Genomic DNA, 576,716 nt, shown 5'->3' on the forward strand with positions numbered 1-576,716 from the left:
TCACTGTGAGAGCAATTACAAAGATTTTGGGTTTAAATCTTAGTCATACAATGATAAAACACCCATCCCTTCACCAGTGCACATTTTCCACCACCCAAAACTCCAGTATACCCCCCATCCCACGCCCTCCACCTATCTGTGTGGCAGGTGATTTCCACATTATACTCTCTCTACTTTGATTACATTCAATATTTCAACACCAGACCCATCATTATTATTTGGGATTTTACCTCCACACTAAGATCTGCCAAAAAGGCAACATTAGACAATTTTTTTTCTTTTGCTGATCACGAATAGCATATGAATAGCGGCCATGTAATTTTGGAATTCTAAAACTTCAATAATCTAATCAGGAGGGATTTCTGCCAAAAGCCTCTGGATTCTGAGATTGATTTTTATTTATTTATTTATTTATTTTCCTGAGATTTCTTTTTGAGTCTCTGGGATCATGGCCGTTAAGCAGCTTGATCAGGAGCCAGAGAGGCTGTTCGTGGGTGGCAACTCGGGGTCTCACTGAGGTGGGGAAGGAAAGGGCCGACTCCAGCCCCATCCCTTTAGGCCCCCCAAGTGTCTTGTCACTGCGGGCCCATACCTAACTGTCCACTGGCCTCTGGAAGATGGCGGCCACCAAGCCACCAGGGAGAACAGGCGGAGGGACAGCACCTTTTCCCACCTGGGGTGGCCCGGCGCCGGAAACCTAATTCGCAGTCCGGACGCATTTCTGCCAAAAGCCACTAGGTTTTGAGATTTGTTTCTGAGTCTCTGGGATCATGGCCTTTCTTTTGCTTTTTTTTTTTTTTTTTTTAATTTTTATTAAATCACCATGTGGAAAGTTACAAAGTTCTCAGGTTTATATGTCAGTTATACAATATTCAAACACCCATCCCTTCACCAGTGCCCAAATTCCACCACCAGAAACCCCAGTTTACCCCCCGCCCCCACCCCCTACCCCCTACTGTATAACTAATGAATTTCACTTCATTTTTTCTTTACCTTGATTACATTCCATAATTCAACACAAAACTCACTATAGTTGACATAACTCTCTCTCTCTCTTTTTTTTCTCTTTTTCCTTTTCCATTTTTTTTTTTAAATTTTTCCCCCTCATCCCCCTTCCTGCGCCTCATAGTATGGTGTACTCCACGCCACGTTGGCCAGCGTGGGGCTTTTGCTTAGCTCATAGTCCAGAGGTGGCTGTTACATTAAGAACCTTCAATATTTCAACAAAAACTTACTGTTATTATTTGGAGTTTCCCCCCCAAGTCTGACCTGTTCAAATGGAACCCTTTCACATTGATGACAATTATAAATGTTAAGTCGCGCGGACGCGGTAGCGTCCGCGCGGTTTTGGATTTCTGTATAAAGTCCTGGGAAAATTCTGCCAGAAATTACATATTTCCTCCGTTAGCCGGCGTGGGGCAAAGGCTTAATTCACAGTCTCCATACATGGGTGCAGGCACTTGCTGGAAACCCAATTCCTAAAGCTGTCTCTGGTTCCCGCTTGTTCCACATCCACCGGCTCTGCAGGGGCATGGGCGCCCGGGCCGAAAACCCGGCCGGCCGGAGCTGAGCACGGGCCCGACTAGGGCTGGCTCTGTATCCTGCGGCTGTTTCAAGTTCAAAGCACACATTTTTTTTTTTTTTTTTTCCGCGCCACCAAGTTCGTACCTTCTCAACGGACCCACAAAATGTCGGACACCACGCCTTCTCCCGGAGGGGAGAGAGACCAAGAAGGAAGGTTCTTTCCTCCGTTAGCCGGCGTGGGGCAAAGGCTTAATTCACAGTCTCCATACATGGGTGCAGGCACTTGCTGGAACCCCAATTCCTAAAGCTGTCTCTGGTTCCCGCTTGTTCCACATCCACCGGCTCTGCAGGGGCATGGGCGCCCGGGCCGAAAACCCGGCCGGCCGGAGCCGAGCACGGGCCCGACTAGCTCTTTTGCTTTTTAACTTGAGAATTCAGGCCACAATCTCCTATCATATGATAATTAAATTTTTCTTTATTTTGTCAATTGTTTCACACATTTAGCTCCTGGCTCCCAGTGAAATTTATTTTTATTTCTCTGAGTCTGTGCATTTATAATATGTCCTCCTCTTCCAGTTAACTAATCGTATAAATACTGTATATCAAATAATTTTATCACCTCTGTGCATAATGGGAAATAGAATCTTTAAAAAAAACTAAAATTTCTTCATGAGCCATATGCCTGGTTTCATGTCTGTCAGTTGTCTAATGCCTAATGTATTTTGAATCATTGATGCTTTATACTGCATCAAAATAGAGAAAAACTCTCCCCACCAGTAGTTCTAATGTTCAGAAAGCTTTCCTAGCGATTCTGCCCAAATGAATTTCATAAAGAAATTTAGAATGATGTTTGTCACAGAAATTATTTTGGGATTTTGACTGAATATTTACGTTAAGTCAAGAGAAACTTACATCTTTGTAGAAACATCATCATAATAGTACTTCGTGTTTAATGAATACTTTTGATGTTCCAAAAGTGAGACATAAATATTATCTTCGGCAATTCTCAAAATAATCTTAACAGATTGGTACTATTATGGAACTCATTTGACAAATGAGGCCAAGATAAATTATATGTCTTTCCAAAAATCATGCAGCTGATTAGAGGCACAGTTAGGACTTAAATTCAGGTTTGACTCTATAGATAGACTGATCTTGTTCTTTTAGATATCTTCTTTTGAAGGGGCAGTTAAGAGCAAAGAGTCCATAAACTGAGGCTATTCCTGACAGTGCTCAGGAGAGAACATCCAATGCAAGGAATCAAACTGGGGTTGGTGGCATGTAAGGCCACACTACCTCTATATCATTTTTTTTTTCTGTATCTTAGTAGAGTTTAAGTGTTTTGTTCATATATGACATATTAAAAATTAAGACTATAGAGGTAAGGACCGGCCTCACATGCTGGAGGAAAAGGCAGCTCAGATAGAGAAGGAAACACCAAGGATGTTGGGAGGAGCCATTCGGGTTGAAAGATGCGTGCCAAAAGTAGACCATAGACCGAACATGATGGCCACTCAATACCTCTATTACAAACCACAACATCCAAAAGGAGAGAGGGAGCAAAAGGGAATAGCCCATCACAGAGGCAGGGCGGGGTGGTGGGGACAGGGTGGGGGTGGTGGGAGGGATTCTGGGACCATTGGTGGTGGAAAACGAGCACTGGTGGAGGGATGGGTGCTCTATCATTGTATGACTGAAACGCAAGCATGAAAGTTTGTAAGCCTATAACTGTACCTCACAGTAATTCACTAATTAAAAAAATTAAGACTATCCTTCAAGTTTATATATTCTTTATTTTAATTTTAATGGTTATTTTTGACTTTTTATATCTATAGTGTGCCTAGTCAACATACCAATATGTTAAAATTGTTTCACTGGACTTTGACCAGCAAATATTTTAATATTAATATTGGTAAGATTATAATTATCCTTAAATTGATATATAGATTCCATACAATACTCATCAAAATTCCAATTAGTGTCTTGCAGAAATTGATAAGCTGATCTTAAAATTCATGTGGAAATGCAAAAAATTTATAATAGCCAAAGCAATTGTATGAAAAAAAAAACAAAGTTGTAGTATTTGCATTTCCTGATTTCAAAACTTACTACAAAGTTACAGTAACTAGCACGATGCAGAAGTAGCATAGACATATAGATAAGTAGAATAGAATCAAGAGTTTTTTAAAGCTTCCTTTTTATGGGCACTTAATTTTCAAGAAGAAAGCCACAATAACTAAATAATTATATATTATGTAAATTATGCACAATTAAATAATTTAGTCTTTGTTTTGGGGTTTTGTTTTTGGCTTGTTTTTAAAAAAATACATCTTGTGGTACTCTAGGCTTGCTCTTGTCTCTGTGCTCAGGAATCACCACTGGGAATTGATGCCAGGTATCAAATTGGATTAGCCAAGTACATGGCAAGCACCTTTACTTCTGTGCTATCTCCTTGGTTCACAGATGAATCTTAATAACATTAAAGTATTTTAAATAAATCAGTACCAAAAGACATAATATAATTTTATTAAAATGGCATGTCCAGTATTACCAAATCTATTTAGAAAGTGAACTAATGGTGGTGGGGTGATTGAGGTACAAGGAGGGTGAGGTTTTAGGAAGAACACGATGGAGTTGTCTAAAAATAGGCTATTACAGTTGTAACATCCAAATATACTTGGATATTGAATATCTGAATGTTGATATATTCAAGTCTGTGAATATATTAAAACCCACTTGATCATGTATCTCAATAGGGTTATTATGTGCTATGTGAATTATATCTCAGTTAAGCTGTTGTTGAAGGAAAGCATCACTTCGTATCTTTTATATTTTGTGGGTAGGACTTCCAGGTCGCACCTTGTGGTGTTGCGGGAACCACCTGGTGTGGGTATGCTAAGTCTGTTCCCTAACTGTGTTCTCTCACCCAGCACTCAGATCCTTTCTAACAGGCCTGTGTGCTATTCTTCTGTTTTGTCTGAAAAACCACAGACATGCCATATACTACACAGGAAAATATAGGCCCTTGGGATGCTGCATCTCATTCCCTGATCCAGGGAACATCAGTGGGAGTGGAGTGTCATCTCTTTTGACAAGGTGGGACTTTCGTGGAAGCTAAACTTTATTGTCATATTCCTATGTGGAGGATAACTCCCAAGTATTTATCTTTTACTTGTATGAATTTATTTCATGTCCAAGCAAGTATTTATTTTAATATGTGGGCCAAAATATTAAATGTACTTGTGTGAGTTTATCTAATGTTCAAGCAAGTATTTATGTTTATATGGAGGCAGGAATTTTAAATGCTAAATGAAAACGAGTGGGAAGAATAATAGTGGGCCGGTTTATCTGTCTAAAGATGATAGGCTTTCTCAAAAACTCTGACTGGAAGGAAACTCTTCGTTAATAGTATCATTATCGAGCAACAAAGAATAAAAATTAAAAGCCAAGCCTCATCTTAATACAACTCCTATCCCCAAAGCACAGTCAAATAAAGATAAGAAAAAACAAGTAGAAAATACTAAAAATAAGTGAAATTAAATAATAAACCTTAATATCAATGTGAAATAAACGTACATCTCTGAAGAAAAATCATAATAAACCTTTTAAAAGCATTCTGGGGTCAGATGGTCATGCGCTGATTACAGAACCCAGAGCAGACAGAGTTCTTTCAAGCTTACATTTTGCAAATAGCATAATTCTCCTAGTGTGATGAGACAAAAATAGAACAAAGGAGGAAAGCATTAGGTCAGTTCTACTTTGAACACAGATGTATGCAGCATAAATGAAATAGGAGCAAATATAACAGCATATTAAAGGAATAATTTAGCATGAACAGGTAGAGTTTGACCTAGCAAAGTTAGGAGCTATATCAATGAAATATACCTCATTAAGAGCACAGAAGGAAAAAGTACTTTTGAGAACATCCTTTAGTTGACAAAATGGCACTTGCTAAAATTTAGCTTCCACTGGTGATTACATAAAAAAAGTATTAGGAAGTTTCAGAAGACAGCACTGTAGCACTGTCATCCCGTTGTGATTTGCTCAAGCGGACACCAGTAACGTCTCCATTGTGAGACTTGTTACTGTTTTTGGCATATCGAATATGCCACGCTCTGCTGTGCCGGCGGGATACTCTTGGTAGCTTGCTGGGCTCTCTGAGAGGAATGGAGGAATCGAAACCCGGTGGGCCGAGTGCAAGGCAAATGCCCTACCAAACAGACACAAATCGCAGCCCCACCAAGACCCAAGGAGCTCCTAACATCAGGTAATGACAGCAATTTGGATTAAAATAGGATTGAAATAATTTTCTTGGTAAATGAAGCCTAGAATCTTCATTCAAAGTCAGCATTCTTTCTATACTATAGGACTGGCAGCATCATTCGGAGTCAAGAAATACACTTACAGGTCTTCTGAGCCCACCAGGAGTGATCCCCCGGTGCAGAGCCAGGAGTAAGCCCTGAGCACAGCTGGGTGTAGTGTAATCAAAACCAAGACCAACAAAAAATAACCCCAGAGGGGTGGGACAGATAGTACGGCAGGTAGGGCACTTTTTCTGTATGGTACCTACCAGGGTTTGATCCTCAACACCCCATGTGGTTCCCTGAGCCTGTCAGGGGTGACACCTGAGAACCCACAGCCAGGAGTAAACCCTGAGCTGTGGGTGTGGCCCAAAAATAAAAGAAGAAAAAAAGAAAAGACATCCACTTGAAACAATCTTTTTCAACTTAGGACTATTTGGGGGGCAGTTCTCAGGAGCTGCTCTGAATCCTGCTGGATGGTGAGAGACAGGTCTGGGGACCACAGGCTTTGAGGATGGAACCTGGATCTCCCAGAAGCAAGTGCTTTACATGCATTCAGCATTCCAAGTCAGGAGTATTTAATTCTATTTTATTTTTAACTTTTTTTTTTTAGGAGGAGACCATGCCAGGATGCTCAGGGTTTACTCCTGGCTTTGCATCCAGGGATCACTCCCGATGGGCTCACGGGACCATACGGTTGCCAGGGATCAAATCCTGGTTGGTCACAAGCAAAGCAAACACCCTACCCGCTGAACTATCACTCCAGTTCCATCTATTCTACTTATTAAATTTCTTCTTCTTCTTTTTTTTTTTTTTAGTTTTTGGGCCAAGCCCAGCAGTGTTCCTGGCTCTGTGCTCAGGGATCAGGGTGGAGTTGGGGGGCTGTACAGAGTGCTGGGGTGGAACTGGGGTTAGTCATGTCAAGGTGAGCACCTTAACCCCTGCTCTGTCTCTTTATCCTGCAGGAATTTTCTTTCTTTTCTTTCTTTTTTCTTTTTTTAAAGATTTTATCATCCTCACTAGAAAACATAGCTGAAAATTTTAGCCAGTGCATTAAGCAAAGAAATGAAAACAAATCATTTATTTACTGAAAAGAGAGAGAGAGAAAATTGTCAATGTTTACGGACCAATTTATAAAGCACAAGAGAATGAAATAAGGGATTCAGTAAAGTTGTGCGGCTGAGATATCAGTGTACAGCACGCCCAGCAATAACTAGGGAGCAGAATGGAAACAATATTCTATTGATTTTGTGAGCAGCTATTTTAATCTTGTTGTTTCTAAATAGCACACGCATATTCCATTTATGGGCTTTTTTTAACCCAGTAATTTAGAAGAATGCTTTAAATTTTCATGTGGTTAAGAATATTTTGTTTACATTTCTGTTAAATATTTTCATACTATTACTTGTGGTCAAATTACTCAACCGATGTGAACTTTGCAATGGCAAAATGCTTTAGAATTTTCTTTGGGCATATGATTTAGATATATTTAGTTTTTAGATGCATTACTTTAAAGTGTGGTAATTGCTAATTAATATGCTAAAAATAAATATGTATCTATTATTTAAGCTAATTATCATTTATTTAATCTTCCATGTTCTCGTTTTGATTAATTTGTGAAAGACTAAAATAACACATTTTCATTGTGCTGTAATCAAATTATTGAGTTCTAATGGTCTTTTGTTTTATATTTGATACTAGGCTGATTGGAATCAGATAGCTTCTTCAGTCAATATAAAATGGGTAATTATCTTATTACACATTTTAACTTGTCTTCATTTAAGTGTGTGTGTGATGTGGTGTGGTGTGATGTGTGTGTGTGTGTGTGTGTGTGTGTGTTGGGCCCAAATGAGGTGCCAGGGATTGAGCCAAGGTTGCCAGCACACAAGGCAAGTGCTTTAACCTCTGTAATACCTCTTTGGCACCTAGATTTAATATTTAACTGGATATATTCTTAAGTATAAATTGATGAAGCCTTTTAAAAATTGTAGCTCTTTCGAGTCATTTTGTTTCATTTATATTTTCTTTCTTTTTTGGGGGGCGTCACACCCAGCGATGCACAGGGGTTACTCCTGGCTGTGCACTCAAGAATCGCCCCTGATGGTGCTCAGGGGACCATATGGGATGCTGGGAATCAAACCCATGTTGGCTGCGTGCAAGGCAAATGCCCTACCTGCTGTGCTATCACTCCAGTCCCTCATTTATATTTTCTTAAATGCCAAATAAGACTCTTTATGTCTCTTTTTTATCTTTTAGCAGAGGAGTTTAATTGTTGAGCTTGTTATAGCTCTTACACTGACTTTATTTTTATTGGTTTATATTTCCTGATATTCATGTGTTCTTGAGAGGTACTTTATAACTTTTCTTATAAAATATTAAGATAACTAATGCATACTGGTAAGCACTGTTTTACTATATGTCAAATATTTTATAATAAATATTGCAAAATTTCAAATACAAGCTTTTGGGGGAATTGGAACCACACCTGACAGGGTCAGGGGCTATTCCTGGCTATTGCTCATATATGTCTCTGGGCAGTGTCCAGGGGGCTATATGTGCTGCCAGGATTTTGAACTAAGTTTTTAGTCACTCCAGCCACATGCAAGGCGCAAGCTTTACTTCTTTTACAATTTCTTTGGCCCCTGCAATAAAAATTTAAAGTAGGCACTATTAATGCGATCATTTTACTAACATAACAAGGAATCAGAGGAGTTAAGTTACTTGCTGAGACCGCTCAGCCAGTGGGTGACTGTATGAAGGAATGGATCCACATCTAACTCATTATTCAAAGTTGTGATGTTCACAACTCCATGTTGCCTTACAAACATGTCGATTTTTGTTTGTTTATGTGGACCACACTTGGTGGTGCTTGGGGTTTACTCTTGGTTCTGTGCTCAGGGCTCCTTCTTGGAAGGGCTCAAGGGATAATGTGTGGTGTCAGGGACTGGACTTGTTTTGGTGACCTGCAAGGCAAGTAACTTAACTGCTGCTGTACTATCTCTCTGATCCCTGTCTCATTTTTCCTAAAAAATGTTTTGTAAGCCTGGTGTTTAGCAAAGATATTTAATTTTTTTTAGTTCCTGATTTTAGTAATGATTCTTTTCTTCTCATGCTTTAAAAAAGTTTGTCCCTAATTCATTTGAAAATTACACAATATAAGGAGAGAAAATACTAATTTTGAAATATATAAGTCAATTCCATAACTATTGTTTAATTTAAAATTAATTTCCTCAGGAATCAATCACAAAATCCCGTTAATCACCGATTTCTCAGGTAGGCTAAGTAACATCTCATTTCGTCCTTTCCCTGAGATCTTAGAAGTCCATCTCGACTCGGCCCTCCTAATGATGTTGCACTGGGGGATCTTCAGGGTCAGGGGAATGAGATCCAGCTTGTTACTGAATTTTGCATATGAATACACCATGGGAAGCTTGCAAGGCTGTCCCATGTGGGCAGGAAACTCTCAGAAGATTGCCAGTTTCTCCCAGAGGGAGAAGTAGGCTACAAGATATCACTTCTAAGAGCTTGCTTTTAAGTCTCTCTCTGGATGTTGGCCATTGATGGGATTACGCACACCTGGGTTCCTCTGCCAGTACCTTCATGTATGAGGCCTGTCCAAACATGTGGAGAGGGGCCTCCAGCATGGCTGTGGCTAGATTCCGGTGGTTTTTGGCCACCGGGAGCTCTGCTGTGTACTATAGAAGAAAGGTGGATGCATATTTAGGGTATTTCCAGGAAAATCATGAGCCTTTGGGAGGGGGATATCCATTTGAGGATTGTGCAATGAGCTTGTATAATCATACATGGCCTGTGCAAAAATGGCAGAGAAGCATCACAAAGGTGTTTAGATAGGAGAAAATGGGGGGCTATTGGTCTAGGATGGGTCCTCTGTTCAGTCTTTACTTGCCAATTCTGTCCAGTGAGCAGTTCAGGGTCCTTATTAATACAAAGTATTTCTGAGTCCAATCAAAGTAAAAATATTGTCTGTGCAGGATTGTGACAGGGATGGTGTCCTGCAAGGCAAATAACTTTCCTGCTACACTATTTCTCTGATACCTGTTTAATTTTTAAAAATGTTTTGTAATCTTGGAAACAACTTTGTCTGAGGGTGTGTGTGTGTGTGTGTGTGTGTGTGTGTGTGTGTGTGTTTACTTCCTAATTCCAAGAAAGTCTTCCATTTTGTCAAACAGGAAAGAAGGCACAGAGTGACACAAACTGGGGATGATTTGATGATAGTGCTTTCCTGAGCCTGGTCACATCTCTTGCTTTCTTCCTGGTTATCTCTTGGCCTCAGGTTCTTGCATCACTGTTGGATAAAAAGTTCAGGGTTGTTACCTCTGCTGTTGGTTTTGATGGTGGTTATAAGAGTTGTCCTTCATTTGGGGGGCAGTAACTAGGAGCCATATTAAGCAGGCTTTCATTTTAAATCTTAGAAATATGAAAAAATTATTCATCTGATTCTTTCAAATAAGGAGTCACTTTTGTGTACTTCTCTGAAAGAAAGGAGGGAATTAAGGATGTCCATGGTCTCATGAACAGCAAGATTGAATTTTCAAATGAAAAATACAAGTCCTCCCCTTTTTATTGAAATACCATAAATCACACAGTTGCAAAGTTGTTCATGATTCGGTTTCAGTCATACAATATTCCAACACCTGTTCCTCCACCAGTGTACATTTCCCACCACCAATGTCCCCAGTTTCCTTCCTGCCACCATCCCCTGCAGCCTGCTTCTATGGCAGACACATTTTTTTTTGAGGGGGTCACACCCGGCAATGCTCAGGGGTTATTCCTGGCTCTGCACTCAGAAATTACTCCTGGCAGTGCTCGGGGGAACCATATGGAATGCTGGGAATCGAACCCGGGTCAGCCACATGCAAGGCAGACACCCTACCCGCTGTGTTAGCACTCCAGCCCCTATGGCAGACACTTTTATTCTCTCTCTCTCTCTCTCTCTCTCTCTCTCTCTCTCTCTCTCTTTCTCTTGCATTGTGGTTTGCAATACAGGTACTGAAAATTTATCACGTATATTATTTTACTTTCAGCACTCAGTTCTTGTCCAAAAAATTTTTTTTTAAAAACGTGAAGTATTTTCCAGGAAAAAAATACAGTTTAGAGATTTTATCTTCTCATCTGCAGGCTGCAGTAAGAGACAAGAAAATTTTGACACTCTTGGGTGGTGGAACAGAGTGGGCCTTCTGGTCAACTTACAGAAGCATCTGCACTGGAGATACAACCACTTTGCCCAGACAAGGAATTATTTGAAAAGAATCTCACTTGGCAAAGGCAAGCTCTCCAAACCCAGTTGCAGACGTAACTGAAGTGCAAAGCAGAAACAGATGCTTCTAATTTCTCTCTTGCCTAAGAAAAATCACAGACGAATCATTAAGACAGGCAGGATTAGCTTTCAGTATAATAGGAAGCTAGGTTTTTCACGAGAATAATCCTTGACTTTCCAAGATGTGGTATGTTCTCAGTGTGATTCGAATGTTTCCTAACCTGCCAAATTCCATAGTGGGTGGTGACGTCTTCAACAGTGAGCATGCTCAAGAGGGCAGAGGTCTCTCTTAACTGAAAGACAGAGGGTCTGAGTGGCAGGACTTCATAGCCGAATCTGGATTATTGGTGATCTTTGATCTCCAATGCTTGATGAGTTCTCACTAGTCGGTGTTATGCATTTGCTTTCCTTAGTCTTATTTAGAACAAAAATCCAAAGTCATCAGCATAGGAGAAAAAGCATGCACAGGCAGTGTGGTGGTAAGTTATGCCCAGGCACTGGATATCATCCCTGTAGTTTATTAGCTGGAGGTTGGGGGACATTTCCCTTGAGGGCTCTTCACCTAGCTTTCCCTGTGTGTACAATGATGACACGAATGTCCCCCCTTCAGAATGGGTGTGGAGAGAAAGATAAATGCATGCAGATCCCTGGAATGGAAAAGATGCTTAAGAGCTCCTGTTACTCCACACAAGTCAGGTTCGTTTGGAACTAAGGGGCTTCCTAGGATGAGGGGTAAAACTGGGACAGTCTCAGGAGTTATGACAGGGAAGTAATTGCCATGGAACGCACAGACCTCACTTGTGCCTTGGAGACACCTGTCAGTTTGGGCGGAGAGGGAACATTCGAGAAAGCTGAGCCCCCACACTCTGCTCCTCTGCAGTGGCAGGTGTCCCTCACATCTCACACCTTTCTGCCGCTCGGGGAACTTCTCGGAAGCTTTCCCAGCACGAGCTGCCAAGTCGTTCCATTGGGGCAGAATGGACAGAAAAGAAAACATGCTTACATTTTTCCCCAGTGCCCATGAACTCTAAAACGCCCACTTCCTACAAAGCGAAATCTTTTATTCTGGTGACTAAATTTTAGCTAGAACTCAGAAGTAAAATCCCTTTCATCCTCAGGTGTGGCTTTTTGTGAATTCCCATAACAGCTTCAATACTTGTTTTGGAGAAAGATGGGAGCATTTGAAAACTACGAAAGATAAGTAACCACTTGGAGTAAGTTGGAATGAAGAGACAGAGAGAAAGATTCCTGGGAACGGGATCAGCTATGGCATGTTCATCCAGGAGTGCCGGGAATTTCTGGCAGTTCTGTGGCGTGGGGCCACTTCCAGTGATACTCAGTCTGGCACTGAGGGCCTGGCAGCTCACTGGTCAGCCTGGGGGTCCCGGGAGACACCAGAGCTGCCCTTGGGGCTGAGTGGGTTGCAGAGTTAGAAGCTGTGACCTCGTGTGCAAGGTACGTTCCTCAAGCTCTTTTCCTGGCCTGCTACTGTGTTTTAGAAGAGATACAGAGAGTTTCTAACACTTTATATCTTAGAAGAGATACAAAGAAGTTCCGCTTGAACAGTTCAATATTGTCTTTTGTTTTTTGTTTTTTTGGATCACACCTGGTGATGCACAGGGGTTACTCCTGGCTCTGCACTCAGGAATTACCTTTGCTGGTACTCAGGGGACCATATGGGATGCTCAGAATCGAACCTGGGTCGGCCACGTACAAGGCAAATGCCCTACCCACTGTGGTATTGCTCTAGCCCCCAAAAACAAATATTTTCTTAAGATTCTTTGGAAGCTATCGAAAAGTGAGATTTTTTTCTTCTATCCGAGATGGTGAAGTTCTAGAATGAATAGGAGACAAAAAAATCTCAAGGCTGGTTGGAGTCTTGGAGTTTGCTTCCCTGTTTCTCTTAATTTATAGATTCAATAGACTACCTGTGCTGTGTCAGCTCAATGACTTCAGAAAATCTTTTGTATAAACACCCACAAATGCTGATGCACACAGTTTTGTGCCGATCCTAAAGTCTCCCATGTTCCCCAAGATCACAAACCATGTTGACTTCAGCAATGGATAAAGAAGGCAAAGCTAGGGAGCAAATTCAGAATGACAACTGGACCCTGAGAGGTGTCTGCGTATCCATGCATCACCCACTGTCTGTCCTGAAGTCTTCTTACCAACCCGCATGCATAACTTTGCTGTTTCCTAAGGATTTATTCAGGCTTACCAGGAAGTGATTCAGTCTTGACTTTATTTTCTCCGGTGTAATCTTGGGTCAGTCATTTAACTTCTCTGAAGTTCATATGCAAAATCCCTGATATTCCCAGATTGGCAATGTAGGAGGTGGACCGCATAGCAGAATAAGCATATGATGAACATACCTTTAACTATCTAGAACTTTTGTATTTTGTTGGTGCTATATGCATATTGAATTTTATATTCTGTAGGTGGTATTTTATGCACTTGTTCTCTTTCCCAAATACATTGTAAGCACCTTGCATGAAGGATCAGGCAGAAATCCCTTTTAAGATTCAACAAGGTGTTAGGCACATGGTCAATACCCAAGGGAATTTTTATTTAATCCTCTTAGCAACCTTCAAATAGCTTGTTAATGATTGTGAAAATATAATAGAATGTTAAAAAGGAATTGCCCAGGTTTCAATAGAGGCTTAATATATATGATATAGTCTAGGAGTGAACCATTATATGGAAATTAAAAGCATGTTTTTTAAGAATAGTGATACAATATTATATGAAGAAAGGCAGGTATGTATTAGTAAATCTTATATATTACGAGCATGTATAAAAGTCAAGAAGGAAAAAATCTGGGAGGCTATGTATTAGAATATTAGCAATGGTTGATCGAGATAATCTGATTTACTTTCCTATCCTGTTCCTGCTTGTTTAATGATCTATAAGGAGCGTTGAATTACTTTGCATGCAGGGAAAAGAGAAAATCTGAAACTTTCTCTTGTGTAAGGTGGAGGGGCAAACTCCTTTCAAGCAAACGTTCTGAGGGTGCTCCCTTACTGCTTTAGGGAGAGTGACCCTGTCAGCTAGTTCCCACTGCACCGCACTCTGTGTAGTAACAGAGCAGGGAGTCTTGTCCTATTGAATTAATTGTTCACCTCAAATTTAAAATGAGTTGTGGAGAGAAAGGAGTCCCACAGGGGCTGAATTACTTATTCATAAGTCCCTTGTCAATGATCTTGTGATTTCAAGGTCCCGAACAGGGTTTCTCTACTGCATTATGCCATTAGGAAAGTGGCATGTCTTTGTGTATATTCTTTGAGAACCCCAAAAATACCTACTAAGGACAGAAAATTGTATGCCAGAACCCTGGTTCCAGATCAGACACCTATTTCAGACATCCCTGACCTCCAGAGCGTGCCCCTGATAGTCTAACATGCTGGTTCAGACTCAAGGTGACATAATTGAGCTCTGTGACCATAGGGAAACAGTTTATCTGCTCTCAGTTCCATCTGGAAAATGGAGAGGCTTGTCTCATCCACAGGGAGATGACAGAGATTCAGTCGCTCCCCCAACATAATACTGAAGACAACAGTTGTTGCGACTCCTACACAAGTAGCAGGTTTGGGGTGGGAGGAGCACAACTTGGATTATTAAGGAGCACCTCTTATTAGCTGTATGACCTTAGTGTTAATGAACCTGTCTGAGCCTCAGTCTTCATATCTGCAGAAAGGGGCCTACAAGGCCTTCTTCCAAAAGTGGGTTGAAAGAAGAGAGTTAGTATGTAACTAATGGGTTGTGTGACAAGTTGAAGAGTAGTTAAAAGGGGTGACCACAACCTGATGCCAGTCAACTACTGCCACCGGGGATCCAGAAGTGTGGTTCTTCTGTCAAATTTGATTTTAAGAATTACATAGGACACAGCAGTCAAGAGTCCCGGTGGGCACCACAACACCGAGGAATTCTCCGGCTCCATGCCAAGCAGATATCACTGGGTCACCCCAGATGGAGCAGGTGCAGTCTCCCTGCCTTCTCCATATGGAATCCTGGCAAACATGAGCTTTTACAAGCATGGCTCCAGTATGTGGGTATCAGGACTATTCCTCTGAAGCACGTGGCTGCTTATGCAGCCACATGACCTTTCCTGATATGCAAAATGAGCAATGAAAATAAATGATCTAGCATCTGTCCCTGGGAGGCAGGCATGAATGGTGGTGGGAACACCCGAGCAAAATATAATGCTCAAAACTAGAGAGAGAGTATCTGAGCAATTGTCTGCCGTAGAGGCAGGGTAAGGACTGGGATGTAAGTGGGGAGGATAATGGGGATATTGGTGGTGGGAAGTTTGCACTGGTGGAGGGATGGGTGATCAATCATTGTGTGGCTGAACATCAAACATGAAAGTTTTGTAACTGTATCTCATGGTGGCTCAATAAAAATTTTTTAAAATTACATAGAAAAATTACAGTCTTAATGTTGGCACACAGGGATTTTTCATGTCACCAGTGGTCAATTAGATTCTCATTTGTTTACCCATGCTCGCAGACATGGGATTGTACAGGGAGGGCAAGAAATTTGTATCCCACTCCTTCAACTGTGGGCTTGTCTTTATGACTTGTTTGGCCCATAGATGCAGCATGAGCAAATCCAGGTAGATGCAATTTGGAAGGCAGCTGTGCTAACCACTAGACCACCAATGCAACAGTGGTATATGCAATTTGGGCTAATTCCTTTTATTTCTTCTTCTGGGAGCCACATTCCCAGAAAGAGAACTAAATGGCTTACTTGAACCATGTTACTCCAGCTTTCCCAAATTTCATTAAAAAGGAAATTGTTTGTTGTTACATATTATTGTGATTCTGAGATTATTGCAAAGCAAGCCCAGATTATCTAGCACCCTTAGGTTCCCAGTTTGAACTGGCCAGAGAGAGCATTCCACAAGTGACCAGGACAGTGTGTACTTAAATGTTGTCTGTAGGGTAATTCTGGCCTCCACAATTATAAAGTGATTTTCATAGTTTATGGGAGTGTGAGCCCAATTGACATCCTACAAAATTTTTGTTTTGTGTTCATTTGGCATCTGAGAAACATATCCACGGTCGACCTATCTACCACTTATCTTGTAGACCTTCAAGGACAAATGTTACCTTAGTAGTGTCAGAGTTAGGCATAACCCTAATAGGATAATACATGGCAAAAATGATGGCATTAGAGTTGTTTTCTGCTCAGAAGTTTTAAAAGTATAACTATTTTACCAACATAGATGATAGAGATAATATATTAAGAATTCAGATGGGAACCATCAAACTTAAGAGATCTAGAGGAATCCAGATGCACTGTGAGGAGAATTCAACACCACCTTCTAGGAAAGTGCCAAGGAAGAAGCAGGAAGCGTGTGCATCTGGGCCCCGGAGGGAGGGAGGATAGATTCAGTCAGTTGGGAATGTAGCTCAGAGGAAGTGAGGACCAGCCTGGGCTTTTAGCACTGTCATTCAAAGATGGAGAACTTTGTTTACATAGGGTGGGAACAGCATTCTAAATGAGAAAGACATCTGCAAAGGTGCTTGTGAGATGAGTAGTTGGTGCATGTGAAGATACAACTGTCAGCTAACCTAGAGTCAGCTCTACATGGAGCCGTTGCTGAAGGCGGCTGTTGGTCATAATCCCTTACTCTGTGCATTCAGGGTTCTTCTCCCAACAGGATCTCAGTCTCCACGCCTTGCACCTGGACCACCCTGAGAACTGGCATATAAAAGTGTTGCCTTTCAATGCTGGGAATTATTATTTTGTGGTTTATTTTTTCTCTCTTGAAATGTGGGCTCTTAAAACACTCCCTTTCAGACATTACTTGAGTCTAAGAATCTCTTGAAGAGGCTACAAGATGGAATTCTACTCAACAGCCTTGGCTCAGCTCCCCGCTACCCCTCACTCCCATCTCTTTGTAGTCAGCAATGCGAGATCACCAGCTTTCATTCACAGCCTGGTCAAGGAGATGATTCAAGTCCCAGTCAATATCTGAGTCTTGAAGTGCAAACCACCGGGCAGAGAGCCATGCGATCTCAGAAGAGTAACGGATAATGAATGGTTCTCTTGAGGAAGCTTTGAATTAATTTGCTATGCAACAATTGCTCCCTGGAACAGGTATTAAGAGATTGTCCAGGGCATCATCTGTAACGGTTGTATGTTGGTGATGCCAAGGATTAACAAAAGAAAACCGAATGATAAGATGGGGTAGAAAAAAATATGGTGGTTTTCTTAGCAGTATGTAAGGAGCACTAATGTAGTTGCTTACCTATATTTCCTTTGGCCCTCTTCAACTGTATCTCATATTTCCCCCAAATGCTCATGTTCCAGGGTGGTGATACGGTGTTCTGGAAAGAATCCAGCCTTTGCAATGAAGGGAGATCCAGATTTGAATTCCAAGAGTGTCATCCATGAGCTATGAGAAGGTAAGTCACTGAATGGAGTTGACAAACTCTTTTCTTTGTAGGGACCACCCCTGGGAATGTCAGTGAACAAACCCATACTAATCATGAGCTTATTACTTAATCTATTGTCCCAGGCCTTAGAAGTGACCATTTGAAGTCAGCCCAGATGACCCTAGCATACTCATCGTAAGATGGCAGGCCCATTGCCTTGTGTTTGCCATCCCCTTTGTGGAGATGCTTTGGGAGGGCCATCACTCCACACATCCTGTGGCTGGACCCCACCCAGGGCTTCCCAGTATGTACAGGTAAAGGCAGCAGTTAGCTCCAACTCAGCAGTGAGATCTGGGCTCTGTAGCCTCCTTGTGTGAATCAGACTCCGGCCTGGACCCCTGAGAGGAGCTCACAGCTTCTTGGGGCTCTGAACTTTCCCTACGGTTTGTTTTCCTGATTCTGTAAAATTACTCAACCTCCATGGAGAACTTTCCTCAATTACTTGGGTGCCCTAAATCCTGGCCTCAGGCTCAACATGTGGCAATTCAACCATACAGTCCTTTTTTCAAACATTCTCTTTCCAGAATTTTATGAGATGATAAAGTTGCCTAGAACATAAGAGACAACTAATTTAAACAGATTTTCTTTCATCTTTATCATGGATACAAAGTGCAGAAACATGGGGAATATCCTTTTTTAATAAAACAAAATCTCTTCAGGTAAATTTCCTGTACTTTCTGTGTAACAAGTTTGGTGGAAAGTCAGGCCAATGAGGCTTGAACTGGGCAGATACTGGGGTTGGGGATGGCCAGTGATTCTCAGCCAAGCAGGGCGGCAATTCGATGCCAGGGTCCAAAGCGTGTAATGCTGCTCTGGCTTTTTGATTAAAGGGATTACTTGTCAGCACTGTCGGCCTAGCAGTGCTCAGAGTCTCCAACACTGAACTTGGCAAGGCTCAAGGGACCATGTAATTCTGGGGGTTCAAACATGGGTTGACCACATGCTACATATGTACCCTAATATTTGTAGTACCTCCTAGCCCTTGAATTTTCTTTTAAGGTAGGCATATTAGTGCTTGCTTTGTAGAGACAGTGCAACAATGCTTTGAACCTTTCACAGAGTTGTTTGGTGTGGAGTAAGACATTCACTCAAGGGAAGCCGTCCCTGCCCCTTGTCGGGGAATAAACTCAGGGAGTGTAGGCCAGGCCGACAGTCCCATCCTGCTGTTATTGGCAAACACAATGTCCAGCATAAGGAACATAGGGAAATAGTCCTTTGTCTGCCCAGTGAGAGGGAAAGGGATCACACATTATAAAAGTTTTCACAACTCTCCATTTGGATTTGGGCAAAATATCCAAGATCAGACTTTCTGATTCTTGTGGGCCAAGTTTTTCTTTTGGTGGTTTTGGTTCTTGGGGTCATAGCTAGTGAAGCTCAGGGGTAGTCCTAGCTCTGTGCTCAGGAATATTTTCTGATAATGCTAGGGGACCAAATGTAGGGTTGAGGATGGAACCAGGAGCAGCCACTCTCAAGGCAAGCACCCTAATCCCTTTACTAACTCTTTGTCCCAATGGGCGGAGTTTTGTATTTATTTAATGAATCACCAAACTCATTAGCATTGGTCATTAACATAGTTTATTATTGGCACACTTATCAGTAAAGCATACATAAAATACAGCTGTTATATAACACACGGAGCCACTGTGTCTTTACAGGTGTGAAGGAACATATTAATATGCAAATGGAAACTTAGTACTCATATAAAGTTTCACATAAATACACTGGCATTGCCCTCCAAGAAAAGTCCCCAGAAAAGAACCAGGCAAGGGCTTTACAAAATATTATACAAGAAATATACTATGAAAAGAAATAACAGTCAACTCAGGTACAATAAAAAAAACACAAGAAGGTTTTAGATTTATTAAACTGCTCACAAAAATTAATGGGTTACATGGCTTGAAAGTATTTGGATCAACAGCAATTTTACAAACGCATCAATTTTCAAGGGGCCAAGTATCTTTCTTTACATAAAAATTTGCATCAATGTCTTTGATGGCAAAAGACATTTCTTGTTTCAGCACTTGGGCTAAATTGAACCATCTTGGGTGCGGCAACCAAATGGACATCAGCTTGCCCATAAATTACCCTGTCGGGGCCCTCTTAGCTGTTACCCAATGAAAGCAAAGGTGAAGGGAAAAAATATATATAGGTACATTTAAATTACTTTCCAAAAGCTGATTTTTTTCTTTTCTTTTTTTACTGAAACAAGAAACTCTCAGATGCAAGTCAAAAAGCAGAAAATATTTTACAATATTAAAAAGTCATTTTTTTTTGTTAGTTTTTTTGTCAGTGAGACCTGAGCACTGAGGGTTTGACAATAGGGCTTTTTTTTTTTTTTGGATGCAGGGATAGGAAATTCAACACAGACACGAGGTTCCCGCTGTGCCAAAGAAGAGCTAGCTTTTGCTCTGCTTCTAATTACGATCAGTGCCAGTATCTGCGTTTACCTGCGAAGGCCTCCAGAGAAGGGGCACGGCGCTTGTTTGGGACGATCCTCTCAATTAAAACGAGAAACAAACAACACGAAACTCGGATTGCTGTGGTTCAGAGAGATGCGCGTGGGAAAGTGTTTCGTTCTCTTCTTCCTCTCCTGTCAGTGAAGATGGGCAAGTCGGAGCCTTTGGAGCAAGGAGGTGGGTTTCTTACTGGGAGGCCTGGGGTGGGGGGTTTTCTGATTTGGTCTCTTGGGTGGCAGGTGGTTTACTGTTCCACGGGCTGCTGTTCCCCAGGGCGGGTGAATTGTTGAAGTCTTCCTCGTCGTCCATGCCGTTGGCCGCATCATACTGCGTGTTTTCTAATCTAGTGATTAGCCTTTCGTCCTCGTCCCCAAACTCACCTCCCATCAGAGTTGGCTCTCCTACCACCATCACATCCTGTGAACAGCAGCTGACATTATTACAGGGAAACTTGGGGAGAGAGAAGCTCAGCTTAAAACAACAGTGGGAGGAGCTGGGGTGCTAGGACAAGATACACGTGTGTGCACTGGACACCGGGGCCAAGTCTCAATGTCGGGGGGCTGAGACGCATATTGGATTTCTACGGGCAATAAACATCGCCTCCTGACGGGTTACAACCACGCGAGTTTATGTCCTTAGGGTGCGGCCTGACACCGGAGAACGAGCAATGCTAGCAATCTGCAGAAATAAAAAAATGGATTTTTCAAAATTAAGAAAATCCACGCTTTGAACTTGCCGACATGGGGGACTTGTGCGCGGGTGGTGGAATGTTTTTTTTTTTTTTTTGTGGGTGCTTATCAATGCCTCCAAAAATCTACCACTGTCGCTTAGGGTCTCTGCTGGCTCTGGAAACTAGCCACGGCCAGCTTAGGAGGCCGTGCTGCCATGTCCTCCGAGTCATTCCGAATGGCACCTCCTCTGTCCCAAGGATGGCATAATTGAAGACAGAAACTCTTTTCTCTCCTCAGCCGGGCCCTTTTATGCAGCCAATATCCTTGACATTCTGCTACTTAATTATGGTAATTAATTTAGGCAAAGTTTTCGATAAAAACAATGTTCACACTGATTTGACAATTTGCATAGCTAATTAAGTCATTAGCAAAAACCTGCTGATTGCCAACAAGCCCTGAATTTACCATCTGTTATTTCATGGTGCCTGTCACCTATTCCCGCGCAGGCAACCCTGCCACCAATCTGGGCAGTAAAGAGAACCAGGCTGTCCAGCTGGTGCCATGGAAGGAAGATGAAGAGCGCTAATTATAATTACACCGAGGAAACGGGTAGCCAGCAGAAATGGAAGCGGGCAAGAAGAATCCATCTAATCACGCCTTGAAGTACAAATTGTCCTTCCATGCCAATGTGGGAGCCACCTACTCTGGCCAGGGGCAGAGTAGAGGCACGGGACAGGGCTGCAGGCACAGAGCTAGCTCGAGACTCTGTACAAGAGGGTCCTGGGGAGGGGGGGGGAGGGGGGCGGGGCATGAGGTGCGGTCTGCGGGGCAGGCTGTGAGCCACTGTCTGTCAAAGAACGTGGCTCGAGGAAGAGCACCCAACAGCTAGGAGTCTTACGGGGCTGGAGAATGTAGAGCCGGCCAGATGCTTCGGGATTTATAAGGATGCACTTCCGGAGGGGGAGACTAATTCTACAGAATGCCCCACTGGACAAAAGTCCTCAGCATGGGCAAGATGAAAGGCTTTCTTGGGACAGGACCCTGAGAAACAGGCGAAGGTCTGGTGGCCCTCAGCAGCCTTTCCAGACTCTTGAAGGTGTCGTATTGGAAAAAAATAAAATCCCTTTATTACCATCTGGTTTGTTTGGGAGTAGGAAACCTTGTTCGATGGATTGATTGATTGATACCTCGAGAATAACGGGCAGATAATCACTGGCCTTCCAAGCTGTGTTTTCTGATGAATCAGATGGAAAAGGACTTTCAAGAGACACTAAGGAAATGAAGCAAATGATTTAAATATGCGCAGGGAAAACTCAGCAATACGGGCACAGGCAGAGTCTCCGTGTTGATTTCTCAGGACCTACTGATTAGGGAGCCAAGAGTCCCACTGTGGAAGGAGATTCCCTGAAGGCGAGGTGCAAAAGAGATGCAAACTCTGTGACCCGACAGGATTCCAGGTGTCTGGTGGTCTCTGAACATGTTATTGGGTCAAGCAGGGCAGCTGCTTGTGATTCACTGGGGATGTTCCTGACAAAAAGTGCCCCTGGGGAGATAGTGCTCCTGCTTACGTACCAATGTGCATGGAGAGAACAGAGCAAGACTGGGCAGAAGACAACGTGAGAGTTTTGATTTCTGGACTCAAGTGCAGCCTGCGTGCACAGGGCAGGAGAAGGACGCGAGAACCCACCCTGGGGTGCTCTCTGCATTAGTATTGTGAGTACAAGATCATGGAGAGGGTCTGCGCTTGTAGCAGGAGGAGAGCAGAGTGGGGCAGAAGCAGAGGGGAAGAGGGGCAGCCAACTGAAGCAGGATGTTAGGGGAAAGTTCCCGAGCCTCCAGATGTCTTCATTGTTTCAACTAACAGCAGTTCTTCAAGGAGAATGCTATGGAAAATGTGACTCTGATTCCTTCAAATGGGACTGATACGGGCTTGCCAAAAATGATGGGTCTCTTTGTTCTTGAAAGAGCTGGAAAAGATGGCCAGGCATGGACATTCCGAAGCAGCCTACATTGTTTAGAGATGCCACGTTGGCCTGATGCTAAAAGAATCCTTTGCTGGCTATATGACTCATGCACGGGTGTGTATGTGTGCACGTGTGTGCACACATGTATGTATGTGAACGAGTCACCGATGGCATAAAAGAAATTTGTTGACAGGGGGTTCAACTGAGGGGGGTCATGCACAAGGGTGAGCCCAGTTCTAAACCCTTAGGAGAGGGGTTCTCTGGTGAGGCCATCTAGATTGGTTTTCTTTATGTGACATAAACAGACACAAGACGCAAATTCGGGGCTGCCTCTCCCTAGAGGATGTTGACATCATTTCCCCACCACCCCCATGTGTAGAAACCCCCCCAACAATCAACATCGGCAGTGAGTGCATTTCCTTCCCATCTCTGCTAGCTCAAGTGTCCCGCAGGAGGCAAGATCCGAGTGCTCAAGACTCGTGTGCCCTCGGCTCCCCACGAGGCAGATCTCTGCCTGAGGGGCCACCGCTCTTGCCCCTGTCACAGCTTCTGACTCATCCCCCGTGCAAGGACCACCAACCTCTGAGGAGGACTGGAAGTGACTCCTTTCAGGGCCCCTCAATGCTTCTCCTTAAATTGGCCAGAAGGGGTCACTGCTGTTGAATGACACAGGTCTCCATCCCTCCCAGAGTTGAGGCTGCAGTTCGGGATCGCTCCTAGCCCCTGCTCATGGAGTGAGAAGCAGAATCCAAGGATTAAACCCTAGTCTTCGGCCCACGCACGCACACTTGCTGCTGTGACAGTTTAAGCAAGCAGAGACCCCCGGCTGTGGTCTGAGTGATGCCCCCCAAATCCCTTTCTGCCTCTGCACGCAGCAGTCATATCTGAAGATAAAGTTCTGTTGAAGGAGCACCTGACATCCTGTGGAGAGTTCAGCTGACGGGGGGGGGGGGGGAGGGCGGGCGCAAAGATGTGATCAGACAAGCCAGCCAAGGCTTCCCACTGAGCATCCATCCGACTAGAGTCCAAACACACGCATGCGCCTTTCCACGCTGGTTGTCTGCCCCGTCCCACCCACCTGGGCAGTTTACTTCTCTGCAACATCTCCCATGGCCTGCGTGAGCACAGGGCGGGAATCTGACTCTCGCTTTCAGTGACTCCCTCATCATTACCATCCCCAAAGGGTCTCTTGACATTGAATATAAACCCTTGACATTGAAAAAAAAAAACCCTTTCAGCACTTGACTCAGCCACAAAAATTGCAGTTGGTTTGGAGGACAGGGACATAATAAACTCGGGAAATGAATAAAACCCAAACCTAGATGCTCTTTAAAATAAATTGGAAATGATTCCAGCTAAGCCAGGTCTGTCTGAGTGGACAGTGTGGCTCTCTTCACCGGGACAGACCTGAGCAATGGAAGACCCATCAGACCCAGTTTGGGCCGAAGACCCTCCTCAGCACGGAGCCCCATGAACTGGCCCTTAGGAAACTGAGCTGGCAGGAGGGAGGAATCTCCTTTGCCATTCTCTACCAGACACCGAGCAATTCCCCTTTGAAGCTTGGTATGGTAGAGTCCTGGCTCAGAGTGACCATAGCAGGTCAGCAAACATCAGTTGAACTGACCTGGATTTGGGTCACAGTTTCTGAATGCATCCTCTCGACTGTCCCATTCATTAGAGGCAACTAACAAAAGTCAATACCCAAGACTCCAGGGTTGGCTTGTTAAATGGGCGATTGATTGAGTGGCCCTTGAGTTCATTTACTTATTTCTCAGGCTGTTTGCTTTTTCCAAACCAGGAAGTGGACACAGCTTTTCAGTACCTCAGTGAAAAGACCATTTCCCCTCCTTGAGTCATCCCTTGTTCTTTAGAGGTGACAGTGTGGTTCGGAATACACAGGTGATTCTGGCATTATTTTGGATTCTAATTCCTAGTTGTCCTCAATTTAAAAGGCTATAGGCTGGTCCCTCTCCACAAAGTTCTTTCTTTCTAACAACGTGGGAATAAAACCCGGATCCTCTGCGGACTGGACAGAGGACCAGAGATGCATCCCCCTGACCCAGTAATTCTCAGGGATGGACAGGGTTGGTTTGAACCTGAGAAAGTGAGCCGTCAGAAGTGGGGGCGGGGGACAGGGTGTCGGGGAACAGGTGGGGGACAAATCTGGAAGACACATTTGGAAGAAAGTGGAGAAAGCCCATGAACGGAAGGCTCCTTCTCACATGGAGAGAGATGAAGCAGGACCCAGAGCGGGGAGAGGACCACAGACCCGGGGGAGAAGGAACGTGTGCACGGATGGGGGGGAGGATCAGATTTGTGAGGGGAGTGACAAGAAAGAGGTCACATTTTTGAAGACAGAGTATCTGCAGGCGCCACCAAAGTGTCAGAATGCAGAGGATGGCACACATTCGAGACAGGACAGGGGACAGGACAGGAGGGGAGGTGATCGTGGAAGGGGAAAGAGACGAGGCATGCTCCAAGGGGCGTGAGATCTAAAAGCCTTCGGAGCTAACGCTGGGTTGGGAGCTGTTTGGAGTCTGGAAGGAAGGAGGCAGAAGGAGAGACGGGGCAAGAACTCACTGCAGGGAATCACTGCCACAGCCCCCAGCAGGGAGCGGGGAGGACAAAGGGGGCCCTTCCAAAGGCACCCCATTCCTGGCCAAGACTCAGAAACCAAAGGAAGGGGTCCTCAGAACTGAGTCCTAACCTGGCCTGATCCTCCCTCTAAGATCCGGAAACAGAGAAGGTGAAAACTCCCCGCCCATGGTTTTACTAGGGGGAGCTAGTTACTGGAGTCTGCCTCTGGGAGGGGGCCCCGTGTTGGAAGCGCCGGATGTCTGAGCATCAGGAGCCAGGTTCTGGGGCAGCCCGGGGTCTCCGGCGAGGGTGCCCAGAGCGCCTCTGTGCCACCAGGCATGCTGCTAAGTGATGTTTTAATTAAACCTGCAGTGACGTATCTCCTGTCTGGGACGCTGATGGCTTTTTTTGATTCAGGTCCCACAGCTGTGCTGACTCTGACCATTTCTTCCTCACTCCCTGGCTGCCCGGGCAGGCGCTGGACGCAGCACGTCCCTCCCCGCCGCCCCTCCACCTGCCTGCCCACCCGGCCCTCCCCTGCCCGGGGTCTGCGGCTGTGGGACGGGGAGGCGGGCAGAGGCGGGGTTGAGCCTAAGAGCAAGGTGAGACTTACAGGTACCTGACTGGACAGACTCAGGTTGGCGGCCGCGCTCTTCTTCTTGCCGCCGGTGCTGTTGCTGGCGTTGCCCGCGCTACTGTTGGACGTGCTGCTCGTGGAGTTCTTCCGTTTCCTCCGCTTAGTCGTCGGTTGCCTGGTGGGTTCTGCTGCAGTATGCAGAGAGGAGGATCAGCTCCGGGGCGCCCAGCACCCTGCCCATCTAACCCCGCCCGTGGGCGCACCCAGCACCCTGCCCGTCTAACCCCGCCCCATGGGAGCACCCAGCACCCTGCCCATCTAACCCCGCCCCACAGGAGCACCTAGCACCCTGCCCGTCTAACCTAGAGCCCCACTGAAGATCTCTCCCCCCTCCCTCCCCCTCCCTCTCCTCTCTTCCCCCCTCTTCTTCTTGTCTCTTCTCACCTCTCCCCTCCTCTTTTTCTCTCCACTCTCTCTGGTCTCCTCCGTCTTCCCTTCTTCTTCCATCTGTTTTCCTCACCTCCTCTTTTCCTCTCCTCCTCTCCTCTCCCCTCCCCTGCCCTTCCTTCCCTTCACAGAACTTCCCAACTCCTCTTCTTCCCTGCCTGTCCCATCCTCTGCTCTCCCCTCCCCTTTTCCCTTCCTCCCCTCCCCTCCCCTCCCCTCCCCTCCCCTCCCCTCCCCTCCCCTCCCCTCCCCTCCCCTCTCCTCTCCTCTCCTCTCCTCTCCTCTCCTCTCCTCTCCTCTCCTCTCCTCTCCTCTCCTCTCCTCTCCTCTCCTCTCCTCTCCTCTCCTCTCCTCTCCTCTCCTCTCCTCCTCACCTAACTTCCCAACTACTCTTCTCTCTTTCCCTCCCTTCCCTTCCCCTCCCTTCCCTCTTGGATCACACCCAACTCCTGGACATACTCGGCACTGTGCTCAGGGGTCATTTCGAAGGGCCATATGTGGCACCAGGGATCAAACTGCAGTCAACTGCATGTAAGACAAGTGCTTTACTTGCTGTACTATCTCCCTGGACCCCCATTTCTTCACATGTTACACAAAAACAAAAGGCCACAATGTATTTTTAACACAAAATGGATGCCATGTTATTTTTCCCTAAAGTGATTTGCATTTCATTTTTCTTTCTGATTTTATAGGTGGGACTATAATCTAGTCATAAGACTTGGGGGATGAGTTACAAATACTTTCATACTTGAATTGAAATTTTATTACTTCCCATGAGAAAATCTGGGGTAAATATTTTTCTGCAACCAACCAACCTTCTTTTAATAACAAAAAAAGGGCTGCGGGTTCCTTGGAGGTGTGTGGGAAAGAGAAGTATAAACTTAGTTGAGTGCATCGGTGTGTAACGGAATCATCTACTGGTTATGTACTGTATCACAGCAGAGCCTACCCATGGCCCCTCTCTAGCTTCTCCACCAGAAATACTCAAGGAAAACAAAGCTAAGCTTCTCAGCTATGAAGTGGAAAGTTAAGGATTCACAAACAGTAGAAATATCCATAATTTGGACTCTGATGTTTAAAGAATGAAGCTGATTTCAAAACCTCTGGGGAATATTTTTTATTTTATTTTATTTTTTAAAAATTGAACTATGAGATAGAGCATTACAAAGTGTTCATGACTGGGTTTCAGTCATACAGTGTTCTAACACCCATCCCTCCACCAGTGTAATTTCCTAGCACCAGTGTCCCCCATTTCCTATCACCTTCCCTAATCCCCCCCCACCCCAGCCTGCGTCTATGGCAGGCACCTTTCTTTTCTCTCTCTCTCTTTCTATTTCTCATTTTAGGCATTATGGTTTGCAACAGATGCTGGAAGGTTATTATGTATATCCCTTTACCTACTTTCAATACTTGGTTCTTGTCCAGAGTGATCATTTCCAACTATTGTTGTCATATTGGACCCTCCTCTATCTTAACTACCCTCCACCCACTGGAGAATATGCTTAATATACTATAGCCAACAGAGTAATAGAGGAGAATCTGATTAATTTTAAAAATTCTATTTAACAGTAAAAAGAAAATTATTTATTTTGGTTTCTTGGGCCACATCTGACAGTGCTCAGGCCTTATTATCCCTGTTTCTGTACTCAGGAATCATTCCTGGCAGGCTTTGGGGGACCATATGTGGTGCTAGCGATGGAACCCAGATTGGCTGTGTGCAAGGCAAGCTCCCTAATAACTGTTCTATTGCTCCAGCCCCAGGAAAGATATTTTAGACCTGAGAGATGAGCAGCATCATTGGGGGTGGGGTGTGTGTGTTTTGTTTGAAGGTCACCTTTAGCAGTGCTCTGGCAGTGGGACATATTCTCAGGCAGTGGGACAGTGCTCTGGATCTTCTCCTGGGGGTGCTGGGAATCAAACCTGGGGATCCTGGCACTCCGAAAGGAGCGGCATCTTAATAAAGTATCAGAACCCACATCATGTGTGGCCAGAGGAATACTAGTTTTTATTTAATATGTATTGTGGGTATAGGGCACCCTATGCTTTCTTGTTTTCAATGTTCTCACAGCCCCAGTGCTTTTATTTCATGACTATTTTATGTTCATAGCATCTCTATTAATTTGGTGCTATTCTAATTTTTATTTCATAAGCGAGAAGCCTTCGGAAGCCTTTTCCTGCTGTTAATAGCTAAACTGGACAGGGCAAGCAGGAAGCTCCTTTTGCGCATGTCCTTTCTAGATCTGGCGCCGAGGGAGGAAGGGTTCGTCAGGGTCAGGAGAGGGCGTGGTGGTCTATTCTGCTGCCTCTGATGCACAATGAGGGGGGTCGCCTTTAAGGTTCATTTCAAAGTTCATGTTCATGGTTCATGAACCAAGTTCACGATTCTCAAATTCACAGAGAGCAATTACATTCCTATTGATGTGTCTTTGTTTTATTCATAGATACTTTGTGCCTATAGTCAATGATTTCCATCACTGGAAAGTATGGATGCTTGTTCTAGAGAACCGGAAACACAATTGTTCCTGCTCGTGCAATGGGACAAGGATGGAGCAGGACATTCTAGAGTCAAGCAGAATCCCAGGTCCCGCTGCCAAAGTTCTTCTTTTGACTTCGGGTATTACATATTCTTCCCCCACCCCCCACCCCCCACCATGTATCTGATTTCTTCATGATATTTGGGACAACACACCAAAATTACTCTCTGGGAATTATTCACTCCCGGGGAATATCAGTAGCAGGTGCTATGAAAACCACGAACTTTAGATACATCAAAACTCTTTTCTGACACAGGCCACCTTCACTTCCTAGCCAAGAGACAGTGTTTGGAAAATCCCTGCTTTCCATCTTAAGCCCTATCATATAAAATGGGAACAATGTTAAATGTATAGCAAGGTTATTTTGAGAGTCCAAATAGACATTAAAAAAAAGGCCTGGGATCATGCACTGTTCCCCTGTATTGGAGAAAGAAACGAAAATGAAAATGAATAAATGAAAGTTTAACTTATGAATTTTAGGTTCATATGTTGGAAACCATAAGTGCCTAAAGCACTTAGAGTGGAGTATTGTTTCCAAAAGTCACTGATAGTGAAAAAGAAAGTAAGGCTATCTCAAATACATTTAATATGCTTGAAAAATAGTGTCGTAAATGACAAAAACTCCCCTAAGATAAGGATGCAACCGTTCTATGCAAAATAATACTCATTTTCTCAGCTATCTAGATATATACTTGATTAAATTTGCCATATTCATTTTATGTAATACCCCCGGCCAATTATCAGCAGAAGGTGACCATTGTATTTTGTGATTCAGAAAGCTGTGTGCCTTGTGTTAATAATTACTCTTTATAAAAATAATTTTTAGCGAATGGATACGTTTTGCTTTTATGATCAATGAGGCTCGACACATGCCTGGGAGTGAAAATGTATTAGGTAGAAAGACAATTAATGATGACTCGGAGCAGTAATTTCAGAACCCCAGCAGGAGACTATAGTAGCTAAACTGCATTCTAGGGATGTGAAGGAAATGGGATCTTTTATGTATTCTCTTCATGATCAGCATCTCCCTTTGATATCATATTTCTTAAAAAACAGAACAAATTTCATTTTTTAATCCTCCCTCCTTTCCATTTTTCCCCTTCATTTCTCCCTTTTTCCTTATTTCCCACTTTTCTTCCTCCCCTGCTTTTCATAATTTGTCCATTCTTTAAAAATTAAAAAAAAACAAAACAATGAGCAACTAGAGTGATAGTGCAGCAAAAAAGGTGCTGCCTTGTGTGCGGCTGACCCTGGTTCAATCCCCCATACCATATACGGTCCCTTGAACACTGACAGTGGTCATTCCTGAGCAGAGTCAGGAATAGTTTCTGAACACTGTTGGCTATGGCCCAACTCCCCAGGAAAGAAATACATAAATATTCACTGTATCACTGTCATCCCGTTGCTCATCAATTTGCTTGAGTGGGCACCAGTAACGTCTCTATTGTGAGACTCATTACTGTTTTTGGCATATCAAATATGCTATCGGTAGCTCATCAGGTTCTGCCATGTGGGCGAGATACTCTTGGTAGCTTGTGGGGCTCTCTGAGAGGGGCGGAGGAATCAAACCCGGGAAATCAAAAAAATTAAAATACATAAATATTTAAAACAGAAAATAAATGAATGTGGGCTATGAGGAAGCTAGGGAGTCTTATCCAGTGGACCAACCACTAAAAAACAGACATATTTTGTAGTAATTTCACTTTGCTAGCAATAGCCTTGATATCACTAACTCTGCCCTTTCATACCTACACAATTGCTGGCCCCAAGCAGGGAAATGGAGAAGACTGGAGCTGATTTCTAAATTACATTTGCTTCTCCGATATCAAGATGAAAATTATAGTCTGAATATCCCTCATAAGCTGCTTGACATGCTACATTTATGATCATGTTCTTTTATTTTTTTAATTGAATTACCATGAGCTATACATTTACAAAGTTCTTCTTGATCAAGTCTCAGTCATACAATATTCCAACACCCATCCCTTCACCAGTGCACATTTCTCACCACTAATGTCTCCAATTTTCCTCCTGCTCCCCCCAACCCCCTATGCTCTATGGCAGACACTTCTCTCTTCCTCTTTCTCTTTCTCTCTCTCATGACCCCTCATGCTGAAGTGTTAGTACAGCAGGTAGGGCACTACCCTTGCATGTAGTCAACCAAAGTTCGAGCTCTGGCACCTTATATGATCCCCTGAGCATCGCCAGGAGAGATATCTGAGTGCAGAGCCAGGAGTAACTCCTAAGCAGTGGTGGGTATACTTCCCCACCCCACAATGTCAACACAAAAGACTCTTCTTCCTTAAAGAAACCTTGGGAACTGCATCTGGAATGAGAGGGAAGGTGATGTGTGTACCTGGCGGGGCCACCATCCGCTGCCACTTCTGAAACAAGCAGGTCTTCAGGCAGTCTCTCGGACTGAGGTTGTAGGTTTTATGTCTGGACATCAGCTCCTGCATTGGCTCCAGTATTACACACAACTGCAAGGAGTTCAAAGACATCAGTGTGTCACTACTTGATGATTGGCAATAAATAACATTAGCAGCAGAAATTAATTAAGACATTTACAAAAAAGTATTTTTCTTTTTTTCCCTCAATCTGATTTTCTCTACACAAGTTTGGAGAAAAAGAAATATTAACCAGACTTCTTGATGCTCACTTAATTTGCCATCGATTTCAATATCATTTTATAACTGAACATGATGTACACACACACATGCAAACACACACACTTGCGCGTGCGCTATTCTGTACAGATATTGGGTAGATACATGTAGCTCTATCTATTGTGAAGCCAAATGGTTCTTTCTAGTAAAAGGGAAAAGCTTTCTTCCTCGGAGCTCAGCATGCTCTGATTTCCACTCTGTTTCTATTCTTGCTCTTGTTCCTGCTTGTATAACCACACACTGTGACTTACAATTCTAGTTTATGTAGATTATGTGGCAGAGAAAGCCATCTTTTAAGCCTTGGAGAACAAAGTGGCAGCTACAGGTAATTAAAAAAAAATTCTAATTCTTGTAAAGGTTTGTGATGAACATAATTTTAGTTTTATTCATGTCCTTATTTGTATTTTATACATGATGGGATGTCAATAACCTAGGCTGACATTTCTTCATTGTGAGAGTTTTGGCTGTGCTTCTATGCACACATGCCTTGTTTCCTCCTTTGGTTAGATTTTTGTTTTTTTCAGCTTTACTTTGGTGTATGACATTGGACAACTAAGATTAATGAATGGAGCAAAAAGGGAAATCCACACCGTATTGCTTTGGGCTGTTCTGAATTCCTTCTAGTAGGAAGTGAATCAGAATAGGACTGCATTGAGGCAGTCACCATGAGGACAAAGATCCCCAACTTGAAACGACAGAGCCATTGCTTTTGCAAGCACTCGGGCCAACATTGGCTAATACCTACTCCTCCTTAACATCACTTCTGCTGTACCTTGGTCCAGGGATGCGTACACTCTCCTCATGAAGACTGAGTCGATTATTTCACTAGAGTTCTCCCAGGGAGACTGATTCTTGCTGCTCTATGTACTAATTCATTCATACCCCTTCATAAGCTGTTTTCCCATTCTGTCTTTTCCACTTGACTTAGAACTTTAAATGCCAAGACACTGTGCTTCCCTGTGTGTGCAGGTTTGGCTTAAATGAATAGACACATTTAAGGAGGGGCGCTTAGAGCAGAATGCTGATTCTGGTCAGTGTTCCTCAGAGAATGGTCCAAGAAATACTTCCACCAGAATGAAATGTTTATTATTCAATGCTGGCTTTCAACTACACTGGGCCTGGGGTTGGGCCCAGAACTTGCATTTTTAAACAAGACACACTCCCATATTTTTCTGGTAAATATTAAAGTGTGAGGCCCACTTTCTCACATGTCAGGGGATAGGTAAATATGGAGATTATGATATGAACAAAATTCTAGGCGTTTCTAGCTCTAATTCTACCCTCTTCCCTTCACTCCACTTCGCCATGCCCATCCTCTATGTTCAAGTCCAAGTAAAATAATAGGGTTACCTTCCTCTAGAAAAATTACTGACCTCGCCCCATTTTTTGATGGGGTTGGATGTTTTCTTCTTGTAGAGTTCAACCAGTGCTTTATATACCATTGATATCAACCCCTTATCTGATGGGTATTGTGTAAATATCCTTTCCCATTCTGTGGATAGTCTTTGTATTCTGGTCACTGTATCTTTTGCAGTGCAGAAGCTTTTTAGTTTAATGTAGTCCCATTTGTTGATCTCTGTTTTTACTAGATTGCTTAGTTCCGTGTCACCTTTGAAGATACCTTTATCTTCAATATCGTGGAGGGTTTTGCCGACCTTGTCTTCAATGTACCTTATGGTTTGTGGTCTAATGTTGAGGTCTTTAATCCATTTTGATCTGACTTTTGTGCATGGTGTCAGGTCAAGGACTAAGCCCATTTTTTTGGCATGTGGTTGTCCAGTTGTGCCAGCACCATTTGTTAAAGAGACTTTCCTTGCTCCATTTCACATCTCTTGCTCCCTTATCAAAGATTAGATGGTCATACATTTGGGGTTGTGTGTAGGGATATTCCACCCTGTTCCATTGGTCTACAGCTCTGCCTTTGTTTCAGTACCATGCTGTTTCGAAGGCCATGTGGGGGAAGGGAGTTGAGGGCTGAATGAGGGCTAGAGACTGAGCAGAGTGGCCACTCAACACCTTTATTGCAAACCACAACAGCTAATTAGAGAGAGAGAGAACAGAAGGGAATGCCCTGCCACAGTGGCAGGGTGGGGTGGGGGGAGATGGGATTGGGGAGGGTGGGAGGGATGCTGGGTTTACTGGTGGTGGAGAATGGGCACTGGTGAAGGGATGGGTTCCCGAACTTTGTATGAGGGAAGCATAAGCACAAAAGTGTATAAATCTGTAACTATACCCTCACGGTGATTCACTAATTAAAAATAAATAAATTTTTAAAAATAAAAATAATAAAAAAACAAAACAAAACAAAAAAATCACTGACCTCATTTAGCGGCTAATGCTAATTTCCTTCCATTTCTATTCTCTGGATTAAGAGAGTGCAATGCCTGAATAGCATGAGTGTAATCCGAGACAAAGGGGCAGAGGACTCAGTACTAGTGAACTGGGCTGTGAAGTAACAAGAGCTGCATCAGGTAAGACACAGCTTCACTCTCAGCACTTTTGTCTGACTTTGGAGTCTTTTTCGAATCCTACAAGATTAACAAGGAAAAGCTAGAGCAAGAGAGAGGCCTACATGTACGCCAACACAGTGAGGACTCTGCTTGTATTGCTCTTTTGGAATGCCTCATGTTAAGTCAAGTTCAAGCAAACTACAGACAACTTCAAACCTTCCCCAGACACGAATGCTTGCCTAATGTACCAGCATGAGATTCTATCAACTTCACAGAGATAGGGATGGATTTTTCACCAAAGAACAACCACTGGTAGACTCACATAGGGTCAGATGATTGTGTTTATTATTAAATGAGTAGAGTAAGAAAACCACTAGGGAATATTTTTTTAAATTAAAAAGCAAATCTTTCAAACCATTTTCTTTGGGAACTCACAACAAATATAAAACATGTTGGTTGACTAGAACCACCATGAATTTGGAAGCCCAGAGAATTAGGTCTGGATTTTGCCTCTTTCACATCATGTAAACTTGGGTGAGACACTTCATCATGCTGAATCTCAGTTTCACCTGTAATACAATATCTCTGGTGTTAAGAATTTGAGATGAAATGCCTGACATGAGTTCAACATATAGTAGGTATTATGAATATACATTTGAAAACACAGCAAAGATTGTGAAGCAAACCACATTTCTATTACTGTAAACCAACACACATTTTCAGCCCTTTTGTGCCGAACTCTGCCTGCTGGCTGGGGCCATGATGAGAACAGTCTCTGCTTTCAGAATTGAGTCCCTTAAAGAATGACTGAAGCATCTTGAGCAAACTACCTAGTGTTTACGTTTCAGATAACTTAGGAAATCACCCATCTTTGAAGCATGTATTTTCCTTCTACAACAAGTTGATGGCCAATGTGATCTCTCTCGACCTAGAAATGACCATCAGCATTGAACATACTAAGAAACGGGCTAATATGATCACGAGTTCATCATTTTCTTTGCATTTGGGTATCTTTCCTCTCTGGACTTTGGACAAAACTTTTTTCAGGTTACCTTAAAGAAGTTTCCTCAGGATATGTCCTCTTCCCCTTCATGTATAAAGATCTTCTCCTCACTGTAATCCACCCTACAGGCATTTGCAACTGTGCCTACTAATCAAGAATCCCGAGAGCTGCCTTTTCTCCTCCAAAGGAGGTTCCAAGCGAGAGCAGCAGCCCTCTCCTATTCAAGCATGCAAAATTCAAGCCTTCAGATCCTGCTGGAGCTGTGTGGCTTTGCCGGGCTGCATGCTGTAGGTGGCAGAACTAACTCAGACAAGAGTCTGCCTTTCCCTGCAGCCAGCCAGAGCATCTCGGCAACTGCAAAGGCCTGAGGCATTATGAAATGAGATCAGGAAGAAGGCTGGGGGAGTGGGTTCCTGTGGTCCCCAGTCAAGTCTTTCTGGACTCATGGTTTCTGCTCTCCCTGAAATCTCAGGGTCCCTGGAGAATCTGGTGAAAGCTGAACAATCTGTCTTTCAAATTTTGTATACATTTTGCACCAGGAGATTTAGGAAAACCTCTTCTATACCATCCAAGGACAAATGACAGGTGAAGAGTCCCCTGCAAAGCCCTTTTACAAACACACACACACACACACACACACACACACACATGCACACACACACATGCACACACGCGCGCACACACACACACACACCCACGCACCCACGCACGCATGCACGCCTGTGCAGATACAGATACACACACCTCAAACTGCTAAACACAGAAACAAGGGTCTTTCTGTTTTGAAGAACAGTTTTATCTGCACATCTGTACAGTGGGTCTCCTGCGAAGTTTCCAGTGAAATGAATCTTTTCACAGACAGCCTGCCACATCTCTCACAACTGCAGCAACCTCACAGAGGTTTGTGGTTCAGGAGGCGCTGAAAAATAGGAGGAGTCCAAGGGCGTGGTGGGAGGGGTAGAGTCAGCAAGATCTGAGACCAACTCTGAAACTCCTACATATATATCTCTTTCCAGAGTCAGAAAAAGCCTAAAGAAAATCTTTGCCCCTCCTGGCAAAGTTCCAAGGAAAGCCCTTTCCAGATTTACTGAGAGCATTGGGCTGAGCTTATTCTTCCTGTTTCTGATTTTATTTTCAGGGACACTGGCCACATCTTTTGGTGTAAAACCAAACCCTGTAACCATAAGTGATACAATGAAAGAGTTAATGGATGGATGGATGAATGAATGGACAGACCACAAAATAGGCGGCTGGCTGGCTGGCTGGCTGATTAGACAATAGATGCCTGGATATTTTCTAATTATAGACAAATCTGATATTGTCTCATGGATACAGGGCAATGAATTGTACATAGACTGAAAGAAAGACGCCTTGTCTGTGCCCAGGACTTTGCAGAGTATACACCCAGTTATGGCATGTCCTGGCCAGGCAGGAAGATTTTTTCACTCAGTTACAGCCTTTCCACATTAACAAAGAGCCTAGCAAACACAGACAACATGGGCTTTGCTTTCATCTGGAGAAATCTGATTCTCCTTAGCTACTTGATCATGCAATTCTCCTTGTTCATCTCTTTGCTTAAGTCCAAGAATCCACTCTGGCCAATGTGAAGAGCTGATGCCCTGCAGCTGGCATTGGTCTAACTCTCAGACCAAGGACCTATCTATCACCAATGTTTTAACTGATTCTTTTCTGTCTGATATCCCCTGAGATTGAACTACCTACTATCTGTATATGGGTTTGCCCAGGGTTGCCATGTCAATACTGGCATGGGCTTTTGCTCACATTGTTCCTCCCTAGAAGACCTTCCATCTCTCCCGGTCAGCTTGACTGAGGTTGGAAAGCTTAGACTGTGAGTTCAATACGGTCACATTCATGCAGCTTCAATAGTTGGTTTTGTGTTGTAACTGCAGAGTAGAATAGCTGCAGCAGAATACATCTGTTGCCCACACATCCTAAAATGTCTACGTGGTCGTGTACAGAGAGGAGGCTTATGCCATTCTGTGCCACCCCACACCCAAGCCTACTATTTACTAGCAGTATGTTCTTAGTGATAAACTTTAACCTCTCTGAGTATTATTTCCCGTAAAATTTGGCTAGTGATACTTTTTGGGTTGGCTTGTGGGGTGGTTGGGGGAGGAAACGGGGGCACACCCAGTGGTGCTCAGGGATTACTTTTGGCTCTGTACCCAGGGATCACTCCTGGTGGGGACTGGGAGTGAACCTGGGTTGGCTGTATGCAAGGCAAGTGCTTTTCCTGTTGAATTATGTTCTGACCACAGTGATACTGATTTCTACTGGGTTAAAACAACTTGGTAGGGGATAGGAGAATATCTCTAATGTAGAGTGCATGCTTCATATATATGTGGTCTGGTCCCACTGTGGCACACAAACAAACGACAACAACAAAAACAAACCCAGCTATGTAAGTCCTTAATGCAATGTTTGAATAGCCAGTGCTCAAAAAATGGAAATTGTTCTGATGACACATACAAGTTATATCAATGATTAGCCCCGCGGAACCAGGAAATCAATGTATGATGTGATTGGTCAGTTACTCTGGGAGGTCAATCACTTGCTCTCCTGGAGACTTAAGAGATCACAGGACATAATGCAGCTCTAAGGGGTGGTAATCAGGCCACTTGCACTCGGCATTTTTAACAACTGTCTCCCCTAATAATCCATTTTTAGAGGTTCAGTGATAAGTGCAAAACGTTCAGATTCACTAACCAGGGTTCTTTTATTCTTTTTTTTCTTCCAAAAATGGATCCCTCTGGGTAAATGTGAATTACAAGGATATCAGAGGATTTTTAGTGATTATAAAACAAACTTTTATCTAAGAATAGAAGGGTTTTTTCCAATTAACAAATATACCACAGAAAGCTTCTATTGAAGTAATAACAATGTATATTAAATCAAACAGGAAAACACAACCAAGCAAACAAATGATCCCATCTGGGAACATACAAGAATGAGTAAGTTGGCCTCAGTGGACAGAATCCAAGAGATGGAAGGAAAAGCTTTCCCTTAGGGCCATGTAATTCCAAATCAGGCCATGCTCACATTTATTTCCTCATAAGATTAAGGTCGATTGGTTGTCAAATCCATCACATCCCTTAAAAATATCTGACGGTTCAACTAGGGGAGCCTTGATCTTTTCCCAGTTGTTTTGTAAATGGATTATTCTGGGAACTTATCTCCTCCAACCCTGGAGACAGCACTTTCTCTAGGCTCTTGGAGGGGTCTTCTTTCTTGCAGAGCGCACAGACCATGTAAGGACCCCTCACTCTGCGGCTGACATCTCAATTGTGTTGTTGCTATTGTGTTTTGCTGGGGGGCCACACCCAGCAGTGTTCCGGGACTATTCAGTGCTTAGGGGGTCCTCCCTTTCAGCGGTGTTCAGGGGACAGTACGGTATCAGGGGATGCAACCTGGCACTGCAGCATGTGAGTATTCATGCCAGTGTTTTTGAACCACCACCCTGACTCCCGAATCTCAATTTTGAGGCTGCAGAAAGGATGCCTCTGTGTGACCACTGACTTCAGAAGCACCAGCAGAGCAGCTCATGGAGGTGCCCCCTTCCATCAGGCCCATGGTATCAAGGCATCTGATGCTTGTTCTTGTTCCTTCTGACGCATGGGACTTAACTTCTTACCTTCCCCGCTATATCATTTGTTATGGGTGTCCCTTCCCACAGTGCTGGGATGATTTTCCTGTCTTGTTCTGAGATACTGCCCACCAATCCTCCCTTCCAGTTCTATAATGCAGGAGTCAGATCCCTGCAAACTAGTTCCTAAGCATTTTGGGGGACTGAAATTTTATTCTAGGATACTCTCCCTGGGCTGGCAGTGTGAAGAAAAAAATTTTAAATGTAAAACTCTTGAATTGACCAAGTCAAGATCAGTAGATTCTGCAATAATAATAATAATAATAATAATAAAATTTTAAAAATTCTGCAGAAAATTCCAGAAAATTCAAATAGTGGGGGGTAGGGGTGATTTGACCTTTTTAAAAGATATATTATTATTGAATCACCATGAGATACAGAGTTACAAAGCTGTTCATGGTAGGATTTTTGTCATACAGTGTTCCGACACCCACCCCTCCACCTGTGTATATTTCCCATCAGGAATATCCCCAGTTTCCCTTTAGCCATGCACCCCCAGTCTGTCTCTGTGGCAGGCTCTCTCTTTCTCTCTCTCTCTCCCTCTCTTTCTCTCTCCATTATGGCCTGCAGTACAGATACTGAGAGCCTATCATGTTTGTTTCTTTACCTATTTTCAGCATGCACTCCTTATCCAGAGTGCCATCTCCCCAGAACTTGAGGACTTGAGACAAGCTTCCAACCACAGACTCAATTCTCCTGGCCCTTGTTTCTACCATCTTTGGGTATTAGTCTCCTCATATTATATCTTTTTTATATCTCACAAATGAGTTCAATAATTCTATATCTATCTCTCTTCTTCTGACTCATTTTACTCAGAATTATACTCTCCATGTCCATCCATTTATAAGCAAATTTTACAACTTCATTTTTCCTAGCAGCTGCATAATATTCCATTGTATCAGAGTTTCTTTAACCAGTCATCTGTTATCGGGCTCTAAGGTTGTTTTCAGATTCTGGTTATTGTGAATAGTGCTGTAATGAATGTGTGAACAAAGAAGTGCACACATCAAGAAGAACATGAACAACCATTGCTGGTGTGGATGCGGGGGAAGGGGTGGAAGGAACTCTTCTTCATTGTTGGTGGGAATGCTGACTGGTCCAGCCTTTTTGGAAAACAATATAGGCATACCACAAAGAGCTAGAAATTGAGCTTCTATACAACCCAGCAGTACCATTTCTGGGAATATACCTGAGGCCCAAACACCCAGTAGAAATGCAATGTGCACTTTTATATTTGTGGCTTGACCTTTTCACAAATTCTCCACTGCTGTGGTTGACTGGTAGTCAAGTTCCAAAAAACCAAAAGAGGAGAGGAAGACTCTGATAAGCTCAGCTTGGACTAAGTTCTATTCTTTTAAATTTTTCTACACACACATGTATGGGTAATGGCTTTACTCTGAATCGGAACAAATGGGAAAGTCTGACACTTCAAAACTAACAAACAAAAGCAGGTTTAACCAGGCTGTTAAAACTTGATGTGTTGGCCAGAAAGAGAGGACAGGGTTAAGGCATTCACCCTACATGCCACCGGCCCTGGTTCAAACCCAAGAACCACTAATAGTCCCTTAATTACCACCGGACTGTGTGTGGTGGGTGAGCATCAACATTTTACTTTGGTTAGTTGACATTCCTGGAGAGACAGAACCAATACGATGTGTATATATGTATGTATGTATGTACGTATGTATGTATGTATGTATTTTTCTTTAAGGGATTAGCCCACCTGACAGCTCAGTTAGCAAGTCTAAACCCCAGTTTTCCCAGGCTGGACACTTTGATGAGGTTAATTCTTCATTCCTGAGGCTGAATTCTTTCTTTTCCAGGAAACTTTAGTTTTGTTCTTTAGACCTTAAACTGATTAGACAAAGCCCACTCAGCAATAATCTATTTGACCAAATGTCAACTAATCAGCGAGTGACCACATAGACAAAGTACCTTTATAGCATAGTTTATACCCATATTTGATTAAATCATGGTCCTCCAGCTGTTAGGAACTGAGGGGTGGGCCCCTCAAATGCATATTGAAGCTTTAACTACCACGGCGTCTGTTTTTGGAGAGAGGCTCCTTAGGAATCAATCAAGGTCAAAAGAGATTATAAGGGTGAGCTTCTAGCTTATGGTTTGGAGTGAAAAAAATTCATTTTTGTATGAAGGCACCATGATTTACAAAGTTGTGCATGCGAGAGTTCCCAGCATACAGTGTCCCAACACTCATCCCATCACGTGTCTACTTCCCCTCACCAACCACTCCAGGTACGTTTCTGGCCCCAGCTTGACAGGCATATTTTCCAGTTGGGTTATCAGTGTTTGGGTCTCATGCTGAGAGTCTTGTTATATATAACACTGTGGTGTAGATATACTCACATACCTCACCCTTACACCTGACACGATCGAGACTCTGCCCCCACTGTTACCTCCTGTCCTCTCTTACTTCTTCCTTTGATTTCTTTCCTTCTCTGCCCTTCTTATTTCTGTAATTGAGTTAAGGGTCATATGGCATACCCCTTGATATCTGGCTTTTCACCAGAGTCTACTAAAGAATCCTAGAAGTGCCATGATTACTTTGGGGAGACAGGGCCCCCCACTACTTGCTATTACCCCATCTAAACTTTGCAAAAGCTCTTTTCTCAGACTTTCTTTCTTTCTCTCTTTCTCTCCTCTCCTCCCCTTCTCTCTTTCTTTCTCTCTTTCTTTCTTTCTTTCTTTCTTTCTTTCTTTCTTTCTTTCTTTCTTTCTTTCTTTCTCTCTCTCTCTCTCTCTCTCTCTTTCTTTCTTTCTTTCTTTCTTTCTTTCTTTCTTTCTTTCTTTCTTTCTTTCTTTCTTTCTTTCTTTCTTTCTTTCTTTCTTTCTTTCTTTCTTTCTTTCTTTCTTTCTTTCTTCCTTTTTTTCTGTTTGATTTTGGGCCACACCCAGCAATGCTCAGGGCTTTCATCTGTCTCTGCACTCAGAAATTATTCCTGGCAGTGCTCAGGGGAGCATATGGGATGCTGGGAATCGAACCCTGGTCAGGTGTGTGCAAGGTAAGAGTCTTACCAATTTAGTATCCTTCCAGTCTCCGTTTGTCTCATTTTACAGATGAACAACACGAGACTTTGAGCGGCTGATGTGACTCACCCTTCCTAAATTAGCTCATTTTCTCTTTCTAACAGCCTTATCGATTGGGGTTGATTGTTTGCAGGGGCCACCACCAGAATTTTTAGAGCGCTAAGTGCTTTGGTTCCAGACCCTTTGCTAGAAAGCACAGGAGTCCTCTTTGAGCACAGCTCCCATTGTCCCTGCATCCAGAAAGGGTGCTGAGCACTGAGCAGGGGCTCAAGAAGCAACTTCGAAGCACTGAGTCCACATTCTTTCCATTCCCTCCTCCTTGGTCATGTCTCTTTCTCTTCCTCCCTCCCATGGCCCAGCATGGAGACTCATCAAAAGGCTTCCTGAGAGCCACTCAGGGCTGCTCCCTTTCCCCAGGCCTTCCCAGAACCCTGGCTGCCATTTGCAAGCAGTCTAGGAAGAAATGGTTTCCCCGTCCGCCATCCCTCACCCCTATCTCATGAGAAATTACAGGGTGACGTTCTCTCCTTTTCATTTCTCCAAAAGGCAAACAGCACATTACTCAGGAGTTGAGCATCAAATCTTAATACCTGATCCATCTGATAGGCAAACTGTTCCCTTTTTCTATTTGTGCAACAATAAGACCTTATCTCTCACCCGGGCTCTGGGTTTCCACCGTGAAATGCATCCCCTATCACTCTTCACCTGTGTCCTTGGCAGCTCCCCTAGGTTCATGCGGCTTTTCGAATGTGATTTGTCTTGGTCAAGTTCTTGTGGGTCCAATATAAATCATGAGTTTCGAGGCATCATCACGGTGCCCTCCATACTTGAGCGCTAGCTCAGCTAGGCAGACAGACAGACGAAGTTAAAGCAGAACCATGCTTTCAGAAAGCCTCACCACTGAAATCATTTTGTTGAGGAATATTCTAACTCCTGAAACGGATGTCACGTTTCAAGGCTGGATAGAAAGAAATATGCTAACAGATAGGATTTCCATGGACACTTTGTAGATGCAATTGATGGGGAAGCTGAATACTTTCAGAATACAGAGTGCCACACAGTTTTCATTAGGCATAAAAGGTGTTAATCAAAAGCTGTTGCTAAGGGTTCATTCTAGCTTGGCAGGCTCATTTTGTGCACTAAAAATAAGCAGAGATTATGCCTAGCTACGGTGCTGGGAGAAATAAGTCTTTCCTTTTATCCTTCTCTCCTTACTTTCCCTTCTAATTTTTTCCTTTAATTTCAGTATGCCAAAAATAAGGTCGTAGGAGCATAACAAATTACATATTTCAGGCATCACAATATTTCCTCCAGGTGCAACTACACACACACACACAAAGGCAAATACACACAAAGACACATACAGACACACAGACATTTCCATGTTTCTAAACCATGGCTAAAGGACAAATGCAGTGTTTCTCACAAATGGATGTTATTTTTAGAGTACATTGTAGGAAGTCTGAAGCATTAATAAATGGGCAAGAAGCAAAGAACCACCGCGCATGGTAATATGCCAATGCAAAAGCAAGCCTGGCCTTTAGCCAATGAACTGTGGTTAGATGCTGCAGCAAGGAAAGTAAAAACAGCGCCTACAAAGGAATGATTAATAAGCTGACAAGCTCCCAGGCATTCATTTCCTACTCTTTAGTGCCAGCTTCATTAATACCAGCATATTTTCAACTTTATTAGTAAAGTCTCAAAGCCTGGTACTCTTTGGTGTGTTTGTGGAGAGCTTCTTAATTCAGCTACAAATTATTTGGAGAGGTGAACACTAGATAAACATCCCCCCCTGCGCCCCTTGAAAGAGCAGGATATGTTTTTGTCTCTACACCCCTGTATCCAACAATAGCCCTTCTGCTTGCTCACATACAATGCTGGGGACCTTTCTCCCTCAGGGTGATTAGCATCAGGCTGGAAGCTGTCTGTTGACCCCTTGGCATGACGTCTTGTGTCTTGTTTGTTTCCAGACAGTCAGTCCCTCCTGTGGCAAACTGCTCCCTTCATGAGCCAGAATGACATTCCTTGGAAATCAACCACTCGGCAGGGAGGAAGGCAGTCAGAGATGTCAATCTTCTCTCTGGATGAACTTGTGAGGGACTCTCTGAGAGGGAGATGGAGTCTATGGAGGAAATAAAGGGTGCGAGGGGTCCCTTGTTCCCATTTGCCTGGGACCATCCCAAATTTTAGAACCAGGAGTCCAAGATTCCATAAAGCACAGTAGTTGATAACAGAAGAGTCATCTACAAATATTAGGGGGCTTCTCCAGGTGTGTGACCTGGGAGACCTCTGACATCTGTATCGTCACGATGTGGGAATCAAGTCCAATCTTGGTTGTCAGGAGGTTTTGATGAGAAAAGAAAACAGCCCAAATGCCCAATTATGGATGAATAAATTGAGAAACTGTGTCACACTATGCAGCTCTGAAAAAGAACAAGATCATGCAATTTGCTACAACATGGATAGAGCTTGAGGATATCATGTTGTGTAAAGTCTGTCAGAAGGAAAGGGACAGATACAGAATGATTTCTCTCATGTGTGGTACTTAAATAGATAGGAGGCAAGGTGGCAGCACAGGGCCAGAGGCAACACAGCAGGAAAACAGTTCTACAAAACTGAGTTGGTGAGGGGCATTGAGCCCCTTGGGGGAGGGAGGGAGGTACACCAGTGAGGGGTGCAGGGTGCAATTATGTGCACAGGAAACCATGATTAATAGTAATGTGGATCATGGGACCTCAATCAATAAAAACAACAAAACCCTCAAAAAAAAGAAAATTGTAAAAAAAAGTGTTTTTGAGTAGAGAATGGCATTCTCTACTAGTAATAACATCTGAGTTAGAAAGCCATGCATTGCTGCAAAAGCAGAAAAATGGCAGCTATGCTTTGGATCTGGGACAAGTCAAAATCCTGTGTGTGAGAGTACATTGGCTTGCTGCGAGAGCTCTCAGGAGTAGGTCCCCAAAAGTGACAGAGAAATCCCATGCTTGATTGTCCTGCCCTCATTTTGCCTCAGAGTCTGACTATATTCTTGTCCATAATGCACTGGCTGGACAGATGAGTGTTTCTCCAAAATCCCGGGGATCCCTAATGTAATTCTATTCGAAGGTTACCTCAAAACAACCATTACTGGAAAGTCAGAATTTTTAATTAAATGCACTCAAAGGGAGTACAGATTAATGCCTCGAAGCAGGAGGGTATTTAATGTCTACAGGCCAGCTCCTGCGTGCTGAAGCAAAAATCTCACTGCCAGCGAAGCTTTTAAGACTTGATATTTCCTGCATTAATAATACTCTAAACCACATTCATAACAATATAATTAGCAACACAATTCAGATCATCCAGCATGCAGGGTGTCTGTATTATTAATTACACCTACAGAGCCTTGGTAGAGAGAGCTGGGCTCTGGGCTTAAGTTTCAGGGTAGATAATCCTCCCCCGAAGCTGGAGGGGTTGGGCTGAGGACAGTGACCCATGCACACAGTTCTCCTCTCCCCAGTGATCAGAGTAGCAAGAACAGCTCTGTCCATGTGACTTGTGGGATGACCCAGGTTTTAAACTCCAAACAGCAAGGAATTTGGCGGTGCTCCCAAATTTTGCATGTGACAAATTCTGAAGTCCTAGAGATGGTGAAACGGCCTCAGATCTACGATAAAAGCCATGGGCATTCCGATGCTTTTGGGCAGGACTCTCCCAGAAATGCCCTCGAGGTCCTCAGGGCCCCCGGGTCAGAAGGTTCGACGTCTGGGGCTGGACACTGCAACACTGCTCAGAGTCGAGGGTGCTGCAGGCACCTAGGGCTGCCCTGGGGTGATCTAAAGAGCATATGGTGACTGAACTTGGGACTGAACTTGGGGCCTCAAATCCTGATAGCAGTTGTGTGTGTGAGAGAGAGAGAGGGAGGGGAGAAAGAGGGAGAGAGGGGGATAGAGAGAGACGAGTGTTTTACTAGAAATCAAGTCCTACCTCCGGGCCCCAGGCCTCACAATTTTTGCTCTCTTTCCTTTATCATTTGGAACTGGGTTTGGGGGACTCTTTGCACCTAGTACTGGGGTAAGGAAGTTTGTTTTAGGAGCACGGCTTTGCTTAAGGCCCATGTTAGACCTGCGTAAGGAAGCATAATGCTGAGACCCACAGTCCTGTCCATTCACACTCCTCAAGCAGCTTCCCAGGGCCTGTTCTGGAGCAGCTCCACAAACACCCTTGGACGATGTGAGTTCGTACTGGGAGATGCACGTACTCACAGATGTTCTTGTAAACCAGTGGCATAAACTCACAGTATTAGTTCACCCTAGCCAGTCTTGAAAGTGGACTTTCCCTTCCTTTCTCTCTCTCTCTCTCTCTCTCTCTCTCTCTCTCTCTTAATTATTGAATCACCTCAGGATACAGTTACAAAGTTTTCATGATTGAGTTTCAGTCATACAACGATCGAACACGTATCCCTCCACCAGTGTACATTTTCCACCATCAATGTCCCCAGTATCCCTACTGTCAGTCCCACCCCACCCCCTGCCTCTATGGCAGACAATTTCCTTCTTACTGTCTCACTACTTTGGGGCCTTATGGTTTGCAGTGCAGATACTGAGAGGCCATCATATTTAGTCCCTTATCTACATTCAGCACACATCTGCCATCCTGAGCAATCCCTTCAACTATCATTGACTTAGTGATCCCTTCTCTATCCCTGACTCTCCACGTCAGGCTGTTTTCACTCCGGGCACCCCAGAGCGGGGTGGGTGAGAACCCAGCCCCAGCAACTAACTTCCACTACATTATAAGATACTTCCTACCCATTTTCCATAATTACCACACCATATTTGATGGAGTTCAGACAGTAGGCAACGAATCATAGAGAGCAATATCTATCTATCTATCTATCTATCTATCTATCTATCTATCTATCTATCTATCTATCTATCTATCTATCTATCTATCTATCTACATCCCTCTCGGAGAACCTGGCAAGCTACCAAGAGTATCCCACCCGCATGGACAGAACCTGCCAAGACACCCCGTGGCGTATTTGATATGCCAACAATAGTAATGATAGGTCTATTTTCCTGACCCTGAAAGAGCCTCCAATCATTGGGAAAGATAAGTAAGAAGAGGCTTCTAAAATCTCAGGGTTGGGAGGAATAGAGAAGTTACTGGTGCTCGCTCAAGTAAATCGATGAACCACGGGATGACAGTGATACAGTGGTACAGTGATTCTCTATCCCAGCTGCCTTCTGCCCCAGCTCATGAGGCAAGCTTCCAATCATGGAGCAATCTTCCTGGTCCTTGTCTCAACTGTCCTTGGGTGTTAGTCTCAAGTTAAGTTATTTTGTATTACACAAATGAGTGCAGTCATTTTATGTCTGTCCCTCTCTTTCTGACTCATTTTACTCAGCATGATAATCTCCATGTCCACGCACTTATAAGCAAATTTCATGACTTCATCTTTCCTAACGGCTGCATAGTATTTCATTGTATAGATGTACCAAATTTTCTTTAACCAGTCATCTTTTAAATATCAGCTTCTTTTCTCTAGCTCAGTTTCTTGTCAGCACCCAAGCTCCATGGTAAGAGCCTGCCTTGCATGCAGGAGTCCCTGACTTTAATCTCCACTGTGGCTCCACATTATCCAGTAAAATCCCTGATGACACAGTAAGTGTGTACAAACCCCAGCACACTCAATCAAATGTTTGCATCCTAGAACTACAATGATGACAGCTACAAAAGGAAGGGACAAAAGTAAGAAAATAATATGGTACATATACCCAGAGCATGGAAAATTGGTGGTCATTGGCTTTATACTACTAGGAAAGGTTTTAGTCAACAGAACCTATTAGCTGCTAAATTTTTGAGGAAGACAAAATTATACTGGGATTTCTCACTTCAGGGTGAGGCCCAGTACCCCTAACCTTCTAAACCTTCATAAGCTTTGTAAGTTCTAGTAAAAATAAACATTAAATTTATTAAATAAGTATTATATAAATATAACTTGGCCAGGTTGGTAGATGCAAAGGATATGTAATTTTTATTTTTCCACGGAAATTCTGGAATGTACAGCTCAGTTGAGGTTCCAACAGGGAGGAGGGTGGGAGATCCAGGAAGGTTTAAGGCAGATTCAGATACAGTTTCTATAGCCATCACCTCTCAGCCCTGCCCCAGGCTGCTCGTCACTCATCCATGCCACATCGTCTCCCTCATAAACGCCTCCCTGACACTCCTGTTTACCTTGGGATCTCGATGTCATGAGCAGGCATGACCAATACACATCATTAAAAGCTAGCCTGTGTTGTTTTCTTACCTCCACGGAACATGCAAGCAAACATGAAGGAAAAGGTGCTTTTCAAGGATCGACCAGACATTAGATCAATAAGATCTAATGGAGATTCTGAGATAATAAGTCAGTTCCTTATGCAGAGGAACTTAGAACCGAATGAGGAAAATGGTCAGTAAAAGCTAAATGGCAATTCGGTGTAAAACCAGAACTATACAAAGTTGGTAGGTCATAAAGTGCTTGTTGAACTCCCTTCCCCACCACCATTGTCCAAGGCATGAGGCAGAGTCTCCTGGGATATTATCCCTCACTTTATTATTTTTTATTTTCTCCAAGCCAGTGGAGAAACGGGCATTTGGTTGGGGGGTCCTAACTAGAACAATATTCAGGTATTCAGGTATTGATACTCTCAAAAGGATACAGTATTTTCCAAAAAGTAATCAGTTGAACCATTTTTAAGATTTAAACAGCTTTTTTTTTCTTTTTGGGTCACACTCGGCGATGCACAGGGATTACTCCTGGCTGTACACTCAGGAATTACTCCTGGTGGTGCTCAGGGGACCATATGGGATGCTGGGAATCGAACCCAGGTTGGCTGTGTGCAAGGCACTACCTGCTGTGCTATCGCTCCAGCCCCTAAACAGCCATTTTTTAAATTGCAGATAACAAATAGTGGCAATTTTCTATGATTCAACTGAACATCTTGTTACCAAATTCTTTGTGCATGAACTTCTGTTTTTTAAGAACAGTTTACAAAATGTGAAGATAAATATTTTTTTTCCAAACCAGAATATAATACCCTACAAGGAGCAGATTATCTTTTTTCTTTTTATCCCAGCCCCACTTCCAGAGCAACAGCCATCCAATAAAAGTTTTTAAAATCTAGCAGATGTTGACGAACTTTACTAGGAAAAAGATCTACCTACAAATAACTGAAATGTTTCAAGGTCATCCATTATAAACGCAAAAATAAATATGCAAAATAAAAAGAGAGAAATGCTTCAGACATTTGGGTAACCGAAGAGCTGGTTATGGTTGGGAGCACACCTACCCCACCCCCGGAGCTGACCCCAGCGGGAGTTGGGGGTCTCCTGCTCTGTCTTTGAGAGTGCAGCACCGAATGTCACATGTTTCTGACACGTGCCCTGGGATGCTTGTCTCTCTTCTTAATGCAGCAGAGAGGAAAGTAAGAGGACCACAAGGCACGGAGACCAAAAGTCTAAACAACAAATGCTGCTCTTCGTCCCTCCGGCAGGCTCCCAGCTTCCGGGAGGCGTTAGGAATAAAGGCTGAGCTGGTGAGCCGGACTGCAGAGCATCAGGTCTGACCTGTGAAATGAAAAATCCCTGCTGTGTGCCCAGAGGCTTCCAGTCCTGCTGCACAGCCCTTTCCTTTTATATCTGCTGGAAGGAAAGCAGAAACGTCCAAGAAGCAAAAAAATAAAAAAATAAATCAGGGCAGCAAACATTCAGCAGGAGATGAGAATGCTCTCCCAAGGCTCCCTTCCTCACTCCTCTCCCTCCCCACTGCCCGAGTCTGAAGTCTGCTGCCTGCTACACCCGCTTGTTGGCAGTCTGGAGGGGTCATCGAGAGCCACAAAAAGGGGAGGTTTCAGAGTCACTCAAACAAAAGTGGATGATGGGTCACCTTGAACAGAATTCTTCCTCCAAGATTTAGCTTCCTCGCATGCAAAATGCCAGCAAGGAAGATTGGACCAGTCAACGGCTCACTCATTCATTCATTTATTCCTCTCTGAAACTCGGCAGTGGACCAAGGGCTGTTAGGAAGAATGCTGCGTGATACTTTTTCACATCATCACAATCAAGAGCTCCCTTTCATTCTCTTCCTGTTACAGATGGGAAGGCCGGAGGTCAAGAAGGATGGGCTGACCTGTCTGAGGTTATTATTCGACCTGTCAGTGGTTGGATTGGGATTGGAATTCCAGCCTGCTCATGTTCTGAGCCTGCGTGGGACCTAGTTCCTGCAGAGGCTCACTGCCTAAATGGAGAGAAAGAGGCGCAGGTGCTAAGAGCTACACAGGTAAAGGAGTGAGACATTGCCAAACGACCCAGAGCTGGGCTCAAGGAAATCCTTAGCCACTGGGGTATTTGCAGTGAAGCTAGGAGAGACAGATGGGTATTTTCCAGGTGAAGGAGGGGAGGGATTAAGAAGGAGATGTTCTAAGCAGAGAGAGAAGTTTGTACAAAGCCATAGAAGTGATCAGGCATGTTTGAGAAATTGTCTGGGGACCTCTGAGGGCGGCGTGCAGGACACTTAGCGAGAAAGGGAGAGAAAGGAGGATGCAGAGCAAGCAGCCACTCTGCTTCTCTCTGGTCACAAGCACATACCTGGGGTACCTTTGCTCGCTACTTTGGTAACCATGGTGATGACCGTGTGATGATGATAATAGATTAGATTTGCACAGCACCTAGCAGTTTATGAAACACAATCACATGCATGACATTGTATTATTTGATCCCATGAGGCAGGCGGGGAAGGGAGTACTATTATCTCCTCTCGACAAAAGTCTACCTTCCCATGCTTTACGTGAATTTGTGCCAATTTTAACTCAACTACTTATCAAAGGTGGCAGTCAAACAAAAGTCTTTTCATATGGAGTTCAGGAAACCATCAGGAAAGAATAAATCAGTTACCAGAAGCTCATCATCAGGTTGACCGAATTGATGTTCACCAAATATCCAAGAGCCACTGTCTCTCCCAACTTACAGGGTAATTGAATTAGAGGCGCATGACACAGCAAGCAGGATCATTGTGTTTTTTCAGGGGCTATCATTTCAAGATGGAGGAAGATGGTCAACTCAAGTTGGCATTTACCAATGAGGGATCAAGATTTATTGGCTTAAACCAAATGCAGTGTGAGGTCTTATCTTTATTCCATCATAGTCTCCCTAGCCTGAATGTTATAGTTTCCAAAATTGCATTTCTTTCCTACCTTCTCTTAGTCTTTATCTCAGCTTCACACATGCCTTGTGGAGAACTGAGAGAAATAAAAATATTCCAGAAATACCTTCAATAACTTGGTACCACTAATCTCATGTTTCTGAAGACCAGCTGAGATAACTTCTCTTTCTTGCTCATTTGTCTTCAAAGATTCTCCAGTGCTACTGCAGATAATGTCTGAATTATTGAGCTCAGCATGTGAAACATTTAGAGAACTACCTGCCTTTGTGTGTTACTTACCACCAGCTCTATCTCTCCAATTTCTCTTTCAACCTTACTGAAGCGCTTAGATTCCCTGGGTATGTCTTTCAAGAATTATTTACAGACTGTTTCCTTCTTTCCTATGTGATTGTAAGTTCCCTGAGAGCAGAGCAGTGGCGATTGCTCTGATTTCTTTTTGGAAAAAAGAAATGATTCATAGAAAGGGAAAAAGAAATGACCAATAGACTGAATTTTTTTGAAAAGGGGATTTAGAGAAAGGGTCATTTTATTGGGAACATTTTTAGATCCTAATACAGATTAGATGATTTTAGTAATAATATAATTTAATGTCAAATGATTCTTTGATTAGGTATCTCAATCCTTGATAATTTTTATACCTTTACAATTTCTGACAACTTTTATACCCTAAAAGTAGAACATAAAAGTTTACAGAAAAATGCATTATCTTTCTTCAACAACATGAAAAGCTAGATACTAGACAAAAGATAATGTGTCCACCAAATTGGGAACACAAAAATTAATTAGAATATTGGCAAGTTGCTGATAAGTAATTGCATAGTTATGTGTGCTATGGAGCTAGTGAAATCTAGGTGGTCACTGTGATATGGGAATCTCAAATCTACTCTTCCTCTGCTATACTGTGGACAGACAGTCCAATTTATATCACTTTGCCTAGGTACCTAGGTAAGAAAGTCTTGTGACATGCTGGAAGATTCACCTGGTTGATTTTCTGTGGGTACTTTCTTTAAGAACTATGTGTTGCATGGAGGTCAGAGAGAAGTACAGGCTTTTTAAGAAGATACCTGTCTGGGTTGGAGCAGTAGGACAGCTGGTAGGACACTTGCCTTGCATGTGGCTGACACAGGCCTAATCCCCAGCATTCCATATGTCCTTGAGCCCACCAGGAGTGGCCCCTAAGTGAAGAGCCAGGAGTAAGCCCTGAGCATGGCTAAGAGTGTAGTCCAAAGAAAAGGGAGGAAGAAAGGAAGGAAGGAAGGAAGGAAGGAAAGAAGGAAGGAAGGAAGGAAGGAAGGAAGGAAGGAAGGAAGGAAGGAAGGAAGGAAGGAAGAAGAAAGTAAGGAAGGAGGAAGGAAGGAAGGAGGAAGGAAGGAAGGAAGGAAGGAAGGAAGGAAGGAAGGAAGGAAGGGAGGGAAAAATGGAAGGAAAGAAAAAGGAATAAAAGAAAAGGAAGGAAGGAAAGACAGAAGGAAGGAGGGAAGAAAGAGCCACTGGTTATTTCACCTCACCTTCTTCCCTTTCTCCTTCCCTTTTGTTTTTCCTTCCACCCTTCCTTCTAGCTCCCATTATTGAGATGCTGCAGGCTAGATATATTCTGGCACAGAGTACTCTGGGTTTCCTCCTGATACCCTGCAATGCATACAAATATACAACAGATAAAGAGATAATCATATCTGAGTACAAAATGCATCCCTTGCACTCTGTTATTATATTAATAGCACTGCTGGTAGTTTCCTTCCAACTTTTACCCATGGAGAATTAAACAGGCACTCCAAGTGAAGGTTCAGAATCATCAAAATGTGTACATGATCAGCATAAATGTCTCATTCTAGATGAATCCACTTCAATGATATATTTAATTCAGCCAAGAGCTCCCCAAAGATGGGTTATTCTGTATTCACCGGCAAAAGTATTTCTGATATCCTCATGGGGACAATGATTTGCCAAAAATTCATGCAACCTTTTTCATATTAATGCAGAAAAACTTGAAGGTTATTAAGTCCATGCTCTGACAGCCCCTGCAGTTACAAATAAAGCAGCTAATGAGGAGAAAAACCGCCCCTTCTGCCTTATTCCCCAAGCCCCAGCCTCTTTACGCAAAAATGCTGTGACAAATGATACTTTTCACCTTTCCAACGTGCCCCTTCTCCGATTATAGATTTAGATGGATAACATGACCACAAGAGTTAGGCCCTGCAGCAGATGACTGCCTCTGGCACCTGCCGTATGCAATTTGGGGACATTTCCAAGAGCCAAATGAAATAATTGCGACAGAGTAAGTCTAACTCTGCAAGTGAATTTATAAAAATTAAAAGGTCTGAGAGGTAATGCTCATGGACCCATTTATCTCATTTTTCCTCATTAAGATTTAATTGAAATGAACTCTGTTAACTGTAAGGAAAGTTACATTCTTATTTTAGACTAGGAGATAAAAGAAGGTAATTTTCGAAGCATCCAAACTGAACGTGGGATCCACTCCAGGCCCTGCTATTTCAAGATACCGTGGAAATTAAAAATATAAGCAGCAGCATTGACTGCTAGAAAACATGGAACTGAGTTTTGATATTTCATGAGCATGATACTCGTGTTTAAAGGCACAATTAAAAAGAGTTTCTGAACAAACTCTAAAATGTGAATTGGCCCCCTACCATGTAAAACTAATTTAGAGGAAATGGAAAGTCAAAATATTGCCATCTAAAATAATTACTTTATATAGACAAAGTCTTTCATTTATCTGCACTTCAATATAGCATGTGAGAGTATTAATGCAAAACATACTCTTATGTATGCAGAAGGGGGAGTATGAGTGCAAGAATACGAGAGTATCCTCAGTTGGGCTTTTTTAAACTGCTAATGTGAATCATGCCATTAACAGCTACCAGATATTCCAGCTCCAGGCTGTTCCCCGCTCACGAGCACTGAAAACTGAAAACCAGAAGTTAAACAGATCCACAACTCTTATTATCCAGATCCCTTAAATTTCCTGTTATCCTGTCGTGTGCGGTTGCACCCTTGTCTAGTGTATCTGAAATTGTTGCCCAAGAAACTTTTTCCTACATGATACTCCCCTCTTGGATTTCAAGGTCCCGTTTCAGACCTTCCCAGGACAATTTTACCCTCCCTAGTGGGCTAAATAGTGTTTCTGTAAAGATATACCTAAGTCTTTACCTCTGGAATCTGTGTATGCCAAATCTTTGGACACAGTATTTATAGATATTTGTAGGTTAAGATAGATGCTCTGACATGGTATTTAGGGTGGACCCCAAGTTCAATCACATACATTTTTGTAAGAGGGAAGAAGATCAGAGTCACCCCAGGAAGTGAAGATGGTCATATAAGCATGGAGCAGGGGGACGTATGAGGTGCCAAGCAAAATCAAGGAAGAGACCAGGCAAGATTTTGATTACGGACATTCAGTCTGCAAAACTTTGAGAGAACACATTACTATTGGTTACGCCCTCAGATTTGTGGTGATTTATTACAGTTGGATTAGGAAACGAAGAGTTCATCTTTGACCTAAAGACTTTCAATTCTATAGTTCCAGCCCAGACTTCCAATCTTAGGCTTAGAACCTCTGAACTTCTGGAAGCTCATCTTGGAGTCTTACAGATACCTCCCTCTCAACACACTAACTCTTCAATTAACTACCTCTTTGCTGACTTCATAGCACAGGCAGAGAATTTGACATTTCTTATCCAAGATCCACTTTCACAACTGACCTGCACCCTTTGTCTGGAAGCAGAAGCAAGATACTGAGTTAGTACTCAAATTCAAACCCAAGTATTCAAATGTACTATCCGAATGCTTGGGTTTGAATGCTGGTCCAGGAACTTCCTGTTTCAACTGAAGTGAGTTTCGTATTGGTAACATAGGTTAATCATACTAACCCCCACCCAGGGCAGCAATAAGGATGAAATTAACTGTTATTCGAAAAGAGTGATGTATATGACTGAACACATAGAAAATATTGCTTATTTGTAATAAATGAATGAATATTTTAATTAATCAATCAATGAAACCGTTGAGGTGATCTATTTAGAGTAGTAGATCAACTCCACTGATCCTTAAGGTAATTTTATGAGAAATAAGTTGGGAAAAAGATGGGGGACTCCTTTTTGTTAAAGTTCACATATGTTAAGCAGGAAACATGCATCTTCTCCACATCTATTGCACTGACCAAATATCCTCCCCTGTTATCCGAGTGCTTGCAACAGGTTCTTAACTTCACACCCTCGTCTACCTCCTATGAATGTCAACAAAGCTCTAGTCTTTCTGCTCAAACTACAGTCATTGTCCTTCCCGGGTCCTTCTGTGCTGTCATATAGAGTAAAAATCTGAAAATGTCAGTGGGACTTCAGACCTGCCTCTAGAAGGGGTGAGGAAAGCTACTACCTCATGTATTAAGTGCCTTACACTAAGATCTGAAGTCGGAATGTGGTAAACATGTGCTGACTTAGCAGTTCCTCTCTAGCAATCACAAAAATTTTGTTCACAGGAAACAAATAATGGGTGAGTTTGTCAGAAGGGCAAAAACCATCTGAAAATTCAAGTGATGTGAGTCACACGAAGTATTTGGGTGAGTCTTCTCTGGCAGCTCATTTCAGAGCTGATAGTCTGTAATACAAGTGTTGGTACCAATGGAGATTTCAGGGTTTTTGAGTGTTGTGGGTGTATTGCTCTCATGTAAGAGCAAAAAAAAATCTGAATTCAATTCATTTTTTTTTTTTATGACTTACTTGCCCAAGTCAGTCATGATAAACTCCTTGGATTTTGTTCTCACGTATAAGATGGGGTATATTTTTTTCCTTCAGAGTTTCATTTGTCCAACCTAATTCTGTTCAAATATCCCTTTCTGTAGGAAGCCTGTTTCAGTGTCTTATACAAAAATCTGCCCCTCCTCTTGAATTTCTTCTCACTTGGAATAGGCTGTCATGTTTGTGTCACCCCTTTAAATTTGTTTTGCATGTCTGCCTTCTCCAGAACACTGTGAATTGCTGGGTAACAAGGAGTGTGTCTTTTTCAACTTTACATTTTGAGCACCTATACTGGCAGTGTTTGCTGAATGCCTAGCAACTAAACTTTTAAAGACAAATGGAGGAACTATTTCCTGTATAAAAGTGAATCTTTATTTTTTAATTGTCAAGAGATTTCCCTTAATTATGTTGATAAATTGTATCGGAGTACAAGAAGAACAAGAAATTGAGTTTGAGAAAAGAAGGCCAAACATAACATCAATCACATAAGTGAATATACAAAATAGCAACTATGAAAAAGTATAGGAGTGATGTAGCCTTGGAAGGAGTCGAAATTGGCACAACTCTGAAAAATAAAACTTCCAATATGAACATCAACAACTCTACCCGTAGGTATACCCTGGAGAAACTATAAAAAAAACAAAGAAACTTAAAGATGGTTGCAGTGACACAGATAGTAATAGTTATACCACTGCAAATTATTCACATATTCATCAATAGCAAAACATGTCCCCAGACTGTGGGGTATTTCTATGTCATGATTCCTTACTGCAGTTCAAATAAACAAATAAGAACTATAAGAATTTCCACAAGATTGGGGTTTGGGATGGAAACATCCCTAATATGATGGTGGGAAGGTGTAATAGTGGGATTGGTGCTTGAATATTAAATGTAATCAAATATTGTGAACTACCTTAGAAAATATAGAAATTTTAAAAAAAGAATTTCTACAAATAAATTTAAATCATATTGCTGGAAAAAAGGGGCAAATTGTATATTGCACTGTATTACATTTTTATATTAAATTAAAAATATAAAATAAAGCCATATATAATTTCTGGATACATACAGATATGCAACAGAGTATCAAACCAGGAAACTAATGGTAAGCATAAAATCTGAAAGTGGGGGTGGGAAAATGGAAATGAAGGCAAGAAGATTAGTGATGTGACTGTAATGCGGTTATTTCATAAATCAAGAGTTTCAGGATAGGTCCAAACTCTAAGATTTAAAAATGCTATGTGGTAGATGCATGATTGTTCATTACATTCATCGTAAAAGATTTCATAATTTAAAAAATGATCTTTGCTATGGAAATTACATGCCAGCTAATTATTTTCAAGGCACCTGTGTGAAACAGCTTTTCTAAGTTTATTTAGTTTAAAAATACTATTGGACAAATCTTCAAATGGAATAGCTCCATGAAAAAACTCTTCAGCATGTATTTGTTCTTTCATTTCCACTATTTTCACCCATATTTTTGTAGTGAAAATTTATTGGAGAGCTAATGCACTTGGGTTCTTGAAAATATTACAAAGTGCCTGATTAATAAATAATAATTTCATTTCATGCAAAGTAATTTTCTTCTTCATGATTGATAAAACCTATGTGTATAATTTGTTCATTCATTCAACCAACAATTATCTACGGATGCTCTACTTTTGTAGGTCTTGTTCATGTCCATGTCTTGTCCATGGAATGATCATTAAATAGGAGTCCTTCCATTTATCTTGGTCTCTGTTGTTACTACCTTATAGTACAGTTGTATCTGCTTCAGTTCTGTACAGTAGTTATCAGAGAGAACACTCACTCTTGTGCCAAGTACATAATGAATATACAATGAGCAAAAATACTAGTTGAATATATCAATGAACAAGTCAACTATTTCAGATGATGCTAACTTAAGCATATGTATAAAGCATGAAAAATTCCAGTCTTTATTCTTCAAATTCCTTCTAATTTTACTTTGTAAAGAATTTTTCTGAGACTGGAGAGAGAGTACAGTGGGTAGGGCACTTGTCTTGCATATGGCTACTCTGGGTTTTGATCCCTGGAACTCTAGATGGTCCCCCAAGCCTGCCAGGAGTGATCTTTGAGAGCAGTCAGGATTAATCCCTGAGCACAGCCAGATGTGGCCAAAAATCAAAAGCAAAAAAGCTTTTTCCACCTCTTTACTAATGTATTCAATTATAAGTTCTGGAACAAAGCTTTCCTTTAAAAATACTTATTTTTAATTAATTTTGTTCTGTAATTATAATATTGTTAGTGTATGTAATTCCAACACCACACTCATTAACAATGTACCCACCTCCCTTCACCAAGGATCCCCTCCCAGTGACCTCAACCCCCAAATCAGTTGTTTAGATCAATTCTCCTGCTATGCTGCCTCTGGACCTTTGATGCTGCTTTGCTGTGTCCCACATATGAGAAAGGTCATTCTATATTTCTTCCCTTCATTCTGATTCACTTAGCATACCAACTAGTTCCATTGACATTGTAGCAGATTGCATGATTTTGCTCTTTCATAGAGCTGTACAGTATTCCATTGTGTATACATAACAGACTTTTCAGCCCACTCAGCCGTAGTTAGGTATTTGAATTCTTTTCATATCTTGGCTACTGTGAACTAAGTCATTATTTAAAAAAATAAAACTAAGAAACTTAAAATTAGTCTTTTTCTTGGCCTTTGACCATTCTGTTTAGTAGAACTCAGGACTCATTCCTCTTTCCCATTTTTTTCCCCTACTGGATACGTCTGGGAAGCAAAGGCTATTCTAGGATCAGAAGTCAGCTTCAGAGAGGGTTCTAATATGATTCTTTCTGATCTTCTGCCCTCTTTTCTTCAATTTTACTTATACATATACCACAATTTCTTCTACTTAAAGGACAATAGTTTTTAAAACTCCAGTTCCCAGTAGTTAGCTGTGCTAATACCCAATGTAAGCAGCAAACCTTACTAAGGAAAGCAACATTGCTGGTCACTCTCAATTAATTCTGTGTCACAGTTCAACAAAATTTTCTTAAAATGTTCTTTTTAAATAGTTTCTGCACTTGGATGGCTAAGAACAAACAAAACAAAATATAAGCAATGAAAAGCTACAGAGACAGGGCCTCTATAGACAGATGGTGCCCATCAAACAGAGAGAAGTGCAGCCAACCTCATCAATGACTCCATTCATTTCAATAAAGACAAACCTCCCTCCAAATAACCACACACAAGAACTAAGATGAAGCAGGAAATAGCCTTCACAGCACTGGGTAGCAAAGAAAGGCTGTTTGTCTGGCAGATTTCATCGTTTCAAAAATCTGAAGATGTTTTTGTAATCTGCACTTGACTGATGAAGAAACTGAGGCACAGAGAAATGAATTTTAACTGAGGACTCAGAGAGCTCAGCCAGGAGGAGGTACTGAGGAGCTGGTACTCACAGTATTAGCTTCATATCCTGTGGTTTGTGTTAGGTTTCAGTTCCTTCTTGAAAAATACCCTGAACTGGCCCTGCCTTGGCTGTTCTGAAAGGCCTTTCTGTAGGGGATCAGAAGTTTCTGGCTTTGTTCTCAGTCCTTTGCAGAAATTAACTCAGTTAGATCTTCTGACAGTAAGGTACCACTATTAACCCCATTGTATAGAAAACTAAGGTCCTGAATAACTTGTAAATTAGTGGTATAGAGGAAGGGATTCCTAACCATAGACTCAAGTTCTTAGCCTTTGCTATCCGAATTAGCACCCCACCATTACAAATGTGAAATTAGTCTTCCAAGTCTATCTTACTTTCCCCCTCACAATTACAGGGATCCCTGGGGATTCCTGTGAGTCTGTGTCTTAAATTGACCCATCCTCTCTCAGTACCAATCCCATTGATATTGCTCTCTTCAATCCTTGCCCTTTCTCCACCATGAAAGTTCCTTCTCCTGCCTTGAATACCTGGTGAGAAGCTGGGCAATTTCTCCAAACCAATACTGCTCAAAGTTGGCTACACACTGGAACCACCTGGGATGCTATAAAATAAACCAATGTCTGGAGGCTCCCAGAAGTCCCCTTTAATTGACTGAGGTAGAGAGTCTGAGCATTAGTAGTTTATTCTTTTCCCTCCATCCCTTCCTTTCCTCTTGCAGTTGTGATGACTGGAGGTTGCAGTGCTTGTACAGCAGATGGTACACAGTAATTGCCATGCACGCACCCGCTTGGCTGCAGTGCCTTAGAGACCTTATATTTTTGTTGCAGTACTAGGGATCTCAAGTTGTGTGCCTCAGGGGTTTGCTTGGCACCTGAGAGGTGGTACTGGGGGTCAAACTCAGAGCCTCAGACTTTCATGGCAGGTGCACCACCACCAAACTATGCCCTGCCCCATATTGGGAGTTTTAATGCCTTTCACAAGTGATTTTAATATCCAATGTAGGTAAGAGAAACATTGTGCTAAACACAAATACAAATTTGTAAGAAATTTCTCACCTATTAAAAACATTTTCGTGCTGGAGTGATAGTACAGTGGGGAGGGCATTTGCCTTGCATGAGGCCAACCCAGGTTCAATCCCTGGCATCCTATATGGTCTCTTGAGCACCACCAGGGGTAACTCCTGAGTGCAGATCCAGGAGTAACCCCTGAGCATTGCTGAGTGTGACCCAAAAAGGCAAAAAAAACCCAAAACCCAACAAACAAACCCCAAACATCTCTGAGGATGAGGATAGTGCAGATTTCTTAGCATGGCAAATAGTAGTGTTCTGCTATTGCCCCAGCCTGAGTTTACAAATGTCAGTCCCTCCCAAATGTACATGACTGCATAAATGTACATGTATGTACATATACAGCATACATTCTCATCACAAGGATTCCATGCCTTCTGAATATACAATGTTCTTTACTGTTTCTGGCATTTTTTCCCTATATCTATTGATTTTAATATTACATTTTTTTAAGGATAAAAGGAGACAAATAATTTTTACTTTAGTCAGTAATGAAAAGAGGAGGTAATATTTACAATAAATCTTTCATTAATTAAATATATATTTTTAAAATTTTTATTAGTGAATCATTGAAGACAAGGTTGGCAAAACCCTCCACGACATTGAAGCCAAGGGTATCTTCAAAGATGACATGCCACTAGCCAAGCAAGTGAAAACAGAGATAAACAAATGGGACTATCTTAAACTAAGAAGCTTCTGCACCTCAAAAGAAACAGTGACCAAAGTACAAAGACAGTCTACAGAATGGGAAAGGATATTTACCCAATATCCATATGATAAGGGGTTGATATCAAGGATATACAAAGCACTGGTTGAATTCCACAAAAAGAAAACTGCCAACCCAATAAAAAAAATGGGGTGATGAAATGAACAGAAACTTTCCCAAAGAAGAAATCCAAATGGCTGAGAGGCACATGAGAAAATGCTCTACATCACTAATCATCAGGGAGATGCAGATCAAAACAACAATGAGATATCATCTGACACCACAGAGACTGGCCCACATCCACAAAAATAAAAGCAACCGGTGTTGGTGTGGTTGTGGGGAGAAAGGGACTCTCCTTTACTGCTGGTGGGAATGCAGGCTTGTTCAGCCCCTTTGGAAAATAACATGGATGATTCTCCAAAAATTAGAAATTGAGCTCCCATTTTACTCAGCAATACCACTCCTGGGAATGTATCCCGGAGAGGCAAAAAGATATTGTGGAAATGACATCTGCATTTGTATGTTCATTGCAGCACTGTTTACAATAGCCAAAATCTGGCATTCTTTAACTCATTTTTAGCTGTTAAAGTAAAGACCAAAAGCTGGATGCCCTATACACACAAAAAAAATAATTTCCTCAAAAAATTAATTTTCTCAGTTCTATAAGTTAGCAGTCTGAGACTAACATGCCAGTGTGGTCTCGTGAGGATTATTTTCTGGAATGCAGACTGAGGACTTTTCATGCAATGCCCACATGGATATGGGCTCAGGGGTCTTTTTGGAGCCTCATTTTTTTTACGAAGAACTAGTCATAATTAATCTGATATAAAGCACTTAGAAAAATCAGCTTGTGTCATAAAAATAGTATTAAATGGAGTAATTTAGGCAAAAGGAAAAGGGCACCAAGGTAGAGTTAAAATTGTCACCATTTATAAAATATTCTGTACTCAAGCACTAACAAGTGGACAAAACTCTTTCGAATAAATAAATAATCCAGAAAAGTATGGGACCTAAAGGTCAATTTGGTAATCACTTTTTTTCAACTGTTGTAATAGCATTACTCTATTTAAAATTTTATGCAGTTTTTCCATATATTCTAGGATCATATTAACAGTTTGATTAGATGCAACTGTACATGGATCTGCCACATTTACACTTACATACATATTTGTACATATAGAAACTATTTCTTTTAGCTTATATGGAGAGAAATATCACAGAGGGCTGGCATCATCTTGATGGTCAAGTACATTTTGTCTATGTTCAGTCTCCATCACTCCAATTACTTCTTTTTCTTTTTTAGTTTTCTATTTCTTTTTAATTCTTGTCACCAATGCACCTTCCCACCACCATTATCTCCAAATTCCCCAACCATCCCTTGAGACTGCCCCCATAGCAGGCCCTCAATAACTTATTTTATATTGCTTATTATAATTTGCTAAAAGAATGATCAAAAAATGTTTCCTCAGAAGAAAGTGAAGATTGTGTATCTCACCATTGAGCTATTAAGCTCTTGTATAAGAGATTACTAAGATTTTGCTACAGGTTAAGCCTCTTGTGTTGATATTTTGTTAATCAAAATTGGAAGATGCTTTCTACATTACATCACATCACATCCAATCTGGTTGTAGAGTTTGAGGTGTCACCTCAAGAAGTCCAAATTTTTTAATGAGATGTTACAGCTGGAGTTAAGTTTTTAACTTGGTGGCATTTGGGGGCATGTGGATGGCTGCCAGGATTTCCCAAAGTGTTGGGAGATGGGGGAGGGTAGCCCATCCCTGACTCCCTGAAAACCTGCAGATTTCAGACAAAACATCCACATACCTAAGTTTTCAACACATTAATTTTTGGATGAGGCTCATCCCTAGCAGTGGAGTCTGGCCGGGAGCATGCAGAGTCTCTTTTATAAGAGCCCTAATCCCATTCATGGGGTTTCACCTCATCATTTAAACACCTACCAGAGAGTCCAGCTCTTAATATCATTATTTTGGGGCCATTCTACATACTAATTTAAGTGGTGCTGAAGACACCAACATTCATACCAGGGTACCAGGGTTTTGCACATACTATGTTTTCTGCCAGGGATAACTATTCTCTCCTTTCTTGCCACCAAACTTTTAATCCCTTAAAATACTGTGGAATGCTGCTTTCCTATGAAGTTTTTTTGATCTACCAACAGAATGGTTCTCTCTTCCAAATGCACAGACACTATTTTGACACAACACTCCTGATGGAAAGCAGCCGTTCCAATTAGACTATCTCTCTTGAGGCTGGGGAGATAATATAGTGGGTGAGCACTTACTTGGCACGTGGCCAACCTGGGTTTGATCCTCATCAACACATATGGTCCCCAAGCCCACCAGGAATGATCCCTGAGTCCAGAGCACTGGCTGGTGGGGCCCCAGAACCAAACAAAAATTTAAAATTGTGGCCTCCTTTCCCAAAAAGTTCTTCTGACACACGGCCTTGGTGTCATCTTCCTCCCACCACTCAGAAACCCCCAATCCAATATCATATAGCTCCCTCTCTGTCTCACTCCATTTTCCAGTCAGCAACTTTCTTTTTCCTGCTCTGAGCTTTTGCCCAGACTGATCCCCATGTCTGCAGTGTTATTCCCTGCTGAGCCCTGTTTAAGAACCAACTCTCACCAAGCGGTGAGGCAAATTTCCTCACCACACTGGAGGCAAATTTCCTTTCGTACCTTCACTCATAACTTATGTTTCTTTCTAAGGTGGAATTCATTTTATCACTATTCATTTGCGTGCAGTTACTTGGTAGATGCCTTTCCACTCCACCATAGCCCAGGGATGCAAGAACATCACTGTACCTTCTTCTCCCTGAATTTGTAGCATCCAGCACCAGGCTGGTACCTAACTGGTACCCTACAGACCTGTAGCTACATGAAGATGAAAAGCGAGCACTTAGTGTGTGCTCAGGGCATTCTGATTATTACTGCTGAGCATGGTGAGAGTAAGCATCATCACATCTTCATTTCTGTAATCTCCGGGGATTTGGAATAGAGTAGGTACTCAGTAAGAAATTGTTTTGTGCATTATCAAAGCTAATGACTTTTCCTTTGACTTCATCTAATAACTTGCATTTTAAGTTTATCAAAAGTGTTTTTTCTCCATACAAAGCCACAGATAATAAAGTCTGTTTACACTGTTGTAGCTACAGCTACAAGTTGCCTAAAGCCACTGGAAAATTAATAAGGAAATAATAGTTTCCAGCGGGGTGAAAGATCTCTAATAAGAGAAACCTAGAGAACATGTGTAGTTAAAAGTTAAATCAACATGTAAATATAGTTATAGAAAACACTGTCATAACTGCTTTTATTTGAGTGAGACAATTTCATTACCAATTTATAGCACCATAGCACTGTTCATCAATTTGCTCGAGCGGGCACCAGTAACGTCTCCATTGTGAGACTTGTTACTGTTCTTGGCATATTGAATACGCTACAGGCAGGTAGCTTGCCAGGCTCTGCTGTGCGGGTGGGATACTCTTGGTAGCTTGCCCAGCTCTCCAAGAGGGAAAGAGGAATCGAACCCAGGTCAGCCGCATGCAAGGCAAATGCCCTACCCACTGTTATCAGTAATAAAATCCATCTGTCAAAGATTTTTAAGAAGGATGGGGCTGGAGCGATAGCACAGCGGGTAGGGCATTTGCCTTGCACGCGGCCGACCCGGGTTCGAATCCCAGCATCCCATATGGTCCCCTGAGCACGGCCAGGGGTAATTCCTGAGTGCAGAGCCAGGAGTAACCCCTGTGCATCGCCAGGTATGACCCAAAAACCAAAAAAAAAAAAGATTTTTAAGAAGGAGTAACATAAGAACATTGTTAGGCTTAAATTTGGGAAAGGACATATAATAGATATTTGTCCATCTCTAAGTTAAACTTTATTAATTAGATCTTAAGAAAAGAGACCTACTTACATGGCAATAGATCTTAAGATATGATGCTAGATATCAAGATCTTATTACTAGATCAAAAGAAAAGAGATCTAGTAACATGGAAATATTTTCATATATGGATGACATTATAATATTGTGATAGTTATATTAAAACTGTGGCAATGCTTCCTTTCCAGGAATTTTCTTCCTTTGCATAATTTCCATAAATAGACAAGTCTTCCTCAGAATTCCAGGCACTGGCTTGTAGATGTGCCTTTAAATGCTTGTGTTAAAAATCTACATGTAGCATTTTAGGGAACTCTTCAGGTCAATGCGCCATGCCAAATTACAAATCACAGTGTTATTAAAAACATTTAACTGCCCATTCTGAGGTTTGACAGCATAACTAGAAAGACTAAAAGTTAATCACATTCTTTAGGGTTCAGCATGAATCCCAACAATCTATAAGGAGAAAATGCCCAGGAAGCCCCCGCAGTCCCCAAGTCTGGGCTGTTCACTGGAAGATCTGCATAATGTTTCTGGTAGAATCTATAGCAGCCCCGAGGAAGAACTTGATAGGAAGCAAAGGAGGAAAAACACTCAATTGCAAAACTTGCCCAAGAATGTACACTCTCACTGAGGGTCTCACCTCCCGCCTCTTTCTTTTTCCTTTGTAGACTGCATCTTTCATAATTATGTTCAAGATTCTCATTGCCAGATCTTTGGAAGACCTTAATGTTTAATTCAACCCCTCTCTTAGAGAAATCTACATGTCTCAACTATCTTAAATAGAACAGATCTGAAAATGAACACACAAATACCCTGCACTTAATCACACAGGTTCATCCTGTTAGAGACCTTCTTCCCACCCCTTTCTAGTAAAGAGAATATGCATGCAGCCTGTTATGGAAGCTAAAATTGAGTAGACACGGCTGATACCTTCATCTCATTCACATGCACTCCTTATCCAATCACCAGCAAGTGCTAAATAGTTTAGGTCAGGGAGCTAACTCAATGGACTGAGTTAGCACTACATGCGGGAAGCCTGGATTTGATCCCAAGCGCTGCATTGGAGAGACGCCCAAGCGTAGAGCCAGGAGTAGCCCAGGTAGCACAGATAGGAGTCACACACACACACACACACACACACACACACATATACACACACGCATTTGAAAGGCAAATTACTACGTTGTCATTTAAATTACGCTAAAAAGAAAAGAAAAAGGATAGTCTTCAAAATTGTTCCCCAAATTAAGTTACCAATAAGACTAAGCACAGGGAGAGAAAACACAGGAGAAATCTGATTCATTTTCTTCCTTTAAAATACTGACGTAGAAATTTTAAATAAATAGCATATGGAACTGATGACCAGTGCATTCAAAATATGACATGGGTTGACCTAGTGGGATTTGCTTCAGAAACAGAATGATGGTTTGTAATTAAGAAATCGATCAAGGTGAAGCTGCAGAGGATTCAATGTGAAGTATCAGTTTGGATCAGGTTTCAACTTTGCCATGAAATTAGGTTGATTTGGGGGAAGTTGCTTAACCTCTAGCAACATGAATTTTCCTCTCTTTTGAATGAGAATATTAATATCACTGGATTATAGATTGGGTAAGATGAAATGAGTTGAATGATGTGAAGAATTTAAAATACATGTGAGAATTTAAAATACACGGTGTTGTTTGTCAGTTGCAACAAATAAACAATAATTATTCTTAATATTTTTTGTATTAATAAAAAATTTCCCTTTCCTAAGATATCAGAAATACCCTGTATAAAATGAATATCCATTTTATACTTTAAATAGCTCTTAATAAGATAAGAGCAGATATTACCTTAACACAAGAAATATGTCTATCTCAAATCAAAAGCCATTTTCCTACTTAATGAAAAAATCTAGAGGCATTTCCATTAAAGTCAGGCAGAAGATAAGGATATTAATTATCCTCACTTATTTAACATTTTAATGATGGTACTAGCCACTACAATTAGAGAAAATAAAAGAATAAACATTGGAAAAGATGGTAAAAGTGTCATTACTTTCAAATGATATAAGTTATTTGGAACACCCAAGTGAACAAGCTAATGTAAAGCTACTATAGTCTATTAAATTAAAAAGTTAAAGATGCCTGAAAATAAAACTAATATATAGAAATCAGTGACTTTAATAACATACAAATAAAACCAATTGTGCCATAAAAGCTATATTTATGATTATCAAAAAATGGGTCACTTAGATGCCTAGTTATCAAACAAAATAAAACCCAAACAACTATATTTGTATACAAAACCACACACATATGCTAGAACAATATATGTGTATAAAGAAAAGCCTGAAACTTACCATTGGGCATGAAAAGAATGTCATTATTAGGAAAGATCTCAAGATTTTGGATAGAAAAATCAAGCATCATGACAATACCAGTTTCTCCAATGTTAATTTAGGATTTAATGGGATTATATTAAATCTACTTCTAAGTTAGATTATCTAACTTTCAAGTTCAGGTGAAAATAAGATATTAGAATTCAGATTTTTTCTATTTTTTTGTCTTTGTTCTCTAAAATGTCAGAATTCTTCTTCTTCTTCTTCTTCTTCTTCTTCTTCTTCTTCTTCTTCTTCTTCTTCTTCTTCTTCTTCTTCTTCTTCTTCTTCTTTTTTAAATGTAGGAGTACTGCTATTTATTCAGTCACTGATTAAGCTGTTTGAATTGAGCATGAACTTCGCATTGTTTTTTCTTTATTTTTTAAAAAAAAAATTTTCACTGAATATCTGTGAGATAGGCCATCACAAAACTGTTCATAATTGGGTTTCAGTTATACAATGATCTAGCACCCATCCCTCCACCAGTGTACATTTTCCCACCACGAATGTCAGATGTCAGAATTTTTAAAAGCAAAATAATGATATACCGTTTTCTGTTGGATAATAAGATGTATTATAAAGCAATCGCAAGTCTTAAAGCACTGGATGAAGTACTGAGAATATAAAGATAAATGAACAGAGTAGGGATTGGTTATTGGATACGGACTCTAATACTTAAGACTTCTAAGTATCACTTGTCATCCCATTTTTCGTCAATTTGTTCTAGCGGGTGCCAGTAACGTTATTAAATAAAGTGTGTTACACATTTAATTTTTTAATTAAATAAAATATGTTACAGTATCATTTTGAATCTGTGAGAACAACATCACTGTCACTGTTCTCCCGTTGTTCAATTTGCTCTAGCGGGCACCAGTAACGTCTCCATTGTGACACTTGTTACTGTTTTTGGCATATTGAATATGCCACGGGTGGCTTGCCAGGCTCTGTCTTGTGATGGAATACTCTTGATCGCTTGCCAGGCTCTCCAAGAGGGACAGAGGAATCAAACCCAGGTCAGCCACGTGCAAGGCTATTGCCCTACCTATTGTGCTATCGCTCCATCAATCAAAATGTGATGTTCAGACAACTGGGAATAAGTTTTCTCACGTGCTGTAATTCCCAAATTCTATGTGCATGAGTGATTTTTTTTTCTGTTTTTAGGGGGTCACACCCAGCGATGCACAGGGGTTACTCCTGGCTCATGCACTCAGGAATTACTCCCGGCGGTGCTCAGGAGCCCATATGGGATGTTGGGAATTGAACCCGGGTCGGCAGTGTGCCAGGCAAATGCCTTACCCGCTGTGCTATCACTCCAGCCCCTGCATTGGTGATTTAACTGTAAGATATCTTATGAAATTCTAAAGTGGCATTAGGAAACAGAATATATTATTTTTAGTTCAAAGAGGACAAATAACAAAACAAAAATGTTTTTTTACTTAACACACAGACAAGAAACCAAAAATAATTAGTGGATCAAGAAATTGTATACAAAGTGAAAAAAATAAGTGAACAAACAAACAAAAATCCCACACACAAAAAGAACAAATTGAAATTTTGTTTCTATCACAACAATGTCATGCTGTTTTAAATCCAAAGCCCTACATATGTTTAAGAGCAAGTAAATAGGAAAATAAATTATATGAACAAGTAATTCATAAAAGCTCCATAGCACTGTCATCCTGTTGTTCATCAATTTGTTCAAGAGGGCACCAGTAATGTCTCCGTTTTGAGACTTATTGTTACTGTTTTTGGCATATCAAATACACCACAGGTAGCTTGCCAGGCTCTGCCACAGTAATAAAAAGGAAATATAAAATTTATAAATATAAATTAATCTTTAAGTATATGAAAATGTAATAAATCTTGCTTATAATGAGAGAAGTGAATATTCACAATAAAAACAAATGGAAATTTTCACCTATAATACTGGAAAATAAGAAAAATGATAAGTTTTAGTTATTGAAAAGTGTTGAAAAGGCATTCTCTATGCTGCTAGAGAAAGGTGAAACTTGGTATAGCTACTTTATTGAACAGTTTGAAAATTTCTATCAAAGCTAAAATACAGCTGTTCTTTGAATGGAACATTTTGTTTTCAGGTCTCTCTGATTCATTTTGTTTTTAAGTTGGCCTTGTACAAAACTGAATGTGAAAACCTATTTACACATTATTGTTAATAATAGACAAGAAGCAACCTAAATGCTCATCACGGAAATACTGGTTAAATAAGTTATGGTTTACCCTTGGAGTTATAGGATCCCTCTAGATAGATCTCGGTTGCGTTCTTAAAGAATGCCACTTCTCAACATTTGGAACTGTATGCATAGTATATTATCATTTACATGCTTGAGCGTGTGCAAGTCTGTGCTCTTAAAGCAATGTATGCTTGCATATGCATAAGATTATCCAAGAAAGCAAATGCAAGAAACTGGCAATGTTGGCTGCCTCTGGGGAGGGAATTGAGTAGTTGGAGACTAGTTGTGAGAGTCATACGCTTAAAGGTTTTACACTTTAAAAATTTTGTACGCTATGAATAAAAATATTTATTTAAATGTAAATAATTTTAATGAGACAATGAGGGTTAACTAAGAGATCTGTAGTGCCTGACAGAGATTAACAAGTTATTGAACTATTGTTACATTTACTATTATATTGCTCAGTAGGAATTTATGGTCTGATGATGATAACAATGGGAAATTATGGAATCAAATTGTTCATCTTAAATATGGTATTGTTGTTTTTTAAAAATATTTGGGTGAATAGTATGAAATAGTCATTATATAAGTGCTTGATCTATAAAATTATCATTTTATAAAATTCAATTCTAAATTGAATTACTTAATTACTTAATTTTGTTTCAATGAAACCAAAAGCAATGATAATAATAATGATGAAGTTTGTTAGTTCAACTATTTTTTGTCATCTAAACTTAATTCCCAGATTTTGAAAGTGAGAATTTAGAGGATAAATTGAAATCATAAGTCTATACATCATAATAGCACTGTAGCACTGTCGTCCTGTTGTTCATCAATTTGCTTGAGCGGGCACCAATAACGTATCCATTGTGACACTTGTTGTTACTGTTTTTGGCATATCGAATATGCCTTGGGTATCTTGCCAGGCTCTGCTGTGTGGGAGGGATACTCTCGGTAGTTTGCTGGGTTCTCTGAGGAATCGAACCCAGGTCGGCCGTGTGGAAGGCAATCGCCCTACCGGCTGTGCTATCACTCCAGCCCATGCATCATAATAAGCACGTGAAATTTATGAGTCTAACTTATCTCATGAGTTTTGGACAGTGAATAGCATTAATTGGATAAGAAATTATTTATTTATTTTTTTCCCTTCAGAACTGAGGATTTGAGTGGCCATCCAGGATATCTTTCTTCTATAAGAGGCCCTTACTGCTTGCAATGTATTTAACACAAGTGACATCTTAGAGGTCACTGGCCTCTAGAGATAAGTTTTATTCTTCCATTTACATGCACCCTATTTTATAGAAGACCTGTCTCTACCTTTTCATTGCAAATCAGAGATAGACTATATGCCATTACTAGTGTTGAAGAAAGTGACAGAGAACAAGACTCATTACTCAGTAGAAAGACTGCCATTCACTTTATCCCTAATGCAAACGCTTGTCCTGTCTGTCTCTCCTCTATTAGTAAAAACCAAAAATCTGTAAACCCACAAGTGACATGTAAATGGCAGGATTGTGACTACAGGGTGCATGTTTATAAATTCTATTAAAATCTTGGAATCCTTTGCTTTTCTTACTTAAGGTTCCCCTTCATGATGTGGGATTCAGTTCAAAAATATTATCCCAATTTTATATAGGTAGAGTATATGCAGAATCCAACTGGAATATTGGGAAAAGGAAGAGTGAAAAACAATTTCTCTGATAAATTCCTAAAGCCTCAGATACTTTTTCTATAAAAACCATATAGTGTCATTTCTGGAGCTGCATTTTATGCCTAGGTCAGATGTTTCCATGATTATGCACAGGGCCACTGTGTTGCTTCTTTATTTCACAAAACTGGGGAAATAAGAATGAAGGGAAAAGAAGGACATGATTGTTTCCTTGGGGAGATTTGCAGTCTTATACAGTGATTGACCTATGGAGTATTTTGAGACTAGGAGAGGCAGCATGCATAAGTTTCTCCCCAGGAGACAAAAACTGAGCACCAAGTAGGGAAGCTAGCTAGAGATTTGAGACTGTGATAGATCCAGACACTCATTGGGTGCTCAGTAAATGTTTGTGGCTGGAATAAATAAAAAAATGCCAAAGTACCAAAAAATAAAAATAAAAAAGAAAGAAAGTAGAAAATCATCCTCTACTAATAAGCTGATGGTTTTAGACCAGTCACAAATCTCATGGCTTCAATTTTCTCCTTTCTAGCATAGGATGTATTAATATTTTATCTGCGATATTTGTTAATATTTGCACTTTGTATTCCTTCTTCCAGAAAGCCTAAGTAGAAATCCTCAGAAGTCACATTCAGCTTATCTCTTTTGCTTTCCAGATGAAGAACATTCATCAAATAAAGTTAATTACATCCTTTACCTGCACTCACAGACAAGGTTGCTTATAAATTGCAGAGGAGAACATCAGATCCTTAGAGGAAAGTGCTATATCTGGCCATGATATCAAGGATACTTAATGATTCTCACACACAGGTACCATAATTTTCTAAAACAACATTTGGATCAGAGTGTCTAGCAATGGTTTTCTCTTTATCCAACTTTTTAAGCAGCACATCACAAGTTGACGTGACTTAAAGTGACTGACTCTATTCATGGCATATCAGGAAAGAAGAGACAAGTGTCATGCTTTCAATACACATTCCAGTGACAACGATCCTCATCAGAGAAATAATAGCTGGGTACTCTGAGGGTTTGCAAGATAATTCAACTGATGAACATGCTACAAAGAAAATAAGACAGGCAAGAGATGTGATAGAATAGAGTGAGGGTGGAGTGATCACTTTTTATAGGAAAGAAGTCCTGGAGGAGGTGATGTGTCCTAACAACAGAATGACAGGAATTCAGCCATGCAGAAACCTGGCAAGAGACTTCCAGGTGATGGTAGTGTGATGGTAGTTACGATGATGGAAATCAAATAGCAACTATCTGCTGAGCAATTATTAGGTTCGAGGCTTCCTCCTAAGCACTTTACTAGAACTGATTCATTAAAATTTCTTCATAACTGTTTCATTAAACTTTTTTCATAACTGTTTCATTAAACTTTCTTAATAATTCTGTGAATAGGGAACTATTATTATCCCCATCTTACTGATGAAAAAAATCAAGGCAAAGAGATAATTGTTCAAGGTCCTATGTTAAATGGTCTAAGTACAACTAAGTACAACCCTCTAAGTACAACTCTGTCCTGGGGAAGCAACTGGTATGAAGGAAGAGTTCAGGCCAGCTTTCTACCTGAGTGAAGTGGGAGAGGTCATATCCCCAAAGCCCTAAAGCGGTCAAGTCTCTGGAGATTTTCACCAGATGCTTTTACATTCTATTGCAGGGGAATGACATGATACGAAATCTAAATTTAATTGTAGGATGTCTGGGTAATGAGCCTTGGAACCTGGTATTTTAGAGAAACTTGAGATGAACATGGATATAAAACACTACAGGATGAGTCTGGTCAAAAATTTGGCACCATTGCTGGCACAACTGGACAACCACATGCAAAAAAATGGGCTTAGACCCTGACCTGACACCATGCACAAAAGTCAGATCAAAATGGATTAAAGACCTCAACATTAGACCACAAACCATAAGGTACATTGAAGACAAGGTCGGCAAAACCCTCCACAACATTGAAGATAAAGGTATCTTCAAAGATGACACGGAACTAAGCAATCTAGTAAAAACAGAGATCAACAAATGGGACTACGTTAAACTAAAAAGCTTCTGCACCTCAAAAGATACAGTGACCAGAATACAAAGACTATCCACAGAATGGGAAAGGATATTTACACAATACCCATCAGATAAGGGGTTGATATCGATGGTATATAAAGCACTGGTTGAACTCTACAAGAAGAAAACATCCAACCCCATCAAAAAATGGGGCGAAGAAATGAACAGAAACTTTACCAAGGAAGAAATATGAATGGCCAAAAGGCACATGACAAAGTGCTCTACATCACTAATCATCAGAGAGATGCAGATCAAAACAACCACGAGATACCACCTCACACCACAGAGACTAGCACACATCCAAAAGAACAAAAGCAACTGCTGTTGGAGAGGATGTGGAGAGAAAGGGACCCTTCTACACTGCTGGTGGGAATGCTGACTGGTTCAGCCCTTCTGGAAAACAATATGGACGATTCTCAAAAAATTAGATATTGAGCTCCCATTTGACCCAGCAATACCACTGCTGGGAATATATCCCAGAGAGGCAAAAAAGTATAGTCGAAACAACATCTGCACTTATATGTTCATCGCAGCACTGTTTACAATAGCTAGAATCTGGAAAAAACCCGAATGCCCTAGAACGGATGACTGGTTGAGGAAACTTTGGTACATATATACAATGGAATACTATGCAGCTGTTAGAAAAAAGGAAATCATGAATTTTTCATATAAGTGGATCGGCATGGAAAGTTTCATGCTGAGTGAAATGAGTCAGAAAGAGAGAGACAGGCATAGAAAGATTGCACTCATCTGTGGTATATAGAATAACAGAGTTGGAGACAAACACCCAAGAATTGTAGAAATAAGTACCAGGAGGTTGACTCCATGGTTTGGAGGCTGGCCTCACATTCTGGGGAAAGGACAACTCAGAGAAGGGATCACCAACTATAATGTAGTCAAAGGCCATGCTGGGGAAGGGTGTTGAGGGCTGAATGAGGGCTAGAGATTGAGCACAGTGGCCACTCAACACCTTTATTGCAAACCACAACAGCTAATTAGAGAGAGAGAACAGAAGGGAATGCCCTGCCACAGTGGCAGGGTGGGGTGGGGGGAGATGGGACTGGGGAGGGTGGGAGGGATGCTGGGTTTACTGGTGGTGGAGAATGGGCACTGGTGAAGGGATGGGTTCCCGAACTTTGTATGAGGGAAGCATGAGCACAAAAGTGTATAAATCTGTAACTGTACCCTCACGGTGATTCACTAATTAAAAATAAATAAATTAAAAAAATTTGGCACCATTATGCTTGGGTGTCATTCACTGCCTGTAGGCCATTTGGAAAATTAGTCTGGTTTTCTCTGTGGAAATGACAGATTGAGTCCAGGTCTTGAACCCAGCCCTAATGAGGTGAATTTCTGTAGAGAAAAGAGTTTTTGCACACCAAGTCGGCATGTGATTCCATCACAATCTGGCACGGACCCACTGAAGACATCAGCTAGTCCGAGGAACTTGGTGGCCCTCAGTGTCTTCTGTAAAATGAGTGCACTGATACCTACCTTCCAATCATATGATACTATGTAAATCCAAGCTTATCTGGCCTGTATAGGTACTCAGAAACAGCTTTACATGGCCATCCCTCCTTTGGAAGGTGAGAGCGGAAATTTTACTTTCTTTCTCTTAATTAGGGTATTCATGGATAGTCACAATATGAAGATTGAAGATGTTAAACTCATTTGCCTTCCCTATTTCAGACTTGTTTATTATCTACCCAGAGTAGCCCCCAACTTTTCTAGTGATTAAAGATGAGGTCATGCAATCTACTAATAGCTCCTGTCTTGGAAGAATGTGAAGTCTTGGTGGGCAGTAAAATGATCCCTATGCAATGTTGAGGACAAGCCAGGGCCTGACAGAAGTCCAGACAGAGCTCAGCAGAGAAGCCTGCCAGCCCCTGCGCTCACTTCAGGCTACCTCTCTGCTATCGCTGACGGTCAAAGAAGTCCAAACAGTCTTGCCCCTTTCCTGCATTTTCCTAATCCACTCGGTTCCTCATTCTAGACAAGAATTAAGTCTGAGTCAGTCTGGGGAGGGGGAACCGGAGGGAAACTGGGGACACTGGTGGTGGGAAATGTGCACTGGTGGGGGCACAGGTGATGGAGTATTGTATTATTGAAACCTGATCGTGAACAGCTTTGTAACTGTGATTCAATAAAAAAAAAATTAAGTAGTTAAGAATGAAAAAAATGAAAAAGAATGAAGTCTGTGCTCCCTCTTGCATTTCACTTTGCCGTCTCTCAGCTCCCCTGCCCACAGTGTCCCTCCCTCAGCAGCATCCCAGCGTCCCCCCTACCATCTTTCTTGATTTTCAGTGTCTTACTGAGCAACAATTTCTTTCTCTTTCTCTAGTTCCCAAGACCAGGAAATCTATTAAATCCAGGTCCTATTTATACACTTAAGACTAAGAATTTTAGAAGTGTCTGTGGCTCATCTAGGACTGCACTGCCAAAACATGTGTGTATGTGTGTGTGTGTTGTGTGTGTGTTTCATATACATACATATATGTTTGATTTTTTTCCACTTGTGTTCTGATAGCCATTTCCTTTTGCCTGACTGTTTCCTAGACACTGGGATGTCTGTGTTTTATGATTATTTTACTTCTTTAAGAGTTAACTGCTTTAATTTGATTGTCATATGTACTACTTTTCTCTCTCCAAATGCAATTAAAAGTGCCCTTCGGGTGTTCTAAGTTTAATCTTCTGTGTGTGCAACATTCCCAAGGCTCCAGGGACTCTCTCCATCGAGTCAGATGGAGCCTTTCTCTGAAGACAAGGCTAGAAAGTCTGAATGCGCTGCAATAGCTTTGCTCAGAGGCCAAGCGCCTCCACGAGAAAGCACTGTCTCCCCTGCATGGGCCCACCCCAAGGAGCCAGTTCTCACCTGCCACCATGTGCCTGGGGGCTGATCACAAGCCAGACCTTAGTCTAGGGAAGGGCCAGTGCCCACCAGCTTCATGACCTTCATCTGGAGCAGACTAATGTTTATTTATGGAACAGGGATAAAGACACTCTTTCTTATGCCTTTACTGACAACCTACAGTTTCCCAATCACTAATGATGGTTATTGTAGCAGATGGTCCTGGGAGATGCTGGGCTCATCTCTGAATCAGATTATGGCATAGTGGGCTGTGCCAATTCTTATCAACCATATGTACTGCTCCAATGCTTGATAGCAGCTGCCTTCCTTGGGAGATTGGTAACACCTGAACTGCCCTATGGCTTGTAAGATAAATCTACTGGATGAGCTTGAGACTTCTGGCAAGGTCCAACTGTGATTCCAGTTGAATCACAGTTACCAGAGTTATGGTGGTTTTGAAGTTGTTACTCTCATTTTCCAGACTTCACCACGGACTGGCAAAAATGTGCAGAGTCACAGACCACGCTTTGATCTACACACTTTACACTTTGGTACCCTAGAGTGTTTGTAATAGACATCTACTGAGAGAGAAGTAGGAGACTTATGATATGGTTTTGGCCTCCCCAGAGCTCAGAGCTTAACGAGGTCTGATTATTGAGTGGCCTACCCATGTCTCAGCCAGTTCTGGTCATGAATAACTGTGCTTCAATTCAATCTCAGAGCAGGGACTCATGTCTCAGTCTCAGGCTCGGGCTGGCATTTAGATCGTGAAAGGAGGCTAAACAGTAATCCTTTTTCATGTCCCAAGACTAGGAAAAATATTTTGGCGGGAAATCAAAGCCTAGCAAAAAATTAAAAACAAGCCCCACCCAGCCCTTCAGCAGGATTCCAAATTCTGCCTCCAGCCACCCTTATCTTCCTAGAGTTCACTTCATGTCATACTATCGGGGCTCACTGACCAAAGCTAATGGCTCAGTTCTTTGGGGCATTGGACTATACTCCTATGTTGTCAGTAGAAGGTACATGTGGGGACCAATGTTCTTTCAAGTATAATGATAATCTGTGTCTGCTAGGGAAATTAAAGATATAAAATCAAAAAATTTTTTACCCTGTACCGAAATGCTTTCATACTCTGTCAATGATTCAGCTTATTTGAAAATTTTGAAACCTTATTCAACAGTAATAATGTCAAAAAGATTGTAGATCACATGGATATCACCCAGGGATATGGATTATGCATTTGCTATAGCATTTGGAGGAGAGAGAGAGAGAGAGAGAGAGAGAGAGAGAAGAGAGCATACAGGCAAGAGAGGAGAGAGAGGAGAGAGAGAAAAGAGCATACAGGCAAGAGAGGAGAGAGAGAGAGAGAGAGAGAGAGAGAGAGAGAGAGAGAGAGAGAGAGAGAGAGGGAGGGAGGAAGGGAGGGAGGGAGGGAGAAAGAGACAAAACATGGCTCATGTCCCAGGCTCCCTTCTGCTACCTTCCTTGGCAAATATCACTAATCAAGCTCCTCTATGGTTTTTTCTGATCTATCATACGGTCAGAAGCTCAGTGTAGAATTCAAGGCCATGACCTATGGAGAAGAGATGACAAATGAAATGATATCTTCTTGGCTTCCTAATAAAGTCATTTTGAGTTAAATGCAATTTTCACATGAATTATCATTTCAACCCTCACCTGTCACACAACGACTAGGATGTAACACATACATAATCATTCACATGAGAAAACTGAAGCTCCAAATAATAAGGCAGTTGATCAATATCACAGAAGAAGTGGCGAAAGTGAATGTGGAGCCCTGGTCTTCTCTCATCTCAGACCTCACAAGGAGGGAGGAGTATCTGTCAGAATCCTGCAGTACGCCAACTCTTATCAATCACAATGTGATTTTCTGAGGAGGTAGAGGGGTCCAAAGAACTAAAGAAGTTCACTTGAGGGTGTTGTAGGCAGAAAAGAGGTTAAGACTTGAACCCACACTTTTCTGCATTAGAAATACATTTATCTTTCAACTCTATATGGCCACAACATCTCCGCCATCTACTTGTAGAGATGATATTGGCTGGTGCAGGAGGAAGTGCTCAGAGGAATGGTGTTAATGACAATTGCAGAATGAATGTGACTTTGCTGATCAATACTTAGAGAAATGATTAAATAAACACAACCACAGCACCACCCTGGCATATTTACCATCTTTATAAATGATTAATATGACAACTTCATAGAAACACGCAATACTGTTTACCTAATAACAGAAAATGATATGTATACTGATTACATTTATGCAGAAATTATGCATATATATGGAAAAGGAATAAAAGGAAACACAAAGGAAAAATGGGGGTACAGGGAGACAGAATAAAAAGCTATTCAAAGATCATACTAAACATAATGTTCTTTTAAAAGTTTATGTATTCCAACCTCAAAAAAGTCTGACCAAAGAAAATAGACAAAAATTATCACTGAGTAAGAAATTAAAAAGAACACATTTCCAAAACAATGAAAAGGGAATAATTGCATTCTGAATATAAATTAAGTCCTGTTCAGAGCAAGTACAAATAGTGAAAATAGAAAAATCTTTGACACTGGAACTCTGAGAATTTAAATGGGAATTCTGCACATGCCACCTTCCTAACTTATTTCGCTCTATATCTTCCATTTGTCAACTCTTTTGAACTTTGGATTTCTTTGTGAAGTTCTACCTAAAAACTTTGAAAATGAATTATGTGTATTTTCTTAGATGCTGTACAGTAAGTGATTTATCAATGTGCCTGAGTGTATTGTGTGTAAGCACATACATTCACAAATTTACATATGTCAGTGTCATTCAAAATATAACAATCCCTTTACCAAATAACTGTTTACTAAGCACTACTCAAAAGACACTTACTAGGCACTTAATACATTCTGCACATCCTCAAAACATAAGATAACTGTTCTCTCCTCAGGTTGCTGTATCTAGTACAGATCCAGATGTATAGAGTAGCCATTTTTACAGCAGACATACCAGGAACTATGCAGAAGTTCCAAGACCAGAGTGATCTGGAAATCCTGAAAACAAGACACCTAACTCAGGTGAGAGTCATAGGATGCTTCTCAGAGGAGGGAATGGAAGGAATGGATTTTAAAGGATGAGAAGAAGCACCCTCAGAAAGTTGGATGGGTTGGATAGAAATGGGCTTTAGCCTGAGTCATACTGCACCAAGACAAGGCAGTAAGAGGACAGGACCAGTGGAAGGAACTCCAGGTGATTTGTCTAGATAGAGGATGCCATTTGAGAAGGGACAGGGATGAGAAGTAGAAGGGATCAGATCATGGAAGATCTTGAATACCAAGGTAAGAGGACATGTTGGGTCATCAGTTGGCGGGAATGGAAGTTAAAGTGTCCAGTTGAAGTCACGTTTGGGGCTAACAAGGATAGAACATCCTCAAGGATATTAGAAAAGGACATTATGTTCTGGAAGGACCCAGGATCCCAGATGATGCTATACAGTGAGAATTGGACTTACTTATGAAAACATATCCAAAATATGTCACCTCCATTTTTGTAAGTGCCTGTACCATTCCTTTTGTGCCTGGTGTTATAGCGTATTCTACCAAAATTTCTCTTGGTTAGATGATTGACTTAAAAAAAGTTCTCTTTTTTAGAGCTGCAGAGTATACACACATATATGATTTTCTAATTTTATATATTATATATATGTATACACACACATATATATGTACATACATACACCACACTTCTAGATCCATTCACCTGTGGTTGGGCGTTTGGGTTCTCTTCATATCTGGGCTATTGTGCGAGGTGGGATGATGAACATAGGCATGCATAGATCTTTCAAATTAAAGGTTTTGTGTTTCGTAGATAGATGCCAATACTTCTGGGTCATATAGTAGTTCTATTCCTATTTCTACACTGTTTTTCATAGAGGCTGAGCTAGATGACATTCTAGTTTGCAGCACCATGGATGGAACTATAGGACATCATGCTGAGTGAAGCCAGAAGGAAAGGGATAGTCACAGAATGATCCCACCTATGTGAGACATAAAAGTTACCTGGCAAGATGGCAACAAAGGGCCAAAGGGAACACCAGGAGAGAAGTGATCTACACAGCTGAGTTAGTTGAGGGGAGGGGCAGTGAGAGGGAGAGGTGTTGGGTCTCTGGGGGAGGGAGGTGTGTACACTGCTCACACATGTAGTGTTGAAATTATATGTATGAGCAACTATTATCAGCAGCATTGCAAAGCACAGAATCTCAATAAAAAACACTTAAGGTAAATAAGTCATATCATGGATTCAATCCCCATTCAGCCTCTTAGCAGCTGCAGATCCTTGGGAAATACGTGCTCTATGCATCAGTCTCCTTACCTGCGTAAGACAAAAGCACACGTCCCTGGCTCAGATTGTCAGGAATATCCTACAAAGAGTCAGACAGCCTGTACCCCACAATATTAGTTACTATGTTCATCACTGTTCCTCACACAGATTTCTACCGCAGCACTTTACTTTATTTTATTTTATTTTTTTTATTTTATCACAGATGAGGCCATGATCTCCTTGAGGCTGGCAGAGATCTGGCATACAGACGGCGTCTGGCTGCTTGGGAAATGAGTTCTGGATGAATGTGTGCCAAGGACCTGGCGGGAACCACTGGGGCTCCCCACCTCACCCCACCCCTTGGCTTCCCAGCCAGATCTCACTGATTTGATGCTCCAAGGCCTCTCAAACCACATCCTGCGTCTAGCTCCTCCTCTAGACCTCTCATTCCCTCACTGGGAAACATCTCTCGCGGGGTGCTGTCACCCGGCCTTAGGAAACACTCCTCTGCTAAAGACCCTGGGTGGATGTGTGTGGTCAAGGCGCCTTCCCATCTCTGGGATCATAGGAACCACCCCGGGTTCTGACTTTCTCCCTCTCAGGCCAGTCCCCAGCCTCGGAGCAGGGGAACTGCCCCACAAATGCCACTCAAATGGCCCAGCAGGTGACTTCCAGCTGCCTCTCCCCAGGGCCCCAGGAGTCCGCTTGACACGCTTAGCACTGGGCACCTCTTGCCTTGTTTGGCTGGAAGGTGACAGGAGGGATAAACAAGCAATCTGACAACCCAAATCAAATAGCAACAGCTGTTCTGTTGTCACTTCAAAAGCATCAGGTCACCGGAACCCCCTCCCAAAGTGTTGTCAAGAGACCATGGGGGTGCAGGGCCCCGTCTGCATCTGAGGCTCAGAGCGGGGCTCCTGCTCCTTCTTCCAATTACGGCGCTGCCTGGGTCAGCCCCACACATGCACCCTGAGTCCAGGCCGCCCCCAGGCCGCCTGGGTCTCAGGGGAGCGAGGGAACATGTTTTGACGGAGCCAGATGACTATAATTGCTAGCTCTGTTATGGCTTCAATTTGTGACACACAGACATTGCATATTGAAATTTCTCATGTCTGGAGTAGCTCATCTCTCTCTCTCCCCTACCCCATTCCAAAGAAGCGTGCATGGATTTTTAAAGCGATTTTGCTGACTTCGAAGGCCCTAGAATTCAGATGTGTTCACATGCTTCTTTGACCTCTCTTTCTGATATGGGCAGTGGTCACTGAAGCTTCTCATTAACTCTGTTGAGATCGCGTTTCACACGACCTTCTCGGGATTGAGGCAAAGGTCAATTTCCTCCCAAAGAAGGGAAGTTTGCAGGTTTTAAAGCTATTTTATAAATCTGTGCTCAGATGTCTTACACATAATGAATGGCAGGAGTATTCCGTTGGCAATGTATTTCATTGACAATGAAACCTGGGGCTCTAGCCTGGGGCCTGAGTTGCAGATTCTGCTCAAACAGGCTGGGCCGAGTAAGCAGAGGGGCCCTCAGGAGGGGTGCTGGTGTACGGGGCTTCCGTGCCGTCTTTTCTCCCTGAGACTCAGCTGAGACTCCCTGAGACTCCATGGCCTTCCACGAGCCATGTCAGCACACCTCACTGGAGCTACAGCTGGCCACACCGCAGGGGCCTCGGGCCCACCTCAGAGGGCACCTTCAGGCCGTCTCTCCCATGAGGGCCCAGCCTGCCACTAGAAGCAGGGTGAGCTCCATAAAGGTGTCTTAAACTAGACAGAATGAAAGATAGAGTAAGAGAACAAAGGAAGAAAAAATGAAATCAGAAAAGGCCTCTGTACTAGGATGCGAAACTCAGGGAAATAAAGAGGTGTTCAAGAGACTACGAGCCAGAGAGGAGAGTCCCAGACCATGCTGTTCTAAATGGCTTCAAGCACAGAGAATGGGCACAGAGTAGATGCTCAATAAATTGAGACACTGGATAGTAATTAGGTCCTTTCAGCCCCAGTTTCTTACATGGATTTTTTCCATGACTCTCCAAGGAGTGGGTACTATTTTTGGTAAAGTATGTGGAGGAGCAGTGTCAGATGTAAAAGCAAGCATTTTTTATTTTTTACTTTTTATCCAATACCTATCAAAATCCACCCTCTCACAAATAAGCCAAGTAAGTTTTGCAGTGACGACCCCAAACTCAGTGTCCAATTTCCTGAGTTCAAGCCCTGTTCTTGGTACTTGGTGGTGTCAGGTTGAGTAACTGACTTCACTTAGCCTTTCTAAAGTGCCTGCATGTAAGAGCAGGGAGGTGCCCCGCTGTGGACCAGAGAATTAGGACATAAACATTCGCCATGGCATGTGGCCTGCGTTCCTCAGGAGCTGTGCTCGCCTTGGACAGACCCCAGGTAGCTCAGTTGCTGGGGAAAGGGTTGGTTCCTTCTACCACTGTGCAGGGAAGATCTCTTGAGTCTGTGACTAAAGTCAGATGACTGTAGGACTTGGGGACAGTGGCCTGGCCAGCTTTTCCAGATGACAATAATGGGTTAGAGGGGGAGAAGAAAGCTTAGCAGTTTTCATTCTGTGTTGAGTGCAGCTAGAAGATCTGGTGAAGAATCTCACCAGAGGATCAGTGGCCAAGTCTTTTGCTTATTTGTTTGATTGGGGCCACCTGCATTGGCGCTCAGGGCTTACTTCTGGTTCTGTGCTCAGGGATCACTCCTGCAAGGGCTTGGGGCACCCTATGGGGGTGCTGGAGATTAAACCCAAGTCAGCTTCGTGAAAGGCAACAGCCCACCCCTTGTACTATTTCTCCAGTCCCAGTGACCATTTTAACAGATTCCTGAGTCCCAGGCTCTTGTGTGGAGTGAGCTGAGAACGTACCCTCTGGTGGCAAGGCATCGTCACTGACCAATATTAGACGCCTCAATCTCTGGAGAGATGGAAAACACAGACTTGAGTCTTCAGTGATGACTTTGTTTTGTGCTCTCATCATTTCACTTAGATACTTCTAGCAACCTTGAAACTTCTATTGATTACTTTACATGCAAATTTCTATCATTATAGGACTGAGTTGAATTCTTTGGTTCTGTTTTACAGCAGGTGCCATGACTCTTGTCTTGGAGTCTGTAGAGTCTAGCCTGATGCCTGGCACATTGCAGTAAGTGTCAAACTCACAAACATTTCCCCAGATTAATTCTTCATTCACAGAAGAGAAAGTCAGGCCAAACCACTTAAGAACTCCAACCCTTGTGGTAAATGGTGGTATCCTTCACATTGTTGGGGGTGGGCACCGTGCACTGCTGAGAAGTACCCCAACCAGGCCAGATTGCACCTGGCACATTACAAATATGAAACAAAATTTGCAAGCCTGCACAGCACTGTAGGAAAAAGAAATAGCCTAAACTTTATGATGTGGCAGGGAAGAAACAAATGCTGCTATATTGAAGGACCTCAGGGACTCAGAGGCAAAGAACTGTGGGATGACATCCTGTCTTCTATATCTGTAGAGGACAAAACTCACTCTAGGAAGGAAACCATTGTCTCTGCTGACAACAGAAAAAACCAAGTGAGATATGTTAGATCAAGTACAGAGGCTTACACACAATCTATTGACAGAGAAAAAAACAAAAACTAAAATTATGTTCAAACTTGAAGTGATCTGTTAGGCGATATACAGGGAGCCCTGTGAACCCTGGCCATGGCTGACCCACTTCCTCTCTGTTGAGGACATACTGCCTCTCTTCTGATGATGGCTTGGGTGGAGTCGCAGAAGCCATGAACCCAAGAGCACATTAGGAACCCGAGATAATGGGAAGGGAAATGGTGCCAAAGTATTTTATAGGACAAACACTGTTAGCCTTTCAATAATTAATTTGGCGCATCAGATAAACATGAAGAGGAAGCCCAACCCAAATCAAGTCTTGAGTGGAGGTTTGGCTAATTGAACCCTATTCTCTGTATAACACACCGTGCCACACCCTCACACACCCAAGGCTGCAAGAGATACCTCATGTGCTATGGAATTTCATTTAAGATCCTTAGTCCACAAAACACAGAATCTCTTAAGTACTTCCCAGCATCACTGAGAAATATACTCAGCCCATTAGTCTTACCCTGAGGTAGTTGAGGGTGAAATTTGTCAGCCCCATCCTGGTGATGTTTTTGGACAGCTGATCCAGGACCTGAGGATCTTGTGCCTAAATAGGGAAAAAAAATAATAGATTTTATACTCGTGTGATGACCCAGGAAGATCTTAGGCTATGCTACAGCTGCGAAGAAATGGAATCCTGTCTTCTCCTTTGGTATTTGAGCCTGCATAAGGAGATGAGTCTTGGGGGCTGTCGGGATACACTTAAGAGAGATGCTATTGAGATCTGCCATCTTTATTTGATCTAGGACTGGAGTGGTAGCACAACGGGTAGGGCATTTGCCTTGCATGCGGCCGACCCAGGTTCGATTCCTCCATCCCTCTCAGAGAGCTCGGCAAGCTACCGAGAGTATCCCACCCGCACAGCAGAGCCTGGCAAGCTCCCTGTGGTGTATTCAATATGCCCAAAACAGTAACAAATAGTCTCACAATGGAGATGTTACTGGTGCCCGCTCGAGCAAATCGATGAACAATGGGATGACAGTGCTACAGTGCTACAGTGCTATTTGATCCAAGGTCTCAGGAGCATCTTAAAAGGATTATTGATAACCCAGGTGAAGGCCTCTAACTCAAATCTAGGTCTTGCCTTTAGTTTTCAGTGTGACAGTGCTGCTGTCCCCCCATCTTTTGATGAAAGAACTGCGATTTACAAAGTTCCTGACAGTTAATTTAGATCTACAATATTTGAGCACCAGTCCCGCCACCAGAGTCAATTTCACTTTGCCAGTACTTCCAGGTAAACCTCCCTCCCCCACCCCCAACCATAGATGTTGCCCCCTTGAGTGGCATGTGTCCTACTGAATACTAGTTCTCATGTTCTTTGTCTGGAGTTGAAGATTTGAAAACTCTGCTAATAATTCTCATTTCCCACCCACTAAGCTCAGGCTAGAAACAAACAGCTTCAGCAGCGTTCCTCCAGCAGGACAGTTGAGGACAGACACTACATTTTCCAAAATATCAACTATGTTGAAAGGAAATATGTAACCTTCCAGGGACCACGCACATACTAGGTTTGAGCAGGAAAAAATAAAAATTCTTTCTAGATTCCATTTTAAGATGAGTCTCTTGGTAGCTGCTTTCTCTTTTTTAACTGCCTTTTATTTCTTAATTGATATAAGTAAATTGATGCTAAACAGAAGAACACTTAAGTAAATATCCTTTTGTTCGCATGACTGCATTCCCGAGACAATCTTGGTTATACAACACCTTTATCTTTTCTGTAATTAATGGTCCGCACAGTGATAGGTCATTGACTTTGTTTTATATAAATAAAAATAAAATGTAGAAAAAATGTCAGCGCTTCGTGTGGAGCAGTTAGATTTTAGGATAGCTCTTCAGTCTGCTTGAGAGATGCACTAGTCAGGACCAACCTCAAGGGATTTACCATGCAGCAGGAAGGCAGGATAACAACGGAAAGATGCAGAGAGGCTGTTACTAATGATGATGACCAGCCAACTGCCAACACTTGCAAATGACCCACTGTGTGCCAGGCTCTGTTCTACATCCTTTAAGCGTATGAATATTCCTTTTTATTTCTTCATTAAAATACAATTTTAGTTATTTATTTATCTGGCGTTGGTCCCACACCCCACTGTGCTCAGGGCATGCTCCTGGCTCTTCACCCAGGGATCACTCCTCCTGGTGCTTGGGGTAATCATATGTGGTTCTAGACATCAAACAGGGCCGGGTTTTATTCAAGACAAGGGGCTTAACCTCTATACTACCTCTCTGAACTCATGGGTATGACTATTTCATCCTCAAAACAATGCTAAAAGGAAGATTCTGTAACTATTTGCATTTTATAGAAGAGGGATTGGTAGCAAACAGGTAGATGTTACATCACTCACTTCCCAAGGTGACACAGGAGTAAGGGTGCACATAATTCTAGGATATAATTCTATATCCTATAGGATATAATTCTAAACTCCTAGCCACTCCCTTTAGCTGTCCTTCACTTTATTTTGAGAATGATGAGAATGGGGGTCCCTCAAACTTCTTCGAGGAGAGTGGAGAAAGGGACTTTAGCAATTGAGAACTCAATTTTTAAGCCAAAGAACTAAAAAAATGGAAGGGTGGGGATTAGTCATAGGAAGGAGAGTGAAAACATTCTCTCACCCTCAGTTGGAAGCATAAGGCCAGCATAAAGACCAGAGGTTTCATTGATCAGCTGGGAGAAGAAGATCAAAGAAAGAAGCCTGGAACACAGACTGCAGATAGACTGTAAGGAGAGACGTGATTTAGCAGCCAGGACAGTCAACAGAAATCCTAATTTTGATTTTTTTGAGGTAAAAGGAAAACTGGGCAATATACTGGCTATTCTGAATCCTCAGTTTCCTGACTTCTAATATAGGAATAGTGAAAATTCACTTTTCTGAGTTACTGAGAGGAGTGAATAAAATGTGAATAAAATGTCTAACATAGCAAACACCCAATAAATGTAAACAATTACTATTTTATTTTATTTTGTTTATATGGGGGTCTTGTGAAACTTGTTGTTACTGTTTTTGGCATATTGAATATGCCACGGGTAGCTTGCCAGGCTCTGCTGTGTGGGCAGGATACTCTTGGTAGCTTGCCAGGCTCTCCGAGAGGGATGGAGGAATCAAATCCAGGTCGGCCGCATGCAAAGCAAATGCCCTAGCCGCTGTGCTATCACTTTTCACAATGGAGACATTACTGGTGCCCACTTGAGCAAATCGATGAACAATAGGACGACAGTGCTATACTGCTATATGGGAGCCTTAAAAATCAGGCTCATTAAATCTTATTTGTTCCCAAGTATTTTTTGCCTGCCCCACGGAGCTACTGCCTCATGGCTGACAGAGGGGCCATTACTTAGGTCAATGCCCTTTGACTGCTTCTTACGGAATTGTACTTAATGACAATAAATAGTACCCTTACAACATACCTAGATTGTCACTGCCTCCTCCCTTGGACCCTAGCTGGTGGTCAATAAGGTTGATGTGGTTTGTGGCCAGCTGAAGGTGAGAGAATCCCGAATATCACAAATATCCTGAATATTCCACTTCATTCTATCACCTGGGTTAGGGCCACAGATCAGAGGCACATGAATCGCGCTTCTCAGATGGTTCTAATCAAAACTGGAGATTGTTTTTCCTTCTTGTTTTATATTGTCCCCTAGCTATATATAATAGGTTTATTAGCCTATGTGGAACAGTCCTTGATAATAACTGAATGGAATTTAAGGAAAGTACAAACTATTTACTGAAATAACCTGTTTGTAGTTTAAAATAATAAGGTACTCAAAAGAAAGAAGAAAAGTGTGTATGAGAGAGAGAAAGAAAGAAAGAAAGAAAGAAAGAAAGAAAGAAAGAAAGAAAGAAAGAAAGAAAGAAAGAAAGAAGGAAGGAAGGAAGGAAGGAAGGAAGGAAAGAAAGAAAGAAAGAAAGAAAGAAAGAAAGAAAGAAAGAAAGAAAGAAAGAAAGAAAGAAAGAAGGAAGGAAGGAAGGAAAGAAAGAAAGAAAGAAAGAAAGAAAGAAAGAAAGAAAGAAAGAAAGAAAGAAAGGAAGGAAGGAAGGAAGGAAGGAAGGAAGGAAGGAAGGAAGGAAGGAAGAAAGAAAGAAAGGAAGAAAGGAAGGAAGAAAGAAAGAAAGGAAGAAAGGAAGGAAGGAAGGAAGAAAGAAAGAAAGGAAGAAAGGAAGAAAGAAAGGAAGAAAGAAAGGAAGAAAGAAAGGAAGAAAGATCTCCTCCACTGTATAATCTCCAGGAGGCTAGGGAAGGCCCTGGTGACTCTCCCTCTCGACGCCTGCATTCGGTGGTCTCAGGCCATTCCCCCAGCCAGAGCGGCCCGTGCCATGGGGCAGATGGAGGAGGAAATAAGGGCCAAGCCAGTTGACTGATCAGTTGCCGTTTATTCCATTTTACCCACGCGCCTGTTCCAGTCTCACTAAGCTCCCCATTCTAGTCTCACACTGCCCCTCATTCCCGTCTCCTCCTGTCTTTCCTGCTCATCTCTCCGCACTCCATCTCGCAGCCTGGGCTCTCTCTCTCTCCACGTGCCTGCTCCTGTATTCCTCTACACTCTTCTCCCTCTGTCCCCCTTGCTAGTCTCTCCGCGCTCCATCTTGCTGCCCTGCTCTCTCTCCCATCTCTCTCCAACTCTCTCGGCTCTCTCCAATTCCCCAGCACTGGGACCTGACACTACACCCCGTCTGGTAGCAAAATCAACATAAGAAAGCCTGTCCTGATGGCCTGTCAGGCCCAAGGGTGAAAACACCACCTAGGGGTGTTCCTCTTCTCCTAGGCCAATAACTTAATTAACATCTTAACATCTTAATTCTACTTTTTCAATATTAGTCATTTTGTATGGACACAGTAAGAGATCAAGCTTGTAAGGTGGCTCTTTTGGGAACATCTCACCACAGACTCAGATTACAGTGCTCAGGCCAGATTAATCTTTCCTAACCCTAGCAGGGTCCGAATCTAGTTATTAATTTTTGGATCATGTCAGAATTTGTTCATGACCAAGCTCTTAACTTACAGTTAAGCATTATGGCACTTTGGCCAGGCCCATTTTGATGCCAGGGTAGCATATCTCTCACAGCTTGCCCTGGGTCCATCCAGTTTCTTGTCGGGACCCTGCTTTTGGGTTGCTAGGAAATAAGGGCAACTGAGGCTTAAGTTGAGAGAACAGATGTCCAAGAGGTAAATATTCAGAGTCAATTAACTTTCCCAAGTTATGAAAGCATAGCATTAACTGTCTTCTTGTGTCCATACAAAAAGTACATTGCTCTGAATTAACTATGCAAAGGACTTAAGGAGAAGAGAAAATCAATATTTACAAGTCAATAGAGCACAAACAAAGAAATTACAAATAAACACAGAGGAATAGGAGCACTGTGATGGGAGCAACCCAATAAACCTAAGCTCTCTATGGCAAAGCAGAAAGGACATCCAATGATATCCTTACCTCCCACCAAACCTCACAAGTGCAAAATCAAAGACAACAGAGCAGGAGAGAACTTCAGACACAAAAGTTGAAGGGAAAATGCAACACATTACCTAAAGTGTGACAAGGACAAGGTTCCTTGAACCTTCCCTCCTGAGTAAAGTAAGATAATAAAAGGAAAGAAAAAGGAATAGAAAGAAAGTTACTTACATGCATGGCTAAGATGCTTCTTGGGACTAACTCCCTATATTGTCTAATGGTAAAGTGCCATGTTTTTATTCTCATGAGATCATCGAAGGTGAACTCCAAGATCAGTCTGCCTTCCGTGCATACCTGTAAAAGGGACAAAAAAAACACTCATTTGCAACATGCTCTGGGAACTGAACACCAACTCACAGATTAACTCTACAGACCTCCTGGGGAGGCGCTTGTCAAAGGTGTGACACAGGTGCTTTAGCGAGGTGAAATAGGTGTCAGCTCTAGAATCCAAGGGTTCCAAAGAGAGCTTGGTGGTGGACCAGCCTCGAGCCTTTGGGAATCTCTGACCACATGAGTAGTCTGAACTACTGGAGTAGCTGCTAGAGTAAAAGTAATTACTTGTTGTTGCTTTAACTCTATGGGCCACAATTTCCTCTTGTAGGCAGGGGGACAAGTTACAGCAACAACGAATCCAATCAATGTGATGTGTTGCATGTTTCTGATACATGATATAACCTACGCAAGAATATTTTTTTTATCCTGTGTTCCTATTTTCACCCATATTTTCCTATAGGGGTTTGAACCCTTGCTCTAGCCTTACTTCCCAACTTGGGCATTAAGTATATAATATAATTATTCATGCCCCATGAGTTCCAACCAGAGGAGGTTTTATTTTCAAAGAGAAATTCCACAATGCAATGCTTAACCCAGGACTAGAGGTTTCAGTGAATGAGATATGGAAAATAGAGTGTGCTTAATAGTACATAGTTCTTGAGTAGGACTGGAGCGATAGCACAACGGTAGGCCGTTTGCCATGCATGCGGCTGACCTGGGTTGATTCCTCTGTCCCTCTCAGAGAGCCCGGCAAGCTACCGAGAGTATCTCGCCCGCACGGCAGAACCTGGCAAGCTACCGTGGCTTATTCAATATGCCAAAAATACTAACAACAAGTCTCACCATGGAGATGTTATTGGTGCCCGCTCGAGCAAATCAATGAGCAACGGGATGACATGATACAGTGATACAGTTCTTGAGTCACTTTACATCAGCAATGACACATTCTGCTTGCACAAAAGAATAGATCTTTGGGGGGTAATCATTATAAGAAAACATATTATTATTAATGAAAGATTATAATTTCAGAGGTTCTCTCTCTTGATAGAGTGCTCGGTGACAGTAGCTTTTAACCAGTCCTCCTTCTATTTTGTTTTTTGGGGGAACACACCCAGTGGTGGTCAGGGCAGACTCATGACTCTGTGCTCAGGAAACCATATGGGGTGCTGGGGCTCAAACCTGTGTTATCCATGTACAAGGCAAGCACCCTGCCATGTAATACCTTGTGTTGTTTCCTTGGTCCAAACTTTGTAACACTTTGTTGGGACTTTGATTATTGTTAGCATCTAGTTCCTATTTTATTTACTTTTACTTTTCATTGTCGATGATCTTCAAAAAGAAGAAAGTGCCAGGCAGTCACATGAGTAGGCCTATTTCAGATATAGGATAGGATGTGATGATAACATATTGGTCCAGTTTAAATAATTTCAACATATGATTTGGTCCATGTTTGCCTTATAAAGGCAGTATACAACAGTGGAAGAAGGTTTTGGCATCAGATTGCACTGAATTTAAATTCTGAGTGCATTTTACTCATTTAGGGGAAATAATATAAATTCCCTAAGTTCCGTTTTTTTCTTGTCCATAAAAATGAGGATAGCATAGCCTTAGGCAGTTTGATAGAAAAATAATCTAGAGGAAGTTGTGTGCTCAGACTCTGTCATATCATAACTGTGCGTTGTAGGATGAGAGTCAATGCTAGCGCTACAGATTAAAAAAATGCCACTCAGACATCACTTAGAAGGCTAGGCCACTCCTTGTCATTGTGTGCTGAGACTTGGTGGCTCACGAGAGGCGTCCCAGGGGCTCTGCTCTTGTGGGAGGGAAATGGTTGCCATCTCTCCCGCTTTCTGGAGTCAACCCTATCGCTTCACCTTTATTTGGGCTCTGATCAAGAAATTTTTTGTTTTAATTCCCTAGACTGAAAACCAATCTGCAAAATTTTGGAAATAGCAGCACTGTACATGTTTTAAAAAGGTATATCAATGAACCTAATTAGGAGATAAATAGTTATTTCTAAAACTATAGTCCAAAAATATAATTAATCATTTATATTTGCCTTTTAATACCAGTAATTATTTTCCTATTTGAGTTGAATACACATTTAACATCAAAGCCCCACCACTTATTGAGTTCTGTCTATGTCCTAAACACTGGCTTAGGTGTTTTGTTTTCATTTGAATTTAAGGTGATATTTCCTTTGCATAAGTCAAGTCCTGCATAAGAGGACGAATCTCCGGGGCTGGCAGGGTGCACTTAGAAAGATGTTCTTACAGTCTGCCATTTTTGTTTGATCAAAGGTCTCGGGACCAAAATAAGATAATTATTGATAATTTGGGTGAAGACCTCTAACTTGAATCCAATTAACAGAATCTGTGGGCAATTTTAGGTATTTGGGCATCTTGCCCCAAACTCCTAGTACCACGATCTTCAGATCTACATTTTTGGCATCTTAGCTGAAAGAGTTAGACTGATGAAATAAGGGGAAACTTTACAATCCACCACTCGAGAGCATTTTCAGCCTTGGACTTCATGGTCCCAACATTTCTGAGAGAGTTGGATGAAGCAAGCGCAATTTCCTCTGTGGTGTAGACGGCACAGAAGTCACCTACAAAGATAATTTCACAAAAGAAAGAAAATACAGCCAGCCAGTGACAGTAAAGTCACATGATAATTTAGGGCAGAGTGTCACAGTAGTGACAATTTTATTTCTTTGTTATGAAGAAGAGAGAATCATTTGCTGTTTCAATAAATATTAGCTTAGTTAAATACCAGACTTTAAATGATGCAATCGACTTGTATTGGGTGCACGAGCCACAAAGACAGAGTAAATGGAGGTTCTGGTTTACTTCTACTAGAATAGCATTCCAGTGTCAGTCTTCTGGACATAGAGTTCTGATGAGACGCAGAGTGTCTAGAGGGCCAAGTCACATTTTTGTTGTTTCCTGTCAAGTAGCAGAGCAGTAGGGCTCACTGCAGTCCCACCGCCACAGGCCTTCAAAGAGGAAAGGTACAGCCAGCCCTTGGATTCTCTTTCTCCATTAAAACCTGAGAAGCAATTTTATCCAGGGCAGCTCATGAGCTAGAGAAGAACCATTTGAATAGCATCGGAGTCGTTGGTTATGTTGGGTGTTCTCTTAAAGGAAAACTGAATGACTCATTTGAGTGGAAAGATGAAGAACTCGGTCACTGTTGGTCTTCCCAAACAATTACATCTATAACCTCTTCACACGCCCTGTGCAGCCTCTCTACCCTCTGGCCTCACCCTGAAGCTTAAAGGAAACTGAGTACTTTGCGATTTATTTTATATTTTATATGCAACAATCAGCAAATGGAAGAGAGGTGCTTAGGAATAGTATGTGCATATATATATGTACATATATATATATATATATTCCTTGTATAGTAATGGTAAAAAAAAGACATACCTTATGAAAGGGAATTGATGTTTTCTCTTTTCAGAAAAATTTCTGTGCCTTCCTCTTAATCAATACAATTAATGTAGCTTTTATCTAAAGTTGGCCTTTTTTGAAAAGCTGCTTTTCACTTGGAATCCAAAATCAAAAGGGTCCCCAATTAAGAAAACATTTTCTGTTGTGCAGAATTCATGTTACCGTACTGTGAGCTCTGACATTTTGTTTCTGTGGTAACCAAAATCAGCTGATTAGTTGGCATGGCAACAGAAAAGATGTAATCCCAGCAGACACACTCTAATCAATGCCCCCAGCACAGATGGTCTCCGGAGGATCAACAAGAAAGAGGCTGGCAGGCATTCAGCGATCACGTGCTAGCTTGAGACTAGGCCAGGAACAAGAGAACTAAAAAAGAACATTTCTCAAACTAACCAGTAGCGCTTTAACCCTTTTCTTTCTCTGGCTGATTGGAAAGTAGTATTGACCATATAGTTGGACAATCTGATGCTTTTCACAAGGCTTTTATGAAATAAAATGTGACTTTTTTAAAAAAAGCAGAACATTTCTTCTATTTTATTGTTTGTTATGCTTGTACAGCATGTATGAAATAGTATGCTTAGTTAATAGTTGCACATATACATAAATGTGTCATATATTAGAGCAATACTGTCATTGGTATTAAAATAATTAGGGTGGAGTCAGCATTAGAATATAAATGTACAAACATTGCTGTATGACATGGTATATACAGGCAAGGTAAAAATGAAGAACTAATTTTCAAAGACAAGGATGAGGGTTCACATAGGAAAACTTGTAGAACAATTCCAGAGTCATTTTCTACAGTACTAAATGATGTCCTCATATATAACTGAGGCCAGAAAAAAGTTAACCTATGCTTAGATAAGTGGCAAGTGTATCTAGTAATAGCTGTAATTATTATTCCAGTTTGTAAAATCTAAAAATAACTGCAGGTACCCCAGAGAGGGCCCTTCTCTGCAAATGCCACTCTTTGGTCTTAGCACCCTCGAATTATATTTGAGGGTCTTTGATTCTGAAAACCTTAGTGATTGCTCTTCTGATTATTAAGCTTTGTTTTGGATTTGATTTGAAATTGAACACAGAAAAGAAAGGCTTGATAATGTGTGTTTTAAAACTCTAATTACATATTTATCCATAATCTATAATGTTCCTAGCATCAGGAAATTGCAAACTGTGCACTGTACTCCTGAGGAATATTAAATATTACTGTTGATTAGGACTGCGGCTGGTTCTTTGGTTCACCAGTTGACCAAATTTTTATAAAATTGTATATAAACTCAGATCCACTGGTTCAAATGCTATTTGGAGAACTTAAGTTTATTGATGGACCAAATTAAAAACCAAAGGGTACCAGACACACGGGGTGTGCCCAATCAGGCCATGCACTAGTGGCAGACATCCCTTTTAAAACGAAACACCAGGACTGAAGCAATAGTACAGCCAATAGGGTGTTTGCCTTTCATGCCCTGTCCTGGGTTTGATCCCTGGCATCCCATATGGTCCCCAGAGCTTTCTAGCTTGCTAGGACTAAGGCCTGAGTGCATAGCCAGGAGTTACTTCTGAGCAATGCCAGGCATAACCCCCAAACCTAAAAAAATATAAAATAAAGTAAGTAATGCATCCGCTTCCAGATTAGTTTCTTTTGTGATGCTGAAGGAACATGAGCACACTGTTTTCTACTAGACGTATTGTTTTCTTATATAGGATAATTTGTTATTTTACTTAATATAAGAACAAAAAAATCAGAAAGAGTGGGGGTGGGAGAGCTAGTATCATTATCAACAAGGAAGAAAAAAAACCCAAACAGTCCATTTGAAGTTTCTAAAAATAAAGGTACATAATTATAATTTGGACTAAGTTTTCACATAGCTGAGCTACATTTCCCAGAAAGTGATATTTTTCATCACAATATGGAAATGCTCATTCTCAGAGTTGGCAAATGTACTGCCATGAGTACAGTTAGACGGGTGATCTAAATATTTGAAGCATGAGACCAGGAAGCTGAGTTTTAGGAGATGCTCAGGTCTTGCATAGATAACCCAGGTGGTTTAGACAAAACCTCAGTCATTTGAAAGTGGAACATTCCAGGACAAGGAAGACTGAAAGAAAGGAAAATAGTCTCAATCTGAATGAATAAAGTATTTATCAGTGACTCAGAGAATGAGATTCTTCTTTATTTAAAGCTTCTGCTTATTATTCAGAACTATATCTTCAGAGAAACACTGCTCACTTATGGAAAGTTTCTGCTCTAAGAAAGAAAAGAAATGGAAAAAACCAGTCTACTACAAAATGTTTATTTTTAATTCTCAATGGCTCTAAGCTTTGGAAAAATGCTTTAGCTTTGCACAAATGTAGCTACTTTGTCAGGACAAAGTTATGCTTAATTATCATAAATTTTTCCCCCTTAAAGCAGAAGAATTATTTTTTTAATTACCTAAAAGTAATGCTAAGCCTCAACCAAGGGAGAAGAAAAGATAAGCAGTTAAGAAAGCATTCCATAGCACTCAGTCTTTTTTGCACTGGACATGGCTCATGTCTTTATCGGATACACAAGTTGATGTAACTGTGTCTCCAAAATTAAGTAAGCCCTGGGAGGATTGAACAGACATGTAGGAGAGTTCTCCTTTTCACAGGGAAGATTGTCTAACATGAGCTTCAACCTTCAAGAGAGACTTCTTACTGGGCCTGGAGCAATAGTACAGCGGGTAGGGTGTTTGCCTTGCATGTGGCCGACCTGGATTCAATTCCCAGCATCCCATCTGGTCCCCCGAGAACCACTAGGAGTAATTCCTGAGTGCATGAGCCAGGAGTAACCCCTGTGCATAGACAAGTGTGACCAAAAAAGCAATATATATATATATACATATATATACATATACATATATATGTCTTCTTAGTCCCGAATGACAGCTGTCTCTTCCAGTCAAGAGTTTGGAAGGGAAAAAAGAAACAAACACCAGTTCCCTCCTACATTTAAAATGTCTATGGACAAGACAAAGATACCGTAAAAACAATGGCAGTTGATGATTTGCTTTTGCATTTTCGATTTACCCAACCCTTATTTATTTTTATTATAGGCACTTGAAATATGATATTGCACCAAGATTTAAATCAAAACAAAACAAAGTTAAATAACATATTTTAATCCTTTCAGCAAAATTGTGCCAAAGTAACAAACACATTGATTTTATAATCAGGGATTTTGCAATTAACCCTAATAATTCAACTTTTCTTAACTATAAAGAGAGGGGTGCTTTCTCCAAAGAAAAATTATAAATTTATTTCACATTGGGTCTCCATTCAAATGCAATGAAGAGGCATTCGTTAGAATAAACTCCCACTTGCAAGCAAGATTATACGACTAAATATTTGTTCTTATTAATTTTTCTATTTGGGAGAAGGCATAAGAGGAGTGTGTGTAGTGTTTCAGAAAGGGCATTTGGGCGGAAATATGTCAATTATATGTGTACAGGAGGATAATACAAATAGAAAGTATAGGATATAGAGTTAACACTTCATCTCTTCACTTTTTATACTATATCCTTCTTAGGGCCCTCATATTAGGTTACCAGAATCCCCATAAAGGTGATAACCAGCTGTAGTTAGATTCTGTGTGTTGTGTTTACCTGGCTTCTCCCTTAGGTTCATTTTTCAATGTAACTCTTAAAAAGTATCATGACAATCAAATACTGCCACATAACAATAAGTCTGCTCTTTCAGCTGTAGAAGAACCTTTGTATAATACTCATACATTTAATTTAGCACCCTAAAATTATTAGACAGCTGAACTTTAATTTTGACTTTCAGATTCTGTCAACATACGAATCCATGTGTTCTATATCACTTGAACCCATCAGCTAAGTGAGGTTGGAAAGAAATAAAAAAAAATGATCTAGCTGAAGTGATAGCACAGCAGGCAGGGCGTTTGCCTTGCATGCGGCTGACTCAGGTTCGATTCCCAGCATCCCATATGGTTCCCCGAGCACCGCCAGGAGTAATTCCTGTGTGCATCGCCAGGTGTAACCCAAAAAGCTAAAAGAAAAAAAATCTCACAAACTAATATGTAAGAAATCATCCAAAATTCTGGACGGAATCCGTGCTTCTTGACCTGTAAGGCACCCAGGAGGACGAGTGGTTCCGCAGCCCCTACCCCATACCTTGGTGAACATGGGCTTCCCGTGCTGGGTGACCATCGCACACTGGTCGCAGTCCACCGTGATGGAGGAGTTGTGGTATGATTCTTTCGAGTGCTTCAGGATGTAATACAGGTCAGTCACCCCGCCTTCAAACACAGTACTAAAATAGCGGGGGATGAGGGTCCTGCCAATAGCTGGGAAAGAAAGACAAAGAAAAAAGCATTGTTAGAAGTATTCAAAAGTACTCTCCAGGCTCCACATTCCTGACGCCAAGGCTAGATGGCCAACTGCATGCAAACCACCTGAAGAAACAAACCATGCCAAGGAACAGATTTCTCTTTGCAGGGTAGAGGACAATCGGGACATGCCATGGCTCCCCAGGATCTGTTCCTGGAAACGTGCTCAGGGATGTCCCCTGGAAGTGCTTAGGGCATCATATGTGATGCCAAAGTGTCAGTCTTACGCAAGGCAATCACCTGACCTTCTGTGCTATTTCCTGGCCCCCAAATTTCTCTCTCTCTTTCTCTCTCTCTCTCTCTCTCTCTCTCTCTTCCTTTCTCTCTCTCTCTTACTTTTTGGGTCACACTTGGCTATGCACAGGGGTTACTCCTGGCTCATGCACTCAGAAATTACTTCTGGCGGTGCTCGGGGGACCATATGGGATGCTGGGAATCAAACCCGGGTGGGCCACGTGCAAGGTAAACGCTCTACCTGCTGTGCTATCACTCCAGCCCCCAAATTTCTCTTTGCAAACAACCGTAATTCTTCTGTACGTTAGTTAATAGAAGTACCAAAATATTCAGTAAAACTTAGTATAACCTTTCTCCAAAGTTTGTGTTCATTGGAAGTTACTAAATTACTGGTCAGTCCTCTAAAAATAATGTAAACGAACACTAAGTGGATATTGGATCTCTTTAGTTTTGGCTCAACGAACATACTGCAAGTTTTTTTAAAACCAAATTAGATCCTTGAGCGGCATATTTATAGGTCAGTTGTTTGTAAGTCTCTTACTGCTGTTATTGGTAGTCATGATTTGTATTATGTGAAATATTTCTGCTTTCTTTTATCGGATCTTTAGAACACTAAGAAAGAGACTGAGATACAAAACATGTTGTTGTGAAAAATAATAAATTTATTGTGAAACCTTCTAAATGATGTAACTTGATAGTAGATAATTGGGGTCTCTAACTCCAAATCTGCAAACAATCAAACACTCTTCTCATCAGTGTTTGGAAAAAACATTCCAACACTCTGTCTCAGACTGCCTTAATAAGTGGAAATCTTTAAAAACTGATCCCTACCTCCATACACAAAGACGTTCATATCCATGAAAATGCTCATTATTTTATCTTTTTCTGTAAGTGCATATTTTTCTACCATAAAGACCCACTCTAAGGGAACTTATAACCTTCTTCTTGGTCTAAATTGGTTTCTTCCCATCCACGTGTCCTGCCCTACCCATTTTAGTTTAAGCTATTGGTAAGTAGCTGGGTCTCTCTTATATATGAGGCTTAGAAAGAGCTAACAAGCCCTTGCTTTAGCAGAAAATTTAAATCCTCTTACACTGAAATCCCAACTCATAATATTAGGAATTTTGCCTATGTGCAGATTTTGCAACAAAGTACTAAAGCACTCTCAAGCAATCTAAGGTTTTTAATAAATCTCTTACATTCACTATAAAATACCTCCTGAAAGACAAAAATAATATTTAATATAAATACATTATTAAAGAGAGCTTTAGTAGGAAAGATCATACAATCTTCACTTGAATTTTAAAAATATTTAATTTCATTTAAAAAGAATCAGTGCTAATCCCTTCCATATGGATTTATATCTTTTTTTTGTCTGTGGATTTGAAAAATTAGAATAACCATAAAAAATACACTGCCAAACCATTTTCTAAAGTGATCTCTGAAGAAATCTGATGTGGATGACTAGTCCCTGAATAATTTATATAGTTGTTATTGCTTCATATTTACAGCAGTAAAATCAATCAACAAGTGTGTATTAAATACTCCCAGATCTCTGGCAATCACATTCTAAACAATCTTGATACATATATTTTAAAATACTGTCCAATCCCCAATAATGCATACTTATTTTCTAAATATAAAATTTAAATAAAACTAATTTGAGTCTGTCATATTCTTTTTCTTTTGTTTTCTCAAGTTCAAATTCATTTTTGGACTCTTATAGAATAGTTATTATACTTGATATCTTTATGATTTTTAGTTTTTTAAGCTAAAATCTGGGTTTTAATGATATCATGAATATATGTATATATACATATATATTATTGCTACAAATATTCTGTTACTTTCTGTGTTTGCCTTTAGTTCTTTGAGCATAATATAATAGCTGAATGGAAGTCTTTATCTGTTAAATTTGGCACTGTGTTCATTTATTTATTATTGAATCATAGTGAGATACACACTATAGAGTTGTTCATGATTGGATTTCAGCCCTATCATGTTCCAACAGCTGTTCCTTCACCAGTGTACAATTCCCACAACGAATGTCCCCAGTCTCCTCCTCACTACCTCTATGGCAGGGACTTTTCTTCTCTCCCTCTCCCATTCTCTCTCCCTCTCCACAATATGTTTTACATGACAGATACTGAAAGGTTATCATGTATATCCCTTTACCTACTTTCAATACTCAGTTCTTGCCTGGCGTGATCATTTCCAACTTCTTGTCATCCTGGTCACTAGTCTGTCCTGACTGCCCTTTATCCTAACTGGTAAATGGTTGGAAGCTACCACGAGTGTGTAGGGGGAAGAGGGCAGTTAGGAGAGGAGATTATGTCACAATCTTAAACATATTAAATGACTAATATAAGAAAGTCATACTAATGCAAAAATCCTTATTGTACTTGTAAACAGATAAAATTAACTTAGTGCATTTCAAATATTCTAACTTAAGGCTTACCATAAATCAGCTTTAGTAATTTGACTTTTGGGGATTTGTGCTATGGAGCATAAATATAAATCATAAAAATTATATTGAGAGTAAAAATTGGGTGGTACTACACTACCCAAGGATTTGCACATTAAGAAATTTATTGTAATCAATAATCACCCCAAATATAAGTAAATTAAGCTCATAGAAGTCCCAGAAAAAGCACAGTGTAAATGAATGGGTTTAAAACTCAAAGTCAAAGTACACGGCTCTTTCAGTAGACTCATTATAGTTGTAAGAGCACACAGGCTCAAAGTGAAGAAGGTAAAAAAATATATTCCAAACTAATGGTGAACAAGTTTAGTGTCAGCTAGATTTATTCTCCATAAAATAAACTTCCAGTCAAGTGAGGAACTATGAGGGGGAAAAAGACATTATATAAACTTAAAGGAATAAGTCACCAAGAAATCACAACACTTAATAATATGCTCTAACATAGGGGCACCAAAATATGCAAAGCAAATATTAACAGACCTAAAGAAAGAAATGTCACAATACAATGATTGTAGGAGACTTCAATATTTTGCACACATCAATGGACAAGACATTCAGACAGAGGAACAACCAGGTATTTATAGCTTAACTGATACATAAAGGGCTAGAGCAATAGTACAGCAAGTAAGAGCTTTCCTTGCACACTGCCAACCTGGGTTCGACCCCTGACATCCCATACGGTCCACCAGTAGGACCACCAGGAGTAATTCCTGAATGTAGAGTCAGGAAAAAGCCTCGAACACTCTCAGGCAGGCCCAAAACCCATGTACTAATAAAAAACAAATCTAATCGATGATATGAAAAAATTAAAAAAAAATTATGCATTAGACCAGATTGACATAAAATATATAGAATATTTTTTTTCATCTGAAACAAGATACTATAAATTCTTCTCAAGTGCACATGGAAAATTCTTAAGATTATATGATAAGACAGAGTTCTCAATAAGTTTATAAATATTGAAGTAAAACCAAACACATTTTTTAATTTTTGGTTTTGGGGACTCATTCAGCAGTGTTCAGAGCTTACTCCTGGCTCTGCACTCTGGGATCCTGGTGGGCTTGGGGAACCATATGGGTTGCATGGGATCTAACCCAGGTTTAATGCATGCAAAACAAATGCTCTACCCACTATAACCATATTTGTGTCCTCAAAATCAAGCAAATCTTTGGACCACAAGCATAGGTAACAACAACAACATAAAGGGTCAATCAGAACTGTAAGGAGTGATCCCTGAGTACAGAATCAGAAGTAAGCCCTGACTATCTCCAGCTGTGGCCACCAAAACAAAAATAAATAAATAAAAATAAAAGTCTAAAAAAAAATCACCAACAACATAAAGAATCTATGGAGTGCAGCAAAAGTGGTACTAAGAGGAAAGTTCATGGTAAAAAATAAGAAACAGCTAAAATAAACTAGCCATATATTTAGAAGAATATATTTTCTAAGAACCAAGTCCAAAGTCATACAAGCAGGAAAGTAATGAAAATCAGGACAGAAATAAGTGGAACAGAGACAAAAATGACAATACAAAAGCCTGATAAGAGAACTGGTTTCTTAGAAAGATAAGATTTAGAGGCATTATTAGCAAGAAAAAGAAAATTTGAGAGATAAAAGTCTAATAAATGAAATGAAAGAGAAATTATGAAAAAGACAAAGGTCACAAGACTACACTGGGATCAATGCAACCAAAAAGGAAAACTCTAGAAGAAATGGATAAATTCTTATTGTGACATGCATTCCAGGAATGTATTCTTTTTCTGGTTCCTGAAAATGTTTTGTTGGTATGGAGAAGCCTCAGCCCCTATTTCTCTGTTGGAAACGAGGTTACCTGGTCACTAAGCAAACATAACATATTCTCACCAGGGTTACCCAACACAACTGAAAACCCTGGCCAGAGCAAAGCAGGAAAAAGATACAAAAGGCATCCAAATTAGAATGGAAGAAGTAAAACTGCCTCTTTTGTGGATGACATTAAATAATGCACAGAAACTTTAAAGTTTCACAAAAATATTGGACATAATAAATAAATACAGTAAAATGGCAGACTACAGCATTAATATACAAAACTGTTTCTATAAGCAAAAAACTAGCAGGAAAATAAGAAAACAGTCATTCATAATTCATCAAAAAGAATAAAATGCTTAAGAATAAATTTAATCAAGGAAGTGAAAGGCTTCTGCCCTGAAAATTCTTAAAACATCATTCAAAGAAATAAAAGGAGACAAAAAGAAATAGAAAGTTATCCCTTGCCTATGGATTGGTAGATTAGCATTGCTACGAGAGCCCTTGACCTAAAGCGATGCAAAGATTAAATATCATCTTTATTAAAGCACCGGCGGTGGCGGCATTCTTTACAGAAATGGAACAAAAAAAAATCCCACAGTTTGTATGCAAACATAAAAGATGCCGTGTCATGCTCTCTGGCTTCAGCTACTTGAAAGTACAGACACCAAAATTTGCACACCTCTAGAAGCCCAGCCAATCATGTAGAACACCCCAGGAAGATTAGTTAATTTTTCCAGTTCACAGAACCCCAGAGGATCTTGCAAGCTCTAGCCTATACCAATTCCTACGAATGAGACCGTCTCATTGAGACCCAGTTGACGTGCTGCAAACTGACTTCCCATGGGACAGAGATGAATTCTCCTCCCCTATGTATTTAAATTTCAGAATCACGAGTAAAGAAATGCTTGCATGATAAGACAATGTGTTTAAGGGACTTTTTAAGATACAGATGGATGGAAATAGATATTCATAGTGGGATTCAGCCTCATAGGCTACAAAAATCGCAAATCAAAAATGATTTCTTTAAAGAAAGAACATTTTCCCACTAAAATAGAAACCAAAGCAGTCTGCATCAGAGAAAAGCAGATCAGAGTTTGGGTCACCGGGGATGGATGCAGATCTACTCCTCAGACAGCTTATAGGAGATGTGTCTTCTTCCCTTTGGTTTGGTTTTTCTCCAGCAAGTTTGTATCATTTCTGTGATTCGCAAGCAAAAGCATCTTTTTTGACAATGTCCTGTTCCAGCTGTGGAATGGGGCAGCAAATGCAAATGTAAAACAGCGGAAGTTAAAGAGATGACCAAGAGCAAGAGGTATATGTGTGTCCTGTGCAATGTGCTGTCTTCGCAGCTAAAGGGTCCAAAGAGGTGTCACAGGCTTTATTATTGAAATTACATAAGAGTGATGATTATAATTAAAAATTATTGCACAAGTAATTATCATTACTGCTGGGGCAAGTTACCACTGAGTTGCTTCATCAGTCATTCATCTCTATCACCTGCCTCTAGTTTCACCCACGTATCTCTCTCTCCCCCATCTCTCTATCATCTTATAGTTCTGACATGAGCTGAAATTCAGGGTGTCAGGGCTGGGGAAATATAGTTCGAGTGGCGGAGCACAGACGCATCATGTACAAGGTGTTTGCACATCCTACTTGAGTTTGCACGTCCTACTTATGTGATGGAAGGCCTCAGCCTGGTCATTCAAGCACAACCCCACTGTGTGTGATGGTGGTGGCCCCAAGCACAGACAAATGGCACTTATAAAAATATAATTAGAATAAGGGTATCAGCAGGGATCATTCCTTTCTAGGAGCTCTAGGGGAGAATCCATTTTTTACAGACCCTGGAGATTGCTCAGTGCTTGTCTAAAACCACTTCTACTTGCAACGCCAGAAATGGTGGATGGAGTTCTCATATCCCCCATCGCTCCCACTTTTTTCTCTCTTGCCTCTCTCATTCTCTTTTAAAGCCTCATGATTATGTTAAAGTCGCTCAAATAATCCAGGATAATCTCCCATCTCTAGTTCCTTAACTTAATCCGATTTGCAGAATTCCTTTTTAGTAATATATCCACAGGTACGAGGGATTAGGACTAGATGGCTCTGGGGAGGAGGGGACAAGTATCCTCCCCACCAGGGAGACTGTATTTGACAAGGAGATTTTTTTTGCAAGGGAGAAAAACAAAACAAATAAACAAACAAAAATAATCATACACACACATACACAGAGGAGACCATGAGCAACAGAGAGATAATATGCAGTGAATGGGAAATAACACCAAAAGTAAATTGCACATGTTTTGGGAAACTACTTTATAGCTTTCTTCACTGATTTATTCTGTAAACATTCATTGAACTCAGAGTGGGTGTAATCTCCATGGGAGGAAGGCTGTCTCAAACACATATCTTCACCCCTGTCTTTTGAACTTATTTCCAACATGGGTGTCAATATGTGTCAAAGTGTATATGATAAGTTTAAAATTTTTTTTCTCAGACTCTTTGCCAGTTTCTTCTGACTTTTGAACTCAATATGATTTTATTATTTTTGTGTTCAAAGAAGATCAAAACATTCTTTTAATTTATAAAGTCCTGAAACTACACTGCAAAATCAAATGTAAGTGATTTCAAATTAGTGAATATTTCAGATTTAGATTTGGTGATTCCCTAACTCTTCTCCTATATAATTTCTGAATCTATTTAAAATTTATATTGTCACATTCATATGCTATGCATTATAGTTTGGTTAATAATAAATCATCTGGAATTATCTATAAATCTATATTATGTTTCTATGAGAAGGATTCTATATTTCAAATATTCTTCTAAAGACTCATAGGTTACAGAAGAGATTACATATTTTTTCTAACATATTTAGGTCAAAACTCTAAAAGTTGTGAAGGTAGACATAGGGTGAGCAAGAGAGAATAAGATGATTTTCTGAATTGTTTGGTGAGTGGAATATAGTATGTATTATTTATGTGTGCATTTATTAAAGACAAAAGAAAATCCCAAGTAAAATCCCAAGGAGGTTAAAATGTGGATAAAGAATGTTTAAAAAATATGTTGCCTGATATATAGATATATCTAGTCTGTATATAGCTGAAATATTATTTACAGCTAATTCAAACTTGTTTTCTGTATTCTATCTATGAACTTTCCCTTTATTACTTCATTTATTTCATTCATTGGTGTTTTGCTTTGCTCCCAGCCTCTCTCTCCCAATTTCCAGAATTCTTGCTATGGGAATTGGTTGCCTGATGGTGCTGGTTAAGTAGAATCTAGGTCATATCTTTTCTTGCAGCTCTTACATGTATACTATGTTTGAATGTCTATAGGATGCCTGGACTGGAGTGATAGCACAGTGGGTAGGGCGTTTGCCTTGCACGCAGCTGACCTGGGTTCAATTCCTCCCTCCCTCTCTGAAAGTCCGGCAAGCTACTGAGAGTATCCCACCCCCAGGGCAGAACCTGACAAGCTACCCATGGCGTATTCGATATGCCAAAAACAGTAACAACAAATCTCACAATGGATACGTTACTGGTGCCCGCTAGAGCAAATAGATGAACTCTAGCAAATTGATAGGATGACTACAGATATCAACTGAATCATTTAGAAACCAAGCAGTACATTTTGGAAACTCCCCTCAGTGTAAAGTACTGTGCATTTGCCATTTTGAGCACTTCACATCTATTAATAATAATGAAATGCCTTTCTTAAATTCTTAAAGTTGCTTATCAGTAATTCACAGGAACAAAATTACAAGGAGAAAATTATCCTGTGAGAAATATTCAAACTAGTAATCAAGATACACATTGAAATAACAAAAAAAGTTAATGCCTAAATACTGGTGCGACTATGGTAGAGCAAACATATCCAAGTCATTCCAGAGAAGTCAAATGAAGCAATCACTGTAAATCCTGAGAACCTATATTTGTGATAATTCATTAAGCAAAACTCTGAGGTATAGCTAAATACCCTGACAAACTGGACTTCTACTTTTCAGATCTGAAGGTGCTCTAAAATTCTTCAAGTCCTTTGAGAAACTGTTGACTTTAATTAAGATCTTTTGAATGGAGATCATCAGTTACCATTCTAAATACTTGTTGTTTTAATATTTCAAAGTCTGTTCACTTCAAGAAAATGAACGATTGAGAGTGTTGATTAAATGTGGCATAAAAACAAGGTTGTATCTAATAATGCGTCAATGCCATTCAACAGTGCCTTCATTAGCAAAACCACAATAACTACATGTTGGTGTTTCTAAGGATTGTAAAATTAATTATAATACAATTATTATAATTTTTGCATACAACTTATGAACAAGATAATGGATAAATTGAGTTTTTCTGAATATGAAACTTTTAGATAGTTAAAAGTTTAGATAGTAAAAAATTAAGGTCCATTACCTCAGAAATCCATATTCTGTGTATAAGGTACAACAGAGATCTGCTAAACTTTAGATATATCTATATTCAGAAATCATCGACTACACTCTACTAACATATTAATGGAGATGTCCCCAGGACTGAAATAAACAATACTGACTGTTTGAGTTATGAAAAGTAAGGCATTATAAGAAATTGAAACAATGGAAACAAAACCAGCTTAAATTTTCATGGGGAATTCTAGATAAAAAGTAAACAATTCAATTGAAAAATGAACTTTGTGGGCTGAAGAGAGTAAAGGGATTAACTCATAAGGTAGAAGATTTGGTTTGATCCCTGGCACCACGTGGTCCCTTCAGCATTGCAGGAAGCAGTCCCCAGGCACCACCAGGTGTAGCCCCAAATCCTACTTCCAAAAAAGGAAAAGAAAAGAGGGAATGAAAATAATGTGCTGAGCACATTTTCTGATTTGAGCAGGAATGAGTCGTGTTCTTGGTGACACTGATTAGCTCCTGATTAGTGATTATGAGAAGCACTTAACATTGTGGGAAAAAATATAATACAAATGCTAACAATTATTTAATAAATGCAATTAGGTTATCCTGATTACATTCCATACTCTTATTTTACAGGCTCAAGAAGTGATGTCCAAAGAAGTGAAACTTAGTTTCTTGGAGTCAGTGTAAGATAAAGTAGAAGAAAAACTTGTTTGCTATCACTAACCAGGGTCAGTGAATGAATATGATTACTAATAAGTCTCAAGTTCCCCTGTCTACCTTGTTCTCTTTAATGTTGACACCTTCACCCTTACCGAAGACAACTTTGACAGTATATTGTTAAAGTTTTTTATTTTATTCTATCTTTTTTTGGTCACTGTCATATATAATTATCCAATACTTCAAAGATCACAATTACAACATTCTAACACCCACCAGTGACAACAATATGTTGTGTACCTCTAATAATTTTAATTTTACCTTCATAGGTGTGTGCACCTTCTCTCCCATTTTGGTTTATTTTTTATATAAAATGTGTCCTGCTAAGCGTATCCATATGGTCATCATTTTTCTTTTTTACTCAATACTTTTTGAGGTCCAAGTTTCACTGGCATTCCAGACTCAACAGCTACTTCACAAGTTACTTAGAAATTTCCATGTTTTGGGGCTGGAGCGATAGTACAGCGGGTAGGGCGTTTGCCTTGCACGCAGCCAACCGGGGTTCGGTTCCCAGCATCCAATATGGTCCCCCAAGCACTGCCAGGAGTGATTCCTGAGTGCATGAGCCAGGAGTAACCCTTGTGCATCGCTGGGTGTGACCCAACAACCGAAAAAAAAATTTCCATGTTTGAATGTCCCAAAGATGGGGGTGGGGAGAGAGAGAGAGAGAGAGAGAGAGAGAGAGAGACAGACAGACAGACAGACAGACAGACAGAGACAGAGAGACAGAGGGACAGAGAGACGAGAGGAAAGCACCTGCCATAGAGTCAGGGTGTGAGGGAAACTGGGATCACTGGTGGTGGGAAATGGACACCGGTGGAGGGATGGGTGTTGGAACACTGTATGACTGAAACTTGACCACGATCAGCTTTGTGACTCTGTATCTCATAGTGACTCAATAAAAAGTAATTTTAAAAATGAAAGAAATTCCCATGTTGCATGGCATAGGGATTGTTTTTATCTTCCAACAGGTAAGACACTCAAAGAGGAAAAACTTCATTTTATTTCATGTATAATTGTCCTTTAAAGATCTGTGACCAATGAACTCTCTTACTGTTCTTGATAACATATGTTCCTCCTCAACTTTACTATTTCCTGAAGTTTAGATTACTAGTTTAATTGACAAGTTTAGATTCCCTTACAAAGATTAGCTGCAAGTACTCCAAGCTAATGCTACACGCAAATGATAGAATTAAGTATTAATTTACAAACACCTACATCATATAGTTATTGTTCAATATGGATCATTCTCATTTGATTCTTTCAGATAGGTTGTTATTTTCTGGGTTGTTTTTTTTTGTTTCCTGACTGAAATCAGTTTACTTGGCTAAAAGGGGAAAAAACTAACCGAGAGAAATAAGAAAATTCCATTTCTTGATTTTTCAAAGGTGCCAAACTTTAAGAATTATTTCAATATGATTTGTTGGACTTTCTCAAACCCATGGGGATACCACAAGTCACTCAATTTTGAGTTTTAATATCTGCCTGATTCAACAAGGCTGCAGAAATGTTACCCAAGAAAACAGACATATGTGTGTGATTTTACACTTAATAGAAACCAGGACTTGGCTACCTTTAGTAATGCCAAGAGCAGTAGAAGAAATGATTTCCTTCCTGAAGAGAGGGCTGCCCTGGAGCAAATGGGGCCACCCCGCTGGGCTGCATATTGTACAAGCTATTGCACTCGGAGGTGCAAAAAGCTCTGCAAAATAGAAGCTAATAAACTATAATCTTTTAAAGCAGATTTTGAATTCTCGGGATGTGTAGATTAAAATAATAAACTGGTTGTTGAAACATCCTGTCCCCCTCTCCACCACTTTTGGGAGTTTCCCATGCATTGTGCTCAAGACCCCAGCTCTCACATCATCCTCTGTGGGGGTGTCTTCATCTCACCCCTTATGGTTCATCTGAGTCTTGGGCATCCTGAGATGCCAGCAACAGTACCACATCCACCTTCTCCCAAAGACTCTTCCAAGTCATTTCATTTCATTAGAGAATTTATTTACTTCAATGAGAGGTATCTAACCTAGGGAACACACATGAAGGCGAATGTTCTATCCCTGAGCTCCATCCCTGGTGCTCAGTGGATAGAAAATGGCTTATGCTTTTCCCCACCCTATCGTTTTCTTCACCCATTAATAGGATAGACTAGCTGCTGATTCAGGGGGCAGCTTCAAACACTGATAATCCCGTGTCGTTGCTTAACATAGAAAGTGACTGCTGAAAGTTGAATGCATGTCTTGCCTCCCAATATGTCTGTAAACAGACTCTGTGACTTATCCTGCTGCAATGTAATCATCAATTTTATTGTCTTCCCTTCGGTGACTGCAGTTCCCTGAAGGCAGGGACCATTTTTTTTTTTATCATCGTTTCGGCATCACAGCACATTCATGATGTAAATAGCTACTTAAGAGATATTTGGCAAATGGACTTGGCGTGCCTGTTGCAACAGCTGCCAGCGTCACACTGGTCATGCATACACATGGTTTCGAGCGGAGGTAAAGGCACATTCACAGTTCAGAGCTAGAGAAGCAAAACCCAGAAGAGGAAAATAAGGTTTTAGGATTCCATATATGGAATTTTCACCATCAATGTTCTAATCTAGAGAATGGCTGATTAGAGACTAATAATTTCAAAAGTTTCATTATGGGATCAAATTGGATATTGTGTTTTGCAGTTAAGAAAAAAAAAGCATAATCTCATGTGAGCCTAAGATTGAAGGGGCTTCTCCCTTGCTGTATCTGTCCCAAATATGGTAAAACAAAGCTGAGAGAGACATGAGAAAGAGGGAAAGAGAGAGAGAGAGAAAGAGAGGGAGGGAGAGAAAGAGAGAGGGAGGGGGGAAGGAGAGGAAAAAAGGAAGAGAAGGAGGGAATGGGGGAACAAAGAAAGAACAAGATTAAGTCCCACTTCTGCATGCCAGGTCAGCATTCCAGGGCCACTTTGTAAGGAAGACAAATCCTCGGAAGTGAACAGAGGTAGAAAAATCACGTTCTGTAGAACCCCCCTGGGGGCCTGTGCTCTGACCCTTGGGTTGTGTTTACCAGAAAAGGAATGAAGATTCTGATAGTGACTTAATGGATGAATGACATCACTGAAATTTGATACAACTGCAGCGGCACTATCATTTGAAGCTGTTCAATGTAAGAACAGCTTCTACCAGGTTTTGGAACGGGTCTATGACAGGCTCTAGAATGAGGTTTTGAAACGGGTTTGGGGACTAGTTCTGGAGTGAGATCAGGAACAGATTCTGGAATAGGTTCTGAAATGGGTTTGTGAGGAGGATGTGGAATAGATTTGGGTTCTGGAATGGGGTGAGGAGAAAGTTCTGGAATGCATCTGGCATGCTTGAAGCTTAATGCCAAGTAACCATTCTCTCACATCCAGCAAGTACTCAATAACTGCTCATTGAAACCAAGAACAAAGGATCTTGGACACCATGTCAATGTGTCAAAATACAGACACCATTTAAAGGGTCATATAAATCGTGTTTGCCTTGCCTTCTACAAGTCCCCACACCCCAAACATGCACAACAATTCTTTTGCATGAACAAACTTGCAAGATAGCTACTTTAGAGAACTCGAAGAAAGCACTGTTCATAGACTCTGCCCACTCAGGACTTTCTCTTTTTCTAGCAAATTGAACATGAACTCTTCACTGGTTTGCAATTTATTTGTCCAAGATCCCAAAGATGAAAAAGCAAGAGAGCAGAGTAAACTGGGTCAATTTCCTTTGTCAAAGTGTTGGCAACTCTCAATATAATTTTCGTAATTTGTATTTGTAATGACTTCTAGTATGTACTTTGATACTGTCAATAACATCTTCAAAATTATTCCACCTAGATTTCTCTCTCTGTCTCTGTCTCTCTCTCTCTCCTTCTCTTTCTCTCTTTCACTTTCTTAGCACCACCCTGTTTTCCTTTCCCTCAAGGCTTTTCCTATGAAATTTTCACTCCTTCTCAGAGGGAACATTTTAGCAGTATGTTTTTATGGCTACCGTAAAGAAAAAACTTTGAAAGGCAAAGCCAGAGACGTGATTCCCAGTTTTATAACAAACTCCTGTCAAAACATAACAAACCACAGCCAGACATGAGCCGCAGTGACAGGATGCAAGACCATAAAGATGATGGAGATCAGACAGGACAGGCACTTTACAGAAACAAACACCTTCCCCGCAAACAGAGTGGAACACTGAAAAACCCTTCGGGGGTGGGGGTGGGGGTGGGGAGAGAAAGGTCAGAAGAGATAAGGACAAAAACATAAAATTCAAATGACAAGCCAGTTCAGGGAGATACACCCAAAGCAGACGAAGAATCCACTTTTACTAAATCAAGACAGCATCTTTTCCTGACTTTAATTGACCTCAGTGAGTGGGATTCTGGACAAACCTAAAATTAAGAAGTAGGCAGAGCCAGTGGGGAAATGGGCAGTCAGAGTTTGGGTGCTTAGAGTCACTCTCAGTTCTTGGAGGAACCTGGACTCATCTGCTCCACAGGTGGCAACCACGGTTCCTGATCTAAGGGCTGGATCCTGCGGTGTGCCCGGTCACCAAGTCAGGTTCCATGGCACTGCGTTGTTGGAAAGAAATAAATGTAGAAAGAGGAAGTGGAAGTAATCTGTCAGTTCATCAGAAAACGGGAAATGTTTTCTATGACTAGAAGCATTAGAAATGGTGGGAGCACGAGAGCAGCATTTGCCGGTGTCCCTTGGTAAATATCAGTGGTGGGTTTTGAACATTCTTCCCATAGGCTCTCTGGTTTTTCCTTCCCCTGGATATTTTTCAGACCCTTTTTTGCCTTTGCTTTCAGGATAACAAACTTCTCTCCGATTTCCCTTTGTGAGTTAGGTATATACTCTGAAATTCCGTGGACAAAGTTCTCTTTTCTATTAGAGTATTTATCACACCCGCGATGATTCTTTACTCCTGGGAAATGTATTGAGCTAGAGGTTTCCAAGTATTGTGCCCCAAAGCACCTGTTTCAGGAGGACTGGAATGGGACAAGTAGCTGCCATTTTGAATAAGCCTTTTAATAATTCCAGGTGTTTTTGGAAGCAAAGAATACAGAGACCGTATCCAAAGACACTCTTTGACTAAAAAAACTTTGATTTATTTATTTTGGCTTTTGGGGGCCACAGCTGGTGGTACTCAGGACTTATTCCTGGCTCTACACTCAGGGATCACCCCTGGTGAGGCTTGGGGGACTGTATGCGGTTCAGCAGCATGTAAGGTAAGCACCTTGCTACTGTGTTATTTTTCTGACTCTGGTTTATTGAGTTATCTTTATGTTCTCTAAGTTCAACGGAGATAAATCCTACAACAGCTCAGTTTCACAGGTGTAGCCGTAGGCCATATCAGAGCACCCAGTCCCCAGTAACAGCTGTCAGTCAACCATTTATGTGTGCATAGTCATGTGTATAGGTGTGCATTTGTATGTGTATGTGCTTGCAAATGCATATGTACATATGCACATTCATCTGTGCCAAGCGAAGGGGACTTGAAGTAATGTTGGGTAGATTAAAGTCTGTTGTGTTCAGCAGAGAAGAGAATCCACTTCTCGCAGCCTCCAGCTATCCTATAGAGTATTCCCATGGTGGGGTGCATCCTAATGGATGGGGTTCTCGGAAAACAAAGCACAAACATTGCACTTAACCATCACCTCGCTAATGCTACAACTTCCTCCATCCTGCATGGCTTACCCGGCTTGCTGTGTCAGGGTGCAGAGAATGGGGCACCAGGAAACAAGAGCCAGTGCTTGTGGCACTTCTGCCAAAAGGAAAGATACTTATGATTCAAACAACCAAGATTATAGTGGACACCATAGTGAGATAATGGTTGGAAAGAGATTCGAAAGGTAACATCTCTTTTCCAACATTATTTCTATTATCTGAGATTTTTTAAGGTCCCTATTATCTGAGGATAATAGGAATAATGTTGGAAAAGAGATGTTATGGGACTGGAGCAATAGCACAGCGGGTAGGGCTTTTGCCTTGCATGCAGGCGACCAGGGTTCAATTCCCCCGTCCTTCCCGGAGAGCCTGGCAAGTTACCAAGAGTATCCTGCCTGCACGGCAGAGCCTGGCAAGCTACCCGTGACATATTCAATATGCCAAAAACAGTAACGATAAGTCTCACAATGGAGACATTACTGGTGCCTGCTCAAGCAAATCGATGAACAATGGGACGACAGTGCTATATTGTGCTATTACTATTATATATCAGAGACTACACACACCCCATTTAACATCTTGTAACATGATCGACTGCTAAGCTTTACCCAAGGTTCATTATAGAGGGAGCTTTGCATCATGAATTTGTTGTAGATGAGGGATTTGCTGAAATACAAGGATAAAATTCCCAGAGTCACCAGGCCACTGTGAACATGTATGAACTGATAACTGGGGTGATCACTCATGCAATTTCAGGCTGTGAAGATATGAACAATATCTCACTAGTGGATAATATCAGTTGTCAAGTACATGTTTTATAAGTCCCAGAACTCCCTCTTGTTTTTGCAAGCTGCTAGTGAATATCTTTGATTTTTTTTCCTCTTTGCATAGAACTTTGGAAAGATTTTGTTCATTTTACCTTGACTAGTCAGAAGTCAAAGGTGGAAAAAAATTTATGAAAAAAAAATCAAGATGGTAGATTAAAAGAACATTATGAATAATCACTTCATCAACCCTCTGATGATCACTGAAAAGATTTAAATGCAAGTCTTAGCCAATGTGAGAAGGCTGTTGCATATGTCAGAAAGACTTTTTAGAGTCTCTGGCTAAACAGAAGTTCCATAAAGAGAGGCAAGTTACCTACCTCAATCACCTGTATATATTAAGTATCCCAAAATGTGCCTGGTAGAATCGCCACAAAAACCAATTTATTACTCATAACATTGAATCTCTATAATTGGAATATAGAGATGATGAGTTAGACTAGGATTAAGAGTCAAATAGGCAAATGATGAACCAGTAAAGGGGATCATTTTATGAGGAAAGTAAAGGCAAGAGAAACCAAGCAAGAAAGGGTTTAGTTTTGAGTTGCTACAAGGAATGGATTCAGGAGAAGAAAGCAAAAGCAACATCAGGCTAAGGCAGTAGAAAGAACAAAGGCAGGGACTAGTCAAAGAAAATGAATTCAACAGAGAAATTGATATTGCAAGGGACTTTTTCCTCTAGACTCTTGGGGGTTCTTCTGCTAAAGAATTCCCACCAAGCTCTTACTCCTTGTCACTCTACACCTCTTCTTTCCATGAAGGAAGGAGGCAAGAAGAGTGATGAAATCTTTTCAGAGATCTGAGAGTTGAAAACGATACACTGATTATGTGTACTCCAGCCTCTTTCTATCCTTTTTTCTTGGATACAAGCTCTGCAGGGAATGTCCTATTAAGTTTCTCCAGGGTTATGCTCCATCCTGCAGAGTGAGGGAGCGGCACAACTGACTCAGTGCGTAGGCTGTTTGTTCTTGAATTTAAATATAAGAAAAACCTTTTGCCAGCTGATATAAATCAGGTTCTCCCAAAACTGTACCAGAATTACTGATGATGTCTTCTACACCTGCCATCTCTTTTGCTTTATTTCTCAATTGAAAGAAAAGGTAAGGGCTGAAAAGGTAATCATTTGTTGGTTGTCAATTAATAAAATTGGTAAACAAATCAAATTTTTAGGTGGTAGCAAACAAGTTTTAACCCAATCCTCACGCAATGACTTTATATATAGACCTGTGTTACATTTGAGAGTAATGGTAGAAGTCACCAAGATAAATTTTCAAGAAAGAATAGGTACATTCTAGTCTTAAAACAGAAAGCATGTCTCTGATAACATGACAATTGATTCAATGAAATAAGCCAACAGCCTAGGGTCTAAGTTTAAATGTCTAAATCCTTTGCTTGTAAATAAAGAATTACTTCTTGTAATGTGCACATCACAACTTGTAATAGTACATCACCTCTTGTGTGCAAATTCTGTGTGCAAATTCTGCTTTCATCTTAATCTTTGTTTAAGACAAAATTTCAAAAAGCCTTATAATGGGCTGGCTGGCTAGAAGGATGAAAGGATTAGTCTGCTGTATGTAGGAGTATAGATGGTGACATGAAAAAAGTCACCTCCACATATAGTAGTGAAATTAATGTAGAATATGCATACAAATGGTAATTTTTAGTGATGCATATCTAAAACTTACAAAATGTTATAATAAACGTTACTCCAATAAAAAGCAGAACAAAATTTAGAGAGATATTAGTTATAGTTATTTTTCTAAGGAGAAAGACTCACCTCCATCTGGAGTGATCCCAGAGAAGGTTTATGCTATCCTAACAGAGACATTTCTAAATTAATTATGCAAATTTTATAGACTATTTAAAAACTACTATGCTGAAGAATTTTCCTAGACTCAGAGCCATATTTTCATGGTGTAAGTGAAAGCACTTTGAAATAAAGACGAATGAAGACTGCTAGGTTCTTGAATAAAAATATAATCTATATACAAAGAAACTCTGGTTTCTTCCTTCAATGAGTCCTTGCTCATACAGCCAGGAAATAATCAGTGGAACAGTGAAACTTGCTTTTTGATTGGGAAGGCTACTTTGATTTTCTAGATGAGTGGGCCAGGTACCAGTTGAAGAACCCACAGTGAATGCTTATTTAAACTCAGAGACCCACAGATTGGATTATGTATTTCAAGGGGAACAAATGAAGAGAAAAGCAGAAACTATGAATGTCTGACACATAGGAGGCATTCAATAAGTATTGGTTGAATGATATAAATGAACCAGACACGCGTTTAGAAAAATAAAGCCACAAAGAGTACATATCACAAATCAGACACAAGACAGTGATTCAAGTTATGGGTAATAGCTTTCGTGTAATTTTCCCTCCACACCCAAATTCCCCTGAGTCTTCAGTATGCCTCAGGGATTAAAGACAAGATATCCAGAAGAATAATAGTCATTGACTAACTTCATTGGGCAGGTTTGAAAGAAAAGATTTTGAGTTCAGCGTCTACTCTGCAGATGAAATTATTAAGGCAGGAATAGGTCTCGATTTAAATATTTCTCAGCTTTAAATGCTATGATTTTTGGTAGTAACCCAGCATTGCCCAGTTTTCCCTGTTAATATTCATATCAAATCACTAAAACCCAAGAGAAATTTTTATGTATCTAATATGGGATGAAGGCATATGTTACTGGGAAAATGTCCAAAGTTATGTGTGCAAAAGAGCCATTTTTATAATATCACAGACTTAATCAAAACCTCTGCAAAAAAAGTCATAAAATAGCTATTGACATAATGCTTGTGATCCTCTATAGTGGTTGCAGTTATGATTAACACAACCCCAGCAATGTCCAAAATTGTCATTTTTTCATAACTATCTCTAGATTCTCTTAATCAACGCCCACAGGCAACCAGCTTTCTATCCCAGAATCAAACCTTTTGTTAAGATGGGAATTTCAAGGAGAGTCCTTGCTTTTTAAATTTATTTGCTGGTGCAGAGAAAACACTCAACAAATATTTGTTGAATAAATATGTAAGTGATGACTGGTATGAATTTAGCAAACTGACATTCATTGACAGCAAGTGTGTGTAGGTGATATATAAAAAATATATAAAAGACAAATTAGTTCAAAGAAATGCCATTTTATTGCTTTTAAACATGCCTGAAGTGATTATCAAGTGCCAGCAATTTAAGGAATACTTGAAAATATTTAGCTAAATCAATATGATCATAAGTCACACATGCACACAGAAGAGTGAGTCGGTATGGAGCTCTCTATTTCATACGTATGTCTGTGTCTAATGGATATTTGAAGAAAACTTTTATGAATCACCTGAATTTATTTACATACTTTTTTGTGACCTAGGAACCACCCTTTCTAGAAATGAGGGAGGTGAGACTTTGTCTAAAGTCACACAGATCGGGGCTGGAGCGATAGCACAGTGGGTAGGGCGTTTGCCTTGCACTCGGCCGACCTGGGTTCAATTCCCAGCATCCTATACCCCGACCACTGCCAGGAGTTATTCCTGAGTGTAGAGGCAGGAGTTAACCCCTATGCATCGCTTGGGTGTGACTCGAAAAGCAAAAAAAAAAAAGTCACACAGACTGGCTGAAACATTTTGTGTTCTATCCAGTATAGATATATAGTATATAACCTTTGCAGTTACTGTGGCCTAGAGAAGGTGAGAGTTGGCCTTCATCAGTAATCTGAGCTCTGAGACAGATACAGGGTATATAAAAAGTGCACAGGAGGGGTGCGGGGCTGAGGGGTAGGGGGGTAGGTTTACTGCGGTTCTTGGTGGTGGAATATGTGCACTGGTGAAGGGATGGGTGTTTGAGCATTGTGTAACTGAAACTTAAGCCTGAAAGTTTTGGAACTTTCCACATGGTGATTCAATCACTGTCACTGTCACTGTCATCCCGTTGCTCATTGATTTGTTCGAGTGGGCACCAGTAACATCTCTCATTGAGAGACTTATTGTTACTGTTTTTGGCATATCAAATACAACACGGGTAGCTTGCCAGGCTCTGCCACGCGGGCTCAATACTCTTGGTAGCTTGCTGGGCTCTCCGAGAGGGGCGGAGGAATCGAACTTGGCCGCATGAAAGGTGAACGCCCAACCGCTGTGCTATCACACCAACCCGGTGATTCAATAAAAAATAAACAAAAAAAAAGTGGAAAGTATAGAACGGGTTTTGTGTGACCCTATATTGACAACTTTAAGACAACCTAATTTCTAAGTCTTACTGGTAATTCATTCCACCCCAAACACTGGACAACGATCCTGGCCCACAACCAAAGCTCTGTCAGGACAACATGTACTTCTCTTCTGTGGCCACATTTTGGGCCAAGCATCAATTCATTGCTGATTGTCATCACCGATATTTTATTTGCTAATTCTGGGATGTTGGGCAAGTTCTTCAGCCTTGTTGTGTCTTTCTGTTTCCTCATCTATAACATGGAACGATATTTCACTGATAAGTTCACTGACTCTTGTGAATTATAGATGGGACAGCTTTTGTAAATGACTCCAAGGTCAATTAGCCTTGCTTCCAACATGTGTGACCTTCTGTAGGAAAGCTTGTTTGTTCTCTAACATGAGGCTATTACAATGCCTGGACAAAGCACTGCAGAATACAGACCTGTTTGGATGGCCATAAAGGGATATCTGGATAGCATTACAGCTATTTGCATTCTTATCCTTTTAAACAGCCACCGGTCCCTTACATGTAAATAGAAAATAAATTTCAATTCATAGATTCAGCTCAAAGAAATGGGAGTTTGCACCCGAGCTAAGCACTATATTGTGGATTATTGTGGGGCTAATACAATGGATGTTTTATATTAGAATCAATTAAAAGGGTGGCAAGATTACTTTTGCTGTCTGCTTTGGACACAAGTGGAGGGAGTAATGGTGTGCTTGCTAGGTGCTTCTTGCTGTTTGTTTGTACTGTGATGCAGTCATGCTTGACGGTGAGTCAAAGGTATGTGGGGATGTTTATATATCCAACCAAGAGTTTATGCTTTTTTAAAGTTTTGTGTTGGGAGGAGGAGGAAGAAAAAGAAATTAGACTCTGTGTCCCCAATTTTGCTACATCATCACCTCTTTTCTATTGCTTTAATAATGTTTGCAATCCACTCTCTTCTTTGCTACTTCTAATCTCCCATTGGTTAGAAAGCCAGGTAGCCAGTTGTTCATGATGATTTGTTACAGGCATTCAATATTTCCACCCCAATTCCACCACCCACTGTCACCTCCCCTCCACCATTGTCTTTATTTTCCCAACCACCCTTCATGCCTGCCCTCATAGCAAGCCCACAGTAATTCATTTTATATTGCTTGTTACCATGAAATGGCTAATGGAATGATCAAAAATGCTCCAGTCAAAGAAAAGTTGTGAAAATTGTTGCATCTCACCATGGGGACATTAAGTTCTTATCTGAGGGTGTACTCAGGAAGCTGTTGCAAGTTAGCGCTTCTGTGTTAATGTTTTTGTTAGTCGAGATTAGTTACTTCTACATTACATCCCATCCAATCCGGTGTGCTCCTACTGGGATGTTAGCATTATAGAGTTTTAACCACTTTTACAAAATGTGTAAAAATAGTGAATATGATTTCAAATCAGAGCTTTAGGCTCAAATCTGAGGGAAATGCAAGAACTTTGCTGCATGGACTTTATCATCCCAATGTCAGGGTTCCTGTCTTCAGGTCATAGTACTAGGCAAGCCAAAACTCTCACTAAGAAGATCCCCTATTTGCTCCCTGGTACCATAGAGAAACATAAGAAGAATAGGAGGTGGAGGAGGAGGAAGAGGAAGTGAAGAAGAAGCAGAAAAAGAAGCAGTAGCAGCAGCAGCTGCAGTAGTAGAAGAAGCAGAAGTAGCAGAAGCAGAAAGAAGAGCAGGAGGAGGAGAAGGAGGAGCAGGAGGAGATGGTGGTGGTGTTGGTGGTGGTGGTGGTGGTGGAGGAGGAGGAGGAAAAGGAGGAGGAGGAGAAGGAGGAGGAGGAGGAGGAGGAGGAAAAGGAGGAGGAGGAGAAGGAGGGAACGAAAGAAGAAAGTACCCCCTAGGCTGGAGCTATAGCACAGCGGGTAGGGCACCTGCCTTGCACGCGGCCGACCCGGGTTTGATTCCTACGCCCCTCTCGGAGAGCCCAGCAAGCTACTGAGAGTATCCTGCCCTTATGGCAGAGCCTGGCAAGCTACCTGTGGCGTATTCGATATGCCAAAATCTCTGAAGCACCTGGGGTTATCAAAGCTCACTAGGTCAAAGAAGTTTGCATGCAGATTGTAAAAGGAGCAAAAAAGTCATTTGTAGAAGGAAAAGCATCGAGATTGCCTGAAGATTTGGGCAAGCATTGTGTTTCCTCTAATGTTTACCCAACACTTTACACTCCCTTAGAGTCCAATTGACTCTACTTGAAACTGGGAACACACGTATAGTCATACTTTGTACTATTTTTTTCTGAGACTTCCCCAAACTGTTTTGCTCCAGGACAAACAAAAGTGCCCAATGTCTTAATGTTCTGAAATATGGGCTCTGGAAATTTCACAGTCTGCCCTACCCAGGTACAAAATTCAGAGATTCCACACTTACACAGACAAACTGAAGGAAGCTTTAGTCAGCAAAAGATTTTCTTTTTCCCAACCTCTCATGAGGAATGTTCTTGTTTCGTGCAGGATGCTTGGATGCTCTGTGAAAGTTCTTTCCCTGAGCTGGTTACACTTCCCTCATCCCCTCCCCTTCCAGAGAGGGTGGCATCTGATGGGAAGAGAACTTCTTCTCATGTATGCTATTATGTGCGTGTTCAAATGTTATAAAGCGACCATTCTGTAAAGTTAATGAAGACTGGCTCACTAATTCCACAATTATTTATGAAGGGCCTATTCTGAGCCGGGTGCAGGCAACTACTAACATCTCTATCTGTCCTCATGGAGTTTAAAATCTACTGGACAACAAGCAGATGACTGCTCAAATGAATGTACGTTAACAAACTGTGATAAAAACTCCAGGATTCTGGGTTTGTGTGAGAATTTAATGGAAAGACCTAATGAGGAGTGGGCTCGGGGGTGGAGACCGATCAGGATAGGCCATTAAAAGAAGTCTGGGATTACCTAATGAGATCAACAGCTTGAGAACAAATTATTTTTCAATATCTTTAATATAGAGCTTTTTCTTCCATTATGCTGAGTTTGCCAAGAGACAATAACCATGGCAGATGATTGAAATAAAAATGGAAGAAGCCAAGACTAGCACAAAGGTCAAAACACTTGCCTGGTGTTAGGCTATAGATTGACCAGCTGAGCAGGGCCAGCTGTGGCCCGAAAACAGTCACTGTCATCCCGTTGCTCATCAATTTGCTTGAGCAGGCACCAGTAACATCTCCATTGTGAGACTTGTTGTTACTATACAAAACAAAAATTGAAGAAGCTGCATCCTGTGTCAAAGGTGAGGCGACAACCATACTGGACTCTGGAGCTGAGGTTCAGGCTCAACTCTTGACTCTGTTACATCTTATTTTTAAAAACATTTTATTTATTTATTTATTTTTATTGAATCACCATGTGGAAAGTTACAATGCTTTCAGGCTTAAGTCTCAGTTACACAATGCTTGAACAGCCATCCCTTCACCAGTGCCCATATTCCAAGAACCACAGTAAACCTCCCCCCCTGCCCCCCACCCCGCCTGTGTAGCTGATAAATTTCACTTTACTTTCTCTTTACTTTGATTACATTTAAACAAAAAACTCACTATTATTGTTTCGGGTTGCCCCCCCCACCCCGAGAGTCGGACCTGCTGGATAGGAAGCATTTGATAATTTGTTTTTTATTGCTGAAAATGAAGAGATATGAGGTCGTGTGGCCACAATAGCAGACGCGAGGAAAAATAACATTTTAATACACTTTCAGTAACAGTACCACCCTTTACAAACCAGTACCACAGTACCCAAAAGGAAATTGGGTAGGGGGATAGTGGGTAAGAAGAGTCTGCCATAGAAATGTGCACTGTGAAGGGATGGATGTTGGAATACTGTATGGCTGTAGCTCAATTGTAACTGTGTATCTCATTGTGATCTCTTTAAAAAAAATTAAAATGGCATTATGAGAACCTTCTGGGGCATGTGTGTGTGGGGGGCACCTGACCAAAGGGGAAGGCAGATGGAGGGTGGGTGGGAGAATCACAAGTAAATCCTGTGTAGGGGCTCGCTCTCTCTCCACCCCTGGAGAAGCCCAGGTTCTCTCTCGAGCACATTACTCTCCACTCTCTCCCACTTTCTGTACCTCCTTCCCTTCAAAATCTCCAAATAAAATCTGTTTTACTTCACTGCTTGTCTACTCCTGAAATTCCTTTCTGCGAGTAACCCTGGGTCCTGGGTGGTAGAGGCGGATTCGGAGAAAGTGACCATCTTTCCCCTCCTCACTTCATATGAGCCACCCACGGGGTTCACCGACATCAGATGGCGACCACGAAGAGACCATGTAGTGAAGAAATACACGAGGAAGGAGGTAATCTGCGGGAAATCTGCTGTGGAGGTATGCTCCCTTGGAAATCCCTAGGGGTGCGGGGGGAATGTGATAACCCCCGTGTGAATGTGTGCGTGCATGAGCGCCCCAATACGTCCTCCTACGGGGCGTGATGGTGTGGCCCACCGACAGCAACATGGTATGTTTCAGGTGTACACTGTAATATGCTTGTATTCTCCACTAAATGTCTAATCATATCTTTCATTTATAATTAACCCTTTCACCCTATTTATCCTACCCATCCCCTTCTCTTCTCAGAACCACAAGTTTGAGTTTATAGTCCAAAACTCTGTTTTTATTGTACTTAGTTCATTATTTATTTTGTGTCTTTATGCCCCATATGAGTTAAATTCAGTGTTGTTTGTCTTTTTCTTTCTGCCTTACTTCACTGAACATAATATCCAAGAGGTCCATCAGCGCTGTTGCAAATGGCCGAATCTCATCCTTCCTTAATAGCTGAATTCTGTATTTCATTCCATCGAGTCCATAGACCGTCTTCCTTAGCCATCCATCTATCCACGGGCACTTAGGTTGTTTCCAACTTTCAGCTATTATAAAAAAACATGCTGCCACTAACAAGTGGTGCACACATTTTTCCAAATTGGTGGTTCTGTATTTTTCCAGTAAAATATTTCAGAGTGGGACTTGTATAAAATTTCTATTTTTAATTGTAAAAACTTCACCTTAAGCCTTAAAGAACTACCTAAATGAAATGGAGATGGGCACTTTACAGGTATTCAATGTCTCAATTCAACTCAAAATCTTTCCTTTTAGTTTCAAACTAACCTTTCAAACTAACTAAAAGGAGGATTGCTTCCTCTCTTTTTTTAATATTAAGCACATTGGGGCTGGAGCAATAGCACAGCGGGTAGGGCCTTTGCCTCACATACAGCTGACCTGGGTTTGATTCCCAGCTTCCCATATGGTCCCCTGAGCATTGTCAGGATTAATTCCTGAGTGCATAAGCCAGGAGTAACCCCTGAGTATCGCCAGGTGTGACCAAAAAAGCAAAAGCAAAAAAAAAAAAAAGTTAGGCGCATTAATTTACATTATTGATAACGACAGGGTTTCATGTATAAAACATCCCAATACCCCACCATACCATCTACCAGAGTGTCAGCTTCCCTCAATTCCATCCTGTGTTACCCCCATATCTGACCTCCCCTCCAGTACCCCCTTTCCCACGTCCACAGTGACGTGCTCATTGCTTAAGACAAGTACTCATTTTCTGGTGCCTCTGGGTATTTGTTTGCTTCTGCTCATTGGTGAACTTTTCCTATGTTGCATGTGGATTCTTCCTGTAGGTTAAAAGTCCTCATCTTCTTTTGTCAATTCATTTACTCAGCCAACATTCATCTTGTGAATTATTTCTACCTGCCAAGCACTGTTCTGGTGTTAGGGTGGAAAGGGAGGCACCTTGCATTTCCCACATGCACATTTGTTACCAGCAAGCAAGGGAGTATTATTACAAGAAGACGGAGTATGGTTTGTGCAGGGTTTTGTTAAGGTACAAAAAACACCATCTCCAACTTGAAATTTGTGAGCTATTATAAGTCTCATTCCTTCATGATGCATGAGAAGACCACATTCTTCATTGTTGGAACAGAGTTTTAGAGAAGAGTTTAAGAAATTTTTTTGCGGGGGGAATAGGATAAATTCTGCAGCAGAAAGAAAATAACTTAAATAAGAACTATAATCCTTACTTTATTTTACATTTTTCGCTGTGAATAATTACATGCAAAATTAATGCTGGGCAAAATATTTCTAACATTATTTGGCAAGAAAAAAAGACTCCAGAATCTGTTGCTATGTGCAATAGTATAAAGGTTAAAAAGCTAATTGTGCTAAATTGGGTCTATAGAAATTTAGCACAGGCAGGATTTGACTTGAGAGAGAACTGAGAAACAAACCCAAAGAGAGGCACAGGATTCTAAACACAAGGCTGTCAACATCGAGTCTCTTACTAAGAAAAAGAGAGCGAAAAAAATATGAAGGGGACTTGAGCAAAAGAAATTAATTTTTTTCAAATGGTGGCTCTAGCTCCCACTTTACATTCTATCCTTTGCTTCAGTGAATATTTAGCTGGAGACCAAACTGGGTCAGGAAGCGGGAGGCAGGGCGGTCTATCCTGCAGGCTGCAGGGTCTCCCAGGCTCCTGCAGTTATGCCAGACAAAGCCGAAAACCAGCATTCACCATCCACTTTATCCCAAAACAACTTTGTCATTTTCTCACTTTGTTGGTCTTAGTTAAGTCCCCAATTTTTGTCCATTTATTCACTCATCATTTGCTCCACACTTTCTGATCATCATTCTATTTTAGACATTCTTATTGCATCCCCAATTTCTCTCTTATTTTGCTTATTTCTTTCAGTAAGTTACTTGCTAGTGGCGTCCCGGCCTTAGTGTGCTGATGCTCTCTGTTCTATAAGAATTATGAGGATTATTCAACTGTGTGCCCCCCCCCCCACAAATTGCAGAATGAATAGGGAATAAATGGTCAGACTATTAAGGAAAGAAGTGGGTAGACAGAACTGCAGTTGAGACTGGTAAGTTTAATGCTGGAGGTTCTTTGAATGGCTAATGGGTTATTGATGGTTAGCTACATATGAAAGCTGTGCTTTGTTCTGGGCTACCCGTGGTGATGCTTCAGTGTCTCACTATTGAAGGAGAAGGAATAAGTTGAGAGGCAAAGTTAGGATGCACCTCATAACTTCCACCTTCCTATTGCTTCTCAGAGCCATAGAAACAGGACAATAACATCAGTAGCTAATATTTTTGACCATTTTCCAGACAAATAGAACCTATCAAAACTACTTGTTACTTGTTAATTTATGATCCTATAAGTTATAAGGGCCCGTACTGGGAGCAACGTTACTATCACTCTCAACACAGATGTGAAGGAGCCAGACAGTACCAGGTAAAGCAAACTGGCCCACAGACAGCTCCCACAGACAGCAACTGACCCCTCAAATCCGGACTGAGATGACTTTCCTCTAAGAAACCGCAGATTGAATTCTAGAGTTCTGATGATGACATTTCTTTGATATTTCATACCTAAGATAAAATTCACATTTGGAACTGGCAATTTTAGAAAATTTTGTCTTTGGGAGTTTGGTTTGGGCCATACTCGGTGGTGCTCAGGGCTTTGTCCTGGCTCCGTGCTCAGGGATTACTCCTGCATGCCGAGAATATAATCTAGCTAGGTTGGATGCCTACAGGGCAAGCATGTAACCTCTGTCCTATGGCTCCAGCTCCAACGTGACCACATTTTAAATTCACATTCAGCCACAAGGTCTAGGTAAAAGTTCTGCTTTCATGAAATGGGCTCTGTTTTCACTTAAAGCTCAGAGCCCCACTCCTGTGGGCAGAAATAATCATCAGGAGAGAACAGAAATAATCACTATGGTGCAAATGAACACTTAAGTGTTCTGAAAGATAGAGCCCAGCTTTAATTCTCACTTCATCTAACACACTAGTGACTCAAAATGTGTGTGTATGTGTGTGTGTATGCTATATGCATGTGTGTGCACTTGTGTACTGAGGTTCCTTTTTTTTTTTCTTTATGGATCACACCCGGTGATGCTCAGGGGTTACTTACGGCTCTGCACTCAGGAAGTAAGGAAGTACTCCAGGCAGTGCTCAGGAAACGATATGGAATGCTGAGGATGGAACCTGGGTCAGCCACAGGCAAGGCAAACACCCTCCCTGCTTCCCCTATCGCCCCAGACCTGAGGTTCCTTCTTATTCCAGGATTGCACATTTCCAGAACAGCAGTTCCAGATGTTAGCAGGCTGCTGAAAGCAGAAGAAAGAGAAAACCAAAGCCCAAGACTAAACCGTTGGGTTCGGGTTTGACCTTGGGGGTTGGTGTTAGGGAAGAGTGGGATTGACTGTGAAATGTAAGGGTTAAATTGCAGTTTTTGCTCTGCTCTCCCTGCACCCTTAGATTAAAGCCTTATTTTGATGCACTGCCCTAGTGATGGGAAGTTAGAGGAACACGAGGAGGGAGGAAAGCACAGGTGTTCAGGGAGGCAGCCGAGGTAGGTGTTCTGAGCGGCCCGTTCTGGGAACCAGGCAGAGATGAATGGGTCATAAATCTTAAGTTATGATTCAGGGCAGAACAGAAGGACCCAAACTCACCTGTTACCTGTTACCTAGGCAGGAAGGGGAGAATGGCCACTAAAACAATGATAAATTAGTACATGTATCCACAGGACCTAAAACAGAACGTGTCCACCACAAAGATTCCCAGCAACAGAGGGCCCCTTCAAGCCCCATGCTGAGCCACTCCTACCTCAATGTTCAGTGTATTGTCATGATACAACCAATCAAGAAACTGCACATTTTTTTTTTACTCTTCGTTTTGACCCATAATTTGGTATGTTACCAGGAAAACTCCTATAAAAGTGCTCTGGACTCCTGCTCTGGGTCATGATTTCAGATGGTTGCCCAGTTGAGGTCCATCTTGATGTTATATAATTAAATATCTTTTCTTTCTTGCCTAAAGATGGTTTTGGTTTGATTAATTAAGCAAATTCTCTCACAACAGTACTTCTCTGAGGGATGAACAGCATTTAAGGAGAAAGAAGAGCAAGAGAAACAGACTTCATTTCAGGAGGGCACAGGTAGGAAATGGGATGTTAGTACCTGGGGCAGCATCTAGAGTAGTCCAAAGCTCTCAAATAAAGGGATGTACCTTTCAGTAGCAGTGAAGGGAGCAGGAAATGAATTAAAAAATGCATTTAATAAAATGGATACTGTGAGACCCCAGGGTCAGGGGGTAATGCATTGGGAAATTAGGTAGTTTAAAACAAAGAGGACATATGCAGTCCCAGGGGAAATGGTAGGTGGCACGTTAGGGCTAGGAAATGGGAGTCATGTTTTAGTATGAAATTGCATTAACTAAGAAATGCAAATAGCAGCAAAGAACAATTACTAAGAGTGACCAAAGAAGTGGTGGAATGGCTGTCATGAAATTTAAGAACTGGTAGCCAAGAAAAGAAACAGGCAGTTCAGAAACAAGAAGGAGAGGTTTTTTTTAAAAAATTTTTTTTAGTGAATCACCAGGAGGTACAGTTATGAACAATTCATACAAACTTATGAACCTTCGTGTTTTTTATCAGTCATACAGTGATCATTTACCCATCCCTCCACCAGTGCCCATTCTCCTCCACCAATGTTCCCAGTATCCCTCCCACCACCCCCACCCCATCCCCCATCACCCCACCCTGCCTCTGCGGCAGACAGGCAGGGCATTCCCTTTTGTTCTCTCTCTAAGAAGGAGAGTTTTAATGTTGAGTGACTTTCAAATCCAGTCTCATCTCCCAGAAATCAAATTGCCTCAGAGAAGAGATTCACTTAAAGAGGATGTCATTGTCATTGCAGATAGGACGAGAATGAGGAGGTCATACCTACACCTACATTATCAGGTCAACTACAAGGTTTGAACAGTGGAACATGGGTAATATGACAACGAAATGCAGAGTGACTTTGGGAATCTACTGTAGGAGAAGGAAACACAGATGGTATCAGGAAAATAGAAGGTAAGGTATAGGAATGATAATAAAAAGAATTCTACACGCCCTCGGCCCAGATAAGATCCGGAGCTGCTGCTCTCGAAACAGACCCTCTGCTCGTAAAGACTATGATCCAAGAGTTCTTCTAACCCATTTTGGCACTCCGAGCGGCTTCTTATAGACATGCATCTAGACTGTGAACCGAACTAAAATGTCAGAAATCCCAAACTGCATGGCCACTGTTGCGGCCGCACGAGCTCTTAGAATCTTCATTCTCAGCAATGAAAAGAAAGTATTAAATGATGCCTTTTCAGCAGGCCTGATTGTTGGGGGGAAATTCCAAACAATAATAGTGAGTTCTCTATTGAAATATTGAATGTATTCAAAGTATAGAGAGAATAAAATGAAGATCATTAGCTACATAGGTGGGGACTGTGTGGGAGGTGGGTATATTGAGGTTCTTGGTGGCGGAATATGTGCACTGGTTGAAGGGATGAGTGTTCAATCATTGTATGACTGAGACTTAAATCTGAAGAAAAAAAGAAAAAAATATATATATACACATTAAAAAAAAAGAATTCTACATCTAAGGAAAAAAGTGAGAGCCACGCCCACCTCCCGTGGCCACCAGTAGGTTGATCATTCGCTCAGACCATAGATTCTGAAGCCTCTGGGCCATGTGGCCACATCTGCCTCCAAACTCATTCACTACTGAAATTCGAGCAGGAGCACACCAAATTAGATGGGAAAGTAACATAGAAGCCAATGAAGCTCAAAAAGCATAAACAATAACACAGATGGCTCAACCAACAACAAACAGCTTAATAAATTCTTCGACAAGGACTTTTAACAACCTCTTGATCAGATTCAACAATTTTCATACAAATTGATTTTCATATTGGAGCTTTGTTATCTAATAAATTTTAATTCTAGAATTGTATCAATAGTTTAGTTTTTTTGCCTACATTAAAAGACATAAAATGTTTATAAAATACTAAAAAAAAGGGAAAAAATTAAATAAATAGGAAATGTCCCACAAAATATTCATGAGATAGAATAACTTGGATAACTTGGTAAGAAATGAGTTCGGTAAAGTAAAAGATCAGAGATTTTAAAAAAGATACCAGAGGGAGATTAATTCATATTTTTAAAAGAGGGACCCAAATATAGTACAGCAGGCAGGAAGCTTGCCTTGCACATGGCCGACTCAGGTTCAATCCCTGGCACCCCATATTGTCCCCTGAGCCCTGCCAGGAGTGATCCCTGAGCACAGAACCTGGAGTATAGCACCAAAAATTTAAAAAAAAACTTTTAAAGAAAGTAGAGATATATTAAAGAATAAAATAGGCTTATTGATACACTAATGACAATCCACTGGGGCACATGGATCTAGAGTCAGACTTTGTTTGTATCTGCAGGGCCACAATCCCTGCAGAACGGGCCTGACCACAGACTTGGGGCTTATCAGGAAACCCGTAGATATTTATTCCACGTTGTAACTGTGTTGCTAACTTATTTTTCTACAGAGACTTATAAGCTCCTGGAAAGCAGACATTTTCTTTTACGATTTATCATTTACCCAGTGGTGAGTGTAAATATTAGCTGATTAATAAATAATTGTGGAATAAACAGATTGTTGGTATCAGATCAATACATATCTCACTTGGGCTTCAGAGTGAAAAAGACTGAAAGTTGGAGAAAACAGAGATTGTTATCCTTTCTGATTAAAAACAAAACAAAGCAAAACAGGTGAGGATCCTGGCAGAACTACATCTTTCATATCTTGGACATCATAGATTTGTCTACTTATTACAGCAAATTTCCGGTAGATGGCAGTAAGCTGTCTTGATCGACACAATTGGTTTATTACAACAATTTTCTAACAGATGGAGATAAAAGTATCTCAAGGGGGAGGCACTTTTTCCTAACTCCCATGGAGATTCCATATGTACTAACTGCAATGCCCGATGCATGAATTCAGACATACCTATACTCCTAATTCCACTGGTTGCATTGTGCCATTAGATCTCAGAAAAGCAATACCATTTCTTCAAGCTTTGGATTCATTATCTATTTAATAAGTCTATTCAAGTTCCTTTTTTTCATAGATAGGTATCAAAAAATCACTAAGATTCTATGTTTTATAGTTAGCATGCAAATCGGCACAAAATAAGAGTTAAGGTAACCTAATATCATTAGTATTCTTGTATTATCATCATCACTATCATTATTGTTAGGTAGTGCTAAAACTCTAATTTCTTTGCATTTTCTAAGTCAAGTAGGCAAGTTTTTCTTAAAATAGATCACATAGCTCGTGCTTGAAAATACAGTAATTATTTCAAACTAATAAGACATATATTGTATTTTGAGCACTACAAATATTTTGTCCATTCCAAGTTTCTGCCATAGTGACATTTTTAAAATAACTTCTTTAATTTGGTCTTTAGTAGGGAGTTGTCAGTGATATTAATTTAAGGTTGTCTAATTAGGTAATTCTGATGTATAAAACATTAAAATAAATATTGTGTCTTGTGGTATGTTATTTGACTTACTGCCTTTAGTTTACAGTCTTGGGATTCATTTTGAAATGAAATAGCACCTTCCCCCCAGAACTCCCCTCACCCCACACCTCATTTCTTTGAATCTCCTAAACAACAAACAACTGAGGGATGCATCTTGAGGAATTGTTTTTTGTCAATGTTTTGTCAACTTGTCAATTGCTCACAGACAGTTTATGAACACTTACAGAGCACAGCTGTCTGCAGTCTGACATCTCTTTGGAATGCCATCGAATATGGCGGTCCCGTTTGACTAAGCTTGGTCTATTGATAGGATGAGGAAGTCACAGGAGATTTATTACCACCATTTGAGCAAATTCCGATTTTGACAGAAGTTCTTGGAATATAGAATGCCAACCACTAGAGAGACACACATAGTAAATGGTGTCTGCCTCCATATTTCATTCTAAACCCCAATAGTTTCCTTAAGGAAGTGTGGCTTCAATGTCACTAGCTTCTACTCCAGTCACGTACCCATAGTCACAATAAAAATGCTTCATTCTTTTCCATAAGGCTTATTTCTCTTTCATAACTCCACCTTTTAGATCTCCATTTTCCTCTCTTAAAATGAATCTTTTCTGTTCACCTTGCCTTTTTCCTTTTTCCATCCTCACCAACACTCTGTTACTATTTTAAGTATTAGATAATTATCTCATTTGTCTTTCAGTGGGAACTGGAGCAATAGCACAGCGGGTAGGGCATTTGCCTTGCATGCGGCTGACCCGGGTTTGATTTCTCTGTCCTTCTCGGAGAGCCCAGCAAGCTACCGAGAATACCCCCCCCCCCCGAATGGCAGAGCCTGGCAAGCTACCCATGGTGTATTCGATATATCAAAAACAGTAACAAGTCTCACAATGGAGATATTACTGGTGCCCGCTCAAGTAAATCAATGAACAACAAGATGACAGTGCTACAGTGCAGTTTTTCAGTGGACCACATGACATAACAACCCTAAGTAGGAATACTTAATTTGGGAAATGTCCTTATTAATGTTCGGCTAAACCAAAACAACTTTCTGTTTAATGCATCAGTTGTGTTTGCTAAACATCATGGTAAAGGGTGAAGCAGAGCCTGGGAGCCCTTAGAAATTTAAACTTTGTTGGGTGGGGCTCATCTGGCAATACTCAGGGGATCATATGTGGTGCTGTGGATTGAACCAAGGTTGGCTGCAGGCAAGTCAACTGTCTTAATCCTATACTGTCTCTATGACGCAAGATACAATTTTGGGGGGACTATATATTAGAATTCAGGCTTCAGACTCCACCCATTCAGAACCTAAGCTAATTCTCATGGTAGACAAAATTTCTTTTCATAGTAACGATTATTTAAAAAAAATTTGATTGGCTTGGGGGTTTTGAAGTAAAGGCAAGACTGCAAGAGGAACACATTCCCTACTTAAAAACAAAACAAAACAAAAAGATGAAAAAGTAAAAGTACCTAGATCTAGTTGAGACAGGCAGATTCTTTTTTTTTCTTTTTCTTTTTTGGGTCACACCTGGCAATGCTCAGGGGTTACTCCTGGCTCTGCACTCAGGAATTATTCCTGGTGGTGCTCAGGGGACCATAGAGGATGCTGGGAATTGAACCCGGGTTGGCTGCTTGCAAGGCAAATGCCCTACCCGCTGTGCTATCGCTCCAGTACCGAGACAGGCAGATTCCGTAGGCCAGCATAATAGCACAGTGGGTAAGGCGCTTGTCTTGCCTGGGTCTGAGCAGGGTTAAAACCATGGCACCCCATGTGGTCTCTTGAGCCTGCCAGGAGTGATTGCTGAGTGCAGAGCCAGAATCACAGGATGTGACCCCAAAAGAAATAAAAAGACAGACCAAGTCTGAATCCAGAAGAGCAGGCATTTCTCTATCCAGAAACATATCAGTGATTGTGGTTGATCACGTGGATCTGGGAGTCCACTCCAAGTTCAGACTTCTATCCACGCAGTGAAATTGGCCAGAGTATCAATGTCTTTCAAATCTTTTTCTTTTTGTACAGGGGGGTGATTATAATCTACTTCTATGAGAGACTCTAAAAATGTCCATAATTGCTTAAGACTCTTTCCATCCCAATTTTGTTATGAAGTTGTCAATAATTTGAAGATACTTTCAGCACAATGAATAACTAAAGCCAATAGTCTAATGACAAATACCTTCAATATTTTTGTATTATGACACATATACAATGACTAGCTTCTAAATTACAATAACATTCTCATATTTATAATCCTTATATGTAATATGTCCTGAAAAATCTGTTTTGCCTCTCCTTTTGTCTGTATCCCTGTTTACCATCATCATTTACATAAAAAACCTCTTAAAAATAATGAATTCCTATTGAGGAACTAATATTAGGAACTAATATTCCTAATATTAGTTCATTTTCCTCGATCCTTTCTCTACTTATTTTTGGAGCAGGGGAAGAACATGCAATGACAGTGCTCAAGTTCTCAGCACTGTTCAAGGGATCGTGTAGTATACCAGAAATCAAATCCAGGATTCACACATGCAAAGTATGCTTTCCTCCCTATTGAACCATCTCCCCATCCACTATACCACATTATTTTTATCTTAAAATGAAAACAACCTTATTTGGAAAATCCAGGAGATGAGGGAAAAGAGAGACCCAAAAAGTCAGGTTATTATACACCCTGATTTGGACAGCAAGGAACTCCAGAATAGAGTCTCCCTCTTCTACCCTTCTAACGAGATAATATAAATGGATACCTAGGTGATTCTGCAGAACCTTCTAGAAAAGTAAGTATAGCAAACTTTTCTAGACTATTAATTTTGGAGCTTAGCTGTATGGCCAGGTTTGACTAAAGGAGTGTTAGCGGGCTGACATCGCCTCATCATAATTAGTTTATAATAATGTTAGTGGGGACCAGCCCTTGAGTGAATGTAATCTGAGGGCTGCAGCAAAACTGTATCAATCCTAGCAGAACTCAGCAGTGTCCACTGTCGTGTTGACCTAAGATCAAGAAATAAACATCTGCTTTTTAATCCACCGAGATACGGAGTTTGTTATATTGCAAAATCACCATTAATAACTAGCCTGATTGTTGGACTATCGGGCTAAGTTGACAGAATTGAAGTGTTAACGCCCTTCTGGTTTTCTCCATGAGCTTATGCAGTTTCAAACAACAGACGAGCCATCTGGCATTAAGAAAATAAGGCAGGAATGATGCAGCCGCTCGGAGAAAGTACTTGATTTCCACCAAAGTTGAACACAGGTATTGCTACATGAAGGAAGTGGCGTCCACACACGAACCTGTCACGCTGTGTGGGAACAGCAGAGACTGTGACGGACACACATGGGAGATGGCTCTGGTGGCCATCAGTGAGTGATAAAAAAAGTACGGCGTGTCTCTGCAGCGGGATATTTAGTGCTCCCTGGAAGGAGACTGGCTCACACTGGAATACAGAAGAAACAGGAAGGGTTATGCTAAGTGCATGGAGCCAGTCAAAGGGCCTCTATGGGTGATGATTCCATTCATGGAACGTACAGAACAGAAGAAGCCACCGAAACAAAGTAGATTCCTGGCTGCTGAGCACTGGTGGAAGGGAATGTAAGAAGTGATTGTTGAAGGATGCTGGGTTCTTTTTTGTAGGAAGATAAAGGGTTTTCGAATTGATAATAGGGATGGTTTAACAATTCACGGAGTATCCAAAGAAGAAACCAACTTAATTGAACTGTGCATTTTAAATAAATGGATTTATAAACCTAGAATGGTGTGAAACAAGTTTATCTAATATGGTAATCCAGTGAAAAGTCAATAAAATTTTAAATAAAACATAGGTAAAATGGTAGGCTAAGTGTGAACACTCTCTCCGTGCAGCGGGTCTACAAGAAACATTAAAGAAATGAGAAAACCCATCTCTAACTAGTGAGCATAGGACATGTAGTTTGGTGAATAAGCCCCTCGGCAGAGCTGTGGAATTCAGAATTTCACATTGGGGAGCCCTCTGCTGGACCCCACACCTCCTTCACTTAGGGTCTTCAGGATGCTCTTGCTATCCACTATTTATGGAAGGCAAGCAGGGGTCCCCGAGAGGGTTCTGTGCTCTAGTCCTCTCTCTGACATACTCCTTGGCCTATTCCTGGGTTCAGGTCCTCACCGGGTAACCAACTTGTAGAGCCTCCCAGAAAGAGGAGGGAAACTTTGGGCGGTTAGTAATCTCCCACCACAATGAGTATACCCATACTTCACGCACGCTGCTCCCACACTAATCCTCTCTTTCAAACTGGTATCTGCTTTATTTCTCACTGCATGTTCTGTTGTTGTTCATTCGTCTGAATTCCCTAGTAGAAAGACGCATTCCTTGAGAGAAGTATAGCAGGTCCTCGAATAATTTCATTTGCTAAAAGCCACAGTCTACATCCTACCAAGAAGTTTCAGTGAAGACTCACTGACTTCTTCCTGCATCCATTGGTCCTTAGCAGGTGCTTAAGATGTGTCTGTGTTAATAAAGAGGCTGGCTGCAAAGGCTTTATTCACAATACACTTACAAAGCATGTACTCAGGGCTGGAGACATGGCACCCGGGTTAAGGCCTTTGCCTTGTGTGTGCATGAAACTGATGCTGGTTAGATACCCTCACCAATTAGTTTCTAGAGCACAGCTTGAGGGGGGGTTCCCCAAGCATAATTAAGTATAGCCCCTAACAGCTCAAGAGAGGGAACATCGCTCCTGGACTCAGGATCCAAGTTCAAAGCAAGCCTCTTAACTCCTGTGCCATCTTTCTGGCCACAAAGACACAAGTTCAAACCTCAGTACTATATGGCATCTTCCCCTCCCCTCCAACACAAGCACTGCTGGTGCAGCTCTGGTGGTCCTTGGGACACCTCTATGGGGTTCAGGCAACATCACACCCTAGCACTGAACTATCTAACTCTGTTGGCCAAGTACCAGTGGAAGTGACCTTGAGGACCTCCTGGGCACTGCTTAAAAGCCTCTCTGGAGGGAAGGAGAGAGAGGGGAGGGGAGAGAGGGAGAGAAAGAGAGAGAGAGAGAATCTGAGTCTCAGAAAGGGGTTAGTTAACTTGTTGGAGCCCCATAGATAATAAGTGCTACGACTGGAACTGAGGTACAAGTCTAAATTTTAGCTTTTCACTCTCACCAAACATGAAGATATTTCAACAGATATTGCTGAGCACCAACCAGGAGAGTAAACTTCGGACTTCCAAGAGGGAAACATCCTCTAAGGCATGTCCTGAGGGCAAAGGCTCAGCTCATTCATCTCCATCCCTCCCTGTTTTCATTTGCATCAGCAACCCAGCTGGGCCAACTCTGCCAACTGGTCCCAGAGAAAAGCCATTTAAATGGTCACGTGTTCATCCTTCACATCATTAATGTCTGCAGAATTCTTTCCCATGTCAGCAGGACAAGTGAGAAGGCCAGTCCAAAGTCTTCTCCTCTTCATAGGTTCTAAGTTGATTTTCCATCTTAAGAATAAAGAACGTATGCAATACAAGCCAACATTTTCATGCAGAAACACTGTCATGTTTAATTGTGCCTCTCAGCTCCTTTTTTCTCTTAAAATTTCTATTTTTTTTAAGTCTAAACTTCAAGACATTCTGGGGTTTTTTTTCTTATTTCCTTTCAAACCCGGCTATGACTGGAGCACTTTCATTTATATTTATAGCTAAATTCCAACTGCATATACCATGCACATGATTAATTCACAGATGAAGGGCTCTGAAGTTTGAATGTTCTGAGTCAGTACAAAGCAGGGCAGAGTTTAAAAATGGTAGTTGAAGCTAATAATTTGAATTTATAAAAAAAATCAGAACTCGCAGACAGTCTCTGGCTTAAAAAATTTATGATCCCTTAGAAAATGGACTTTTTTAAAGTGTGGAAAAGCAAAGTATCAATCCTGTGTTTACCAGACTATGGCAAGAAGCCAAATCTCAGCTTCAGGCTTCATTTCTTTATAGCTTCTCTCAACATAACCCTAGAAGGAATGCTATCCAGAACGTTCCATTGCTACGAGATGATTCTCCTATCTGGCCTTCAGTGTAAGCTGAAGTAAGAATTGCAGGTCTAACCATGTTTATACTGAAAATAAAAAGCCTTCATTCCTCATGGCCAAGTATAAGATTGCTCAAAATGTTCCCTATAAAATAGATGACTAAAGTCTAATCACTCTAATGTTTTACATGATTTACCCTTTCCCTAGGATTCCAAATACATAGATATATAGACATACACTTGAAAAAAATAATCAAAAGAACCAGAGAAATAGTATAGGAATTAAGACATTTGTTTGTATACCGCTCAGGTATATATTGGTTCTGTTTAATTCCAGTACCAGAGATAGTCCCTTGAGCATTGCTGGGTGTGGCCCCAAAACAAAAACAAAAATTAAGTGTTTAACAGATTTCTCTTGTACAGGGAGTGACAGTATGTTTGGGTGGGTGGTGGTGAAGTAACATGGCATAGCAAAGCAAAAATATTAATACAATAACAAACCAAGTTAACTCAATAAAATAAAATGTCTCTCCTAGCCTAAGGTCAACAAAAATTGTTTTGTTAATTTTTTTTTTAAGAAGAGGAATAGTAAAACCACAATAAATCTTAATATAAGAGTAAGGCTGAACTGCTTGACTCACTCAGTTGATCTTTCTGGAGCACTTTATTGTTTGCACATGCCCTGAGGTGAGGCCTATGATAAAATGCAAAATTGTACCTATTTATTTAAATAATAGAATCTAGAATAAGAATTTAGCCTACTCTTGCCTATGATTGGAACTAGCCATGACTTGTTTTTTTCTTTCTCTTGCCCATGGGTTTCAACTTTCTCCAACAAATTTGGTGATTCAATCCTGATAAAAGGAATAGTAGCAAAACACTTGACTTGATTCCACTTGGAGATGGGATGTCATTACCCAAAAAATTATCATTAGCATACTTGCTACTCTACAATCTTCCTTACTGGCAAATATCTCCAAAGGATACTATCAAAGCTATGCATATTTTTTTTGCACGTAGAAAGAACAATTTCTTTTGTAAGTTAGCAGTATATACCCACAGTACCCGATATGAATGAATCGTTTAAAAAATACACCTTTAGAACATAAAGTCCCCTTAAACCGACAGGTCCAGAACCAGAACTAAACTATCAAGTTTCAACCTAAAGATACTGAGTGCCATTCTTGCTGAGCGAGGTGTCCTGAACAATGACGGCTGGACTGAGACTTTCCATCTGTGCTGGTTTTAGAGGCTTTGATGAATCGGGGACGTGGGAAGATGGGTTTGATATGCACAGAAGCAGACATCCAAGCGGATGCCGAGATGTTCAGCCCCACTGGACCCGGGGAACTGTGCAGGAGCGACCCAAAGCTCTCCTTGTCTGTGGGCATCGGGAAGGAAGGAATAGGATTGATGAAGCCATATCCAGAACACAGCAGGGAGGAAGTGGGAGGCCTCAGGAGCTCGCTGTTTTTCAAGGGAATGGGGATACTTTGGTGGCATTTGATTCTATTCAATGGCTCCGGCAGCATCCCTGAGGACATGCTTTTTTATTTTTAGAAGAGCCTCCATTTGCTGACTGTTGTGAAGGGAACACTCAGGAGGAGCTATTAGCAGTCACTTGTTTCAGTAAACATTGAATGTAACATATGCCTCTCAAGTAATGTGTATCCAAACATACAATTTACAAATAATTAACATCATGTTAATTAGTCACATTAATTTATGCCACTTTGTGGAATTATTTCCTCAGAGTGTTTAGGAACGCTGCCAGGAGCTTGAGCCAAACAGTGTGAAAATGTGCTTGAAGTTAACTGTTGTGAGTGGCTGTGGGACACAGCTTGAGCACGCTGCGTTGGGGCCCCACAGCGGATGGGGAAACGCTGCATCCTGCAGACAGCCCTGCCCTGGGAAAAACAAGTCCCATCTGGAGCCTGTCTCTCCTTTTCTGATTCACACCCTCTCTTCTTCCGGTTTTGGTGTCTGCTCATCTGTACCCAGGTACTGCACTTTCTCTCCAACACCAAACAGGAGCCGTACATGGGAGAGAAGAGGGGAGCTCTGAGGAGCCATAGGTATAGGGATGTTGCTTTGACCAAAGGTGCTTGGTGATTTCAAAACCAAAGCAAAGCAAAGCAAAGCAAGATGCCATCCTTTCCCGGGAGCCTGAGAAAGCACAATGGCCAAAGTCAAGGGCGAATGACTCCAAATGAAAAGAGAGCTATGGAAAGTTCTTCTGTCTTTGCTGATTAGGGCCCCTCCCAAGGACCCAAACTCCTTTCTTCTCAAAAATCTTAGCATCAGGACAGGATGGTTCAAGCCAGCCAAGCAGATGAAGGGAGTGTTGTGGGACTGGGGTGTGGAGAAATCTGTAGGGAGTAGGCATCAGAGATTTAGCATGGGAAGCAAACAAAATCAAACAATAATATCAGTTCATATCAAGAGTGCTGACAGACACGAGCCATGGGGGATTTGGGCTCAGTTTAGTGGTTGAAGTTAAGGCTGCTTTGTAAGCCAGGTGGCTGGTGACGAGAATTAGGAGCCTATGATTATGTACTTATAGTTCATTCTCAGAGCTGATCATTTTTTGTTAGTGAGCTCAGAGGTGATGTGATTATATCACAGGTTTAGTTTGTTGGAAGATTAACCTGATTGGAAGAACTGAAATTTAGCATTCTTTTCTGAACTTCACAGTGTAATTTTGGAAAAGTCCCAAGAAAGCAAAAGAATCTTATCACCACTGTTTTGGGTGATGCCATTGCAAATGGGCTTTGCAGAATCTAAATCCACAAAGAGAATAAAACTGCAAGTCTATGACCAAGTTAAAGTTTCAGGAGACCAAATGTTGAGGCAATAGTATTGCATGAGCATATGAAGAAGATAAGCAATTGAAGGTGAAAATATTGACTAAAAGAAGAGAATTTTCCCTTCATCCAGGAAATAATCATAATGACTTATAGGGGGAATGCGTAGATCATCCTTGGCCCTGGAGTGTAGAGAAGAAAAAGAAAAAAATAGGGGATGGGAGTGCAGAGGTGAGGGGAGAAGAGATAAATGAGAAGTAAGAGGGGCTAAGGGCCAAGGGGATTCAGGTACATTGGTGGTATTAAGGAATGACAGTTAAATGTCCAAATCAGAGTCAACAGCACTGAAATCATGAGACCCAAACTTTAGCTACCAAGCTTAATATAAATGACTGTCAAGATGGCAGGCTGGAGGTAGCAGGGTAGGGAGGGAACCTGGGTGAACACTGGTGGAGAGAAGTTGACACTGGTGGCAGGACTGGTGATAGAACACTCTATGTCCAAACTACTCAAAGTTATTCATAACTTTGTAAATCATGAAGATTTATTAAAATAAAATTTTTGAAAAAGCACATTTTTATACTAAATTTAAAAATTTTTTAAAAGAAGGAAGTTACGTTTAAAAGAACAGAAGAAACAGGATTTATGGACTCTCTCTGAAAGTTTGCACATTATTTCAAACAAGAAGACTTGAGGAACACAATTCCCCCTATTCAAATCCCTGGTTCATTGTGCACTGGCCCTTCAGGTCACTGCAAGCTGCCTTAGCACTCCCCCACCCATAAATCATGAGAAACTGAAAAAGTCAAAGGACAGATGATGAAAAGTGTACAAGAAAGGCCCTGGGATATTAATACCCAATATCATCTTATTGTCTTGAACTTTACTAATCCAGTGGGAGAAGCATGAAAATTATATAAATGCCAACAAAGGATGATGCAAAGGCCAAAACAGAGATCAGAGTTTGTGTTGGGACCCCAAAGAAAGGAAAGATTTACAAGCAATTTACCTTATAGTAGGTCCTTGCCTCAAGATTTGTCCCTAGCTATCTAAAGAGATAAATTCTAAGCTCTGATTCTATGAGGATACGTTGCTATATATATATGTAAGTACAGAGTCTTTTTTCTCCTGTAAGAAGCACTGATTCATTGCTATGAGAATCACATTTAGTCTATAACTCTCCCAAAAGTCTTGATTAATAACAATGTATTTTAAGTGTTGCTTTAAAATTTTTATTTAGGGCCTATTTGATTCACTTTAACTTTGATTCAATTTGATTCTCTTTAATATTTATCCAATAATGTTTCAGAATCTCAAAGATGTGAATACATGAAAGCTCTTCCCTAATGTCCAGGAAACCATTGAGAATATAAAAGCAGCAAAAAATCATCCTAGGGTTTAAGGACATTCTGCAACTTCAAAGGGATTCAATGAAATCGGCACCTATTTTGCCCAATCTGAAATTGCGCTCGGCGGGAGGAGAAGCGCTTCTCCCCATGCAGAAATCTGAAAACGCATTTGAAAAATAGATCCATATTTTAATTAAAAGGGGCCATTCTGAGCCCAGCATGTGCAAACGTGGCATTAATATTTGCAACACTAGCCATGGGGAACGAGGGGCAGAGAGGGTCTTGCAACAGCAGCAGGAAGTCAAAGTTGATCCTTCTTGAAATCCAGATGCTCACAGACATTAAGGGGTCTGTTCTTGCTTCAAAGTACTATCCAAAGACAAGGCACATTGATGGCAGGTCCAGAGATGCCATAGGGGGGCTATGGTGGGATCAAAGTTTAAACAGGATTGTGTTTCTGGAGAACAAAACTGCTTATGGATGTAGATGAGGGTAAGACTATGTGTATATGACAACCAGCAGTGACTCGAGCTATCACAAGACCACATGAGTGTCAGCCCACAGTTGGACAAATTTTGAAACGAATGTAATTTATTCAGAAAGACTTCACAAGTGTTCCAGTCTATTGAATACTCATGGGATTTATTGGCTTTATTTTTTTGATGGAGTATGACAGCTGTCAAACAGCCCCATCTTTGGCATTTAACAAAAATGCACAAATTCAGCCAACTTTGGCAGCAACTCCTCAATGCCACAATGTGGATGCCGTCCATCAGGGCTGGTCGCCAGTCTTGGAATATTCAGTCCCACCGGATCTGCGGACGCTGCATATTTCAAATGTAACAGTTTCCAAAAATCACTTGTGTGTTTGCAAGATTCAGATTTTCTAGGTCAAATAGCATCCTCTCTTAGAGAAAACGTTCCTTGTTCTCTGAAGAAACAGCTTTAGATCATGTAATCTGGGCTTCGAGGGCTTGGGGTCCTATTACCTTGACTAGCGGGTTAAGTGAATGCCATAAGCATGTTCAAACCTGATTGTTCAGGTTTGCATACTACAGGACAAAGAGCAGAGAGCAGAGAGCAAGCAACATAATTCAGTCTTCAGAGCTCCTGTTTCCCTGTCCCTTCTCTGCTTAGTAACAGGCCCTATGAGGTCGAGGCTGAGTACCTCCACTTAGAATTTCACTGCAGGGCCACTGTCCAGGATGGCAGCCACCAGCCACAGCTGGCCGCTCAACAACTGAGGAAGAGGAAGAGAATTTTTATTTTAATTTTTAACTGATGTGGAGTTAAATTTAAGAAACGAAGGTGTTCAAAGTACTTTCCTGTCAAACATAAGTTCACAGTGTTTAGATTACATTTGCATTGAACTATTTTGTCACTGATATTGTCACTTTATACTGAAAGGCATCAGGTGCATAAATAGTTTCTATTACAGTGCATAAATGCATCATGGCCATGTAAGCTAGTTCCTGTCAACACGTTGATTCAACTTAAATGGTATGTGTTTTTTTTTAAACCAGATACCACTGTAATGTGTTTATTTGAATATTTTATGCTGACAGTCAAGTTATAAAGATACCTCTATAAATCACAATTGGCAGTCAATTAAACCTATCCTAATGATAACTTAAGTATCCACTGATGGATGACTGGGTGAAGAAAAATGTTAGATAGAACATTATTTAGTAATAAAAATGATGAAAATCTTGCCATATATAGCAACCTGGATGGACCTTGAGGTTTAGGCTAAATGAAATAAGTCGGACATAAAAAGACAAATAACAAGGACTCTTGGAAGTAGAACATAGGACTGGAGAGATAGTAGAGGAACTAAGGTGATTGCTTTGCTAATGGCGGGCCCAGTTTTATCCCGAGCACTGCTTGTAACCCTGAGCTCCATGGAGAGTAACCCTCCAGCACAGAGCTGCATGGGGCATGTCCTAAACCACCCTTTCACCAAAATACTACAAAGAAGTACAATATAAGAAACAACACAATGAAAAAAAAAAAGAAAGAAACAACACAATGAGCACATAGATACAGGGAAGGCATTGGTTGCCAGACAGACAGAGGTGGGGGTATGGATAAAATAGATGAAGGGGTAACCCAGTATAAACCAGTGGAAAATAAGGCATGGCATATAATGTGTATGCCAAGACTAGTTAGTGACAGTTGGGCATATAATGTATAGTGCAAGGACTGTAGTTAATGACAGTTGGTATTACATATTTGAGTTTTGTTGAGAGTAAATCTTAAAAATCCTCATCATAAGACCAAATATTTTCTATGTTTAAAGACAAATATTAGCTGGATGTATTGTAATTATATTGCAATACAGAAAAATATCAAATCATTATGTTGTATACTGCAACTAATTAGTCAACTAATTAGCCAACTATACCTCAAAAATAATGATAATTGCTTCAATTATTCATTTGTAGATTCATTTCTCAATAAAACAAGTAAGAATAACAAATTTTAAAATCTAAAAGAATAGTGCAAGTTCCTGGAGAGACTCACAAGTCAATTCTATAACGGAAGCATTAATAAAAGGGTTAGAAGAACGAACCAGTGAGCCAAATAACAGGAATATCACAACTTCCAGTGAAATGTTGATTGCAATTTGCTGCAGCAGAAAAAAAGCAAAGTCATGTGCGGCAAAAAAACAGCTTAATAGTAATAATGCAGAAGGTATAAAAGGGTGTTTCCTAGCAAAAACAGTAAATTTGAGAAGTCTCTCCCTGTTCCGGTATAAAAACCAAAATATTGCTATAGAAACTGTGATTCACAGTGAGTAGTTCTTAGAATGTTGTGAATCATATGTGCAGTTTTCACTATAAATTTATATATAAAATAGTAATTAATCAATGATAAATATTTATATAGTACTTGTGTGTATATACTATATATATGTATGTATATATGTGTGTATATATGTATATATACATATGTGTATATCACTGTCATTTTCATCCCATTATGCATCGATTTGCTCGAGCAGTCACCAGTAACGTCTCCATTGTGAGACTTGTTTTTACTGTTTTGGCATATCGAATACGCCACAGGGAGCTTGCCAGGCTCTGCCGTGCGGGCAGGATACTCTCGGTAGCTTGCCGGGCTCTCCGAGGGGGGTGAATGAATTGAACCCGGGTCAGCTGTGTGCAAGGCGAACGCCCTATCCACTGTGCTATCCTACAAGTATATATCTATATCTATATATCATCTACATATCTATTATCTATCTATCTATCTATCTATCTATCTATCTATCTATCTATCTATCTGTCTGTCTGTCTATCCACTTATCAGAGAGCATCACTGCGCTGGTCAGGAGCTATTGGATCTTCAAACCTGAAAGCTTTGTAACTGTTCTCACGATGATTCAATAAATAAATTTATGAAAAAAAAAACCTGTCCCCAATCAGTTCCTGCTTCTGTTCTGACTGTGTGGTGAACTGTGCATCACCCATTACCTCTTGCAAGCTCTAAGCTGGTTACTATCTATCCAGTTTTCTGGCTTCACTCTTACTTCCTTATAACCCAGTTTTTACACAGAGGCCAATGATAACTTTACAAAATAAAAATCAGATTTCTCATTCTCACCATGAAAGCCTGCAAGTAGCATAGCAGCTACAGCATCCATGGGCTGCTGTGGGTATTCCTAAGTCCTCTCGCCCATGTGACCCATTCTGGCTTTCTTTTTGTTTCCTAAACTATGTCCAGCTGAATCCCATAATCACCTTTGGATGCTCTGTCCCCTGTGTCTGGACCATTGCATCCCCAGTTTTATCTATACTTGCTAATTACATAATGGTTATATGGGGGGAGTAATCTGGATTATCCATTCAAATTCTATCCTTCTAATCAGTGTTCCATCCACTTATGCGTTCATTTCAGCATGCAAACATGAGCTGTTCCCACTATCAGCCAGGCACTGGGCTCTGAGTTGGGAAGAGTTCTCTTGATAAGAAATGAAAGGGAAAACAGCTTCTCTGTATGTTTTCTGTTCTATGCTCTTCTAAGGAGACTAAATTTGTCTATAATGAAGCATTGCAATGATTTCATGTTATCAGTGTATTGAAAAAAGGAAAAAGACAACAAAACAAAATATAGGACTTGAGGATGTAGTAAGCAGAATATGAAAAGTTAATGGTGTTATGAGTCTTGATCCGAGTGGGAAAGAGAGAACAGGAAGTCCAATCCAATCAATAGGACAGAAGAGGTCAGTAGAGCAGGCTTCTCTTGGGCAGGGCTCTACCTTATTAAGTTTTGTTTTCTCCGTGCCAGGTCTGTGGTAAGAGTTCAATAAATTCTTGCTAAATTGAAATCATCACTTACAATAAGCCCTTAATAAGACTGTGAATTCCTTGAAGGCAGGGTCTGTGGAGGTAGGTTTTTGCCTCCTCGACGCCCCCCACATACCAGAGTCTCTATCTCTATCATCGTTATGTGCAATGTGGCTAAAACCTTCCTTCTCAACCATATCAGGTGTGTGACACAGATGCATGAATGGGCCAGAAATGAGGCATCAGAGAGTGGACTGAATTGGGAGACTGGGCGCATAGGTCCTTATCAATGTTGCCAGACCTTCTGCTCACCCAGCCATGTCAAATTCTGCCCTTTTGATTTTTATTTGAAATCTCTGATTTTTCAAGGAGTGGCATTCATTTAGAATGTTTGAAAACATACAACTGTACAAAGAGACACTCAGTTCACATTTGGCTACGTTGGGGGGGGGGGCGCTGGGGGTGTAACAGAATAAAATAAGGGGTTAGGGCATAGGGCACAGGGAAAATGTTACAGCCATAGGGCATGGGCGTGCAAGCTGAGTGTGGGAATTCTATCTTTGGCACCATTTCATTTCTGTCAGGCATGACCCCCAGCACTACTGTGCAGCCCCCCTTAATTTCATAGCAACTGTGATCCTGGATGCAGCCTCCACTCCCTCTCCCCCGCCCCAACCCCAGTGCACCATAACAAGGTAGAAGGGAGCAATGAAACCAAGTGTGTAAACCCTGGACACCTCAGCCATTATTGTAACAACACAAGGGCAAGGATGGAAAGAGAAGAGAAGGGAAGGAAAAGACCAAATGATAGAAGAGTTTCATATATTTGGAAAGGAAGGCAAGAGAGGTGACAGGAATGCACACCATTGGGAAATTGGGTTTTGAGGCCACACCTGGAGGTACTCGGGAGCTAATCCTAACTCATGCTCAAGAGTCACTCCTGATGGTGCTTGAGGGACCATATGTAGTAGCAGGGATTAACTGGGGATAGCTACATGCAACGCAAGCCCCTTAATCCCTACACTAGCTCTCTGTCCTGAATGTACACTTCCAAAACAGCGCTCCACGGAGTATTCACCATTGAGCTTATTCTCATATTTCACACTTTCTGAGTTAGTGAATGTTGATAGCTGCACTTACAGGCAAAAGTAGTGGGACACAAGAGAGTCAAGTTGATTGCCCAAGGTTCTTGCCACACAACACATTGGTGTGGTAGAAAGTGAAAGTCAAATCCATGATCTATATAGTGTATAAGACAGTCTGGGTTTTATAGAAAAATACCAAATTATTAAATAGAAGAAAAAATAGAACCTAAGCCAATTCTCTTAGGGGTTGGGGGTGGGTTTCTCCACGTGAACTGGGTACCAACTTTCAAATGCTCCTCAAAGAAGGAAAAACATGTTCTGAAGATGTGAAGGTGATTTCCGGGTAGAAACACCCAGGCTGCCTTTAAGCATAGACACTGCATGTGTGGAGAAGGGTCCAGATGCACTTGGGAGTTGGATCTCTCTGTGTCTGATTTGCAGAGGCTCATTCTGCAGACATGTGTTTTTGCTTAGAAATGTGCAGAGGTGGATAAATCACGGCATTGGCGTCCCCGGAGTCAGCTCCATTAACTTTCTTGGCATGATCTCACCACTTAAGTCAACATGACTTAAGAGTTTATATAATGTTTTATTAGGCTTTAATCCCATACTTTTTTGAATTTCTATGTTCATCTGTCAGTAGACAATAAATGATGTTCCAGACTCACAGGCTAATGTTTCCTAACTTAACTTCATTTTTGATTAATTTATTTGGTGAATTTTAATTTTACATAGGCAGGAGTGTTATGAGTACTCTTAAAGGAAAAAATTTTAAAAGGTGTTACATATACAAGTACTATTTTTTTTAAAAAAAAAAAACCTTCCCTGTAATCTATCTCTTAAGAAAAGTCAGAGAACAGAAGTTCAGAGTTTAATATGAGAAAGAAAACAGATTGGGGCTGGAGTAATAGCTTAGCGGATATGGCATTTGCCTTGCATGCGGCCAACCCAGATTCAATTCCCAGCATCCCATATGGTCCCCTGAGCACCGCCAGGAGTAATTCCTGAGCACAGAGCCAAGAGCAACCCCTGTGCATCACTGGGTATGACCCAAAAAGAAAAAAAAGAAAGAAAAAAAGAAAGAAAGAAAGAAAGAAAGAAAGAAAGAAAGAAAGAAAGAAAGAAAGAAAGAAAGAAAGAAAGGAAGGAAGGAAGGAAGGAAGGAAGGAAGGAGGAAGGAAGAAGAAGAAAGAAGAAGAAAGAAAGAAAGAAAGAAAGAAAGAAAGAAAGAAAGAAAGAAAGAAAGAAAGAAAGGAAGGAAGGAAGGAAGGAAGGAAGGAAGGAAGGAAGGAAGGAAGGAAGGAAGAAAAGAAAGAAAGAGAAAAAGAAAGAAAGAAAGGAAGGAAGGAAGAAAAGAAAGAAAGAAAGAAAGAAAGAAAGAAAGAAATGAAGGAAGGAAGGAAGAAAGAAAAGAAAGAAAGAGAAAAAGAAAGAAAGAAAGAAAGAAAGAAAGGAAGAAAGAAAAGAAAGAGAGAAAGAAAGAAAGAAAGAAAGAAAGAAAGAAAGAAAGAAAGAAAGAAAGAAAGAAAGGAAGGAAGGAAGGAAGGAAGGAAGGAAGAAAGAAAGAAAGAAAGAAAGAAAGAAAGAAAGAAAGAAAGAAAGAAAGAAAGAAAGAAAGAAAGAAAGAAAGAAAGAAAAGAGGGGCCAGTGAGGTTGCTTGAAGGGATGGAGAGCATACTTTGCCTATAGGATCAATGAATTCAATCCCCTAAACATGGTCAGCAGTGATCCCCTAGAATCTAGTCATGAAAAGCCTCTGAGTACCAACAGATATAACCCCAAAATCAAAACAAAAAAATAGAATCATGTTATGATGAGGATAAGTCATGTGACCTGTGATTACATTTAAATTTTATTTTCTGATTATCCATATCTTGCTTTGAAATTCTTGCCAGGTTTCAGTAACTGTGTTATGCAGTACGTTTTAATTTTTGAAAAACAAAGAACACCACTAGAGTTCACTTAAATTAATGCCTAGATGAAATAAGTAGAATGGTGAGATTGGTTAGACTGGATGATATGTTTAGATAGATAAAATAGAAACAGTTTTCCTTTCCCAGAGAACAATGAACATGTCTGGGGGCATCTGGCTGACATGACCTGGAGAGGTGGATGGAGCATCTAGTATATTGACACATCCAGATACCCAAAGAAGGTATGCGACCAGAGTTTCCCTGAAGATAAAGAAATCATGCAGTCAACTTCCGTCCAGAGGGAAAAGAAAGTGCTTATTCTTCTTATTCTCGGATGCAGAAATCTGTACAGTTGGATCTTGGCCAAAATTCCATAGTTGTGGTGAAAGCATGGGATTTGGAAGGACTGAACTCAACACTGACTGTGCAGAGGCCACCAAGCAGTCCCTAAGCGGGCATACGCATGACAGAATACTATGCAGCTGAATGAAACAACAAAATTCTGCAATTAGCTGTCACCTGGATGGGACTAGAGAATAGCACATTAAATAAAATAAGCCAGAAGAAGGACAAACATAGGATGATCTTATCTGTTACATATAAATAACTGGACGAGGGAATGCAAGGTAGTAGCACTGTCATACTGTCATCAATTTGCTTGAGCGGGCACCACTAATGTCTCCATTGTGAGACTTGCTGTTACTGTTTTGGGCATATCGAATACGCCATGGGTGGCTTGCCAGTTGCCAGGCTCTGCCATGTGGGCGGGATATTCTCAGTAGCTTGCCAGGCTCTCCAAGAGGGATGGAGGAATTGAACCCAGGTCGGCCGAGTGCAAGGCAAATGCCCTACCAGTTGTGCTATTGCTCTAGTCCTATACAAGGTAGTAAAGGGGGGAATAACTTGATTGCTCTTGACCTCAGAGTATAGGAAAGAAAATGACAGAAAGGGAAAGAAGTCAAGGGTGGGTAGTCAAAAGAAGTGGATAAGAATTAATGGTAGGCAGGGGGGCAGAGGCCTTGGGGACACTATCTGGAGTGAGAGATAGGTATATCTACATATCCACAGAGTCAACAACACTGAAAGCAGGATATCCAAACTACAACACAGAACTAAGTTACGTCTGCCAAGGAGGCAGACTTGGAGGAGGCTGGGAGAGCAGAAAGCCTGGAAACACTGTGAAGGGAAGTTGACACTGATTGGTGATGAGATTAGTGCTGAAACATTGTATGCCTAAAACTCAACTATGAATACCTTTATAAACCATCACCACCACCACCACTACCATCATTATCAATGACGATGCAGATACCAGCCCATATGATCTCACAGGATATGAAAACAACAGAATAAAATCACACCTATTAAGAATATCACCACCAATATCATTCAGGAGAACTTAAAATCCTTAGTGCATGAATTCCTACTCTTATCTTTTAATGGCTGCTGGATAGAACAAAAGAAATAAGTTTAGGGATAGGTAATAGAGACGAGCCCTGGATGTCTTACTTCAGAGTCAGTAGATCTCAGAGAAGGACACAGCTGAGGTTAGGAATGGCCAGAGACATGAATTGGGCTGTGCTAGGGTGTGGGTTGCTCAAATCAGTTGAAGTTCAACCCGGTGTGATCCAGTCATATGTTCATCCCTTTCCAGGTGAATCCAGAAGACAGTCATTGCCCCACATAAGATTACAGGTAACAGGTCTAATGAAAGTGAGGTTCTGTGGAGGGGGGTGGGTCCCAAAATGAATTATCTTGAGAATTGCAAATAGATAACAGATTGCAATGCTAAATCACACTCTGTTTCTTCGAACCTTTCTCAACACCCAGGAGGAATTAGTCTGCTCTGCTAACCTCCTAACGTTCATCATAATACTTTGAATCTGATTTGTCCCTTTATACATGGCGAGCATGTGTATGAGCAGTTTGCATATTAATGTAGCTGTCAGCAGTCCTAGTTAGTGACATCAAGCAGCAAAAAGAAAAGCGCAAATAATTCTGGACCCATGGCCTTCTCTACTCAAATACTACCACTGAGTCAACCCCAGAAGCACATCAGAACCTTTGGGGGAAGCGTCCCAGAAAGAGTAAACTGCACAGCACAGCGGTGAAGTTCCGGCTTCCATCTAATAGGTAGGGCCTGTAGGCAAGTGACTTCACCTCTCCCTGCGGTAGCTTTCTCATCCTTGATGGGGATGATAAAATTGACTCCCTCACAACACTGTCGTGAGAATGAAGTGAGGGAACTTCGGGAAGAGAGAACAATACCCAGCACCTAATGCGGTTGCTGAAGCTGTTCTGTCTACTGCTGCCATCTTCATCATTATCTTCAGAGAGACCCTTCTCCCAAGACCATGGGTATTCCGTCAGCTTCAAAGAATTAGGACCCAGACACCAGTAATTTTTAGAAGTGCTCCACCGGGTTGAAACTACACACACTGTAGGTACACGGTAGGCACTCCACAATGATTAAAGAATCAGTGAATGCTTGAAAGAAATAAAACCAGATGACACAGAAGAGAAACAAGTGAGTTGAGAAAGAATGAGAGCCAGAGGGAGCTCTTCCCTGTAACAAGCCCTGCAATAGAACATTAGTGGAGAACAGGAAGACACTTCCGTGGGGCCTCTGATTAATGGGGCAGGTGATGCTCATTCCTGGGGCACGTGAAACTCTTTCCTAGAAGATTTCTACATGCACTCTCATCTGGAGCCAAAGAGAGCCCGGGGTGAACTCTTGGGTTTCCTTCTAGCCTTTCAATTCCTGATCCATCCTTTCACAAGACACAGTAGAAAGGGAGAAGGTAAACAAACCCAAGGAAAAGAATGGTTCATTCTAATTTAAATCCTCTTTGCAAAATACCTGAAATTATATTCTAAGATATTATAAGTGACCTGGAATTATGTGTTGGTCACACTCAATCCATATTCTTGGGTACCATAATTCGGTAAATACTCTCACACTGAGAGTCAGCCCTTACCACATCTAATATCGTATTGACTTGGCCCCAAACCAGCACCAAAGGTGTGCAGTACTCATTTGTTGAAGGACAAAGTGAGTCCAAGCAAAATATAGTATAGCTATCAGCTCAAAAAGCAATGTAATCTTCACGAATCACGAATCACGAAATCCCATTGATGGTTGATTTCTCGAGTGGGCACAGTAACCTCTCCATTTGTCCTATCCCTGAGATTTTAGAAGCCTCTCTTCACTCGGCCTTCCCAACGATGCTGCATTCGAGGCTCTTTCAGGGTCATGTAATTTTATTGAAAACAAATTTGGGCATAAACTTCTACTCTATTTAGTAGTTTGCCATCATCCCCTGTCTATCCCCTGCTCTATTGTCCAGCTTTTTGTAAATCCCATCATATCCCATGTACCTTGCCTTAATAAATAATAAAAATGACATCTAATCAAAACAGTGAGGAATATTTTAAGATTCTACTTCAGGCAGATAGTTTCACTTTCCTGGAATAAGAGGATGAGTTGGAAGTTTACTGTAACAAATAGTAAAGAGAGCCCCTCACTCCCTTCTTGTCTCAGGATCTGCTACATACTCTCTGCACCCTGGGAGAGAAATGGAGCCCTCCTGAGTATGTGCTTCCTGGACTTAAAGAAAAAAGAAACCAAACCTTTCTTCTAGGAAACACAACTTCCTCTGGTATACTCTCTCTGGCTTTCCCAGTTTCGCTAAAAGCCTGTGTGGTTCTTCTCTTGGAAACACAGAGATGCCAGGTGGTTTGCTCTGAAGTAAATGACAAGTCCCAGGGCAAAGCCAGAAGAAGAGAGCACCGTGCACACTTGGGTGCAGTGTTGGCAAATATTGAGCCATGGGTTCTTTGAAAACATAGCTTGCTGTTTTCAGTGGAAACTGGCCCCAGACTGGACCTGGCTGAGCGCAGAGCTGCAGACAGGCCCAGTGATCTGCGTAGGATTGTTCCTGGTAGACTCACATCACATCTCTCTCCTCGGTGTCAGGGTGTCAGAGGCGAGGGACACCCACTCTTTTGGGTGGCCTCTCCAGCCGGGATAAACACATTGTTGGACATCGTTCTAATTCCAAGGCCAGTGCTTGTGTCCATGATACCCCTGGAAGCAACAGGTCAACCCATTGGCCCCTGTGCCAGATGTTGGTCAATGAGAAACTGCTTCAGAGGAAGATTGGCGTTTGCTATGCAAGAGCCTTTAGGATGAGGCTTGTGCCACAAGGATGGGCGCTCTCATTACCAGGCCTGCTTACATATGTTCACATTTACCTGATTTTTCCCTGAGAGATGATCTAAAAGCACCCAGACTGTCAGGTTGACACAAGTGTGTTCTCAGGCAATTCCAGGGAGGGAAATCTTTCCTTAAGGATGTCACACTTCCCCCTGACAACTGTCACCCAGGGGAAGACAGTCCAGCTAATGATCCCCAGATTAACACAGATGATGACAAACTATTAACAACTGACTCCCAGCTGTGTGACAGACCAGGAGAGGCTGGGAGGTGAAGCAATCCCAGTTTGATGAGAGAGGGAGAGAAAATGGGAAGTGGAAAGGGTGTGAACGTAAATGGGGGCAAGGGTAGCATAGATCATGGGGTATGGAGGAGGGAATCAGAAGGATAGAGTGGTCTGGGGGAAAACCAAGACCCTGCAGGGCCCATCTGAACTAAAGTCTCTTGTGTTTTTATTTCATCAGAGACCAAAAGGTTCTGAAGAGAGACTGTCCAATACATCTCCACTTTTATGGATATGCATTTTCCAAATCTCGGTGATTGAGGTTTGCAGGCAGTGACGGTTCCTGCCAGGAGGCATAAAACAATCTAAAGCATGAAAAAATATTTCATTCTATCTTCACTTTTACCCTACCCTTCAGGCTCTGCTTAATTATGAATGCTTATTAGGCACACACATGTATCTCACAGGCATAAATTCCAGAAACATCAGATGAGTTTTATGGCAAAGACTCCCATCCATGGACAGTGCCATGCTCTTGTTACCTTCAATAGATTCAGTTAAAATGGGAGGAGGTCTCCATTTAGGAGTGCCCCTAAAGAATCCACAAAAGTCAATGATAGTTGGAGGGATGGCTTGGAATGGGAGATGTGTGCTGAAAGTAGATGAAGGACCAAACATGATGGCCTCTCATTATCTATTGAAAATCACATAGACCCCAAAGTAGAGAGAGTAAGAAGGAAATTGTCTGCCTTAAAGGCAGGGGGTGGGGTGGAGTGGAGGTGGCAGGATGGATACTGGGGACACTGGTGGTGGCAAATGTGCACTGGTGGAGGGATGGGTGTTTGATCATTGTATTACTGAAACTCAATCATGAAAGCTTTGTAACTGTATCTCATGGTGATTCAGTGATTCAACAATACAAACAACCCATATAACTAAAATAGATTCTTGTCTTTCCCAGTACAACTGAGGGACTAATGCAATAAGCCACAGAGAGGAAGACGCAGGACCATGTGCACTGGGAGGGTGACTAGATCAAGGCAATGGCAAAGGAACATGAATGTGGGCACAAGAAAGTTCCCAACCTTCCCTGGAGCCTGGGTTTGTCACTTGTCCCTGCACTTCCAGTGGGAGGCTCCTGGGCTTTGCAGAGATTGTTGACTTTGGGTCTTAGCCACTGGAAGATGCAGAGGACTCGAGAAAAAACTGATTACCCATCCCCATGGCCGCCCTGTTCCCATTAAAGTTAGAGAAGATCAGGGGCTGGAGTATGAGTCCTGAGAAGAGGCAGAAAAAGCTAAGTCAGAAAAGGAAAGCTCTGTGGGACTGAGTCTGGATCTTTGAGGCCAGAAGGACAATATTCCACACATGCTTCTAATGAGCCAGATGTGCCAGGAGAGAGTAAACACAGGGGCTGAGGTGCTGTTGTGTAGAGTCTGTGTTAACTTGCTTGCAGGGAATTGTGGGAGAAAAGAAACCTATGTGAGGAACACACAGGAACCCCCACACTCTCCATGAATGAATACATCTGTTCTCTTCTTTTATTCACCTAAACAGGATCTCCCCCTTATAACAACTTCTAGGCCCGGATAATAGGCAGATACTCAGCTAAGTGGGAACCACAGGAGCACTTGTAGTCCTTCCGCTCAAACCCTGGAAAAGGAGGAAACTGTAGCTCTCTGAAGAGGGGGAAGAAGAGGGAGGAGAGTAGAAAGAATTACGCGTTTCTTCCCATTGAAGCCTTCCTGTGTGAATCAGGTCTGAGACACAGAGAAGACATCTAAGTCAATAGTCTAGTGACCAAATCAATGCCCTTTTTGGAATGCTGGATCTCACCTGAAAATGTTGAGAAAAGATGTCATTAGAATTCTCTAGGGAATGGGAGATAATCCGCTCAAGTTGAACACTAGCTCCCTGCAATGGAATGTTCGACCAGAATCTGTAAACGTGACCTGATATGGGGAAAGGGGTAGTTGCAGGTATGCCAAGAGTCCTGATATGAGTTTATCATGTGATGGAGGAGCTCTCAATCCAGTGGCAATGCATTGTAAAGAAAATTATACATGGTGACAAGAAATAGAGCCTTGTGAACACAGACGCAGAGTGACTCTAAAGTAAGGAATGTCAAGGGCTGCAGACAGTCACCACATGCTGGAGAAAAGTCTGGGACAGATTTTCTTTAAAGAGTCTCACTAGCCCTTCAGCCACCTTGAATTAGACTTTGAGTCTCTATTCTACGAGTGTAAATTGCTGTTGTTTTAAGCAATCAGACTTGTGTTAATTTGTTTTAGAAACCAGAGGAAGCACGAGCAGCCTGACATGAGATAATGTCCAGTATCACTCCCACTGCAGGGCTAAGAACTCTGTGGTCTAGACACGAATGATCTGTCTCGCTGGGTCTCCTCTTTCTCCAGTGGCTGCTTTCTGTGGCCCCTGCTGCTTTCCCCTGCACAAAGGTGGGAGGCAGAAGTGATCACGGGACAGACGGAGGACTCTGGGACCAGCCAGAGGTGAGTGGGCAAGTCTGGGGCAGGCGCTGGCTTCAGGCCGCTCACAGGGCCTGAGTTTCCTTCATCTATTTACACTGGTTTGTGACAGCAAGAGTTTTCTGCTCTAGAAGAGAGGCTGAGAAGGACTTAGAAGGTCAAACCGAGGCCCGAGGAGACCAATCAACGGGGCCTTCCCGGAGGGAGTAGAGGGACTGCTGACTCACAATAGCTGTCCCTGGACCGTCCTCTGGACTCTGGGTCCCAGAGGCACATTGCAAGCCAGGGACCTTGACTTGCCTTTTGTGGATGTGGAGGATGATGGTCCAGGAAACTGGGGGGGGGCAAGAGTAATTCCGTCCCTCATTTGGGCTCATCGTTCAGACATGAAGATAAGCACAGTGCCTGAGAATTTGGTCTCTTTGCTCTTTCGGAAAGGATTCCAACATTAGCATCTCACATTCCTCATCTGCATGCCTTGCCTCTATTTCCCTCCTTTTCACCCAGCCTAGTAGGCTTTTTCAGTGCTTTGTGAATCCATTCAAGGCCACCGGGCCACCCTAACACCACTCTCCTCAGAAACTCTGCCCTCTTCCTTGCCTCTGCCAATCCGCCTTCGATAACCATATGATATGTCTTGTGCTTCTGGCTATTTCAGGCTTCTTCCATATGGGTTTCTGTAAATGGTGTAGCAGAAGGAACTTTGTCCCCACACAGATTCTGGGTATGAATCTTGCACTTTTAGGAAAGTGCTGTGCAACCAGGGGGCATATCTCATAACCTCGGGGAGTTTGCTTTTGTCTCCTGTAAGTGGGTGATGATAAACACCATGCTAATTTCTTTAGATGACAGCGCAAAGGCATGGGAATGACCCACTTTACATATTGTCTCACACAAAGTAGTGTTCAAGAGTTTTATGCAGTGACTGTGTGTCATTCCTAGAGGGCATTTTAAATCACTTTGCAAAATATGGTAATAAAATCATTCAGGACCCGATGCAGGTGGGTATCAGCAGCAGAGTAAAATATTTAGGTGGATTGAGGGTTGAGGACTTATGGAGTATGGTAGTAAGACCCAGTCCCATTAATAATGTTTAACCATTATTGCAGAATCTCTCTAAATGGAAAACCCATAAACAAATGATGTCGGGGGGCTATTATCCTCAACTTGAAAAAATACGGAATGTGGGCTGGAGCAATAGCTCAGTGGGTAGGGCGTTTGCCTTGCATGCGGCCGACCCGGGTTCGATTCCCAGCATCCCATAAGGTCCCCTGAGCACCGCCAGGGGTGATTCCTGAGTGCAGAGCCAGGAGTGACCCCTGTGCATTGCCGGGTGTGACCCAAAAAGCAAAAAAAAAAAAAAAAGAAAAAATACGGAATGAGGGAGCACTTATTTCATATTGTAGGGTCTCTAACAATGGGAGTTAGTTTTATCAATATATACACATACCAAATCGTGGTATTGCAAGACTGAAAGCAAATAGAATGTTATAGGTTAATGATCTCAGTTTATAAGATAAAGCTGTGAGGGGCTGGAGTACAGTGGGTAGGGAGTTTGCCTTGCACGCGGCCAACCCGGGTTCGATTCCCAGCATCCCATATGGTCCTCTGAGCACTCCCAGGGGTGATTCCTGAGTGCAGAGCCAGGATTAACTCCTGTGCATTGCCACGTGTGACCCAAAAAGCAAAAAAAAAAAAAGCTGTGAGTTAGAAAAACAGACCAAGTCCCGAGCATTCTCTAGGGCAGTTATCCTGGATCTCTGCCCAGGGATTGTTCTCAGTCCCAGGCCGAGTCTTGTCCTCCCTCAAACCCTGCGCACATCTCTAACACGGGTTTGGACACATTTTAAAAAATTTCTTTAACCGCCAAATTTGAATCCCTACTACACATGGTTACAATTTGAGAATAATGTCAGTTTCAGAAATCAATGTTTCTTGTGCTATATAAAATTTTAAAGTATTTTAGACATTTAACCCACTGAATTGTCACAATGGCCCCATGGTTTAGAAATATATATTACAATGTTCACTTTACAGATGATAAAATTTATCAAGTTACCCTTTGAGTGTGAGCCCAGGTAGATTTATTTCCACTTAAATCGGGGCCAGTAGGTTGAGTGCCACATGTCTAGAGGCAGTGGGTCTTGCTAAACATGGCTTGGTAGAAAGAATGCATGGCTTTGTGAGCAGTTAGTGGAGGGGAAAACCAAGGACTGACAGCTAGGTGTGGGCACTGCATGACGGCATTCTGGCGGAATCACTATTGGCAAGTGGCTTCTCTTTTCTGGTTCCTCAAATGCAGAAAGTGGAAAGGGATGGAGCTGAATTTCTATATGGCATATAGTATATAGTAGGTGCCAATGGATCACATGCAACTAATTCATTGTTCTTTTAATCTGCAAAAATTAGAACTCCCATTTGTTGAAGTTCATGGCTTCCTTGCTATGTCCTATTTATACAGAGGCTTCTTGAAACAGATACTAGAGACAGAAAGATTACCAGAATTATGAGCTCTGGCACTGGAGAACAGAAAGAAGCCTGTGCTTACAACATTCGTCTCACATTGTAAGAAAAAAAAACCCCAAACAAACAAACAAACAAACAAAACACTGAACAAACTACATAGGTCTGTAGGAAGAGTACTTGCAGAAGACAAGGAGTATGGGGCTCTGCATTTGCAGATGATTAGTACTGCAAATATCTAGAAACATCTAGATCATTAGTACATCTCAGCAAATCACTTTTTTCAAAATACCTCACATCTATAAAGAATACTCAGAAGGATGACACCTCCCTGTTCTGCCACAACTGAGAGTAAGGGCCAGCTCTGAGACTGAACTCCCAGTCCAGCCTTCCTTACCTTTCTCTTCATTTACTCCTGGACATTCTCCCTTCAGCCCCATGGTTCTCTGGGATCAATGAGATCCAATGAGACCCTTAGCTCTGACTTTCCTTTCTTACATCCTGATCATCATTGCTATCATTGCAAGAATATCATCAGATACTGCCCAATTGAGAGCATGCTCAATTATACTTAAAATAGTATAACAGAAGAGAGCCTTTGGGAGGTGATTAGATATTCAGGGTAGAGCCATCAGGAATATGAATTGGTCCCTCCTTGGTGATGCTGACCTTCTTTAAGGTCTCATAAGGGGATGTAGACCACATAAAGACAGAGGAGGGGTTTGCAACAGGCAGTAGTCCTCTTCAGACACCAAATCAGCTGACACTTGCAGCTTCCAGAATTGGGAGAATTACATGGCTGCTGTTTATAAGCTACTTGGCCTGTGGCACATTGTGAGAGCAGTCTGCACTGGATAAGACAAAAAGGCACATGGATTTGATTAAGGTAATTCTCAGCTATGACTACAAATGCTAAGGCATCATGAGCCTGAACAAAGAAAGAAATGAAAGATCACACAGACTCAGAGTAGATGACAAAATACTCTTCATGTGTAAAGTGCTTGGAACAGACCCTGTGATACAGAAAATTATCAATGCACTGTCAGTAGTATTAGTAGCGGTAGTATTAGTGGTAGAAATGATAGCATCATAGCAGCAATAATGATAGTATTAATAATGAGCTATAATGATCATAACTATCATTATTGTCCAGATAAGGATATCCTATGTCATATTATTTCACATTACATTATTTCATCTACTTTATTGTTTAAACATATGGTAAAATTCATTAGGTTTTCTTTGATCAGGATCAGCATGATTTAAAAAGATGAAATGGAATAGAACAAATAAGAGTAGAACAGGAGTTTATAAAAACACATTAATATCATAAAACAAATTTCATAACTTACATATGTGAAATATTTTTTATATATAATATAACTTTCATATAGATTTATTAATATCTGGCTTACTGGCAAAATATGCACTTTATTGTGAATCATGTTCTAATGGATTCACAAAACTTTATTGGGCCAAGTATTGGTGGTGTCAGGAGAATCTTGACCTCGGAAAGGAATAACTCTACTTCTGAATGTGTTTGTGCATTCCTGGCTGAGGGACTTGCCAGCAGAACTATGGCTCTTTTCTGTCCTGAGTTCTGCCTGGTGGAGACAGACTCCAAGGAAACCTCTCTTCTTCATGAGAACGATTGGACCTTCAATCGTTTTCCTTCCTCCAGTTCAGCCAGTTGTCACTCCTCTCCTCCAGTGAAATTTCTAAAACACTACTTTCCTGTTAACATGTCACCGGAGTCAATACTGGTTTTTAATATCCCTCCTCATCTTTTTGCAAAGTACCTTCACAAAGAAGAGGCATTGATACAAAATTATTTCTGAGTTTGTGCTACATGACAGATGCTGTATTAATTGTTTTACACTTTCTACTAGCGTGTATCCTTTGGTGCAAGTGGAAGAAAAACAAATCAAAACAGCTTCAGGAGGGGGAAAATCAACTATTTACTCATGTAACTAAAAACTCAAGGAATTTGGGGCCATTAGATTCTAATAAAATTGTTCTAACTCTATTTTCGTTGCCAGCATCACCTCTGCTTTGCTTTCTTTGACCTCCTAACAGTGGCGAATAGCAGTTTCTATACCCTAGCCCCTCAGTGGGAACAGAAAGATTGTTTCTCCACTTAAAATCCTCAATATGGTTCTCAGTTGGTTTTGCCTAGGTCACACGCTCATCCCTGAACCAGGAAACCAGATCAATTTCCCAGGGTCTCGTAGACTAAGATTGGTCTTAGTCAGAGGAAAGCTAAGAAGAGGGAAGAAATATTATCAAAAGAAGGATATATGCAAACCAAGGCAAGAGTCATCACTAGGGACCCACAATTCAAAGATATGCAACTGAAGATGAAAAAATATGTAATTTAGCTAAGATCTCATAGTCAACAGGTAATGGACAATTAGGTTTATGGCCCAAGTTTCCAGCGCTTGTTCTTTGGTCTAAACTCTGCCTCTTTGACTGGAAAGCCAGGTTTTCTAGAATATAGAGTGTCATTTCACTTCCTCTTTGCTCTCAAATATGCACACAGACAGATAGCTACTTTTGGAGGGCCTGACTTCAGGGTGACACCCTCCTTTGTTTCCAATCAGCTCAATTTGGGCCTAGATTTCAAATCCATTTCTTCCAGTTCTTATTGTTGATTATTTTCAAAAAGATAAATGGAGGGATCTACACATTTTGTAATTAAAGATGCATTTTTAAATGTGTTGATATAGTGTTTTTTATATGGATTCATAGAGAAAGGTTAGAGATATTCTTTTTTTTTCACTTTTAGCAGTAGACATGTTGAAATCAGAAATGTTAAGTGACTTGATGATTCGTCAAAGTTAGACAGACTTTGTAAGTAATAGGCCTAATTAATGAGACTCATAATTCTAATGCAGCGATTCACATAGATTCTAATATTTCATGCCTGCCATTGTCTTAGGCCATTGATAGTTTTATGAATCTTCATTTTCCTCACCCACCTTTTAGCTAGTCCTCTTTCCTGGGTTTTTAATGTTACCCATGTAATAACTGTGCCTTCTGTGTCCTGATCTAAATCAAGTGTCCATAAACCATGCCTTGGGGTGCATCTCACTGGATTGGCCCATTGGCTGTTCTTAGAAATAAAATTTTATTTAAATATAATTATGATTATTCATAAAAGTATCATTGATGATTAATTTAACACTGCCACTAAGATGTCCGCAAAATCTAAACTATATGCCATCTGGTCCTTTACAGAAAAGTTTGCTAACCCCTCATCTGAAATGATTCATAAAGATGTTAAACTAGATTTCTGCTGCCAGACACTGCAAAGGTGTCAGCTAGTCACCAGCACCCCATATAGTCTGTGCCTGTCTATTGCCAGTACAAGAATGGTTGCCTGGCACAAGTGGTCTAAGCAAAGTGGCAAGTCAAATAAAGCAAGCCCAAGTCCCTTCCCTCAGCACATCCATCCTCTGCTGATCAAAGCTTGAAGTGAGAAGCCTGGAGGAGCATATCCAAATATCTCCCCGCCTTCTTTTGTTTCAGAAGAAATTTCTCTCTTCAATTATGCAAATCTCCCCTTTCAGAGGTTGGCTGCTACATTCACTCACACATTTGCATTTACTCCGTAAGTCCCTATCACTGTGTTCTTTCGAGGCAGCTCCAGCAAGTCTTCAGGATGAGATCACAACAAACTGCCCCCCACCATGACCTGTGAAGTATTCACCATTAACTTGCTAATTACAGCAGTGGCGTTTGTGGCCAAGTCTGTTCTAAGCCCCAGCACCACAGATGGCCGCCTTAGAGGAGTCAGGAGGAGCCCCAGAAGAGCACTGGGTAAGGCCAATTTTTTTTCATAGTCGAGAAGCTAGGGAGGTAGCGAGCACAGAGGTTTTGTCACTGACTTTGCATGCAATCACCCCGGGTTCAATCCTGGACACCTCTTTGGTCCTTGAGCACAGAGTCAAGAGAAACCCCTGAATGCTGCTGGTTGAGACCCCAAGACTCCCAAAACTTAAAAAATATTTTTTTTCAGTAATGGTAGTTGACATTCTAAAGTTTAGGACTGCATTGAACACAAAACAAAAAATAATCCATTCAAGCTAGTAAAATATGAGGTAATTTGGGGCTGGATCGACAGCACAGCTGGTAGGGCATTTGTCTAGCACCCGGCTGACCGGGGTTCGATTCCCAGCATCTTATATGGTCCCCCCAGCACCATCAGGAGTAATTCCTCAGTGCATGAGCCAGGAGTAACCCCTGTGCATCACTGAATGTGATCCAAAAAGAAAAAAAAAGAGGTAATTTAAATAAATATTATTTTTTGGTTTGCGGGCCACATCCAGTGATGCTCTAAAGGTCTGCTTCTGGCTTGGTGTTCAGCAGCTCCTCTCCAGTGGTCACTAAGGGACTATGTGATTCTGGGGGTCAAAACCAGGCTTCTCACATGCACAGCATCCCTCTAGCCCTTTGCACTACCTCCTCGTCCCCTATAATGTGATGTGATCTATTAAAACAACTAAAGACTGCAGACCCTGAGCTAAATCAAAACCTGCCTTAATTTAAATCCCACACCCACTTCTTCCTATCTGCCTGGCTTTGAGAAAATTACCTAGTTATACCATGACACTCATTCATAAAATTGGATAACAATAATAGGGCTTATCTGAAGGAGAGTTTTATGGAGCTTAAATTCATTAAAATATATGTTGTGCCAATAGGCGAAAGCTCAGCTTCCAGAATGGATATCTGTAGATTACCTGTTGTTATTCATTAAGCCTTTACAACACACAATGTGTGCTAACAGCTTTGCATGGAATATCTTGAACCTGCAACTGCCACTGTCACCTGATTTATGATATGAGAAGGAAGGAATTAGTTACAGCTGGTGTGTAGGAACTGTGAACTACCCACAGCCTATGTTATCAATGCCATATTCAGAAACGGATCTTCAGCTGAATGACATCATTACTCAGATGCTTGGAAAAATTATTTTGAAAATAAGACATATATAGAAACAAGAGCTCTGAACCTAAACCCGATTTTCTTAACACCCTCATAAAATTTTAGAGTAGGGTTTTATTAAAATCATTGGCAGAACCTTGAGATTACCTCAACCATGGGGATATCATCTGTTAAGGGTATCTTAAAAGAAAAATTCTTTTGAATCTTTTATCAAGAGTACTAAAAATTGGATTTTTCTTTTTGGTCCTTCATGAGTTTTTTTTTCTAAAGAGGCAGACTCTCAGGTTTTCAAGGAGGGAGAAATAAGACACTCTTTTGGGGCACTCTGGTTTTGTGGCACTCTGGTTTTTTCCAGATTCTGGCTATTGTAAACAGTGCTGCAATAAACATAGAAATGCAGATGCCATCTCTACTATACCTTTTTGCCTCTCCGGGATATATTCCCAGGAGTGGTATTGCTGCATCAAAAATCAGAGTGCCCCAAAACAGATGACTGGTTAAAGAAACTCTGGTACATATACACAATGGAATACTATGTAGCTGTCAGGAAATATGAAGTCATGAAATTTGCATATAAATGGATCAACATGGAAAGTATCATGTTGAGTGAAATGAGTCAGAAAGAAAGAGATAGACATAGAAAGATTGCACTCATATGTGGAATATAATATAACTGAGAAGTACAAGTTGGCAGTGATGCAATTTCTGACAGATATTTTTCTGGACTTAGTTACTAAAATACTAAAATACAGAAACCCAAAACCGTGAGGCCACTAAGTGTGGTCACTTGACCTCATACCTCTTCATTCTCAGCAATGGAAAACAAATTATCAAATGCTTCCTTTTCAGCAGGTCCGACTTTAGGGGGGAGACTCTCCAAACAATAATAGTGAGTTTTGTTGAAATATTGAATGCAATCAAAGTGAAAGTAAAGCGAAATTTATCAGTTACACAGGGGTGGGGTCTAGGGGTGTGGGGGAACGGGGTGGAGCTATACTTTGATTTTTGTTGGTGGAATATGTGCACTGGTGAAGGGATGGGTGTTCGAGCATTGTATAACTAAGACTTAAACCTGAAAACTTTGTAACTTTCCACATGGTGACTCAATAAAAAAATTTTTTAAAAAAAGAGACTCTTTGTCAATTCTGCATCAAGCTGCCTGAGTATGGGCAATGAGCTGCGGTCACCTGCATTGTTCAGTCATACTTGAACTTCCTCCATAGCCAGAGCCCAAGCACATGCTCCTGGGAGAGGCTCAACCCACGCCCATAAAAGAAAAGTAAGCTACAATTACAATCCTTGGCTTAGGGTATAGAGAATCAAAGCAAGACACACCGACATTGTTTTGGAACATGGATGGTGAGAACCTCAGACTTTTTAAGAATGAAAAGGGTCTGATGAAAGAATTATAAAATCCAATCTGTCCCCTTTCCCACTACAGGCTCAGTCATCCCACTGATAACACAAGGCATTGAGCAAAGAAAAGAAATATTATGTAAGTCAGCTTTGCAAAGTTCTTCTATAAGCAAGTAGTGATTGGAAGGACGTTTAAATCACACAAACCAGACTCAAGATCTAAGAGCTGCTTACTGCCCACTTGCTGATCCATTGTTTTCAGTCTATTCCAGAAAGATGCAGCCTGGTGTCCACTGTTGCCCGTATCCCCAGCCAGGTGCACAAGAAGACCAGGATTCCAATGCAGTCATCGTCACAGCCCCATACAGCTATTTATTCATTTAATACTTGGGTTCAGCTCCTATGAGGAAGGTACCATGATCATTGCCACTGTGTAGCATAGAAAATCAAGAATCAGAGTGATTAACTAATGAGCTTGAGGTGACAGAGCAAATGTTTGGCAGAAACTAGTTTGAAACCCTAATCAGATTGGATTCAAAGTCTGCAAGGCTAATCAGTAACAAGTGACTTTCAGGAAAATGTGTCTCCAACACTAACCTTTCCCTATAGCCAGATCAGAAGAGAAGAATAGGATATGAAGGTGGGGGGGTCTCTGAACATATAGTCATCCTGTCTGCCACCAGTGGTCTGACAGGAGACTGAGTGTGGATCCATTACTAGAGAGGCAAGAGGAAAGGGACAGTGAATGTGTATGCTTACCTGTGGCTGTGACTGAGACTGAATACTTAGCTGTGTTCTATGGTTTTTCTCCCCAACTGTCCTACTGCAAAGAACTACAAGACTTTTCTGCTCTGTATTAAATATAGAAAATCTGTGTAGACAGCAGCCCAAGCACAAAGATAGAGTAAATTTTATGAGAAAACAGGAACTAAGTGACAGATAGGTCACCACAATGGGGACAGGCTTTGGTAACTGTCCATTCACAGGCCTGAGGACATCTCGTTCGAAGTAAAGTCTTTCTCAAGGGTAGGATAAATAAGGATAGATCTCAATCTCCATGCCAGACAGCAATAGGGAGAGAAAGCTTTCTGCAAGGGAAGAAAGGAGATGCTGCTTCCCTTCCTGCATTCCCAATTAATTTTTGAAGATTCTGCTTGGGACCCCAGGGCAATCGTGATCTGATCTTTTATTGGCAGGGGGTGGGGGGCAGGCAGGGGGTTCACACCTGGCAGTGTTGAGGACTTTGCACTCAGGGATCACTCCAGAGGATAATATTGGATGCCAGGGATCAAACCGGGCTCAGTAGTGAGCAAAGAAAATGCCCCACCCACTGTACTATAGCTCCAGACATGGGAATTGTGATTCCAAAGGATGATGGAATAATTACTGTTTTCTCCTTCTGAGAAATAGCCTTCTGTCACTTTTTCACTGTTAACCTGTGCTGCAAATCTAGAAATATTGAGTTTTTATTTGATGTGACGTCCCTAGCAGGGTGTCATTTCTTTGAGTTGCAGTGATCCAGATGCCCTGAGCACCATCATGCCTCTACTCCTCTAAGCAAACATTGTGCAAACACTGCACATACAGTAATCCAGCTGTGAGTGCCTTTGGGGTGACTGGATCCCGGCTTTCTCTTCCCCCTTCAGATTTCAATCTGCGGGTGCTTAAGTTCCTTTATAACAAAACAGGATACTTGCTCAGAGCCCATGCACATCTTGGTATAAAAATGGTATAAAAATCATTTTAATATACTTCTTGTCACTTAAATCATCATTTACAAGACCTAACACAATGCAAAGAGATAACTATTTGCTATACTGTATTTTATACAGGGAATAATGACATGGGGAAAGAAGTCTATGTGTCTTCAGTACAAATGCCACTATCAGAGGCCTAACTTTTGTGTTTGTTGGTTTGGGATTTTTGGGGGGTTGGGAAGAGCACACCTGTAGAGCTTCCTCCTGGCTCTGTGCCCAGAGGCCATAAATGGAGCACGGGATAGAAAAGAGGTCAGTTGAATTATAATAGTTTTGACAGATAGATTGACCAGATTTGGAAGCTGGAGATAGAGGATGAACTGTACTCAATAAATAGCTGTTGAATTAATGGTGATTAGCATAGGAAAATTGGGATAAGAGTGAGAGTATAGGGGCTAAGGCACATGCCTTGCATCAAATCAGCCCTGGTTTGATTCCAAAACCACTTGATTTCCCCCAAAGAATTGCCAGGTGTAGCCCTGGAGGCCTCTGAGGACTCCCAAGGTGTCTGGGTTCATCCCTGGCACCACAGAGCTTGAGCTGAGCTGCAGCCCTGGGTCCCTGCATGGCAGCGCATCTGTCCTGCTGACTGAGAACCACCAGGGTCGCCTTGAGATACGCTACACAGCACACAGAACACCTTCTCCTCAAGAGAACCAGGATAATCCTCCAGATCAGGGCTTTGCCTGTGGCTAACCCCAAGGTTTGATCTTGCAGCCAGGCTCTGCGTCTGTTAAAATAGCAATGGGAACCCCTCAAGGTTGGCCAACGTGTCCTCTTGTGCCCAACACACACTTTAGAACATTTTTGGCCAGTTCAAAAAATAATATCCTATTTGTTTTCTTTCAGAACTGTCAGATTTTTGCAACTCTTAGGGGTTCCTTAGACTGCTAACTCTACTCTTTGTTGTTATGTCAATAAATAACTCCCACAGAGAGCTTGTTTATGGGAAGATTAAGAAATGTCTGGAGACCAGGCTCAGTTGCCACAGGTGGTGACGGTGCAGGCTGGCATCTGGTGGATAGAGCCAGGGGTGCTGCTAACCATACCGAGGATTGCCCCCACTGCCTATCTTGCATCATAAAATTTTCCAACCCAGAACACTGTGAGTGTTGAGGTTGAGAAAAAGGGTGCTGACAAGAGGCTCTTCTTGAAAAGGAAGCAAAACCAGGACTATCAAAATGTGAGGCATTCCTCCTTGCTTGCTTGTCTTCCCTCTTTTATGAACCCCCTTAAATTCTGAGGGATATTTGTGCCCAGAGCATAGAGAACAAAATCAATAATTATAATAAAAACAGCAGCTATGCACATTAGTATATCGCTTTCCTATTTACCGAGCACACTCCCATATATTACGTGCACTGGAGCGATGCTGGGGAGGGGATTTGGGAAGATTTTCTTAAGAATATTTCCCATTTTATGCATTTGCAGAATTAACGGTTTAAAACAAATTAGAAATAGATTAAACGAAGTACCTTTGGTCAAACTGAAAGGCAATTACATGATAGGAAATTGTAATAATCCATCACAGGCTTCTGTTTCCGAGACCAATGCTAGTGTGATGCTACTGGCGTTGGCCACTGAATGTACAACTGCACAGAGAGTTTGCTCTTAGTCTCTGAGGTACCAGGATGATGGCAGTAGCTGTGGAGACAGCGCGGGATGGGGAGAGGAGGTGGGAAGGGTAAAGCGACCTGACACTTCCTAGAGATAAACTAGGAGGGAGCCCTTCTGGTTTGTTCAGAATCATTGTATTGGCTGTCCTGAGTCATTCCTGAGTCACTCACTTGCATTTCATAGGAAAAAAAACTGAGAAAGTGTACAAACCACACACTAGCAAGAACAATTGGCAAGGTGCGATTTGAACCCAGATCTATCTGTCTTCTTCTTTTTTTTTTTTTTTTGCTTTCTGAGTCACAGCTGGCAATGCTCAGGGGTCACTCCTGGCTCATGCACTCAGGAATCACTCCTGGCGGTGCTTGGGGACCATATGGGATGCTGGGAATCGAACCCGGGCTGGCCGCGTGCAAGGCAAACGCCCTACCTGCTGTGCTATCGCTCCAGCCCCAAGATCTGTCTGTCTTCGACCATAGATAGAATCTATGACCTCAGTTTGACACATGTAAATTTTGGGCACCTGGCCCACCGGAGTACAGAGTGAAGATTTGCACTTATTATCATTGTTCTGGAGAAAATGAAAGAAAAAATAAAAATTTCATTATTGACTGTGCAAGCTTCTATGGTGAACTTCTCATTAACGGTGAAGAAGTAGCATATGGCATATGTCTTGTACAGTGCTAGGATAACAAAATATTTCATTTCTTATCTAAGAGTCTAAAAGTTCCCTGAGATATTCTCATGTTCATATGTATGAATGCTGTGATTGCAGTTCATAATAATTAATTAAGTTGCATCAACAATTCTAAATACTGCCTATACTTCCTCTAACTTTGGATGCACTCAGTTTTTGACCCATCTGCTTTGGAATACTTGTAAGCCCACATGCCATTGTAAGAAATAATGTAGAGAGACATGAACCCTAAGAGTCGTCACTTAGTTTTCCCTAATGGCATTTTCTTGCAACTTTAGCACAATATGACACCAGGAATTGGAATTGCTATGGGTACAGTCACCATGCTTTACTCAATCTCATTACCTTTATGTGCATGCATGTACTTGTGTATGTTTAGTTTCATCCAGATTTATCACATGTACCCTTATCTTATGGCGTGATAAAAACAGCAACCTTAATATGAATCAGATGATATAAAACAGCGAAGAGGCACATTTCTTTTGTTGTTGTTGTTGTTTTCTATTGTTTGGGGGCCACTCCTGGCAGTGTTCAGGGCTTACCCCTGACTAAGAAATCACTCCTAGCAGGGCTCAGGGGACCACATAGGATGATGTGGATGGAACTCGGGTTGGCGGCATGCAAGGCAAGTGCCATACCTGCTATACCACCACTCCAGCCCAGAAGACTCATTTCTGAATAATTTCTATGGTGAGTAGGGCAATTCAATTGATTCCCTGAAAATAATTCTCTGTGCCAGACACAGAGAGTATCTCTGTACCCAACAGAAAATAGACTTGGGAAGAAAGAATTGTTTCTATGTGTTGTGGGACTCGAGACCTTAAAGGACAGGGATGCCATTGTTTACAGAACCAAGTAAGTGTCAAATGAAAGCAGCTTACTAATTAGATGCAAAACAAATTGAGATGAATAGAGTTGCATAGTTTCATAGTTTTTATCCTAGCCTTGATCCCAAACTTAAGCCTTTAACACTTTAAATATCTTAATATATTAGTAGTGCTCATTCAACATATGTTTAAAGTTTTAAAATATGATCTCTACTGACCTATCAATATGGTATCTGTTTATCTTTTCCCATCGCAGCAATTTAATTCAATATGTTGAAACTTAAAAATAAATCAGCTCCAGATTTGATTTATCCATGCACCGCTTTCCTCATTTCTTTATTATACATTATTTAGAATTCTATAAAATACACATATCTGTGCATGATTAAACAAAGATGCTTGTCAGATGAGAAGGGCAAGTTTGGCAGTGATAGTTGCTCTTAAAGGTCTGATAAAGAAAAAGTGTTCCAAGCCCCAGCAAAGACTATATTGGAAGAAGCTTGAGAAAACTTATATAATTAGGAGTAAGTAGCTTCATGTCTATATGCCTGACACCCTCAATATTCCATGGAGAGGGCGTATATATGTGAACACCGTGGGGTAGATGTTGGTGTATTAAATCTTGCAACTGAATCTAAGTGCATTTTTTGCTTTGTTGCTAAACCTGGCCCAGCCTTTACTGCAGTATGCTTCCAACATGGTATACATAACCCATAGGAAAACCACAGAGATTGATGTACAGAACAATACAAAACTCAGAGCCCTTTATTGTCTTATCTTCACCATAAAGAATTAACCTAATTATGCTTTAATATGAAATATTTGTGGTCATTACTTCAAGGCTAGGTTCACTACACACATACATACACATGCATGCATGCACACACATACATACACATGCACTGCTCGGGGTAATTCCTGAGTGCAGAGCCAGGAGCAACCTCTGTGCATCGCCGGGTGTGACCAAAAAAGCAAAAAAAAAAAGCAACAAAAAAAACAGATGGTCTAAACATTATAAAAAGAACAACAGGAAAAGAAGAAAATGAGAAACCGGAAGGAAAGGACACTTGATATGAGAGAAAGTGTGCTAAGTGTTGACGTAGGCCAGAGCCAGGGTCACAAGGATAAGCCCCAGTGGGAGCTCTGAGTTTGGTGTTGGAGAAATTTCTTCCACGTCTGACATTCAGCTTCATCTGTAAGTCTGGATAGAACAGTACCAAGCAAAAGGGTTGTGCTAAGGTTCATGTGTAACTGCCCATAGACAATTACCACAGTCAATTAATGCTGGGTGAAGAAACTCACATCGGTGGGGGGGATTGGAGCGGGGGTAACTGAGGATTATAGAGGGAGAGAAGTGAACTTGGATGTAGAGTTCCTGGCCAGGAGGGACTGACCTCAACAAAGATGAGTAGAGTTCAGAGGTGATGTGAGCTGGGCAGAGGAATTGAGTTTCTTTCCCAAGCTGCAAAAGGTGCTCTGAACTAAGCCAATTAAGGGGAAAACATAAGCAACTGTGAAGAAAATGCTAACAAATAAAAAGTTACCACAATTCACAAAACAGATTGGAAGAAAGTCCTATTGTTTCTGGGTAAGAGTAAATGGAAGGGTGGATGACTGGATATGCTTGGATAGGAACCATATTTCAGCCCAATCCCAGATCAGAGGCAAAGTGAGTTGGCTCTCACAGGAGATAAGATCCCTCCTGGGGAAGTAATCTGACTTGACACATCTGAAGCGCTAGTAGGTCCTATAGAGCCAGAGAGTGGGAAGTTGTCCTGTAACAAAACCCCAGGTTGGGACAGAGTAGTTTTAGAGGATAATGGGACAACCAAACAGAATAGAACAGATGATGGCAGCAAATGTGGGCCCAGGAAAGAATAGAATAAAACAATTTGGAGTCTTTCAGATGTAAAATTTCTGTGGAGTCAGGAAAACACCTCAAATGTCTTGAAAATCACTCCCACAGCATTTGACACTGATTATTATGCTGGGAATTAACAATTAGGATGGGCCATGGGATTAGGAACAGCAAAAAACAGCAGGGATGGAAAAAGCAGCAATTTTAGGGCCGATTCTCAAATCTAAACACCCCAGAGCTTGATGGCCACACCTGCCAATCAGCAGCACTTAGGGGCCAGAGAGTCCCTCCAATCTGGGTCTTGTTCTATTTGTTAGTTTGCCAGGCCAGGGATGGAACCCTGGTCCCATGCAAGGACCATTGAGCCATGTCCCAACCTTTCTGAGGGCATAGTTTTTTCTTTCTGTTTCTGGTTTTGGCCAACACCTCGAAGTGTCCAGGGCTTACTCCTGACTCTGCACTCAGAGATCACTCCTGGCAGGGCTTGGGGACCTTTAGGGGTTCTGGGTATTGAACCTGGACCTGCCATATAGAGGCATGCTATACTATCTCTCCAGTCACCTGGGGCATCTTTAAGGCTAAGCCATGTTTTTCTTCTTCATAGCAACATAGTCCACTCAAGAGTGTATGTTTGTTGAATTATTTTCAGTAAATAATTTCCTTTACTGCAGAACAAGCTCTGTAGTATAAATTGACAGAAAAAAGGGACACATTATTGATGCTTAGGATAGTCATTTTTACTCTCGTGTGGTCATCAAGTGAGTAATCTATGCTGCCCTGTAGTGTTATGCAAGAGACTGTGCTGGGCTCTGGTAGAAACAAAGGGAGCCAGGGGCTTCTAGGCCCAGAACTGAGATTTCCAAGGAGAGAGAGCTTTGGCAGAGTGACACTCTGGGCCTCTCCAAAACATGTGCAAAGAGTTGTCAGTACACTCAGAAAAACCATCCTTTCTTCTAGTGAGAGACAGAAAGACCCACTATGGTTTCCAGAGCATGGTTGAGAAGGGAGATACAAGGATTAGAGATTGAGCACTGACCTGGAATTTCATCTTCTTAGGTGTCTCATAGAGGAAAACAGAGAGACTGATCCAAGAGCCTATTTTCAAACCAAATTCATGTCTTTATAAAAATAAATTTTGATTTCCATCTGCTTGCATACTCTTAATTTTCAAAAGCATAAAGATGAATACTCGGACTGGAGCAATAGCATAGTGGGTAGGGTGTTTGCCTTGCATGCAGTCAACCTGGGTTCAATTCCTCCGTGTCTCTCGGAGGGCTTGGCAAGCTACCGAGAGTATCCCACCTGCACGGCAGAGCTTGGCAAGCTACCCATGGTGTATTCGATATGCCAAAAACAGTAACAACAAGTCTTACAATGTAGAGGTTACTGGTGCCCGCTCGAGCAAATCGATGAACAATGGGATGACACGGCTACAGTGCTATTAGACTTATTCAAATGTTTATCATAGTATTGGATTTGTCGTAATCTGTTAGACAGATGTTTTAATATGAGATTTTCATCTATGAAAATCTGAATGAATTACTGAAATACACTCTATATTTTTAATTTTTTTTAATTGAATCACCATGTGGAAAGTTACAAAGCTTTCAGGTTTAAGTCTCAGTTATACAATGCTCAAACACCCATCCCTTCACCATTGCACATATTCCACCACCAAAAATCACAGTATATGTAGCCCCTGTCTGTGTAGCTGATAAATTTCACTTCACTTTCTCTTTACTTTGATTACATTCAATGTTTCAACAAAACGCTCACTATAATTGTTTGGAGTCCCCTCCCTCCAAAGTCAGACCTGCCGAGAAGGAAGCATTAATTTGTTTTCCATTGCTAAGAATGAAGAGACATGAGGTCTCATGGCCGCATTGGTTTTGGATGAAATACACTCTATTTTAATAAAATACATGCATCTATTTCTTCAAACTTGAGAGCCTGGTAAGTCTTTCTTACTTTTTTGTGTCATTCTGTTTAACTACTCAGAGAGACAAGAGAAGGGAATCTACTACAAATGAAGATTTCCAGTAAGATGCAGAACTTCCTATTCTCCAAGCTAATTTGTCCCACTGAAAATGTTTTAATGTAATTTTGAACATGCTAATCAATATGTTTATTCTGCATCCTCAGAGAACATAATTATGTAAGATAATCGGCAGTATTTGAATCTTTAAAAAAGTGTATATTCTTACCATGTAATGGTTTAATAGATCATGTGAAAAGCAAAGCCATAAAAACAAGTCAAAAAGAGGAAAATAGGCAAAAAGAAGATCCCAATTAAGATTCTGTCAGACTTGAAAAGAAAGTTCTTTCATCTATGTGAAGATTAAAGTAAGTATGAAAAGATACATTTATTAATGCCTATTCGGGGAAGGAAAGGACCAGGCAGAGCCGGCTGATCTTTCCCTCAGGAATTCTATTTGCTTGCTTGCTCACCAATCATGAGCGTCCTCACAAGGTGTCTCCAGGGACAACCAATGTTGTTTAGTAAGACATGTAGAATTATGGGCATTGGTAGATACCCAACAACTGTGCAAGAGTGTCCCTCCAAACTGCACACTCACTAGTTGAGGACATTGTTCCTGCACTATCTATGTTTCCTTCCTTTGACAGTTGGTCAATTTGGGTCAGACCCTTAGGGCTCATCTCAGCCCCTCTCTCTATTCTTTTGGAAATCAGTTATTCTCCGAGGCACGCCTGAGTTTCTTGCTATAGGAGGAGGATTGCTGAAATCTAGTTTTGTCTGCACTAGCTTCTAGGGTTCAGATGAGGATCCCATGTAGCAAACAGATGGCATGTTAACTTTGCTTAAACTGACCTCTTTATACATGAGGTGATTGTTCAGCCTAATATTTAATGTTGCATTTCATATTTCTACTAGGACAGAATCAAGATGGCAAATGGGGTGGTATTAACTAGGGATTCCTAGTTTGAATCCCCAACAACATCCTTGAGAAACTATCAGTCGCTTCAATTCTATTTTGACGGGCATGATTGAGTTATGAAGAACAGAGCTCTCTGATCCAAGGACATGTCCCTCAGTGGAATGTCTTTTCTTATTTACAAATCCCTCAGACAAATTACATTAAGCAGTGTTTTCAGGCAAGTGTTTTCAGGTGAGTGTTTTCAAACTCACCTATCCTGGGAGCTCTCATATATCCAGAGATAAATGAACAATAAACTTGAATAAATGCTTATGCAACCCAGGAGATAATAATATGTTACTTTAAATGATCTAATTCAAAACCAAGTAGAGTATTTATCTATAAATATATTCATGTTTGGTAAATTCCACTTCATGCAGACCTACTTTCTGTCTTTATAACTAGGCTTCCCCCTATCCTACAACTAAGGTAATTTTAAACATATACTAAGATAGGCTACAAAGATATAGGATAGGGAAGTTGCAGAAACTTGCATTATTTGGTCATCGGGATACCTGAGAACTAGAGCTAGTGCTGCTATTGATGAGCAATAGAATTCTGAACAAATTAATTGGTCAACTTCAGTTAATGAACCTATGAAATAAGTTGCATGGACCGTAATCTCCAAAATTCCTCTCAGCTCTGAAAGTTTGCCACATGAAGCCAATGAACCAAAAGTACAGGGGACAGAATAAATAAGAAATGCTAGAAAGTGTCCATTCAAAAGTAAATTATTTTGGGTGAGTAGTACTGCTGTGAGATACTGTTGTTTTTTTTTCTTTTGTGTGTGTGTTTCTGTGCTGGGGAGTGGAGGTGGAGGTACTGTGATAAATAACAGCAGTATTATGGATTAGTTATTAATTAGACTAGTGTTAGCTGCCTAGACCAGCAGACAAAACTTCCAAATATCATCGGTCTAATGCAACAAAATATCTTATTCATTGACCCTCTGATGGGCTTTAAGGCTCAGCAGAAATTTGAGTACCCAAACCCTATTTTGTGGCCCCATCACCTCTAGATTTGGATTCCTTCAATATTGCATTTGGATGGGGGAAACAGAGCAAGGAAGACACAACTGTTTCTAAACAACTCATCTAGAAAGCAGCACACATCACTCCTCTCCCATCTCACCTACAGTCACAGGTCACAAAGCCATGCCTAGGTACAAAGGTGTAAGAGAGAGAGAGTGTCTAGGCAATCATTCTCGTGTGCTCTGCTTAGTTGTAATAACTTTCCTGGATAGAAAATGGGGCTCAAATGTGGGAAAGCAATCAGCACACCTTTACAGTTAGTAGTGACTTGTGGTTCTCACAGATTCAAAGTTTGCACTTCCCCATGACAATTTTCATATTAGCAACTAATTTCTGGTATTAATTATGTGACACAGTGTGCCAAGGAAAGTATTCCCATTCACAACTAAAATCAGCCAAAGTCACCTGTAAGCCAATGTGTGTTTTGCTCTGAGCACCTTTCTGTTTGGGTGTGTGGTGTGTGCAAGCAGAAACTCAAGCCAGCTGACTGTGTGAGAAGAAAACATGAATGCAGTTATTTTATCAAAGTGCACAAAGAACAAACACATGAAGAATAGTTGGATTCAGGTTGAATTCAACTTATCAAATTATATAAAATCGGCAGATAGTCCTTGATAGCTCATTTATCTTGTTTTGGCTTAATTGGCTTCTGCAAGAATTGTATTTCTTCTTCTATAGTAAAGAAAACACTAAAAAAGTGTTGTTATTATATAGCTGCCTGGACCATGTTTTAAATTTTCACTCGAAGGCAAAAGAAAGTGGAGATTTAATAAATGCAACTTTGTGCAGAGCAGAAACATTTGGATCTCTGATTTGGGATCTGATAACATCTTCACTAAACATTATTATCTGAGTAAAAACATTATTAAAAATATATAATCAGACCTCTAGGCCAACAAGTACCAGTTAAAGGAAAATTTGGGAAACTTTTTTCCTTAAAAGGCCAACAATAAATAGTTTAGTTTTTGTGGGGAATCTAGTTGCTGCTCCAACTACCCAGCTTTACCTTTATAGCAGAAAAGCAAAAAGCAACCAAAGATGATGTGTAAACAAATGGGCATGGCTGTGTTTCAGTAAAGCTTTATTTATTAAAAAAAAAGTCTGTAGTGTGCCCACAGGCTGATCCTTAAATTGGAGACAAGATGGCAGAAAACCTGAAATGGAAAATTTCCTCACTGTTGGCTGGGGGAGAGTCTATTCTTTCCTTCAAGGGGCTAGATATTCCAAGTTTATTTAGAACATCTTGGATAAAATAAATGGGGTTTCCACTAAAATCAGGTGATGAAGGAAAAGGATATTTACCAGCTGCTAATGAACAAAATTGGAGACCCAGGAGAGCAAGTTCTAATTCTGGTTCTTTCTGTAAAGAGAATGTGTTCTTGCTTGCCTCATTTCATTTCAATCGACCTTTGTTTCTAGTTCCCCAAAATTGGAGAGTTAGGAGAGATTACCTCCAACATCCTTTACATCCCTCAAGTTCTATTTTAAACAGGAAAGCTACGTGTGCTAGAGGCAAAAAAAGCAAATACTTGAACGCAAAGGGTACTACCCTACAGCTTGCAAAGTTTACCACCTTGGATAAGTTTCTAGAACTCTATAAGTTTCCATGTTCTCAGTTGTTGAATGGACCTAATCGATGCCTCTTGCCTGTAAGGATGAAATTATGTGATGAACATAAAAGTGAGGAACGGGAGTTCAGAAGTGATCTGACAGCCCAAGGTGAGACCAACTCAGCTGTGGATTCCGTGAGCCGTGTACGGGAGCAATCCAACGCACCTTCGATCATGATCAAAGATCCCCACCTCCCGCTGGAATTTAGAAGCACTCTCTAGCAAGTGATAATCATAAAAAGCAAAAATCAACGAAAGTCAATTAAAAACAGATGAATAGCGGAACAACTACAGAGTCTCAGGAATTCAGTCACCAAGAGACAGGAAGCTGCAAGCAAAGTGCCCAGGAACTGACCTACGCAAACTCCTCCCACCAGACACTCGCAGAAGTACAGTCTAATGGTTTCCTTCCTCGTGGCTGCTCTTTTATCACAGACCAAGCCTCTAACAACGTTAGAAGAGAGGACCACAGAATGCATAATAAAGGCTTATGGCCATTGTGCCAGTGGCCAGGGATAGCCGGATTCCCCACCCCAGTGAAGAGTAATTCGTTCTGATAGAATGCTCAGCGAGTTCGATACACATCACAGCTATAAATGCTGAGGAATAGTATCATACTTGCCTAGTGTCCAATTACATCATTTTAATAATAAATTTTAGCTCCACAACCACTTTATGAGTCAAATCTAAAAGCAGGCTATGATATTTGGGCCACCAAAGGCTTCCATACATTTAATTCAAGTGATCAAAAGAACAATTTTCTTTTTTTTTTTTAAATATTATTGCCGACTTTATTTATTTATTTATTTATTTATTTGCTTTTTGGGTCACACCTGGCGATGCACAGGGGTTACTCCTGGCTCTGCACTCAGGAATTACCCCTGGCTGTGCTCAGGGGACCATATGGGATGCTGGGATTTGAACCCGGGTCGGCCGCGTGCAAGGCAAATGCCCTACCCGCTGTGCTATTGCTCCAGCCCATAAAAGAACAATTTTCATGCAAAATCATTTCTACAAAATTTTATGCCTTAAGCACACTGTACATATTTCTTTTCTGTTATTATTGTCATCACTGCCTGTTGATTTTCATCAAAAGTTGGAACTGCATTACAAAGTGGGAGTTACTTTTGTTTGGCGCTAGACAGAATTTGAGACAGAGGTTCTCCCACTGAGCTATCGATGTCTTGTTGCCTGTTCAGTATTTATTGCTCACTCCTACCACCTCCACTCCTCAAAAAGCAGAACCCTGAAAGGTGGCAACATCCTCAATCCCAAGCTAAAATTCACCTATAGGTAGATCATCACATGGTGCTGTTTAGCCAAGAAAATAATAAATTTCATTTTATTATAAAACAGCCTGGACTCCGCACCAGGCTGTTTTCACCCGGGGTGCCCCAGAGGGGGGGGGGTGGGAGCCCTCCCTGCCCCAGGGGACCCAGCCCCGGCAGTTGACTTCCACTACCCAACCGCTGCCATGCTCCAGGCTGCTTTCCTGATGCTCTGGCCAAGCCTCACACATGAATAAAGTCCCATGGAACACAGATAATGCGGGACATATTATAAGACACTTCCTACACATTTTCCATAATTACCACACCACATTTGATGGAGTTCAGACAGTAGGCAACAAATCATAGAGAGTAATATATATATACATATCTATACACATATATATGTGCATAGATATGTATGTATATATATATATACACATATATATATATTTCGGAGAGCCCGGCCAGCTACTGAGAGTATCCCGCCTGCATGGACAGAGCCAGGCAAGCTACCAGTGGCATATTCGATATGCCAAAAACAGTAATGATAGGTCTCATTCCCCTGGAAAAGTCTCCAATCGTTGGGAAAGATGATTGGAGAGGCTGCTAAAATCTCAGGGCTGGGAGGAATAGAGACATTACTGGTGTCCTCTCGAGTAAATTGACGAACAACGGGATGACAGTGATACAGTGATTTTATACTAGAGTCTAGTCAAATAAAACCCAATTTATGTGTTTCAATTACAGGGAAGACTATAGGGAATTATTTTCCCAAATGATGGAGAAGCTGAGACTAAACCACAGGGTAGAGTGAGCAAGGTAGAAATTATGCACAGCAGGAAGCTGCTCTGAGTTTAGAAGCTGGAGACTGGAATTCAGAAGCCAAGATCGTCGGGTCATGGGAGCTGGACCTTGAGCTGGGACATAGGAAGTAGGATGGACCTTGAGCATAGGAGCACCTTTGCTGGAGATAATATTCAAGAATAGGAAAGGGAATGTCATATTTCACCAGATAGTCATCAATTATGCCTTTCTTTTTCAGCTTAAATATTAGCTTACATATTAGCTTACAATCTTTTAAGAAAGCTTTCTTTTCATGATGGTTTCACCCCTCTTTTCCGCAAAAGAAAAAATTGAGGGAATAACATCTATGGTGTTTTTATGATATGGTGTGTTAAATTTTGCCTTCCTTCTCCTCCAATTTTCTCTTTTCTTTTTAAAACTTGGATTCTAATGGACATAAAACATTATGTTAATATTACATGAGTAACATAATCATTGGACATTTGTATATATTGCAAAACAATCACTCTAATTTATCTTTCTAACATCCATCACTACACAGAATTGCAAACTTTTCTTTCCTGAAAATGAGAACTTTAACATAGCACAGTGGGTAGGGCATTTGCCTTGCACTGACCTGCCCAAACTCCCAGGTTTGGGTAACACTAGGATACCCAAATCGACCCAGGTTCGATTCCTCAGTCCCTCTCCAAGAGCCTAACAAGCTACCGAGAGTATCCCGCCTACATGGCAGTCTGGCAAGCTCTCCGAGGTGTATTCGATATGCCAAAAAACAGTAACAAGTCTCACAATGGAGATGTGCCTGCTCAAGCAAACATCAACTTTCTGAGCAACTTTCAACAGTGTAACACAGTTACCCACCATGCAGTACCTTATAATGCCTGGGGTTCATTTAATTTTGGAACTGGAAGTTTGCACCTTCTAATCCATTTCACCAATCTTGCCTTCATATCTCTGAGCTTGTGTGTATGTGTGTGTGTGTGTGTGTGTGGTGTGTGTGTGTAAGATTCCACCTGTGATATCACATGGTGTTTGTATATCTCTAGTTTATTTCACTTAGGGTAATGATCTCCAGGTCTACCAATGTTGCTTTCACAGACAAGGTTTCTTTCTCTTTAAAGGCTGAGAGTTGAAACCTATAGTACATTTACACCAGAACTCCTGAATCCAGTGACCCATCAACTGACACTTAAGAGTTTTAAATATTTGACTATTGTAAATAATGATGCTATGAACATGGAAGGCAGGTTAATTTTTTTGGATTGAATTTTTTCAGATATATAGACAAAAGTGGAAATGTTGTATCATATATATGTTGTAAATATGTATATAAATATATATACCTATGTATATCATATATATCTTAGATATCTATCTATCTATCTATCTATCTATCTATCTATCTATCTATCTATCCTCTCATGTGTGAGGCATGTATTCTCCCACTAAACCACATCTCCAGGTGGGTAAATCTATTTATAATTTTTGAAGAAACATCTATTTCCCATAGTGCTAGTACCAATTTCCATTCCCATCAATAGTAAACAAGGGTACTCTTTTCTCCTCATCCTCACAATACTTGTTCTTTCTTGTCCTGTTTGTGATAGCCAACAGGTTTGAGATACAATATCCCATTGTGCTTTTAATTTATACTTCTCTAATAACTAATAATTTTGAACTCCTTTCTTCTACTTGTGGGCTGTATATAACTTTTTGGAAAATATCTATATACATGTCATCTTTTAAATTGGATAATTTGTTTCTTTGCTTTCGAATTGTATAAATTATTTGCACATTTTGAATATAGGTCCACATCAGGTATATGATTTACAACTATTTTTGTAACTATTTTTCCACTCAGTAGGTTGCCATTTCCTTTGTTTGATTTTCTTTACCGTGCAGAAGATTTAGACTTTTTCATTTTGGCTTTTCTTATTTCTGCTTTTGGCGTGCAAATAACCACCAAAACAAATGTTAAGGAGCTTTCACCTATATATTATTTTCCTTTTGAGGGGAGGGGCAGTCACCCATGGCAGTTCTCAGAGCTTATTCCGACTGCTCCGGAGTCGGAGTCACTGCTGGTGGTGCCTGTGTTCCACACGGGGTCAGCTGTATGTAAAGCAAACACCTTACTGTCCTTCTGGCCCAACTTATGTGTTTTTAGGGAGCTTTAGGGTTACAAATATTATGCTAAAGCTTTCATCACTTTAGATTTTAATTTTGAGCATAGTGACTATATCCCATTTTGCATATAGCTGCCTGTTTTTTCCCTGCACTATTTATTGAAGAGACCATCCTTTCTTGCTCTGTATTCTTACCTTACTTTAATATCTCTCTAATTTTATCCTGCTATTTCCCCTTGGAGGGGTTTTCCTGGTACTCAGAGGACAAACAAAATTGGGATATATCTGCTGATTCTTTTATGTCTCACTTCTTACTCCAATAATCCTCATTGTTGGATTCCCCCTTTACATACATAAACTTTCACACCTTGTCCCATTCATCATATATTGTTATTGCTGATGAATAAAATCTGAGGACTTCTTAAAGAAAGGAGTCTTGAGGGTATCCTTGAGGCCTTGGGATAGATACAAGTTTGACAGACCTGGATTTAAAAACTGGCTTTTAGGCTAGAGAACTAATTCAAAGGTTAAGCATTTGCTTTGCACATGGCCAACTCTGGTTTGATTGCCAGCATTGGGTCATTCCCTGAGCACTGCCAACAGTGATCTCTGAGCACAGCTCCAGACGTAAAGTAATTCCTGAAGTAATTCCTGAATTCCTGAGTACCACCAGGTATGGCCCAAACCAATCCTATACCTGACCCCCAACTCCACCAAACAACAAGAGCAACCCCACCCCCCAGAACCAAAACTCCTGCCTGGCTTTCCCACTTACATGATTTTCAACTTTTGTTGTATTAAAAAATTTGCCTCTGTCTTCTCATCTATATTATGGGTAAATGAACTCATTTATTTGGAACCAGTGTGAGGATTAAATGAAGCAATACTTTGACCCCTTGAGTTAGAAATTGAGTCTCTTTTTATAACAATTGAATATTGTCTGGGTTGCAGATGAATTACGATCCATTTGGAAAGCTAATGGCTTCAATCTGCACATCACTTATGGTATACTATACAACCTAGTAGAACTGACTGGGTTTTTTTAGAGAGTTCTAAGAAGAGTTAGGCCTTGAGCTGTAAATGTGGAAAATCTATTTTTGGCACTTCATCTTTTTTGCACTCTCAGAAGGCAGCTCTGGAAGGAAACTGTAGAAAGGATCAGCCCAAATTGGCTGAAATCCATGGGTCCACTTAATCAATCTCAGCTTGCCAATCACATAAACAAAGATGGCTGGACTAATCCTCACTGACCACGATATTTTCACAAAGAGAACACACCGTCCTCTTCTTACTCTCTGATTCATGAGGGTGTTTACCAAGAGGATGTGAGACATAAGCAATGCCATGCAAACTACTGCCAAGATTTTCTAACCAAGTATCAACATACATTAAAGATATCTACGACTTCTTTACACCTGCTGTTATCATTGTTGGAGCTGCAAATGGTAGACTTTAATGAAAACCAGTCTCTAAGTTCAGAGGAAAGAGATAAAACAAAAATATAAATCCTGGATTGCTGAGATAGTACAGCTGGTAAGGCACCCGCCTTGTTTGAGTCCAACCCAAGTCCATCCCCAGAATCACATATGGTCCCTGAAGAACTACTAGGTCTGATCTCTGAGCACAGGACCAGGAGTAACCCTGAACATAAATGAGTGTGACCCTCCCCAATGAAAAAAAAGTAAAAACTATCAATTAAGTTTATTTGGAAGTTCATCTTGAGAAATTTATTCGGAAAGTTAGTAGTTGACCTAAACAGAATAAGCTACACAGAAGGTTGGTTTCAGGAGGCTTCAAAATTGTCATCCCAGATTTCTTCCTACTTGAGGAACTATATGGGATGCTAGGGGTCAAACCTGGTCAAATTCCTGAAAGCAAGGAGAGCTTCCCTTGCCTACTGGATTATCTCTCTAAAGCCATCCCCACCCACCCCCCGCATTTATTTGGTCTTATACTTCTTAAAAATAAGCACACCCACTATAATATACTAAGCACTGTTGTTAATTATTTCAAAGTCTTGCTGCAGGAAATGTGTCATTACTGAAATGATGAGCAGATTAAGATAAGAGGAGTAAGGTGAGTCACCAAGGTCAGATGGCTCCTACACACCAGGCGTGTGTTTCCAATGCATGCTGCATGCCTCTAACATACTACAGTCTTTTTTTCGTTCAACTGAACCATGCAAGCTCTCTTATGTAAGAAAACATTACTCAATGATTCACTGAACAAATAGTTCATGAGAGCTTACCTGGAGTGTGGAACTCTAGCAGGTTTTCTGAAACTATGGTAATAAGCATGATGCAGAGCAGCCTTGCAATTGCAAGTTTTCACAAATGTAAGTAGTTATGTGCCTCGGAGAGAAATCAGCTATTTTGTAAATAAGAACTCTGTGTGCTATTATGAGCATTTATATGATGTGACCCATTAGGCAGAGGAGACTCGCTAACCACAAGATAGAAAGGAGATGGAATCAGGTATAAAAAGACAAACATCATTGCTTTTTTGCACAAAGAGGCAATGCAGTACCTCATTGTGAGAATGAGAACTCTGGCTAGCATACCTAAGGTTCATCTCGTCTTAGACAAGTAGCTTTGGCAGCTTTTGTTTCAGGCCCTCTTATGGGGAATAGAGACAGTTCAGCATCTTCTAACTGATTATTTAATTCTCCCCATCTAAAACAAAAGGGAGAAGATAATTCATTTTCTTCTTGTGAAGATGATGATTAAAAGGAGTTCATATATCTGACAAATATAGGTTTTTGCCTCTGCCAAGGAACCCTTTTTCTGCTGAACTGGATAATCCTTCAGAAAACTGCATCCTATCCTAAATTCTATCTACGTCCTTGCTCTGCCTATTTATGATCAGCAATGTTTGTGATTAAATAAAATTGACCTCCTGATTTCTCCTTGAGACTCTAGTGGCTTTACTGTGTTTTGGTGGCATTTTGAAAATCACAGTACTGTGTCACATATATAGTATCACTTATATAGTTTTATACATATAGTATGAAAGTAGCACCATTTGCTTTGTTATTAGCCACCAAGCTATATGTTTGGGGATAGATATTATCTATGGAAGATGTATCATATGAATATCAAAGCATTAACACATACAGACATATGAAATTACATAGATATCTATCTCAACTTGATAAAAATGGAAGTTGAATATAAATGCATTGACTCATGCCCTACTTATATAAGAACGAGAAAGCAGGAAACAATCTTCAATTAATTGTAGAGGTTTTCAAAATAAGCACAGTTGATGCCATCTTTCAAAGTCTCTTACAAAACAGAGAAAAAATTAAGAGCAATCTTGTTCTCAGAGATATACCAAGCTTAAAATCTGAGCAGCAGTAAGAATAGCCTAGCCTTGTGGAGATATACAGGTACTGATGCCCTGGACATATAATATTTATAACAGTCATACAACTTTAATTTTTTTCTTCTTTGCTGTGGAGAAAAAGAACACGTTTTCCCCTGCTATTTTTTTGTAAAACTCAGCACTGCAGGAGGAAGGAAAAAAGAAACTCTTCTGTTTGGAATTTTCCACTGCACCCATCAGTCTACTTCGGCAGACCTGGCAGGAGACCCAGAGCCAGAAAGAAGTGCAGGAACAATGATTTGTCTTGGTGAGTTTCAGAAACGCTTCACACAGCCCGAGCGGCTGATGTGACCTAAGTATGTTGGTGACAACGTCTGATTCACTTCTGCCTGTCTCATGGATCCATATTGTACCCATTTGTAGGCTCGCAAAGCATGGCGGTGACGTCTGCTATAGAAACTCAAGGCAATTTGTTCCTTGCTGTGAGTCTTTGCATGAACACTGGTCCTCTTTGGGATAGAAATGAGCAGAAGCAAGTTTTTCATCCCCAAATTTCCTCTTCCCCCCTCCAAGTCCCATTTATTTTTAGAGTGAGAATTAGGTAATTATCTGGACCAGACCCCCTGTCATTCTCATAAAAATCCAGCAAATAAAATGAGATTCAGGGCACTTGGCTTGCCTTCACGTAGGGTATTGGCAGTGAGGACAGAGTGTCACGGGACACGAGGGAGTGAGTCCCAGAGAAAGAGAAAACGATGTGAATCTCTGACCAGAATATTTCTAAATTATGATTTTATTTGAGTCTCATGAGTTTTGGTGCCTAAAAATCTCAAGTGACAGGAAACCAGTCAAGAGTTAACGCTCTGCCTCCTTTGGGCAGAACTGGGTCCTTGTACTATGGGGTAGCTGCTCTTGGGGGCAATTATTCTCACATGTTTTGCAGTTGATATCCCTCCGGGACTCTGAAAAAGTTCAACGACACTGCCCCTTGAACAAAAATGCATAAATATAGAGATTAAAAATTGTTTGATTTCCAGTTACTGATAGATTTCTGGAGTCTTAAGTCTCACATTATGAATTCATGCTGGATGAATCTATGGGGCATAGGCACACCTTGCTTTTCTGTGCTTCATTATCCCACTCAGGAGTACTATGCTTTGCATTTTATTTTTTTAATCATTAAATTATTTATTCATTATCATGTACCTGAGATTTCATTTAAACATTTTTTTGCTTTTAAAAAATATTTTTAATGAATCACTGTGAGATAGAGCATTACAAAATTGTTCGTGGTTGCGTTTCAGTCATCCAGTGTTCCAGCACCCATCATTACCCCACTCTGAGTATTGTGCTTTTTATAGGCTGCAGCTTGGGGCCACCTCTTATTCACAAAGTCTATTGGCATCATTATTCCAACAGCATTTGGTCACATCGAATCTTTGTGTTTCATTCAATTAAGATATTTGCATCCTTTTGGTTTTTGTTTTTTAGACAAAATAAGAGTACACACTTAGAGGCAATGTTGTAGTGTACCTGCAATATTTGCTTGCTTGGGACCACATCTAACTGTGGTCTGGGCTTAATCCCAGCTCTGTAATTAGGGTCAGTCCTGGCTGGGCATGAGGGACTGGGTGGGGTCCTGGGATGGGACACCAGTCAGCCATGTGCAAGGCAATGTAATATGGCTGCAACCCATGTGTCTGTAATTTTAAAAACAAATTTATTTATTTTAGTCACTGTGAAATCACAAAGTTCATGATTAGTTTTAGGCAGACAATTTTACAACACAGATCCCTTCACCAGTGTCTACTCTGGCCCCCGCCCGCCCCTCGTTTGCCTCCCTTCCACAAGTCCGCCTCTACACGAGGCCCTTTTGTCTTTCAACATATACGTTTTTGCACTGTGGTTTACGGTACCGTTACTAATGGGGTTTCCTACATAGCACTTCATCACCTTTCGGCATCTCCTCTCCTCCCAGTTGAAAACTTCCCTCCAACACAGATGTTGCCCCCTCCCTGGCATATCCCCAGGCTTCTCCAGAGGTATGTTTCCTGCACTGAGAAATAAAAAAATTTCCTCTGACTTGCTTTTGAGGGTGGGGGGAGGGGGGTTTTTCATTTCCTCCATCCAATCTGGAGCCATACCCACAATGTTTCTGAGAGCTGACTGCAGTCAAAGTTTAAATCTAGCCACAATGTTCCAACTGAACAACTACAGCAGTCATATTGGGAAGCTGAAAGGGGAAAAAGGGAAAAGATTGGTAAGGACAGAGATTCCTACCCAACTTCTGCTCCCACTTCTATACTGGTACCATCCCCCCCAAGAAGAAAAGCTCTCTTTCTCTTTCTCTTTTTCTTTCTCTCTCTTTCTCTCTCTCTTCCTTCTTTCCTTGCACTGTGGTTTACCCATCCTTCCTTCCTTCCTTCCTTCCTTCCTTCCTTCCTTCCTTCCTTCCTTCCTTCCTTCCTTCCTTCCTTCCTTCCTTCCTTCCTTCCTTCCTTTCTCTTTTTCTTCCTTCCTTCCTTTCCGCTTTTTGGGTAACACTCAGCAACATTCAGAGGTTACTCCTGCCTCTAAATTCAGGAATTACTTCTGGTGACATTCAGGGGACCATAGGGGATGCCAGGGATTGAACTATCCCCTGTATTATCACTCCTGCCCCAAGCTATGAATTTCTTGCACTTAGAAAACTGACAGCCATAACTCCCTAACATTGTTACACGAATCTCCTATGTCTTGTTTAGCCCCAAACATACTATTGTGTCTGTCATTTAAAACTGCACAGGGTCAAGAACATGTGAAGCAGATCACTAACACAGAGAAGCAAGAGCTATGAGTGAAGACCACATAGTACCAGAAACTCCTGCCAAGTGAGTTGTAATCCATTTTCCCACCGGGCTTTGTCTTCAGGACAGACCCGGAGCACACACCTCATTGGAGGTTTTAATCTGCCGCACCCTGCTAAGAGTTAAGAGGGGAGAGTGACTTGCAGAAGGAGGCGCATATGCCAACTTGGCGCATCTTCCCGCAGTTGTGGCTAACTTGGGAATAAGGCCTAGTTTTGTGCTTCGCGTGTTTTTCATGGAAATACCCTCCCTTAAAATAAACATGAGCTACAATGGCGCTTCTCTTTCCTGCAGGGAGTATTCTCCCTGGCACAGGCCCCGTCTCCAGCCACGCTCAGGCAGTTCTTCAAATAGAGCGGGAGGAAGTGTGGGCTGGGAGTCGGGGGGAGGGCGGAGCGAGAGCCTCTTCCGAGTGTCTTCTCAACATGGGAGGAAAGTGTGAAAGCACAAGTAAATACGGCAACGTGTTTGTAAAATGCTGTTTTCACAAGCAACTATCAGGGTCAAGAATCCATTAAAATCCTTCCAGGAAGTTATCCCAAATACGCAGAGCAAAGCCCAGCGAGAGCTGCTTCCTGCCAGGGGGGTATTCGGCAAACACTTCCGTTTTCGAGAGAAGAAAATCAGATCAGACAGAGACGGGCACACCAGCCCCAGGAATGGCCTTCGGGTCAGTTTACAGCGTCCGCTTAGCCCCAGAGGTGTGAAGTGACCGGCCAGAGGCAAGCCGGCAGATGGACGATGCTGTTCAAACATCGAATGATGCATCTGTAGAACTGGTGGCACGAGTAGCGCTTCCCACGTGCACCTGTATCTCAGTTTGCTCCTCTGAGAAGAGAGAGTAGGCCAGGCCTCGGAGAACCTGCCTCTATTTATGTCTTATTGTGGTTAATTTCAATGTCATAACATATTCCTCAGCAGTCAGAAAGAAAACATGCACTTATGGGAAATGCTGCTTCCTGGTATAAGCTTGTATAAGCACTCACGTTGTGTAGTTCCTGCCTCAACCAGGATCTTCTCCAATCTCCCAGCAGTGACAGCAGATTGTCATAGAGCAAGAGACAATCATGAGACAATCATGAGAGGTCATCGGATTTGGCAAGAAAAAAGTTAGAAAGGCCCTTTAAAGAATGGAAATCTTAGGTCCAGAGATGTAGTTCAGGGGGTAAGGCACGTGGCTTGTGCACAATCCAGTTCAGTCCCCGATACCTTATTTGGTCTCTCAAATACTGTCAGGGGAGCCCCTGACCAGCAGGTGTGGCACAAAATCTTAAAAACAAATTCTCTCAAAAACAAGACCAAGAACTTTATACAACATGTAAAAGAATAAATAATCTAAAAAAGTGCAATGCTTTAAAAGGAATCTGAGTTACTTTTACATCGGTGGTGGAAAATGCGCACAGGTGGAGGGATGGGTGTTCAATCATCCTACGAGTGAAACTCAGTCATGAAAGCTTTGTAACTGTATCTCATGATGATTCAATAAAAAATATTTTTAAAAAATGAAGTCTTAGACAACATGTGAATGACCAATCAGGTCATGTCTGAAAATAATTGTGGGCACTGAAATTTGAGTTTCATGTAATTGTCATTTATTATAAAACATTATTCTTTAGATTTTTTTTTTACCAAGCATGGAAACCATTCTTAGTTACAGGACAGACAGACAGACACTCTCTCTCTCTCTCTCTCTCTCTCTCTCTCTCTCTCTCTCTCACACACACACACACACACACACACACACACACACACACACACACAAAATCTTGGACCTGAATGGGCCCTTGGCTAGAGAAACTGAATCACCAATATGGCGACATTTGAGCAGGGAATTCCTTGTTTGATAGTCAGGCAGTTGGAGGGTGATGCTGAAGGTAGCAAAAACCTTGATGGAAAAAGGAAGGACAGAAGAGTGGCACTAGCCTAGGGCAGAGGGGTTGCTCCATGTGCCTGCATCTCAAATGTACACTCAGCACTCAGGGTCTAGACCTTTCAAGACCTCATGGACCATCACTGGCCCCAAGAGAGCAATGAGTGCCTCTGATACGAAGAATAGGTTGTAGACTTGGTAGAACAACCTAGAAGAGGGTTTCCTGTCCTTTTGGTTAGAGCACCTTATGCCCTGCAAGGAGACAAGCTTTTGTTAGAAATGGAAAACTGCATTTGAAGAAGTTGAACAAAAATCCTCAAAGTTGCAGTTACATTAGGAAACTTGTTTCAAAAGACTGAAGGTACTGGGGCAGGGGGTTGGGGGGGCATAAGAGGGCGGGGATAAGATGTTTCCCAGAGAATCTGAATCAATTGTCTTTGCACAGGCTGGCTAGGAGTCACTGCTACAGTTCTAGAGAGATGAGCCTTGAGGACTCAGCAATGGATTGAAATATTTGACCCCACACTGCCCTAGGTTGCCCCCCTTGCCAAATGCCTTTACTATCACTAAGGCAAATAGTTCACTGAAGAGGTGCATTACTTTCTTCTGCACATCAGAATGCCATATTGTGTAGTCTGTGGTTCAGAAAAAATAATTATTTTTTTTTAAATGAGAATCTATCAAGTCCATGATGCACTGCAGTACTGTCGTCCCGTTGTTCATCGATTTGCTCGAACGGGCACCAGTAACGTCTCCATTGTGAGACTTGTTACTGTTTTTGGCATATTGAATACGCCACGGGTAGCTTGCCAGGCTCTGCCATGAAGGCGGGATACTCTCAGTAGCTTGCCCGGCTCTCTGAGAGGGATGAGGAATCAAACCCGGGTCGGCCGCGTGCAAAGCAAATGCCCTACCCGCTGTGCTATTGCTCCAGTCCCTGCCATGCTGTAGCGGCTGAAATTGCTGAGGCTTTGACCCAGGTACTTAGTCTTAGGTACACATATTCACTTGGCCTTCTTTATTCTGTGAAGCAGCTTACTGGGATCCTGGACACTTGTGGACAAAGTCCTGGGACCATTCCTGATTTGTGCCACACCTCCCTACGCTCCTTTCCTCAGCAGGACCCTTTTCTGCAGGGCAGATTTCCTGCAGAAAAAAAAATATCCATAATAGGAATAGGATGGGTAAATGAGTGTTACCCCAAACAGTCATTACGGTTTCCCCTGGCTCCAGGCCCAGGGCCTAGACCGCTTGGTAGGTCTGGGATGCTGGGCTACCTGTGGCACACAGAGAAAACCATTCAGGTATGGGGCTATGTCTCTAGTTAAGTGACCAGGTAAGCTGATTGTGGGGAACAAGAAATGGGGGATAAACAGTCTCTTGGAATATCCATGGACCTCACAATGACCAAACACAGTTTCCATAACTGCCCAGTGTTATGTCTTTATCCTTCATCGTCCTGAATAACGGATTCTTCAAGCATCTTGTCTTTCTTAAATCCACTGCGTCACCCTCTTGCTCTGAAGATACATTCAGTGAGACGCATCTTATCCCTGAATAGTTCATTTTCAATTCAGCTGCCACAAAGCACTGGGGCAGGCATAAGCACTACAGGAATGGCTGACAGTCCCCCTGGCCTTCACCTGTGACTTCTGAAGTTCTTCTCCACCCCCATAACATCACACAGTCATGCAGAGCTTCCTCTGTTCCTCGAGGCTAGGGTCCCTCTGTCCCTATTTGGATTTCTTCACATGCACATTCCTCACCACTATTATCTCTCTTTCCCAATCCATTAGAATGTGGCATGGTTGGGAGATTTCCCAGTCCCCCATTTCTTCCACCTGGCCCAGTGCCATGACTTTTCATGCACTCTGTACCTCCTGCTCCCCCCGTGTGCTTTTCACACTACAGCTGGAAGAGCTTTTGTAAACTATAAATCAGACCAAACCATTCTCTGCTCACAATACTTCTAAGATTCTCTATTAGCTAAAGAATGAACTTGGCCACCCACTACGGTTTCTAGTGGTCCATGAGATCTGGCCCTGGTTCACTCATCTGATTCCAGTTTCCATCTTTTCTTGCTTTCCCTCCTCTCCACTCTCTGGCCTTCCTACTCTCCTTCTCAAATCTGTTTTCCACTTTTATGTACTGTGCTTGCAAGGCTGAAGAGATAGTACAGTAGATAGGACACTTGCCTTGCATATGGCCAACCTGGGTTCAATTCCCATCACCCCATATTGTCCCCTGAGGACCATCAGAAGTAATCCTTGAACACAGAACCAGAAATTAGCCCTGAGCACTGTAGGTATGACGCCCCGTCCCTCCACCTCAAAGGGGATAAAACAAATCAAAAGAAAATTGTGCCTGTCTTCCCTCTGTGTGAAGTTCCTCATCTCATTCCCATCCCTGATCGCACTTTCACAGGGATATTCCTAGAAACCCAGGCCAGTAACGGAGTTAGACTGGTGGACAAATTAGACAACGTTCTGGAGACTGAGAAATCTAATAAAATCAAGTTTCCAAATTCCCAACTTACTGTCCAATGAGCACTCCCTTTCAGGTTCATAGATCACTATTCTTCACTTGTGTCATCATCCCCCACCACTCTGGAAGACACAGGAGAGCTCTCTTCTGTTTTCCAGAAGGCACTAACCCCATTCAAGAAGATCCCACACTTAAGGCTTAATCACCTCCCATAGGAGCCACTGAAAATATCACTGCATTAGGGATTACCTTTCTGCACAGGAATTTGGAAAGCGGTGCCAACATTCAATCTCTTGCAACTATGACAGAATTCTTAGGATCTTGGCAATAGACAGGTTCTTAAAGAAAGACAGGAAAAGCATTCCTAACAACGACAAAATGTTGTCCATATCTCTGGTAGTTGTGAGTCAGTATCCCCTTTAACTTCCATTTTAAGAGGCAGTCTGTGATATTGGTAAATATACAGAAGTCAGGGCAGGAAATAATGGCACCCAAAGAGGATGCATTCTTCACTTCTAATGTAAATGAGTTTCTCTTCATATGGAGCCAAACGATTCTCACCTTGGATTTTTTATGACTGTAATAAAGCAAACATGTTTGAAATAAATAATTCCTTTAGTTTTTTTCAATCCATCCTACAAAAACCAAGTTAATACTACATGATAAGGATCATCACTAACTAATTACATAGTAAATCATGGCACAGATTTCACTCTCTGGTGATATTATCAAGAAATAAGTATTTATTTCCATTTCAAGGGACTAGGGTGTACTTCTCTGAGTGCAGCTGTAAAATAAGTTCTGTATATCAATACCATTTCTCACTGACTTTTATTATGTAATTAGGTATATAAGGAATTTATATCAAGATCCATTATGCAATACAGATATGCATCCAATGAGAATATTTGAGATAGAGAGGCATATAGAATATACAGAAATATAAATAAACTACATAAAAAATTGAGAGAAAACAGAACAGTAACCTCAAGCTTCAAAAAGAAAAACTACAGAGGAGAAGAACAAATAAGATATGTCCAAAGACAGATTTATAACTCAAACTTCAGAGGAAAAAATATCAGTCTTTCATTGTTCATGTCTGTCTTCACTTCATGGTCTAGGAGGGAACTAGGGAGAACTATAAAAAGGGGTGGGGGAGAAATAGAGTTTGATAGAAAGAGAGAGAGAAATGAGAATTCCCAGGAGGCATTTTGTTCCAAGATGGCAGTTTACTTAAAAGGTTGGAATGGCAGAGTCAGCAAATAAAAACGCAGTGGTTCAAGGTAAACATAAATTTGTATGAACAGTGGATCATTGTTTGGTATATATTTAAAATATTACACAGGTGACCTGCATTTTATCTGGCAAATCTAATAAACAGCCAACTTCTCATTTCCTCTTTTGAAATTCAAACTCCATCAAGATGACCTTTGAGATAACTCAAAATACATGAGCTTTGATTATGTGTTAAATATATCTGGTTGCCATGAAAAAAAAAGATACCCTTTACCTCATACTTTCAAACATTGTAGGAAAAACAAACATCTATTTCACTTACACATAAACACATTCTGACCTGAGAAAGAATTATCACTTGCTTTCCCACTAGAAAGAGTCAGTACATTTTTAAAATACTGTAATTTTTTTCAAGGAGTGTTTCATTTCATATCAATCATATTACACCTGCATAGATGGTCCTGAATTGGAGTGAGACAGCTATGTTGGAAAGATGCCAGATTATGCAATGAGAACCCATGGAATCATCTTATCAGCATCTCCTTGTAAATATAAGAAGTAGAAGGACTCAAGGTGAAAACAAAATGTCACTGGATTATAAGTAAAAGTGATCTATTCTGACATGTCCTGGACCACTTTGGAGACAAAAACAGTTTGTGTAATGATGATTTAAGAAAGTTAAATCTCCGTGCTGAGTAGATAAGAAGCTCTTATCAGCTAACACAAGTGAAAGAATAGATGAGTGAGCTGAATTCCGTTTCTTTTAAATCAAAATAATTAGTGCTGGCATGGATGTGGGGAAAAGGATCCCTCATTCATTATTGGTGGAAATACTGACTGATCCAATCTTTCTGGAAAACAATATGGACCATATGGTTACTTCATAAAAACATAAGACTTGAGCTTCTGTTCAACCCAGCAATTTCATTTCTCAGCATCTATCCCTACGCCCCAAAACTATGACTTCAAAACTACACTTGAGCACCTATATATACTGTGGCACTGTTCACATTAGCCAACATCTGGAAACAACCCAAGCTCCCTAGAACAGCTGACTGAACAAAACAAAATCATGCACATTACACCATAAAATGCTACTCAGCAATAAGGGAAGATGAAATCACGCAATTTGTGCTATAAGGATAGGTTTGAAGAGCATCACACTGACTGAGAGTTGTCGTGGAGGGACAGACAGAATGATTGCTGTCACATCAGATATCAAGAAACCTAATAAGGGAGCAAAAAATGGCCAGAGCAACAGAACTGGAGTCAGTCCACAGAATTAAGCTTATGGGGGTGAGGGAGGGGCGGAGAGAATTGGGGGACTGCTAAGAGGTGAGGAAATGGATGGGAGGGGCTCCGGGACAATGGTGGAGGGAATCGGGTGATGGATGTCACGTCGGAAAGCTGTATGCACGGGACTATCATTAACAATATTGGAAAGAATATCCTGTCAGTAAAATGGGAGTAAATCATAATTTTAAAAGGATACAAATAGTTCTTATTTCACAGTGTGTTTTGTGCACACATACACACACATCTGTTACTCGGAGCAGTATTAGAAGAGAGGAATTATTGTGGGGGACACCCCAAATGATGCTCAGGGTTATTCCAGGATCTGCACTCATGAATTACTCCTGGCAGTGTTCAGGGGATCATATGGAATTCCAGGGATCAGATCCAGGTTGGCCACATGCAAGGCAAACGCCTATCTGCTGTACTATCTCTCCAGCCTCAAGAAGGAATTTTCTATTTGCTCCGTTTACTACTACTGAGAAACCTAAAGGTCAGAGGAGCTCAGAAATGAGCCTAAATTGCAGCAATAGAAAGAAGCCAGGAAGGAATTCACATCAAGGCAGGAGAGAAGTTCCTTTCCTGTGCTATCACTTATTCCTCTGATTATCTGAGAAGCAAAAGGTAGAAGATGTTTTTCAATAGCTGTGAGAGCAAGTCTAGGGGCCTTTCCAAAGGGTCCACCTCGGTTCCACCAGAATCTTCCCAGGCAGTTTCAGTCTCCACAATACAGACCTCAACACTAGCTCCCAGCATGGTGTTCGTCTGTTGACCAAGCTCCCCACGCCCGAGCTCCAAGAGGTGGATCAGAGTGGGAGAACAGCAGGGCAGGCTGGAGTGGGTGTCTGGGAACTTTGGGTAGATCTTCAGCCTGAACATAGAAGAGGTTTCCTTATTGTCACTGAAAGCAACAAAATAATGATGGCAGCCAGCTTCCAGCAAGTTCCTTGCTCATGTGAAGCATCAGGCCAGGCACTTAGCACACATGGCAGCAAGGCCATCCTTACTCCCACCCCACGGGTGTTTCTGCTCTGTAGATGAGGAGATTATGCAGCTTATAAGAACCAAAGCCACAACTTGTATCAAGCTGTTCATTGGCTGGGAGCAAGTGCAACCTGTGGCTGAATGCAGATGCATTCATGCATCCTACATTTACTACTATTATTATTATTAATAATAATATTATCTGGCCATGTGATATTGTATAAGGCATATAAGCTTCCTGAAACTTGGCGCTAGCAATTAAATAATTAAACAGGTCAAGTACAAGCAACATACCTAGAATACATGAAAAATGCTCATTATTACTCAGGCTGAGTAATAATTACTTGGCCTGGAGCGATGGCACAGTGGGTAGGGCATTTGCCTTGCATGCGGCCTACCTGGGTTCGATTCCTCTGCCCCTCTTGGAAAGCCAAGCAAGCTACTGAGAGTATCTCGCCCGCTATGGCAGAGCCTGGCAAGCTACCCATGGCATATTCCATATGCCAAAAACAGTGACAAGAAGTCTCACAACATAGATGTTACTGGTGCCCGCACGAGCAAATCGATGAACAATGGGAGAACTGTGCAACTGTGCATTACTCAGGCAACATTCACACCAGCTGGTTATTACTACTATCAGTGCTAAATCACACCAGCTGGTTATTAATATTTTTATTCCCGTGACTATTTATGCCCTTTCTAATTCAGCAGACAGTTGCTGTCTTTCTCTTTAAAGGGAAGTTTTATATATTGAAGAAACTATCATTCTTGAAATTTCAGAAATCTAAAAGTCAGAGTAGGGAAAATGAACCAAAGGCCTAACTAAGTTCCTTCATGAGAAAGTTTCTTGTGGAGGGCTGCTGAGAAAGATCAAAAGGGAAACAGATCTGTCTAAATGTCTAAATCTTTGCATTTAACTCTTATTTAGTTTGCAACATTCAAGTATCAACAGTTTGCATGAGTTTGAAAGGTTCTGAAATATTCATAAAATGAAAAATTTAAGATGTCTTTCCCCTAATAAGATCAGTTCCTGAGCACTGTTTTTAGATTTCATTTTGTTTGGGGGGGGGTGTTTGGGGGCAATGGAAAGAAATGCTTGGACCACACCCTGCAGTGCTCAGGGCCTACTCCTGCGTAATCAGGACTCACCCCTGATGGTGTGATGCCAGGAATCAAACTAAGACCTGCTGTATTCGAGGCAAGAGCTGTCTCTCCTGGTGCCCTGATCTTCATTTATTAAAGTCAGCACCAAGCCTTCCACCTGCCCCTTTCACTTAAATTAGCAGTAGATAATAAAACCGAAAACAAGTTGTATAAATAACCAAGTTGCTCCCATTTTCATGTAGGCTCCTACTTGTTCTTTATCATACCCATTTCCACAGTTTGTTCTCTCTGTCCTTAAAGCCTAAAATTTCACACCAAGAACAAATTTACAAGTGATAGACCATTGCCAACTGTCTGCTTCCAGTGCCGATGATGGAGTGACCCAAAGAAAAATTCTGGTCGAGTATTCCTAGATAATAATGCTTAGTTGACTGAGCTCTCTGTGGGAAAGGCACACCGATTCAAATCTCCCTTCCCCATGGAAGCCACAGAGAATTCTCTCACAAATGGCTTGGATGAAACTGCAGTGGAGCTGGCTGTGAAATAACGATGGACAGGGAGAGCCCAGGGGAACTACAGCAGGGGTGTGTGTTTCCTTTAGGTAAATGATTCTGAGGTTCTATGACAGTGTTGGTTTTTATTATTTTTTTAGTGCATGAGGACTAGTGGTGTAAGGAAATTTTACCTGCTTCTCCTACTGTCTTTGCCCTGCACAAGTTTCTGTCTTCAACAATAAAAATAAAATGGCTTCTATAATGAACTGCAAAATTATTTTAAGTGCTCTTTTCACAGTTTATACAGACACCATCATTTAACGTTTAGGAAGGGGTTGTGGAATTAAGCTCTGTGCCTTTCCTGCTTCAACTTAGTCAACTGAATCAGGGGCCACATTGCTACCTTCTATCACTCCACTATCCAGATAGCTGACTTTGCCATTCATTTCTCTATTAGAGAGACAGGTACATTTTCTCACTTTCAGAACAGAGGGTCCAAAGCTGCCCTTCCCAGAATGAGATGTATGAACTCAACTGTGGGTAGGAGCTAAGCCTGCCACAGAGCTGGCCCAGTCTTCCAGGGAACCAGGAAGCCATGTGAGGTTTATCACTGTAAACCAGTCCATTTGGTCCTGGGAAGCAATGCTGACAGAACTGAGTGACCTATGAGGCATTAGCAGGCACCCTACCCTCCTCTGATTGGAAACTCTGCAAAGTCGCACCTAGCAGTCCATTGCTGCCACCTCCCCCCACCCTGCCTATGATAAGTTGAGAAAGGTTATAACACTATATTGGGTAGTCTCTTTCAATCTAGAACCTGAGCTCAAAAATCTTATACTTGTCTAGTTGTTACTCACTCCTCAAATTCAAGAGAAGCCCTATTTTAAGAATGATAGGTACAGATGACATGTGAGATCAATTACCTTGACTTTCCCTCTTAACTATCTGATCAATTTCTAAATAAACAAAATAGACAGGAAAATCTGTTTCCAATCAACCCAAGGTCACTTTTTAAATCATTGGAAAAAAATAGTTTCTTTGAATGGTGAGAGTACAATAAAAGGCCAGTAAAAACAACTTTGAATTTTTGTATTTCTTCATCCATGCCATGGGCATTTTGTTAGCCTACTCTGTGCTAAGCCCTTCTCTTGAAAAATGGAAGCCCTAATGCTCAGGGTTTTTGGCATTAGGCTGTGTAGTCTACAGTGTGTGTGTGTGGGGGGGGGCTCAATTCTATCCGTGTCTGAAGTTTAGGCATTAGGATAGAAAGATGGTCCTTCCTAGCATGGCCGGAGACCCTAACTCAGACCTGGGAGAAATCAGGAGAGTTTTCTTTCAACAGATCGTACATGGCCGCATTATAAATGCAGGGTCAGAGCTAGCTGAGGGGATAATAAATTGGAGAACAATTAATAATATCCAGACTCATTCTGAGAGACATGAAGGGAGAGAGGATAGTGGGATTTCAGAAGCAGCTTCTAAATACAAAGCCGAGTGTCTTATGAGCCGTGAACTTGCCTTACTGACCCCAACCTGTGTTCCTCTCCCCCACCCAAACCTCCAGGAAAAAAATTCCTACTTGGACAAAATCTTCACCATTTTGATGTTATGCTCCTCGTATAACATTAATAATAATCTTATGATATTTCACGTGAGAGACAGATGCTGCCGAGAACTAATTTGAGGGGCTATTAGAAAACAACCTGACAATTCACGTATTATCTCACAACTCAAAAGACAATGTTTCGGGTCTTTTTCTGTCATTGAGAAGTCCACATTAATACCAGTGACATATAACACGACTGCTACCTTCTGCTATGTACATTTTTGGCAAACAACAGAGCATAAGAATGAAATATAAACTCAGTTTTCTTTTATAACCTTTCAGCAACAGGGAAACCCCATAATTAAAATATTACATAAAATGACCACACGGATGTGAGGTGATAAATAAATCCTGGGGTATAATGAGCTTTTTAATCATCACTAGTTAAGACAATTGGTTGGGTCTCTTATTTTCAGTAGGAAGCTAAAATAATTTCACATGATAATTTCCAGTGTTAATTGTTGCCATTTATTCAATGCATCTTCTCTACTGACTTTATTTTTATCTGTCAGTACACCAATACACCATGATTAGCATAAATTAAACTAAATGAATTCTGTGGGTTACTAAATTATTTTACACCAGTCCTTTTTTTTTTTATTTGCCTCTCCAAACATTTAAAGGTTAGGAATGGGTGAACGGTTTCATGGCAAACTCCAGCTTCCAGCTGCTCAGCTTCAGCTCAAAGGAAAAAAAAAAACGTGTAAAACTGGATGATTGATTTTCAGAAATCTTTGGTAGAAAAACACATCCTGAAAAATGTCATCACGCAAGATGTTGTATCATTATTCACTGACCTTTAGCTGCCGAGTGACTCGGGGCTGGGAAGCAAGGAACCCTAATGCCAACCTAGGTAACGCAGACAGCCTGGGGAAGATCCAAGTGTGCTCCTCAAATAAGTGGTTTCCTATGTGCGATCTGACATGTGTTGACCTTGGATGAGTCCCGGAACGTTTGTGCATAACCAAGTTTTGTCTGAGTTAGATACTCCATTCATTTGACCTTAACCCAGCCTCCATCGAGAAGCTTCTTGCAGAACCTCTTGGCTCAGCTCCAGCTTCAGACAGAAAGCTTCTTTACAGACTGCTTTGCCACTCCAGGACTTGCTTTTCTCTGCGACTTCATCACCCACCCAGAAACCCACTTCTCCAGGACCCCTGCACCAGCTCTGCGTGGTGACCCTCATGCTCCCACCGTGGACTGTCCCCCGCAGATTCAGTGTTAACTTAGTCTGGTGGAAACACATCCAACTACGTTTGCCACCTGCCCTTCTCTCCTTTTCAAAGGACGCCCCAGAGGAAAACTCTGCTTTCTCAGTGAGTAAGATTTATCCTGCACCAGCTAGGCCCTCACTTGGGTCGCCTGGTTCTGGGGTACACCCGGGGGAAAGGTAGAAACAGGCTCCACTTCTCCGAGTCCTAGAATCAGCAAGTCATTGACGTTAAGCCAGAGACATAGTGCATTTGGGATAACACAGACGCCTAGAAGAACAGATAGTGCCTCTTCTCCCACCTTCTTGCTAAGTTCTAGGTGTTCTCTCCTTCCTCACCCCCCACCCCCACCTCATTCCAAATCTGCTTTTCTCCAATGTGAAGTATGACAGCCAATGGGAAAGGTGACAGCAGGAACATGTTTTTCACTCTGCAGACCCTCACTCTATTCACCACTTCTTCCTGCCCTGGAGCCTCTGATGCTTGGGAATCAAGAACTGACTGATTCCTTCCTGACTCCCAAGCTCACGCACTGATTCAATGGTGGAGTTAGCAGAGCTGAAAGGACTGAGTCCACGGGAAGCTCTCCAGGATCTGGGAATTACCCTTTGTGCTCATCAAACTCATGTGTATTTGCCCAGTGTCTCCTTCAGGGTAAGTGCTCAGTAAATGATTCTTGAGCAAGTTAAATTAATAAGTATATGTCAAATTAATTAATTATATTTAAAAAATTATATACTCAAACATGGTGGCTACTGTTTGAGTAGTTAGCTATGATTTTGTAAAATCATTCTACAGATAGTAATAACGAAAAGAATTTCAAAACCACCCTTCCCTCCTCTAGAGAAGCCTGTATTTGCTATTGAATACATCTCTCTTCTCTCTCACACACACACACAAACACACACACACACAAACACCCCTTCCCTCACATTAATCTAAGTGGATTCCTTTAAACAAAACTATTTTACTTCACTCTTCAAAAAGTGCAAAACTATCATATGGCTGCTTTAAAGTCCAGTAGAAAACTGTTACTTATGAAGGAGACTATAAGAAAGGGGTTAATTCCCCTACACCTGATTATGATCAACAATTGCCTATTAGGTCTACTACTAATCCCATAGATTAACATAAAAAGTGGTTAGTTGATATTTGTCAAACATATTAAACAGATGTACTAAACTTTTGATTCACAAAAAAATTGCTTGTTAGAAATATTCTATATAAAAATATTCTATATAAAAAAAGACCAGTAGTCTGCAAAAAGTGTTTGATTTGATCTTCACATTGTTTTATCCAATTTCCTAACTTTTTTATCAATGGAAGAAAATGTAATATAAAACAGGTGATAGTTAGAAATTCTGACTCTTTATCTTTCTTTGAATATTAGAAACTTTTGAAGCAATGTGAATAGGAATGATATCAGTGGGAATTCATCTGGAGCACGGTGGGGCCATATATTCAATGGGGCATGGATTCTCCAACTCACTGTAGTCTCTGCCTGGACATTTTTTTCCCCCAAATATCCCTGTAGATGGTTTGCTTTGCAACCCTGATCTACACAAGTATATTAAGAAGAAACAGGAGTATTATTTGAAGTCAGGATCCAAAGTTCTCTCTCATTTCCAGCAATTTGTAGTCAAGATCTTTTGCCTATTTTTAACAGAAATTGAAACTGAAGAGTAATGATAGGGAAGAAAGCAAACTTTCAAAATCTTCCTGCCTTTATAAATAAAATCTCAATTCCCTCCAAATCAAGTCACCCCATTTTCCCAAATTCAGCCAGGCTAGCTGAAATCAGCAGGTGGACTTAGGTTATATATTCTCTTCATGGGCTGGAGCGATAGTACAGGGCTGAAGTGATAGCACAGTGGGTAGGACGTTTGACTTGCATCCCTCTCGGAGAGCCCGGCAAGCTACCGAGAGTATCCTGCCCACACGGCAGAGCCTGGCAAGCTACCCGTGGCATATTCCATATGCCAAAAACAGTAACAAAAAAAGTCTCACAATGGAGACATTACTGGTGCCTGCTTGAGCAAATCGATGAACAACAGGATGACAGTGCTACAGTGCTATTCTCTTCATGTTCTCTTCTAGCCTGTGAGAAGTGAGGATCATGAATAAGCCCAGTCTGGAAAATACTAGAAGAATGCCTTGTTTGAAACTCAGATCAAGTGGCACCTTTAGAAAGCAGAGTAAATTCATTCAGAATCTGGCATCTGGCAGTCAAATCATTCTCTTCTGGGTTAGCCTAATCGGTTACGGAATGAAGTGCAAATGACAGAAGCAGCAGAAGCTCCTACGGAGAACCTGGGCTCCCGAGAAATCTGGACTTTTTTATTTACGGGTAGAACTCTAGAAGGCAACATGAAAGACAAATAGTAACTATTGAGATGGAGTGAAATAGATGCCACACATAGAAAGCAACTTCAGAAAACCTCTCTAGCAGTAGATGGGAAGATTTTCCTGAGGGTTTCTTTAAAGAAAAGGTGGTGGAGGATGTGACTCCAAGGGCACACAATTGATTTGCATTAAGACAGGAGACTCGGCGACTTTCAGAATGAGGTTTATCATTATGTCAAGATTTGGTCTTGTTTAATTTTCATTCTTCCTGCTGCCTAGTCCACGGTTTATTGGTGGAACCATCTGCTAATAATATGATAAGTCAGTTAACTGGGAAAGGTGAAAAGCTGAGGTGGAAATGATTGGGACCTCCACTTCCTGTAGTGGCAACACTGAAGGGTGACAAAATGTGACTCTTCAGATAATGTCATTTACACATAAAGATTGTTTCAAGCTGCAGGCTTGAAAAGAATGTACTGACTTCTTTGAGAAGAAGCAAACACAAAGTTACCTGCTCTCTACCGCTTTGTAAAAGCAGTGCTAGACATTTCTCAATTATTCAAATTATCCAAAGTAATGGATGGTTACTGTAGTGTGTACAAAAGGAAAGATAATGATAAAATCAAATCATAATGATTTTACTTTTTCCATTTTTTTGCTAACGCTGGAAGCAAAGAGCAACGGTGGTAAAGGTGCTGAGGATAACTACCTTCCCTTCACTCTTCTCCTTGTTCCTATTCTAGCAGGGTTAGAAATAGGTGAACAAGAGATGATTCAGTGGCAGCAGTCGCTCTGATTTTTCAATAAAATTGAAAAAGCAGGCCTGGTTAATGTTGTGGATTGCTATTTAGAATACAAAGCCTCTCCTCTCCTGGCCTCCTGATGCATAGTAAAGTGTTCTAGAGAAATCCTGAGCACTGCACAGAATTACCTATTGAGTCATTATTCATTGACTTGCTTATTCTGGCAGGGAAGTTTTCCCAGAGGAAGAGAAACTACCTTAAACTATGATTAAAACTCATACTTTAAGAATCATAATGATGATTTTTTTTAAAAAAAAATTCCTCTATTTCTCAAAGCACAGTCATTTAACTAAACCCCAGCCCTATAAATGAACAATAAATCTATCAGATAATTTTGCATTCACTTAAGACCATGCTTTTTTACACTCAAATGTTTTATTTGATAAACACCATCCCCTGTGGATGATTATGTTGCTTGGCATTTTGCCCAAAGTAACATAATCAGTAACTCTCCACATACCTCTGTTCTTGCAAGTGGTTTGGAAACAGGTAATGGAAGACTTGAAGACTCAAAGAACTTAAAACATGCTATATTTTCCCCAAAGCATGGCAAGCATCTTTGCTTTAGGAAGAAGATTTTTAAGTTCAATGTGATAATGTTTATCTCCTATTACCAAAATTTCTATTTTTCAATAGCAAACAATGGGAAAAATAGGTCAGTAAAATTAATGTAATAGATAAATAATAGGTACTAAATATACTAGACAAAAGTCTTTCAAAATGTGACCAGGGTGATGGAAGAGTGCTCCCAGTTAGGGCAGGAGGCTGATAAAAATGAGTTTTAGTTGGGGAGAGAAGGTATACATTCATTCATCCATCACAATTTTTCATTTTCTTCTGGACACTGGGAATGGTGCCAGCTACCAGAGAAATAATGGAAGGAAATGAGTCCTGTCCTCAAGGAACTACCAATCTAGAAGAGAAATAAAAAACTTATTTGCAGAATTATGTATTTGTGTTATGCAACATGTACATGTATATGTGACTGCCTTTATAATCAATTCACTTAATTATCTGAGTCAAATATAATGAAAGAGAAACCCACACAAAAGTGGTTGAAGGGAATTTTCAAGATGAACAATATGAGTTTTAGTGGTTTGACACTAAATGTTACTCTCTACTTTTACCAGTAGAGAGTCTTACATGTAAGACACATAGGCAAGACTTGAGATGCAAATTCATTTGAATATGTGTGCCCATTGACCTCATGGTTACTCTATCCTTCCTCAAAGTATAATTTGTGACTCATCATCAGGGATTGAAAAGGAAGGGGAGCATATCATTGTAATTTGGGTTTCATACATATTTCCTCTCCATCACAGAGATTCATGACAAAGCATCACACTTTGAGATTTTTCTGAGATATTGCATTAAAGAACGTATTTAATTAATGACAATCATCTTTCCCAAATTTTTTGATCATAGATAGAATTTTTAGTTGTTTCTATTGTCATCTCATAGAACCAGTATTTTCTGGGATATTCTTTTGAAAATGCCGCAGTAATAAACAACAAGACCACATCTATTGTTCTTTAAAGAATATGTGGTAGATGACTTATACTAGTGACCCCAGGCTTTACAGAGATTAAACTGACAAACCTTGCTGTTCACATTTCCAGACCCGAATGTTTATATATTGAAGCAAATTGAGCACATTGAAACTCAAAATAAGTAGGTACAAAAGAGGAAATATCCTATAATATGAAAGGTTATGGCTGAACACAAAAGAAAAGTGTTGTATAGAGCTGCCAATCTCTTATTTAACAACATTTATAATCTGCTTGGTTTTCCTTCTTTCATTTTTTCAGACATAAATATAATCCAATTGTTGGAATCAATTTTTACACGGTCACTTTGTTAGCCTCAAGTTGTGGATTATTTTTTCAGAGAAGGCTAAACTAATAGAGCAGAAAACATGGTCAGTTGAACAGAGTCATGATTTTCTCCCTATAAAGAAAGTGCCTACAAAGAGCTGTGGGGAATTCAGTAGCCTGGTAGTAAGAATTCAAAACATAATGGAGTAAGTCAAAATAATTTTTATTTCTATCATGTTTATTCTAGAGAGAAAGGGTTTCTGTAGCATTTTATTTTTTATTTATGTATTTATTTTTTAAGTCACTGTGAGATAAACAGTTACAAAGCTGTTTATGATTGGGTTTCAGTCATACAATGATTTAACACCCATCCCTCCACCAGTGTCAATTTCTCACCACCAATGATACCAGTTCCTTCCCACCACCCCCACTCCCCCTCTACGGCTTGTGGCAGGCCCTCTCTTGCTCTCTCTCTCTCTCTCTCTCTCTCTCTCTCTCTCTCTCTCTCTCTCTCTCTTTCTCTCTCTCTCTCTCTCTCTCTCCTTTTGGACTCTATGGCTTGCAATACAGATACTGAAAAGGTTATCATGTTTGTTCTCTTACCTACTTTCAGTATGCAGTTCTTAATCCAGAATGATCATTTCCAGTTACCTTTGTCATAATGGTTCCTTCCTCATACATAGAGCTAATTTGTAAAGGATTCTAGACTTTAGTAATATAAGATGAATTAGCATAGAGATCTGCTGTACACATAGCCTATAACTAATAGTACTGCAGTGTACACTTAAAACTTTGTGAAGAATGTAGATTTTACTGGCAGGAGACAAGGGACTCACAAAGTTTCTCAGGACATCTGGTCCACTGGTGATTCTCAACCAACTGGGCTGGTGGCCCAACCAAAGACCCACGGATTCTGTGAAGCTTGTGCCCTGCAGCTCCAGACATAGGCAAACAGTGCTGGGGCCCTCACAGATCAAGGTGGAGATCTTATGCTAGGTGTTCATAACATAAATAATAAAGATATTTAAAAGGCAGGGGAAATCTCAAAAGTGAGAGGGAGGCTTGTGGCATAAAATGTGGAGATGGTTTCATAGGTAAAACTTATCTTAAAGTCTAAAATTATATATATTAATTATAACAGTTTTTATCATAAATTTCTATCTCAATAGTGGTTTCTTGCATGAAAATAAAATACTTGCACAAACATATAAATGAAATATGATACATAACTAAAAGTAAAATACATACTAAAATCAAATTTATATAAACATATGTACCCAAGTATTATAATTCTCCTTTTACAAGTGAGAAAAGTTAATCCAAGAAGCTCAATAGCTCAGTCAGGATCACATAGGGTTACTGGTAGACCCTGCATGATGGTCAGTTGTAAGTAAGTGTACATTTAATTAGGATCTAACCCTCAGCAATTCAATTGATCACTTATCTAGCTGTCCCTGGAAAGATATTGGACAGGTGTGAATAAGTCTATAATCGGTTGACTTTAACTTATGACAATTATCCTGAATAATGTGATGGACCTTATTCCATTAGTTGAACACTCTTAAAAGCCACACTAACGCTCCCCTAAGGATGAAAAAATTGCATCAGTGGACTGCAGCATCAGCTCCTGCCTACCTTCCAGTTTGCCTATCCCAAGGGATCTGCTCTATCGATTTTTGATTTGCGTAGCAAACTCCCACGATCAGGTAAGATAATTACTTGCAGTAAGTTTCCCAATGTGTATCACTTATTGGTTATTTCTTTTTTATTATTATTATTGGTTATTTCTGATGGAATCTAAATGGAGACATATGCATTCAAGCTCAAGTCTGTGTTGGATAAGAGTTGAGCTATGGACTTCTGACATCGTGACGGCCATCACGAGTGAACTCATTCCAGTCAAATGGGTCTTAGCTCTACCACCAGGAGTGATCCTGGAGCACAGGACCAGAAGGAAGTCCTGAGATCCGGCTGTGGGGGACCCAGACCCACTCCAAAACAAAACTGAAACAAAAATCTGAGTCTTAGTTCTGACAGGTCACCATTGACTTACCGAACAGAATTAATCAGACATACCATGAGGAAGCAATGCAAACATTCTGTTATTTGTTATAATATATCTTTCTTCTACTAACTTCTAATACATTAAGGGCATGGCTAGTAATAAACATTTCCTGAGAATTTACCATGCCCCAGTCAAAGACCTAGATCTTTCAATTCATCATTCCTATTAATAGGCATAAGCTTTAAAAGGTAAGATTCTTCTCATCCAAGAATGAATTTCCTAAACAGAAGAGCAGCTAAATTATTGAGTTGACTTATGCAAGAAACAGAGAGTTAAGATATGCAAGTCCGAATCCAGTCATTCAACCTGAAAGTCAGGCTAATAATTTAGCTGGTTGTAAAAATGACACATTCTATAAACTCTCTCAGTACAAAACCAGAACAGTTTATATACATAGTCTGTGGCATATCATTGTGTAGATACAATATCCCTCAAATGACTAAGTATATGCATTACTGGATTTTTTCACAAAACAAGAAACAAATTTATTAACCTTATTCTTGGCTGACCTTCCATAAGGGTGAGTACAAAAATTCACAGATATGTACTGAAGAAAAACAGACAAGCTGTTTAAGCTAATTCTCAATTATCCACTTTGATAGTTGGTGCAAATAGATGAGTAATCCAAAATAATAGATAAGGACCAAAATATTTTACATTTAATCTTTAAAATGTTTCATGTAATTCACTTTCTCTATTATCAAGTGTTTTTGGCTGAAGAAGCAAGCACTTTCTTGTGATTTCCAGTTTCCTTTTTACATTTACCTCTTTAAAAAATCTCTAAATTACATTTACCTAAATTTGTAATTAAACTAAGAATCAGGATCAATTTTTTAAAATTTCATTGAATTCAAGACAATGTGGTGGAAAAGGGCAAAATTATTACAACAAATGCTTTCAAGGAACATGGATTAGCAAATGTGAGCTGTGGGGCTAACTGCTTAGTCACAAAGGAAGAGTATCTTGTGCACGATGGGTAGTGTAGGATAACATAGCCTCAGTAGTTTAGGTTTATTGGGTTACTCCCGTTACAGTGCTCCTATTCCTCTTTGTTTATTTGTAGCTTCTTTCTTAGTGTTCTGTTGACTTGTAAATAATGTTTTTCTCTTCTCCTTGAGTCCTTTGCATAGTTTATTCAGAGTAAGTCCTTTTTGTATGGACACAGGAAGACTTAACAAATGTTATGCCTTTGTAACCTGGGAGTCATTTGACTCTACGTGATATTTTCTCCAGGGCATCTGTTCTCTTGACCTAAGCCTCAGCTGCCCTTACTTCCTAGCACCCCCAAAGCACAGTCCCGACATGGGACAAGAAGGACCCAGGGTAAGCGGTGAGTTGTGTGCTACCCTGGCATCGAGATGGGCCTGGCCAAAGGGCCTAATGCTTAACTATAAGTTAAGAGCTTGATCATGGACAAATGCTGTCATGATCCAAACAGTGATACTAGATTTGGACCCTGCTAGGGTGAGGAATGATTAATCTGGCCTGAGTGCTGTGGTCTGAGCCTGTGGCAAGATGTTGCCAGGAGAGCTGCCTTGCAAGCCTCAATGTATCCCTTGCTATGTCCATACAAAAATAACTAGTATTAAGATGTTAATAAGTTCCTGGACTAAGGAAAAGAAAAAAACCTTAAGAGTGAGGAAGGGCTTTGGAGTGCCCTGCCCTCAGGAAGGGCTTTCTTATGTTGATTTGGCTACCTGGCTGGTTGTAGCCTAGAGGGCAAGGTGGGAGAGACAAGGAGGAGAGAGAGAGAAGCCAGAGGGAGGCAGCAGTTGAGCAGTAGATCCAGAGAGAGGCCGGAGCTGGGAGTGTGGGAGATGAGAAAGATTGAAGATTGAATAAACGGTAACTAATCAGCAACCAGCTTGGTCCTCGTTCTTCCTTCGCCTGTCCTTAACCACTGGCCGTCCCGATCCAGTCCACACACTGCAGTTCCAGAGCACCGAACGCGGGTGGTGAGACAGAGCCTCCCGGAGAGCCCGCGAGTGCACTCGCCCTTTGGCGTTTTTTAGTTTTTTACCGGTAGCACACACAAAACTGACCCAGAGTGGGGCTGGAGTCATAGTACAGAGGGTCTGGCATTTGCCTTGTGCACAGTCAACCCAAGCTCAATCCCCAGCCTTCTGTAGGGTCCCCTGAGCGCTGCCAGGAGTAATTCATGAATGCAGGGCCAGGAGTAACCCTAAGCATTGCTGGGTGTGGCCCCCAAGCCCCAAACAAACAAGCAAACAAAACCCTTACCCAGAGTGGAGGCTTCTTCTCTCATCTGACCCAGCAACCTGCCCCTTGCCCTCTGGATGGGCGAGGGCCACTTAGTATTCAATGGTCTGAACCAGCAGCCTCAAGAGGGAAAGTAATACAACCTTTTTAGGGAGTTTCAAAGAGCTTCAGGAGAGAAAAAGCATGAAATAGCCACAGTTGTTTCCCGAGTCAGCGAACCATAACTCGAGAAATGAGGAAAAGCTTCTACTACCTTCCTGTTTTTCTGACACAAAACATTAAAGCACCATATGCTAGTTAAAGACACAGTGAACTTTTGTATCCCAGAGAGACCCCTGGACAGGAAAACAGACTTTGTTCTGATTCCGAGTCTTTCCAGGCTCACTGGAGAACTAAAGGCAAATCTGTTCATTCTCTGGGTCTCAGTTTTCTTATCACAGCAACAGCTACTACTGGATGAAAGTATTCTTACTATATCTTGACCTCTTTCCTAAACACCTGTTCTTATTTTAACTCACAGAATCCTCCCCAGCAACCATATGAATTGAGCAACACACATAATCCCATTTTATGGGGGACAAAAGTAAGACCTAGTAACTTGTCCAGAGTAGATCCTAATTCCTATTCTTAACAGCTGTGTGATGTGACCTGTCAGCTAGAAAACTTAAAGTCTGAACCAGGTGAACGAGGAAGACTTAGGCTTCCTCGGCTCAGTGATTCTGCAACGGAGAAAACTCTGTTAGATGGACCAGAGGCCCAGTTAAAGTATTCCTCATTCAAAATCTAGATGAAAAGATATCAATCACCTCTATACCCCATGTCACCTCTAATACCCCTATATCAAAATATATGGTTCCCAGCTCCATCATTACCAGTATATTCAAAGGGAGTAAAATAGTGTTTTTTTACCTTAAATATTTATTTTTTAATTTAAGGCACTGTGGCTTACATATAACATAGTTCAGTGCTTCAGACATACAACGTCCCAACACCAATCCCATCACCGATGTGACCTTCTGTCCATTAATGTCCTTGGGCTCCTTCTCCACCCCCAGCTGCCTCCGTAACAGGACACTTTTAAGTTTAGTTATTGTCATTTGGGTCTCCTGCTTACTGTGCTGTTGGGTCTGTGGTTTAGACAGTACATGTAACACACTCTACACCACCACGGTGCTTATTGCCTCAGTCCCCGCCCCTCTTACCTCCCATCCATCTCTTCTTACTTCATCCCCATGGTCTCCTTGCTTTCTCCTTCCTCCTCATTTCTATACTCTCGGGTCCCTGGTAAGCTAGGCATTCCCTCTTTGCATTCCCTTGTCCTGTGAGATCCTCTAGTATTTGTCCTCCCTCCAACTTACCTCACTTAACCTGACAGCCTCCCATTCCAGCCAAGTTACAGCAAACTGCATGAAAGGAATGATGAAATCATGCAACCCGCTGAACAGTGCTTTCATTCCTGATTTGAGCTGCCATTACACCACATGTCTGTAATTCATTCGTCTTTCTTACCTACTAACCTGTTCATCTTTGTGTAACCTTTGACTCAGTAATGCAATAGCTGCTTAATAGAAACACAATACTTTCCAATAAGTGCTTATTTGATATCAAGAAGCTGCACAGGTATCAACAATTCTCCCTGGCCAGATGAGAACACAATAAATATCATGCAATAACCCAGAGAAAGTGACTTGACGTTTTCACTAACACATCGAGGAGAAAGAGTTCTAGCATGAGACTCTGCAGGATTTTTTGCCCTAGCAGTTTGCCGCCAAATAAAGTGTAACCTCGCTCCTTAAGAAATGAGAGCCACAATTTCAAAATCAAATGAGATCCCTTTTTATTGGAAGAACTTGGATACAGATGTATGGTTAGCTAATGCATTAAAGATGGTCCATGTCGGTTTCATCCAGATCCTGAGAATGAGGATGACAAGTCCCTGAAGGACTCAGAGAAGGCAGAAGTCTGCATCACAGATAAGTTCAGGGCTTGCCTTTCCCTAATGTTTTCTCTTATTATTTCAGATTTCAAAGCAAACCATCTCTCATGCTAAAAGTACAAACCCTGTAGTCCTTCCGACACAAGCTGTGAATGATGTCTCACATTAAAAGAGGCTTTGTGAGTTCAGTTTTTATTTACCCTATTATTTATACTAAGACTATACTGGTTTAGGCTAACCTTATTTGTTTACAGAGGATGAGACAAAGGGACAGAGTTTGGTTATGTGAAATTCTGTTCAAAATTCAAGTTGAAAAGTTATCATTTTCTCTTCTAATGGTAATATGTACGTCTACATATATATACATATATATCTCAAACACACCAGCTTAATCAAGGAGGAGGCAGGGCAGGAGGGGAATTAGTAAATCTCTAGAAGAAAAAAAGCTCCATAATCTTATATTTCAGGCAGCTTGATCCTTCAAATCCCGACACCCCCCCCCCCCCAATCCCCAGCCCATTTGTTTAAGCTACAAACGAACTCTATAAAAATCATCTGGCTGACCTCTCCTATTATACACCTCCCAGCACAAAACAAATGAAGCTTAGACTGAAAATGATAAAGAGAAAGCCACCCTGACACATGAGCAAGCTAATGTATTTTAAAAGTGGTTATCAATTCTGAATCTCCCTTCTCCCCGGGGAACAGAGTGTCTTTCTAAGCCATGCTATACACTACGCTGGAACTTGCCTGCTTGCATTTGTTCGGAATGAGGATTTTCTAAAATCAGCACTTGAAGAGGTTCCTATTAGCATTGATGTTTTCACCGTGTTGGGAGGGACGCGAGCAGCAGTAGCAAGACTCTTTCACGTTCAGAATGGCATCAACTGCCTCTTCTGCTCTTATGATCCGGTTTTTCTTGTGCTGAAAACAGCCACCATCCTGCCTCACCCAGACACTTGAAGTCTCTTCCATTATGCTGTGCTTTTGTTGGGTTGTGCTCATCATGAACTTGCCATTCTGGTCAGAAATGTCGAAAAGGAACATAACCAGCCTTGCTTTGGGGCTCCTGATCTTTCTCCTGATGACTGTCTTGTTAGAGAGGCCCTGAGGACCCAATGGGATTTTCTTTCAAAACTTGACTTCATAGACCCTCAGCCCAAATCCCAGTGTCCAATTCCTACAGCCCCAAAGCAGCATAAATAACCATTTCCCTGTAGCTATCACAATTTCGTGTGGCTCCGGCCTAACCTGTGATTAATGCCCATCTCATCTAAATCTCTTGGACTGGAGCACAGCAGGTAGGGCATTTGCCTTGCATGCAGCTGACCCAGGTTCAATTCCTCTGTTTCTCTCAGAGAGCCCAGCAAGCTACTGAGAGTATCCTGACCCCACGGCAGAGCCTGACAGGCTCCCCGTGGCATATTCAATATGTCAAAAACAGTAGCAACAAGTCTCACAATGGAGACACTACTGGTGCCCACTCGAGCAAATCAATGAACCAAGGAACTATAGTGTGACAGTGTGACATCTAAATCTCAAAAGGACACAGTGGTGATTTTGTTTCAGTCCTCCATGTCCAGTGAGTTAAACATGAGAAAGACTCAATAATTGTACATTCGTACTACATTACAGATTTCCTTTTGACAATAATAGCATTAATGGCTAGAGTATATGCTGCAATCTCATACTTCATGGACACACTATCTCCCTCAAACCTTATACGGTGGCTACTAGCATCACTGTCTTATTTTATAAAGAAATGGGGACTTAAAGAAACTAAGTTATTTGCCAAGAATCAAAGCAAGGGATAGAGTCAAAATCTAAATTTTCAGAGGCCAGCTTCAGAATTCAAGGGTTGACCCAATTACTTATCTTCTCTTGTAGATGCTTCCCACATTGGGATAAGGAATCATCAAGATAAGATAGTCAGGACTCATGCAACCTTGTAACTCCACATGCCAGGTACTTAACTTGTTCTGAGACAAGTTTAATTGTATACGAAATACATAAAACAACCATGATTTGGGGGCTGGAGTGATAGCACAGCGGGTAGGGCGTTTGCCTTGCACGCGGCCGACCCGGGTTCGATTCCCAGCATCCCATATGGTCCCCTGAGCACCGCCAGGGGTAATTCCTGAGTGCAGAGCCAGGAGTGACCCTTGTGCATCGCCAGGTGTGACCCAAAAAGAAAAAAAAAAACCATGATTTGTTACTTATCTACATTATCTCTCAAGAACACTTGGGTTACACAGGTGGGGATTTAGGGGTTATCTGTTAAACCAAAGTGGAATGGAAAGGACAGGAGTGTCAAAGACTAGGATGACACAGATTGAAATAGAATGGGATGGAACAAAATGGGATGGAATGGAATGGAATGGAAACATGTGGTCAACTTTGCAACTGGCCTATTTCAAAGTTTGCCAGGTGGGTTTGCTTATTGCTATGTACTGAATTATTGTTCTCCTCTCTGAAAATTCTTGTTCTGGAAGCTCTGACCATAATCATCACATGATAGCGTCTAGAGACAGAATCTTTGGGAGGCAGTTCAATTGAGAAGATATCATAAGGATGGGGTGCTCTTAATAGAACTGGAGCCCTTGCAACAAGCATCTCCAGATGGCTTGTGTGTTCCCCAACTGTACCATGTGCACACAATATAGAGGTATGTATCCACTCAACAAGATAATAACCACCAACAAAGCAGGAAGAAAAGCCTTCCCCAGAATCCAATCACCAAACTCTTTACCTCAGACTTTGCAGTCTTCAGTCTGCTCCAGCTACTCCAGTCTACAAAACCCTACTACAGTCGCTCAAATTAACTAATAAAGTCCTCCTTCCTTAAAACGCCTTTGGGATCTTCTCAGATTGCTTCCGTTTTTAAATTCCTGGAACTGGCCTAAATATCTTCAGCTTATATCTTTCTCGGAAAACTGTTTTTGCCCGTCAGAGCTGTCTATTTCCCTTCTAAAGCAGTCCCTTTCAACAGAGCAAACTAACGCAAACACAAAACAATGGCAAGCATCTAACCAACGCCTTCATCAAAACCTCCCCATTGCCCTTTCAAACTGTAGGTAAAATTCAGAGAATGTCCCAACAGGAATTCAAGGACCTTGCCTTGGAAAGCAGATCTGTTTCTCCAAAGCAATTTTGTGTAAACAATTTAACCTATCAATCTCAAGTTGTTTAGATTTTGATTTGTCTTATTATGGATTCGAACTGCCACACAAAGAAAATCTCCCTCCTAAGAGAGCTTGTTTCACAATACCCTGCTGTATGATTTTCATCCTCCAGTCTTTTCAGGGAGCTGGGAACCTAGCTGGAGCTTTCTTTTATAACAGCATATACAATTATTACTTAAGCGTTTCAATGCATCCAAAAATGGTAAAGGACAATACCATGGCACGTACAATAACAATACCTTCCTTTTTATTCCCTGCTGGGCTCCAAATGTTACTTCATTAGTGTGGATTGGATCACAGTGCTCTTTGCCACTATAGCTTCTATTCCAAGCCCGAGGAAGCAGCAAATGCCATATAATGTATGATTATTAGCCTACATCAAGTAAATCACTGTGGCTCAGTATACTGATTTCCTACTAATTCAATCCCTCATTAATAACCTTAATTATTATGCACAGTAGAATAGGATTTATATAGTGCAGGAACCTGAAATTGCCATGGCAAACTCATTACCATCCCCAGCTATAGTTCTATATAGAAGTCAAATTGGAAAATGTGAGAAATTGCCTAATACAGAAAGTTGTATTTTGAGAGGAAAAGGCTGAGATGGTTTCTCATCTGTTTGGATAAACAAGCACACACACTCATTTGTACTATCAGCTGTTAGGAGCCAAGATGGGAAAAATAAAAGTGGGATGCATTTTTTTCTGAAAGGAGATTTGGCAACAGAACAAACCCAATGTAAGTTAAAAATGAACTCGTTGCACTTACAAGACCAAATTATGCAAATCAGTTCACTTTCTGCCTAGTTCACTCCTCTGTGTTGACGGACTTTTTAATGTAGGGTAGAAAGGCATTGGCGTGGAGCAGGACAATTTCTGGGTTGGCTGCTGAGATGACAAACCCCAGTTGGGGAAACCAACTTTGACTTAAACCAGAAACACAATTAAAAAAAAACACACCAGAACAAAGAGAATGAAATCATGAGTTAGGCCAATCATCATGGGCAAGGCAGGCTCTTCTTCAAAGCAGTATGCCAATGAAATGTTACAGCACAACAAAAGACTTGCTGGAAAATCCAAAGAAGCCACACCTCCCTAGAATAATAAAGCAAAGGTGGGATGGAGGTACCATTAATAGAGATCTAACTTCACCATGAAAGATTTTAGTGCAGCTTAGCAGAGTAAGAAAGTTAAACCTAAGAAAGACACTGAGTGACAAAAGTCAGGTGAATCTGAACAAACATAGATTTTCTGTTGGGGAGTCCTGGGCAAAATAATCTGGTTCTGCAGCATCTCTGAGAGTTCTGTCACAGACACCATGGGATAGCTTTGGTCAAGGATGGTCTTGGGATCAGGAACCTAGAGACTGACAGAGCAGGCAAATGACTCTGAGTCATAAGACCAAACCCCTCAATGTGCCTTAATGCATCTGCCTTAAGGGAAGCTTCGTATATAATAAAATAATGGAAGAGGAAGACCCATTGAAATGGCAGTGTCAAGATCACTTGAGTGGTGTGGCTCTGTGAACACAAGGTTAGCATATTTGCTGCCTACCCACGGGTGAGTTGTGTATTGCCTTGCAGACAGCAGGCCCCGGGAAGCCTTCTGAGGAACGACATTTGACGCTGTCTGAGCCATTGTACACAAACCACCCTGGTATCAAGGCAATAATTAACTTCAGTTTGATGTTGCCTAATTACTGTGTTTTCTTTTCACACTATCATCACATATCAGCTTATTTTTTAAAAATATTGTTATTAGTGGTAACAGATAAAATAAATAAAATCCAAGTGCTGAAAGAAGCTGAAGCTACAGGAGAATATATATATGTGTATATATGTAAGTATACACACATATATATATATATATATATATATAATATATCGTCTGATAATAGTGAAGAGACCAGGCTTTGGAGGGGGGCAGTAGGGTGAGTAAAACAAAATAATCTCAGTTCAAAGTTCACTTGGTCCTAGTATTCTTATCTAACAAAGGTGAATAATACCTTTTTAGGGTTGTTGGATGACATGAATTAAGTTACAGCCCTAGATTTCATGGCACGTTGTAGGTTTTCCTGCAATAGAGTACAACCAGCAGTGGTGATGGCAATTACTTCAAATGGGCGGTTATGTCAGAACTTTGGAAAAGCCATCCAGAGAGTTAAAGTACCCAGGAAGTTCAATTTCTGGTTTGTTTCCTGGGGTGTCTTCCAAACAGTACTCAAGGAGCCTGAAAGGCCTTCCCAGTGGTTCTCAAGCAACCAGCTCAGAGCATGGGATGCTATGGCCCAAGGATGGGGGATGTTTGGGCATTTCAGTGCTTGGCAATTCTTGGGAGCTATCAGGACAACACCCTGCGATCCTCCAAGGCCATGTAGTGCCAGGGATGAAATTGGTGTAATATATATAAAAAAATGTGCTCCCTAACCCCTGATTTATCTCCTGGGCCCTGGTACATGAATGTATAACTCTGTTTCCACGTGAATAAATGAAAGAATGAATGAATGGTTGCAATGAATAAAAGAAAATGATGGAAGGTAGACAGCAACTAAAATAATTAAACTTGGAGAAGTCGACTCTCGGTTTCCTGCAACAGTTTCTGGTGCTCAGAATTTGTTGTGGCAAATGAAATGAAACTGGATTTCAACTATTTTCTAAGGCCAGAGAGATAGTACAGCAGGTAAAGAGTTTGCCTTTTATGCAGCAGGGGTAGATTCAGTCCCTAGCACCAATGTGGTGCCCAAATACTGCCAGGAGAGATCCCTGAGTGCAGAACTAGGAGTAATCTCTGACCACAACTGCGTCTAAGCAAAACACAACCAAATAAATAAATAAAAACATCCTACAAAGGAAGGGTCCTCTGCTTATAGCCCTCTCCTAACCCAGGCCCTCCCCTCCCTCCTGCAGCCAGTAGGAAAGCACCCACTCCTAGTCTCTGACTGCCCAATGGGATGCTCTGTTCTTTGCATCATTTTTAGGAAGGAGGAGGAAGATACAAATCCCAACTTATTAAGACATGGGCTGTGAAGGGAAATATTGACATTGGGCTAGAAAGGAATAAGAGCGATCGTCACTCCTCAAATTTAGAGTGTATCTATCATGCATCTCGAGGGACATCAAGTTACCTCTGCTGCTCCTAAGAAGACATGGTTTCCAAGTCCCACCCTGCCCATGATCTGCTGTGGCAAGAGGTGGGGTGGGAAGGGCTGCAGGAAGAACATCTGGCTCCTGCTCTAGCTGAAGGAGCTGCATTGATCTTGTGCTCTTGCAGGTCAGCTCCTCTTCTCTAATATTCTCTTTGCTCGATTCAGAAACTGGAGCCTCCATGGGGCAGGACCCATGAGCAAACATGTCGGTCAGCCTCTTGGCAGCTCGCTGGAGGAGTCTGGCTGCACCAGTCCCCACAGTCAGCCCCAAACTCTTGCTTCTCACCTACAGTTCTGAGGCCATTGTCAGCTCCTCCATCCCCACGATTCATCATGCAGGGAACTCAACTCTAGGAAAGAAGGATCTAGTCTCTCTACTGCTCTGCTCCCTCTGGTTCTCAGGCACATATATTTCACAGGCTCCACCACACCTGCCTTAGTTACCTGTGAGCATTTTCCTTCTGACCCTCTCAGAGAACAGAGATTAATAACGGCAAGATTAAGGGCCAGAGAGATAATGCAGAGGTTCAGGCATTTGCCTTGCATGCAACCAACCCAAGTTAGATCTGGGGACCACATATGATCCCCTAAACACTGCTAAGAGTGACCCTTGAGCACTGCTAGGTGTGAAAAAATAAGAGTGGCAAGATAATAAATTACCTTGACAAACAAAAAAAAATTATGCTCCTGACTTTGTTCCTTCAAACCTCCAAATCTTTAAATGACCTATTTGTCTCTAGTGGAGCTTGCGGGGGTTGGTGGGGGAGTGTTTTTTGCTTTAGGGGAGACAACACTAAGGGTTTCTCAGGTTTTACTCCTGACTGTTCAGAAATCACTCCTTTAGGGGCCATATGGGGTGCGAGGGATCGAACCCAGGTCAGCTATATGCAAGGCAACTCCCTATCTACTGTACTATAGCTCTGATCACTGTCTACAGTATTTTTTTTAAAAAAAACTTTCTTTGCACTCTCAAATTTGACCAGACACTCTACACATAGAAAACCAAACTATGAAAATCTATTTTGACTTGACTCTTGTCTAACACTTAATTGGAGGTCATATTTCTGCAGTGTGCAGAAGATGTCAATAACTTTCATGGAAAACAACAGGAAGGAGAAACTTTGAGCTAAGTAGAAGGAAAGCCAGGCAAGGCAGAGGACCCTGCACATGGACTGTCTAGTGATACACATTTGGAAACACAACCTATATACCTTACCTTTGGATTTCAAAGTGGTCACAGTTCCGTATCCAGTCTATTTAAAAGGCGACAATAGCCTTTAGAAACTACCTGCTTTTGTTTTCAGGAGTAAAATAAATTATGGCAGAAATTCCTATCAACAGACACTTTGCCAGAACCCAACTGCCACCATGCCCAGGGCCACTCTCCAAATGCTCAGGTGAGCCTCACCCAAGAGGAGACAAGCCTTACCCAAGACGAGATGAACCTCACCCAAGAGTGGACCGGCAGGAAAACCCAGATATGCGGGAGCCAGTGACTGAGATCTCCAAGCCCACTGGGATCAGGACTGGGCCACCTTCCTCCCCCCACCCTAGGTACCCAGTTTGCCAGTAGCTTGGCAGTCACACCCACAAACTGGCCCCCAGAGCCCTGTAATTTCATCAACGGTCAATACCCAGAGACTATAAACTAAAGCTCCCAGAAGAGAGCACCACAGAATGTCCTGACCCCTTGCTGGGCTATCTTCACTGGGCACCTTGGAAGGGGGCAGATCGAGTTTCCCTCCCCACCCCAAACCCTGGCAGCTGAAAATCTCCAGAACCCAACTGTCGCCATGCACAAGGCTATATGCATCTCCATACTCTCGACAAGCCTCATCCAAGAGGGGATGAGCCTCACCCAAGATGAGATAAACCTCACCCAAGAGTGGACCGGCAGGAAAACCAGATATGCAAGAATCCGTTACTGAGATCTCCAAGCCTGCTTGGATCAGGACTGGGCCTCCTTCCCCCCAGGTCTCCAGTTTTCTAGTAGCTTGGCAGTCACACCCACAAACTGCCCCCAGCACCATGTAATCTCATCAGTGGCCAAGACCCAGAGACTATAAACTAAGGCTCCCAGAAGAGAGTGACACAGAATTTCCTGGACATTATATTCTATCCATAGCAAGCAATACAAAACAAATCGTCTAGCATAGCCTTTTTTGATTGGTTTGAGTGGTGGTGAGACTCATGTAGAAATAGCGAGTATAATCAAAGTAGAGAGTATGGGGGAAAATTGTCTGCCACACAGGCACTATTGAAGGGATGGGTGCTTGAGGATTGTATGGCTGAAGCTCAAACATGAAACCTTTGTAACTGTATTTCACGGTGAGTCAAAAAAAAAGGGGAGGGAATAATAATAAATAACAAAATAAAATTAACATTCTGAATAAAAAAAGTAATGGAGTTCATGTGCTATTCAATCAGCTTAATCAATGGCTGAATAAATAGCAGTACTCCTAGATTATAAAAAAAAAGCAAATCAAAAATTAGAATTTAAAAAATGCCCCAAATCACAATAATTGTTGAGGTCTTTATTTTTATTAAATGTCTTAAAGTTAAGAATGAAAATAGCTAATCTCTTAAAGCCAATAGTGAAAATAGTTATGCTAATCAATTTATGATTGGAACTAGTTTTAAGTCTGAAGTCTGGCAAATTCAGATGCAAAAGTACTATTTAGAAGTGTGAAAATACTTCTGCAACTATATTTGTAAATGAATATTTTGTGTGTGTTTATCAACACAGATATTTATGAAGATAATAAGAATAGAAACTTAGGATTTTTTTGAATTAATAGCTAGTGCTGGTAGCAATACTGAAAAATAAACTAACAGACATTGTTGATAGACATTTAAAATGATACAACTCATTAGAATCAAATTAGTTCACATATTTTAAAATTATTTTAGAAATTATATGTCTTTATAATATATTACTTTAGTTCATATGCCAAAACCAGTAACAATGATGGGTCTCATTCCCCTGACCCTGAAAGAGTCTCCAATGCGGCACCATTGGAAAGGATGAGTAAAGAGAGGCTTCTAAAATCTCAGGGCTAGGACAAATGGAGACATTACTGAGACCGCTCGAGAAATTCGATGATCAATGGGATGATGATGATGATAATGATGATGATGATGATGACTTTAGTTCAACATTTTTTCTTTTTTTAATTTATTCTGTGAGAAAATTAGACTTGTTCACAAAGATTTCATGAGAAGGTGTTCATTGGAATTCAATAAACAATAGCAGAATAATTCAATGAAAGGAGGTCAGTTAAATAAAGTTTACTCATAAAATAGTACATGAACATTTAGGGGATAAATATACAGTAAAATGTGCTGATTACTACTCTGTTAAAAAGATGAATTCTTGCCATTTCTAACACCAGGATGTGGAGGACATTACGCTACATGATAAAGCAAAAGGGGTAAGACAAATAAATGATCTCACTCGTGTGGAATACAAAGAAACAAAGCAAATGAACAAATAAACCAAATGACTCCCAGGCACAGAGAATAGAACAGTGGTTACCAGAAGAAAAGGAGGAAAGGGTTGATTGGTAATGGGATAAATTATCTGGTCTTAAATGAAAACTAAGTTTTTGATGGTGATCATGATGCAGAGTATACATATGCTGAATTATAATGTAATTATAATTAAGACGTACCTCTTAAGATGTAAAACATTGTATAAACACTATCACCTCTATAAAAGTGTATTAAAAATAAAAAACAATAGGCATCAGCAAATAAAGAAAGATTAAACTTATAATAAGCCTTCTCTTATTCGGCTTTTGGGAAAGAAAGTTGTATTTAGTGTTCTTTTTTAAAAAAAATTATATAACTCAGCAATTAGTTAAAATTTACAATTAGTGATGTTAAGAAAAACACTTAAACCTGTCATACAAAGTCTAGAAATAAATGACCCAAAATATTAACTGGTTTGTCCTGAGCAATACATTTGTCCTGAGAATTTATCCTATGGATAAATTCCAGTTTCTTTTTGTTTTCTTTTATTCATTTGCATTCCTTATTTCATTTTCCTTCTTTTCTGTTTTAAAGTATATCTTAATAGCATATATTGCTTGCAATTTTTAACAGCTTCTATTTCTTGAGGAAGGGTGTGTGGAACAAAGATTTACTATTTATGATGATTCAACAACATAGAGAACACTTGTAATGCATTTATGTAAGTTTGCTTCTATCATAGATCACACTTAATTTATTTTGGCAGTTAAGTTTGGTAGTTAGAGTGATGGCCATTGAATCAAATGAATTTATGGACACCATTTGGCATCTCCAACCTGTAGTATACATATTGGATGTAGTCACTTGTTTCAGAAGGATCTGTAAATGGGGTGAATACCTCAGAAAAGCAGGAAAACCACATTAGGAATGTGACAAGTTTTGTCATTAGAGACTTTAATACTCGTCACCTTTCCATTACCAAAAGGAACAGTATAATTTTCATCACCCTGAGGCCAACAAAGATGACAATTTGTTACATTCTATTTGTTTAAATGAAGAAGTGAGGCATCATTAGTGATAAATCATGCACGGGGCTTTAAACTCTGGAAATTATTTTTCTGTAATCTTCATACTATGTATCACTCAAGATAGATACTATCACCTAGCCTTTATGACTCTTGGCATCTTTTACCTACAGTACATAAGATTAATTTGCATTTTGCTCACAAAATTCATGTTTATCTATGTCACCATGCTTTTGTATTCACCCTCTTGATGAAGACTTTGAAGTCTATTCAGGTGTTTGTGGATGAAAAAACAAAAATCTGATTCCTATGTATTAAGTATGAGAAGAAAGGGAACATTTGGCAAATTAAGAACAAATGTTAGCACTGGTAAGTGTAGAATGAATGAATATGCGAATAGATGAGATAACATTTGCAGTCCCATATTGAATAAATTCTTATCACGGATTGTTTACCCACACTCTATGCAAATCTTCTCAATACAGGCTAGAATATTTCTGGTAACCGAAAGTCTTTTGATGGAGTGAGCAGTTAAATACTATGGACCTAATTCTTCTAAATTGTAAAATTTGGAGTATGGCAGTTTGGATTATCTGTTCCAAAACATTTGTGACAGAAAAAAAAAGTTAATTTAAAAAAAGTAAAATGAGTTTGGATTATATGTCCAAACATTTTGTGACAGAATTTTTTAAAAAGTTACATTAAAAAAATAAAATGAGAACGTGATAGGTTGCTCAAAGGTGGCAGATGGCTGGTATGTGCGATGCCCCGAGTTTGATCCCTGAGTACTGCAATGCTGAGTTACGAGGCCAGCACTGTCAGCATGGGTATCACTGAAAGTGACTCCCAGGCACTTCTGCATGATCCCTTAAAAAAATTAAGGAGTCAGAGGAAAGTGCAAAGGATAAGGTGCTTGGCTTGCATGTAGCTGACTTACTCAAATATAAATGTCCAGCATACAAAATGCTTCCCCGAGCCCTGTCCTGACTCCTGAGTGCAGAGCCAGGAGTGAGGGCTTAGCACAGCTGGGTGTGGATGCAAACAAACAAGAACCAAAGAGAGGGAACTCCCATATAACCTTCCTTCTGAATCATAATCTTAACCTTTCTATCCAATTCTGAAACTCCTTTCAATGATTGAAAATGTTTGCGTGTTTCCTTTGCAGATAATCCTTGGAAAAGGACTGGAAAACAAATGCAAAGCAGAAAACAGAGGAGCACAGGTTGTTGCAGATTTAAAATATACAAAAAACAACTAATTTTCAATGAAGAACACTACATTTTCTATCTACATTCTAATTTTGATACTTCTAAAAATTGCCTGGTGAAATCTGGGGTTCATTAGCTGGATGAAGTGAGAGTGGTTCTTGAAAACATGAAATAAAGGAATCATGCAATAACATATTCCAGTTTCTATGATTAATGGAAGTAAACAATAAAAAAATGTTAAATTTGGAATTGGGGCAGGAAAAACTTTCCAGAGATTTTATTCTGAGAAGACTTCAATAAATAGCTCTTGTTTTTGTTTCATTTGCACTACACTATGACATCTTCCATTTGAAAGAAATCAAGCTTTATTTTCTAACAGACACTTTCCGTTATTTCTCCTGAAAGATACCCAGCTGTTTAACTTCTTCTTTCATGTAGGAGCATTTGGTTACATTCCCAGCTAACACTGCCCTGCACTGGCTTTGGAGTCTGGGAGTGGTTATAGGTTATATGTTGCATTCTCTGCTAACAGTTGCTTAGATACACTGCAAATCTTTTGTTCTTTTCCCATGGATCAATCCCACCAGGTCTTCAATAGTGGGAGCTGTTCTTTTGATTGTCCCTCTCTATCCTTTGCCCTTCCTGCTGCTAAAATCAGCATGCCAGGTACTAACTCAAGAACTTTTTGCATCGGTTTGGTTTCATTTGAGGCTAATGTGGTCCTTGTCTATTATAACTTATAGACTTGAGGGCATACCCGCTCCTTAGGCTTCTCTCTGCCTTTGGAGAACCGTGAGCTGGGTAACTCACAGATTGATGTCTCCCAATACGCCTTCTTTTCCGGAGCTGGCACAATTACCCTGTCTATCTTGAGGCCTTACTATGTCCTGCAGGTTTATTTCCAGTCATGGGTTGACACTTTCCAGTCCTAATGATGACTTGGAGTATCATTTTAATATATTCCACATATCTTATTTAAATTAAAAAGAAATCTTATCCTCCAGATTGTCAGTGTAACATGCAATAATGAGACCCAAATGTAGAGTTTGGTGCAGAAACGCATGGCTACATACTAGACAAATTCCCTCTATTTCTCATGGACCAGAATGAAGCAAGCCTGTTCAGAGATGCATTAACTTTCTGAAGTAATCAGGATCAAAACTATAATTTGATAATTGACAGGAGCTGTAATCAAGCTTTTCAAATTCTATTTTAGTTCTGATTGAGATACACAGAATTCTGGGACTTTGATCACCTCAGGGGCAAAGTCCTGCCTCTCTAAAGCAGAACATTTCCTTTTAGAAAACTGGTTTTTCCTCCCAAAGATCTTCCTTCTAAAGCACGGCAGCCTATCAACATGGTATTGCAGTCACTCCCAGCTCATTCTCATTTATTCATTCTACAAACAATATCCTGTGCCAACTGTAATGTCTGGTGAAGTATTAGGTACTGGAGATTAAAAAAAAAAAGATGAAGCAGCTCTAATCACTGCCAGAAAGAACTGTGAATGAAATCCCAACTGAGTCTTGTGCAAATAGCCACGAAGGCGGAGAGCTCTCCAGTTATAGATCTTTATAGATGCCTGTGTCACACATCCCAGGCAGAGAGAGGAGGAAACAGTTAATCCTCTGAAGAGGACCAGGGGGACATGGAGCGTGAGGTGGGAAGGATGATTCTGTCTGTCCCAAATCTGAAACATCTCTATCCTATTGGTCTGATAAACACCCAACCAACCCATGTGTTCACTTGAATGTATTTCTTTACTTTATTTTCCTCCTTTTTTTTTATAAACCCTTAATGACTTCCTCACAGGAGTCCAAGTGACTACTGCATCCACCTCCACTGCCACATGAGCAGAAGTGGGTATTAGCCCCTGATTGGTTCTGATGACAAATCCATATGGTTTATTCATAATGTTATGACAACTGAAATTAATTAATGACCAGTACATATTAATGGGGCTGGAGCGATAGCACAGCCGTAGGGTGTTCGCCTTTCATGAAGCTGACCCGTGTTCGAATCCTCCGCCCCTCTTGGAGAGCCCGGCAAGCTACCAAGAGTATTGCGCCTGCACGGCAGAGCCTGGCAAGCTACCAGTGGTGTATTGGATATGCCAAAAACAGTAACAATGTCTCACATTGAGAGACGTTACTGCGCCCACTCGAACAAATCTATGAACAATGGGATGACAGTGACATATTAATGTTGGTGCTCTATCCCTCAAAAATCTAAAGTCTAGATCATGATGACTTTTCTGGAATTCGGAGTTTTGATAATGTACCTCAGAGGGCCCAGGGCTGTGGCTTCTTCTTTTCCTATCTCCAAAGCCAGAATCCATGGAAGACCCAGGGGAACATGATCCGTGTCCAAGGAGCACTTGAAGGAGTAGAGGTGCATTTCTTACACAGTGAGAACACCTGAGTGTTCCTTCACTGCGTTTAAGCCCCACTGGGACTAAAGCTCATAGAACAGAGCCCCTGGGCCCCAGATTTGTCCAGCCTACATTTCTATGCGGGGATCTTTCTGGAAAACACACACACACCCTTCGATTAGGGGTCTTTCTCTCAGAAAGGGTGGAAATGAAGCAACTTTTCTTAAGTCTTGAAGTGTAGATTCAGAGTAGGGCTTACAAGAAGGTCAAGCTAGCCTCATGCCTTCTTTATCAATAGCACCTTAAAAAGCAAGGGCAAGCTGGGGCCAAAGAGATAGTATAGTAGTTAGGACACTTGTTTTGCACGTGCCTGACTTTAATCCTTGGCACTGCATACAATTGACAGAATAGAGTACTCATCAAATTGCCTCTAGGTTTCAATAGCTTTAACCAAAAGGGTTTTTACAAAACCATAGGTGCTTTAAAATAAGTGCCAGTCCAAACAAATAACTGTTTTCTCAGAAGCCCTTCTTTGCCCCTTTGAAATGTGCTTTATCACTTCATGCCTCTTTATTGCCTCCTCTCCACTCTTCCTCTGCCTGCCCACATTCTGCTCCTTATCTCTGGCTTGCTTCCGAATCCCTTAAGCAGAAATCACCTCTCTTCTTGGACTTGACAGCACATTTTCAACTGTTTTGAAACTCTGTTAGTATTGTTATTATTATTTTCGTTTTTATTATTTTTTTATTCTCTGACCTAATATGACCTATCAGGCAGTCTTCTCTCATAACATTTTCTAGGATAATTCCCAAGACATATTCCCTGGTGTATGTATTCCCTGTCAAATCCTCTCTCGTTGAGTGTGAACAAAACTTGGGTTCAGCTTAGACTACCATTCCATGATCATCTTACATTCGAAAGCAGAAGGCTTGTGCAAATGTAATGAAAGTCTGCACAGAGATAACTAAGTTCTTCCAGAGAAAGATGGCCCTGGGTGGGCCTACCCTGATTGGGTAAACTCTCAGTATTGGAGAGCTTTAAAGGGAGAGGGTCTAACTGCTCCTCTGGAAAGGCCAAGAAACCATCTTGTGCTGGGGGTCATGTACCACGGGAAAAGAGAGGCCTTGTGTTGGAAACAATCTCAGCTAACACCAAGCAAGAGACCAAGGACTTCCTTTCTGCAACAACAAGAAACCAAATTCTGCCCACAACCCTGAGCCTCAAAGGAACCTGAGAGTCAAAAGACACTTTGATTTCTGTGGTGGGCAGAAGATGCAGCTAACCAGTGCCTGGACTTCTGACTCACAGTAGATATGCGATGCTAACTATTTTGTCCTAAACTACTAAATTGAAGGCAACTTAACAAGCTGCAAGAGAAAATGAAAACACCTCTGAAATAGGTACCCTCCATTTTTTTTGTACACCATCAACTTTGATTAATTTACTGACATTTCTTCCTGTACTTAGCTCTGAGATTTTTGAAGGCAGTTCAAAATATATATTCCTATAAATCAGCATTCAAAAATCTATATTCATATAAAACCTATGTTCCTATAAGTCATGTTTCTTCTAGACTATATCCAGTTAAAGGAGTTTAAGAACTTCTCATCGCTAAGTAGATCCTGAATTTATAATGAATCAGGAGACATAAACTCAAATCCCAGTTTTATCATTAACTGGATTGCTTCAAACAGGTCAAATACAAGTCAATTTCCTAGTATATTACCTATAAATAATCATTAGAATAGTTGCAACTTGCTGATTAATTCCTAGGCGTGAGGGACTGTACTTTTATTACTTGCAAAAAACACTAATAGAGTATTTGTTCATTTTACGGATGAAAATAGTGAGAATCAGTGGGGCTGGAGCAATAGCACAGTGGGTAGGGAGTTTGCCTTGCATGTAGCCGACCCGGGTTCAGTTCCCAGAGTCCCATATGGACCCCTGAGCAATGCCAGGGGTAATTCCTGAGTGCAGAGCCAGGAGTAACCCCTGTGCATCACCGGGTGTGACCCAAAAAGAAAAAAAAAACAGTGAGACTCAGAGACATTGGATTTAATAGCCATGGACAACTCTAAGACAAGCTAGGAATTGAGGTGATGTGTCTTGTGGGCCTATAAAGCAAGAGATTGCTGAGGCCAGAGACCAAGTACAGGGTTATGGCACTTGGCTTGTGAATAGCCAAAACCGATTTGATCCCCAACACAATATTTGGCCCCATAGCACCACTAAGAGGGGGCCTCTGGGTAGAGAGTCAGGAGTGTAGAAAATTACTGGGTGTGCCCCAACCCACTAAATAAATAAATAAATAAATAAATAAATAAATAAATAAATAAATAAATGGAGAGGGCTGCTATTAGATCTGCCCTAGTTGGATAGGGTCATCTGGGAAATACAGAAGAAAAGTGAGATTTTCACAGCACAAGGTGGACACATGCTCCTTTCACCTCAAAAGTAAGTGAGTTAGTGGCTGGAGCAATAGCACTGCGGGTAGGGCATTTGCCTTGCACGCGGCCGACCCGGGTTTGATTCCCAGCATCCCATATGGTCCCCTGAGCACCGCCAGGGGTAATTCCTGAGTGCAAAGCCAGGAGTAATCCCTGTGCATTGCTGGGTGTGACCCTAAAAGCAAAAAAAAAAAAAAAAGTGAGTGAGCTCAAAGTCCCTGTTTGGGTCCTTGTGTCCAGGAGGAGGAAATGACAGTCCACCCTAGAGACAGGCAAGGAGAACACACTGGAAGAAGAACTCATTTACTTCTAGGAGCAGGAAGGAAGTCAAGCATAAACTTCTGAGCTTCCAAGACTCTCTCTGGCCCGTTCAGGCCCGTTCAGAAATCTGCACAAATATTCAACTGTATCCAAAGTTTAGCAAATTCACAATGACAAATGTAACAGCTCCTCCAAAATTGAAGTTCATCTCTTGGCAGTTTGGGAGGCTTGGAGAAAATGCTAGCAACAAGGATTTGGAAGGAAAGAAATCTTTAGATTCCCTGAAAACATAGATAGTTATTGTGGGAGACATATGGAGGACCCCATGCTGTGCCGAAAAAGAAAATTTATAAATGTCAGCTTTGTAGCAGCAATTCTGGAGGGACTGAAGCCATCCACCCGGAACGATGGTGAGAAAAATCTGCCAGGGCCACCTATTTGCCATTAACAACTAATTATTCAGAATCTGTCTGTTTCCAGGAAGGAAGCGGGTGGGGGGAAGACACCCGAACAAGACATTTTTGCTTTCTATCCAAACAGGTAACACCAAGAAGTGGTTTTTTAAACACTGACAAGTGGGATAGTAATGAGCTTTGTTGAGAAGTCAAACCTAGGACCTGCTTCAGAGTTTCTGGGGGGGGTTCACTTTTGTCTTCGCTACAATACAGATGGTCATTCTAACACTTGTTCCCCATCTCAGTGCAAAGAGGGAATGAGAGAGAAGCTGCCATTCCAGCCCTACTCTGAAAATGAACCCTGGGCCTCTTCCCCCTTCTCTGTTTCTTACCACGCTGGGCACAGAAGCCTCCAGAAGAATCAGATGGCCTTCCCTCTCCAGGAGCTTACAGATGGTCCTAGTTTATGAAAGAATTTTACAAACTGCAAGGTATTCGCAGAATGCTTGTCATTTTAGCTCATGAGTGAACCCACAGAGCCTTATTTGAACATCTGAAAAGTACCATGTTTGAAAAGTACCAAGACAAGAATCCAAGCATTTGACTCCTTTTATTTTATTTTTGTAAATTATGCTCTTATAGATTATTACTTATTTTGGACTAAAACTTAGAATCTAATACTATGCTTTGTGTGTATGTGTGTGCATTTGTTTTGTTGTTTAGCCAGAATCACAAGTCCATATGGAAATGTTTTAATTCCTTTGTCCCATTGAAAGGAAAGAAGTCAGAGACAAAAGTGCAGTACAAAACCAGGGAGAGAGTAAGGTGTGAGATACAGTCTGTGTTTCCCAGGATACGCTGCCTTCCCACTTCCTCTTGAAGGCGTGGAACGGAGATCTCCCTAATTAAATGGTGTCCAGTTGGCATCAAAGCTCAGAGCTAAAATGGGAAGGACACAGTAGAAATCCCAGCTGTCGACAGAGGACCTAAGAAGGGGACTACAAACACCCCAAAAGAAATTGACAACTTCTTAGAACTTCCAGAACTGTCAGTGTGATCATGCTGAAGATGAGCCTAGATTTAATAAATCTTTAAATATTTCCACCACTGGTCTGCTTGCACGGGGCTGGTAGACCATTTTCTTAAATAAGGCATGGCGCTGGTCTGACATTAGTTTAACAAGGTAATTATCAAGTGAAAAATAGCTGCCGCACTGCTGTGAACCTGAATAATAACTCTCATAATTACTGATTTTAGGCTCATCTTTTAAAAAAAATCATAAATCTCTAATAAATTATGCGTTTTATAGAAAATGCATTCAAGTACAAAACCTGCAAGAGGGGGAAACTAGGAAAGATGTAATTCGCTGTTTATTTACACAATCTGTTAAACCCCATTTATCATCTCTCAAATGGTCCTATTGAAGAGAAGCAAAGAAGCTGGGAAATGTCACATTATTTTATGCATGGAACCTTGAAGAAGTGGATTATTACTCATTTTTCTTAAAGCTTGAAAGTTGAACTTTCCTAAATGCCTCAATTAGAAAAGGAGGAAATGTGGTTGACTTTATCAAATGCTAGTACTGCTTCACATAAAAGACACGGCAAACATTCTCAGGAAATTTTATAGGAATGAATGCATTGTTCGGTAGTTTACCAAGTAGATCTCAGGATTTTAAACTCAGTGAGGGACAGTAGTTTTCAAAGCTTGTGTAGTTCTGAAAGGCATACACAAATAGTCATCCTTTTATTGAGAAGCATCTCACATGGTTGATTTTTATCTGGAATACGCAAGTCACATGAAGATAATCATGTGGTCTGGCAGGAAATGCCTTCCCAAACACTTCTGACTAGCTTTTCCTTTTAATTAGACTCTGAAGGAACAGCTTTGTTTTCCCACTGTTCTTCCATTAACTAACCCATTTTGACCCAATCAATGGCGACTTTTTTTTCAAAGTGAAATAAAGACAATCAAATTGCAAGTAATATTATTCAAAGGTGGGCCCAATATGTATCTATTCTTTTTTAATCTGTAAAATAATATAGTGCTCCTTTTGTTCTGGACACTATAATAACTAGTATCATAAAAATAATAACTAGTCTCATAAAAAGGGAAGGACTTAATTACTATGCTCCCAGATAATCTTCCTCCCTCCTTCTACAGATCTTTAAAACGATGATTTGTGTCACTGTTTTCAATTTCAAGCTCTTCTGTCCTAAAAAGCCGGTTACCAGTTCCATCAAGAAGTTCCCATAAAAGAATATATTGAAGTTAGCTGTTAGCACCAATTGGGAAAGCATCAACATCATAAAAATAAACAAGTACACTGTAATGGTTGTATGAAGTTGATTGTCTTGGAACAAATCATTAAACCGAAATACATAAAGGTGCCGATTTGTAAATTCAGAATTCAAATACTCTAATATGACAACACTGATTAAATAATAAATAATTAAACACATCTTTACGAGTGTTTCTATCATAGGAATTTCTACATTCTTAATGAAATTTACCTGAACATTGTCTAATCTAGGTATGGAAGGATGCTATTTTAACCTGACTTGAACAAATGCTTAGAATTACCCTGTTTGCAAAACAAGGTACTGTCAAAACAAGAAAACGTGATTAAAAGTAAAAATTAAACCATACATTACTTTGTGGGGAGAATACTAAAATAAACTCGCCCCATTAAACAGTATCACAATCTAAATTAAATACTATACCCATCTCTATTTAACACTAATTTTTCAAAGCACTGATAAATGGTACCAATGTCACAATTGGATATAGATCTCAAAAATAAGGCAATGCACACTATTAAAACCAGGTTCATAAAAAAAAGTGGCGGGCTTCTATGTGACAAGCTCTGCCTAAGGTCCGCTGGCGGATGGGTCAAAAGCTGTTTGTTTTTTATCTGTTTGTTTGGGGAGGCACACCCAGTGGTGCTCAGAGTTTACTCTGGGCTCTGTGTTGAGGACTGGGCTCCAGAGACCACATGGGGTACCAGGAATTGAACCCCAGTTAGCTGCATTCAAACCAAGCACCTTACCCGTTGTACTATGCCTCCTGCCCCTCAAATTTAGAGTTTCTGCTCCTTCTTCTCATGTCCAGGGTGGAGAAATGTAGCACTTTTAAAGCCTTTGAGAGTGGATAAATGTATAAATAGGTATCTCCACTGAAATAATTAATGCTTAGTAAGACCATTTATTAACTACATTATGTGCCTCGTTAACCAGTAAAGTTTAGTAACATAATTGTATTTATCAGCATACCAACCATAGCTCAAGTCATAAGAAAAAAAGTTAGTACTAAAATTATATCCTGGGTCAATGTGATTTTAGTTTGGTGTTAAAAATATGTCTCAAGTCCTGGTTAATATACAAAGAGCTCTATTTTTGATTCTGTTACTCTGTGGCACAATATTACTTACGCAACTTGAGATTATGATGATGGGAAATTATTAAAAGATGGGAAAATCATATGTGGAATAATGTATCTGTGGGATAAATAATGAGATTTTCTAGTTCAAATTTGTATTCTTTACCAGTGGGAATAGATTTATTCATTGTACAAATATTTACTCAAACTCTTTTATTTGCAAGGTTTTGTGGTAGAATATTTTCCGTCACAGTTTTAGGAAATGAAGCGTTTTAGAAAATTAGAAAGACATCTTGACCAGTCTGAATCTTTTTCCACTAGAAGCAAATGTGGTCCCACCCACTCTATGAATGTCTTGCAATTCCTTGCTAGTCCAGCTCTCCCGTAATTGACCCTATTGCATTGGGGTCACTTGTTTGTGTGTCTGTCTCTTGTGTTAAGCTGTAAGTTCCTTCTAGGCAAGCAATTCATCACTCTCCTGTATACGTGCTAAGCACCTGTCCAAATGTTGGCATCTTCAAGTATGGAAGCTCGAAATAGGTGCTTTGCCCACCAAAATCAATTGAGCAGATTTGATCCTACTCTCTGACTCTGTTCCCCTGCTGAGGTGTTTCATTCATTGGGTCATTCGAATATGGCCTCAATATAAACTGAGACAAGACTTTTGTAAATAAGAGGCCAAGACTAATCTTATATGTGTGTACATATAAATCTGCTATTCTAGCTTCTCTGGAATTATCAAGATTTCATAAATGAGCATGATCTGGGGTTTTTCAAAGAGAATTATCAGATTTAAAAATAGAAAGCTCAGTGTGCCCCCCAATAACTTTGAATTTTTGGTAAGTAACCAATAATATGTTAGTATAAGTCTGTCCAAATTCTGAAGATCCTATCTGCAAAATGATGAGCAAATTGGACATGAGGATCCGGTGAGAAGTTTCTCAATAAATTTTTGTTGTTGTTTTCTTCCATTCCCACAATGCCAGTAGTATCATCTGTCAGTGAAGCTTGGTATACATACCTGTTATCTGCTATGGGAGAGAGCCATTTTGGATTGAGATCCATAGGGAAGTCATAGGAGTAGGCATGTATTAATTCTATGAAACCATGAAGCAGATGTATGCAGCTGAATTCCATGGATGTCACATCACTGAGTCTCAAAACAACATACAATGTCCATTCACTTGTTAGTGCCTCACTCAGGCATCTTAAGTCCTTAGGAGTAGGTGTGCCTGCTCAAGCCTGTGTATTCGACAATGAGTTTCAACTCCACGAGAAAAGACCCAAACAGATATCTTAACAGCTTGACTTGCAAAGGGACAATGGGAAGATCCCCAATCCCAAAATCAACTATAACTGTTATGATAATCAGTACCTCCTATATGTATTATGCTTTAAATTTATTCAAAGTACTTTTCTGCCCATTATCTCATGCATGTCATGCGACCATTATGTGGTCATTGTTAGTTACAAGAGAATAGCATGTCTGTTCAGTCTATTGCTAGGGTCAATTTGCAACTCTTGATGTCATCAATTTGAAACCACAAATTGGAAAAGTCACTCTCCTATCTCCCCATGGAATTCTGTCAGTTCATCTCACACTAGTAGCTAGCTCTCAAGTTTTCTTTCTTTTTTCAACTAGTCTGAGATTTTCTATAAATTTTCAAGAGTATTTTTTGAGGTAGTTGGTAGTGTTCATTTAAGGTGAGAATTTAAAACAAAATGAAACAAAAAGTAAATTCTTTAAATCTGTTCGGAGCCTTCTCCTTAAGAACTATCTGCTCCATGATGACTTCTGACAAATTGTAGGACTTAAAGAGCTCCGAAGGAATGGATCAGTGACTGAGTGGAGGAACAAATAAACTTCAAAGCAACTTCAAAGCTTTAGATCTAACTAATTCACTCCAAACTTTGCCACCAAGGAAGACTACTGTTGAAAAGGGTCACTCACTAAAATCACAACTAGAGAGGCTTAAATCATTCAGAAATCATTTAGTGAAACTGCCATGCTAGCGAAAGCATTTTCAAGAATCTTTGATGCAAAGATGTCTATAAACTAAAAATGCCACAATGACCCAGCAACAAACCATCAAGGACTTCTGAGGGAGCATTTTTTTCTCTAACAATAAATGGGGAGGCAGAGGACGCACACAGTGCTGTTCAGGAGTCGACCCTGGCTGTGCTAAGGGAACCATACGTGGAACCAGGGATTGAACGGGGACAGCTCAGACAAGGCAAGTGTCTTAACACTTGTCCTAACTCTCTGACCTTTATAAACATTTTCTGACACGATCATGGTCCTTGTCTTTTCACCTACTGAGGAGTAAGTCCAGCACAATAGCTGGCACTTAATAAATATTCACAGCTCCTGGCTTTCTAAGTGGGATAGAACACAACAACAATGAAATATCTCATCTCTCACCCACAGTTGTCAGAAGCCTAATAGTTTGAAACTGGTTTGTTTAAGTTTCATCTTCCCTTAATATCAGTTTTGCCCCTCAACCAGTCATCAAATTCTTAAGAAGACAGGTCTGATATGACTTCATCCAAAGTCAGATTTTTTCCTGCTACATGCAAACAACTAAATAAACAATGAAAACTATCACCTAATTCCAAGTAATTGTTTATCCAAGTTATAACTCACTTATTCATTCATCTCTTCCTTTACTCATGCAATAAGTATTTATTGAGCTATTTCCATGAGCACCACTAAGCTAAGGTTACATGTAGCTTAATCTTATTTTATCTTCATAAACGCCCTATGATGTTGGCATTTTTATTCCCTTGATGCTGCATAGGAAAAGACTGATTTAAGATAGTTCTAGTAACACCTCTAACTGTGTGTCACATGCTCTAGTGCTGTGCGGCTATGGTAAGATTTTGGTTCCGAATTAGCCTATGTGGATCTAATAGCCATAATTTTTATCCACTCTTCCCAAAATTAAAAAAAGACAAGGAATGAAGGATTTTCAAAGAAGCAAAGTTACTTTCCAGAGAAAGACCCTCAGGATCAACTGACATGTGTCTCTTGGGGAAACTAACAATGATAAGAATCTATGTCTCTCCATAGCTCACGTGGATTCTGAGAGGCATTGTTTATAGAACAATCACATTCTGGCCTTGGAAATCCATTCTCCTTGCATGCTACTCTGTAAACTCCTTCACTGTAACTTTTCAAAGGGCTACGTTGATGCCACAGTAGTTATTAAGCATGGGCTTAAAATGCCTTCTGCATATATTCAAGGAATGATTTTCCCAGAAATATATTTTTAATCATGTAATACGATACTAGAGAGAGAGAAAGAGCGAGTGGGGGATGCTTTCAGGATTCTTATATAAGCAAGCACAATAAAAACACAGCTGGGAGAGGTGAACTGATAAAAGCAGGAGAACAGTAACCAGAGACAGGGCCGTTGCTTGGGCCGCATAGAATTTTTCTACGTTAAGGGAACACATCCAAATACACAACACATAAAAACACATATTACAAGATGGAACTGAAGAACTTAGCCAATATTGCAATGCTATCAGGGTTTCCAGATGGGGAGGAGGCAAGGGAGCAAATGCAAAACAGACACTGAGTGCAGAAACGACTCCACTGAGGGCTGATTTGGGATTCTTCAAACTATCTAATGAGGCCGATGACCAAGGAAAATGGAAGAGAATAACACTTGAGGAGCGATGGCATCTCTGAAGACAATGTTCTTGTTTAAGGAGAGAACACTGCCACACACAACCCCTCTCCAGGTCCCCATCCCCCTTCCACACAAGCAGCCACAGAGGGAAAAAGGATTCTTAGGCTTTCATGACTAAGAAGGTATCTGGCCACACCAGAAATCCTGCTTTTAAACAGGAGCAATGTAATGGAAATAAATGTGATTAAAACTCATGACAGAAAATAACTAGAATTCACCAACTCCCAAATGACAAAAAGTCGTTAAAAGGATAATGATAATCACATCAAAGTTTTCCTGTGTCTCAACCCAGGGCCACCACGTGTTCAGTGGAGTTCCAGCACCTCACAGCAGATCATGTGGGCTATTTTCAAGGAGTTGGGAACTTACTGAGAATTTGGCATGTGTCATCACATCCAATCCTTGCTTTTCAGACCAGGCTGCTGACATGTTGACTAAGTGACTGATCCCCACACAGGCAGCAATAGATGAAGCAGGATTTGAACCTTAGTACCAGACCCAGAACCTCTTTCAGAATTATACAACTTACCCTAAAACATGTGTATACCCAGAGGAAGTCCCCAAAATAAAAAGGTGCATTGTAGTAGTGACATCACTTCCCCTTAACTGCCATGCAATGCTAAGAATTTGAACCTTAGTACCAGACCCAGAACCTCTTTCAGAATTACACAACTTACCCTAAAATATGTGTACACCCAGAGGAAGTCCCCAAAATAAGAAGGTGCATTGTAGTAGTGACATCACTTCCCCCTAACTGCCATGCAATGCTAAGCTGGACACGTTTGGAGTTTTGTGACCAACAACCCCACTCTAAGAACAGCCACATCTGCAGTCACCTTCTCCCTTCTAGTTCCTTCCTTCAGCACACCACTTCTGTTCTAGGGAATTTGGATGTCTTCAGTTAGAGCTGAGGGAAGTAAGTCTCTTCCATGTTGCCTTTCAGTAGGGGCTCCCTAGTAGAAAGGTTCACCAATTTGCACCAACCAGCAAACTGCTGCAGCAAGCTCTCCACCCAGTGCTCTCTTGATCAGCATGCATGTGCCAAATGGGAGCAGCTCCAAATAAGCCAAGGCTAAGTGTACTGTTATTAGTGCTTGTAGTTCATCCTGACTCAATGTTCCATGTGGCTGTGGGTACTTTGATTTATCTCATTTTCTTTTCAGCACAGTCCACTGATGATAACATCATGCTCACTTCAAAGGTAAGCAAACAGAGGCATGGAGGACAACGGAAGTCATCCTCGTTTTCTGGTGAGTCCTCATTTCTGCTGTATGGTGCAGACTCCCTGCCTCCCAGTGCATAGTTTCTCTGGAAAATCTGCACTTGTCCCTACAAAGAAATATTTCCAGGGGCCAGAGTGAAAGTACGGTGAGCACCTGGCTGACCTAGGTTCAATCCCCAGCACTCCATGTGGTTCCCAACCACTACTGGATGTGATATCTCAGAGAAGAGCCAAGAATTAGTCCTGAGCACCAGCAGGAGTGGCCGCTAAGCGAAACAAAATTTCCAGAATGAGCCAGGAACATTGTGGGTTCTCTCCTTGGAGAATATGGCCTGGACATCACCCAGGTCTCCTGAAAGGATTTCTAGCACCTTGACTCAAAGGGCGTTTATGGTAGCTGCAAGGATAAGGAAAAGTGTTGGGCCCTGGGGATGGAGGGCCCAACTTCTGTCACACCTCCCTGAAAAGAAGCCCGGGAAAATCAGTACCTGATTGAAGTTCAAGTGGGCTGTCATCCCACTTCTGTGCCAGACTGAGAGAGAAAGTAAGAGACCACATGAGACAAACCGAAGGGTGGGCATGCAGGTGATGTTTAGGACACAGCTTCTCTACCTCCTAGGCTTTCTCTGTTACCTAGAGCACAGGCATCACTTGTCACTTAAATATCTGTAGATGCGTGAACTGAAAAATCCACTAGTTTTCTTTAGGATCTTGTAGACAGAGGATGGGGCAGGACTAGTAGAGGTACGGAGCGCATACCCTCTGAGTTTGCAGATGGTACCTCTTAGAGCAACGCTTACTAGCTGGGACTCTCTGGACCAACTTTCTGATTTCTGTAAAGATGTTTTCAGCTCTCATAGTTTTTAACCAGTGACCTATTAGCAGAGGGTTGCCTCAAAAGAAAGCCAACTTCTAGCATGTCTATCTGGCACCTCTCCATGCGAACCACACCCTCTTCTCTTTGGGGAGATACACAGTCTCCATGGGACCCAGTCCTATTCTACCCGAGGGGCTGCCTCCACCCGCGTTAGAGACTCGGTTGGGTAGAGCAACTTTATCAGCACAGAGGAGCTTTCTGAAGGAATAGCATGGTATCTCCTAAGGATGGTTCGGCTCCACATCCCAACCCCTGCTTCAAGCACATCAGACTCGAAGCCAGAGCCTCATAGAAAATGTCAGCAGGGCACTAACCACTACGTTTTTCCAGTTTCAAATAAGTCCAAAGCTCTTAATAAAAGAACAGTTTTGCCAACATTGCATTTGGTGATCAACACCCTTTGCCTGAATGTCTTTCATATGTTTACTTATCCACACAGCAAAATGACCGTGTTCTTGTTAGACACCAATCCCTGCATTAATCTGAAAATCAAGTAATAAATAAAAGAAAAAAAAAACAGTGCACATGGGGATGAAGATAGTATTTGAATAGGGGCTAATGGACACAGATCAATAACAAATGCCTATTACAGGATTTATGGTAGCCTCGCGATCGAGTTCTGTCAGAACTAACAGGTCCCTTAAAGACACTGTGATGGGGGAAGAAGTAGGAATTTTTTTCCCCCTAGAAAGGGTTAAACAAGCCTCATTTGAAATATTTCTTGGTACTCAGTAAAAGGGAATCAGAAAGCATTTTTAATATAGACACATATAATAACCGGTCTTTTTTCCCCCTCCAAATGCCAAGCTCTGGGCTCGCTGGGAGGTAGCCAAGAAGAGCAGCAGCCTCCAGCACCTGCGCCAGCAGGTGTTTCTCTAGCTGGCACTGGAAGCCGTGCCTGCGAAGGGGTTAAGGTGGCAGCAGCGTCCTTGGAGCGCTGCATAAACAGCCGCACTAAGCGGCCCGGCTGCCCCCTCTCCCAGTCCTGGGCTGTCAATCAACTGTCACTCGCCAGCACATCAGCAGCGCGGGCACGTCACGGGGCTGTCAGCGCAGCAGCGGAGGAGACTGGGCTGTACACTGTCAATCAGCTTGGTTTCTCGTCTGTTCTCAGGAAATATTTTGGCTCTGAGAAACAAAGAAACCTGGGCAACAATGGCAGATCAGGCGTTTACTCCTGGATGTGGCGAGATCGCAAAAGCCTCTCACGAGCCCATCTCCAGCGGAGGAGGGATGGGGGGTTGACAGAGGGGAGATGGAGAATCTGTTTTATTAGCGCAGGCTTTCAAACCATAATTCTCATAACCTGAGCAGCAGCTAACGGATTCATGAGCCAAAATAATAATAACAAAAACATTTAAAAGCACCAGAACAAAAAATAAGAATACATGAAATTATTTGAGTTTATGACTAAGAAAAATGTAAGACTCCAAGGATGGATGACTGCTTGGTTCAAAATTATTCATCACTGATCAAGCAAGCTTTTGGGGGGAGAATAATTGATAGATTTGTGTGTTTATTTCCTAGAAACTCCTAAAATACAGCTTCTGAGCCCAATTTGACTTGCTACTCCACAGTGGGGTAGCTTGGGGATATATCCTCACACCTGGGAAACAAGTTATGTCATCAGAACCTCCAGAAAGTGCATTCACCAGTGTTTGTGACAAAAATCACTAGGTTGAATATACAGACAGTTCAAAACAATCCATGGTCCACCGTGCTTGCTGCCTCCATTCTCTAAAATATAGATTAGAAATGGCCCATGCCCTTATCAGTGAATCAAGAAATCTTCCCAACCATGAGTCCCAAAATGTCCTGTCCCCCTTAGTTTGCCAACATGGCAAAATCACCATGCATACATTAGCATAATCAACTGTCGTGGAATGAATCCAAATACTACAGTTATCTATAGTCTCACCCCCTAAAACAAAACCAACTGTTGCACTCTAGTGACTGAAATACATTTAGCAGGCATCAGGTAGAGAGTCTGTGATCTCGCCATTGGCCAAGGCTCTGAATTGGCTCCATCCTCATCCCACACTAGTGACAACTGGGATCTTTTCCCCTCCAACATGGCCTTCTATCCATGCAACTCTGATTTCTGATAACACAGTTCTCTGTGATGGAACTGGACATTAATTGCCTTTGTACTGTTGTGTCGATGCCACTTAGTCTTAGAGCACAAGTGGCGGATCTGTTCTCTGACAAGTTGGCTGAACCTAATCAGGACAGATCAGCTGTTACCCAAGATGCCATGGGCTATAATTTGAGGATCTTTACAGAGTTATCCCTCAGAGGAAAGACATGGTACTATAATTCTGTCAACACGAATCCTAAACTGTACATTCAAAGCAATTGCAACTTCCCCCACCCTCCAGAAAAGAAAATGGCACTTGTCAAATGAATACCTGAGATCTCTGATAAGAGGAAAGAATGAGGCTGACACAGTGACTAGATAATTCCTATTTTTTATGGGAAACTTCAGAAGCAGGATATCCGGTAGCAAGTGAGAGTGGCCAAGAATAAAAGGTGGCAGGGGTGGGGGGCACCGAGAAGAGATGGATGGAGATTGTCTGCAATGTAGCTCCCATATATCACGGGATGCCTCGGCTATATTTCCCCTTGATCTCTAAACAGGCAAGTGCTGAACCTTCTCAGCCTGGAAGGAAATCTCTCACTACCAACTCAACTCTGGGGGGGCTGAGTCCCCACAAATGCCCACACCTCGGTGGGCAGAGGAAAAGGTGCAAAAACCTCATCATCAGACCATCAGCCCCAAACTATGACCACAACCCCCACCACCACCACCAGGCTTCTCAGAAGCCCCCAAAGAGGGAGTGTTAGAAAAATAAACTGCTTTCTTACTGTATCGCTTTGGTCCATCTTCCAAACAAAATGAAAGGGTTAACGTGGCGTCGTCTTCAAAAAACTCAGTGGCAAATGCATCCCACCAGAGGTTGTCGCTGTCCTGCAAAGAGACAGATCGTTTATTTCACAGGCCAGTGTGGAGGAAAAGCTCAGAGAGGACAAGGGAAGGGAAATGAAAGAAAAATCCCCACCGCAGCTTGCTTGTTACTTAGCATATGTGTGTGGGTGTTGGGGAAAGGGCGGGAGCCTGGCTTGTGGTCACTCTTCAAGTTAATTGCCTCAAGTGGGGACTGAATCCCAATTCAACTGATACATTCTTGCAAACCAAATGAAATGAATTCTACAAGACATATGAGGGGGGGATTTAATGAAGGATATTTTTGGAACACAATTCAACTTTTTGAACAAATCCTTTTAACAAAAGGATTTCAGGACAAGTGCATTCCACCCTCCCCCCCTCCCGTAGTCCAGTTTCTTCAAACAGAAACCTCAACATGACAATCAGAATGAGGAGAGTAAAATTCTAAGACGATGAATGCAAACAGAGGTGCCTGTAGCCCTGTATTAGCTATTTCACTGAGAGTGTGGGGTTTTGCTGTGCAGAACACTATAGTTAGAGAAGCTCAGGCATGAACAACCATCCCAGGCACGTGGGTTGTTCTAAGGACTGTTGTAGAATTTTAAACAAGCACTCGCTTCTTTTTAAAACAATTATTAAAAATAGAGCAGAATACAAACCATCTGCATGAATCTGTTTGTGTTGGGTACCATGTTTCTCTTCCTCACCCAAAAATCACTTTGAAATCCATCCAGTTTACAGTGGTTAGAATTGTTGCTCATTCCCAAGGGCTGACAAGGACCTCCTAACACTGAATTAGGAAGGTTTTGGTAAATTTCACATCAAACTCTACAGAGTGGCCAATTGACCAGCAAGTGTTCTGATTTTTCAGCCTACTCTTTCCTCAGAGGATTATGCAACTGATTGTCAGTTTGGGGACAGCGGGGTAGAGGGTGATAATGGGGGCATAAAAACTGGGGGTGGAAATTATGGAAACAACTCGAGTGCCCTAAAACAGATGACTGGTTAAAGAAACTTTGGTACATCTACACAATAGAATACTATGCAGCTGTTAGGAGAGATGAAGTCATGAAATTTGCTTATAAATGGATAAATATAGAGAGTATCATGCTAAGTGAAATGAGTCAGAAAGAGAGGGACAGACATAGAGGGACTGCACTCATTTGTGGAGAGTAGGGTAGCATCATATGAGGCTGACACCCAAGGACGGTAGATACAAAGGCCAGGGGGATTTTCCCATAGCTGGAAGACTGCTTCATGAGCAGAGGGGAGAAGGCAGATGGAATAGAGAAGGGATCACTAAGAAAATGATGGCTGGAGGAACCAGTTGGGATGGGAGATGCATGCCGAGTGTAGATAATGGACCAAACTTGATGATCTCTCAGTGTCTGTGTTGCAAGCCATAATGCCCAAAAGTAGAGAGAGAGTATGGGGAATATTGTCTGCCATGGAGGCAGGGGGAGGGTGGGAAAGGGGGGGTATACCCGGGATATTGGTGAGGGGGAATGTGCACTGGTGGAGGGATGGGTGTTTGATCATTGTGTGATTGTAACACAAACATGAAAGCTTGTGACTATCTCAAGGTGATTCAATAAAAATTTTAAAATTAAAAAAAAAAGACAACTGGGGGTGGGGGCAGCTGGGATTCAATTGGCCCCATTGGCAGGCCCTGGTGGAAATATCTCTTGTCGAAATTTCTTCTTCTGTCCAGTTGTTTTGCTATCATTACAGTAAAATCCTCATCACCCTTGGGCCTCAGAAGGTGCCTTCATCCCTGGCAAGAATAATTGAGGAGCCAGTGAAAATCAAAACCATCTTCAGAAAAGAAGCAACTCCAGACAAAGAAAAATTTCGATCTCTTTTTCTCTGACTCCTCCCAGTCAACACAGCCAAAGCCTATACTTTTTTCAGTAAGACCCCTACAAACAGAAAACCATCCCAGGAGATCCTAGCTCTACATAAACCATGCCCCTCCTCCTTTCAAAAGGAAAAGTTCATTGAGCTGTTATTATGTTCAGGCTGTTAAGTACACAGGGAAATTGGTCTCTACCCTCAAGACCACCAATAGGACACAGTCAGGTGAGAAGGGACCAGGCAGCCTGATTTTACCTGGCACAGAGGCCTGAGGCTGGGTGCTTCAGGAGCTGTCCGAGCCTTGAGGAAATATCTAGAAGCAGCAGGTAGGAGAAAGAAACCCAATTTGGGAGCCAGGACACATGGGTCTATTGGCCTTCACACTGCCATCCAGATGGAAAAGGAGTGAGAGCAAACACTTTTGGAGTGCTCGGCAATGGGGGTTGTGTTCTAAGGACTTCATGCACAGTTCTTGCCTTTGTCTTTGCTGTTTCTTCTCTCCAGCACAACTGAGGCAGGGGCTGGAGCTCTGGCTGCTGGCGGCCCTGTCTGTTATGGGGGACCCTAAACAGTGTGTAGCCTCTGGACACCGTCATTCAACAAAAGGTGTTGCGTGGATGAATAAAAACATTCACACTGGGCTCCTGTTTTGTACGTGCAGAAACACATGCAGAAGCTTTAGTGGTGGATTGGTCTTGTCCCACTATGTGCTGCTGGGACTGGAGAGATAGCATAGTGGGAAGGGAGCTTGCCTTGCATGCAGCCAACCTGGGTTCAATCCCTGGCATCCCATATGGTTCCCTGAGCACCACCAGGAGTAATCCCTGAGTATTGCCAGATGTGAATCAAAAAGAAACCAGAACAAAAAAATATGTTCGGCTAACAAATGATGGGAGTGCAGCTGAAACCAGATTCACAGGACACCTGAGACTAGTCTTGACCTCAGCCTGGTTCATTTCTCTGACTGTCTTTGGGGAGGTCAGAGTGAGAAATGAGAAAGAAGGAAGAGGAGGAAGTAGAAATTCTGGCCCAAGATGGGGTGGGATTGTTGAAAGCAATGTTCACAGGCAAGCCAGCATGATTTCAAATAAGTTCTAGAAACAGATTTTCCTTTGTAGAACATTTCAGGTTTATAGAAAAACCAAGAGGAAGAGACCAAGATTTCCCCCTTTACAATTTCTACCCTAACATATTATTAACTTTGAATATTAGCTTCCCCATTATTAACTTTTCCATCGATGAGCTCAATCATGCTTAATCTTGCTTACAAAGTGCTTGCAGAAAGGAAGGGCTCACAAGAGTCAAAGAAGTCTAGCCGAGCAGCTTTCTAGAACTTTCTTAGAGTTGGTACCCCTTCTCCAATGCCTTGGAGTTTCCCACTGAATATCACTTGCCTGCTGCCTGCTGAAGTGCCTGAGAGCAGGGAGGCAATTTTATGGAGGGAGTTCTGTGGAGGAAATATGCATTCGGAGTCTAGGAAGCCATTGAAATGCAGCTGAAATGACCTCTGTTGAGCCAAGTAAGAACTCTTCTGGCAGAAGACCCAGCAGATCTTAGCTGATATGTGATTAGTACTCAGCCACATTCTTGTGTGATGCACTGAACAATAGCAAAATTAGTCCCTCGGTGATGGAATTTCCAGTTGTGGGTCATTTAGAACCGAATCAGCCCCAGAGACAAAGTCTATAAATGCTTTGCCTGACCACATGTGAAGAGAAAGAGAAAAGAAGCCAAGGAAATAAAACATAAAATGGATTGGAAAGTTTTGCAGCTCAGAGCTTCTGCCTTGGGATTGTAAATTTATCACCTTGATCACTGTCAAGTGAAGAACCGCAGAATCCCCAGCCCTCCCTTCCAGGGTAGAAACACGACGGGGTCGACCAGTAGGCCAGCAGAAGATACTAGGAGGAAAGTTTCAAAGATGATGTTAAGGCAAGAATCCCAAAGAGAAGTCACTGAGGGCAGATGTCTAAGTTGATAGGGAAAGTAAGGAGTGGTCACTCCATTTAGGGAGTTACCCCAAGTAACTTAAAAACAGACTGAACAGCAAGCATAATTGACTTTTAAGGATTGGCAGGTTTAGGTTAAGGTAAATGTATATAAAAGCAAACCAAGAACTTGAGGTCCGGTGCGTGGGGCGGCCATGCAGCCCACATGCTGGTGATGTGAGAGCTACAATGTTGAGTGTGTTATCATTAAAGCATTATCTCCAGGAAAACTCAGTTTTTACCACTAGAAACAGGCCAGCAGACTTGGGACTAGATACAGGTATGGATGCAGTTTCACTCTTCCCTTGGAAGACCTTTGTGCTTCCAGATCCAAGACTTCATGTGTAACTGGTAGCTTGGGGAGAGATGAGCTAAAAGACTGTTTCTAAGGCTCTCGTGACAGGAACAGGATCATTACAAAACAGAGCCCAGCTCTCCCAGGAGAAAGGTGAGCCCCTAGAAGCTCACAGTGACAATCATGGCCTCATCATCATCATCATCATCATCATCATCATCATCACCATTAAAACAGTTTGTTAATCTCTCCTTGAAAGGCAGAGTATTTCTTGGGGATTTCAGTAACCAAAAAGAGGACGACCCCCTTCCTCTCTCTCCCTCTTTCCTTTTCACTCTCTCCCACTCCCTCTCTCCTACCCTCCCTCCCTTTTGTTTTGGGGGCCAGTCATACTCAGTGTGCTTGGGGTCTACTCCTGGTTTTGCACTCAGAAATTACTCCTGGCAGTATTCAGGGACCATATGAGATGTCAAGGATTAAACCTGGGTTGTGCAAGCATATGCCCTACCAGCTATACCAGGGTATACTACTGCTGCAGCCTCAAGGAGAATGATTTCTTAAGACTAACCTCCCCTCTTCCCTCCACACACACGCAAGAAAGAAAGAAGCCTAGGAGCTTTGTTGTCTTCTAAAATGACTTTTGGGGCAGAATGACTGATGCCCAAGGGCCCCAAATTTAAGACAACTGGAGGGTGAAATCCATCTGGGAGCCTCAACCCTAAGACTCCATATCAACGCCCCCCATTTTCCAAACAGACAGGTATATTTGTATATTCGCAGCCCTGTTGTCTGGTGTCTGGAAGGTGCATGACTAGTTTTAAGTGAATATTAATAAGCAGAATGTGGGTTCCCAAGGCTGAAAATAATAACACTAGTGTAGCCAACAGGTAAATAAAGACCAAATGAACTCGGGCTGAACACAGGCAGGGGGAGTGGTGCTGACAATTCTCATATATTTTAATTAGGTGAAAATACCGCGGACACTTCCCCACTCTGAAGAGTACCCTCTCTGCATTTCTGCAATTAAATTCCTTGGTCCTTTTGTCCCTTCTCACAGGTGAGCCCTGGTACTACCAGCAGCTAAATCATCTCTCAGGATGAGAGATGTGCTCAGGCCCAACAGCGGAAGAGAGTTAATTATATTTTAAAATCCACAAAAGCACTTTGCTTCCGACCTGGATTCTCTCCTGCTCCCTTCTCTGTCCCTCTTCACCAAAAACAGGATCCCAGGGCCAGAACTGCCCCCCGGCATCTTTAACTTCAGCACTGACAGGTTATGTGGGATTTTTGCCAGAGTAATTATTTTTCAATTCAACAATAATGAGAAATTACCATGGTAACCACTTGTCACGTGGCACACATACACCCCCTCCAAAGAATGAACCACACATAAAGCATCTAGTTCTTGAAAACTGTGGGGTTTATTTTTTAACTCAAATAAACAGGCCAGAGTGGAGAAGGTGTATGAAGGGCCCTGAGGACAGGACGATGAGGAGGGCCTTGACATTGTTCAGTGTCTGCTGTTCTAGAAAATTGTGATATCTCATCTTATAACCCTACTTTATTGCATGTGTATGCACAAACATGTGTATGTACATGTGCACATACACACACTCTCTCTCACACACACACACTCACAGACACACATAGCACTCAAATACTTTGAATCCTACCAGCATTTCAGCCATCTCCATTTTCCATACTAGCTAAGTTCTCTCAGAAGGAATTATTCCTAAAGGAATAATTTGTGTTCCTCAGCGATCCCGGCTGCCTGTTGTTACCTGCTCTCCTAAATTCTCCTAAATTGAAGAACCAAAATCTCCTATCTCCTTCCTCCTTTCATATGGTTCCCCCTCTTACTAAAGGAAGAGCAGTTTGCTTTATTTCTCCAAAGAGCCTTCTGTGATCAGGCTTTATTCAAACACAGAAGTTGCACAGAAATACATTTATTCCTAATCCGCTGCTTTTAATAATAGTTACAGAGCTAGGAACTGGCCACCATTCTGACTTCATTGAGTTAATATAAACCTTTTGAGTCCTCATGACAATACTATGGGGTCCACTTCAACCTTTGGGGTGTCTATTATTTATGTCATTGCATGGATGAGAGAACTGAGCACAGAGCAGTTAAAACATATGCTTAAGGTTGCATTAACTATCAAGTGGGAGAGAGTTCAAACCAAGGAACTCTGATTTTTGAGTTAAAACTCTCATAAACTCTCTACAATAATGTTTCTTTTGACAGAAAAATGTTATTCAAGTATCTATAGTCTTCTTGTTGTTTCAACATTTAATTAATGCAAAGTACAAAGAAAATTTAGGACTCTCCCCTTCTGGACAGTCCAAAAGTAAAACTCCCCCCTCCCCAATCTGTGGAGGTCTACATAGAAACCCTGTCAGAAAAGCTATAGTGTGAGATCATTCATTCCTCCTAGCTGGCAAGTGACAGAAACTTGAGTACTGAGAGAATCTCATGTATCAGGAATTGTAATTGTTTTCTTATTCTCCATAATGGTTTTGTTCATTCTTAGCGAAGTTGTACTTTATTGAACAGTAAGTTCTAGTTTTATTTTTTCCAGAAAAATTCCAAAATGGCATTTGCCATGACAGTGAATTGTGTGTCTTGAAAGACCATCTCAGGGTCCCAGTCCCAGCTCAAGGCTTCTCTCCTAAAAAGGCCTTGCTATATTTCATTCCTGGTGCCAACATTACCTTTGGAAAAAAGTGTGTTCAAACAGGCATCAAGGCAAGACATGGCATCTGAGAGACACAGCTCTTTGGCAAGAAATCCATCAGTGTCTCTGTATAAGAACACTCGAGAGATTCATATATTTCAATCACCATCCTTGACCTACTAAATTAGCAACTAATGGTGGCCATCCAAAGAGAAATGGTATTTCTAGGGAAGTAAAGATAACAACCAAGATATACATGTTTATCTGCCCAAATCGAACTTTTAAACCACTGAACTTAGCATGATTATAATTATATCCTTATCATGGTTTAATGATGCTTTCAAAGTTCGGATTCCCATAAGCTTTACAAGAGTAGGATCAATGCCAATGCCTGGTGCATTTCACTTACATAACATCTAACAACTGACAACAAAGTACGGATTTAATTAAAATCTGCATTGTCTCCAAATCTTGAAGAACCTTGTGCTCATGATTGGTTGGATACTTTCATACTCTTCTCTCTTTTCCTGTTTGCCAACCAGTAAATATTTAATGAGTGGGTGCATTCAAGTGCTAACAGTGCATGGATGAATTATTTCTTAGTCCTTTGGTATCCCTCTCAGGCCCATACCTTTATAGTTCATCCTCATTAAACGGGGAATCCTCCTCAGGCTGGGGAAGTCAAGTCAAGTGCCCAAATGTTGCCATGAGCAAGGAATTGAAGGACGGTGCTTACCATGGCAGTGAGATGTGGAGGAAAGAAGGGGGGCTTGAGGCATCCTAACAGGAGTGAAGAAAGTGGAAACTCTGATGGAGACTGTGGTTTGGGACTATTGCATACTGTACAAGAAAGCATATAGGAATTATAAAGTCGCAACTATCAGTGACTAAAAAAATCTTTTTAAAAAGAAATAAACCCAACATCACAGACTCATTAAGAGATAATAAATGGTATTTGAATACTAGATATTTGGTTCTGAATGTTTGCTACATTCTTTGTGTGTGTTGAGGTGGAACAGAATGGTGTGATGACACATGGCATTACTCCGGGACATTTCTTACTTCTGTGCTGAGGAATGACCCCTGTCAGTGACCGGGAGGCCATATGTGTGTCAACTTCCATCAGAGACATGCCTCCACAAAGCTTTCCTGAGTATTCTCTTCCAGATCATTCCGGTATGAAGGAGGGAAAGTGTTTTCTTTAGAAGGAAATTTGCCATTTGATGCTCCAACAAGAGACCCTTTGCAAATCCACTTTGGAGATGATCTTGCAAGGCATTATTCTGGAAGCACAGGACTAAACCCTGACAGTTCTATGGCCTGAGCACCACACCTCACATTATAACAGCCCGTCTCAGTGTAAGGAGTCCTGCAATACAGGCAAATGAGATGAGGCAGGAACTTCCTTGAGAAAATTTCACTGCAGAAGCAGATGCGCATGTCCTGTTCTAACACACACACAGTAGACAAGCGAGGCTTTCTGGAAGACTTTGCAAGATGTGAATGCTTGCTTTTGTGACCTGCCCACTTGCATCTGGAGATAACGATGGGAATAATTCTTTGTCTTCAGTAAGAACTGGAAGATGGAGTTAGAACTGAGCCAGGCATTGACAAGTCACTGAGAATATTCAAGTTATTTTGCATCAATCTTCTCTAGGGGTGGGACGGGGAAGAAATTTGTTCCCAAAGACAAGCATAAGAAAGCCAGCCTATTTCAAAACTCTGAAAGAAAATAAGCAGATTTATCTTGACAACGTCAGAGGCTTTCACTCTCTTTGCTTTCATGTCTGTTTTGCTGGTCACACACACACACTCCCGGATACCCCATCAGTCCACGTCTGTACTGGGGCTCCCTGGATCCCAGATTGCAGTTCCCAAGGCCTCATTGGTCTCCACTGCTAGCCACAGACATCTTGGCTGCCCAGAGCCAGAACCACACTCACTCCCATTTCCACCCCACCCTCAACCATTCTTTCCAGCATTTTCCATCTCAGTCACATAATTTCAGCCTCTTGTTATCTTGGGCCAGCATTTAGGACATATTATTAATTTTTTGGAAGAAGGATGTTGAACATTCTTTTTGCTATTACTACCATCTCAACTTCTTCTTTGTAAATTTTGAAATATATCATTGGTTTGCAGCATCTCACTGCCTTAGTGGCCTCTCTCCATATGCTGTTCTCACCACTCCCACCACGAAAGATTCAGTGCTATTCTCTTCCCCAAGCAACCCCCTGCTTCTCCTGCCTCCCAACCCATCCTGTCTCTCTGGGTGCCACAGTTCTCTCTTGGTCTAGGAGTCATTTTTGTTGTTTTATTGCCACTTTGTTTTCTGAAGTTTTCTGAAGTTTTTCACATTCCGTATCGGAGTGATACATCCAATAACTGTCTTTTACTTTCTAATTTCTTTTAGGTGCCATAATCATCTCCAGATCCACATGTTTTATCCCAGAGAGCACAAGCTCATCTTTTATATGGGTGGACAAATATCCTATTCAATAGAGCTAGACCACAACTTATTTCTCCAGTGACCGGATGATAGCCAGTTAGTTTGCTTAGGACAAATTCTTAATTCTTCTTTTCCTCATCAGCCCTCTGCCATGTCTTGGGAACCTTCTTGCCACATGTGCTGGTACCCACTCATCTCACTCCCACCCTTGTTACCTCAGTCTCTTTGTCTGGGCACCATAACTCCAGCAGTGCCTAATCCTAAACTCAGCACCCACATTTTTGGAGTCTTTGCACAGCAGAGTACCTACCTGATTTTCTCATGGGCTGGGAAAGACATCTCAGCAGTATTCTTCCAATCTTTGCTTCTCTCAAGCCATTACATGGCTTCATGTCTTAGACCACGAATCACCAGCCCTACTAGGTGTTGAGATTTGGTCTCCCCATGTATAAGCCTCAGTTCACTTTACTCAGCACTTTATGGCCCATGTATAAGCACTGATGGCTTATACATGGGGAGACCAAATCTTAACACCTGGTAGGGCTGGTGATGCAAAGATTTGAGCTCTTGACACAGATCTGCTCTCTTCCCCAGCCCACCTTCTTTCCCAACAGGTATTCATCAGCTAGTCTACTTGCAATTCGATGCCTTTCCTCTGTTTGATGCAGCTTGCTGTTCCTTGCCTTTCAGATCTCTGCTTCTGAATCATATTTCATCAATCATAGGATCAATCAATATAAAATAGCATAATATGAGACTAACACCTAAGGACAGTAGAGATAAGGGCCAGAAGGATCACGCCATGGTTTGGAAGCTGGCCCCACATGCTGCAGGAACAGGCAGTTGGGATGGAGAAGGAACCACTAAGTAAATGATGATTGGAAGGATCACCTGGGATGGGGGATGTGTGCTGAAAGTAAATCAAGGACCAAACACGATGACCTCTTAGTATCTGTATTGCAAATCATAATGCCCGTAATTAGAGAGAGAGTAAGAAGGATTGTACGTGCCACAGAGGCAGGGAGTGGGGTGGGGTGGGGATGGCGGGTGGGACACTGGGAACAGTGGTGGTGGAAAATGTGCACTGGTGGAGGGATGGGTGCTTGAGCATTGTATGACTGAAATGTAATCATACAAGTTTGCAACTGTGTCTCACAGTGATCAAGTAAAGCTTCTTTAAAAAAAGGACCAGTCGAACAACAGATCCAATTGATCTGATCTATGTTTTTCTTCTCGGAAGCACTTGTCACTGGATTCTGTTTATCCGTTTAATGACTTTCTACCAGCTAGGGCAGGAGAGTTCATTAAGCACACCAGATCTTGCTGAGTGCAATAGTATGGAGCCAGTCACCTGGTAGGGACTTCAGCAATGGCTGCCAGAATAAGTGTGCATATAACAACTATATACCATAAGCACCAAAATATAAAAATATGAAAATATTCAAGACATCAAATTGACCTTAAACTTCCAAAGGCAGCCAGACCCTGCCCAGACTGTCACAACCCAGATGATCACAACCAGGAACTTACCAGAATCTTAATTCACTTTAATTTTAAAAATAAATATATGCCATGGATTAAAATTATTAAAAATATTCATGGCCTTTGACTCAGTAATTCTATTTCTGGGAATCCATCCAAAGAACATAATCCAAAAATATGTAAATGCTTTCTAAGCAAAATTAGTCACCATAGGAGCAATCATAATGATACAAAAACGGGGGGGGGGGGAGGAACTAGTAACAATGTGTTAGAAACTAGCAACAATTCCTCCAGGAGAGGAATAATTCAGAGTTGACCACCAGAAATTTAAAACAAAACACAGGAGTTTTTAATATAACGTGTACTCATGGTTTATAAAACACAGAGGCATGCTTATAAAAATGAAGAAAGCAAGAATGACAAACAGGCAGTAGGGTACAGTGTGTGGCTGAGAAACAGAATCTGGATAGGAATGGAGCATCAGCCAGAGATGCCTTGCCAGGGAGTGAGGAAGGAGGGACTCTCTGATGAGTAATGTTGGAAGAAATTGACTTTCCACATGGCTAAAATAAGCTTCATTCTACATCAGACAACCAAACCTAGATCCCAGAAAGATTTCATAGATAAATGAAGAAGCACAAAACTGGCAAACTCTTAAGAGAACCGATAGGCTGTTTCAGAAGAGCTCTGAGTAGTGGAAGGTGTTGTGAGGCACACGAGAAAGCAGTGATCCACTGCAAGCATGGAATGGAAGCTTTTCTCGGGACACAAGACATTCTAAACAGTGCTACGACAGAAATCACCAGCCGGGAAAGGCAGTGAACTGCAAGATAAACAAATTGCTATCAATATCTACTTGAAATGCAAACTATAGAGAAGAGTCAAGGAGGGGTCCCAACCTATCTCTCCAAGATGGTCAGCCAAGGAGGAGAAGGTGTTCTTCCTCGCTCAGAATCAAGCACATGAAAATAAACTGAAGGCACTGTGTGCCCATGTGGCTGTGTGGACAAAGCTTCCTGCTGCAGGAGAGGTGGGGAAACACACACCCTCCACTGCATTTCTCCTATTCCAAAGGGCCCTGCACCGAGGGGCCATAGCAACACGTTCATGCCATCTCTCACCTGCCACCCTGATGGATGATGTCTCAGTCACACACACACTTGACAAGCAACTTTCTCTTTCCTGGCACACTCCATGGCTCTTTCAAACTGCGCCCACCCTAGCCTCCTAGTCTGATGTTCCCTAGGCCTTTTAACCCACAGGGGTGGAAAAGCCACTTCCTGGACTGTAATACGTAGCAATGTAGCACTGTAGTCCCGTTGGTCATCGATTTGCTCGAGCGGGCACCAGTAACATCTCCATTGTGAGACTTTTTGTTACTGTTTTTGGCATATCAAATATGCCATGGGTAGCTTGCCAGGCTCTGCTATGCAGGCGGGATACTCTCGGTAGCTTGCCAGGCTCTCCAAGAGGGACGGAGGAATGCAAGGCAAATGCTCTACCTGCTGCGCTATTGCTCCAGTCTGTAATACATAATTATGATCTTTTGTTTTTATATGAGGGCTTTTCTTTCAGTAAAGATAGCATCCAGGAATATCTGGGAAATCTCACAAGCTGGGAAATGCCAAGGATTGCACCTGGGGATTGTGGATGTCAGGCTTGGCTCCAGTTCTTCCAGCCATCTCCTGGGGCCCTGCATTCATTTTCAATCAATCCAAATTTCACATTGACTTCTGGCATTCAATATTTTTATTGCATCTTCCACTAGGTCTGGTTATTTCTCTGTCTTCACGCTCTGGGTGGAGATATTGCCTTCTTTGCCTTTCTTGGTATTTCTGTAGTAGACCTTGCACATGAGTTTTTTGGTTGTTTATATGAATTGAACACTATGCATTAGCTATTTTAGGATCTTAAACTTTATAAGGCAGCTACTATTATTATCCTTATTTCACTGGTAAAAAATCTAGTAAAGTTCAGAGAACTTACTTTTTATTTCTAGTCACACAGTCTGTGCCTGTTGGTAACAGTTTTCAAAGCTCTATTACCTCACAATCTTCCTCCAGAATGTATTTTCTTGAACTGATTGAGATCTCCAAGCCTGCTCAGATCGGAATTGGGCCTCTTCCGCCCAGATCCCCCATTTACCTGTACTAGTTGGTCACACCCAGAAACTGCCCTGGCGCCTTGTAATCCCATCAATGGCCAACATCCAGAGACTATAAAGCCAAGCTCCAGGAAGTATCTTATAGCCTTGTTCTCCCTCTCAGAGAACCTGGCAAGCTACTGAGAGTTTCCTGCCCTCCTGCCCACATGGGAGAGCCTGGCAAGCTCCCCGTGACGTATTCATATGCCAAAACCAGTAACAATGATGGTTCTCATTCCCCTGACTCTGAAAGAGCCTCCAATGTAGTACCATTGGGAAGGACGAGTAAAGAGAGGCTTCTAAAATCTCAGGGCTAGGATGAATGGAAACGTTACTGAGACCGCTCGAGAAAATCAATGATCAACAGGATGATGATGATGATGATGATCATGATAATGATGATGTTGATGATGATGATTTAGAAGAAAGAGAGAAAGAAACAGAGACAGAGAATATGGTGGGGAAAGATTAGTAAGAAGTTATCTAGAATAACTGTCCATGAATGTACAAATCTTCATAAGTCGTAAAAAATGCAAACAGCCCAAAATGTCCATCATTGGTAAACTCAAAATGTGTGGTTCCATGTAATGGAATACGATCAGTAGTGAGCGGAATATAATATTGAGAGACAAGACTGCAGGCATCTCGAATGCAGAATACAAGGTGAAGGAAGCCAGTCACAGGGTGCGATGTAGTGTTTGATTATATTGATAGGAGGTAGGCAGTCTCCTGCTCTACCAAGCACCAGCTGTGTGTTCTGAGGGAACAGCTTAAGCTGTCTGTGTCTTTGGTTCATTTCATGTAAAACTGGCGGTATCTCATCTTTCACCAGGAACAGTGAACTGGCAACTGGAACAGAGTAAAGGCCACCAAGAGGCTCACTTATTGGGTGGTGGAGAAAGTCTCAAGGCCCTGGTTGCTGTGGATATTAAATGATATTGATCAATCAGGAATCTTACTGCCCAGTCCTCACACAGCCAGTTGGAATATTGGTGGCATCACTCTGCTCTGTGACCAAGGGCAAGTTATTCAATCCGAGCTGCCTTTGCTGTGAAACTGAAATAGTGGGGTAGTTAAGTGGTGGTGCAAAGTGGATGAAATGAAGTGATACATTAAAGTGTGTAGCACAGTGCTTGGTGCTGCTAATAGTCATATCCACGGGTTAATTATTATCCATTGTCATTCTGGCCACTGGCGATAGCTGGCATGGTTATCTCAGAATGCGTTACCTACTCTTCCAAAAAGTGTGATCAGTATTAACACTGACATACACTGTCCCCCACAACCCCCCACCTGAGATATAAGCCAGTGCATTGGGTTCTAAATCAAGGCCCCCTGTCCTGTCTGTCTTCCTTTTCAAACACAGGTTCTTCCAGGGAAGGTTCCGTGTTTTATTTTACACGCTATCTTTTGTGCCTTGCGAAGTGCCTGCCTGGAAAGGAACAAGAGTGCACTGTCTCTCAGAGGGAGTTTTCGATGCGTCCGGTGGCAGCTAACTCTATCCTGCATGCCAGCCTCAAATCTACAGTTGCATTTGGTTCAGGCTCATTTGCATCTCAGCATCTCAGGAAGCTCTGTGTTTAGCTATTCAGTTTGCTTCCTTGTCAACCAGCGATTACAACTTACAAGGCAGAAGAGAGCTGGGGAAAACTGGCTTGCTGGCCAGCTCCCATATTTGGTCTTACAGAATTCTTCACATTCCCATTTTCTCCCCATTTTCTATTTCCATGGGAGGCAGGAACCTGAGTTCTAATTCTGAGCTTCCTACTTCTTTTAAATGATCTTAGGCAAATCCAGATCCAAGAATTTTAAACGTTCTAAATATTCTTAGATGATGTGCTTGAAACTCAGTTTGTGCATCTGTTAAATCTAAGAAAAGTTCATCGAACCTTTCCAAGATATTCTTCCAGAACACTCAAGAAATGTATTGTTCACTGAAGAAGATTGTCCACCATTCCCACTTTATCTTTAAGGAAAAAACATTTTGGGGGGATATTTGTCAGGGCTAAAGTGAAGGAAACCTCAGCAACAATGTCATAAAAAGTAAGACTGCTCATATCATCACCTTCTAGAGTCGTTGAAAAGTTTCCATATGGGTGGTTCTCTCTGATGGACTGGAGCTGGTTACCTTTGATGAGAGAAGCTGTGACTATGAGGACACATCTATGTCACAAAAGTTTACTGAGCACCTACTATGAACTACTACAAATTTGAACATTGATGATAAAGCTGTAAATAAAAAGGATAATTCTCTTTCCCCATGGCACATACATACTAACAGACAATAGGCAATAGTCACAGTATTTAAGTGAAATATATCATTTATCACAAATGTGTAGGAGGAGAAAACCAATAAAGAGAGAAATAAAGATAAGAAATCTTGGGGTGTAAAGGGCCATGAAATTAGCATGCACCTTTGCTGGAAATATCTCGTTAGAGCAGGGCTTTGTTTAGAGCTCAGCCTCACTGACATTTGGGTCTGGATGATTCTTAATCTTGAGGGTCTGTCCTGTTTATCCTTAGGATGTTGACCCTCCACTAGAAGCCAATAACACTTCTCTCAATCGAGACAGGCAAAAAGTCTCCACTCTTTTTGTCAGTTATTCCAACTCCTTAACCAAATAAGCCAATTCTTTAGAGTAAGTCTCATTAATAGGTTTAGGTACGTAGATATATTGATATGTCTTATCGATTCTGCTTCTCTGTGGAACCCTGAGCAACCCTGAGTAGCATGCACATAAGCTTTAATATGTCCCCATTCTCAGCATTAAGTACAAATAGAATTTCTCTTATTCACAGAGGAGTAAGTACATTATCCACGCTATGCAGTGAAGAAGTCACTTAAACAGTTCACTAGATACAATTGCTTTTCTGTTTGTTTTTGTTTGGGAGTTACAACCAGTGGTGCTCAAGCCTTACTCCTGGCTCTCACTCAGTGCTCAGGGATCACTCCTAGTTGGACTAGGGGACCGTATGGTACCAGGGATTGAACTCAGATCTGACACATGAAAGGCAAGCCACCTACACGCTATACTATCTCTCTGATACCAAGATATAATTCTTTTGTTCCAGTGTTTTAGAAGCTGTGTTGTCTACCTAAAAACTTATATTTACAAAATCATACTATGGAAGAGGTTGGAGAGATGGCTTAGATGTCCAGGTACTTGACTGGCATTATAGTTATCACATACAATATGTGGATGACCTTGGATAAGTCATCTTAAAGGAATTAAAATACGATTTTTTTACACCTACATGTCTCAGAGTCCCACAAAGTGTAAATGAGATTGGACACTTGTCATTTTTAATTTTATCCTTTTAAAAGCCACTAAAATGTTAGAGAGCGAGGGAAGGTACTGACTTCAGGAACAATGTACCATGCAAAATAGATACTAACTCTGTTTAATCTGATTCTTGTCCAGTCATCTTAACTGAAAGCTAAAAATGATTCTTGAGTAATAAAGGGAATTATAATACACAGTTGTGGAAGCTCAGAGAGCAATTCCAGCACAGAAGCAAGCGATTATGCATTGCAACAAATTAAAAACTCAAAGGGGAGGGGGGAAGAGGAAGGAAACCAAAGACCACTCAAATCCCTCAAGAAACACTATTTAATAAAGCAAACTCTATGTTCCATAGAATTCCAATCAAGGAGCATTTTGGCCACATGGAAGCAATTAGAGACATCTATGATTTAATGAAAATGCAAAAGCTAAGAACAAACAAAACAACTGTGTAACAAGAGGCCATTTCTCATATCCCTACCACCGAACTCGGACATAGAATGGCTGAAGAATGTGTATCCCTGACATACAGCTATTCTCAGCACCAGAAATGGTCCCCCAAAGTCAAGTCTGCCTTGCCTTTTGTGAGAGCACAAAGGAAGCCTGCTTTAAGCAGAGAAGAGAGCAGGCTTACAGGGTGAGGACAGCCTCCACGGACGGCAGCAGACCAGTCATCTCTAAGGGGAAAATGTAAGTTCTGGCTCATCCCTACTGACCTTGGTGAAAAATCAAGACCAGTTACTTATGCAGGATTTGACCAGCCTTGGAGCTCCACTTTGCCAGCTATAAACATCAAATGTGCTTTGATTTTAAACAACGTTCCCTAACTCAGAACACTGAAATCGTTCCCTTATGAGCTGGAGACATATTTGTTGCTGATGTCATCCTCTACTCCTCATACGTCACACTCTTGTTATCTAATCTCTGTTCTTCAAATATCACTGATTAATTGCTGTATCCTGGTCCTGGCACTTGCTGTTTTCCGTGTATGTAAATCTTGGCTTCCATATCTTGGAAGATTTGAATCCCCCTTATTATTCAGCTCAAGTATCACTTCTCAGTGAGAGGTGAAGGAATTTCTACTCCTCCAACCATCTAACTGAGAAAATTCTAGTTACTCTATAAATAATCAGGTTGGATTTTCTTCTGAGAGCTCATCATGATCCAAAGTGACCAACTATTCCTCATATATATGTATGCATCTACTCTCTGACTTATTTCAACCTCCTCCCTCTCCAACCCTCAGTCATTCCTCTCTCCCAGTCGTCCTAACTGAAGACTAACAATGATCCTGCAGTAATAATCATCCACCATATATAATAAACATACAGGTTTACACTGCTATCCCAAAGTAAAGCATTTATAAGATGCCCTCTTGGAGACAATGTTATGTAAAGTAAGATGTAATTATGATTAAGTTAGGCAGAAACCTTTTTGAGATTTCCTGTAGCCCATACCCCTAATAAAAATGTAGATTACAGCACCATTTCAAACCATAGATAGAACCTCAAAATCACACCTATAGCAAAGAAGAAATGACATAATAAATCCACAACTTATTTAAAATAGTTTCTGTGGAAAAAGCTTGATGGGGCCACCCTTGTGGTTTGGGTTCTACTCTTTCTAGCTGCTGTTGCAAAACAAACCCTGAGGACTATTTCACTTTGCACCTTTGGTTGTAAAAATGGAATGTTTGGATTTCTATCAATTAGTAAAAATACATGCAGATGTAGGTATTTTGTAAAAGCAAAGTGCGGTAACTTGAACTTTTAAAAAGCTAGAGACTGTAATAAGTAAAGTATAAATATTGAGTTTTTATCCCCTTGTTCCTACCATTATAGTCCTTACTTTTATCACATTTCCTCACACAAATAGATGTGTGTTAAAAATAGAATGAAAGTGTAAAATAGTGGATTGTTTAGGAAGTCTGAGTCTTTGGAAAGTCCAATGTAGCCAAACAATATCTCCATTTTTTTTTTAACTCTCTCTTCCAGCATTTGTTGAGTGTTAAGTAGGTTCCAGAAGCTGAGGTTACAATAATGAATTTACTGTGGTCTCTGTCCAAAAGTATTCAGCCCTAGAGGTCGAGAGGAGAGGAAAGCCACGTGCTCCAGTAAAATGAAAAGTGAAGAGCCAGGCACTCAGCTGTTGACAATGCTACCTGGGTCAGAGTCAGAATATTAAAGGTCCTCACTATTAAATAGGTGGGGGTCTCCTGTGACGGTTGTAGCACATTGCCACATGTTATTTTAAAACAGCAGAAAAAAAAACTCTCATTGTTCTGGAATTGAGAAGTCTGGGATCAAGAAGTCAGCAGACTTTTTGTTTGTTTGTTTGTTTTAAGAGCTGGGAGGAAAAATCTATTTTGTGCATCTTCTACCCTTCTTATTTCAAATCTTATAGTTTGGGAATCCTTGGAATCCTTTTGTATATACTTGCATCATCCCAAAATCAACCTCTGTCATACATGGACTTTTCCCTGCATGCATCTGTCCTATGTCTTATTTCATAAGGATGCTAGACATTGGATTTGAGGCTATTCCAATGTAGCATAAGCTTATCTTGACTAATAGCAACTGCAAAGATTCCTTTTGCAAGCAAGATCATATTCTGAGATTCCAAGCATACGGGGAGTTAAATATAATAAAAATTATCTGTACTTTCATCTTTGATTCTGGAAAATATATTTTCTGCCATGAGCACTGATTGATGGATTTAGTGTGACAGATTTTACTGTTCACTGAATTCATGGATTTGCCAACGTGAGAGGTCTGACCTACATCTTCTTTCCCCCAGATCTAGTCCATCTACGAGAAAGAAGAGGGGGACAAAGTAGGCCAGTGACTCCTTACTGAACCTACTCAATCATTTCTCGGGTCTTTCCCCTTTTACTTCCATCAACTGAGGACTCAGTCTCAGCTGCCTTGATTTTGTTCTCTGACTTAACACTCTGGTTTGGGGTCAATCAAACCAGGGCACCTCCCTTTGAAGATCTCCCAACGAAGAGAGCATTACACCACTCATTCTGCAACATTTAAGATCCTTAACAGACCTCCACAAATTGCAGATAATTCTGTATGACCCCGAAAATCATGGTCGACTGCCCATCCACTAGAGTCCTGGAGTACTGCTTCTCTATTCTTAGTCTCTTCTGCCCAAGTTTCCTTCTAGCTCATTGGGTTAGTGCTTCTCATTGGTTGGAACAGACATCTTTGAAGCTCAAGTAGAGATCTAGAGTCTTTAAGAGACCTAAGTGACTCCATCAGTATAGGTAACCTCAGTGACTATGAGGCATCCCTGAGCCTGAGAGACGTCTAGGATGATCCATCATGGGGCTCAGGGGGAAATGACAAATACCATAATGAAAAGTGTCCTGACTCCAAGTCTAAGCTCTCCTCTATGTTTCATCAAATGGAGAGGTAGCCATATTTTCATCACTGTAACATTTTTGTCATTAATTTACTTTATTTGAATACCATAATTTACTAGATGTTTGTTACAGATATTCAATATCCCAACACCAATCTCTCCACCATTGTCATCTTCCCTTCATGACTGTCTCCGTTTTCCCAACCACCCCTCAAGTCTACCCCTATAGCAGGCCCACGATAATTTATTTTAAATTGCTTGTTACCATTAAATGGCTAACATAATGATCAAAAATAATTTCCATAGAAAAACTTTGTGAGAATTGTGTATCTCCCCATGGGATTACTTCCAGCTATAGTAATAGGAAGAGGATAGTGCATCTTGGAGAAAATATTGAAAGAATGAGCATACTATCCAATTTAATTTCTACTAGTGGGATTATCATCATGGGTTTAGAATGAAAGGAATCTTAAACATAACAGAATAAACACCCAACTGTTGCCTCAAGTTCTTGGCTGTTGCTGGCCATCGTGTCCATTCAACTCAATTGGACATTGGAAGGGCACTGTCAGAGGGGAAGAAAAAAGTAATTTGTTCTGTTCATCCTTTTTTCTTCACTACTCAGCACTGGGGCTGGTTCACCAATGAAGGGGCTGGTGTATATTAACCCCTTTGTAACCAATGACCTTCAGATAATTGCCAACACAGTCATAGCCCCTTAGACCTTTTCTCCAATTGAATCATCCCTGGGTCTTTCAGCTCTTTCTCAAGGGCAGGTTTTCTTATTCTCTCATTATCCACATCACTGGGGCTAAACTCAAAGAGGCATTTAACTTGCCACCCGGGTCTTTGCCCACATAGATAACTGAGGGTGAGCGAAACAGACAGGCAGATACACCCAGGCCATCTGTGCTTGGAAAGTGCATTTAGATTTCCATAAAGCCATGAAAGGTTTTGGATGACACATTTGTTTCAAAAAAGGCAGAGTCTTAAATGAGAGTGATTTCAAGAAGATCAGGCACCCTGCGGTGTGCTTAGGGAGAGAAAGCAAATTGCATAACCATTACTCATCTAAGCAGTGGTGAGAAGCCTTGCCAGTAGAGGCCCAAGTTCAAGTCCCTAGGCCTCCTAAGCCAAGTTCTACAAAGAGACTCCCCTCCAGCTCATCCCACCCCCTCAACCTCCACAATGAAATGACCAGGCTAATACATTCCTTACATAGTTTTCTTCCTGAAAAGGGGACACAATAATGAAATAGTCAGCTTTGTGAAAACCATGCACTTATTCTACAATTACCCTCCTCCGAGTTACCAGGAGACAATGAGATTGGCCTGGGAGTCAGGTTCCTTAGGTCTAATTTTAGACCTGGATGAATCTGTAGAAATGAGTTAGATCAAGGCTACTTTGGACATCAAAGAACCCTGAAACAAGAGCACCCTTGATGATAAACTTGCCAGGAGCAGCTGGCTAAAACAGGCTGATTCTTGGATGATAATAATAATCTTATCCATCTTTAAGTAGATGGAATGAACTTATCCTTTCACCTGTCTTTTACCTGCCAAATATGTTTATTTCAACTTTACATTCCAAAGTCACTAACATATGAAGTCACTGGAGACATCTGTGCGTGCATAGTCCCTTGGGCCCTGAGTCCCAAAGGGGCCTCATTCCTTCTCAATGCCTACTGGCCGATGTGTGTTAGAAAAGTCTTTTGCTTTCCTCTGACCCAGCAGGCAGACTCCACCCTGAGAGGGCTGGGACTCAGCCCCTCTGCAATTCATATTGACTTGTGGCTTTCTCACAAGCAAGGAGGGTGAATGCCTGAAAATAGGTCTTCAGAGAGTTAGTTCCCACCCACAACCTTTATCAGCACCTGCCTGACCGGAATGAGCATGCCTCAGGAGGGGCACTGGATGATTCTGCTGAGCTTAGATCACACTCATTTTCTTTCCTCCTTGGCTCAGTGTCCATAGCCTCTAATTCATCTGTCACAGGTAGAGATATGCCCACTGCACCTGTGTGTTAAATGCCCTCCCAAGAGTTCACTGGGAGGACTCTGAAAATCCAAAGCAATGACCTGGGATTTGGGGTGGTCGCTGCATAGGGCCTGTTTCGTCAGCCACTCTGGCGACCAGGTAGGTGGACAACCAAAGGGAGATTTGACATGTTCAGAGATAGAGCTGGCTAGGAGGCTGTTCAAGGAGCCCGTGCTCTTGGGGCACCCTAGCATAGCAGATAGGGTGCTTGCCTTGCATGTGGCCAGCCAGATTTAATCCTCACCATCCCACATGGACACAGTACTTCCAGGAATAATTTTTGCATACAGAGCCAGAAGTGACCCCTGAATATTGCCAGATGTGGTCCAATAATCACACACACACACAAACACACACACACACACACACACACAAACCCATGCCCTGATTCTACTTGAACCATGGCCATATACAAAGGAAGTCCTGTGTTTCTCTACCTGGGGATGAAAGAATCAATAGGATAAATGCACCACAACCTCAGAGAGGTCAGGCCGGAGCAAGCACATCATCGTAACCCAATCATGAACTGCCCATGGCCTTCTCTATAACAAGTGTGAAACCCAAAATCCAAAATCATTTTATAGCAACTCTCTGTCTTCAAGGACTTTCCATTGGAAAATGTTAAATTAGGAAGATTATGAGCAAGCAGGCCAATAGACTGAAGGCCAGGTCTTATTCTTTAGGCCAAGGCTCATGAAAATGATGATCGGAAATCTGCCTTTATCAGTCTGTCACACTGAGCGGAGTCAATACTGCTAATACCGCACTACCTCTACAGCAAAGACACTAACAAGGATAATGAGGTGACTCCCGCTGTTACATGAGCCAAGCACCTATGAAAGAAAAAGCCATCCTGTGCTCTGTGGCATTTCACCCCATCACCAACACTGCAAGCAAGTACTCAGCTCTCATATTACAGAGTAAGACTTAGAAGCCCTGGAAAATTGGCAACATCTTCTCACTCCCTAAAAAGAGTTTGTATAACCATTGCTTTGACTCTAAGTTTCTCGACTCCCTAGACCTGAGTATGGGTCCTGCATGATTATGGGGGTAGGTACCAGAGCAGGTGACTTGTCCAGGAATAGGAGATTAATGGATCAAATGCACAAGAGCTTTCAGGTGACAACCAGACTTCAGAGGGAGACAACATGCACCGTCACTGGCCAGCATCTCAGAGGCTGACCTCAGTTCTCGGGGTCCCCAAAAGCAATCTGAAATGATTTCCTTATTTGCTTTGGGGAGGAAGGGTGTGTGATCCAGCCATTGTTTCAGAGCCAGAGGGGACCAACACCTCTGTGAACCAAGAGTGCTCTGTTTCCCGAATTGCTCATCAGTCTCTTCCAATCACTGGCAAAGTTATGAACAAAAACATCTACTTAGAATACAATTCAAACCCCTCATCTTGCCACTCAAGCTTTTTTGGAGCCTAGTTGTTCCAACCTCCCTGGTAGGCACTGTAGCACTGTCCTCCTGCTGCTCATTGATTTGCTCGAGCGGGCACCAGTAACGTCTCCATTGTGAGACTTGTTGTTACTGTTTTTGACATACTGAATACGCTACAGGTATCTTGCCAGGCTCAGCCATGCGGGCGAAATACTCTCAGTAGCTTGCTGGGTTCTCCGAGAGGGATGGAGAAATCAAATATGTGTCAGCCACATAAAAAACAAATGCCCTACCCGCTATGCTATCGCTCCAGTCTTATCCTAGTAGGTATCCCCACTTGATTACATAGTCCAGGCACTTTTGTATCTGTTTTTTTTTTTTCTGTCTAAAATAATGGCAGAGACTAACTAGACGGCTGCATGGAATGTGCTGATGATCCAGGTCCTGGCTCTTGACCACCACTTTTATCTGACACCTCCATGTACCTTGCATTCACGCACAGTGCCTACTTTTCTACAGCAGACCTGCCATGACCTGAATGCTCTTATTCCTTCCAAATTCATAGGTTGAAACCAAGTGATATTTTAAGAAGGTGGGGTCTTTAAGAGGTGATAAGTGAATGAGGATAGAGCCCCATCAATAGGCTGAGTGTACTTCATAGCTTAATTTTTTTCTCCCTGACCCCTCCCCCCAACCCATGAGTTTACATCAGGAAAAGGACAATCTATAAATGGGAGAAAACCTTCATTAGAGTTCAATCATGTTGATATCCCTGATCTTGTACTTTCAACATCCAGAAATATGAGAAAGAAATTTTAAAGCCACCATGGGCATGGTATTTTGTTAATGCAGTTCAAAAAGACTAAAGCAATTGGGTTGACTCTATAATTGGTGGTGGGGGGAGTTATTTTCAGTTGTTTATAATGTTATCAGAAGATGCTTATTATATGCAAGTGAATGAAAGTAGCACAAGGAAAGTTTTGCATAGCATAGATTGGTATATTTAATGACTCCTTTTTGTAAAAGTGCATTAATCTTTTTTGAAATTCTAGGAGAAATTCTCTGAGTAACTCCATCAACCAAGCACAAGATCAAGATAATGTCTTCTGGCATGATATACATGACTCCACCCAGGAGTCTTAAAGACCCCAGGCCACAATTCCCCCTGTGCTTAGCAAGAGTAAGGATTGGGAAAAAAATGTATAAATAAATTGTAATCTTTTCCTGAACATTCCCAGGGCCCCAATTCCACCAAAGGCCAGGCCAGAACAGAAGATGGGATGAGTTGCGGGGAAAGGCAATGCCCTACGGAGACACAAAAGAGTGCTGAGATGAAAACAATGAATGACTACCCGGCACAGAGGCAAGTGCCAGCCCTGGCTCTATGCACAGGTAACACAGCAATGCACATCCATCGCCTACAGTGGCTTCAATGGCAGGGCAGCCCTCCATGGAGCCAAAGTGGAGAAAACAAAGCTCCATTATGCTCCTGTGATGAGAAGTGCTAGTCCAACATGGAACATGAGCTCTGGGAAACTCATGATGGATAAACCAGGCATTTGAAAGAACATACTTTGAACTGACTTTCAGATTCATTCAGTTGCAAGTCTAACCCCTTTCTCTTGCCCTCCATACCCACATCAGATGAGAAAAGAACCCACCTCTCCTCTCATTTCTCAAGAAATCCACATTTCAGGGTCTGTTCCTGGAATCATATTAGGTATTTTTGCTTATCCAGAAAGGTTAAAAACTCTTATGACCCCCGAACCGGCTTCATTTTTCTTCTCAAGTTCTGAAAGCAAAACTCAAGGGACTTACCCAAAATGAATTATGCAGAAGATAGGATAAGATGAGATTCCACCTGCTGTTCAGGGACTCGCCTTAGAAAAATGTAATCAGATATTCATTTCCTGATATTAACAACCACTAAAAGGGAGTTCTGATTTCTGGAACAAATACCTTAAGAAGAAAGTTTAAACATAGACATTTTAATTTTATTTCTTCCCTGCCAGAATGGACTTGAATGACTCTGGCATCCATCCTGATCAACGGGCAACTGTAACTCATAAGTCAGCTGATCTACAGGTATGACTTTTCTAGACTCTTAATCCTCTTATCAACCTCAAGTTTCCAGGGAGACTCATTAGCAGAACTGACAAATGCTGTAGTTGGCATTGTTATCAACCACTAAACCTGTGATCACCTCCTCTTTACTTGCTGTTGTCTGCCTTATCCCAACTAGAGCAGGACCTCAGTGGGGCAGCTTTCTTTCTCTGCCTGAAACTTGGGTATCCCTACTCTGTATTTGGTGACTATTCAAGGGAATGAAATTACAACCACTATCGCCCACTCCCACCCCCATCACCAAATATACCACTTTGGCCTGAGCTTTATTTTAAATTAAAGATAAATGAGAAGTAATTATATATATACATACATATATATATACATATATATTTTTGGTGGATGGTGAGGGAGAGAACACCTGGCAATTTTCAGATGTTACGCTTGGTTCTGCACTCAGGGATCAGTCCTGACTGACAGTGTATGGAATGCCAAGGATGGAACCTGGGTTGGCCGCATGGAAGACATATGCCCTATCCATGAACTATTTATTGCTCTGGCCCCAAGAAGTAATGATTCTAAGGATGGCATCAAAATCTTCCCCCCATTTGCCTAAACAGAGGATACCATTTGTAAAGGTGACCCCCAGCTTCTCTTCTCTCTACCAGCAAGAACAGAAGTGAATCACAGCAGACAGCTCTAGACCTTCGCTCGCCCAGAAGCATCTCACTACCAACTTTGCTGACTTCCTTTCATTGTATCCTCAGATAGGTACCTTCCCACAATTACCAACTCTAGAAGCTTCAAAGTTCCTTTCCTTTGTCTTACTACTTCTCTACAAATGCACTAAGTTTATAAAGTTAAGAAGCGAAGTTCTTACAGTTGAGTCCAAAGTGTAAGAACATTTTAAGTTACTCATCTGATGACTCCTCATGTTAATACTCTCCTGCTTTACACTATAGTAATACTTGGGTAAATCTTCCTTTTGCCAGTCTAAATTATAGGGTTCCAGAAAGAGAACCAAAAATGGCAGGAGGAGAAAGAATCTTTTCTTCCCTATTGGCATGAATCTCTTCTGTGCAAAGAAGCTAGAGGCTGGGGAGACATGTAAGTCTCAGTATAGATGAGCTATTGATCTTCCTCCCTGCGTGGGGATAAGCACACATCAACACACATCCAAACAGATAAGTTAAGCTTCCATTTTTCTGTGAGTCAAAAAGATAGCCCAGACATCAAAGCGATGCTTAAAAAGGGAGGGGAGCCATGCTCTCAGGATTTGGGGGTTCTCTGGTTGCTTCTGTTCTCCATCTCAGTGTTGACAATAGTCTTAAGAAAACTGGGAACCGCGCAAGTGGCTAAGCCTCGGAGCCCTCGGGAAACACACATGCTTCTCCTCCCAACAGCAAGGCCTGGGGCACTCATGAACACACAGATGCCCCAGCAGAGAGGAGGATCAGCTACTCTTTTGCTCTCTGTCATCTTACCTCAGAAGCAGAGGTGGACCTGGAAGGGAAGGGAACTCACTGTTGACATTTAAGGGAAGAAGTTACAGAACGGAAATGAAAATGCTCCCCAGGAAGAAGATGGAATTTTTGCCTTGCATGGGCTGTTATAAAGGAGGGGGGAAGTGCCAGGTGCTGGTGAGGCATTTATTTATTTATTCCTTCTGCATGCAAAAATAAAAAGTGGCCTGGAGAGATATCCTACGGTAGGGATTGTGTGCCAGATGGGGGACACATAAGGGACAGATACAAGAACTGTTTGGCTCTCAGAGAGACCACGAAATCCTACAACGGCAATGAAGAACGATGTGATGGAGTAAAGCTAGAACCCGTGTTCCAGCAAACTATGGAGAACCCCTTGTCTAGTGTCCAGTTCCCCCCTGGATGGCCTGTTGGGGTGGTAAGCCTCCTCCTTTTGTGCTTCCTTGAGGAAATGGCACCCCAGCACAGCCCCCATCCTCCTCTCCTTCTCCCGGGGGCTTCCCAAATTCCACAGGCCAAGCATGCACTTACCACGGCATGCAATCACGTGGTTAGAAAGGGCATGAGCAGCACCCAGAGGCAGAGGTGCTTTCCATAACGTGCGTGGAAAGAAACTACAGTCAGGAGACAACTGCCTCATCACCCTCATAGCTCTGTGGCCAATAGCTACTCACTGCCTAGTACAAGTTGCACCCTGGGGTAAGGGTTTGAGCCCCAGAAGCTGACAGACGTGTAGCATCTGGCTTTAACAATCACAAAGGACCTTTGCCGAGGGCAGGAGTGGCAGAGGAGCTGCACATCACCCTGTTAGCAGAAACTGTCATATCCAGGGGCTAGATGGGATGTCAATGACTGACTGAAGGGGGTCTTCAGGCAAGGGATGCCCAGGTAATCTATATCGAGCTTCTCTACCTCAACCAACCCAAATAATCATAAAATCAAAATAAAGGAAAAGAAGGTGAAAAAGAAGGTTCGCTCTCTTCTGCCTTCAATTGCTGGGCCTTCCTGTCCCTGGGGAATGAATGTGTTACAGTCTGTAACTCGAGGCCAAGAGAAAGGAAGAGGCACTCCAGAGTCAGGCTTGTTTTTACCCCTGTTGGAGGTCCCCAAGCCACCGACCTCTCCTGAAGATGACGCCCCCACCCCTCTCGTAGCTTCTGCTCTTGCTGAGATTGCAACATTCCGCCCTGTGCCAGGCTCCATCACAGAAGCTGGATAAGCACTGGGAGGTGCCTGAAGGATGGATGAAGGAACACAGGAACTGAGGAACAAAAGGAGACTAGGAAAGAAAGAGCAGGGGTTTGCAACTGCCTGGGCTCACGGGGCACCAGCTGCCACTCTCAGAATCTGCAGAGCTGTAGGGTGAGTGTTCTTGGATACTACAGTAAGGGCAGCAAAAGGGGCACCAGGGAGCCACTAACTCTTTGCTTTCCAGACTAGCTGGGAAGGGGCAGTCTGCAGAGGCAGCTGCATTATACTCCCCACAGGGGGTCCAGAGAGCCGCTAGACCGGATTTTATTTTGGAAGGCACTTGGGATTTTTTTTTCCTTGCTGTAGCTCCAGCAGGAGCAGCAGATTTACTCTCCTAATTATGTTTGGCTTTGGTTAAATTAGTTTGCACTCCCTGAGCACACACTGCGTGGGGGAGGGGAGCAGGCAAGGAAGGCAGTGGCCTGAGAAGATGCCAGGAGGTGGGGAGAATCCTGCCAGGGGACGATGTGAGGGCAGATGCTCAGACGGGTGCCAGGCAGACTCTACAGAGCAATTAACCACCTTGGGGGCCAGGGACCAAGAGCCAGTCGAAGTGGTGGTGTTTTCCATAAAGTCCCTCCTCGGTCATTCACTATTGAATGCACTGAACTTGTTCCATAGTAACTGAGTGCCCAGGTGTCTTTGACATCAAATTGGGCAAAGAAAGTGGGAGGCAGTGAACCCACAAGGTTTCCTGGCTGCATGGACCTGTATTCCAGAGGCAGAGGGAGAAGAAGCAAGCACAACGGGTAGGGTGTTTGCCTTGCATGTGGCTGACCCCGGGTTCGATTCCTCCATCCCTCCCAGAGAGCCTGGCAAGCTACCGAGAGTATCCCGCCTGCACGGCAGAACCTGGCAAGCTACCCTGGCATATTTGGTATGCCAAAAACAGTAACAACAAGTCTCACAATGGAGACGTCACTGGTGCCCGCTCGAGCACATCCATGAACAACAGGACAACAGTGCTACAGAAGTAAGTTTCAGATATCAGAATGTCCTGGAGGCTGGTCGGTGGGGAACACAGGTGTATCCCCTTAGTAGTTAAGTTGTAGGTCCCAGTAAGGAGAGAAACGCTCTTGAAAAGCTACTTATAGGAAAGAAGGATTGGAAACAAAATATGCCAAGCAACCAAATCATAGCTACTCTACAAGAGACCTTACTAAATCTCCGGGTATTCTCCCTAGAGACATCGCTCTGCTGATACTAAAGAAGCTTTTCGTGAAGTTCCTCCTGCATACAGAATCAATCAACCCAGGTTATGTATCAAGCTTTTTCTCAGCGTCCTTTCTATAGAAGCCCAACTGACTCCAGATGAATTTACATAACTACCTGCGATTATCAACTGCTGCTTAACTTTCTGGATGAAGAATCAAGCCAACACCTCACATCACTGCCACAGCGAAGGACACTGTAGAATTTTCATGATAAAAACTGCTCTTTGTGCTTTAATAGGTTGCCTTTTTTTTCACATTTTTATTGACCCCAAACATGAAAGGGGGTTTGTCAAGATTGTTTTTTTTCAAACAAGTGCCATGACAAACAGAAGCAATTGCTTTTGATTTATAAACACCACAATCTTCCCCAGGCCTTCGATATTTTTTTGACAGCTTCCAGATCAGAAACAATTTAATTATGAAAGACAGCTAATTGAGTCATTTGTTGTACTAACTTCCTCTCGCTGGTGCAAAGCAGGGTAGCAACTGCAGAAGGATAGTCGAATACTTAATTGACGATTACAAACAGACCCTTCAGGTATCACTTTGTGTTAACCCATCTCCTTTCACCCAGAAACGTGGAAACTTCTATTCCTCCATGTCCCCAACTGATTCAAGCATATCTGTAGCTGTATGAAGTGCTATGCACAGATGTGGGCAAAACTTGAAGTTGCAAAGGTGAAGAGCTAGCTCAGTGGGGCAGAATGCCTACTCTGTAAGAGGCTTCGATTCCTCCCTCACGTTGCATATGGTGTCTCGAGCACCAGCACTTGAACCACTGAGCACTGCCAAGTGTGGCCCCCATGCCAGAAAACAAAACTTGAAGACCAGACCTATTTTATGAGCACTTATTCCCTCCTAATAACTCAGATCTCTAGAGACAAAGAGGAATCCCAGTTTGTGAGATGAGCAACTCTCATCTTGATTTTGAAATTTTTGATCTTCCCAACATTTTTTTTTCTAATTGAATCACTGTAAGCAATACTTATAAAGATTTCATGTTTGAATTTCAGTCATACAATGATCAAACATCCATCCGTTCACCAGTGCACATTTTCCACCACCAATGCCCCCAGTATCCCCACCTTCCCCCCACCCCACCTCTGCCGCCTCTATGGCAGACAATTTCCCCTATGCTCTTTCTCTACTTTTGGGCATTATGGTTTGCAATACAGATACTGAGAGGCCATCATGTTTGGTCCTTTATCTGCTTTCAGCAACACATCTCCCATCCCGAACAATCCCTCTAACCATCATTGACTTGGTGATCCCTTCTCTATCCCAGCTGCCTTCTTCCCCAGCTCATGAGGTGGGCTTCCAACCATGGAGCAATATTTCTAGCCCTTATCTCTACTGTCCTTGGGTATCACTCTCACATTGTGTTATTTTATATTCCATAAATGAGTGCAGTCATTCTATGTCTGTCTCACTTTCTGATTCATTTCTCCATGACCATCTACTTATAAGCAAATTTCATGACTTCACCTTTCCTATTAGCTGCATAGTATTCCATTAATACCCCAACATTTAATAAGAACAAGATGAGTCCAGATCTGAAAATTTCATGTTATTTTTATTATTCTAATTATCCTGAGTTTATTGACACATTAGTTATGTGATAGTAATATGAGATATGTGTAGAAAGTGCTCCGGGAAAATCAAGGGAACCCATTCAAATTTTATGTGTGTGGTGCCAGGGATCAAACCCAGGGCCTCACAGATAAAAGGCAATTCGCTGAATTTTATGGAGCAGTTTTATGCTCCTCCTCTGTGCCAGGCTCCCAGGTAAGGACGTTAAAGATATTTACTCTTCAAAACAACCCAATAAAATAGATACTGATTTGCCCCCTCGCCCCATTTTAATTGGTATTCAGATTTGATTGATTTGAGTATTAGGTTGGAGATTTTATTTCTCTGTATTGCAGTAGGAAAGAAATATTGCATGACGCAGGATACTGTTGTAAGGCCTATTTCACTTTTGCTTTGCAGAGGGTGGGAGTGGGGTGGGGTAGGATGATACAACTATTTTTAATTTTTTTTGCTTTTCTTTTAATTCAATCACTTGAGATACACAGTGGCAAAGCTGTTCACGATTGGGTTTCAGACATCCAATGTTCCAATGTTCCATTTCACATTTTAAAGCCAAAGAAAAGTGCCTGAGTTGATGTGTCCCCATCCCAGAACCAATAGCCTCATTGTTCTTTCTGAGTAACTTCTCACTGCCCTTCCAAAAGCATATCATGATGTGGGGGGAGGGGTTACAAGCTTATAGACATCGTGCTGCCAGGTTGGGCAGATAAATGTGAAAACCTGTCACTCTTCCCAATTATCCAAGCCATTGTCCCCTCCATTTGAATCCATCATCTCTGCAATGAAACGGCTCTTTGTATGGCGACTGGCAGACAGAAATTAAGAAGATTCTGGTTCAGGAGGATGGAGAGAAAGCACATTACGGTATATTCTCTGAACATTCTAGAGGCGTGTGTTTCCCATGCATTATGGTAGAAATAAACAGGCCGGGGATGCACATTCCAGCTCTGACCCTTGCTTGTGACATGACTAAGTTGTGGAACTTCCCCGAGCTGTCACCTTCTCCAGAGAAGAACCTGCTCCATAGATTTTTATGAAAATTAGATAAAATTGGATAATGTGATATAATATAAGTGTAATGGACTATCACGGCACTCTCCTGATGCTGGCTTCCTCCTCCTTCCTATTAACCTATTTTATCTTTCCATGGCAACCTGCTGCTGCCGGCAGCGTTCATCAATAAGGTACACATGGAGAAAGCAAAGAGACCCTCTCTTCCCCCCCCCCCCCCCAAGCCTTAGGAGGACCTATTGTTTCTATTTTATGGATTTGCTGAGCTGAACTGATATCCACCCCAGACATCTACTCTGTCCCATTTTGCTGCCCCTGAAGACAGCAGTTTTTTGTTTGTTTGTTTTTTCTCATACATTTGCAAGTGAGAAAAAACCTCCAATAGAGGAGGTCCAGACTTTCCTCAGCAAATGAAGAGGGTCCCTAGCACCCTAAAGGGAAGAATCTGGCCCCAAAGGAACAGCGCCCTTTGGGTAAAGACTGAATTGTCACCAAATTTCAGGTTCTATAAGAAGAGATTGAAGGTAGCTATTTTCTTGGTACAGCTCAAGTATTTGATTTTCCAAATCAGGAAACTTCATTTCTAACTGTGCTCAATAGAATCCATAAGCTTCCTACCTCTGACAAAAGGAAAGCAGCTGAAAATTGGCATTTGTGTTGCCTGTAATTCAAGCTTTTGTGCCCCCTTTCCTAGTCCTGGAGGTTTAGGAGATTACAGGCCGCTCCCCCAGGGGTGAGAATAGTATCAAAGTACCCTCTCCCCAGGGCGCCCAGTCTGCCCCCCTCCGCACGGTCTGGCTTTGGGGGGTTATATCAAATGCTCCATGTTCCTTCAGGAGCGATTAAAGCTTAATTATACGTGGTAATATTTTGGAGTGGATTTCCATCTGAAGCCCAAGACATCAATTCCTAGGGTTGTCATTTCACATTTCTTACTTCTAATCAGTGGCTCTTCACCCAAGAGGTGTTTTTACTCAATTTAAAGGCATTTTTATTTTTCTGTCTGGGAAGCATTTACACACATCACAGGAAAAAAAAGGAAAACGTTTTATGCATGGGAATAAAAACGCCTTGCACAGACCTAAATCCTTTAAGTCAGCGATGCACAAGTGATGACTTAGGAACTCGCACAGGTTCTTTTGGTAACACTCTCTTGCAGCCTATGTCACGTGGTTTAATTTGGAGTGAGGCTGTGTGGAGCTTCTGTGTGAACTTTGACATGTGAGAAGCACGTGTCCGGACTGGAGATTCAGAGAACTCAACGCTAAGTGGCTCCTCTGGCTCTACTCCCACTTCACAGCTACCCGCGCTCTTTGGAAACTACACGATGGTTATTCTAACCATGCAAGCACTTGTGTGAGACCCAAGGCTCCTTTCCAGCTCTCTCAAAACCAAAGGACCATCTGGCTAGACCGAGTGAAAGTGCTGGGTTCACCAACCACTTGCCATCATTTCAGGAGATGTTAACTGTCAGGGTGAGAGCTGCACAAAGGGCCTATGGGAGCAAGTGTCTCCTTCATGGCCCCCCTCAGCACCTCACTTGCTTCCATCTAATCCTATCTCTGTGGGCTTCATCCTGATCCCAACAGAAAACACTTAAAGGGATTCCCAAAGGGGAGAACACTTTAGATGCTTCACTTTGGCTCACTCGACTGACGGACTGAAGAAAACAGGAGGAAACGGAAGCCAGGGCAGTGTTCTTTAGTGACAAGTGGCGTCAGCGGGGCTTATTATTAAAGAAACTGAATTATTTTTCGTGGTTTTGGAGCCACAGCCCACAGTGCTTTGAAGGAACTTCTTGCTCAGTATTTGGGGGTCACTCCTGGCAGTGCCCTTAGTGGCAGGAGTTAAACCTCGGGCGCCTACATATGAAGCATCTCCTCCAGCTATCTGAATTATCTCCCAGACCCACTGATGATCTTTATTGTTGATCTTCCACCACCGACTGCCAATCTGTTAAGAACAGGGATCTATGAGTCCCAACCCATCCATGCCTCGGTGACCAGCAATGGTTGGTACAGACAGAAAAGCCAGTAAATTAGAGGCAGTATTATAGGAATTGTTAGTATTGATTGTTGAAAATCAGATACACAATGATCACAGCTCAAGTATTACATGGTAAGTTGAATTCACTGGAGTACTAATGTTCCGAGAAATTTCAGTCAATGTTTGGGACATCATTGGGCATATTCAAAGAACTTCAGGAAAGTTTCTTAAAAATATCAAATGATGGGGATACTGGTGCTGGGAAATGTACACTGGTGGAGGGATGGGTGTTTACTGAAACCCAATCACAAACAGCTTTGTAATGCTCTATCTCATGGTGATTCAATAAAATAAAAATATAATAATAAAAATATATTAAAGGAGGAGACTGAAGAGCTAGTAGAGCAGAGTATAGCTGACTGGGTTCAATCCTCAGCACCCCATGTGGTCCCCAAGCCCTGACAGGAATGGTCCTTGAGCACAGAGCCAGGATTCATCCCCAAGCACCCTAAAATATGTTAAATAATGTTAGCATTGCACATACATTTCTAAATTCTGCAGAATTTAGAAGCAAAAACAGACATGACAGTGAACATATCTAAAACCCGGATTTTCCATTGTCAAACCTAATTGAAAAGGAGCAATTGTGTATCTGAGACACCATATAAGATGACTTGGGAATACACTGCAGAAACAGAGGCAGGGAAGCACTCAAATGACAAACACATATAACATACTTAAAACTCACTCCTACATACATACATATGGCGAAGACATAATAATGGTCAAAGAATTTAAATGATGAGATAAATAACAGTGTTAGATTGTTCACTGTCACTGTCACTGTCATCCCATTTTTCATTGATTTACTCGAGTGGGCATCAGTAACATCTCTATTCCTCTCAACCCTGAGATTTTAGCAGCCTCTCCTTACTCTTCTTTCCCAACTATTGGAGACTCTTTCAGGGTCAGGGGGATAACACCTATCATTATTATTTTTGGCATATCAAATTCGCTACGGGTAGCTTGCTAGGCTCTGAGAGTATCTGGGATACTCTCAGTAGCTTGACGGGCTCTCCAAGATGTGTGTGTGTGTGTATATGTGTGTGTGTGTGTATACACACACATATATATACATATATATGGCACTGTCTTCCCATTGTTCATCGATTTGCTCAAGCGGGCACCAGTAATGTCTCCATTGTGAGACTTGTCGTTACTGTTTTTGGCATATCAAATACGCCATAGGTAGCTTGCCAGGCGGGATACTCTCGGTAGATTGCCGGGCTGTCCAAGAGGGATGGAAGAATCGAACCCGGGTCGACAGCATGAAAGGCAAGTGCCCTACCTGCTGCGCTATTGCTCCAATCCATATATATATATATATATACACACACACATATATACATATATGTATATGTGTACATATATATGTATGTGTGTATATATATATACATGTATTACTCTATGATTTGTTGCCTACTATCTAAACTCCATCAAATATAGTGTGGTATAATTATGGAAAATGATAATTATGGAAAATGGGTAGGAAGTGTCTTACAATGTATCCTGGAAAGCGGCCTGGAGCCTGGCGGCAGTTGGGTAGTGGAGTTTGGCTGCTGGGGCTGGGTCCCTTGGGGCAGGGAAGGTTCTTACCCGCCCCCCTCTGGGGCCCCCCATGTGAAAACAGCCTGGTGCAGAGTCCAGTGGCATGGCTATGGGGCCTCATTTTATACTCCCATCTGGGAGGAGCAGCCGTTGAGATCTGGAGGGTGACCGATGAGGAGATTGTTACCCAAGTAAAAAACTTTTATTCATCTGTACTAATGAATAAATGGTTGAATTAAAAGTGATAATAAAATAGTAATAATAATGCAAAGCATTTGTAAATTATATATATATATTAGGCACTTAGTACCTTAAGAGTATGGTCTGGAAGAGAGCAAAACAAATGCAGTCTGATGGTGTAGGACACTTGACAAATAATACTTTGGTCAGCTGATTCCACTAATATCACTAAAATATACCACTAATATATCACTAAGTCATGTGGATTGATAAACCTTTGATGTAAGTGATGATCAGGCACGCCGCCTCCTACTCCATGCTGCCAAAGACCCACAGCTCTTGTGTAGCGCAAGGAAAACAGGCCAGCCTGATGCAAAGGCATTCTGGAAAATGTGTGATTGCATTCTCCCAAGCTATCAGAATCATCCCAAACAAGAACAGACTGGGAAAATGGCCCAGCAAGAATAGCTCGACGATGCCTGAGTGTAATGAGGAATCTAGGATGGGGGGTGGGAGAGGAATGGAAATTGACATTAAGTGAAAACTCAAGAAATCTGAACACTGTGTTCACTCTCCAGTAATCATGATGCATGCATGTTAGTTGTTACTTGAGACAAATGTAAACAACTAACGTAACTGAGAATCTTCCAGCAGGTGATACTGAACACAGAACACTGGGGATTCTCTGCACTACCTTTACAACTTCTAAGTAAACTATGGTCTACGTTCCACCCACCATCCGCCAGCATGTAAACGGCCCAGCCCCAGAGCTGAACATCACCAAGCCCCCGAGCCACCAGATAATCCCAGCTCCAAAGCTCCTGGAGCATGACCGCGTGTATTTCACAGTCCTGACAGCCCAGCACAACACCTTTTATCAAGAGTTGTGTGGGCTTCATGAGTGAGACAATGGCACAGAAGACTCAACAGACACCAACCGGCTCAGTAAATCCTCAGACAACGACTCTACTAACATCATTTTGAGATATCACAATGATCATAAATTGACCTCTATTGGTTGATTTTTTGATAATTCTATTGTTTGCCATTTTATTGTAAGAAGCAATATGAAGGAAATTTGTTTGTTCCTACCAAAAGTTCACTTCAGGGGCTGGAGCAATAGCACAGCAGGTAGTGCATTTTCCTTGCATGTGGCTGACCTGGGTTCGATTCCTCCATCCCTCTCAGAGAGCCTGGCAAGCTACCGAGAGTATCCCACCCACACTGCAGAGCCTGGCATGCTACCGGTGGCATATTAGATATGCCAAAAACAGTAACAAGTCTCACAATGGAGACATTACTGGTGCCTGCTCAAGCAAATCGATGAACAACAGTGTTACAGTGCTACCAAGTGGGTAAACTTGGGGGGCGGGGGTGAGAAATTGTGGATATTGGTAGAGAGGGTCACATTGGCGGTGGGACTGGTATTGGAACATTGAATGCCTGGAACAAATGCATTATGAAAAACTTTGTGAATCCACAGTGCTAAAATTTTTTAAAAGTGCACGTTAAAAAATTATATGGTGTCTTTAGTCTCTGACGCATTAATATGCTGAGACTAAGTATAATTAATCTGACAAAGAAAGTGAATGGCTGGTACATTCTCTTGGGCTGTAATACTCTCCAGAAGAGTTTGGAATAGAAGTAGCACCGGTCTGACTACTAATAATAGCTAACATTTATTAGGCAGGCTCTGAGCATCATGATTAATAACGCAGTCCCAGGAGCCACGCAGCCTGTTCACATATTAGCATTAACACTTAAAAGCTCTACAATCTCAAGCAAACTATTTTATTTAATTTTGCCTCAATTTCATTAGCTTTAAAATGGGATTGATAATGCTCCCTACACCCAGGGTTATTTTGTGAGAACTCAGCATGTTTAAGCAGCAGAATGTGTGGTTGATAAGACATATTGATACAGCGCCCCAACTGTGGCTTCTTGAGGATTTTCCAGTCTTCATTTTAGGTCACTTGCTTCAGATTAAACTACTAGAGAAGGTAGAATAAGGCTTACCAGCAAGGCTGCTACAACCGAGAGATATGACTTTGGATCTTGGAAATAAGCAAATAGATGCTGAATGCCAAATAATCGGGACAAAATGTTATAAGGAATAAGAGACAGAAACTAAAATGAGAAGGATACAGCATTAAAATCAACCTTGGACTACGCAGTTTCACAAACACCTTAGTGGCTGCTGATTGCCATCTTCCAGGAATTCTTGACAGAAAAACCATTTCTGCTGAAAACATCAACATAACCATCTCTCTCTCCTCACATCACCTACCTGAGGCCCCTTCCTCAGCCTAAATTCTTAAAAAGAGAGAACTGCCCCCGAATGACCCTTTACCCACCCAACAGGGAACAGTTCCTACACACTTTTCCTTCTCTGTCTGACTTAGGAGGCGGAACTCTGTTTTCCCACTTCAAGGGATGGAGATTCTGCCCTCTAAAGCCATCGTAAGATGAAGTTTCTACTGTCTGCAGCGCTGTATCAATAAATGAATCCTACAGTAATCTGGAGGCTCCAGAAGGGGGCGCCCAATTAGTGGTGTTCTATAAATCTCCAACCACTTGACATGGTGCCTGAGGCATCCTCAGTGCCCTGAGGACCAAAGGAGCCGGAGGAGAAAAGGCAATCCTCTCACTGTTGGCCCACAGCCATCCTGGTGGCCTAACTCTCAGGCCACTTTCTTCTCCCCAGACAATCAAACATGAGTCAGAGACCAGCACGGAGGAGCCAAGGAGAGGAAGGAAATGTCCACTCCACCGCACAGTCCCCTCCCTTCCCTTCCTCCCCTCACTTCCCTCCCCAGCTTTTTCCATCCTGGCACCTCCAGACGCTGCCAGCCTGAAAGCTAAACCCTGGATTGGTATGAAACTTGATCCCTCCTTTTACCTCTAGAGGAAATTTGTGATTAAGCAAAACAAAAGCGGCCCTTCCAGCAATTCTTGGCCAATGAACTGGATGCTTCAGGTTCAAGACTCTAAACCGGCAAAACTGCCAGGACACTCAGCAGCACTGCTCAGGGCCTCCAAGGCTGCAGCAGAGGTGCTTGGGGGGCTGCGCATTGCCAGGGATCAAAGCAGGCTCAGCTGCATGCGAGGCGCTTAACTCCTACACTTTCTCTCCATCTTCTCTTCTGGATTCTAACCTTGACCCTCTGTAGCACTGACGTAACATCTGGCTTATAGGTGAGGATGTCAATAAACCGCAGGATGGTAGATTAAATTTGAATGTAGGCAATTAAATGTAGAAGTATGTCCCAGGCCATGATTGGGACACAGTTGCATGGAGAGAATAGGGTTTTTTTTTTAAAGTGTTCAAATTGAACTGGGCATCCTGAGTTTTTATGACAAATCTTCCATTGCTTCATATGGCATGAATTATTTCCTCAGGACCTTGCCTTGTGAAAATGCTATCTTATACAGGTGACCAGCATATGAACAAATTAAAATAAAAAGATTCAAGCACAGAGGGAAATTCATAGGACTCTCCTGGGTTCATATGAGTGGGAGAAGTTGGAAAGGAAGAAGCTTTAAGAAGAAAATGCACAGAGTCTTTGTGGACCGTGGACCGGGAAAATGGTGGAGACTTAGCCGGGGCAGAAAAAAGATTCAGGTGTTTCCTGTCCATCTGAGTTATCTCCACAGGATCTTATCTTTAGACCCAACTCCTCTGCAGATTGTAGAGAGCTGATCCTAATGGAAATGACTCTTGTCTGTGCTTGCGCCCTGTGATGTGGAAGGTTGATTACTGCTCTCAGGACAGACTGGTTTCTATTTATAAACTTATTTCAGCATTCTTTCAGTGCATAGAAATGTGGTCTTCTGAATTCTCCTTTGGCCTGAAGAATGGCAGCATTTTTTTAATTAAGGATTTAAATTTAGTATTTAATACAATTCACACTCACCTGGCTCTGTGCTCAGGGATCACTCCTGGTGGTGCACAGGAGACGATGAGAGAGATGCCAGATACAGGGTCAGCTGCATGCAGGCAAGCCCTTTGCCTCCCATACTCTCTCTCCAGCCCTGACTGCTGTTTATTTTTTAATGTTAGCACTCATTTCCCCCCAGATTTAGCTTGTATTATTATTTGTCTACCTCTACATGTGAGTGGTATTTTTTTTCTCAGAATAAAATATATCAAATACCTGGGCTACAATCCAAAATCAGTCAACAGAAGAATGAGAACAGCATGACCTATTCTCTAAAGAAAAGAAAATCAGTAGCAGCGAGAGCACAGTAACTACCGTGCTACTCGGCAAGCTTCTAACCCATGTTCAATCCTCGGCACGACATACGGTCCCCTGAGCACTCCCAGAAGACTGCTGGGCGTGGCCCTATACCTTGCTCCAACAAAGGAAAGAGATAGGAAAGGAAGAAAAGGCAAGAAGGGAAGCTAAGGGAAGACTGGAATAGGGAGAGGGGAAGAGTAAGAGAAGGGGAGGGGAGAGGAGCACTGTCAGAGTGAGCCCTGAGCACCAGGAGTTAGCCCAAAGCACACCCTGAATATGACTCAAAAGCAAAAAAACAAAGAATTCCAGGCACCTCATCATGCTCACCTCTCACCCCCACATAAACCTGATTTTTAGCCTCTCTGACCCAAGAGCTCTGCTCGGACTGTGGCTTTCACCCTGGTTTCCATTTATAACTGCTATTCTCTTGAGCGGTGCTCAGCACCCAGTGAATTAGCCACATGGAGCTGACTGAGTCTCAGCAAGCACCAAGGACCCAAGGACGGTGCCTGAGTCCCTTGTACTCACCCACCCACCAGCAGCCACTCCCGGTCAGCGCAGAGCAAGGTGAGGGAAAGCCTGCATGTCTCAACCCCCCCCCCCCCGCCCCGTCCTCTGGTGAGGCTGCAGGAGGGCAGCCCTGGCCTGATACCTCGGCCTCCTCCTCCCTCAACAGTCAGCATTTCCTAGCCTGCCTGTCAAGGAACAAAACTTACTGGCTATAGAAGTCTCTGTGGAAGCTGGCTGCAGTTTGCACCTTCCCGAGAGAGGACCCACACTCCGGCTAGCCTCTGCCGGGGAGGGTGGCAGGAAGAATACAGGATGAGGCTGGTGGTCTGCCCCAGAGGGCAGCGTGCCTGCGGGAACCAAGTTCGGGCTGGGTTTTTAATTCATTTTTACTAGATTACTCATTTATTACCCAAGAAATGAAAAGATATGAATGGACTGTCAAGTGAAGAGTGACAGAAGGCAAGTCCATCTATTAGTATCTCCAACTTTTTTTTTTGGTGCCAGGTATGAACTCCAGGCCTTGCATCAAGGAGCCATGAGTGCTGCCACTGAGTAACAGTCCCCGCCCAGGAGGACTTTCCTGATCACAAAAGCAGAAACGTCTGTCTCTGAAGTTTAAGGCACGCCAGTCTCCTGGCACACAGACAGACATCTCTACCAACCTCAAAACTCTAGGACCCTTCTCGTTCACAGACTTTTATGGCAGCTACAGCACGCAGGTCTGACCGACTATTGGTCATCATTGGTCGAGTCAACCTCTGCCCCCTCTCTCCTTCATGCAGTTTGACTGACTGTTAGCCATCACTGGTCAAAGTCATCTCTACTCTTCCTCTCCCCCGCCCCCACCCCAGTCATCCTCCTATGAAGTTGGGAGAGAGACTGAAAGCTCCAAACTCCTAATTGCATGGTTGGATTTCCTGGCAATGATTCGGTCAGCATTATGGTGTTTCCAAAAGTCACTCGGGAACAGCCTCAAATAGGGCTAAAGAGGGCTTGTTCTGAGAGGAACAAAAGACATAGATTAGATCTGTTTGAAGAGACATACTCTGGTATTAAGAGAATCCGGGACCTGTGGATGGCACAGTGCAAAAGCTATTGCCTTGCAACTATCAAGCCTTGCCTTGGGTCATCAATGCCACCACATGCAACCAGCTCAACCTAGCAGCTCTGCTGTGTGGAAACCCTGTTCCATGCAGCAATCCAGCACTGAGTCCAGGGTACTTCAGCAACACAGCCAGATAGATGTACCCAAGCACTATAGCGTAAGTGTGAGATCTCCACTTTGGGAAGGCACGAAACCAAATGTGGAAGCACTATCACAAAGCACGTGTGTGAGCCCTCTGACCACCCTGAAGTCATTACAACAATGGTTTCAAAGGGGAGCAAAGAGGTAAAGTGGGATTCTAGAAAAGAACAAGAATAGCACGAATTGGGGTTTCCCACATGAGAAATCCTGCTCCATGCTTTATAGGCACAGTCTTGTTTAGTGCTCATCAAGCACAGCCATTTCCATTCTTATTTAGTTACTCATGGTTAACTTTCAGGCATAATATTCAATCAATATTATTTGAGATATGAAGAAAGTGACTCCTGAAGATGGGATGAGTTTCCCTATGTGATAACAAGATGGTAGCAACAATGGGGTGTAAATTTCAAAGCAAACCTCAAGGACCGAACCCATAACAACAAAGATGTGTTTGCTTGAAATCAGATGTGAAGGTTTTCATTTCTGCCATGTCATTGACCTCTTAAGAACACTGAGATATTTGGTTCCTTTACAGAACTTCAGAAAGAGAAGGAGCCATTCGCAGGCCCCACAGCAAGGAACTTACAGCTTAAAAGAAAGATCTTCCGTGGGAAAGATGGGGAGAGAGGGACACTCTCTGTAATTTCTACTATAAACTCCTGGACACCCGGAAACCTTGATCTTAGGTTAAGATTTGAAGAGAAAGATGCATCCAGCCTTAGGGAACCTAGGGATATTGATGGAGGATAGTTGACCCTGGTGGTGAGATTGGTGTTGAAACATTGTACACCTGAAACTCAATATGAATCACTTTGTAAATCACAGTACCTTCATAAGAAATTAACTTTTAAAAATTGATCCAGTCGGGCGGGAGCAGGTAGGGCTGTTTCCCTTGCACACAGCTGATCCGGGTTCGATCACCAGCATCCTATATGGTCCCCCAAGCACCATCAGGAGTAATTCCTGAATACAGAGCTAGGAGTAACCCCTGAACATAGCTGGATGTGATCCAAAAAGAAAGGAAAATTGACCCAGTCTGGAAGAATGGAAAGGAGGACCTATCTTGGATCTCCCTGAGTTTGGAGCAGAGTCAGAAGCCCAGAGGGCCCACTTTCCTCTGGCTCTGAGGATAAATACATTTTGCATTTCATTGCTTAAAGGGAAGAGTTTGCTGGGCTGGGAACATGATTAACAGCAGCTACTGTTGTTAATCCTGCCCTCCTGCCCCTGTGCCAGGCTGTCTTCACCAGGGCACCTCAGAGAGGGGCGGGTTGAGTTTCCCCCCCCACCCCAAGCAGAGTCCCAGCAGCTGAAAACCTCCAGAACCCAGCCACAGCCATGCTCAAGGCCACTCTCCACACATTCGGACAAGTCTCACACATGAGGAACTGACAGAGGAACCCACGAATGCAGGACCTGTGGCTGAGAACTCCAAGCCTGCTCAGATCAGGACTGGGCCTCCTCTACCCAGATTCCCTATTTTCCAGTAGTTTGGCAGTCACACCCACAAACTGCCCCCGGCGCCATGTGATCTCATCAATGGCTAAGATCCAGAGACTATAAAACAAAGTTCCTAGAAGTGAGTGATACAGAATCTTGAGCAGCAGAACTTGGCAAGCTACCCGTGGCATATTTGATATGCCAAAACCAGTAACAATAATTACTATTTATTGTTAAACTAGTTCTCCTGACCCTGAACATGACCAGGACGAAAGGAGATGTTATTGGTGCCTGCTCGAGCAAATCGATGACCAATGGGAACTGTGATACAGTGATACAGTGATACAGTGATACCAAGACCCTCCCTATAGGCTGACATCAGGAAAAATATGAATCATTTGTGTCCTGAATAAACATCAAGTCTTTGACTCAAACTATTGAATTTCCCTGCTTCTGTAAAACCAGATAGAAAAATACTACTGTTCTTAATAAGATAGAAGAGATTTCCAAAGGAAGCTGATATATTATTTTAAAAATTTATAGTTGTACTGTTTGAGAATGCAAAGAAATGTAAATTTGTATCATTTAAGAAAAAAAATTGTCTGGAGTTTAAATTATCAAGGAGAGCCTGACATCAAGGCAAAATTTGTTATAATATTAAAATTAAATAAGAGCAGCATATACTTCATTAGGCACTTGAGCTCACAAAACTGTTAACTGATAAAGAAAGCTCATCAATCTCAGTTTCACATATAACAAACAATTTTTCATCTTGTAAAGAGAAAAAGTAAGACAAAAGTGGAGTAAGAATTGGGCTGGAAAATATAAAAGAATTAGGCTAGAACGAGAAACTCTCACCCTCAGATTTTTTTGTACTGTTATCTGATTGTTCTTTGGTTGATAAATTTTGCCTTCTGCATCTATAAAATGGAAATAAATAATTATGGAAATAATTAAAACATAGGGATCATAGCCAGCATTTCTTTGGTGGTGTGGGCAGGGTCACTCCCCACAAAATAGTGGAAGAGTGGGCATGCAGTGCCAGGGAGTAAGCCTGCGGACCACACATATGTGAAGCTCTTTCCTAGACCCAAATCACACTTCCTTTGGGTTTGTTCATAGACAGAATGATACAAAGATGACAGTCCCAGCATCGTCCCAGCACAAGGTTAATTGCTTTCATAGCACTTAATTGTCATTTAACAGGGCCTGTTAACATTTCATCTATTAAGTAATATAGCTTTGAAACAGATGTTAGGAACCAAAAGCCTCTATCTTCTACTTTTAAGACTTATTGAGGTTGCTGCAAGAATCACATTGCTGAAGACTGATTTAATTTCATCACTGATTGAGTGCCCTCAGAATATCAGTATTTAATTGCATGGGGGGTTACAATGTTTTGATAATGGGTGTAAATATCTGCATTGAGAAGATCAGTGGATGCGTACTGACTACATCTGGCTTGCAGGTAACACACAGGCTCTGATTGCCAAACAGCAGGAGACAATAGGGCTTACTGAGGAGTGTGGCAAACTAGAACTCCAGAGGAAAAGGGCAACCTACTGAACGGCAGGTGACTGCTGACAGGTGAAAGGAGAGCGGGGCATTTGCAGAGGTTCTTTGCTTTTTGAGTTTGGTCTTTGATCTTTATGATGTTCCTCGTTCCTTTTTATGTTCTCTTTTGTAGGAATTGTAAAACTGAATTATATTAGTTGGGATTATTTTACCAACCTCTCGTGGACTAGTGGCTTCGTAGACATTTCTTCTCTCACAGCCCCGGAGTCTGAAGCCCACTGAGGGTGGCGGCAAGCTGTGGCGTGGGTGAGGGTCCTGGCCTGGTTTGCACTGTGTGCTCACATGGCAGAGTGGAGCAACGGTTTCCCCCCTGAGGTCTCCTCCTCCTCTGAAGGCATTAACCCTATCATCAGCCTTACCTGATAAGAATCCTGATGTGAGTTGCGGTGTCAGGGGAACAACAAACATTTCATCCATTAGACTGTTCAAGTGGATTAGTAAGGGTAATTTTTTTTTCCTTTTGGGTCACACCCAGCGATGCACAGGGGTTAGTCCTGGCTCTGCCCTCAGGAATTACTCCTGGCGGTGATCAGAGGATCGATCATATAGGATGCTGGGAATTGATCCCGGGTCGGCCTCATGCAAGGCAAATGCCCTACCCGCTAAGTAAGGGTCATTTTTTTTTATTTTGGGGTTTTGCAAACATGCCGGCAGTGTGCAGGGGCTACACCCAACTTTGTTCTTTAGTCTCAGACCTGGTGATATTCAGGAAGCTTGTGATACCCAGGATCAAAGTGAGGTTTGTCACATTCAAGGCAAGTGCCTCAGCCCAGGTGCGAGGCCCTGAAATGTCTTTAAATCCTGGGGAAGTCCACAAAACCCACTCTGTCTCAGGAAGTGTTCTGCTACAAAGCCATTGCTTTTCACCACATACATTCTGCCCACTTGATTCAGTGTTTTATTACTTTAAAGTCCCACATATGTATACAGGTACACAAGCATGCACACTTTAAGAGATCTGTCTGACACTTATATGGGGTGGGGGTGTCAGAGGTGTTTGCCAGCTCTTGGTGAAGGAAGGATGGAAATGATCGTAAAGCCCTGATGGATTCGCTCCCTTGTGTGGTGTGCACCAAAACTCTAGGATGCAGTGAGGGATGGGATGGGGCAGTTGGCCGGCGTGCTTGAATTTGAGATCAATTTGATTCAAGCTGACTCAAGGGACAACTGGGGACCAGTGCCTCCTTCTCCAGAGGGGAAATGCTAAGACAGCAATTGGCAGGCTGTGCTCTCTGACGGTGCTGGAGGGAGAAAGGCCCTACAGCTCTGCACACACTCATTCCTGGCCTCGAACCTTGCCCTGCTCCTGCACACACCCTGTCTCCGGTGTCCAGTCACCTGCTCCGAATCAACCTCGGGACCACCAAGGAGAGCTCCAGCCTCCACAAAGACTTCAAGATGCCAATTATTGTTGTTTCATTTCCTGAATTTTCTACGTGGGATGGATTCATCAAGCACGCTTCCGACCCCTCCCATGGTAACCTGAAGAAAGTCGGTTGGACTATCACCTACATTTGCCCAAATCAGAAACCAAACTGGGTGACCAAAAGAAAACCTAACTTTTCTCACATCTCCAGGTAACAACTTACTGAGTCGTGACTTAAACCCAAACCACAGTTCCTGAACAGAAGTCAATAACCTACATTGATCCATGGCTCTAGCCCACAGTGAGTCCTTTCCATCTTTACCTTACCTCTGTGATAGCACATACACCTCTTATAATTAACTGATTCTATCTCCTCACCTTTGAGATGGGATGGAGCAATAGCACAGCAGGTAGGGCGTTTGCCTTGCATGCGGCTGACCCGGGTTTGATTCCTCCCTCCCTCTCGGAGAGCCTGGCAAGCTACCGAGCGTATCCCACCCGCACAGCAGAGCCTGGCAAGTTACCTGTGGCGTATTCGATATGCCAAAAAAGTAACAACAAGTCTCACAATGGAGATGTTACTGGGGCCAACTTGAGCAAATTGATGAGCAATGGGATGACAGTGATACAGTGATGCCTTTGAGATTGTGGTCTTGAGGCCAAAGATTGGACCCTCTTGCCCTCAGTGTCTGGCCCATGCCAATGGTAGTTAGTACAAAGGCGATTCATACATGCATATTTGTAAGTGTGCCCTGAGTTCTATGCACTGAGAGGGACAACTGCATCAGTCATTTCTAAAGTTGGACAAAGATTATCATGCTTTTGAGGGAGGAGACTATTTACCAAGAAACTGCCTATAAGTGCTTTAGTTTCCACTTATGGAAAGTCTTTCTGCAGAAGTTCATTAGGATTTAGGAGAGAAGGTCTTGAATCTGAGCTCAATTTCATGGGGATACCTTTAAGAATATTGCACAAATTTTTAGATGGATAGCTGTTTGGGGTCAAGAGAAGACTGGGAACCTGGGTTTGGCCAACTAACTGCCTGAACTGAATTCCTTTTTCCTACCCTATGGGTAAGAGGAAGCTCCTTAAACATTCCCATCTCTCTCCCTCTCTCTCTCTCTCTTTCTCTCTCAAAATCAAGCATGGTCTCTCTTATATGCATTGTTCTGAAGATTAAATGTATCTAGATATGAGAGTATTTAATCAAATGTTGTATACATGTTAGCTAGCATTGATGTTTTTCTATTTCACATGTCATTTGTACAAATAGTCATGGAAGAGTTAAGAAAAAACTGGATCCATCTCACTTTGAAATGACATTGGTAAGTCCCATTTACATGTGGTGTGACCCTCTTTTATTTTATCACCCCTAAAATCTAATTTGTATGTCATTTCATCATCTAATCTGTAAAATGGGTTGTCAGTTTTTGCCATGAACACTTACAAGGTTAACACAGGATGTGATCATGCTTAGAAAAATTTCAACAGTTATGGTATTGTTATTATTATTATTATTATATTTACAAATAGGGTGTTTCAAGAGCCATCTGTCTTTAATTAATCATGGACAATAACCAAAGTCATCCTTGTAACTGGGAAAAATGCTGGATGCTAAAAATAGCCTAGACACAAGGATAAAATACAGTGAAAACTCTATTTCAAAAACAGAACCAAGTCTTCTGCAAGAATGCAAAGCATGCTCTCACTAATTCTTTCCCTGTTCTATACACCCCTTTTCTTCTTGCTTTTTAGCTATTCCAGCCTTGCCTCATATAAATTTCCCTGAGGAATCACAGCTATTGGTGAATCATGAAAGATTATTGGCTGCTCGGGGCTAATGAGCTATTTCATTTGCTACACTGCAGAAAACCCCACCCGATCTTTCACTCTGATTCTCATAGCCAAGTGAACTGCAGAGACAGCAAACTCCCACAAATATTCTTTCAATACTGGTCTTTATTCGGAGGAGAGGGTTGCTTGAGATGTGCTCAGGAGTTATTCTGAGCTCTGTGCTCTGGAGTAACCTCTGGAAGTTCTTAGGGAACCATAAGTGGTACTCAGGGTTTAAACCAGTCAGTGGGATGCAAGGCAAGCGCTATAACCCTGCACTATCTCTGACCCTATTCTTTAAATATTGTATCACTGCATCACTGTCATCCCGTTGTTCATCGATTTGCTCGGCTCGGCGCCAGCAATGTCTCCATTTGTCCCTGTCGCATGCTAGTGTAGCCCGATGGCGTATTTGGGGCTCTTTCAGGATCAGGGGAATGAGGACTGTTTTTGTTATTATTTTTGACATATCGAGTATGCCACGGGTAGCTTTCCAGGCTCTGCCATGCGGGCCGGATACTCTCAGTAGCTTGCTGGGCTCTCCGAGTGGGAAGAGCTTCCATATGACCCTGCAATACCACTTCTGGGAATATATCCCGAGGATGCAAAAAAAAATCACAGTAGAAATGACATTTGCACATTTATGTTCATTGCAGCACTGTTCACAATAGCCAGAATCTGGAAACAACCCCGAGTGCTCGAGAACAGATGACAGTAGTTAGAGAAATTTTGAGGGCTGAAAAATGAGATGCAAGTTTAGTTTCCTGGTCCTTCACCTACCTCTAGTTTCGATTCATCCTTATCCTCCTAAACATTCCCCAATCTTTAAACATTGGAATATAATAAATTACCAAAGACTTCAATTATGGCCCCCAAAATAAACCTAAGGAAAACTAAAATACATGCATGTCATGCCAATGGAGTCATTTTCTCTGGAGTTTAAATATTTAAGGTCACTGACAAAAGTTGCTGACTAGACTTTCTTCAAAGCTTTTTCCTTTCTTCCCACTTCATATGTCAAAGGAGTTCGGATGCTGTGGAACTTTCTCACGTGGTAATGTGCAGGCCTGCCAAGCACGTGCGAGCCCCAAGTTCCATCCGGAGGCCGCCCCCTGGCCTGGGACCTGAGGCTCTGGTGATAAAGGCCTTTATTAAATTGCTTTTTTTTTTTGCTTTTTGGATCACACCCGGTGATGCACAGGGGTTACTCCTGGCCCTGCACTCAGGAATTACCCCTGGCAGTGCTCAGGGGACCATATGGGATGCTGGGAATCGAATTCGGGTCAGCCGAGTGCAAGGCAAATGCCCTACCCTCTGTGCTATTATTGCTCCAGCCCCCATTAAATTGCATTTTTAAATGAGAGAACAGGTACCTTAAAACACTCCATTTATTTTGCATAATCATGAAAAAAATGAAGGACAAACAGAAGGAGAAAAGGAAAGGGGAAGGAAAAAAGAAGGAAAAGGGAGGGAAGACAGGGAAAGAGAGAGGATGCAACTGTGAAAGAAATAAGTAGTACTGTAGCACTGTCATCCTGTTGCTCATTGATTTGCTCGAGCAGGCACCAGTAACGTCTCCGTTGTGAGATTTATTACTGTTTTTGGCATATTGAATATGCCACAATAGCTTGCCAGGCTCTGCCGTGCAGGCGGGATACTCTCGGTAGCTTGCCCGGCTCTCTGAGAGGGATGGAGGAATCAAACCCGGGCCGGCCAAGTGCAAGGCAAATGGGCATGGAGGTATGGGGGATTGTCCCTTTAGAACAACCCTGACAAGTTCCTTTTTATATCTTGTTATTTGTTTTATATTCTTACCAAAGAAATGCAAATCAAAGAAATAAAGGTCATTTCTAGATCAGGATATTTAAAAGTAGACATGTTTTGGCTTGATAGCTAATCTCATGCACTGGGGAAAAGGTAGCTGGAATGGAGAGAGGAGCACTAAATAAATGGTGGTTAGAGGGATCGCTCGGGATAGTAGATGCAAGTTGAAAGTAGACTATGGACCAAACGTGATGGCTGCTTGTTACCTGTATTGCAAACCATAACATCCAAAAGGACAGAGAGTAAGAGGGAAAGAGGGATTGTGCCTGCCACAGAGGCAGGAGGGGTGGAAGGAGGGATACTGGGAACACTGTGGGTGGAGAATGGGCACTGGTGGAGGGATGGGTACTTGAACATTGTTTGGCTGAAACACAATCATGAAAGTCTGTAAGTCTGGAAATGTGTCTCATGATGATTCATGAAAATTTTAAAAATACAAAATAAAAAAAAATAAAAATAGGTGTGTTTCTATTCTTCAGGCTGCTGTGTTAAGATGATGGTGGAAATGTATAAAAGGGATAGTATAGATTACACATGGCCCCAGAGTATAGAAAAGAGAAGAAATGAAATAGGGGGGAGTAGAAGGAAGTATCAGACAGGAAGTAAGAGAGGGTCCAGGCCAAGGCCTCCAGGTCCATAGAGTGAAGTGGTAGCCCTGTATATCCAAATCACAAAACCACAAACACTGGAAACATGAGCTTCAAAGGACAGCAACCAAACTTAAAACTGCACTTGCCAAGGAGGAAATCTGGGGGCAAGAGGGAATCTGGAGATGTTGGAAGAGGGAGTGTAGCACTGGTGGAGGGATTGTCGCTGGCTTATTCAATATCTAAAGCTCAACCATGAATATCTTTGTAAGTCTTTGTAAACTTTATTAAATGATTAAATATTTTTTCGATCAAAAAAGAAAAGATGATAATAGTGTCCCAGACTTAAGGACAAGATCTCTAAATCATCAATCATCAGCAGTGGAAAGTCACTCTGTCCAGAAACACCCACAGTGACAGCCTGTCAGGTGGCTGGTATTGACATCTTGTGGCTTGTTTGTTACAGCAGCTATCCTAGCCTAATGAATATACATTTTAAAAATTAAAGTCACATTGCATTACAATATTATATAGGTTTCAGGTGTGCGTCATTGAAAATCAACTTGTTTATACTCCATTGAGCTCACTATTTTTGTATATGAATTTGACTTGTGGCTATTTTTGTTAGCATGAAGGTTAATTCCCTCCTAGGGTAAAAATACACGTAACATCAACTCACTATCAGACAGATATTGGGTGGCAGTGCCAAGGCTGTCTGAGAATAAGGGTGAGAATGTGCAGGGGAGATCTTAAGCTTTCTTCGAGAAAGAAGAGTACGGAAGCCTGGGCAGGCACAGGCTCTGATGCTTTTTTTTTTTTTTTTTGCTTTTTGGGTCACACCCAGCGATGCACAGGGGTCACTCCTGGCTCTGCACTCAGGAATTACCCCAGAGGTGCTCAGGGAACCATATGGGATGCTGGGAATCGAACCTGGGTCGGCCGTGTGCAAGGCAAATGCCCTGCCCTCTATGCTATCGCTCCAGCCCCGCCCTGATGCTTTTGACTCAAGAGACACTTCTGAAGGTGGAAACAGGCATTGCCCTTGGTGGGGAGCGACTCTGCCTACTTTGGGATTGACCAGGATTCTCTGAGCAAAGGACTTTAATCGAGGTCAGCGACTCCAGACACAGGGACCACAGTGTGCTGACACCCACACCACCACATCTGTTCTCCTGCTTTGGGAAATGCTCTTAAACCTCTATTGGCCTGTCAAAAAAAAAAAAAAGAACATGAGAATCACTGATAAACTGATATTGATTTTCACAGATCACCCTTGTCAAAAGGATTTATTGATGTGTCAATGTGTGTTGTTGAGAGGATCATAGCAGGATGGCTTGAAGGATTTATAAGAAATCTACAGGCTTTAATACACTCGCGGTAAATAACTAACAAGTACTGCACATATTGATTCTTGTCATGTGGTCAATGCAATCTTTTGCCCACTAATTGTCAGTATTGACAAACAGTTCATGATCTAAATGAGCAGCTGGACATCCACGGGGTAGAACATTTCCAAATGGCATTTTCCTTGCTGTTCTCAGCCCTGCAGGAACAGCCTTGCAGGTAATCGGCTCCAGGCAAAGGAAAATGTGTAGTGATTAATCCTTCTTTGCCGCCCAGTGTTGCTAGAAGAAGGGAGAAGGGAAGTAGAGCTATTCATGGTACAGTGCATGAGACTGAAACCTTGTTCTGTGAAACATGAGCAGGTCCATCTCAAATGCCATTTCCCAGAAAACACCCTAGAAAATCACAGCACCCCTCAGGATACCTGCCATGTCAGTATCACACATTACTCTTATTAATGTTAAATTTCATCTATTTATATATATTGACTTTGTCGATTGTATGATGACCAAATTTCTCAATTGCTTAGAAGCTTTTGAAAATTGTCTTTGAGAAATTTTCCATTTTTATTGTTGTTTATGCATTTTTTTAAAATTTGAGAGAATGATCTGGGATCTCACTGTGGATCACAGAGCAGATGACAAAAGCTGATAATGGTCTCCCTGGAAAAGATTTACTAATTGAGTCAACAAATATGAAAAAGGTTCCCTGGGGAGTCACAGAATAGGGAGTCCAGGAACCCCCGCCCCCAAAAGATATGAAATCAAAACTACGTTTAAACTCCAGCTCCACTACCTCCTAGATGTTTGGTTTGGATATAAGTCTCCCAATTTGCCTAGCCATCCTTTATACAAGAATAAAGAGTTGCATTCCTTGTTTTTAATAAGAACCGTAAGTGGGCTGGTCTGTAAGATATGTTTTGCATCTACTACCTACACCAAACACAGAATGCACATCATTAAAGATCCTGTGGTCATTATTTTCTTCATGCTGCAAATACCCAGTGAGCATTCATTGGGAGTCAGGTATGACCCATTGCTTTATCCTCACTAGATCCATTCAAATCAAGTATGGTCCTTTGCTAACCATAGTTATTCAGTTAATAGATTGTTTAGGATCCTTCCCAATGGAAGAAACAAGCTTTAAGTCATAATACTATGCAGTTTTTAATCAAGCACTTAAATACTGTTATTTAAAAACATTTTATGCTGATATTATATGTTCATTAAAATGGAAAAATATCTTTTAGAGACAAGGAATTTTTAAGATCATAATTTCTACAAGGATTATCCAATCTATTATTTGAATTGATTTTATATTATTTTAAATATAATTATCCATCTCTAAATATATATTTCCTCACCTTAAACATATAATTTTAGCCAAGAGAATAAATATAAACATCATGTACATTTTAATAGAATGTGCATATCACATTATACCTAAGTCTGCTATAAGACATTTTTTCTCCAATGAGAAGGGTGCTATAAAAATGCAATGAATAATTGTGGGTAAAAAGCAAAGACACTATATGTATATCTATACTTGATCTTTGAAGGTGCTTTTTAAACTTGGAAGGTAAACTGTAAGTGCACTAAAACTTTATTATTCTAGTTAACAAAATTATCAGAGCTCATTCATACACTAATGGCAATCTTTCCGATTATTTTTATCTATCCAGTCACTTTTTTAATGTAATTTTTTTCTGTTTCCCATTTTATCATCATGCTTTTGCTTTCATTTTGCCAGTGGAAAATTTGGGATTATCACAAAGAATCTTAAACTGTATCACTTAGAGGATGTCTTCTGTCAGACCTTTTATAAATTCTCCCCAGATCTTCTGAAAATTGAGGTTTAGCACATTGACATTAGCAAGGCACAGACTCCTCCTGTCTGGAGACCGTCACTGACACTGCACCCTCAGCAGAGTCGATTCTTATGGAACGGATCTACTTTCTGATCTTACAAACGTCTCCAATGTCTAATTATCACCACCCATGTGGGTGAATGACACGGTATCAAAGGGAAAATTTTTGCCAGGTCACTTGCTTCCCCACTTTCTTTTCCTTAGTCGCTTAACGTAGGAAGGGTGCCCTATGATCTTAGTATAAGCATTAACTCTGTAGCTACATTTAGCATTGCTTGTTTTGTTCCCTCCAAACCCAGATCTCATCATCTACCTTCAAGGGAAATGACAACTCTTCTACAACCTGTGGTTTAAATTCTTAAGCCCTACAGCTCTTACCCTCAAGGGAAAAAAACTAAGGGCAAAATGATAGATGCTCGAAACTGGAATTAATAAATTAGATAGGTTGAGAGAAATAGTGGGAGAAAATTTTAAGGATAACTATTGGTCTGAAGTCCTGGCTTTGAAAAATACTTTGATTGTGAGGTAAGAATGAAAAGATTAATTAAAAACAAGAGGAGCATGAAAATACTACAATACTTCATATTTCATTATTATGAAAATGCACAATAATAATTGTGTTCACCAGAAGATTTCTTCCAAGAAACACTAAATATTATGCCAACATTTCCTCATTAATCTTCTTCACAATTTTACAAGATGGTTAAGAAGCAAAAATTAACATTCAAATTTTACCAAAGGGAAATAGAGTGTAGAGTAAAATGATAATAGCCGATAATTCTGGCTCTGTGGCATGTCTTTGCTTACCATATTAGTGATAAAATATGTGTAGTATTTTACACATATGGTCATTAAATGATTTAGGAGAAAGAAAGAGACTTAAATGGAAATCAAATCCAGGGAGCACTCGGCAAATATGAGATAATATTGTTACTACTATTGGCATGCCAGAGGCAAGTAAGAAGAAGTCACCTTCATATTTCCTCTGGAGTCCAGCACTGAAAGGACTGCACCTCTGTATTCCATTCAGCAAGTCCTTAATAAACAGAGGGCTGTAAGATGCACTAAAAACTCGTAACAAAGTGTTCTGGGCACTTATACAGCACTTCATCCTTACAAGGCACTTTCAAAGTGCAGTCTTCAATGACCACTGTGATCATCCAACAAAGCAGAGAATCCAAGATCAGTACATTTAGTGAGAAAGCAAAGAGAATAAATGACACACTCAAGGTCACCAATAGAAACCAAGACCAATTCAAAACCTATTTCATGATTATGGAGTTTTTTCCAACACAAGTTCTGTCTTTTAGGGTGTTTATTTGATTGCCCATACTCATATTCCTTATAGCACTTGAATTTATTTCCATAAAATGACCTTGTGTGCATGTGCCAGGTGGTCAGTGAACACCCTATTTCAGGAATCTGACAGAGTGCCTTGGATTATTCTACTTCATCTTTCTCATCCAAAGCTACCATGAGTCAACAGTGGAACTTGTTTGAGTCCGACTTCTATGACTCTTAATCTTAAAAAAGCAGGACAAAAAGTTGAGAGAAAGAATGGTTTCAACCCAGTGACTGCAGGATAAGAGCCTGAAGTGAGGCAGATAATATCCTGTAGGGTCTACTGATTCTCTCAGACCGGATTCTGCAGGCCTCTGACCACTTTATGAGGATCCCTGTCACCCTCCAATAAATAATCATCTTGTTTAAGCTCAAGAATGGCATTCTGTTTTCTGCAACTTATGAGTTCATACCAATACATACAATACTATCATCACTCCTATCTTTCATCCACTCCATCAACCAACACACTGAGAATTCATTAAGTTCCAGTTGCCCTTCTACTATGTGGTTAAGAATATAATAAGGATGAAAAAATATAAGCATCTGTGAGAGTCATATGAATGGAAAAAAAAAGATGATCAAGTACCACAATCAGGTGTACAAAAGTGTCGGGGAATTCAGAATGCAGGTAGAGAAAGAGAAAGCTGACTCCATCTGGGTCTTGAAAAATGAAGTGGATCTGCAGCACATTCAAATATGCAAAGTCTAAAAGTAGGCATGAAAGAATAATGCTGCTCCATTAAAAAAAAAGTGTTTTTCTTCTGAGAAACAATGATTAATTTATGGAGAAGTAAAGCATTTCGGAAAATACAATTCTACATGTTCGGATAATTCTACAGTTGATTCAGATCAATTCCACATATTCAGGTGCATGTCATTGGCTCACATCAAGTCTGAACATTATCACAGAGCAGGAGAACATGAACTTAATAAGCATGTTTAATTGCAAGTTCAAAGCAAAGCATTGTTTTTCATTCCATTCATTAGATCTATGACCGGGATGACAATATAAAATCCTCCTGGGCTTAGAATCAAATTTTTGAACTGAGAAAACCTATATGGCTAATACTTTGGTCACTAGCCTAAATAGACTAAATTTATCTTCTTTTTGTTTTTCAGGGTTTTTTTATTGAATCAAAGTGAGATACACAGTTACAAGGTTGTTCATCATGAGTTTCAGTTATATAATGCTCCAACACCCATCCCTTCACCAGTGTACATTTCTGTCCACCAATGTCCCCAGTTTCCCTCCAGCCCCCTCCCTCCTCTCTCTCTCTCTCTCTCTCTCTCTCTCTCTCTCTCTCTCTCTCTCTCCTCTCTCCCTCCTTCCCCTTTTGGGCATTATATAATTATATAGACTAAATTCTTTAGATTCGAAAATCAACTGCAAACTCTCCCTAACAAAGGATGGGAATGTGAATCAGTAGAAAAGCTCATGCCTTGTGTTTGGACCTAGGTTTGGGTCCAAGAGCTGCAAAAGCAAAGTTACAAACAAGCTATGCCTAACACTAGTGACATTATTAGTTGCTGGGTGTTGGGGCATAGGAGAGCTTCCTCAGGTGATTTTCCTAGAATCAAAATGGCTAATGTTGTTAAAAAATATTTCATTGTGGTCTTAAATACACTTGAATTTATGTTAAGGTTAAATATAATAAACCCAACACATTTCTAGATATTGTTGATTGACATGTAATGCCCCTTTCAGCAAATTTTCTACTCCCCACTCCCAGTCTATTTAATAAGCTCCTCCTCCTACATTGTCAATCACAATGGTCTTACTCACCCTTTTCTGTCTACCTAAGTAACACATCTTTCAAGCCACGTGCCAGGCATCTTCTTAGGAAGAGCCCATTGATGAAGTTCCTCTAAATTACATCCCAGTTGCCCCTCTTGAACCTCCCTTGCTGTTGCCTCCTAAAATAACTAAGATATAATTATAAACTGCCACAGTTGTTTGGTTAATTATTCTCCCTGATTGACAGCAAATTTTGGAAGAGCAGCAACTGTGTTCTCTCCCCCATGTCAGCTTCACTGAATGAACAGATAAATGAACATGGCTTAAATTCCTGCTACTTCCAAAGACAATGCTCTATGTGGAGATTCAAGAAGTCTTTCTCCTTTACTCGATATATTTCCCCCCACATTCACAAATGTCTTTGTCTTGGATCACTTTTCTTCATTTGTTTCCTGATTCTTAACTCATTGCTTCTAATTACAGTTTGAATAACGTGTTTTGGTTCCTTGGTCATTTTGTTCTTCACAGAAAGGTGGGCACAGTCAAATCAGATTCTCAAATACATACACTCCTGTAGGGCTCGGCCTTCTTTCTCTTTAAATACATTCCTAAGGTCCTGTTTTTGTGCCTAGTTTTTAAGTACTCTGCCTGTATGTCTGAGATTGTACAGATAACCCCATGGATTCACTCCTCTCTGCGTACAACATTGGTGTCCTGTACAATCCACTGGTCCTTGCACCCATCACCCTGTCCTCTTTCTAGTCTGAAGTAACTACAAAACTGAGAGCTCCATATAGGAAGGAACAAGCCTTCTCTGTCAATGGGTGCCCATCTTTGAACACAGTGCCTGGCATGTAACACATCTTTGGTAAATGCTTCTTCAACTGGAATATTTCAAATCATGTTGAGAGGAAGGATTGGTATATCCACAGATCTAATTCAACATCTTGAACTTGACTGCATTTAATCTTACTGTTTCATTTTCTTCCCAGCTCACCTTCCTACTCTCTTCTGATATAGAGATGTAATCCCTGTTTCCTCCAATCTTCCAGATGACTTGATGTCACAAATATGATTAATGCGCTACTCAACCTCTTATCCATACCACTAATAACAATGTTAAAGAACAGGGGAAATCTGTCACTGAATGCCACTCCAGCAAATGCCATGTTTTTCTGCTCCTTGTTTACAATTCTTTGTCTCTTTCAGGTCTCACGGAGGATAGGAGGATATTTATTTCTATAACCCATTTGAAATAATTTTGCAAGTCAGATTTCAAGAGGCCTGAAGTCCTGGAACAAAAGGCACAACATAAAAGCTATAAAATATGTTTCTCTGAGTTGTAAATTAAATTAAAATTCAAAAAGACACATTCTTTTTCTTGAACACATATTTACATAGCTCTGTCTGTGTATAAGATCCTGTTTTATAATTGCTGGCATTAACTTTCATAAATCTCAAAGTGAATCATATCACTTTGATAGATATGTAGCATTAGCGTCCCTATTATACAGATAAGAAAACCAAGTCACAGAGATTCGATTACTAAACCAACTATTTGGTTGAGTTCTCCTTCCCCTGAATATTCAATATAATATATTGACTCTAAGAAACTGCTTGTTTGTAACTATAGTGTCTTAGTCATCGTCATCCACTGTTTGCTGAAAACCCTATTCATAACCCTATCTATAACCCATCCAAAATGGTCCCAGTCCGAATATGTGATACCCCATATGGTCCCCCAAGCACAGCCAGGAGTCATTCCTGAGTACAGAATGAAGACTAGCTCCTGAGCACCACCAGGTGTGCTTCCCCACCCTTTGCAAATTATTTGCTGGGCCACAAGCAGGTGGATTCTCTGTCCCAAGACCTAGTTTGTGCCAACTGGTTAGTGGCTGTTGGAAGCCAGACTGGTCTACAGGGCTCTGGAAATGCTACCTCCTGCCTGGGCCCTTGATGGAGACAGCTGGATGAGGTTTTCTCTCAGCCTCCTCCATTTCCAGAAGTTCCACGGTTCCTCCACATAATCCTTTAAAGGGTAGTTTAAACTCTTTCCAGGATGATTCAATAACCCTGGGCCAATGTGAAAATTCTCCATACATTAAAACCAAGCCTAGAATTGGCACAGTATCACTGAAACAGTATCACTTCTAGGTGATTCCTGATCAATGCAGTCATAAGCTAGACAGAACTCAGAAAGAAAGGAGCAGACCACACCGCCCCCTGCCACCTCACCCCCATCAAACTGTTGGCTAAGGTTTGGGCTATCCTAACCTACCACATACATTACAAAGAAAGCTGAATTTCAAGCAATTAACGCAAAGTACAATATTGTGTATTCTGCCCTTTATTTTTATGGGGGGTTTTTTGTTAGTGTAATTATTCAGTAAAAGTCAAAGTAGAACAGGAATCAAAAATTCTATCAGGTATTTTTGTCTATATTGTCTTAACATTTGTGAAATAGAACTATGAGAGGTCCACTGTGGTAAAGGTGCAAATCTTTGTACCAAAATGAAGTACATCAAGACCCAAAGAGGTTAGGAAATGTATCTGCCATGATTCTGAACTTAAATTCAAGAAATGGGGACAAAGAGCTAGTGCAGAAGATAAGGCACTTGCTTTGTACTTGAGTTGGTATTGGCTCAAATCCTGGGTACCACGAGTCTTCCCACGCCACCAAGGGTCACTCCCGAACAGGAATAGTCACCACCATGGTCTCCCAAATACCCTACACCAAACTATGGACCAAACATAATGGCTGCTTAGTGCCTATATTGCAAACCATAACACCCAGAAGGAGAGAGAGTAAGAGGGAATATGTGTGCCACAGAGGCATGGGGTGGGTAGTGGTGAGGGTGGCGGGAGAGACACTGAGGACATTGGTGGTGGGGAATGGGCACTGGTGGAGGGATGGGTAACATTGTTTGAAACGAATTATGAAAATTTGTGAGTCTGAAACTGTCTCAAGGTGATTCTTAAAATAAAAAATATATAATAAAAAAGAAAACCTATATTTTAAAAACAAATTTTAAAAGAAAGGTAAAGAAGAGTATATCTGGCTTTGGATGGATTAATTTGGCTTCTCTTTATACTTCCATACTGTTACTGAATGAGAAATTTCATTCTTCCTGGTGAAATAAAATTAAAACAACAGAAGACACAGCAGCAACAACAACAAAAACCCCAACCTCTATGAATACATGTGTAAGTAACTAAACTGTAGTTTCTCATAGTAGAAAATCTTCCGTTAGAATGAAGAATATAGAGCATACTAACCCAGGATGCAATTTAGCTGCAGGGTTACCTAAGTTTGGTGTGAACCGCACTTTTGTCTTCCCATTAGAAAAGTGATTATGTTGAGCCATGGTGTTTTCCAACGGGGATGTCTCAAAAACAATTTATATGAGATACAAAATAAATCAAATCTTATCTAGGGAAGGGGAGCTCTGCTTGTGAATCTTTTGTTTCCGTTATGGTTGCCTAGTTGAGAGTGTTTATAGGAAGTGTGTTCACATGTGTGTATGTGCTGAATCATACAGATAGCATTCCTTATTGTAGATGATAGGAAGGTTCAAAATCCAGAGTGAAGTGATATATTTTTTTGGTTTTTTTGGGTGGGATGCATGGGGCTGAAGTCACATTTACTGGGCTCAGGATGTACTCCTGGCTCTGCACTCAGAGATCTCTCCTGGCAGTGCTGGGGGGCCATATGGGGTGCCAAGGATCAAACCCGGGTCTGATGCCTACAAAGAAAATGCCCTACTCCCCACACTGTCGTTCATGGCCAAGACCTTTTTGATTTTCTCCTCCCAATCAAAAAAAAAATCTATGATTCTGTGAATGGTCATGATTTCAGCCATATTTTTCTTTATGAAACAGACTGCATCTAACTTGTTTTGAACAAGATCTTGAACAAAATGGCTATTTGTTATAATATACTTGACATATTTGTCAGCTCATATATTATTATTCAAACTGAAAAAAATAATTCTCTACTTCAGGTCAAATTTTGGTCAAATAGAAGCCTTCCCTGCACCCAACTCCCCTGCCCTCAGGACTAAAACCTCACACAGCAAATATTTCAAGTTTAGCACAGGCACTCTGTATGCATTTCAAGCAGTGGCTTTCAAATGAAATTTTACTGCCTCAAAAGCATTAGAACCAGCCTTCCAACTTGGGATGTAAGATGCACAATTTCGTTTTTATTAAATGTAATGATGTCTAGAAATTAAACCTCAGGAGGATATTTTAAAACACAAGTGTGAGCAATATCATATGGACACTAAATTAATTCCGAGGATACAATCTGCAAAATTAGAGGAGTGATTTAGGGAGATAAATGTCGGATTTGGGGAACAGATGAAGGAAATGGACCACACATTCTTTTTCTGCAGAAATTCCCTGACTCAATCATTCTACCGCAGCTGACAGGCACATATTCCAAAATATTAAGAGTCCCCCATGAAGTGTGGGTGATTTTGTCTCTCTGAGCATCTGGATTTTGTTGGAAGAATATGGGATGTAGCCATTTTCCTTCAATATAAAACAATGCAGACTCCTCCCAGTATACTCAACAGAAAGCAAGCTATATTCTTGATTCTATAGGCAAAGACATTTTTGCTTTTGAAAATACTAATTTTAGATGGAAGGAGAGGAGTAAGGATAAACTTGGCTTTAGGGGGGAAGTTATGACATGATTTGCTGAAAAACTAAAGCTAGTGTGATAAGTACTGCTTAAGCCCTTTTATTTATTTATTTTTCCTGGTTTCAATTGTCATATGACAATATCTTTAAAAAGCACTTTATTTAAATTTTTGTTTTGTTTCTTCTGTTTGGACCATATGTGGGGTGCTCAGGATTTATTCCTGGCTTTGCACTTAAGGATTACTCCTAGCACTGGCCTAGGGACCACTTGAGGTGCTGGGGATCAAACCTGGGTTGGCCACATGCAAGGCAAATGCCCTTCCCACTGAACTATAACTCTAGCACTGAAGCATAAACTTTGAATATACTGCTCAGGTGCTACTTTGTGCCAGGCACTGCTCTGGACAACGCTAAACCAAAGTTCCCTACAGTTTGCACTGTAGGGGAAGAGCTAGACAGGAACAAGAGAACAAAGGAAGCAGACCATTGCAGACTGTGATGCTATAGTGGAGAGGGGAAAAAACAGCTGGAGGTGATCAAAGCCTTAGGATGAACAGGTTAAGAGCACCTTTAAGGAAGTGACTTTGTAGCTGAGATGTGAATGGAATCGGGGCAGGACTGGGGAAACCCCAGGGCGGAGCCTTTCAGGTGGGGCAACTCTAGTAAGGCAAAGATCCTGCAGGGGAAATGTGCCACTTTCTCCTGGAGCAAGAAGAATGCATTCAATATAGACTACACGCTTGCTTTCCATGTGACTAGGCTGCATTTTAAAAACTTGTCTTTTAATCTTTCCAACCTTTGTCCTATATTTTGAAAGAAAATAAAACAAAGAAAATTGAAAGAAAATAGAGTAAGATTTTTCTGCACAACATATACCCTGCATAGACCAATTAGGTTGCAACTATTTGATCTGATTTTTAGGATAAAAAGTCAGAAGGGTAATGTTTGATTGACTAAAGCAACTTTTTTCTTTCCCTTGAGTCTGATTTCTCTAAATGTCAACTTTTCCGTAGCAGTGGTCTTGTCATGTTCTAAATATTTACACTTTTTTAAAAAGCTGCTTAATCATTGTACGATCATTTTTAACTGGGTTACTATCACCAAATACTTTATAGCTGCCAAGAAAAAAATTACTACTGTGTTAGTATACAAACTGGGGTTGATTTTCTCCAAGCAATTCTTCACCTGGTCCCTTCTGCCTTTGCTTCCCTCCTCTCTCCCATTCTGAGGACAGGACAGACTATGCAGTTGGAGAGAAGCTGTTCTCTGGTTCATTGACTCAAGGACACTGATTCAGCCTTCCAGAGGGTTTTGCACCAGTTTATGAATCAGGAGTGCTTCCTTTACTGTTTTTCAAGAAAGGACAGAACATGGACACAGGAAATAGGCAGTCTGGAGAGCATGTGGTGACAACAGTCAGGGGTTTAGATATGCCAATGGGGAGAGTCCCCCAAACCACTAGAGCCAGAGTAAGATAAGCACCTGGCTGAAGCACAATAATTAAACCTACAAATTTATCTGCTAGGAAGGTGGGCTTGAGAGGTGGGTGGGAACCTGGGGACATTGGTGGAGGGCCCCTAAAACTGGCGGCAAGATTGGAGTTGGGACATTGGATACCTGAAACTCTATCATTAACAGTTCTATAAATTAGGATGGCTTCATTTATGAACTCATCACAATAAATCTATGACAACAGGAGCATTTTGAGAAAATCCCTCTACAAAAGAACAAGCACTAAATACTAAAACATCCAGGTGGAAAGTAAAAGAGCTAGATTCAGCCAAGCCTGCTGTTTGAGACAGCAAAGATGCCCCAGTACCTCACTTTATAATTACCTCCTTGGCTGAGGCTCCACCAAGCCCTACCTTTGAACTCCAAAAAGAAAAACAAATAAATAAATAAGTAGCTCTGCTGATTAGCAAGGTACTGCAGCTGCTGGAAAACCTCCCACATCTAACTTACCGTTGAATCCTCATCCCCGATGTTTGTTTCTTCTTCCAGCTGAGATGAAGAGAAAACTGAATTGTGCTCCGAGTGTACAATCTTACCTAATTACACCAGCTGATCACTTAAAAGTAATGTTTGCACACAGATCGGGAAGATGCTTACAAGAACCAGCTGGTTGATAAAGGCTATAAGTGAGGATCTGATTCCTTTTCAAAGAAGTGTTAACTATTTACATCTATTTTTAAACACCGCATCACAGCACCAGTTTTCTGCGTGGCACTGTGACTGATGCTGTGCTCGAGTTCCACAGGGTGGCAAACTCGGGCATTAGCAATGCTGCTCCACACTTAGAATGGGTAACACTATCATTCACGGCTTGAGGACATCCAGTGATGGAGACTCAGTACATTCCACCGCTGGGATTTTAGACACATGTGAAAGATAAATGAGAGTTATGGAAGGCGAGGGGTGGGGCGTGTGTAGTGTGTGTGGTGTGTGTGTGGGGGGTGGGGTATCCAAGAGTGTTAAGGAAGTACACTTGTGCACTCTTACCAAGAGAAATGCTACAATTATCACATGATTTTAGACATAACAGGATCATATTAGAAACTGAGAATTCACATGTCATCATTGCCTTGTGGTCAAATGACCTCACAAAAAGTTGTTGGGATAAATCCACCTGATAATACTTGCAGATGTCACTACCTCCCATAATCTGAGTGTAATAAATTATTCATGACAAATATTCGGTTGTTCTCTGTGTTGGAAGCTGTTCTGACATTGTTTGACCTAAATAGTTGGCATCGTAATTATCATTTTCTTAAACTGGAGGTACATTAAGTACCTCTCTTCAGTAGTCAAAAAGGAATTTCAACCTAAATCTGTTTGATATCAACTTTGAACACCCAAAATCTTGTTCTTTACCATTAACTCACCTCTTTTATTCTCTCTCCTTTCTCCCTCAAAGTACCACATTTTCACACCTTTAATTCAATCCATCAGAAGCATTTACCTCCAGCACTCGTTTGCACTCAGACTTAAGTGTGACTGGGTAGTTCCTCAACACAGACCAATCTGGTCCCAAACACCCAGTCTTGGAGCTGGAGAGTGAGTATGAGAGTGAGTATGCTTAGAATCACAAGAGGAGGGATAAATGAGGATTCCATTCTAGACCAATACATGATAATGACGCCTAAAATGATACTTCAAATGGAGTAAATGATGACAATCTATAGTAACAAAACAGTACTTGTAACGCAGGGGGAACTGAGATATAATTTGGTCCTTGAGGTTCAGGGATAGTGGTCTTCTTGGAGGAGGAAGCCACAAGATGAGTTGTTCACAAAGCAGAAAAGATAATACAAACAGAGGGAGGAGACCAATTTTATGGCATAGTCACATCTCCATTTTCTCTTCTAATTATAGATGTGACTCATAGATGTTATGTCAGTCTTTTCTTGAAGAAAAAAAATAAACAGAAAAGAACATCTAGAATGAGAATGCAAAGTCAGAGCAAAGAGTAGAATTTTCCACATTAACAATGAAGAGTGTAAGGAGCACTCAAAAGTCTAAACCTTTGCCAAGAATTTAATTCCCCAAAGCAGGTATGGTACATGGAACATCCATGTCACTAATTAGATTCGAAGAACTAGACCATACATACCTTGTGAATATTGAGTGAGTCTGTGATCTATGTAGGTTTTTGGATGACCATTAGATTTCCAAACCAGTGCTAAGCCCAGAAGGTAAGTTAGTGATGTCCAGTGAAAGACACTGTAGAAAAAGAACTATTTTCCTACCTAAATGAAAGGCAGGTGCCACACAGTTTAATCTGATTCTGTTCATATAGGAAAGCAGATAATTGATGGTATGCCAGTGGGGTGACCCCTCTTCCTTCCCAAGGCAGGGATATCTTGACCTACCGCCCTGCCCCATCCTGGGATATAAGTTCTCAAGCGTTGGGAAGTTATTGATTTCTTCACTGGTATTTTTCCAGCAACTAGAGCAGTGAACAAATTATAGGTACTCAATAACTATCAATACATAAACAAATGGATCACTTCTCTTTTCTTTTTAAACTGCGTCCAGGGTTGCAATAGTTGCAGCTCCCAAAAGAGTCAAAAGGAGAGATCTCATGAGGTGAAATGGACTGGCCTCTCTGGTGAAACAGGAAACGCTCTGTGCCCGGTCTGGCAATGCTGGGCAACAGACTTAGCGCTCAGTGATTTGGTTTTCTCACCTCTGCCTCGTAGAGATTTTATGAGAATTAATGATGTATGAGATGGGCTAAAATGGCCAAATTCTTTCCCAGAGAGACAGTAATAAAGAGCAATTTTCTTTTTGTTTTTCTCTAGAAAACCTTAATATAATTAAAGCACTGCAAATTTAGTTTATTAATCACCCATAAAACTAATTTTGTATGGGCCATGTGTGTTTTTGTATGATAACCACATATATATTCGTGATATATATCATCATATATAATCATTTTACATAAGTCATTAGTATCAATAATATGGGTTAAGCACTAATGTTCCATATAATCTAGTTTTGGATTAGACATTAGATAGAAAAATATGAAGCTAGGAAAAGAGAGGTAAATAGAGGAATATATACATAAGCAGCTAGTGTATCTATAACATTGACACAAAAATAATATTCAGATTATTTGGGGGCTGACTGACTTTAAAATACACACTTGTTACAAAACGAAAGGTACCAGGACAGTGCCAGTGATTCCATGTTAAGCCCATTTCAGGTTTTATTTCAGGATAAACAGAAGCAAAAGGACAAAATTGAAACTCAGTTTCAGTGATCCTGGGTGTTTGAAACAAAGAAGTAAATAGAACATATACCTAAAGCTAAGCCACATTTTCCACTTCCACAAATCTGTGAGTACCAAGTGACTCCCGCCCCTCTCCTCTAGAATATGAATATTCACCAGCAAATGGAAGGATTAAATTGTTATGCAAAAGACATTATCTCCCTGGTGCATGGCAATTCCCTCTGCCTCACTCTGGTGAGCAAGACTCCTCCGCAGCTCCTCCGCAGTTTTCTGAGACTCTTCCACAAGCGTTTTCAACACTCAGCCCCTAAGAAACTGTACACTGTACACTGTGAAAAAGGGAGATTCCTCTATGCCCATTTGTGGCTTAATAACTTACTCATTTGATTGCAAATGCTTGAGAAAACCTGCCCTTTTCAATGGGCTTCAGTATTTGGAGGAAAGCTGGGACAAATAAAAAAAAAAGAGAGGGGGAGGAAATGGAGAGCAAGGTACAGTCAGTGCGAAGGGAAGAGCGTCAAGGTGACTTAGGATCTGACATTTGAACTGTAACACCTTAGTGGGTAATTCAAGATTGATTAAATGTGGAATGAGGCTTGATTGGTGTAGAAACTCAGTCATCATCATGATCCAAAGACAGGAACCCTAGAGGAAGATTCCCCAGGAGAACATCAAACCAGAAGGCAGCACAAACCAGTCCTACAAAAGGCCTTTAGTGGACTCTACTATGCTAGTCATCTTTCCATGCTGCCTCACCTTAGGGGGAGCTCATAAACTAAGAAGAGTGCCTCCCCTTTTAGGACAAAAGAATCCAGATCAGCAGCTGTGCTTTGTGGCCATCCATTTCCTTGGAGGAACTTTTTTCTCCTTGGTCCTTTGGGGTAGCATTGGAATGAGACATACTAGTGAACAAGTTTGAATGACAGGCAACTTGGAATGACCGGTGAACTTTTCAGGAGATATTTGAAGAAGGAAGAGAGGAAGAAAGGAAGGAAGGGAGGGAGGGAAAGGAAGGTAGAAAGAAAAAGGAAGAAAGAGAGAGAAGGAAGGAAGGAAGGAAGGAAGGAAGGAAGGAAGGAAGGAAGGAAGGAAGGAAGGAAGGAAGGAAGGAAGGAAGGAAGGAAGGAAGGAAGGAAGGAGGGAGGGAGGGAGGGAGGGAGGGAGGGAGGAGGGAGGGAGGGAGGGAGGGAAGGAAGGAAGGAAGAAAGGAAGGGAGGGAGGGAGAGAGGGAGGGAGGGAGGGAGGGAGGGAGGGAGGGAGGGAGGGAGGGAGGGAGGGAGCTCTAAAAGATACACCATTTGCTGTTAAACATATTCAGATGTTTCCTACCCACTTGAGAAAGAAAAAAAATAACAGGATGAGACCAAGGATAACAGGTTAAGAAATGTCTACAGTTCTGACATGCTTGGGAATAAGCTTGCAAGATTTTCAATTTAATTCATAAGATTTGCTAAACAGATCAGTGTTGAAGAGTCCTTATTTTTGAAAATGATAAAAAAAATGGAATGTGGAAGTGAAATATGAATAAGATTTTCAAAATTCCCTTGTCTGAGTGCAGCTTAACATTCATATCTTGCTGGGCCTGCAAGACCAACAACATTATCATGTTTTTTCTTATTACAATATGTTAAACATGCAGGCAGGAGGGAGGGGCGACTGGAGCAGGAATCCCACTGACACACCCTTGTTGGGCCCTCTGGTGATTTCCCAGCCTTCTGATCTAACTCTCACATTTGTCCCTTTGTCGCTCAGGAATCTTTCCCTTGCCTGATAACCAACACTGGTTCATTCCCTTTCCTTTACATCCCAAAGTTTCCTTTCTTCTCCATCCCCAGAATGTCTCATATCTCATGTCCCAGCAAACTCATCCCTTTTAGAAGCCCATCCCAGTTTATATAGACATTCTTTGTAGCATGTCTGTAAGAAGGCCATTTCAAAGCAGCATCTCTGGACAAAGGAATACCAATGCTTCTACTCAAACACTCAGAACCCACCTCCACCTTGTACCTTGTTGAATTTGTATATGAACACTTCCTTTCAGGCACATTTTTCCTCAAACCAAGCTGAAGCTCATTGCTTTTCTTCTTTTTCTGGGATTTTGCTCCTTCTCTTTTCCTAGGCTAAAATATACTTTCTATTACTTAATCCCAAGATTCTGGATCCCTCTAGGTAAGAATCCCTCTCTTTCCACCCTTACTCTAATCATCCTCTTGGCCATACCATTGTATGCTGCTTTAAGAGGTGCAGACTCTAGAGGAATGATTTCACTTGGGTCAAATTATAAGGAAGATGAGGGCAGAATCTCTTCATGTTTTTTTTCCCTCAGATCTCTGTTCAAAGAGATGGAATGGGCTGGAATGGGGACAGAATGGGAAAAATATCAAGCGATGCTAAAATGATCATGGGACTCGCCAGCATTTGAGAATTGTGGCAGGACCTCCTAAAATTGTCTGGCATCCATCAGAAACAACAGGGGAGGCACAGAAAAGTTTTCACTTTAGGAAGTCAGAGCAAAGGGAAGAAGTGGAATAGATGCGATCTTTCATCCATATGAAACGGAAGATGGAAATCAAAGGGGGAGATGACATTCTCTTTGCTGAAAGTGGACACCCCTGGACAACCGTGGTCTGCAAAAGGGATGCCCAGAGAGGTGAGACATTTTATCATCTAGACCCTCAGAAAGACTCAGACCTTTAATGCATGACTCAAGGTGAGCATAGAATTGGCATCAAGGAATCTGATGGAAGATTCCCAGACCCAGGTCCCTGCCCCACCATCCTGGGCTTATCCAGAACTCATATCAGCTTCCTAAGAACAGCAGGTTCTAGACCTTAAGCAAGTTCTTGTCCAGAGATGTGTAAAGAAATGAAAGAAATTTAGGTGAGATATTTCAGTGAAAATGCCAGCTGATAAGAACCACCAGGGGAAAAAGCCTCCCTACCTACTACACGTAGGGCATGTGATTTTTTTAGCAACACAAAGTTTAATCAAGAAATCTCCAATTTAGGTTGTTTTTCTACATGAAACAGAAAGAAGAGGGAGTAATGGGGAACACAGGAAAGAGATGATGCAGGAAGCTGAAGAAGATTCCCAAATAAAAAGAACCTTTCTATTTTTAAAAATAATCTGCCTATTACAGACATTTGATTAAATATTTGTCAACATAAAAATAGAAGGCAGGAAATTTGATTCAGAGGTAACTCACACACACAGTGAGAGAGAGAGTATATTCTTAAGAGTACAGATATGTGTGAAATTTTGAAGAAACTGAATCTCACTAAGCTGCATTTTTGCCTCTATGAAATTACCAAGGTACTGTGTAATTACCAAGGTACTTGTGGGGTTATTTTGATCACAGGGAGCAATGTAACAGTGTGTGTATGTAACATGCTGACTAGCTCATTTTATTACAGTGATTCCCACCATGTTTTGAAATATCAGACCCCACACGTCTTGCAGAACTTGATAAAAGCTCTGTATCCCTCCTTTGAAAAACAAATACATTTATGTATGCAGAAAAGAGTTTAGGCAAAATTTCAAAGGAACCTCAGATTCCACGGAAACCAGACAAAACACATGAGATGAAATAACAGATCCAAATGAAGGTAGGGCAATAATGTGCATTTTTATTCTTTCTAAATCTAATTAAAAAAGAGAAAATTATACAGAGGGGCAAGAACTGTGTCTCCTTTTGCCAGTGTCAAAGCAAGATAATGCTGCATGAGAAACAGCATCTCCTGGCCTGGAGGGGTCCAACCTTCACTGACAGATTATCATTCTATCCATTTATTTGATCTGTGAAAGGAAGAAGGCTGATCCAGGTAACAGGAACCTACCTCAGGCCTAATAATGCTTGCAATTGTCTACAGGCACAGAGTTGTAGACAATTCTGCTTCTGGCAGAGAGAGAACCTAGAAGACATTGCTTGCTCCTGCCAAAGGACTTATGGATCTCATAGAAATGCTGAGAAGCCTTTTCCCCAGAAGAAACTGTCTGGAGCTAGAGAATCTACTACTGAGCAACCAGGCTTTCCTTAAGCATTTATGTGGTGGAGTTTTAATAAAAAGATACAGAACTTGTAGTCAGACTGACCTGGTTTGGAGTCCGGGCTCCATTACTTCTGACTGCATAGCCTTCATCAACTTACTTGGCCTCTCTGAGTTTATTCTATTTTAAGTTCAAAGACTTTAAATAAAGACTGTATTTTTTTCTGAAGAAGGACAGCAAGAAGGCCGGTGGGACTGGGGTCTGGTGAGGAGGAGTGAAATGGAGAGAAAGTCAGTACAAGAATGGAGCTGGGTCACACAGACCTCATAGGGTAGGACAAAGATTCGAGATTTTCTTCTGATTTATATGAAAAGCTACTGGAAGGCATTAGAGAAAAGAAAGACATGATCTGACCTACATTTTCAAAAGCTTCCTCTGGCCTTTGTGAAGGAAAGACAGCAGGAATAGAAGCAGAAATTTCATTGGTGGCTGCTGCAATAATCCTAGAACAGAGGATGATGACCTGGACAAGGGCAGTGATGCTGCTGGTGTGGGTGCTGAGTCAGATTCAGGCTGTTCAAGGTGTACTGTGACATGCCCTCAGATGAAAGACACAATTGAGGAATCCAAAAAACTAAGGACAATTTCATATAGCTACATTTTATGCTATGAAGAAGGTGATAGTGCAAAATTAGCACTGGTGGTCTTTACTTTTTTTTGTAAATAGATGTATGGATTTTAGCTGAGTACATTACTCCCCCTCAAAATATTTAATGACTGCATTCCATATTCCCCAGTCACTGTACCCATGTGACCATGTTTGACCCAATTGGATATGTCCATTAAAATGCACACACTTCTAGAGGAAGACAACATTAAGTAGAGAGCTCTCAACCTTTGTATTTTCTTCCTTTATGTTTGTAACCTAACCTTGCCAGAGCTGGAGCAGCAGCCCTGGGCATAGGTAGACCCATGTGTGGAAGCTGGCCATTCTCATGAGTAAATTAAATCTTTGTGCTCCATTGAGTTCAATGCACCAAGCAAGCCATAGATTGTCAGCATCCTGTGATGCAAAACAATATGATTTGGGGACCAAAGAGAGAGCTCAAAGGACTGGAGCACAGTGCAGTCCTGGGTTAGATCTCTAGCACCTAAAGTTCCCTATATCACTGCCAGAAGCACTCCCTGGGCACTGAGCCAAGAGCAGTATCTGAACACTACTGGTTGGGATTCCCACTGCTCAGGGGGCAAAAAATGATGATTTTTGGAAGTTCTGTTATCCATCATTGAACCTAACTCTAACTTGACCAAAGGACAAACATTTTAAATATAGAACATTAATTAACAAATTCTGATTTGTTAATAAATCTCCACAATTTTGATTGTTGGCTAGGCACTTGAGCACTAACTTTTTTACTGTGGTACTTTAAAATTTAGAGTGAAACCAAATTGCACATCCAAAGTCTTGATCTGGATACAATAGAGATCGATGGCTAGTTTTGAACTTCCAAGCAGCATTTCAGCACTGCACCCTCAATGTTAAGTGGTGGCTCTTGGCAAGATCAGAGCTATAAACTAAAGGGACTTCTACAAAGAGCCGGCACTAGTGCTCAAACTGTAGGTACAAGTGATATGGAAGCCAGAGCGGGTAAAATTTTGAGAAACTCATATTCCTAAAAAGAAAAATTAGAAGGCTGTCTTAACACTTTCAAAAATCCCAGAAATCAAGACTCTCTGGAAACTGGCTACTTCCTGAGCACCTACTCTAGGCTTCCGCTGCCCGGCCTGCAGAGTCCTAACCTACTCACAAGGAAAATGAGAGTGAAAAAAGACCAGATAAGCTCAACTCTAGGTTGGACTTAGAAATAATTTTTGTATAAATCAGTAGACGTGGCCCAGGCACAGTCTGAGTGTTTGCAAATGTGGTTTGGAGAAAAATTAAATGAAGTGTCAAACTTTTATAGTCAGGATTCCCAGGTTGTCCTGAAAAATCAGTTCTGGCCATTCTAGGCCACAGCCCCTCCATGATAATGGTTGAGTTAGAGGAGAGGGTGACACCCTAGCTTGAGACAGATTCCCATCAGAGTTATTATCTCACTATCAACAGGAAAGGACCTCATAGGCATGAACAAGAAGGGAAGGGAAGGGAAGGGAAGGGAAGGGAAGGGAAGGGAAGGGAAGGGAAGGGAAGGGAAGGGAAGGGAAGGGAAGGGAAGGGAAGGGAAGGGAAGGGAAGGGGAGGGGAGGGGAGGGGAGGGGAGGGGAGGGGAGGGGAGGGGAGGGGAGGGGAGGGGAGGGGAGGGGAGGGGAGGGGAGGGGAGGGGAGGGAAGGGAAGGGTCTATTCTATCCACTGCCTTATTTCCAGAAGCTCACAGTAATGGTCACAGGAATCATTGGTTGAAAGAAATAATAAGTATTTTTCACTATATATCAGAAGAGGAGGCTAAACTTCAGAGACATGAATTTGCCCCAAATCACAGAGCAGGTATACAGTACAGATGGAATTGAAAATCTAGGATGTAACTTCAATTGCCTGCACAACAGCAGAAAGACCAGGAAGAATGAGTTTATTTCAAGACTCTCCTATACTTTAGACTGTGGGTCTTGTATTTGCTTTAATTTTGCAGTCATATTTATGAGTCCTAAAATGCATAGATTTCAAACCGAAAAATGTACCTAGCAGGGCCAGAGAGATGATAGCACAGCAGTTAAGACATTTGCCTTCCATGAGGCTGACTCAGGTTGATTCCCCAACACCCCTTATGGTCCCCAGAATCCCATATGGTACAGAGCCAGGAATAAACCCTGAGAATGGTTGGGTGTGACCTTAAAAAAAAGGAAAAGAAAATGCACTTCTCCATGTAACCATTTCTTGCTGAAATCTGAACATGTTTATCATTTTAGAAAATTATGGCTGGAGAAACAGTATAGTATAATGTTTCCTTGAACTCAGCCAACCTGAGTTGAAATCCCAGCAACATATATGATTCCCCCAAGCGTCACCAGAAATGATTCCAGATTCCAGGACCAGGAGTAAACCCTGAACACTGTTGGGTATGGCCAAAAAACAAAACAAAAGAAAAAGAAAAAATATTATTTTGTTTTCTTACCAGTCAATAGTAACTCATACCCCAGTTTTGGCCTCTCAGCTGTTCACACAAGTGTAATTATCATTATAAATTCTTTTATTCTGAATTCTTCTGTGCCATGTAGTGTTTCTGAGGTTCTTCTACGTGGTTCCATGTATACATAATTCCTTTCTTTTACTGCTGAGTGATATTTCATTGCATCAACAATCCCAAATTCACATTTCATTTTATTCCCAGGCTTTCTGGCCATTTTAATTTTTTGAATGGTTCTAAACATTCTCAAATAAAGTGTTCTGTGGACTTAAGTACTCAAGCCTTTCGATATAAACCTAAGAATGAAATTGCTGAGTCATGGGGTAGGTATAAGATGCAGATCATAAGGCATTGCCAAGGCGCTTTCCAACATGGTTGTACATTTTAAACATCTGTCACCAACAGATAAAGAGTTCTAATTACCCTGCATCCACTTTACAAACACTGAATGTTTTCGGTTTCTGTAATTTCAGACATTGTGTAGACACAGAGATTTTTGTTTTAAGGTGGCCCAAACGAAACACCATTCTTCAGAGGTAAGTTTCTCCTTCCTCCTCTAGTAGATAGCTGTCCTTCTCAACCCCATCTTTAAATGAGTGGTGCTAGAGTCTTTAACAGCTAGAACTTCAGGGTTGATAGGACAAAACCCCCTGATTTAGTCCTTGCTGATTTCTCTTGTAAGTGTATCAACTACAGATGCTGTTAAGCAATCAACAGGCTTAACATGTAACATGTGTCTACTGGGACACTTTCACCATAGCCAGGCTGACATTTCTGGGGCTCCACGTCCCCACAACCAACTCCTAAACTTGAATTCACAAGCATATCTGGAGCTCTCAGAAGGTCTTTAGAAACACAAGGTCCATATCCGTGAAACCTACAGCTAAGAGCTGTGCACCAAGATTTAGAATAATCGAGAAATGCTAGTGTATTTCTTGACAAGTTCTCACAAGGCGACCAGAGTAGCTGATCCCATTCAGAAGACTTTGGGGGTGCAAACCTCCCCACATACACTGAGATCACACATTCGGCACCATCATTTCTCTGCCTGGCAAAGCAGACAATTTTTTTGTCTGACGGTAAAGACATTAATCTCTTTTCCATTAATGCTATTACACAATTCAGACTCCCCTGCACTGAGTGGAGAAGAGAAAGCAAAAACATTGTTTCATCATTTTGGAAGAATTTCCTCTAACTGTTCAATTGACACAGCCTTAGCAGTGACTGTCCCAAAAGGCTTGATTTGCTTTTCCTCTCACTCCTCCTTCTCTGGGCTTTGAAGTTTTGCCCCCGTGTTCATGAGAAAGTCCCACAAGAGAGTGAGAAGCTGGCCTACATGTTCAGTGTCTAGTGAGTAGGACTCAGATGGGCTGTCCCACCAGTGGGGAAGGAGAACAAGAAAGAGGAGAAAATGAACCATTCTTTTCTCTCTCTCTCTCTCTCTCTCTCTCTCTCTCTCTCTCTCTCTCTCTCTCTCTCTCTCTCTCTTTAGAAGTTCATGTTCTCGGGACGTAGTATATCCACTGATGTTGAAATCTATCCACAGTTCAAGTTTGGTGGCAGTTACCTTCATTATAAAAAGAGGAAACTGAGCCTGAAGGATTTTTTTCCCTCAAGTGACATGTTACAGTTTCAGTAAGTTGCCCAAGTGAAAGAATTTGTCACAATTTATTGGCAATGGGAATGATAGGACAGATAGTTCTAACAAATCCAGCCTATTTTTTTTTTTAATCAGAGTTTGGTGTTTGGTTTTGTTGTTTGTTTGTTTGTTTGGCCACGCCCAGCAATGCTCAGGGGTTACTCCTGACTCTGTACTCAGAAATTACTCCTGTCAATACTCAGGGGACCATATGGGATGCCAGGGATCAACCCTGGGGCGATTGCATGCAAAGCAAGCACCCTACCCACTATGTTATCACTCCAGGCCCTTTTTCAGAGATTTTAAACATGAAATATTTATGTTCAAGGTATCATGCTATGAACTTGATATCCATTTTCATCTTCATGCTATCAGGGAATCATTACTCTTGATTTGTATTGGAGAAATCTTATTCGAATCCATTTCTTCATGAAGAAGTTTATTCCTATTATGCAACACACAGTCCCACACAATTTTTTTAGCTTTTCGGAAATTGGCCCACATTTTCATAGAGCTCACCAAATCATTGGGTTGAATGAGAGATCTAAAGTCTTCTAACCACTTGCATGCTAGAAACAAATACTTCCTATTTATACAGGCCTCTATTATAAAGCACTTGCAGAATCATTGTCTCTTTTTATCCTTCCAATAATTCTACCACAAAGAAAATACTATAATTACTTCATAGAAGCAGACTTAAGGAGTTAAGAAACTAAACAGCTTGTTCCCAGCCCATCACCCAATAATGGAGACAGGAGGAGTGCACGGGTGTTTCTCAGCATCAGGTGAGATGACAGAGACATGGCTTACAGTGAGAAAGTGGAAGCTCATGTGTGTAGGACTATGATCATAGCATTGTAGTGCACAATCACACATAAATATATTTGTTTCATAGACATGCCTAATTTCCAATTGTTACAAAAATGGATGGCAATATTTTCTCTCACATGTTTCCCTGACACTGAATATCAACCCAGGGAACTACAAGGAAGGGGAAAACTCATAGAATGTCAACATGGAGAGAAAAGGTCTAAAAAGACCAACTCTACCACATAACTCTAGTAGCAGAGCTACAGGAGTTACTGTGGCTGTGAGTGACGGGACAGTGTACTCATGAGAGCTAAGGCTCTGATTTATTCCATATCTCTGAGTCTCGGCGATGCCTACTTCATAAGGACTACTGAATGCAATATTGCATGAGTAGAATTTGCACCACCCAGTGTCCAGAAAGCAAATGATCTTAAATAGGAAGAAACACACATCTGCTTGTCTCAGAAAAGGCAAAGAGATCTTCTTCTTGTCAGCCTGAAGCAACAGGAGTGAGGATTTATTCTCAGGCCTCAGTTTCCAGGTCTGATCAGAGGACACTTTACAAAGACAGAACCGATACCAGTCACCAGCCAGCACGGTCGCCCAAGGAATTAGCTCGGCTGCAGGCTTGTTCCCCATTTCTGCACGTGGACCCAAACCTAGGTTCCATGAGAGAGACTGCATCTCATGCAAAGTCATAGCCTGTGAAATTGTGTTTTGATTGGGTACAGCACATACGCCCAGCCTTATCTACCCAAGTCCCTAAGGAAAATTTATAGAATGCCTTTTTTTCCCCTTAGCCCCCATAGGGAAAAGATTCAGTTATTGCATTTTTTAAAATTCAGGGCAGGCATAACCACAGCTAGCCTTGACATTTCTGAACAGACCAGAATTTCCAGGGAAAGCAGAGCTAACAGGCCCAGTACACTAAGGTCTATTTTAGGTAGTAGAAAATGTAAGTGGATTCAAGGTTTGCCAGAAAAATCAATATTTTCCCCTTAAATATCTGAAACAGATGAACCAAATATTCGAATTATATGACATGTTTTGGTATTTTGTTTTTTTTTAATTCTTCCACCTGGTGAAACCACTTTTTCAATGACATTACACATTGTGTGTGTACCGACTTAACAGGTGTTTGATAATCCTTTAGAAGACTTTGCATGTGAATAAGATTCTAATTCTCACATAGTTACCTTTGAACAAGAACATCAGTTTCCATCCTGAATGCAAACAACACAGCAAAATACAAAACATGTTGTGTATTACGCATTCTCACCTAGACTTAATGGGGACTCCCCCGCCTACTTCTTCCACACAGGCTGAAGAGTGTGAAAAATGTTTTGTAAACTCTGAAGCCCTACACAAATATCAGTGGTTGGGCTGGAAGATAAACCTTACATTTATCTTACTATGAAAGTTTTGCAGTATGGAGCAAACCAGGAGGTCACAAAATCCAACCTCCCATTTCCAAGTGGGTCCCTACAAATGAAAACCAGATGACATTTCAACAGACCACTTTCAAATTAAATGTCAACGGTCTATGATGCAACCCAAACATCATAAACTCTTAGAACACAAAAGCTCTTCGCCATTTTCTCCAAGACTCCATCAAGGCACGTGTAGAATTCATGTATTCACTCTAAAAGTCTCTAAAGGGGCATTGCCAAGTACCTCTAGGGAAAACTCATCTATTTTCATGGCTTTGGCGAGTACATTTTGAAGTTATAATCCTTCCCCATGCTTTTAAGAGTCACCTTTGTAATTTTATTCCACACACTATTTTTTACTCATCAGCAACAGATATAAAGCAGAATAAAGTTATCTAAACCCAAAATCACAATTGCTGCTTAAGACTATCTCTTCTCCTTACTCCCCAGTCTTTTTAAAGTGCAAATTATGGTGGTTTCTTGACTTTGACCTTGGAGGGGCTTGTTTAAATGAAAGGGAAAAGTTAAAGATTTTTTTAAAAATGCACAATGGGTGGGACTGAGACTCAGCAGAAAAGGGAGCAAAAGCAAATCAAAAGGCAACCCAGAAAAGTAATTTTCAAAGTAGAACTTATTCAGCACAATTCCTTCATCAATTACAAACAATACAACAACATGTTCTCAACAGTGACTAAAAATAAACGGAAGGCTGGAGGGATAGTACAGTGGGTATGGCATTTGCCTTGCATGCAGCCTACCTGGGTTCGATCCCCAGCACCCCACAGGGTCCCTCGAGCACTGCCATGAGTAATTCCCGAGTGCAGAGCCAGGAGTAAAGCCTGAGCATTGCCAGGTGTGACCCCAAAAAGCTAAACAAATAAATAAATGGACTAGTCTATTTAGAGATTTATACATCAACAAAAATGTGCTTGAAGTTTTATAATACAAGTATCTATCAAGGTTATCCAAAATATGTTTAACACATACTATGACTTTTAAAGAGAAATTTATAAATATTATCATATCTGACAATTTCAATAATAGTCATGAATATTGCATATTATTAAGATTACCAGCTTACCAAGAAGCCACAGTTAGAGCTCTGAAGACATTAGTTATGTCTGTGTTTTTCCAGCCAGACCATTGTATCTCTCCAAGGAAACTACCAGGTATATCATTAAGAAGTCAGGTTCTGCTGTAGAAGTGGTCTCAAAACTGGGTGTCTGGGGTGGGAGTGGGGGTGAGGGTATAGGGCGAGGATCAGGAAGGTAGAAAGAGATGGACACTGTGGTGGAAGGTGTGGTCTGGAATATTGTATCCATAAAACTAGATACCAGAATTGGAATTCCCAGATATGAAACCCAACTCTATACCTCAGGCTTTGCAGATATTTTATCTGGAATATCGTGTTCTGTGAGGATTAAATGCGCAAGAGTATATAAGTTCATGGAGCCTAGCAGAGTAAGTTTACTAGAAGGAGAAATCTATCATGATACTTAAACACAAAAGAAATACCACATAGAACAAAAGAAAATTACCACACTCTCATCACACCATCGTTTCTTTTGTATTTGGGGCCATACACAATAGTACTCAGGGCTTACTCTCAGCTATCTGTCTAGGGGTCACTCCTAGCAGGTTTTGGGGGGCCATATGTGGTGCTGAAGATTGAATCTTGTTCAGCCACATACAAGGCAAATGCCCTCCATGGTCTACAATCCCTCTGACCTACCACTATCTTTATTTTTCCCCCATACTTCTTCCTTTTCTCATTTTTAGCCTAATTATAATTATTTCCTATGTATAAAATTGTACTCTGTTGCTTACTTAGTACAGGATAAACACTTCTTATAAACACCAAGTTTAATATTAACATCCTGTAAACATATAAGTACTCATGCCTTCATTTTTTATTATTTTTTTATTTTTTATATTTTATTGAATCACCATGTGGAAAGTTACAAAGTTCTCAGGCTTATGCCTCAGTTATACAATGCTCAAACACCCGTCCCTTCACCAGTGCCCATATTCCACCACCAAAAACCCCAGTATACCTCCCACCCCTACCACCCTACACCTGCCTGAGTAACTGATAAATTTCACTTCATTTTCTCTTTACCTTGATTACATTCCATATTTCAACACAAAACTCACTATTGTTGTTGGAGTTTCCACCCCCCCCAAAAAAAACAGCCCTGCTGAGAAGGAAGCATTTGATAATTAGTTTTCCATTGCTGAGAATGAAGATATGCAGTTGCACGGCCGCAGTGGCGGCTGCGCGGTTTAGGATTTCTGTATTTTAGTATTTCAGTAATTAAGTCCAGGGAGATTTAGGTTAGAAATTGCATCATTTCCCTTCCTGGGGCAGCATGGAGCAATGGCTTAGTTCACAGTCTAGAGACATGGCTGCAAGCACTTGCTGGGACCAAAGTAAGTCTAGCTGGCCTCCGGATCTTGGTCGATCAGCAGCAAAGTGGCCGCACAAAAACGTGGCCACCCAGGTCGAATCTCGGCAGAGTGAGAGTCAGTATCGGCCCCGGCCCACGACTGCCCAAGAGTCCGCTGTTTCAAGTTCATAACACATTTTTTCCCTCCTTCCCGCGCCACCAAGTTCACACCTGCTTAATAGTCCTCATAATATCTAGTTTTTAAACACTAAATAGATTTCAATTTTAGTATTAGAAAATAATGCAACATGGGTTTTCCACCTGTCTGAAAACAGTGTTCCTATCAAATGTTTCATTGACTGAAACAACATTAATCAAAGTTGCAATTATTACTCATCTATAATGGAATCTTTTTTAACTTCTCCAACCCCCCCCACCACAATAACTTACCAAACAAGACCAAATCATACATAAACCGTAAAATCCCACTAATCTCTAGCAGTAACAGAACAATGTGCAGTTGCAGAATGATGTGCTAGATACACAGGCTGCAGGAAGTTGTTCCAGGGCAGGAGAGTCTGGTGTTCTGAATGCTCAAAGCAGACACTGCATGTAGAACAGAAGCTGCAAAGTCAGTGATGAACCTCTTTCCACCTTTTGCCACAAAGACAGAACTCCTCTTCACCCTTGCTTCATTATCTAAAAAGGTACGAACGTCAGCAAACTAATATAACAAAGCAGCACAACATAATTTCTGAAAGACAGTAGAGAACCTGCAAATGTCTTCCTGAATCTCATGCTTGCCACACATTGGATTATTTCCTGAGAACATAGGATGTGTGTATAGTTCTTACAGCAGATATCATGTCAACCTACCTTATTCATTGTTATGTTTCAAAAAATTTGCAATCTGGCTCAAGAAATGATTGGTGGGGGTTGGGAATAGAGCTCAGTAGTAGAGTCTGCCTTCCTATGTGAGACCCTGAACACAACCCCAGCAACACCCAAAAGAAAAAGGGAGAAGGGGGGTGAGTGCATGAACGATGAATTAATGACTTCAAAAGATTCTTATGTATCAGCCATTGGATGTAAATGCAGAGAGCTCATTAGGCAGAGTTCATTAGTTCAATACTCTCATTGTATACATTAAGGCATTAATGGAACCATGTTATTTTTAGTTCTTTAAAAATTGAAGTGCTTGCTTTCCCCAGGAGGGTCTAAGTGGTGGTTCATTGAGCAATAGGATAAACTCTCAGAACCTCAAAAAAGGTGCCATTTTCCCTGGGCATCCCATTGAAGAACTTTAGCCAATGGCACCATTTCACTGAAAGGACATTTTGTCACTAAATCTCTGTTTATACCTTTGAAGGATTTATAAACTACTTCATGAGAACCTTGCAGCTCACTCTGAATCTCTGATACAGTAAAATATCATGACCTTGTGACTTTTCTAGTATTTGTTTTCTTACTAAGCTTTTTTTTTGGGGGGGGTTCCACATCTGGCAGTGGTCAGGGGATATTTCTGGCTCTGTGCTCAGGACTGACCCTTGGTCATGCCCAGGGAACAGAGGTGGTGCCAGATTTCTAACCAGGGTTGATTGCACGCTCGCAACTGCCTTACCTCCTGCAGCATTTTCCCATTTATCTTATATCTTTTTTGATAGTGCAGTCAGGATCTATCTTTGATGCCCAAAATATTTTTTCCTGTTTTGTTTTTGTTTGGAGATTAGCAGTGTTCAGGGATCAGTGCACAGAGGGACAGACACTGGGTTGGAATTTAAACCAGAGTTGCTGTGTCTTAGGCTTTGTACTATCTCTCCAGACCCCAAAATTGTTTATTTGGCTTGGCTTTTGGGCCACACCTAGCAGAACTCCTGGCTTACTCCTGGCTCTCTATTCAGGGCTCACTTCTGCAGGGTTCGGGTGCTGGAAATCAATGCTGGGTTGATCGCGTGCAAGGCAAACATTCTACCTGCCGTACTATCTCTCCAGCTCCCAATATTGAAGTTTTAAGAAATCAAATTGATCGACCCAGCATTCAAGAAAATATTCCACATGGCTTCATCACCTTCAATCCTATTGAGTGGCTGGCTCAGAAATTGGTTCAAAATACTGTTTACCTGAGCTTGCTGCATAGTTGCTTCACCATCTTCGATTACATTCTCCAGAATCCCTGAAAGCATCACTGGTCCCTGACCCATACCACCTACTGTCCTAATCTCTAAAGCCAATGAAATGTGGTGTGTGGTTGAAAAATACAAGAGGGGAAACTACGACAGGTAATATTTGTGCTGATGTAAGGTCAAGAGTAAGCCTCCAGAAGCAGCTGCAGCTGAACTCACCCCCCTTCTCCCCTCTCTACCATTTGAGTGCTTCTAGAGCTATAGAATCGGGGACTAGGAAAATCTTGGAAACACATGTCAAAAGTTGGCAAAAGCAGCTATGTACTCAAAGCAGGTATAAGGCTATGCCCTTTTTGTCATTCATAGATTTCTTTGGTGCTTCATTAATTCTACCTCATTATTTACACAAAAACAGGACTTTTAATTATATTAAGATACTCAAGTCACATCACATGGACATTGCAAATGAGCCAGTACAGTGTGCTTTGTCATAAAAATATAATTTATTTCAGCAGTTTCTGTAGATTTTTGATATTAAAATCTCTTTATGACATTGACAGTCATCAAGTGGGTGTTTTTGTCAAAGTACATTTCCCAGATGTCTAAATAAAACAGTTTTTGGTTTGATGAGTTTTACACTGAGAAGCTGGAGAAAGATTGAACTCTATTTGAATTTCTCTACTTTTGGAGTATGTGTCAAATCTTTCTTTTTTCAATTTGCCTCTCAAACTGAAATTTGAATAGTTAATTTTCTAGTTAGTTGGACTCTACTTCATGAAAAATTTTCTCTAAATGTGTTCTTAACAAGACAAAAGAGGATATTTGTGGAGGGCAAAGATGTGTCTTCAAAAATAACAGACTTCAACTGATAATGGGCAAAGTAAAAAATGAATCATTGAGAACCAAGAAAATTCAGTTACTAAGAAACTAAGAACAGTATTCATCTTAACTAAGAATCAGAAAATAAAGAGAGTATCAGCATCAAATGGGTTTGGCTGTCATCTATTCCTCTTAATGACATCATTTACCAAAGGCTAGCATGTGGTGGAAGGGATACATACTTCTTACTAACAGGAATGGAGCTGAAGTATCAACTTTGTCTCCTGGTTAGGACCTCAGCCTTGTTGCTTTGTGTAGAGAACCTCAGGAAAACCCACTTAAAATGTCGCTCAAATGATGGGAACTCCCTTTCAATGAAAAAAAATACCATTATGACACTAAAATAATCATGAAGCTGCTAGCAAGATTGTCTTTCTGACAGAAGTAAATACTCATCTGGGGTTTTGAAACATATTCTTTTTAAAAGCAATATTTTAAATGTTTTATTTCTGACCAATTCCCTTTCATTGAGGGCAAGCCTATCATTATAAGCAATTACAAAAGGAGAAGCAATAAATCATTAGGCATGATGCTTTATAACCCCAGAATCTCATTTCATGTTGGTTGGCAAGCTCTCTTTGTGGAGTGTAAAAAATAAACTTTTACTAGGTAAAAAAAAATTAGTAAAATTAACCTTGGGCTAATCTTTATAACATGCATGGGTACATCAAAGTAATTATGAGTATTAGTAATGTACAGTATAAACACCACCCCTAGTAAAATAAGTGTTGGGGCTGCTGGGGGACATACTGAAAGAAAAAACACTAAACCAAAGACTTAACTGTCAAAGTCTTTGGGGAAATACAGAATGGTATTGTTTAAAATGAGGCCCCCATAGCCATGCCACCGGCCTCTGTGTTGGGCTGTTTTTACTCAGGGCGCCCCAGAGGGGGACAAGGTGAGCACCCTCCCTGCCCCAAGGGACCCAGCCCCGGCAGCCGACCTCCACTACCCAACCACCGCCAAGTTCCAAGCCGCTTTCTGGATTAGCTGGATTAGACACATTATAAAGACACTTCCTACCCATTTTCCATAATTACCACACCATATTTGTTGGAATTCAGACAGTAGGCAACAAATCATAGAGTAATACACATATATATGCATATATATATATATACATATATATATACACACACACATCCATACACCTCTCAGAGAGCCTGGCAAGCTACTGAGAGTATTCCACTCACACAGGCAGAGCCTGGAAAGCTACCTGTGGTGTATTCGATATGCCAAAAAAAGTAACGATAGGTCCCATTCCCCTGACCCTGAAAGAGCTTCCAATCGTTGGGAAAGACGAGTAAGGAGAGACTGCTAAAATTTCAGGGATAGGAGGAATAGAGACATTACTGGTGCCCACTTGAGTAAATCGGCAAACAACGAGATGACAGTGATAGTGATACAGTGATGATTTTAAAAGGAATAGGTAGTTTTCCCCCCACTTCTCTTAGTTGTTCTAATGGCTAGGGGTTCAGGCACCTGGTCTCAGTGCTCACACACCTGGTTGGGGTACACCAGAGAGTGTAGGGTTTGTTGTGGTATCAAGAACCACAAAAGGCAGTGCCCCTAGGATTCCACTTGGGTTGTGGGGCAGGGAATCGAACACTTGCCCTTACACATGGAAGACAGGTGTTCTATCCCTGAGTCACATTCTCAGGTCCCAGATGGTATTTTTTTTAAATCTGCTGGTTTCAACTTGTTGAATACTGAATGCTAAGCATAAGATTGCATTAAAACTATGTGCAGAGAAATAAAATTTTTAAAAAAATGAATCACACAGAGGATCTTGGTGACATGTCACTAAAGGCTTAGCACTTCTTTGTAAACAAAAGTTAGAGCACAGTTCCACACAGATATGACACAGTTTGGAGAAGACCAAATATACATACTAGGATCTATTAATGGCATTTTTACCTAAACCAATTTGAAATGTTAATTTATCAAAACAATGTCAAAAATCTTGATTTTTCAAATATCTGGCAAAATTTTGGGACAGCAGATGTCTTCCATGTGTTTCCAGAGATACAAGAATGTACACATGGGTGGACGGTGCAAGAGGACAGTCTAGATTTGCATGTGGAATCTTTCATTCCCAGAGATGCCACCAAAAGGTGGGAAGCTTAAGCCTCTCAGCTTGGAAAAGATTCTAGAATAGTCTGCAGAGCTGCATGCTAGAATATAGGAGAAATCATTCTGTCCCTAAACTTTTTCCTGCTTTCATTTGAGCAATATCCTCATCTCAAGAAATGGCAACAATATCCACGTTGTTGCTGAAGATAAATACTTGACTGTCTTTCCTCTACCACTCACAAACAGTGCATCAGCAAAATAAATCTCAGATCCAATCACTCTGATCCAGCCTGAAGCTTGTACTCAGTAGGGCACTGGAAGAGCCTTTTAAGCATCTGTTCTCTTTTCTTCTCTAAATGTTGCATGTACCTGCACAATTAGTTACATGGTTCCACCCTCTTACCTGTGGCCTTCCAATGACTTCCCAAAGCACCATAACTAAATCCTACATGGGAAGACCTTTTTCTGGTCTACAAGGACCAACAAGACTTGACCTAATCTCTTCAATCTAATCTCAGAATATTTACCTCTATTTTGGTTTTACTTACACGTATTCTCTCTCTATTGATGTTTGCCACTGGTCTCCAACTAGAACATTCTCACCCATGATTTCACAGGACTACCTTACTCTTTCATAGATCTGTTAAAACATTAGGAAGAACTTCTCTAACTCCCCTAAGTCACCCCAAACATATCCTTTCCCATCACTTTTATTTCTTCTTAGTTAGATCACTGCTTGATAATCATTTCTTCTTTAACTGATTTCACCCATTAGAATTTCCTTGAGAATAGAACTTTGTCTATCATATTCATTGTTTTATTTTAAATATCTGGTATAAAGCAGTTCCTTTAACAGAGGGAATGAATTCTAGATAAACTTTTATGACCAAGCAAATACAAAGACATCTAAGAAGACCAGTGACTCACTGGGGAGCCTTATTCAAGAGCTGTGTGACCTCAATCCTTCTGGTTCAATTGACGTATGAATGCTTTGGGAACCATTTAGCAATATATTGACTAATGGAGTTTCAAGAGACTCCTTTTCTCATGACATTTCCTAATTATCAAAAAAATTGCACATTCTTTGAAGCATCACTGTTGAAATGCAGTGAGCAAGAATACATAGACACTTTTTCTATTTACCTACTTTTCACTTTTTTATGGGTGGCAGTCTGTCCTTTATTGGAAAATCAGCATCTTGAAAATAAGTGCCAGCTATTAGATTATATCTGGGCTCTGTTACACTGAATTGCCTCAAGTGACTTTGCCCAAATGCCGACAGTCATTTGCTTTCTGATGTAAGACTTTAAAAATTGTGAAAATAATGCTTTTAATTATTCTCTCCAAGAAAGTGAAGCCCTTTCAGTCTAAAAGCTCCAAAAACTAAATAAACTTTTCATCTACCCATCTAGGTATTTTAATAAGTTAAATGTGACATAGGTTCCTTTGGATAACAAGCAAAGTTGTGGATATGGGACAAAATTAAAGCAAGACTATAAAAAGACAACTTTTGAAACTCTTTCATAGGGTGAGCATAAGACCAATTTCCTTCAGGCACACTTTATTTGTCTGTTTGTTTGTTTGTTTCTTGCTTTTTGGGTCACACCTGGCCGGCGATGCACAAGGGGTAACTCCTGGCTTTGAACTCAGGAATAACTCCTGGCGGTGCTCGGGGACCATGTGGGATACTGGGAATCGAACCTGGGTAGGCTGCGTGCAAGGCAAATGTTCTACCTGTTGTGCTATCGCTCCAGTCGCTCAAGCAGACTTTAAACACCTAGCCAGAAGCACCATGAGATAACAAAAATCCCAAGAATTAGAACCCAATAAATAATTTGTCCAAATCATACTTTTACCATATATTAGCTGTGATCTTTTCATGAGCTATTCTAGCTGGGGCTCAATTTCTCATGCATGTAAAATATTATTTAAATTCTATTGCATTATAGAAATAGAATATTAAACTTATGTATGGAAAAGATTCTAGAAATTTTGGCATCTACAAGGTGCTTAATTTTGATAAATGTATTTCATTTATTTCTTGAGCTCCATGGAGGAAACTATTTTCTTTGCAGAAATCTGAAGGGCACGAAGATGTCAGATTTCCCATATTCAGAAATTTAAACAATCCCAAAAAAACCATACCATCATTCCTAATTATCATTTTCTTCATATTACCATTCTGAGAATAAACACTGGAATGATGATCATTTCTTTGGACAATGTCATCTTGGGTTGGGCATAACTCAGGAAAAGAGGTCATACTAAATTCTGGAAGGGTAGGAAAAGGCAGATGGAAGAAAATTTAATTCAAGTAAAGACTTTTCAGGAAAAGAGCACAATGGTGAATTCTGTTTGGAACTTGGTAAATTCCTAGACTCTGTTCAGTATCAAAATGAGCAATTTTTAGAATCTTTAGAATACATGTATATAGCAACAAAAGTAAAGATAAAAACCATATGATCATATCCATAGATGCAGAGAAAGCATTTGACAAGATGCAGCACCCGTTTATGATGAAAACTCTTGCCAAAATGGGTATAGAAGGGACTTTCCTCAAGATAGTCAAAGCCATCTACCATGAACCTATGGCAAGCATTATCATCAATGGGGAAAAACTAAGGGCCTTTCCTCTAATATCTGGGGCAAGACAAGGATGCCCACTCTCATCACTTCTCTTCAATATAGTACTAGAAGTACTAGCAATAGCCATTAGGCAAGAAAAAGATATTAAGGGTATTCACATAAGAAAGGAAGAAATCAAACTCTCACTATTCGCAGATGATATGATACTAAATCTAGAGAAGCCTAAAAGCTCTACTAAGAAACTCTTAGAAACAACTGATCTGTACAGTAAGGTCGCAGGCTATAAAATCAATACCCAAAAAACCATGGCCTTCCTATATGCAAACAATGAGACAGAAGAAAGGGACATGAAAAAAAGCAATCCTGTTCACAATTGTGCCCCAGAAAATCAAATACCTCAGAATCAGCTTAACTAAGGAAGTAAAGGACCTCTACAAAGAAAACTATAAAATGCTACTCCATGAAATAAAAGAGGACATGAGGAAATGGAAACATATACCCTGCTCATGGATAGGGAGAATCAACATTGTCAAAATGGCAATATTCCCCAAAGCATTATACAGATTCAACGCGATCCCTATAAGGATACCCATGAAATTCTTCAAAGAAACGGATCAAGCAATTTTGAAATTCATATGGAACAATAAATGCCCACGGATAGCTAAAACAATTCTTGGGAAAAAGATGATGGGAGGCATCACCCTCCCCAACCTCAAACTTTACTACAAAGCAGTAACAATTAAAACAGCATGGTACTGGAATAAAGGCAGAGCCATAGACAAATGGAACAGAGCAGAATATCCCTACACACAACCCCAAAGGTATGATCATCTAATCTTTGATAAAGGGGCAAGAAATGTGAAGTGGAGCAAAGGAAGCTTTTTCAACAAATGGTGCTGGCATAACTGGACAACCACATGCAAAAGAATGGACTTAGACCTCGACCTGACACCATGCACAAAAATCAGATCAAAATGGATTAAAGACCTCAACATCAGACCACAATCCATAAGGTACATCGAAGACAAGGTCGACAAAACCCTCCACGATATTGAAGCTAATGGTATCTTCAAAGATGACATGCAACTGACCAACCAAGAGGAAACAGAGATAAACAAATGGGACTACATTAAACTAAGAAGCTTCTGCACCGTAAAAGACACAGGGACCAGAATACAAAGGCAATCTACAGAATGGGAAAGGATATTCACCCAATACCCATCCAATATAGGGTTGATATCAAGGGTATATAAAGCACTGGTTGAACTCTACAAGAAGAAAACATCCAACCCCATCAGAAAATGGGCCAAAGAAATGAACAGAAACTTTTCAAAGAAAGAGATATGGATGTCTAAAAGGTACATGAAAAAATGCTCTGCATCACTAGTCATCAGGGAGATGCAGATCAAAACTATCATGAGATCCCACCTCACACCACAGAGAATGGCACACATCCAGAAGAACAAAAGCAACCGCTGTTGGAGAGAATGTGGGGACAAAGGGACCCTTCTACACTGCTGGTGGGAATGCCGACTGGTTCAGCCCCTCTGGAAAACAATATGGACGATTCTCAAAAAATTAGAAATTGAGTTTCCATTTGATCCAGCAATACCACTTCTGGTAATATATCCTGGAGAAACAAAAAAGTATAGTCGAAATGACATTTGCACTTATATTTTCATCGCGGCACTGTTTACAATAGCCAGAATCTGGAAAAAACCCGAGTGCCCTAGAACAGATGACTGGTTAAAGAAACTTTGGTAGATCTATACAATGGAATACTATGCAGCTGTTAGAAAAGATGAAGTCATGAACTTTGCATGTAAGTGGATCAACATGGAAAGTATCATGCTAAGTGAAATGAGCCAGAAAGAGAGGGACAGACATAGAAAGATTGCACTCATCTGTGGAATATAAAATAACAAAGTAGGAGACTCACACCCAAGAATAGTAGTATATAATGCCAGGAGGTTGGCTCCATAGCTTGGAAGCTGGCCTCACACGCTGGGGGAAAGTCATCCCAGATAGAGAAGGAAACACCAAGTAAAATGTGATTGGAGATCCTGTGCAGGGAGGGAGATGCGTGCTGAAAGTAGACTAGAGATTGAACACGATGGTCACTCAATACCCCTGTTGCAAACTACAACACCCAAAAGGAGAGAGAGAGAACAAATTGGAATATCCTGCCACAGAGGTGGGGTGTGGTGGGGGGATGGGATCGGAGGGTGGGAGATATACTGGGTTCATTGGTGGTGGAGAATGGACACTGGTGGAGGGATGGGCTCTCGAACATTGCATGAGGGAAAAACAAGCACAAAAAGGTGTGAATCTGTAACTGTACCCTCACTGTGACTCAGTAAAAAAATAAGAAAATAAATAAATTAAAAAAATATATATGTATATAGGATTTGGACATACAGGTCTAATATTTTGTTGTAAATTCAGAACTGTGAATAAAATTCTTATGCCAAAGATTCATGTGTGTTGGAAAAGGGCACTTTCCATTTATTCATTCCATGCAAAAATGAATGTGTCGGTGCTGAAGCAATAGTTTGCCTTGCACAAGGGGACCCAAATTCGATTCCCAGCATCTCATATGGTTCCCCGATCTGAGCACCCCTTGAGTGCAAAGCCAGGAGTAACCACCACTCTGCATCGCCGGGTGTGACCCAAAAAGAAAAATAAAAACACGTGAGTGGGAAACTTGCTCAGAAAGGCTAATCCAGCAAGTATTTACATTTATTCTAGGGCAGCATCATTGTGGAGCTGGTGACTGTATAATACACTTGGGTCAAAGACAGGCTGATTTTTAACACTTGCCAATCTCTGTACAAACTCTGCCATCGCCAAGTTCCTGCAACCAACATGACATCAACGGGTTCACAGAGTTCCTGAAAACTCAGCCACTAGTTTTCACAAGCAGATACAATAAGCCAGATCCAGCATGCCACATAGGACAGGAAGGAAAGGATGACAAGGACTGAGCAGTAAAATGGTTAGGGAGATCGAAGTAAAAATCAACATCAACAGTACCATGAAAACCAATAGTCCAGTTTCCTGGTAGGGGAGGTAGCAATACATCACTACATAATGTCCTGTCAATAAAAACAAACCATCACCCAATTTTCCAATAAGTGGATCAATGGTACCTGTGGGAGGCAGATTCAGCAAGGGAAGGGGAGGGAAGGGAAATCAAGCTGCAGTGCCTTTTATCAAGGGACGCACGGGAAGGAAGTGGAGGCAAGTGGAGACAAGCATTTCAACACACTGGCTTAGGTGGGGCCGGAGAAAAATAAAACCACATCGACAATTGGAAGCAGGGTCAAGGTAGAGGGTGAGCATAACCCGAGAGGCCTGAGCCACGAGAGCAAAAGGTGGAGCTGCCAGAATCTGGTTGAAGACATCAGGCACATGAGCCAGCAGAACACAAAGCAGGTCAGGGAGAAGGAGCACCCTGTGTCCTGGAGAAAGAGAGCCGTCTAGGGGATAGCTCTCCGAGTCGACTCCTACTCCAGCAGGAAAGCGTGTCATCACTAAAGTCAAAAACAGGTCAAAGCGGACCTGATTCTGTCGCTCTCAAACTTTATCATCTCAGGCAAGACTCACTCGTTGGGCTGGAAAGTAAAGCTAATAGTCACCTCACCTCACTAGGTATTTACGAAGATGTAATTCTCAGCAGGCGTTAAAGCCTGATCAGAGTTTCTGAAACTCGGTCGATCCTAGGTACCTTTTCGTTCCTTTACTCCATCTCTTACCAGGGACAGTAAGACACGGAAACAAAAATGACAAAGGTTTTCTGTACTCTGCCCAGGACGCGGGAGGAAGGAAATGTTCCATGAGCTGGCAAAGTCATGGGGCTTCAGGGTTCCAGGGCCAACGGGAATAAACAGGATGAGCCTTTCCTCCTTCCATGCATAGCTACAGCGCAATGAAGTGCTAAACTTTTGCACCCAGGGGCTGAGAGAGCCAGACCACTTGTAGGGAAGCTCATTGTCACAGTACGTGGGTTAATCATCTGGACAAAAGATGTCACATGAATATTTGTGATCATTACCAATCACACGTTCCATTGCTATAAATCATGATAAGAGATAATGTACAACTTCAGAATAAAATACCTAGGAAATGAACTTGCTTCAGCTTTTCTTAATTTGACATGAACTACCTTTAGGATTTTATGGATCTCATTTCTTATATGAACTCAGTGAAAGAGTGACATTTATTTTTAAGACCCTTAAAAGGTCCCATGGGGGGGGGGGCTGTTTGTTTTCTGCAGTAAATATGAAAAAAAAGGACCATTAGAAAAGTCAGTCACCAATATTTAAATCAAACAAACCGATCCAAATATTTCACTAACAGTGGTTGCTGTAACCCTGGATTTATGTAAATATTGAATTAAGCTTATTTATATTAGTTGGTCAGAATTTAGAAAATAGAAAAAAGGAATGTTCACCCTGAGTTTAGTGCAAACTTTGGTCCACATTTCCGTACAGGATAGGTAAGCATCTTCTCACATGTCTACTTCCCAGGAGGGAGCAAGCAAAACAAAACCCTCTAGCTTCTAGAAAATATAACTATTTCTTCAGTAGACACACCATTATTCTATTGCCTATGAATAGAAAGACTTTCTCTTGTGGACTACAATCTGGATTAAGAAGCCATACTATATTATTCTAAAAACATATTAATCTTAGCTCCTAAAATCAAATCTTTCATCTTTATAAAACTTAAAACAAATAAAATGAATAAAAAATCATAACTGATATAACTCCCTATAATGAGTCATCTCCTTTTTGGTGAGATGATAATTACTAGCAGTTATAATTTGTATCATCTTTCAGATATTGCTTATTTTCTGTATATTTAAATATTCACATTACAAAAAATATGTTTTAGATGCACTATCATTATATATATGTAACTCTTGCACATATATTATGTAATATATACATATATATTTCTATAAATCTTTTGTGCAGGGGAGAAGACTATAAGTAATGCACTCAACAATTCTTTTTTTATGCAGTCAACAATTTGTGAAATACAATTTTTACCATAAGATGTATCATTTAGGCTTTTCTATGTTAGTATATTCTAGGCTATGTAGTGCTTTAGTATGTATGAATGCATATAATTATTTAGACTTTGCCCTATTGGTGAAAAAATATTTACAATGCTTGCATATTAAGGAACACTATTCTCAGTAGATACATTGCTTCTAAAATCAATAAGGAAAAAACAACTCACTAGAAATATTGGCAAAGGATATGGCTGGCCTGTTTACAGGGGAAAGCAAAGACAAAAATGTGTTCAATCTCAGCATTATCCAGATGTAGTCCTTAAATGATACATAGGATCACTTGGGGAGGTACACAAGATCAAAATTATTATCATTACCATTTTTACATAATTCACTTTCTTCTCTGTGCTGACATTTACAATGATACTGCACAATGATGACAAGAAAAAAACTGGACTTCGTAGACTTAATGCCTTAGTAGAAAATCAAAATAAAATAAACTATACAGGAGTCATTGTAATCCTTACTGTCATGCACTCGGAGTTAAAAAATCTTGAAGCAGTAAAAGAATTAAATGTCACTGTATATCTCTAGATCACTGAGTCTTTTTATTATTGGTAAGCTGGAAGATTGGATGCTAACTCTAGAGAGTGCATCTGTGATTATTGCAAGCTCAACTTCCGGCTTTTCCACTCAATACTATTTTAGCTGGAAGAATGGACAAACTCTTTAAACTGGAAGATTAATACTATTTTTAACTCTATTTTATTTATTTTTATGCTATTAAATTGTTAAATATTTTATTCATGTATTTGAATACTGACATACAGACAACACTATTTTATATGATTTTATTAATTATTATTAACATTTTATTTATTTTATTGAAACACTGATGGGCTGGAGTGATAGCACAGCAGTAGGGCATTTGCCTTGCATGGGGCTGACCTGGATTGGATTCCTCAGCCCCTCCCAGCGAGCCTTGGAGACTATCTTCCCTGCACGGCAGACCCTTGCAAGAAACCAAGAATATCTCACTGGCAGGGCAGAGCCTGGCAAGCTATTCGTGGCGTATTTGATATGCCAAAAACAGTAACAAGTCTCAAAATGGAGACGTTACTGGTGCCCACTAGAGCAAATCAATTAGCAATGGGATAGCCGTGACAGTGACAGTGAAACACTGACAGACAATACTATTTTAGCTGGAAGAACTGACAAACAGATGTTTGTATGGCAAGCATTTCCTCAAAATTGAACAAAGTGAACCCATCACTTCAAGGAAAACAAGTGAGGGAATTTGTTGCCAATGATAAACTTTGAGCTTTAGTAAAAAAATTAAATTATGGCAAATTTATATCTGCCACTGTGAGCTTGACAGCTTCCCAATACTTAAAGACTTTTCTCAGGAGATTGATGGTGATATTAACAAATGTGATTTTTTTGCTCTTGTATAATGAAAAGTGTCAAATTTGGAAGATTTGCAAATATTCAAAATATTCAGTGAGCCAATATTTTCCAAATAACCAATGCATGATATTATAAATTCATGAGTGGGTAAAATATCCATTCAAAGTGCAGGATAGACTAATGAATTTTAATATGATGAAACATGAAAAGTTCAATGATACAAGAAACTTCTACTCCGAGAGCTTTGGTATAGGAACAAAGAAGATTTATTTCCTAAAGCTATTAGAATAATCCTCCCTTTTCTAACCACAACCTATGTGAGGCTGATTTTCTACATACTTGCTTCAACCAATACAACATATCTGCAGACTAGAGGCAGAAAGGGTTATGAAAATTTCAATCTCCCTTCTAACAAGCAAGCATTAAAGAGATGTGCAAATATGCTCCCAAATGCCAGTTTACTCACTTCACTTATAATTTGTTTGAGAAAATGCAATTTTTATTTAAGAATATTTACATTTACATTAACATATAACAGTCTGAATCTTGCATTTTAAATTGAATACTCATTTTTTTTCCTCAGCTTTCACATCTCACATAATAAATCTCCGACAACCTACAGAAATGAGGTTCTTTAAGGTCTTCAAATTGTGGGGGGTATTTTAGGGTGGCCTGGAACTAAGAACTTTGAGCATCTCTAGTCAAGAAAGTGCAAGTCAAATTTTGAATCCATCAGCTTGGGTAAAATTGACAAGATTAAGCTTGCACTTCAAGCTCATAGTCTTTCTTGAACATGTATCTTTCTAGCTTGTTTTTCCAGCCCGTGTTCTCTCTTGAACAGATATTCCTTCCTTCTGTCCTCTTCACATCTTTTTAAGTAAGTTTGTTCAATAAAAACTATCTTGCTTCACTAAAAAGAAATTGCAAGATTAGTAATGCCAAGTGTTGGTGAGATTGTAGAAAGTAGATATTCTCATACTCTGATTACTTAAAGGATTATAAATTGGTAGAATCCCTCTGAGTAACAATTAGGCTGGGTCAATATAGGAATTAACAAACTTCTCTGAAACCCAGAGGAAGCAGGGGAAAGCCTTATTTATATTTAAAATGTGAACACTCTATGCTTCAGTTACTGTGCTCTTAAATACAGAAATGTTCACATTTATACCCTATTTAATATGCATTGGATTCTGTTGCAATCACTTTACATATATTAACCCACTTAATCCTCATACCAGTAATACAAGGTAGATATTGTTAGTCTCTCTGTTTTATATGAAGAAATGGAGGCCCAAAATGATTAATTGACTGACCGGAGGCCACGTGGATATTTGCTGCAGCATTATTTTGCAAAGCAATAAAAAGAAAAAGCCTAAATATTTAGAGACTTTTCATATTGTTTGTTGTGTATGAGTCATTCCTTATATAATCTTTTAAAATTAGGTGACATCCTGCTTTTGTCTTCTTATTCCAATTTTCCAAGGCATATTTGAAGTTCCATAATCTCTTTAATGTTCTGTTACCCAGGCCAGCTCATGATATTCTCTTGTTTTCTTAATCTCCAGAAAATATCTCTTATCTCCAGAATTGAATGGCCTTTGACACATCTCTTTCCTGGTAGACTAGCTGTTCTTTCAGGATTGCGAATGAATAGACCAATGTTTCTTTTTCGGTCTTTACTGTCTTCCCTCATCTCTACCCACGTCCAGTGTACTATCCCAATTCAAGTCACTGACTTTGTTTGATTTAATAGACAAAGTCTCCAGATAGCTGTCTCTGTTCCATCCTGCTGCCCCACATGTAGCTCCCTCCACAGATTTCTTGGTGAGCTTCATTCAGAATTGAATTTGGATTTAAAATAAATTCAGCTCAGAGACAAAGCAATAGTACAGTGATTAAGGCGTTTGCCTTGGATGTGACCAATCTGGGTCTGATCCCTGGCACCCCACATGGTTCCCTGAGCACTGCCAGGAGTGATCCCTGAACACAGAGCCAGGAAGAGTTAGCATAAGCACCATGGTGCATGAGACAACCCATCACCCCCACCATCACAGCCATCACCACCGACAACAATTGCAAAATATCAGCTCAGAAGTCACCAGTGACATCCCACTGGATAAAATCACTAATATCCTTCTTGGTCTCAAAAAACTGGTTTCCTGTGACCTGACCCAATCTTCCACTGTTACTTGGCTCACTCTGCTCCAGGAACCAGAGCTCCTGACATCCCCCGCAGAATAATAGGCAGAGCGTCTGCAGGCGGTTTCCTCAGCCTGGACACTCATCCTTGGAGATGTGGATGCTGGAGGATGTCTTGTTCTTCCATTCCTGAAGGTTTCTGCACGACTGTGTCCTCCCCAGGGAGACTCTTCTGATCATTCTACCCAAACACACAGCCTCTTACCTCCCAGTGCCTTTCCTCTCTTCACGTCCTCAACCTCCTCTCTGAGACAAAGCACCCACTAGAGTAGAACTTGTCTGTATTTGTGTATTTATCATCTTTCTCCTCAACCAAATTAAATAGTACCCAGAATTTATAGGCTCACAAAACCTATATTAACAGCATGGGGCCAATTTTCTCACTTCTAAAAATGGAGATAAAGCTATCTTTCATAGAAGTGTAATTGATAATGCTCATTATTTATCTGTTATTAAGATATACTGAGAACTTTGCCTGCAAAATCTAACAGGATCTAAATAATTCAGTGGGATTGACATGGTCTTCTATCTCCCACTTGACAGATGAGGAAACTGAGGTTCAGAAGGGATCAGTCATTTTCCCAGGTTCCCAATCCACGTTAAGTCATGGGGGTAATTATGATTTGGGGCCAGCGTTGCCTCCTTGATTACCCAACTGGTGGGTACTAAAGGCCCAGAGTTGTTTCCAGACAATGCCAGGATTAGTCTTTGCATGACTTCCCACTCAAGGACTTCTTAAAGAGTGTGATAATGACCCTGGAGCTAGATGTGTGCCTGTGTTGACATTCCAGGTGAGCCGAGCTCCATGCGTCACCACGACTCAGAGCGACGGCCAGGTGAAAAAGGTCTCCTTGTGAAGGGTGTTTGCTAAGTCCATTTTCTGATCAGATAACAGTTTGACACCGAGTCTTCTATTTTCAGCTGGCACCAAACCTCGTCCGCAACTTTATCACTTGTCGGTTATCTGTGTTGCCTGGAAGGAACTCCGGGTAAGGTCCAGGAAAAAGGTGGGGGTATTGTTGGGGCTTCCTGCTGGCCAGCACACTGGCCTATTGTTGGGTTTATTTTTTTAGACTATCACATCACAGTGATTACAGCAACATCCTTTTTCCATCCTGGATCTGATACAACATTATTGAGCTCCACAAAGTACGTCAATACGCAATTCTTTCTCTCTATTGCCTGAGTTCTTTGGGATATCTGTTGTTGTTGTTGTTAGTCCATTAAAAGATTTTGCTAATTGCTGTGAGATCAAAGACAATCTTCTAAATTCAAAACTCTGAATGTTTTCAACAAAAAAAGACCCTGATTAAAATTGTGCCCAACCAGAAATATTTTTGGACAATAATAACCATAAAATAACATTTTTGGGTTACTAATTACCAAGCACCAGGTTATGCACTATCCCATCAAAGTCCTATCACAACCCAAGACAGTATATCCCATTACACAGATGAGGGCACCGGGCTGAGTAAAGTGGTCTATTATACTCTTATTAAATCCTCAAGATAGAAAGTGCTTTGATGGCTGAAAGATCTACTTCAGATTTCTAACAAAGCTTCAGACAAAGATACAGAACTTGAAACTTGTTTGCCACTTTTGACTTGTGATCAGCTGAGTTCTGGAAATTATTACTACAGAAAGCAAGGATCCCATTCTTGTGAAGATGGGTATTATATGTGGGTGATACATCCAGACCCCACTGAAAAAGGACGAGTTGATCAGATATTAAACTACATTTAGAAAGCCATTAGCAACATGACAAGGCTGAAGCTGCCACAATGCCTCATTTCTATTTTCCCCTCCTAATTACTTCGATTTGATTATAGGGGTGAGACTTTGCAAGCGAATCAACATCGTGAGAAATGTTCTTTGCATACTCAATAGGCTCACATAGCTTTTCCCTACTGCAGTTCCTTTAGAGTCTTGAATGATGAGGGGAACAAAACCAAACTCAGAATCTTACTGAGGACTTCGGCGTGTAGAGTTGGGAAAGGCTGATTTCATTTTATTTGGAGCAGGAATCTGAGGCACAGAGAGGAGGGTTTCTTTGAGCACACAATCACTGGGTGGCAAAGGGGTTACTCGAAAAGAAAAGTAACTGAAAAACCTTCCAGAAGCCAGATGCCTTTGAAAATAAAATGACAATAATTATAGAAATATAATTACAGCTGATCTTTACTGATCTCTTAGAATTTATCAAGTACTGTGAAAAATTTGGAAGTACAATAGTTTTATTTAGAAAGTACGTGAGAGAGGAAGGAAGCCTATTAAGTAAAAGAAGGGAATTACTACACACAGGTCTGGAGAGATATGCAATCGGTAGGGCACTTGGCTTGCAGACTGCTGACCCAGGTTGATCCCTGACACCACAGATAGTTCCCTGAGCGCCACCAAGAATGATCCCTGAGCACAGAGCCAGAGTCAGCCTTGATCACTGCCAGGTATTAATCAAAGACAGAAAGAAAAAAAAGGGAAGGAAAGAAGAAAAGAAGAAAGGGAGAAAAGAAAAAAGGAAGGAAGTGAAGGAGGAAGGAAGGAAGGACAGACGGACATAAATAACACACCCTGAGTTGAGCTATGCACAGTTTCAAAATTGGATGTATCTATTGTAAAATGCTTGATGCAATTTTTTAAAGAAAAATATTAAGCCTGAGTTAGAGACATAATACAGCATGTGGCTGACCCAGGTTCAACCCCCGGCATTCCATATGGTCCCCCGAGCCCACCAAGAGTGATCCCTGAGCCAGTGTCAGGAGTAATCCCTGAGCACTACCAGATGTGGATCAAAAAATAAATTAATAAATAAAAAATGCTATTCTCTATTCATAGAGAATACTGTTACTATACCCAGCTAGCAGATGATAAACACTCTTGGAGAGGAAATCATCACAGAGAAAAAACTCAAAGACTCAGGCCTACTGGGCAAGATGGTACCTTGCTTCACTACAAATGTGGAGAAAGGAAAGATTCCATTTCTCTAATGCACTAACCTGGCCAGAGGGTCCTCCCAATTGTGGATTTCTGTCGAGATAAATGTTGAGACAGATATGTGAGTTTTAAGAGCCTAGAAATTACTATTATCCAACAACCCACTGGGACCTTTGTTTACCTGCACTTATCACTGAAATATGAAGGGAACTTTTTAAGTGTCATAAAAACATCTCTAGCACAACTGAAATTCTCCACTGTTTACGTATAATGAGAACCACCATCACAGAGAACACATATGACCCTCTCGTATGAACTCATATGTAGTCCTCTCAGATCAACAAATATCATTGTAATTGATAGAGATCCAAAGGTCTTGTCGAGCTCAGCCTCTGTTCAAAATGGGAGAAATATTTAAATAAATAATATTTCTTTTATATCCAGAAATATGTTGACCTTGGCAATGCTGCTGCTTTTTACCATCTATGACTAAAAAATTCATTACTGCTGCATGGTACAAGTGACCTAACATCTGTTGGACCTCAGACAAATCACTCAATATCTCTGGCTTCCAGTTTGCTCATCTGTGAAAGTCTGGTTTAGAATGAACCAATGGGTGGTCTCGTACCCCCAGATGCTGTGAGCCCTTGAAAAAACTGATGAATGTCAACATTATTGTAGATACATAATATAAACTATAATTTTAAAACATTAATCTAGAAAATAAAGCCAGAAATATACAGAGTCCTTGCACCACCCCACCCCCATCCCCAAATTGTCTAAAATGAACTCAATGAACACCTGTTTTCATTCAATTCATTGAATTCAATGAATCCAATGAGCACCAGCCCCTTTAATGAGATATTCTAATACTGTCTCAGTATTGACAGTGAGCCACATTTGTGGGCTAAGTCAGGGTTGGCGAATTTATTTTATATTCAGCAATATGTTGACCTTGGCGATACTGTTGCTCTTTACCACATGGAGCTATATACTCCCAGTATAAATTAAATGGACACTCCAGAAATATCACTTTCCTACAAAAAATAATGTGCCAGCAGGCAGGAATTAGTTCTGAAACAAGGATTCTGCAGCCTCAGTGTAACAGACAAGCTAAGTAAAGGCATCTTCCTCCCCAAAGTGTTTTATTTGCTTAGGAGTATGTGGGGGTCTGCTCTGCTTGAAGATGAATCTGTTCACAGCAAACATGTTAAAAATCATCATTGAGGGGCTGGAGCGATAGCACAGCGGGTAGGGCATTTGCCTTGCATGGGACCTATCCGGGTTCAATTCCCAGCATCCCATATGGTCCCTGAGCACCGCCAGGAATAATTCATGAGTGCAGAGCCAGGAGTAACCCCTGTGCATCGCCGGGTATGACACAAAAAAGCCAAAAAAAATCATCATTGAAATGTTCGTAACTTATTTGTTCTTCCCCTGGATTCTAATATCTTTTATCTGATGTACAGATAAGAAAAATTAAGCACAGACTCATGAAGCTAACCAAAAGAAGGAAAAAAGCAATATGGGGATCCTGATTTTCATTGCAAACCCAGTCAAGGTTGTTGTGGTTAGTTTTTTGGGGGGTGGAAATCTTGGCTGTTGTTGTTTTGTTTGTTTTGGGGGGAGACCACACCAGGCAATTCCCACGGTTTACTCCTGGTATGGACTGTGCAGATCCAGCTGGCGCTCCTCGTCTCAACCCCTGCACTGTCTCTCAGTGCCCGGCACACAGCTAGGCTTTCGTGAATCCCTGCGGGTCTTTTCACTCTCATGTTTGAGAATCCCATCATCTAAGAGGCCTAGAGAATCCTACATGGTGAGTGACTGTCCACTTTTGTCCTGCGTATTGCAGCATACCTGGCTTCTGCCCAACAACTCTCCCAACTCCTGTGACAGTGAAAAATGTCTCCAGACACTGACAAGTGTTCTCTGGGAGGCAAAGTCGCCCCCAGTGAAAAAGCCAGAGCTACAGGGGTTCCAAGACTACAGGATGAATAATAACTCACACATTTCCCCAGGCCCCCTGGCTCGCTTCTCTCTGATGGCTCCATTCCCTCCTAGCTCTCTCCTCAGTGCAAGCCTTCCTTCAGTCCGTAGGTCGTGCTGAAGCCCTACTTTAGAAGATCCAAGCCTTTTCTTTGTTGGTCATGGAATCCCATAGACTGCTTTGTGTGTTTTCCATACACATGAGCAATGAACACAGGTGGAATTTTCCATTTCATACTTCCTTCCCAAATCTGGTCCCTTGTCAGTAATGCCATTCCTGTTCTCCTGGTCTGATATTACGTGAACTTGTCATTCCCAACCCACACACCTGTTACAAACAGCCCACAGGTACCCAAGAGCTGTGAAGATGAACCTGAATTGACTCCTTGCTCAGTTGCCCTTGATTTGGGTCAAGCTGTCTAACCACTTTAGACCTCAGTTTACTCATCTGTAAGATGGAGACAGCCTGTTCGGAGAAATAAAGGATACCCTGTACCTACCACCTTATTATGTTACTCCTTCTAATGCCTGAAAATGGTTTTATAAGGATGGGCTTCCTCTTAGGTGAGATCTTCACACCACTGGTATGTTTTTTTTTAAAAGAGCTAAAACCATTCACGTCTCTTTCTTTGGATTCCTGAGTCGTATTCCATGCTCCCTAGTGTTGTATTTGAGATTCCTCCCCTAAATATTTGGAAATGGTAGTACAAGTGTGATGCCAGTGTAACTATAGAAACAATCCAATCTTGTGCACCTCAAAGAGCCCTTCTGCCCTGGCCCTGGGTTATCTGCAACCCACACTGTTTGCAACAGTCAGGAGTTTTTTAAAAGCTTCCAGGTTCCCACGGGAATATAAGGAAATTGGAATTATTAAACCAAACGATAAGAGAAACAGGAACAATGCCACAGTCCTCCACCCCCGAAGCCCAGCAAATGTGAAGCTCTTTGTGTTACACTTATAAGGATGCCAAGCCCCGCAGAGATTGGTCACCAGGAAAAGGAAGAGGACTAGGAAAGGGAAGAGGCTCACACAGGTCATCAGCAGTCGAGCAGCGAAGCCATCCGTCACCAGCACTTCCTGGGCAGCCTCCACGATTCGTCATAGAGGGCATGGGCTCCACTGGCCAAGGACAGAGGAAAAAAACAACCCTGGCCTTGCCTTATTAGTTAAGTGAACAGACTCCTTAAGAGTATTGATGTATTGACTAATGATGCTGACATCCAGCGTGCTGAGAGCTTACATGTTTAAAGGGCAAGAGTTACAAATCAACAAGTTATTAATTTAATTCCTCTTTGAAAAGGTGCCAAAGGTAGAGAAAGCAGAAGGAGAGGAGCATTTATCATGTTTACTTCCCTATAACTTCACCCTCTCCTTTCTAAGCTAGGGAATCTTAAACATCAGGCATTGGCTAGGTTGGGAATGACAAGTTCACATAAGGAGGATGAAACACAGATAAACAAAATACACAAATGCAGAGTCTGCATCTCCCCACACCCCCTCAGTTCAAACTTTGCTCTCCATTAGGTTTGTGTCAGGGCCAAGGAGTTTATTGTTAATCACCTCTTACATGAAACCATGGGGAGGCAGGGGGACAGGAAAGCATTTTGAGAAACTTAGGGTGCAGAACCCACATCAAAGTTCTCACTGACCCCATTTCTAGACCTCTTGCGTGGAGCAGGAGCCCCTTGATCAGGTCCACTAAGAAGAGGGAGTGGAATCCACCAGGCTCCATTTGCCTTCTCACTGCCTTTGGGGGCTAACTGGATGCAGAGAATCCTTGGAAGCCCTGGGCAGTAGAGCAGGCTTACTGGTCCCTGAGGAGATCCCCAAAGGAATGAGTAGAGCAGATACCCATCCCCTCCCCCTCCAACCTGTGTGCATCATCACACGAATGTGGGGAGGAGGGATTATTCTGCTAAAAGCCAAAAAAAAAAAAACATTTGGAGTTGTTCTTCTAGTAGCTCATTTCACCTAATTAATACATACCACTTTTGCTTTCATATAGCTCTGGTGGGGATATAGCGGGGAAAGCTGCGATCACTTCTGGTGATGCTGGACCTGGTACATGTAACTCTGGGAATAGTTACTGGCCCACTCTACCCACCTGATTACACCCAGTGATGCTTGGAGGAAGGAGGTGATGTGGCCTGGGAATGGAACTCAGGACCCGGTACGTGTGCTCTACCGCTTGGGTCACATACCTGGCCCACAACACTATTTTCTAGCCAATAATTTGTTCCATCTTCATTCTAAAGATAGGGGGAAAATGTTTCCGTTGGTAAGCAAACTCAGAGACAAGTCCAAAGGGAGATTCATCACATCAAAATCCAATCCTGCTCTCAGATATGAGAATAAAATTTTTAAATACAGTAGATCTCTTGGACTCTCTTCACATGTTCAAGATTATACTTTTAATACCAGCCGCCTTATGCTGAAGGAATAAATACAGTTTCTATGAGACTCATGTCAAATACAAAACTAGTGATTGGCTAGGTAACATTCCCAGAGTGTTAAAGACCCTCCTAAGACATTAGGGATAAGAAGGAATATGCCACAAACACAAGAATTGGAATCATCTCTACAGACATGGACTTTGTCTAGAGCTCTGACACTAACTTGGACCTGCTGTGAAATCTTTGGAACAGCTGTTGGGAACTGTCGCCCTTAATCCTGGAGCCTCGGCATAGACTGGAAGTCTCAGTCACTCATCCACTGGATAGGGACAAGGACTGAGATGCAGGCTCTGCCCCTTAAGAGGTCACCTCAGGGAGCTCCACCCGCCAGTATAATTGATGGAGGCCACGGACTCCAAAAAGTTATTTTCCATCTAATGGTCAATGTATTCTTATCCGTGAAGCTAACCAATACTTTTAGACAGAGGAGGAAGCATCTCCAATTTCCCTTTCTCTTTAAATCAAATCAGTCTCATACCAGAAAAGCCACTGGCTGAGAATATCCATGATTCAGCTCTCCATCACATCACTGTCCACAGCCACTCTGAGAATGAAGCAATTCGACTTTGGAAACGAGAAGAGAAGGGACATTCATTCAAGGATCTCGGCAATAGAATCTTCCACTCCCCCTCCAGCTTTGTTGGCCCTCTTTCTCTGCCAAGCATTTGAACTCTTCAAACTCATTTCCACCCTTGTGTTTTCTGCTCCTTCCGCCTAGAATATTCTTCCTCCAGACCTTCACATGGTTCAGGCCTCTGTTTCCTGCAGGGGGTCTCTGTGCTATTGTTCCCTTTCTAAATCAGCTGCTTCCCCTTCGAGTCACTCTCTAACCCCTTGTCCCATTTTATTTTCCTTCAAAGGCCTTATCTCCACATGGAAGTATAATAATTGTTGTTCTAGTCTAACAGGATATCTACAAAGAATTGTGTGATAAGGACTGGAGAAAGGGAAGGTGATTGTGCAGATATTTTTTTTCCTAAAAGCCATTTAAAGCTAATAAATCTATAGAAAGGCATCAATGTGGAAAATACACACAATACAATTTTAATAAAAATGTATGTTACCAAAGAAAATACTTTCCTTATAACTACACTAAAAATAGCTGGGATAAAGTAGACAAATTGGGATTCATTGATAGAATACATAATAATATAGTATACTGCTACCGAGAGCATCTAGCCCACATGGCAAAGCCTGGCAAGCTACCTGTGGCGTATTCAATATGCCAAAAACATTAACAACAAGTTTTACAATGGAGACGTTACTGGTGCCTGCTCGAGCAAATCGATGAGCAAGGGGATGACAGTGAAAGTAACAATGACAGTTAATTATATTATCTATTATAATACATAATATAAAGCAAGCAATTATTTATTCTGAACACCACTCTATATAGCTCCAAAAGTCATAAAGCACATGTAGTAAATATGTACAAATCTATTTAAATCAACTGAGCCCAATAAATAAATGAATGACTATTATAGCATTCAGAGAAAACTATGCCCTGACATAGCTTAACACCCTCATTTGCCAGATGATTCCCTGGGGGAAGTTGAATAGCCCAAGGTCATGCTCAAGGTTAGTTAATTAAGAGAAAGGATTTAAAAAAAAACAACAGAACTTAGGTTCAAACCAAGTACTTTCCCCACTGACTATATCTTACAGTCAATAAAAGAAAGGAGTCTCTATAGAAGGGACAAATCCTTCCCAAATAGCATACCATGCAAAATAAAACACAAGAGTGGGTCTGGAACCATAGTACAGTGAGGAGGGCATTTGTCTTGCACATACATGGCCTACCTGGGTTTAATCAGGGGCATCCCAAAAGGTCCCCCAACCACGAGTAATTACTGAGGGCAGAGCCAGGAGTAACCCTGGAGCATCACTAGATGTGACCTGCCCTCCCCGACCCCCACACAAAAAAACACAAACAAACATGAAAGCATCCTTTGTCCATGTATGGCACTTCCTACATGAGCAAGCTCAGCTTTAGCTCAGCACTTTAACCCCTCGGAGATAGTGTCTTCTCAAGGGATGATGGTGACGGTGAAGACATTGGTGGGGATGAGATTATTGGTGATGGGAAAGTTGTTGGTGGTAATGCTGCATGATAACTTTGGTAATGATGTTGATGATGACCTTGGTGATGAAACTGGCAATAATGATCTTGGTGATAATGACCTTTCTGAAGATGATGTAGGTATTGATTTCGTTGGGGGTGATGATATTCTTGGTGATGACGTTTATGATGTTGCTAATGATATGATCAGTCAAATGTCATGCTAAGTATCTCACTACTTCAAAAAGGTTATTCATGTAAGTCTTAACCACACTTTGAGCTGATTCTCATTATCATTGCTGTTAACATTATTGTCATTGTTATTATTTCCTTTGACTTGGTGAGGAAGCTTGAGGAGCCTGAAGAGGTTAAGTTAATTCCCCTCAAATGCTAAAGTAATAGAATTATTTAAATTACAAATTAAGCTCAGTGCTCACTTCAGCAACAAATATAGTAAAATGACAAAAACACAGAGAATATTAGCATGACTTCTGCATAAATATGATGGGTTATTTTAGGAAGCATTCATATTTTTAATAAATTATAAGAAAAAGTTATGCTAAATCAGGTTAGTTCCTGAGGTGAAATTTAGAATTCTTGTATAGAAATGACAAAAATTCTAAAATATAAATAGATCCCAGAACCCTGAATTTTGGGAATGATAGATCTAGTTATGCTGACCCCTTGTAAATGGAAGTGGCAATATTGGCACATCTTCAGAGCAAGGATCATTATGGATTCAAACATTTATCTGTCCAAAAAAGTAAGCCACCAGCCTGTGGTGTTTTTGTTACATTAACTGCTAAGTCAGAGATTGTTTTAAAGAGGTGCTTTAAAATGATGATTTAAAATGATTTTTAAGATGCTTTAAAATGATTTAGAAATGATGGTGCTTCTACACTGCCACATTATATGAATACCATGTAACATATGAATTCAACCAATTTTAAGAGTTTCCCAACACAATAGTGACTATTCCATCATCTTCCATTTAAAAATGCGGAAAATTCATCTCACACCACAGAGACTGGCCCACATCCCAAAAAACAAAAGCAACCGGTGTTGGCGTGGATGCGGGGAGAAAGGGACTCTTCTTCACTGCTGGTGGGAATGCCGACTGGTTCAGCCCTTTTGGAAAACAATATGGATGATTCTCAAAAAATTAGAAATTGAGCTTCCATTTGACCCAGCAATACCACTCCTGGGAATATATCCCGGAGAGGCAAAACAGTATAGTAGAGATGGCATATGTATTTCTATGTTCATTGCAGCACTGTTTACAATAGCCAGAATCTGGAAAAAACCAGAGTGCCCCAAAACAGACGACTGGTTAAAGAAACTCTGGTACATCTACACAATGGAATACTATGTAGCTGTCAGAAAACATGAAGTCATGAAATTTGCATATAAATGGATCAACATGGAAAGTATCATGTTGAGTGAAATGAGTCAGAAAGAAAGAGACAGACATAGAAAGATTGCACTCATATGTGGAATATAATGTAACTGAGAAGTACAAGTTGGCAACGATGCAACTTCTGGCAGATATCTCTCTGGACTTAGTTACTAAAATACTAAATTACAGAAACCCAAAACTGAGAGGCCGCTAAGTGTGGTCACTCGACCTCACACTTCTTCATCCTCAGCAATGGAAAACAAATTATCTAATGCTTCCTTTTCAGCAGGTCTGACCTTAGGGGAGAGACTCTCCAAACAATAATAGTGAGTTTTGTTGAAATATTGTATGCAATCAAAGTGAAAGTAAAGTGAAATTTATTAGTTACAGAGGCGGGGGGGTCTTAGGGTGGGGGGGCTAGGGGCGTGGGGGGGTTAGGGGTGTGAGGGGGCGGGGTGGAGCTATACTGGGATTCTTGGTGGTGGAATATGAGCACTGGTGAAGGGATGGGTATTCGAGCATTGTATAACTGAGATTTAAACCTGAAAACTTTGTAACTTTCTACATGGTGACTCAATAAAAAATTAAAAAATAATAATAAATAAAATTTAAAAAAATAATAAAATAAAATAAAAATGCTGAAATTGACTGATAGGCAGATAATTTGACCAAGGAAGGGTTGACCTTAGATATAGATGGAAACAGGGCCTGAAATCCGAACTACTAGAACAATGGAAGTTTCTGACAACTATCATTATCTCTGAGGCAGAAAGTTTGCAGGTCAGAAAAGCACAGTTCCAATGTTTCAGAACGGATATGTAGCTGTTTCGTTTCCCCTCTGAGATCTTCGCTCACCCTCCATCTGAACAGCCTAGAAAACACCCAGCTGTTACAGGATCCTAATTTGGGAGTGAGGCCGATCATGGTGAAGATCCAAGAACCACTCTCAGTCTTTTCCCATTTGCAGCCTTTACCCAGTCCGAATCTTAGGTAGGGTGGGAGTGGGGGAAAGGGAGGGGCCAATTGGTTCTTTCCAGTCAACAGGCACAGGAGCCAAGGTGAGTGGGTGCCTCAGTTGGAAGGCCTGCCAGCAGCAACTTTGGAAAGGATCAGGATCCTTCTCCACCCTCCCCAAATGTTTCATGGGATAAAGTAAGTCACAGAAGCAAAGCACCTGAATCAGAGGCAAGTGGAAGATGGAGAGAATACAGTCAACGTGGTGTTTAAAAAAAGCTAACCACTACCTTTATAGACAGGGAGCCAAGTGGAGAAGCTTAGGGGTCTCCACATAATCAATAGGCACCAGGCCCCACTGTATTCTAAGAAAGTCATTTGGAGTCTTATACAGACCCAGAGATTCTTATAGAGGGAAGCTAAAAGGTACATTGGCCTATATTCTCAACTCATGCATAAGAAGCACGATGGCCAGAAGGGTAGATGCCTCACGCCAAGTTACATAGCTGATAAGGGGTTCCGCATCTCCATGGAGAGCGTGCATATGTTTTTTTTTTTGTTTTTTGGGTTTTATTTTTTTTGCTTTTTGGGTCACACCCGGCGATGCACAGGGGTTACTCCTGGCTTTATACTCAGGAATCACCCTTGGCGGTGCTCAGGAGACCATATGGGATGCTGGGAATCGAACCCGGGTCGGCCGCGTGCAAGGCAAACGCCCTACCCGCTGTGCTATCACTCCAGCCCCAGCATGCATATGTTTAGAGGGGGCCATACCTGAAGGGTGTGGTGTTCTCTGAGCCACACCCTTGCCCCTTAATGTGACCTCTCGACAGCACAAAGACCACTCTCACGTTGTCTTCTGTCCACCTCCCGTTTGCATCCACTGTGTTCCCACAACTCTGATCTCCTAAGGCCTTCAGTGCATCAAATGTGTTGGCATGGTTCCTTCTGGAGAGCCTCCGTAGGCAGAGCCATCTGCCCAGATTCTTCCCTCCCGTACCTAAGTGCACTGCTCTGTGGAACGCTGGGGCCAGCTCAGATCAGCAGTCATGTGGGTTTGTTTCAGGAATATCATGAGACTGAATGTACAGCTCAGTAAATCACACTAAGGACCAGAGACATAACGCAAAGATAAGGCACTTGCCTTGCACACAGCTGATCCCAATTCAAAGCCCCAGCACCGCCAAAAATCACTCCTGAGCACTGAGCTAGGAAGAACCCCTCAGTACCAGCAGATACCACGGCCCCAACAATCCAAAAGGAAATAATTACTCAAGATGATTTTGCTTTATTTTCTGTCATCTGTGCTCTTGAGAGTGTGTCTATCAGACTGTTATGGTAGAACTAACACAGGATGGCGTGTTACTCTTCCCAACACTTTATTCAGTGGCTTCATGCTGTCAGCTGAAATTGGAATATCATAGTGGAGTATTTATACCCACTGCTTGTAAATACTGGTGAATACTACTAATCAGGGCTTGATTATTTTTGTTTTGTTTTGTTTTGTTGATTTTTGAGATTTATGGAAATACCAATAATGCAGAAAAGTATATTATATCTGTAGTCAGAACATAGTGAATCTTTGAGGAAATATTCTTCCAGTATTTGAAAATACTTTCCTCAAGAAAAAGAATTAACTCTAGCTGTTGATGAATGACTAAAATCCAGATTTTTATCTCTGTCTTTTCACTTTCTTCATACTCATTAATGTAAAAGAAAATATCAGTCAACATTTATGTTTGAAACTCCTCCTGATAATCAGAATAAGAATGTGGTTATGAATACAAGAGTTCAGCAAAAATCAATGAAAACATTTTGGGAGAATTAAGTAACTATGTAGAATTTATAAAGAAAAACATTATATATTCTATTATTGTTCTGAACTGATGGATTTATATCTGTAAATTTTTATAACAAATTCAATAATATAAATAATGTTTTTCCCAGGCTGGAGCAATAGCACAGTGGTTGGGCGTTCGCCTTTCATGCGGCCAACCCGGGTTCGATTCCTCCGCCCCTCTCAGAGAGCCCGGCAAGCTACGGAGAGTATCGAGCCCACATGGCAGAGCCTGGCAAGCTACTTGTGCATATTGGATATGCCAAAAACAATAAAAATAAGTCTCTCAATGAGAGACATTACTGGTTCCCGCTCGAACAAATCGATAAGCAACAGGATGACAGTGACAGTGACAGTGAATGTTTTTCCCATGAATCATCTACCAACCAACCAATGATGTCCCTCCTACATTTTATTTGAGTTTTGGCTAAAATCTCATTCCTTCAGAAAATCTCTAATTTGCAATAGTAGTTTCCATCAGAGATCTTTATCATGAAATCCTCTTTGTCTCTATCCTATTTTATCATTATATAACATTATGTCATATCTGCTTATATTTAATTGTTTAATTGTTAATTTTCTGGTTTTTCCACTAAACTGTAAGTTCTAAAATAGAAAACAACAATCTTATCTGGATCACTGTGTCTGATCTTCCAGCACTAAGGACTGATGCGTGTACATAGATGCCATCAGCCAGTATATTTTAAGAAATAAATCAGCACAACACACCTTCTCAAATGCTAAGGTAAATTCCCCCAATTTTATACCATACTTAATGGAAAATGATTAGACACTATGTTAAGGTGAAAAATTGGGCAGCAAAACAACAAGTGCAGCAAAATCCCACATATTTAGATTTACAGATGGCTCTCTTGATTCTGAGTTGCAAATTCTTTCCAATATAAATGGCTCTAGGCTCTAAAGTCTCAATACAGATTCCACAGTATTAATTTACTATCTCTGTCAAGCCATCGTTGTCAATGTGCATGAGCAAATATGAAAAACAGAAGCATAATTTATAGAATGGGTGTGATCGACTTGGAAGAAAATGAGAGACAAAAATGGACCGGTCTTCAACCTCAAAGAATCAAGAGGTTCAAGGTGAGAGTCAAGGAGACTGTGCCTCCAACCAGATTAGCTTCATTCCTGAAAATTGAATTCAAAATAAGAGTAGCATTCTATAACACAGAGCCTGCTCAGAGGCAAGCGCCAATGGCTGTTTTTAATGCATTATTAAATGCATTATTTTGAATGCTGTCTCACCCAACATTTTTTGTGGCACAGAGATTTATATATATATATATATGTACTTATATATGTATATATATGATGTAAAAATATCTGAACAGTGATGAGTCAAAAACAATTTTGAAAATTTCAGTCCTGAATATAAAATCTGAAAAATACTGGTCAATTTATTTTATCTATCTTCCTATATACTAAAGGTACAAAGGTGCTATTTAATTTTTTAATTAAATCTAAAAGAGCATTTACAATGGGCAAAAAAACAAAAAACTCTGTGTAATTAAAAAAGAGGGTAGAGGCATATAAGGGGCCAAGCCACTGAAGCTACCTATCAGGTCTGTAATCTGAGCGTATGTAGGAAGAAGCAGAAGGAAGCTATAGCTCATGAAACGATTCAGAAATGTGTAAATCAAAAATCACCAACAGGTATTCACCGCAAATGAAGTTGACCAGTTTGAAAACAGCAGCTGAAAACTGACTGGGAACACACCCAAAGGTCTATTCTGCCAAAACATCAGTCAGTCCTTTACCAGGAAGAGAGTTATGACTAAGGCTGCTCTTCTGGACTGGCTGGCAAAAGTCTTATCTGGATAGGATTCAGAGAAGCTCGTTCCAACAGATTAAGTTTTAAGAAATTAATTCATTTAAAAATAATGTTTCAGAAATGGCCGTGGTGACTTAGAAAACAGGCCAGCGCCCTCCCTCAGACCTATCATATCGAACTCGGGGAACAAAGCCAAGAAGTTACTTCAAGTTCCTCATGGAAGTTTCTGGAGGGAAATGCTTATGATTGATTTTGCTGAAAAATTGTTCTTAAAATCCCTCCGCCCTTTAGACTGAATTCTCTGTTGTACCAGGACCATCATTCTTTCCCATTTTACAGAATTTTGTTCAATTAAAGAAACTCTACATAGAGCAATCTGCGCAGGCCTGGTATGGAGGCGGTGAGCTGTGTCTCGGGATGACTCACAGCATCCACCACAAGAGCCAGGAAGTCTTGCTGAGGAAAGAGATATGTAGTTATGTAAGCAGCCAGCCAGGGACCATCCTCCCCAGGGAAGACAGTCAGACAATCTAACTTGCAGTGGGGGTGTGAGGAGCCTCGCTGGCCTCATGAAGGCAATTCCCATACCAGTAGTCATAAACCTACAGAGACCTCAGGCCTTTACAAAGAACCCCTCCTCTCCTTCCTCCTCTTTATCCTCCTCTTCCTCCTCCACTTCCTCATCTTCCTCCTCCTCCTATTTCAACTGGAGAGGCCAACAAGCCTCAGAAGTAGTTTTGTAGGAGGAAACTGAAGTTTAAAGCAGGAGCCCAGCACAGAATGAGCTTGCACATAGGTGGGAGTTAAAGATACATATCTAGGGGCTGGAGCAATAGCACAGCGGGGAGGGCATTTGCCTTGCATGCAGCCAACCTGGGTTCGATTCCCAGCATCCCATATGGTTCCCTGAGCACCGCCAGGGGTAATTCCTGAGTGCAGAGCCAGGAGTGACCCCTGTGCATCACTGGGTATGATCCAAAAAGCAAAAAAAAAAAAAATTACACATCTAGACAGCATGTGGGTCCATGGCAACATAATGAAAGAACGGATTCACACAACTGAGTGGGAAGGAATGGGAGTGAGTGGTGATAGGTGTGGTGAAATTTTGTCTGTGAGAAATCATTATTAATTGTCTTGCAAGCCACAATAAATACATAAATCTCTTTTTAAAAAAAGGCCAGAGACACAGGAAGGTGAGTAGGCTCTCCTTTCCCTGTCCTGAAACCCCCCTAAAAGACTTTGGTAGCCAACTCAAAACCACCAAGTCTTGTCACACCACCATCCAGAGAGGTGCAGAAGGCTTGGACAGATTGACTATGGAGACAAATTCCTCTCAAGTACCCTCTTTCAACAATTTCGTAAACATTTCGTATTCTGGATCTATTTCTTCGAAACACCTACTGAGTTGATTGAAAATTTATGCAAGGATGATGTTCTGCCGCATTTAAATCTAGGGGGGCACACATCTGCCCTAATGTGGCCTCTCATTTTTCCTACCTCATTTTCCTCCGAAGAGTCAAAACTTGGGAGCTACAAAATGTGACAGCAGCAAAAGCCTGGAGTTTAAAAAGATAAAGAGCTACTAGGGTCACCCTAACACGTCCACATTGCACCTGTTCTATATAGTATTTCTCTCTACTAATAGACGATTAAATGTAAATCTTAATGTACATTCCATTTTACATGCAATATGGGTTAGTTACTGTTGCTATGGAAACCTTCACTTTTGCATTTACTGATTTTAATTCTGTGACATTTGCTGACTTTAGTACAATGTAAAGTTTATAAATATAACATACAGGTTTGTGGAGGATTTTTTAAGTACTCAATTTGCATAGATAATTCCATCACAAATCTCTAGGTCCATTATGGGGAAAGGCATTAAACTGATGCCCGTTAACAATAATCAGCAACCAACAGGCTATTTTCAGAAATAACTATTTCCGTAGATTTTTCTCAAAAATCTCCTTGTCACTAACAAAAATGCCCCATCTATTGTATGAACTTTCAAGCCACAGATTCAGTGATAATTTACCAATGTGCAATTTGCAATTTTACTTATTCAAAGCTGTTAGCTCCTCTTACATTCATTTATTTGTATATTTGGGAGGGTTGTTGGCATCATGCCTAGCTGTGTTTAGAGCTTACTTTTGGTTCTATGCTCAGGGGTCATTCCTGTGGGCGCTCTGAAGACAATATGCCATACTGGGACTTGACCCCTGGTGGGCTGCATGCAAGGCAAGTGCCCCACCCACCTTACTCTCTCCCTGGCCCTCCTTTTGCCTTTAATATTAACCTGGGGGGAGAGTAGGCAAACACTGTTTGAGGGAAGAAAATAAAGTTTCTTTAGGGACTACTTTCAATACAGAGAAAACAATTCTTTGACTTTTAACCTGAGGACCAGGAAGGGGTGATGGCAACAAACCACCCTATTTTCCTTCTTTCCTGCCTTAGTCATCTTTGCATCCTTGGAATCTAGCTGGTGTCCTATTTGACTTAAAGGCATCCTCTCAAAATGTCTCTATTTTCTTTTCTGATTCCCAGATTATTGTCACTTGACTTGTAGAAATAGAGGCTTATAATTATTATGCTAAACCAGCAAAAGTCATCCAGCAAGTGCCTGAGAAAGCAAATGCATCAATAAGAATTGATTGAACTGACACACATTTATGATGGGTACTCGGTTCTTTGGAGGGCATTACGAGCAGTAGGTGAAAATTCATTTCAGTGTTATAGCAACAGAGAAATTAGGTTGAGGTTTCCCCAGGGAAAACCTGGGTCCAAGTAGCCCTATACATACATATAGGAAAAACACAAGGGAACCTGTACAAGATGCACTTTAAGTATCACTGTATCACTGTCATCCCATTGTTCGTCAATTTACTCGAGTGGGCACAATTAACGTCTCTATTCCTCCCAGCCCTCATATCTTAGCAACCTCTCCTTACTCATCTTTCTCAATGATTGGAGGCTCTTTCAGGGTCAGGGGAATAAGACCTATTAAAGTTTGCACAGAAAACAAAAAGATAAAATTTAACTAGTGTTCACTGAGCTTCTATCTTGCATCGGATATGGCTTGATGAGGTTTCATGTCATGAAGTATCTAGGGTTGGATCTAAAGAAGGAGAGAGGGGGTGAAAGAAAACTACAATGTCACCCTTCTGCTTCATAGGGAAAGGACAGAGGACAACAAAATGGCCAACAATCCTAAGAGAACCCATCACAAGAGCTTCTCGAAGACAAGAGACACTTAAGAGAATATGGGGCCAAAGAAGACCAAGAAGGAAAGGGGGGAAATGAGACCTCCATAATAGGAAAGAGAACCCATACTTCATTAATCAATGCTATTAACTGAAAACAATCTTGAAAAAAAAAACTGGCAAACAATGACAATGCCTAACCAGCAGAGCAGACAAAGAGAAGACTTGAGAAATGCACAGCTCAGGAGGGATGACAAAGGAGTTTGACAGAATTAGTGGACACAGACCATAGGCTGTTCGAGCTATAAGAGTGGACTGTGGCACAGTTGGAATGGACACCATTCTACTCTATGCTGCTTTGGGTGTGAAGATACAGGAATAGCTATTGACAAGACTGGACAGAAATGATGCCTGAGATAAGGCCTCTCTCTTACTCTCCAGTAACCCTAGATTTAGGCTGTACACCTCTTCTGTCCAAGGCCCTAAAGAGCCTGTACGTCAACAAACATTGTCTCATCCACAGTTATCAGTTCCCCTCCCAGAGCCAGGTCAATCAAGTTCATTATCATTTCTTACCTAAAAGTTGGAACAAAACTCCTAACTTCTCTTCCTGTATCACTTTTAGATCATTCTCCATCGTTCTCCATCCAGCAACCTAAGTGATGTTTTCAAAATGCCATTTTGGTTATGTTGGCCTCTTTCATACTCCCACCAAAGAGAGCACAGTTTCCATTGCTTTTAAGATGAGTTTACCTTAGACCCCCAATATCTACCATATGCTTCAGAATGCATCTTATATTTTCCCCTGACCATTTGTACCCCAAACAGCCCCCTGACACATACACATGCATACACACCACCTGCCACAGGACCCTCATGCATGCTACTCCTCTTTTAGAATTTCATCTTGGTCCGGTTTTGCAATGTGGATAGGCCTTATTCAATTCATTCATTCCTGAAATCTCAGCTAAAACTTTATTCCCTCACAGAAGTTATTTCTCCATGACCACAACACCCCATCCCCATGCACAAAAAGTTTCTTTCTAATCCACTTTCTAATCCACACACAACTTTGGTTCCTCTAATGCTCTACCGCACTTGCTTTATGGTACATCTTTCATCCATTAATGTTATATATTAATTTGTAGGTTTACTTAATTGCTATGTATCTCCCTTACTTGGTTTTATGTTTCCTACAAGAAAACCCCAGATCTGTGTTTATACACCACTGCATGCTGAGCACCCAGCCCCATACCCAATACAGATGCACCAAAGGAAGGCCTGAATAATGATTCATAGCAGAATCATGGCGAATCTGCTCATGAATTTATAAAGGCTCCTTATTGCTATAAAGTAAAAGCCAAACTTCTCAACTAACCACTCAAAGATCTCCAGTATCAGCCTATATGACACCTAAAAAGGCAAAATTTGAAAGGAAGAATGTGATGGGTAATTTTTCATCAACTTCACTGAGCCATAGAGATAATATTCAAACACATAAGGTGTTTCCAGAAGAGCTTAGCATATGAATCAGTGGACCAAGTATAGTCAGTGGCCCTTCGCAATGTGGATAGGCCTTATTCAATCCATTGAAGGCCTGAATAAAATGAAAGGCAGAATAAGGCTGAACAAATGCTATCTGACTTCTTAAACTGGGATATAGCTCTTGCTCTCAATGCTCTATCTTCTCTGGATTAGATTCTATGCCATCACACCCCTGGTTCTCAGGTCTTCAAATTACAGCACTAGCTCGGTTGGATCTCCCGCTTGAAAATCACAAGACTTCTCCACCCTCAATCTTGTGAGTCACTTCTACAACATAAATCCCCTCTGAGATTTACATATCTAAGACGTTTACAACCATGTCTATTCTGTTTCTTCCAAGAATCCTGATTAATACAGAAGGAATGGAAAAGAAAAGGATTTCCTTCAGAAACAGGAAGTCAATTTTGCCACCCCATCAAGTTCTGTTGCACTGTAGCATCAAGGATATGCTACCTATGCCAAGTGGGTCCCGATATAAAGCCTAGGGATGTAGTTGGTTACACCAGCCTATTTGGGATAACTATTCTGCCCAATATGCACACAACGATGAGATTGTCTAAGAATATATTTCTCAACGTGCATCCCCATCATTAAGTGATCCATGAATATTCCATGGGGGTGGACCCCAACTATGAAGCACATTGAGAACAACATCTGAAGACTCTTCTCTCCCCTGGGAGGTTTTCTTTGTTCTTGGCAAATTAAAAACTACTAATCCCTTACAGAGAACCTTCTCCATGGTGTATGGACCAATGTACAGCATGGTACTCCATCATGTGAACTGCATTCTAATGACAAAAGACAATTTAGCACTGTTTTTTTTTAAATTCTTCCATGCTCAAAGGACTTTGAGGGAATATCCATCGGCTCTCAGGTCCTCTGATAAACTCTGAATGATTAAGTTAAATGACAAACAGTTCTCTTTTATAGTTAGGCCATTTTTGCACTGCAAAAAGGCACTGGCCAACAGCACGAGAGGAAGAAACTGAAATCCAAAACATTTTGCTAAACTTTTCAGGCCTACTACTGTTTGCCAGGAAGAACAGAAAGATTTACCTTTGTACAGAAGACTGCAAATAGTTTCCTTCAGAGAAAATATTTTTTTTGGTCACACCCTATGATGCTCAGGGCTAACTCCTGGCTCTGTGCGCAAAGATTACTCCTGCCAGTGCTCAGGGGACCATATGTGGTGCCAGGGATCAGACCTGAGTCACCTATGTGCAAGGCCAGTGCCTTTCTGGCCCTCCTGAGAAAATACCTTTTATTAACTCATGAACATGTTCCCTTTGTTGGAAGATGGATTCTGCACTGTGTATGCAGCTCACAGCTAGCTGCTTAAACATGAGGACCTGCTACTCCTCCCATGTTTTCATTGCATCCCATAGGGTCAAGGACATCTCCCTGTAACTGGCTCTGTGTTCTGTGCTGGACCAATGGTGAATCTGCAGTGGCCCCGATCTCCACTGGACAGGGGGGATGAGGCCCTCACAGTGGATTCTCAGAGAAGCTTTGAACACATGCTTATTTCCTTTTAGGAACTGAAGACAAAGCCACGAAGGCTCATTCACCTCCCAGCCTGACTCGGGGCTCCTTATCCTCTCTGAGTCTGGTTGGCCAGCTCTAAAGAGGGACCTCTAAAGGGGTCAGCAAATTAAAACGGGGAGATCAGCTCAGGATAAGGATTCCATGTTCCCCTTGTGAAGCCTCCCTGGACCTCCGTTTCCTAATCTGCAAAATGGAGATAAAACTGTAATAGCGCACTGTTGTGTGGTATAATTGAGAATGAAAACTCTCAGAGCACTTGGCTGTGAGACTGACCCGACCTTGAGGGATGTGCTCTAGAATTTCCCTCAGGCTGCTCTTTGTTACATCAAGTGCAGTTCCCCGCCTTCCTCTCTACACATCCCCAAAGCCATCCAAAGCTGAGCTTCTCCCAATATTCTCCCAACTATGCCCCGCAGGGAGAGTGGGGGAGTAGCCCCCCTTCAAAGCCTCATGGGAATGACTGTGATCACCTTCTCCTTATGGATGATATTTTCTACCCTATATTCAGATAATTTCTTGTGGCCCCAGGAAGACTTTTTTCCTTACCATATCTTGGCTTTCATGTCAATTTGGAGAAGTTGCCCTCTATTCTTTTCTTTCCTCTTTCCCTGAGGTCTAGGTGACCAGGGTGAAGGGATCTGGTGACAGCTATCACTGGGCTGTTAATGTGGCATGACTTTATCTCCCAATTTAAGAAAGTTTAAACTGCTTAATGCATCTACAAGTCACCATAGATACAACGTGGTCCAAAAGTTAGCAGTGGCCAAAGATGAAAATATGAACATGGGGTCATACCGCTCTAAGTGGCATCAGCAAGTTGCCAGGCACATGTATGTCTGTGCGCATGTGTATGTCTCTGTGTGTGGTGAAAGTATAATGTAACTTCCCTTCTTCCTGCCCCCAGTGAGCATGAAGGCCCTTGTCATCCTTCACCAGATGTGAAGGAACAGCTGTCCTCATTCCTCACCGGGCAGAGTGGCTTCTGAGGGCAGGACTTTCTTGTCACCCTCCTTTCCTAAGCACATTAATAAAAAGGGTCAGTTAGTTCTTGAGAAACGAACAAGCCAATGCAATCCCATTTTACACACCTCACAGTACCACAGCAAATGCTACTTTTTAAATGGTTTGAAAATCAAAGCCACAATAAAAGCAACAGCCTGTTCTTTCTCCTCTTCCTTTCCATAAAAAAAATAATCACAGGAACTATAGAATTAGGCCTGGGAAACCATTCTCCACCCATTCTCTCCCACCACCCCCATTCTCCTGTTATACCAGGAGTATCTGGTATCCGTTCAAGGCTGTCTCTGGAGAACTGGTAATATTATATATGGTCGGGCAACTAGGAAATACAATGAAGTGAATTAAGGCTGAGATTTCAGTTTCTAACTCTAAATGTCTTGACATATTTTCCTTTCAGACAAATGCCTGAAAAGATAATAAACTATATTTTAATGTTTACTTGTTTCAAATACAGTATTTTTTCCCTCTCAGCCTAACAAATGTGAAGTTTTGAGCCTGGAAAAAAATAGGTTTAAATCACCATCCCAGCAAGCAGTTTTTTAAAATAAAGCATACAACTGATCATTTCGAAGCAGTTTAATGCACTTAGCCAACAGGCACTAACTGTTATTTTGTTTATTTATTTATTTATTTATTCATTCATTTGGAATAACCTAACACCTGAAGCTTATTTTTTCCAGTCTTGGTGCAGATGAATTGTAGTCTTAAAAACAATAGAATTCTAAGGATATATAGACCCACTGAAGTCTCTGTCGTTTTAGCCCATGCTCATTTGTGTTTTGAAGTTGCTTTATAGCAACCAGATAAAATAATGCAGGGCTTCATTCCCATGCTGACTCAGGTCACCCATGCCCAGAGCACTGGAGAATGGGCCACAGGGGCTCATCATGAGCACTGAGTGGGTACCAAAAGGGGGAAATGCAAGGGCCTAAGACAGAGCCCAAAGCCTAAAAGGGGGAAGATAAAAAGCAGGAGTTCCGGGGGTCAGTGACTAACCCACTGCAACACTACTACCTGTTCTTTGTAGCCAACTGAATTAGAAACAGGGTCCAATATCCTCCCACTGGAAACCCAAGACTCTGGGACTGACCACAGAACCAGGGCGCTGTGTGTATCCCAGCGAGTCCACAGGGGTCAAGAGGAAACAGGGCGAGCGAGGACAGAGAAAGATTTACACTGTCCACACTCAGACTGAGGGAGACAGCAAGTGCAAGCAACGCCACCCGGTCCGCAGGCCTGAAGCAAGTTGACATCTATGGTGCGCCCCTGAGTCGTGGAGTACTGGAGTGGAAAGCAGACTCACCCCACAGTGCTCTTTAGTGCACCGGCAGCTCCTCAAAGTTAGAGTATGGTTGTTCCTGCCCTACCCCTTAGAAAGGGAGACTCCAAGACTCAGGCACATGTCCTGCACAGGGGAATCTTTCACCCTTCTCATTTCCCCCCCACGCCCCTCACAAAGCCCCCTGTCACCTCCCCTTGGGGGCCCAGAGGCCTGGAGGGGGGTGCGGAGTGTGTTAGTGTCAGCCCCTGCCCCTGGTGCTTCTCCTCTGTCAAAGCAAAGACAAAAGGCAGGAATTAGACCTTGGTGCCCCACTGGTAAAGTAGAGGCTCAACATTTTGGGGGTCAAGAGTGTCCCCAAACAAAGCACATCACCTCGGCTTCCGGTAAGTTTGCATCTCTTTTTTGTAAATGCCATGGAAATCTATCCTCTGCTCAGACACTGGGCTAAAAATAGCCCAGGCAGCCAGTAAGTGTGTGTCATTTTTCCTTTGTACATCTCCCGTTCACTGATTCCCTCCTCTCCCCACACAAATATGCTCCAAGTGAGCCCCAGGGCCACCGTCCGCAAACTGACCACGGTGGGCGTGTGCAAAGCGGAGCCAACTGTTTATTCCCCGGGCAGATAACGCCACCAGTTCCCTCTGCTCCACAGTGGAGGCTGATTTTGACAAAAATTTTTACTAAGCAGTGAGAAGGGGTGAGAATGATGCGTGTCTCCTTTGCCAGGTGAGGAACCCAAGGCACAGAGAAATGAATCATGATGTCCGGGTCTGGCTGGATTTACCAAGCTAACATTCAAGAGTCTCGAAAGGGTCAGAACACCCAACTCTGTCTACCAAAGCTTTCACCTTCTGGGCGCCCTTCTTTTCTAAGGGTACCTCCCTCTCTCCCCACCCCCACCCCCACCCATTCTTCCCTCCTGCACACACACAGGCGTTCAGAGAGAGTCTGACTTAACGCTTTCTAGATTTCTATGGAAGAAGCTCTCTGCATCTCTAGACCAGTAATGACACAGGGAGGTGTTTATTTTACTTATTTTTTTAAATTTTGTTTTATTGAATCACCGTGGGATAGTTACAAGCTTTCATGTTTGGGTTACATTATCATAATGATCAAACACCCACCCCTCCACCAGTACACATTCCCCAATAGTGATATCCCAGGTATAACCCCCCTTTCCCACCCTCCCCCTGCCTCCATGGCAGACAATATTCCCCATAATCTCTTTCTACTTTTAGGCATTATGGCTTGCAACACAGACACTGAGAGGTCATCATGTTTGGTCCATTATCTACTTTCAGCATGCATCTCCCATCACAACTGGTTCCTCCAGCCATCATTTTCTTAGTGATACACAGGGAGGTGTTTAACAGTCACTAAGCAAACAGGCATAATAATAACGGTTTACACTTCATGGGAAGGGGGGCAGATAATCAAGTCCATTGCTTTGCAATCATTACCTAATTCCATCCTCATAAGTATCCTCAGATATATTCTATCATCCATCCACTGCCCATGAAAAGCCTCAGCACAGCAATGTCAACTGACTTACTCAAGGTCTCACAGATAGAGAAGGTAGAAAAATAAGTCTAGAGGGCTCCAGATGTTAGTTACTAAATTCTGATGATACCTCAAACCACTGCATTCCCTCACCCAGTTTTGTAACTACACATAAGAGTGATATCGTCCTGTGCTTATCCTTCAGGCTTACTTCATGTAAGAATTCTTCCAGCTCCATCCATGTTGCCACAAACTACATGCTTCACCAGTCCTACCAGCTGGCAGTATTCCATTCAGTCTTGGCCCCAGAGTACAGGGACAAGGAAGGAAAGAGTGGAGGTGTGTGGGGAAAAGACAGATGAGGAGTAATAGGGGCCAGGACAGGGGAATCAAGTAGAAAGGTGGTGTGAAGGAATGACAGAAACAAATATCCAGAACACAGAGACAACGACACTGAAATCAAGAGATCCAACTTCAACAACCAAGCTTAGGAAGATGCCTGTCGAGAGGGCAGTTGTGTGTTTGGGGGGGAGGGGGGAGGGGGGCGGCGGGTAAAATATGGAAGGTAATCTGGGAACTGTGGGGGGGAAATTGACGTTGGTGGTGGGATCCATGGAGCAATACTGTGTGCTTAAAACTCAATTATGAAGATCTTTATAAATGACTGCTTAAAATATAGATAGAAGAAAAATAAATTCTGATGCTACTGCCAGGCCTACTACTACATTATTACAGAAGCCAGTACGTATGAGACTAACTCTAAAATGCATATTACCCATAGGAACCGTGAAAACTTAGAATCTAGTTTCAAGATGGTTGCCTTTGTGAAATATACCTTTAAAAAAATTGACTATTGGCCACAGAGAATGTCATTCATATGAAGGATAAGAACATGAATAAGATGGGAGTGTCCCTAAGGATCTCTTGGATCCAATAAGGATAATAAAAACTTGCACAGGACTCAGTCTATGTTTCTGAGATACCACTTTTTTCCTTGTAGTAAAGATAACGTCCTCCAAGCCATGCCATTAATTAACTTGCTACAGTTCAACCTACTGGTGCTAGATCAACATGAGTTCTTAACATTCCTTTAAGCTTTTGCTTCTTGGTATAAATTGTGCAAAAATCTCTTGATTTGCAAACCTTGAGTAAGATTGACACTAGCTGCCTTGTGACTCAGAAAAAAATATGAGAAAGAAAAATGAAGGGGAAAAAATTTGCCTTCAACGGGAGAGAAAAGGAAATCTTCCTTAAAAGGAGACAGCCAAGCCTGGGTTCAAGGTTTCTAATATTAATAGCAATGTGAATTCACAGTCCCAGGACTAGCTTCATACTTAAGCATTCCTTTTTTTTCCTGGAAGAAAAGATTATTTTAATGAATACTAATTCTTGGAGTTCAAAGGTCCATGAAAGTTCACAGTACAAAGGAGACTTCTTTAAAATCTGTATGTTGTCCGGCTTTTTAAAACGTATTTATTGGGCCACAGATAGCAAAGCAGCACTTGCCTGGCAGGCTGCCAGCCTGGGTTCGATTCCTGGCACTATACTTGGTCCCCCTAGTTCCACCAGAACTGATGCCTGAGCTCTGAGCCAGGAAGGAGTAAACCCTGAGCACCACCAGATGTGACCCAAAAATAATATATACACACATTTATTTTTATTGTTCTTTTCAATAGCTTAATATTATTGTTTTATACTTCTATGCTGCTACACCACCAGTGTGCCAGGGTCTCTGTACCATTGCTTCAACACCCCTCCTCCCACCTCTGCCACGATTTTATATATAAAGCAAGATGCAGAACAGACCTATTTCTGAAGATTAGCACTATACACAGACAGACATATATATGAACATATATAAACAGATAATACATATATACATATATAGATGCATATACATATAGAGAGAAATTATAGATAGATGCGTATATATATTTAGTTTGGGATTATAAATGCATATATATTTGAGTGTGGGATTATAGATAGATAGATGCATATATATATTTGAGTTTGAGATTATATATATATATATGTATATATATATTTGAGTTTGCGATGATAGATAGATAGGCTTGAGTTTGGGGCCACACCTGCAAGTGCTCAGGGGTGGGGTCTGGTTTCTGGGCATTGTTCCTGGCTGGGCAGTCTGAAGGCTGCTCCCAGCAAGGCTCAGAGAACCAGGTGGTGACAGAGTCTACTGCATGCACTCAGCCCAATGAGCTATCCCTCGAGGATGTATTGAAAGGAGACTTGATCGATAATCAAGAATGATTTCCATTTTAACTCAAGATGCTGATGAATTCCAGGGGACTACTGGCTCAGTAACTACAGGTGCCTCCTCTTGCAAATCGGAGGCCACCCACCTGAGCAAAAGACAATCCTAGAGAAGACTGCCACGAGGGACACCCAGCACTCCACGGCAACTAGAGCCTGGCTTCCCTAGGAGCACAGCAGGGCACAGGTGGGCAAACACATGTGCCAGAACCGCATCCGCAGCAACAGCAGGAAAAGGGGACCAGCAAGCATAGGAAAGGGGGAACAGCTGAATTCAAAAGTCTCGCTCAAGATGTTTTGAAGCATGTAAGGAAGGCTACATGGGTGTGTGGGCACTTTCAATTTATACACTAAAATGTTACCAGAAATTTTTTTCATCATTTGATGGGAGACCCTTTGTACTGAACTCCATGCATACTGCTGTATTTTAGTTTTATTTCTTTGTTTTATTTTGGTTTTGTTTTAGGTCACACCAGGACTTCCACCTGGCTGTGTGGTACCTTATACATTGCAGGATATCCATCAAACCCAGGTCAGCTGCATGCAGTGCAAAAGCGCTACCCATTGTACTATCTCTCTAGTCCCCAAAGACTTGTTCCGTTCTGATTTGGTTTTCATTTGAATTTTTTTTAATTAAGACACTATGATTTACAAAAGTATCAATATTTGATGGGCTGGAGCTATAGCACAGCGTTTGCCTTGCACGCAGCCGAGACAGGTTTGATTCCTCCGCCCCTCTCAGAAAGGTCGGCAAGCTACCGAGCTATCCACACGGCAGAGCCTGGCAAGCTACCCGTGGCATATTCGATATGCCAAAAACAGTAACAACAAGTCTCACAATGGAGATGTTATTGGTGCCCACTTGAGCAAATCTATGAGCACCAGTATGACAATGATACAGTGATTAACATTTGTGTTTTAGGCATATTGTGTTCCACCAATGTCAACTTCCCTCCATACATACTGTTGTGTTTTTTAATTGCTGTACGTTGATAAGGTGCTGTTGCTTTTATCATAAAAGGTAGACATGGATTTTAAAACCTGATGCAACATTAAATAAATTGGCAAGGAAAATCATCATACATTTTAAAAGCAAAGCTAATGACGTGTCTTCAACATCAATATAGATGCTGAAGATCGATACCTTTTTAGGGCAATTGGAAAACTGGAAGAGAAGAAAACAAAGAGAAACATCAAAATGGAAAACATCAATCCTACATAAAGGTTTCCATAGAATTGAAATACAAATCTGTGACTGTAACTGTTGAATTTGGCAGTTTCTGGTAATTGCCCAGAAAACTAGTGCTAGAATTTAGAAAACCTTAAGCCACTTTTAAATCAGCAACATTTCCCTGTCCAGGTTAGGACCCCGGGTGCTTGCTTTCTGATCTTTTGGCTGGAGAGATTGGACATGTGTGCTTTCTAGTGGAGCCAGGAATTCCTAGGATCTAGTTCTTATGGGAGTAGGAGGGGACAGATAGATAGACAGATAGATAGATAGATAGATAGATAGATAGATAGATAGATAGATAGATAGATAGATAGATCCATCAGAACCTTTCAAAGGTATATTATAAGCACCAAATGTGAATTTTAATTTTAAGCAAGACATTTTGACCAAATACAGATAAATGGTTCAAATGATAAAGTATACCAAAGGCTTTTTGTATTTGTCACCATGGATTTGTAGTATCAACCTAAAATTTCCATGAGTACTAGGAAATGATCCATACTGGCAAGCAAGCTAACATGTACTATTGTCTCTCCCTGACCAACACACACACATACACACACACACACACACACACATATAAAGTATACACGGATACTATATTTGTGACATACATATAGTGATGGGAAAAGTGTATACACATGTCTTCATACAGATGTCTGAAGCAACTTAATTTCTCCAGAAAGGCTGAAAATATTAATAATGTCAAACTGAAGATCACATGTGAAGTGGTCAAAAGGCATGTGTAAGTTAAAGAACTCAACATGAAAAATCAAGGAAGTTTCACACTGAAGCCAATGACATAAATGAGTAGCATCACGCCTAGTTTCACCCACAAGGAAGACAGAAACAAGTGACTTCACTGCTTGTCCAGCCACCCCTCTGGCCAGAAGGACAGCACGAAGCCCCTCAGCACGTCACCAGTTCCACCCTGTGCTCTCTCAGGGCGTTAAGGCGTGAGCCTCACGGCATCACAGTGGATCGACTGATTTCCCTCCACAGCTGCCGCAGATCCCGGAGCAAAGTTTGTGCACACTGAGAAGAGACCTTAGACAAAATGGCCATGCCAGGTCACCCATGGGTGCTCTCCAGACTTCCTTGGGACTCCAGTTTGGATGGCCCTTGCAAAGACGTCAGGGAGCGAAAATACTTCAGGCTCCTGCAGTCTTCACGGAGTTCTTCAATAGCGTGAAACCTGTGCAAGTACATGCAGGGCCGCACACTGGGCTGCTGTGAGCATGTCCAGGAAATCATTCTGACCTGCACTCAGGAGCAGATCGTGCCACAGGGTTGCGTGTGGGTCTTCACCAGACACTACGAGAACATCATGTCCTACGATAGGTCACTGCAAGACCCATGCCTGGACTTGATGACTGCTGGTGCAAGCCACGAAAGACTACTGCTGAAGATACTTCAGGGAAATGGTGAAAAGTTTTGTATGACTTTGATGACAGTTTTATGGTGAAGAGTTAAGGGAGAATGGCTGACAGCGACCGCACAGCAACCATTCACTGAGCATTTGGTGTGTCCCAGGGAGCATCGTGCATTAGACAGGCCCTTCCCCGCCTAAAACGCAGATCAAGGAAATAAGCTCAAAAAAAGTTTAGCAAGTTCCCAAATGATAAAAGAACAAGGAGGAGGCAGAGGCTGGGTTTGGAGCCAGTCGCTGCAACTCAGACTACAGTTTAGATCTTTATAGTCCAGGCATGTAACTCTTTTCATTCCAGAAAAAAAAAAAGTACTAGTGGGGGAAATGAGTATATTCCCTGAGCAGGGGTACAGGCACTCACAAATACAGTAGTCTCTGTCTTACTCCTTCTCTCTCTCGCTCTTCTTTTTTCTCTCCCTCTCTCTCACTCACTCACACACGCATGTGCCCACTCACACACAGAGCACATCATAAAACCACGTGTCACTCTAGACGACAACATCATACAGTCATTTAAATTTCCGTGCTCTCTGTTGTGCAACCCCCTTCGAAAAAGCTAATTAATGGCCCTGAAAGCACTTTCCTCAAATGCAAAGTGCTCCAGGAAATGTAAGGTATTACCATGATTCATAGTAATTCACAATGGTGGGTCCGCAGATAGATCTGAAGAGAGAGAAGTGGTAGAAATATCAAATAAATATGAAAAAAAAACCTACTGAGGCAAGAATAGATATTTTTAATCAGAACTCAGAGATTCCAACACCACCTGGAGGCCCCAATTCCCAGGTCAACACTTCACAGGGGAAATCCTCCTTCTCGGCCTTCTTTTTCCTGAAGTCTCCTGAGCAAGCTGTCAGGGCATGCCCCTGAGCTATTGGACTCAGTTTCCCCTACCTGGAACTACAGGGGGTTGTTGGTTAGATTCTAGGCAAATCTGAACATCTGTCAGGACAGTGCTGGTGCCGCTGAATTTTCTTTCTTGGACAGCTGATTTGCATATCCACTGTGAGCTGGAAGCTTGGAGACCACTGTGAGCAAGACGAATGAGGCCCGCGGCCTCCTGAACCTTATCGGGGACAGGCAGACACTTCAATAAGCTCAAAACAAGAAAATGTCTGATCCCAACAGTATCTGCAAAGAACATGACCAGGACACGCCAAGGGAAGTAGTGGTGGGGACGTCCTTTGGATTCAGTCCATTCAGGAAATAGACCCTTGGAGAAAGGACCATTGATCAGGATGGGGTCCCCCTAAATGCTGAGACTCTAAATATTTCTGATGACTTGAAAATAAAGCCAACATGTCAATTCTTTGAGCTTATTGCAGTGTCTGCTTTGTCCCCGATGGGAATGCGCTTGGTAAGTTCATGGATCTCCAAGAAGTCACTGGGACTGGAATCTGTTGGACACAGGGAAGGCTGTGGGCACAGGCTTTTTTGGAAGGGGGCTGGGGGAGCCAATCGAAAGTGTCAGATAGAGCAAGGAGTTTGGTGCTGGAGGGGGATGCCGGGAGGAGCTGGAGGGATAAAGCAACTGCTCTAGGGTTCCTGAAGATGCCCTTGGCCACTCGTGGGGAGCTTCTGAGGGGGAGAGAGGAAGCAGAGAGCTCCGGTAGGAGCCATCCGAGTCCTGATGGGAAAGGAAGGGAGCTTGGGGTGCCTCTACACAGGGCAGCTTCGTCTCCTTGGAAGACGCCTTCCAAATCTTTCCTGTTTCTAATTGGAAGACAAAAGCTTCACATTAAGTTGATCCAAAGGGCCACAAATGTGGGCTCCAGGGGAAGGGTAGTGACCTTGCGTGGTGAGACCATGAGCTCTGATCCTTCATGTAGCCCACCCCAACCAAGTCCCAGCAGCCCTGCACCGAAACCAGAGAGTGACATCTCTGGCTCACAGCCAAGGATGGCGCAAGGGCCACCACTAAAAACCATATGAGCACTGCAGAAAGGAGCACTCCCAGGGGAGCAGTGTGTCTAAACCCTGGCAACTCCCAGCAAATATCCTAGACACAATATGTACAAGCATCTCAACTGTACGAGTAAGCTGTGGGGTGAGCACATGTGTGTGTTTGTACACCTCAAGTGTGCATCCCAGTCAGCATCCCCGCCAAGGGGGAAGGAGAGGAGAAGCACAAAGAGTTCCTGGGTGCGGGCAAGACAGGCTGACCTCTGGGATGGCCATGGGCTCTGGGCAGCCGGTGCCAGCATGCTCGGGGCAGAGGATGGAAGATTCAGCCTGTGGGGAGCAGTTTCACCTCCCAGAACTCAATCTCCTCCCTGTTACAGGAGAACCAGAATATAAACTTGGGAGTAGAGCGAACCATAAATTCCTCCAAACCTCGGGTATCGTCAGGCAACTGCTGTAGAGACATTGGGAAATAAACATGGTCCCCAAAGCAAAGCAAAGGTGCAGGGTAGGGAAAATCTGTGTGTTGGGGATGGGTGAGCGGGGAGACAGGAGAGCCAGATGGAGCAGGACTTTTTTTAATGTTTTTTATATTTTCTCTATGGTTCCTAATCAATCGACTGCTAAGGAAGCCAATGCCATGCCACAATCTAATTCTAGCTCATCCCTACACACTTACATTATTGTTATTGCAGAAAGGCTGGTATCCACAGAATGTGAGACATTTTGATACAGCCCTCTGCCTTTTTAAAAAAATTTTAATCTCACTATGAGGTACATATTTGCAAAGCTGTTCATGATCAGGTTTCAATCATACAATAATCCCATCCCTCCACCAGTGACCATTCTCCACCACCAATGACCCCAGCTTCCCGCCTGCCACGCCCCTACCCTACAGCCTGCCTCTGTGGCTCTATGGCAGGCACTTTCTTGCTCTCTCTCTCTCTCTTTCTCTCTCTCTCTCTCCCTCTCTCTCTCTCTCTTTCTCTCTCTCTCCCTCTATCTGTCTCTCCCTCTCTCTGTCTCTCTCTCCCTCTCTCTCTCTCTCTCTCTCTCTCTTTCTCTCTCTCTCCCTCTATCTGTCTCTCCCTCTCTCTGTCTCTCTCTCTCCCTCTCTCTCTTTCTCTCACTCTCTCGCTCTCCCCACCCCTTTCTGGGCACTATGGTCTACAACACAGATACTGAGAGGTTATCATTTAAAACAGAGCCCCACCTTTCATAAAACACAGCTGAGGGACAAGGTGGGCTGAATGCAAATCTTAGTGCTTGGAAGTGAAAATGCTCAACTTTTGGATGACCATGTATGAGATTCCAAAGGAATTCCCGTATTTCTTCAGAAAAGGCCAGTTTGATGACTATAGGCAATATTTATGCATCACCAGGGAGTATGATTTGGCTCTTTCTTTAATAAACAGGGGCTATTTTCCATCTTTGAATCTATCCTTCAAAATTCTGCATAGTTCCCTTAGAAATTATCCCAACATATGTAAGACAGAATCAAAGTAAATTGGGTGCACTCGGGAAAGACTTTCTAGTCACTCCTAAATCCACCTGTACCGTGAAAACATCAATGCATCCACCTCCTGAATGCCTACCCTGCAAAACAAAGTCCCCCTTGCAAAGAGATGCAATCTCAAGAAAGGTGCTATGGCAGAGTCCCTAAGAATCCACTTTCTGAAAGTAAACTACCACTGGTAGGATGCAGGCAAACTTACTTACCCTTTGTTTCCTTAAAATACTTGCTTTGTGTGAAGCTGCCCAGGTCAGATGCCCAGGACCCATATGTTCTCCCAGGAATAATCCAAGAGCACAAAGCCAGGAGTCAGCACTGAGCACAACCAGGTGTGTCCCCCCCATCCCCGCAAAAAATAAATAAATAAATAAATAAATAAATGATATGCTTCTGGATGACAGAAAATGCCTTTTCACCTTTGCATTTCCACATTCAAAAGTTGTTATTGAACAGGAGAGTTCAGAAATGATAGAATTTGGCCTTAAATGTTAATAGTTGACAATGTTCAGATGTGTGCTTAAAAATGATTTCAAAATTTAAAAACTAGCATTAGTATTATTTTAGAACTATTATTTAAAAATTAATCTGGGGAAGGAGTGAAGAGAGAGCAGAGGGGCCAAGGGTCTTTCATGCAATTGGCTGGGCTTAATCCCAACCACCACATGACCCCTGAAAACATAGCCAGGAGTAGCTCCCCCACAAAAAAAATAAAACTAAATATTCTAAACTCAAACTGACAAGAAATGAGAGTGGAACAAAAAGGCAGGAAGAGGAGGAAGGAGAGCAACAGTGGAAAAGAAAGAAAGAAAAAGAACAAAAGAGAATAGTTTAGAAAATGATAAAGGTATAAATAATCCCTACACAGGCTGAAATTTTTAAGCTATTTTCTGATGCCTTCAAAGAGATTGTTTTCTCAGATCAGTAATATTTTGAGACCCACCAACCAAATGCAAATAAGTAAATTTATGATTTTTTTATAATGTACACTGGATTTGGGGGCTATTTGTTTTATGTTTTGTTTGTACAAAAGGGGGGTGTTCTGTGTTCCTTGTGAAAAATGAGTTGAAGGGCCCAAATATAATAAAAGGAGATTTATAGCCCTGTTTGTCATACAATTTAAATTAATTTCTTTCTGAAACCTAAACCGAAAAAGCTCAATGTCTGAAAAAAAACTGTACAGTCTAAATCCTATATCATCATTTACAAACAAAAATGGGAGAAATTTAAATGTCCATTGATTTTTTTTCAGTTGATAAGAATCATGCTGAATGTGAGTTGAGACATTTTTTTCTTCTTGGCCTCCTACGAATAGTTTGTGGCAATTTTTAATTAAAAACAGTTCCCATAGTAAGAAAATGGAAGGGAAAGAGTGGGGGTGGGGGGGAGGCCCGAAGTAAATAAATTTCAGAGTCCTGCAATTGTTTTCTAAGGCCATGTAGAGATCTTAAAAAATAAGAGTTGGGAAGTTCTCATTCTTAAAACTGCGCTTTTGGTTTCATTTAACATTTTCAAAATAGCTTCCCTCCCCGCTATGCTCGCACCCTCCCCCACCGCAGCGACCCTCTTTGAACAACCGGGAAAGTTCTGTGCCTAACACAGAAAATCATTCATATGCCTCAGAGTCGCAGCAACGTTGGCCTTGCTACATTTTTAGGGGTGGTGGGAGTACAAGTTTATCACGAAATATTTCATTTCCCTCCCACCCCACCCCACCTATCCCAACTACCTAATCTCATTTTAACTAGATGTCATCTGAACATCCATGATACTAAGCTAGCCCATGAATAAACATGATGTGACGATGTGAAATCCGGTGACTGAGGTATATAAAAATGTAGCTGGAAGAAAAGGAGAGTCCCCCCTCCCCCCTCCCTGGGGAGTTTCAGAGTTGAGCAAGGGGAGGGGCGAAAAAAACAGCAGATTTAAATTTCAAGGTCTTCTTACATCTTCAATGCATATGAAATCCTGTCAAACTAAGAACTGTGAGTCTAATAAAAGTGTGTGTGTGTGTGTGTGTGTGTGTGTGTGTGTGTGTGTGTGTGATATCAATGCTTTCTCTTTTGGAGTTGGATGTGTAGTAAAAGAAACAAAATCTCCAAGCAGGGGGGAAAAAAAAGACATAATGAAACCCATGCTTCTCTGGTGTTGGTGGTATTTTTCTAAAATCTAGCACACAGCTAGTGAGGAAACAAATGGAACTAAAAATATCTCCGCTGGCATAGAGGCACTTTTGGAAACTTTGGTGAAGAAGAAGGTAAAGAAAAGTTATCTACAATAATAAAGTATCGGTATTTTTTCCTAACTTTCCTGGAGACACTTTCATCAATTCTCGAGTGCTCCAGCATGAGTGAAATCTCTTCCCTAGAACAGAAGACACTTTAATGTGGCTCATATTTTACCTATATTTTCATCTCACAGCCCAAATCTCAGGAAGTGAAAAAAAAAGTGCTGCTTTTGTTATTATGAAGCCTTACATAGAACAAATACTGCGATCTTTAGAACATGCTTTCCCATCCTATCTGACTGTACCCAGTGTAAAATGCTAAAACATTTCATTGTGCTGTTGTGTTCTTCCAAAACACATTGGGACAGCAAGACCATTTCAATCTGTGAATTTCAGAAGCATGGGCAAGGGAAAAGTGGTGTGTGTGTGTGTGTGTGTGTGTGTGTGTGTGTGTGTGTGTGTAAGTTCCTTTTAATTTCATCTAAATGGGGGTAAAGGAATGCCACCTTTCATTTTGGTTTGTTTTTTGTTTTCAAGCCAGTCATTTTTTAAATGAAATTCCACTGAGATTTTGATATGGCAAAGAAAGTTTATTTCCCAGAAAAGCCAAGAGTGTTGAAAAGATACTTGTGTTGCTTTGTTTGCCTGGTCATGCTGGTCCTTTAAAAAGAGGTGAGGTCCTCGGGGCTGGAACCATAGCACAGCGGTACCCGTTTGCCTTGCACACGGCCGACCCGGGTTTGATTCCCAGCATCCCATGTGGTCCCCTGAGCACCACCCCGAGTGGTTCCTGAGTGCAGAGTCAGGAGTAACCCCTGTGCATTGCCAGGTGTGACCCCAAAAAAAGCAAAAAAAAAAGAGGCGAGGTCCTTTTCTCTCTAAGATATTTGCTTTGCTTTGCCATGAAGAGTAGGGTTCTAAATGATCTTCTGATCAAACAAGTATGGGGAGGACGGGAAGGAGCATTTGCAGGGAAGTAGGAAATGGATGCCCTAGTCAGCTTCAGGGCCCCAGGTCTCTAAGGGACACAGACTTGTGTTTCTCAAAAGAGATGCTAATTCCAGAGCCCTAGTTCCCAACTCTTCGGTGGTGAGCTAGTTAACAAATGCACACTTAATGGAAGACCAACTTTGAACCTGGGACTGCTCCGTCTAAGTGCTCACTTTATTTCCTTGCCCTTTTTTCTTAGATTTGGGGTCACACCCAGAGGTGCATGGGACTTACTCATAGCGCTCAGGGATCATTTGGGGTGGTTGTATATGGTGCTGATATCCATCAAAGCTGGGTCAGCTGCATGCAAGGCAAGTAACCCCTGTACAAATCTCTTCATTCCCTATATGGGCTCCTTTGAAGCAGAATGTCAGGGTCCTCGGCTTCGTGGATCTCTCTCCACCTTTACGCCATTATTCTAGTGCCATTTGTGATGGGGGACCAGGGCAAAGAACACCTGCCTGTGCTCTTGATCCCAGTTCCTGGTGCTTTTTCCTACAGGAGAACACCAAACGTGGGACTTGAGCAGAATCTGAATTTTCAAATTAAAGATTCACTAAGAGTTAGTTACAGGGGGCTGGAGCAATAGTACAGCGGGTAGGCATTTGCCTTGCACGTGGCTGACCTGGGTTCTATTCCCAGCATCCCATGTGGTCCCCTGAGCAACGCCAGGGATAATTCCTGAGTGCAAAGTCAGGAGTGACCCCTGTGCATCTCCGGGTGTGACCCAAAAAGAGAAAAAAAAGGAGAAGAAACAAGACACAGATTCCTGCCAGTTAGTAAGCCAAAACAAAAACAAGAACCTTGTTAGAGATTAGGCTAACTCACAACTCACAACCCAGTGTTCTTTAAGCTAACAGGAGCTGCTTCCACAGATTTCATTTCCAGTATGATTTCACTGGAAGAAATGCATCAATCTCTATGAGAGAATGGCCCAGAGTCAGCGATAGAAGCTAAGTGAGTAAATGCTGTTATTCTTTACTACTTACTTTCTCAATTTCCAGAAAGATCGAGGTTTCCAGGAAATTTCTACAAACTGGATCACAATGGATTTATCACAGACTTGCTACAATTTCCTTCTGAACAAGTTTACCCAACTTCACTCAGAGGAGTGAAGTTAAAAAAGTTAAAAAATCAAGTTTAAAAAAGTATTGCCCGGGTGGGAGATATGTACGTGTGTACATGCGTGTATTATTAGAAGTCAATGAAGAGTATATGACAAAGAATTTGAGCTAAAAGAGACAGACGAGAGAGGGGTGAATCTGTTTGTCCCAAATGATTGAGTCACTGGTGAATTCTAAATTTTAATTCTAATGATAAATCACTCAACAATCTATTTGCTATTGCATGTGAGCAAACTGGTAACTCTTGTTGGATACTAGTGACTTTCGTTCCAGCCAATCCCTCACTAGGACTCAGAACAGCTTTATCACAACTAATCATCTTTGTTAAAGGCATATTACAACTTTTTTATGCAAAGTTATTTTTTTCAAAATCCTTCTCATTGTAGCTTATATTCAAAACTTAATGTCAATAAAATCTTAGAAGAAATGATTTGATTCTCTCTTTTGGAAAAGAAAACAAATTTAAAAGCTTGGGTTCCTGACATTTACCTTTGGACAAAGAGAAAAGAAGGATAAGAGTAAGCATTAGAATAATTATTTTTTAAAATGAGGTTCAAGGGATCTACACTCCTGGTTGGCCCTACAATGTGCCAGAAAACAAGTCTTAGTGCATTTCTGTCAGAGTCAGGTTTAAAGGATTTGTCAGAGCAAGCTTTCCTCTCCAGGTGCTTCAGCTGTGAAGGAGGGTTTTTTCTCCTCTGAGGTAAGGAAATCCTTAAAAGTAATACCCCATAATCCAAACAAAAGTTAGGAGTGTCCAAGTCAGCCTACCCAAGATACTATGCCACTTTTTAGAACACATGTGGATTAGGGGGGAATCTTAATGGTGAAGTAAGTGTGGGGACATGGAGCACCCCAGCCTACAGGTTATCATGAGACTTGAACCCAGAGGTTTCTTGGCTCAGAACTGACCAAGTGATCATTCAGGATCTTCAGAAATCCAGAACCAGAGAGATCTCTGCGCCCGCTCTCCCAACCAGGGACAGACAAAAGCTCTTTCCGCCACTCTTGAAACTTTCTCAAATGTGAAGTGGGGCTTTGTATTGAAGCCTGAGCCTACATAACCTCCACTCTCCTTTTATTTATTTCTTTAATGAATCATTTATCTTAAGACTTTTCTTAACCCCATAGGTTTTTGTTTATCACTATGGATATGATTCTAAAAAGCAGCCTATCACCACCAATCATTTCTGGAAGACTTTAAGATTCCAACACAGACTTGCTCCAAATATCTGAAGGAAATATACAAAGTGGAATGCCACACACACACCCCATACAAACTTCATTTATTGCCAATATTGTTGCCCACCACAAGCAAAATAGTTTATATTTGTGTAAAAGCCACTGGCTTAATGAGAGCAACAGTATCATCCATCATAGTTAGCATCAGTGGAATGACTAACATATACTCCCCCCATAGCAATATTAAAGATAATTCTTTTTTAAAAAGATTAGTCCTTGTCCAGCTATCAGCCAATTAGAAAACAGGTCACAACTCGTTAGCTGTATTAAAAACATTTAACATCATGAATTCTCCACCGCTCTGTTGACAATTCAAGCAAGTGTGTTTTATTGTATCATACAAGCTTGCGTCCCTTTCCAAAGTTGAGAGTCCATCTTCAATCCTAAATTTCACCAAAGCTATTCCGGGAAAGCTCTTTGCCACAACCCTCTGGGTATCTGTACTCTGCTGACTCTGAATCCTTAGTGATTGCTGCTTCCCAAAGTGATTTTGGTGTAACTCTTTCTCAACACACTTCCACACAAAGCCCCAAGTTACAGGCTCAAACCAGCAGCAAGATGACCCAGCAGCTAAGTTAGCACCGAGAAAAAGTCAGCTAGCATTAAACATTTAAATCGCAGGAGGCAGCCAGGAGTTTTGCATTTACAAAGTTCTGAAAGTCCCGTTCTCCGGGCTCCCAGCGTTCCCAGGACAGAGGGGTTGATTCCCTTTCAGGCACAAGATTGCAATTATGCAAAAGCTCGAGTTGACTTAAATGCAGATGTAGCTCGGGCCAAAGGTATTGCTCCTAGCTGAGACGGGAGAAGTCCCGAACCCCTTGTCCCAAGCAACTGGTCTCTGCCTTGGGCTCAGAAATATCCAAACGTGAGTCTCCCTCTGAGACCAGCCCTTAAAAGTATGCGGGATACTCTCAACTCCCCCACACCCCTTCACCTTGCTTTTGATCACTTTGCAAAGCAAACACAGGTCAAAGCAGACTTCCTCCGGGATTTGTTACAATATTATTTTGCCGCATGCACGGGATTGCCAAATAAACCCCTGTATTCTATCTCCAGAAACACTAACGGGACCGCCTCGGAGCTTGCACACCCCGAGTTCTGGGGTGGGGGGAGGCAAGGTGAGGGGGTGGTGAAGCAATATTTCTGGAGACCCAGCAGGCGAATCAATTGCTGGGTTGTCTATTTCGAGATTCCAGCAGAAAACTATCGCCAGCCCCAAGAGTTGCAGCGCCTTCCTGGAATCTCGGCGTTCAAACTAGTGGCTCCATCCTGGCGCTGGGCTCCACGAACGTGGTAGTATCTAGTGGGACACTTGCCACGGAACGCAGCCGGCCACCCCAGGAAAAGCCCACTGCACAGTTTGCAAAGAGACACGGCCACGCAGACAAGGTTGAAGTACTCACCTCTGTGCGAGACTGCAGTCTCTTGTTCATCTCATAGATTCGGTACTCTGGCTGCACCATGTAGGGTGTGTGTCTCCTATAAAATGGGCCGAAAGGCGAAGAATAGAAGGGGTCGTGTGGTGTGCTGGACATCTTGCCTGCTTGTGGAGAATCAAGCTCAACAGAGTATCAGTAACGTCCATGCAGAGCACATGGGCTGTGTTCTTCACAGTACAAAGTAGGCGCACGCACACGCTCGCACACACACACACACATACACACACACACATACACACACACACACACACACACACTCGCGCGCGCGCGCGCGCGCACAGGCAGGCAGCCACCGAGCACACTGGCTGGGAACTGCTGTCGGAGCCCGCTCTAGAGCGAGCGGAGAGGGAGAGCGCCGAGGAGGGAGGGAGCAGGGAGGGAGGACGGCGAGGAGGAGAGGGAGCGAGAGAGCAGGAGCTCCAAGAGAGGGAGGGGGGGCGGGGAGGGAGGAAGGGAGGTGGGAGGGAGGGAAGGAGGGAGAGAGAGAGAGAGAGAGAGAGAGAGAGAGAGAGAGAGAGAGAGAGAGAGAGAGAGGCAGGCTGGATAGCTTTAGGCACCAATGCTTGTTTTTTAAGAAGCAGTTTGTGGAGAGGTCATTTCCTGTCCACACTGTAGACTAGTTCAAAAATATAATTCTCCCTACAGCCTGACAGAGGTCTAAGGTTGGTTGGGGGCTTTCCTTTCGCCCCCAGTCAGGACCCTTTGCAAGCTGGTTGGTAAGCTTGTTAGCATATTGATGGTTTAACCCTGTCTACGCCACAGACACCCCCAGCCCCGCTGGAGTAATGGATCAGAAAAGTCTTGGTCACAAAATACAGACTTCCAGGAGAGTGGGTTCCCCCACCCCCCACCCAAAATTTAAACTGATGGTTCTTGAGCTGCAAAGGTTTGCCTCCTAGCAAAGTTCCCTAGCCAGTTTGGTCTTTACATGCTGTGGTTCCAGGAACTTCTTGGGGTCTGCATTTCAACCCCTCCTCACCCCCATCGCTCCCCACTCTCCCCCTTTTCCAAGCCCCTGACCCTCTACTCCCACGACTTCATTCTAGCTGGTTTCAAGGGGCCTGGATTCAGGTTACACAGGCATTTTCAGGCAAAAACCTCAATCCTGTAGAATATGGAATTGCTAAAATCCATCGATTGCCAAAGGAAAAAGAAACACAGAACTCCAGAAGCAGACCTCCCAATAAGATAGGAAAAGCAAGAAGGAGAACACACCCACAAAAATGACCATGGAAAATTCAGTTGAGTAGGAAATTGCAGATAATTGAATGGATCATCCCCAAATAACATGTCCAACTCTGATGGAGACAAGGTCTTTATTTTCCAAGATTAGTTAAGTAGATAAATCTTTTCCCAACTGTGGTATAGGGTAACTGGAAGAAAACCCTCATGGCCCATGAGACAGGCAAGGATCTCTACAGAGAATTAAGTGTTCTATATGACAAGCAAATTTTGCTGGAATCAATGACAACCAGACATACACCCTCAAACAGAGACCAACCCGCAGAAAATATAAGAGGGTTGTGCAACTAGCGGGCTAGGTTTTTTAAAAAATACAGGAAGCAAGCAGAGACCACCAAAAAGGCAGGATGCATGTAAGACCTGAATGTAAATGCATGCAAATGAGACATTTCTTCTTTTTAATAAACAGATTAATTAACTTTCTGCCCCAATCCTGGCTTGGGGTGTCTCCAAGTCACTGGCCAACAGGGGATAATGTATTGCTAATTCTGCAATATACTCTCTTCACTCCGGGAGGGAATCACCCCTAAATCGCTGTCAGAGTCAGTCCTTTCCCAGAGTGGCCGCAGGACTCACCAGTATAGGCTGGCACTGGCAGGGATGAGTTGAAAGGGGCACAGTAGGGCTGCATGACAGACCCAAGGCAGACCAGCATTCAGTTTCAGCTTTCATTCCACATCCAAACGTTGGGCTGGATTTGCTGCAAAGTTTGTTAAAACACGCAACCTTCTAAGACAGGATTTCAAACAAATTGGGTGTGATTTATGCCTTAGAATGAGGACCACTGTAAATCCTAGGGGTTCCTTGTGTTTAAATTCCCCAGCTGAGGACGTTCCACGACTCTGGGGCCTGCCAAGGCAAGGAGAAAGGTTTCACCTAGCAGGGACATACATGTGCAGCCCCACAGTCATCCAAAAGAAGAAAGCAAGGAAAAATTTCCAAGATCTATGCGGGGAATCCCTTTTATGCACAGTTAAATTTCGCATTCACTCAGTCCTGAGACTCACTCCAAGTTATCACACGAAATATTCCGCCGGTTACTACTTCAAGACTTGAAATTCAGAGATAGATGCTGTTTCTCCACACTTGATCCCTGCACCATTTCTTATCCCTGCAACTTCCAGAATTTTCCAAGTGGCCTCCTGGCTCCTGGGGTCCCCAGCTCTTTGAACATCAGAATGTTGACTGCCGAGAAATTAGATCCTGCGCTCACATTTCTGCTCCTGAGTTTCCATGTCCATGGCAGGAGAATGTCCACTCTTCTCGGCATGATACGTGTCCCCCCCACAACAGCAAAACTTCCTCCCCCAAACAACTTATATATTTCACTTGGTTTATTTGTCTTCGCTGCTCTTGAACTTCCTGCAGCTTCAATGTCATTTCATGCTTGCATACCTCCCTACCTCCGTCCCTTGCTTACCAGCAAGCGCCTTCTTCCCCAGACCCTATGCAGCTGAGCAGTCTCCTTCCCTGTGACCCCTTTAAATTTATTCCCTATTCATTAATGTCTTTATTTCACAGATAGTTTCTTCACAGCGCATGGAGGTGGGGAACCCCCTTCCATCCTGATCCCACCAATCACCTTGGATCTTTGCTCTCTAGTTGCCTCTTCATCTTTAGGGACTATGCAAATGCCAATCCATCAAGACTTGCAGACGATTAGATTAGAGGCTGTTCTGGAATCTGTTAGAACCCTCACGTGGAAGTGCTCAAATATATTTTACCATTGTTCTCAGGTACCTAATACCTGTGTCAGTGCTTGGGAACAGGAAGAGTCCACGTGAACAGAGAAGGTGGACCACTTGCCTTTCTGCCTCTCTCAAGATGAGGAGGGTAAGACACAGAAGAGACAACTTGAGCAAACTCACCAAGCTTCTACCGCTTCTAGCTAAAGCATGTCTTAGCAAGAAAATAAAAGAAGAGAAAAGATATCATGTTTCTTTTATCTTCTTCTACTAGAAAGATAACATAGAAGCCCAGTAGTTACAGCAATATTAAGTTCACTATGAGGCAAACATGGGCAGAGTGTTTTGTTTGTTTGTGTGTTTTGCTTGCTTGCTTTTTGGGTCACACCCAGCGATGCACAGGGGTTACTCCTGGCTTTGCACTCTGCACTCTGCACTCAGGAATTGCTCCTAGCGGTGCTCAGGGGACCCTATGGGATGCTGGGAATCGAACCCGGGTTGGCCACGTGCAAGGCAAAAGCCCTACCCACTGGGTTATCGCTCCAGACCCAGCAGTGTTTTTTGCAGCTGTTCTTTGTTCATTTCACAACAAACATATGTGATTGATTCAATGCTCTCCCCATTTTACAGATAGGGAAACTGCAGCTTGAAGACCTTGACTCCTTCAAGGTTATAAAATGAATAAGCAACTGGAACAAGACTCACAAAGTCTTGCCTGGATCTTAAGGCATTTCATGCCTTGGAGTCCAGGTCCATCCTCTACAACAGGGCATCTTTGTTCTTCATCCACAGTAGCCAGGGTGATGCTGAGTCCATGAGGGATGTAAAGCCATTTCATTCTACAGAGTTAAATGGATGAAAAAGCAAAAGGATGACTCGCATCTCTTGGATTTCATTTTCTATCCTGCTCAATTTTAGAAACCCCACCCTGCTACCCCCTTCTCCCTAAAGCATAGCCAAACAAATTCCACTGAGTTATCAGTGTCCCAAGTATTCCAGCCCTGATGCCCAAGGTTACACTGGCAGGTGTTGGATTAAACCTTTGCCGGGCGAGGTGATCTGGCTAATGGACCACAGACAGGCTAATGGTCTGTCCATCTCCCACTGTGGTATAGGAGAAGAGTCTCTGTCCTGGTTCTTCTTGAGCTGAACAAGTAATCCCAACAGGATCAGGTTAACAAAAGAAAAAATAAAGCCTCAATAATATGTATAGAAAATTTCCACAGCAACAAATTCTAAAGAAAAGCAGGGAGGGCTGGGAGAGGGGTCCTGTGTTAAGGGCTCAAGCAGAGAGAGAGTTCCCATAACCAAAAGGAGACAACCTCATCTTTTTACTCTAGAGTAAGCACTGAATGACAAACTTATATCTGGATGATACTCAAACATATACCCCCAAACTATACTCTCAGTCACAAGTAGCTGGGGAGCAATGATTAGAAAGAGGCAAAGGATGGAAATTGGGCAAGAGCTCCTCGGCATCAAAGATCTTGACTGCTCTGATCTTAAATCACCTGAACAGCTCAGTCATGGGGACAGTTTCTCCCCAAGCTAGCAGGAACCCTCAGTTAGTTCCTAGCCAAGGTGACTCTTTACTGGATGATGCCTATTCTGGGCCTCCTGAGTTAGCCTACTTAGCTGAGCTAAGCCTTTGGGGAGATTGATCCTACACCCCCTTCCTTGCTTCTGCAGGAACCAGCTATGACTCATTTTTCTCTGGCCCAGGGCTGAGACTGAGAAGGAAAAAAGAAATAAAGGGCTCATTTTAAGTCTGCAAATCAACTCCTTCTGGAAGCTATAGGGCCATTCAATAAGTAACAATGGTGAACTATTTTTTTATTTAAAGAAAGAAACCAACAGGCCTTCAGCCCAATGAGAAGGTCTGCTGCTCCCCAGGAATGGCCCCCTGTGAGTTTCTGCATTACTGGTATGCTGAGTGGTGAGCTTCTGCAGATATGCAAAGTAGCCCGATCTTTGAGCGTGGGGCCTCATCTTGCTCTATTCCTCTTATATTTCCCCACAGAGGCTGAATTTTCCCATGCACTTGAAAGAATGGTGAACAGTTTTCAAAATAAAGGATTTCACATCAAATGTTGCCTTTCATCTTGATCTTGAAAAACTGGAAGTTCTGCCTGCCTGGGTGCCTGTGAGGCCACTTGCCCTCGGACCAGACTAGCCCTGTGTCTGGCCTCAGGCCTCTACTCTGTGTGCGTGGCCTTCATCAGCCAACGCCTAGAATTTGTTTTTGTAGAACTGAGAGTGGTTGGGACCACACCTGGTGGTGCTCAGAAATTGATTTCAGGACTTGCTTCCAGTGATACTCAGGGGACCAGATATGGTGCCAGGGATCGAGCCAGGGTTGTCCACATACAAGGCAAGCTCCTTAACCCTTACATTATGTCTCTGCCCTTAATTCCCCAAATCTCCACTTATCTTCATGGTCCCTGTCAGTGGTGTGGTCATTTCCCCTTTTCTTATTTTACCTACTTGCACCCTCTACCCCTCTATCTTCTAACTAGCTACATTTGCTTCAGTTCCTTACATCAGTTCTCACCCCACCACCCTTTGCCCATTTTAGTGCCTCATCTATTACTTCCTGCCTCCTCAATCAGGAGAAGCATCAGATTCACCTGTCTGTGGAAGAGACCTTTGGAAGGCAGCAAGAGAAGAAAAAAAATGAAATAAATGGTCTGATAGATAGCTCAATAGGCTATAGTCCATGCTTTGCATGCAGAAGGCCCAAGTTTGATCCTCAGCATCTTAGGATTCCCCCAAGCACCGCCAAAAGAGACTCCTGAGCACTGAGCCTGGGGTAGACCCTGGCCGTTGTCAAGTGTGCTTTCCCTGGAAAAACAAAAACACAACGATAAAAAATGAGAGTGTCTTCTTTCTACTGACCTGTGGAGAGGCAAAAATGCATATCCTTAATTCACAAGCATATAAATATTGAGTCCTTGCTATGTACTAAACACTGAGTTTAGAGGAATAGGGTCCCAAGAACATAGCAAAATAAGCACAGAACAATCTCCCATTTTTATAGTGTTTGCAGTGAGAGGTTCTAGAAAGAGTTTTCTTTTCAAGGACACACTTCAGACTCTCACCAACTTGACTTATCTTCTTTGTCCCTGTCAGTATTGTGGCGATTTTCTCTTTTCTTATTTTACCTACTTGCACCCTCAACTACTCTATCTTCTAACTAACTACATTTATACTTCTAACTACAAAATTCAATGAATCTCGAATTTTTCAAATAGCCCTGTGATTGTAGGAATAAAAATCCATGGTTCTCATAAGAAAGTAAGGTCATATATATATATATACATATATATATATATATAGTACATACAGTGCATATAGTACATACAGATTGACTAGAACAGCTTCTCACCATTGGCCTGTGTTAATGATCATTGCTGTTATTCAAAAAGGTGATCAGAATTGTCTGATCTCAAGTGAAATTGCAAATAAAATGAGAACAGCCAAGGTTCTAGAGTAGGCATTAAGTCATAAATCACTCAGAAAAAAAAAGTCATTAAATGCTAATCATTTAAAATTTATCCATGAAATCCTAAGTTGCCAAGAAACTTAAAGGAGGAAATAAGGAAGGCTTCATACAGGAAATGGTATTTATGTTTATCCACAAATATTTAGTCAGAGTGACAAAGATGAAAGTCTGGGGAAAGTGGTTCCAAGTAGAGACGACACCACAGAAATGAACATACCAGACTTCATGCCAAGTCCAGAAATGAAAGTAGAGACAGTCGTTGAAGTCACTCCTACAAACCATAAGAGACATTTTAGGGAACATGAATTTTATTTATCTTGGTTTTGGGTCACACCAAAATAATCTCAGGGCTTATTCCTGGCTCTGCACAGGGCTCATTCCTGCTGGGCTCAGGGGACCATATGGGTGCTGGGGATCAGACTCAGGTAGGATGGGTGCAAGGAAAGCATCCTACCCACTGTGTTATCTCTCCAGTTTCATGAACTTTATTTTTAAGGAGCATGAATTTTATTGCCTCGGTCTGGGGAGCCAGACTATGGCAAGCTAAGTGTTCTGCTTGAACAAGAAGACTTACAGACACAAACAGGGAGGGTAGATTCCAACAGACCCAACAACTGAACTCACTTTGAGAACTTGGTTTCAGTTAAAAGGATCCACTTCATCTATAATTTCTCTCCTGAGTCAGTAAAACAGAACTCTGGGACAAGAATCCTCTCACTGTCCAAGGTTGTCACCTAGAATTAAAATGGTTGACGATGGGGCTGGGGAAATAGCACAACAAGCTGAGCACGTGCTCTACATGCAGAAGGCTTGGGTTCTGCCCTGAGCACTGTCTCTTGAGCACCACCAGGTGCAGCCTCTGAGCACCCTGTCTATGGCTCAAAAACAAATAAAGTCCAACAATTGGTAACTTCGTGGAATTCTTTTTTTTTTTTTGCTTTTTGGGTCACACTCAGCGATGCTCAGGGGTTACTCCTGGCTCTGCACTCAGGAATTACTCCTGGCAGTGCTTGGGGGACCATATGGGTTGCCGGGGATCGAACCTGGGTCAGCTGCGTGCAAGGCAAACGCCCTACCCACTGTGCTATTCCAACTTCGTGGAATTCTTAAAGGCCATCCTCCTATCACTATTTGTCATCATTCACGTATTTAAGACCTAAAAGTTGAGTCCTACAGTTGATGAGAACTTTGTCAACTGAACTGAAAGGTTTGGAAATTTCTTTCTACTCTGAGGTTTCAGAGGCTTCTTGTCACTCACTAACATACTCCTAAAGATACCAAATCTAATAAGTACTTATGACGCTTAAAGAAGGCTAGGATAACCAAATCAGCTCACCTCTCAAGTATTGATGGTAGAACCCCATCCTACTGTGTGGCCCTTCCACCACTCTGAGAATCATCCTGCACATGTCTGCCTGGTGACGAGCAATACTGGGCCCTCCTATCTTGGAATCTTCACGATAATCAAACCTTACCTTATCTTTACAGACATATTTGTGACTCTCCTTCCATGATCCTTCTTCCACTGATCTCCAGGAAAGCTCTTTCCTCAAAATTCTAGAACACCCTTCCTTTTGTGCTTGGCCTGGCTAACCCCTCCTCAGCCTGCTCTCAGTTCAAGATGCCATCTCTTCAGAGAAGTCATCCATGATCAAATTATGTAAACAACTTAGCCATGCTCCATCACTTCCTATCGTTCAAGCCAGTTTGTTAGGTCTCTAACACTGATCACTATTTGTAATCACATCTTTATTTGTGACTTACTTGTAGAATAGCTGTGTCTATTCTCAGATTATAAATTCCATGAGTGCCAAGCATGTAATGGTTTTTGTCACCAACATACACTCAGAATTTAATGTTTCCTAGCTTTTGGATATTTTTGCAACTGAAGTGGATGAAAATAACAAATGGATCTCAAAAGCTTGTTAGACAATTTACATGACCCAATTCCAGGACAAGCTATCCATATATGAGGGGTATATGAAGTATTTTAAGCACTTATTAAGTACTTAACTGCAAGTCAGGTACTATGTCAGGTAGTAGACAAATAAACATGAACACATTTTACATCAAAAATTGATCTATCAGGGGCTGGAGAGACAATAGGCAAAGCACTTGATTGCCCATCCCTGGCCTGGATTCGATTCCCAGCACCTAATATGGTCCCCCAAGCTCCAAGCTAGCAGTGAGTGTTGAGCCTGGAGCTAGGACTATGCCCTGAGCACAGCTGGGTGTGACACTAAAGCAAACAAACAAAAAACAACAGCAAAAATCCTGATCCAACAGGGCAAGAGAGATAGTAGAATAATTAAACTCTTGCCTTGAGTGGGTGGATCCTGGCTTGCACTGCATATCCTGAGCATAACCAAAACTGATCCATGAATACAGAGCCAGGAATAAGCCTGAGCACCACTGGGTATGGCCTAATATTCCCCTCTTCCAGAAGAATGGTTTTATCTTCAAAAAATCTCACTCATGCTCTTTGTAGATTATTTTTTTGTTATTTTTTAGCAACACAGGAGATTGAATCTAGGATTGCCCACCCAAGGCAAGCACTTTACCACCAAGCCACTTTTGGAAGTTTACTGATACTCTTGAAACTTGCTTGTATTCCACTTTAGATACATGGGAGACTATGTAGCCACATGTCAAAGACTGCCCTCTGAATCCATTTTTTTCACTTACTCAGCATGTGAAACAGATTTCACACAGTTACTGAATCACCAACATTAGCCTTAATTTCTTTATTTGTGAAATGAACAAGGGGTACTAATTTCATAGGGACATTGTGAGAATTAAGAAATAGTTTTTTCTGCTCAATAATAATAAGTAACATAATGTTAAGAAGTATCAGGTCTATTCTACATACTCTATAACAATTGCTCATTTAACGCTTACAACAATATCATAAGACAAAAGACTATTACATGTCTCCAGTGCATACATAAGATTGCCCAGGCACAGAGCAGGGAAGGAAGTTGCCAAGAGTAATTGCTGGGATGGGAGGTCTGGTTCCTTTTTGGGATGTTTTTGGCCAACACGGTGCATGTCTTTTAGCCAGCTCAGGCTCCAAGCCTCATGAAAACCAAGAACAGTCCTCCTCTGGCATAGGGCACACAGACACGCAACACGTTTTGTCATGAGGACAGAAAAAATATAAATAAGAAGGTGAACATAGAATATCATTTAGACTCTTCAGTTTGCAAGTGAGACAAAATTTACTCTAAATGTTACAAGTGAAAGAGAAAAATGTACATTTATTGATGCTGGAAAAGCCAAAAGTGTCTGAATTCAGGTACAGTATGCTCAGGGTCCTAAATCAAGTCCAGGGAACTTAGCCCCAAGTGACTGTCCCAGCAGGCTTTCAGCACCTACTGAGAGACTTTGACTTTGACTGCACACTCAATCCAGCAGAAAGAGATGGTTAATTTACAAGAGCACAAAAATGCCAGCATTGTGTCCATTGCCTGGTTTGGGCATAACTGTTCATACTTAAATGAGTCAGTGGTCAAGAGAGTGGTCATCCTGTGAATAGATCATATCCAATCTGGACCTGTGACCAGAACATGAGTAATGCAGGGGGTGGGGTGGAAATCCATATGCTACAAACTAAAATTCAGGTTCATCAATATTCAAATTTAGTAATTAAAATTTATAAATATTCATGGATCTACAAATAGGGTTCTGGTGGACATTTTCAAATTAAAATGAGGCCTTATGGGATTAGGATGGTCTTGCAAGAGCAAGGAGAGACCTAAGCACATGTGGACAAAAACAACCATGGAAAGAGGAAGCCACCAGAAACACACGGAAGCTAGGAAAACAGAAGGAAGGACTCTATGCTATCACCTTCAGAGGGAACATGACCTGCCATACTTCAACCTCAGATTTAGAACCTCTCCAGTTGTGCCAGAAGACATTTCTTTTTACTTTTCCCCCATTGACTTATTTCAAGGGACTGTTGTTGGAGTGTCTAATTTTCACCATCCTCACCACCCAATTTCCAGTGGTGAAAACCAGAAAACTTTTCAAAAGATTTAGTTCTCTAATTGGTCGTAAGACAACTGAGAATGCCAGTCAAGAAAAAAAATGGACCTAGAAGTCATTATCTCCCATACCCATCCACAAAGAATGGGACTGAGTGCCAAACAGCTTAAGTTGGAAGAAACAGCAAGGAGACTGTGCCTTGCCTCCTCCTGCACTACCAAGTGTCACAATACCAACAACAGCACCCTTGCTACTTGCCATGCAGATGTAGAGTGGCATGCTTTACAAAAGTGTCAACTTTCACAACATCCCCTCTGGAACAGGTACCCTTTCCACTCTGCCTATACTGTACTGACTATGCTTCTCATTCTTAAATGACGGGGGTGATGCCCAAAAGAAGGCTCTATATCTTACTAATAATTCCATACCACCTTCACCTCACATCACAACTAGATGTGTACGCATGAACTCGAGCATGCACCAGAGAGTAGTGACTCTTCCAGAAGTGAATACAAGCCAGCTAGTGCTAGCTAAATCAAACGTTTTTCTATTACACTAAAAGTGATCAGTTCTCATGTTCTCCTTGTGGACTGTTTAACCAGACTTTACTCCCAGTGCTCCCCCTCCCCACCCAGTCTCTTCCACCAAACATCCAGAAATCCCCACAGGTCCGGATATGGATATCAGCTCCCTGCCCTCTTCTCCTTCCCTTGCAGCCTCATAGAGAGACTTAGGGAATGGCTGCCAGTGCCAGGCTGCAACTGGCAGACGGCTGACAGAAAAGATTCTGAAGCTACCCACAAACTCTCAGAACTTGTTGAGGATGAACTTGTTGAGGATGAATGTGCAAATTGGGAGCTGGACTATCACCAGGGAGCCAAAGGAATCCTGAAGCCTACACCTGCATACAAAACAGACTTCTAAGTCCCTTTATTGTTGGGACTAACATCGAAAGTGTGTGTGTGTGTGTGTGTGTGTGTGTGTGTGTGTGTGTACGGGCGAGCGTGAGTGCATATGTGTGTGTGTTTTGTAAACGCACTACTCCAATCCGAGATCAAACAGTTTATATACAGAGAATAACTGTATATAATTCTGGAACAGTTTCCAGAACTGGTCAGTTTTCCCCAGTTATTTGCCATCGCCTTTGAAGTGTTTCATAAACAGCCGAGGTAACCTGGAGAAACTACTGCTTCTGAAGCTACACTTGGTGTCTCTATCGCTTGCTGGGGGCTTGTCATCTACAGATGGCTTTGATCACTCTACTTCTTGCTTTCATCCCCTTTTTTTCCCCCAAGCGAGTGGTCATTACCTGATTTTCAGTATTGTTTTTAGATATGTGGAAGATTTCCTGTTGTGAATGGACCTTAACTGATCTAATTTTGCCCCAGCATGGATATTTTTGCATTATTTTTATTTTTTCCTCTGATACAATTGTGGAATATTCTCATATTCCCCCCCTCACCAGCAGCGTCTACAGCAATATAATTGGCAAATAAAAATCATGTCTACTTTCAAAATCCTACATGGGGATGTGATGTGTGTTGATTATGTGAAATGATTTCCATAATCCAGTTAACACACTCCTGTGTATGTTGATCTCTTGTCATTTTGTTCACCTATATTTATCCACAACAAAATTCTAAATCTAACAGAATTTTGAAGCAAAATGTGCCACATGTAGTGACATGTGTTATAGATTAAAATTTCAAATTGAATCAATTTTTATATGCACAGTGACCTGGCTGCTGAGTTCAATTGATTATACATTTTTAAGCAGGTACTCTTGATGAAAATACGATGATTAATTTGATGTGTCATCTTCACTGGGCCTATCCAGATATTTGAACAAAATATTCTGGGTATTATTATGGATTGTTCTGGGTATTATTATTCTGGGTATCTGTGTAGATGAGATTAATTATTTGTAGATTAGATTGATTAATTTATAGATTGAATGTAGTAGATTGGTGCTATGTAGGTGGGTTGAAGTCCTAAAAAAGAACCAAAAAAAAAATGCTGATATCACCACAAGTACAGGAGAATGTTCCCTGACTTGGAACTCAGACTGAATTGGCTCTTCCTAAGTCTCAAGCCTGCTGGCCTTCAGACTGAAACGAAATCTTCCTGCTGACTCACTCCTTAGAGCATGGAAGTTCTCAGTTCTTTTGGCCAATTCTTTATAACAAATCTCCTTATGTAGCAATAGTTGACACGGAGACAGAGACATGCATCCCCTTTGCATTGTGTGGGGAATCCTGACTTCTAACAGAATTTGCTATGGGAAGTTTGTTCTAGAGGAAGAGTAAGAAGGGTGGGTTTTCTGAATTGGTTCTGGGGTTTCTGGAATGACTCTGTTACATGTGGGCATCAGCAGATGCTGATAACTCCTTTTCCAATAGGAAAGAGATCAGTGATTTGATATAACTGAGCAGTAAACATAGCCTAACTACACCCGCTAGAGTCTCCTTGTCACCACCTTTATCCAGTGTGCCTCTGCACCGGGGCGAAGAAAGTAATGAGACCTTTGAGGAGCTACTAGACTGTGACTCTGCAGTCACATCAGCTCTAAGAGACTCTGATGGCACTGGCATCCACCAGGAAGAGTAGGAACTGATGAAGGCCAAGTGACATGGAGGCTTTGCTCTCATGTTTCTGACAGTGGGACCAGTGGGGCCAGCCCACCCTGTGGTTAATTCCCTTGTTCTGAAAAAATAGTGTGTTGATCTCTTCTGCAGCTAGTTGAATCTCCTCATTAGCCCCCTGGCCTGTGGAATAAGAGCCATTGTGGTGGACCAACTGGCATAAAAAGAATCACCTCTACCTCAGAACTAGTGAAAAGGAAAAAAAAATCAGACCTCCAGGTGAATCACAGACATACATAACACCATCACGAACTTGAAAGATGCAGAGGTTGCGGTTCCCAGCTCTTGTCCACTCAGCCTGCTTCCTCAGTCTGTAAGGAAGACAGATTTTTGGAGAATAACAGTGAATTATTAAGTGTAAGCTTAATCAGGTGGGACTCCACTTGCAGCTGCTTTACCGGAAGCAGTTTTATTGCTTGAGCAAATTAACATAGCCTCTGGTGCCTGGTATGCAGCTATTGCCCTATTAAATGTGTTTTTCTTTATACCTATCAATAAAGACCCAACAGAAACAGTTCTTTTAAGCAAGTAACATCAGCAATACAATCTTCACTGTTCTACCCTCAAGGTCTATCAACTCTACAATCCTGTATCATGATCAAGCTCATAGGGATCTTAATCTCTTTTCCCTTCCACAGAAGACATGAGCATGACAGCTACATTGATGACATTGTGTTGATTGGACTTGAAGAAATGGTAGCCATACACAAATGTAAATGTATGGTTACATTTGTATGTAAAAAGGTGAGAAATAAATCCAACAAAAATTGAGAAAGTTTCTACTTCATTGAGATTTCTAGGGCTCTGGTGTTAGGGAGTATTTAAATATTCCTTTCAAAGTTAAGGATAAATTGCTATATCTATTCCTTTTACAACCAAAGATATGCAAAGTGCCCAATGGGCTGGTCTTGGTTTGTTTGTTTGTTTGTTTTGAAGGCAATATATTTCTCATTTAGGTTAGTTATTCCAGCCTCCCCACCACCACCACCACCTCCCTTTGCTCAGTGGTTATTCCTTCCTGGTTCTGCACTCCCAATTTACTCCTGGCGATACTCAGGGACCATAAGGGATGCTAAGGAATGCCAGGGATTGAGCCTAGGTGGGCTGTGTGCAAGGCAAACTCCCCGCCAGCTGTATCATCACTACAGCCCCAGCCCCCCCTTTTTTAGTAACTCAAAATGCTTGTAGTTTTGAGTATAACTCAGAATTAAAGTTGATTTTGCAGTAGCTACAATTGCTCTGATACCTGGGCCACATGATCCGGCAGAGAACAGTGCTTGAAGGCCAGTGTCAAGTAGCAGGAGAGTACGAAACCCTTGGTAGGTCTTTACATATGAAGTTGATAGACAAGGCTTTTGGATGTTGGAGCAAAACACTGATCTCTGCAAATAACTACTCTCCATTTTGACAAATAACTGGTATAGGTTTCAGTAAGAGCTGAATATTAATGGGTCACCAAATTATCATATGACTTAAGCTGCTAATCATCAAAGTATCAATACCTGACACTCCACCCTAACCCCAAGTCATAAAGTTGACTTTATGAAGTTCTTAAAACTTTGTGAAGTTCATAGAAGTTCTTCATCCCCCCCTTGGATATGCAAAAGCTCTATAATGTTTAGGACTAAGAAAAAAAAAGATGAAATTCACAGAAGAATGAATCAGCATTCATGAGCAGAAACTCTAGTTCCTGAAGAATTATGCAAAAAAAATAGAAAAAGTAGAGATGACAAGATGATCCATTCTTAGTTTATTGTATGAAATAATAGAAATGACATATAAATAACATTTTTGCTTGTATACTATCTTTGGTATACAATGTTCCGGAAACCATTCTTTCCGGACTGGAGCGATAGCACAGAGGGTAGGGAGTTTGCCTTTCATGAGACTGACCTGGGTCCAATTCCTCCATCCCTCTCAGAGAGCCTGGCAAGCTACCGAGAGTATCCTGCCCACACGGCAGAGCCTGGCAAACTACCCATGGCGTATTCGATATGCAAAAAACAGTAACAAGTCTCACAGTGGAGATGTTACTGGTGCCCGCTCGAGCAAATCAATGAACAATGGGAAGACAGTGCTACAGTGCTACAGTGCTACTATCTTTCCATCCCCTTGATTTCTTTTTTTTAGAAAGTGTTGGATGCCTTACGAATGATAGATGACTTAATCCACTGGTCTTGCCACAGTCAAGGCTGCTATGATTAGTGTTAAGCATGAAATTTTGGAGTGAGAAAAGATGAAAATTCTCAAGATTCTTTCTAGAGAGCCCATGTATCTATAGTGGTATTTGTGTTAAGAAATGCTGAAGGATGAGGATAAAGTTGTGGGTTTAGGAACACAGAATAAATCCAATTCTCTGGCATAGAGAAACCATTCCTTAGTGGTGCCCATGATCCTAGGGGTTATTTCATATTGGGTTCTCCTACCACACTCTTCTTTTTAAATTATGGTAGGGGTTTTAATAGTGATGTGGTTTAATAGCTTGTCATATATTACCTGTAAGGATGTCTGCTATGTTTAGGTGCATCACTCTTGTTCCTGATATATTTGATATGTCAACAAGTATAATTCACACTTTAAACAAAAGGTTCTGGGCTGGAGCAATAGCACGGAGGGTAGGCATTTGCCCTGCATGTGGCTGACCCAGGTTTGATTCCCAGCATCCCATTTGGTCCCCCAAGCACCGCCAGGAGTGAGTCCTGAGTGCATGAGCCAGGAGTAACCCCTGTGCATCACTGGGTGTGACCCAAAAAGCAAAAAAATAAAAACAGGGGGTTACGTTACATTTTCAAGATTTTTTAAAAAATCTTTTTTATTAAGGCACTGTGAGTTACAAAGTTATTCATAGTTGAGTTTCAGTCATACAATGTTCTAACGTCGTCCCAACACCAGTGTCAACTCCCCCAGTGTCCCCAGACTCCTTCCCACTCCCTAGCCTGCTTCCTTGACAGACACTTGGTAAAAGTTTGGTTGTTGTAGTTTGGATCTCCTGTGTTCAATGTCATTGACTCTGTGGTTGAATACATTGACTTACCACCTTTCAAGACCACTGGTGTACCCAAGGCCCTACCCCATAACACCTGTTTCTCCCCGTCCTGGCACACTCTAATTGACTAGTTTCTTCTACTGAAATGTAGGCTGCCTTTCCCAGAGAGAGTTACAGAAACACCAGTCAAGAGCTTCAAAAGAGAACCAAGTGAGAGAGTACTTGAAAATGCACATAATACAGAAGAAAAATCCCATAGATACTTCCTAAAAATTATATAATACACTCAAACCGAAGAAGCAGGGACTACAGATGTGAGTTACAAACTGCAGCAATAGGACACTAGGGTGCTCTCGGGAAAGTGGGTGGCACTGGCCCCACTCGCCACCGAGATGTGATCCTGGGGGCCGCACGTGTGCAGCCTCTCCGCAGCTGCACGAGCATGACTCCAAAGGCCAGCTAAACCACTTTCGGCATGGGCAGCTCCTTGCAGAATGTCTCCAGACTGAGAACTAAGCCGAAGTCCCATGCCTGCCCAGGAGGGGAAAGGTATTCCTCTCTCTTGTCTTTTTCCTTGCCGGGGATGAAGGGCGTGGCGACCGCCATATTATGACGACTACAGATGAGAGTTACAATCATTGCAAAATGTTCCAATATCTGGAAAAAATTTCCCTGGACTTAGTTGCTAAAATACAGAAATCCAAAACCTCACATCTCTTCACAACAGGTCTGACTCTACTGGGGAACTCCTAACAATAATAGTGAGGTTTCTGTTGAACTATTGAATGTAACCAAAGTAAAGAGAAAGTAAAGTGAAATTTATCAGTTTGGGGGTGGGGGGCAGTGGGGGAGGGGCGGGATGGGAGGTGTACTGGGTTTTTGGTGTTTTTTTTTTTTGGTGGTGGAATATGGGCACTAGTGAAGGAATGGTTGTTTCAGCATTGTATAACTGCGACTTAAACCTGAAAGCATTGTAATTTTCCATATGGTGATTCAATAAAATAAAAAAATTTTTTTAAATTACTATTAATGATTAAACCTCCAGTCTAAAGTTAGTATTGGGAAACTTGGGAAATAAAATCATATGTGTTGGAATATTTAAATTAGCATCTGCAAAGGTATATTTTTAGAAAGACCCTGTATTTTTGGAAATCTCAAATATTTACTTCTATACATAAATAAATTCCTTGACTCGAAAAAAAACCGAAAAAGCAATCTATTTTTTAAGTTCTATGGTATTTCAGTTACAATCATACCAATAAATCATGGTAGAAGATTTTTTTAATTAAATAAACTTTAAAGACAATAAAGAGAAGATTGAAAACTTGTAATTCTAATATCTGGGAAAACAATTACTAATATTTTGGCAGCGTTCTTCCTACAAATTGTTTATATAGAGAGAGATTAGTTTAAAATATGATAGTGGTAAGAATATATATAAAAATTTTATGTCTCTCCACTTACTACTATATATTATCCCTTTCATGTATTATCAATCCTAAAAACATAATTTTATGTAGCTATACTTTAATCATTCATAATAACTATATATACTGGTTTATAGGGGGATACTATGATTATTTTAATCAGTTTATTTATTGTCAGATCTTCAGGAAAGTTCCAGGTTTTTTTTATATTTTAAATAACGTTGTAAAGAATATTAATTGCACTCATTTGTGGTATGTAAAAACACATAATATGAAACTATTACACAAGGACACTAGAAACAAACAAGGGGACAGGAGTGTTGGTCCATGGTTGAAAGCCTGCTTCAGGTGTCAGGGAAAAGGCAGTTGGGATAGAGGAGGAGCCACTATGACAAAGATAACTGGACATAATCACTCTGGATAAGAACTGCGTGCTTCTGGTGGAGGGATGGGTACTCGAACATTGTTTGATTGAAAGGTAATCATGAAAATTTGCAAGTCTGTAACTGTATCTCACGATGATTCATTAAAATAAAAAAATGTAAATAAAGAACTGTGTACTGAGAATAGGTAAAGAACAAAACCATGATCTGTATCTGTATCTGTGTATCTGTATTGCAAACCATGGTGCACAAAAGGAGAGAGAGACAAGGAGGGGAGGGAGGCAGGAGGGCGGGAAAGAGCCTGCCATAGAGAAGGCTGTGGTGGAGGGGGAGGACAGCAGGAGGGAAGAGGGGGACACAGGTGTTGGGTAATGTCCACTGGTGCACTGGTGGAGGCTGAGTGTCGGAACATAGGATGAATGAAACCTGATCATAGCAGCCTTGTAATTGTGTATCTCACTGTGATTCTTTTTTTAAAAATATATATATTAATTGTAAATCTTCAGTCCTGTTCCTTACTATTTCCAGGCTGGGTACCTTAGATGAGGCCCTCTGAGATGCAGGAAAATACAGAATTAGAAATGTGAGAAATTGATTAGGAATTCTTAGGGGAGCTGGGGGAAGGTGGAAGGGCTGTGAAATCAAGCTGCAGCTCTAACCCCTGCAAAGAAGAAAGGAAGGGAGAAAATCAGGTCAAAGAATCATAACGTGAAGTACAGTTCTGAGAAAATCCCAGATGTCCCATGGGAAGAACTCAAGTAAAAGTTGTCCTTGCAAGGAGCCCTGCCTCTCCCAGGATCCTGCTGCTCCACTGGTGGAAGCCCAGGTAGGCTGGGCCGTCTGGCAAGCTGAGGTGGATGTCGGAGAGCAAGAGAGGTTCTGCAGACAAGGGTGCTGCCGGCCTTCAGAGAACCAGGAGCGAAGAGGCGCATGTTTGTCACCATCGGGGGAGAGCGCCAGGACCGGAGCTGTTGGCTGCTCAGCTTGCACTCAGCCAAGCCAAATTCCATCCCTGCACCCCATATGGTTTCCTGAGCATTTCCAGGAGTGATCGGAGTTGCCAGGAGTAAGCCCTGAGCACAGCCAAAGGTGGTTAAAAAATAAACCCAAACAGGTCAAGTCTTTATTTATTTATTTATTTATTTATTATTTATTTATTTATTTAAGCTTTTGAATGGGCTAGAGTGATAGCACAGTGGGTAGGGCATATGCCTTGCACTCGGCCAACATGGGTTCGATTCCTCAGCCCCCCTCGGAGTGTCCAGCAAGCTACCGAGAGTATCTAGCCCACACGGCAGAACCTGGCAAGATACCCGTGGCATATTTGATATGCCAAAAACAGTAACAAGAAGTTTCACAATGGAGACGTTACTGGTGCCCACTCGAGCAAATCGATGAGCAGCGAGATGACAGTGACAGTGACAAGCTTTTGAAGAGCTCTCTCTCTGTTGCTCTCGCTCTCACACTCACTCTCTTGCTCTTGCTCTCTCTTGCTTGCTCTCTCTCCTCTCTCTGTCTCTCTCTCTGTCTCTCTGTCTCTGTCTCTCTCTCCCCCCCTTCCCCTCCCCCTCCCTCCTTCCAGGCATATGGTTTGCTATACAGGTCCATGAAAGGTTATCATGTATAACCGTTTGCTTACTTTCAACTATATTGTCCTACTGGTCCCTTCTCTACTTTAACTGCCCTTTGCCCTCCCCCCACCGCATCCACACCTGTAGGATACAAGTTAAGTTTTAAAGGCAAAGGCTAGAGCCAATTTAAGACTCTAGCCTTGAATAAATAATCAATAAGGCAAAACCCTGACCCCTGGTCTGTTTTGTGCATTGATTCTTACTCCCCTTCCACTTGATTTCTTCCCTCCCTGTCCTTCTCAGTCCACCATCCAGGTTTCAGAGCAATCTAGGTATCCTCCCCTGTCATACCTCGCATTTTCTTTTCCTTTTATTCTGTATAGCACAGACAATGACATCGCCTGGCATTTCTCCTCCCTCTGCCCTGTTCCTCAGCACCCAGTGTGGACTATGGTATCAGGTTTTGTGTTCTTTCTTGACATCATCTGAAGTGGTCATGAGAGTGAAATGGCCAAAGACACAAAACTCATGATTTTCCCTGACGTTGGAGCAGGAGGACTGCCATGCCGTGCGGGCAGCTTGTGAAGGCACCAAGATGACCGGGAGAACATACCGAAGGGAGCAAGTGGGCAAACAGAGCAGGGTGAGGCAGCAGTGGGGAAGTCGAGGGTCTGGATGATCTTTTTTTTTTCTTTTTGGGTCACACCCGGCGATGCTTAGGGGTTACTCCTGCCTTTGCACTCAAGAATCACTTCTGGCAGTGCTTGGGGAACCTTATGGGATGCCAGGATCGAACCTGGGTTGGCCACATGCAAGGCAAACGCTCAACCCGTTGTACTGTCACTCTGTTCTGAGTCTGGGTGATCTTGTCTGGTTTTGGGCAAGTGAGTAGTCTCAGACTTTTGACCTGACTCCACACGCAAAGCAATAGTGAGGTGCACAGGCCAGTTTAGGCTTGCTTCGGCTTGAGCCCCTAGCTGCTACCTAGCCAGAGGATATTCAAGATGGGGCTGGCGAGGTAGTACAATGGGTGGGCCCTTTTTCTACATGCAGCCAACTTGGATTCCATTCCCAGCATCACCTAGGGTCCCCCGAGTACCACTAGGAGTGACCCCTGAGTACAGAGCCAGGAACGAGTACTGAGCACTACTGGGTGTGAATCCCCAAAACAACCACCAAACAGACAAAAGCATTATAATTAATCAATATATCATAGAAAACTTTATACGTGTATATGTAATATATTGATATATTAAATCTTATAAAATATATAGGATTATAAAATATAACTGAACTATCACTATATCACTGTCATCTCATTGTTCATTGATTTGCTCAAGTGGGTGCCAGTAATGTCTCCATTTGTCCCTGTTGCATGCTAGCGTAGCCAGATGGCATATTGGGGGCTCTTTCAGTATCAGGAGAATGAGGACCATCGTTGTTACTGTTTTTGGCATATCGAGTATGCCACGGGTAGCTTGCCAGGCTCTGCCATGCAGGCGGGATACTCTCAGTAGCTCACCAGGCTCTCCGAGAGGGATGGAGGCTTTTAGGGGCAGCCTCTAATCACCTTTACAGGTGTTCCCAGTCTACCAAATGTAAGCTTTTGGTCGACTGGCATGTTGTAACGATCTGCACACTGACATTCACTTGCCTGCGTCTCTGGGCAGCACCTGGGACATCTGCAGCCTCAGGTTGATCTCCTTGAGGTTGATGGAGTGCGCCTGGAGGTTGTTGAGCAGCTGGCAGAGCAGAACCTTATGGCAGAGGGTCTGTGCCAGGTCGAATACCTGTGCTGAGTCCCAGGTTACCAGGTGGTTGGCAAACTATATAAGATATATTTAATTATATCTTATGTAATAAGATATAATATAACTTAACTATATAAGATATATTTTGATTATATAATAATTATTATTAACTACATAATTTTATGATATATAATGTATAAATAATGTACAGTACACAATATAAAGATATATATATTATAGGCACAAAATTAGGGAGCCAGTACAATAGTTAGAAATGTTTGGAGGCATCAGAATTAATACTTCCCAGTGGAAACTTCATACAGTTGATAGTATATACTTCTTTTTCACCTTTGGAAAATTTCAGAGCAGAGGTGTGTCAAGTCAGAAGTGAGCTACAGTCAGGTTGTTCCGTCCGGAGGTACACTGTGATGATTGAATAAGGTGACTAGAAGCAGAAAGAATGGACAGGGAAAGAAAGCATCAGGAACACCACCGTGAAGGGTGTCTCTGAGAAAAAGTAGACGTCCCAATATTAGAGATTATAGAGACTCTCTTTAACTGAAAAAAAGATCAGTACTTGTCATTGGCAGGATGCTCATGAATTAGGAAAAGAAACTTAAATATCGGTATATTATAGGTATATGTGCATATCTAAACCCCAGGGCCAATAGTACTGTCAGCACAAAACTCAAACTATAATAACTAAACTTAAAAATGTGCCTGCCAGTGAGGCAGGCGGGGCAGGGGTGGGGGAGGCAATCTGGGGACATTAGTGGAGGAAAGTTAACTGGGGCTGGTATTGCAACATTTTAGGCCTGAAACACTATTATAAACAACTTTCTAAATCATGGTGTCTTAATTGGGGGGAAAAAAAACCAATAAATAAACATGTCCTAGCTTGAAAAAAAATACTATAGGCCATATTTGGTGGTGGGGAAGGAGGAATTCAACCATTCTCCCAGGGTTCCGGGACAACCCCAGGTTCAGAGATTAGGGGTCATTCCTGGCAGTGTTTGTGGATCATATTTAGGGTGTCAGTGACTGAACCAGGGTTGGCCATGTGCAGGATGCGTGACTCACCCCTCTACTATCTCTGCAGGGGCATATTTTCTAACATTCTTGACCATGTCAAATTTGAGTTGGGAAACTAGTAGTGTTCTTTTTATTTGCTTATTTTATTATATCTTGTTTTGGGGATCCCACTGACTGCTCAGGGCTTACTCCTGGCCCAGCATTCAGGGATCACTCCTAGCTGGGCTCTGGGGACCCTCTGTGGTATCGGTCAGTTCTCAGCTGGCTGCATGTAAGGCAGCATCTTTCCTGATAAACATCTTTCTGGCATAAGTGTTCTTTTTAAAACCTGCATCTCCACCTTGATTTATAAGCCCAATGAAGGCAGCAGTGAGTGTCCAATTAAATATCAATTAAATGAAACTTCTTTGTCCCTGCCTGACTCTATTTCCCTCCCCAGTGCCCTGTCTTTTGAATTGTAAAGTCACCATGAGACAGATAGATACCATAGAAATTACTGTTGAAAGAAGGACTGGACTGGTCATTAGATAGGCTAAACTTTGTGGGGGAAAAATCAGGTAAAATCAGGTTAGACCCATAGCTATACATTTCTCTCTATATATCATACACATTCCAGTCTCTGGAGATAAATGTGTAACTTTTCAACAGATTGGGGGAAGCGATTCAAGTTTAGTAACAAACAATCTAACAGGGACTTCATGTGCCACCTGGTCTGGGAGGCCCTGGGAAAGGCCAGTCATTTCTGTGATGTTCATGATCCCAAAATCATAACTTCGATTAAATTATGAGAAAATATCAGACACGCCCAAACTGAGTTACATTTGACATAAGAAGTGACAGTTACTCTTCAAAGATGCAAAAGAAAAGCAGAAGAGCATGTTGGTGAAGACAAAGGAACCATGAGAACATGAATCAATGTGGAATCCTGGATGGGACCCTGGACCAGAAAAAAAGCATATTCACAGGAACACTGGAAAAATTCTACTTGCGGCTCTAGGTTAGCTGATGGTGTAATGTCTGTATTAATTTCCTGGTTGAGGTCATTGCTAAGGCTAGGTAAGAAGGGAATGCTAGATGGAGTGAAGTCAAGGACATATGAGAACCCACTATATAATTTTCGCAATTTTTCTTAAGTCTGACACATTTTCTAAAGGAGATATTTGATATCCTGAAAAAAATTGTAATATTATCTTCCCATCCTCAGCAGAGCCTCCTGCCAATCTTGTTCAGGACCCTGCTTGGTAGCATCCTCAAGTGATACCCTCTGCCCCAAAGTGTGTTTCCCTGACCATAGGCCTTGACTTGAGTAAGCTGTAGGGTCCCAAGCTTATCTGAACTACTTTTTTTTTTGCAGAAAAAAAATAAAGCACTCAACATCCTTCCACCCCAGAAATCTACCTTCTTTCAGAAAACAGAGAGAACTCCCACTTGTTTCAGAGTCAACTACCACCCCCTGGGAGTTGTATTGTCCACTCTGGGGAAAGACTGGCCTCTGCCATTCTCACCATCAGAATATTTCTGCATGGCCACTTGGGACCTGACTGTGCAGAAGAACAATGGGCGCCGGTCCTGATGAGCTAAAGACAGTGTTCCCTCTGGTTAGAAACCACCAAGCATCTTTCTAGACTGTTCTGCTGATGTCTGATGATTCCAAATTGATCTTGGGGAAAACCCAGAGAACAAGGACTAGTCCTACATTCTTACATTCCTTTTGAATGTGAGAAATCTGGGTCCAGGATATATATATATATATATATATATATATGTATATATATACATATATACATACATACACACTATATATATATATATATATATATATATTTCTGGTGTTTGCCTTGCATGTGGCTGACCCTCATCGATCCGAGGCACCATCTATGGTTCTCTGAACAACACCAGGAAAGACCCCTGAACATAGACCCAGGCTTAGCTCCCAAAATGAAAGAAAGAAAGGAAGAAAGCCCCAAAATACTAATTTTAAAATGGGCTGGAGCGACAGCACAGCGGGCAGGGCGTTTGCCTTGCACACGGCCAACCTGGATTTGACTTCTCTGCCCCTCTTGGAGAGCCCAGCAAGGTACCAAGAGTATCTTGCCCACATGGCAGAGCCTGGCAAGCTACACATGGCATATTCGATATGCCAAAAACAGTAACAACAAGTATCAAATGGAGGTGTTATTGGTGCCTGCTCGACCAAATAGATGAGCAACTGGATGACAGTGATAGTGATGCAGAAGATGTCCAATATTTTGTACATTTTAAGTGGGCTCAAACCTGACACAAAGGCATCTTTCTTAATTTATCAATAATGAAATTATTATTATTAAATTAATAATTTAATCACATTGCTCAAGCTTAGGAGCAGGGTGTCCTTCCTGGCCTCAGTGTAGAGGCCTGAAGCAAAGACTGACTGTCTCTCCACCAAGGAGAGTTTCTTTAAGTAAGTATTGTCCTGGTTGATCTTACATGGCAACTTAACTGGGCCATTGCTCATGCAGATGTTTGATCATATATCCTTCCCGATATTTCTGCAAGGGTGCTCCTTTAGATCATAATAATACTTAAATCCATAGATTTTGATGAGGACAGGTTTTGCTTCAGAATGGCCGCCCGGAGGAGGGCTCATTCAAGCATCTCATGACAGAAGAGACCCTCCTCCAAATAAGAGATTTACAGAGCAGACAACTCCAATATTCACTTTTCCTGCCTACAAGGATCTATGTACACCCACATCATCTCCCACTGCTTCTGTCTTTCTAGGGACTCCTGATTTACACAAGTGTCCTAAGAGTTTGTCCTTTGCCTCTTGCTCTGTATATGCATTTGGGGCAAAGGGCAGGGCCTCAGTGGGGCAATTTTCAAGTCTGATTATAATTATTTCCCCATATAAGTACACACTCTATTAATTAACTTGGAAGCTTCCACTTGAAAATGTAAAATATGTTTCAACATGCAAGGAAGATGGCTGTACTATTGACTCAAGAACTTTACATATAAACTTCTTATGGTCCATCGGGAGCATACGGACTATCTACACACTTACCTCTGTCAGCGTTTCGGAACAGTAGACAGTTCCTATTTAAAACAGACTTGCCTTATTTAAAAGAACATAGTGCTTATCATTGACTTTTGCAGTTCCAAAAGGTATATGAGCTATCAAGTCATTTTGTAAGTTTAATTTTTCCTTTGGAGTATCTAATACAGCAGTTTTTTCCTAACACAAGTTAAAAATTCTGGCATCCCTTTTAGTCACTGCATAAATGGCAATAGTGTTGCCTTAGAATTCCACAACGAGTCAAGCTTCAGTAGTCAACATGGTTAGTGACCCAGATCTTAGATCACGTTCCCTGGAGAGGAATAGACTCCTCTGTGTCTAACATGTTGATGACCATTCTCTTCTGCTGTTAAGGTCTTTATACCAGCTTTTTTTAAAACTTCTGCTGTATTAAAATTTAGACATAATCCTAATTATTTTGCTCTATGTGAATTTTGATGCACCCGCTTCTACGGTTTAAAAATAAGCTTGTCATTTTCTAGGTCTTGGTTTGATGGCTCATTTTTCTTTCCAAAGCCTTTGCTGCCAAGGGAGTAGAGCCATACATTTTTTTCTTTTTTATTTATCAACTTCTACTTAAGGCAATGTGATGGGTCTCATTCTCCTGACCCTGAAAGAACCTCTAGTGTGGCACTGTCGGGAAGGATGAGTAAAGAGAGGCTTCTAAAATCTCAGGCCTAGGACGAATGGAGACATTACTAGAGCTGCTCAAGGAAATCAGTGATCAACGGGATGATGATGACTTAAGGTAAACATGAAATCGAAGGTAACCAAGATGCAAGTCACAGGGTTTGAGGAGGAAATGGTGGGAGTGATGGGTGGGGGGCGAGGTTCCTACTGGGGAAGTTACTGAGTCGGGAGAAAGGAATGGAGATACCAGAGGTTTGGTGTGGAGAAATATAGCAAACAGGAAGGGTCTACCTGTGTTCATCTGCATTTAAGATGGAAAACAAATACATTAGTTGAACATATATAAGGAAGGAAATTTGTTCATCAAAATGGTAGCATCAGCTTTAACTTGTAGGATATGTAAACACTTGAGTTTGCCCTGTGTTGGTGCTGTGATAAGCATTGCATGTGCTATTTAACTTAAGTTGGTAATGCTCAGGGCCCACTCCTGATTCAGCAACCAGGAATTACTCCTGACAGTGCTTGGGGGACCATATGGGGTACTAGGAAGCAACACTGGATTGGCTACATGCGGGGCAAGGTGCATTATCCTCTGTTCTATCACTCTGATCCTATTTCTTTATTCTTGTTTGGGGGTCACACCCAGAAGTGCTCAGGACTTACTCCTAATTCTGTGCTCAGGAGTCACCCCTACTGTGCTTAAGAGACCATATAAGGTGGTAGGAGTTGAGCCAGGCCTGGGATCATGCAAGACTTCCCGCCCTGTAGTATCTCTCCAGCCTACAGTGTTGCATTCTTAGGGGAGTAAGACTTCCAGCCTCTGAGATGGGTTCCTTGTTGGAATTCTGTATGTGACAAACCCCAGCCTCTTTTAAAGAAGGCCAGTCTCCTTCATTCTATTTTCTTGTTAAGATACAAAAATTTCAAACTTGCTGGGCTATAGACCAGATCTCATGAAGAATTCACCAGAGTCCCTGCCTTCCTGTGGTTTTCGTGGCCACAGAAAGTATTGAGCTGGTGAGCCAGTCCTGAGGATATATCCTTATTCCATTGCTACTGAGAACAATCTCAGGAATGTATAATAATTGATGTGAATACCCATCATTTTTAAAAACGTATTTGTTTGGGGCCCATACTTGGTGATGCTCAAGGTTACTCCTGGCTCAGCACTCAGGAGTTACTCCTGGCAGTAGTTGGTGGACCAATTTGGGATGCTAGAGATCAAACCCAGGTTGGCTGTGTTCCAGTACCATGCTGTTTTGATTATTACTACTTTGTAGTAAAGTTTAAGGTTGAGGAGGATGATGAACATTCTCAGAATTTCTTCTCTGAATTCTTTATCAGCGAGATCACATTTGTGGGAAACCCCTGCTGAGGCTTCTGGACTCTTTTCTTCGTCCTCTCCTTGCTGTGGGGATTTGCACTGTTTCTTCATGCTGTCATGGTTGTATGAAGGTGGGACCTTCCAGTTCACTAGAGCTAATCTCTCTTTTTATGAGTTTTCGATATTTTGGTGCAAAGGAGTAGGCTAGTGGTTAATTTAGCCTTTTGTGTTTGAGGTAACTGAGGAGATCTCCACAAAGTTAGTTAATGGGGATTGCGACCTCTGTCAAGTACACTAGAACAGGGGAAAATAACTTCTGCTGGTAAGCGGCCACTGCCCCCGGCGACCACGCCCACTGCAGCTGGGCCACGCCCACTACCAAAGAGGCCACGTCCCTTTTGACCACTGGACATTGGGTTGAGATCGTGTCCGGGGGCCTCGAGAGGAGCAGGCAGGCACTGAGGGCTGGGATGCTCAGTGAGGGGAAGAGGGCCACCTGGATGAGGAAGCCCCAAAGTCTAATTTTTAATTAGAGCAAGTTCCTCGCCACTTTCCTCATGTAGATGAAGTCCGTTTCCTATATGAACATTTTTTTTCTGCTCTTTAAGCAGGCGATGTCCTAAAACAAAAGCCACTTTAAAAAAAAATTATAGATTCACCGTGAGATATAGTTACAAGCTTTCATGCCTGAGTTACAATCACACAATGATCAAACACCCATACCTCCACCAGTGCATATTCCCCACCACCAATATCTCCAGTATACTACCATCTTTCCCACCCTCCCACTGCCTCCATGGCAGACAATATTCCCCATACTCTCTCTCTACTTTTGGGCATTCTGGTTTGCAATGCAGATACTGAGAGGTTATCATTTTTGGTTCTTTACCTATTTTCAGCACACATCTTTCATCCTGACCAATTCCACAACCATCATTTTCTTAGTGATCCCTTCTCTATTCCAGCTGTCCTCTCTCCACCTGCTCGTGAGGCAGGCTCCAACTATGGAGCAATCTTCCTGACTCTTCTATCACTGTCCTTGGGTGTCGGTCTCATGTTATGTTATTTTATACTGCACAAATGAGTACAGTCCTTCTGTGTCTGTCCCTCTCTTTCTGACTCATTTCACATAGCATAATACTCTCCACGTCTATCCACTTATAAGAAAATTTCATGACTTCATCTCTCCTAACAACGGCATAGTATTCCATTGTATAGATGTACCAAAGTTTCTTTAACCAGTCATCTGTTCTCAGGCACTTGGGTTGTTTCCAGATTTTGGCTATTGTGAACAGTGCTGCAATGAACATATAGATACAGATGTCATTTCTACTATACTTTTTTGCATCCTCGGGATATATTCCCAGAAGTGGTATTGCGGGGTCATATGAAAGTTCAATTTCTAGTTTTTGAAGGACTGTCCATATTGTTTTCCAGAAAGGCTGGACCAGCCAACATTCCCACCAACAGTGAAAGAACGTCCCTTTTTCCCCACATCCACACCAGCACTGGTTGCTTTTGTTCTTTTGAATGTGTGCTAGTCTCTGTGTTGTGAGATGATATCTCATTGTTGTTTTGATTTGCATATCCCAGATGATTAGTGGTGTGGAGCATATTTTCATGTGCCTTTGGCCATTTGTATTTCTTTTCTGAGGAAGCTTCTGTTCATTTCTTCTTCCCATTTTTGATGGTTATATATATATATATATATAATTATACTGGCATTTTGTATATCCTGGGTATTAATCCATTATCAAATGGGTATGGGGTAAATATCCTTTCCCATTCTGTGGGCTCTCTCTGTGTTTTGGTCACTGTTTCTTAACAAAATCCACTTTTCATGGGGTAAGAATGCCAACTGGCAGGCTTGTGGCATAAATGCCCCATTTTTGTCTTGTCATCCCCCAGTGGCAGTTTCATGGAAGGTAGATAGTTGCCCACAAACTGTCAATCAGACCATATGGTGCCCTGGTTTAAAATCTTGCTTCCTGGAACACTATGCAGCTGTTAGAAAAGATGAAGTCATGACCTTTACGTATATGTGGATCAACATGGAAAGTATCATGCTAAGTGAAATGAGTCAAAGAGAGAGACAGGCATAGAAAGATTGCACTCATCTGTGGAATATAAAGTAACAGAATTGGAGACTAGCATTCAAGAATAGTAGAGATAAGTAGTCTTATTGCTCCACGGCTTGGAAGCTGGCCTCACATGCTGGAGGAAAAGGCAGCTAGAGAAGGGGACACCAGGTAAAGTGGTTGGGGAACCCACTTGGGATGTGAGATGCAGGCTGAAAGTAGACTATAGATAAAACACTATGGCCACTCAATACCTCTATTGCAAACCACAACACCCAAAAGGAAAGAGAGAACAAAAGGGAATGCCCTGCCACAGAGGCGGGGTGGGGTGGGGGAGAGGGGGTGGGGGGGTGGAAGGGATACTGGGATCATCAGTGGTGGAGAATGGGCACTGGTGGAGGGATGAGTACTTGAGCATTGTATGACTGAAACACAAGCACAAAAGTTTGTAAGTCTGTAACTGTACCTCACGGTGATTCACTAATAAATTTTTTTAAAAAAAATAAAATAAAATAAAAACAAAGCACTGTATTACTGTATCATTGTCATCCCGTTGCTCATCAATTTGCTTGAGCGGGCACCAGTAATGTCTCCATTGTGAGACTTGTTGTTACTGTTTTTGCCAAGCTCTGCCGTGCGGGCGGGATACTCTTGGTAGCTTGCCGGACTCTCTGAGAGGGATGGAGGAATCGAAACCGGATCAGCCGCATGCAAGGCAAACACCCTACCCCCTGTGTTATATACTTTTATATATTTTTATAAAATATAATTTTTATATTTTTAGCATTGGCCTTATTACAACAGTGGTCAGCAATTAGACAGCAGTTACCAGTCATAGTTTGGGGTTCTTTCCAGGAGTGTGGTGACCCCTCAAGACTGGCCAGATCCAACTGCCCAGTTTCTTATCTAGGTGAATTACTCAATTGGGAGTTTACCAGAAACTGCAAGTCCTGCCTTGGGGAAACAGAAGCTGAGACCCAGTTGAGACTTACTGTTAGCTGCAGCTTGTCCTGGCATCAGTTTAACCCTCACACAGCCATCACTGGAAATGCAGCAACTATTCCAGAGAGCTTGAAACTTGAGGGCTCTGGGGCCAGGGTTGTGGCTCAGATAGAGGGGACAGGCCTTGTGTGGGGGAGATTGTGGGTCCCATTCCCAACACCATCAGGTGTGGCCCTGGGCTCTAGCACTGCCAGGAGTACCCGCTGTCCCACAAAGTGGAAACACAGTGGCTTTGTATGCAAGTGGCTCCAACCTACATAGTTAAAGCAAAGCTCAGAGCATCTACTTGCAATTCACGGTGAGGTTGGGTTCCTGTCCTGTACACGTGCACATTAAAGAAACAATAACCAGTACAGACCGTGACATTTTGCAAAGGGGGGGGGGGGAATAAAACAAACAGGAAGTATTTATGTGAGGAGTACTGAAATAAAGTGTCTCCTCAGCTTAAACCCTGCAACTATAGTACAAGTGAACTGAAAATCTAAAGCCCTCTATTTATGTAGTAGATCAGCTTTAGTAAAGCATAAGTAGTTTTCTTACTTATGGAGCGGAGTGATATCACATTGGGTAGGGCATTTGCCTTGCACGTGGCTGACCCAAGTTTGATTCCCAGCATCCCTGAGCACCGTCAGGAGTAACTCCTGAGTGCAGAGCCAGGAGTAACCCCTGTGCATCGCAGGATGTGGCCCAAAAAGAAAAAAAGAATTAAAGGGAAGTGGAGAGACTTAGAATTCTGAGTCGTTCTCTACCATCCTTCCCATCAATCTTCAAAATAAAAATAAATAAAACCTCACTTCTTCAACAGAACTGGAGAACCTATCCACAGAAATGAAATTTTTAGGGATGGTATTAGAGTGGAGTTGGAAGGGAGGGGGCTTTGGGACTGTGGTGGAGGGAGTGGGGAGTCAGGAGATGGTTGTGGTGTTAACGTGAAGGATGCATGAAGCCATCGTTAGCAGTATTGCAAGTCACAGTACTTAAGAAAGAAAAATTAAAAACTAAATCTGCCCCTCCCTTTTTTTTCGTCACACCCAGAGATGCCCTGGGTCAGGAGTCAGGGTTACTCCTGACTCTACACTCAGCAATTAGTCCTGGAGGTGCTGGGGGGACAAAATAAGATGCCAGGGATTGAACCCTGGTCACACGCATGCAAGGCAAATGCCCACCCCGCTGTACTATTGCTCAGGCCCCTAAATCTTGCCCCTTATTTAAAAGAAAGGTCAACTACTTACCAGGATTCTGAGGTAAATACTAGATCCTGCTTACCTCAGGATAATGAAAACTTCTTTTGTTTGTTTGTTTTGGAGGTTTGTTTTTTGGGCCACACCCAGTGATGTTCAGGAGTCACTCCTGACCCTGAGCTCAGGAATTACCCCTGGTGAGGTTCAAAGGACCTTATTATGCTGAGGATTGAATCCAGCCTGTACAGGTGCAAGGCAAAGGCGCTCCCATTATGCTATCTCTCCACCCCTGAATACTTCTGTGTTTTGCCTCCTCACAATACTTCTGCCTTGGTTTTGATCTCAGATATGCAAACTAGGACCCCATGTCTGATTGCACTATGTTCCGTCTTCTGGGGTTCTCCCCTAGACTCCTCAGCCTTTCTTCTGCTCATCACCCAGGTTTTACCATCTCCTAAGAAAAGCCATCTCTCACTATCCAGCCCACAGAAGCGGTTTCCTCCTCCCATCACCATTTCTTTCATGCTTCACTGTACACCTGGACACTTGACCTTTGCTTACTTATCTTGGCATTTACTCTTTTTGCAATTTTGATACAAACTCCAACAAAAATGCTGCTTACTTTATTTGGCTCATGTTTCCAGTGCTTAAATGAGGACCTGGCACCAATTACAGGGAGATTCCATATGTGTTTATTAATGAATCCATTCTGCTACACTTTTAGGCAACATCTATTAAAGATAGAATAAACCACACTTCTATTATATTGACTTGAAGGGTATACAAATAAGCCTTGTACTATAAACACAAAATGGCAATTATCAGAGGTACAGAGGGAGTAGGTAGATAATTAAAGATCAATTCTGTGGAGTTGGTTGGAAACGGAAGATTTGATGTCCATTATAAATTAGCACATTTTTATATCAAATAAAAATGCACCTGAGACCTATATAATGTTTCAAACCAATGTGACTTCCAAAAAATATTATTTTTAATACTCAATTGTGGTGTTTTTGTGAAATGTGTATATTAGCATGGAGATGACAATTGGCTTCCAATCTCAAGTTCACTCTATATGCAAAAATAAATTCCAGGCAGAGTAAATAGATACATGTTAAGAAATATAGAGATGATATTTCATGCAGAATATTCTTATAATATTATAAAAAAGAGAGAAGTCTTAGTTAAAAAGAATATTCCAAAGTTAAACTTGTGACCCAGAAATCCAGAAAGAAAAGATTGACAAACTTAGCCATTTCACAACCTGGTGGAGATATTGGCGTTGAAACATTTGATGCCTGAAGCAACTGTATTATGATCAACTTGGTAAATCATGGTGTTATAATAATTTTTTAAATTTTAATTTGGCCATGAAAACACTAAATGACATGGTAATCTAAGGCAAAAGATAAATAAGGGGCCATAGCCATAGTACAACAGGTAGGGTGCTTGCCTGCATGCAAATGGCCCAGGATTGATTGCTGATATCACACATGGTCCCCCAAACAGCACCAGGAGTGATTCCTGAGTGCAGAGCCAAGAGTAAGCCCTAAACACTTCTGAATGAATTGCCCCCAAACAAACAAACAAATAAAAAAGATAAATCACGTGGCAAAAATATTTCCACATATATTAACAAAATTGAACAATAATCTTAATATTAAAACATTAAAATCAAGAAGAAAAAGAAAACAGTTTGTAGAAGGTGCAAAGAGATATCCATAAACAATTAATGTGGTACTGATAATCACAGAAAATGTGGACAGGCATTCAATTTAATTGCAGAAAATGTAATCAATATGGGATTTTTTTCCTTAGTAGATTAGTAAGACAAAAAATGATCTAGAACAGTCTCAAGTATGGAGAAATCAAGGGGCAGAGGATAAACAGCAGAAGGCAATTTACCAGTGTCTTTCAAAATGTGTGCATCCCATGTAAAATAACTTCAGATATTTGTGATTTTTATTCGTATTTGTGAATCTTTAACCTTTTTTGAATAGAAGTGAGATGCAAAATTGTTTCCTACTAACTGCTCTCTTCAGGACCTGCCCATGGGGGCCATTATTTCTTTTCTACCATTAGATTATTTCTACCATCAGATTGTGACATGAGTGAAATTTGGAGAAGCTATACAATTGTTTATTTGTTTATTTATTTATTTATTGCTTTTTTGGGTCACACCCGGCAATGCTCAGAGGTTAGTCCTAGTCCTGGCTCTGAATTCAGGAGTTACTCCTGGCAGTGCTAAAGGTGTGAGGCCGAGAAAGAACCTCATATGCGCCATAACAGGTTGCACTTCAGCAAAACAAGCACCAGGCCTAAGTTTCTGTTTCCCCCCATAGAATTCCCTGAAACTGTCCTTGGCCAAAGCAGGAAATCTCCTGGATGCCGCTAGCCAGTCATATGATAAGTCGGATATCTCTGGGCAAGGGCACAGCAAGTGGGCATGACCAATTAGCTCAGACTTGTGACTGCTTCGTCGCAATTCTTGGGAAAACCACCAATTTTGCTTATGTAACCATTTGCAATATGATGTTCCCTGGAACTAGGGTCAGGGTCCTTGTCAAGACTCTACTGCATTGGATAAGACTTGGACCCTAGCTCGAGCTAGCAGTAAAGGTTCCTTTGCTTTTGCATTCTCACTTGTGGAACTGGTCTCTCAGCAAACAGGAAACCCAGAACCCAGGTATAACTGGGGGGCTGAAGGATGCTGGGGATCGAACCCAGGTCGGCCACATGCAAGGCAAACTCTTACCCGCTGTACTCTCACTCCGGCCCTACAATTGTTTCTTAGCAGTGGTCCCATCCCCAAGAACTCACCTCCCTCGTGACTTGCTAATTTATTTTTTCAAAAAACGTAACTCATTGTGCATTCTTTAATCCAATTAGCAAATGTTTATTGACTACCTACATCTGCCAGGTCCTATTTTAGTCATCCGTTCTCAACTCTTTTTGCTCTTAATTTATAAAATATGCACAACCCTTTAAAAAGTAACATCAGTGGAATCAAGATCAGGCATCAGAGTACACAGAAAAAGCCTTAAGCTTATATATACTGAGTAAGAAAGAAAATTCCCTCACTTTAAAAATTCTATAAATTTATAAACCAGAATCTCTAAACTGTTTTTTTTAGTTTTCTACAATTTGTCAAAAAGCTGCACCAAAGTGCTGGAGTGATAGCACAGCGGGTAGGGCGTTTGCCTTGCATGCTGCCGACCCGGGTTCGATTCCCTGCATCCCATTTGGTCCCCTGAGCACCGCCAGGGGTGATTCCTGAGTGCAGAGCCAGGAGTCAGCCCTGAGCATCGCTGGGTGTGATCCAAAAAGCCAAAAAAAAAAAAAGCTGCACCAAAATTTCCTTTTCGGGGCCAGTATTGCAGGTAATGTTGGCCTTGCACGTGGCCAACCCAGGCTCTAACCCCAGCACCTCATGTGGTCCCCCAAGTCCACTAGGAGTGATCCCCGAGTGCAAAGCCAGGAGTAAGCCCTGAGCACAGCTGAGAGAACCCCCAAACAAGAGAAATGAGTGTGTCCACCAGAATAAAAGATAGGAGATAGAGAGAGATAGACAGACAGAAATTTGCCTCGGTGTTTTATAAAAAATCTTTTCTGAAGGAAATGTGTGTGTGGAAAGGGAGGGTGTAATAGCACACACAACCATCCTGCACACAAGACATACACTTGACCATGGAGCATCCAAGTTACAAAAGCAAAGTTAACAAGATGTTGTTTATGATATTCGCACTTTTGATAAAAGTGCTTCACATATGCATTTTCTATATACAAATATCATTATTTAGGTAAATTTATCTGAGTTGATTTGCACAGGAAACATTCTGAAAAGCAATATTCAAGTTATTCAATGGTCAAATTTCATATCATTTTATTTTCGCTTTTACTTGTTTTCTGAATTTTCTGTTACTAACATATAATGCCACTTCAATATTCTCAGAGAGTACCATGACCAAACCCCCACTTTTTTTACAGTTCTGCTCTCCCACTTTCTAAACCGATGGGTTAGAAACTTCATTTTTAAGTTCCTGAGCTGCTGTAAGCATTATATTCTTTATTCAGAACCTATACTGATAATAAGTAGGCAATTCATTTACATTAAATAATACCACAAAAAGCTCCATGTTTTGTAAAAATATTGCAATGTCAATTTCCTTATTTTTCCTCATCCTCATCTATAGGCAAGTGTTCCAGACAATGAAACACCAGGAACCAGGAACTTTGTAAAGATCGTAGCTATACACCCAGGAACGGCCAAGATGGCCCTGGTCTCAGGTACTGCATCCTATTGTCAGACCACATGGACTGACTCTGATTTCCAGCTCACAGTTTTCTTCTCTCTCTCTCTCTCTCTCTCTCTCTCTCTCTCTCTCTCTCTCTCTCTCTTTCTTTCTTTCTCTCTTTCTTTCTTTCTCTCTTTCTTTCTTTCTCTCTTTCTTTCTTTCTTTCTTTCTTTCTTTCTTTCTTTCTTTCTTTCTTTCTTTCTTTCTTTCTTTCTTTCTCTCTCTCTCTCTCTTTCTTTCTTTCTTTCTTTCTTTCTTTCTTTCTTTCTTTCTTTCTTTCTTTCTTTCTTTCTTTCTTTCTTTCTTTCTTTCTTTCTTTCTTTCTTTCTTTCTTTCTTTCTTTCTTTCTTTCTTTCTTTCTTTCTTATTGAATCACCCTAAGCTACAGTTACAGAACTTTCTTGTTTGAGTTTCATCCATACAATGATCAAACACCCATTCCTCCACCAGTGCACATTCCCCACCACCAATGTCCCCAGTATTCCTCCTCCACCCCAACCCCTGTCCCATCCTTTCTCTTGCCTCTGTGGCAGACAATTTCCCCCATACTCTCTACTTTGAGGTATCATGGTTTGCAATACAGATAGTGAGAGGCCATCATGTGTGGTCTTGTCTCTTCTTTCAGCACACATCTCCCATCCATCATTGACTTAGTGATCCCTTCTCTATCCCAGCTGCCTTCTCCCCCAGCTCATGAGGCAGGCTTTCAACCATGGAGTAATATTCCTGGCCCTGTCTCTACTGTCCTTGGGTGTTAGTACAAAGGAGCACCCCTTAAATTTACAGCAGACTTTTTTTAATCAGAGAAAACCGCTCACAGTGTTTTTTTTTTCTTTTTGGGTCACACCTAGCGATGCACAGCGGTTACTCCTGGCTCTGCACTCAGGAATTACCCCTGGAAGTGCTCATATGTGGACCATATGGGATGCTGGGAATCAAATCAAGGCCGGCAGCATGCAAGGCAAATGCCCTACCTGCTGTGCCCTACCTCCAGCCTCCATTCACAGTGTTTCTTAAGGAATGGTTCTTTGGTCCTCTCTGTTTAATATGAACAGTTCTGAGCACTTGCTATGTGCTATCCAGTCTTCTCAGAGAAAAGTGGATTTGAGAAGCTCTTTGCAATTCCAGTCACACCCAAGAACTGGGGCAGCTGCTTTCTGCTGCAGAGAGAATCTCAGCCCATAGGAAGAGCAGACCTCTCTCAATGAATGCATATTTTTCAATTCCAGGGAAATTAAGAATACAATATAAAGAATAAAAAACTTCTGAATACATTTTGTAAAGCAAATAAAACATTGATATTAGAAGCTGATAAAATTGCAACAAAGGTCCCATCCTAGACTGTCATACTAATGAATATGCAAAAACCTTTAATAACATATCAGCAAACAACACTAAAATGGTATGTCCATATTTTGAGAAATGTAAGAGTGGCTTAATATTAGAAGCTATATTTATTGAATTCATTATATTAATAGACCTAAAGGGGAAAAATCATGATTATTTCCAAAGATACAAAAAGAGCATTTATCAGAATCCATTTATGGATTTTATATATTTATATAAAGAGAAAGCAATGAGGTAAAACTTGATAGATATTTTACGGGCATAAATATACATATATAACCTTGGCAACAAAATCAAGTTTTTTCCATTAAAATTAGTAATAAGACGAGTGATGACTGTCACTCTTATATTAAGATGCTCGTGGAATCCATTCTTATTGAACTCTGCAGCAATAATTACTGCCAAAACCATGGTAAATTGCAATCTATTTCTCTCTTCTGCTTCCCAGTTTTAATGAAAAATCTCTATCTCTGTTGTAAGGTTATATATGCAATTTAATGCTAATTAATTTAATAAAATAGAGCACTATGTAATTTAAAACACATTACTAAACTCTACTTTTCTATGGTTAAATATATATATTTATGTATGTATGTATGTATGTATGTATGTATGTATGTATATATTATCTGGAAAGTTTGTGAACAGTGGAGTAAAGCTTGATGTTTTTAGTAAATAACACCAAGTAGTGCTCAGGGTTTACTCCTGGTACTGAGCTCAGAGTTTCTCCTGGCTCTAGTTGGGGGATATTATGTGGTACTGAGCTCAGGAGTTTCTCCTGGCTCTAGTTGGGGGATATTATTTGATCCCCTGATCAAATGAGGGTAGTTGTATGCAAAGCAAGTACTTTATCCCCTGTACTATCTCTCTCATTCCCCAAGATTCTGCAAAGGTAAGTGGAGGAGTTGTACAAGAGTACAAGAGTCTGCAGTCGGACCAACAAATCTAAAAAGCAAAAAGTAGACACAATTATATCTGCAATTTAAGCATATCATAGATATCTCCTTAAAACAGTGGAGTAAAGCTTGATGTTTTTAATAAATAATATTGGGATAATTAGAGAGTCTATGGAAATTGTCTAATTATTAAATTAAATTAAAATGTGTCTATAAAGTTAAAATGTGTCTTAGTCACAAACACCATGATAAATTTCAAATGAATAAGGTATTTAAGTGTGTGGGGGGGGAAAGGAAGCATGAAAGTGATGGATTAAAACATGAGTGAATTTTTAAGATTGGGGAAAAATGTTCCTAACTTTTACTAAAAATCCAAAATAATTATAAGAAAAAAACTATTAGAAATGCATGGAAGGGCTAGGAAGCTAGTTCAAAGGGTTGGTGCACATACTCTGCAGGCTGGAGGCCTGGATTCCCCCCCCCCAACTGCTGCCAACACCCCCCTCCCTCCTGTCCCCACAGCACATGATCTCCAGAACACCACTAGAGTTATCTACACACCTAGCACCAAGCCTGAGCACCGTAAGGTGTGACCCAAAGAAAAACAATAACAGCAAAGTGATAAAAGATATTACAAGAAAAAGAGTAAGCAGTTATGCTAGAAAAAAATGTGTTTTTTAATAATAAGTGATATCAGTATGTACTTCTAAAGAGATTCAAGAACAATTTCAATGTAAGGGTGGAAGGGAGACATTCTAGGGCATTAGTGGAGAGAGGAGGGCAATTTGGAGTTTAGAGTGATATTGAAATGATGTGTGCAGAAAACTAGAATTAACAGTTCTGAAAATCAAGGTGCCTCAAAAAACTACAATTTTATGGAAATAGACTAATACACAAATGCCTCACAGAAAACCACATTTAAAGAATGCTTTATCGTAAATGCTTAATTGTATAACTTTTGCTCAATTTTACTTGAAATAAAAGATTATGCTTCATCTTGAGGTGTCTTTTCTTCTCTACTAAATAACAAGTCCAAATCTTCTTATTAGTTTGGCAAAAATCCTATAAGCAATACTTTAGACAAATAGGCACTTTTATATACCACTAATGAAATGCAAAATTTTCATTAGTAGTATATGAATTACATGAAGTATATGAAGTACAACATTCCTTGAAAAGGATTTGACAATATCTACCAGATTGTTCACAATTTTTTCTTGCCTTAACAATCCCCCTGAAATAATGCATCCCAAATCTATCTCACTCCTAGGAGTATATGTCAAATGCTGGTAAAAAATGAAAAAGAAAAAGAAAAAGGGAGAAAAGAAGGCAGGGAGGAATACAATACTATAGTTTTATGATTTATTTAGTTTATTGAAAAATTAATTATGGTAACCAAATTGTGGGTATTACTCACATACCCAACAAAAGATAATTGGCGAAATGAAACCTGTTACATTTATACAAAGCATTATGAGGCCTAAAGTATATCATTAGAATAAGGAACAGCTTCCTCTCTCTCACTATTATAAAAGGAGACAACAGAGCAGATATATAAAAGTGTCAGGAGAGACAACTGTAAGTAGTGAGCTATTATTAAGTAAAGAATATTATTAAGTAAAGAATATCTGAACATACATGTGTATCTACTTACACTGGAAAAAAAAACAAATGATAGAATATTTAACTAACCAATGAAAAGGAACTGGTTACCACTTTGTTTTGTAGATTTGACTTCGTTTCAAGATGTACTTTCAAATCCTGCAAACAGTTTACATAATAATTTAGAAATTAATAGTCAAATTAAGGAAACTAGTAATTGAAAATTAAATGGAAGCAGGTGAATTTCATACTACATCATTTGTGCCAAATTTACTAAGAAAAAGAATTATAAGTGATGTTAAAAGCCATTTGACTTTGTATTCCTATGAACTATTCTTTAAGGACAAAAAGAATCACCTCTCCCAAAATGTCAACATTTTTTATTCAATATATTAAATTTTCGACCCAGCAGTCATGCCCATATGCCACCTCCTGCCAGCACCAGATAATCTCCTCATCGGCCACCATCCAGAACTCACGGCTGCTTCTCCTAGAAGGAGCATTAAACGAGGCCCCCATGACCATGCCACTGGACTACACGCCCCTATACTTACTTGGGACGCTCCAGAGGGGGATGGGTAAGAGCCCTCCCCGCCCCAAAGGACCAAGCCCTGGCAGCCCACCTTCACAACCCAACCGCCGCCATGCTCCAGGCCTCACATATGAGGGAACATATTCCTGGACTGCGTGGCCGCACGACACATTATAAGACATTCCCTACTAATTTTCCATAATTACCAAACCATATTTGATGGGATTCAGACAGTAGGCAACAAATCATAGAGGGAAATACACACACACATATATATGTATATACATATATATGTATGTGTATATATATATATATATATATATATATATATATATATATATTGCCTGGCTGGAAACACCTGTAGAGGCAATTAGAGGCTGCCCCAAAAGCCTCGATCCTTCTCAGAGAGCCCGGCAATCTACCGAGAGTATCCCGCCCACACAGCAGAGCCTGGCAAGCTACCCGTGCTGTACTCAATATGCCAAAAACAGTAACAATGATGGTCCTCATTCCCCTGACCCTGAAAGAGTTCCCAATACTCCATCGGGTTACACTAGCACATGACAGGGACTAATGGAGACGTTACTGGTGCCGCTTGACCAAATCCATGAACACGGAATGACAGTGATAGAGTGATATTAAATTTTATTTTAGTCACCATGATGACTGGCTGGAACGATAGCACAGGGAGTAAGGTGTTTGCCTTGCATGTGGCTGACCTGGGTTCGATTCCTCCGCCCCTCTCAGAGAGCTGGCAAGCTACTAAGAGTATCTTGCCCGCACGGCAGAGCCTGGCAAGCTAACCCTGGGCATATTCGATATGCCCAAAACAGTAACAACAAGTCTCACAATGGAGACTTAGTGGTGCCCGCTCAAGAAAATTGATGAGCAACGGGTTGACAGTGACAGTGACACCATGATTTACCACATTGCTAGTGAGAGGGTCCCATGCATACAAAGTTCCAGCCTCATATGCTCCACCAGACCGACTTCACTGCTGTCTCAGGGTCCCCTTTTCAGAACCCCCCCTTTCCTACCATGCTAAGTTTAGTGCTAGAGAGTAATTCTCAGGTTCTGTTTTCTTTGGGCATCTGTCTCCCTTCCCATACTTGAGAGAAATCATTCTGTGTCTGCCCCTCTCATTCTGCCTGGCTTTGCTCAGCATGCACAGAAGTCAGTCCAAAGTGGATGAGAGACCTCAATATCAGACCTGAATCTATAAAATATGCAGGCAAAACCCTTCATGGCATTGAATCTAGTAGCATCATCAATGCCATTGGCCAAGCAAATGGAAATAAAGATAATCAGATAAGACTTCACCAAATTAAGATGTTTCTGAAGACAAAGGAAATGATGATGAGGATAAAAAAGCATCTCATGTAAGGGGAGAATGCTTTCCCACCTCTTGTCTGACAAAGGAGTTAATATTCAAAGTATATAAAGCACTTATAAAGAAAAAACAATCCCCTTGCCCCCCACTCCCCAAAAATCCCACCTCATCTTTTTAAAAAAACAAACTTCTGCATTGAATCACTGTGAGCTGTATCCTTACAAATCTGTTCATGATTGGATTTCAGTCATACAGTTATCCAACACCCACGTCTCCACCAGTGTACATTTCCCAGTACCAGTGTCCCCGGGTTCCTTCCCATCATCCCCTACCCCCTAATCCCCACCTTCTGCCTGCCTCTAGAGTAGAATACTAATATCAATGGCCGTGGAAAACAGGGGTTAGGAGGACTGTTCAATGGTTGAAACTAACCACAAGTGTGTGGGGGGGCGGGGCGCGGTAGGGGGACTGAGGGTAGGTGAGAGAGAAGAAAACAATATGACAATAAAGATCATGCTGGATAATATCTGAGAGTTAAAAGTAGGTAAAGAGATATCCTTTATAACCTTTCAGTACATCAATATTGCAAACCACAATGCCCAAAAGGAGAGAGAGAGAGAGAGAGAGAGAGAGAGAGAGAGAGAGAGACAGTGAGTGAGAGACAGAAGAAAAAAACCACATCTTTTAAATGTAGTCAGTGTTAGAGAATGGGGAGTGGGTCAGGGGGCGAGCACCAGCCTTGCTCTGTCCCCCACGCTGAGTGGGTCTTGATGCTGTAGCATTCGTGATCACGAGGGACAATAGGTGTACAGTCTCTGATGCACTGCCACCAAGTATGTGAGGCCACACCTATGTGAGGGGATCACAATGGAAACAACACACAAGAAGGTTCGAGAGGAAACTCCATAGCTCAAGCTGAGCACGTGCTATGCCTCAGGTCTGGGATGAACCCCCATCGTCCCCATATTGCATCCGGTCTGCAGGACCCCATGCAGAGTGACCTCTGTGAAACCAGGGGATGCAGTATCTGAACACCACCAGGTGTGCCTCTGCCCCCAAAAGGAAGGGGAACAGGGGAAAAGAAATAGTGTTTATGATATTATTATTTGGAGACTATTGTATTAGGAAATAATGCAACTGAGCAATTAGGAGAAAGTAAATTTTTTCGTAACCGTGAAGAAAGTACTATGAGACAAATGACCTATTTTCTTTAATATAAACAAATTAAAGGAAAGATAAACAACTGATAGATTAAAAAATAAATCTAAGAACCTATCAAACAGTTTTTGTGAGTGTGGACTTTATTAAATTCCGATTCAGATGAACAAAACTGTTTTTAAAGGTGAAATTTATGAGCATTGGAAGTTTGAATGAAAGTGTGTATTTGTTGTTGACTAGTTACTGCTATCTTTGTTTATGTAGAATAATGAAATGGAGTTATGTTTTTGAAAAATATTACCTATTTTACATGCATACTGACTATGGAATGAAATGACAGTATAATGAGGATTAATTAGCTCATAGTAATAAGATAGGAGGAAGTGGGTGGAAATATAGAAGAAATAAATTAGCCATTAGTTGCTAATTATTGAAATTGAGTGATGGGGCAAGGGATGTGGCTCAGTATTAGATACATGGCACATAGAAGAAGAATGTGGAAGGAAGGAAGGAAGGAAGGAAGGAAGGAAGGAAGGAAGGAAGGAAGGAAGGAAGGAAGGAAGGAAGGAAGGAAGGAAGGAAGGAAGGAAGGAAGAGAGGGAGGGAGGGAGGGAAGAAGGAAGTGAGGGAGGGAGGGAAGAAGGAAGGAAGGAGAAGGGAGGAAGGAAGGAAGGAAAGAAGGAAGGAAGGAAGGAAGGAAGCAAGGGAGGAAGGAAGGAAGGAAGTGAGGGAGGGAGGGGAGAAGGAAGGAAGGAGAAGGGAGGAAGGAAGGAAGGAAGGAAGGAAGGAAGGAAGGAAGGAAGGAAGGAAGGGAGGGAGGGAGGAAGGAAGGAAGGAAGGAAGGAAGGAAGGAAGGAAGGAAGGAAGGAAGGAAGGAAGGAAGGAAGGAAGGGAGGGAGGGAGGAGGGAGAAAGGGAGGGAGGAGGGAGAGAGGGAGAGAGGGAGGAGGGAGGGAGAGAGGGAGGAGGGAGGGAGGGAAAGAAAGGAAGAAATTGAGGGATGGGTATGTGTGGATTTATTTTATTAATTTTCTGTTTTTGTGTTTCTAAAATAAATCTACTTTCTGAAAATAAGATTGCCAAATTTCGCTAGCTATATATATTCTATATATTATATATAAAATATAGGCATAAATTTACTAGCTCAAATTAAAATCCTAAGCAAGAACTAAGTTTTATGAATCTATAACTTTCACAAACTGAATATGAAACAAGTTATTTAAGGCAAACACAACCTTTGAACAGTGTTCTATGCAATTGGCAAAAGTTTATCTCAGGGACACTAAAAAAAATTTCAGTCCATCTTTGGAGAGAGATATCTTGAACCACCCCTTATTTTCATTCATGCCTTCATTCACTGAGTCATTTGGAACACTTCCTATGCATAGGGCACTAACTGGGATATAGAACAACCACTGGAGACAAAAGAACATATAGCTTGAAGAGTAAAGTGATAAGCCATAAGCCCAATAAATATAGTAAGCAAGAGGTGCCATGGGGAGAAAATCCAAGGAGAATAAACTACTCATCTATTCTGCTAGTTTAAAAAATACCTATCTGAAAGCAGCAGTCCACACATCCTGATACTTCCCAAACAATTGCTCTGCCTACACCTGCTTTTCTTATCAACAAACAAGTGCGCTCCGGGCTTTCAGAAGTTTAGTGTGGTGCAGTCAGACAGAGGCAGAAAACTCCTGTTAAAGTTCCATCTTCATTTCCTCCAGGGCCTGGAGTCTAGGCCCCTCTCTGGAGCTTCAGCCTTTGGGTGGTAATAAAGAGTTCATAAGCGCTTATGTTTGGCGAAGAACAGCAGTGAGCTGAGCTTTGTAAGACTAATCTGCAGTGTCTTCAGTTTTTTTGGCAAAACAACATACATTTCAGAGAATCCAGCCGCTCTCGACTCCCTTGCTAGGCTTGGCTAATCTTCTCCGAGTTTCCCCTTAACCCCTGGTGCACTGCAGCTCTGGTGTTTCTGTGGCTTAACAATCTCCTTTGGTATAGAGCATGTGCTCCTTGCTGCCTGCTGGACCATCCCAAAGGAGCCCTGAAAGTGAGGCCAGAGCTGTCCACCATGGAGAACCAGGATCCCTGATGCTTGAGGACTCAACAGATTTCTTTGTCTCCCTCTGTGGCTCCATGCTGCTGGCCACCGACTCTGTCATGTGAGCTAATCCACTGGCCAGGGCTGGGCAGCTTTACCCTCCCAGCCCCTGCCCTGCTCTCGTTGTATATGTTCCATTAAAAGGTGTCTGTTCGGGGCTGGAGTGATAGTACAGAGGGTAGGGCACTTGCCTTGCATGCGGCCAAACAGGGTTCGATCCCTGAGATCCCGCATGGTCCTCCGAGCACCACCAGGAGTAATTCCTGAGTGAAGAGCCAGGAGAAAGCCCTGAGTACAGCAAGGTGTGACCCGAAAAAGAAAAAAAGAGGCGTCTATTCAAAGTAGAAGGCTAATGGTCCCGTTCTTTACTGGCAGTTAAGTGTGGTGACTTCTCTGAGCATTTAGCCCATGCCTTCCCTGATAGCCTGGGTTGACTTTTCCTTTGCTTGGCTCAACTCTGTTTGTAAAAGGGGCCAGGCTATGATACCCCCAAATATAATCCTAATCCCACTTTAGCATTACTGTTGTTTTGGGCACAAGGTCATTTAAGAAGCAGCAACTATAGGAGTCTTCTGGAATCCCTCTTTCTTTTTTTTAATTTTTAATTTTTTTTGGGGGGGGCCACATCCAATGATATGCAGGGCTTACTCCTGATTCTGCACTCAGGGATCACTCCTGGAGGGCTCGAGGGACCATATGGAGTGCTGGAGATCAAACCTGGCTTGGCTGAATGCAAGGCAAATGCCCTGCCTGCTGTACACTTAGGCCTCTCTTTCTGCATAAATGCAGGAAATAAAGTTCTCTGTGTGAAGGAAGTTTGTATCTGTAGAGTGTTCTTATCTGTTCAGCAAAAAAAGCAAAGGACTCTCTGAGTCTGTGCAATGCATTCTTCTCTGCAACTTTTGTTTACCATATATTCTAAGCTACCTACCTGCAATTTACCCACTTCAGAAGTCCCAGACTCCGTTTTTTTCCTCTATCTAGATCCTTCTCTACCGCCCTCTGTAAAATGGTTTATAAGCACTGGTGTCTACCCCCTTTTTAGAGTTTTCAGTTCATGTCTGTGAAGTCTGTCTCCATGCAGCCTCTGGGTGTTGCTCAACTAGGTTGACTTCTGACTCAAGCGTTGTTGGGCCGTTTCATGGTGTGAACATGAAGTATAATGATGCAAACCTAGATCATGTAGCCTGCTACATGCTGAGGCTCACCTATTGGGACCTTCATCCAATGAGTCTGACATTGGTCAAAACATGTTAAATGCTGTATAGCTGTGTAGGTAAAATAAACTTTTCCTGCTGTTTCCTTCATCAGTTTGATGCAGACCCTAGCCATCAAACCTATGTGAATAAAGGATTTTCTTTCCTCTATTACATTTGCAAACTCAGTTACCTTAGAATGACCAGGAATTTTGAATGACACCGTGCCAAAGTCCTTCCTTCATGGAAGTGTGCACAGTTGGGAACGGCAATCAATATGCTGTGACCTTGGATCCAGATTCTGACCTCTGCATGCCACCTCTGCATGCCAACACCCCCAGACCCCGCAATTAAGAGTGATTCTGGGCCCACAGTTTTTCAAGGTGATGATATACTATCAGTTCTGCTTTTTACACAAGTAATTAGTTTCATCTATTGAACTGCTTTTATGTTCTTCTAGAACTGAAAGCCTGGCATTTATGTACAGATTCCTCTGAGCTTGTGCCACATCTGCCCCACCCCCCCGCCATTCATTCAAAAACAAAAAGGACCCAAGGAAATCAGCCATCAACTGGCTCTCAAGCAGTCAACCAGATTGCCTCAACCAGATTGCCTGCGCAATCTACCCAGCAACCTGTCTCGATTCTTTAGATTCTGCTAGACTGAGATCCTGAATCGTTTCCATGGTAACAAGGGAAGTAACCTGGATGGGGCAAAGGGCAGAATCAACATGGCATTGGGGCACCTAAAATCTCAAATGTCAAGCTTTTGTCTGAGACCGCGTGCTATGAAAACAGGATTTGAAGAATCTACTTGAGTCTAAATGAACAATTCTGGAAAATCCTTATCTATTAAGGTGCTAACAACAATTAGCAAAGCTGAAAACCTCTTTCAAGTAAAAGTCCTCAAATCATGCTTACCTTTGTGCACAAGATATAGTCCAAGTTTCTTGATTTTATATAAAATTAAAAAAATGTATATGATCTCTCCTCCAGATTTTTATATGACATGCAGACCTACAGCTTAGCACGGCCTCTTTACTTTCCTTTGATTGGCAAAACCTGTATCTCCTTCTGGTGCCAGGTCATTTAGCACTTTCTGGGGTAGCTTTGATAACCCCATGAGAACTCCTATCCCCACCCAAATCCTGCATGGCCCTCACTCTATTACGTTGATTGGTTCGCATGCCTTTCTCCCCTGGGACTTTGTAAGATCGTTCCTGGAAAGACTGTGACATTAGTATTTACCTCTGCAACTTCTAGGACTGAGAACATGGTAAGTCAGTAAAAATTTTAAAAGAAAAATTACAAGTAACGTTACTTTGAAGTATTATTGATTTAAAAATATTGAACATGAGCGTAGGCCATTTTATTTATTTTATTTATATTTCACTGGGTTTTGTTGGGAGAACATACTCTGCTAGCTTGAAGGGTCATTCCCAAACCCTGGAATACAGCTGGAGGTTGAACCCAGGCCTCCTACATGCAAAGCAAGAACCCCAGCATATAGAGTAATCTCTCTCGACCTCTAACTCTGTATTGGATTTAAATTATTAATTAAAGAACAAGTTATTGAGAGGCAAGTAAAATGATGTGATCAGGAAACAATAAAGAAATGGATTCTTTAGGCAGGTAGTCTAGCTTATTTAATAAAAAAGTGTTATGGGAAAGAATGGAGTGGGTAAGATGTGGGCTTTGCAAAATTAAAGATTTTTAAATATATTATAGCCAAATTCAATGCGTAAAGTGATTAGAAAGATATTTTTTGGTTACACTCAGTAATACCAAGGGGCTACTCCTGGCTCTGCACTCACTTGACCTATAGTGCTCAGGGGACCATATGGGATGCCAGGGATTGAAAGTGGGTCTGCTGCATGCAAGACAAATGCCCTACCCACTGTACTATTGCTCCAGTTCCCCAGAAGGATATTTTTTAAGATAATTATTAGAGAAATCTACATCAGAACAAGTATTAGATGATATTATTATTGTTTACTAGACACAAAATTAGTATTTTATTTATGTATTAAATTATTTAAGGACAAATAATGTTATTTAAAGAGTTTTCATTAAAAAGCTACCACATGGGGCTGGGGCAATAGCACAGTGGGTAGGGTGTTTGCCTTGCATGCGGTCAACCTGGGTTCGATTCCCAGCATCCATATGGTCCCCTGAGCACCGCCAGGAGTAATTCCTGAGTGCAGAGCCAGGAGTAACCCCTGTGCATCGCCGGGTGTGACCCAAAAAGCAAAATAAATAAATAAATAAATAGCTATCACAAAATAAATAGAAAAACTCATAAACACATAAATAAGGCATAATTGGGAGTTTTGGTCTAATAAGTCTAATAAAACACATACACTTTATTCTGCCCTCATCCCATGACCCCTAAAGCTGTTGGAATTCCTGTCATTTCTTTTTTTTTTTAAGAGCCCCTTCCCATCATATGCTAATGAGCTGATTCAGGGCAGTCTTCAGATGTCTCTCAGGATGGGAGTAACAGCGTGAGGACAGGATATGTGATTAGACAGTTGGAACTTTCAGCCCATTCCCAGGCTTTGGGGAGGGCAGAGGGACTGAAAATTAGCCACGGTCACCTATAACCACTGATCAATAAATCTTGCCAATATAATAAAGCCCTCTACTCTCTGCTGATGTGATGAGCCTTGGATGAAAGCGTTCAAAGAAGTTCTGTGTGGATGGTGAATGCACTGCTGCTTTGGAAGTCCGTGGTACCTGGGAGGGCAGGAAATCTATAAGGGCTGGTCCCAAATCCTAACCCGATGTCTCTTCTATTTGCCAGATCCCAAAAAAGAACTATCGAATACAATCCCAATTATAAGATGCTTTCCAGAATTTTTTTATTGTTCTAGGACATTAACAAGTCTGATCAGAGCTAGCCTAGGCAATCCTGAATGTATGAGCAACTAGGTGGAAAAGCAAGTAACCCTGGGATGCCATTTGCAGTTGGATTCCATTTGTTATCCTCTCTCTGAAAAGGGGAAATCTTGCAAGACTGAGTCCTTGGTTTGAGGGATGAGACTTAATTGAATTGTAGAACATCCAGTTAGAGCTGGACAATTGGTTAATTGGTTGTTGTTGAAAAATGACATGGTAATTATGGAAAGGTTGACAATTGTTGAATTAATGGGATGGGAAAATAGCAGTTCATTATACTGTTCTTTCTATTATACTGTATTTCCAAACTTTCCTAACAAAAAGATGAAAAGAAGATTAATTTTCTTGGATTTTTTTGCCTGTTCAAAGAATGCTTTGAGACACACAGAATCTCGTGGGATGTAGTGGTGTCTTGGTGATTTAAATTTGCATGTCTCTATGACTAATTGTTATGGGTGGGTGATGTGATTCTCACCTGAGGAAGTAGGGTTCCCCAGTGGCTTCTGTGAAGTAAGGGAGGAGAGAGATGACAACACTGAGAAGGGAGTCGATAGCTTCCCTCCCCACCCACCTCGGTCGACCTATTTCTTTGTAGCCCCACAGAGCAGCCATCAACCGTATCTGGTTCAATATGGTCTGCCTGGCGTGGGAAAGGATCCTTGGAACCAGATTTCTCAGGCACCTATGGAATCCAGGCTCAAGCAAGGAATTGCTCTTTGGATTAAGGGAGAGCTAGTGTTAAGTCTTACCCAGGCTTTCCCGTTCCATCACATTCCTTCACAGGAGTTAATTTCAGGAGGAGACAAATAGTGAAGTAAAATAAGTTTATTTGGAAAATGAGGGGAAGGAGAGAGAGACAGAGACAGGGAGAGAGAAAGACACAGAGAGAGAGAGAGAGAGAGAGAGAGAGAGAGAGAGAGAGAAAGAGAGATGATCAAAAGAGAAATTAAATTCCTCCAAAGTTAAAAAAGTATAAAGAAAGAAGAAAAAAGCTAGACAACATCCCAGTAGAGAGTTCCCATTCTGGGATAGTAAGAAAGTACACATCTCACATCTCATATAGATAAGCGGGCACAAGTGCTCCTTCACCTCTTGCCAAGTTAGGTTATACAGTTGTTTAAACTGCCCTGAAAGTCCCCCAAAGATCCTTGCTAGGGTGGCTGACAGAAGGGTGAGTTTGAGATGGTGATGGCCTTCTTTTGGTATTCCTGGCATGGTCTTTCTTCCAGGTAGCCCAGCTGTGCTCTGGGTCTGAAATTCTGCACCTCAATAGTTTTGAGGTCTCCATAGATGGGCCCTAATACCTCTATGTCTTTGGGCTAGTTTAGATTCCAGTGTTTTTCCTCCAATAAACATTACCATGGAGCTGAAGCAATAGCACAGCAGGTAGGGTGTTTGCCTTGTACGCAGCCGACCGACCCGGGTTTAACTCCTCCGCCCCTCTCAGAGAGCCCTACAAGTTACCGAGAATATCTCGCCCCCATGGCAGAGCCTGGCAAGCTACCTGTGGTGTATTCAATATGCCAGAAACATTAACAACAAGTTTCACTTGGAGACATTACTGGTTCCTGCTCGAGCAAATCAATGAGCAAGGGGATGACAGTGACAGTGACGACAGTGACAAACATTACCATGGCCTCCCAATAAATATTAACAGGATCTCCTTATATTTCTGCCTATAATATAAGATGGCAACATAGGCATATGTTTATTGGGCACTTGTATAACTTCTTTTACAAAGATATATCTTCTTTCTTGTATAGCAAAATTTCTAGTTATTTTTTAACAAGAAAGGAGGGTTTATAGCTTTTAAAGGTCTTAAGCAGGAAACCTTTTATAGGTAAAAATTTTTACAGGTAAAAACTTTACTTATAAAAGAAATAATAAAATAACCCAAATGCCCACTAATAGGAAAGTAATGGTGGAATGTTACTCAGTGGAATAACAGTGGAATATTACTCAGCATTAAAAAAGAAATTACTACTCTATATACCCCCCGCACCTGGCTGTCTTCACCTAGGCCCCTTGGAGGGGACGGATTGCCTCCCAGCCCCAAGCAGAGCCTTGGGCAGTTGAAGACTGCCAGAACCCAGCCACAGCCATGCTCAAGGACACTCTCCACACACTTGGACGAGACTCAAGCATGAAGGGACCAGCAGAGGAACCCAGGTGTGCGGGACCTGGGGCTGAGATCTCCAAGCCTGCTTGGATTGGGGCTGGGCCTTCTCCAGCCAGACCCCTCATTTTCCAGTAGCTTGGCAGCCACACCCACAAACTGCCCCCGGCGCCTTGTAATTCCACCAATGGCCAACATCCAGAGACTATAAGACCAAGCTCCTGGAAGCATGTAATAGCCTTGTTCTCCCTCTTGGAGAACCTGACAAGCTACCAAGAGTTTATTGCCTTCATGGGAGAGCCTTACAAGCTTCCCATGGTGTATTCATATCCCAAAATACAGTAAAAGACATATGCATACCTCTTGGAGAGCCCAGCAAGATATCAAGAGTATCCCACCCGCACAGCAGACCCTGGAAAGCTACCCGGGTGTATTCAATATGCCAAAAGCAGTAACGATAGGTCTCATTCCCCTGACCCTGAAAGAGTCTCCAATCGTTGGGAAAGACGAGTAAGGAGAGGCTATTAAAATCTCAGGGCTGAGTGTAATGGTACCCACTCGAATAAATCAACGAATAAAGGGATGACAGTGACAGTGACTGTACATACCGACATAGCTGAACTTTAAGAGCAGTGTTGAATGAAGGACTTCTGATACAAAAGAATGCATTTTACTGATTCTGTTAAAATTTTAATATCAGGTAAAATTTGTAGGTATAGAGAAGGAAACAATGACTTTCAGGGGGTAGATGAACCAAAAGGGGCCACAGGGAAGTTTAGGGGTGACAGGATTCCCTGCTGTTGTGAGCAAGTTACTGTCTATACAGGTGCTGTCATTTGTCTAACATTATCAAAGTCTACATTAAGATCCCTGCATTTTACTCTATAGAATTTTATTTCTACTTAAAGACAGAAGATAGCTAAGCTCAAGGGAATGCATGGTTCGTGGTGAAACTGAAGTCTCTATGGGGGTTGGTATGTAAGGGGTAAAGGCATCCCTTCCTGACATCTGGTGGGGAGCAAACCTGTGATCACCCTGAGAATCTGAATTGTCCTCCACTTAGGCATCAGTGCAGGGCCAGCAGCCACCCCTGGGCTCTCCTACTCTTGCTATAATTGCAGTCCAGGTTGGTTAGTGCACCGTGGAAGTAGCATCTTCTCTCTCCATAGACCACAAGACTGATGGTCTCACTGCCAGCCTCTTTGGAGGAAGAAAGGGAAATATTATTAGCCATCAGTGGGGCAGTATTTGATGGCAAGACAAAGTGAAAGGCAGATGTTGCTTCACAATTCCAAGAACTTCTATAACACTTGAGGTTCCCAGTTCATAATACCTGTTAGACCCCTGGGGAGATGAACCACAGCTACTACGAAAGATTAGCTGAGAAGCAAAATTAAACGTTGAGATAGTTGATGGCTTATTTTTGTTTCAGCATGAAAAAATCACTATATTAGCAACATTTTTAGAGCGGGAATGTGTTTTTATCCTCCCCAGATCTGTTTGTTCCCGGGCTGTCATAGCAAAGTATCAGAGTCTGAGGAGTCTCGGCAGCAAAATTCAAGTGGCTCAGAATTCTGATGGTTAGGTAGGACACAAGAATTAGGTATCATCAGATTTCATTTCTTCTTGTTTTTATGATGTGGGGAGGGGGACGGTGGGAAGGGTGGATTTGGGGTCACGCCTGGCAGCTTACTTCTGATTCTGTGTTCAAGGATCCCTCTTGGTGGTGCTTGGGGAAATACGGGATGCTGGATATCAAACCTGGGCCGGCCGCATGCAAGGCAGGCTCCCTACTTGCTGTAGTATCCTTCTGGTCCTGAGAATTGATTTTTTTCTAATGTCTGCCTTCTTCACTTGATCATCTCTTCACCATGTTCTCATACAGTCCTCTCTGTATCTGTCCTGGACTCCTCAGAAAGGCACTCTTTTATGTTGGCTTACGACCCAACTATAAGACTTTATTTTGAAAAAAATAATTTTTCGAAGACCCCATCTTTATATGCTGTTACTTTTTGAAGTTCTGGAGTTTAGAACTTCAATATATGAATGGGGGGATACAACTAAGCCTATCAAAATAGGTGAATTATAGGTATTGACCCCATTTCCTCACCAAAATACTGCAAGAAGTTGAGGGGCTCCATGAAATAAACATAGGAAGAACCTCTTAAGATTGAGTCATGAGTCCCTCTATCTTTCCAGTCCTATCTTAGTTTGTTATATCTTTTTCTTTAGTTTGTTATATCTTTAAGAAAGAACTCACATTGTGAACTACTGACCCTCCATTAGCATCAAAGAACTCACAGATAACAATACAACTTCTCTCAAAAAAAGTTGTCAATTTCTCTTAACAATTCAACTTGCTAAGTGTTGAGATGGTAAAGACTAACAAGACACTGTATCCTGAATAGTGTCAGTATACAGGAATTAAGCTCTGTACTTTAGTTGGTGACTCAATTCAAAAATGACATAATATAGGTTTACTAAGTTTTGCTTCCAAATCCTCAAAATTATAATGTTAAATAATAAGATGTTTGTACTTTCTGGAAAAATACAGAACTTTTTATTTAGGGGAAGGGGAGATTTTTTATTTTTTTCATATTGTCTGGTGAGATTAATTTCAAATTACATTTTACTCATTAAAGCACTTTGTCTAACAATTGTTATGATATTACATGTGGATGAATTTGGGAGCTAAACACATAAAATGTTGAAAAGTGTTAAAATGGTTTGCTTTTAAAATGATTAAATTATTTTCTTTGTCATACTACACTGTCAGGTATCTTAACCAGAATGTCTTAGTATCTGCAAAGAGGATAATAAATTCTTTTGTCAATGAATAAATAAAAAGGAATCAAGGAGTCAAGGAAGTTCAGTTGTTTAGTCCAGATGGGTAGACCATATTCCTTGAGCACCCCCATTTTAAAGTCTCCTGGATGATTCACAACTGCCAGTATTATCCATGGAGGGGATTTTTCTCAATTTGGGGTGGTCACTTTCCCTGTGTCCCAGCTAGGGTAACATATAACAAATTCAGAAATAACAAATTCAGAAAGCAGTTCTCAAATAACTACTAACAGGATCAAGCCTATAAGTCCCGAGTGCCCTACCCTTGCCTAGGAATGCCTAAGATGCAAGTCCATGTTCACTTTCACATTTGTCAGCCAAATTTGGCTTCTGCTGTCTTCTGTGGTAGCTGACTTGATAATATACCTATTGTTGGCTGTTTTTTTTCACGGTCACATCCTCATCTAGCATGATCTTTACCTGCCAAGGATATTCCTTGGCACCGAGTCCTTGTGTTGCAATGGGGTTGTAGAAGGCTTGAACTAGATAGTGAGATTAAGTACAAGGTCCTTGGTTTTGTCTATACAACCTGTTCTCCCACATAATAAATTATAGGTAAAACTATTTCCAGTTAGTATTATGTGGACATTCTTGACCTACAAGCATGATGATGTTATGAATGCCTAAAAAGCACATTTATATGTACATGAATACCAACCATAATAGATACATTTTTATAGTGTAAGGAGGATGCCTACTTGATAATTTTCAAGCATAAGTCTTTGTGGCTCTCCTCTTCCTCAAACCCCTAGTAGTATCATCACAGTATCAAAAATCAAGATCGCACAGGATAATAACAAATATATCCAGTGTTTTCCGAACCCAGTCTTTTTTCCCTGGCTGTCCTCTGATTTCCTTGTTCCTTATTGATATTATCAAAACTGTGTAGAATTTAAAAAACCAAAAGGCAAAGCAAATACTGTACTATCTCACATCTGTTCTTCCCCACTGGTAAACATTTCATCTCTTAGAACATGACAGGCAGAAGTTTCTCTTCTGCCTTCCTTTTTTCAGCCTGCATGAGCCCAGCTTTCCAACGGCCAGCTCTTTACTGTGGGTATGTATTTATGATGGCGTTAATTACAGAGAGGTACAAGTTTTGATCTGGAAAGGTATATTCTGCATACATTCCTAATGAAACCATTCAGGTGACCACTTGCAAAAATGAGATTTGGTTGGGAAATGACAGAGGCAAGGAGACAGCAGGTGGGTGTCATAGGCAATGTCTGTAGTCCGGCAACTTGGCAGGAGTTCACAGAAGCTTGGACAGGAAAATAATGGTGTGCGTGCTTGTGTAATCATTTGCTTGAACCACTGCAGCCAAGCACTACAAACTCGGTAGTTTACAATGAGGGAGAGTTACTTCCTCACAGTACTAGGAGCCAGATGTTGAAGTCAAAGATGATACAGCTGTTTTCCCTCAGAAGGCTCTTGATTGGCCTTTCAGTTCCTCTTCCTAGTTTTACTTATTTATTTTTTGGTTTTCCACAATCTTTAGTGTTTCTTGGCTGGTAGATCCTAATCTTTGCTCCTGTGGTAATGCGGGGTTCTTTCTTGGCCCAAAGTTCTCTCGTTTTCTAACAGTCTTCTCACTGCATCAGTCCCACCCTAATCCACTATGATCTCACCAAAGTTAATTACTTCTGTAGCGGCCCATTATCTTTACAAAAATCATATTTACAGGATCTCAGGTTTAGGACCTAAATTCATTCTTTTGATATGACAAGAGTCAAAGCAAACAAATAATTATACTAACATTACCAGGTATCAATCCATAAGAAGGAAAGAGACATAAAGAAATCAAATAGTGACTGTATATTCGGTAAGGCACTTGGCTTGATGCAACTGAGCCACATTCGATCCACAGCACCTCATTTGGTCTCCTGAGTCCACCGGGAGCTTTCCTTAAGTGCAGAGACAAGAGGAAGCTCTGAACACCTCCGGGTGTGGGAAAGAAGAAAGGAAAAAGAAAGGAAGAAGAAAACAAGGAAAGAAGAGAGGAAGTAAGAAAGAGAGAAAATAGTGAGTAGAGAGTACTTGGCAAAGAGTGACATTACTTAAAAAATAAACTAAGCAAAGAGAAAATTTTGAAAGAGAAATGTGTTCAATATTTTTTTCTGTGTTTTTTTTTTTTTCTGTTTGTGGAGGGGGTCACACCCGGCGATGCACAGGGGTTACTCCTGGCTCATGCACTCAGGAATTGGCTCTATGTCAGGTATCACTCCTGGTGGGCTTAGGGGATCAAATCCAGGTTGGCCCCGTGTGGGGCATGCACACTTCCCGCTGTACTTTCTCTCTTGCCCCAGGATATGTTTAGTTGTAGGATATTGGAGATTCCATCTTTGGTTAGTTTCAAAACCCCTTAAAGTCAATTCCCTGGGTAGAATTTGAGAATGGGGGAACTTAGAAATACAGAACTTAAATTCCAGTCTCATTACATCATCTGTATTCAGTCAAAAGGCATTTATCTTGAACTTACAATGTGCCAGACATGGTCCTAGGTACCAGACTTCTGCAGATACACGAGTCTACAAATATGTCCCTGGAGAAGCAGGCTCTGAAGGAAGCCACAGAAGGGAGTTAGAAGAGGTGGATGGTAGGCGACAGTGGCAGAGGGTAGGGAGACTCTAGCCCCCTGACAGAGTAGGGGTGTGGCTTATGGATACATCTAAGCCCCAGAGTCAACAATACTGCTGGCAAAAAAATCAAACCACAACCAAACCCCAAAATGTGCCTGTTCAGGAGGCAGGCCGGTGGTGGGGAGAGAATCTTGGGAAGTCGGAAGTGGGCACTGGTGCTGGGACATGGTCCACCTGAAACTCAACATGAACAACTAGGTACTTACAGTGCCTTAATATTAAAAAAAATTTAATATAAAAATGTTGTCATGTATTAAAACCTATTCGCAACAGTACCATAAATCTCACTGCAAAAAAAAAGTGCATAAAAAGGGGAAAAAAAACGCCTCTTGTAAAAGCAACGTGGGAAGCAAATGGGGGTCGGGGAGAATTGGTGGGGGAAAAGTGAACACTAGTGAAAAATTCGGTGTGGAAACATATTCCTGAAACACAATCATGGATAAATTTGTAATTTCAGGGTGACTACATTTTAAAAATAATTTCAAACTTTTAATTTAAACAAAAAGAAAGAAAATGGATGATTTTTTAAAAGTGAGGGGACACCCTAGGGGGCAGAGAGAGAATAAAGGAATAAGGGAATTGACTTGTCCATAGCTGATCTGGGTTCAATCTCCAGCACGGCTTATGTTCCCCCAGCCCTTCTGGAAGCCAGGAGTAGTCCCTGAGCACCACTGAATGTGGCCCCCAGACAAACAAACAAGCAAAGTGTTCCATGGCCAGGGAAATGCACGTTTTGCAGGTGGAAGCCCAGCGTCCCATGCCTGGGGTGGCAAGGTTCCCTCAGCACTGCCAGAAACGGGAAAGAAAGGGAGGTGGGAAATGTGTTTTTTCCGAACAAGTCTGCCCTTCTGGGCTTCACACTCAGTTCAGCAATTCTTCTGTCCCTATGTATCCTTCCTAAAAGGCCTGGACTTGGCCACCGACACCTCAGCTCTCCTTTTATAAAGCAGCTTTGGTGTGAGAGATTTTAACACGTATCAAGTCATTATCAACAAGACAAATGAGTCGAAGGAAGACAATAATTGGCCCAGAATTATAGAACAGTAATACATGGCGCTGAGCTCAAACTCAAGGTCAGTCTTGAGTGAAGTATTCCAGCCCCTGAGTTTTGGAGTCCATGTGCAACAGGTCTTGGACAATCCTGTTTATTTACAATATAAGTGAGGGGAAGACAGAGGATACCTTTCCTTTATGTATCTTCACTGAGAGTCACCATTTCCAACCCTCTGATTCTGTTCCGTGAGGAGTTACTTACTGTCCTTAGAACAATATGATTTCTGAGAAAAGGTAAGAAGCCACCTCGAGTTCCACCCAACATCCACAGCTCTTATTCCTGGAGAGTTAGAGGAAGTGGAGAAAACATGTGAACCCTTTATTTATTCATTTGTTTTGGGGGGCACATGCAGTTCTCAGGACAAGTCCTGACTATGCACTCAAGAATTACTTTGGTGGGGCTCGGGATGGTTGGCATTGAACCTGGGTTGGCTGCATGCAAGGCAAGTGCTATATTCACTCTACTACTGCACCTGCCCTTTGAATTCTTTTTTGGCCATATACCAAGAGTGAGAATTGGTATATTTCCCAAACTCTGTGCCTCAGTTTACTCATCTCTTAAAAGGGCGACACCAGCAATCTCTCTAAAGATGAGAGGGAAACGAAAAGCCAGGTTTTAGGTGGTTCTCCATTGAAGCTAAGTATCTATCTGCTGTTCCAACAGGTTCCACTGGTTTAATCCCATTCCCCTATGACAAGTGATTGAACACAGAGTGAAATGCCTCGCAGGCTACTTCTCTCTCTTCTATAGTATTCTCCGCTGGGGGAAGAGAACTGAATGAAACTCTGGGAAGAGGCAGGAAGTAGAATGAAAAGAAATATATATAAAGATATCAACCAGCATCATCCCCTTACTCATGTGCCTTGTACTGCTGTGTTTTCTGGCTGCATTCATGCTTTATTTTTAAGCCCTTTGAGAACGGGGACTATGCTTTGCTTCTTTCAGTATCATCTAAGCACATTACATAAAGCTGATATTAGTACAGACCCTCCCATGTGCCAAATCCCTGTTACTGAGAGGCTGAAAGACGGAATAAACAGAAAAATGAATGAGTCCTTTCGTGTTTCCTCTCTTACGGTCCTGCTGCACTTTCCCCTTCATGTCAGAATGCAGGTGGTTTATAAACCATAGCTCCCACACTGCCTTTACAGATGCATTTGCTCCCATCTTCAGTGGGACCGTTTATCCCCCTGATTCAAAGCAGCAGCCCGAGTCAAGAGTGGCACATAGCAGTCCAGCTGAGTGACACTTAGGCTAGAAATTATCTACGGCCTTTTAAGCAGAGAGAGACCCCCAAACACACATCATACATTTGACAAGGTAGGCGAGACATAACTCAGGTCAAAATGAATGGCAAGGCCTTGAGATGTGAAGAAGAGGAGGGTGCGACAAACTGCTTAGACACTGCAGACCCTCAGGCCAGAAACTTGAAAGAGAGTAATCTGTCCGTGCGGAGTGTGACATCCCCAAGTTCCTGCTGTCAGCGAGACATCCATCTTCCCATCAAACCAGCCGTGTGTGCAGGAGGCGGCCAGTCTGGCTGGAAGAGCCTTCCACGCTGACACTGGGATGCTGCATTCCGGCCTTTCGAGCTGATGACACAGTCACTGAGATAAAGCCTGGGGGGGGGGGGGTGGCTCTGAGATGCCTGTCTATGATGGCTTTCGTCAACATGCGGAGTGAAGGGGAGGTGTGGTTTCCGTCAGCTGAAGGAAGCGGGAGAAGGGCCGGCTGGCACAGGCAGAACAAGGCCCATCTTTATGGAATCGTGCCCAGATCACTCCATCCTGCGGGGACCGTGTATCCTCGACCCTTTATGCACTCAGTCTGTGCCAGACCATTAGGCACTGGGTTTACAACCCCCGAGTGATTTTCTAATCATTCAGATGCTAGAGTTAGGACCCACGGAGTCCCAGCTTGGTTAACCAAGCCTTTAGAAGCACTGCCAGGAGTGATGCTTTAGGCCACTTCTGAGCTGTCTGGTCGGTAACAGTCAAGATGACTTGAGTTAAAGTGCAGATCTAGCACTGACCACGTGGTCCTAGACAGCACGCAGAACCCCACTGAGCATCCCCTTATGCATTCGTGTCCCCAGACAGAATCATATAATGGACGGTGGCAAGCAAGTAAGCAGGGGAGCTTCTCCATCTCTGACATTTTCTTTGATGTGGAAGGGATCTTGTTCAGCCTCTTTTCTCATGGCTATCTTTATTGGTGATTTTGGGAAGGACACGGGCCTATTTTAGCCAGACCGTCACTCTTGTCTAGAGAATGAGATGGTTTCCGGTGACTTTCCCAAGCAGGGCTAGACCTGCCTGGAGCTGGGTTGGAGGTTCTATGTTCATTGGGGTTCATTACCAGGCAGTCCATTAGACTTCAGTTGATTGGTGCAGTTTCCAGTATCAGCTTCAGAAGATGAAGGTGTTACTTAAGTCCCAAATAAGTATCAGAAATCAGAGGCATTGGTGATGATTCTTGGATCTCTCAAAACTCCACTCAGACACTCCAGTTTAAAACAATTGAATAGTTACACGATTATTGATACAATGATAGAATAATGTTTATTATCCATTATTAAGAAAAAATATTATGGAATATATCCTGTGAGGTTGTTTTTACATAAGACATATGTAACATTTAACAATAGAGAAAAGTCTTAAATGGCATGAGCATTTCATATTGTGAGATGGTAGGATAATGGGTGTTTTAATATATTATTCATATAAATTATGTGTCTTTAAAAAGAGCCTATAATAAATCTTATACTTATTTTATTTATAAAAGTGCCAACATTATTTATTTGCTAAAAAAAAGACATTTTCAAATTGTCAAAAACACAAATGTCTCACAATTACCTTCTCGTGAGTTCATTCCTTGGTTTGTTAGCTCAAGTCAGAAGTAATTATATATTTGGTAGGGGACCATCTGGTGTCATGATTTTAAATGGGCAAGTTTCCATAAGCTGTAAATCCCTTTGGATTTCAGAATAGTAAGGGGGGGGGCATGCAGGGAGCTCTTTCAAAATTTGAATAATTCTATATGCTCCACGTTTCAAATCAAAGAGAAAGGGTGCATTCATTAATAAATAGATCTCATGAAACCATAAACCCTATTTGTCTGAAACAGCCTAAGATTTTTTTCCAGTGCACTGGAAAAAGGCAGAGCCTGCTTCTTTCTTCTGCCTCCCCTGGCAGGCATTGGTAATTGATGGGAACTCCCCTCTGCCAGTGCTCATCTGAGTTCCTTGCCTTAGTCCATGAAAACATAGAATCAGGGTGGAAGGACAATTGACTCCGCCAGCCCCTCTCTCTCCTGTCTTGTATGTGGCAGATGAGCAAACTGAGACATGGGGTCAAAGAGTCACATGGTTGAACTTAATGCACCCAGTGTAAACTCTTGTACTAAGTGACTCTGATGCATGGCAGGACATATCGAATCACAATACAGGAAATAATGACTGTACACTGATGGTTCAATAGGAGAGCAGAAGGAAATGGTTAATTGTGATTAAAAGCATTGGGAATTTGTATCTCGATCCAGTTCATTACACTATGGAACCATATTATAAATATGATACTAGTTCATAGTAGATGCTCAATGAACAGCAATTGAATAAGCTAGTAAATGTATATTAGAAGTTATAGAAGGTATAAATATGTGTGTATATATGTATATGCCAAGACAATTATACTAAATTAAAATACTGAAATAAGCACATATATTTTGAAAAAGGATAGTCATCAAGTTAATCATATTTTCAAAGTCTCTCTTTTTATTATGTATTTGCTACTCTACATAGTTTTTGTGTTTTCTAATTCACACAATAAGTTGGTGAGTTAAAGAATAACACAAAAATTACTTTAAAATCTGGCTTTTGACTTATCTTTTATGAGTGAGAAAGGACTGCATTTATTTTTAGAGGTATAGTAACTCAACATTTACTTGATAGAATTGACTTTAAATATTCAGAATTCTCTTTTTGTTTTTGTATCACACCTGATGGTACTCAGGGGTTACTCATGACTGTGAGCTAAGGGATAACTCCTGGTTTGAAGGAGCATATGGGATACCAGGGATCAGACCAGCATTGGCCTCCTACAAGATAACCACCCTGACTACTGTACTATTAGTCCAGCCCTGAAATACTTTTATTTTATAGACTATTAGGAAAAGTCCATTGTATAGTGTTAAGCTTCTGATGTGTTGAAAATATAAACTTTTATAATTAAGGAAAAGTATGGTGGAAATATTTGAAAAACAGTTGAACTGAAGAAAAATTTAAATGCAAGTAACTTCTTCAAATCAGTAAAAGAGATTCCATTTTTAAAGCATATACTTTAAAATCAAGAAACAAATCAAGAAATAAAAAGGCTATACTCATTAGAGTATTAATCAACTAAACATATGTTTTCTCTGGTCAGATTTTCAAAGATGAAACTTTACCCAGTACCGATAAAGGGATATGTAAACACAATATTTTGATAAAGGGATATAGAAACACAATATTGCAGACAGGAGGAAGAGTTGAGAGTATGTGTCAACTTTTTCAAAATTAATGTTCTTTCAATATTAATACCTCCTGTGAAAGTATGCAAAGGATTCAATAAAAATTATGTGAGTGGGCCTGAGAGTTAGTACAGTGGCTAAGACACTAGCCTTGAGTGCAATCAAGCCAATTCTATTCCCAGAACTACACAAGGGCCCCTAAAGTACACCCTTGAGCACAGCACAACTGGGCGTGACCAAAATAAGAAAAATAAAAATATATTTAGCGGTAATAAGTAAAAAATTGTGATAAATAAAAATACAATTGAATTGTCTACTAGTCAGCCTCATAATTATGTGACATTCATTACCTGTTTTAGTTCCCCCAAATACCTTGAAATAAATGCTATTATCTTCATTTTACAGTTGAGAAAAGTTAAGCAAAGCCATTACACAAATTTCTTTGAGGACTAGAAAATTGAGCACTTTGTATCATTGTCTATAATTGTAAAGATGGGCACAATGTGACAAATTAGATGGTTATTTCAATAAATAAAAAATACACTTATGTATTTGGATACCTTTATTGAAAATAGATTAAAATACATGGACATGAAGCAAAAATTACATTATTGAGTAAAAACTGGAAGATGCAGATACTAATTATGTGCATATAATTGTGTCTTAAATATTCAGAGCAGTTGTCTCTTGGAGGAAAGATCATGAAATCTATCCTATGAAATGTGCATCATTTTAACAATAACCATATGGGACTGAGTTTCTCCTGGAAGAGCAGCCTCTTGCTCTCAGCTGAGTCTTACACCAATTCTGAAACATAACGAAAGACTATAGTGAGGATGGGGGCAGTGGTTCGTGTCAGAGAACACTGGCAGGCACGTGGGTTCTAGCATCTCCCCCACCCCTAACCTTGGGAAGCAGCCTATGAGGCTTGGGTTACTTCCGGGAGGGGATTGAACGAAGAGACTGTATTCTCTTCATACTGTCTAACTAGATGAGGTCGCTCTGTAGCGAGGATACAGACACCAGGAGACTGGAAGTGGTTGGTTGAGATCAGACAGATATTGAGAGGTTAGAGCAGGTGGCGAAGAAGTGGTTCCCCTGCCAACAGTTACCTATGATCTGTGACAGTCCCCAACTCATCCAAATCCTACTGGCTGAAGCCTGTGAATATTGCTTAGTGGGCAAAGGAACTTTGCTGACGTGCTGAAGTTAAGGATCTTGAGAGGGGAAGATGATTCTGGATTTCCAGGTGAGCCCACATGTCACCACAAGTGTCCTTACAAAAGGGAGCCTGGACCCAAAAGAGAAGGACACCAGGTGACAATGTGAAGGACAAGAGAGGAGAGAGATTCAGGATGCTCTGTTACTGGCATTGATGGTGAAGTGAAGGAGCCAGGAGCCACGTGAAGTGGAGGTTCCTGGGGGCAGGAAAGGGCAGGCTGCAGCCTCTCCTGGGAGTCCTCAGTAAAAATAAGTCCTGCCAGCATCTGGCCTTCTACCCAGGGAATCGAATTTTTGACTTTTGATGTTCAAAACTTTTAGGTAACACATTCGTGTTAAGGCCTACGTTTGTGTAAATTTGTTCATAGCAGCAACTGGAAACTAATACATTATTCTAAAAATTCAGTAACTAGGCGTGTATGTTGGCAAAATGAGTTTAGAGTTCTGTTAGCCACCATACAGGAGAAAACAGCTATGAAGGCCAAGCATCCTTTATCTTTCCATGTTTATGCCATGTGCTAACTTGGCTAAAATCAGTGATTTGCTTCTATCAAGGCTGTGAAGTTTTATGTACTGGGGGAGTGATTAATGGAGAAACCATATCAGCAAACTCATCAGATATTACTCTACCTGGTAAGGCTCCCTAACTTCCATATGTTAAGTCTTGATATTGATGAGTAGATGTTGAGTCTTCTATTCCCTGTCTCCCTTGATATACCAACTAGAAAAGATTTGATTCTTTGTATTTTTGAAATTGAAGGTCATTGATGTGACTTTAAAGTCCTTAGTGTATTGAGCTGTATCTAGACTTATTGATACCACCAGTACTTCTAAGGGCTACTAAATTCTTTGTCTATTTTAATTTTTTATTTTATCTATGTATTAATTATTGAACTGAATTAATTAAATTGTCCTGATTCTTTTCTTATTGTCTATATGATACGTTTACCCATGTGCTGCTGTTTCTATTTCTATGCCCCATGGAGCAAACTTCAGTCTTTTCCAAAAAATTGTAGATGTCACCCAGCAATGTTTGGGGGCCATGCAGAGCTAGGAGTGAAACCCCAGGTTTCTACAGGCAAAGCAGGAAAAAGATGGTCTTCTGCCCTTGAGCTACTTCCCTGGCTCAAGTGTGAGACTTTCTTAACTGTTTCTTCAAATGTACAGTTAAATAGAAAATCGGAAAACAGAGTTTGTAATAATAGTACCTGAAATAAATAAGAATTCAATGTTCTAGAAGAAGCTTGAGAGTAAAATGCATAAATGCTTTTCTGTGAGTCGGACACAGACATGTTGGTTCAACGAAGACCCTGGGGATTAATTGTCAGTGGCTGTCAGGTCTTTGAAGCCAAGAGTTGCACCACCAATAAAAATTTAAAAACACATTATGTTTTGTCCACTTACAATATGCCTTGCATGGTAAAGAAAACCTTCCACATTATCCACATTATAATACACACACACACACACACACATACACACACACACAATGGTTATTGCATCTCTCGTTTTATAAGAACAGAAATTGAGATCAGGAGATGGAATGGCTTGTCCAGAAGTGATTAGGAAATGATATCTTGTTCTAGATGTTAGGCCACCGGATGGCAAACATGATCCCTGCGTTCGGGAGGGATGCGGCATTGGTGCTGATGGGGTCAACATGCTTCTGCCCCCGCTCTGTGGAGTGCAGGGCATGCAGAGTGCATTGAGTAGAGTGCACGGCACATAATATCCAGCTCAAATGTTTGTGAAATGAAAAACTTGAATCATGCCTGTCACCGAATGATTCTCCCTCAAACGGGGCAATAAAAGGGCAAAGCATTCTCAGCGGATTCCCAGGAACAGAAACCGCTAACAAATGTATCTTGTTAGGCTGCTGTCAGGAGCAAGATTCTTATCAGGAATGTTGTATTTCTGAAGACATCAGAATAATTTCCTCCTAATAAATTTCCATCTTATTCAGAGATGCTGAGAGTCTGCCAGAAGCGGGAGCCTCCTGGGGACAGGGCTCTGCAGCCCCGTGCTGCCTATTAGATGCGTGGGCAGGTGTGTTTGGGAGGCTGGTGTGAACTCAGTCCATCTAGGGTCTTGGCATCCTTTCTGGAAGGCGGTGTGAACAGGATTTCTTCTCTTCTCCAAGGCAGTGGGTTCATCTCCCTGCTCATCCTTGCAAGAAAAGAAAATATTTTCCCATGTCCATTTCAGATTGGATGCTTGGACACAGGAAATACTGTTAATGCTGCAAGATTTGAAGTCTGTGTTTCTATTTTTGGTTTTCTCTTAGGTTTTTCCATTTTCAGCACTACCCACACCGAGTGTGCCGGGGAAACAGCCTAAGAAGGGAATTTCTGAAGGTCCCGATGGATTGATTTCTGCAGCTGATAGGCTTAACTGTTTAAATGCTTAAATGAATTACATTTTTAAAAATAGAACACATTCAGTTTTTTCTTCACTTCCCTGTTTATAGCTTCTCACCGTTTCTTTAATAATAACTGGAAGTTGAACAAGGACAGAAGGAACGAAGATAAATAGTGTAAAAAAATTTCCCCTTAGAAATATCATTCCAGTCCTCAAAAAATGTCCATATATGATTAAAAGGCGCATGGCAACATCCTCAAAACCTCCCCAGGGAAAGACTGAATGGCTATCTCAATATTGCATAAGAATTAGTATCAGGCCACAAATTATTAGACCCTATTAAGGATTTCTTTTAAGTAAATTAAGGTGATATATCACAGTCTTGCAAGAGGCTTGGGTGTTTTAGATCCTCCAAATTAAAGAAGAAAACCACCACCTTAAAGGTTCCTGAAACCTAATAGCAAATATGGTTGGAAAACAAAACTGTTCATTAAGGTTTCTCTTTTTCCTGGCAGACTTACTTTTCTTAAAAATGGTGATGGCTTTTTAACTGAAAACTGTTCAGAGAAGGAAAGGGACTTGTGGTTAGCAAGTATCTGACAAACCAACCCCCCACCAATTCTCTGACTCATGAGAGCACCAGGACATTTAAAAGATTCTTACATAGATTTTGTATGTACACATGTGTTTTGTGTGTATCCATACATATGTGCTTGTATGTGCTTTTACATAGGTGTGTTTAATGACACATTGACATGTGTAGACAAGCTTTTGTGTGTTCACACACACAGGTTGCTTAGTGTGTATTTATGAGTGCGTGCATATGCTTATGTAGTGTAATACGGTGCATATATGCATGAATATGTGTGTTTGAAGTCACATAGATGACTGAAATTTACTTCTACCAGATACTAAGTTTGAGGCTGAATTTGATTGTGTTTTCTATGCCTCTCAAATAGCAAGCTGATATTTGAACCCAATACTCATTTGCTATTGAGGAAATCTATACATTACTGCCTACTCTGGTGACTGAATCTTTTACATTTATTGAAATTTTTAATAATTATAGCAAGAGAGGTTTTTTTTTAGATTCTATATGATGGGTGTTCTTGCACCATCCATAATGACTCCCTTCCAGAATCATCTTTATTCCCTTATTATACGTATCTGAAGCTGTGCCTCCGTTCTCTATAGGGTTCGCCCTTCTGCTTATGGTTCATGCATTTAATTAGAAAAGAAAGGTTGTTCCTACAAATGACCACCCCTGGGCAAAGACCTAACTGAAGGAAGATAGGAGAGAAAGGCTAGACACCTTTAAGTTATTCTTGTTCCATCTTACACATTTTTGCAGCACTTTCCCATTCCAAAAGACTCATGGGCTTCTGTTTCCAATCCTTCCTGGATGATGACAGTGGAAGAGTACTGATCTAGGAGCAGATGTACTGATCTAGGAGTAGACCTAGGAGTAGCTCTGTCTGAAAATGATTGACATCGCCCCAGCTTCCATGTACAATGCTACCTCCTTGCCTCCTTACGACCCCCTGCGGTGTGGAGGCTGGAACTAACCCTATGTCAGATCGTGAATCAGAAGCTCAGAGAGGCTGAGCGACTTGCCTGAGAGGGTAGCTGGGATTTTCTCTCAAACATGGGAGCCAGACGCTGCTGCCATGGAGAGGGCCACCTCCCAGCCCTGGTGTCTCTGTTGAATGAGAGAGTTAACCACAACTCATTTTACCGTTTTCCTCCAGCTTTGAATCTTTGATATTCTCTTCTATTCTACTCTAGATCGGAGTCAAATTTTTAAGAGGGAGCTAAAAATCTTTTTGTCTTTTGGAGAGATCTGCTACCCACTGAAGCCCTGCAGTAGGATCCTTGCTGGTTTGACATATTTTTTTAAATGCAACAAATAAAATAAATTCAAATAATATGTAGGGTGAGAAAAAGAAAAGTCCCACCCCAGCTGGAAATATTAATTAGAATTAATTAGATTTAAAAATTTGAAAGGTTTTTTTTCTCAATATAGGCTTCCTGAGAATATATAACACATTTGTGAGTTGCAGCTCTTACTGAATGTTTTCCATTCTAAAAATGTAGGTAGCATTTAATCACGTTGCTTAAAAAGTTTAGCCCTTAGAAAAATAAAAATTTGAGAAAATGTATTGAAAACTGTTGACATCTTGATTGATTGGGAGCATAAATTCCCTTTTGTCGTGGCTGTTGTTTCTGATTTCCCATGAATTCAAATGACTTTATAGAAAGAATAAAGAACAATAAGCCAAAAATAAATAAATAGGTAAACACAAACCCTTCTACACTACAAATCCCTCTATTTTCAAAAAAAGGAAGGAAATAGAGGAAGGGAATGTGGATTGGGTTTCCCTGAGATTAAACCTAAATTGCTCCGGTTCCCATACATGGAGCTGAGTGGTATTGTGATGGAGAATATCTTGGAGAGATTTCCCTCCAAGGTCTCTCCCCGGAGGATTCTTTTTGCCTCTCAGGAGGTTGGTGGTCTGAAAATGAGATTGTGGAGCCTGTATCTTCTTTAATTAAACATTCTAGCTTCACAATCCCTTCTCTGAAATTCTGAACTCTAAAACACTCAGAAAATTTGCAGGTTTCTTCAAAACTCACTTGGCTGCAAATCTGTTGCTGACGTTCTTTATTTATCCCACTTAGTGAAATCATTAATACATTTTACTGCAGATTATAATGTTGAAATATCATGTGCACTCTCAGATCTTGTAAAATTTTAATAATTCTAAATTTCAAAGCATAGCTGATCCTAGCATGTTGGCTGAGACTTAGTGATCTAACTCCACATTCAGTGCTACCTACCCCTTACAAGGGGATATAGCTTATGTTTAAGTGTAGTTCTCTTTCTTGGTTTCCCCACTAAGGCTATCTTAGTTTAAAATAACTTATTTGAAAAATATAACCATCCAACCACCATCTGAGTCTTTAGTGTGTCCTATCACTTTTGTTGGGGGAGGGTCTTGCCCCCATGTTGATGCCTGCTCATTCCTCAGGGTGGTAGTTGTTGCAGGTTGCAGTGGCAATTTCTTCAAACAGGGAAGTTTGCCACATAGTTTGCCACTCCTGCTTTCATAAGGGATTTCTGTACAGTACATGGCGTTGCTGGAGATCATTTTGCCCACAGCAGAACTTCTTTCAAAACTGTAGTTAAGGGGCTAGAACGATAGCATAGCAGGTAGGGTGTTTGTTTTGCATGAGGTCGACCCCAATTCGATTCCCAGCATCCCGTATGATCCCCTGAACACCACCAGGAGTAATTCCTGAGTGCAGAGCCAGGAGTAACCCCTGTGCAATGCCAGGTATGACCCAAAAACCTGCAACCTCCAAACAACAAAAAAATCTGAGTCAAAATTGTAAAGTCTCTCAACCTGGCTACTGTTCTACCAACTGAGTTTATCTGATATTCAAAATATTTTATTTTCTGTTTAAAAAAGTCCGTAGCATCTTCTGCAAGAGCACATTTCTTCTCAAAAATTCGATTCCTTTGCTTATCTGTAACAAGCACCACCTCCACACATGCTAGTTGTGCTGTGAGATCGCTGTGACTGAACCCTTCTTCAGGCACAGATTCTAATTCATATTCTCTTCCTATTTGTGTCACATCTGCATCCACTGAAATCTTGAACCCCTCTAGGTGGTTGGGAATGAAGTTCTTCACAGCTCCTGTTAATGTGATATTTTGATCTCCTTTGCAAATCCCACATATTCTTAAAAGCATCTTAAATGGTGAATCCTTTTCAGAAGATTTTTAAATGTCTTTGACCATATTTGTCATAGGAATTGCTATTTATCTCAGCTTTGGTCTTACAAAATGAGTTCTTAAAAAATAATAAGACTTGAAGGTCAAATTACTTCTTTATTTATCAGCTGCAGTGCAACTTGTAGGATGACATTGCTTTGTCCTTTACCCCTTGCCACAAGGAGTTTAGGTTCATCTCAGTCACACCCATCAAGGTGTTCCCGAAGTCACTCCCATCCCTTTGCTTAGCTGTAACCACTTCTCTATGCTCTCTTCCCCAAAATAGTTAATCAGCTTTTCCCCCTAATCTGACTCTGTTAATTTGTAAGGTCAGAACTTACTAGGACACTGAATTTATATTATAAGTTGATATTGCCTTTCTCTTCTCCTTATGTTTTTTGAATAATTTACTTTAAAGCAATGTCCTTTTTGTATAGACACAAGAAGACAATATTATGCTTTTGTAACTTGGGATTTAATTGGCCTCCAATATAATTCCCTCCCGGGCATCTGCTTTCTTGACTTAAGCCTCAGTTGCCCTCAGCTCCTAGCACCCCAAAAGCAGAGTCCCGATGAGGGACAGGACGGACCCAGGGCAAGCGGTGAGTTATGTGCTACCCTGGCATCAATATGGGGCAGGCCAAAGTGCCTAATTCTTAACTATAAGTTAAGAGCTTGATCATGGACAAATGCTGTCATGATCCAAAAGTAACGACGAGACTAGGACCCTGCTAGGGATAGGAAAGACTAATCTGGCCTGAGCACTGTAGTCTGAGATCAAGATGGCCCCAGGAGAGCAATTCTATAAGCTTAATGCATTTCTTATTGTGTCCATACAAAATGATTAATATTATGAATGCTTATATGTTTGCTGGATGAGGAGAGGAGAAACACACTCATGGGACTCCGCGCTATCCTAAAAGCAGCCACCTCTGAAGGGAAAGAACTTTACTCCTATTGATGGTGACCACACCTATGTGTAAGCCTCATGCTGGGGGGATTTAACTAGGCTGTAAGAGTGGGCCAGATCTGGGGGCGAGATCCAGAGAGAGATCCAGAGCCGGGAGAGAAGCAGAGAGAGAGAATGAAATAAATTGATCGAGCAACCAGTTTGGCCTTCTTCCTTCCGTCGCCTGCCCTTGACCAACAGCCACACACAGTGGTTCCAGAGCACCGAACATGGGCAGTGAGACAGAGCCACTCGGAGAGCCCGAGAGTGCACACGCCCGTCAGCGTGCTTTAGTTCTTTACACAACTGTTGTGTTAGTGGGCGGGAAAATATTAATCTTATCATTCTTTTTCTTCAGAGCTCCTGGGTAACCAGATGAATTTTCAATGAACAGTGAAAGAAACCTTGAAATAAATTTTGAAAGAGAAAACATTATTTCTGAACACTATGTCTCAAAAGTTGTCTTAAAATATTTAATAAAAACTAGGTTTTAAACAGATGTGCTGTCACTTGAGTTTTGCTGTTTTATTAATAGAGGATAGACATAGTAGACATAGTAGATTGCATATGATTCTTGAGGGTTCTAGAATTTTTTTAATTGGTAAATAAACATTGGCTTCAACTTAAAGTCACCAGCTCCATTAGCCACTAACAAGAGAGTCAGCTGTTCTTTTAAGCCAGGCAAAGGCAAGCATTCCCTAGCTATTAGAGTCCTTGATGGCATCTTCTTCCAACAGAAAGTTATTTCATCTCCATTGGAAATCTGCTGTTTGGTGTAGCTGCCTTCACCAATGACCTTAGCTGGATCTTCTGGAGAACTCACTGCAGTTTCTACATTAGCACTTGCTGTTTCATCTACCATTTTTGTGTTATGGAGATGACTTTTTCCCTTAAACTTCATGAGCCAACTTCTGCTGGTGTTAGACTTCTTATTCAACTGTCGCAGAATTCAAATCAGGTCTTGCTGGGGATAAAGCTTTGGCTTGACTGAATGTTGTGGCTGGTTTGATCTATGTGGGTTGTTAAAACGTCCTCCACCACAGCAATAAGGCATCTTTCTTTCTTATCATTCATGTGTTCACTTGAAGAGCACTTTAAATTTTCTTCGAGAATTTTTCCTTCACATTTACAACTGGACTAACGGGTTGAAGAGGCTTTTGTTAGGCCTGTCTCAGATTTGATATACATTTCTCACTAAGCTTAATCATTCCCAGGTTTTATTTAATGTGAAAGACATGCAACTATTCACTTGAAGACTGAGAGGCTAGTTTGGCCCAATATCAGTAATGTTGTGTCTCAGAGAATAGAATGGTTTGAGAAGGGAACAGAGATGGGAAAACTGTTGAACATACACAACATCTACAGTTTAAATTTGCTCTCTTACATGGGTGCAGTTCATGGCAGGCCTTAAACAATTACAATAAGAACACAGTCAATGATCACAGGTCACTATGATGGAAAATAATAATGAAAAAGTTTAGAATATTATGAGAATGACCAAATATGACACAGAGACAAGAAGTGAGAATATGATATTGAAAATATGTTGATGATAAAGTTATCTGATCAGGGTTGCCATGAAATTTATGTTGGTAAAAATAATATCAAATTTGTAGAGCTTAATAAAATGAAACATAAGGAAACAAAGTACCTGTAAGCTTTCCTCTTACTAGTAGTGTCACACAAGAATGTTGTAATAATACAACTAATATGGAATTAGAGAATAGGGCATATTCAGAGTATTCTGAACTCCATAAACATTATAGAAGATTTTGTTCACTAAGATACCAGAAAGTGTATCAAGAAACCACTTCAGGCCTCTAATTTGGGTAAACAAGTTTCTTTCATAAGAGTTAATTTGTCCTTCAAAAACATTAAATTAAATATTTGCACTCCTGTGTTTATTACAACATTGTTTACAATATCCACAGGCTGGAAATAACCTAAGTGCTCATCAGCTAAGGAATAGATAAGAGGAAATAGTCTATACAGATGATAAAATACTACTCAGCTAAAAAATAGAAGATGAAATTTTGCCAATCATGGATAGACCTAGAGGATATTATGCTAATGATGTAAGCTAAATGGATAAAGATAAACACTATATGATTTCATTCACAAGTAGTATAGAGAGAAATAGAAAAGCTAAATAAAATAGTAATAGACTTTCTCTATAAAAGCAAACAGAAGTAGGAGCTGGAGAGGTACTACAATGGGCAAGGTTTTTAGTCTTGAATGAGGCCAATCTGAGTTAGTCCCCAGCCTTGCATATATTCCTCTGACACCGTAAGAGTGACTCTTGAGCTCAAAGTCAGGAGTAACCCTGAGCACAATCATGTGTGAGCCAAAACCAAAATAATGTAAAAGAAAACAGGAGGAAAAGGAATGTTAAGGTCAAGGACTAGGGAAGAGAAGGTGCATAAGTCAAGAAAAGAGATACCACATGTTGTTTGTTAATGATGCACATTTGAATCTTGCTTCATGTAATAATTATTCAAATGACCAAAAATAAATTAATATGAAAGCAAATTTTTATCTTTCAATACAAATAAAATAGTTGAAAAGATACTTCTATGGTGGGATTAATACTGGATATTTACTCAGGAGAGGCAGACATTCACCTTTCAATCAAAACATCTACTGAAATGGAGTGATCTAATTCTTAGGCCATTTGTCTAATCAGATCACAAACCTATCAAAATAATTTTCAGTCTCAGGTTCAGATCCAGCCAGGACTTACTCCCTGCTCACCTCCATAAACTATCAGTAGAACAGAAAAATATTTCTATTTTCAGTAAGAAAGATTCCGTTGAAATGATTTAAATAAGTCCATGAGACTGAATGTGCCTCTCTGGGATAGTCATAGGTTGAAGTCCTACATAGCTGAATTGTGAGAGTGTTTGGATGAAGGGTCTCTTCGGAATGATTTGGTTCAAATGAGCTCATTAAGTGGGGCATCTATGAAAGTGAAGAGTTCAGAAGCCCCCTTTTTGTCATGTAGGGACATTGCTAGAAGGAAGCTATACACAAGAGGGTTCTTCTCAGGAATCAAATCCCAACACCTTGATCTTGGGCTTCCAGCAACCAGAATTGGGATAAAGAACCGTACATACTGTCTGTGTGTACAGATCACCTTGTCTGTGGCATTTTGTCATCGCAGACCGAGCTGAAAGTTCAAGGAGATGCCTTCAGAGAAAAGAGAGATACAGTCAGGCCAAAACTCAGTGATGAACTTTCTGGAGGCTTCATTTTCTTGTTTTTTTGTTTTGTTCTTTAGTGTAAAATGCCAAGCTCTCTCCGTGAAACCCAAAGCTGAAAAGCAAGCAAAGGAAGACTCTTAGCTGCCGTGGCTCCAACCTGTCAATTTTCCTGGAACTCAGATTCTGTGAGTCCCAGAGACTGGCTCACAGGTGAAAATCTCAGGGGTGTGATGCAGGAGTGGAATATAGTGGGGAAAGGATGCAAGGAAAGAAGAAAGACAACTGAGCAGCTTGAGAGACTCTGCAAGGTCAGGAGAGGCTGTCGCCTGTCTATTTAGAAGGGTCCAGAATGAGATCTGCCTCTGAGCCCTGAATCCTGTGTCCCGGAACTGGTTCTGAGTGAGCAGTTTTCTCATGTATGAAATGAAAGCACTTCACTTGCCAGCGATGTGAATCCTGCATATGCTGATGAACATAACTAGCTGAGCAACATGCCAGACAAATAAGTAAGAACTCAATAAATTGGTTCCTGTGTGTAAAAATTTAATAAAATTGGTTTTTTATTAGACCTTCTGATAGCCTAATCTTACCCAATTCCTTACACTTCCTGTTTTATGCACTTTTAGGATGAAAGAGATGGCAACTCATAATTTCAGGCTTGCATTCAGGGGTAAGCAGAGCTATCTTTACATGGTTCTTGCAGAAAGCCTCACAATTAAAAGCCAAAATAAAATGTTCCCTCTTCAGATTTTATTTTAACCAGCCCACAAATTTTTTTATCCGTCTTTGCCTTTCAGAAACCCCGCAGCTGATGGCAGGAAGTCAGCCAAGCAGGCTTTAGATGTCTCCGATTCTTGAGTTTTTCGTTGCTTATTAAAATTCTGTCTCACCCGTAGCCTGATCCCATAGGCCCCTGACTGCAAAGCCTGCAGAGCAGACTCTGCTCCAGTTTTATTCATTAATTCATCAAACATTTATTGAGCATCTTCTACATGTCAGGCACTGCGCTGGGCTCTGCACAGGCTCTGTGAATAAGATATTTTTATTCTTTACTGTATACAAGGGAGTCAGATACATAGAGCCATTACAACAAAATGGAGAAACTGCACCGGTGGTGGCTCATCAGGAAGCAGTGAAGTAATAATGTAGACTTTCACTCAAGAGGGTGCAAAGGGTTAAAAGAGAGATGTCTCAGGACAGAGTTCAAGTATGTCTGTCTTTGAGGGCTGTCACCTGCCAAAAACCTGCTTATTCAAGGAGACTTCCAAGATTGCCACCTCCTTTTCCCCCTCATTTTTAACGTTATTAATGTACACCTCCCCACTGTCTACCTTCCCTGCTATTTCTTCAGCAAGGCAGAGTTCAATCCTGAATATGAAAGACGCTTTTCTGGACTTGAATTGTGTGCCCTTCCCCTAGTTCGTAGGTTGAGGCATTAAGCCCCAGAGATTCCTAAGGTGCCTGCATTTGGAGAAGAAGCTATAAAGAAGGAATGAAGGAAGAAGAAGCTCCCAAATCTTGTCTAGTATCGTTTTCAGAGGCGGAGTTTACCATCCAGCTCCAGAAAAGGCTTTTGAGGACACAGGCAAAACGAGATGCAGTGACCTAGAAGGAGCAGCTGGATGACATCTGTGCCTTCGACTTCTAGAGGCTTGGACTATGATGAATTTTCATTGTTTAAGTCCCAAGTTCACAGTACTTTATTATGGCAGTTCTAGCAAACAAATGCAAGCTTCAGAATATATTTGTTGAGTAAATAAATGAATAATGTTTGCAATAAACTTGATATTTATATAGCTGTATCTCTATTTAGATATATCAATTTCATATTATCAATATCAACAACTTCCTATTACTATGTATCTGTATCAACATATTTTTATTATTTATTCTTCTCCCTTTTTATTTGTGTTGGTATCTGTGGCTATCTCTCTCTCTATATATATATGTATATATATATATATACACACATTTATACGTATGTATCTATAACATCTCTGTTTTACCTGCAGTCAAATCTGGGATCTAGGCAGGTTGCTAGTCTTTTAAGTGATATGTTTATTAAGTGTGTGTATAAATTTGTTGACTAACATGAACTCATTCTCAACAATCAGATTAAATTTTTTACTTCCTTTTAAAAGGTGGAGAAGTTTTGTTCAATTTTAACCCCATTTGGAAGTATGGGGAAGTCTTGAAGCTCTTGCCAGAGAGAAAAAATTGCGTAAGGTCAGCACTGTTTACAATAGCCAGAATCTGGAAAAAACCCGAATGCCCCAGAACGGATGACTGGTTGAGGAAACTTTGGTACATCTATACAATGGAATACTATGCAGCTGTTAGAAAAAAGGAGGTCAAGAATTTTGTAGTTAAGTGGATGGGCATGAAAAGTTTCATGCTGAGTGAAATGAGTCAGAAAGAGAGAGACAGACATAGAAAGATTGCACTCATCTATGGTATATAGTATAACAGAGTGGGAGACTAACACCCAAGAACTGTAGAAATAAGTACCAGGAGGTTGACTCCATGGCTTCGAGGCTGGCCTCACGTTCCGGGGAAAGGTCAACTCAGAGAAGCGATCACCAACTACATTGTAGTCGAAGGCCATGTGGGGGAAGGGAGTTGCGGGCTGAATGAGGGCTAGAGACTGAGCACAGCGGCCACTCAACACCTTTATTGCAAACCACAACAGCTAATTAGAGAGAGAGAACAGAAGGGAATGCCCTGCCACAGTGGCAGGGTGGGGTGGGGGGGAGATGGGATTGGGGAGGGTGGGAGGGACGCTGGGTTTACGGGTGGTGGAGAATGGGCACTGGTGAGGGGATGGGTTCCCGAACTTTGTATGAGGGAAGTATAAGCACAAAAGTGTATAAATCTGTAACTGTACCCTCACGGTGATTCTCTAATTAAAAATAAATAAATTTAAAAATTTTTTAAAAAAATTGCGTAAGGAAGCAGAAATAGAATACCGAGAAAATGGATATAAGAAACTGAAGCTGAGCATGCGAGAAGCAGCACGTGGGCTGCCTCTGTGGGTCTGCACCTGTGATAACTGTGTATTCGCTTCTGGTTCCATGTCTTTTGGTTTGGGCTCTGTTGGTTCTAACAAGTTTCTATGTGGGGATTGAATTCTTTCATTGGAATTAAAAATATATTTTTTGAGATGGGAAGCATATCTGGCAATGCTCATGGGCCACATCTGGCTCAGTGCTCAGGGACCACACCTGGTTCTGTGCCTGGCGGTTCTCAGGGAAACATGCCCACCCAGTGCAGGGATTTGAATCAGGGTTGTGGTTGCAGCCACGTCTTCAGCAGGCACCTTAATGTTTGAACTATCTCTGTGGCCCAGAATTATTATTTTGTTTTCTTGTATGACTTTTTAAAGATGAGGAGAGGAAAGGAAGCTGGTTTGTGGTTTATGTGTATATGACACGAATATTAAAACTTACCTGATCTCTGGCAAGCTACCAAGATTATCCTGCCCTCATGGCAGAGCCTGACAAGCTACCTGTGGCGTATTCGATATACCAAAAACAGTAGCAACAGGTCTTACAATGGAGATGTTACTGGTGCCCGCTTGAGCAAATTGATAAGCAATGGGATGACAGTGCTACAGTGCTACAGACTTCATTGCAGTTGACCAAGAAAGCATGGAGGAGACCATACGAGCAAGTAGTTACTGAGTCCCCTACCCCCATGCCAGAGTGACTGATCAAACTTTTAAATAATTGGGTCTGGCAGCCTGCTATCATTATTTAACTTAGGATTTGCTGTGATCTGTAAGACATCATAAAGCCCCATTTTCACCAGTGCTGACACTGAACCTCAGATTCTTCCAGGAGCTTTGTGATGCCCTACACAATGTGCAGTATTGCAATAAGTGTTTGTGCAACAGTTTTCTCTTCCTTGAATGCTTTTACATCTCTTACCTCAAAGATCCCTCTCAGCAGTTCTGTGTAAGTGACTTGCCCAGAGTAAAGTATATTTGCTTAGTTTAAAAAAATTGCTCTATCTTTATTGCAAATCATAATGCCTAAAATGAAAGAAAGAGAGAGAGAGAGAAAAGAAGTGCCTGCCATAGATGCAGGCTGGTGGGGGTTTGGGTGGTTTGATGGGGGTGAGAGGGAAACTGGCAACATTGGTTCTGGAAAATGGCACTGGTGGAGGATGGGTGTTGGAACATTGTATGACTGAAACCCAATCATAAATAGCTGTGTAATGCACTCTTTCAGAGTGATTCAATAAAATAAAAAAAAATATTAAAAAATTTGCTCTAGAAAACAGAAAGCAAAAATGAAAGTGGCCAATGAGCCTTTCTGTTTCATGACATCTGGTAGAGTTTGCCTAATATTATGCTTGAGGTGGTAAATTTCCCATACCCCTGCCATGTATCAAATAACCCTTTTCCATCATTACTCCTGGACTCTGTTCCCACAGGTGCCTAGAAGAAAAGTTTATTCTTTTGGTAGAGGACATGAACATCTGCTCAAGAAACCCCGGCTTCAACATTTGATTCTAAGCATAGCTTGATTTTTAGATTTTCATTTACATCAGAGATACATAAACTTAAGTGACTTCAAGTAATTGTGTCTTCAAGTAATTAAGACATAATTATTGAGTGAACTACAATGAAAAGTTATCTGAATAGTGAGGTCTTTGCTCGGAGTCTTGACCAGCTCTGCATTTGGATTTAGCTCTGCTCCTTCTGTGTCGGCCTCAGTTATGGGGGTCCCCTGCTCCCCATAACTGAGGGGGGGAGTTACATCTTCTGTCCTTCCTTCACCAGGTGGGGAACGAAGGAGACAATGATCACTCATTATTGCATTAACACTGCTCTAATTCTTGCCTCACGAGCTCAACACTAAAATGATGCTCACTTTACAGAAATGACTGCGTCACCAAGGCCGTAAATGGTTAGTACGAGGTCACACAGCAGGTTAGGTCAGGTCTGAGATTTTGACCCAAACCACAGGCTTTTAATGAGCAGTGCAGGAAAAAGCCCAGTGCTGTGTGATGTCATAGTCCTAGAGTCCACTGGCCTTCCTGATTTTCTCCCAGGACTGCCTCTCCTCCAAAGTGTCAGAAGGAGGGTAAAATGAGAGGTAGCCCAGAAGGCAAAGAGCAAGGTTGAAGGGGAGACTTTTCTTTCTTTCTTTCTTTCTTTCTTTCTTTCTTTCTTTCTTTCTTTCTTTCTTTCTTTCTTTCTTTCTTTCTTTCTTTCTTTCTTTCTTTCTTTCTTTCTTTCTTTCTTTCTTTCTTTCTTTCTTTCTTTCTTTCTTTCTTTCTTTCTTTCTTTCTTTCTGTTGAATCACTGTGAGATGCAGTTATAAAGCTTTTATGTTTGGGTTTCAGTCATACAATGATTGAACATCTATCCCTCCACCAGTGCACATTTTCCACCACCAATGTCCCCAGTATCCCTCCCACTAACCCAACCCTCCCCCTGCCTCTATGGCAAACAATTTTGAAGGGGAGCTTTTCTAAATTAGAAAACAAAGCAAAGAACTAAAGTCAGCTGGGCTCCACTGAGACTAAGGAAAGTTGCGTAAACATCTTTCCCAAGGCTGTGTTTCTCCAATGAACACTACGAGGGATTACACATTAACGGATGTTCATGGGCTCTCCGGTCAGCTCTCTCGCTGCCCGTGCTCGGGGCTCTGGAACCACTTCCCCACCCAGGACTGCTGTTGCAATGGGCAGACAAAGGAGGAACTAAGACCACCAGGGCACATGTAGTTGTCCCAAGCTGGTTGGTGATTAGTTGCCGTTTAACTCGTTCTCGTCTCTCCTGAACTCTCTCCACAACTCTCTCCACCTCTGGCCACAACTCTCTCCCCAACTCGCAACTCTCTCAGCTCACTCCAACCCTCTCTCTAGCTCACTCCGTAATACTCTCTCCAACTCTCGCCCGCTAACTCTGTGTCTCGCTCTGCCCACAGCTCCCACTCTGCCTCTCTCCAACTCTCTACCTTTCTTAACTCTGTCCCCCTGCTCTCCTCAGCCACCACTTTCACCACCTCTGCTCTCACCATGCCTCCCAAGCCACACCTCTCCACAGGAAGCGCAGTCAACATGTTTTTCAAGCCTTCCTGACCACCTGCAGCCCACGAGGGCAAAATAGCGCTTAAGGTGTGTTTCTCCTCTCCTTAGACTGGTAACTTAATTAACATCTTAATTCAACTTCCTAATATTTGCTGTTCTGTATGGACACGTCAATAGACACAATTAGGCTTGTAGGTTGACTCTCCTGGGGACATCTCGCTACAGACTCAGACTACAGTGCTTAGGCCAGATTAATCATTCCTAACCCTAGCAGGGTCTGAATCTAGTTATTACTTTTTGGATCATGACAGAATTTGTCCACGACCATGTTCTTAACTTATAGTTAAGCATTATGGCTCTTTGGCCAGGCCCATTTTCATGCCAGGGTAGCTTGCCTCTTGCCCTGGGCCCATCCAGTCCCTCGTCGGGGCCCTGCTTTTGGGAATCTAGGAAGTAAGGGAAACTGAGGCTTAAGTCGAGAGAGCAGATGTCCAGGAGGTTTAAGTCGAGAGAGCAGATGCCCAGGAGGTAATATTATCTGGAGTCAATTAACTCCCAAGTTACAGGCTTATCTTTTTAACTGCCTTCCTGTGCCCACACAAAAAGAAATTGCTCTGAAATAGCTAACCATGTAAAGGGCATTAAGGAGAAGAGAAAAACAATATTTACAAGTCAACATCTGATTAGGAGGCAAAGGTAATTGACAGGTTGGGGGAGCAGTCAACAAACCCAGGCTCCCTGTGGCCAGGGAGGAAGGGCAAACCAACATTATCCTACAGAAAGGCACTGCCTTTGCTCAAGAACCCAAATCCTTTAGAGCGGGGCTCTAATGAGGCATGGGCTTCAGGTATGATGCACAAGAAGAAAGAGAACTGCCGTGCTATGGGAGGGGGAGCCCTTGCTAGGCATGCTCCCAACGAGGGGCTCTGCTCTCCAGTCCCTCCACAGGTGAGCCCTCCCCTTCAAGTGCTCACATCACAAGCAGAAGACATGCCCTCCAGCTTCACAGTGGAAGGGGGACCTGTCGGTAGATATTCGTTCACTCTCTGCCCCTCCACCCACCTATTTTACTTGCCATCTGATAGAAAGTTGATCCTTCGTCCACTCTGACTTTCTTTCCATACACTGCAGCCTGTCTCCTTAGCGATTCCTAAGGATTTCATGTTGGTGTTTCCTAAGTCCTTCGGAGATCACCTCCCTGCTGTCTACAAGACCTGCTGCTGATCTCACTTCCAGACCTCAGCTTCTGGGTATGCGAAACCTGTCCTCACATTCTATATCTCTACAGTCCTAGTCCTTGAGATCACACTATTGCACATCAATCTCAGTGTCATAATTTTATTTCCAATTCTTGATCTTGGAAAACAATACAGAGGAAAGTCTGAGAGTCACCTTTGGCTCTTACTGCTATTATATAGAGCCTTCAAATCTTCTGAAAGTGGGGCTGGAGCGATAGCACAGTGGGTAGGGCATTTGCCTTGCACGCAACCAACCCGGTTTCGATCCCCAGCATCCTATATGGTTTCCCGAGCACGGCCAGGAGTAATTCCTGAGTGCATGAGCCAGGAGTAACCCCTGTGCTTCTACAGGTGTGATCCCAAAAGCAAAAAAAAAAAAAAAAAACTTCTGAAAGTGTCCTTTTATCTGTACCTGGAGACAGCAAATTACAGCCCATGGCAATAGTCCATCTTCTTCTTTCCTACATACTTCTTATAATCCCTCTCTATTTTGGCCTTTGCCCTGCCCCTATTTACAAATTAAAGGATTAAAATTACCCTTTAAACAAACAAATAAAGTTCAATTAGCACACAGCCAAGTTCATTCACAAACGTCATCTCTGACTGTTTTGATTGGGCAGAAGTTGATAGTTGTGACCTAAAAATTTAAAAACATTTACTATCTGGTTCTTCCCAGATTTTGCCAATTACTTTTCTCTAGTCTCCCTGGTAATTCTTTCATTTAAGTCTTTGACATTCTTATTCACCCCATCCATTCATTCAATATTTATTAAATGCCTATTATGAGCCAAGAAACTGTTCTGTGAATTGACTATGTACAACAGTCAATAAAAATTTGCGTGTAAGTTCCTCCTGCCCGGAGCTCCTTTTCCACTGGATGACTGTGAGCTCTCTCACTTTCTTCAGGTCTCTGTTCAGAAGGTACCTCATGGAGAAGTGTTCTTTGCCTACCAGAGCCGACATGGCACACCCCCAAAACTTATCATTGCTTTGCTCTCCTTAACTCTTCCTCCACCTGCCATACTATATATGTGTCTGTTTATTTCTCACCTGGCCATTGTTATCCTGTCCTACTTTTAACCCAACTCTTTCACACACAAGATCCCAGACCAGCTAATTGTCCATCCTACTTTGAGTCAAGTGGAATCAGGTGAGGATCCTCTGGGTATCAGCAAGCTTTGGTGGGAGGCGATGCCAATGTTTATAAAAGTCTTTACACGCCTAACTACAGAGTGTGGATTAGGAGAACTTTACCAGATATAGCCCTGTCACACTGTTGCACTGTCATTCCATTTTTCATCTATTTGCTCACCAGTAACGCCTCCATTGTGACACTGTCATTACTGTTTTTAGCATATTGAATACGCCACGGGTAGCTTGCCAGGCTCTGCCTTGTGGGCAGGATACTCTTGGTGGCTTTCCAAGCTCTCCGAGAGGGACAGAGGAATCAAACCCAGGTCGGTTGCATGAAGGCAAATGCCCTACCCGATGTGCTATCACTCCAGTTCATTACCAGATATAAAAAGTAAAATGTGCCTAAATACAAAGCTTTCCCAAGGAGAAAGGGCTCTGGAGATCAAGACTTGGAGTAATACCCTACCTCTGACTCTGGCAATTTGAGCCCATACAATATCTTCCCAGGTCTCTGTTGCTGATTTGCTAAGGATTGCTGGCAATGATGTCTAAGATTTTAAAAGTCCTTCTAGCTCTAACGGATCAAAGGTCAGCTTTTGCTGGAGGCAAAATCATTTACTGGATGCTTGGCAAGACAGAGAAAATCATAATGTGTGGTACAGGAATAAGCACTGGGTACTCCATCTTGGTCTTCCCTACATACTTCTTATATTCCCTATTTCCTTTTGGTCTTTGCCCTGTTCCTACATCCTAAGAGTTGTTCTCATGGCTTGTGTGTTCAGTGTTGAGCCAGGTTCAGTTACAGTTGGAGATGGAAAAAGAAAACGAAGGTCTCTGTAAATACTCCAGGAGTTTATCATGCCAAAGATTCCTTCCTCACTTGGAGAAGAGTCAACCACAAGTGATCTGAAAAGAGTTTTCAAGGTTATCAGGCAGACAGTGGGAAAGGACAATTACCTGATCATCCTCCAGGCTCCATTAACCCCAGATGGCAGCCCCAGCAATGCCAAGGCAGAACTATCTACTCTGCCTATGGCCTTAAACTTCTAACTTACTTTCCCAGCCCACACTCTAGAAACCAGCCCTGGCTGATCCCAACATGAAAAAAGATGTTTTTTAGAGGGATACAAGATGGCCATGTTATCAAATTGCTAGCCCTTGAGTAAAGCTTTTTTCTCCATCAACTCTTGTGTATTGGACATTGGCCTTCAAGTAGTGAGCACAGAATCTTGGGTTGAATTACACTATTATCCACACATAAATACATTTTTAAACTGAGCATTTCCTTTTCAAATGCTATTCCTCTGAATGGCTTTGTGACTTTGTGATTTCCTTTGCCATAATTTCACATCTGTGCCACAGAGGGAAAAAGTGCCCGTGCTAGGGGGACTGTGATGTGGGCGAGACTGCTGGGTGATGAGGACCTCAGCTGGCACTGAGCGCCTCCCGTAGGATTGTTGGTTCTAAGAGTTCAGGGTTAACTTTGTATCACACTTGGCCCCAAACCTGCATCCTATTAACTTCCCTGCTCTACTGATCACCTTGAAAAATAAAAATCTCCATCCGTTTAAAAAAATTTTTTTATTGAGTCACTGTGAAATAGACTCTTAAAAGCCATTCATGATTGGATTTCAGTCATACAGTGTCCCAACACCCATCCCTCCACCAGTGGAATTTCCCAGCACCAATGTCCCCCGTTTCCCTCCCATCACCACCCACATTCTTTGTTTCCATGTGTTCACTCATGCCCTTACCATTTCATCCCCAAGAGGATTTTCCAAATAAATTGACCCAGCCCCTTCAAGATAAATTCTAATGCCAACTGTTGCTAATATTGTTGCCTACTGAGTCTCATTGCACTTCCTCGGCTGTGATTGTTTTATAGGAACATATCTGCTTTGTCACCTAAAGTCTGGTTACCACATTAACTCTCAGAAGAAACAAGAAACCTCTTTTATCTGGGGATCTGACTTAAATAACTGTACTTTTCTGCAAATACAAAGCAGCCTTGACTCATGCTAAATTGGGAAGTTCACTCAGAGCTCCAGAGAAGACAAATTGCCACCTGCTGTGCCAGGCTGACCTGGGAAAGGAAAAGTGAGCATAGGAAGAAAAAGAAAAGCCAAAGTTGGTGCAGGGAAACTTACAGCTGGATGTTTGCATGTTGAAAGTGGCATCCAAATGAAACTACTCTGCTGCTAAACCATGAGAGTAAAGATGAGGGCAGCATCTGCAGGGGAGGTCTTTCTTAGGAGAACCGAACAGAGCTCACCATGGTAAATCACATCACCATGCTCCTTAGGCTTGACTCAGTACCTCATACCTTATTTGGAAGAGAATAGCAGGTATATCAACTTTCAAAAGGAGTGGTGATCCTGCTCATGCATAATAGCAAATGTATTCCCACACAGCAGCTTCTATGTAAATATTTAGAATGGCTCCACTTATACCAGTCAGACCTTGGGAGAAGAAATACAAAAATCCTGTACATTAGCAGATGACCAGTAAAACCAACTTGACTCCAGCCCATGCAAAGAATACTACTCAGCAAGTCTCATAAAAATCATGGTAATGATTCATACAACAATGGGAATAAGTCTTTGACAACACCAAAATCATGAGTGAATCTCAAAGAGGTCACAAATAAGGGTGATTTCTTTCATACACATATAAACTAACACTACAAAAGTCACTTTTGTAAAAGTCACTTCAGCAGTTGTCTGGAGGCAGTATGTGGAAGGAGATGTGAATGCATTTGGGCATGAGAACCCTTTCGGGATGGCAGGAATACACTGAAAGTGGGTTGAGGTATAGTTTCGTGGGCACACACCAATACCCAAACTCATCACATTGGACTCTTGGTGTGTAATTTATTGTGCAAAACTTATCCCTTGGTTAATGGAAATGAAAAACCTAACATTTATTAGAAAGATCCCCTACTGTATTCAGCTATATTTAATAGTAGTTGGTAAGATATCTCCATTTTTAATGGTAACTCTTATATTTTAAAGAATTCATAAGATGTGTTGCATGAAGGAAGTTATATAGCTTAATTTTTTATGCAGTCATTTGATATTTTCAATACAATCTTGAAAAGTCCATTGTAATATCAAATTTGTTCAATAGTATAGTGTATACACACATGCACTTAAATTATGCATGTGTGGGCATGTTATAAAAATATTTAATAAATGGCCTCATTGGTGATGAAAGAAAGGTGCAGACCAGTGTCTGTTTGGGTTGATGGTGCTGTGGATGGTGGCCTGGTATCCCAAGAGAGACACAGGAAGTGTCCTTTAAAGCAACTTTATTTAGCCAGTGAGTTCTCCCAAACAGTGCTCAAGTGGGTCTGGGGTCACTCTCTGGTGACTCTTAGTTAACTGAGCTAACTGGTTCAGTGGTGGGACCTGAGGAAAATAAGGTGCTGCTCTGACCTAAGGTGCAGATGGTGGGGACCACCAGGGCCATCCCAGGCAATGCTGGGGGCTTCCAAGACTAACGTCAGCAATGCCCATGCACCATGCAGAGCTGGGATGAGGCATTATGCTTCCTGCACTAGCTCCTAGGTCCTAAAGACGGTCTCCAGTGGCCTATCTTTACCAACCTGTGGCCACACGGTGAAACAATAGGATTCCTCATCTTCAGCTCATCTACGACTTTCCGTTCCTTACGCTTCAGTGAACCTGAAATGAGCCTTTCCTTTTGGTGTGCTTGGCATCGTCTAAAAAATCATTCCTCTCTGAGGTTTCAATTTTTCTCCAAATGTCTCATAGGCAGAGCTTTACTAACAAGGACAACAAGAAAAACCTTATCCAAGGGGGAGGTGCAAGCGGGCACTATCCTTTATCTTACCAAATACCAAATACCTGTCTCCCACCATCTGCTCTTGACCTCTCTCTGCAATTTCATTCAGCTCTTCGATCATTATCTTAATGGGTATCTATCCGTCATCTACCAAAATGCAGTAAGTGGGGTGATCATTTCTCTAAAGATAAAAATGACATCGCTATTCGTTCTTTTAAAGCAGACGCTTGTCCATTATTTTAACTCTAGCTCTTTTTATCCTTTTTTTTTAGGAATGCTCAGTGCTCTGACTTTGCCAGTATAGCTGAGGGAGACAGGGAGTTAAATCATCAACTAGAGAATATTTTCATTGCACTCCAAGACTCTTGGAAGTTCCGTGCAAATGAAAACAGCAAGTTTCTTTTCACTTTAATTATTTGTGTAATTACCTTAGTCCAGAGAGATAGAGGCTCAGAATCTCAAGAAAGGCAGCTTTGTTTTTTCCTGTCTCAATCCATTAGTGTCATAATCAGCAACATTTATTATGCACCAACTGTATGAAGCAACTTTGCAACAAAAATTAAGAGGTACGAATGAAACTTATTGTAGATGTTGATTTGAGGTTTTAATTACTCTACAGAAATGAGATTATTAGGAGATCTGTGTAAATGAGGCAGTGTGCCAGCTAAGGATATATAATCTGTGGATTTCAGGAATGCACAGAATGTAATAATAGGCAGTCCTCAAAGAGGGGTCACAGCGTCATTTGGAAGATATTGACTCAAGTGTGCAGGAGCTTGGACAAGGAACATTGAAGTTCAGGAGCTACCAACTAACACTTGATGGACATTAACTCTTGGTCAACCATTAACTTGTGGGCTTTTGCTCAGAAAACATTGTTACTGTCACTGTCCTCTCGTTGCTCATCGATTTCCTTCATCAGGCACCAGTAACATCTCCATTGTGAGACTTGTTGTTACTGTTTTTGGCATTTTGAATATGCCATGGGTAGCTTGCCAGGCTCTGCAGTGTGGGTGGGATACTCTTGGTAGCTTGCCGGGCTCTCTGAGAGGGACGGAGGAATCGAACCAGGGTCAGCCACGTGCAAGGCAAATGCCCTACCCCCTATGCTATGTGCGTCCCTGCTCGGAAAACATGTCAGACTTTTACAGCTCAAATGCCACCTTTAAAAAAAATGTTTTCAGCCCTTTCAGACTAAAGAAACCATGCCATACTTGATACTCCCAGACATACATTGTTAGTTGGCATTCTGTCGAGCTGTTCATAATGTGTTAGACCACTAAATCATTTCTGATTTTGGAGAGTCTTTGTTTATTTAATTTTCTTTTACAAATATATTTGCCCACTGAAGAAACCTGGCTGGCGGGCAACACAACACTGGAGAATGCTCCGGGCTCCAAACTGAGCCGATACACCATGGTGCCCCAGATGGAGGGGGTAGAGTCTCTCTGCCTTCTCCAGATGGAATCCTGGTGACACTGAGCTTCTACAAACATGGCCCCAGTACGTGGGGACCAGGACTATTTCTTTGAACCTTTCTTGATACACACAGTGAGCATTGGAAGATAGATGATCCAGCATCTGCCCCTAGAAGGCAGGCTTGAATGTGGTGCTGAATATCCAAGCAAAATATAATGCCCAAAACTATAGAGAGAGCCCCAGAGGCACACAAACCAATTTCGGAACCTAGCGGCTTCTTGCAGAAATGTCTGTGAACTAAGCTACGGCCCTGTGCCACCCCAGGAAGGGAAAGGTTTTTGTCCCTTGGCCTTTCCTTTCAGCGGCAGCTGCATGGTGACCGACATCATTCAGAGCCCATTGGACAGAGATAGGAGTTTGCAGCAATGGGGCACATGGGAAATCTCAGGAATGGGGGGGCCGGTACTGGTGCTGCTCCCTGCCCAGACGAGACCATGAGCAGCCGCACACAAACGGCTCCTCCACTCCTGAACGGCCATGATCCCAGAGGCACACAAACCAATTTCAGAAGCCAGCGGCTTCTGGCAGAAATCACTCGATTTAATTGCTAAAATATCAGAAATCCAAAATCATATATTCTTCATTACCAGCAATAGAAAACAAATTATCAAATGGTGGCTTTTCAGCAGGTCTGATTGCTGGGGGGAAATTCCAAATAGTAATAGTGGGCTTTCTATCCAAACATTGAATGTAATCAAAGTAAAGAGAGAGTAAAGTGAAAATCATCTGCCACACAGGCAGGGTGCGGGGTGGGATGGGGGGGTATACTGGGGTTCTTGATGGTGGAACATGTGCAGTGGTGAAGGGATGGATGTTTGATCATTGTCTGACTGACACTTAAACCTGAAAGCTTTGTAACTATTCTCACAGTGATTCAATTAAAAAATTAAATATATATATATGTATATATATATTTGCCTTCTCAAGTTATATTTAGGGCACCATGATTTATACCAATGTTAATGGAACTGTTTCAAGTATACTATATTCTAATATGATACCAATTACTAAAGTGTCTGCATCCTTCCACCAGTGTACCCAGGTCCTTTCCTAGTCCCCCACCCTATGCTCTGTGGTCAACTCTGTTCTGCAGGCCAACCCGCAGGAACTGTTACCATTGACCAATTTTAATTCTTTTACTATGCTTCTTTATATTTCACCAGTGAAATAATCATTCTGTATTTGTTCCTCTCCCCTGACTTTACTCAACATAATACCTTTGAACCTTTGAGTACCACTCATGTGGCATTTGTTTGCAGAATTTAATATTTCCTTGTTGTTGAGTAGCATTCTATTATGTACATAGACCACAGTTTCCATATCTATGAATCTGTTATGAATTTTTGTGTATGATGTGAGTTAGGGATCCAGATTGATTTTGTTGCAAGTGGCTGAGAAGTTTTCCCAGTATCATTTGTTGAAGAGGCTTTTTTTGCTTCACTCCATACACCTACATCCCTTGTTGAAGATTAACTGGGAGAAGGCCTTACTTATTCAGTGTTAATCCTTGAGAACATGTATTACCGTAATTTGCATAGTATAGTCTTAGCAGTTCCGTGTGTCATCAAAAGTAATAGTAGAGAAGGCAACTTAACTCTTCCAAAGAGCCTCACAGGAAGGTTTGGTCCTAATTAATCTTCCCTGGCATTTTGGACTCAAAAACCTTTATTCTGACAATGTAGAAAGGAATAGCTTCAGACCTCAAAGAAAACTCCTATCAGCCAGCTTTGTATGTTTGACACACACAAAAAAACAGACTCTTTTAGAGTTCTCAAGATTTAGGAGGTATTATGGTGTCTAATTTTGTTTTCATCTTTCAAATTTCAAAGAGATGGAAATTTGAAAAAAAAGTAGAAATCCAAAGGGAATGAAAGGTTATGCTTTAAACACACAGATTATTTATTCCCCAACAAAGCAATGCCATGCTTAATTGTGATGTCTCTGGCCCAACCTTAAGCCCTCTGCTGAATGGGACACTTTAATTGTGTAATTGAGTTTACAACCTGAGCAGACAGCTAATCAATAATCGGAGACATAGGAGAAAAAGGGCAACGATTGACTTGGTATTATAGTCAAGTCTTCCAGGTCTGGTAGACAATCCTTCTCTATGTATCTGGTCCTTCCACACTATACTTTTTAGAGAAGAAACTTATGATGGGTCTGTGTTGACAATCATTCATCACTCTCCTCTTATGGGACACAGAGAGCCAAGTATTTTATATTTCTATAATATAAGCATTGAAAGCTAGTTGGTAAACAGAGTTTGGACAGCAGATGTAAAGGTTTATAACCTTCCCCACCATTGATGTGGTCACTTATGGAAAGGAGAATGAAAACTTTCTTTTCACAATTAGCAATCTACTAATCTCATTGACTACCTGCCAGCAGGAAGAATCAGTCCATAATAATGCTTTAGTATCTCAGACCTAGAGGGTATTTCCTGCCCAAGAATTCTAAGAAAGAGTTCTCTAAGGAAGGTTCTAAGAAAGAGTTCTCTAAGGAAGGTTCAGGTGGAAAGTGCTGTTCATTGGATGGCAACACCTCTCTGGCCTAGTCAAGTTCTACTTTTGCTAGAGGCCGACTTACTCAGGAAGCCATACATGAATTCAAAGTTATAGTGTGAGTGTTGATTGGAATAAAATGAATTCATTGCTTTAATTTTTTAAGCGATTTATTCATTACTGTCCAGTTTGACCGTTAACATTTCTGAATGCCAAAAGATTTTTTTTTTGGCTTACAGGTACTATCTTGTTGATATTGGACTTAGGCTTTCCTAAGTATTTGGCTGTTTAAGGCATCTATTTCACTTTGCATTAACATTTTGTTCAGCACCTGAAATGACTGTGTAGTAAATGAAATATTTGCCTACTTAATATAGGAAATCTTAATTCAAGTGTTTCATTGCCTTTGGGTCACTCTTTGGAGAATTGGACATTTTACTCTAACAATAATCTTTCTACAGATCTTGGGATTCAGTCAACAGAATTGTGAGCTAAGAAGGCTAAGATGGTTATGGTAGGGATAGGACCTAGGCAAAATCATGGAGGATTATGACCCTCCAGTGGCGAGCATGATGTAACAATGTTCCCATTTCTTTATACCTCAAGCATAAAACAATAAAATCAATACTATTTTAAACAGTAATACCTCATTAAAAACTGAGTTAAAAAAATGAATCCTCAAAGATCTGAATGCACAGATGTGAGTTTCCTTGAACTTTTCTCAAAGAGCACTGTCCGTTTTGCTCTGGGACTCCTCCATATGTCAACAGTGGTCCTTTCATCCATCCACACATTCTACCAAGCTCCAGACGTGGCTTGTGTGGATTTGAAGATATTTTTAATAGGCCTGCTCTAATGGGTTAGCACTTAATACAAATTTAAGTACTTGGAAGGCATTTTATCTCCATTCTTTCATATTTGTGAGGCACCACAGAACAGATCACAAATTTGATGAGAATGAGGAAATGAGAAAATACAAGTTGGATTTTAAAGGTGTTATTAGTGGTGGAAACTCCACATGGTTATTGGAATGTGTAGAGCTATAATTGAAAGACAGTCCATTAAAGTGATGGAAAAAAATGTAATGCATACTTAAATAATTCTGCCATTTATGTGCTACTTCCTGAATATGGAATATAACTCTGAGCTTTGTATTGTTTTGTTTTATTTGGGGGTTGTATTCATTGTTGCTCAGGGCTTACTACTGGTCCTTCACTCAGAGATCACTGCCTGTGGAACTCAAAGAACTATGTGAGGTGCAAGGGATCAAACTCAGTTGGCCACATGCAAAGCAAGTGCCCTGTTTATTGTATTAACTCTCTATCTTCATCTCTGGGCTTTTTATTTATTTTGACTTTTAGGGGTGGGCAAAGAAACTGAGATGCCTTTGGCCAGCCTTCCCAGTAATTCAATTTCCATTATTCTACTATCTTAATAACCAATCAACTATGGTGGAAAGGACATTGAGAACAAAAAAGTGGAAAGGAAGGAAAGAAGAGAACAAGAGAGACAGGCAAGAATAAGAAAAGATGGCATCTACCATAAAAAGCTTAGTTTCAAATCTTGAATTTTCCACTTACCACCCATTAATAGGACAAAATGTTTATTTTTGATGGGTTTGTGGGATCGGGGGACAAGCCGTGCAGGATCCAGGGACCATGTAGTACTAGGAATCGAACCCAAAGCACTTTCGTGCAAATCATGCACCTCAGTACTTTGTTTTAGCCATCTCCTAGGCCCCAAATATTTTCATTATTTTTCTAAACATCCAGAATAAACATATATATTTCTAAAAATATTAATTTGAAGATCTGGCTATTTTGTGTGTGTGAAAATAAGAAATAAAAGAAAAGAAAAAGAAAAAATAAATGTTAAGTCAGATTCTAAAAAACTTAGCTAAAATCACCCATCAGAGTGAGACAGCATACTTACTCAGACACTAGATTCTCTACTTATGCAGTCCCATTATATCTCACATCCTCCAGCATCGCAAAGACTATCATGAACTATGATTCTTTAGTAGGTCCTTGTCCCATATGACGTTGGAAATTTCTTCATGGAGATTCCAATTTATGATGATTTATGAAGTCCTGCAATCTGATAGTATCCCTTAAGCAAAGAATAACCTTAAAAATATTTACCAAAAAAAGTTTATAAACCTAAATAATTCAGAAAACTGATAATGTCATCACCATTCCTATTATAAAAATCTCTCCTACACTGTGTAATCCTTTACTTTCCAAATCATTTGCTCATAGTATTTAGGATTTGCAGTTTTCCATAACCAGACAGGTTTACAATTTATTTTACCAGGATTGGTCTTTGACTCTTGGTGATCCAATATTACCCCAAAATAGTCCTTTTTCTGTGTGTGTGTTTGTGTGTGTGGTGTGTGTGTGGAGGGTGGGTGTCACACTGGACTTTTCTCAGGGGTTACTCCTGGCTCTCTGCTCAGGAATCACACTTGGGAGTGCTCAGGAAACCATGCAGTGTAGATGATCTTGTAAGATAACATTGGGTTGTCTTTTTAACCTTGCCGTAGGGAATTTAGTTTACCTTAAAGCAATGTCCTTTCTGTATAGACACAGGAGGACAGTTAATATTATGCTTTGTAACTTGGGAGTTGATTGTCTCCAATAATATTTACTCTTGGGCATCCGCTTTCTCAACCCTGTTGCCCTTAGTTTCTAGAATTCTAAAAGCAGGATCCCAACAAGGGATGGGATGGACCCTGGGCAAGCTGTGAGATACCCAGGCATCAAAATGGGCCAGGCCAAAGTGCCACAATACTCAATTATAAACTGAGAACATGGTCATAGACAAATGCTGTCATGATCCAAAAGTAACAATGAGACTAGGACCCTGCTGGAGTTAGGAAGACTAACCTGACCTGAGGACTGTGGTCTAGAAAATATAGTGAGATGTCCTCAGGAAGAACCAAACTTTAAGTTTGATATATCTCTTGCTGTACTCATACAGAATGACATTGCTAGAAATATTAGAAGCAAATTTACTATAACTATTTAAGTGGATTACTAGCTGAGGAAAGAAGAAAGCAACACCACCCTGGATGGGATCCTGCCCTTAAGCGAATCTTTTAGTAATCTGGAGAAATCTCCTTAGATGAGATTTTGATAATCTTCTGAAGGAGTGGTCTTACCCTTCTTTGTTGATTTGTTAATGTTCAACCCACCTTTGTGTCACCACCCCATGTGATTGCTATATAAACTAAGACTGTAAGAGAAGTAGGAGAGAAGACACAGAAGCAGAGCACAAAGCAAAAGAGAATCAGGGAATCATCAGAGCCAGACGCAGGGGAAAGAAAGAGCACAAAGCAAGTCAGAAGTAAGAGTCAGAGTCAGAAGTGAGAGCGGGTCAGAGTCAGAAGTAAGGGTCAGAGTCAGAAGCAAGAGTCAGAGTCAGAAGTGAGAGCGAGAATGGCTCCAGAGAGAGAAGCAGAAGGGTTCCGGAGAGACAGATCTGAAGAAGAGAAATTGGAAGAGACCAGAGGAGAGACTACAGAGACAGAAATAGAGAGACAGACAAAAAAGAGCACAGCGGCACACACAGAAACAGAGCACAAGGAGGAGCCATCCTGATCCGGTCCACACACAGCAGTTTGAGAGCACCAAACATGGGCAATGAGAGAGAGAGAGAGTGCTGCCCCGAGAGCCTGCAAACAGCACACATACATCACCCCCTTCCTCACGCACTCACGTTTGTAATTTTTACAGGATCTAATCGGAATTGACCATGTGCAAGGTTTTCTGAGACTCAACAGCTGTAAGAAAGTCTTAAGCACATAGGACCTACAATATCTACTGGCTATGGAAAATATCTATTGGCTATGGGAAATGTATATTGGCTATGAGGAAATAACATTGTCTATCTCTAAGTGTCTCTAAAGAAGAGCTACATATAATGTCTATTTCTTCATGATTTCTCTTTTATTTATTTATTTATTTATTTATTTATTGCTTTTTTGGGGGGGTCAAACCTGGTGATGCACAGGGGTTACTTTTGGCTTGTAGTCAGGAATTATTCCTGGCGGGCCTATATGGGATGCTGGGAATCGAACCCGGGTCAGCAGTGTGCAAGGCAAACATCCTACCCACTTCACTATTTCTCCAGCCCAGATTTTTCTTTACAAAATGGCAGATGAAGTATTAACTCCTAATTGAGATATTTGAAAAATCACATTGCCTCCTTACACTTTTGGTCTGTTATTGATTTCTGTTAATAATCATAATTTTACATAAGAAACTGGCTAGTTTTTATGTGTAGATGAATATTTTAAGAATTGTAATCATAATTTTCTTATATGTATATAAGGGGAGAAAAGGGTATGGGAGAGATTACAGGAGAAAAATAAGAAAGGTGTTTGAAATAATTTCTTGGCTCTAATTGCATCACACTGAAGACCAGAGTAATCTCTGGGTTTATCTTTATATTTTCAGGGAGAGGTTTGGACCACACCTGACAATGCCCCTGGGCTACCCAGAATCTATGCTTGGTGTGAGCCCTATTGATTCTCGGGGGACCATATATGACACAAGGGATTTGAACCCAGGTTGGTGCAATACAAGGCAGGCACTGTGAGTCCTGTGCTGTTTCTCCAGCTCTGAGTTGAAGTTTAATGCATCATCACTTGCTCACTTCTTCATTTTAACCTTAAAAAAGAGAAAACTGAAGTCCATTTGATGGATTTTTCATTAACATTGTTAAATTAAATGTCAACTTAATAAAAATGAACAGATTATTAGTGATGTTTGATGAGTCTTACAAATGTCTATCCTGTTGGTCAAAGGGGGAAAGGGTTAAAAAAATCCTATCAAGCAATAAAGCATGTTTATTTCTTCATAATATATCTTTCTGTGCCTTTCAATGGGAAATTTCCCTTCTCCCCAGTTCCCATGCGCTGCTCCCGGGTGACTGTGTCCTAGTATAGGTTATTTCTTCAAATCCATTGAAAATTGCAGACCTTTCTACACTGGGACATGGAAGTTGGGGCATATGAATGGATTCCAGTTTAAGAACCCATACTAATTTTATTAATTCTGTTATTTATTTGATCTTTATTGAGCACTGCCTAGGTGTTTGGGCAGAGAAGAGTGAAAAGAAGGCATTGTTCTTTACCCTTTGATTTATTGCAAGGAGGAAGCAATAAACAAGAGAGCAAACCAATAAAGATAGAATTTCAGACTGTGATAAATGCAATGAGGGAGACCATCAATCCAGGAACACTGATAAAGAACAGCATGAAGGGGCCCTTTTATAGATTCAGAGAGAGGTTTCAGAGAAGACTCTCTGAGGAGGTGGCAGATCAGTGGAGCCCAGAGCATGAGAAGAAGCTAGCCATGCAATGGGGTAGAGAAGAGATTTTCAGCAGAGATAGCAACTGTTTGACTGTTATTTCTCTCAATTATTCTTCTCTGTATCTGCTCACATTCGCTCCTAAAATATAGAACATTCACTTCCTCTGTTTGCTAATGGATGCCAAATATTTTTATAATTTTGTATTTTTACATGACATTAAAACTGGTTCCTATAAGCTTACTGCATATCTATTTACTATATAGCCAATTACCTTAAAATCTAATGGTTTAAACAACAAACAATATTTTGTTTGTGGGTCGGATATCAAGGAATGGATTGGCAATGTGCTCCTGGCCCAGAATCTCTCACAACATTTCACTTCTATCTCGAAGAGAAGGAAATGGCTAGAGAATTTCTTTCTTAATATGATCTCAGGGATCCTTCATGTGCTATCTCTGAAAAAATTACTTTGGGATTCCTCATAGCAAAGGAAAGGAATTTGGACTGGTTCCATGATGCCTCTGTGCCTCAGAAGAAAATATCCAGTTATAAAGGCCTTTTGTGAGCTGGTGTGGAAGTCATGCAATCCTCGTTTTGTCATGTTCTGTTAAAAAATAGTTCAAGGAGAAGGTACATTATTTGATAGGAGAGCTGCAAGATCCTAGAATATATGGGATAAGACTATTTTTGCAATTATCTTTGGAAAGTCAACAAGGAGCAGACAGGAAAGTTGGGTAAAAGAAGAGAAGAAAGAATGTTCCAAGGAGAATGGGGATGGGGAAAAGCTCCAGTAGTAGCAAAAAAGATGCAAGCAGTGTACATTCAGAACATTCCTAAAGAGGAAGGTATCAATGTAGATATATATGTTCAGTCACATGCACACACACACAAACACATGTGAGAAACTTAGTAGATAAGATAGAACAGTAATCTTTTTATGCTACAAGAAATTCAAAGTAAGAATAAAAGTCAAGAGTGACTGATTCAATAGTAGAAAATACATTGTCTTGAATCCAAGTTCTTCCCAACGATTAACTCTTCCTTTTCTATATGTTACATTTTATATAAGATGACACCTTTGTGATTTCAAAGTGATTTCCAAAATCCCAGACAAAATCTTCCTAAATTTTTCATCTTAAATAAATGCCATGCAGACTTTCCATAACTGTTAAATTAAGTTTATGGTCACATATCTAACCCTTAACAAAACATCTGCAGAAAGAACTGAATAAATTGTCATAAAGGACTTAGAACATCCTGTATTATGTAAAAGATGAGTTGAAAAGGGGAGAATTATTGCTTATGAAAAAGTTAGATTTTTGGGGGCTGGAGCGATAGCACAATGGCTAGGGCGTTTGCCTTACCCGGGTTTGATTCCCAGCATCCCATATGATCCCCCGAGCACAGCCAGGAGTAAATTCTGAGTGCAGAGCCAGGAGCCACCCCTGTGAACCACCGAGTGTGACCCAAAAAGAAAAAAAAAGTCAGATTTTTCTGATAATGAAGTATAATCATTGGAATTGGGTCAGTGGTCTTGAGAGCTAGATAAAATAAAGTAACAAAATGGACAATATGGAAATAAATTTGTTTTAATAACAGGATAGATTAGAGACAGATTCTTGCAGCAAGACTATGACAATCCCTTCCACCATCTCCTTAGCTGGTCCCCATTTCATCTTTTGATACATCTACAGTGGACCTAACTACAAATATTTGCTTTTGACACAGCAAACACAACAGGAAATATGCACACAATATCACCATGTTCAATGAGTTCAAATAATATGGAAGGTTCTACCAGTACTTAACAGCATTATAAAGACTCAGAGACTGATTTTAATGATGTAGTATTGAGGATATTTAACATGCTCAAGGAAACAATGCAAAGATCAAGAAAATATGAAAGCAGAAATGATTGTACTGCTTTCAAAAGTTTCAGAAATGAAAACTATGGCTGGTGATCCAAAAAAATTGCAGTAGAGGGTCTGAGCAACAGAATAGCTGCAGCTAGGGAAAATGTTGAGGAGCTCCAGCATAAGATGCAGGAAACCTCATTTTATTTTATTAGAAAGTAAAATAAGATGAGAAAAAGGTCTGAAAAAAAATGAGCAGCATACCAGTATGCGACAAGGATGAGTTCAAGAGGAACAATCTGAGAATCATCAGAATCCCTGAAGAACAGGAAGGTAAATGTGATGGAGTAAATAATTATTGAAATCACTCCTAAGAATTTTCCAGAGTTGAGAAGTACAGGAAGAGAGATTCAAGAAGACAGTATGGCCTCAACAAAATTAGACCCAAATAGAATAACCATAAGACTATAATCAAATGACAAAAGCCAAAGATAGAGACAGACTATTGAAATTAATGAGTTTTAAAAAGAAAAAAACCTTACATGCCCTTAATATTTACAGCAGATCTCTCGAATGAGTCTCTATGAATCAGAAGAGTATGCAGGAGAGGGAGCATAAAATGAGGCCTCCATAGCCATGCCAGTGGACTGTGTGTGTACTAGGCTGTTTCACACGGGGTGCCCCAGAGGGGAGCAGGTGAGAGCCCTCCTGCCCCAAGGGACCCGCTCTGGCAGCCAAAAAGCTCCACAACCCAACTGCCACCACGCTCAAGGCTGCTTCCCTCACACTGGAGCTGAGCCTCACATATGAGTAAACATATTCCTGGACTGCGCAGCCGCTTTTGTGGTCACGCCACACTTCATAAGATGCTCCCTACCCATTCTCCATAATTGCCACACCAGATTTGATAGGGTTCAGACAGTAGGCAACAAATCATAGAAGGAAACATATATATATGCACGTATACATATTTTCAGATATATATGCCAAAGCTCACATCACCCAAACTTTAACAACATGTTAGTGATATTCTATAGAATGTCTCAATGGCTTCTGCCAAAATAGAACAATCTTCACACTGTTTCCTATATGAACACTTTTTTGTAAGCATGTTCAGCAGTTCTTCATAACAGACAATAAGAAATATATTATTTTTGTTGTGGTTTGGGACAGGGATTGGGGCTTGGAATGGGAACATCCCAAATTTGGTGGGGGGAAGGGGAAGGCGTAATGGTGGTGGGATGGGTGTTTGAATATTAAATGTAATAAAATATTGTGAACTAAATTATATAATAAAAAATTTTTTTAAAGAAAAAGAAAAGTATGGTGAAATATCACCTGTATCACCTGTTGCTCATCAATTTGCTTGAGCGAATGCCAGTAATGGCTCCATTCGTCCCTGACGAGTGCTAGTGTAGCCCAATGGCGTCTGCTCGGTCCAGGAACACAAAGAGCATCAAACCATTTGTTCAGGGTCTTGACAAAGAAGTCCAACCATCTTGTAGGTGGGCAGCCAGGCGTTCTTTTGAGGCCCCATGGAATCCAGTCAGTAATGTCTCTAGTCCAGCGGTCATATCCAAATCGCATGTCTGGCCATCTAATTTTCAATGCCATGGCAAACAAGGCAGCATTCCTGATCCTCAATTCTTGATGGAGGTTGGAACTCCAGATTCCTTCTCTCACAAGTGAAACGTGATATTCCAAGCATAGCTCTTTCGATTCCTCTTTGGGAGACCTGAATAGTGTTCTCATCCTGTTTTTGTAGGGCTCAGGTCTCTGAGGTGATATTAGTGCAGGAAGAACTGTGGAATCAAAAAGATGTGCCCAGAGCCAGAGGTTCTTCGTCCTCTTAACAACTTCTTCGATGCTCTTGAAGACAGTCCATGCCACTCTCTACCTCCTGGGCAGTTCTGGCACCAAGTTGTTCATCATGTTGACTTCTAGACCCAGGTACACAAAACTGCTGCATCCAGAGATGTTCATACCATTGAGGGCAAATGGAACATCAGGAACTAGTTTGTTTCTCATGAACATTGTCTTTGTGAGATTCAGCTGCAGTCCAACCTTTCCACACTCACGGTCAAAGTTGGCCAGCATTTGTGCCGACTGACTAATGTTTGATGTTATTAGAATGATGTCATCAGCTAAGCGGAGGTGGTGTAGTTGCCAACCATCTATCTTCACTCTCATTCTTTCCCATTCCAGTCAGCGCATGACGTTCTTGGGGGTGGCACTGAAGAGTTTGGGTAAAATGGTATCATCCTGCCGAACCCCTCACTTTATGTTGACGATTACTTCCTTGTAGAATGGTGAGATCCTGGTGGTGAATCTGTAATACAGCTCACAGAGGATCTTGATGTATTGAGTTTGAATGCCCTGTTTGGCTAGAGCTTCTATGACCACTTCAGCCTCACAGAATTAAAGACCTTCTTTAAATTGATGAACATTAGACAGAGTAGCATCTTGAACACTTGCAAAACCTGATTGAGCTTGGTCACCATGTGGATATGGTTGATTGGGCTGAATCCTTTTCGTGGATTTTTCTATTTTTAAAATACAAAATATAAAATACTTTTACTGTATGTGATGGGATATAGTAAAAAAAATAACTCAATGAAATGAATACTTCATAAGGGCTGGAGCACAGCGGGTAGGGCGTTTGCCTTGCATGCTGCGGACCCGGGTTCGATTTCCAGCATCCCATATGGTCCCCTGAGCACTGCCAGGAGTAATTCCTGAGTGCAGAGCCAGGAGTAACCCCTGTGCATAGCCGGGTATGACACAAAAAGCAAAAAAAAGAAATGAATACCTCATAAAAAATATTCTAGCCACCAATATTCTATCCAATGTGAAGAAATGATGCAGAGCTTCTTGGAGAGAAAACAGCTCGGGTATGCATAGCCTTGAAATGAGTTTTGCAAGAAACATTGAAGGCATTTCTTTAAAAGACAAGAAAAACTTTTCAGCACTTTGTCACTGAACATGGCATTCATTCATGGCTCTTATGAATACCCTCTAAAAGATTAAGAAAGGTCTGTTTATTCCTAGCATGCTAAGGGATTTTGTACTCTTTCAATAAAGAATTAATGTTTCATTTATGCTGAATTTTCCATGTCAATTCAGGTGAATCATATCTAGAGATCTATAGAGATTTTATTATAACTTACTTTTTAATGAAAACAAGCATTATCTGTAACAATATTTTTTAAAGTAGACCCATATTTCATTTTAAGATAAAACATACTTTTACATTTTAATAACATCTATTCATATTTTTCCTGAAAATGTTCTTAATTATCCTCAGTAAATAGTGCACTTATAGGATTTATCTATTTCATATTAATTTGAGATATATTTGCATAGAATTATTTATATTATTATTTTTTTATTTATATACCAACAGAGCCTGGCAAGCTACCTGTGGCAAATTCAATATGCCAAAAACAATAACAACAAGCCTCACAATGGAGACGTTACTGGAGCCCACTCGAGCAAATTGATGAAAAACAAGACGACAGTGCTACAGTGCTATATACCAACAAAAGAGAAAAAATAGCTGTTGAAAAACACTTTAGCTTACTTTTGATTTACAATTTTGTGAACTTTAAGTTTAGCTTTAAGCATTTCTCTGTGTGTAGGCATCACCACCTCCACAATAATTTATTTTAAAAAAAGTATCTTTTTTACATGTGGTATAGAAAGAGGTATAGAGCAGGAGCAAACAATGTCCAAATATACTGAACTGGAAATTTGTTGTATTATAACTGAACTTAGACAAGTGGGGGATCCCTTGGAGGGTTCCTTGGGAAACTGATGAAGGGAAGTGGACTCTGATGATAACCGTGATATTGGAAACACATAGGAAAATATAACTACAATTTTGTGAATTTTTGTACTTCAGTGAAAGTGTAAAACGTAAATAAAACAAAAAAAGCAACAAAGAGCATTAATAAAACCAATATTTCTTTGAAAGTACCATAAAAATTCAGAAATAATAACAAAGATTAGTGATAAATTACAATTCAAGAATAAAAGGGAATATTATAAATTTTGTAGATACTGAAAGGATAATAATAGAACTTAAAAATAGAGAACTTAGAACCAGAGTGATAGTACAATTGGGTAGAACGCTTGCCTTGCATGTGGCCAAAATGGGTTTAATCTCAACACCTAGCTCATTTTATTGTAGAACTATTCTAAATGTTGGAAGGGAACTAATATTACTTCTATACAATTTTTTTCAGGTATTAGAAAACAAAAAATAATTTTTCATTTATTTTATAAAACTAGTATTTCCCAAAACAGCACTAATAAGAAAACCTCAAACTAAATTCTCATCAATGGAATAAAATTTTTAATAAAATACTAAAATACAGGAACATTTTGGGCAGCTTAACTACAATAAATACAGAAACACAGTAAATTTGATGAGTATTTTATAAATATTCAATTTAACAAAACAAGCAAAAGATTAACAGAAAAATCTTAGTAGCTCATATTCATTAAGGTAATCGAATTTATTTTGAAAAAACTTTACATAAAAAAGTCCAGGGTCAAGTATATTCTATGACAAAGACTAAGTGATAATTTTTAAAAGAAGCAAATTCATTCAAGCAAAACTAAGAGGTTAGGATATAAACATAGTTTATAATCGAATATTATTTTGGTTACCAAAATTTTTTAAAAATCTTTTAAAAAATCTACCTGAACATAAATGCAAACTTAGAAGAAAATTAAATGCAGCAATATAGTGAAAAGATAATACATATTGGCAAAGTTGATTTAAAGTTTGATAATTAACATAACTCACATACAGGATAAAGAATAGTCACAAGGTCAATTTGATAAATGCACAATATACAAAACCTTATACTTACTCTTAGTATTAAGTATTGTAAAATTATCAGTCAGAAAATTCATCAATACTATAAGTTGCTACTATGAAGAATTTAATATTTTGCAGTGTTTAATAGTGAAATATTAAACTACAATATCACAAAATTGAAAGTGAAGCAACACTCTCAACATTTCTGTACAAAGTTAAATTCTAATAATTCATTAAGACAAGAAAAAATAAAAAAGCACGAAGCTTGTAAACTAGGAAGTGGGATTTTCCTATTTACAAGTAGTACAATCATTTATCAGAAAAACCATAAGTAATAAATCCCTCATCATCTCCAAATAAAACTATAACAAATAAGTTAGCAAAATCTATGATATAAAAACCCAGGTCAATATCTAAAGATAAAATGCACATCTATGGATATCAATAAAAATATGAAAAACAAAACAATTTTAATTTCATTTACAAGTATTATAACTTTCTAAGAGGTTGGTAAATTGAACTATAGTTGATAAAAATTTTTCTCAAAATTTACAATTTGTAATAACTGGACAGATAGTACAGCATGTTGAACTGTTGCCTTGCGTATGACTGACCCTGTTTCTATGCCCAGCACTCCATATAAGTCCTCTGATTCCCATAAGAAATGATCCCTGAACACAGTCAGGAGTTAGCTCTGAGCACCGCTGGGTATACCTTCTGAAACAAACAAATAAAAATAACCCCAAACCAAAATACTTCAAATCTTAGAAATTTTAAAAGATCTAGCTAAAGATAGACCCTCTTTAGAGTTTAAAAAAAATTACTAAGATGTCAGATCTCCTCAATTGAATAAAAAAAATCAAATCAGGGCTGGAGCAATAACACAGCGGGTAGGGCGTTTGCCTTGCACGCAGCCGACCCGAGTTCGATTCCCAGCATACCATATGGTCCCCTGAGCACCGCCAGGAGTAATTCCTGAGTGCAGAGCCAGGAGTAACCCCTGTGCATGGCCAGGTGTGACCCAAAAAGAAAAAAAATCAAATCATAATTTTAGCAGATTTTGAAAAATAGAATTTTAAAAGATGCACCCAAACTTTATGTGCAATATAAATATAAATAACTTAATATAACCAAATCAGTTTTCTAAAGCCTATAGCTGAAAAATGTTTACCATGTAACTAGATTTGCTGTAATGGTATAATCATCAAAAATCTGCTATTTTCACAAGGACAGTCAAATCAATCAATGAAACATAATGTAGCTCATAAATATATCCTTTTATATGGTCAATTGATTTTCATAAAACGTATAAACTCTCAATATGCAAATGAAAGCCCATTCAACATATGGCAATGAAACATATATAATCATATAGAAAAAAATAGATTCTTAACTCATATAAAATTAATTTTTATATTATAGATCAAAACATAAAGGCTAAAACAGGCAAAACTTCTAGAAGAAAACCTTTCCATTTCCATAAGCAAAATATTTCTAGAGAGGATACAGAAGTCATGAATTATCGGAAAAAGGTCATTTAGGGGGCAGAGCAATAGTAGAAAGGGTAACACTTGCCTTGCACTAGGTCAACTAAGTTTCAATCCCTAGTGTTACATATGGTCCCTGAGCACTGCCAGGAATGATTCCAGAGTGCAGAGTCAGGACTAAGCCCTGACCATTACCAGGTATGACCCAAAAACAAAAAAATAAACTTTAAAAAAGGTAACTTATTCTTCATCAAAATTAAAATCTATTTATCAGTCTCTGCCCTCACCGGGACCCCTCAGAAAGGGTCAGTTGAGTTTCCCTTCCTGCCCTGAGCTGAGTTCTCACAGCCAAAGACCTCCAGAACCCAGCCACAGCCATGCTCAAGGCCCCACTCCACACATTCGGATTAGCATCACGCATGAAGGAACCAGCAGAGGAACCCAGGTGTGTGAGACCCGGGGCTTAGATCTCCAAGACTGCTTGAATCGGGACTGGGCCTCTTCCACCCAGATCCCCCATTTTCCAGTTGCTAGGAGGTCACACCAAGGAACTGCCTCTGGCGCTGTGTAATCCCACCAACGGCCAACATCCAGAGACTATAAAACCAAGCTCCCAGAAGTTTATAGCCTAGTTCTCCTTCTTGGAGAACTTGGCAAGCTACCGAGAGTTTCCTGCCCACATGGGAGAGCCTCACAAACTCCCCGTGGTGTATTCATATGCCAAAAAAAGTAGCAATGATGGGTCTCATTCCCCTGACCCTGAAAGAGCCTCCAATGCGGCACCATTGGGAAGGACAAGAAATGAGAAGCTTCTAAAATATCAGGGCTAGGACGAATGGAGACATTATTGAGACGGCTCCAGAAAATGCCTGATGGGATGATGATAATGATGATGATGATGATGATGATGATGGTGATGATGGTGATGATGATGATGATGATGATGATGATGATGATGATTTATCAGAGCATATACCAACAAGACAGTGAAGATGCAGATTGGAAAAAATAAATCTGCATATACATAACTTAAACAAGAATTCTTTCATAATAAACTTAATAATTTGGTAAAAACAGTAAAAATAGGAACAACCATTCACATACCAAACAATACATATGCATAGACAGACAGACAGACAGATAGATAGATAGATAGATAGATAGATAGATAGATAGATAGATAATAGATAGATTGATAGATAGATAGATAGATAGATAGATAGATAGATAGATAGATAGAGATAGTTTGGGATAGATAGAGTTGATATTTGATAGATTTAATATATACAAGTCAATCAAGCATTACAACATATAAGTTCAAGGAAAAATTAAAATCATGTGATCATCACTTGTATCACTTGTTATCCCATTGATCTTCGATTTGCTCGAGCAGGCTCCAGTAATGTCTTTATTCATTCCTGTCGCGTGCTAGTGTAGCCCAATGGCATCTGCTCACTCCAGGAACACGAAGAGCCTCAAACTGTTTGTTCAGGGTTTTGACGAAAGTCTGACCATCTCATAGGTGGACAGCCGGCGATCTTTTGACATCGTATGAAATCCAGTCAGTAACAACTCTAGTCTAGCTATCATCTCCAAATCGAATTATGTGTCCTGCCCATCTGATTTTTGACACCTTGGCAAACGAGACAGCATTCCTGATTCTTGATTGTCGACGGAGGTCAAAATGCTAGATTCCTTTTCTCACTTGAGTGAAACATGATACTACAAGCATAGTTCTTTCCATTCCTCTTTGGGATACCAGAATAGCATTCTCATCCTGTTTTCATAGGGCCCAGGTCTCTGAGGTGTAAGTTAGTACAGGAAAAACAGTGTAGTCGAAAAAAAATGTGCCTGGAGCCGGAGGTTCTTCATCCTCTTCACCACTTCTTTGACACTCTTGAAGGCGATCCATGCTGTTCTCTTCCTCCTGTGCAGTTCTGGTGCTAGGTCCTTTGTTATGTTGAGTTCTCAACCTAGGTACACATAACTGCTGCATTTGGTTCATTCCATTGAGGGCAAATGGAACATCAGGAACTAGTTCTTTTCTCATGAACATTGTCTTTGTGAGATTCTGCTGTAGTCAGACCTTTCCACACTCACAGTCAAAGTCAGCCAGCATTCATGCCGCTTGGCTGATATTTGGTGTTATGAGAACGATGTCATCAGCAAAGCAGAGGTGGTGTAGTTGCCGACCATCTATCTTCACTCCCATTCCTTCCCATTCCAGTTGTTGCATGATGTTCTCAAGGATGGAACTGAAGAGTTTCGGTGAAATAGTGTCGCCCTGCCAAACCCCTCTCTATATGTCAATGACCACTTCTTTGTAGAGTGGTGAGATCCTGGTGGTGAATCTGTAATACAGCTCACAGAGGATCCTGATGTATTGAGTTTGAACACCCTATTTGGCTAGGGCTTCATTGACAGCTTCATTCTCAACAGAATCAAAGGCCTTCTTTAAATCAATGAACGTTTCATCACAGCACTATTTATGATAGCCAAAATCTGGAAAAACCCAAATGCCCAAGAACAGATGACTGGCTAAAGAAACTTTGGTACATCTACACAATGGAATACTATTGTGTTCAGAAAACCAGCAGAACTGTCCTGTTGTGCAAGAAGAGAGACATTCTGTCAGAAAAAGATGAAGTCATGAAGTTTGCATATAAGTGGATCAACATGGAAAGTATCATGCTAAGTGAAATGAGTCAGAAAGAGAGAGACAGACGTAGAAGAATTGCACTCATCTGTGGAATATAAAACAACAGAATGGAGGCCTAACACCCAAGAATAACAGAAATAAGTACCAGATTTGCTCCATGGCTTGGAGACAAGCCTCACATGCTGGGGGAAAGGGCAGCTCTGATAGAGAAGGGAATACCAAGCAAAAATGTGGTGGGAGGACCTGTTCAGGATGGGAGAGGCGTGCACGAGCAGACTATAGACCGAACACATTGGCCACCCAAGACCTACATTACTAACCACAATGCTCAAAGGGAGAGAGGGAACAGAGGAGAATGCTTTGCCAATAAGGCTGGGTGGAGAGGGGAATGGGGTGGGAGGGGTGGGAGGGATGATGGGGTCATCACTGGAGAACGGATACTGGTGGAGGGATAGATACTCAAGCTGTATATGACTGAAACACAAGGATGAGAATATATAAACCTGTATCTGTACCCCCACGGTGATTCATTAATAAAAATTAAAATTAAAAAAATCAATGAATCAATGAACTTTAGACAGAGTGGCATCTTGAACTCTTGGGAAACCTCAATGAGCTTGGTCACCGTGTGGATATGGTCGATTGTGCTGAATCCTTTTCGGAACCCAGCTTACTTGCATGGTTGTCCTTTGTCTAGTGTTCTGCCTATCCTATTAAGGATGACTCGAATGAATACCTTGTAGACAACAGACAACAGACAGATCAGGCGATAGTTGCTGATGTCATGAATGTCTCTCTTCTTGCACAACAGGATGGTCCTGCTGGTTTTCCATTGGGATGGAACCTTGCATTCATACAGCTAGTGTGTGAAGAGCCAAGTCAGTGTATTGACCAGTACTGGTGGCAGATTCTTTAGGTGTTCTTGTCTGACCTTGTCTGGACCAGGCACTGTATGCTTCTTTACTAATGAAATGGTGTGTCGGATTTTGGAAGGGAAACCACTGGGAATGAACTATCCATTCTGTGGAATTTGGTGTGTGGGCAGGTGGACGTGGCTATCAAAGAGATTCGAGTAGAAGTCATGGATAACCTTTTCCATTGCCCTTCTTAAAGATGTGATAGATCCCTCAGGACGTCAGAGGGCAGTCATCTTGGTCTTATAGTTCGCGAAGGACAGGGAGCGTTGTGAATACTTTTCCCAGCTTCTGCTGTATCGGCCAATACTGACACTCTTCTTTCTTTGAGGTCTTCTGTTATTGCTTCTCTACACAGCTTTTCGAGCTCGGATGTTACCTTGTGATTGCCTGGGGTTTGTGCCAGACCATGTTGGTGAATGAGCTCGAGAGTTTCCAAAGACAGGAGACTTTTTGTGTCTTTCTCCCTCTGCATTCCTCGCACAATCATGGAGGTGCTGAACCAGTCAATCTTATTCCTTGTCGATGTTGTCAACAATGGCATCTTCCCATGTTGCTGCAGTAGTGCCAAAGAGTTCCCAGTTGGTGGTCATTCTGGGAGTTCTCTTCTTGAACTTTGCAGCCCTTTCTCCCTGCTCCGTGAAGTAGAATTTTGCATGAAGGAGATGGGGTCTGATCCCATTTGGAATTTTGGGACAATAGTGACATCGGTCAGGCAAAACCATCAATTGAATATGATGTGGTCAATTTAATTCTGAAACTGTCCAACGGGAGATTCCCATGTCCAGCATTTAGATTTGGCCTTCTGGAACTGCGAGTTACCATGGATGGTCTTGGTCAACATGATGAACTTAGACAGTCTCTCACCCTGTTTGTTCCATTCTAGGCCATGGAATCTGATGTGGAGTTCTTCGGTTGACCTTCTAGGTCCTATCATGACATTAAAATCACCGATAATGACCTTGTAGAAAGTGTGGTCTTCTTTATAGAACTTCTCCCGCTCCATGTAGAGCTTCTCAATTTCTCCTTCGTCGTAGTTGGATGTTGGTGCATAGATGACGAAGATAGAAACTGCCAGCAACGAGCCACATCTATTCAAATGTAAGCGTTCAATTCAGGTTGTTAGGTATTCGAATGAATCAATGCTCATGGCTAAGTTCATGTTGATAAGGACACCAACACCACTGATGCCTCCTCCGTTGTCACATGTTCCGAGGAACAGTTCTTCTCCAGTGTTGAAAATGGTATTATATGTTTGATGCCTTCTCGTCCCAGTCAATCCAATGATGTTGTACTTGATTTTTCGTGCTTGCACCATCAGGTCCTTGATGGATGCTTTCGATGCCAGCGTATATGCGTTAAAATTGCAAACAGTCATTTTAGTCCTTCTTTGTTTTGGCAGGCTAGTTTGGCCCTGAGATTTTATCAGCCTCTCCTTGTTCATCCTTCTTAACGCTGCCTTATTGGTGGCTCTTCCAGGGTCAGGGGAATGAGGCCCATTGTTGTACTGGTTTTGGCATATCAAATATGCCATGAGTAGCTTGCCAGGCTCTGCCATAGGGGTGAGATACTCTCGGTAACTTGCCGGGCTCTCCAAGAGGGATGGAGGCTTTTAGGGAGGCCTCCAATCGCCATTATAGGTGTTCTGATGATTCACACCTTATTTGAACCCTGTCATATATGGTGCAGTATGATGGACAAATGGGTAGGACATGTTTATGATGTGTTGTGCGGCCACTTTGTGGCTATGTGGTCCAGAAGAGTGGCCTGGAGCATGGTGGCAGTTATGTAGTGGAGGTCGGCCTCTGAGGAATTTGTCTGGCGTGCGAGGTTGGGCTTATGCTGTGACCCCTGGGTCCCCGGATATTGGTGGAAGCAGGCAGAGGATCTCTGTTTCCTGGTCCCATTGAGCCTAGAGTCCATGGTCACAAAGTCCCATATTACCTGGTTCTGTGGAAATTCATGCATGAGGCTTGGCCTGAGTGTCTGGAAAAGCGGCCTGGAGCATTGACTTTGGAGGGTATCCGCTAATTCTACATCTACATATGGAGCGAGAGGAGTGGAAGCTGGACACACTCTGTCATTTATATGAAACCTTGACCATCACTCAAGCAGTCATCTACATCAACATGTGATCATAGATGCAGAAAAAGCATTTGACAAGATACAAAACCCATTTTTTAAAATAAAAATGCTCAGGAGCTGGAGCGATAGCACAGCAGGTAGGGCATTTGCCTTGCATGTGGCCGACCCAGTTCGATTCCCAGCATCCCATATGGTCCTCTGAGCACCGCCAGGAGTAATTCCTGAGTGCAGAGCCAGGAGTAACCCCTGTGCATCACCAGGTGTGACCCAAAAATAAAAAAGAAAAGAAAAGAAAAAAATTTAAAAAAATAAAAATGCTCAATAAATGGGGGTTGAAAGAACTTTCCTCAACATAGTTAAAGCAATTTGTTACAAGCTCACAGTAAACATATTTCTCAATGGTTAAAAATTTAAAGCCTTCTTTCTAAGGTCACTCTCACCTTTATGACTTAATATAATATTGGAAGTTTTTGTCATAGTAATCAGACAAGGGTATCCAGATAGAAAAAAAGAAATCAAACTCTATTTGTAGATGACACAATACTATACCCAGAAAAAACTAAAGACTTTACAAAATAAAACTTCTGGAAACATTAGACTTGTACAGTAAAGTGGCAGGCTGCAAGATCAATTCACACAAATCCATTGCTTCTCCATATGCAAATAAAAGAATAAAAGAGAGAGAAACTAAAAAAATAATCCCATTCATAATTGCCTTGGAAACTCAAGTACCTCAGAACCAATTTAACAAAAGAGATGAGAGACATACAAAGAAAACTGTAAGAAATTACTAAAAGAAATAAAAGAGGACATGAGGAAATGGAAACACAACCCCTGCTCATGGATTGAAAGGATCAATATTGTCAAGATGGCAATCTTATCCAAAGCATTATACAGATTTAATGCAGTCCCTATGAAAGTATCTATGGTATTTAAAAAAGGCATAGATCAAATACTGTTGAAAATTGTATGGATTAATAGCCAAAGCAATCCTAGGGTAAAAAAAAAAATAGGAAAGCCTCTTTCTCTCCTGAATTTCAAAGCATACTATAAATCTATAGTAATCAAAGCAGTGTGGAACTGGAATAAGAACAGATACTTTTAGAACAATGGAATAGAATACCTAATCCACAGACAGCATATGGATAGTTAATCTTCAACGAGAGGGAAAAGTGTGAAATGGAGCAAAGAAAACCTCCTCAATAAATGGTGCTGGGAAAACTGGTGACTTACATGAAAAGAAAAATCAAAACTCAGCCTCCTTTCTATTGTCATATACAAAAGTTCATTCAAATTAAATTCATGAGGGCTGGAGTGAAAGCATGGTGGGTAGGGCGTTTGCCTTGTACGCTGTCAACCCGGGTTTGATTGCCAGCATCCCATATGGCACCACCAGGAGTAATTCCTGAGTGCATAGCCAGGAATAACCCTTGTGTATTGCCAAGTGTGACACCACCCAAAAAATTTTTAAAAATTAAATTCATGAGCTCAATATCAGACCTGAATCTATAAATTACATTGAAGAAAACATAGGTAGAACACCTCATAATATTGAATCTAGAGGTATCATCAATGATTTTTGCCATTGGCCAAGCAAACACAAGCAAAGATACACAGATGAAACTACACTAAACTGAGAAGCTTCAGCACTGCCAAAAGGATGACCATAGTTAGAAGACAGCCCACAGACTAGGAGAAAATATTTGCCTGTCACTCATCTGAAAAAGGGTTAATATCCAGTGTATGTAAAACACTGGTAGAAATTTACAAACAGTACAAGCAGACAAAAAACCCCACCAACCCCATCAACAAAAGGGAGGAAAAGGTGAGCAGAAATTACCTCAAAGAAGACATACAGATTGCCAAAAGCTATTTAAAAAATGTTCTGCATCAGTTATCAGCGATGCAAATCAAAATAATGATGAGATGTCGTTTAACACCAGTGAGACCGCACACATCACAAAGAACGAAAACATCTAGTGCTGATATAGATTTAGGGGGAAAAGACACCACCATTCATTCCTAGTTGTAATATTGACTGGTGCAGCCTTTTTGCAAACAATATGGACATTTCTCAAAAGAACTGGAATTGAATTTCCATATGACCCAGCAATTCTACTTCTTTTTTTTTTTTAATTTTTTTTTAATTTATTTATTTTTAATTAGAGAATCACCGTGAGGGTACAGTTACAGATTTATACACTTTTGTGCTTATATTTCCCTCATACAAAGTTCGGGAACCCATCCCTTCACCAGTGCCCATTCTCCACCACCCGTAAACCCAGCGTCCCTCCCACCCTCCCCAATCCCATTTCCCCCCCACCCCACCCTGCCACTGTGGCAAGGCATTCCCTTCTGTTTTCTCTCTCTAATTAGCTGTTGTGGTTTGCAATAAAGGTGTTGAGTGGCCGCTGTGCTCAGTCTCTAGCCCTCATTCAGCCCGCAACTCTCTTCCCCCACATGGCCTTCGACTACAATGTAGTTGGTGATCGCTTCTCTGAGTTGACCTTTCCCCGGAACGTGAGGCCAGCCTCGAAGCCATGGAGTCAACCTCCTGGTACTTATTTCTACGGTTCTTGGGTATTAGTCTCCCACTCTGTTATTCTATATACCATAGATGAGTGCAATCTTTCTATGTCTGTCTCTCTCTTTCTGACTCATTTCACTCAGCATGAAACTTTTCATGCCCATCCACTTAACTACAAAATTCTTAACCTCCTTTTTTCTAACAGCTGCATAGTATTCCATTGTATAGATGTACCAAAGTTTCCTCAACCAGGCATCCGTTCTGGGGCATTCGGGTTTTTTCCAGATTCTGGCTATTGTAAACAGTGCTGCGATGAACATACATGTGCAGATGTTGTTTCGATTGTACTTTTTTGCCTCTCTGGGATATATTCCCAGCAGTGGTATTGCTGGGTCAAATGGGAATTCAATATCTAATTTTTTGAGAGTCGTCCAAATTGTTTTCCAGAAGGGCTGAACCAGTCGGCATTCCCACCAGCAGTGAAGAAGGGTCCCTTTCTCCCCACATCCTCTCCAACAGCGGTTGCTTTTGTTCTTTTGGATGTGTGCTAGTCTCTGTGGTGTGAGGTGGTATCTCATGGTTGTTTTGATCTGCATCTCTCTGATGATTAGTGATGTAGAGCACTTTTTCATGTGCCTTTTGGCCATTCGTATTTCTTCCTTGGTAAAGTTTCTGTTCATTTCTTTGCCCCATTTTTTGATGGGGTTGGATGTTTTCTTCTTGTAGAGCTCAACCAGTGCTTTATATACCATTGATATCAACCCCTTATCTGATGGGTATTGTGTAAATATCCTTTCCCATTCTGTGGATAGTCTTTGTATTCTGGTCACTGTATCTCTTGCGGTGCAGAAGCTTTTTAGTTTAATGTAGTCCCATTTGTTGATCTCTGTTTTTACTAGATTGCTTAGTTCTGTGTCACCTTTGAAGATACCTTTATCTTCAATATCGTGGAGGGTTTCGCCGACCTTGTCTTCAATGTACCTTATGGTTTGTGGTCTAATGTTGAGGTCTTTAATCCATTTTGATCTGACTTTTGTGCATGGTGTCAGGTCAAGGTCTAAACCCATTTTTTTGCATGTGGTTGTCCAGTTGTGCCAGCACCATTTGTTAAAGAGGCTTTCCTTGCTCCACTTCACATCTCTTGCTCCCTTATCAAAGATTAGATGGTCATACATTTGGGGTTGTGTGTAGGGATATTCCACCCTGTTCCATTGGTCTACGGCTCTGCCTTTGTTCCAGTACCATGCTGTTTTAATTGTTACTGCTTTGTAGTAAAGTTTGAGGTTGGGGATGGTGATGCCTCCCATCATCTTTTTCCCAAGAATTGTTTTAGCTATCCTTGGACGTTTGTTATTCCATATGAGCAATTCTACTTCTTGATATCAAAAGCCCTAAAGCCCCCCAAAAACTCGATCCAGAAAAGACATTTGCATTTCTATGAACCTTGAAGCACTGTTCACAATAGCCCAAATCTGGAAACAACCTAAATGTCCAAGAACTGATGACTGGATAGAGAAACTCTGGTATATGCAGACGATAGAATACTACTTGGTTGTAAGGTAAAATAGGGCCTGGAGTGATAGTACAGGAAAGTGCTACCTTGCAAGCTGCTGACCAGAACTCAATTCTCAGCACCCTTCATGGCCCCCCTAGCTCTCCAGAGTGATCCCTGAGCACAGAGCCAGTAGTTAGCCCTGAACACCAACTGATGTGGCCCAAAAATCAGAAACTAAAGATCCAGAACAAAACCCAAAACCAAAATCATATCATTAACGATTTTGTAAACCACAGTGCTTAAAGTAAAAAATTAAAAAACAATAAAACTTGTCAGTATATATGAAGAATGACTTTACATGCTAACCAAGATAGATAGAGGGATGGAGAGGTAGTACAGCAGGTGAGGTCCTTGTTTGCCATGCATGAGGCTGATGCAAGTTCCAACTTATGTATTCTGTATGGTTCCCTGAGTACCACCAGGAGTGATCCCTGAGTGTAGAGCCAGAAGTAATCCCTCAGTATTTCCAGGTACGGCCCCAAGCAAAAACAAACAAAAAACAAAGATAGAAAAATGGATTTTATTTGGGGGCCACAGTCAAGTATGCTCAGGGTTTATTCCTGGCTCTGTGCTCAGGGATCACTCCTGGCTAGGCTCAGGGGAACCATACAGAATGCTAGGGATAAAATCCACATTGGCTACATTCAAGGAAAGTGCTTTACTTACCCCTTGTACTATTTTTCTGGCCCCTAAATAAATATTTCTAATGACCATTAAGCATGTAAAAAATTATCAACTGCTATTGGAAAAAACATAAATGAAAATGAGAGTTATTATAAGATATCACCACACAAGAATGCCTAGAATTTGATTGAGTCATAGCATGAAATATTGATGAGGATGATAAACAACTAAAAAGCATACATTCCTGTTGTAAAATTTTACCACCACTTATAAAGTAAAAAATCTGGCTGTCCATTGATCCAACAACCCTTCCCTGGAGAAATAGAAATAAAAATAAAAATGGACTAAAGATTGAACAATAATATTTCTAATTCATAGTTATTCAAAATTGCCAGAAAGTAAAGAAAATTTAAAATGTAACATTTGCTGTAAATATGCACAGCCTAATATTTTTCAAAAATAACAAACAGACTACTTATAGAAATAATCCAGATGAATTTTACAGAAAATACACTCATAAGTATATTTAAAGTTCAAGAAAAGAAGGCCAGAGATATTTCACATCAGGTAAGGTGCTTTCCTAACACACAGCTAACCTGGCTTCAATCTCTGGAACCCCATTTGGTTCCCTGAGCCCACCAGGAGTGATTTCTGAGTGAAGAGTTAGAAGTAAGCCCTGAGCACCACTGGGTCTGGCCCCAAAATAAACAAAAACACAACACTAATCTATGGTAAAAATCTTAGAAAATGGTTAATTTGAAATATTTTGTTGGGGGGTAAATATTACATAATTATATAAAATTGTTAAAAGGTAATATAGCCAAAGACTTAAGATCTTTGCAATTATTAACTATAAACTAAGCCTTAATAAAAAGAAGCTAAAGTAACAAAAAATCAAGTGAATAGTATTTTATCTTTTACAATTTCATACCGATAATTTGCTAAAAGCTAAAGAATTGCCTCTTTAAAATTATTAAAAGCAATTGATGAGCACTTTGTTATTCAAATTATCTTGAAAATAAATATATTTTACTCCCTCCTTCTTGTCTGATCTGAGTATATTGTCATTGTATTTTGAAAGAGGGGTACTATAGCTCTGCATTTTTGAGTATCTTTCGCCCTTATGATCTTTGTGTGTGTGTGTTTGGTGTTTTTGTTTGTTTGTTTGCTTTTGGGGTCACACTCAGCAATGATCCAGGATTGCTCCTGGTTCTAGCAGTCCTCAAGGGAGCATATAGGATACCAGAGACCAGAGACGGAACCTGGGTCTGGGTCATCCGCTTGCAAGACAAACACCTTCTCTGCTGTACTATCACTCTGGTCCCTGTTTTTATGATCTTACAGATCTTCTTACTGATGGAATTCAATACAAGTTGGATTCTTCGCAGTAATCTTTCCCAAAGGGTTAGCTTTGTTAGAACCAGGAAATAATACCATGGCACAACGTGGCACAGCAGGGAGGGAGAGACTGAACAGGGAAAAGACAATTACCTTGCACATGGCCAACCCCACTTTGGTCCCCAGCACCACATGTGGTTCGCCAAGCACCACCAGGAGTTACCCCCAAGCACAGAGCCAGGGGTTAGTCTGAACATCACTAGGTATGGCTCCAAAACAAACAAATAAGAACAAAAAACACAACATAATGTTCAGTGAGTCATGACATAATATGAAAAAAGATTTCAGTAAACAAGGGCTTGGCCGCATTTTCTGCATTATGGAACCCTGGATCTCCCCACTCAGGACCCTCTCTGTTGGGAGATCCGGACTGTCTCACTTTGGATACACACTAAGAACCTCTGTACAAATTGGTATCGCGAAAATGAGGAAAGCTTATTTTATTCTTATAAAGAGTAAGCAAAATAATGGTCCAAGGAAATAGGCCATAGGAAATAGGCATCATAAATCAGGGTGAGCCTTGGTATGCTTTAGCACTACAACAACCTGCTGTTGGAACCCTTTAGTATTTTATTCAAGAAACTAGTGTTGCCATATTCTGGTATTATTCTGGACATGTGTTCTCAGCGGTGAATCAAAGGACCAACTCTCCCGGAACCCTTGTGACACTGAAATACACAGAGAATCAACAATGAAAAAACTAAACAGTGTGGGAGTAATCAAGGACAAAGTGAGAGAGAAGATGAACCATAAGATGAACCATAAGATGAACCGTAAGAGTGGAGTTGACCATAATGTCCAATAGGCACCAGTGAGAAAGTGACCCAGAACCAAGACCAAAAGGAATCATGTGAATATCTGTAAGCAATTTGTTCCAAGAGGTGGAAAAAAATGTTTCTGCTGAAAGATTCGTGTCCTAGGCAGGGAGAGGGGCACACAGGTCCATTGCCATTTTAAGAGAATCCCTGGGTCCTCTTGCTGGTAGTTATGAAGGTGTAGCAGAGTGAAGAAGAAGAGTATTTCTTCTTTCAACTAAGGAACAAACCACCTTGCTGATTGGACGAGGAGGAAGAACGTCAGAAACAGGTCAGGGAGATGTGGCACACCAGGTCAGGGTTCATAGCGGAAATGATAGCTTCACACTGGCAGGCTGACAGGTCTCACTGCAACTGGTAAGACATCTAGGCTCTGAGGGAAACAACAGCCTGGATTCTCTCTGCCATCCCCTTGCTGTGTAGCATTACACCACCTCCCATCGAGAGAGGGTCTTTCCTCCTCTGTCCCTTGAATGTGGAATTAAACATGTGATTCCTTTTGACTGTGTCTGATATTAGTCAGTGTGACACCAATAGAGATTTTAAGTTCTTCCACCACCATGACCACCACCACAGGAATCAGAAAGGCCATGTGAGGTCACTGTATCTGTATCCTCAGTATCTGTATCCTCAGCTCATACCACTCCCAGAGACAGACACAGGAGAGCAGTTACCTTGGACTGTTCAGCACTGCCAGAGTCAGCCCAGACCACAATGTGAGAAATTAAATTTAAATGTTGAAACCTCTGACTCACTGTAGAAAAATCTAAATGATGAGCCAGAGTGATAGTACGGCAGGTAAGGCATTTGCCTTCAACATGACCGACCCAAGTTTGGTCCCTGGCACCCCACAAGGTCCCCAAAGCCCTGCCAGGAGTGATTACTGAGTGCAGAGGCAGGAGCAAGCCCTGTGCATCACCAGGTGTAGCCCTGAAAAAAATCTCTACAAAAAAAAAAAGGAGAAGAAAAAAATCTAAATGAGTACATGCATCAGATCCAGAGCTCATGAGTGACCCCATCAACAGAAAGTCTTTCTTCTCATAAATTGCTTTTTTATTACACCAACACTTCAAATATTAGCTCATCAAGCACTTTCTAGAGTCATGTCCTCCAAGCTACTGTCTTAAAGCAAGGATACAGTAAAACATGCTCTACTTGTTAATGTGCCACCTCTCTCCCTTTCTCTATCCCATCCCTTTCCTTCCTCTTTCTCTCTAGTTCTTTCTCTTTCTCTTTCTCCTTCTGTGTCTCTTTCCCTCTTCTCTCTCCCTCTCCATTCCTCAACCCCTCCTCTCCTGACTCCCCTTGCTGAACTAATGTTACTGTGAAAGCAACCAACAGAAATTCAATTCATTCTCTGGGGAAATTTACAGAAAAAAAAATCTCGCTATGCCAGTGCTTTTTCCATGGCAATATGAAGCATATGGGATCTCAGAAGAAGCATCTATCACAATATGTTGCATTGCAGTGCAGGAATTGGCATTTTCTCCAATTTCTCAAAGCAGAGCTAAGAGCAAAATAAATGTAAAGCTACGGGGTCCAGGCTACTGCTGGCATCCTGTTCCTATCAAAGTGTTCCACTGGTGCAAGGAAAGGAAACACACACATACATACAAAGAAACCAGCAACAACCAGGCTTCCCTAGTAGAGTTACACATACATACAAAGAAACCAGCAACAGCCAAGGTTTCCTAGTAGAGTTAACAATAGTTTCCAGAAGCCAGAAAGAGAGCGATAGACATAGAAAGATTGCACTCATCTGTGGAATATAAAACAACAGAGTAGGAGACTAATACCCAAGAATAGTAGTATATAATACCAGGAGGTTGGCTCCATAGCTTGGAAGCTGGCCTCACACGCTGGGGGAAAGTCATCCCAGATAGAGAGGGGAATACCAAGTAATACGTGATTGGAGATCCTGCGCAGGGAGGGAGATGCGTGCTGAAAGTAGACTAGAGACTGAACAGGATTACCACTCAATACCCCTTATGCAAAACCACAACACCCAAAAGGAGAGAGAGATATCAAAGTGGAATGCCTCGCCACAGAGGCGGGTGTGGTGGGGGGATGGCATTGGGGGGTGGGAAGGATACTGGGTTCTTTGGTGGTGGAGAATGGACACTGGTGGAGGGATGGGCTCTCAAACATTGCATGAGGGAAAAACAAGCACAAAAATGTGTGAATCTGTAATTGTACCCTCACTGTGACTTACTAATTAAAAAATAAATAAATTTAAATAATAAAAAAACAATAGTTTGCAGAAGTCTGAGATAAAACCCAAACCCAGAGTATATTAGAAATTACAGCCAAAGGGTTTGGTCCACTGCAGCTAGACAGAGAGGGGCTGAAGGGCAGCCCCTTAACATTGATTTACTTTGCTTTATTGCCATTTTCCTGCTTGACTATTGATGAATAACCCAAGCCTTATGCCATCATTACCCAAGAATACTATAGCATATTCCTTAGAGTGCATGGTAAACAGAAGGCAGAGCTTTGATATGATGGGATGAAAGAGATGGGATGAGAGATATGGTCTCTTAGGAGACCAGAAGCAACAGAATATTCCTAATAAGTCAGAGAAAAATGGGGTATCTTGGCCCAAAGGACTGTGGCACGTGGAGGGGAGCCTTACTGCTGTCTGATCTACTAGCAATAGATAACTCTTGTAAGATTCACACCCATGGAGCACTTGTGTGGACATATATAATCTTGATAAAACCTGTCCACAACACTAGGGGTGGGAAAATCCAATCTTGTGAATGAGTAAACAGACCAATGGTGGTATATGATTTGGCCCAAACCAGCCTTTAAATGAGGAAACTGAGATTACTTACTTTTCATCTGAACCTAATGCTCTTTATCATTTGAATCTCCTTGGAATTTCAAACTTTAAAAATACACCAATAAACATGTTCTGATATAGAATGGAAATAAAAGGAATAATATTGCAATCTCTAGCTCAAAAATTAAGGAAAATTAATTAAAAAACATAGTCAGGGGGCTGGAGTGATAGTGCAGTGTTTAAGGCATTTGCCTTGCATGCTGCCGACCCAGGTTCATTTCCCAGCATCCCATATGATTCCCCGAGCACCACTAGGAGTAACTCCTGAGTGCATGAGCCAGAAGTAACCCCTGAGCATTGCTGGGTGTGATCCAAAAAAAAAAAAAAAACATAGTCAAAAGTAATGAAAAGAATTATTTCTCTTCTTGTTCCCCCTAGTTGAGTTCTATCCAGTTTCTTTCTCCTCTCCTGTTTCTGTTAGCGGGGTAGGAGAGGCAAAACTGAAGTCCCCAGAAAAGCAAAGGCCCGGGATGCTGGGTCCTGCCTGGCCATCTAGGTTAGCAGCATCCCAATAAAGGGCTGCAGTAGTGACTTCCTCCTTCCCAGTTATCTGCAAGGTTAATCCTGAAGTCCCTAGGACAGAGAGAGAAATCTCCAGAATGGGGCATATAATTGCATGTTAAACTTTTCAAGAGAAGTCTATTCTTATTTTTTATTAATTTATTTGCTGACTTTTTAGTTAAAACATCCTGGTTTACAAAATTATTCATAGTTGAGTTTTAGACATAAGAAGTTCGAGCACCAATCCCACCACCAGTGTCTACTTCTCTCTACCAATGTCCCCAGGTTCCTTCCCAGCCATCCTCAACCCCCAATCTACCTCTTTGACAGAAGCATTTTTAAGTTTGTTTGTTGTGGTTTGATTTCTTTTGTTGTTATTGACTCTGAAGTTTGTATATTTAGCTATACCACCAATGTAACTGAGGCCCTTGACCCCTGCCCCCATTACTTCCTGTCTGCCTCTTACCCTGCCCCCCTCGATTTCTTTCCTTCTCTGTCCTTCTCCCTATACTCTGAGGTCAGAAGTGATCTAGGCATTTCTCCCCTTTACTACATTGCATTCCCTCATCCAATTACTCTGTATACCACAAGTAAGATCATTCTGCGTTTGTCCTTAGTCTGATGTACTTCACTTAACCTGGTATCTTCCTGTTTCTTTAACAAGATATCTAATACTATCTAATACTTTCATTCAGATTTAACATTTTGCAGAATAATTAAGTTCCCCCTAGGTGCATGTTTTATGTATCACAGATTAAAATCAACAGAAATTCTTTGAAAGGCCACAAATAAAAGGGCTCTAAATTCAAGTTTCCCCAGTCAAAAGTAGTATTAAAGTTGCATAATTAAATAGGACACACTCAGAGGACAAACAATGAGAGATCAAATTGCTTTGTAGTAAGTGGAAACCCATAAGTCTATGAAGAGCAATGCTGGTGTGTTTGAGAGTTCAGGTAATGCGGGGAAGGTGGGAAAGGGCCGGGTGGAGGGCCTGCCAGGAGTTTCTCAAAAGGCAAGTACACAAATAGGGTGAGATTAGATGGGAAGCCGAAGCAAAGCTTGACTATAGATTACAGGAGGGTGGGTAATGGAATTCTAACTTTGCTACTCTGAAATAAATTTAGACTGATTTTAAACAGTGACAAAAATGAGTTCAAGGACTTGCTCTGTCCTCTCTACTGAGCATCCCTAAATATTAAAGTCTTACATAACCATCGCACAATGATCAAAATCAGTTCATCCACATTGATTCCAAGACTGTTCACAAGTTCTCAGACTTTAATTCGATGTTTCCAATCGTCTTACTAATTTTCATTTTCCGGTCCAGAATCCAACCCAGAATCTAAGGAAATTCAAATAAATTGAATACTGTGGCCGTGTCGGGCAAAGCCTCCTCTTGCCCAGTCCCAACAGCCCTTCTAAACCCAGAGGTGACTCACCCTCGTGTCATACGACATTCTGGAGCTGCCATTGCGCTGGACATGACACTCATAATCAAGACATTTGGACAAACATGGAGAAGATTTTGATGTTTGTGACACACTAAGAGCAGGATAAACGGACACACTCAAGGCACAAAAAATGTACACTCGTATGTAAGGAATCAAGAAGGGTGATGTCCTTTCAGCCAAACAGCCATTCTCCAATAAGCCAACACAATTGACCAACCCAACAGAAACATGACTCATGCCTTTTATTAGTTCCTAGACATTTTAGGGAGCTCTTCCATTGGCTCCAGACATACAGGTTGATAAGGAAAGTGATATTGCAGACGCCCAGAGATTAGGCATTATTCAAATAGGAATGTCCCACAAAGCTTCCCTGAACTACAGTCTCTAGTATCGCTGACAGGTGACTGAAACTGTTGTAAACAGAGAAGATTTTCTTCTTTTGCCAAGAAAATTGAGGCTTATACTTAGCATGGTAAGTACTCTAAGACTGCAGGTAGATAGGTCTCAAGATGTAGAAAAAAAAATGTTTGGAGGGGGGAAGGGGCAAAATAAAAAGAAAGTCAGAGGGACAGAAAGAGAGAGAGGAAAGTGCTTGGGTTAGGGGAGGGTGGCAGGGGGTAAGTTGATTTGAGACATTGGTGGGTGCTGGGAAATGTGCACTGGTGAAGGGGTGGGTGTTGGAACACGGTATGACTGAAACCCGACCATGCACAGCTTGTAACTCTGTATCTCACAGTGATTGCATTTTTTTTTAAGAAAAGAAAGAGACTTGTGTGCTGAAGCATCAGTTCGCACTTCCCAGAGTATAGTTTGTAAGAGCCAGAGAAAGGACCCTGAGCTGCTGTAACTCATTGCCTACGGACTTGTGGCACAATTGATGTGTAATTAAAAAAAGAAATAAAAGGTTGCTGTCTCATCCCAGAAAAATAAAAAAAAAATTAAAAAAGAACAATGACAGGCAGCCAGAAGCATCCAGAGAGAAGAGCTGGAGGATCCTTGGTCCTCCCTGAGCCATGTGGTTCCAGCCACGGCCACAGCATGGGCCATCCTGCCCATCACCACCCACGCCATGGGATGGTTGGTGGAAGGACTTAGCTCAGAGAGAGCCCAGAGAGAATCCGATGCGAGCTGTTCATAATTTGTTGTCACTCTTTCAGAACTGCTTTTCTTAAAAGTCCCCTGGATTTCATCCTCAGTGTGTGTTGGTCCCCCATACCCACGGCCTCACTGGTTCCTTGAATCTCTCCGATAACTCAGAACACATCCTGATTTATATTGTTCTCACTGCTCTTCTTTATCTTATCGCCCCTTCTAGGTTGTAAATTCTGTTTTCTATCTCCCCGTGGAGGCTGCCCAGGCTTCATGTATATCACACGGCTAGGAACTGGCCTCCCAGATGCACGGGGGCACCCAGCCCACAGATGCTGTGATTTAATACACCACCGAACACTCTAGGCTTTAACTTGTTTTAAGAATCTCTGTGGTCTCTGTACAAATCTGTCATGGAGCCCAAGGGGGGAGGCCTGTCCTAAGCAGCCCTAAGTCCTCTCTTCAGCAGGAAAAGAAATCCCCCAATTCAGGTGCACCACTTGGGAAGATAATGAAGACGTTGGGGCAAGGTCTGTGTTTTGGGTACTGCAAGTTGCCGGCAGGAAAAAGAAAGACAAAGAAAGTTTAAGGAGGTTGATGATACTTTGCAGCACTTCAGTTTGCCAGATCTTCAAAGCACTTTACACAAATCAACTAATGAACACTTCATCACACAGCATGGAGTCTCCCCGGGGACTCGGGAAGGCCGGAGGCTTCAATCCTACAAGCCTGAGACTTGAAAGGGGCCGGGCAATTTGCGGTTAACAATTGCATTTATGATTGCACTTTCGCAAAGAGAGACAATCAAATCTCATGCCTTTCACCGGGCGAATCCTGGCTGGGTGTTTGTTGACTGACTGAATCAAACTGATGGCAGATCACTAAATGAGACCCTTTTCTCTGCGCTCCCACTTTCCCCCCATCCAATCGATAAGGCACAGGCCAAGTTCATTCTGAAAGTTCTTTTTAATGCTGCATTAGGTCATTTAATGTAAAACATTTAGGGCCACGTGTCTCATAAAAATTGGATGAAAGGTATGGACCTTGTTTCTAGGAAAAAATGCTAATTGCTGCAGATCTACCGCAAATGTTTGCATGACTTTTCAGAGCACTCTCTGAAACCCAAATTAAGACTCGGCTTTATAGATTGTTTGGAGAGTCAGCTTTAAAAAAGGATCCCCAATGTCCAGTTTGGGGAGAAATAATTTATTCTGCCAAGAATACTTTGGTTTAAAAGTAAAACCGGTGGAAGCGCAATCAAGCCCTTTCAGATTAGGCATTAAGGAGAGAATGCTAATTCCATGAATATGCTGCTTTTGAAAACCATTCAACAAAATGGTATGCTCTCTGGCTGAAGCCATTTGCACTGACCTCGGGGACTCATTTTTCTTCTTCTGAGGCTCATTTAATGACTCGGTCTCATCGTTGGGGAAATAGGAAATGTTCTCCTGCCCGTCTTTTGTAGCGAGCAGAGCCTGTGACCACGGAAGTCTTTTCTGAAATCTGGCTCAACAGAGCCAGCAACAACATAAACACACACACACACACACACACACACACACACACACACACACACACACGCGCGCGCGCGAGCTTAACCGAACATGTTAGGGAATCTTGACACCCCAAAACCTAATTCCTAGCCTTATGGAAAATCAGAAAGGAAAAGAGTTGGTCTGCAATTGGAAGATTGGAAGGAGAGTGAAGGGAAAGAATCCAAAGGAAGTTTGAAGCTCCTGGTGAGAGGCCCTTTAGGAAACAATAGCGTGCATTTCAATGGTCAGCCTTGAAATGCAGAATTCTAAGATTCTTTCTGAAATTGCTTGTGATGAGGGCTGTTGGAAGCAGTTTGCCAGCCCAGTGTTTCAGACCTGTACCAGGGGAGGGGTCCTTACTTGGTGGCCAGGGGTCCTCACTTTCTGAAATCTTGCTCAACAGAGCCAGAAGCAACACACACACACACACACACACACACACACACACACACACACACACACACACCCCACCCCCCCCACACACCCTATTTGGGGAGAAGGAAGGAATCAGCAAGTCGGGGGTCTAGTAAAGTCCGAGATGGAAGGATGGAAGGGCTTTCCAAAGTTCTCACCACTGGCCGTGTAAATTTGCACGACAATGGCCCAGGTTTCCCTCCTTGATTGAATGGACCAGCTGTTTCCCATCAAACAATCCCTTTTGAGCCAAGTCTGGATTCTTTATTCAAGTGCTCAGATAAGAGCTAACCAGCCAGAGGCCTGAGCATCCCGGATTGTTCCTTGACCTTTAACTTTCCTGGTTGACTGTGACTCCTCTACTCTCTTTTTTCTAACTTTTATTCTCTTTTCAGAAGGGGCAAACATGCTGGCTCTCTGTCAGGAAGTGCTCAGCTGCTCTGTGCCCCGCTCAGCCGGGGGACCTTCCTCCTTTCAGCCACCCGAAGGCTGTGGGTACAGCCCAGCTCTGAGTGAAGTGTCGGGGATAGGGGGCGGGGTGGGGTGGGGGCCAGTGCAGCGGCCTGGAGCTGCCCCCTCCTGGCTTTATAAAGTGGGTGTAAACTTGCTTAAACTCTGATTATTGGTTTCTGCGCTACAAAAAGGAGCTACCAGTTTGTGACGATTAAATGTGCTAGATAAGCGTATGCAGGTTTGTCCTATCATGATTTGAAAAACATTTGCAGTGGTACATCCTATCCCCTCCTCTGCCCCCCACCACACTGCCAATAGACATGAAAGTACAAAAATGAATTTAATGAATAAACTCTTCATCACACATTGTGAGGATCGGGCCCAGGACAGAACACAAGAATCTATTTAGCTTTCTTAAGACTCTTTTTACAGGAGCCCGCATTCTAGAATAACTTGATTTTCTGCCCCTGAGCAAGGAATTCAGATACAGGCACCCCGGTTCGCAAGAATGGTGGTGGTCAGACCAGATAATCAGACCCATATCACATGACCGGTATCACAAGACCCAGGACTGCCCCCAGAACCGGGACATTCCTGAATATTGGCGCGAATACTGATCTCTAAAACCATAGGCTAAGGAGTGATGTCCTTTTAAATGGATTGGTTAAGAAAGTTTGCAATATTACAAATCTATTGGCTATGAAATGCGCGGGCTCTGCTGTAACGGCCGGGGAAGGCCTATATAAGATCTCCTTTGGAGAAGCTCGGGGTCTTTTGCCCAACCTGCTGGACCTGCGTGTCTGTGTAGGCGGCTGGACCCTGGCTAGCCAGTCTTACAATAAACCCTGCTTGCTGTTTGCAGTCTCTGGAGTCTCTTTGTCGTTATAGGGAGATCTCGATCCGCGCCCTAACACACATCATAGAGTCTCCCTGGAGAAATGGAAGGCCAGGGCCTTAGATGTCTCATAAAATATGCTTTTTTCTATAAAAATGAGATATATACGATATGCACTGACTTTTGAACTTAAAGTTTTGAATATGTTTATATTTTTGAAATAATATTAACTTTAGAGCCAGAGGTTAGTCCAGAGGGTGAAGAAAATCCAAAGTAGGAGTATTTGTCTGCACCCCTCCTCCCAGGATGGTAGTACTCAGGTTTGATGCCAGAGAGAGGCAGGGAAGGTTTGGTGATGTTCCTTTGATGTCAGGAATACCCAATCCTTTGTCTCTTAGTAATACTTTGTAAATATCAGAGGTACAAGACATGAGAATTTTTCTATCTAGGGTATTGATGAGGTGATGAAATTGGAAGGGGGAAATGGCTTCCTAAAGTCCTAATACTGCTTAGTGGGGTTTCCGGACTACTATCCACAGTCTCTGGCTCATCAGCAAAACAATAGAGTGAATATATATCTGGCAATTGTCTCTTCCTTGTAAAATTTCCTCCTTTGCTCCAGCTGTAGTTCTATTTGTGGTCCTGCTTCATAGAAATAACATTTTTATTTGAGCGATCAAGATATCAACCTCCTGAGTGATTCTACCTAACAACAAGCTGCTATGGAGATGAGGAAAACCATCTTTACCCTTGTCTTAAGACTCAGTGCTTCTTTGTATGGATAGTATACAGCTATACAACTACTTTGTATAGTAGTTGGTGCCACTCCAATAGGTTGGTCTGGGGGCCAAAACAGACGTGCTCAGGGCTTACTGGTAGGACTCAGGGAACCATATACAGTGCTAGAATCTAACCTGTGTTGGCGTCATGCAAGGCTAGAAGCTTCCCTGCTGTGCCATCTCTTTAGCCCAGAAGAGTCATTTTTAATAACTACTGCAAACACAGGGCAGTGCACTTCATCTATTGAGAAAAAATTTTTAATTCTGGTGTTTTCACATAAATAAAAACTCAAAAGTAATTCTAATGTTTTATTTCTCTAGGAAAGAAATATGACAATGAGAAAATATTATATTCAAACCATAACAACTATTACTTTGCCTCTTTCTGTCCTCACTATGGACGATGTTGAATGTCAGGTCTTGTGCTGGGTGCTTTATGTACTGTATCACTGTATCACTGTCATCCTGTTGCTCATCGATTTGCTCCAGTGTATATATATTTTTGCATTATCCATTTAAGCTACAGATAACCTATGAGAAAGGAATTTGTTGCTGGTGGTGGTTTCCAGAGGGTTTATGTGAAGTGAGTAGGAGAGAGATGACAGCTTCAGAAAGAAATCTACTGCTTTTTGCTACCCTCCTCTGTCACCCAGGGAAGCACCTGGAAAGTTTCAGACTGATCAATGTCTGCTGTGAGGCCCTGTAAGGCCTGGGTGCTCACAACCCTGCCAGCTCACAACGAGGCAGCTGTCAATCTCGTTGCTCTGCATGGCGGGAGATGATCTGGGAAACATGGACTCAGATTGGAATAAGGAACTGATCTTTGCAGGAAAGGAAATTCAGTCATAATCTTCCTCTGGCCTTTAAGTTCACCATCTTTCCTTCACAGAATAAAATTTCAGTAGACGATGAGTAATCAAGTAGCACTGTAGCACTGTTATCCCGTTGCTCATTGATTTGCTTGAGCGGGCACCAGTAACATCTCCATTGTCAAACTTGTTGTTACTGTTTTTGGCATACCGAATATGCCACGGGTAGCTTGCCAGGCTCTGCTGTGCGAACAGGATACTCTTGTTAACTTGCCAGGTTCTCCAAAAGGAAACGGAGGAATCGAACCCGGGTCGGCCACGTGCAAGACAAATGCCGTATCCGCTGTGCTATTGCTCCAGTCCCAATAATGAAGTATAACAAGTTTATTAGGGAGGTAAAGGGAGAGAGGGAGAGAAGCACAGACAGGCTCAGGATCACACATGCCGCCTCGGGATACCTCCAAATTCCACAATACTGACACCCCAGTACGGGCACAACAAATTAGATGGGAAGATAACATAGAAGCCAACTAAGCTCAATTAATAAAAACAATAACACAGAAGGCTCCACAGAGCCTAACACAGAGCAAATAGTGTTAAAAACCCCTCAAATGGGGACTTAATGACCCCATAGTGAGATATAATTTTCAAAAATTTTCTTTTGCAAAGTATTTTTTGATAATGATGCAGGTGAGGCAGAAGAGGAGGTAGACGGGTTTCTGCGGGATTCCCAGCTTCTTCGATACTTTCAAGAACGAACATGTTGAATAATAAAGATGCTCAGACTCAGAGTTGGAAAGTGGAAAGTTTATTTGTAAGTAGAAGAGAAAAGAAAAGGCGTGCCCCAAGTGGGAAGGAACTTAGCAGAGGACTAAGTTAGAAGTAAGAGTTTTGTGTAGGCCCTTGAGAGGCCCTTCCCATCAGTCAGCAGGTACCGCAGAGGATGTGGGGGATCTGCAGGGTGGTCCGGCTGGTTTGTCGTTCTGGTCACCTGCCTCTGTTCATTATCTTAGTCTTGTGACTCCTAGTTCTGGGATGGAATAATATGGTCCTGGGGAACTCCAGGGATGTCAAAGATAGGCCCTTGGGGATAATGGGTAGTGGGCTGATGGGGAGAAAGGAAACACTGGCAAGGGGAAACTAGATTCTCCTCTTGTTGGCAAGGGTAAACTGAGGCTTCCTCTTTCATTAATCCCATTAGTCATTTAGTTATAGTGTTAGGACCCGCTTACCAGGAGAACTGCCATGACTGGCTCTGCGTGACTTAGGCCTCTTCCAGGAACAAGAAAAGCAAAAAAACAGATGCTTTTGTCAAAGATTACAACCCCAGAATAAGATTAGGTCTCCGGAATGGAACTGTCAGGAAGTGGGCTAAAACAACAACAAACAACAAAAAATATATGTGTACTCTGGAGGCAATAGAAATCGCTGAGTAATGCTGACTTGCCAAAATGAAAGTATAAGAACTTACTGAACCTAGTGCTCGGGGTTCTTGTTGAATCCCTCTGTGCTGGGCAGATACTTGGACCCCAGCTAGCTGGAACAATAAACCTCGCTATGTGATTTGCGTTATCGGCTCTGTTCTCTGTCCTTGAGGGGTGGTCGACTTCGGACTCTAACATAAGCAGTATAAAATATTTTGTGCCTACTACAGGGGCAGATTTTGGAGGTGAGTGGGAAAACGGGGAGTGTTGGAGAGAAGGTCACACTGGTGGTAGGGTTGGTGCTGGAACATTGAATGCCGGTTAACAACCGTATAAATCAGTGTTTAAGTACACACACACACACACACACACACACACACACACACACACACACACATGTATATAAAAGATACATGCTCAAGAAAGAACATGGCCTTCTCTAGAGCACAGAGAGCCAGCCCACACCCAAGTTTGAAAGTCCACAGCTCCACCCTTCAAGAGGGCAGCTATGCTGGCATATGCGCTGGTACCAAGTGCCTCAACAGCATGGGCGCGGGGACCATGGGCAAAGGCTGGATGGGTCTGGGCAATGGCAGTCAGAAGCCCCTTCTGCTGCCAAGTTGGTTCGTATAGTTTCCCCACACTGACCCCCACCTCAGTTTGTTACTAGGTGGTTGCCAAGGAGGAACACTTGGGGCAGTCAGTGGTCTTCTTTTGATGTTCTTGGAACAGCCACTGCTCCCGGGTGGGGCAGCCACCTCTGGGTCAGGGATGCTCCCTGTTTGCGCCTGGAATTCTGCATCTCAATGGCTTTCCCAGGCTCCTGAGGTGGGTCCTTTGTCTCAAAGGCCTCCATGCCTTCTGGCTGGTTTATGCTTCAGACCCTTTTCTCCAAAATCCAGCAGATTCAGATCATTCTCTTTTTACACAGAAGAAAGAAGGGTTGAAGAAAGTTATTCAGCAATGTGGAAGATCAAATTGTTCACTGTAGGATTCAAATCTAGTCTTTTCTCACTTCAAAGCCTGTTACAGGTCTCACTATTTGGTATTGCTGTCTCTGCACCAAAAAAAAAAAAACCAGTTATGATTCTGAAATAGTCTAATCTATTTAGGCTTTCATAATGTAAGATTTTGTTTACAATGAAGGAAATGGATAACAGACACCCTTTCCTTCCATTCAGAAAACAAATGAATAACCATATTTATATGCACATTCTATACTCTAGATTTCTGTTCTATATACTAAAATGCCAAATATGACTAAGATATAATTCTTAAAAAAAAAATCACAGTTTAGCCAGGAATGAGAGTAGGTCTCTCCAAGATGTCTAGAAAAGACATATCACTTTGGCATGTGGATTATTTCAGCTAATGCAATTGAGTTTCTGCAAGTTCACAAGAAATATCTTGGCACACTCTTCCTTAACTACCCAGAATGATTAAAACTAGAGGTATTACTCCCAAATAGGATTTTTTTAAACCAGAAATAACCTTTTAATCAGAGAAATCCTATATGTCTGGGGAAAACTGCAGTCGCAGAATATCTGATCTCTGTGAAGTGAGTCACCCTCTCCTTGTCATATGAGCCTGCTCCATTCCCCACATATCCTTAAGCTCCCATCACCTTCCTTAACTCATGATGAAAAGAAAGAATACACTTCTGGAGCCAGAGAGATAATATAGGACATAAGAAAGACATTTGCCTAGCCTGCCACTGATCTCAGTTTGATTCCAGGCATCCCATATAGTGCGTAAACTCTTCCAGGATCCTCTCCCGAGAACAGAGTCAGGAATAGCCTCTAAAGCTATTCTGCTGAAAAAATCCAAATTTCCCCTCTCTCCAAAATACCTCCCTTTGTATTGGCGTTCTTGGGTGGACCTGGGGGAGTAACATTATATGCCTAAAAGGTTATAAATCATGATGTGTCAATAAAAATAGAAAAAAAATTTCCTGCTTCTGCCCCATTTATTTTTCCATCTTTATCCATATGGATTCTCCATGCCTATCTATTTAAATGTGGTCCTTTTTCCTGCGACTGTCTGGTGTTTATTTGATTTCAAAATCAAACTAAGAAGAACCCAGAGTATTAGGGAGAAATTTGCTCTATTTCAAGACAAGAGAAGCAGGTCATATGTTGACTTGGCAGTTTTGACGAAAATACTATTCCAAAAGGAAGTTAATAATGTAGAAAGTACGCATGTAGAAGTTTATTTACTTCCTCTTGGAATTGTATCTTCGTCAGAAATGCTAAATTAAGGTACAATCTGCTTTCTTCAACTGGCCTCAAAGCTTGGTGTCCTTCAGGATAAAGGCATTTCATTTAGAAACCTGAGCAACATTGAAATCCAGCAATGCAGGGTGTCGTATCCTGTATTTTTTTTATCCCAACTTCCAATCAATTCTGCCAACCATGCATCATAAAAGAGTGGTTGTTTTGATTCGAATTATCCAGAGTGGTTGAACCAATGAATGTACACAAATAAATATTATCTTTTATTGAATACCCTATATTTTATAATACTACATTAGAATCATATTTTAAATTTATATATCATGAGATTGATTCACATATTTATGGTGACCAAAAGTTCCAAGACTTATAGGCAGGAAACTGGAGCCCAAGAGAGCTGAATATATAGCTTCACTTCAAGCCTATCACGTATCACTGTATCACTGTCATCTCGTTGTTCATAGATTTGCTAGAGTGGGTACCAGTAATGTCTCCATTCGTCCTAGCCCTGATATTTTAGCAGCCTCTCTTTACTTGTCCTTCCTAATTCAAGCCTAAAGGCCTGAAAACCAACCAGAAGAATTCAAAGGGTGTCAACTTCAGCCCAAGTCTGAATCTTAAAAGAGAAAGCTAAGGAGTCCCAGCTCAAAAGAGAAAAAGAGCAGATTTTCCCTTTCTGAGCTTATTGTCCTATTCTAAACTAAAGGGGTTAAAAGAGGCTCAACTCCCCAGAGCAAAGCTATCTACCTTGCTTACTCTACTGATTCAAATGCTAATCTCATCCAAAAACATTCTTACATACAGATATACAGATCCTGTTTAAATATATGGGAATCTATTATCCTGCAAACTCAAAATTAGCCATCACAGTATTCTGAATTTATTCCCAGTGAACATGGTTTCTAATGAAAAATGCCTTAATGTATTTTAAAAGCAGAATCTGTTTTTAAATAGTAAGCTACACCATACTATACTCATATATGCATTTGAGTATTCATATTTGAGTCAGCAGAAAGACAGTGGGTATAGTTGAAAACTATCTTTGGGACTCTGTATTCATAACTAGGCTTGTTTCCTATTTACCTCCTGCCCCTCTAGCCTTAGAGAGTGTCTTACTGTCCTAGAGCTTCCTTTTTTTCTTATTTGCAAAACAGGATTGATCAAGAGTTATATTCAAAATATTTAACAGCTGGCCCATACCAGTCCATGACAATTTGCAAATGCATCAGTCCTTTTGGGGGTAAAAGGAGAAACCTGTTTGCAGCTGCCTCACCTGTATGGCCACGACAGCACCTACTTCGTGGGGGAAACATGACGATCCGTGGGCATAGAAAGTGGTCCATTGTGTGAAAGGATGACTCATAAGTCCAGAGCCCTTCTGCCTTCTCTAACTTTGGAAAAAGATGCTGTCTTTACTTTGCAATGGATAGATAAGGTTTATCCCCATCTCAGATATTTGCTGCCATTGAAGAAGAGCTCATCCCTTAGAACCTGTACAGATTCTGAGGATTTCTTTTGGTCTGCACAGCCAGAGTACAATTGAGGCAGGGCCAAGTGGTCTAAAGAGATGTCAGTTTTACAGAGAAAACAAGCAGGATTTCTTTTTTGAGTATTTTAGCAATATTTAGGACAACTCCAAAAATGCCATGTTCCCTTGTATGTGAGAATCTAATGTGTGTACCTTTCTCTGTGCAGGAAGGACATTCCTGACAACAAAGGCTAGGAAGCTAGGCGTTTCCCAGATTCCTGTAGCAAATAAAATGTTGAATGCGTGTTATATTCTGTCAGTAGGAAGTACTGGTTGACATGTAATAGGAATAATGAGGTAGATCCATTGTTTCTCCTGTATCTTGGTTACCAGCACTGTGGTTGACAAAAATCAGGATACGGGTCATTATTTATTGGTGCAGGAAATTTCTGGGACCACAACTGTGTTTTCAGATTCATATTGATTTCTGATCTTGATATTCCCTGTCACGGTGCCATAGTTGGTTCAGTTCTAGAAGCTGAACTCTGTATATCCACTGCTATTTGTGTAAAAACACAAAAAAGAAAAGGAAAAGGGAGGGGGCACGGCACTGCGGGCACAGGGCACAGGGCAGCAGCGCTTTGTCTCTCCCGCCGCCCGCATTCGATAGTCTCCAGCCGCTTTCCCCACTCCGGGGAGGTTGATGGCGATGATGAGGCAGGCGAAGGAAGGAACGGAGTCAAGCTGGTTGGTCTCAATTGCAGTTTATTCCATTCCCATCTCCATTCTCCTCTGATTCTCCTCCTGCTTCTTCCTCCCCCATCCTACTTCATTCTCCTTCTCTGGATCTGGATCTCGATCTAGCTTCTCCAAATCTCGCTCTGGGACTGACCCTGGAATTGGCCCCCAGCCCCCTCTCACAGCCTAGTTAAATCCCTAAGAATGAGGGGTTGGGGCTTACACATAGGTGTGGTCACCATCAATAGAGGTAAAGTTCTTTCCCTCAGGGGATGCTTCTTCTAGGACAGATTCTCTTTCAAAAGGATACTCACCCAAGAGCAGAATCCCATGGATGTGTTTCTCCTCTCCTTGTACAACTAACATATAAGCATTCATAATATTAATCATTTTGTATGGACATAGCAAGAGATGCATAGAATTGCTCTCCTGGGGTCATCTCGATCTCAGACTACAGTGCTCAGGCCAGATCAGTCTTTCCTATCCCTAGCATGGTCCTAGTCTCGTCATTGCTTTTGGATCATGACATGACATGTCCATGACCAAGCTCTTAACTTATAGTTAAGCATTAGGCACTTTAGTCAGGCCCATCTCGATGCCAGGGTAGCACATAACTCACCGCTTGCCCTGGGTCCGTCTCTTCCCTCGTTGGGATCCTGCTTTTGGGGATGCTAGGAAGTAAGGGCAGCTGAGGCTTAAGTCAAGAAAGCAGATGCCCGGGAGTGAATGATATTTGAAGCCAATTAAATCCCATGTTACCAAAGCATATTAACAACTGTCTTTCTTTGTCCATATAAAAAGGATATTGCTTTAAAGTAAACTATTCAAAAGACATAAGGAGAGGAGAAAGGCAATAGTAACTAACAATACAAGTTCACTGTCCTAGCAAGGTCTGACCTTACAAGTTAACAGAGTCTGATTAGGGGAAGAGCTTATTGACTAGTTGGGAAAGGGAGCACAGAAGTGACTACATATAGACAAAGGAGTGGGAGTGACTCGGGAGCACCTTGATGGGCATGACTGATATATCTAAGCTCCTAGTGGCAAGGGGAGCAGGACATGCCAATGTAGTCTAGAATTGTTTAGAGATTATTACCAGATAAGCCCAAACTCTGTGGCAAGGGAGAAAGGACAAACCAATGATATCCTACACTCATTAGGCAGCAGTTCCTTCGGTGAATCAGCCCAAAGCTGTGATGGAGAGAATAATTCTTGAAACCCCAAACTTGAGTCTTTCCTCTCTGGAGTAAAATTTGGTGATGTGTAACTAAATGTTAGTAGGTTATATTCTTGAACTCATCTTTCGGGAGGTTAGTCACATCTGCATATAATATGCAATTATATGCATCTATGATTGTCATGTCATCAAAGGCATGCAGTGTTAGCACCAAAACATGATTTTCCTATTAAGAACTGGGAATAGCCTAAATGTTTTTTAGCAAGAATTAAATAAACTAAATTGAACCCCCCCACATGGCAGAGTCTCTTGCCCCCGAGCATGGCTGTCTTCACCGGGGCCCCTCAGAGGGGGTGGGTTGAGTTTCCCTCCCTGCCCTGAGCAGAGCCCTAGCAGCCAAAGACCTCCAAAACCCAGCCACAGCCATGCTCAAGGCCTCTCTTCACATGTGCGGACAAGCCTCACACATGAAGGAACTGGCAGAGGAACCCAGGTGTGCGGAACCTGGGGCTGAGATCTCCAAACCTTCTCAGACTGGGACTGGGCCTCTTTCGCCCAGATCCCCCATTTTCCAGTAGCTAGGGTGTCACACCCAGAAACTGCCCCCAGTGCCGTGTAATCCCATCAACAGCTAACATCCAGAGACTATAAAACCAAGCTCCCAGAAGCACCCGCCCGACATCTTATAGCCTCTGTCAGAGAACCTGGCAGGCTAATGAGAGTTTCCTGCCCTCAAGGGAGAACCTGGCAAGCTCCCGGTGGCATATTCATATGCCCAAACCAGTAACAATGATGGGTCTCATTCCCCTGACCCTGAAAGAGCCTCCAATGCGGCACCATTTGGAAGGATGAGTAAAGAGAGACTTCTAAAATCTCAGGGCTAGGACGAATGAAGACTTTACTGAGACCACTCGAGAAAATCAATGATCAATGGGGTGATGATGATAATGATGATGAAGTTGAACCCACACAACTGAAACTTATACTAACAATGTAACTTTTTTTTTTTAAGGAAAGAGCTATTGACTTTGTAGACTATCTAAAAATCAGCAATATTACTTAGTTCTTAGCAATGTTGTAATGTTGCTAAATATTTTTGTTTTTGCTTGGATATCTAAGGCCAGCATTCATAACCCATATGATTAGAGAACAATAACTCCTCTCATGATTGTGCTGAGGCTTTGGCTCACGCCTAAGTAATTTACATACAACCATTTCTTTGGAGCAGGTTACTTGTGATAATGTAATATGACATATTTCATGGCAAAGAGCTATGAAAAGTAGTTGGCTTAAAGATCCAAAGGCTATATCATGTGAGAGTTGATTTACACTACTGAGTTGTGAGTGGGCAGGGGAAGTGAGGGGAAGACAGGGGTTGGAGTCCTTTGCATAGGGAGATGGATATACTGGTGGTGGATGTGATGTGGGAATTATGAGCATGAGAAATCACTATTAGTAGTGTTATAAACCATAACACTGGTGCAATAGCACAGCAAGTAGGGCATTTGCCTTGCACGCGGCCGACCCAGGTTCGATTCCTCCGCCTCTCTCAGAGACCCCAGCAAGCTACCGAGAGTATCTCGCCCAAATGGCCGAGCCTGGCAAGCTACCCGTGATGTATTCGATATGCCAAAAACAGTAACACCAAGTCTCACAATGGAGATGTTACTGGTGCCCGCTCGAGCAAATCGATGAGTAATGGGATGACAGTGATACAGTGATACGGTGATAAGCCATAAAATCTCAATTAAAATATAAAATTGGGAAAAAAGAAAATGTAAGTGTCTTGAGCCTCCAGGAGCAAAATAACAGTTAAAGATTTTTGGCTCTTTTGAGAGAACTTCAGGAAGTCGTTTCTCACTCTGCTGAGATATGGACATGCACATGCTTAGCCTTAGGGATGTGGCAGGTCCTATTGCAGCCAAGATTGGCCGTCAGCCTTAGATAGAAGCACTAAGAAATGCAGAGGAAACTGGGGGAAGCCAGACCTCTGCTCTCTTAGTTACACCACAGAGTCAAAGCAACATCCAACCAAGTTTTTTTCTAAACATACAATTTTGTGAGTCAACAAATACTGTTTATTCCTCAGGTAAGATTGAGTTTGATTTTTAGTTGCTTACAACAAAGCATGTGCTATAAACTAATATTTTTAAAAAAGCAAAGAATACACAAAAATGTAAAAAATATTACCTGTTTATCTTAAATTTTTTTTAATGCAGTGTATAAATAGAAAAGTGTTTGACTATGCATAGAGAACTCTTTATTTTTTATTTCTTGCTTTTTGGGTCACACCCAGTGATGAGCCAGGGGTTACTCCTGGCTCTGCACTCAGGAATTGCTCCTGGCAGTGCTTAGGAGGACCATATGAGATGCCAGGGATTGAACCTGGGGTAGCTGTATGCAAGGTAAATGCCCTACTCCTGGCACTATCACTCCAGCTCTTCATAGAGCACTTTTAGAAGAAGGCACAGCAGTATTATATGGGAATATTTCTGAGGAGTAGGTTTGTGAGTTCTGGAGTAAGAATGAGACTTTTCATTACTTACTTATTTTTTATATTTGAACTTGAGCACATATGTTACTTTAGTAAGTCTGCTATTAAGATAGAATCATTAGTTTCACACATTCCCAAGTGTTTCCATAAAGAAACAGTGAGGGTCTATTTTCACTAAAGTTTGCGTGGGCAAAAAAAGACAAGGCACAGTGGAGGGTGGAAGAAAGCCCCCTGAATCACATCTTCTCTATCAGCTTAGAATCTGCAGTGTCCATTGAGTTCTAGAACTTCTTTGGTAAAGTGTATTTCAAGAATGGGAAGGTAGGTAAGAAGTTTCGATGCAGAGCAGAGGCTTTTAACCTTTTCACAAATATGGATGATTAAAAATAGAAGAAATATTTTGTGGACTGGCAAGACAAAGATGAAAGTCATTTAAATTGAAATATTTGCATATCAAAATCGTAAAAGTTCGGCTGTGGTATACCATCTTTTGGGGGGTGGGATGAAGAGCAGGGCATATCTGGTAATGCTTAGGGGTTACTCCTGGCTCTGTACTCAGGAATTAGTCCTGATGGTGCTCAAGGGACCATAAAAGATGCAGGGGTCAAACCTGGATTGTTATGCATGCGAGGTAAATGCCCTACCTGCAATATTATCACTCAGCTCCAGTCATGGACCTTTCTAGTAGACTGGTAGGAAATCTCTGAAGACCAGCACAGGTCCGCAGGCTGATGTCTAAAAGTTAGTGATGAAGGAGATGCTTAGATTCTTTTTTGTTGTTGTTTACTGGAAGGGGGTTACATCTTGCAGTGCTCAGGAATTGCTCCTGGCTCTGTGCTCAGGGATCACAGCTGGCAGGCCCAGGGGACCACAGGAGATGCTGGACGTCAAACCTGGGTCAGCTGTGTGCAAAGCAAGTGTTCTACTCACTGTACTATAGCTCCAGCCCAGGGATGCTAGATTCTATGTACACATGCTGAGATTTGGTTGACTTCTTGCAGTCAAGTTATCTCTGCAGAAGACCTGGTTGGAGATTGAAAGAGGAGATATTTTGGGGTTTCATTTCCTTAATGTATTTAAATTACCTTGGCGTCTATGTGTTGTTAGGCTTCTGGAGAAAGAACAGTGAAGACCCAGGAACCTCATTTTTCACACACACACACACACACACACACACACACACACCCTCCTCCCCCTGCCCTCTGTGCCAAATCTCTCCATCATCACAGGTTTCCCTGCTCTCTAATCCCACTGTCTCCTCTACCTGTGCTCTTACAAGCCCCTTTCGCCTAGGTTCTTTATCCTGATGATTACAGTGTCCCACTGAGAACTTTCCTGGCAGTGTTTCACCTTCTCTCAAAAGAAAATCCCTTCCAATTCATCATCTCTTGATAAGGATTCATCTTGATAATCCATAAGCCCTGTGAGATCAGGACCCCATTACCTATGCCACTCCCCCCCCTTAACGATGGGGAAGCTTATCCCCAGTTTGGTCCAGTAACTTTCCCAAGGTTACAGATACCAATTCCCAGGTGCTCCTAGATACCAGTGGCCCTGCTTGTCCCAGAGGCCCTTAAGCCAAAGGGCAGTCTCAAAGGAAAGGGCACACAGCAGGCCCTAGGCAGGGGTCAGGAGAGGAGCCAGTCCGGGTGGTCACTTCTTGGAGAGTAGGGACCTGGGCGCTTTCTCTCCCAAAGCACTCCACAAAGGCACCAAAAAATAAAATAAAAAAAAAAAACCGCCAAGTTCGTTCCTGCCATCATAGTGCTCTTGTCACCTCCAAGCCACGCTCATCTCTGCTCCCTTCCCACCCCCCCCCCTGGTGCTCTGGAGGCGCCATCACACACAGAGCCAACTGCTACTCACAGCCCCCCCCGCAAAGACTATGAGACCACCCCCCAACTCCTCTACAGTCACTGAGCTTCAGTACCCTCTCCTCCTGTTTAGGAACTGCAGACACAAGCACTGTTACGATTATCATTGTAGCACTGTAGCATTGTTGCCCCGATATTCATGGATTTGCTCGAGCGGGCACCAGTAACATCTCCATTGTGAGACTTGTCACTGTTTTTGGCATATCAAATACGCCACGGGTATCTTGCCAGGCTCTGCCGTGCAGGCGGGATACTCTCAGTAGCTTACCGGGCTCTCCAAGAGGGACAGAGGAATCAAACCCAAGTCGGCTGCATGCAAGGCAAACACCCTACCCCATGTACTACCACTCCACCCATGATGACTATCATTAAACAAATAAAATCAGGGACTGGGAGATGGTACAGTGTTACGGCACCTCCCTAGTATGAACCCAACTGGGTTTGAACTGCACACTACCGAGGGCATTACTGGGTGCAATCTGGGAGGCCCCCAGTACCTTTGGGGTGACCTGGCAACACAGGGTCAGAGCAGTATCATGTCCCTGGCACCTGGCATTCATCTGCCAGCCCCATTGGCCGAGCATCACAAGGAGGGGTTCCAGATCTCTTGAACAGCACTTGGGAGGTCCCCCCGGAAGACCATGCGAGCCTATGAGATGTGAAACTGGAATGTGGAGAGCTGACACTTCCCTACTCACCCCTACGGTTTCAGTCACTGAGCTAAAGGGACTCGGGCAAAGCTGCCACAATTTCTAGTCACTGCACTTATTTTTAAAAGGAAGAAAAAGAAAAAGAAGCCTAAATGATGCCATTAGGGTGGCTAATTAAATTTCTTCTATGCTGTTACAATGCATTCATTTTTGAGGATCATTACTTTTCGTGGTGCTTCTTCTTTCAAGAGCTCGGTTTAAGGTTTTAACTTCAGGAAACCGCAAGGCCAGGCTGTAAGCCACTGGGCAGGCTTCCCCTGATGGCAATGTGCGGGTGCCAGGGGGGCACTCCAGGAAGGGTGCCCGGTGGGCCATGGTTTCTCTGTGAGCTGCCCAGGGGGAGAGCCGCTTCTCTCCTTACCAGGAGAGCCGATGAGCTCACAGATAAGGGAGTGCAGGCCTATCGCCTTGAGCTAGCATTTAGAATTCAGGGTGCTCCTCTCCTAGTTAACATTCATATATTCCACAGCAAGGTGTGAGTTGCCCAAAGGGTGCTAGACACTCTGATGTATGTGTGTGTGGGGGGGGGATGGGGGAGACAGTAGGTGAGGTGCAGAGGAGGCTGTGGGGCACAGGGATTGGTGATCTCTGCCAAATGGTCATCTTGCACATCTGCTTCTCCACCCAGGACACGTTCAGTGTCTCTTTCCTTCATCCTTTTTTTGTTTCTTCTTAAGTTTCTTACTGATTTAAATCAACTAAATATTTAATAATATTTAATATTTAGTATGGACTGGGCTTTGTGCAGTGCCTGACTCTGCTCAGGGGGGTGCTGGGGTCTGGCTACCTACAAGACAAATGGTGTAGAGGCCCCAAAACAAAAAATTATCAAAAGCACAAATCTCAGGGCTGGAGAGAGAGCACACGTGAGTAGGGCGCTCGCCTTGCCTCGCCTAGCCTACCCGGGGCTCAATCCCTGGCATCTCATATGGTCCACCTAGCACCACCAGAGTGATTCCTGAGTGCAGATCCAGGAGTAAGCCCTGAGCACCACCCCAAAACACAACATACAAGCCAACCTTGCAGAAAAACAGGTACTAAGACCCTCACCTGGAGCCAGCAACAGACCCAGAGAAGCTCCTGCAGAAACAAAAGGTCAGGAAAGGAATTTCAAAGAAGACCATCCCCATGCCCAAACCCCCCAACCTCCTTAGCAATGGACTTTGACCTAGGTAGAAGACCAGGTGGCACAGGTTGGGGAAACACTATAAAGGCCACGGTTAAACAAAGGAAGGGCAGGCACCTGCTGGCCTAGCCCATGTGGCCGAGCACGTGTGTCGCCCGAGCGAATGTATTGCCTGCATCTCCCCTCTTCTTCTGCTTTCATGCTTTCATGTCTAATGCTGGGATGTGTGTAGGTGCTCCCTCTGCCCTTGGAAGAACGCAGTAACCCTGGGAGCCGGTGGCAGGGATGGAGAGGGTTCTGAGGTGACCATCTTTCTCTCCTCCCGACTCACATGAGCCACCCGTGGGGTCCACCGATGACACCAAACTGAATTGTAAATGTGCTTGTGGAAACACACCAAACCTTAGAAAATGTGAGAAGTGGTGTTCCACACAAAAGAAATTGCTGACATAGTCCACTAGGGGCAAGTTCTGAGTGCCTCTTTCTTCTAATCAAATTAGGTACTTGAACATGATCCCTTCCAGGTCTCCAAAGGGTGGTCCAGAGCCTGCAATGCTGCTTTAAGGCTCTTGATTTTGAGCGGTAGGAGACTTCATCTGCTTCACAGAGTTCTCAGGTGCCGAACACATTGTTAAACCAGTGAAACTGATGCTCCGAAGAGTCAAATAAATATTTAGGAAAGGCCAAATCCAATGTCAACAGACGATACCTGCAAGTAAAAAGGTGATCTGCTGACATTTGAAAATGCATGTTGGTCAAAGTGAATAATAACAAAAGCATGTTTTCCATTAGAGAAAGAGAAGAGTTGGAGATGAGTCTGCAATGGTATGAGGTACCCACCCACCCATATTAAGTAGCTCGTGTTCAGTATGACCTTTTTGTTTTTTCCAGAGTACCTAGAAAATGGGGAAAAGATGGTAAAACTAAAAGAGAGACAACAGTGCTACAGGGCTGCAGCCAGTGACTGATACTGAATTGCAAGTGTCCAAACGGAATCAAATTACCAACAAAACAACGGTTCTGAACTCTCACCATTTAACTTACATTCCTCTGACTGCCGCCCATCCCCCACTTCCTCCCACTCTCTGCTCTGGAAATGATGTGAATGTTCCCAAGTCAAAACTGGGTTAAGAGGGGGCTAAAAAAAAGCACTTTAGATGAAATCAGATGTGACCCCTGGAATCAGGAGCGTTTGCTGAGCATGGTTTTAATTATGAGGGGTGGGGGAGCTCAGTCAGATTCCCAGTACCTGCTTTTGACTGCAGCCTGCTGTACCTCTAAAACTGTGCATGCCTGCCAGCCTGCCAGCAGGAAGGGTTTATGAGCTAGCATGCTATTAAAAAAATAAATAAATCAGAAGCCCCGAGGCAGCTGTATGTTTAGAAGCAATGAAATTGCAACCTGTTTACCTCTTCTTGGACATTTAAATTTCCAGCCCAGACACAGCCTTACAAGCTAACACTCAACCTCGTTGTGCAGAAATTAACATTCTTTGGCTCTGATGCAGTCTGCTTGAAGGCAACATGGCCCCGAGTTTAAGAACAAGGTTCATCCTGCATTTTCCTAGATCTTGTAAAATTGTAGGGTCTGCTGGAAGGAAGGATGAATCTGGAATTATCCTAGAGATATATAGATGCCACATTGCGAGCTCAGGTTCTTTCAGGAGGAGCCAGTGAAACTCTAAGAGACCACCTCAAGATGCAAAGGAAACGACTCCGTGAATGCCGAGCTTGGAATTCAGATCATGGGATGGAGAGGGGGTAGGGATTCTAAGTCTCTGGAGGACATGAGTGAACTGAGCTGAGAACTGAAAGTAATAGTAGAACCTCGAGTCCCTGAAGAGCTTTGGGAGAGAGACTGCCAACCTCTTCAATTAGCCAAATGTAGCACTGTCGTCCTGCTGTTCATCGATTTGCTCTAGCGGGCACCAGTAACGTCTCCCTTGTTAGACTTGTAGTTACTGTTTTTGGCATATCAAATACTCCACAGGTAGCTTGCCAGGCTCTGCCGTGTGGGCTGTATACTCTCGGTAGCTTGTCAGGCTCTCCAGAGAGACAGAGGAATCGAACCTGGGTCGGCCGAGTGCAAGGCAAACGCCCTACCCGCTGTGCTATCACTCCAGCCCGTTCAAATAGCCAAATAGCTAGTTATTGGTATGATATGTCAACCAGTGAGGGAGGGTGCTCACCTCTTTACCCTCAGTCTGGATGTTGCTTCGAGACATTTTCAGGTGTGATTAACATTGAGATCAGTAGACTTTTAGTAAACTGATAATGTGGTGGCCTCACCCATTTTGTTGAAAGCCTTGAGTGCAACTCGGAACTCTTCCGGGGAAAGGAATTCTGTCGGTAAACATCCTCCAATTCAAGGTAGCAACCACCACTCTCCTCTTCTCCAGCCTTTGGCCTGCCCCACAGACTTCACACTTGGTAGTCCTCACAACGGCATGAGTCAGGTCCTGAGAATAAATTCTAAATATGTCCCTTTTATTCTGTCTCTCTGCAAAGTCCTGACTCATATTGTTGGGCTGTGTGTGAAGAAGAAACAAAGAAAACTAATGTTAAGTAACTACACCAAGCATTTGTCACTGCTCATTGTCTCTTTAATACTTACCATGACTTGTCAAGTGAGCAATTTTCCCATTTTTACAGATAGAAACCTGAAGCTATGTGTGCGTGCGTGTGTGTGTGTGTGTGTGTGTGTGTGTGTACATGCTCTGTTATTTAGGGACCCATGTTTGGCAGTGCCCAGCGTTTACTTTTGCTCCACACTCAGGGATCATTTCTAGTAACGCTCAGGAGATCATACACAGTGCTGGGAGTCTAACTTGCATTTGCATGCAAGGCAAGTGGTTTAACCCCTGTGCTATCTCTTTGGTCCAATATTTTTATTAACATTTTTTATTTATGTGTTTGGGGCTTGGGGCCACAGCCAGTTATGCTTGGGACTTAAATCTGGCTCTGTGCTTAGGGATCACTACAATGGGCAGTCATTGGGGGAATATGTGAGGCTGAGGATAAATTCTGCATCATTCATGTGCAAGGCAATCATCTTAACCCCTGGGATCAAAATTCATGTCCTACACTGAGGTTTAGAGTTTGCCCAGAACTAAGGAAACAAGTAGTGAATCTTACTTTCACTTAAGTCTGTAGCTCACTCCAGAGCCCAAGTCCCTTTCCAGGATGTTACTTTGGCTTCCTGTAGGATTTATTCTGAGTTGTTCCAGAAGGCAGAACAGAGACCACCTCTGTGTAATAGTTTCAGAGAGCTAAGCCAATCTCTAGAGAGAAAATCAAATGTGCTCAAGGTCTTTGCCTCAATCTGAGGCCTGTCCTACCCTGCCCCTCCACTGTGCGTTTTAGTTAATTTGCCTTTTATCATCTTTATTGACGTGAACTTGACCCATAATAAGTTTATCATGTATTATTTATTATAACAATATTCTTTAGACGTTACCAGCCTCGATCTGGAAACAACCCAAATGCCCAATGACATATTATTGAATAAAGAGGTGGTTTATATACGCAACAGAATACTACTCAACTAACTTTGTTCATATACTTTTTAAAAGATGCATTCCTGCCATTTCAACTACATGGATGAAACAAGTGATTATGCTAACTGAAATATGTCAGTCAAGAGAAAGATAATTTATAATGTCTTTCTCATATGTGGAATGAGAGAAATGAGGCAAAGAAACCAAACCAAAGAACTATCTAAGACTCTGACTGCACAGATGATGCTACCAGAGGGGTACAGTGATAGGAGCAATGAGTGATAGAGATCTGAAGATCTGTGGTAAAGGGAGATTGGCAGCTTGATAGTGTGGTGATAAACATTTTTTTTACTCCTAAACCATATGCAGGATCTCACCATTCTACAAGGAAGTGATCATTGATGTAAAGAGAGGGGTGCGGCAGGATGATACCCTCGAGAACATCATGCGATGACTGGAATGGGAAGGAATAAGAGTGAAGATAGATGGTCGGCAATTACACCATCTCTGCTTTGCTAATGACATCATTCTCATAACATCAAACATTAGCCAAGCAGCACAAATGCTGGCTGACTTCGACCACGAGTGTGGAAAGGTTGGATTGCAGCTGAATCTCAACAAGACAATGTTCATGAAAAACAAACTACTCCCTGAAGCTCCATTTACTCTCAATGGAACTAACATCTCCAAATGCATCAGCTATGTGTATGTGGGTCGAGAAATCAACATGAGGAACGACTTGGTGCCAGAACTGCGCAGGAGAAAAAGAGTAGCGTGGAATGAATTCAAGAGCCTCGAAGAGGTGGTTAAGAGAATGAAGAACCTCCGACTCTGGGCACATCTTTTCCATTCCACCATTCTTCCTGCACTAACATATGCCTCAGAGACCTGGGCCCTACGCAAACAGGATGAGAATGCTATTAGGGTATCCCAAAGAGGAATCGAAAGAGCTATGCTAGGAGTATCACATCTCACTCAAGTGAGAGAAGGAATCCAGAATTCTGACCTCTGTCGACGGTCAAGAATCAGGGACACTGTCTCGTTTGCCAAGGCATCAAAAATCAGATGGGCCGGTCATGTAATGCGATTCAGAGACGACCGCTGGACTAGAGCTGTTACTGGATTCCACGGGACGTCAGAAGACCTCGTGGCAGCCCACAAACTAGATAGTCAGATTTCTTCGACAAATCCCTGAATGAACAATTTGAGGCTCTTCGTGTGCCTGGAGCAAGCAGATATCATTGTGCTGCGCTAGGATGCGACAGGGACAAATGGAGATGTTACTGGCGCCAGCTCGAGCAAATCGAAGATCAACGGGATGACAAGTGACACAAGTGAAGTGATACAAACCATATGCATGCTAAAACCAAGCTCCCGGAAGCTTATAGCCTAGTTATAGCCTAGCCGATATCTTATAGCTAGTTCTCCCTCTCTCAGAGAACCTGGCAAGCTACCGAAAGTTTACTGAACACACAGGAGAGCTTAGCAAGCTCCTTGTGGTGCATTCATATGCCAAAAACAGTAACAATGATGGGTCTCATTCCCCTGACCCCAAAGAACCTCTAATGTGGCACCATTGGGAAGGACGGGTAAAAAGAGGCTGCTAATATCTCAGGGCTAGGGCAAATGAAGACGTTACTGGGCCCACTCAAGCAAATCGATGATCACGGGATGACAGTGACAGTTTAAAATAAATATATAAAAATATGTAATCCAACAAATTTATATATACGTATACACCACAAAGCCAATAACTACAATTCTGATGAGGACTGAAACCCAATCATGAACAACTTTGTAACTGTATCTCATGGTGATTCAACTAAAAAATAAGTTAAAAAAATCCAGATTATGAATATCATCAACTCTCACTTTCTTGTGTACCTTCACTCTCTTCTCCTACATTCCTCTCTACCATCAAGTGCTGTTAGTCACTGTAGATTATACTATACTTCCTAGAACATTTATGTATGGAATGAATAATACAGTTTGTATTATTTTTGAGGAATGGTCTGACTTCTTTGATACACGATAACTACTTAGAGATTCACTGGATGAGTCAATAATGTATTGCTTTTTATTGCTGATTAATATTCCATTGTATGGACGTACCACAGTCTATATATCCATGCACCTATAGTAGGAACTTAGGTATACTTTTGGGATTATTTCAAATATAGTTTTATTCAGTTTTCATGTCTAGGTTTCTATATAGAACATACGCAGGAATCAATTGACCGTGGTTTATATTAGTCTTCCCACGAATTCAGCCAAGCATTTATTGATGTGCTCATTGTGTTTGACTGGTGTTTGCATTACAGAAGCTGTGTATGTAGCACCTTGGCTCACAAAACCTCAAATATTTACAGATTTCCAAACACTGAGTAAATTCCTAGGACTATAATGATTAGAATAAAGTGTGGGTTTAGCTATTTGTGGAAATGGTTAGAATGTTTTCCAAGGTAGATGTATCACTTTAATACCTACCAGCAGTGTATGAGAATTATTAATAACCAGACCTCGCTCATAATTAATCTACATGCTTCCAAAGTAGCTGGAGCTCAATTAGCATTAGAATTCTTTGCGTACTTTGATTTTTTCTCCTCTCTTCTCTTCTCTTCTCTTCTCTTCTCTTCTCTTCTCTTCTCTTCTCTTCTCTTCTCTTCTCTTCTCTTCTCTTCTCTTCTCTTCTCTTCTCTTCTCTTCTCTTCTCTTCTCTTCTCTTCTCTTCTCTTCTCTTCTCTTCTCTTCTCTTCTCTTCTCTTCTCTTCTCTTCTCTTCTCTTCTCTTCTTCTCTTTCCCCTCCCCTCCCCTCCTTTCCTCTCCTCTCCTCTTCTGTTCTCTTCTCTTCTACTCTCCTCCCCCTCTCTCCCCTAACCTTCTTCTTTTCATTTAGTTTTATATTTAACATGCCCTTAATCTGAATACGTTCTTTGTCAGGAAGAAAATCCTGAGTTGATTTAACTGGGATCCCTGACCTCAGGGTATATAAGAAGGAAATACAGTTTAGAAGAATTGGACTTGAATTGGGCCTTGAAAGAGAATAGTTGAAGGACATGTTTTATAGGATAAAGAAATATGTGCAATACATTATAAAATGAATTCTGAGGGTCTCTGTGAAACCTGAAAATTTCTACTCTTTTATTTAATCTTTGTTAATATGAAATAAAGGCCTTGTTTTTGTTCCTTGCTAGCAAAATCATATACAGTTTAGAAATTTTGAATGGGGAGAGACTAAATGACGAGTATAGTTCCTAGAGATGATTTTGCATTTCTCTACTTTTCCTCCATGTATTAAATGTAATCATTAAAAGTTACATGTTGTTGTTGAGTGAAATGAGTTAGAAAGAAAGAGACAGACATAGAAAGATCGCACTCATATGTGGAATATAAAGTAGCAGAATGGGACACTAACACCCAGGAGTAGTAGAGATAAGGACCAGGAGGTCTGCCCCACAGCTTGGAAACTGGCCTCACATGCCCAGGGAAAAGGCAGCAGAGATAGAGAAGGGAACACCTAGTAGAGAAGTTTGGGAGGACTCACTCAGGTTGAAAGCTTCATACCAAAAGTAGACCATAGACCGAATGTGATGGCCACTCAATACCTCTGTTGCAAACTACAACACCCAACAGGAGAGAGAACAAAAGGGAATTCCCTGCCGCAGAGGCAGGGCGGGGTGGTGGGGGTTGGGATGGGGGTGGTGGGAGGGATACTGGGAACATTGGTGGAGGAGAATGGGCACTGGTGGAGGGATGTAAACCAAATGCAAACATGAAAGTTCATAAGTTTGTAACTGTACCTCACGGCAATTCACTATATAAAAATTAAAAAAAAATTTTTAAAAATTACATGTTGAGCTTTTGGTGACATTCCTCCTCAGATTTTCTACTTTATAATAATTTTGGTCAATGTAATTTTTAAAATAGTCTAATTGAAACTGGGGACATTGGTGGAGGGAAGTTGACAATGGTGGTAATATGAGTCTTAGAAAATGTATACCTGAGACTCTATTATAAACATAACTAAAAATCAATGTACCTACATTTTTTTAAAAAATTTGAAAAAAAAGTCTAATTGAGTGGCTGAACAAACATAAACAAACATTTAAAGTTTCCTATCTAAATTTTGTTTGTTTTGTTTTGGGGCCATACCAGGTGATGCTCAGTGTTATTCCTGGATCTGCACTCAAGGATCACTCCTGGGAGTGCTCAGTGATCATATGTGATGTCATTATCAAACCTGGGTCAGTCACATGCAAGATAATTACTCGCTATACTATTTCTTTGGCTCCTTGCATCTGAAGTTTTATCAGTTTCTGTAGGAAAACATTGGTTTGCTCTTCCTCCCTGAATGTTGGAAGCTTGTGTTTGTTGATTCCCCCTCAACCTGTCAATTATTTTTGTCTCCTGATCAGACTCTGACTTGTAAATATTGTCGTTCTCTTTTCCTAAATGTCTTTTGCATGGTTAGCTATTTCAGAGTAATTGCTTTTTGTTTGGATACAGGAAGGAGCTGGAACAGTAGCACAGTGGATAAGGTGTTTGCCTTACACACGGCCAACCCAGGTTTGATTCCTCTGCCCTTCTCGGAGAGCCTGACAAGATACTAAGAGTGTGTTGCCTGCAAAGCGGAGCTTAGCAAGCTACCCATGGTGTATTCGATATGCCAAAAACAGTAACAACAAGTCTCACAATGGGCATGTTACGGGTGCCTGCTCGAGCAAATCGATGAACAATGGGATGACAGTGCTACAGTGATACAGGAACCCAGTTGGAAAGACTAGCCTGTGGCTTGGGAGTCGATTGATTCCAGACAATATTACCTCCTGGACATCTGCTCTCTTAACTTAAGCCTCAATTGCCCTTACTTCCTAGATTCCCATTTGGGTCCCGACGAGGGACTGGATGAACCCAGGGCAAGTGGTGAGCTAGCCACCCTGGCATCAAAATGGGCCTGGTCAAAGCAGCATAAAGCTTAACTGTAAGGTAAGAGCTTTGTCATGGACAAATTGTGTCATGATCCAAAAAGTAATAACTAGATTTGAACCCTGGGGGTTAGGAATGATTGATCTGTCCTGAGCACTATAGTCTGGGTCTATGGTGAGATGTCCCCAGGAGAGTCACCTTACAAGCCTAAAAGTGCTTATTACTGTGTCCATACAGAATGGTAAATATTAGGAAGGAGAATTAAAGATGTTAATTAAGTTGCAGGTCTAAGGAGAGGAGAAACACACCTGAAGGGCTGTTTTGCCCTCATGGGCTGCAGGTGGTAGGGAAGACTGGAAAAACATTTTGATTGCACTTCCCCTGGGGAGGCGTGGTTGGGGAGGACATGGTGAGAGAGAAGATAAAGAGCCGCTGCAGAGAGAAAGGTGGGGGGATTGAAGGAGATGGAGGGAAGAAGAGGCACAGAGTTAGAGGAGAAGGTTGTGAGTTAGAGAGAAGGCTGAGAGCTGAGAGTAAGAGTGACTGGGGAGATTGGAGACGGGTCATGGAGAGCATTGTAGAGTGAGTTAGGGAGGGCGTTGGAGAGAGTTGGGAGAGATGAGAGATTTAAAAAATGGTAACTAACAGCAACCAGTTTGGCCCTCGTTCTTCCTTCATCTGTCCAAGGCAACAGCCATCTTGGGTGGAGAAGCAGCTCAAGAGCACCCAACAGGGGCAACTAGAGGGAGCCGCCCTGAGAGCCCACGAACAACTGTTAATGTGTAATCCCTGCGCGACAGGGGTCTTCACAGCCCGGGAGTGAGGGGCTTACACAAGTTTCCCCTTTACAAAGAAATTGCCTGCTAACAGAATTTTATAAACTATGTTTATGACATTAGGGCAGTAAGAAACTATTAGAAAATACTGTGTCCAGCTATCACAAGTTCCCTATTAGTAACTGATTATATGGGTAATTAACTATATTCTTTCACACTAGCCTTTGGTATGGGAAGCTTACTAAAATATAGATTATGAATCAGTAGGTCTCATGCACTTCTAACAATCTTCCAGGGAATGCAACTGATACCCAACAGAGGATTCATACTACAGGTAAGGGATTTGAATCAAATGTGTCTGTCTGCAAAACCCAGGCATGACCAAATACTCTATACTGCCTATTTTCCCCAGGATATGGCTAAGATGGCTATCTAGGGCCAATGGGAAGAAGCTTTCAAATGTAATAGGAATTTAATTTGATTTTCTTAGCATAAAGCTATCTTTTCTACCAGTCAGTGTAGATATGTAAGCTCTGGCTAAATACCTAATTGGTGGAGAGGTTTAATGGAAATTCAGTGATGGAAGAGAGCATCTAACATTTGGTCATCTTGATGGGTCTCCCAACCCCAGGGTTGAGGTTTTATACATTAAAATTGAATACTTTGAAAGTTTATCTACGCTGCTAGCTCCTCATCATTTTAAGATTCAAGACACAGTTTCTGGTAGAAGTTACATTGCCAAGAAGAAAACCAGATGAAATTAGTGTCTTTTTATTTTAAAATCAGCTTAGTAGAATGGGTGGATAGAATAATCAAGAGGCAGAAGATGGCCAAGGCAGTCACATGCAAGAAAACCATGTCATCTTTCTCTTTCCCTGTATCCCTCCCCCATCATTTATTCTCACTCTCTCTCCTCTCTCTTTTGGAAAAATAAAGCCTTCCATTTGAGAAATTTTCAGGAATATAATTTGCATTTGAAGAAAATGTCAGAAATATTTAATGCAAGATCGGAAGCAAAAGTGAAAATGTAAATGATTGGGGTCTCTTTACAAAAGGAAGATAGTGTCGCTGCATAGTACAGACACATTTCTCTTTACAATGTTTTCAAATGATAATGTTCTCCTTGAAACATGTTAAATGTCTGAGTCATAAATTTCAGATTGTCCCTGCGTGATGAGCTCCAGCACGAGAGGTAAAGAAAGGGACTGCTCGTTTTTCAGGCAAGCTACAGGAAAACTCCTGAAGACTTCCCATTTGTGTCGCTGATTTTACTCAAATCAAATGGGAATTCAGGCACGGGGATGTACAGGTACCTGGATGTGTGATTCTGGCTTACGGATACCCACCCTGCATATTCCAGACTATTTAAGGGTTCTGGACTCCTTATTCCCAGGAATCTGTTATACTTCCCTCCTGGGAAAGGAAATCTTCTGTTTATACCCACAGCTAAGCTTATAACCACCTTCTCTGCTAAACATATTTTCCCTGCTGATTCTGAATCCATTTATTTCAATTTCATATTGTTCTCAAAAGCACAAATCTGACCCTAGCAATTCTCCAACATGTTGTATCAAGTCCTCTTGATTCTCCAGAGTAAGTGGTTCAGGAATTTAATCCCATGTTCTCCATGTAAATTCTTGCAGTCTCAGTTTTCTGATGTAGCCTCTGTGCTGATGTCCTCTACTGTTTTCTAGGGACAAACGTTATTCTTCCAAACTGACATGTCATTCTTTGGTCCAGAATATTTTTGGGGGTGTGAGGGGTCCTCAAGCAATGCTTGGGGGTCTGGTGGTGCCAGCGACCACTAAATGGGACAACCTAATAATACTTACAAACCAACAAGGCCACATCCCAGTGGTACACAGTGGCACATGGCACTAGGAATTGAATTGGGGTCAAGCGCAACTGGGGTCAAGGAATATGGCCTTTACTCTCTCTCCAGTCCTTGGTCCAGAATCTTTAACTATAGCCTTAGTCCTGTTCCTTATCTCACCTTCAAAACCTTCTATGAACTGTCCCCAATTTTTCTGGTTAGTTTCGTCCCCATGGAAAATATATTTACCCACACACAAGAACGTGCACTTTCTACAAAACATTTTCAGGAAGGTAGGTTGATAGTAATTTCATAGTTTTTGGTTCAGACCCCAATTTTCTTACCAAGGCGTTGGGACTTGGAAGTGAATTCTATGCTGTCTCTCATTCCTAATAAGATGGATTTAGTATTCACTTCCTAGAGTCAGTGCAAGGATTCCAGTTACAATATAGGGCAGCTGCTGCTCAAGCAGATAGAATACTGGTAAGAGCATCATTCCTGATCTTACAACAAAGGGAGAATGAACTCATCACCGTACTCTAATCAGCCTAAGTCCTGAAGCTATAAGGGTAACAGATGAGTCCCAAATCAAAGAAGAAACAGTCACCTGCAAAGAGACAGGACATATGCTCTTGTTTACTGGAGCAGATGCCTAAAGAAGGATTCAATTAGACCAATGCAAGAGTGAAGATGGTGAAGAAGGCAAAGAATTCTGGGAAACCAAAGATATCTGGGAATCAATACACTTTCAGATCTCCCCTGCCCCAAATGGCAGTTGGATATAATCTTAAGAAAATGTCTCTTGGGGCCGGAGCGATAGCACAGCGGGTAGGGCGTTTGCTTTGCACGCGGCCGACCTGGGTTCGATCCCTGGCATCCCATATGGTCCCCCAAGCACCGCCAGGAGTAATTCCTGAGTGCAAAGCCAGGAGTAACCCCTGAGCATCGCTGGGTGTGACCCAAAAAGAAAAAAAATAGAAAGAAAATGTCTCTTATGGTTCGGACCTGTAACTGGGAACAGTCCCTGAGAATTGAAAGAATAGTTAGCACTCTGACATACATGGGTTGGCCAAATCTTCAAGTTGAAAATTATGCCCATGAAGGAAGGAATTATGTCCATGAAGGCAGAAATTACTTATTTTTTATTTTTTTTCTGGAAAAGGGAAGTAGATGCCAAGGGCACACACAAAACACTGCCTTGGAAGTCATCCAAAATTCATGTTGGATGCATTTTCTACGAATTTATATCCTGGAGATGGTAGGAAACGCCCATTCAAATGTGAAATGTTAAAGGATTTTGTAGGATTCACTGGTATCCTTCCTGTCTGATTAAAATAAAGGCTAATAGCTCCATTATACAGAGGAGAGAGTTGAGGCTCAGAGAGATTGAGGCTTTCTGACCAAAGAACCTTGACCAAAGAACAGTATTGTTAAGTGAGGTTGGGGGGAAAGAAAAGAAATGGGGGTGTGTGTAGTAAGCAGAGGAAGGAGGGAGTGAAATCACTCAGGGCGTTGAAGATTTTAAATATTTTTGTCCCACAAACAACTGGAAATTCTCTAGAGAGTGTTTTTGATGTTACTTTTTAAATTGATGAATCTCAAAGATGGCATGCTTTTCCATTTAACCACTCCAAATTCAGACTGTTTCTTACTGTTAGCCATACCCTGGCTTGGCCTTGAGGCAAGGTCTCGAGTCCTTTCTGACATGTATCCAAAAGAGCCTAAGAAAGAGCGTATGCCAAGGACCTTGCAATGGTTGCCAGTTGGTTTACTCTTGGCTTCATGTCTTGCGTGGGCCCAGCCAAGGCCAACAAAAATGAATTCTCTGAATTTTATTAAGACACTGTTTTCTCTGTTTGGACTCTGCACTCTTTATCTGGCCTTAATGTTGAAGTGACACCATACAGAGAGGAGAAAGCAGAACACTCAGAAGAAGCCAAGTACACAAATGAGCCCCAGAAGTGCTTTTAATCCTACTTCAAATCTTCCTTACACTGAGATCTACTCCTGGTACCTTGCAGTCAAGGGAGCTATTCATTGCTCCCTCCCCTATCTCCTACCTTCTATTCTTAAACTATTTGAGCTGAGTTTTAAGAAGAAACTGCAATGGAATGACAACTATCTAACCTGGCATAACCTTTTATAGCTGTTAAAGGAACAATGTTATAAAAATAATAATGACCCACATTTGGTGTGTGTGGGAAATCAGCTTGCTCATATACAACTGAGGTAAATATAAATTGGCACACGTAGGTTATATGTATATATACACATATATAAACTCAAAATGCACATACCTTAGTACTCAAAAATTCTAATTTATAAATCTTTTGGGGGGAAGAGGATTGGGGAAATCAGGGCTGCACTTGGCAGTGCTCAGCGACTATTTCTACTTTATAAAGTCCTTTAAAAATAATTTTTTCCTTTAAAAAGTAGAAATAGTCTGAATAATCAAGATCTGACCCAAATTAGTAAAAAAGGGTATCCACAATTATAATTCATCATTGCATCACTGTATCACTGTCATCCCATTGTTCATTGATGATTTACTCAACCAGGCGCCAGTAACATCTCCATTCGTCCCAGCCCTGAGATTTTAGCATCCTCTCCTTACTCGTCTTTCCCAAAGATTAGGGGCTCTTTCATGGTCAGTCGAATGAGACCTGTTATTATTGTTATTGTTTCTGGTATATTAAATACGCCACAGGAAGCTTGCCAGGCTCTGCCATGCGGGCAGGATACTCTTGGTAGCTTGCCGGACTCTCTGAGAAGCATGTATATATGTGTGTGTGTGTGTACACACACACACATATATATATGTATATATATATATGCCCTCTATGATCTTATGGAAAATGGGTAGGGAGGTAGTGAATGTCTTATGATGTGTTGGTCCAGGAATATGTTCACTCATGCATGAGGCTCAGCCCGAGCATGTAGAAAGTGGCCAGGAGCATGGCGGTGGTTGGGTAGTGGAGGTCAGCTGCTGGGGCTGGGTCCCATGGGGCAGGGAGGGCTCTCACCTGCCCCCCTCTGGGGTGCCCCAAGTTATAATTATAATTCATAAGATAAAAAATTAGAACTAATCTAAATACCCATACATAAAAAGTAACAACACCACTAATGATAAATTAAAATATTTTAGAAGAATATAAACATGCTAAGATCCTCAGGGGACAGAGAGAGCTCCTGCTTTGCATGTTGGGGTCGCAAGTTTCATCCCCTGCACTATAATGTTCCTGGAGCACTGTCATGTGTGACCTCTGAGCACAGAGCTGGGAATAGCCTATGAGTTCCACTTGGGCATGATTCAAAAGCCAAAATAAAAAGTGATGTTAGGGAATGAAGAGATAGTGCAATGGATAAAGCACTTGCCTTGCAGCCGACCTGGATACAATCTCTGGCACCACAAACGGCCCCTCAAGCCTTCCAGGAGTGAGCTTTGAGTACAGCCAGGCATAGCTCAAAACAAGCAAACAAAAAACCGAAAAGATGTCCATAAAACATAATTGAATGAAATAAATATTAGACTATATAATTTATAGACACAGTATGATTTTTTTGGCCTTATAAATACACATATTGCTACATATGAAGAGAAAATGCAAAGGTTGTTCATCAGTATTTACTGGTGGTGGGAATACTGATAATTTTTAACTTTTCCTTTTTGGAAATTTGTCTATTTTTACTGTGCTTACAAAATAACATTCAGACAAAGATATTTAAGAAGAACTTAAAGATTGCATTGCAGGAAACACAAATGTAAGGGGAAGGATGACCCACAATCCTTCCCGACTACTGTTCCTCTTAGACTGAGAAACACAGTTGCATGTGCTTCGTTGCAAACTTGCTCTCATGCTCATTTGCCTTTCTGTTGGAGTTGATAGAGTGTATGTACAATTGAGCATTCTGTTTTTCTCCCTTCACATTTCTGAGTGATTACTTCTCCCAGGTCCTGATGAGCTGCTTCTAGCCAACGTGAATAATGGTTATATAACCTCCACGTTGGGCACCATTCCATACATCTATTGTACTCGTCTTTATTTAAGCATTTCCATATGGTTGGACGTTTAGACTCTTAATTCTTCAAACACAAACTGTGAATTTTGGATGTTTCCCTCTGAGAAAGCCCTAGAAAAACACCTTTTTTTTTTTTAAACCGAGACTCTTCCAAAGACACCATCCTGTGGACAACTCATCACACACACACAGATCATCACCTGTGACCCTGACTCTCTCTCTCCAGAATTCCTTCTTCTTGTTGGGTCTTGAGGAGCAGCTTTCCCCGGCCAGGCCCCAGCTTGGCCCCACTGTCCAAGTGCAGCGGGAGCAGAGCGCTTCCAAGGCCCAGAAGGAGGCTGGGAACAGGCCAAGGGTCTGTTGGGGAATAGCTGAGACAACAGGAGCGGGATGTGATCATTCCAGTTACTCCTAAGTGCAACTTAAGTCTTAGTGGCCATCAATTGAATCAATAGCTGACCTGGAGTCTGGTTGCCTGAGGAATTAAGTCATTTCCCCATGACCAAGGCTAGAAGGTGGAGACTCTGTAATGGACAGGGAGAGCCTTTCCCGGTGGAAGGAGGGGGTGTAATGGAGACTACTGGCCTTGGGTCAGGCAGCCTCCTTTCCACCAGCCAGCAATTTGTGATCCTGAGAAAGTCTTGCCAACAAAGTGGGGCTGATTTTACCTGCTGCCTGGAAGGCTGAGAGCCTTTGGATATAAACGTCCTTTGTAAGCTAGAGTCCTTGGGAGGGTTGCAGAATGTACAGGTTTGATAAAGACAAGAAAATGACAGCCATCTTCTCCTGTGCTCCAATGTTTGAGGTTAGAGAGGGTTATTTCTCCACTTAGGAAGTGTTTCTTGTTTATTAGATTGCCATCTAGTTGCATGGGATGTTGAAAGTCATTTGTTAGTCAGGGTGGCAAGGAAACCAAAGTTGAATTTGGGAGCTCTCTTAGTAAGGAAGCAGGGAGAGCAGATGGTGAAGATCCACAGCTGACTGTCTCAGCAATGTGCAAATCCCACATGGACCTTCCTTCTCTGCTCATTTGACCCATAGGGTGTAGAGTATCCACATGGGAAGCAAATTCTCCCTGGACTCCTGGCTCTGTGGCCTCTTTCTGGTTCCCACTGGATTTCAGAGGCAGCAATGAAAGGATGAGAAGAGTTATAGGAGGTGTGGTTTTGCAGAAAAGAGGAGGAATTCAGGCATCTTTTCATTTCAAGTATGAGAGACGGTGCAGTGGTAGAGGGGAAAGAAGAGTGTATTAGAGGAAAGAGGAAAACAAAGAGAAAAGAAGAGGAGGAGAGAAAAGAAGCACCATCTCCCATCTGGTTTATTTATATTCTGCTAATTTATATTCCTTATCACCTCATAATGAGATCAACATTCCAGAACTTGATTCATCCTCCACTTTCAGTTTTTTCTTGCCAGGAAGTGAGGCGAGGTCACAGGCTTTTCTTTACAGGGATCTTCCAAGGGTCCCTGATGAAGAAGATAGATAAGGAAGAGGTAGGCTGGAAAACCCAGTTATACATAGTTGGAGTGCTCCAGAGAAAATGTCTATGAACCAGACAAGACGAACAAAGGCAGGCAAAGCTCTGTCATCTAATATCAAGGCAGATTCCTAAAAAGAGTGCAAAAAAAAAATTGATCCCAGGAACTGAGCAGAGTGATTCCACTGGGGATCTTGTACAGATGCAAGCCATGACATTAGAAGTTCTAGAATCGGCCAAGATGCATTCATGACAGATGAAGAAGAGAATGGTTAAGTCTCTCTGTGGGGTGGCTGAGTAGTTGGATGCAATGGCTGTAAGACCCTGGTGGTGGTAGAGGGGAAGAGTGGAACAGGAATCATGTTGGAGATGGATTTATCGGAAAGGAAATCAAGGTAGACAAGATGTCAGTAACTGGGCTTTCATGCAGACCTCAGGCATGAGAGAATAGTGACTTAACCAGCCATAAAGGGAAACTGGAGAAAAAGAAAGAGAAAGTGTGCAAGAGGCGAGGCACACTGACTCCTGCAATGAGGAGCTCCCCGGAAGTACCACCCCAGAAGCCTGGAAGTCAATCATCTTTCACCCACTTCCTTCCATTCCTCAGGTATATCCTTCTCTACTGCCTGCCTCAACCTCTTTCGTACCCATGCCTGTCAGTCTGCAGAAATGCCCCTATTGACTTGCATTTACCACCCTATATTTGAAACAAAATTAATTTATACAATGGATCAAAGCGAATATGCCCTGAGGTCTTTAGTGTCTGAAAGAAGGGGTGGTGGTTCTGTCCACTGAGACTAAGTGGTTTCTAGGTCAGATTTTTGATTCTTATTCATCTGATGCTTTGGAATTGGGGTGTCCTGTTTCTTAAGAGCCCCAACTGCAGAGGATTCCAGTGGCCTAAGCTAAGAGTCTTCTAACTAGAACATTTTCTGACAATGACAGTGGGGCTGTGTGTCCACAGGGGAGAATAATCTCACAACATTCTTAGTCTTCAGGGGGAGCACCCCCGGGGCCTGCCTTCTGATCACAAGGTCCATGAGAAGAAAGGGAACACATAGGAAATAAATTAAAGGAGCGTTTATAGCTCATCAAAACAACTTCTCACATAGTCCAAACAACTCTGTCTACATTGATAAGCCTTTATTAGTTTTGTTTGTTCATTTGGGGGCCACACACAGAAGTACTTAGGGCTTACTCTTGGCTCTTAGCTTAGGGATCACTCCTGGCAGACTCAGGGAACCATATGGGGTACTGGGGAATTGAATCCCATGTCAGCCATGTGCAAGTTGAGCGCCTTACCTGTTGTATTCTCACTCCATCCCATAAGGATTTATTCTGAGTGATACTACCCCAAGCACCTTCAATAGTTTAAGCTCATTACCTGAAACTTCAGGTCCTGTGATCTCCCTGTTCTGTTGCCAGGAGATGCAGTCAGTTCCCACAGGCTCAGCAGTCAGCCCCAAATCTTCTTAGCTCCTGTCTGTTCTTCAAAAAATATAGTGTGAATTCCTTCCTAAATATAGGAAGGAATGGATCTTCTCTAATACCAAGAGGTGATTAATCAGATCTCAAGACATCACAGTACAGAGAGGGCCCTTCCACCTGCTTCTGCATCCTCTCCTGTCCATGCAGGCCTTGAACAGCCATCTCTCAAAAACTCCAGTCTGTTGAAAGCTCCTCCTTGTGTCCTGCAATCGACATCCATTCCACATCCCAAAGCTGGTAATTCCAAGTGGTATAATTGCTACTGTCGTCATCTTGTCATGTCTTTAGCCTTTTGTCATGACGGGCAGGGGCTGGGACTCAGGATGAAGGCATTGAGCCAATTGCTCAAAACCCTCCTGGAAAAGCCAGCCCCAAGACAGAGAGATGAAGCATACTTGGGTTCCTGGCCACTGTTTCTGCACCACCAGAGCCCCTCTTCTGTGTGGCTTTGCCCTCCAATTCCAGTGAGCATCTTCCAAAAGACAGAGAGCAGAAAAAGCTGACCTGTGTGTGCTACCTTTTCCTCTGTGTTCCTCCAGAACTTTTCTGTCCAGTTGGAAACCTCAAGACCCTAAATCATTGCACTCACACTCACCATGGTCCCCTTTGCATTAGAATCCAGTCTTGGCCCCCACCTCATTGTCTGATCCCTGCATCTATTTGAATCTTCAGCGAAAACTATGTGAAGAGACTCAAGATTTGGCATTTTTCAATCTGTTCAGGCAGGCCCTTGTTCTAAAAGCTGTGGAGTAATGGCGCATATCCGGTTAGGAGAAAATTCTAAGGGATCTTATTAAACAACTTTCTGAAATCCCTCACTGAGAATTGATTTTGCAGGTCTTGGGGTGTAGAGTAGTTTGGAGTACATGCCAGGGTGACAGGGTGTGACCACAGTTTAGAACTTGCTGCCCTGGACCTCCCAGAGCAGCAGGTTGAAGTGATCTCTCAGAGAATGATCTCCTTATGTCCAGAACTTTGACAATTTAATCTTTTTTTTTTGCAGAGGGGGCACACTCAGCAGTGCTCAGGGGTTACTCTGCACACAGGAATCACTCCTGGCAGTGTTTGGGAGACCATCTGGGATGCCAGGGATGGATCCCAGGTTGGTCGGATATAGACAAGTGCACTATCCACCGTACTATCGCTCTGGCCCCTTGACAACTTACTCTGATCCAGAGAATTTGTCTCCTCAAGAAGCTTTGGATTTTATTTCCTTGCCTTCTTTTCTGGCATTTGTGAGCTTTCCTTCATAAGAACAGTGACTCAGCACCGCCCCATGCTGTCTTCCTAGCCCACCTTCTCACTCCTGAACTAATTGGAGCTCTTTGAATCTGAATCTCTTCAGCCCACTCTGCGGTAAAAGCAGAAGTGAACAGAAGATATCTTCTGAGGCTTTTATTACACAACAAAATGTTTGTTCTCATTTTTCCTACCTCTGATACCTAAGTATAAAATTCAACCTCTTAGCAAAGTTAATCCACGTTAGGCCACAAGGCATGTTTGTATGATCTGGTGTAGACTTTTCAGAAGACTCTCATATGTATCCCACAAAGTATCTGTAGTATGTGGAAAGGACATCTTATTCCACGATTAAGTCTTTCCAGCTTCCTAAACTGTCAGAACTTTGGGAGGAAAAGAACAGGATGAACTCCCAGCCTATGTTCATAGCACACTGACCTTAACTTGCTTCTTTCAGTTCTCTCTCTTACATTCCTGCCCTTCATTTCTAATCCAGAGCTGCTTTTGCTGTTGTTCCAGCTTTTGGTTATCTTGGCAATGCTTAAGACACAAACGGAAAAAAAGCTCAGTGGCATGTTTCATACAGTGCTGCTATCTCCAGAAAAACATTTCAAAAAATAGCACCAATGCCCCAAAGATTTAGATACATACTTCTAACACACATACAATATATCTATCTGACCTCTGAGCCCCAGTTCCAAGGCCCTGTCATTAACCAAGTTCTGAATCTTCTGTACAAGGGTCCCACAGTAGCTCCAATTCCCGATGTCTCAAATGGAACACATTAGCTTGCCCCAGAAACCTGCTCCCCTCTGCCTGCTTGCTTCTTCAGAATGTCATCACCTCTACCCCCCTAAAGTTATTCTCTTTAACTATGCACACCATGCTCATCTCCAAATACAAATTAATAGAGACAGTTATTCTGGTCCTCAGCTTTATGCCCGTCAAAATACAAAGCAAAGAATAGCAGCTCCAATTTCATAAATACTGAATCGAAAGGAAGGCACTTAACCATAAAGTTGCTTGAAAGTGTTAAAAAAAAAGCAAAGGCTTATGTGCATTTAATCTTCTCCACAATTAGCACTTTACAGAAAATGCTTTAAAGATGACAGTACCCGATATTTGTAGATAACTTTCCAAAGTGTTCTCATATGTGTAATTTCACAGAAAAATTTAATTCAAGGAAAACTTCTGCACTCAAAAGATAAATCTGAACCTCACCTCTACCTCTTACTAGCTTACAGAACTTGAGTTTAAGGTTTGATCTCTTGGTTTATCAAATAAGTCAAGGCTATTTATGATTCTTAAGATTATATCCTGTTTGTGAAAGTGCATTATAAGCTAATGGCCTCCTCTAAGAGTCTACCATCTGTGAAGTCACCTGGTAGAGGTGACACTTTCTACTATGGTCCTACTGAGCCTGATCTTATTTCCCAGCAAGCAACACTGAAATAGTCCCACTGAATCTCTATATCTTTATTAACGGACTGGTTTCAGTCTAGTCAGCCAATTCAATAACTATGTATTGAAATAAAGGATGAACTTTTAGCAAATGTGCTTGTTGAGATCAAATTTACCTCCTCGTGTTCAGTTAACAAGCTTTCATTTGAATTGGGGTCTCCTTTTCTAATTCTGTTCTGGACTCTGATCAAAATCAAAGAGGAAGTTTAATTTGGAAGAATGCTTGAATAAAGCAAGCCCATACATCTGTCAGGATTTTTAACCTTTGCAACAATAAAAATACAAAAACATATGTATGAATATGGAATAATGGTTCGAGAAAAACAAGGTAGGAAGTCAAGTTAAGAAGTAATGGTTCTGTGTTACTGAACTAACAAAGAATAGGTAGTGAATTTGACTTGCCAAGAAATGGCCCTTTGTTGCCAATTAAACTGGAATGATCCCTCGTCAAAACACGTATCACAAGAGGAAGTTTGAGGTCCTGATGTTCATTTATTGATGTATTTTTAGGCACTATTGCTGCCTTACTCCTCCTTCCAGGAAGTTCTCTCTTTTACATATAAAACTAACTCCTCACTCAATGAAGGTTAGTATCGGAGTCTCCCTCCCACCCATAAAACCTGTTTGTCAGCTGGGGGAGGCAGAGACATTCTGAGGAGAAACCGCATGAGACATATATATCCGGGACAACCTGACCCATTATTTGCCGTGCCTTCCCCCTCTGTGGTGTGCCCAGATGGAAAGCAGGATCTGTGGATGCCCCATCTCTTGGCTCCTTCCAGCTCCATGGAGCCAGAAGCTTCTCTCACATCGCTTCATGCTAGTTGCCTGCTGACCTTTTATGAGTTGTAGCTCATGTGCCCGACCAACTGATTTGTTCCAGCTGCAGCTATACTGTCTACCTCCCATGTTAGTTAATTGATCCTGGCTGTGCCTGGTCCTGCAGAGAAACTGTCTTGCAGCATATGCAATATATCCTGAATGCGATCCTGTGTCCTGACAAGGAACATAAAAATTAGAGACAGCAGGAAACAAGAGGAGGGAAAAGTCAAACAGAAATGCATGAATGTAAGTCCCTTGGCTTGACCCCTTGAGCCTTTTGAACACTGTCCATTTCTGCCTGGACCCACTGGCTTTCTTTCTACAGATTGCATGATTCTTTTTTAAAATTTTATTTTGATTTATTTTTATTTTTAAAATATTTTTAGTAGTGAATTGCCATGAGGTACAGTTACATACTTGTAAACTTTTGTGTTTGTGTTTCAGTCATACAATGATCTAACTATAATGACCCTCAGAGCAAATTGTTAGGTATTCATGGATTCAGTGTTGGTGATGATTCAGACAAAATAGCACTGTAGCACTGTTGTCCCCTTGTTCATTGATTTGCTCCAGCGGGCACCAGTAACATCTCCATTGTGAGACTTGTTACTGTTTTTAGCATATCGAATACACCGTGGGTAGCTTGCCATACAATGATCGAGTACCCATCCCTCCACCAGTGCCCATTCTCCACACCAGTGATCCCAGTATCCCTCCCACCACTCCCACCCCATCCCCCCACCCCATCTCTGTGGCAGGGAATTCCCTTTTGTTCTCTTTCTCCTTTGGGGTATTGTGGTTTGCAACAGAGGCATTGCGTGCCCATTTTGTTCCATCTATAGTCTACATTCGGCACCCATCTCCCAACCCGAGTGGGTCCTCCAAATACCCTTTACTTGGTGTTCCCTTCCCTATCTGAGCTGTCTTTTCCCCCAGCATGTGAGGCCGGCTTCCAAGCCATGGATCAAATCTCCTGGTTCTTATTTCTACTATTCTTGGGTGTTAGTCTCCTATTCTGCTACTTAGTATTTCACAGATGAGTGCGATATTTCTATGTCTATCCTTCTCTTACTGACTCATTTCACTTAACATGATACTTTCCATCATGTTAATGCTCCATCTTGGACTGGAGCGATAGCACAGCAGGTAGGGCATTTGCCTTGCATGCAGCCAACCCGGGTTCGATTCCTCAATCCCTCTCGGAGAGCCCGGCAAGCTATCAAGAGTATCCCGCCAGCACGGCAGAGCCTGGCAAGCTACCCGTGACATATTTATATGCCAAAAACAGTAACAAAAAGTCTCACAATAAAGATGTTCCTGGGGCTGGAGCAATAGCACAGTGGGTAAGGTGTTTGCCTTGCACGTGGCCGACCCAGGTTCGATTCCCAGCATCCCATATGGTCCCCTGAGCACCACCAGGGGTAATTCCTGAGTGCAGAGCCAGGAGTAACCCCTGTGCATCGCCAGGTGTGACCCAAAAACCAAAAAAAAAAAGAAAAATAAAGATGTTCCTGGTGCCCACTTGAGCAAATAGATGAACAACAGGATGACAGTGCTACAATGATACATTCCATGTTGATCCACCTATATGCAAATTTCATGACTTCATCTTTTCTAACAGCTGCATAGTATTCCATTGTGTATGTGTACCAAAGTTTCTTTAACCAATCATCTGTCCTTGGACACTTGGGTTTTTGGCTGTTGTAAACAATGCAGCAATGAACATACAAGTGCTGTTGTCATTTCTACTATACTTCTTTGCCTCTCTGGGATGTATTCCCAGAAGTGGTATTGCTGGGTTAAATGGGAGCTCATTTTCTGATCTTGTTGCCATGAATATTCTGTTCCTATAAAGTACTTCCCAGTTCTGGCCTTCAGAAGTGAATGATACAGAAGTAAATTCAACAGAATTCCAACTCTGATCTAGGTCATAATAACTCAAGGAATAAAGACTCACAAAGAGTATGTGTAGCACCTGGGTCAGTTATTCACAGAGGTGAGGAACCCTTGGGCCTTTCCACAGGTTCTTTGAGAGGGTCTGCTAGGCCCAGCCACGTTTTGCAATGAAACTGGCATGCCACTTGCCTTTTTTAACTCTCCTCTCAAAAATGTAGTATAGTTTTCCAGATTGCATCAGGGGGGAGGGTGTTGTGGTCCTTGAGTGGGGGGGGGGGGTGATGCACTGGTGATGGCTATGGTGCTGGAACTATGTGCATGAGAACCCATTAAAAGCATACAGCAAAGAAGCTCAATCATTTTTAAATAAATAAAAAATTAAAGGAAAAAATCCACAATACAGTAAATAAGAATCATGATAATCCAAGGAGTCTTTCATAAAGATAGACATTGAAGAGATTGCAAAAATGTAAACTAGTGTCACTCTCCTTAGCATGGTTCACTTGAGAAAGTTACTTTTCAGAAAGGCATGTTATAGCATTGTGTGATTGTTTTGCTGAGATTTTAAACGAATAAACATATTAATAAATACATTTGCCTATAACATACATTTGCCTACCAACCAGAGGATATTTGCATTATTTTCCGTGTAGGACTGTTACAAATAAAGCTATAAATAAAAAACTCTTGCACACAGCACTGTCTTGATTTACGATTAAGTTCATGCAGAAAAAAAAAACATTGTAGGCTGGGATTATCATATGCCAAAACAAGCTGGCGACACCATATACTCAGGCAGATTAGGTGATTCGATCTTGATGCTCACACGGCTGATAGCATCTCTCTCCTGCTGCCGTGCCACAGAGTACATCCCATCTAGAGAGAACTAAGTTCCAAATTCAAGGTACAGCTTTTGCCATGTAAAGGTCATTTTTTCATCATTTAAAGTTGTCATGGGTTGTGAACCATCTGCACATGTTTTTATATGTAAATGGGTTGTTGTTTCTCTGAGTATTGAGACCTTTTTGTTCAGGTTTTAGAGGGATATGGTTTTGTTTTGTTTTGTTTTGTTTTGGCTTTTTGGGTCACACCCAGTGATACTCGGGGGTTACTACTGGCTCTGCACTCAGGAATTGCTCGGGAGACCATATAGGATGTCGGGGATCCAACCAGGTCGGCCTCATGCAAGGCAAATGCCCTTCCAGCTGGACTATCACTCCGGCCCAGGGAATATGTTTTTAATACGAAGTTACCCATTTGGGAGCTGTAGAGAGAGTACAGCAGGTAGGATAGTTGCCTTGCATGAGGTCAACCCGGCTTTGAACCCCAGCATTGCATGTGATTCCCTGATGCCCACCAGGAGTTAAGTCCTGAGTGCAGAGCTAGGAGTAAACCTTGAGCATCGCTGGGTGTGGCCCAAGATAAAAAGAAGGAAAAGAAGTTACCCATTTATAGCCCAACTGTACTATTTTTCACTCCCATCAGTTCTTTGGGGATCTGACTGTTTCCCATCCTCACCAGCACTCTTCATCACCACTAGGTTTTTATATGTGTCATTTTAATATGCCACAGCAGTTCATTATAGCCTTAATATGAATCTCCCTAAGAGGTACTGGTGTTGCATCTCCTTTTAAGTATTTATCTGTCCTCTTTGGTAAAGTGTCTATTTAAGATTTTGCCCATATTCTTATTTTGGATTGTTTATTTTCTTGCTATTGCCTTTGAGAGTTTTTTTTAAAAATATATTCTGAATTTAAGCATTTGGCCATATTATGAACTTATTTTTCTCAGTCTGTGTTTCTATCCTCTTAAGAGCTCTTCAGCAGAACCAACATTTTTAATTGTAATAAAATCCAATTTGTTTATTTATTATTTTCTAGATCATGCTACTGAGGTCAAAAACTAAGCACTTTAGTCCTAAGATTGGAAGTCATAAGCCATAAATATGGGAAAGTTTTTAGAGTGTAGAATAAACTCTTTTAAGGAATATATTGACAAATAAGATGGGGAAAGTGGTTATGAGTACTAGATCCAAATTAGACAGGGAATGTGAGTTCCCAGCCAGAATATGGTCCCAGGGGAAGAAACTGAGTTTTTGGTTTTTTCTACTTTTTGTGCTTCCTGCCACTCCACCCCCCACTTCCTGTTATGTGTCATGTCAATGGGCACACAGATGTATGGGAGGAAGGCACAGAGTGTTTCATAGGTATGTCAAGGGAATGATTTTCAGAATATATAGAGAACTCATACAATTCCATAGCATAAAAGAAGTAGCAACAGTAAAATAGACAAAAACCCTAAGTAGACCCTTCACTAAAGAAGACATATAGATGACCATAGACACATTAAAAGCACTGCTTATTTTAAGAGAAATGCAAAATAGTGAAGTGACCTATATGAAAAAAATCTACAGACAGAAAATATTGGTAAGGATATGAAAAAGAATGTACACTGTTGGTGGAAACAAATTGATGTGGAAATGATGTGGAGAGGCCTTAAGAAAGACTAAGAAAATTCCACAAAATCCAGCAATACCACTATTAGGCATTTATCCAAAGATATAAAAACACTTACTAGAAAATACATTCACACCCCTATGTACACAGCAGTACTATTTACAATAACTAAAACATAGAATAAACCTAAATGGCCTTCAACAGATGACTAGACATAGAAGTGCTAGGAATACTACTCTTGTATATTGGAACACTACTTTGCCATTATAAAATGATGAAATCATGACATTTTGGGTCAAATGGATGTACTGATACTGTCTTATAATATATTGTCTCTTCACTACCTCCATCTATTTTTTTGATATATTGTAGAACAAATTATATAGAAAGCTCATTTTGTAATTCAACAAGCCAGGATTAAAGCTTGGGTCTTTTTGTGACAAAACCCATATTCTTTTTATAAAACATTTTGTGTTAATATGTCAAGTTGTTTTTTACAAGATAAAGGGGTCTCTGTTGATAATCAGAAATGCTTTTTCTTTCTCTATTACTCTACTTCATTCCTACTCTTTCCACCCCTCCTATCTTTTCTTTTTATTCCTTCTCTCTCTTTTTTACGACTTTCTAAATTTCATGTACTACAAAACACTTTTTTGTCTCCCATATTTGAAACTTTCTTTATAAACTAAATCCTATATGCTGAGTAGTATAACTTTTGATTTTCAGTAACTAATGCATTTACTGGCACTACACAAACACCATTCTATAGGGACCATCTGTGTGAATAAATCCTACAATAAGATAGCAAAAATCTGCTTTCTAGACCTGTAAGGAAGAGACTTGCTTTGTTATAGAGTTTTTTCTTTAATCATGGGACTATAGTTATAAAATAAGATGAGAGTTCTGTTTTACCTGTTGATTTGAAGAACTATTTGAGTTTTAAGGTTCTGGGAAAGTTTATTATTCCTGGATTCATATTTTGCCATTAATTCAATTATTCCTTAAAAGCTTCACTTGAAAATTCATCCATGGAATTTTTAAGGCAATAGAAATTATCCCTACAACTTGAAAGTTCACACATACTGAGGGAATCTAATCTTCAATAGTCAGCTTGGTGTTAAACAGAGAGAGGAGACAAGATTTCCAGATGTTTTTCTTATTAATTCATTCATTAATATAGGAACTTGATAAAATACGAATTCCCAGCTATGTCATGAAGCATTGTTTACCTCACAGGTTTAGGAGAAAAGACTAGACTTCTGTTAAGAGCTGAGAATGGTGCATGACGATCAGAAGGCACCTAACAATTCTGAGCTCCCTTTGTCATTATTTTCCTTTAATTCCTATCAAATAAGCTCAGATATTCATCTCTCTCACATTTTGAGTGTCTTTGAGCAGTGCTCCCTGTGAACCTGCCTCATTCCCTGAACCCAGCTCCTGGAATTCCCATGTCCAGCTCCAGCCACTCCAACTTATGGTTTCCAATAACTTACAGTCTCTATAACATGTTTCAAAGTATGATTTTGACAACCTCTGCATCAGATAAATTGAGTAAATCAATTTGCTAAACTTGAGAAAACATTGATGGTATTGTCTGGAATAGCTTAGCTCTATCAAAAAATAAAACAAAACAAAACCAAAAACAACAACAACAAAAAACTCTTTTGCAAGTGAGTTCTCTATCTGGTGTACGTCCAAAGGTTAAGGTTTCATAAATGATGGTTCTGTGGATCAAAGCATCTTGTCATAATCTCTTACTCAGGGAACTCAACATCAAGTCTCAGTTAAAATTCAGTTACCCCCAAGAGTTACCTCCCCTTTCACTTTGGAAAATTTTAACATATACAAAGGTATATACTGTCCTGAACTTTCATTTACCCATCAATTAATTTCAATACTATCATCTGATGTTCAGTGTCGTTGGCTCTGTAGATCTGAGGAGTGGGGAGGATAAATAAACAGAAGATAGAACTGACTAAAGGACAACATGGAACAGAAGATATAGTACAGCAGGTAGGGCATTTGCCTTGCATACAGCCTACCTGGGTTTGATCCCCAGCACCCATATGGTCTCCCAAGCACCACGAGGAGTGAGTCCTGAGTGTAAAACTATGAGTAACCCCTGAGCATCACTGAGTGTGGCCCCCAAACCAAAAACCAAAAACCAAAGCCACAAACAAAAAAGGACAATAGAAAACCCTAGATAAATTAAAAGTATTTTCTATTCTTTCTGGTTTTTTATCTTTTTTGTTTTTTTGGAGGTCACTTATAGAGGTGCTCAGGGGCCAGTCTTGGCAGTGCACAAGGGACCATAGGGTGTCAGGGATCAAACTAAGAGCTCCTGGATAAAAAGCATGAACTTAGCCAGTTGAGTTACTGCTCTGCCCCTTGATGAGTTTTAAAAGAAAACGATATGGTCAAAATTGCTTTAAAGCAAAGATCACTATGCTCTTAGAAGATTGGTCATAATGGGGCAAGGATGGACTTGGGGAAACCAGAGAGGACAATGTCAAAGTCAAAGTGCCCTGGAAAAGGCATCCCTGCAAAAATACAAGGGCTGTGCTCTGGTGGTGCTCTAGGATGCAAGTTTTAACACCAGCTTGTGTCAAGAGGAAACGTTTCTTCCCTGGGAATCAGTGAACACTTCCTGCAGGATGGTTCAGTTTGAGTTTACTCTTGAAGCCAAGTTAAGATAAGTATTTCTAACTCTTCCGGTGCAAAGAGTTTAGCTAGCAAAGAACATTGTTTATAGTACATTGATAATTAAACCTGACCCTCCAGTTACCATGCTTGAGTGACCTTCACTTGGGAGGCTCTAGCATATGTGTGTTGTTATTTTAATGAGCAGCATTTCCCTATCCCTCCTGGCCCCCAATACAAATCCACAGTTAGTCTATATGGTTCTTTGGAGTCATTACCGTGGGCGCTCACACTTCCAGCATAAAACCTCAAATGAATGTTTCTCACAAGCACTTTGCTTTCTCGTTGAGGCTGTTCAAATGTCAGTGGTTTTAGCACGGAGCTTAACCTTTACGCATTTTCACTAGAGTTTCAGAAACACAGCCTGTGCTGGATTTTCCTTACGACAGTGGGTGGGAATGTTTTATACACATAGTTATAAGCCAAGAATTCTGGTAGTGCCATCAAACTGTCTTTGAGACATCATATACGTTTGAGTGCTTGCAATAAAGCACTAGTAGTCCATCACACTCAAATGTTACACACAGAACATTTGCTTATTCACTCATTCAACAAAATATTTACCAAGGCTTTGCTGGGGAGCAAGCACTCATAGAGGTAGTGAGGGAATACAGTCCTCAACAGAAAAGAAAGCCCTGTCTTCATGGAGTTCATATTCCAGCAGAGATTGTAAAATAGGGGGTCAGGCAGTAAGCTGAGAGACTCTTGATGAGAAAATTTTAAAAAGAACTGAAATGAATAGAAGCCACATTCCAGTAGATTCCAAGGACCAGAAAGAACTGCACTGTATGTTCACTGTCATCCTGTTGTTCATCGATTTGTTCGAGCGGGCACCAGTAACATCTCTCAGTGTGAGACTTATTGTTACTGTTTTTGGCATATCCAATATGCCATGGGTAGCTTGCCAGGCTCTGCGGTGCGGGAGCGATACTCTTGGTAGCTTGCCGAGCTCTCTGAGAGGGGCGGAGGAATCGAACACAGGTCGGCTGTGTGAAAGGCGAACACCCTACCGCTGTGCTATCACTCCAGCCATGCTAGTGGTTAGAAAAGAATCCCAATTATCTATTTTACTTCAAAATCACTGGAAAATAATTGACCTAAATGTTTACAATATATAGTAATATATTGAATGGGGCTGGGGCAATAACACAGCGGATAGGGCATTTGCCTTGCATGCGGTAGACCCAGGTTCGATTCCCAGCATCCCATATGGTCCCCCGATCACCTCCAGAAGTAATTCCTGAGTGCTGAGCCAGGAATAGCCCCTGTGCATCACCAGGTGTGACCCCAAAAGCTATATCTATCTATCTATCTATCTATCTATCTATCTATCTATCTATCTATCTATCTACCTATCTATCTATTTGGACTGGAGAGATAGCACAGCGGGTAGGGCATTTGCCTTGCATGTGGCCAACCTGAGTTCGATTTCTCTGTCCCTCTTGGAGAGCTTGGCAAGCTACAGAGAGTATCCCACCCGCACGGCAGAGCCTGGTAAGCTACCTATGGCATATTCAATATGCCAAAAACAGTAACAAGTCTCACAATGAAGATGTTTCTGGTGCCCCCTCGAGCAAATCGATTAGCAACAGAATGACAGTGATACAGTTTTATATATATATATAGTTGACCTTCATTATTTTTGGATATTACTAAAATTTAATTGCAACCCAACCTTAACATTCATAGTGCTTTCATGGTTATTGGAGATATGTGCAGAAATTTTTGAGTCACTTGGTATGTACAGTCCAGATGAGGTCCAGTCAGGCAGTCCTCATCCTTGTTTTAGCTATGAGCCCATTAAGTTCCAATTTTACACACTTTGAATTGCTTTCCCTTGGTGACTTGCTGTTTGTTTATTTATTTATTTATTTATTTATTTTTATTGAATCACCATGAGCTACAAAATTTTGATGTTTAAATTTCAGTCATACAATGATCAAACACCCATCCTTCCACCAGTGTACATTTACCACCACCAATGTCCCCAGTATCTCCTCCCCTCTGTCTCATCCTACCCCTGCTTCTATGGCAATTTCCCTCTTACTCTCTCTCTACTTGATCTGTTTGCAATACAGATAGTGAGAGGATATCATGTTTGGTCCTTTATCTACTTTCAGCACACATCTCCCATCCTGAGTGATTCCTCCAACCATCATTGACATAGTGATCCCTTCTCTATCCCAGCTGCCTACTTCCCCAGCTCAAAAGGCAGGCTCCAACTATGGAGCAATCTTCTTGGCCCTTGTCTCTACTGTCCTTGGGAGTTAGTCTCATATTATGATATTTTATATTCCACAAATGAGTGCAGTCATTCTATGTCTGTCCCTTTCCTTGGCGATTTGCTTAGAAAGTCCCCCAATCATAGGATGCAAATACTGTCTGGTGCTCCTAAATTCTGGAAGACTGTGATGTGTCTCATAAAGGAAACGCATGTGTTTGATACGTTTTGGTCTTCTTTGGCCTATTGTTTAGTTTTGTTTGGATACCATACACAGCAATGCGCAGGTCTGCTTCCTGGCTTTGTGGTCAGGGATCTCTCCTGGCAGGGCTGGGGGACCATATGGGGTGATTTGGATTGACCTGAGTCAGTCTTTTGCAGCACAATTGCCTTACATGATGTATTAGCTCTCTGGCCTGATAAGTTTGTTCTTTTGAGTGAGTCCAATGATAAAGAATCAATCTCATATGTTAAATATGGCATCTTTAAACAAAAATGCATTAAGACAAATATTGATTATTTGATAAGATAATTGTCACCAGAGGTTCATAGAAACTAACTATAATGACCCTCAGAGCAATTGTTAGGTATTCATGAATTCAGTGTTGGTGATGTTTCAGACAAAGTAGCACTATAGCACTGTTGTCTCCTTGTTCATTGATTTGCTTGCACGACCACCAGTAACGTCTCCATTGTAAGACTTGTTGTTGCTGTTTTTGGCATATCGAATACACCATGGGTAGCTTGCCAGGCTCTGCTGTGCAGGCAGGGTACTCTCGGTAGCTTGCCGGGCTCTCCGAGAGGGACAGAGCAATCGAACCTGGGTTGGCCATGTACAAGGCAAATGCCCTACCGCTCCAGTTCATTAATTTCCTTATGCTATATAAATATAACTTTCAAAAACTTTACTATAACTTAAGGTCCAGAAAAGATTTAAAAAAAGGTTTTAACTGTGATGAAATACATAGCAGTAGTTAATAAATGCCTTCATATTTATTGTCAGGAGGGTTTCTTAAACCATTGGGGTGGCTAGAAGATAACATTGAAAAGATAACAGTGAGATGGGCACTTGTCTTGGGCGACCCGAGTCTGATCCCCAGCATCCTATATGGTTCCCCAAACACTGCTCTAACAACTTGGGTCCAACTCTGAATCCAAATGAAAACTGAGGTGGGCAGGAAGGATAGAAACTGAACTACCCTTAATTATCCATGATCTATTCAGATGGTACTGGAACAAAAAAGGTAGAGAAGTTAAGAAAAATAATATAAAATACAAATTATCCTTTCCTTTTCTTGCTTCCCATTATGGCTTAAGGTAAAATAGTAAAATTAAATTTTATGAGAAGTGTATGTTTAAATGCTCTTAGAAACTAGAACCATTACTAAGTTTATTAAGATGGCAGATTTCCACTGGGACTATTGGTATTACCAGTCATTTTTTTTTAATTTGGTTTAGGGTTTGCACCCACCAGTGCTTCTTGGGGATGGAACCCAGGGCTCATGTATGTGCACCTGCACCCTGGCCTTTTGTGCTATCTCCCCAGTCTTATTATCAGAGTCTTAAGTGTTGAAACCTGGGTCCCTAATATCACCCAGTTTAATCAAAAGCTTTGTTCCTATAGACAACTGTTTTCTCATAGCCCTCTGCATTATTATCTAGATATGAAGAATATGTATCTAATTCTTTCCTTGTTTTCTTTTTGGTGTTAGGGCCATACCAGGTGGTGCTCAGGTACTGACTCTGCGCTCAGAGATCACTCCTGGTAGGCTCAGAATGCCAGGGACTGAACCCTGGTTGGCTGCATGCAAGAAAAGTGCCTTACTCACTGTACTACTGCTTCAACTCCTCAATGATTTTTTTCTTCCATAGTACATGGGATTCAGCTCCGAGCCTCACATGTGCAAGGCATGTGCTACACTGCTGAGCCACATACCTAGCCCTATCTTTTTTTTTTAAATTTTATTGAATCACCATGTGGAGGGTTACATAGTTCTCAGGATTATGTCAGTTATACAATACTCAAGCACCCTTCCCTTCACCAGTGCCCATCTTCCATCACCAACCCCCCCTGTACACCTGCCGCCCCCTCCCACCGCCCCAGTCCCCACCCTTGTAAGTGATAAGTTTCACTTTGTTTACGCTTTATCTCGATTACATTCCATGTTTCAACACACAACTCACTACCGTTGCTGGGGTTTCCCCCTAAAAAGAAAAAGACAGTCCTATTGCCAAGGAAGCATTTGATAGTTCTCCATTGCTAAGAATATAGAGATATTAAGTCCCTCTGTTTGTTACATAACTTTTCTTTTTCCCCCTTGTCCCGCGCCACCGAGTTCACACCTGTTTAGTAATCGCTACGCTGTCTGACAAAGGGAAAAAAACCAAAAAGGGTGGTTATTTCCCATCATCAGCCAGTGTGGGGCTCTGGCTTAGTTGATAGTCTAGTAGAGTGTCTGCAAGCAGTTTCTGGAACCAAAGGCCTTGCGCTGGTATCGGCTCCGGCTCGAGATTCCACCAGCGTCCCGCTGATCCATGTACATAATTTTTCCCCTTATATCCCATTCCCACGCCACCAGGTCTGTTTGCTTAATGGACATCACACTATGGTTGACGCCACGCCGCGTTTCTTCCCGAGAAAGAAGGATATTTCTTCTCAGCCGGCATGGGGATATAGCTTAGTTCAGTCTAGAGAGATGGCTACCACTTTGATTGCCTTCAATATTTCAGCAAAAGACTTACTATTCTTGTTAGGATCTCCCACAAAAGTCCGACCCATTAAAAAGGAACCATTACATATTGCTGATGCTAAGATGACATTAGGTCGCGCGGCCGCGGTAGCGGCCGCGTGGTTTTGGGTTTCTGTATAAAGTCTAGGGAAAGTACAACCAGAAATAACATCACTACAAACTTTTACCCTTTTATGGTGCTCATAAGATGGAGAAAACTAGAGAGAGGCTCAAAGTCTCCATTTTGCGCTCAGAAAGCCGTGGACCCTGCGCTGTGCTCGGGAGGAAGGGGTTGAGAGAGAGAGGTTAAAAGAATTGGGGAATGCCCGGTTTCCACTGTCGCAGCCTGCTGTGGGGTCTCCGATCCCGTGCCGGAATTAGTTCAGTGGGCTGCTTGGAGTCCAAGGGCACTCTTTTGGGCTCTTCCATCATGCTCGATCCGCAGCAGGGCCAGAAGGAACGCACACGTGGGGGAGGTGGGTTTAAGTATCTATCTGCGGTCGGCGGGGATCACCGCCCCCGCCCCCCTGGGGTCTCCCGCGCGAGCGCGTCCTGTTTCAGCTGACCTAGCCCTATCTTTTAATGGTCTTGCGCTAGTGGTCTTATGCTAATTTCATGTCTATACCTAATTCTTTCAATTCCTGTTTTTTGATTCCTTCACTTTTACCCTGCACTTGTGAATTTTTTGATTTGTTCAAGGATTGGCTCAATGGCCAAATTGGCCAAGTTCACATTATATGTGAATATAATATCATGACAATGTTAGGTTATCTATGAGCTCACTCAACAAAATATTTGAGTACCTACCGAATGCTAGTCATAAGCAATCAGGGATAGGGGTATAACAGTGACTGTTTTCTATATATATATTGTATTTATTTAATATTTATATATATAAATATTATTATATTTATATATAAAATTGATGCAAAAGAATATATATAGCATAGGAGTATAGCAGTGACATATATATATATACCAGTCCTGTGCTCTGAATCTTCTACCCTATGGAGGAGTAGTTATGGTGGCAACAGAAAGTCAGTTAAGTCAATAAACATGTCAAGTGGTGATAAATGAAAAGAAGAAAAATTGCACTGTAAAATGAAAACAAGTGATGAGGGGACTGGAGAAACAGTACAGTGGGGAGGGAGCCTGCCTTGCATGCAGCCGACTAGGGTTCAATCCCTGCACCACATATGGTCACAAGGAGTGACCCCTAAGTGCAGAGTCAGGAGCAAGCCCTGAGCACCAGCAGCTTTAGCCCAAGAACCCATTCCCTCAAAAAAAGATGATGACAAAAACCGATGTTATTATCTACAGATAGGATAGTTAGGAAAGGTTACCCTGATGCATGGCAACACTTGAACAGAGACCCAATCAAATGAGCAAAAAGAGCATATAGCTAAGTGAGAGAAACATTCATGTTTGCATTGCATGAATGCAGGAGTATACTTAAAGAGATGTGAGGAATAGTAACTTAGTGGGAGAAAACAGAAAATGAGACTGGAAAGGTGGAGAATGACAAACTTCCATTTATATTGGGCCTTTTAACTCTTGGGAAGGAACTAAGTTTTACTGAGGCCCGTAGAAACTATTAGAAAATTGATGCAAAAGAATGATATAGTGTAATTTATCCTACTGTGTGGAAAATCTGGGCAAAGTAGCAACAACAAATGAGAATTGTTTGGTTTTCTCCCCTTTTTTCTCCCACTACATACGGAGCGACACCTGAGTGCTGTTGAAAAAATCGTGGGACTTTAAGACAACAAGAGTTCAAATCAGATCTGCTGCGTATATATGTCTGTGATTTGGGACAAGATATTTCCTCTCAGTAGGCCTCAAATTCATGATCTGTAAAATAGAAACACCCCAGCATTGTAAGCAAGGTTGTTGTTAGTATTAAATAACAAATGAACACCTGCTATTTGGCAAATCACAAGTACTAATTAAGTCGAAGCAGCATTTAAAATATTATCTAAATTTTCTGTTATTCATGCATTGCCAGTGGGAATTTTATAATGGAAATTAATCTTGAACATATATTTTAAAAAACAATCCACATTTTAATTGAAAATGTGGTGCATGTTTCTGCTAAAAGATCAAATAATATAATGGGCAAGCAAGAACTTTGAGCTTCTAGTTTATTCCAAGTTCCTAGTTCTTTTCAGAGGCAGCCATTGCTAATCATTGCATATGTGTGTATATGTATATGCAGACATGAGTTTTTATGTATATAAATACTTCAAAAAAGAAATCCTTTATTTAGGAATGTTTACATTACAAGTTCAGATTTTAAAGCAATCTGGGTTATTACTCTATGACTTCTCCTTATGTTTATCTCAGAAGGGAACTTATCCTGTTTAATGCAGGTACCCTGTTAAGACGGACTAAAGCAATAGTGCAGTGGGTAGTGCAGCCTTGCACTTGGCTGACCCAGGTTCAATTCTTCCATCCCTCTCGGAGAGCCCGGCAATCTACCAGGAGTATCCCACCCACACGGCAGATCCTGGCAAGCTACCCTTGGCATATTCATATGCCAAAAACAGTAACAAAAAGTCTCACAATGGAGATGTTACTGGTGCCTGGTCAAGCAAAATCGATGAACAATGGGATGACAGTGCTACAGTGCTGCCCTGTTAAAACATTGGCAAACAATACTCATCTAGTTTCACATCTCTTGCCCTCATCCCTATCAAATTGGTTCTGTAAACTTCAGTGGTCAGAGTTGATTATCTCTTGTACCCATTAGTATATTCTATGTTGTTAGGAGAACTATTGTCATTTCATATTTTAGTTGACAATATATTCTAGGGAATGACTTAAGGTTGGTCTAAAACAATACCTATATCTCCCTCCATTTGCTGAAGTCAGGTTTCAAAGTGCCCATATCACCCCACATGCATATGCCAACGTGACATAAAGAGAATGTTCTCTTCCTCCCTGTCTTGGGTAATGGAGATGCTGCGGCAACCTTGCATGTCTCCATAGAAGAGGCACTGTGCACCCACCGGGGTGATGAACAAGAAAGAAGAAAAGAGAATGAACACTGGATACTATTGTTGAGAGGCTAAACCACTCTTAAGACTCATTAATTCTGGATAGATGTAGGAAACTGCCTTGAGAATTTCAGCTTTTCCCCCATACCATTACTTTCAGTCAAAAGCATCCTATATGATATAGCTCCAAGATACATCTCAAGAATGTCTTTTTCCGGGGCTGGAGCAATAGCACGGTGGGTAGGGTGTTTGCCTTGCACATGGCCAACCCGGCTTCGATTCCCAGCATCCCATATGGTCCCCTGAGCACCACCAGGAGTGATTCCTGAGTGCAGAGCCAGGAATAACCCCTGTGCATCGCGGGGTGTGACCCAAAAAGCAAAAAAAAATGTCTTTTTCCAACAATGCATTTGGATAATCTTCTAAAGTTGGACCCTCTTCAATTCTATAGCTACTTACACCATTTCACTCCTGTGTCTCTGGTTCTAGATTCACAGCTCCCAAGAAATGCCTACTTCCTCACCAGCCCAGACATCAGGTTTTCTTCCCCAGGAAGCCACCAGACATTTGGAGAGAACCAAGGAATTTAGATCAGTAACATAACCACAAACCAATTTCAAGACATAGGATGGTGAATTGATTCAACACTTCTTCATTTTCATTTGTTCAAAAAGTATTAAATACCCATTTGTTAAGTTTCAGGAATATTGATATAGTAATATAATTGAAAATTAAATAATTATCTGCTCTTAGTGAGTTTATAGCCCATCATATAATCATATAATCAAACAAATCAAGGTATAATTGCAAATTATGAGAAGGAGTAAGCATGGAAGTATAAACTGCCTAGTAATCAGAGGATGAAGACCATTAGGGGCCAGAGAGATAATAGAGTAAGCAAGGTGCTTACTTCACACAGCCAGCCTGGGAACAATTCACCTGTGGCCCATCACATCCCAGGTACTGCCAGGAGTAATCTCTGAAGGCAGAGCCAGGAGTAAGCCCCCAATGCAGTCATGTGTGCCTTCCACCCCAAGGACTATTAGAAGGAAGAACTTCTCCATCAGTCCTAACAATTCAAAGATGGTTGAAGTAGGATGGGAAAAATATTACAGATTTCACTGAAAGTTAGAATTTTCTTCAATGTATGAATCTGGCCAACAAGTATATATTGTAGCTTCTTCAGAGATACTGAAATAGTTCTTACAGTCATCATTAATTTGGAATGATTATAGTTATTATACCTGCCACAAGATCCTGATATTTAGTGAGCTAATAAGTACATCTAATAGAAAACAATCATTAATAAAACAATTTTAGAATTATTTTGATAACTTTTAAGAAATATGATTATAATTCTGTGCACTTTTTGTATTTAAAAATGTTATTTCAAGAAGGGATTACTTGGACTTCTTGAGGCCCTCAAAAGAATCGTTGACAAAAATAGTTAAGAGATTTTCCTTCTTTCTCTTATCAAAGTGACCATAAGTTCTGAGAAAAATCAGTGTTGACATCTCCTCCCCAACTTGCTGCCCCCAGCTCATCCCTGTACTCCCAGAGGCCATGTAATCACAGCCTCAGAGAAATTAAGAGTCAAAAGAAGAATTTAGAGAAATATAAACAGAAATAATTCCATGGGAAGAGGCAAAAAGTCCTTGCTCCTCGGAAAAGGGTAAGATTTGGATGTTCCTGCCAGAAGAGGCAGAAATACTCCTTTTGCTGTACAGGAATTCTGTACAGCCAATGCCTGAATTCCAGGGGGAGAAACAGGGGGCTTGAACCAGGCTTAAAGATCAAACTTAAACCAGCCTCAGTCTTGATCATCATGCAAAGCAGAGCAGAGAGCAGTGGCTCTTAGGAGCTTGGGCAATAACTGTTACAGCTGTGACCTTCATATTCTGAAGACTAACTGGATATTGCTTAACTCTGGTTTTCAAAATGTTTACTGAGGAAAATAAATGGAATTTCCTGTCTTCCTACTAATCTGAGATAAAAAACCTTTTCTTCATATGGTAACCAATATTCCTTTTCTCATAGCACATGCTGTTGCTCAGTAAGATCCATGCCTGCTCTTCTAAGAGCTAAAAGACACATAAGAGCTAACTTTGAGCATTGGAGCCCAAGTGTCCTTTCAAGATATCACAGGAACTGAGATCTGGAAACAACTCAAGTGTCCAAGAAGAGATAAGTGAGTAAAGGAACTGTGAGAGATAGACAATGGGATGTTTCTCAGCAATAAGAAAAGATAAAATGATGCAATTTGTTGCTCCATGAATGAAACTAGAGGTTCTTTATGCTGAGTGAAGCCACTCAGAAGGAGAAAGACAAAATATAATAATCTCTGATAGGTGGGATATAAAGAAACATAGTAAGGGGATAAGAAATGGAAATATCAGTAGAACTTGGGAGCTTATCCACAGATCAGAACGTATCAAGAGAGAGTAGAGGAGGTGGATGGGAGGGGATCTTGGGATGCTGGTGAGGGGAAGCGAGTGTATGGTGGTAGGTAAGGTGTTGGACATCGTATGCACAAAATGATCATTAACTGCATTAGACATCATGCTCTTTCAATTAAAAATTAGATGGGGTATCTGAGTGATGCAACCAGGAAGTGTCACTCATGATCAAAACTTGTGTGGGTGTGTGTGGTGCCCATGGTGAGCTGTATAATCATAATCCATGCAAATGCTTCAGCTAGAGCTAGTGATACCCAGACTAACTCCTCCACAGCAACCATCACGTAGTGCTAGACATGGAGAGCACTACGGCCAAGCAGGTAAGATATGTGATTCATTCCCAGATCTGATGGGGTTTGTTTCCTTTTTTTCTTTTGAGGAAAGTGAATGGAATTTCCTGTCTTTCTCATAATCTGGGACCAAAGCCCCTGTTTTGATATGGTAAATGATATTTCATCTTTTATCCCAAGTGCTGCTGTTGAATAAGACTCATACCTCCTTTACTGAGAACTAAAAGACACGTAAGAGCTAACTTTGACAGCTATATGCATGAGCCCCACAAGCAGATATGTGATATCTGGTCACTGCAGTAACAGCAACAGTGAGGGGAAAGGGAGAAAGAAAAGAAAATACAGCTCTGAAATAGAAAGAAGAACTCCATTTGAAGGATTAAATAGAAACAAAGCTGTTCTTGGGAAAGTGAAGCATGCTTAAGGATGAGAGAGACCATGCAAGAGAAGAAAGAAAGGTCAGTGAGTCTCAGGGTAAGACTGGAGAGGAAAGAGGCAACCAGGGACTGTTGAGACTTCCTGATTACAAACAACATTAAGAAATGGGACCATTCTCATAGCAACATAGGTTAAGTTTTAACTGTATATGCAACAGGGCGAGCAAAAGATAAGAGAATGAGGTCATTATAATTTGTTCTTATAATTTGTTACCTTCACCTTCATTACTTTCATCACTGTAAATATTACCATCATTAACACCGTCATTATCATCAGCCATGGTTTAGTAAGTTAACTGGTTAACTTGGCTGAAATGTAGAGACTGTTGAAAAAAGAAAGGGGCAGGACAGTATCGACTCTCTTGGACTCTATTGCAATCATCTGTTGAGAAATTATACTGCGTTGAGCTAGAGATATAAGGGAGTGAAACAAAAGGAAGTGTTTTAAGAAAGGAAACAAACCCATCAGATTTGGGGATGAATTAGATCTTCGGTGTGAGAAGCGTCAAAGTGGCTGACGCATTAGCATGGTGATATGACTCTCCTTGAGATGGCATCATCATCATCTCCTGACATAAAACTCCCCAGAGAAGAAACAGGCTTCAGTAAGGAAGGGAAGTGAAAACATTTCAGGAGTTTAGCTATGATACAATCGAAAATTAAGTGATTGTGTGGCATTTTGGCTGAATCTGAATGTGTCTGGACATGTGAACTATTGCTCAGATTAATTCAAAAAATCTTTAAATTTTCAGAATTTAAGCCACACGTTATCTTTCTTAATCTTTATATATAATGATAATGATGATGATGATGGTGGTGGTTGTTGTGGTGGTGGTGGTGGTAGTGGTGGTGGTGCTGGTGGTGGACAGTCCTGGAAATGATAATTATGGTGATGATGGTATTCATGATGGAGATGAAGAAAGTGATAACGATGATAGTACTTTTTTTCTAAGCACCTCTGTACATTGTTTTCCATGCTTATTCTACCATTGTATGTTTTACTTTATACCTACTTTATTGTCAAGAAACTGAGGGTTATGATCACATAGCCAATTAGTGGCAAAGCATGATCCAGACTCAGAAAATTTGTGCCATACCACAAAAAATATTAATTATTCAATACTTTACTTTCATCTTTTCCTAGTGACCACGCCTAGATATTGTTGGGGCCCAAGGTCACTCACAGTTATGCTCAGCCTAGAAGTAAAGCCTTTGGTGCTCTGTCTGGTGGGTTTTGGGTGCCATCAGAGCAACATTCACTGGCACTGGAATTGGAGTGGAGACATGCCCGTATTCAGGGTCAAACGCAGGACCTCTTGCATGCTAGGTGCATGTTCTACCACCTGCAGGATATCTCCAACCTTTGAGTGTTTTAATCTTGCTCAAATTATATTGTGAATATTAAATTTAGCAATGATAATTGTTATTTTTGATGCATTTATTTTATTTTTTGGGGGGGGTCACACCCAGCGAGGCTCAGGGATTACTCCTGGTTCTCCACTCAGGAATTACTCCTGGCAGTGCTCAGGGGACCATACGGGATGCTGGGGATTGAACCCAGGTTGGCCGAGTGCAAGGCAAATGCCCTACCCCTGTGCTTTTGCCCCGGCCCCCCAATAGGCTTTATTATGTGTCAGAGACTTTTTAAGATGCTTTTCATGGATGATATAATTTCTATATTTCAACCTTATTTCCACCTATTATTATTATTATTTCCACTTTAGAGATGAGAAAACAGTCACATGGTATTTAATTTGCTTATAGCTAAGTGAGTTGCAGTCAAGATTAGGACCAAAGAAGTTCAGTTCCAGAGTTTATGATGTTACCAGTATGTCCTACCATTTCAAATTTACACAGTGTTTATGATAGTTTCTCCTGTATGGCGAGCATTCAGTGCCACTCTCCAAGAAATCAAAACAAATCTGTCTCAAAACTTAATGAAGGACATTGATGTGCGCAAAGTTGAGGAGCTAAATCCACATTAGCATTAAAGGCTGAATGTCGAAATGTCAAAATTCTCACCACAAGAGAAACTCAATAATATGAATTTAACATATTAGTGACTGAGCCCAAAATGGGAGTCATGAAATGATCCAAATATAGGATCTCTTTGATGCTGTATCTTGGAAAAATGACCCATACACTCATGTGCATAGTTTGTTGAACCTTAGAGAGGACAATGGTACATGTGTTACAAGATCTCATTTTCCTACTCCTTCCTCCAGAACAGACATTGCTGATCTGTTGTGCTGATCATCACAATGCTGCCACCACCACCAAACACAAGCGCAAGTTCACCTTCAACATGATGCTTTCTCCAAACTCACTAGGAAAGCTGCTCAATGTGCAACCTATCGACAGAGCCTGAATGTTCTCATGCATCTCGAGTCCTTTTCTGTTCTGTCCTGACATCTCATCCCTCTGAAACAAAGTCCTGCTTTCTTAGGATCTTCTTCTGCATCCATCTGCCACCTTCAAATGTCTTTGCTCAACTCCAAAGTTGCACCCCTGGCTCCAAGAGCCGGTGCTCTCCTTGGGCCATGAGGAGGGAATACAAACCACATGCTGAAAGGAGTGCAATTTGTTCACACCTCTGTCTGGGGATGATAAAACTGCCATGGCAACTGGAGGCCACGTGTGGCTGTCAGCAGCCCTTTCAGTCCAGGCCTTCCCACATTGCCCAGCTCCACATTCCTAGAGCTCTGGGGCGTAACTCTCTCCTCTCTTCTCTCTCTCTCCACCCCTCCCATCTCTCACTCAAAAATAATTCAGCTCTTCCTAAATTTGTTTCCTGCCAGACTGTTCACAGCTGTTGTCTACCAGCACCAGGCAAACCAAAAATGAAAGGGCTATTGCTGACATCCCTACAAGTCACAGCATCCCAGAAAAAAATGAGATGCTCTGCTCCTCCCTGGGTTGTCCATCCTCCTCTTGCTTCCCTCTGTCTTCTTTCTGCAGCTGTGGAGGGGAACTTCGTGAAGCACTCTGACAGGATACTTGTTTTAAACAGCTGTGGTGCTATTTTTCACCATCTGTTTTTAAGTACTAGAACCAAACCATAATGTCCTTGAACATCTCCTGGGCCCACTCAGCACTGAATCAAGACCTCTCAGCAACCCTGATTTGGGGTACAGGCTAACAGCACTTAGAGTAAGATTGTCTATGTGCAGGTACAGAACAAATCAATGGCTGGATGCTGGAATGTCCTGATGCCATCAATCAGTCCCCAGCGTGTGTGGATTGACTGTGAGGTGGGTCTTGGCAATTTGAGGCTGGACTGGGAGACTGATATACCTCGTGGGTGCCCACTTCTTATGGTGCCTGACTGTCAACAGTCTCTCCACTATCAGAGCCTCCGTTATCTGTTAAATGTTAGTGTGGAGTCATGTTTCTTCACATTCCAAAAATGAGATCACAATGGTGTGGGTACAAAAAATGACTGGCAAAGGGAAAAGAAAGAAGACAGAGTCCATGAGACCCTCTCGCTCAGGAAAAAATTGAAAAACAGTGGTGAACAAGAGTAATACAGCAAGATACCAAATTTTCCAAGTGTGACTGACATCCTGTAGCTCTGTTGAGCGGCGAGTGGGGATGAGGCACTCCTGTCCCCAAGCATCAGACAAACCCAAGGCTTGTTTTCTCTACCTGGCTCCACCTTCCCATGTGATTTGCAAACAGTGAGGTCTCTGCAGTGACCTGTCTCCTGACTGTCCCTCGCTATCTCAGATTACTTCTTCAAAGCCAGAAGAACTGCTCTACCTAGTTTGGTAAGATGGACTCTTATGTGATGTAATCAGGTGGGAGTGGGTGGGATCTTGTGACCTTTTGACATTTCTATTAGCTAGAAGCAAGTGGCAGATTCTGCTCTTCTTAAGGAAAAGGAATCACACAAGGGCATGAAACCTTGTTGGAAACAAGAATCCAGCCTCCCACAAGCAGCTTTCACATCTTTCACAAGGTCTTTCACATGTTACCATCCCCGTTCTTTAGAGGCCAGCACCGACCCAGTGCGAGGAGCCCAGTTAGGCTTGGGCTTAGGCTTAGGGTTAGGGTTAGTGAGTGCAGCTTGGGAAGCTTATCTCAATATTCCTGATCAAATTCAGCCTTTGTGGACTATTTTTTCCAATGAGTCCATTCTCCTCAATGCATCTGCAAATACTCATAAACAAATGACAGGAGTATGAGATTTCCCTTTAAACATTATGATCTTTATAACAAACATTTGAGATTTAAAAATAAAACTTAAATACTGGGCCAGAGAAATAGCACAGCGGGTAGGGCATTTGCCTTGCACATGGCTGACCCCCGTTCGATCCCCGGCATCCCATATGGTCCCCTAAGCACTGCCAGGAATAATTCCTGAGTGCAGAGCCAGGAGTAACCCCTGAGCATCACCGGGTGTGACCCAAAAACCAAAAAAAAACCCAAACAAACAAATCAACAAACCTTCAATAGTAATTTGGGTATTATGGTTTCAGTAGTGCTGAAATTCATGGTAGTGATGTGAAATTTCTGCCTTCCGTCACCACCAAAGTACCCATGACCCCAGACCACTGATTCTATGCCACTTCTGGTGCAATTGACTTTAATCTGTCTTCCTACTGGATCCTGACAGTAACATATAAAGAAATATTCTTCTTATTTCCTATAGGGAATTAGTCCTTAGGAAAATTAGATGGCTATGAAGATCACACAGCTACAAAGTGATGGAATCATAATAGAATCAACATGCTGGGCCTCATCCCTGAGACTGTAATTTCTGGTTGGAAAAGAATAAGAATCATGTATTTCATGTAAAGATAAATGGCAAGTGGAAGATACACAGAGGACTAAGAGATCAGTAGGTCTTTAGAGGATTTTTCAGAAAGACTGTTTCAGGAGAATTTCATGGTAACAGTGGTATGTGAGTTAGATCCTGCAGAACAGGATTCAGGGCTTGCTGGAGTGTTTAAAAAGATGGGCATCCAAGTGGGTGTCATGGCGCGAATAAAGTAAAGAGTGGAAATTTGTGAGTTTTCAGAATACCCAAGGATGATTACTCAGGTGGGAAAAGGGGAAAAACTGTAGAGGAGAAGCAAGGAGGGAAGACTGGAAGTCTTTATCTCCTATTTGGAGATAAAGATCTACGTTGCTGCTGAGCTCCAAGCCTCACCAGCCTTCTTCAAATCTCATGCTGCAGTATCAGCAGTTCACCTAGGCTTAGCTTCGAGGGGCAGCAAATTAGAGCAAGGCAGCATCTTTCTCTGCTATGGAAACAGCTTCGACTCCCTGAGAGGTGGTTGTGTGAAAAGGACTGAGCAGATATGGTTTACTTGTAGTTTGTCAAAGAGGTGGTTTTGGTCTCTCTAAGTCTTTGCTTCTAGCTCCACCAAAAATGGAAGTGAGAACTACCTATCTTACAAACTTTTTGAGAGGTGGGAAGGAATAAGATCATCTGTAAGTACCTAGTCAGCATATTAAAAAAAAAGAGAGGGGTTATGCTTTTAAAAATCTCTACCAGTTGGTAGATATGATATGAATTGATCTTCCAGGGATACCCGCATAATTCTAGATATATAATCCATATTTTTTACCTCTTTCTTCATCATTTATCCCTCAAGCTTTGTTCATCTTCAGTTTTAAAAGATTTTAAAAAATCTATTTTCCCATTTGTCTGTGGTGATGAAAACAAAAATAAATTTATCAGTAGCCTAACATAGAAGTCCTGTTATACCAGAGCACCAATTCTCAATCCATTAATGCCTGTATGCCCTTTTCATTGCCACAATTTGAGGATACTACTGGCACCTGGTGGGTCATGGCCAAGTACACTGTAGTCAGTGTTGCCACCCTACAAAGCACATGTGAGCGATTATGGCATAGAAGAGTTTATCTCCAAATGTCCTCAATACTGCAACTAAAAATTCCTAGACTATAGGTGAGACATTTGTGGTACAGATCTTAGCTCTGTCTTGAATGTACTAATAAATAAAAATTTAACTTCTCAGGGCTTTGGGTTTTCATACCTATAAATTGCCTGTAACAAAGTGGACAAAAAGCTAAAATGTGTAGCAAACTTCTCATAAAGTTGTCCGTTCCCACTTTGAAAGACTGTCCTTTACCCTGAAAATATGGTGCAGATTTGTTGAAGACTAATGATCAACACTCTTCTCTTTCAAATAATCGTGATCCTTTAAATATATTTTACTAGTAAAATCCAGATTTCAAAGAATTGTTTCAAAAATCTCTTCTGGCTTCCACAAACTATAGTTCTATCAGAAACAAAAGGCATGCTTGAACATTGCAGCTTGATGAAGTATAATAATTTCTGCAAAACATCCTGTGTGAACCAAGGCTTAGTTAGTAGACCAAAAGCTCCTCAGGGTATTCCAGGTACTAGAATTAGGAGCATGAACAACTGTTGGAAGAGTAGAGAGGTAAAGGACAGAGAAGTCACTGTTGCTGAAGGGCACCGGAGCCAGCATGCAAGTACCCGGAAGCAGACAGCAGAGGGGCCAGCTCCCACTTGCACACCCATTTGTACAACAGAGAATGATGGCTCCCGATCAACCTCCCAATCCCTATACAAGTGCCTCTCATGGAAAACTAGGGCAAGGGGATTTCGGGCTTATGAGAGCTCCAGGTTTTCATAGTGGAGGTCTTAGAATGAGTGTCAGGTTGACCAAAACCCAACATATATATTGGACAGACGGAGCTACTAACCTGTGCTCCACACACACCCTCTGCTCCATCCTTCCACGGATCCCAGGGTGAGCCAGATGGAGACTTGGACAGCCTCCAGGAGAAATGGGGGTGGGGCAGGGGAGGGGAAGAGAAGGTTAGTTACAATGAGTTAAATCAATCAACATTGTTTACCAGAATTGTCTGACTTTCAAAATAATTCCTGGCTCACTGTGTAATGTTGTTGGGATGATATTTTGGAGTTTTCAATTCCCCATTAGCATTTTGTAAGCCAACCAGTCTCTGAGATTCAAATCCTGTGACCATTGCATTAAGCTATAAAACATTGTTCTGCTGACACAGTAATTGCCTGACATGGCTACCTGGTTCGAACTCGTGCTTAGTATGCAAATCGGCTCCAAGAACGCCTTTGACAATTACTTTTCTGTCCACAGAAACTGCCCCTCGACAGAAAATGTATTCCAAAAAGGACTATTTTTTTTTCTGCTTTTAAAACTAAAAAGCTTGCAAGTCCGTTGGTAGCGGAGAGCAACAACATATGCTTATAATTATGATTACCATCAGGGAATTCAACCTAACTGAGGGAAGGGGAAGAGGCCTGCCAAGGGGGAGCACAAAAGCTCTCTGAAAAACAGCAGATGAAAGGAGCCCAGTCGGCCTGGCTATTGCTGGGGAATGGGAGAAACTTGATTGCAGAGCGCTGAGCTGGTTTCCCTCCAGACTCCAAAAGAAATGTCTCATGGGCAGATGAAGAGATGCTGACAAGCAAAATCAGACTCAGGGATCTCTTCCCGTGTCAAATTGAGGGAGTAACCCCCAAGGCAAGCTCTGGCTCAGACAGTTGGCCCAGTTCACACTTCCAAGCCAGACATGCATCTTGTCCCAGCCCACCAAGAGCAGCGCCTTGCTCTGATCCCAAGGGACGTACGTTGTGACAGCAGCAGAATCCAGTGTCTTAACAGTGAACGTGGGAAAGAGTTAAAACCTATCCGAGGAGAACCAGTGTTAATCTACTTAATGTCAATAGTATTTTATACGCATACAATGGTAAACTTAGCCCACCAGTGTTATCCTACAAATAAGACCAAATCATATGCAATAAAATAAAAAAGCATCCTATAGATAGTGGGTACTAAATAAACATTAATTACCTCATTCCTCTACATGAAACAGCATATGAATCAAAGATATTCACTCAAAAACATAATGATATACTTGGTGTCAACTTAGAGCTCACTTTATCCATACCCTAAATGAATAATTTTTTGCTTCCCAACTTATCATGCTACCTGGAATACAGGTTTTATTTAACCATTTCATATAAAAGGACAGAGTTTTGCTCGTTTCAATGTGAGAAAGCAAGTCATAGGAAAAAAGCTGAGGTAGAGATATTTTTCAATACGAATCTTGACTATTTAACGAGGTATCTTGAAAAGATAGCAGGCTTCATGGACATAGGAAAAAACTAGGAAAATGTAGTCTTGCAGGATCCACAATCTGTTAACTGCATCGTGTCTCTCCAGCAAAAGAGTTCATAGATAACCTCTTATACTACATTAATTTTTACTGCTTGGTTTGCTCTCTTAGTCTTTTTTCTCTATATGTCTTTTGACATCTTTCTACCACTTGACCAACACTCTCTATCAAGTTCCTTGATTACCCAAGGTATTTTTTTCTCGTTATACAATCTTCAAGCCAAATCATGATACAGACCATTTTCAAACCAGAGGTTGACTACCATTGGAATCACTGTCTACCCTAAATAAATGAGGGTGAAGGCCACATGGTCCTAAGTCATCATGGTTTCCCTGGAATATTTTTTTAAATTTTTTTATTAGTGAATCACTGTGGGTAACAGTTACAAACTTAGGAACTTTTGTGTTGGCATTTCAGTCATACAGTGATCATTTACCCATCCCTCCACCAATGTTCACAATATTCCTCCCACCACCCCGACCGCATCCCCCACCTCCCACCCTGCTTCTCGGCAGGGCATTCCATTTTGTTCTCCCTCCTTTTGGGTGTTGTAGTTTGCAATAGAGGTATTGAGGGGCCATTGTATTTGGTCTATAGTCTACTTTCGGCACGCATCTTTCAACCCAAATGGGTCCTCCCAACATCCTTGGCTCGATGTCCCCTTCTCTATCTAAGCTGCCTTTTCCCCTAGCATGTGAGGCCAGTTTCCAAGCTACTGGGCAGACCTCCTGGTCCTTATCCTACTACTCTTGGGCGTTAATCTCCCATTCTGTTACTTTATATTCCACAGAGGAGTGCGGAGTGCAATCTTTCTCTCTCTCTCTCTCTCTCTCTCTCTCTCTCTCTCTCTCTCTCTCTCCTTCTGACTTATTTCACTTAACATGATACTTTCCATGTTGATCCACTTATATGCAAATGTCATGACTCCATCTTTTCTAATAGCTGCATAGTATTCCATTGTGTAGATGTACCAAAGTTTCTTTAACCAGTCATCTGGTTTTGGGCACTCCGTATTTTTCTAGATTTTGGCTATTATAAACAGTGCCACAATGAATATACAAATTCAGATGTCATTTCTACTATACCTTTTTGCCTCTCTAGGATATGTTCCCAGGAATGGTATTACTGGGTCAAATGGGAGCTCAATTTCTAATTTTTTGAGAATTGTCCATATTGTTTTCCAAAAGGGCTGAACCAGTTGGCATTCCCACCAGCAATGAAGGAGAATCCCTTTCTCCACACATCCACACCAACACCGGTTGCTTTTGGATGTGTGCCAGTCTATGATCATATCAATAGATGAAGAGAAAGCATTTGACAAGATCCAGCACCCATTTCTGATGAAAACTCTGCCAAGATGGGTATAGAAGGGACTTTCCTCAATATACTCAAAGTCATCTACTACAAGCCTATGGCAAGCATCATCCTCAGTAGGGGAAAAACTAAGTGCCTTCCCTCTAAGATCATGGATGAGATAAAGATGCCCACTCTCTCCACTTCTGTTCATCATAGTACTGGAAGTACTTGTAATAGCAGTTAGGCAAGAAAAAGATATTAAGGACATTCAGGTAGGAAAGGAAGAAATTAAGCTCTCACTCTTCGCAGATGATATGATACTATACTTAGAGAACACTAAAATCTCTACCAAGAAACTCCTAGAAACAATAGACTTGCATAGTATAGTTGCACGCTATAAAATCAATACCCCAAAGTCTATGGCTTTCCTACACATAAATAATGAGAAAGAAGAAAGCGACATGAAAAAAAGCAATCCCATTCACAATCATGCCTCAGAAAATCAAGTACCTCAGAGTCAGCTTACCTAAGGATTGAAGGACTTGCACAAAGAAAACTACAAAATGATACTTCAAGAAATAAAAAAGGACATGAGGAATGGAAAGAAATCCCCTGCTCATGGATTGGGAGAATTAACATTGTCAAAATGCTAATACTCCCCAAAGCATTGTACAAATCCAATGTGATCCCTATAAGGATACACATGACATTCTTCAAAGAAATGGAGCAAACACTCCTGCAATTCATATGGAACAATTAGCCCGTACAAATAGCTAAAGCAATTCTTGGGAAAAAGAAGAAAAGAAGGTGGGAGGAATCACCCTCCCCAACCTCAATCTCTCCTACAAAGCAGTAATAATTCAAATAACATGGTACTGGAACAAAGGCAGAGCTTCAGACCAGTGGAACATGGTTGAATATCCTGACACACATCCCCAAATATATGATCATCTAATCTTTTGTAAGGGAGCAAGAAATGTGAAGTGGAGCAAGGAAAGCCTCTTTAACAAATGGTGCTGGCAAAACTGGACAGCTACATGCAAAAAAAATGGGCTCAGATCTCTACCTAACACTATGTACAAAAGTCAGGTCAAAGTAGATTAAAGGCCTCAACATCTGACCAGAATCCATAAGGTACCTGGAAGACAAGGTTGACAAAACCCCCCATGACATTGAAGCTAAAGATATCTTCAAAGATGACGCAGCACTGGCCAAGCAAGTGAAAACAGAGATAAACAAGTGGGACTATCTTAAACTAAGAAGCTTCTGCACCTCAAAAGAAACAGTGAACAAAATATAAAGTCTACAGAATTGGAAAGGATATTCACCCAATACCAATCTGATAAGGGGTTGGTATCAAGGATATACAAGGCACTGGTTGAACTCTACAAGAAGAAATCATCCAACCTCATCAGAAAATGGGGGGAGGAAATGAACAGAACTTTCCTCAGAGAAGAAATCCAAATGGCTAAAAGACACATGAGAAAATGCTCTACATCACTAATCATCAGGGAAATGCAGATCAAAACAACAATGACGTATCATTTCCCTGGAATTTTTTTATTTTATGCTGAAGTCCCAGCATACTCAGAAATCTTCCACTGAAAGCCATAAAGTGAAAACCCCAAAACTTGAAAATCCCCTCAATCCCTGACAAACTGAAACAGTCACTCACTGAGATCCCAGTATGGGTGATTCAGCCCAGGAGGCTTAGCTGAGGAATAGCACACATGTAGTAAACATTTCATCTACTAAGGACCAGGGAGCCTGGGGTATCTCCCTGACATACAAGGGCCAATCTGACTCACAGGACTGCTCAATCAGTATGTGGAATTCAACTGATTCCCATCAAAACTATTGATAAAAACAAACACTCTAAGTCTACAATCTCTCTGATCTCTGACAATTTGGAAGGTTTAACCTTTTTGATATTTATTCTGTTCTGAATTTCTAAATCTATAACCAAAATAGTGCCTGTTGGATTTAATCAAATATAATATTCTGACTCAAAGGAAAACATGTTGCTAAGAATAGTAAAGACTGAAAATAAACTGATGGTCTAAGGGACCCACAGATGCGACCAATATTCATTCCCGAGACTGTGAAAAGTGGTCCATATGCTGATTGCCTATTTTATTCTCTCATTCTCTCCTTAAACCAAAATTTAGTAGAAAGATTTATTGGGCAACCACACACAAAGCCACGCTGAATTAGCTAGAATTTGAGATTTGAAGAAGACACATTTTAGAATGCTAATTCGGTCCAAGATTCTAGTGCCTCTGCATATTTGAGGGTTTCACAAAAGTACCTTCAGGTTTGCTGGAAGGACTCATAGTTGTTGCTAGACTCAGTTACAGGTGATTCTGGGAATGGATGTGTTAAAGTCAGGCTAGGTAAGATGGGCATGTGCAGAGTCTGGGGCAGATCTAGGGGTGACATTTCTGTTGACCTCACCTGCATCACTCTCCAGCTATGGGTGATACAGCACTCAGTCTGGCTGTCAATCGAGAATCTCACTAATCTTAAGTATCCAGAAATGTAACTGGGATTACATCACTTAAGCTTGACTGAAGTATTTCTTATGTGGTTGAACAGTTTCTGGTCACCATATTCAAATTTAGAGTTTGGGACAATTAACCTCATAAATCTAATAAAGACAAGACATTCCTGAATACAAACACACTCCTATCACTGGGAAGAAAAAAAATAAGCATTCAGAGGTCACTTTCAGGAGTTGGGAAAGAAGGCCATACTTCTCTTTGGGCAAGGTGATATTCTTTACTATACATGACCCAAATAAACAATTTGTATTTAACATCTCATTTAACCCTCACAAATCTATAAGTATCATTTTTATTCCCATAGGTTAATGAGGAAATAAGAGCTTAGAGTGGAGTCATAATGGGTTTGGGACTTGTGCTAGTTCTATAGGAGTTCTTAAAAACTTCAGGAGCCCAAAAAAAAGGCATCCAGGATTTGTGTAAACTCTGGAGATACCAAGATAAAAAATTCATGGTCCATGTATACTAGGACCCACGAGGAAACTTTAATGAAAAGACTATTTCCAAAATTATAAGCAATACCATAGGATGGTGTAGTATCTTGATTCTAGCAACACTTTCTATGTCCAAATGTACAGAGGGGACTGGATAAACATTGGATCAATTTGACAGGTGTAAGTAGTAGTCAGGAGCTATGGTTTCTGGTAGGAAAATATCATGAACCTATATTGGAAAGAGAACTATGAAAAAAAACATCTAATCTTAGTCTCATTTACCCCTGATATTTTTTAAATTGTTTTGCACTGGGCAAAACCACCAAGACAAGAGGTATCATGAGAGTGTACACAATTCTGAAGTACAGATCAGTGTGAGAAATGTGAAGAGTATATCTGGAAGACTAAATAGAAAGTATTTTGTATCCTTCTGATCCCTACAAAATAGGATAGAGAAACATGTAGTTGTAATCCAGGGATAATCATATCTTTAATAGAGACAGACAAACAGAGACAGAGAGACATTAGGTATAATGGAGGGAACAAAGAAAACAACTAGGAGACAGATTTGCATATTTTTCTTGAACAGTGAGTCATGAATCGTCATATGTGTAAGATAAAGATGGATGTGCTCCAAGACATTATTCATATAAGCAAAGACATGGAGATTTAAACAGTATCAAGAACTGTATTTAGTTCTTCAGTCTTATGTTCCAGGGCCAAGTAGCAAGTGATGGAGTTATGAAGTTAGACTGAGGCAGACCATGGAAAGACCCTCAAGTGTTCTATTAGTGTTTTGTTGTCTCAAAAATTTTTTATGAGATTCTAATTTAACATGTATCCTTTTGGCGATTGGAAAAATGGATTAGATAAATATGATTCAATGAGAAAATATCTGTTAAGGGACTATTGCAATGGTTTAGAGGAGAACTTAGAATGGTGCAGTGTAGGAAAAGGATGTGAGGAGGGGTCTTGATGCAGAGAAAGAAAGTATAAAATATGTGGTTTACTGGGATGGATTGGAGCTAGGTTCACTGGGGTGAATATTGATGATAAAAAGAAAAGCCATCGCTAATAGCTTGTAGTGCCTGGATATTTACATGTTCCTTTATAAGGTAAATCATTTTCTCAGCAACATCATCACGTCAGACACTCTTTTTTTTCCTAAGAAAGGTTTAAAAGATAGATTCTTATAAAATGAATGTTATGTATGGGCATGTGAAGTTTAAATAACTCCAGATTTATAAAATTTTAAGACCAGTAGAAAAAGGAAAACTAATGTATGATAGACCAATAAATAAATAGTGAGGAAATGTTAATGGCAATGAAATAGTTGTATAGAAATGTTGTATATCTTTGTATTCTCAAGCATGAATCTTGTGTTAGCTACACACTTAAGAATGAAAAACCACCTTCAGTGATCCTAAAAGCACTGTATACAAGGGAACTGTCAAATTGATCTCATTTGGTATTTATAAAAATACCATGATATTGCACTTGGTATGTACCAGGGAATATATTATAGCATAGCATTGCAGATCTTATGCTGCATCACACTAATTTCCTTTGCTCTTCATAAAAACTTTATTACCTTTACTTTTTATCATTTCTATATTTACTATAAAAAATTCTTTTGTTCTTATCTCTGTCAAGGAAGTGCTACCATGAATAATGAAAAAAATGTGTGTAGTGGTCAAATATGCCTATATAAGGAAAGATTCTGTGTGAAAATTCTCCACTCTATAGGAATTCACTTCCATTGACATTCACCCAGAAGAATAAGTTTGCTTAGCCCTTTTCAGAATTCTTTGCTATTGATTAAAATCTTTATAATGCACTCAGTCCTCTCTTATCAATTAGGACTCTGCACTCCAAGGTTCCAAAAATGACACTTTTGTCATCAGACTTATGACTGATTCTCTGCTTTGTATGAATTTATCATCCCAAACCACAAATCTACCCATATTCACAGGCATGATTCTTTCTCAGATCATTTACACACATTTTAATGTCCCAACAGGGTCAGAGAACTTGTACAGCAGGTAGGTTGGCTTGCATGCAGCCAACCCAAGTTCAATCCCCAGCATCCTATATGGTCCCCCAAGCACCACCAAGAGTGATTTCTAAGTGCAGAGCCAGGAGTAACCCCTGAGCATTGGGGAGTATTTGTCACCAGTTGAGTCTTCTGTGTTATTGTTTTTGTTTGTTGAGTTTAGTTGGCTTCTATGTTACTTTGTCACCTTATTTAGTGTACTCCTACTGGAATTTCAGTACTGTGGAATTTGGAGGTGTCACATGGCCACGGCAGGATTGGTGTTGGATCATCTAAAGCCCATAACAACTATATTATGAACAACTTTGTAAACCCATTTACCATCATCATAAAGTGAAGAAAGAAAAAAGAACCTCTTGCCTCAAAATTCCTTGTGTGGACTGAATTAGCCATCCCTAAAGTGAGTAGGGCTCATCATACTCCTTGGAACTTGATGCATGAGGTCAAAGTCTGGTTCCACCTCAAGCGGCTTTATGACTTTAGACCAATCATGTCTTCCTTTTGGAACCTCAGTTTCTTCTTTTCAGAACAGAGCCAGTAATCACAATGAGGACGAGCACTGTAGTACTGTAGCACTGTCATCCCATTGTTCATTGATTTGCTTGAGCGGGCACCAGTAATGTCTCCATTGTGAGACTTGTTGTTACTAGTTTTGGCATATCGATAACACCACGGGTAACTAACTTGCCAGGCTCTGCTGTGCGGGCAGGATACTCTCGATAGCTTGCCAGGCTCTCCGAGAGGGACAGAGGAATCGAAACCAGATCAGCCACATGCAAGTCAAATGCCCTTCCCGCTGTGCTATGGCTCCAATCCAATGAAAACAAGTAAATAAGTTTTTTCCAGGAAAAAAAATGATCAATAAGATGCCACTTGTGTTATGTCCTAATGTCCTTGGAAGGAGACCAGATTGACTCTGCCACACTTGCCAACAGGGAGATAACTCCAACTGTACCTTGCAGGTTATTTCCAATTCTTTATTCTCTGGCATATTTTGGTAAAAGGACGTGTTGGTATTTGAACAGGTTACATTGACTCGGACAAGTTGGGATTTGGACTTTTTGGGTTTGGACAAGCTTTATGAGCTGCCAGTGCTAATCTCTATCTCTGTGTACTTCCATGGTACTTTTATTACTCAAATAAAAGTAATCCCTCTACATTGATTGCCCCCTTTTAAGGCCCTGCAACTGAACATTTGAGACAAGATAAAAATACATGGAGTGAGGTAACTAAACTCCTATCATCTTTCATTAAGAGAAAATTTGGGGAAAATTAGTCCTTTCCCCCCAAAAAAGCCTATTAAAATATTAAAGGAGGAGTTAATGACAGGTTTAACTAGCCTCTTATGGCAAGCCTCCAAATCTTAACCTAGTGAGCTTGGTCTGGGCTGTGACAAACCAGCTGTCACAAGCTGTGCATGATCATTAGTTACATACAAGAGCATGATAAATTAAAGCCTAATGGCTAGAAAACTTTGAAGCTCTGGTTTGCTTAATGCCGTCTCTTGCTTCTTTCAAAGGCATGCCATAAGAAAATGACATTGAATGAAATGAAACTGAAAGTTCAGAAAATGACCCACGTATTTCTTCACATTAATTTTTGACAATGTATCTAAAACAATGCAATCAAAAAAGTAAGTCTCTTGAATAAACTCTATTGAGAAAATTGGGCAGACGTGCAAACTAATGATTCTGCATTGCTCTCTAATGCCATATCCAAAATTAAATACAAAACGAAGACCTGGATGTAAGACCCAGTGCCGCAAGTACGCAGAAGATAACATAGGTGAAAGGCTCCAATGACAGCAAGAAAAAAAAGTATATATAAAACAATTTGAACTCCTCTAAGTTGAAGAGCATTTGTTTTTGCTTTGTGGGTCACACCCAATAATACACAGGGGTTACTCTTGGTTTTGCACTCAGAAATTACTCCTGGCAGTGTGCGGGGGACTGTATGGGATGCTGGGAATTGAATCTGGGTCGCCTGCGTGCAAGGCAAATGCTCTACTCACTGTACTATCATTCCAGACCCTGAAAAGCATTTCTTATAGAAAAAAATATATATAAGCAAAAAACCCCAAACAATTTAATGTGTCAAAAAAGTACATATAAAACAATTAGAGCTCCTTTAAATTGAAAAGCATTTTCATACAAAAAAAAGTAAGCAAAAAAAAAAAATCAAACAACTTAATGTTTCAAAAAAAAGAAGTACATACAAGACAATTAGAACTCCTGTAAATTGAAAAGCATTTTTATAGAAAAGAAAGTATAGGGACCCTCGGGGACTAAAGACTTTGATTCCAGAGACCTTCTAACACATTTTGGCATCCAGTGCAGTTTCTTACAGCAATGCGCTGGGACTGTGAGCTGGGCTACAACTCCGTGCTGCCTGGGGATGGATCTTTCCTCTCCACCCTGTCTTTCTGCAGGGAAAATGGCGGCGGCAGCAACATCCACGTGGCGGGAGCCATCCTGTAAGACTCCTAACCCAGAGGTATATGGTTTTTACACTTGGGGCTCCTAGGGAATCATGGGAAGTGGGTGTAATCGGCACACCCTCAGCCCAGATAAATCCAGAGCTGCTGAGAGTGAAACGGACCCTCTGCTCCTAAAAACTTTGATTTCAGAGGCCTTCTAACACATTTTGGCATCCAGTGCAGCTTCTTACAGCAATGCACTGGGACTGTGAGATGGGCTATGCAATTTCTGGCAGAATTTTCCCTGGACTTTATACAAAAATCCAAAACCGCGTGGACACAGCTGCGTCCGTGTGACTTAACATCACTTGTGAAGTGAAACGGTTCCTTTTTAGCAGGTCTGACTTTGGGGAGAAAACTCCAAATAATAACAGTGAGTGTTTTGTTGAAATATTGAAAGTAATCAAAGTAGCAGCCAATTCTCTAGACTGTGAACTAAGCAACAGCCCCACGCCAGCTGAGAAGAGGAAATATCCCTCTTTCCCAGTCGTTTCCCGTTTTTGGGGAGAAACGCGGCGTGGCGTCCACCATACTATGAGGCGTGGGAAGGGAGATGAGGGGGAAAAAAAGGAAAAGGAAAAAGAAAAAAAATAGTTATGTACTTGGAGCAGTGGGGCTACATATCTCTTCATTCTCAGCAATGGAAAACTAATTATCAAATGCTTCCTTGTTAGTAGGGCTGTCTTTACTGGGGGGAAACTCCAACAACAATAGTGAGTTTTGTGTTGAAATATGGAATGTAATCAAGGTAAAGAGAAAATGAAGTGAGATTCATCAGTTATGCAGTTGGGGGAGGGGGGCAGGGGCGGGAGTTATACTGGGGTTTTTGGCGGTGGTATATGGGCACTGGTGAAGGGATGGGTATTTGAATATTGTTTAACTGAGACATAAGCCTGAGAACTTTGTACTTTCCACATGGTGATTCAATAAAAAAAAGAAAAGAAAATATAAGCCAAAAAAAATTATCAAACAACTTAATTTCAAATGGGCCACATGGGGGTCAGAGAGATAGTACAGGAGGTAAAGCACTTGTCTCGCATGCGATCATGTAGCCACAACTCTGAATTGAATCCCTAACTCCACACATGCTCTCCTGAGCACCATGTAGAGTCACTCATGAGGTCAAATCTAGGAATAGACCTTGAGCACCACCAGCTGTGACCAAATTACCACAACTGCAAATGGAGCAATAATTTGCAGAGGAGGACATAGAGATGGCCCATAAGCATATGAAAATATACTCATCATCACTACTTGTTAAGGAAATTCAATTAAAGTCACAGCGAAATGCCACATCCCATTGGTGAGAAAGACTTACATGCAAAAGAACAATTATTGAAGAAGGAGTGGAGAAAATCAAATATTTGTTAACTGTTGGTGGGATGTAAATTGGTGTCACCATTTTGGGAAAAGTTTCAGCTTCCCCAAGTAGCTAAGGAGCTATTCTATGGTAAAGCAACCCCACTTCTAAGTGTCCAGAAAATACAAAACTATTAGCACAAAAAGTCAGGTATGTCTTCAAGTTTATTTACAGCATAATTTACAATAGCTTAAATATGGAAGAAAACAAATTGAATGTGGATATATAATTTAATAAAGAGGATGTAATACAATAACTATTCAGTTATTTTAAAAGAAGAAATTTTGCTATGCCAGCAGTAATAATAAACTTGTGGGAGGAGGGGAGGTGTACAAAAAGTGAAATAAGCCAGAAGGAAAAAACAAGTATTAGATTATTTCATGCATGCCATATAACACAAAGATATAAAATTGATGGGAAGACAAAAAGTAAACCAGTGTACACTGATCACAAAACTCAGGTTCCCTGAGAGAGAGAAAGGAGTTCGCTGGTGTGAAACAAGCTGGGAAAGGCATTTATAAAATTTTGTGATGAGTTTATTTGTTAAAATACTTTTGACTCACACACACACATACGAAGAAAATGACATTAAGTTTGTGGAGGTGCAAATGTTGAAGAAAATAAACAGGGGTGAATACATGAGCAGAGATCTTCAATTCCAAGCTGGGTGCTACCCCTAAGGCAAACTTTTGGGTGTGGAGTGGATGTCCCGGCATTTTACAGTTCTGCTCTAGGAGACCACTTGGAAAGGGTCAGGTGGTCTTATAATACCATCCACTTGGATTTCTTCTAGCACCTTATTCTGAATATTTGCACAATACTAATGATACCTACACTTATTGAACATTTCATCAAGTGACAGGAAATGGTAAAGTCTGAACATTTCTACAAATTAAAAATATGATGTGATGGGCCAGAGAGATATTACAGGAGGTAAGAGACTTGCCTTGCATATGGCTGACCCAGGTTTCATTTGTGGCACCACATCCTCAAGCCCACCAGAAATGATCCCTGAACACAGAGTGAGGAGTAAGCCATGAGCACTGATGAGTGTGGAACAAAGCAAAAACAACAACAACTACTACTATTGCTGCTGCTGCTACCATTATTACTATTGCTAAGATAGTTTATAAATAATTTATAAACTCAAAAGTTTATAAATAATAAAATAATGCACAAAAGCAACACATCCTATGACCCAGACTTGAAGAATATAGAGGAAGATCATGGAGGCACTGTCTCCTTATACCTAAGGCCCAAGAGAGCTGAATTTGGATCAACTCTGGTTAATCCAGGGCTACTGTAGCAACAGGGCTCTCAATTGAGGATAATGGAAATAGTTCCTTCTACTTTTTTTCCTTACTTGTGATTTGGGATGAAAGCTGGTAGATATGGGAAGACTGAGTAACTGTTTGCCAGAATTTGATTTCGTAGCATTTAGCATTAACTTGGAAGCCCTAGAAAAGTGATTATAACAATGGCTCTTTTCAAAAAGTCTTAATGTATCCATTCTTTTGCCCTGTGACTATGATTATGCCATGGCCTTATGGTTGTAAGGTCTATGGTGAGCAGCAGAAATGAGTACGCTCCAGTCTTGTACTTGGGTATTACAGGGATTTGGTTATTTCTATCTATTCTTGCATTTATAAAACTGCAAGGAGACCAGGGCTGACTATCTCCTTAGACAAGAGCACAAAGCATATCTGAGGTGTATTTGTCATCCCAAAGGAGTGCATTCAGGTTCAATCAATTGTCAGACTTAAAGTGTCTCAGCCTAGACCTGCAAAGCTATTGTACTAAGCTTTTGCTACTGAGAGAAGGATAAATTCAGCCTTGACCAGCTAACTATAGTCCAGATAATGTTGAACATACATCCATTATTGTCTGACACAGAGGATTTATGGATGTTCCCCATATGGTATTCTGGTGCACATGGATAAATAACATGGAATCTTACAGAAGCTGCTATGTCATCCTGGACTTCTAAGAATAAAATCATTAATGATATCACTACAGTTCATGTCACAGGGCTCATGGTAGTGGGGAAAGGGAAAGGGATTCTAAAACATTTGTAGCTTGTGTATTGAGGTATCATCATTTACAATAGTCTTAAAATCATTGCTTTATACTTGCAGAACTGCTATACCAAATGCCTCCCTCCACCAGTATGTGAAGATCATTGCACCATGATCCGTGGGTCCCCACTCTGCCCATCCCCTTAGCTTTCTCACCTACAAGTTCTGTCATGTCAAGGGATTGGTTTCCATTGGACATTGTGTAATTCATTTCTTTGTTTATTTTCATTTTAAGGAGGAGCAAGGTCATTGGTTGTCTTTAACTTTTGTACTCACTTTATTATTAATCCTCCAATTTCATCCAATCTGTGGCAAACTGCAATTTTTCATATTTTCATATAGCTGAGTAGTATTCCATCATGCATTCTAGCACATTGACATAGAATCAAGCTCAAAACTCCCTTTGTTTAGCCCAATTTGAATCAGGCCCTTCTGAGCACTCACAGCTCTAGACCTGTTCTTGGCATTCTCTCTTTTTCCTTGCAGAGACCAATTTTAGAAAGAAATCTGCAGTTAGTTTGAGAGAATCCCTCAACCCTTGATATCAAACTTTCTTTTCCTCACCCTCCAAATAACAACGGATCAAGCTAGACTCCTCGAGTTCATTTAGCAAGAATCGTCCTGTTCTGCTTCTTGTACAAATAACCCTGTTGTCCCTTATTTTCTTCATAGTTGTGCCCAGTCTCTCTCTCTCTCATTCACTAGCAATATGTGATTGCTCTATATTGTGATTAGACACAAATAGTTTGCTGTTCTTCAAATGAGCTGCAAAATGATTGTTTAACACAAGAAACATACATTGAATATCCCCTATATGTAGGACCACTTTCTAAGCACCATAAGTTGCTTGGAGGAGTCATTCCCGGTAGGAGCACATGTGGGGGAAAGGCAGCAAGGACCTTCCTCCCTATACACCGCAATGCTGCAACCCCATGTTTTACTCATCACCTCTGCAGAGAGCTTCTTTTGATAACAAGAGAAAGTATGTCCTTCAGGTGTGTTGGGTGGGTTAAGTTGGTGACCATCAACATAACTAAGTTTCTGTTGTCACATGTAACCTTCATCTGTGTGGTATATACACATGTGTATGCACCACTGTAAAAAAAAAAGATGATGTTTCCAATTTCCCAGGATTCTCAGGTTTTGTTCTGCAGACTCCATCAGTCAAGTTTTTACACCACAAACACCTAAGCTAGGTTTTAAGTCTTCCTTGAGGAAAGAGAAGTCACCAATTCACACAAAACCCCAAGACCTATCGTAGGCAAGGGTTACCAATGATGAGTGAGTTCTCTAACCTAAACATAGCTAGCTGGTGTTTATCAGTTCGTTCAATGTCATGCTTGATACCACAATTTGTAATCAGATTCCTTTTTATTGTTCCTTTCTTTAAAAAAAACATTCTCATTAGGCACCTCAATTTATAACCATGTCCACACTAAGTTTTCAGGCATTCTGTATTCTGACACCAATCCCACCACCAGCATTAATTTTGCTCCACTAATGTCCCCAGCTTTCCTTGGTCTCACCTAGCCTGCCTCCTTAACAGACACATTGTTCAGATGAATCACTGAAGTTGGGTGTCATGCTTCAGTATTGCTGGCTCTGTGGTATATACATATTATATATATGGTATATATATGTATATATATGTGGTACACACATATGTATATGTATATGTATATGTATATGTATATGTATATGTATATATGTGTGTGTACCACACCTATACACCACCAATGTGTCCAAGAATCTTGGCTCTTGCCCCTGTTGCTTGGCTGTCTACCTATTCTTACTTCCCATCTCCATTTCTCTTCTTTCTTAACCTTTTCATTTCCATAATTTAGAGCCAAGGGTTTGCTCTACTTTGGTATTTTGCTTTCTCTAGCCATGTTATATACAAACAAGTGGCATTTCACTTCCTTCCGACTTACTTCACTTAACATGGCATCCTC

At 41.4% G+C, this 576,716-nt stretch overlaps 1 protein-coding gene, 1 non-coding gene and 1 pseudogene across 11 annotated transcripts; 1 reads left to right on the forward strand and 2 right to left on the reverse strand.

Annotated features, from left to right (window-relative positions):
* Positions 1-19,095: 19,095 nt before the first annotated feature.
* LDB2 (LIM domain binding 2) lies at positions 19,096-375,312 on the reverse strand. 10 transcript variants are annotated; one of them, XM_055137860.1, is made up of 9 exons: positions 374,921-375,312; positions 238,712-238,814; positions 97,010-97,182; positions 89,299-89,421; positions 84,145-84,228; positions 31,126-31,249; positions 25,825-25,973; positions 23,215-23,357; positions 20,280-20,416 (listed from the first exon to the last, which is right to left on the reverse strand). In XM_055137860.1, exons 1-8 carry the CDS (start codon positions 375,050-375,052, stop codon positions 23,253-23,255), a joined length of 993 nt encoding a protein of 330 aa, XP_054993835.1. In that variant the 5' UTR covers positions 375,053-375,312; the 3' UTR covers positions 20,280-20,416; positions 23,215-23,252. The 10 variants fall into 10 exon arrangements, with proteins under 10 accessions (XP_054993833.1, XP_012789962.1, XP_054993832.1 ...); XM_055137862.1 differs by having other exon boundaries at positions 25,831-25,976; positions 374,921-375,309; XM_004616534.2 differs by having other exon boundaries at positions 25,825-25,976; positions 374,921-375,308.
* LOC129405300 (U6 spliceosomal RNA) lies at positions 343,950-344,056 on the forward strand. Its single transcript, XR_008630473.1, has one exon. It is a non-coding gene; the product is annotated as a U6 spliceosomal RNA (small nuclear RNA).
* Positions 375,313-482,217: 106,905 nt separating the features above from the next.
* LOC129404828 (uncharacterized) lies at positions 482,218-483,198 on the reverse strand (annotated as a pseudogene).
* Positions 483,199-576,716: the final 93,518 nt, after the last annotated feature.

The sequence above is a fragment of the Sorex araneus genome, chromosome 5 (genome assembly GCF_027595985.1).
Source record: "Sorex araneus isolate mSorAra2 chromosome 5, mSorAra2.pri, whole genome shotgun sequence".
Classification (NCBI taxonomy): domain Eukaryota; kingdom Metazoa; phylum Chordata; class Mammalia; order Eulipotyphla; family Soricidae; genus Sorex; species Sorex araneus.

What these genes read in the sequence shown, in the direction of transcription:
- LDB2 (XM_004616533.2), bottom strand. Translation starts at nt 375,052, where the DNA reads ATGTCCAGCACACCACACGACCCCTTCTATTCTTCGCCTTTCGGCCCA. An exon ending in AGATGGACCAAAGCGATACA is followed by an intron (nt 97,183 to 238,711) that starts GTAAGAAAGCAG and finishes TTTCTTTCCCAG; the next exon opens with CTATTGGCAGGACCCTCATC. An exon ending in GAAGCATCTTAGCCATGCAT is followed by an intron (nt 84,229 to 89,298) that starts GTAAGTAACTTT and finishes TTCCCTATTTAG; the next exon opens with GCACAAGATCCTCAGGTCCT.